Genomic DNA, 576,716 nt, shown 5'->3' on the forward strand with positions numbered 1-576,716 from the left:
ACTGACCATTCCAATCGTTTGACCATTCCATCTCCATCAGACCAAAGGTCTGGATCCTCTCGGCATCTGAAAGTATCCACTGCCCTGGTTCACAACCCCCTCCTGGGCCAAACCTCTTGACTCCTATTGTCCTGAACCCATTTAACCTCAATTTTCTTGGATACATGGCTTCTTGGCACCAGCTTTCCCCCCACCTGATGATGCAGAAGCCCTGACCTGGCCTATTTATGTGCTGTTTACCATTTTCCATTATGCATTCTACAAAAGCACATAACAAGGAGGAGGAGCAATCGGGATCATTAAATGAAAGAGGAAAGTATACAGACACTGTGATTGTAATAAATACACCAAAGTGCTGGAGTAATTGAGCAGGTCCAACAGCGTCCAGAGGAGGAAAAGATATATAACCAATGTTTTGGGTCTGAGCTCTTCATCACGGAATGAGCAAAAATCAGACAGGCAACTGAATAAAAAGATAAGGGGGGAAACAGGAAGGGGCAGGGGGAGGAGCACAGACCAACAGACAAGAGACCATAGATGGACATGGATGGGAGCGCAGGAGAGGAAAGCTGAGAATCGATCGGGGCTGGGAGGAAGGTCTGTGAATACAGAGCTGGAGGTGGCGGGGCATAACAGAAACCAGAAAAGTCGATATTAATGCCATCCGGTTGGAGGGTGCCCAGATAGAATATGAGGTGTTGTTCCTCCAGTTTGCAGGTGATCTCAGTTGGTCAGTGCATGAAACCAAGGACAGACATGTTGGCATGGAATGGGATGGGAAACTGAAGTGGATGGCGACAGGGAAGACCTCACTATTACATTGGGCAGAGCGAAGGAGCTCCCAGATCTCCCAGTCTGTGTCCAAGCATTCAAAGGGATCATTCAATAGTGCCTGATTCTTATACATCCCACATTACTGACTTTGCAATCATAAAATCCGCCAGATAACGTATAAATGCGTCCTTATAAGTTTTAATACCAGAGACGTATTAAAATATGTTAACACCCTTTCCAAATCTAAAAGCAGAGTAAAGAATATCAGACAAACTATGTTCATTACTAATAGTCCAATACATGCATCATATCATCTTCAACTTATCAATTTAGACAGTCTCTTCAAATTAAATTGGCATTCACCCATCCAATTCTAATTACAGTTTTATATAATATTCGGGAATAGTTTAAAATCTGATGCATTCTCTCTTCTCAAAATGTCAGAGTTACATTAGGGAAGGTTTGACTGCAGGGATTAAATTTGGAGATATTCTGCATCTGCTTTTAGTTGTAGCCGATTGGTATAATTGCAGGGTATTAAGAATGTTGAAACTGGCTCAAAAAGCTCAGGGGTCTCTTGTTCTTTTTTCAAGAGCAGTCTCAACTAAGGTTCCCATTGCACATGGAAAACATTCATTTCAGTAGAACAGTGATTTATAGCATGAGAGATCATTCCAAAATGAAATATGAATTGTAATTGGACTATTCACAGAGAGAATGCATAACCAAAATAATCAATGAAAGTGCACAACAGTGTTCTCTGAGTGCAATGCAGCTGAAGCATCTGTATGCCACCAGCAATGACGTAAATTGAAATATAAGTGAAATAACCCAAGCAAGGAGCAAAATAATATGACTGACCAATGGACATCATGCAACATTGCCCAATTTTCCTCTCTTTACCTGACTATTCTATTAGAATTATATGCAACAATCAGCTGTTGTTGAGCAGAAAACTGGTCTGATTGTTCTATGGTTCTATTGTTCTATGGTTGACTGGCAATGGCAGTGAACCAATCATGTTGCATGTGGGTCAAGGAAGGGCAGGAAGTTGGCACCTTTCAGCTTGTACTCTCTGTCAGCCCACTTCTTTCAAGTCCTGGCATTCCGAGAGGGGTGCCAATAATCAAAAGCCTAACGGTCGCAGCCGTGGAGTTATGCAGCACAGACAAACCCTTCAGCCCCATTGGATCAGCACCATTTACATAAAGCTAACTCTGATCCCATTCTATTTTAGTGCATTCTTATCCACTCCCCTCAAATTCGTTCACTCACCTGCGCAAAGGGGAATTTCCAAGGGGCAGTTTACTTGTTACCTTCAGGATGTGGGAGGAAACCTGTGCACCCAGGGGAAACCCACGTGGTCACAAACAGAATGTGCAAACTCCACTCAGGCAGTACCAGAAATCCTGAAGCAATTAGCAGGTCTAATAGCTGTGCCACTGTTTTAACTTATCGGTCTCTAAATGCTGCCCCGTTAATTCTGCCTCCTGCCTCCACAAACAATAGCTTCTCCATTACCATGGCAACCAACATACTTACATCCACAGATTTCAGCTTGAAAAAAAGCCCTAAAGGTACACTGTTACTTCAACATCATAATGCTCTGCTACCTGGAGAACGCATTCTTCATTACTACCTTATAAAACCTAAACCCTGATTAACAGGTAGGACAAGTACATTAGATGCACAGGAACTCTAACTCTTCTGAGTCACCCACCTTCCTGACATGGACATTTATTTCTGTTCTTTCATGATTTCTTGAAGCTTGATTTTTTTGGATAATCTCATCATTGGGTGCTTGATTTTTAATGCAAGATCCCATTGCATAATCTGCTACCCAATGGTCTAAATAGGGTAGGCCACACATGTCAAACTCTGGCCCGCGGATATAATTATATTTGGCCCGCAAGATCATTTCAAAAATGTATTAGAGGTGGCCCGCCCTGCAGTGAGAGCCGATGCTGTTTTTTGGTCCTGTCACCCCCACCATCCTCCCCCTTCATTGCACATCCTTCCCCATTGTAACACGAGAAATTGTAACACGAGAAGGCTGTCGCTGTCATCAGCCGGCAAGCCGGTTGGAAGGCTCCCCACACAACCAGTCACATCTCCCACCTGTCGAGCGGTGCGGCGGATGGGCGAGCGCCTGTGATTGCCTGTCGGCGCGACAGGCACGGCAGGCTGCGCACGGCTCCCGGGCAGCGCGAGCCCCGCGCGACTGGCACCGGACAGCCCTTCCACAGCGCGAGCGCACTTCTCCCGGTCGCCACGGCCTTCAGCGCTTGCACCCGCGCGGACCCCAGGGACGGCTGGTTTGGCCCTGCACGTGAAGAGAGAGATGGTGGCTGTCCGCAAAGGCTGATCGGCAGCGCGCTGGGCCTGAGTGGGTGGGTAAGCATGGGTGGGCAGAGGGTGTAAGTGAGGAGTGATGGGCAGGGGAAGTTATGGTGGTGTGAGGGGCAGTTAGATGGAGGGATGAGTAGAAGGAGAGGTGGATAGGGAAGAGGTAAAAGGGGAGGGGCAGGGCAAGTAGGGGAGGGGTGGTTAGAGGGTGAGAGACGGGAGAGGGAGGAACAGGTTGAGGGGAGAGGCAGTAGAGGGGCGTGTATAGGATGGGGTGGGTAGAGGCAGAGCGAGTGGAGTGATGGGTGAGTAGAGGTTGGGTAAAGGACTGGTCAGGTAGAGGGATGGTGGGTCGAGGGTGAATAGAGGCCTAGAGCCTGAGGAGTGAGCAGGAAATGCTGAGTCCTGATGCAGGCCAAAATGGACACAGCCTGTGAATGCTGACTACATCTCCACAGGACTAAATACGTTTCCCTCAGGTCAAGCAAAGGGTGAACTTGAGCTACCTACTCCTAACCTGTAACATTATCCTCCTAAAGTTAAACATTACATATATTGAAAGAAGAGAAAACATGCAGATGTTGTTGAAAATTTTCAATAAATATTTAGTTCGGCTCTTGACTTAGTCCAAGTTTTTAATTTTGGCCCTCCGTGAATTTGAGTTTGACACCCCTGGGGTAGGGTTTAGGACTAGAGCCAAGGAGATCTCTCTCTCTCTCTCTCTCTCTCTCTCTCACACGCACACATGCACACACACACACACACACACGCAAGCACCACCCCCACACCCACACACCACCCTGATAACTATCTGACGGGAGTTTAGGAAGAAGATTCACATTTATCTTTTACAGGAAAACTAGGAAGGAGAAATACATTCCAATCCTGCCAGTTACCATATTCTGTTTATGAGGCCTTTAAAAGTCATGATATTCCCTGGAGGTTCCCGAAATCTTGTTGCCCTCTCAGGAATCGGATAAAAAACATTGATACATTTGTTGACGTACTCTGTCCCAAGGTAATTGATTCAAGAGGGACCATTAACATTAATGAATGCTTAAATAAGATTGCTGGCTGGAAATGTAGCTATAAATAGCTCACAGGATTAAAGAATGGAACAAGTAGGGAATTCCTGAAGCTGGAGTCCAGGCAGCTGAAGACATCTCCAAGTGCTGGGGGCCAAGCACAGGAGGTCTGAAATCAGAGGTGATGGTGGAGAATTTCTTAAACTAAAGCAATGCTTTGAAGTTGGGCAAGCTACACATTTTGTGTCTCATCCTTCATTTGCATTTTACTGCACAAAATGTGCCAACTGGCATGAGAGATAACTGTGATGTCCATCAGATGTATCCCTTTTGGAATAGAATTAGAAGGATTTATAGCAATAAGCACTTCAACTATTAATCTTTGCCTTATTTGGATGAAGTTGTAGGAAAAAGTTATGTTTTACTTTGGGGCACGTTCTTCAAAGGAGAAAGTTTTTTTTTGTTAAGATGGTACAACATTCCCCTGATGTTATTCACTCAAAGGAAGTGATGTGACCCCCTCGCTTGACAGCTATCCTTAACCCTCTGTCCTCTCCTCCTATAACTTCTCAGCTTTTTTCTCTTCTACCCTTGACCTTTGTCCACCTCTTACCTGTTACCTGTTAGTCTGTGCTTCTCCCCCTTCCTCATTAAATGTATTGAAAACACAGGTAGATTTTTGAATAACTGAGGAATCACAGGGGCTGTGGGGAACAGGCGGGTAAGTGGAACAAAACTCACAGCCAGATTAGCCAAGATCTTATCTAATAGCAGAGCAGACTCAACCAGACACCTATTTACCTTTTTGATTTACTGATTGGTACATTATTTTGCTGAAAGCTTTTCCTATTTTATGATTAACAATCAATCTAACTAGTTTGAATCTCAAAATTACTCCCAAGAGTGTTTAGAGCTCATAGGAGCAGAAATCAGCTATTCAGCCCTTCAAGTTTGCCCCACCATTTAATCATGAGCTGATCCATTTTCATCCCCCCACTGACCGGCCTTCTCCCCATAACCTTTGATGCCCTGGCTAATCAAGGAGTTAGCAACCTCTGCCTTAAATATGACTCCACAACTGCCAGTGGTGACAAATTCCACAGATTTACAACCCTCTGGCTGAAGAAATTCCTCCGCATCTTTGTTATGAGTGGATGCCCTTCAATCCTGAAATTCTGCCCTCAAGTCTCCTGCCGTGGGAAACAACCTTTCTACATCTACTCTGTTCATTCCTTTCAAAATATGAAATGTTTCAATGAGATCCCCCCCTCATTCTCCTAAATTCCAACAAATATAGGTCAAAAGCTGTCAAATGCTCCTCATGTGATAACCCTTTCATTTCTGGAACCATCCTTGTGAACCTTCCTGAACCCTCTCCAACGTCGGCGTGTCCTCTCTTCAATGAGGAGCCCAAAACTGCTCCCAATATTCCAAGTGAGGTCTCACCTGTGCCCTTTATAGTATCAACATCACATCCCTGCTCTTACATTCAATTCCTCTTGAAATGATGCCAGCATTGCATGTATTTCTTGGAGTTTACAAGGATGAGGGGCTACTTTATTCAAACACATTAGAACCAAAGGAGTCTTGACATGATAGGTGTTGTGATGCTTCCTGCGATGGGAGAGCCTTGAACAAAGGGATGTAACTTCAAGGTAAGGGCTGGCCATTTAAAACTGTGGTACGTTGAAATGTTATCTTGCAGGTGATGATGAATCTCTGGAGTTCTCTGCTCTGGCATGTGGTGGAAGCTGAATCAAGAGAAGTATTTGAAGTGGAGGTGGATAAATGATCCACTTCCTATTTTCTTGTGCTCCTGTGGGAGGTACAAGCCGAGGCAGCAGTGTGTTTCTGAGGTGGTGGCCAGTTGCCATTATCATTCCTGATGTTGGTGTTCCAGCACAGATTGCCATCTTGCTGCTCTTGGGCATTCAAAATGAGAAGGGCTCAGGGGGAAGGCTGTGGAGCAGGGCAAGAGTGGCAGGAACTGGCACAAACAAAGAAATGGCGGGCTTACTCCATCTGAGCCGTTCATCTGCAGAGAGAGAGTCCTTTGAGAGAGGTTGGCTGTGAGAGGAAGATTAGATGTAAGAGTACCATCAATAGTTTCAGCTCTGTCGCGAGCTCAGCCATGAGTGTTGCCATCCAAGGCAATTACAAAGTGTAGAGTACAGCTGACTCCTCCTCCTCTATTTAATTCTTGCTGCACCTGTCTCTTGACTAACATCATGGATGAGAAATGCAATATGTTGCTGAGTACTGTGTGATGTTTTGGGGAGTGGGAGGTGGTGAGACTCTGATGGTTGAATAGCTGGTAGCATTCGCATGTCATGACATTTAAAGTTAAACAAGAAAATTTGAAGGCGCTGTGATTGTAGCTGGTGGAGAAACTCAGCAAGTCACACAGCATTTTTTATATAACAAAGATAAAGATACAAAACCACCAATTTAGGCCTGACCGCTTCATTGATTCCACCATCTTCCCCCCTCCTACCCTCTCCACCTTCCTCAGGCTCCCTCCGTGACTCCCTCGTACACTCATCCATTCCCACTAATTGCGGCCTTGGTACTGAACCCTGTGGCCATAGAAAGTGTTGCATTTGCACCCACACCTCTTTCCTCACCATCATTCAGGGGCCTAATCAGTTCTTGCAAGTAAAGCAACACTTCACTTGTGAATCATTTGTGGCGGCATGGTTAGCACAACACTATTAGAGTGCCAGCGACCCAGGCTTGAATCCGGAGCAGTCTGTAAGGAGTTTGTTCGTTCTTCCGGTGTCTGCAGTGGTTTCCTCTGGGTGCTTCATTTTCCTCCCACCTTTCAAATTGTACTGGGGTTGTAGGTTAATTGGGGTATTTGGGTGGCACAGGCTCATGGGTCTGAAGGGCCTGTTATCATACCGTATGTCTAAAAAAAAAGATCATCCACCACATCTGGGTCTCCCACTGCAGCCTCCTCTACATCAGTGAGACTGGATACAGCCTGGGAGATCACTTCGCTGAGCACTTTCGCCCTGTCCGCAACAATGGCTGTTATCTCCCAGAAACAAACCATTTCAATTTCATGCCCCACTCCCCTGCCGACATGTCTGTCCATGGCCTCATGCATTGCCATACCAAGGCCACCCATAAATTGAAGGAGCAACTCCAATAATCCATCTGGGCACTCTCCAGTCTCCTTCTTCCCCATCCCTCTGTCTCCTTTCCTCCAGCTCCCCATCCCCTTCCCTCTCCATTCAGAGATCTATACCCTCCCCCATCACTTCTCACCTTTATTCACGTGCCCTCCCACACATGTTCACCTCTGACCTCATGCTTCTAACCCTGAGCTTCACCCCTTGGTCTTTCCACCACCATTTTATTCAGGCGCCTGCCTGATTTTTGCTCATACCTTGATGAAGGTCTCAGGCCCTAAACATTGGTTATGTATCTTTATCTTTGCTACATAAAGAACGCTGCAAGACTTGCTGAGTTTCTCCAGCATTTTTGACGAAACCTATCGCATGTAAATGTGAGAGTGCTTTATGTGGTGTGAGTTCCGACTGACAGATTGTTGGTGAGCAAGTGATGGAAATTAGATGAGTTCAGAAGTGTCTAAGCCATGGGTGCACTTGTTCGGTAAAGACCTTTGACAGTATGTTTACTGACCCTCGTTGACCATTGAACTTCATGTATCCACGGTGTATCTCCTGCATTGTCCTTCAGAATGATCAGCTCCCACTGCCTCCTGATGGTGTTTGAGGGATGCCCAGCTTCCTGTGGTTATAACACATCTCTCCCTGCAGTCTTTACTATCTGCTCCATCAATGCCGACAGTGATTTATCCAAAGACTGGGAAGCATCATTCTCAGTTCTTGTGCAGACTCTCTGCTGCAGCCACAGTGAGCCTCTACCATCCTGCTTTAAGGCAGAAGAGTTAGCTTCAAGCAATGCAGGCTAGATTTACATTGTACTATTCACTCATGAAATTAGCTTCCTGCTGAGGTACTGAACCAAGAAATAACACAATTAATGCCCATGGGACACTCTAATCATTAAAATCTGTCAGCATCATGAAGTTGGCATATTGCCTAGTTTACACCAAATGTGTGTGGATTAATCATACATCACAATCCCCACTCCCAGTTCTGTGGGTTAGCAAATTAATCTCGGCAAATTATTCAACATAGGATGCTCTGAGCTGTATTAGATAGGAGTTACAAAAAGATTCAGGTTTAGGAAATGGCTCACTTTCCCAGCGTCCCATTTTTCTCGAGATATGAAGAGCAAAAAGATCCACAGAAGCCTTTGGAATAGCATTCTTCCCACTTCCTTTCTAGATTGTCTTGGCTCCGGTCAATTTTCAGCTACTGAAGAGACAAAATGATCAGCTGAAGTTTGGGCTGGGAGCAGATGGTCCTTCTTCAGCTGCACATTAAACAGTCAGTTAATTACTGCTTGCTGTAATTAAACTTTACACCAATTAGCTGTCAGCCACACTAAAGGGATTCATCTCTTCTCAGAACGCCACCTTGAATTGCTGAGTTGAGAAACTATATACGCAATATAATTGAAGACAGCCACAGGAAATGAGATAAAGTTGTTTGTTGGGCTGATTAAACTCCACAATGATTTTGTATGGGCAAATCCAGATTAAACTGTAAAACAGTAGACTCAGCAAATGGAAACCAGGAAATAATGACAAAATATTGTTGTTAAATTCAATGCTCTTTGCTTGGGGTAAGTTAGATTTGATTGTATATGATATCCCTGAGATATCCCTGTGTCCATTATGATATGTTTTCTCAAAGCTAACTATGGCCAGAAACTGCAATTTTTGGAGCAGCTCGTATGATGAGAATTGAGCCTCAATACCATGGTGGCAATCTGCTGGATTGAACTGGAAGATTCTCTGGCAAGATGAGTTAAAGATCAATTCATTGCAACCTAATCCTTCAGGTTAATGAAGATGTAGGCAAGCATGATAGGATTTGTGAGTGCAGGGTGAGTGAATGAATTGGCTAATGGGTCGAGGGGCATGGGAAGGTGGAATGGGTTTCACAAAATGCATGAGCAGATTAAGGGAGACGAAAGGGATAGGAGAATGGTCCAGACTAGTGGGAATGGATCTGGAAGAGTGGTTGGGTGCGGTGACTTCGGGAATGATGTTTGTACAGAATGAGTGAGAGGGAGAGATGGGGATGAATCGAGAGGATTGGAAATGGTGGGTGTATGGAGTAAGAAGGTGACATATGGTGGATGAGCAGAAAAAGTGAGAGGATTAAAAATTGAAGTCATTACTTCTGCCTTTCCCTAGTCCCTCATTATCAGTGGTTATTTTCTCCTTGGAGAATATTCACCAGAATATGATCACCGTGATAATTCCATCTCTTCATTTAAGGAAACAGAAGACTTACTGCCTTTTCATGGTAGTTAGGAATGATATTATGAGGTCCTTCGTTAATAGCATGTCAGGAAAAATCATCCCCGAGTATTTTGGAGGCCTCCCATCTATATGGTGGCCTGTACACACTGTGGCAGCTCCGTTCCAAACTTTAAGCATCGCACCTCAAAAGATGGCCATTAAACTCAGAGGAAGGTTCGATGACCTGCTCCCTGGCTGAAGTATTGAATCTTAGAGCATTATAACAGCATATTCTGCTGCGTCTGTGCTACACTTAGAGATCCCTTTTAGCAATAAAATCTCGAATTATCTGGCCACCGTCTCTACCTTTGTGGATGTTAGGTTTGGAATTCATTGGAATGATGTGAATAGTGCCCTCCAGGAGATTGAAAGAGATGAAAAGGTGGCCAGAGAGAAATTAATATCCCTGGCATTGCAAGTGAGGAGTATTAATATGTGTGAGACCTCTCAGAGATCTTTAAGAAACAATTGAGTAGAGAGGGCCTCATCTTTCAAAAGAATGTGAGGTGATCTTAAGGTAAGATTCCAGATTTGATTTCATATTTCAGATATATTGTCAGAAAATACATCCTGTGGGCGAGGCAGAATTGCCAATTATTGGAAGTGCAAAAATGCTGTTCACAACATATATATATAAACAAATAATAAGTCCCTGATTGAATTTGTTGTTGATGAGCCTGTTGGTACAGGGTTAGCTCACAGCTTTGGAATAATATATGAGCAGAGGATTGAGAGAAAGCAGGATAAATGGGTCATTTTCAGGACCGCAACTAGATATCTGAATGGACAATAAACCACAGAGCCTACCTCACTTTCTCTTATTTTTACGCTCTTATTTATTTTTAAATGTCATTTTATAGCAATATTTGCACTCTAACGCTGCTGCAAAATTATGAATTTTGTGACATGTTCATGACAATAAATTCTGACTGACCCTGTTCTATGTTCGATATTAATGGCTTATCTGTTGGAACTGACTGCTATGAAACCAAAGGCGATGATGATACGTGGGAGAGGAAGTACTGGAAAGATTTGAAGATATAGAGGTTAAAAAGGAAAAGACAGATGTTTGGCAGGTCAAGTTTATTGGTGGGAAAGGTTGTCCACTTTGGTCAGAAGAAAAGCAAAAGATGGTTAAAATGGAGAGAGACTTTATGTAGAAGGAACTGGGGGGATGGTTGTTATATGAAACAGATGACTAGCTTACAGTTATGGCAAGTAATTAGGAAACCAAATGTAATACAGTATTGAGCTTTATTGCAAAGGTCAATTGCAATGTTTTATTGCAATTGTATTCATTTCAAGAGGAATAGAAAAAAGAACAGGGATGTGATGTTGAGTCTTGAAGAGGCACTGGTGAGACCTCACTTTATTGTGAGCAGTTTTGGGTTCCAAAAGGATGTGCTGATGTTGGAGAGGTTTCAAAGGCGGTTCATTAGGATGACTCCAGGAATGATAGGGTTATTAACAAGGAGTGTTTGACTGCTCTTGCCCTGTATTTGTTGGAATTTAGGAGAATGACGGTGGGATCTCATTGAAGCATTTCAAATGTTGAAAGACATGGACAGAGTAGATGTAGGAAGTTTGTTTCCCATGGTGGGAGAGTCTACAACAAGAGGGTACAATGTCAGGATTAAAGGGCGTCTGCTTAGAACAGAGATGCGTAGTAATTTCTTCAGCGAGAGGATGGTAAATCTGTGGAATTTGTTGCCACAGGTAGTTGTGGATGTCAGGTTATTTGGTGCATTTAAGACAGAGATTGATAGGTTCTTGATTAGCCAGAACATCAAAAATTATGGGGAGAAGGGTGGGCAGTGTGGCTGAGTGGGAAATTGGATCACCTCTTTATTGAATGGTGGTGCAGTTGCGATAGGCTGAATGGCCTATTTCTGCTCCTATGTTTTATGGTCTTATGATCAGTGAAGGAGAACAGAAGGAAAGTATTACTGGGACCTTAAAGGGAGTACTGCACACAGTTTTGTTTCCTATTAAAGTAGGTTTATATTTACACTGAAGGTATTCACCATATGAAGTAGGAGCAGAATTGGGCCACTCAGTCCATTGAGTGTGCTCTGCCATACCAATCATGGCTGATGTATTTTTCTTCTCCCCAAATGCACAGAATGTTCACAAAATTGATTGCTGGACCAAAAGGATTGAGGAAAGATGTGTAGGTTAGTCCTGTATTTTTTATTTAGAAAAATGATAAATAATGTGATTGAAGCATCTATCATTTGGAATGTTTCACCTCATGAAGAAGTCTGGAACTGGGAGCAAGTTTTCAGAATAAGGGTTCACCAACCTAGGCAGACAAGGAATTCCTTCCCTCCAAAGAGAGTGAATCATTGGAATTTCTTATCCGGAAGTGGTGCGAAGTTTGCCTGTTTGTGCTTCTACCTGGTGAAGGGCCCAGGCCCAAAATATTGCTTACCCTTTACTTCCTATGGATGCTGCATGAGCTGTTGGGTTTCTCTAGCACACACATGTCAAACTCAGGCCCCCGGGCCAAATTTGGCCCGTGATATAATTATATTTGGCCCGCAAGATCATATCAAATATGTATTAGAGCTGGCCTGCTGGCCGCCGCGCCAGTATAGCGCATGCACGGCTAATACTACAAACCCCAGAATGCTTTGCAAATGCATTTGGCGCCGGCCCCTCAGCCCGCTAATCGCCCCCACCTCCTCTCTTTACTTTTATTAGCATCTGTGACCTGTCGCCTAACTCACGTGTAATAAACCCCTTTCGAAAAATGGCCAAACGAAAGACAGAAAACAGGACCTTTCAAGACAGGTGGGAGGCAGACTATATGTTCATCACTTTAAAAGACAAACCTGTTTGTCATTGAAGCAAGTTGTTATTTTTTTGACTTGTGGAAAAAAAAATACACTTAAAAGGAGCTTAAAGGCTATAGAGAAATATTATTTATTGAATATTTTATTTCTCATTTGTTAATGCTTCTTCTGGAAAGAGTTTAACCAAAACTATTATAAAACATTTATTTTAATAAGAAAAAGTTTAACATTACATATGTTGAAAGAAGAGAAAACATGCAGATGTTGTTGAAAATTTTCAATAAATATTTAGTTTGGCCCACGACTTAGTCCAAGTTTTTAATTTTGGCCCTCTGTAAATTTGAGTTTGACACCCCTGCTCTGGCACGTTAAGTGTATTGCGTTGACCCCAGCAGCTGCAGACTTTCTTGCTTAACTGGAGTCAATAATTTGGAATATTTCTGAATCAAAGGGGACAGAAAGGTTGTAGGAAAATGGAGTCAGATTAACCATCATTGGATTGAATTGCACAATAGATGAGGGGCTGTACTTTGTCTGCTTCTATTTCAAGTGTTATGGAATATAGAACATAGAACACTACAACACAGTACAGGCCCTTTGAGCCTCGATGTTGTACCAACCCACATATTTCTAAGAATAAGTACTAAACTTTTCCCCCATATCCCTTTACTTTTCTTCTATCCATGTCCCTAAATGATCCTAATGTTTCAGCCTCCACCATCATCCCTGGCACAGTAATCCAGCCCCTCACAACTCTCTGTGTGAAAAAACTCACCCCTGATGTTTCCCCAAAACTTTCCTCCCTTCACTTTATACAGATATCCTCTAGTGTTTGCTATCATCTTGTAGACCCCGGTTATGTGCTAACAACATCCTGATGGTGTTATGGACCCTAGAGAACAGGGTTATGTGCTAACAACATACTGATGGTGTTATGGACCCTAGAGGGACAGGGTTGAACCCACGGTGGGAGAGAGGGGATCGTGCAGTATTGTGAAACGCTGAAGTAACACTGGGAAATGACAGCTGTCAGAAGCATGAGAGCCACGCACTGGAAGCCAGTGGACTTGTGGAAACCTCTCTCCACCCATCAGGAGAGCTAAGGGCACATGCTGGCGCAGTTGAAGAGCCCAGCGTGCTGAGTATTGAACAGGTCAGTCGGTTGGTCGGTTAGTCAGAGGGCAGTCAGTCTGTGTGTGCATGTTCACCTGACAGCTTCGGCAAAAAAGAGGCCGAGTTGCTTCATTTACAGGTGTTAGCACTGCTGTCTGTAACTGTCTGTCAGTGGGCTCATCCAGTAGTTTCAGTTGGAGAAAAGGAGACTGAGCAACTTTGTCTGCGGGTGTCAGCACTGTTGTCCTGACAGCAGTGTGTGCCACTCTGATACCTTGTGTGTGTGTGTGTGACCTGAGCTTCTCCAGTCCCCTTCCAAGAGGAGGACTTTGTGTGACAGGAGTCACTTGATGACCCAAGAGGGAAGGCGTGTGAAAGGTTGTCAATTGTTAACCCTAATACGAGCTTCAGAGGCAAGAACCTCATGTAGTGACTAAGTGGTCACTGGGTGAAAATACCCATGTGAAGAAACCAAAGGTGGTTGTTGCCACATTCGAAACTCAGGAAAAGTCGAAAGTCTACAGTGACCATCTGTCACCGCGTCCACAAAAAATACCCGTGTGCGAGGTGTTCCTTTTTGACTGATGGATTTGACATGACTGACATGAAGTTTGGTTTTGGAGTTTTCTTTTGGGGCATTTTGAGCTTGGACTGTAATGGTCTGGGGTTTTTTCCACATACACTTTAAAAATATCTGTTGTTAATGTACAGTTGCTGTAAAGGCTTATGTTTGGGTGTTAAGTTTATTGAAGTTATTCTATTATTGTGAATTTGCTAATAAATTTTGTGTTAAACTTAATATAAAATATGTGGCAGATTAGGATACCCAGGGCCAGTGTAGATGGAGAGGACTGCCTGAGACATCCGAGACAAATTAATTAAAGACTGATTTTTAATCAGGGCAAACAAATTAGCAATTATAACCTGACGTGCTTAATGCAAAACACAGTTCAAGAGGACAGTGGCAACCCAATATAATTCTTTGTACTCTTTGCATTAGTCTGTGATGCCCACCTAGAGAATCCAGCCTCAGCCTTGTGTCCTCCCTCTGTCTATCCATTATATAACAGATTCACATGCCTATCTCAAAACTACTGTGATACATTTTGCATTTTTTAACACTGAGCTTTTATTTTTAGAAGTTTTGCTTGAAGCAAATTTAAATAAATTGCTAAAATGATCATATTCTTGTCAGTGTAAAATTACCATAACTGTAAATGCAAATGTGATTACATTTATAAGATATAATAAAATATTTAACAGCAACTCCTTTCTGTGAGATTTCTCAGTGGCAAGATCTGAGACATGGGACTGGAATGGCCACCAAGGGACCAGAGCTTAATAAAAGCATCAATTATTTTCAAGATGAAAGTACAATACTTACAAATGCCCCCGGTTGCTATTTACAGCAAATTCACAAAAAAAAACATGTCTACGTCCCTGAAGTGTTTACAATGCCACTAAACCAAGACTAGTAAGAATAGAAGACAATATTGCACAATCATGGTTGAGTAACATGCAGATTGAATCTGACCGCTTTTTGTAGCCTATCAGAGATCTGGATGCCAAAATGGTTTCAGGACTGTTGGTTTTACTCTCATTGTGAATAAGGGCAATGGCATCTGAGTGGCACACAATGGATTGGACATTGGCTATTTCAGTGAGTTGAATGCAAGATACTCAGAAAATGGAATTGTAGATACTGGACAGCTGACTAACATAGACTTTCCCATTGGACTCATATCTCTGAGTGGGTTACACATTGGATATCTCAACAACAGTGTTTGGACATTGGAATCCTAGTGAGTGTGTTGACCACACGGATCTCAGTGTATTGGACATTGGTATCTCAGTGAGTATATTGGACCCTGAAATCTCAGTGTGTATGTTGGACACAGCATTTTGCTCATATGTTGATGAAGGGCTGAAATGTTGGTTATGTATCTTTATCTTTGCTACATATCATTATCATTTTTGCTACGTGACTTGGTGAGTTTCTCCAACAACTACAATCACAACATCTGCAGACTTTCTTGTTTAAATCTCAGCCAGTGGGCTGGACGCTGGAATCTCAGTGAGCACGTTGGACACTTGATATCTCAGTGTCACGTTGGGTGAATGATACAGCTGGTTGAAATTTGGCAACCTGGGCTAGTTTTTGATCGCTATGGACCTCTGCACAAAATTGTGCCCGACCCAACACTAATTGATAATCTCATTCAGAGGCTTCACGATTCTGTGAAGCCTGATACAGTGTGGAAGGGGGTGGGCACTCTTTTCAGGCCAGGACCATGATTCATGCTTTAATCTGCTATCAGCTGTATGCCTGACCTGATTGCCCTAAAATGGATAAATTCCTTTCCCCAACGCTAATCGTCCTCACCCTGACAGGCACATAGAAAATCAATTCTAACCCAAGCAAGCAGTGGTAATAACTCACACACTCCCATTGTTTGAAACTCTTGAGCTAAGGAAAGCACAAGAATCCTCACTCAAGCAGAAAATATTTGCTAATGAGCCAATGTTTTAATATTTTGTATTCTAAATACACTGAACTCACATCAAACTGCATTAGGAAGTCAAAATGCTCAGAACCAAATGACTGCCATATATTTTTATTGTCTCATGTTCTCTTGAACAGCCGAGCCCGGCTTTGGTGCAATGATTTTCAAATTGATTACTTTTATCCATGCAAATCCCAGAGTTAAGTGTGACATTTCCAGTTACACATGCTTCTCATGACCTGATTGACACTGAGCACTCAATAAAGTTAATATATGGAAAGATTGGGCCAGTGTGTAATAAATAGTTAGTTTGGTATAAATAATTAATACTTGTTTACCAACGAAGAGAGATGAAAATGTTTTTGTTATAGTGGCTGCGCATGAGCTAGAACTTGAGCTTAAGGACAAACCGGTGAACAAGCAGGAGGTAAGAGTGCTGGGGAGAGGGGGGGGGATGGTACTCAGTGGTAGGTGGATCCCTTGCCTCTCATTCCTCCAGCCAAGCTGGTCGACACTAAAGCTTCAGGGCTCTATAGATCATTGACGTGCCTGCCTGGGTCTCCAAAAGAATTGGTGCTTGGAAGCCTGTAATGGGGGCATTGGATTATTTCTACACCGCCCCTGATAACTCTGCAACACAATGTTTGGATGGGAAGGGAAGTTCTGAGTCTATGAGCAATAAGTAGGGTTTTCATGTTTTATATCAGTGAGCTGGATGGCTTCACTTGGTTATAGACCAACAAAATACATGCTGTTTCCAAAATAATGCTTTGCTAATTTGCTCCCAAGGGTTAAATAAGCAGTGGAGAGGAGGAGGTGGAGGGGAGGAGGAGAGAACACATTTTCAAACTAGCTGAATCATAATCATACCCACTTCTACAGATTTTTCGGACAGCTTGTTCCAGATTTACAGACTACCCTCTGAGTGTAATGATCATCTCTCAGGTTCCTCTTAAATATCTTCCCTCTCACCTTAAATCTACACCCTCTCATTCCCTGGGGAAAAGATTGTGAGCATTCTCTATGACTCCTGATTTTCTATACCTTATCCTCATCCTCCTATGTTCCAGGGAATTAAGACCCAGCCTACGCAGTCTCTCCCTAACAGGACTTTCCATCCCATGCCGCCCAATTACACCCATGTATCTAATTAATTTACTAACACCATATATCTTTAGATTGATGACATTACTGTCAGAACAGTACATCATTCTCCAAGTGTGGTCTCCGCCTTATCAAGCTGTATCATGAGGTTCCAACATTTGGATTCTTCTCTCTTGAACAGGCTTTCTTCCTGAAAAAAAACACAGGGATTATGATAGACAACTTCAAGCTGAACACAAAGATAATTTCGGATTTGCTCTATCACATAGGAATTTGGAGAAACATTAAATTAACCTTTATTGAATTTAGCGTAATAGTTCTGAAACATTGCGTGAGTTCAACTGGCCTAAAAATGTTTTGCCGCTGATTTTCGTTTGTACTCAGTATCTAGTGTCCAATAATAGTTGGGTAGCAGTGATAGATTCCAATGATCCTGATACCGCTTTCCTATGGTCGCACTGTCCCGGCGAAATCTTTCACCGTATTCGTCACTGACTGCACCAAGATCGGCAGGGAAGAAGTCCAAGTGCGAATGCAGAATTAATTTTCCATGACACATTGTATTTCGTGGTTTTGTATGCTTGAAGAAGACTTAAAATATGATAGGAAATCACAAAAATTGGTTATATCTAAAAAAAGATATATGATAGGAAAATTTAAAGGTGATTTTTGTGATCAGCAGTCCAAAATCCATAAAATACTCCCAAAAGTGTTCAGGAAGTAAAATCTCCATTGTCCAGTGAGCTCTGGGGCACAGAATTCACAGATTCATCACCCTTTGGGCAAAGAGATTTCTCTTCTCCTCAGTCCTCAATGGCCAACCCTTCCTTCTGAGACAGTGGCCTCTGGATCCAGTCACTCCAGACAGGAAAAACATCGACTCTGTGCCCAAAGGGTGATACTTATTTTAATAAGTATTTTGATTAAGTAGACACCTTGAAAATAAAAACACACAACAGAAATGCTGGAGGAACTCAGCGGGTCTCACAGTGTCTGCAGGAGGTAAAGATATATTACTGACGTTTTGGGCCTGAACTCTTCTTCAAGGAATAAGCAAAGAATAGGAATGCTCAGAGTAAAGACAAGGTTGGCTGGGGGAAGAGTTCAGACCAATTAAAAGTGTTAACTGGATATGATAAGAGGAGAGAGGAGGATTGATTTTGGCTCTGTGAAAGGAAACAGAGGGGAAAAGGGAGAGAAACAGAGCTGGAGAAAGGCGACGGGGAAAAAAGGGGGTTTGTTAATGGAAGCTGGAGAAGGCAAATGTTAATGCCATCCAGCTGGAGGGTGTCCAGACGAAAATGAGGTTTTATTCCTCCAATCGTGAACCATACTGGTGCATTATTAATAAAAGGAGGGGGGTGCAATCTTCAGTTTGACCTCCCCAACTACTCCTGGCTTATCCTCATCACGATCCACTTACGGGGTCACCACTTGTAGATTCACTGCTTTATAACAGCTTAAAAACAAATAAACAATACACTCATTCACTTCTTCCAGAACACCATGAAATCAACTTTCTTTTATTCCATTGGATACAACAATGAATGCTTCAACTCTCCAAACCCAGCCACACTCATCTGACCTTCTCATTGAGTCACCTACTCCTGCAGCCTGTTGAGTTTCCCCAGCACTTTTGGGTTTGTCAAGAAAAAAAAAGAATATAACAACAGTTTGTGAACCTATGAATTTCAAATATTTGATGTTCCTTGCCTTATTTTCTCTTTCAAATGACCTCCCAAAAGCACACTCAATAATATTCAGAGACACAAGAGATGGAAGATTCTGGAACAGGTATCTAGATCTAAAACAAACTTCTGGTCGGGCAGCATCCATGGAAGGAAAAGGTCAAGAGTCCACTGGAGCAGATTGTCAACCTGAAACACCAATTGTCCATTTTTCTCCATGGATGCTGCCTGACTTGGTGTTCCTCCAGCAGTTTGTTTTTTTGCTCAATAATATTCAGAATTTACATATACTCAACCTTTATACATGCATGTTTATTGCTGATAGATTCTAAAATTTATACAAAAACATTAAACGTGTTTTCTGAATCATGGATAATAATGTTTTAGATGGAGTCTTTTCATGATTCTGTGAAGATGGCAAATATTTTAGGTCTAAATAACGTGAAACATCAGGGACTATTAAAAGAAATTCCAATTTAAAATGAGCTTTGTTCTCAGAACGAAGTGGCTCACAGGCAATTAAATACTTTCACATTCTGGTACATATTACATAAGAGTTTGCAACTAATATCTGCTGACTGTTACATGATAAACATACTAAAATCAGTGATATGAAATGGGCCAACACGAGATATTGGTTGGCATGGCGATTAGCACGATGCTGTTACAGCATCAGTGATCGGGACCAGGGTATGAATCCCACACTGTTTGTAAGGAGTTTTTATGTTCTCCCCGTGTCTGGATGGGGTTTCCCTGGAGGGTCCGGTTTCCTCCCACTGTTCGAAAGGTACCGGGGGTTGTAGGTTAATTGGAGGGCTCGTGGGCCAAAGTGGCCTGTCACTGTGCTGTATGTCTAAAAAAAAAGTTATTGCCACAAATTTTGTAAAAGGTCCAGACATATACAGTGAAGCGTGTTTATCTGGAATTCAAGCAACTGGCAGCCTCAATGACAAAAAAAATCGAGGAAAGTAAATAGGTAAAAATTATGGAAGTTTAAAATTGTCATGCCTCACCATCAGTTCACCAATCATGCAACATACAATCTCAAACAGCTGGAAAATTCACTTATCAGACATCCATAGGTGCCGGATAACAGAGGTTTTACTGTATAAAAATGATGCAAGCAAACATCTCCTCCATCGGATCCATCTCCACCTCCCACTGTCTTATTGAAGAACCCATCCCACCCTGGCTACCATCTCTTCTCAAACCTTTTGTTGGCAAGAAGATTCAGGAACGAGAAAACACAATCCTACACATTCAATGAATGCCTCTTTCCTACTGTTTCAGACTTCTACATGGACTTCATTGATACAAGGCGACGCTCTTTATCTGTTTTAATTGCACTTTTCTCTATGCCCTGCACTGTTTGATTTACTGCAACTCTACCCCAGGATTTTTTGTTTTATTATGGGACTACTTGCTGTACCTACTACTTGCCTGGATACCAGTCAAAACAAAGTTTTTCACTGCATCTATCTGCAAGTGATAATAAAGAATTTTTAAAAATGTTAGAAGTTAACTGCAATTCAGAGGAATAAATAGAAATCTGAGATTGAAGCCAGACTTGTAGAAATGTGTACACTCGCAAAGGGTGACATTAAAGAAATGAGGTGAATCTTTGCTACATTTGAAATGTTGGCAGGATTAGTGACAGACAAAGAACTATTGAAGTTATTTGAATTTTATGCAAAGTAAAGGCATCAAACCTCTATTGATTCATCTGTATCTGTCTTGCTTCCATGGTTCAACAGTCTGGTTACTAAAAGAATCCTTGAGACATTTTACAAGGTGTCTCTCATATTGCAATGAATCGAGGATTGATACATTTCTTTTTGAAATTGCATGCACCTCTACATCTTATCACGGTTTTACTCCAGGAGGGCTATGAGTGCACTTTTGTATTTGCATTTTATTGACATTTAAATGTCCCAACATACAGGGAGAACAGAGGGACAGCAACTGAAATTGAGCCTTTGACTTGAAATAAAGAAAAGCAATTGAGTCTGAGTAAGGCATTTGGAGTCATCGGACCAATGCTCAAACACGACTAAGTGATGGTACTCTAGTCTAGTGGAGCAGTCATATCTGTGGTCCAATTAACATACATAATTTTTGAGTTGGAATTACTGTCCGCTCTCTTTGGTATGTAAGCCAACAGGTTTGAAATTGAATGCATCACAATCCCATGTAGTTGCCCTCGCTTCCCTTATTGCTAGAAGAGCCATATTAATGAGATGGAAAGATGTTGTCCCTCTCACTCATACTCAATGGTTATTGGATATGATGGCATGTCCGACTTTGAAAAAAATTAGATGTTCAACTACTGAAATGAATCTTAATTTTTCTTTCTTTATGGGGTTCTTTTCTCAATTAAAGTACAATTATCTGAAATAGGATTTTCCAAAATCCTAATTTATCCAATTTTTTTTTTAATTCAGAAAAATGAGGATCTCTGAAACAAACCAGAAATTCTCATTTATCCAACATTTTTTCAGAGCCCAAATGACCTCACAGGTTGAAAAATAAAATTCATTTGATATGAAATTTGAATGACGATTGTCCTCAGTCCCCTATCCTCTCTCTTTCCATTTCTTCTTTACCTTGCCCTATTGACTTTTCTCTCCAACCCTCCCTCTCAAATTGTGCACCAATGTCTCCCAAACACAAGTGGTCAAAAGAACACCTTGACCCTGTCATCAAGGAGAGCAGCCTCCTGGGCAGGAACGGGACTTCGAGCTCAGTGGGGTTCCATCCCTTTCCCTCCCTCCTCGGCATACCAGATGCTGATGTCGACTTCAAACTCTCCCCTCGGCCTACGCACACCAGACTCACCGGTGTGCATGTGCAGTAGGCCTCGGGGAGGAGTCAGGAATCGGGACTCCGGCGTCAGGAGCTCTGATTACTGGGGAGACAGAAGCCCGCCAACTCACCAGTGAGTGCATGGGAAGCAGAGGCAGAGGTGAAAACGTGTCAGGGGGATCGGCGGTGGCGGTTGGGAGGACTCGGTGATCAGCGGCGGCTAGCATTTTTTGGTGAGAATTAAACATAATTTAATGATTAAAAAGCCTTACCTTGTTGCTTGTTGTTGTTTATACAAGTGATTTGTCGTTGCCACTGGGCTGTTTTTAAAAAATGACCAGTTCTCAAAAAAAAAACATTCATCCGACATATGCCCAATCCCAACCATTTTGGATAATTGGAGTTGTACTGTATTTTCAAAATTTGTAAGATTAACTATTTTCTGGTTTACGACCCCCTTGGTTACCTTATTTTTGTATTATTAACAGTAGTGGTCTCTCCATGTTAAGCCCATAGCCTCTGTAAGGTAGGGTTAGATAATAGTAGTTTAATTTTTTTCCGCTTATCTTTAATGTAACATAGGTGATAATATCATTTGCATTATTCTACAAGATTTGTTAATATTCTATTTTATTCTCATGTACCTATGAAATATTGATACAATGAAACTAACAAAAACATTGAAAGGGAAATACTGTCAGAAATGTAGATCGGATAATCACAGTAGGAGGTTTTTGTGAAGACGCTGACGTTACAAGTAAGGATAAATCTATTCCTGACTTCAGTCATTGGACAAGAATAATTGAAGAACAGTGAGCCACAAGGTTGAGCGTTTGTCAATACAAGGAATGTGTATGTTGTCAGAGACAAGTGATGATGGTTTAAGTGTTTATTGTTATTGACATAAATACAATGTGGAGATGCACCAAGATTCTTACTTGCTTCAGGCTCACGGCTACATATGGCACTCCAACTACAATACTATAAATAAAATTACCAGAATATGCCAAGGAAGAAAAAGGGGTCATAAATATCAAAGGATAGATAGATATTCACTGTTGCTGTCAGAGCAAGAAAAAAGTTAAGTTTTAATTTTGGTGGTCCTAGAGTTGTTTACAGTTAGGGCTGGATAATACAGGAAGGTCCAAGAGTTTGGCTTTTTAGTTCTGCCTGTATGATTGGTGTGAACTCTGAGAGGTAGTCAATGGTCCAGGTGATGGCATCTGCTGTTGGCGTAATGAGATGGCAGATGAATTAGTGCAGGTACAGCCCCTTCCTGAGGCAGGAGTTGACTTACACCTTTCAAAGCACCTCATCAATTGAAAATAATTAAGGTGGCCAATTACTAACAATTGTGTCTATTTGTGAGAAATATTTGTGGACTTTTACTTCAAGGCGAGAAAGCAGTGGTATAGATTGATCTATTGGTCCCATCGTCTCTTCCTCCAGTCCTTTGGAGTTAGCCTAGATCCATCTGGGTAGGATAAGATTCAAGACCGTCAACGCGCAGCACAAACTAAAACTTTTCCAAACGTTTATCAAGACAACAAATGCTACTGACAATATATGAAGGCAAACACTGTAAATAATTTGGCATGTTACCCACATACAACATTGTATGCCAATATGGATCTCTACACAATGCTTTTCTAATACACAAAAGTGCCGAAGAAACTCAGCAGGTCACACAACATTCATAGGAAGCAATGATATATAACCAGCGTTTTCTACATATACCTTCGGCTCAGTTATACAGTTAAACCTGCAGTAGCTGGCACCTACATGGTTTGATATATGCCAGATATGTAAATTTTCCAGTTGCTTGAGATACACTCTTACAATGCCTAACTAATGCACCAGCATTAAGAATAACACAGTTCAAATAACAAAAATACTAGGCTGCACTTACACTGAACAAACTTCACTTGCATGAATATATTAACCTTAAAGCATTTTGCTTTATTTTCAGCCACATTCTTTGAAAATGTTTAACCATTGCCTCATCTGCAGGTTCCTCCCCACATGGAGCAGCCAGAAAGACAAACAATAACATTATAGATAATTAACTCCCCCTCCTCTGAATTTACATATAAAGCCTTAACAATATACTATTAAAAACTCTTTCTAAGCAGTAAGCGAGACTCTTTCTCAGCAGGTGGCCAATGGCGAGCAGCATCAACCAGCTCTTCATCCTGGGCGACACCATTTTATTCAAACACAACTTTATTCAAACAGCTGCTTCGAGCAAAGCATGACCAAGGAACTCCACTGGATGAATATTTGCTCCCATCTTCAACAAATGTTAATGTGTTACTTCAGATAATATTTACTTTTACGATTTTTAATATTTATTTAGACTTTTTATTTATTTTTAAATTTATTTATTCCCTCAATTTTTTTTTGCCAGTTGCTTGAGGTTGCTGGTTGCTTGAGGTTGCTGGTTGCTTGAACCTCCAGATAACAGGGATTTTTCTACATATCTTTGCTTCCTATGAACCTGCTGAGTTTCTCCAGCACTTTTGTCCATTAAACTATAATCACAGTGTTTGCAGACTTTCTTGTTTATCCACACATCTTTAACCCCTGCAGTTGTAACGATACTATCCCCTGACACACTATCTCTGTCTCTGAGCCCAACTCACTTCAGCAGTTACCTGAAAGAGCCTGTTCCCAATTATATCCAATCAGTCCTGTCCACTCATAACATTCTTTAATACTTAGTGGTTCTCAACCTTTTTCTGTCGAAGGCCCTCCTGGCTTTCGGCCTAACATGCCATGGGTCTCCAGTTGCAATGACTGAGCGATATTTTCAAAAGCAGTTCTGTAGGGATACGCACCTTGATCTAATTTAAAACATTATATTTAACAGTTTAAAAGAACAAAAACTACTGAACAGAAAAATTCTCAATCAAAATCAAAGCTCAAGCCATTTTAATGATAACCCTGTTCCTGATGTTTCCTGATGCATCTTCACCAGTTTCCACATCCTTGGTTCTGTTGTAGTTATCTGCCTCCACTTCAGTGCAGAGTTGTGCCTTTGTATTCAAAAAGCCTGATTAACAAAGATAAATGGTTGTGAAGGGCAGAATCTTTGAAGACACTTCTTTGCCAAAACGCAGAGATAGATGAGGTCACAAACACATCTCTGCATCAGAATTATTTTGAAGGTCAATGAGTTCATCTTGCAGATCATCAGGGACTTTGTTGACTTCAACAAGAGAGGGGTTCCTCATCAGTGCCAGTCCTTCTCGGCTGATATTCTGGGAAGTAATGCAGGAATTCTTCTCAGAGGCAGCTGAGTTCCTTTGACATCATCCATTCCATTTAATATCTGCTGCTGAAAGAGATTCCAACACAGCAACGTTCCCTCTCTCAGCCTTGTGTTTCCAGTTTTCAAGCTTTGGTACAAATGGATTGAGAGCATCAGCAAACTGGATGAGAGTCATGCAACCTGAGATTCAAATTGTTCAAATGATCAAAAATATCTACAAGGTAGGCAAGGCAAAATACCTACAACGTTTCCACAAAGCAAGTTTCCAATTCGTACTTGTTTTGCATCTTCAAGAACATTATAGATAATTAACTCCCCCTCCTCTGAATTTACATATAAAGCCTTAATTCTCTTCTTCTTTGGCTTGGCTTCACGGACGAAGATTTATGGAGGGGGTAAATGTCCACGTCAGCTGCAGGCTCGTTTGTGGCTGACAAGTCCGATGCGGGACAGGCAGACACGGTTGCAGCGGTTGCAGGGGAAAATTGGTGGGTTGGGGTTGGGTGTTGGGTTTTTCCTCCTTTGCCTGTTGTCAGTGAGGTGGGCTCTGCGGTCTTCTTCAAAGGAGGTTGCTGCCCGCCGAACTGTGAGGCGCCAAGATGCACGGTTTGAGGCGAGATCAGCCCACTGGCGGTGGTCAATGTGGCAGGCACCAAGAGATTTCTTTAGGCAGTCCTTGTACCTTTTCTTTGGTGCACCTCTGTCACGGTGGCCAGTGGAGAGCTCGCCATATAACACGATCTTGGGAAGGCGATGGTCCTCCATTCTGGAGACGTGACCTACCCAGCGCAGCTGGATCTTCCGCTCCATCCTCAACATTCATTGGAGCGCTTTCATCCCTAACGTCGAAGTACTCGAGATGGCAAAGGTCAACAGCATCGAGTCCACACTGCTGAAAGCCTTAATAATATACTAATAAAAATTCTTTCTAAGCAGTAAGCGAGACTCTTTCTCAGACTCTTACTAAGCAGGTGGCCAATGGCGAGCAGCATCAACCAGCTCTTTATCCTGGGCGACACCATTTTATTCAAACACAACTTTATTCAAACAGCTGCTTCGAGCAAAGCATGACCAAGTAACTTTTATTATTAAAACAGATCTATTTCCAAAAGTCTAAAAAGGGTTATATCTAAAAAATGAGTAATTTCCAGAGGAAATGTATCCAAATTATAATACACACATCAAATAACATAAGAAAACAAAACTTTTATTGCAATTTACGAAGGGTTCGTCTTCCAAATAATTACCATACCTAAACATACAGTCTGTTCGTTTATGTTGAATTTATTTCTATAGTGTTGGGGTATTTCTTTGAATGTTAAAGGTTATTCATTTGCTCGTAATAGCCAAGTAAACTTGTAACATACCGTATGCAACAGTCATGCAATCTCATTCAGGGTAAATCGTCAAAGAACATTTTTGCAAAAATAATTTTATATCCATTGTAGAGGAGAAATGTATCATGTGTCTTACCTTATGAGCAGGTGAGTCTTGACTAAAGCAGTAAGAAGAGAGAAAGCACACACTTCTGAATCAGTCTGAATCTGCCTTGAGTAGAGGTGATGGTTGCTTCTTAGACAGGAGGCCCGTGTACCTCAGAGATCGGTGCTGGGGCCATTGTTGTTTGTCATTTCTATCAGTGATCTGGGTGAATTGGATCATTACTAAGCTTGGAGAGGTGTGGACAGTGAAGAAGGTTTTCAAAGCTTGCAGAGAGATCTGGACCAGAAGGAAAAGTGGGCTGGAAAATGGCAGATGAAATTTAATGAAAACAAGTGTGAGGTGTTGTACTTTGGAAGGAACAACCAAGAAAGGACGTACACAGTGAATGGTCGGGCACTGAGGAGTGCGGTAGAACAGGGGGACCTGAGAATATGGATACATAATTCCCTAAAAGTAGCATCACAAGTGGATAGAGTTGTAAAGATCCATTGGCATATTGGCCTTCATAAATCAATATATTGAGTACAGAAGTTGGGATGTTATGACAATATTGTACAAGACATTGGTGAGGCTAAATCTGGAGTACTGTGTGCAACTTTGGTCATCTCACTACAGGAAAGATATCAATAAGATAGAGAGAGTGCAGAGAAGATTTACTAGAATGTCGTCTGGATTTCAGGAACTAATTTACTGGGAAAGGTTAAACAGGTTAGGACTTTATTCCCTGGAGCATAGAAGAATGAGGGGAGATTTGATAGAGGTGTTTAAAATTTTGAGGGGGAGAGACAGAGTAAATGTAGATAGGCTTTTTCCACTGAGGATATGGGTTAAGAGTGAAAAGGGAAACATTTAGGGGAACTTGAGGGGGATCTTCACATGGAAAATGGTGGGAGTGTGGAACGATCTGCCAGCTGAGGTGGTGAATGCGGGCTCAATTCTAACATGAAAGAAGGATTTGGACAGGTACATGGATGGGAGAGGTATGGATTGGGTGTAGGCAAAACATATGGTTCACTGCAGACTAGAAGGGCCGAATGGCCTGTTTCTTTGCTGTAGTGTTCCATGGTTCTATGTATGACAGGGTCTTACACATAGGAATACATCAGAAAAATGTGTTCCCTTGTGTAGGACCCTGTCTGAAGGTATTCGCAAGTTGTCAAAGGTTTACCCTGATCTTGTATTAGAATGTAAAAATATCATCCGTGATTATTTGATTGATGTTACCTCCTCTTTGATTTTATGATCTTCATCTTGCCTCTCTGCTGCAGAACAGTGCACTGATACATTGGGAAGTATTCAGTAATGAACCTTTTGCACAACAAAAATGCTTTCATGGAGCGTTTCAGTATTTCTGAACAGTGGGTGAATGGTAACAATTCTGTTGTTTACCTCTTTCAAAGGTTGTTGGGGACAGAACCACCAACATCAGCATGTAATTACTGATAAATCTTTGTCAATAGCTGCACACAGAAACCTTGTATGTTCTGTACGCAGCATCAGTATTTCCTCTCTGCTTGCAACCTTTTGGAAAAATTCCCTACAAAGCTCCTTGGTTCTTTGTGCTTGGATTTTTTTTTGGATCTATTTATAGCCCAAGTTGAATTATCTGAGTTAAAAGCATATTTGCTGAAAGGTTTTGACCACAACACATTTTTCTGATGTATTCCCATGTGTAAGACCCTGTCATACATAGAACCATGGAACACGACAGCAAAGAAACAGGCCCTTCTAGTCTGCACTGAACCATATTTTTTTGCCTACACCCAGTCCATATCCCTCCATACCTCTCCTATCCATGTACCTGTCCAAATTCTTCTTTCATGTTAGAATTGAGCCCGCATTCACCACCTCAGCTGGCAGAAAATGTAATGATGTCATTATATATGCAGTCACCACATGTAGAGAGTACTTTGCTGTTAGAACAAATGGCCCTCAAGTCATTAGACCTTTTTGTGGTGCAACCCTGCATTAAAGCCGGTTCAATTAAAAAGAAAGGTGAATTGACCTTTTTTTTAAGGAGAAGGCCTATAAGGCTGATCCAGTGTTGCTTTTATACAGCAGCGTCAGGCGTCGTCTTCCAGAGCTGAGGAGGCAGTATCGCCGCCCATCACCATGGCATCATTCATACATGCACCAAGTGAAGAGTTAATATAGACACCCCAAAAAAAAATGAAAAAACCTTAGCCATCACTAATATGAACAGAGCAATAATGTGAGTTATAAAGTATCTGAACACACTGAGCGCTTTAAAATTTGAACTCCTCAGTCGCGGGCTGACGACATCCCCCTTTGCAGCCACCTACAGCAGCATTGTCTTTATGGAGGAGGTGGAGTGACTCTTTCCATCTCTGAGTGTACCCCCATAGACAGATGGGATTTCGCCTGCTCAACTCGCCCTCGGATCTCTCACGGAGGCAAGTGAAGCGATGTAAAGACAGAGAATATCCGCCTTTACATTCACTTTTTTTGCCACTGTAAAAGGGGGTATTGTGTCATTGAGCAAGTCAGCATAGAAACAAGTCCTTCAGACCACCTAATCTACTCTGTTCACTAACACAAACCAAACAGATATCCATTTTTCATCTCCCTGAATCTATAGAAAACAGGCCCTTTGGCCCTTCAAGTCTGTGCTAAACTAGTATTTGCCTAGTCCCTGCACCCAGTTCATGGAACTCTATACCCCACCCATCCACGCAACTGTCCAAATTTTTCTTTAATGTTAGAATTGAGCTCGCATTCACCACTTCAGCTGGCAGGTCATTCCATTCTCCACTCTCTGAGAATAAATTCCCCCTAAAGTTCTCCCCTTTCACCCTTAACATATGTATATCTCACCTAACCTCAGCAGAAAAAAAGCCTACTTGAATTTCCTTGATCTATATCCATCATAATTTTATATACCTCTATCAAATCTCCACTCATCCTTCTACACACCAGAAATAAAATCGTAACCTGTTTAACCTTTCCCGGTAACTCAATTCTTAATGACCTGGCAAACATCATAGTAAATCTTCTCTCTTTCAATTTTATTGTTGTCTTTCCTGTAGTTAGGTGCCCAAAACTGAATACAATTCAACAAATTTGACCTCACCAATGTCTTATACAACTTTACCGTAACATCCCAACTCCCATGTTTAAGACTTTAATTTTTGAAGGCTGCAGTAACAAAAGCTTCCTTTATAACTCTATCCATTTGCCGCACCTCTTTCAGGGAAATCTGTATCAGTATTCCCAGGTCCCTCTGTTCTACTGCACTCCTCAGTGTCCTATCATTTATTGTGTATGTCCTACCTTGGTTTACCTTTCCAAAATGTAACACTTTGCGCTTGTCTGCATTAAATTCCATCTGCCAATTTTGCAGCCCATTTTTTTTCAGCTGGTCCAGAACCCTATACAACCACAACATCCTCATCAAGTCACTGCCAGTTTAAGATTCTCATCTACACCCGAGGCAATTTTCAGTGGCCACATATTCCACATATCTTGGAAACTGGAGCACCTGGTACAAAATGCAAACTCCACACAGACAGTACCTGAGGTCAAGATTGAACTCAGGTCACTGGAGCTGTGAAGAAGCAGCTCGACACATTGTGCTGATGGGGTACCCTGCTCAGAAGCTTCTTTGCCCTGTGACCATCATTGTGAATAGACTGCATCATAAATCCAGCCAAGTTCCACTTCAGCATCAATACAGATATGGACCGTATAAAAAGAAAATTTGCAAAATACCAGTGAGGAGAATTCATCATAAATAGTGAGGAAGAATGTTTTTTAAGGTGCAACTGCATCATTTACATTTAACAGAAGCATATAGAATCAACAAAATCCACATAATTGCAGCCCTACTATTCCATTGCAAAGGGTGAAAAAGATCAAATGACTGAATATTGGAAAACAGCTTTGGCTGGCTCTGCCTTGAACGTTTGTTCTTACGCTCTGCAGTGTGATTTAGTGTTCAGTGTGGAAGGGGTGGGGAGGAAGGTATCTTGTTCTGCATTGTTCCCGTCGACTAGTGAAGAATAAACTCAAAGCGATCTGAATGACCTTTCACCCACCAACCTCCTCACTAATCATAGCAGCATATAATTCCCACGACGCACCACCAGTCTCCCACCTAACTCTGCACCCAATCTGCCACGCACAGCACTGTACAATGTATCCACTCGCCCTTTATAGTTTGATGTCACATCTGTTATGGCAGACCCTATTATGTAGGTATATGTGTACTTGTGATGGTGAACTGAAATTTCCCACAGCGATTTTGTTACTGTAGAAATTTCCCACTTTAATGACTTGGATTAAAATGTAGATGGGTGCATTGGTAAATTCGAAGCTGGCACAAAGATTGATGAAGTTGTGGACAGTGTAGAGGGTTATCAGAAGATACAGCAGGATTATTGATCAGTTACAGATATGAGCAGAAAAAAGTCAGATGGAGTTGAATTTGATCCAGTGTGAGATTGGAGGTCAAATGGAAGGCAGGTGATGGAAGGACTGTTAACAACATCGGTGTGCAGAGGTAGGTGGAGGTTCAAGTCCATAGTTCCTTGAAAGTGATCAAGTGAGTCGATAGGGTGGTAAAGATGGAACATGGCATGATTGCCATGTTGGTTGGTGCATTAAGTAAAAGAGTAAGGAAGTCATATTGTGAAGACATAAAACATTGGATAGTCCTCATTATGTGGAATTGTATTTCCCTCATTACAGAGAGAATGTGAAAGCTTTGGAAAAGTCACAATGAATGCTGAACAGTATGCTCCCTGGTTTAGAAGGTATGTGCTATGAAAAAAGGTTGGACAAACACTGGTTGTTTTCTCTGCAGCGTTGAAGGCTGTGGGATGACCAAATAGAAGTTTATAAAATTATGAGATGCAAGAACAGGGTCGACAATCAGAATCTTTTCAAAATTCAAGATTCCTTTGTTGTCATGTTATAGTAGAGAACATGTAATATTACATGAAAATGCCTTCTGGCTGCCAAAAGGCAGACAAAGAATCTCCATTAGTGTTGCCCAGCGCCCCCTACAGTATGAAAGAAAGAGAAACAGAAGAGAGTCCCTTCAGAGTCACTGAGCATCCGTGGATTCGCCTCCAGGGCTCCCACAGCCTCTGCAGCCACACTCCCATTCAATTTATTGGCTCCAGATCCAAACCTCGACATGATCAGGAAGCCTGCCACGTTCAAGGCCCTTTGGGAGCCCTTCTTGGCCTCAGCACCCTCTCAAATCCCGGCTCCGATACCTGGCTCCCATGAGCCGGTCTCCAGCACCAGCGGCCCATACATGTCCCCCAATCGCCCACAGCTTGTGTGGTTCCCTCAGCCACTGAGCCCCATAGTTACCGTCCTGTGGGATCATTTCTTCTGCTGCTCCTTCACAACGGAGGGGGGGGGGGAATCTTCTCTAAATTTCTGGTGCCCTTTTTCCCCCAAAATAAAATGTCAAATAGTACAAAACATGTACACGAGAGAGAAAATTTAAAGGAGATAAGCAAATTTTTTACACTGTGAGTAATGGGTGCCTGATGAAAATGCCAAGAGGCCTCTAGAGAGACACATAAAGATGAAGGGAATGGAGGGATATAGAACTTGTGCAGGCAGAAGTATAGTTTAATTTTGGAATTGTACTCAGCCTGGACATTGTGGGTGGATTCAGGCCTGTTTCTAATGCTGTATGATTTATGTTTTTTTAATGGAATGTATGTAATTAAATATTATTTCCCGATCCTGCACACTAACATCATTTTGGAATCATTAATAATTTGCTTTCTAAGAATTGTTCATTCAAATAAGTTCACTAACATGCATTGCCTGAACACATCTTAGCTAAGTATATTGCACAAGAGGGAACTGCATGTGATCATATGAAATAGTTTGGGCATATCCAGGATATGAGGAGATAATGTTGTCATCCAGAGTGAAAATAACAAAGGGAACATCAAGTATGTACTCTGAGAAAAGGGGTGTTTTGATAATGTCTCCAGTTATAAAGGGAGTTGGAGAACTGTTGACGAATGACTCCTGCCCTGGCTGTTTTTTTTCCAAATACAAAGTATCTAACTATTGTTCTTTGTCCCGGCTTATTCTGAAATGTTTAAAATTTATTTTTATTTATGTTCTTATGACATTATGGATCCAGCAACACTGGTAGTGAGAACCTTTAACCAACCGTTTTGTGTGTTCTGGGCTGAGATTATTGAATTCAGATCGCGGATTTCTAGATTTATAAAAACAGTACCATTTCTTTAATAAAGCAAAAAGAACATCTGTAAACTCCTGGCATGCCACACACAGGCCTGCTGTGGCTGCAATTCCTGGAATGAATTTTAACTCCAGCTGAGAAATCAATTGACTCCAGTAGGTCAACTGGAAAATTCTGCAGTTGGGATCAGATCAATAAAGTGGAACTTTAAGATCAAAACTCCTGTTTTCAATGTTTAGGAGCCTCGGTGTCCCTGGGAAGACCTGATTACTTACTTGCAAAGCCAAAGAACAGCAAGAGGCCTTCACTCTATGTATATCCATAAAAACCTGCAAATTGGCAAAACAAAAAATGTGAAATCAGCAGGGACTGAGGCTCCTATTGTTTTCTGTCCAATTCCAAATTATCTCGTTGCTGCCAAATATTGGCACAGTTTGAAGCCAAATTTACTCCATATTGAATCTCCAGATTAAACCAGACAGCTTAAGCAACTGAAATATTATGTGTAACAATTTCTGTGTCTTAAAATGTTCATTGAGCAGCTTCATATGGTGATCTGCCTGCTTCACCTTATTATAGCCGTGCTATTCGCATGCTTTAGACACATACCCATCAATAATATTTAGACTTTGTGAAACCATGCTGTATTGTAACAGAGGCAAATATATTAATAGGTGAAGTGAAAGAGATCCATCAGGTAATTAACAGTGTTCCTCTGGTCCAAGGTTCATTGCACAGGAGAGCCCGTTAACCGCCTGACTGGTCCGCAGTTGCTGACTTCATCCTTATATTTTCTCTGGGCGTCATAGTGAGGCAGCAGAGACATCACAGTTCCATAAGACCATCAGGACATAAGAGCAGAATTAGACCATTCAGCCCATCAAATCTGCACTGTCATTTAAATGCTGATGTATTTTTCCTGTCAATCCCATTCTCATTCTTATTTCCCACAACATTTGATGCCCTCTCTATCAAAGAGCCTATCAACTTTTGCTTTAAATCTACTCAATGGCCTCCACAGTCATCTGTGGCAATGAATTCCACAGATTCACCACTCTCTGGCTGAAGAAACCTCTCCTCATCTCTGTTCGAAAGGAATGTCCTTTTATTCTGAGGTTGTGCCCTCTAGCCATAGACTCCACCACAACTGGAATGGTCTCTACGTCCACTCTATTCAGCCATTTTAACATTCGGTATGTTTCGATGAGATCCCAACTCATCCCTCTAAACTCTAGTGAGCACAGAACCAGAGCCATCAAACACTCCTCATTCATTAATCCTCTTTCCCCAGGATTATTCCTGTAAACCTCCTCTGGACCTTCTCCAATGACAGCACATCCTTCCATAGATATCACATCTAGTCAAGTCGTTTATTGTTATCTAATTGCATAAGTATAACCCGAGGAAACAGTTTTCTCTAGTCCGCAGTGCAAAACGTAGACACACGCATATAGACAGACAATACAAATGCAGGACAAGTATTCATATATACAAATAAATAAATATTATTTTGTATGGTTAATGTGAGCAGTTCTTCTGGTCGTTAAGCATTTTCACTGCCTGCAGGAAGAAGCTGTTCCTCAGCCCGGTGGTGCTGGCTCTGATATTCTGTCACTCTTTCCTGATGGGAACAGCTAAAAGATGCTGTGTGTGAGGTGGAAGGGGTCCTCAATAATTTTGCACACCCTCTTCAGACAACAATCCCCATAGATCGCATCAATGGGGGGGGGGGGATAGCAGGGAAATAGTGATCCTCTCTGCTGCTGTTATGGCCCTGTAGATTGACCTCTAATCCATTTCTCTGCAGCAACTGTACCATACTGTGATGCAGCCAGCCAAGACCCTCTTGATAGAGCTCCTATGGAAGGTTGATATAATGGTGGCCGGTAGCCTTGTCTGCTTCAGTCTTCTCAGGTAGTGCAGTCGCTGTTGTGCCTTCCTGACAAGTGAGGAGATGTTGAGTGTCTACGATAGGTCACTAGTTGAGTGAACTCCAAGGAACTTGGTGCTCTCCACTCTCTCTACTACAAAGTTGTTGATGTGTATTTGAGGGTGGTCATTCCTGCCTCCTGATCCACGATCATCTCCTTCATCTTGCTCACAAGATATAGGGCCCAAAACTGCTCATAATATCCCCCAGTTAAACAGAAAAGTCTGCAATGCAGTGCAATGGAGAATCTCAGCAGGTCACACAGCATCCAATGTTGTGATCTGACCAATACTTTGTAAAGCCTCAGCATTGCATCTTTGCCTTTATATTTTAAATCTCTGAAAATGAATGCTGATATTGCATTTACCTTCCTTACTACCAACTCAACCTGCAAGTTAACCTTTAGGGAATCCTTCACTTTCTGAATTTTCTTACCATTTAGAAAATAGTCTACACCTTGATCCTTGTACAAAAGTTAATGAACTTGCATTTTTATAACACTGTTTTCTATCTGCCACTTCTTTTCCCATTCTCCCAATCCTGCTGCAGACAGCCTGCTTCCTCAACACTGATCATTGTGGAACATGACTATTCACTGGGACCCCACCAGAGACTGTGGAATGACTAGTCACAGGCACCCCAACAGAGACTGTGGAATGACTAGTCACAGGCACCCCAACAGAGACTGTGGAACACGACTAGTCACAGGCACCCCAACAGAGATTGTGGAACACAACTAGTTACTGGGACCCCACCAGAGACTGTGGAACACAACTAGTCACAGCCTCCCCAACAGAGACTGTGGAACACAACTAGTCACTGGCACTCCACCAGAGACTGTGGAACATGACTAGTCACTGAGACCCCCAAAAGAGAATGAGGAACACGACCAGTGACTACTGGTGTCACATTTGTGGCCCGAAATGTGAAGTTAATAAAACATTAAACACAAGTTTTATCAGGTAAACTTCTCCCAGTGGCTTTATTTTCCCGTTTCCTTTGTTCTCCTGCTTGTGTTCTTATCTCTCACTCATACCACGTGACTTCCGGTACATCCCATACATATTCATTATCATGACATCCCTCCTTTAATCAGAAATAAACTTTACCTTCACTTACCAATATCCCTCGGAAACTTACAAACATCGTAACTAATGGTAATACTATAACTCAACTACATAAAATTTACTTCCTACAGCACTCATACATGCACTTTATGATATAAGATTAAATACTGTCCCAAAGTTCTTATTAAAATTTTGGCACAAAGTCTTCGTATCGTTTGGGCACTTTCCGGTTTCGTTTCGGCCTGCCTGCGATATTGTCGTCACTTCTCGGTTGTTCACTTTCAGCGTCGGAAATACTGCTCGCCACGGCTTCGGGTGTTTCTGGCGCTCTAGTCACTTCTTCAGGAGTGCTGGTAACTGCCTCTAGAACATCATCAGGTCTCTCAGTTTCAGCATCTCGTACTGGCCTTTCAACCTCTTCGCTCGATGTATCTCTGGACTGGTACCTTTTTACACCTGATACATTTCTCTTATACAGGACTCCAGTCGGAGACTTGACTGTCACCATACTGCCACTTCTGGATACGACAGTATAGGGTTGACGGTAATAAGGTGTGTCTAGCTTACCACCAGTTTCATGCCTCACTAGAACATTATCTCCTGGCATGATGTCTGAGTACTTGGCTCCACGTTTCGAATCTGTGTACAGCTTTGCTGCACCTTTCTTTTCAGCATCGTGGTCCCTCATCTCTTGGTCGTCACGGATTTCCTTTATTTCTGGCATTTTGGTGCAGATTTTTCTCCAAAAAAAATGCTTCTGCATACTTTTTCCAGTGGTTGCATGAGGCGTTGCTCGATAGACAGCCACATAAGATAGCAATGCTTCTCGCCAATTTTGTCCTTCTGCGTGTGCAATCCTCAATCGTTTTTCAATGGACTGATTTTGTCTCTCTACTTCTCCATTGGCTTGCGGCCATTTCGGAGTTACTTTATGATGGTGGATACCTGTGGTCCTCATGTATTCCGCAAATGTCTCTGAAATGAATTGTGGACCATTGTCAGAGTATAATGTAACAGGTAATCCATATCTTGCGAATATCTCTGCTAACGCATGTACTGTTTTTTCAGTGGTTGTGGACTTCAACACCATGTACTCATAGTATCTGCTGTAGTAATCTATCACTACCATAATTGATTCACCCGTCGGTAAAGGTCCAAGAAAATCAACAGCTACGTCGATCCATGGTCCTGTCGGGAGTTGCGTATTCCGGATCGGTTCTGGCGGATTACTCCTACTTGTGATTTGACATCCATGACAAGTTTTAACAAATTTCTCGGCGTCTTTATCACAACTGGCCACCAAACCTTGGTCCTGAGGTTTTGCTTGGTACCAACAATACCTAGGTGTCCTTCATGCGCTAAGGATACGATCTTCGGTCTCAATCTTTGCGGAATCACCAGTCTGCAACCTCTTAATACACACTGTCCAATGCAACAAAGTTCGTCTCTAATGGGAATGTAAGCCTTGTGAGTACACTTGTCCCATTATCCACTCTGTATGCATTCTCTTATTTCCATGAGTTCTGGATCACGTTCGGATTCTCTCTCGACCTCCTTCGTAGTCACAGCTTTCGGTGTCGACTGAATAGCTATGAAGCGTACGAAGCTCTCTGTTTCAGTTCCCAATTCTGACTTGGATTGTGGACCACCAACCTTCACCAATCTGGACTGCGGATCTGCAATGTTTGCTTTCCCTGCAATGTGGATTACTTTATATTTGTAGGGTTGTAGACTGAGTACCCATCTCTCTATTCTGGCACATGGTTTGGATCTAGGTGCATAGATCACCTCTAATGGCTTATGATCTGTGATGAGTTCAAATTCAATGCCATATAAATATGCATGGAACCTCTCACAGGCCCATACAAGTCCGAGTGCTTCTTTCTCTGTCTGAGAGTATCTTCTTTCCACATCTGATAACGATCTGCTGGCATAGGCAATGATTCTTGGTCCTCCATCATGTATCTGGACCAACACGGCTCCTAAATCAACTGGGCTGGCATCCGCTATGACTTTGGTTGATGCCGCCGGATCGTAATATCCAAGAGTTTTTGCATCTGTCAGGCTTTGCTTCAGCGCTGTGAACGCTTTCTTCTGCTCAGATCCAAAATGAAATGGTACACCTTTCCTGGTTAGTTTCCTTAGTGGTTCTGCCACTGTAGCGAAATTAGGAATGAACTTTGCACAAAAATTGACCAATCCCAGGAAACTCCTCACCTCTGTTGCGTTCTGAGGTGCACGTGCCTCTTCAATAGCTTTCACCTTGGCCTCTGCAGGGTTTAGTCCTTCCCGTGTAAGTCTGTGTCCCATGAAGTCCATTTCTGACACACCGAACTGGCACTTGTTTCAATTCACGGTAAGGCCTGCCTCCTGTAGTCTAGATAGTACACGCCTCAACTGTTTGTCATGCTCTTCCTTCATTGGTGCATGGACTATGATGTCGTCAGAAATGTTCGCAACTCCAGGAATGCCTTGAATCTCTCGATGGATTTCATACTGGTAGATCTCCGAAGCTGAATTAATTCCAAATGATAGTCTCTTGTAACGATACAATCCACAGTGAGTCACAAATGTTGTTACATCTCGGGAACCTGGATCCAGCTCTAATTGATAATAGCCCCATTTCAGATCAATTTTTGAGAATATCTTACTGGTAGTTAGTTCTTGAAGTATTTCCTCCACTGTTGGTATAGGGTGTCGTTCTCTAATTATAGCTTCATCGGCCATTATCATGTCAACACCTAGTCTTATGTCACCCTTTGGTTTGGGCACAATCACTACGGGACTGACCCATTGTGTCGAATGTTCCACCGGTTCAATAATGTCTTGTTCGATCAAATCTTTAATTTTGGCTTCGACTTTCCCACGAAGTCCAAACGGAGTTCGGCGCATTGGTTGTGCCTTGGGTTTGACCGTTTCATCTACCGCTAGCTTCAATTGTCGACCTTTCAGCTTTCCTACTCCTTGGAAGACTGTGGTAAATTCTTGCTTCATATCCTCGTATGACTGAATTGAATTGACACAAGCTCCAATATGAAGTATTGCCAGGTCTTGCGCTGTGCTTCTACTCAGCAATGGTTCTCCCTCCTCTTCTATGACCATAAACTCTGCTTCGGTGTACTTATCTCCAGCTTCAATAGTTGCAGTAAAACATCCAATGGTCTGCAATGGCTTTGTTGCTGTGTATGGATACAGTTTCTTGGAACACTTCTTTGAGGTACAGATGATCTTTTTTCCTTTTCAACTTCTACCATAAATGTCGATCAATCACATTACTGTCACTGCCTGAGTCTACAATGACCTGCACTGTCACTCCACCAATGATCACTGGGACCTTCTCATGATGTCCTTCATTCAACGTAAATTGGTAACAACTCTGTTCTTCCTGGGTATCATCATTGTCACCGTCTATCTGGCGAATGGTATCTTTCTTTCCAGGATACTTTCCTTTCCCCCAGGCTTTGCCTTTGGAAGTTGTACTCTTCCTCTTCTGGTCTGCATTGGACTTGCTTTTGCACTTCTTTGCAAAATGGTCCTTACCTCCACACTTTCTGCAAACTTTGCCTTTGGTCGGGCAATATGGGTCTTTTCCAAAGTGACCTTGGTTTCCACATCGATAACACTCCATGTCCTGTGTCAGCGTATATCTTGGCTGATTATGGCGATGTGAGAGCCTCTTAATTTGCTGGCTTGAGTTGTCTTTCAGGGTCATGTCATGAAATTGCCCTTCAACAGCCTCTAATGCAGCAGCAATGGTTAAAGCATCGGTGAGTTCCAACTTACTCCCTCTTTCCAGTAGACGTCTTCTGAGTTTATCTGATCTACAGTGCTGTACGACTTGATCCAATAATTGGTTGTCCAAATCAGCTGGCATGTAATTGCATCCAACAGCTAGCTGGCGTAGTCTCGTCACGTACTGAGCAATTGTCTGGCCATCTTCTTGTCTTGTTCTCCGAAACAAATGGCGTTGAAATATAGCATTCGGTGTCACTACATAGTGTGCATTTAATGCATCTACCGCTTTCTGGTACTCATTCTTTCTTCCAGTATTCAAAAGTGTCTTAAATGTTTCCCGAACTGCAGGTCCAGCAGTGAAAAGAAGTAACGCCCTTCTCTGTGCTTTTTGTTCAACTGTACTGGTATCTAGAAATAGGCCACGACTGTCGGCGTAGGATTCAAATTCTTCCAGCCATGCTTTCCACTTCACACTTACAGTGCTTGCATCACCAGTCCGGTCAAAATGAGCAATTCCACTATGTGTTAGAAAGTCACCGTCTGCACCAGCCATGAGGAAATATTCCAGCCCCAAAAGTACTGAGTCACAGAGAAAATTCTTATCACCTTGAAGTTGTATGTAATCCTCTGTAATCTTGTTTAGTCTTTAATTTTCTTCAAGCTTTTTTCATCCTCGTCGCCAATGTCACATTTGTGGCCCGAAATGTGAAGTTAATAAAACATTAAACACAAGTTTTATCAGGTAAACTTCTCCCAGTGGCTTTATTTTCCCGTTTCCTTTGTTCTCCTGCTTGTGTTCTTATCTCTCTCTCATACCACGTGACTTCCGGTACATCTCATACATATTCATTATCATGACAACTGGGTCCCCAAAAGAGACTGAGGAACACGACTAGTCACTGGGACCCCCAACAGAGACTGTGGAACACGACTAGTCGCTGGCACCCCACCAGAGACTGTGGAACATGACTAATCACAGGCACCCCAACAGAGACTGTGGAACGTGACTAGTCACAGGCACCCCACCAGAGACTGTGGAACATGACTAGTCACAAGCACCCCAACGGAGACTGAGGAATACGACTAGTCACTGGGACCCCCAACAGAGACTGAGGAACACGACTAGTCACTGAGACCCCCAACGGAGACTGAGGAACACGACTAGTCACTCCACCAGAGAAGGCTCTCCTCATTTCCGCTCTTTGCCTACAGCCAGTCAGCCAATCTCTGATCCATGCTGGTACCTTTCCTGTCATACTATAGGCTCCTATCTTGTTTAGCAGCCTCATATATACAGTATCATCGCGTAAAGGCCATCTGAAAATCAAAATAAACAACAGTGATTGACTCTGCTTTGTCTGTCCAAAGAACTCTAATAGATTTATTGGGCAAGATCTCTCCTCATGGAAACCTTCAGCCTATTTTATCTTCTGCTTTCAATTCCCCTGAAACCTCATCCATGCTAATGGACTTGATGTGAATGAGGGGATAATAAAATGCAGGAATGATGTAACTGGGGTCTTCTAGCTGCTCCTGCTGGGGCAGAGATACAGGAGGATCAGAGCCAGCACCACCAGGCTGAGGAAAGGCTTCTTCCCACGGGCAGCGAGAATGCTAAACGACCAAAGGAGCGGCTTACACTGACCATCTGAGACTCTCATATGTACAAAACAATAATTATTTATTTATCTGTATAGATAAAACACTTGTCCTGCATATGTGTTGCTTGTCTGCATGTTTGTTGTCTGATTGTGTATCTGTGAGTTTTGCATCGAGGATCAGAGAACACTGTTTCATCAGGTTATACTTTTGCAATTAGATGATAATAAACTTAACTTGATGGAGAGTGGGCCAAAGCCCTGTTTTGGTACTGTATCTCTCCGTGACTGGTTGCATATGTCCATACTTTTGCCTCAATCTCTGCCACATATTAAAATGCAGGTGGAAGGTTATGACCAGTACGCCCACTGTTGAAGGAGGTCCAGAACAAATCAGTAGTCAGGCTCAGCAATAATAGGCCCCAGGTATAAATAAAAATGGAAAATCAAATAACTGAAGATTTTAAAAATTTGAATTAAAAACAGAAAACGCTTGAAACCTTCAGCCAATTAGGCAGCGTGTGCAGAAGGAGAATTGATCTGAAAAGTTAAAACAAAATTGTTTTATTGCAGTTTGTGTGTAAATAGGTTGCTAAAGATTGGCACAGACTTGATCAGTCTAAGAAGTATTTTGTGCTTGTATATAACCCACCTCACTGACAAAAGGCAAAGGAGGAAAAACCCAACACCCAACCCCAACCAACCAATTTTCCCCTGCAACCGCTGCAACCGTGTCTGCCTGTCCCGCATCGGACTTGTCAGCCACAAATGAGCCTGCAGCTGACGTGGACATTTACCCCCTCCATAAATCTTCGTCCGCGAAGCCAAGCCAAAGAAAAGAAGAAAGATCTAACCTGCTGAGAATTGGCAAAGTATTTTACCCCTGAAATATTACCCTGTTTCACTCTCCACAGGTCCAAAGCAGGGTAATGGTGGAGGCAATTTGATAAACTCAGTGGTTATCATAGCCGTGGTTCTGATCAAACCCTACTGGGAAGAGGAGACATACAGGAGACTGGAGATACCTGAATCTGAAGCGAAACACAATCCACTGGAGGAACTCGGCAGGTTGAGCAGTATCAGTGAGAGAACAAGTACGCTCGACATTTCAACCATTTACTGGGACTGATTGAGGGTTCTGCTCAAAACATCATGCGTTATTTTTCTCCCACTGATGCGTCTCTTCCAGCGAATATATATGTTGCAAGCAGAACATTTGTTGATGAATGGAAGAGATGCTCATTAACCACTCATTCACAGCTGGCACAGGGAGAATCTTACGTTAGAACAAATAATCATCACCTCTCTCCCATGCTCTGAAGAAGAAAAAGCATTCAAAATCTTGTTGAACCCTTTGCTTCAAGGGAACTGTAGAGCTCGTCGAAAGAATCAAAGACTTGTTGATCCAAACCAAGGCTTTTATTAGCAAAAGACAGGAGCTCTTCACAGGTGGCCATCCATTCCGGAATGATCCGACCTGGCTAGGGACACAACCCTTTAAGGCCCAGACAGTAGGCGTGGCTTAGCTCTCAGCCAATCGCTGTAAGCACAGTCCAGATACTGTAACTATATACACTATATACATTGGTGATAGATCTGTACTATCACAGAAACCACGGGAGAATCTTTGCTCTCCAATTGCAATATACAGGATTCTGAAACATGGGCATGATAATTTATGAGCCCAGACCTTTGAGTCCAGGCATCTGTGAAATTATTATCAGCCATGGAACATTTTGTCTTCACTTTACCAATGAGGCAAACCCATTCCAGTTATACAGTCTCCCTCAGTAGGTTCCCTGGCACAGTTCAATACTTCACCTTACAGCAAAGTAACTGCTCGGCAGATAGACCAAAGGAGATGGGATTTTCTCATTTGGAGAAAAAGAAAGTTTTGGAAAAGATTTGATTGAGAGGTGCTGAAAGTTAAGAGGACTTTTGGTGAAACAGGAGTGTCTGTAATTCAGAGACCTAAGGTCATAGTCCTTAAAGCAGCATGGAAAACTGAGGATAATTTTGAGGATTTAATCCAAATCAACAAACTAAAATAGATGTAGTATTGATTCAATTGTAATTAGCAGTGGAGACCTGGGTACAGTCATGACCTTGGATGCTCCACTGTGACCATGTGATTCTCCTCCAGGTGTTCTGGTTTCTTCCACCTTCCCAATGATGAGCTGTTAGTAGGTTAATTGTTTTCTGAAAATTGCCCAGAGTGGACAGGTGAATGGTAGAATCGATGAGAATGTGGGAAGTACAAATGCTGGGTTAGAATAGACCCTGAGGCCAAGGAGCCTGTAAGTGTGCTGTCCATCTCTAAGGCTCTTTTCAAAGCAAAATCTGAGAAATGTTGCAAACAAAATCCTGAAGGGATCTGCAAGAAGACAAGGGAACAATGCGAACAATCAAATAACCATTTTAAAGAGCCAACATAGACAACATAGGGCAAAACCCTTCCTTCTATGGCACAAGGTTTCATACCTAATCAACCTCAGCTGTGTAGCACCAAGAGTTTGGTGTCAAGAGTTTCTACTATTTCCAGCATTCACTTATTCGGAGAGGAGTTAGCAAGAATGAACTCCTTCATGGATGGTAGTATGTAGGTCATAATTCAAATCAGCATGTAGGGTTCATTTGATACTTGACAGAATGGAGCTCACCATGCAGTTAGGTGTCTGTTCAGAGCACATAGAGGTTGCAGTATTAAGTGGCTGAAGGGACAATCCATCCTGTACCATTTAGAGCAGTGGTTCTCAACATTATTCTTTCCACTCACAAACTACTTTAAGTGCTCTTGTGATCAGTAAGGTGGTATGTGGGTGGAAAGAAAAAGGTTGAAAACCATTGTTTTAATTATACCTAATTGACTCATTATGTGCATGGTTTCATAACTCCAAAGGAAATGGGCCAATGACAATTTTTCTCAAGCAAAATATTTCAATAACAATCAGGTCTAGAACAGTGATTCTCAACCTTCCCTTCCCACTCACATCCTACCTTAAGCAATCCCTTACTAATCACAGACCACCGATGGCATAGGGATTACTTGAAGTGGTCTATGAGTAGAAAGAAAAATGGTTGAGAACCATTGGTTTAAATGGACTGTTAAGCTTTTTCCCATTTGATTATGACTGGATGATAATGTTAACTGGAATATCTTACTGGTTAGTGCTTCTGCATCTCCTGTCAGTTGTGAAGTCTAAAGACGTGACAGAGGATTTTTTTTTTTAAGATTTAAATTTTATTGCGTTCTTTAAAAAAGTTTTCCAAACCCTTGAGTCAGTGTTAAAGTTATGTAAATCATGAGTTACAAAACAAACTTATCCATAAAATAGAAACGAACATGGCAGCAAAAACCATATGTGTCTATTTAGACCTCTAATAACAGAAAAAACTACCATCCATTAATATGCTTCACCACTATATCCACCACTATTCCCCGCCACCCCAGGAAACCTAGATATTTGCCCCATTTTTGTGTAGATATGTCCAATTTATTAAACTGTTTTTAAGATGTGCATTCAAACGCTGCCATAGGTAATTTCTGAAGCCCACTCTTGAAAGAGTGATCCCCAAATTCGACCAACCTCTAAATATGATTTGTCTTCATACCATTAAACTTGTCTGAATCCAATTTTGAGAGTATTTATCCCAAATATCCCAAGCGTGTCTCCCAAGACAAAGAGTCTGGGTCAAAAAGGAATTTTAATACCTGAACCTTCACTAATATACTTATGTATCATAATCCAAAATTTTTGAATTCGGGGTCAAGACCAAAGCGCATGTACTAAGTCCCCTTTATTCACCTCACAGTGCCAGCATTCAGGTGTATTTTTCAACCCTGATCTGGAGTCCAATAAAAACGGTGCAGAATCTAAAATTGAATTAGGCGCACTCTCAGGTCTCTTGACATCATTTTGATATTTTTACAAATTTTGTCCCATTCTCCGTCTCAAAAACCACTCTAAAGTCTATTTCCTATGCTCTTTTAAGGCCCACAGAAGTTTATCCCCTGAGATTTGTGTTAAGGCTGAATAATAAAATGAGGCTTCGTGACCTTTACCATATGCAGCTAGGAGAGTAGACAGTATTGCAGCAACGTGCGGGGGTTGCTGTGTAGAACAAAAGGTTGTGTGTAACACATGAGACAGTTGAAGATATCTCCAAAATTGTGACCTAGAGATATCATACTGTTGGATTAATTGATTAAAAGATTTTAAACTGTCACCATTACAAAGGTCTCCCAATTTAATGATACCTTTCCCTTGCCATTCCCTCCAGAAAAAAAGGGGACATATCAATACACAACTTTGGATTCACTCAAATATGAATTAAATTTAAATAATCTGGCTAATTTATTCCAGAACAAATGCATATACGATGTAATTGGGTGATATCTTGCCTCAGGGGGTAACTTGATGGACAAACATTGTTATGGAGCGATAGGAGGAAGTGCAGAACATTCAATATGATAGCAAGGAGGCGCTCTCTCTGGAGGGAGAGACCAATGTGCTAAGCGCTTAAGAGTAAAAGCATAATTTTTTTAAAACTTTATTTATTCGTTCAAAAAACAAATAATATATGACATATACAGCAATTAAACATGAATGAACTTTTTTTATATATAGAAAAAAAAGAAAAAAGAAAAGAAACTCCCCCCCCCTTCAGCCAACTCTCCTAAGGAGAGCCATAAAAAAAGAAAAAAGAAAGAATATTAAAAATAATAAATATACATATTAAAATCTAATCAATATAAATTGAAATGTAAATATTCCGAGTATAACAGCCACTTATTCATAAAAAATTATAATGATCATGTGAAACATATGTAATTTTTTTCCATTATTAAACAATATTTCATCTCATTATGCCATCTATTAATATCAATCATATTTGTATCTTTCCACGTACCAGCAATACATTTTTTCGCTAAGGATAAAGCTAAATGTACAAAAGCAAGCTGAAACTTATCTAATCCCAAGCCTTTCAGAGTTTGCAAACTACCCAATAAAAATACTGTTGGATCTAAAACTATTTTAATCTTATACAGATTGAATTTTCTTCCAAAATGATTGTATATGTATACATAACCAAACAGCATGAAAAAAAGTTCCAACCGTATCGCCACATCTAAAACACAAATCTGATTCATTAAAACCATATTTTTTTAATTTTTCAGTTGTCAAATATAATTGATGTAAAAAATTGTAATTAATCATTGCATAACGTGCATTTATCAATCGAGTTCCACTATCATAACAGATATCTAACCAATCCTCTTCAGAAAAAATAAAACCAATATCCGCTTCCCATTTAATTTTAGATTTATCCCGACCCTTTTTATCCATACCATCCTGTAATATTTGATACATAGATGAAATATAACCCTTCTCTGGTACCTTCATAAGAAAAGTCTCAAATTTAGTCATTTTAGGTGAAATCATATCTCTACCAAACATACATTTTACCAAAGATCGAATTTGATAATAAAGAAATAAAGAATTCTTATCAATACCAAAATCTTCCCTCATCTGATTAAAGGATAAAAACTTACCTTCTTTAAAACATTCTCCCAAATTTTTCACACCTTTAAATCTCCAATGCAATAAACTTTGATTATATATTGAAAAAGAAATGTTGATTATTATACAACGGAGTCTAAGCCAATAATTTACTCCTAGGACCTATCATTTTATTTTTCTTTATCCATAACTTCATTAAATGTTTTAGTATAGGCACATTATATTGTTGTGACAAATTCATATTCCACTGAAACAAAAATTGATGTATTTCAAATTCAGAAATACTTGCCATCTCAATTTTAGCCCAACTAGGAGGCCGTACCAAATCCATCAATTAACTAATAAATTTAAGTTGGGCTGCTTCATAATAATTTGAGTAAAGGCATAATAATAATACATTAACTTCGGCAAACCTAAGCACCCCCTTTTCAACTGGCAATTGTAATTTATCAAGTTTCAAGCGAGGGTGTTTCCCATTCCAAGTAAAAGCCTGAATTATTTAATCAAATTGCTTAAAATAGGTTAATGGGATTTGCACTGGTAACAATTGGAATAAGTGATTAACCTTCGGAATACTACACATCTTCAAGGCATTTACTTTTCCTGACATTGACAAGTACAATGATGACCATCTATCTGCATCGCCTGAAATTTTCTGCAATAATGGATCAAAATGTACCTTCACTAAATCCTCCAGTTGGGGGGGTAAATTAATACCTAAATATCGTATACTATGACAAAAGGATTTAAAATCGGCAGCTAAACTATGCCTGCTCCTGACAATATCGATTTGACGCTATTCCCTGAGGTGTGGAGGATGGTGGGAAGGATGAGGAGAAGAAACACAAAGCACAGCAAGTTTCTGGAAAGGAGACCACATCAAGGGAGGAAAGGGCCCTCTGCAGGAGATGCCATACAGCAATGGTCTCAGAGAAGCAATTATCCCACGGATAGCATTGTGTTTGCCTTCATTATCTTCCATATGCCTGGGTTGGAAGGTTTCACTTAAATTAGGAAGTCTGAAATGTTCCAGATACAATCAACTCTGCAGCTGTGAGTAAATGCTACACTTCTAGAGGTGTTCAAGCTGAAACGTCGAACATTTTGGCACCATTAGGGAGGAGAATAGAATTAATCTCCAACATGTTAGCGGAGCAAGAGGGAGAATATGCATGGGGATTTTGAGCATTAAATATTTCCCCATGGAGTAGAGTGGCTTGGGCTGAATTTCCATCATGCTGTGGTAAGACAATAATTGCATAGAGTTCTGTACCTTGAATGCATATTCCGTGTGTGCCCATTTTCTGTGCAGTTTGCGGATCATTGCCTGCTATTAAAGGAAACAGTCATTGTCCATTAATTCTACATGTCCACTATGTACTCATTAATGAGCTTACTGTACCAAAACAAAGGCTGGGTGCTGGACTGCAAAAGAAAAACTCTTACACATGGCTCTTGTGTCTGGAGAGAGTGTATGTATGGTAAAGATCATTTTCATTCTGGTGACTGAACAAACACATCAGACTGGATTTTCAACAAACATTTTCCTTTTTTCTCATGAGATGACACAGTTAGCAAAATGGTTATCACAACGCTATTACAGCTCCAGGGACACAGGTTCGAATCCTGCGCTGTCTGTAAGGCATTTGTACGTTCTCCCCGTGTGTGCGTGAGTTTCCTCCAGATGCTCTGGTATCCTCCCACCCTCCAAAATGTACAAGGATTGTAGGTTAATTGCTGAATGTGGAGGGCACAGCTCTTGGGCAAGAAGGGACTGTTACGGTGCTAATAGGTCTAAATTTAAATTAAAAAATACACATTTCCTATTTTTTGCCCTCCTTTGGCATACCTGAATAACATGAGCAAAGCCTGCACCAAATTAACATTAAAACCATGATACGTACACTTAAAACTTCAATTAATCCACCTTGTGATGTCCTGTTGTGTGCTACTTCCAGGTGCCTTAATGACTTCACCCAATGGCAGCTAATGAAGACGAATAACTTTCAGTAGTGGAGACCAAAAAATGGGCTCAGAGGCCATTTTGAAGCAGTTTTTAACCTAGAAACCCCAGCTTTGGGACTGCTCCTTAGGATATGGATAGCTGAGGTCTGGTTAATTGACAACAGAGGAAATAATTCTGAAGTGCAATGATAAATAGTCATGGAAATATACATAATGGAGTTGCCCTTCATCCCACAATGCAATGTGTGCACCAAGCTCCCATTTACGCTAATCCCATGCCAATGCACTTTATTCTTCCCACATTCCCATCACTTCCCACATCTCACATACACTCTGTGAGCAATTCACAGTGGCTAATTAATCTACAAACCTGCATGCCTTTGGGAAGGTTGAGCATCAGGAGCTCATTGAGAGAGCATGCAAATTCCACACAGAAAGCAATTGCAGCCGGGATTGAACCAAAGGACCTGGTGGCTAACCAACAGCCACTCTCATTGCCTGGCATCAGTATGAAGAGATAATAGCTTATTCCAGCTACCTGAGGCCACAGCCGCTCCCTCAGACTTGTATCTTGACAATCCAAGCAAGTTGTTACAGTGCCAGATTAACGTAGTAGCAAAAGTAGCGTGATACAGACCACGTATTTTCAAGGGCCCCATGCTAAATGCTTGCTCTATTATTGTAGTATTGCTCTATTACTATAACTACAGCTTTTTTATGTATTTCACAGTTGTTTTTAATACACCCCCAATCAAAAAACAGAAATAAACGTTTAAGAGAAAGGTGCGGATGCAAAAAAAAATCAGCAAGTCCATTCTAACGCTCCGAAAGTTTAACTTGAAACTATTATCAATAAAGACGCAACGAGTGAAATCTTGACTTGGATTATAATCAAATAGCTTTAAGTATTTAGTGAGAAAGAAAAAGAAGAATTGTCTAGTTTAATTGTTTGAAAGTAGGTTGTTTTGAATTTTAATTTTGCACACTGAATCATAAATCAGAGAGAAATCCAGTGGCAATCTCACCTCTGTTGATTTCCCCAACGGATCCCTGATCAAATACACTTGCATTTTTTTTTTACCTCCAAACCAATTGGAGATGGATCTCACTGCAGCTCAGTATTTGGAATCGAGGCGACCCATTTATATACTCTTCAATGGCATAACGTCTGCAATTCAAGTCCATTGATAAAGGTTTCTTTGTTAATATGGGTAAAAAAAATACAGCAGCTAATTTTAAGAACAGGTCGCGATATTTCGAACTAAAACATCAAGCTAAAGGTACTCCTTGCTGTTGATGCAACACTATGGCCGATATGTTCATTTACTGGAGGAATCCACACCAAAGCTGTCCTTGGGGTTCTTGATGCAATGTTCCAAGTAGATGCCACCTTTCAGGCAACTGTCTCCCTTTTTATTCAAACCTAACTTCTCGGTGGACTGGTCCCTGGAGCAAGAACAGGGGTCTGCATAATACCGCAGAGACGGGCACTGGTACTGATGGCCAGGCAGGTCTCCAGCCACTTGCAGAGCATCTGACAAGCCCCTTTGCTGGAGTTTCTATTGCCGACCACCAGATATTCGGCTGAAAACTTTTCATTCTTCACCATGTTGCTTCTCCCCTTTGCCCGGCCTCCAACACCCCTTAAAACGTGCTTCATCTGCATAACTTTGTATCCATCCACAAAATACACGAGGCTGCAATGATTTTGTGCAGACCAAAGAGCATCTTTCACCAAGTTGATGGTCTTCCAGCAGTTCTGGATATGACTCTGTGTCCGTCCCCGGGAACAGACCGTAGACCAGAGTCCCCTGTCACACTGCTGCTGGGGATGAACCGTGACAAGAACCCTTACATGCTTCTCCACACACAATCTGCATTGAGCAAAGAGGTGGGCTACTGTCCCCTCTCCCCCTCAGTCAGATTGAGGACAACATGTGTCGTGGGTGATGATCTGGTCATAGAGGAAGGGCCAGACTGGGAGGGTTCCTCTCACTGACAGCCAGGCCAGGACGTGGAGCTTGTTTATGAGCCCTGGGAACTCATTTACTTAAGAAAAATGGGTCTCTATATTTACACAAATAAAGTAGTTTAAACACCAAAGACATTTATATTGGCTAGATTCTGGCAGTTAGTGAAATGAGGTGTTAAACTAACCATTTTAGATGAACAAACAGCAGATTAGTGTTTGTAAGGATAAGAATGCAGACATTAATCTCATACTTAAATGTGCATTTTGTGAGTTGGCTCCAAAGCTACATATTAAAACGACTTCAGCTGCTATTAAACTAACAGAGACTTTGCTTAAATAAACAGGTAGATTTAGAGCACGTGCATTAGATAATGCCTTCACACCATGAATTGCAATTCTGCCTAAAAGCTAATGGATAGGAACATTTATTGTGCAGAGATAACTAAGGATGAGGAAATGGGCAAAACCAAGACCAGAATTTATTGTCATGAACAAGTCATGAAATTCGATGTTTTGCGGCAGCGTCAGAGAGCAAATATTCATATTATAACCATCTTACACATTACTATCAAAAAAATAATATTGCGTGAAAACTAAGGCAGGGTCTTTTATTCATTGATTATTCAGGAATCTGATGGCAGTGGGGAAGAAGCTGTCCTTGTGCTCATCTTTAGGCTCCTGTACCTTTTTCCTGATGGTAGCCAAGTGAAGAGGCATGGACTGAGAGGTGGGAGTCTTTGAGGATAGAGACTGCTTATTTAAGGCACACCTTATGTAGATAACCTGGGTTGATAATCTGTGAGGAGGAGACGTTGTTTCCAATTCATATTGTGGTCTTCCGATGAGAAAGTCAAGATTCTAGTTGCAGAGGGGAGTACTGAAGCCTAGAGTTTGTAGCTTCTTGCTCAGAACTGAGGGAATAATGGTAGTGAAGGTCGAGCTGTAGTCAAGGAAGAGCAGCCGTATGTATGAATTGCTGTTTTTGAGGTGATCCAGAGCTGAGTGGAGAACCAACAATATTGCATCTGCTCTCGAGCCATTGTGACAATAGGCGAATTGTAATGGGTCCAGATCTTTGCTTAGGTAAATGTTAAATCTGGCCATGACCAACCTCTTAAACCTCTTAACTTCACAGTAGAAGTTAGTGCTACTGGCCGATAGTCATTGAGGCAACTCCCACTACTCTTCTTAGGTACTGAAATGATTGATGCCCTTTGAAGCAGATAGGAAACTCTGACTACAGTAATGAGAGGTTGAAAATGTCCATGAACACTCTGGCTAATTGGTTGGTGCAGATTTTCAGTATCCTGCCAGGTACGCCATCAGGGTTAGACATCTTGCGAGGGTTCACCCTCTTCAATGATGTTCTGACATCGTCCTCTGAGACAGATATCACGGGGTTCTCAGTCTTTTCAGGGATTCTAGTAGGCACTGTTTCATTCTTCTTCTGAAAGCGGGCATAGATGGTGTTCAACTCATCGGGTAGTGAAGCATCACAGCCTCATCTATAGTGTTCACCCTTGCTTTGTAGGTTGTAATGGCCTGTACTCCCTTCCATAGCTGGAGTATATCTGTCTCTGTCTCTAGCTTCCACTTTGCTTCAGAGATGGCCTTCTGCAGGCCATACCTGGACTTCTTGTAAAGGTCCAGATCCCTGGCCTTAAACGCCCTTGTTCTCACCCTCAGTAGGTTGCAAATTCTCTGCGAGCTATTCTTGAAGGTGGAGCCACAGAGAATACAGATGCTTCAGGAGTCTTAAGCCAATGTCGTGACCCAAAACATCAACTCCCTCTCTTCCTCCACAGGAGCGCCCTGACTCCTAGGTTCCTCCAACAGTGATATAAATATAGATATTTGCAAAGTTTAGTTATAAAAGGAGGAATAAAGAATGCAAGAAAAAGTGAGGGCTGGAAATATTAATTTAATCAAATATAGATTTGGAGTTTGGATCTATAATTATAGATACCTGATTTAACAGCCTGTTACACTGGGGGGCAGCCCTTTGCTTTTAATTCAGGTGTCTCGCTGTTTTCCAGATTCCTGATAAAGGACATAGGCTGGAAATGTTGATGTATTTTACTTCCTCGGGAAGCCGCGTGACCTGCTGAACTCCTCCAGCACATTTGCATACTGCACTAGGACCCCAACATCCGCAGATTTTCTTGTTCAACTGCAAGAAGCGTGGCACAGTAAAAGTCTAAAAATCTGGATGTCAGAAATCCGGACTGTCCGAGAATCAAATTTAGCGGCTTCTGAGTGCGTGCGTGCATGCAGAAGCACCACAGATGCACAGCAGCAACACGGTAATCTTATCACAAAGAGATTAATTTTTCTATTGCATTTTTCTTTTCCAACACTGATTTTAAAGCATAATTTCAAGCATTACATTTTTTCGTGGGGAAAAAAAATTATGTTTACATTTGTCAAGTGATGACTTTATTTTTCTTTAAAACTGCTCATTTAGATAAAAGAAGCATGCTGTATTTTCCTGATGAATAAACTCTCAAAATTTACCTGTTCATCTCTCCTTATTTCTCCTTAAATTTGAATTTTAAAAGTACTGCCTGAGAATCTGTAAAATCCAAAAACCCAGACCGACCCAATTCCCGCATAGTCCAGATATTGGGACTTTTACTGTACAGTAAGGAGGTGGATGGAAATTGGAATAAGCATGGTTTATATCTGATCCAGGAATATTTGGAAGCTAATTCTGCTGCGATTTGACATTCTACGGAATTCCCAGTTGTTGTGAATTATTTTTGAATTTGTTTCACTTTTATTTCACGGTGAGTTGATTGTGTTTTTTTTTTAAACTTATGACAGTTTATTGTAAAGTGAAATTCTGTCTCAGGAGGTAAAGTTTAAATCCAAAGCCAAATCAGCAGATTTTAGATCTTGGCTGATGACTGGAACTGTTACTTGTGCAGATGAAGTTAAAATAAACAAATTCACTTGAGCCTAAAGGAGACATTTAGAGGTTAGTTGGTTGTGGAAAAGGTGAAGATAAGGAAGGTAGGAAACTCTATTCTGGAGGACAACAACCTGCAGAGCTTGCCTTTACAAAGTTCTTGGGAAACAGCTGGGGACAATTTTGTTGGATCATATTTTCAGCAAACCAAATGGGATTGAGATTAACATGCCCTAGTCTGTGTGGAAACATGATCTGGCAAAGAGGAAGCAACCATAAATGAAAACAGTTAGCATAATGGTTAATGCAATGCCGTTACAGCTCTAGCGACTTGGATTCGAATCTGCCGCTATCTGAAAGGAATTTGCTCGTTCTCCCCGTGACCATGTGGGTTTCCTCCGTGTGCTCTGATTTCATCCCACGTTCCAGGTTTGTAGGTTAATGCTATTTAGGTGGCATGGAAGGGCCAGCTACCATGCCATATCTCTAATTTAAAAATTCAATTGAATTAAAATGAAGCAATCTGGCTAAATTCTAATTTCAGTCCTGTCAGACATTCAAAGTATTAGCCTGCTAAACCTTGTCTAAACTAGATCCATTGCATTCACAATCTTTCTCGCAGATATGGTCTAATCAATACCCTATATAACTGAAGCATAACCCCCTATCTTTTGTATTCAGCTCCACAAGTAATAAAAAACGACTCTGTTACTTCTATCTTTCAAATGGTCAATGGTTTAAATCAGCCACCTCTGTCAACCCCAACATCATCTTGGCTCAGGTTTAAGAAGCTCCCTCTTCTGAGTAGCAATCCAACTCCAGCACATTGTTAGAGCAGTGGAAACATTTCACCAGTTGTGGTATAGTATTATGACTGTAAGGTTAATCATGGTACCCTGCCTACCATGAGTTGGTTAGAAATTAACGATCAATGGTACTGCTAGAAGGAACATAGGGAAATCTCCCAATGTTCTGGGAATTATGTATCACATATTAAGACCAAATCTCATTGTCATTTATTTCTGTAGGATCCTGCTGTGTGCAAAATGGATACCTACGTACAAATCTATGTAGTGAAGGAGATAACATACTGGTGTGGATAGAAGATTGGCTGCCAAACAGGAAATCGCCATTAGCATCAAAAATGTATTTTCTCTGGTTGACAAGGTGTAATGAATGGTGTGCTATGTAAGCATCTCAATGTTTGAGAGTTTGTGTAATGGACTTGGCAGGAGCTGCTGCAGGTACAGACATTTTTTTCATCAAAAAAGGTAGGTAGAAGAGTTAGTTTCGAAGAGGATACACAACGGATACAATTGGAAAAGGTCCTGTAAATGAAGTGCAATACAAGAAGTGACCTTCTCCAATTTAGCAGGGAAATTAAAAATGTAGCAGATTAACATATAATCTAAATGGAGAGAGGTTACTTGTGGAGCTGAATACAAAAGATAGGGGGTTATGCTTCAGTTATATAGGGTATTGATTAGACCATATCTGCGAGAAAGATTGTGAATGCAATGGATATAGTTTAGACAAGATTTAGCAGGCTAATACTTTAAATGGGTAAAGCCTACATCTGCTGAATCCCAGGTGAATGTGTGAGGACTTTAATGAAAGCATATGAGATCTTGAGTGGCTTTGTATTTCCTCTTAGATGAGAACCTAGAACTAGGGTTCACTGTTTAAACATAAGATGAAAATAAGGAGAAATCTTTTCTTTCAGTGGTCCTGCACATCTTTCAAACTCTCTTTCTCAATGGTTGGTGGAAGCAGGTCATTGAATATATTTGAGCAAAGGTAGATAGATCTTGAAAAACAAAGGGTTGAAATATTACAGCAGGTAGAGCGAGATCCAGAGTAAGAACTCGGCCATCACCGTAGTAAATGAAAGAACGGGTGGGATGAGCCCTGGTCTCTTCTTGCCCCTGATTTTTTTGGTCACTGGCACAATAATAATTTATTTGAGGTGTTCCATTAAGGTACAAGGAGATGCAATGAATCCCGTTTTTCCTTGTCTCCCTTCTCTCCAACAACTGATCAGAGAGAAGCCCAAAGAGTTCCCAGGGGTTGCGGAATTTGTGGAATTCATTGCCATGGATGAGTGGGTATATTAAAGAGAAGGGCAGAAATGTCCTTGTTTTGGAAGGGAATCAAATCGTTAAGTTTATTGTCCTCTGATTGTGAAAGTACAACCCAGTGCAACACCATTGTCCAGTCCTTGGTGCAAAACATGCAGACACATAACCAGACATAACACACATACAGACAAACAATACATATGCAGACAACACACAAACACACAAAGGGTTATGGGGAGAAAGCAGGCGAATGGGGTTAAAAAGAGTAAATCAGCCAGACTCAATGGGCTTAACGACCCAATTCCACCCCTGTGTATGGTCTTTGGTGTGAAACGTATATGATGTTCTTTCATTGCCTTGCTCTTGCTCACTAGTTGAGTTTTAGCTATTTTCTAAATCTCAGCACTATTCTTCAGAAATCCTGTCAAGCAGAGGTGAGGACCAGGAGAATCAGTTAATAAGGGATTTCAGCATTTTCTATTTATTTAAAAGAAGCTACAATAAAATGTATGTCATATCTTCCCTATTCAAAAGGACCTTTAGATTATGGAATCTTCTGAAAAGCAAAAAAATTAAAAGTAGATGAAATAAAAGTTAGAAATTTCATTCATCTTCATGAGTATCCAGAAGGTGTCATCCATCTCTCAAAGTGGGACACCACAGTGGAATTGTGCATGTCATTGAACATGTACTGTTAATGCTCTGTCTGAAAGGGAAATTATAAAGTGATCTGTAAAGGGGAGGTTCAAAGGACTCAATAAAAGATGAACACGGTGGAGGAATGCAACTGGTCAGGCTGTGACCGTGGAGAGAGGAACAGAATTAGAATAGGCGGTTAAAAGTAAAACAAGAAAATCTGTAGACGCTGTGATTGAAGTAAAAACACAATGCTGGAGAAACTCAGTAGGTCAATCAGTGTCTTTTATATAGCAAACGTAAAAGTACAATGTATCGGGCTTGAGTCCTTCAGCAAGATATGGAAAAATGTTGGCAGGCATGGGGGGTGAGGGGTGGTCGCAAAGGTGATAGGCGAAGAAGGGAGGGAGGGGACAGCAGCGATCAGGGGGAGGAGGGATGGCTAGGTGAAGGGAGGGAGAACTGAAAAGGGGAAGGGAAGGGGTGAGGGGGAAGAGGAGAGCAGGTTAACAGAATCCAGAAAAGTCAACGTTAATGCTGGAGAGTGAAAGCTGGTGAGTGCCTTCTCCACCTATTACCTCCTACCTTTGTGACAACCCCTCCCCCCCCAACTCTTTTGTTTGGATGCCAGCTGACATTTTTCTATTCCTCGATGAAGGGCTCAAGCCTTTGCTATATAAAGGACACTACTTGACCTGCTGAGTTTCTCCAGCTTTGTGTTTTTACTTAGAATAGGTGTATCACCTTGAAAAATTAACTCTTTTCTTCCCATTAAAAATGCAGATTTTCCTGACCAAAGAACTGGGGTTTTCTTGCTTCCTTTCCCTCTGCGTTCAATGTCATGACAGACATATTATTGAGGTGCCTAAAAGATGATGGACTGAGGTTTCCAGTTCAAGTTCAAGTTTACTGATCATCGATTCTACAAGTACAACCTGACAAAATAGCGTTCTCCGGTCCTCAGTACAACACAGCACAAACCCCCATACAGGCGTAACACACATACAGACAAATGACACATATGCACAGTATTTCTATGCAAATATTAAAATAAATTAATATTATTGTTAAATAAATAGATAAGTCATGGAGGGTTTAAATGAGCAGTTCATCATTCACCGATTGCTCTGAATTAGGGAAAGAGATCCTGTACCCGTTAATAGCATCCCAAATATTTATACATATTTATTTTGGTTATTTATGTACGTGATCGTCACATATTCTGTGATTTTGTGCATACACTGTGAAAGTACAGATTCTATCACCAATACACACATATGTAGTGTAGGATGACTGTGATTGGCTGAGAGTGTAGCCACACCTACTGGCAGGTCTTAAAGGATTGCTCCTAGCCAGACCAGGTCATTCTGGACTGGTCGACCTACTTGTGATATGCTTCAGTCTTTTAGTTAATAAAAGCCTTGGTTTGGATCAACAAGTCTGGTTCTTTCGACGCGCATTACATACACCATGCTCTAGAGAGATGGGGTTTTGATCATTTGGATAGGTGCAATCAGATGAAAGTAAACTTGAACAAGAGGAGAATAGATTAAGAGAAGAATTAGAATTCAAGAGTTGTTGACATTTGTTATCTTTGATGTCTGAAAGGAAGGAAGATATGTTTTCTGTTGATGTGACAAAGGATGAAATGGTGCTTTGGACTACTACAGACTTGACTTAGATTAAACAGAAACTATAACAGGGAATAGTTGTCCTGAAGCACAAACACCATGAACAGAGATTTGTGAAATGTCGATAACCTTGAACACATCAGTATTTGTGGTGAAATGGAAATGTTAAGGGTAGATTTTCAATTTAAATTAAACACTGATCCACCATCCAGTTGAAGCAGATATTCGCAAGTGCTTCTTCCAATATACTATACTGTATCTGGTCTCCTTGCAGAACACCTCCATTCAGAATGAAAAGGAGACCTTGAGCTTCCTCTCGTCTTTCACTTTCATTGTTCATTCCACCCCGACTTGAATTCTAATTCTTCTCTTAATCTATCTCCTTGCCCCTTACATTCGTCCAATGAAGTTAATGTTGTGAACCTCTGGAGTTCTTTGCCCCCACACCTCAACAGTCCCTCCCCCCTCCTCATCGAGGATGGTAGAGACCAGATTAAGATGAAAATGGATAGATGTTTGAAATAGTGAAGAATTAAGGGCAATGGGGAAGAGGGATAGAACAGGATAGCATGTCAGCCCTGATCGTGTTGAATGGTGGGGCAGACTGAATGTCCTACCCCTGCTCCTATTTTCTTCTGTTCTGGCATGCAAGACAAAGAAACAACACCTTAACCTGTGCGCACTGCAGACTTCTTTCAGATAACCAGCCTTTCCAGTTTGTGGCAGAACGGGTTGGCTGTGATTTAAGACCATTTACATGCTCTGTTACGTCAATGTTGCTATAAAATGAGCTCAGATTTTCTTATATTCCAGATTTCGAGCCTGGATGCATCTTTCAATTACAGCAATTATTTTTCTTCTTGCCCTCGGTCCTCATTCACCTCCCTTACGCACATTGCCTCAGACGGATCAGCTATGATTATCGTTTTCTAACCATACTTTCTGTGACAGCACTAATTATGGATTTCCATCTTATCACTGGCATTCGTTTTATTCTCCTTACCCTCACAACTCTGCATTGCAAAATACCCTTCCTCAGTTCTTGTGAAATATCATCTAGCTGAAATATTACGTCTCCACGGACTCTGACTGACTTGCTGAGTAATTCCAGCATTTCCTGTTTTTATTTTACATTTCCAAGGCAGGTGTTATTTTAATTCTTTTCATATTTACTATTCAGAGTTATCAAGTCTTGCACGTCCTGCTCGATATTAACATAACATAACATAACAATTACAGCACGGAAACAGGACATTAGGCCCTTCTAGTCCGCACCGAACCAAACACCCCTTTCTAGTCCCACCTCCCTGCACAATGCCCATAACCCTCCATCTTCTTCTCATCCATATACCTGTCCAACCTTTTCTTAAATAATACAATTGACTCCGCCGCCACTATTTCTCCCGGAAGATCATTCCACACGGCTACCACTCTCTGAGTAAAGAAGTTCCCCCTCATGTTACCTCTAAACCTCTGCCCCTTAATTCTTAACTCATGTCCTCTTGTTTTAATCTTTCATCCTCTTAACGGAAATAGTCTATCCACATCCACTCTGTCTATCCCTTTCATAATCTTAAATACTTCTATCAAATCCCCTCTCAACCTTCTACGCTCCAAAGAACAAAGACCCAATCTGTCCAATCTCTCCCTATACTCTAGATGCTTAAACCCAGGTAACATTCTGGTAAACCTTCTCTGCACTCTCTCCACTCTGTTTATATCCTTCCTATAATTAGGCGACCAGAACTGCACACAGAACTCCAAATTAGGCCGCACCAACGTCTTATACAATCTCAACATCACCTCCCAACTCCTATATTCCATGCAATGATTGATAAAGGCCAGCATACTAAAAGCCTTCTTCACCACCCTATTCACGTGAGTTTCTCCCTTCAGGGAACGATGTACCGTTACTCCTAAATCTTTCTGCTCTTCTGTATTCCTTAATGCTCTCCCATTTACCACGTATGTCCTATTCTGATTCTTCTTACCAAAATGAAGCACCTCACACTTATCAGCATTAAATTCCATCTGCCATTTTTCAGCCCACTTTTCTAAGCAGCCCAAATCCCTCTGCAATCCTTGAAAACCTTCTTCATTATCCACTATTCCACCTATCTTAGTATCGTCTGCATATTTACTAATCCAATTCACCACCCCATTATCTAGATCATTAATGTATATAACGAACAACAATGGGCCCAATACAGATCCTTGAGGCACACCACTGGTCACCGGCCTCCAACCTGACAGACAATTATCCACTACCACTCTCTGGCCTCTCCCTTTCAGCCAATGTTCACTCCATTTGACTATCTTAAAATTTATACCTAAAGACTTCACCTTCCTAACTAACCTTCCATGTGGTACCTTATCGAAGGCCTTACTGAAGTCCATATAGACAACATCCACTGTGCTACCCTCATCCACATTCCTAGGCACCTCTTCAAAAAATTCAATCAGATTGGTCAAACATGACCTTCCTCCCACAAATCCATGTTGAGTGCTCCTGATCAGACCCTGTCTATCCAGATGTTTATAAGTACTATCTCTAAGAATTTTCTCCATTAATTTACCTACCACAGACGTCAAACTTACAGGCCGATAGTTGCCAGGCTTCCTCCTTGAACCCTTTTTAAATAACGGAACCACATGCGCAATGCGCCAATCCTCCGGCACTATCCCCATATCTAATGACATTTGGAAAATTACCGCCAGAGCCTCTGCTATTTCCTCCTTCACTTCTCTCAATGTCCTGGGGAAGATTCCGTCTGGTCCCGGAGACTTATCCACCTTTATATTCTTCAAAAGCCTTAAAACTACACCTTTTGTAATCTCTATATTCCCCATATTTACCCAATTTGCTTTTTTTATCTCACATCTCCCAATATCCTTCTCCTTAGTGAATACCGAAGAAAAGAAACTGTTCAATATCTCCCCCATTTCTCTAGGCTCCACACACAGTTTTCCACTCTGATTTTCTAAGGGACCAATTTTGTCTCTAGCTTTCTTCTTACCATTAACATATTTGTAGAACTCTTTTGGATTAGTTTTCACCCTGCTTGCCATAGTTTTCTCGTACCTTCTTTTAGCTTTCCTAATTCCTCTCTTAAGATTCCTCTTACATTCAATGTATCTTTCAAACATCTTAACTCCATGCTTCTTATATCTAATGTACGCCTCCCTTTTTCTTCGAACCAAGTTTCCAATATTCCTTGAAAACCACGGCTCTCTCAAACCTTTTGCCCCTCCTTTTAACCTAACAGGAACATAAAGCTTTTGCACTCTCAAAATCTGATCTTTAAAAGACTTCCATCTCTCTACTACATCCTGCCCATAAAACAAATTGTCCCAATGCACACCCTGCAAGTCCTTTCGCATCTCCTCAAATCTAGCTTTTCCCCAATCAAAAACCTCAATCCTTGGCCCTGATTTCTCTCTTTCCATAATGACATTGAAGCTGATGGCATTATGATCACTGGACCCGAAGTGCTCGCCAACACTAACCTCCGTCACTTGACCCATCCCATTTGCCAACAGTAGATCTAACACTGCTCCTTCTCTGGTCGGCACCTCTACATATTGTTGTAAAAAACTATCTTGCACACATTTCACAAACTCTAACCCATCCAGTCCTTTCACAGAATGTGTTTCCCAATCTATATGTGGAAAATTAAAATCTCCCATAATTACAACCCTGTGCTTATCACAAATATCTACTATCTCCCTACAGATTTGCTCCTCTAAGTCTCGGTCCCCTCCGGGTGGTCCTACAAGTGTAACCTCTCCTTTCCTACTCCTCAGTTCCACCCAAATAGCCTCCGTGGATGTGCCCTCTAATCTATCCTTCCTAGGCACCGCTGTAATATTTTCCCTGACAAGCAATGCAACCCCACCTCCTCTTGCCCCTCCGACTCTATCACACCTAAAACAACGAAACCCAGGGATATTCAGTTGCCAATCACATCCCTCCTGCAACCATGTCTCACTAATCGCTACCACATCATACTTCCAAGTATCAATCCATACCTTCAGCTCATCCACCTTTTTTACAATACTCCTGGCATTAAAATATATGAATTTCAGAGATTTCCCAATTTTAATCCCTGTTTTCCCTCATCTTTAATAACAACATTATTTACTTTTCCTGCCAATTGCCCTTCATCTTCTTCCAGAGCATTTCCCTTCTCTATCACCTGCCCATCCATATTCAAATACTTACTACAAACTTTCTTTGTTTGCATTCTATCCTTCTCTTTACTGCTCTGTACTATTTTGTTCCCTCCCCCCAACCATTCTAGTTTAAAGGATCCTGAGTAGCCCTAGCAAATACCTCTGCCAGGATTCTGGTCCCCCTGGGATTTAAGTGTAACCCGTCCTTACTGTACAGGTCACATCTCCCCCAAAAAAGGTCCCAGTTATCCAGAAACTTAAAACCCTGCCCCTTACTCCACCCCTTCAGCCACGTGTTAATCCTCCACCTCATTCTATTTCTATTCACACTGTCACGTGGCACAGGGAGTAATCCAGAGATTACCCCCTTTGCGGTCCTTCTTTTTAACTCCCTACCTAACTGCCTGTACTCACTTTTTAGGACCTCTTCTCTAATTCTCCCTATGTCATTGGTACCTACATGTACCACGACCTCTGGCTCCTGTCCCTCCCACTTTAGGATATCTGGGACACGAGCAGCAACATCCCGGTCCCTGGCACCAGGGAGGCAAACCACCATCCGGTTCTCCTTGCTGCGTCCGCAGAATCCCCATCCGTCCTCTTAACTATGGAGTCTCCTACCACAATTGCCCTCTTCTTCCCTTCCCTCCCTTTCTGAGCTACAGGGGCTGACCTCGTGCCAGAGGCACAGCCACTGTCGCTCCCCCCAACCTTGATGTCCCCCTCAACAGTACTCAAAGAGGCGTACTTATTGCTGAGGGTTACATTCACAGGGCTCCTCTCTGGTACCTTACTGTTTTTTGTCCCTCTCCTGACAGTTACCCACCTTTCATCCTCCCGTGGCCCTGGCGTGACCACCTGGCTGTAACTCCTGTCTATGACTTCCTCTGTTTCCCTAACCAGCCTGAGGTCATCGAGCTGCAGCTCTAGTTCCCTAACACGGTCCCTGAGAATCTGCAGCTCGACACACCTAGTGCAGATATGGACATCCGGGACTCCAGGACCTCCCACATCCGGCACTCCCGACAACACACAGCCTTAACACTCATCCCTTACCCCAATGAAGTAGTAATAAAGACTATCTTAGCTTTTGGGGAAAAATTTGGGAAGCAATTGGAATTTATTATTATTGCAAGGGAATTTGACTTGGTGTATGGAAATAATTTTATCCAATGACATCTGGAATATTGTGTTCAGGTTTCTTCTCTGCACAGAATCAGCGAATACAGTGATGGTTCACCAGACTAAATCATGGAGTTATACAGCTCAGAAAAGGACCCTTTGGTCCATTAGTAGTAGCAGTAGTAGATTATTTATATAGCACATTTAACACAATGCACGTTGATCCAAAGAGCTGAACATACAATTAGGAATAAATGGTTACTATGTAAAGGATGACAGACAGCCAAAATACACCAGTGCAGCCATATTTTTACATAGACTTATTTCCCACTTAGAACACTAATTATTTAAACCCTAACCCCTTCCTCCCAATCACAGCAATGAACAACTTCCCAATTTCAAATGAACCACAGTGCTACAAACACCAAATTTCAAAGAACAAATGGAAACACAAATACGCCCAGTCACAATTCCATTTGGATGTTACAAAAAGTCCAACCACAGCCATCTTAGAGTTGGTTTACATGCGTCGTCAGGACTTGGAGCATAAAGTCTGCCAGCTTCAAAAGGGAAACTACAAACCAAGTCAGTTTTTCGAGGTGGCAAAGCAACGCTAGGATCGTGCTGACCTAAATGCCCATCTACCTCAGGAAATTAGGTTCATATCCTTTTATGCATTGTTTTAATGGTTCTTAATTGTATCTGATTCCACCCCTTCCTCTGACAGCACATTCCAGATATGAATGATTCCCTGCAAAAATAAACTTCCTCAAATCTCTTTGCAAACTTCTTCCTCTCACCTTAAACTTAGGCCCTCTTGTTTTAGATTCCCTTATCATGGGAAGAAACCTTTGGCTAACTATCAATAACTCTTACACTTCCACTAGGTTATCCCTCAGCCTTCTTCATTATATGAAAACAAATCTAACCTATTCAATGACTCTCCATAATCAAAGTATTTCAGTCCAGGCAACATCCTGATGTACCTGCACCCTTTAGCATAATCATATGCTTCCTATAGAGTGGCGACCAGAACTGTACTCAATACTCCAAGTGTGGCCTAATCAGAGTTTTGTAATGTAATGTCTCAACTCTGAAGAGATCATTAAAACAGCCAAGAGGATCCCTGGGGTCTCCCTTTCCTCTATAGACAGCATTTACCTGGGACTGCTGTCTAAATAGGGCTCAAGGTATTAGAGAAAACTCTTTCCATCTAACGCACAGTTTCTTCACCCCACTACCATCAAAAAGAAGGTACACGAGCATCAACAACAGGACTACCAGGTTGGGGAATAACTTCTCCCACAGGTGGTGAAATTGCTGAACAGTATCTTGTAACCTTAAAATTCATCCCAAATAATTATTTTTATTATTTAGGTGAACATTATGTACTGTGGACTTTGTGTTTCTGTGTCTGGCCCATGGTCTGGAGAGGTGTAGTTTCATCAGGTTGTATATGCAAAAGAATAATATAAACTCGAACTTGAGAGATGAAACCATCTGGATGCATAATCTGTTGAGTTTAGGAGCATGAGATGTGAGGAGTTAAACGTGAATTAAAAATGAATATATATCAATTGAAATTTGTTCAGATTGCTAGAAAATGTTTTGCTATAACTTGGAAGTCGGATAGTGACTTGGGAATGAAGAAGTAAGCAGAAGTTCGGAGTTATATACTTGAGAAAATTACTTATAATTTAAGAGATAAATATCATATTTTGGAAAATATAATAATTAAAAAGTGTTGGTATTAATATGTAAATGAATCTCAAACACTCCCCTTCTCTTATAGGTCTCCTTACATATATTAAAAGATCCAAAAAGTCAATTACTCCTGATGTGGTTCTCTTGTCCTGTTCTTTATCTCTTTCTTGTGCTTGTCTGGGGTTGGAAGGAGGAGGGTGGATATGTTGGGGGTGTAGTGGGAGGTTTCTTCTGTGGTTTTGTTCATATATGTATATAAATAAAGTATATTTTTTTAAAAAGATGCATGCGATGTGATCTTATTGAAAGTTCAACTTCCTTGAGGGAATTTCAGTTTCACCAGTTGAGTGAGTCTAGAACAAGATTAAAATATGAGACATTGACCGTTCAAGACAGGGATGTGTTATTGGGGGATAGGCAATGATGGTGGATGTGGAGACAATCACAAATATATTCAAGGCAAAATATTAAAGGTATACTTGAGATTTATTCCAGTAGCCAAACGTCAGCACTGACATGCTGAGCACTCGGGCACCTCAGGGCTGTGTGTGCAGCCCATTCCAGTTCATGTTACTGACCCACGTCTGCATCGTGGATGAAAGCTATAGCAAAAAAGATGCTATAGCTTTGTTAGAACCATAGAACATTACAGCATAGAAACAGGTCCCTTCGGCCCTTCTAGTCTGTGCCAAACCTTTTTTTCCTAGTCCCAGTCCCTGCACCCAGTTCATAGCCTTCCAATCCTCTCTCATTCATGTACCCATCCTAATTCCTTTTAAATGTTAAAATTGAGCCTGCATAGCCTCTGGTTTGTATCTCACCTACCATCAATGGAAAAAGCCTTTCAACATGTCTATCCCTTTCATCATTTTAAATACCTCTATCAAATCCGCCCTTAATTTTCTACGGTCAAGGGAATAAAGTCCTAACCTGTTTAACATTTCCCTGTAATTTATCTCCTGAAGTCTGGGCATCATCCTAGTAAATTTTCCCTGCACTTCTTCTAACTTATTGATATCTTTCCTGTAGTTAGATGACCAAAACTGCACCCAATATTCCAAATTTGGCCTCGCCAATGTCTTATACAACTTAAAATTAATATCCCAACTCCTGCACTCAATACTTTGATTTATGAAGGCAAATATGCCAAAAGCTTTCTTTACCACCCTATCCACCCGTGACACCACTTTCAGGGAATTAGGTATCTGTATTCCCAGAACCCTCTGTCCTAAGGCATGCTTCAGTGCCCTACCATTTACCATGTTTGTCATTTCTTGGCTTGTCCTTCTAAAGTGCAACACATCATATTTGTCTGCATTAAATTCCATTTGCCATTTTCAGCCCATTTTTCCAGCTTGTCCAGCTTTGAAAACCTTCCTCGCTGCCCACAAAATCTCCAATCTTAGTGTCAAATGCACACTTGCACATAATCAGCCAGATCATTGATATAGATGACAAACAACAATGGACCCAACACCATTCCCTGAGGCATGCCACTAGTCACAGGCCTCCAGTCTGAGAAGCAATCATTCATAGCTACTCTCTAGTTTTTCCCATTCAGCCATTGCTGCATCCAGTTCACTACTTCGCCACAAATACTGACTAACCTGCCATGCGGGACCTTGTCAAGGGCCTTACTAAATTCCATGTAGACCACATCCTCAGCTTTTCCTTCATCAACATTCCTGGTAATCTCCTCGAAAAACTCTACAATATTGGTTAAACACAACCTACCACGCACAAAGCCATGTTGACTATCCCTAATCACTCCCTGGCTATACAAACAATTGTATATCTGATCTCTTAGAACACTTTCCAATAAGTTACCTGCTACTGATGTCAGGCTCATCTGCATATGATTTCCAGGTTACTCTTGGAGCCTTTTTTAAACAACGGAACCATGTGAGCTACCCTCCAATCCTCTGGCATCACACTCGTGACTAAGGACATTTTAAATATTTCTGCCAGAGCCCCTGCAATTTCTACACTAGCCTCCCTCAAGGACTGAGGGAATATATTGTCAGGCCCTGGGGATTTAGCGATCCTAATTTGCTCTAAGACAGCAAGCACGTCCTCCTCTTCAATCTCTATAGGTTCCATTACTTTATTGCTTGTTTTCCTTTCTTCCTACAACTCTGTGCCCTTTTCCTGAGTAAATACTGATGAAAAAATAATAATTTAAGACCTCTCCCATCTCTTTTGGCTCAAACAAAGTTGACCACTCTGATCTTCAGTAAAGGATTTTATCCTTTACTATCCTTTTGCTCTTAATATACCAGTAGATACCCTTAAGATTTTCCTTCACATAGTCTGCCAAAGAAATCTCATGTCTTCTTGCTGCTTCACTTCGTCCTGACCCACCTGGAGGATGACACCTCATAGGTAGGCTCCTGATCATTGACTTCATTTCGATCATTCCTCAGAGACTGGTGGAGCAGCTGTCCTTGCTGGGACTCAAAGCCCCTCTCTTTAATGGAAAGACTTCGGTCTGTCTTGGTTGGTAGCAGAATGTTGAGCACCATCATGCCGAGCACTGGCGAAACCTCAGGGCTGTGTGGTCAGCCGGCTCCTGTTCACATTACTAACCGAGGACTGCATCGCCAGATTCAGTTCCAACAGTGTCATCAAATCTGCAGATGACACCACAGTAGTTGGCCGCATCAGCAACAACAATGAGTTGCACTACAGAGAAGAGGTGGAAATTCTCATGTGATAGTAACAAACTGAGTCTTAATGTGAACAAGATGAAGGAGACGATCGTGGAGTTCAGGAGGACCAGGAACACCCACCCTCTGCCCCACATCAACAACCCTGAAGTAGAGAGAGTAGAGAGCACCAAGTTCCTTGGAGTTCACTTAACTAGTGACCTATCGTAGACACTCAACATCTCCTCACTTGTCAGGAAGGCACAACAGCGTCTGCACTTCCTGAGAAGATTGAAGTGGACAAGGCTACCGGCCACCATTATGTCATCCTTCAACAAGAGCTCTATTGAGAGGGTCCTGGCCAGCTGTATCACAGTTTGGTACAGTTGCTGTATAGAAATGCATTGGAGCTCAATCCACAGGACAGTAAGAGTGGCAGAGAGGATCACTGGAGTCTCCCTCCAACACCACACCCACCCCCCACCCCCCCACCACATCAAGGTGATCTCCAGGGATCATTGTTTGAAGAGGACATGCAGAATCATTCAATACCTCTTCCACCCTGCACACAGCAGTTTTCAGCTACTCCCATTGGGGAAGAGATACAGGAGAATCAGAGCCAGTACCACCAGGATGACGAATAGCTTCTTCCCACGGCCAGTGAGATTGCTGAATGACCAAAGAAACTGCTCATACTGACCATCTGAAACTCTCATATTTATGAAACAATTTATTTATTTGTGTAGATGAAAGACTTATTCTGCATATGATTGTTTGACCGCATGTGTGTTATGTCTGATTGATAGACAACAGACTCGTCAAGGCAAATAGCACCTTTGGAAGACTACACAAAAGAATCTGGAAAAACAACCAACTGAAAAACCTCACAAAGATAGGCGTATACAGAGCCGTTGTCATACCCACACTCCTGTTCGGCTCCGAATCATGGGTCCTCTACCGGCACCACCTACGGCTCCTAGAACGCTTCCACCAGCGTTGTCTCCGCTCCATCCTCAACATCCATTGGAGCGCTTACATCCCTAACGTCGAAGTACTCGAGATGGCAGAGGTCGACAGCATCGAGCCCACGCTGCTGAAGATCCAGCTGCGCTGGATGGGTCACGTCTCCAGAATGGAGGACCATCGCCTTCCCAAGATCGTGTTATATGGCGAGCTCTCCACTGGCCACCGTGACAGAGGTGCACCAAAGAAAAGGTACAAGGACTGCCTAAAGAAATCTCTTGGTGCCTGCCACATTGACCACCGCCAGTGGGCTGATAACGCCTCAAACCGTGCATCTTGGCGCCTCACAGTTTGGCGGGCAGCAACCTCCTTTGAAGAAGACCGCAGAGCCCACCTCACTGACAAAAGGCAAAGGAGGAAAAACCCAACACCCAACCCCAACCAACCAATTTTCCCCTGCAACCGCTGCAATCGTGTCTGCCTGTCCCGCATCGGACTTGTCAGCCACAAACGAGCCTGCAGCTGACGAGGACTTTTTACCCCCTCCATAAATCTTCGTCCGCGAAGCCAAGCCAAAGAAAAAGAATGCGTGTTTTGTACCGAGGACTGGACCACACTGTTTTGTTGTGTTTTACTTGGACAATCAGATGACAATAAGCTTGACTTGAGTTTTATTGTCGAGACGATAGTTTTTAAACCAAAAGGTGCTTCATGAATTATAAAGAAAGTAGGTGAAGTATATTCTTATCAGAAATTTGAAGGCAACTGTCAACGTGTCTTGGGTGCAGGACTCCCTGGGGGTTGTTTGCCAGAGTAACTGGGTCACAGTGATCAAATTAAGGGCTCCGAATATCTTCAAGCCAAGGGTCAGAGTATCAGTTCATAGGAATCAAAGTAATCGAGAGCATAAGATTAAGAATATATCGGATCAGTGTATCATTACAGCCTGCCAAATTGAGAACCATACCTTCCCTGCACAAATTGCCAACCCAGTGACAGTGTCTAATGCCTAGCAATCTAAAATCTTTCGCGTGAGACACACTTTGTAAATGATAAAGCCAGGTGAATGATGACGGCCTCTGAGCTCAAGGGATAGTGGAACAGCATGTCAAGTTGTCATCAGAGCAAGCAGGGAAATTGAGGACATAGGCGAAGCGAGGCGAAGCTTTTTAAGTTTAATAGGTTGATTACCTTTGGAGGATGCACAGAGCTCCTTTGCAAAGTGGTTCAGGGAAAAATTAAATAGTTAACAGCAGAATGGTTGATAGGATAGTTTGTATGTGACCAGAAGAAACACATTAGATAAAGAATCTAAATGCTTTTCTTTTATTAAATATCTCCTTTGGGATTTCTAAATTTGCCTGTGGGCTTACAGCTCCCCAAGATAACTTTTTTTAAAAAAAAGATCATGTACCTTAGTTGAGGGAAACTATTTTGAAGTTTCTTGAGATATTTTTCAAGATTAAACTGTGATTTTATGTACTCATAAAGGTGCCAACAGTACATTAGCTGGCACTGCCAAAATATGTAAATGCTCAATTTAAACTTTTTTTTTTAAAAACTGGTTTGAATAGATTTAAGTTTTAAATTTTAAATTTTTATTCCGACACAGTCTTTCAAACCTGTGCCCCCGTTTCCACCATATACTTTTTTTTTGAAAGGTGGGAGGAAACCAGAGCACCCAGGAAAATACCAAAGCAGGTCACAGGAAGAACGTGAAACTCCTTACAGGCAGTGCCAGATTCGAACCCGCGTCTCTGGCACTGTAATAGCACCGCACTAACCACTAAGCTAACCAGGCCGATAAGCCGAGAGATAGTCTGTTAAGTAATTAGTCCGCAGCTTTGCTTTGTTATGGCCGGGGTTGTTCTCAGTCTCCAGCAGCTTTTTTTTTGCTGGGAGACAGCAGTTTCACAAGCTACAAAGGCAGCTCGGCATTCAGCTTCACATTGGTTTTTATTCTCCCTGGGATTCAGGCCTTCTACCAGTTTTCCTGCTGTCGTCTCTGGATGCTCCTCTGGGAATCTTTCGTAATTACCTTCCCTGCAGGGAATAATTTTCCTCTATCTCATTCCTTTCACTTTGTGCTATGTGAAAATCAGGCTGTTGGCTGCCCTTACAAGGACAGCGTTCAACTTCAAGGAAATGCAGAATGATCCCCCCCTCTCCTGGCTGACAATTTCCCATCAACATAAATATAGGGGGCCATCCAGTTGTCATTTCATTGCTCTTTATTGGATCGAGTTGATCCTGGTTTTGCCACTGCAGAAATTGAGACGGAATTGAACAAGAGAGTTCGCAGATGCTGGGCAAAGAGCATAGAGGGAGGTGGGAGGCCAGCAGAGGAGCAAGTGATGACTACAGCACACAAACATACTGGAGAAACTCAGGTCATCCAGCTTTCATATTAACTAGAATGCCCAATGTTTTGGGCCTATGCCTTTCATCAGATTGAAGCATAAACGGGCAGGCACCTGTGTAAAAAGGGAGAGGGAGGAGCGGGGGAGGAAAGCATTCTGGCTTGGTTGCATCACTGACCGGTACGGAGGTGCCAACTCTCAGGACAAGTTAAAAACTCCAGAAGGTTGTTCACTGGGCCTGTGACATCACAGGCACCAGCCTTCACTCCATCGAGGACATTGACAACAGGTGGTGTCTTAATAAAGCAGCCTCTATCCACCTCCCAGGCCATGCCCTCTTCATTCTGCTACTATTGGGAAAAAGGAACAGTAGCCTAAAGATGAGCACTCAACGGTACAAGGTCAGCTTCTTCCCTGCTGCCGTCAGATTCCAGAATACTCAATGAACCACTGACACTGCCTTACTTTCGTGCACTATTTTGTTTTTTTTAAATTTATTGCTGTAAAAGTGGTTTATATGAATGTTTGCTGCAAACCCCCGAATTTTGTGACTTGTTCGTGACAATAAATTCTATTTCTGCTTCTGGGAGGGTAGGGGCAGGGAAAGGAGCACCTGCTAACAGGGAAGAGGTCATAGGTGGATATACAGGTAGGTGGATGCATAGAAGAGAAAGAAAAGCTGAGAACACAGTGATTTCTTGAAATGGAGAGGGAAGGGAAAGAGGTGGGAAGCTGGATGAAAGGAGAGAGGTATGGGGAAGGAGAGAGACTCAGAGGATCAGTTTAATGGAAGTTGGAGGTTGATATTAATGCCATCCAGTTGGAGGTGTTGTTACTCCAATTTGTGGGTGGCTGTAGTTTGGCTGTGGATGAGGCCATGCACAGACATGTCCATGTGGGACTGAGGTGTGGAATTAAAATGGTCCTTGCTGCTTCAATAAATGGAGCAAATGTGCTCAAATGACATGCTCTCTGAGTCTAGTCTCTCTGATGTAGAGAAGGCCACAATTGGAGACCTGAACACAGGATTGACCCCTGTAAATTTACCATCTGAAGTGATGCTTCACTTAGAAGGATCGCCTGACTCCCTGAATGGTGGTGATGGAGGAGGTGGGGCGCAAGGGTGGCAGATGGAGGCGGTTACCGAGTGGTAACAGCTCACATCAAGTCTGAGGTCTGTGCCGAGAAGTAGCCAGGAGCCAGTTGGGACTATGGCTACCATCAGTTCAGTCAAGAGATGTGTTGGTAGAAATGGAGTCCACCAGAGGCTTCAGACGTCTACGATGAGTGATCCACAGCCACTGCTGAGCCGAAGGAAAGCTGTCGTCGGCAAGGCTCTCTTTAGATCCGCTAGGGTGGTGGGGTGCAGGCGGCTGGACAAGACCAGCTCCACCCGGGCTTGGCACCTGAAGATCATCGGTCAGGTCCTGGGCACTGAATGGGTATGAGGATCAGGGGCGAGATGGAGAGTAGGCACTGGGTGTAGGAAATCAGCTCTGCGCCAGAGTTGGCGCGGGGTGGGTAGGGGGGAGCAGCTACATTGGAGGAAGCAGCACGGACACATTAGCGTAGCATTAGCAGGACACTATTTCAACAGCAGTGGACTAGGGTTCGAATCCGGCGCTGTCTATAAGGAGTTTGTATGATCTCCCTGTGTCTGTGTGGGTTTTCCCCAGGGGCTCTAGTTTCCTCCCACCATTTAAAAACATATGGGGGCTGTAGGTTAATTGAGGTATATGGGGAGAATGGGCTCATGGGCCAGAAGTGCCTGCTACTGTGTCTAAATTAAAAATTAAAATTATATTGCCATCAAGAGATACAACACAGGCCTTTCAGCCAATGAGTCTTTGCTGTCCATCGGCACCATTTACAGTGATCCTATCTATCCCAACTTATTTATTTCTACCCACATTCCCATTAACTTAAAACACCCCCCCCCCCCCACACTTGACCCCTCCCTCATGCACTGGGCAAGTGATGTTGGCCAAATAACCTCCCGTTGCACACACATTTAGGGGGACATCATGTGGGAGAAAGCCAGAGCACCCAGGGGAATCTCATGGAAGTGCAAATGTCACAGAGACAATACTGCAGGACTGGAAACAAGCAGGGGCCTGGAGTTGTGAATAGTCTTTCACTAATGTGACCCTGGCCACCTGGCACTGTTCTGCTATTTCAAACCATTTCAAAAGATTTCATTTGTTATGAAACTCTTTAGAATGTCCAAGGTTATCACTGCAAATGCCAGATCATTCTGTCTTAACAGAATTTTTCTCTCCATCTTCTGAAAATGCAAACAATTCTCTGACATGCTAATTCTTTCCCAACAATAGAAGGTTCAATTCAATAGCTTCAATTCAAATCTTTTCCAACACGGGACTGCAAAGTTATACAAGTCCTGAAACCCAATGCCCCATCACAAAGTAGAAGTTGACAAGCATCTCTTGTTGATAAACAAATACATCTCCAGATGCCGGGGTCAAATGTGCTGCAGAAACTATTCCTGACAAAGGACTCAGGCTTGAAACATTGGTTGGCCTTTACTTCCAATGGACACTAAGTGATCTGCTGAGTTTCTCCAGCACATTTGAATGTTGTAGTCATCTCTTGCTTCTCTGCTGGCTACCTGCTTTTTTCTTCCGTGACTTCACTGCTGTTTTTCTTTCTCATTTGTCGATCCAATTCCACGTTCAACTTTTATTATTGAGTCTGCTTTTTGACCATCGTTTTTGGCATTGCATTTCAGAGCACAAGATTTCAGCATGTCTAAAATAATATCTCGCCCTTTTCCCTCTGCTTTTTATGATAACGACCTGAAATCAATGTCTTGCCATTACTCTCTCCTGGCAACAATGACTGAAAATAATATGAGCTCAGGGTTCATTCAATTAGGTTAAAGCAGCATCTATGGAGGGAAATGGACAGTTGATGCTTTGGTCAAGACCCTATTTCAGGCCTGAGAAAGGAGAGGGAAGGCTGGCAGTACTATCGGGGGAGTTTGACTGTCCTTCCTCCATAGATGCTGCCTGACCTGTTCATTTTCTCTAGCAGCTTGCTTTTTGCTCCAGATTCCAGCATCTCCAGATTCCAGTCTCTTGTGTCTCACTCAACTGGGGCAGTCGACACATTGTGTGAATCACTGATAAGGTTGATGTGATCCAGATAAACCAAGATTAGGATCGAATGACTCCCTGTACAGAGAGTAAACTGTTATGATAGGGTTTGGAGACCTGTTATAGAGAGATGGGGCCAGAAAGGTACAGTATGGAAGCATAGCCTTTATCCCAGCAAGTCCACACTGACCATCAAGTATCACATCGAGACAAGAAAAACTGCAGATTCTGTGATTGGAGAAACTCAGCAAGTCATGCTATGTTCTTTATGCAGAAAAGATAAAGATGTACAACCAACGTTTTGGACCTGAGCCCTTCATCAAGCAAAAAGCAGACATATGTAGCATGGACAAGTTGCATTTTTGCAATGCAGATTTCCCAGCGCAGTCCAGCACAGTGGAAGCCTCCACTAGTAGTGTGTGGCTATGTTTGATTCGCAGATTTCCTGCTGATTATTTTTAATGGACATGAAAGGACAAAGGATGATCTGAGACATGCTGGCCGCACTGACTACATTCTCAGAACTGTACCACAGGACCAAAACTACAAAATGTAATAATTCCACCAGTCATCTGCAGCCTTGAAACTGCTCGAAAGGATTTGGCGCCAGACAATTTAGAACTTTGGAGCTGAAATAGAAGAGGGAGAATTAATTTGTGGCATGAAGTGAAGCCGTAAATGTTTGGTTACAACAACTATCAGTGAGGATTGGTACGAACAACTCCTCCACAATCTCCATCAGTATCAGCGCACCACAGGGCTGCATCCTTAGCCCCCTGCTCTGCTTACTTAAAACCAACGACTGTGTAGCTTGGTACAACAATAACACCATCAACAAATTTGCTGTTGATATCACGGTAGTGGGTTGTATAACCATAAAGGTGATGAGTCAGTATACAGGTGGGAGATTGAAAACTAGGCTGAATGGTGCACCAATAACAGCCTTGCACTCAATGTCATCAAAGCCAAGCAGCTGATCATTGTCTTCTGGAAGGAAAACCAGAGGTATACAATCGACTGATCATTTGGGGGAATCAGAGGTGGAGAGAGTGAACAAATTTAAGTTCTTGGGAGTCAGTGTCTTGGAGGATCTTTCCTGGACCCAACACACTAATGGCATCGTGAAGGAAGCACATCAGTGCCTCTACTTCATCGTGAGTTTGTGGAGGTTGGGTATGACATCGGAAACCCTGGAAAATTTCAACAGATGTGTGGTGGGAAGTTGCATCAAGATCTGATGTGGGTACACCAATACCCTCGATTGTAAAGCCCTCAGTAAACACCACAGGCAAAACCCACCCCACATTCGAGGACATCAGAATGCTGCCATCGGAGAGCAGCAATCATCAAGGCTACACACCACCCAGTACACGCTCTGTTCTCGCTGCTACCATCAGGAAAGGGTACAAGTGCCACAAGACACACCACTGGGTTCAGGAACAGCTGCTCCCCCTCCACCATCAGACTCCTCAACAACAAACTCAATTAGGGACTTATCTAAGGACCCTACTCTTGCATTTTATTGATTGTTAAAATTTGTCTGTATGCACAGTTAGTTGTCTACATTTCTTTATCTGTTTTCATTTCTTTATTTGTTTACATTTGTGCATTTTGTACAGTTATTTTTTGCATTACCAATAAGTGGTAATTCTGCCTCACCCACAGGATAAAAGAATCTCAGGATTGTATGTAATGTCATGTATGTACTCTGACAAATAAATCTGAAATCCAAATCATTTGAGATACTGACTGAAGGGAAACTTCTTGCAGGTCGCTGTCCCTAACAAAGAAAATACTGTACACTGGGCTTAGTTGCTCAGAGGATAGTATTGCTTGAGAATGATGAGGTGAATGGGTGGGAAATGATTGAGTGAGATAGAGAATGTGGTGGTGGAAGGGTGAGTGTCCACAAAGGAATGATTGAATGAGTATGTGAGCAGAAGGGTGAGTGAGTGGGCAAGTTGATGAAGGGTTGGATGAGATAGAGAGGGGAAGAGAATTGACAAGTGAGAGGATGGAAGAGCAGATGTGAGTGGGCAATAAGAGTGTGGGTGAGTTTTTGATGACTTGTGGGTGGGCACGTGACTGACTAAGTGGAAGAAAGGATTGATAGGTGACACATGCATGAATACGGAAGTGAGTAGTAAATATGAATACCTCTTCAACTTGTTTAAAACTTTCTTTGACCATTTTTCAGAAGTGAAACTTTGTTAAAAGAATGATGCGTTCCATACACTTGAAAGGCCTTTTGTTCAGATCTTCTGGATTTATAATATAATTAGTCAATAAGCCCTAAGAGTGGGTAGAGCTTGCCAAAACACATAAACCATCTCTAAGATATGCCAAGTGGATGTGCCATTTGCGTAATGAATCAATGCTCAGTATTATTGTGAAAGTCTTTCTCAAGGTCTCTGTGGAGATCTAAGTAAGTCTATGCAATCTTCAAGAATGGTTTTCATTCAAACGGTAACAATGCAAGCAAAATGAACACCAAAGTCCCACAGTAATTGGCACCAAAGAATGTTTCTGTGAATCCATAGTCAATAGAAATGGAGAGATGGTTAGCATTTGTAACTTCTGCACCAAAATTATTCTGTGCCGCAAATGCAGAAAATGCGCAGTAATCCCAGCCCATCTGAAGATGGCTTTGGAAATTCTGTGGGCTCCTTTTCTTTTAAAGTTAATCCCTCCTTTGCCATCTGTGGTAAATTGTAAGAAGTCCATGGGGGTTACATATTGCTCAGACTGTAACAATCTTTCAGCATCCCCTCCAGGCTAAGCCATTCCTACAATGTTCATCTCCAACATTAAAACATAAAGACAAAGGAGCAGAATTGGGCCATTCAGCCCATTAAATCATGCCATTCAAATCATGGCTGTTATAATCTCCTCTCAATCCCATTCTCCTTCTTTCTCCCAGTAGCCTTTATCACCCTCAAGAACCTAATAACCTCTGCCTTAAATATGCCCAATAAAGTGGCTCCACAGTTGTCTGTGGCAATGAATTTCATAGATTAATCTTCTTCAGGCTGAAGAAGTTCCTCCTCGTCTTTAGTTTAGTGTTGTCTTTTTATTCTGAGGCTGTTCACTCTGGTCCCAGATTCTCCGGCGTTTGGAAACATCTTCTGTACTACCACTCTATCCATCTGGTCCACAAAATCCAACTCTAATTTATCAATAGATATATTCAAAAGAGAATTAGATGTGGTCCTATTTAGCTAAAAGGATCACAGAGGGAGGAGAGAAGGTAGGAATATGACACTAATAGGATCATATTGAATGCTAAAGCAGTTTGGAAGGGCTGAATGGCCTTTTCCCTGTTTTCCACTTGACAATAATTACACCTCTTGCCATCCAACTTCGCCCCATTTTTCGCACCAGTTGATCTTATACATGGCTTCGCCTTCCCTGCCACTTTCAAAACTAGCATCGCTACCCCCTTCAGGAGACTTCCCCCTTCTTAATGCTGTCCTTGCAAATGATAAATCTGCCAAACATTTCATTATCATCCACAATTATCTATCTGATCTTTCATACAGGAGAAAGAGCATCTCAAGGGATAAATTCAAGATTCTCAGAGGGACAGATCGATTAAATCTAAATAATATATTTGACAGAAGCATAACTGCTAAAATAAAGGCCTTGGGTTGAAGCCTGCATTTTGTTTCCATTTGCATACCTGCCACAGAGGCAGTAAATTAAGAAGTGATGGCAAAAGTTGGGAGAAAATATAATAATTAGCTCGTTGTTATTTGGTAGAGGAAAAACAAAATGCATAAGTATTTTTTAAATGCACTGAACAGTTTGATTGCAAAAGATATTATTTGTACATCATCCTATTTACAACAAAAATTAATTTTGGAGCCAACTTTTCAAAAGTAAGTAGATGTGGTGGCTGAGACATTGGTTCATTGGTTCACACTAGAGTTGTACAAAATGGCTAGGAAATATGGGAAGCACGCAACATGTGCTGATGCCAAAGGAAATATATGTGAAGGCTGTGTTGTAATTCGTGCCATAAGCTTGTGATCGTGGTCACACACATGTGGCAGGTTTATTCAATGGGGGTTTGGGGACTTTCAACATGTTCTGGCAAAACACTGCCCTTCAGCTGACTGAAATGGACTCTTTTCCTGCTTGTTGGACCTTATTGTTCTTTCATCAGCTACTGCAATTCCCTGCTGTTTAGAACCAGACATCTGGATGGCATAATGGTGGGAAAGGTGCCATATAATTTCCTTCCAAAAACCATTCTGTATTCAGATATGTGGGGATCCAGACAACTCACTACACCAAGTGAAACAAAAAAGTCAGCAGGCACTGTGATTGTAGTAAACACACAAAATTGCTGGAGAGACTCAACAGGCCCCACACGTACTCAGCAGGGGACTTTGACAAAGGGCTCACGTCCAAATGTTGGTTATAAATCTTTACCTACTATGGGCACAGGATGACCAGCTGAGTTTCTCCAGCAATTTTGTGCATTAACTCCCTACAGCAATATTTTTTGGCTAATGCTTGGTGTGTTTTTTTCCAAAATAATGTTCAACATAACCATCCATATATGACATCATTAGGTCAGTTTCATAGATAGTGCTCAAAGGGTCACAGAGTGGCACAGCCAGCAGATTCAATGCCAGATACTGGGTTCAATCCTGACCTTGGGTGCTCTGTGCATTAAGTTTGCATGTTCTTCCCTGTGACTGGATTTCATCTGGATGATCTCAAGTCCTCCCAGATCGTGAAGATGTGCAGTATAGGTTAATTGGACAATTTGAATTGTTTCTATTTTGTAGCTGAGTGGGAGAATTTGGGTAAAGTTAATGGGAAATATGGGGAGAATTAAAAAGAATGGGATTGTTGTGGGATGAGTATAAATGGGTGGACTAAGTGGGCTGAAGGGCCTGTTTCTGTGTTGGGTCTCTCAATGACTTTGCCATGAGTTGGGAATGGCATAAGCCTGGGCTTCCCACTCTCACAATCATACAGCAAAATTCCAAGACCAATTGACTACAATTAGCTCCATTGTGTTCGAAGATGATTTTATCTTCAAAAAGCAGGTTGGGAATTTAACGGGACATTGCAAATAATCCTTGCTGCTTGGTAGAATGAGAAAGTGGAAATAATGATGAAAAAAAACATGGTTTCATGTCGTGTTGCTCCAAATGGGTGGTTGATGGTCAGAGGTGGATTTGATGAACTGAAGGGTCTGCTTCCATACTCTATGACCCTGGAAATAATCCCTTTGGTCCACCATGCATCCATCCTCACAAATTCTACGCTAATCCCATTTTATGTTCCTCACATTTACTTCAACTCCCCTCACCCTTTGTTCCTGGCACTCAGCTGGACACTTGGGGTAATTTACTGTGGACAATTGACCCTCCAACCTGCATGTATGAGGGAGGAAGTCAGAGCACCCAAAGGAAATGTGTGTGGCCAAAGGAAGGACTGCAAGCACCACACAAGCAGCTCCAGATGTCTGGATCGAATCTAGCTTGTCAGAGATTTGACACAGCACTTCTTCCCGCTGCAGCACTGCACAGGCAGAGGAGGTACAGCTCATTTTGTTCTGTCCTGTCTATCATTTGTTAAGTGTGCATTTTACACTTACTGAGAAGAGTAGTTAAATGGAAAATAAAAACTGGAAATGCTGACATTATATAGAAGGATGATTAGTGGTGGCTAGAGCTAATAATTTAGTAATTATTTAATCTTTGCTGCATTGATGTTTGATTGATTGAGAAACCACAGGGCTGTGGTGAAGAATATAAGGAAAAAGCCAAGATGTATAAGCAGAAGTGATTAGGTAATGGGATACATTGATCTTCCAAGGTTCAATAGAAATTGTATTCTTTCTGTTTTTCTTTTGGTTTTACTTAAACATTTAAAAGAATTTTGGACAGGTACATGAACCTGAGGGGTTTGGAAGGCTACGGCCTGGGTACAGGCCAGTGAGACTAAACAGAATAATAATTCTGCACGGACTGGATGGGCCTGTCTCTGTGCTGTAGTCATGAATGAAAACTCCTTCACATCAGCATCAGGAACATACAAACTGCTTTTACCCTGACCTCAAATTCACTTGGCCCATCTCTGGCAACACTCTCCCCTTTCTTGATCTCTCTGTCTCCATCTTGTGAGACAAACTCTCCACAAATATTTTTTTACAAACCTACCAACTCCCACAGTTACCTTGACAAGGATACAACCTCGATGTCCCCTGTAAGGATTCCATTCTCTCAATTTCTCTGCTTCCATCACATCTTCTCCCAAGGTGACTTCCATTACAGAACTTCTGAGGTGTTCGATTTCTTCAAGAAATGTGGCTTCCCCTCTACTGCCATCAAATTGGCCCTTACCTGCATCTCCTCTGTTATCTACATCTAAAATAAAACATCATACCTAATGTGTAGCCTGCAGCGTAATATCCCGTTTGTAGGCTCCAGTCTCCTTTATCGTAGTACATTCACCTCATACGAGCTCAGTGTGGCTTCTTGTTAATAATCAATCTCAGTCCACATTTAAAACTCCAGCAATTTTCTGCAGCTAGCCACAAATAGTTTTATAATTCATTTCAAAAGATGAGTGAATCAGGAACCAAAATTTCAGGCAAAGGTCTTCTCCCTTTTCCATTGCTGCTTGCCTATTTCAGGAAGTTATTGAGTTTTGAGAAAATCCCTGGTCAAAGGTTGAGGAAATGAAAAATGTTTTTTCCTTCCCCAAGGAGATTGGGAGGAAGCAATCATGTATATCTTTACATCAGCTCCATGTTTCATTTGGATCAGGCTGATCTGTATCTTGACTCCATATTTCCTAATATTTCCTAATAATCCATTGATGCCCTCACCAGATATTGATCTCAGCTTCGAAAGCCCCAGTTGTCACAATGCCAAACTTTCTGGGTCAGGGTTAAGGATTGAGGGAGGAGAGATCCAAATTTCTGCTATTCTTTTGGGCGAGTGAGGTTTTTAAAGTTCATAGCCATAACCTTCGAAGGAGTGAGCCTCATTTAAAATAAACGCATGAGACTTGAACAAGAAAGTCTGCAGACGCTGGGGTTGAATGTAACATGCAAATGTGCTGGAGGAACTCAGCAGGTCACATAGCATCCCTATGGCTGTTCTACCCAATAACAAGTTTCACGATTTTGGACACTGTTGAAGGGGACAAACCACGGTGGTCAGGTATCTGGCATGGAGTCTGGCCCGATGGCTTAGAGAAGTAGTAAGCTGTAGTGAAAGGGGATTAAAATTTGGGGAGCAGATAAGAGGTTCTGTGGACAAGATCACGACTCCAAGATGATATGTTGCCTCCCAGGTACCTTGGGCCAGGATTCTCATGTCGAGTTCACAGCATTCTCAAGAGGGAGGGTTAGCAGCTGGATGTTGTGGTCCATGTAGGGAAAAATGACGTGGGTAGAAAAAGTGACGAGGTCCTGCAAAGCGAGTTCTGAGAGTTAGTTGCTAAAGTTAAAAGACCTTCAGGGTGCTGATCTCAGAATTGCTCCCTACACCGCATGCTGGTGAGGTTAGAAATAAGAGGATAATGTGGCTTAATACATGGTGAAAGAGATGGTGCAGGAGGAAGGGTTTCAGATTTCTGGATGATTGGGCTCTCTTTCAGGGAAGTCGGGACTGTATCAGTGGGATATTTTGCAACTGAACTGGAGGGGGATTAATATCCTTGCAGGAAGGTTTGCAAGTGCTGCTCCAGGGGGATTAAACTTGATTTTCAGAAGGATGGGTACCAGAATGCCAGAGCAGATGATGGAGTGGTTGTGAAAAAAGATACGATTAATGTACATTCAAATCAATCGATGGTTTGTGTGGTCTACATGGACTTTTGGCAAGGTCCCGCATGGAAAGTTGATCAAGAAGGTTCAGGATGGCATAGTAAATTGGATAAGTCATAGATTTTGCAGGAGAATCCAACATCCATGACTTTTCCTTCATCAACTTTCCAGGTAACCTCCTCAAAAACTCCATAAGATTGGTTAAGTACAACCTACCTCGCAACATATCCAAATATCTGATTTCTCAGAACTTATTCCAATAATTTACTTACTACTGAATCAGCCTCACTGGCCGATAAATTCCAGAATTTCTTTTGAAGCCTTTTTGAAACAATGAAGCAACATGCACGGCCCTCCAATCCTGCATCACTTCACCTGTGGACAAGAACATTTTAAATATTTCTGCCAGAGCCCCTGCAATTTCTACACTGGCCTTCCTAAAGGTCCGAAGGAATATCTTGTTAGGCCCTGGAGATTTATCCACCCTATTTGCTTTAAGACCAGCACCTCCTCTTTGATCTGCATTGGTTTCATGACCTCGCTGCTTGTTTGCTTCACTTTTAAAGATTCAGTGTCAGTCTCCTGAGTAAACACAGCTAAAAAATCTATCTATGATCTCCCCAATCTCTTCTGGCACCATTCTGATTTTCATGAATTTTGCCTCTTGCTATCCTCTTGCTCTGAATAAATATGTAGAAACCCCTGGAGATTTTCTTCAGCTGTCCACTAAACTAATCTCATGCCTTCTTTTAGCCTTAAGATTTCCTTAAGCTTTTTCTTACAATTTTTGTATTTTCAAGTAACTTATTTGCTCCTTGATGCCGGTACCTGCTAAACATCTTTCTTCTTCTTAATCAGATCCTCAAAATCCCTTGAAAAGCAAGGTTCCTTCTGCCTGTTAACTTTGCCTTTAATCCTGATATGAACATACAAACTATGTACTCTCAAAGTTTCACCTTTGATGGCCTCCCCCTTGCAGACTGGAGGCCCGTGACTAATGGTGCGCCTCAGGGATCGATTCTGGGTCCATGGTTGCTTGTCATCTATATCAACAATCTGAATGATAATGCGATCAATTGGATGTGTAAATTTGCAGATTGGAGGTGTAGTAACTCAGGAAAAAGATCTTGTTTTTACTACACTAATGGGCAGATGAGCAATTTTACTGAAATAGAAGGATGATTATTTTCACCCACACAGTGGTAACATGATATAATGTCTTCACCTCGAAGTTCTGTTTATGGGCCTGGATGGAGGTGAGGGGGTTGCAATGCTGTGGATGCATCTCATTCCCACAAACTCCATCACCCATCTTGTCCTAAGTTGGCCATCTTCTCACCAACCCCACTGATACTACCCAGATGTCTCACTCGCATCTCCTCTATGATAGAAAATAGAGTCATGAAAACTCTTGCTGAACTGCGGGAAGCCTCACCACCTCTTCAAGTTGGCAACACAATTTTTGAAGAATTAGTACTCCACTGAATAAACCTCACTATCCCTGTAAACCAGTATCTGTCCATAATACAAATATTTATCCACTCTTCCTTTTAATATGTTATCACATTTTTGGGTCTTGTTAAACCTGCCTTTAGAGTCCGTTACCAGGGAGATTAGAACAGCAAGCCTTGTATTAGGTCAAGCTTGGTTCAAGCCTTTACTTGTAGTTGGCGATTAAATTCTTCAAATGACATAATTCATTTTAAAGAGACAATCACAAAATCAAAGACTTCCTCTGATCACAAATACTATGGTTTGCCCCACAGCTGCCCCCAGGGAAGACAGTTATAAATAAATACTACTTAAACTGTCATTTTATCCTTAGTTTTAAAATGGTAACTCAGAGCTAACTCATAGAACAGCGATGCCTCTTTAAAGAAGGTGTGGATAAGAGGAATCACAGTATGCCTTGCTTTCAACACAACTGATGAAGCAAGAGGGAAGAATAATATATTGTGAAGACTGTTGAGGTTCTAAATTGGAGAAAGGTCAATTTTGTGGAAATGAGGAAAGATCTAGGAAGTGTGGATTGGAATAAGTTGTTCTCTGGCAAGGATGAGTCCAGTTAGTGGAAGGCCTTCAATTGCAAAATTTTGCGAGTGTCGAGTTTGCATGTTCCTATCAGGATTAAAGGCAAAGATCAAGGGATATTGGTGATCTGGTTAAGTAGGAGAGGTGTATAACAGGTAGAGGCAATAAGGATCAAATGAGATACTTGCAGAGTTTAGAAAATGTAAGAAAATACAAAAGAAGGAAATCAGGAAGGCAAAAAGGAGTTACTTTTGGCAGACAATATGAATGGTTTCTACAAGAGTATTAAGAGTAATAGGATAGTAAGGGACAAAATTGGTCCCCCAGAGGACCAGAGTGGTCAACTATGTGTGGAGCCTCACGTAATGGGGGAGATCTTAAACCGTTTTTTTCTTTGCATCAGTATTTACTCAGAAAACTGGCATAGTGAAAAAAGGAAGGAAAACCAATAGAAGTGTCACGGAACATAGGGAGATTAAGGAGGAGGAGATGCTTGCTGCCATACAGTGAATAAAGGTAGACAAATCTCCCAGGCCAGACATGATATTCCCTCTGACCTTGAGGGAGACTAGTGAAGAAATTGCAGGGTCCCTGGCAGAAATATTCAAAATGTCCTTAGACACGGGTGAGGTGCCGGAGGATTGGAGGGTAGGTCACGTTGTTCCGTTATTTGAAAAAGGCACCAAAAGTAAACCAGTTACACTTATAGGTCAGTGAGCCTGACACCAGTGGTGGGTAAATTATTGGAAGGAGTTCTGAGAGATAGGATATATATAGGTATCTGGACAGCCATAGGCTGATTAAGGACAGTCAGTATGGGTTTGTGCCTGGTAGGATGTGTTTAATGAATGTTATGAATTTTTTTGAAGAGGTTAACAAGTAGGTGAAGGAAAGGCTGTGGATGTTGTCTACATAGAATTTAGTAAGGCCTTTGACAAGGTTCCCCATGGGATGTTAGTTCAGAAGGTTAAGACACTAGGTATCCATGAAGAGATTGTAAACTGGATTTGAAATTGGCTGTGTAGGAGAAAACAGAGAGTAGTAGTGAATGGTTGCTTCTCAAACTGGAGGCCTGTGACTTGTGATGTGCCTCAGGGATCTGTGTTGGGACCATTGTTGTTTGCTGTCTGTATTAATTATCTGGATGACAATGTGCTAAATTAGATTAGCAAGTTTGCTGAAGACACAAAGATAGGAGGATTAGTGGACAGTGAGGAAGTTTTGCAGAAGGATCTGGAGCAACTGGGAGAATGGGCCAGTAAATGGCAGATGAGAGTTTAATGCAGACAAGTGTGAGGTGATGCATTTTTGAAGAGCAAACCAAGGTAGGACATGCATAGTAAATGGTAGGAGACTGAGGAGTGCAGGGGAGTAAAGAGATCTGGGAATACAGTTACATTGTTCCTTGAAGGTGGCGTCACAGGTGCACAGGGTTGTAAAGAAAGCTTTTGGCATCTTAGCTTTTATAAATCAAAGTAATGAGTATAGGATTTGGAATATTATGTTAAAGTTGTTTAACACATTGGTGAGGCCAAATTTGGAATACTGCGTGCAGTTCTGGTCACCTAACTACAGGAAGGATATCAGTAAGATTGTAAGAGTGCAGAGAACATTTACTAAGGTCTTCAAAAGTTGAGTTACATGGAAAGATTAAACAGGTTAGGACTTTATTCCTTGGAAGGAAGAAGAATGAGGGGAGATTTGAAAGAGGTTTACAAGATTATGAGAAGTATAGACAGAATGGATTAGGAGTAGGCTTTTTCCACTTAGATTGTGGGAGATAAGTATGAGAGGATGTCGCTTTAGGGAGAAGGGAAAAGGTTTGGAAGGAAAATGAGGGGGAACTTCTTCACTTAAGAGAGTGGTGGGAGTGTGGAATAAGCTGCCATCTGACGTGGCACCTCACCCGTGCCTAAGGACATTTTGAATATTTCTGCCAGGGACCTCAAGGTCCAAGGGAACATCATGTCTGGCCTGGGAGATTTGTCTACCTTTATTCACTGTAAGGCAGCAAGCATCTCCTTCTCCTTAAGTTTTAGGAATGAATTGGATAGATGCACAGATGGGAGAGGCCTGGAGGGTTATGGAATAGAGGCAGGTCATTGGGACTAGCGGAAGAATGGTTGGCACAGACTAGAAGGGCTGAAAGGCTTGTTTTTTCTGTGCTGTAGCAGTCTATAGTCCTATTTACTGGTGCCAAGAATCAGAATATGATACAGCATCAGCTTCTCTCAGAACTGCCAATGTTAAAATAGGTTCGTACTTATGATTCAGACAGATAGAAATTTAGACTGACTAAAATGATGTGAGCTCTGAAATGCAGGTGGCGAAAGGGCACTCATTTTGTTTCATAAATTATATAAATAAAGGCTGTGAATAAGGAAAGCAAATTAACAGCCTGCCTTTGCCGTGGTAGTACAAATGCAAAACAACTCTCGTCATACCAGAATATGCAAAGGCAGAAACCCGAAGGTTTATAACCAGCAGGGGTAGCCTGATTTTAAATTGCTGCCATATATCCTGCTTTTATAGTGCATCTGCTCAAATGGGAAGTGGTTTTATAATGAGAAATGGCTGCAGTCATTCACAATGCAGGCAGATTATAAGGTCAAAAGCAGAAATAGGCATGTACAAGATTTAGGACAACAGATGAGAAGCAGACCACTGAGTCCTTTAAGTCTGCTCCGTCATTTCACAAATAGAATCAGATATTCCCTTCAGCACCGATACCTGCCTTTGCCCTACGACTCTTGAGGAGTTTGCAGAGGCTTGGTATGACATCGGAAACGCTAGGAAATTTCCACAGATACGTGATGGAAATTGTGCTGACCGGCTTCATCGTAGTTTGGTATGGCAACATCAATTCCCCTGAGTGTAAAGCCCTGCAAAAGGTAGGGGACACAGCCCAGGACATCACAGGCAAAAACCTTCTCATTATCAAGAACATCTACAGGGAACGCTGCTGTCGGAGAGCAGCAGCAATCATCAAGGATCCACATCACCCAGCACATGCTCTGTTCTCGCTGCTACCATCAGTAAATAAGTGTAGGTGCAACAAGACTCACACCACCAGGCTCAGGAACAGTTGCTACCCCTCCACCATAGAGCTCTTATAGAAGGTTGACTGGTGGCCTTGCCCGCTTCAATCTTCTCAGGATGTGTTGTCACTATTGCACCTTCCTGACAAGTGAGGAGAAGTTGAGTGTCAACGATTGGTCACTGGCTAAGTAAACTCTGAGGAACTTGGAGCTCTCTACTCTCTCCACTTCAGGGTTGTCGATGTGTCGTGGAGGATGGTCCTTCCTGGTCCTCCTGAAGTTCGCAATCATCTCTTTCATCTTGTCCACGTGAGACTCAGGTTGTTATTCTTGCATCATTTCACAAGATTTTCCACCTCTTCTCTGTAGGGCGACTCATCATTGTTGCTGATGAGGCCAACTACTGTTGTGTCATCTTCAAACTTGATGATACTGTTGGATCTGGTGATGCATTCATGGGTCAGTAGCATGAAGAGGAGCGGGCTGAGAGCACAGCCCTGAGGTGTGCCAGTGCTCAGCTTGACTGTGCTCGATATTCTGCTATCAATCCGGACTGACTGTGGGCTTTCCATTAGGAAGTCCAGAATTCAGTTAAAGAGCGAGGTGTTGAGTCCCAGAGAGGACAGCTTCTTTAACAGCCTACAGGGAATGATCGTATAAAAGCCAAGCTGGTCAACGAACAGCAGCCTGGTGTATGAGGTATCATTCTTCAGGTGGGCCAGGGCGGAGTGAAGCGACAAGACTACAGCATCATCTGTGCAACAATTTCATCTATAGGTGAATTGAAATGGATCTAGCCTCTCTGTGAGGTGTTCTTTGATATGTTTCATAACCGGATGCTCAAAGCAAATTGTGAAGGTTAGTGCCACAGGGTAGTAGTCACTGAGGCTTGTTATTGTTGCCCTCGGGTACTGGGATGTTGGTGGCTGTCTTGAACCCTGCAGGAATGATGGGCTGCTGCAGTGAAGTTTGAAGATGGCCATGAAGACCTCCGTTAATTGGTCTGTGCAGTCCTTCAGTACCTGACCAGGTATGTTGTCTTGTTCCACCGCCTTGCATTGGGTTCTGCACCTTGGCTGTGGCTATGCGGGGAGGGGAGGGGTATTCATCAGGGATAAAACATGCTTTATTTGGCATCACCCTTTTCTTCTCATAAAAATATGCATAGAAGGTGTTCAGTCTATCTGGAAGAGAGCCGTCATTGTCCTTAATTTGCAAGGTTGACTTCTGATCCGTAATAGTCTTGATCCCTTGCCACATGCACCTCATGTTGCCGGTGTCGCACAGCTGTCGGTGGATCTTCTGTGCATCCCCACACTTTGCCTTCTGGCTTGCATGAGAGAGTTCAGTCCTCTTAGTGCCATCCTATCCCCTGTCTTGAAGGCAGCATCACAAGCTCTGAGAAGGGCCTGGACCTCTGCATCCAACCATGGTTTCTGGTTAGCCCTGGTTCTGAAACATTTGATCTGTGTGTCCTCAATGCACTTGCTGATGTAGACAGTCACTGAGCTCGTGCACTCCTTTATGTTTACATGTCCATCGTTGGTGGCCGCCTCCCTGAAACAGCTCCAGTCCATGGTCTCAAAGCAGTGTGGCAGTGCTGCTGTGCCCTCCCCCTCCCCCCACCCCCCCAAACTCTCAGTCACCTCTTGATCTCCCTGCAAACTAATCTAGTTTGCTTTGCCAGCCGGGATTAGCAGGGCAGATACAGTACTTGAGATGAGTAACTAAGATAGGGGTAGGGTTCAGCCTTGAATGCACCAGTGACATTGGTGTTCACCTGCTCCAGATTGTTCTCTCCCCTGGCAGCGAAGTTCACATGTTGTTGAAACAATAGTAAGACCGTTTTTAGGTTGGCGTGATGAAATTTGCCAGCAAAAATCATGGCACCATCAGGGGGAGGTTTCATAAGGAAAATGTAATATTTCAAAAGCACCCATATGTCGAGCGTGCACTCATTGGAGTTAAAAAGAACATGAGTTGATCATAATGAACAAATCTGAGGGCCAATACGACGAGAGGATGTTCTTTCTTGGAGGATAAAGAAATCAGGGGCTTGGTTACAGGATGAAGGGTTCCCCCATTCAGTCTGGAGATGAGGAAAATATTTCTGAGGTTGGGGAGCTTCAGGTATTGTGTATCCTAAAGAAATCTGGACAGACTGAGCTATTGAAAGCTGAAATAGATGGACTGAAGGGGAGCCAAGCATTCTGTGGAGTGCCTAGAAAGGGAAGCTGAGGTTTAACTTATTGAGATGTAAACTGCACGTAAGGTTCACATGACCTATTTTGGTTCACATTTCAAAGGTTCTTACATTTCTTAATCATACTCCAAATGTTATAATTCAGTTGTCTCACTTTATTGTAGATTTAAGTATTGTTACATTCAACAAACCTTTTTATAATCTAACATCATTGCAAATCAGGAATAGCTTGGTACCTGATATGGTAATCAAGATAATGTAGATGAGTTTAGTTTTAGTTAAAAAATTGAGATTGAAAGTAAACTAGTTGCTCCATTATCTTCCACAGCAAAGGTTAACCAGTAATTGTGGGAGTGCAAGTTATCCGCCATCAGATGGAACTTGGCACTCCCATCTGATCAGGAACATTTGATCAGGAATTGGCTCAGAGATCAATCTACTGCTATAGGCTGCTGGATGTAGGGAAGTTAGACAGGATGTGGTCTGTAGACTGGGTGTTGCATGCCACGACCATAGAACATGCTTCCCTGGCAATTCATCTCTAGACAGCCACTGACAGCCTCTAAAATTCAGTTCCATGAAGTCAATACCCAGTGAAAATGTTCTTAGGCAGCAGACATTGGATATTGCTTACAGCAGCCGTTAGAAGATAGTGTTCTTTCCTGCAGTGGGAAAGGTTGTGGAAAAGTCACCAATCATCTCCACCCTTATCAAAGAAAATGGCTTCTCAACCTCCAAAAACAGCATGAATTATCCAAGAACAAACCTCAGCTGCAGACTCCTCAATGGGCACCCAACGTAGAATGGGCTTTTCACGTGCTCCTCACAATGAAACCAGCTCTCATTGTCAAAACCTAGTACGCATTCTTAAGTTTATATACATGTTTAAATATTGTCCTGATAATGTAAGATGTGTTTTATACATGGATTGTCAACTCTGTGTTCGGCCACCTGGAAGCCCATATGCATAAAGGATGATGGTGACATAGGCCAGTATGTGACGTACCGTGTCGACATCGTCCTATTCACCAGCCCATTGCTGCAGACCTCCTGAAGTTCAGTTTAGACTGCTAGCAGTCCAGTTATGTCTGGGGGCTGCTGCAGGTAAAATTTCGGAATGGGAATGATGCACTCACTTCCCTTCCGAACTTGTAACACAACCTGCGTTGCGGGAATTCTGTGAAAATTTTCCATTACGCAGCAGCTGTGTAAAAACCATAAATGACACTGTTTTTTCGAGCAGACATTCTCAAATTTTTTTTCAGCTATCCCCCTCCCCAGGACTCTGCTCAAAGTTTATGGGCCCCCTTCCCTGTGAAGCAGTCAAGTTTTGGTTTCTTTTGTACTTCTCCATAAAAAAATATTTATGTTACGAGGTGAAAAGAAAGCAAGGCTTTTACTTAAATGCGCCATGGCACCTGGGTGGGGATGGGGGGGGGGGGGCATAGGACCCCTGTTGAGAACAGCTGGCCTACAGCATAGATGGAGAACAGTGGGGTAAAACTGACTAACTTCATACAGGGCTTCTATTTTTTTTTGGAGGGAAAGATTTTTTCCTTACTTTAATAAGTCAATCATCTTCATGGGTTCTACAAAAGCCAAAAGAGTTTTGAGATGTAAACTGATCAGAAGGAGGTTTCCACTTCACCGAGAAGTGAATGGTAAACGGATTCATGTGAACCTTTTCTAACTTAAGATGATGTCACCCCACTGACTGGCAATTGAAGTAGAATTCGGTGGCTATGAGAAGTTGCACTGCATGAACAGAAGAACTCACATTTTTATAATGCTTTTCACACCCTCAGGAGGTCTTAAAAGTGCTGAAAGAGTGAAAGAATTGTTGGCAAACAACAAGCACAGAGCTCAATGGAGCAATGTTTTTTTTTAAACCAGCATTCGTTTTTCAATTTCTAACCAGGAGAGAATTCACCATTTCTTTTTCTTTTTTTGATTCTTGCGCATCTGGTATCTTCCCATTGTCTTATCTGTGCTAGGTTTATACCTAACAACTTTGCATTGCGTTTTGAGATGATTGAGAGCATCATCAGAATCTGCTGGGGGTATACCTGTAGCTCATTGAACCGGCCTTCGACTGAACCATCTGCCCACTTCTTTCTTCCCCACTTTAGTTGCTTCATATAAATACTGGTGGAGCTTAAATAACATCAAGAAGTTAATGATGGCTAAAATACCGCCAACCATCTCCTTTTCCTTTGCAGATTTTGACATCTGAGACTGATGCTCTAATATCGATTAATATTTGGCTGGTTTGGGATTTCATGTTAACATGAATATTTGTGTGATGGAGGCACAGTGACACTGCTGGTAGACCCATAGTCTTACAGAACAAGAGACCCGGTTCAATCCTGGCTTCAGATATTTAATTTGTGTCTATGAGAATTCAAGTGGTAAGCAAAGGAATGGCTTCTTGTTCTAGCATTCATACAGCCTAATTTCGAGGCCATCCACACAAACACTTTGCAATTACTTCCATTAAGTTAGAAAGTGCTGTTATCTTTGAAGAGTAGATTGAGACTTCACTTTTGGGTACCTTAGAGGTACAAATCATCCCACTGCTTGCAGCTATAGATCTTTTCTGCAGCATAAAGTGCACTTATTTTCTCCTTCGTCCAGTTCTGATCAAAGGTTGCAAACCAGTGGTTTACAAACTTTGTCTTTCCACTCATTTGCCACTTTCAGTAATCCCTTACTAACCACACAGCATAGAATGGCATAGGGATTACTTAAGGTTATATGTGAGTGGAAAGAAAAAGGATGAGATCCACTGGTCTAAACATTAAACCAATCAGCCCATCCCAAATCTGATCTGCCATTCAGAACATGGCTGATGCACTTTTTCCTCCCCACCCCATGTTCCTACCTTCTTCCCATAACCTTTCCCATGATCAAGAGCCTATTAACCTGATTTAAATATACCCAATGACTTGGCCTTCATAGCTGGATGTGGCAGCATAATCCACAGATTCAAAACTCTCTGATTGAAGAACCTTCTCCTCATCTCTGTTCCAAAGGGGTGTCCTTTTATTCTCAGGCTGTTACAGTATACTGTTCATCAATCTCACAGTCTGCAGGAAGAAGCTATTTCTCAGCCTGCCAGTTCTGATTTTAATGCTCCTGTACCTCCTTCTTGATGGTAGAGAGTCAAACATATTGTGTGCTCGATGGAAAGGGTCCCCAATAATTCTTTGAGCACTATTTAAGCAATGCTCTCAGTTAATGTCATCAAGAGAAAAGGGAGACCCCAGGGATCTTGGCAGCTTTTCCAATAATCCTCAGAATTGCCTTCTGGTCCAGTGCTTTGCAGCTACCATACCACACAAATACCAGACAAGATACTCTCACTTGTGCTCCTGTATAAGCTTGTCAAGGTGGGGGTCAGTAGGCCTTGGCCTCCTCAATCTCCTTAGAAAGTATAGGTGTCGCTGAGGTGTTGTGGGTCTTGGATAGGCCGTCCTTTATATGCAAACCAAGGCACTTTGTGCTCTCCACTCTCTCTGCAATTGAACCATTAATGTGTAATGGAGAATGGTTGACCTTTGATCTCCTGAAGTCCACAATCATCTCGTTGTCATGCCAATGTTGAGACTCAGGTTGTTCTCACTCCATTTTACAAGCCACTCAATCTCCTTTCTGTAAGCCAGCTCATCAATGTTGCCAATGAAGCTAACCTCTGTTGCATCATCTGCAAACTTGATGACTCTGAATTGAATCTGACAGTGCAATTGTGAGTCGGCAGTATAAACAGTAATGGGCTGAAGTACACAGCTCTGAGATGCTCCAGAGCTCAGCAGCATGGGTCTTGAGGGTTTGCTATTAACCTGGACTAACTGTGGTCTTTTAGTCAATGTCCAGAATCCAGTTGCAGAAAAGGGTGTTGAGTCTCAGAGAGGACAGTTTATCCACCAGCCTCTGAGGTATGACTTCCTCTGGACTCTCCAATACCAGCACATCCTTCCTTCATCCTAAAATGCCCTTTATGTTCTAGTCCTTTCAAGATGGATTCTAATATGGAATTTGCTTTCCTTATTACTGGCTCAACCTACAAGTTAACCTTTAGGAAATCCTGCACTAGGACTCCTAATTCCTTTTTGACCTCTGCATTCTGAATTCTCTCTCCATTAAGAAAATTGTCTACTTCTATATTCCTTCTACCAAAGTGCATGGACATGCACTTCCCTACACTGTATCCGATTTACCACTCCTTTGCCCTGATTTCTTCTCCACAGACATCAGGTATTTTCAGCACATTGAGATGTAATTCCATGCAGGCAACCCTCTATCAACATTACCCTTCCTTTGGAATCAGACCTCTGTGAATTCAAGTCCTGCTCCAGAACTTGAACACAGAACCTATCCTGCAAGCATTAAAGTGTCTTCTCTCATAAATGAAGATAAATGTCTAGAAATTGCTTTTTTCAGTCCCATTTAATGGAAAATTGACTTGGAGCAAGAAATAATCTGCAGGACCAACTTTACAGCATCAGAGAAAAAAATGTCAATGTTTTGGGTTGGAATCTTCAACAAGTCTCAATGAAGCATTCTGGTAGAAAATGGTGGGTGTTATCACCCACCAACTCTCCCCAAGAGTTTAGTCTTCAATTAAATTTTATCTCCCCCAACCCCCACCATTGCTGCTTCTTGACCTGCTGAGTTCCTCCAGACTGGGATCCAAAATACAAAGATAAAGAGGATCTAGTCAGCTGATCCATAGAACTTAATCCAGTGAAATCGGAGATGATGCCATGCAGCAAATAATAATAATGTCAAATGCCATCCTCTACATGATTTTAAAACTTGCCAACATGAAGTGGTCGGTTAATTGGCTGCTATTAATGATCCATTGTATGTCGGTAAGAAATAGTATCGGGGGGAAATTGATGAGGCTTTGGAAAAAAATGAAATGTGCACTTAGTGTAAATGGCTGGTTGATGGTCAGAGTAGACTCAGTGAGCCAAAGGACCTGTTTAACTTTATCAGTTCATAATGATGATGAAAGGTTGGAGCTCCCCATTGGCTGGCCTCCATGCCCCATTGCAGCTCCTGCCCAGGAACTTTCCTCTGATACAAGCGTGCTCTCAGTCAGTATAAACAATCCCTTTGAGCTTTATTTAACAAGGGCATGTGCTGAATATTTGGCTTGATGACGCAGTTGGGGATAAATCAAAAAAATGACACCAAGAAATCTGTAGATCCTTGAAGCCTGAAATAGAGACAAAATGTTGGAAAGGTGCAGCCACATAAGCTCAAGACAGACAAGCACATCCAACAGATACCTCAGCAACAATGAGACTCTGCTCTGTGTTATCACCCACCAACTCTCCCCAAGAGTTTAGTCTTCAATTAAATTTTAGACATACGGCATGGTAACAGGCCATTTTGGCCCACAATCCCATGCCACACAATTACACTCAATTGACCTCCAACCCCCAATATGTTTTGAATGGTGGGAGGAAACCTGAACCAGAAGCAGAGGGAATTTGCAGACTCCTTACAGACTGTGCGGGATTCAAACCACAGACCTGATTGCTTGCGGTGTAAGAGCGTTGCGCTAACTGCTCTGCTATCCATGCTGTCCTAAATTGGAGGGCTGCCATCACAATCTTGGTCTCATCCTGTCACAGATATTCCCTTTGTCCTATTCATCCATCTTGCCTTCTTAAAGCTGCCATATATTCAGCTATTTTTCGCAGTTTTGATTAAAAAAAACAGTTGCAATCTTTCCAATGTTTCTGTTTTTATTTCAGATTTTGTGGCAGCAGGAATTTCAGTGAAGAAAGTGTTTGCCTTCATTAATTAGTACAGGAGCTGGAATGTCACATTACAACCATATTAGTCCTTGGACTCTACATCACCTTTGTTGACCTCACCAAAGCCTTCGACACCGTGAGCAGGAAAGGGCTTTGGCAAATACTAGAGCGCATCGGATGCCCCCCAAAGTTCCTCAACATGGTTATCCAACTGCACGAAAACCAACAAGGTCGGGTCAGATACAGCAATGAGCTCTACGAACCCTTCTCCATTAACAATGGCGTGAAGCAAGGCTGCGTTCTCGCACCAACCCTCTTTTCAATCTTCTTCAGCACGATGCTGAACCAAGCCATGAAAGACCTCAACAATGAAGACGCTGTTTACATCCGGTACCGCACGGATGGCAGTCTCTTCAATCTGAGGCACCTGCAAGCTCACACCAAGACAAAAGAGAAACTTGTCCGTGAACTACTCTTTGCAGACGATGCCGCTTTAGTTGCCCATTCAGAGCCAGCTCTTCAGCGCTTGACGTCCTGTTTTGCGGAAACTGCCAAAATGTTTGGCCTGGAAGTCAGCCTGAAGAAAACTGAGGTCCTCCATCAGCCAGCTCCCCACCAGGACTACCAGCCCCCCCACATCTCCATCGGGCACACAAAACTCAAAACGGTCAACCAGTTTACCTACCTCGGCTGCACCATTTCATCAGATGCAAGGATCGACAATGAGATAGACAACAGACTCGCCAAGGCAAATAGCGCCTTTGGAAGACTACACAAAAGAATCTGGAAAAACAACCAACTGAAAAACCTCACAAGGATAAGCGTATACATAGCCGTTGTCATACCCACACTCCTGTTCGGCTCCGAATCATGGGTCCTCTACCGGCATCACCTACGGCTCCTAGAACGCTTCCACCAGCATTTTCTCTGCTCCATCCTCAACATTCATTGGAGTGACTTCATCCCTAACATCAAAGTACTCGAAATGGCAGAGGCCGACAGCATCGAATCCACGCTGCTGAAGATCCAACTGCGCTGGGTAGGTCACGTCTCCAGAATGGAGGACCATCGCCTTCCCAAGATCGTGTTATATGCCGAGCTCTCCACTGGCCACCATGACAGAGGTGCACCAAAGAAGAGGTACAAGGACTGCCTAAAGAAATCTCTTGGTGCCTGCCACATTGACCAACGCCAGTGGGCTGATATCGCCTCAAACCGTGCATCTTGGCGCCTCACAGTTTGGCGGGCAGCAACCTCCTTTGAAGAAGACCGCAGAGCCCACCTCACTGACAAAAGACAAAGGAGGAAAAACCCAATACCCAATCCCAACCAACCAATTTTCCCCTGCAACCGCTGCAACCGTGTCTGCCTGTCCCGCATCGGACTTGTCAGCCACAAACGAGCCTGCAGCTGACGTGGACATTTTACCCCCTCCATAAATCTTTGTCCGCAAAGCCAAGCCAAAGAGACCTTGGTGAGACCACACTCAGACTAATATGCACTGTACTGGCCACCCAGCTACAGAAACAACGTCATTAACTTTGAAAGAGGCACAGAAAAGATTCATGGGATTATTACTGGGACAGGTGGGCTAGATCGGTTGTGGCTTGTCTTCCTGGAGCAAAGGAGGCTGAGGAGTTTAATAAAAATCATGAGGGACAAGGTAAGTTCAATCAGTCTTTTTACCAGATTAGGGAACTCTAAAACTACCAAGCGTAGATTTAACGTGAGAGGGGAAAGATTTTAAAGGGCCTTTTTCTTTCCACTCTTAGTGATTAGTAAAGGATTTTGCTTAAGGTGGTAGGTGAGTGGGAAGGGAAGGTTGAGAATCACTGCTCTAGACCCAACTGTTACTGAAATATTTTGCTTGAGAAAATTTGTCATTGGCCCATTTCCTTTGGAGTTCTGAATTCAATTAGGCACGATTAAAACAGCGGTTTTCTTTCCACCCACATACCACCTTAAGCAATCCCTTGCTAATCACAGAGGATCTATGGCTCAGCGAATACTTAAGATGGTATTTGAGTGGAAAGATAAAAGTTGAGAACCACTGACCAAGAGAGACCCATTTTTCACACAGGGTGTGAAACAAGCTGTCAGAAGAAATGGTGGAGGCCATTAAAAGTGAATTAAAAGTGTGTCACAAAGTGTTAAAAGAAGAAAATGAGGAAATGGTGTAGGGTCTGACCATCATTTCTGAATCACCCCTCCCCGCACCCCCCCCCCTCCCCAGGCTATGAGACTGGTGCCAAAGGACTGAAGGAAAATTAACATTTTATCATTGTTTAAAAAGGAAGAGATAGCCAAGTAATTAATAGGCCAGTTATTTTAATTTTGGTCCTTTGAATCCACTTTAAGGGTTCATATAAATCTTTGTTTAAACTATTAATCATTCAAGTACAGTCAGCATGGATTTATTTAGGGAAGTTTGCATCTGACTGGACTTTTTGAGACAAAAAATGGGGCATACATTTAATGTAATATACATGTATTTCAGCATGGCTTTTGTGAAGCCCCACATGACAGACTGGCATAAAGAGTAAATGGATCGAAAAAAGAGTGGCAAATTGGATCTAAAATTAACTCAGTGTAACTTAGTTTTGTGTCTAATAGACTGTTAGCAATGATGTACCACAGCGCCCAGTACTCACTTAAGGGACATGAAATGATGGGATGTGGAAGAAAAGAACAAACTGCTAGAGGGACCCAATGGGTCAATCTGCGTCAGTAGGACAAACAAAATGGTCAACATTTTGGTTTGGAAGGGTCATAATGGAGCTTCAAACTGAAATGTCGATTGTTCTTTTTTTCCCACTGCTGTTGCTCGGTTGGCTGAGTTCCCCCAACTGATTGAGGTTTTGTCCAGTGGTCACTTCCCTGCATTTGTCAGATACGTTAATGATTTGCACCAAATGTAGGCGACACAATGAAGAAGTTTTGCTTCATAAATTGGAGAGACAAGAAATATAAAGAAGCTCTGCTCAGCTGATCCATAGAATTGAATCCAACGAAACTTGAGACACTCATTTAGGAAGGTGCTACCAGGCAATGGGGAAGATGCAGGGCAGTGGAGATAAACCGAGGGACTTGGAGTGTTTACTCATAGATCCTTAAAGTATTAGGAAGCTGAGGAGGTAATTAATTTGTCTGTTTAAATGTACAAAGGCCTTATAAAGAGTAATAGGAAGATCCCACAGAAGTGAGGTCAAAGGTCAGGGGTCATAACTTTAAGGGCAGAGGGAAGATGAACAAATAATTTTTTTAACCTAAAGTGTGCTAGGTATAGGTGATTCAGTTTGAAAGGGTAACAGAGACTCTCATTATACTTGAAAGATACTTTGATGTGTATTTGAAGAGTTGTGACTTTGAGATCCGTGGGCCTTAAGCTAGAAGATGGGATAGGCTTGTCGCCCTTCTATTGACTGGGACATAAGTAATGGACTGTCCTTCTATGTCATAAATCTTTGGTCATTTTTTCCATTGCAATCTACTGCATATTTTAGGAGTGGAAACAATTTCTGTTATGAAAGAGTCCACAAATGGGAGAGCTTATGAGCATCTCCAAAGTTAAAGTCAATTATCTGACAAATTTGATAGAGGTTTACAAGATTGTGAGAGGTATTGACAGAGTGGATGTGAGTTGGTTTTTTTCCACAGAGAGGGGGAGATAAATATGAGGTCATAGCTTTAAGATGAAAAGGGAAAAGTTTCGGGGGAACATTAGGGGAAAGTTCTTCACTCAGGGAGTGGTGGGAGTGTGTAATGGGCTGCTTCTGATGTGGTGAGTGCAGGCTCGATCTTAAGATTGGATAGCTACGTGGATGGTAGCGGTCTAGAGGGTTATGGAGTGGGAGCAAGTCAGTGGGACTAGCAGAATAGTGGACAGCACAGACCAGAAGGGCCTGTTTACTGTGTTGTAGCTTCCTATCACACTGTTCTATGTATGAATTAGGTGACCACCCTGAGAGTATGGTGAGCAGAAAATTGGGAGGCACAGCATAGGTTAAAACCAGCCTTTGGAAAGGTCCTACAGAAAAGAAGTTGACTAGTAAGGTGGCCTTGACTTCCAGAGAGGGTGGTACAGGCCTGAGAATGCCGTTGAACTTTGGCTATCTCAATGATGACTGTGATGAAAAACCCAAGCCCGTGTTCATCAAAGGAGTCCATCTGATAATGGGTAAGGGTTCTTCACAGATGGCAGTATCATTGCTTTCTGCTCCAAGATGTCCGATCCACCCCACGTAACCAACCATTTCCATACAGACACATCAAGCTTAAGCTTATTGGTAATGGAGGAGAGGGAAGTTTGTGTTATCTTCTGAGATGTACCTCCTGCCTTCAGTTGCTGGTGCAACGATCGAGTCTATCAGCAGTCACGAGCTGGAGAAAGCAGTTCCTACTTTGGAAAGTGGTTGAGCAGTTGGCAGTCAATTCTGAATCTGCTCAGTCAGATCTCCCCTTTAAGTAACAGGATAAGCCACAGAGAGATACCTTGTACAGGCAGTTAAACTAATATTCATCCATGAAGGTCACTGGTTGGATCCGCAAGCTCCAATTTATTGGTCAAAGTGGCGCCAAGGGGCAGCGGGTGGTGGGCAATGCATGCTGGTAAAATGTGAGAAGTAGTAACGTGGATCATGCATGCAAATATCTTGTCCAATTTCCCAGTGATGCCACTTCATTTCACTAATCCATAGAGTGATGTGCCGGTGGCTTGAAGTGAAGGTTGAGCTTGCAGCGAACAAGCCTTTGGCAAATACTAGAGTGCCTTGGATGCCTCCCAAAGTTCCTCAACATGGTTATCCAACTGCAAGACAACCAACAAGGTCGTGTCAGATACAGCAATGAGCTCTCCGAACCCTTCTCCATTGACAACGGCGTGAAGCAAGGCTGCGTCCTCGCACCAACCCTCTTTACTATCTTCTTCAGCATGATGCTGAAACAAGCCATGAAAGACCTCAACAATGAAAACGCTGTTTACATCCGGTACCGCACGGATGGCAGTCTCTTCAATCTGAGGCGCCTGCAAGCTCACACCAAGATACAAGAGCAACTTGTCCGTGAACTACTCTTTGCAGACGATGCCGCTTTAGTTGCCCATTCAGAGCCAGCTCTCCAGCGCATGACGTCCTGTTGTGCAGAAACTGCCAAAATATTTGGCCTGGAAGTCAGCCTGAAGAAAACTGAGGTCCTCCATCAGCCCCCCCCCCCCAACATCTCTATCGGGCACACAGAACTCAAAACGGTCAACCAGTTTACCTACCGCAGCTGCACCATTTCATCTGATGCAAGGATCGACAAAGAGATAGACAACAGACTTGCCAAGGCAAATAGCGCCTTTGGAAGACTACACAAAAGAGTCTGGAAAAACAATCACCTGAAGAAACACACAAAGATCAGCGTGTTCAGAGCTGTTGTCATACCCACGCTCCTGTTCGGCTCCGAATCATGGGTCTTCTATCGGCATCACCTACAGCTCCTAGAACGCTTCCATCAGCGCTGTCTCCACTCCATCCTCAACATTCATTGGAATGACTTCATCACCAACATCGAAGTACTTGAGCTGGCAGAGACCGCAAGCATCGAATCCACGCTGCTGAAGACCCAACTGCGCTGGGTGGGTCACGTCTCCAGAATGGAGGACCATCACCTTCCCAAGATCGTGTTATATGGCGAGCTCTCCACTGGCCACCGAGACAGAGGTGCACCAAAGAAGAGGTACAAGGACTGCTTAAAGAAATCTCTTGGTGCCTGCCACATTGACCACCGCCAGTGGGCTGATATCACCTCTAACCGTGGTAGTGGATAATTGTCTGTCAGGTTGGAGGCCGGTGACCAGTGGTGTGCCTCAAGGATCTGTATTGGGCCCATTGTTGTTCGTTATATACATTAATGATCTAGATGATGTGGTGGTGAATTGGATTAGTAAATATGCAGACGATACTAAGATAGGTGGAATAGTGGATAATGAAGAAGGTTTTCAAGGATTGCAGAGGGATTTGGGCTGCTTAGAAAAGTGGGCTGAAAAATGGCAGATGGAATTTAATGCTGATAAGTGTGAGGTGCTTAATTTTGGTAAGAAGAATCAGAATAGGACATACGTGGTAAATGGGAGAGCATTGAGGAATACAGAAGAGCAGAAAGATTTAGGAGTAATGGTACATCGTTCCCTGAAGGTAGAAACTCACGTGAATAGGGTGGTGAAGAAGGCTTTTAGTATGCTGGCCTTTATCAATCATTGCATGGAATATAGGAGTTGGGAGGTGATGTTGAGATTGTATAAGACGTTGGTGCGGCCTAATTTGGAGTTCTGTGTGCAGTTCTGGTCGCCTAATTATAGGAAGGATATAAACAGAGTGGAGAGAGTGCAGAGAAGGTTTACCAGAATGTTACCTGGGTTTAAGCATCTAGAGTATAGGGAGAGATTGGACAGATTAGGTCTTTATTCTTTGGAGCGTAGAAGGTTGAGAGGGGATTTGATAGAAGTATTTAAGATTATGAAAGGGATAGACAGAGTGGATGTGGATAGACTATTTCCGTTAAGAGGAGGAAAGATTAAAACAAGAGGACATGAGTTAAGAATTAAGGGGCAGAGGTTTAGAGGTAACATGAGGGGGAACTTCTTTACTCAGAGAGTGGTAGCCGTGTGGAATGATCTTCCGGGAGAAATAGTGGCGGCGGAGTCAATAGTATTATTTAAGAAAAGGTTGGACAGGTATATGGATGAGAAGAAGATGGAGGGTTATGGGCATTGTGCAGGGAGGTGGGACTAGAAAGGGGTGTTTGGTTCGGTGCGGACTAGAAGGGCCTAATGGCCTGTTTCCGTGCTGTAATTGTTATGTTATGTTATGTTATGTTATGTTATCTTGGCGCTTCACAGTTCAGCGGGAAGCAGCCTCCTTTGAAGAAGACCACAGAGCCCACCTCACTGACAAAAGACAAAGGAGGAAAAACCCAACACCCAACCCCAACCAACCAATTTTACCTTGCAACAGCTGCATCTGTGCCTGCCTGTCCCGCATCAGACTTGTCAGTCACCAACGAGGCAGACGTGGACATACCCCTCCATAAATCTTCATCCACGAAGCCAAGCCAAAGAGAAGAAAGAAAACGAGAGTGATGTAACCTTGCTTTTGCACATAAATAGTGTGCCAACTCATCTCATCGCTAGACACCTCGTCTTCAGTTTTAGATTTCATGATCATCTCTGCAATTGTAATTCTAAGTTGTCAATCACAGTCAGAAATCACACTAATTTTCTTCAAACTTTCCTCTTTGTTTACAAGCAGAAACCCAGAGCTGAGAAGAATGGCAGGAAACCATCCCTTTAAAAACAAATGAAGAGTTGCCGGAGGAACCCAGCAGATTCAGGCAGCCTCCATGGGATGAAATGGTCAGTCAGCTGTCCAAGGGCAATATGATGTGTGTTTCTCAAGTTTACATTTCCACTTACTGACCAGGTCCATTCAAGATGCTGTCTGACCTTCTGAGTTCCCCCAGTAGTCTACATCTGTTCAAGCTTGAAGCATCAGTTGATTTTATGTTTCTCTGTTAAAGCAATATCTGGTTTCTTTTTCTGAGCCTATATTCTTTTTCTGAGCCTATATTCTTTTTCTGAGCCTATATTGGGTATGTTGAAATACTGGGTTCAAAGGGAAACCTGTTCAAACAAGAAAGTTTGTAGATGCTGCGATTGTAGCAAATACACAAAATTGCTGGAGAAACTCAGCAGGTCCCACAGCGTCCATAGGAGGAAAAGATATACAGTAAAACCTTCAGTATCCAGCACCCATGGGGATTGTGGATGCCGGATATGCAAATTTTCCGGTTGTCTGAGACACACTCTTACAATGTCTAATTAATACACCTGCATTAAAAATAAACAGTTTAAAAGACAAAAGAAAGCTCAAAAGGTAAAGTAATTTGAAAAAGAATCAGTATGGTAGTCCTTAATAATGTAAAGTTCACTTTAATCAGGTAATTCCCGCAACTTATAAATTTAAATTCGAAACCCAGTTGCTGGCGCTGTAATAGCATTGCGTTAACTGCTTCACAAACCGTGCCACTGTCAGAATTAACTCCCTTTATAATATTAAGTAAATAGTATTTACAAAATACTAATAAAGATAAAGATTCTTACCAGGCAGGGATAGGAAGACACTTTGGGAGAGTCGCCCCAGCGTCATTGGCTGAGCGCCACCGTTTTATTCAAACATAACTTGATTGAAACTTTATTCCAGCAGCTGCTGTGGGTGGTGCGGGCTATGTGTTGCTTCGGAGAAGATTCACTTTTACAATTTTAAACTTTTATTTAATGTTTTAATTTATTCTCTTCTTTTTTCCTAATTGCAGATCTATTTATTTATTTATTTATTTATGTTTGCCAGTTACTTGGGGTTGCTCATTGCTTGAATTCCAGATTTTCTGGTTGGCCCAAAATGTTGATTATATATCTTTGCCTCCAATGGACGCTGTGGAACCAACTGAGTTTCTGAGTTGTGTCTATTTAAATAGATAGAGAAGTGCTTATCCAAAATACAGAGGTTGTTGAGCAAGCAAATTGAAAGGTCTGGGTTTGTTTCCTGGTATTAGTCAGGATGCTTGAGGTGAAGGTAGATGGTGCAGCAGTTGGGGGAGAATATTTGGTATTTGTGCATGTGATTTACCATGCATGAGGTTCAAAATGATCCATGTTGGCAAGTGCCTGAGTGTATGTTCATTTATAGGAGTCACTGATGAAGAAACACAGCATTCCAAACTGGGGTTGTGGAATATTAGTCAAGCAAAAACATTGACACCAAACTGGGGGAGGATTGTTAGGGCAGATGACCCAAACTCTGGCACAATAGTCTAAAGTTTCAACTATAATACCGTAACTCTTACAATCCAATGCAATCCTTGGTACCACTGGCAAGATAGATATCCAAAAGACTCATCCCATCCAGACACATTTTCTTCCTTCTCCTCCCATTTCGTAAAAAAATTCATGAGCGTGAGATCATGAACAACTAGATTCAAGGACAGTAATCAGACTCCTGATTGAACCTCACCCCAGTTAAGTGTTGTTGCTTTGGCTCTGTACTGACTGATGATCCCTCTCTGCATCCTTGTACTGTATTTCATTTGCTGTACTATGCATGAGATGTTTAGCTGGACTGCTACCAAAATAAATTTTACCTTGAATCTTAGTACATGAAAGTGGATGGGGTTTGATGCATAACCATTCATTCAGAGGTAGGAGTGCAACCACTGAGCCATTGCTAATATGGGGGTCACAGACTCAACATGATAAACAACTTTGATATTTCACTATAATAAGGAGTAATTTATATACAAACAATATGTAAATAAGGACTATATATAAATGCTCACACTATTTTATTATACAATCCATCTCTTCTATCTACACTCCAGATCTATATCCTGCATGAAACACTTCCCTCTAAATTGTCACTTTTTAGTGAGTTCATCTTGTAAATGTTTAATTTTTAAAAAATAGTGTCCATGTTCAGAATTTCTCTTGTGGGAGTTCTCCAAATGCAAATTCTTTTAAGGCACACATGTCAAACTCAGGCCCGCGGGCCAAATTTCATATTTATATTTGGCCTGCAAGATCATATCAAATATGTATTAGAGCTGGCCCGCTGGCCGCCATGCCAGTATAGCGAATGCACAGCTAATACTACAAATCCCAGAATGCTTTGCAAATGCATTGGCGCCAGCCCGTCAGCCCGCTAATCGCCCCCACCTCCTCTCTTTACTTTCATTAGAATCTGCGACCTGTCGCCGAACTCACATGTAATAAACCCCTTTCGAAAAATGGCCAAACGAAAGACAGAAAACAGGACCTTTCAAGACAGGTGGGAGGGAGACTATATGTTCATCATTTTAAAAGACAAACCTGTTGTCATTGAAGCAAGTTGTTATTTTTTTGACTTGTTGGCTTGTGGAAAAAAAATACATTTAAAAGGAGCTTAAAGGCTATAGAGAAATTTTATTTATTGAATATTTTATTTCTCATTTGTTAATGCTTCTTCTGGAAAGAGTTTAACCAAAACTATTATTGAACATTTATTTTAATAAGAAAAAGTTTAACATTACATATGTTGAAAGAAGAGAAAACATGCAGATGTTGTTGAAAATTTTCAATAAATATTTAGTTTGGCCCACGACTTAGTCCAAGTTTTTAATTTTGGCCCTCTGTGAATTTGAGTTTGACACCTCTGTTTTAAGGCATCAAACCTGGGTCAAAACCTGGAGATATTTGGGGTGCAGTGCATGAAATATTGATGTGAGTTGGTCCCATGAATAAGACTGTGGACTTGTATGTGTGAAAGTAACAACTGATTTGCCTCCGTCACATGAATGGGACAGTTCTCAGCTTCTCTTGCTCAGGTCTTGCTTCTTCCCAAAACAAATAGTTACTTGCTTTTTTTGCAGAAAATAACACTGAAAGGAATGAGAACTGGGGAATGGGATTGAGTATTTGTTCTGAAAGATTGGAGATGATCGGAAATATTTGGGGGCATTTATTCTAACACAATGCCCCAGACCAATCATGTTGTAACCCTGTGTTATCATAGCTCCCAATGCCCTAGTCCCCTGTTCTGTGATCTGGTGATACCTTACTCATGTGGTACCCATGATGTGTTAATCCCTCTCATGCCCAAAGATGAACGATAAAGATGAATGACACGTGGTACTCAAATGCAAAAATGTATGAACCTGTAAATTTTTCAGATTTTTTGATTTTCATTTCTGATTTCCAGCATTTGTAGATTTTTAGTCCCAGAGCTCTTTATTCCCAAGTTCCCCTCGCCACGTGGTAGTCTCAACACAAGATGCATTTCACCATGATTGGATGGCATGGTTGGTGTGGCAGTTAGAGCCATGTCCTTGAAGCGCCAGCAATATAGGGTTGAATCCGGAGCTGTTTGCAAGGAGTTTGTACGTTCTCCCTGTAATTTGCATGAGTTTCCTCTGGGTGCTCCGGATTCTTCCTATCTTCCAAAAACTATGAGGTTGGTAAGTTAATTGGGTGGCACAAGTATCACGAGCTGCAAGGGCCTTCTACGATGTTATATAATTAATTTAAGAATAATATTGAAGTTGTATTGTGCCCTCATCCCAAGGTGGCCAGAAAATAACATGCTGCCTTGGACTATGCTTCATCATTAACTTGTGCACTACTTGAAACAGAATGTGAACATTTAACATCCCGATGCACAAAAATCCAACTGAGAAGAGAGCAGCACACCGGTCCAGTCAAACTGGCTACAAAGCTCTTACAAGGTGCAGGTTTCAAAAACAAGTTCTACTGCCAAGAAAAGCAGTCTTTCACCACTGTGTTTTCTTCAGAGATCCTTGGACAAAGATCAATTATTTCCAGAGTGAAGTGCAATTGCAGCTGTCACATTTGTGGCCTGAAATGTGAAGTTAATAAAACATCAAACACAAGTTTTATCAGGTAAACTTCTCCGAATCTTTATTTTCCAGTTTCCTTTGTTCTCCTGCTTGTGCTCTTATCTCTCTCTCATACCACGTGACTTCCGGTACATCTCATACATATTCATTATCATGACATCCCTCCATTAATCAGAAATAAATTTTACCTTCACTTACCAATATCCCTTGGAAACCTACAAACATCGTAACTAATGGTAATACTATAACTCAACTACATAAAGTTTACTTCCTACAGCACTCATACATGCAGTTTATGATATAAGATTAAAATACTGTCCCAAAGTTCTTATTAAAACTATGGCACAAAGTCTTCGTATCGTTTGGGCACTTTCTGGTTTCGTTTCGGCCTGCCTGCGATATTGTCGTCGCTTCTCGGTTGTTCACTCTCAGCGTCGGCAATACTGCTCGCCACGGCTTCGAGTGTTTCTGGCGCTCTAGTCACTTCATCAAGAGTGCTGGTAACTGCCTCTGGAACATCATCAGGTCTCTCAGTTTCAGCATCTCGTATTGGCCTTTCAACCTCTTTGCTCGATGTATCTCTGGACTGGTACCTTTTTACACCTGATACATTTCTCTTATACAGGACTCCAGTCGGAGACTTGACTGTCACCATACTGCCACTTCTGGATACGACAGTATAGGGTTGATGGTAATAAGGTGTGTCTAGCTTACCACCAGTTTCATGCCTCACTAGAACATTATCTCCTGGCATGATGTCTGAGTACTTGGCTCCACGTTTCGAATCTGTGTACAGCTTTGCTGCACCTTTCTTTTCAGCATCGTGGTCCCTCATCTCCTGGTCATCTCGGATTTCCTTTATTTCTGGCATTTTTGTGCGGATTTTTCTCCCAAAAAATGCTTCTGCAGGACTTTTTCCAGTGGTTGCATGAGGCGTTGCTCGATAGACAGCCACATAAGATAGCAATGCTTCTCGCCAATCTTGTCCTTCAGCGTGTGCAATCCTCAATCGTTTTTCAATGGACTGATTTTGTCTCTCTACTTCCCCGTTGGCTTGCGGCCATTTCAGAGTTACTTTATGATGGTGGATACCTGTGGTCCTCATGTATTCCGCAAATGTCTCTGAAATGAATTGTGGACCATTGTCAGAGTATAATGTAACAGGTAATCCATATCTTGCGAATATCTCTGCTAACGCTTGTATTGTTTTTTCAGTGGTTGTGGACTTCAACACCACGTACTCATAGTACCTGCTGTAGTAATCTATCACAACCATAAATGATTCACCCGTCGGTAAAGGTCCAAGAAAATCAACAGCTACGTCGATCCATGGTCCTGTCGGGAGTTGCGTACTCCGGATCGGTTCTGGCGGATTACTCCTACTTGTGATTTGACATCCGTGACAAGTTTTAACAAATTTCTCGGCGTCTTTATCACAACCTGGCCACCATACCTTGGTCCTAAGGTTTTGCTTGGTACCAACAATACCTAGGTGTCCTTCATGCGCTAAGGATACGATCTTCGGTCTCAATCTTTGCGGTATCACCAATCTGCAACCTCTCAATACACACTGTCCGATGCAACAAAGTTCGTCTCTAATGGGAATGTAAGCCTTGTGAGTACACTTGTCCCATTGTCCACTATGTATGCATTCTCTTACTTCCATGAGTTCTGGATCACGTTCGGATTCTCTCTCGACTTCCTTCGTAGTCACAGCTTTCGGTGTCGACTGAATAGCTACGAAGCGTACAAAGCTCTCTATTTCTGTTCCCAATTCTGACTTGGATTGTGGACCACCGTCCTTCACCAATCTGGACAGCGGATCAGCAATGTTTGTTTTCCCTGCAATGTGGATTATTTTATATTTGTAGGGTTGTAGTCTGAGTACCCATCTCTCTATTCTGGCACATGGTTTGGATCTAGGTGCATAGATCACCTCTAATGGCTTATGATCTGTAATGAGTTCAAATTCAATGCCGTATAAATATGCATGGAACCTCTCACAGGCCCATACAAGTCCGAGTGCTTCTTTCTCTGTCTGAGAGTATCTTCTTTCCACATCTGATAACGATCTGCTGGCATAGGCAATGATTCTTGGTCCTCCATCATGTATCTGGACCAACATGGCTCCTAAACCAACTGGGCTGGCATCCGCTATGACTTTGGTTGATGCCGCCGGATCGTAATATCCAAGCATTTTTGCATCTGTCAGGCTTTGCTTCAGCGCTGTGAACGCTTTCTTCTGCTCAGATCCAAAATGAAATGGTACACCTTTCCTGGTTAGTTTCCTTAGTGGTTCTGCCACTGTAGCAAAATTAGGAATGAACTTTGCACAAAAATTGACCAATCCCAGGAAACTCCTCACCTCTGTTGCGTTCTGAGGTGCACGTGCCTCTTCAATAGCTTTCACCTTGGCCTCTGCAGGGTTTAGTCCTTCCCGTGTAAGTCTGTGTCCCATGAAGTCCATTTCTGACACACCGAACTGGCACTTGTTTCCATTCACGGTAAGGCCTGCTTCCTGTAGTCTAGATAGTACACGCCTCAACCGTTTGTCATGGTCTTCCTTCGTTGGTGCATGGACTATGATGTCGTCAGAAATGTTGGCAACTCCAGGAATGCCTTGAATCACTCGATGGATTTCATACTGGTAGATCTCCGAAGCTGCATTAATTCCAAATGATAGTCTCTTGTAACGATACAATCCACAGTGAGTCACAAATGTTGTTACATCTCGGGAACCTGGATCCAGCTCTAATTGATGATAGCCCCATTTCAGATCAATTTTTGAGAATACCTTGCTGGTAGTTAGTTCTTGAAGTATTTCCTCCACTGTTGGTATAGGGTGTCGTTCTCTAATTATAGCTTCATTGGCCATTCTCATGTCAACACATAGTGTTATGTCACCCTTTGGTTTGGGCACAATCACTACGGGACTGACCCATTGTGTCGAATGTTCCACCGGTTCAAAAATGTCTTGTTCGATCAATTCTTTAATTTTGGCTTCGACTTTCCCACGAAGTCCAAATGGAGTTCGGCGCATTGGTTGTGCCTTGGGTTTGACCGTTTCGTCTACCGCTAGCTTCAATTGTCGACCTTTCAGCTTTCCTACGCCTTGGAAGACTGCGGGGAATTCTTGCTTCATATCCTCGTATGACTGAATTGAATTGACACAAGCTCCAATATAAAGTATTGCCAGGTCTTGCGCTGTGCTTCTACTCAGCAATGGTTCTCCCCTCTCTTCTATGACCATAAACTCTGCTTCGGTGTACTTATCTCCAGCTTCAACAGTTGCAGTAAAACATCCAATGATCTGCAATGGCTTGGTTGCTGTGTATGGATACAGTTTCTTGGAACACTTCTTTGAGGTACAGATGATCTTTTTCCTTTTCAACTTCTCCCATAAATGTCGATCAATCACATTACTGTCACTGCCTGAGTCTACAATGACCTGCACTGTCACTCCACCAATGATCACTGGGAACTTCTCATGACGTACATCATTCAACGTAAATTGGTAACAACTCTGTTCCTCCTGGGTATCATCATCGTCACCGTCTATCTGGCGAATGGTATCTTTCTTTCCAGGATACTTTCCTTTCCCCCAGGCTTTGCCTTTGGAAGTTGTACTCTTCCTCTTCTGGTCTGCATTGGACTTGCTTTTGCACTTCTTTACAAAGTGGTTCTTACCTCCACACTTTCTGCAAACTTTGCCTTTGGCCGGGCAATATGGGTCTTTTCCAAAGTGACCTCGGTTTCCACATCGATAACACTCCACGTCCTGTGTCGACGTATATCTTGGCTGGTTATGGCAATGTGAGAGCCTCTTAATTTGCTGGCTTGAGTTGTCTTTCAGGGTCATGGTATGAAATTGCCCTTCAACAGCCTCTAATGCAGCAGCAATGGTTAAAGCATCGGTGAGTTCCAACTCACTCCCTCTTTCCAGTAGACGTCTTCTGAGTTTATCTGATCTGCAGTGCTGTACGACTTAATCCAATAATTGGTTGTCCAAATCAGCTGGCATGTAATTGCATCCAACAGCTAGCTGGCGTAGTCTCGTCACGTACTGAGCAATTGTCTGGCCATCTTCTTGTCTCGTTCTCCGAAACAAATGGCGTTGAAATGTAGCATTCGGTGTCACTACATAGTGTGCATTTAATGCATCTACCGCTTTCCGGTACTCATCCTTTCTTCCAGTATTCAAAAGTGTCTTAAATGTTTCCCGAACTGCGGGTCCAGCAGTGAAAAGAAGTAACGCCCTCCTCTGCGCTTTTTGTTCAACCGTACCGGTATCTAGAAATAGGCCACGACTGTCGGCGTAGGATTCAAATTCTTCCAGCCATGCCTTCCACTTCACACTTACAGTGCTTGCATCACCCGTTGGGTCAAAATGAGCAATTCCATTATGTGTAAGAAAGTCACCATCTGCACCAGCCATGAGGAAATATTCCAGCCCCAAAAGTACTGAGACAAAGAGAAAATTCTTATCACCTTGAAGTTGTCTGTAATCCTCTGTAATCTTTTTTAGTCTTTAATTTTCTTCAAGCTTCTTTCTTCCTCGTTGCCAATGTCACATTTGTGGCCCGAAATGTGAAGTTAATAAAACATCAAACACAAGTTTTATCAGGTAAACTTCTCTGAGTCTTTATTTTCCAGTTTCCTTTGTTCTCCTGCTTGTGCTCTTATCTCTCTCTCATACCACGTGACTTCCGATACATCTCATACATATTCATTATCATGACAGCGGCCATTTCAGTTCTGTATCATAATCAGTTACTTATGTACTCTTAGTGGTATCAGGTAATTCACTTAGACCAGGAGGGCAGGGAAATGCCAGTTCATTGTGATTGTCAGATCTTAACTGAAGCTGCAAACACTGCATAATCAAGTTGTAATCATTAACTACATGACATAGTTCTAAGGTAAAAACACTCTTACAGTTCCTGTAACATTATGAGGATAGTTTCTCTGTTGATCTATTTTTTTTCTCTTTTTTTTAAAAAGAAGCAGTTCTGCACAATAGTGGAACTTACCTATGTATTTGTAATGAAAGTACAATACAAGGAAACAGGAGCAGAAGACCTGGCCCCTCAAACCTGTTTTGTCAGTCAATATCCCTGATTGCCTGAGACCTCCACTTCTCTTCTGTGTCAGATTATTATTGCCCTTAATTTCCCATTCTTTCAAAAATCTATCTACCTCCTCTTTAAATGATTCCATTATTTAGCCTCCACAACCATTCAGGTTAGACCATTCTTCAAAACATGGAACACCCAGCAGCGTTTTATCAATCACCCCCTAAAATATTTTATGGGAGATAAAATTTAATCAGGATAATTGTGAGGTGATGCACTTTGGGTGGACTAATAAGAATTGGGCACATACCATAAATGTTAGGACCTTAGAAAGTTTCAAGAGTAGGAAGACCTTGGTGGACAAGTCCAAGGAGCCTAGGGTTAGGTAGCAGGATAGGTTCTTGTGCTGTATTGTTCTAGGCCCTATGGTCTGAACTTTGCAATGACCTCAATGTGCATTTTGGGGGTTACATTCAGGACCTTAGCCCAGACTTTAAAGAAGAATTGAGGTTTAATTTAAATTATTCTTACCAAAAGATAAATAACTTGTTGCATGTCTGTCTCTTTTGTCAGCATTAAACGCCAATGCTGAGGAGTGTGTAATTCTTTTAAAACAAATGAATCAAACATAATAAGGAGAGAGTGTCACATGGAATTACAGTTGTCAGGAACCAGTGCTGTCGAAAAGCTTTTAGAAAGATTTTTGATTCGTGTGCAGATGCTTTATCTCTCTTCATGCAGGTGATGCCTGCATTTAACAGGTACTGTGTCACCTGGAGGGGATGGGCTGAAGTGTTCTCTTATTTTCTACACAATTCCAAGGTGCAGAAAGCAATATTTTTTTTGTATTTTATATCAAATACCTGAGTATTATTCACATAACAATCTGATTTGAAATGAGTCTGATTTAATGCCAACATGTGTTAACACAACAGCAATGACTTGTACCTTTCTGTTCTGTGGTGTGCTGTTTGAGGAAGCTCGTTTAACCAGGGCATTAGAACCTCTGTCTGTTCCTCTTCAAATAACATTAGGATATCTTCATTACATTGGCTTTTACTTTGCACCCTTGAATTCTTCTGGAGAATTCAATGAAGAGAGCAAATGGCAAGCGGGCCTTTATTGCAAGAGGGTCTGAATACACTGGACAATGAAGATTTTTCTTCCAAGAACTACAGAATAATTACAGTACAGAAACAGGCCACCTCGACCCTTCTCGTTCATGCCAAACCATCTCTTTTCCTAGTCACACTGACCTTCAACCAGCTCTTAGACCCCCATACCTCTCCCAACCATGTACCTGTCCAAAATCTTCTTAAATGTTAAAAGTGGGCCCACATTTACCACTTCAGCTGGAAGCTCATTCCACACTCCCACCACTCTCTGTGTAAAGAAGTTCCCCCTAATGTTCCCCTTAAACTTTTCCCCTTTCACCTTTAATCCCTGTCCTTTGGTTTCGACCTCACCTACCCTCAGTGGCAAAAATCTATCTACATTTACTCTATCTATCCCTCTCGTAATCTTAAATACCTCGATCAAGTCTCCCCTCATTTCTGAACCTTTTGGTGTATTTTATGGATTTTGGATTGCTGATCACAAAAATCACCTTCACATTTTCCTATCACATACTGTTTTTTTGGATATAACCTGTTTTTGTGATTACTTGTCATATTTTAAGTCGACTTCACACATACAAAACCACGAAGTGCAATATGTCATTGAAAATTCATTTTCTGCACTCGCACTTGGACTTCTTCCCTGCTGATCTTGGTACAGACAGTGACAAACATGGTGAAAGGATTCACCAGGACATTGTGACCATGGAAAAGTGGTATCGGGGAAACTAGAATCCATTAATGTTGGCTGACTATTGTTGGACACTGACATGAGAAGCATCAGATGCTGAGTACAAACGAAAATCAGTGGCAAAACATTTTTAGGTCAGTTGAACTAATTCAATGTGTCAGTACCATTATGCGATTAAACATGCTAAATTCAATAAAAGTTAATTTAATGTTTCTCCAACTTCCTACGTGATACAGCAAATCAAATTATCTTTGAGCTCATTTTGAAGTTATCTATCATAATCCTCAAATTTTTCTCAGGAAGCGAACCTTTTGAAAAAAAAATGACCAGTGATTTAGAATAGGTAGGTCTTATTGAAATTAAATAGGGCCTTGGTGAGCTTACACCTTGAGTTCTGTGCAGAGTTTTGAGGGAGGACATTCTTGCCATTGAGGGAGTGCAGCAAAGGTTCACCAGACTGATCCCTGGGATGGCAGGACTGGCATATAATGAAAGACTAGATAGACTAGGAATGTACTCATTGGAATTCAGAAGAGTTGAGAGTGGATCTCATTGACACATAATGTTTTGACAAAATGAGACAGTTAGCTGAAGGAAGAATGCCTGAAGTTTGGGGAAGTGTCGAACAAATGATCACTGTCTAAGGATAAGGAGGAAGCCGTTTAGGTCTGAAATGAGGATAAAAGTTTTCCCTCAGTCAGTTATGAAGCAGTGGAGCACCCTTCCACAGAAAGTGTTTGGAACCAGTTTTTGAGGCACAATCAAAAGGCAGTTGGATGTGGTCCCAATGGCTGATAGGATCAAGAGGAATGGAGAGAAAGCAGGTACTGAAGTTGCAATTTCAGCCATGATTGTACTGAATTGAAGTGCAGGCTTGAAGGGTTGATTAACCTCCTCCTGCACCTATTTTCTACAATTCTATGTAACTGCAATTTCATTGTTGGTCCAAAATAATATTTATTTAAACTAATCACACGATTGCAGGAAATCATGATCCATTTGCAAATCCAGCAATCTAAACTTATCCCTGCCTCAGTTGTTGCTTTACACTTAGAAACTCTAACAATCTAGTTCACTTACTTTGTTCACATGTCTGATTTTTCTCTCATATTTTCAGACCTTTTTATTTTATGATTAAATATAAAATGTTGTATGTTAACAAAATGCACGCTCTGCTTTTTCCTAAGAGACAAACTTTCCAGATCCATAACTTCCAAGAAGGATATGGACAGGGCACATTTGCATCAGCTGTTTCTTCAAGGTTCCAAGGTCTACATCCTGGAACTTCCCATCTCACAACTACGAGAGTGCCGTCAAAGCAAGAATTGCATTGCAATTCAGCCAGATTGGGATGGTCAATAAACTCTGGCCTTTTCAAACATTTTCTAAATGAATAAATATTTAATTTGAGAGCTAATCTTTCCTTCCAGGAATTCAGTTGTGATTCACAGGCTTAATTCAAAGACAGTCACTTTGGAGAAGGCTGCTTGTGGGAATGGAAGCCGGAGCAGAAGTCAGACCTTACAAAGCTCCAATCTTTGAACCCATTGAAGATTTTGGATGTGATGGTGTTCTGATATATGGGTCTTTGGTTGAACAGTAGCAAATAAGATTGGGCATCAGGAGGAAACATTCCCAAATCTCCTGACACACAGGCTACTGACGTAATCTAAACAATGTCTCCCTAAACCGCCTTTGCTTTTCCTCAGCAACTGTAATTTCAGGAGCTGGTGAAACCTAACAGGATAGATTTAAATCCAAAAGGGAATGGTTTTGAAGCAGGTTGAAGATTTTAGCTGTTGGTTTGAAAATAAATTTATTTCATCCAATCCCGTAATCACTGTTTTGGGAAGGATTAATATTCAATCTTCATACTAAAATCCCATATCATAATCTTTAAGAAAATATTCTACCCCACAACTGTTCACAATATCTGTAGAGCAACCGTCTTTCATTTCTAATTGGACCTTAATCTCTTATCATTTAGTCAATTTGAGAAAAAAAACTTTTGCTTTCCCTCTCGTGTTCTCCAATAGATATACCAAGCCTGAACTGTAAATTGCTTTCTGCAAGCATAATTTTTTTTAAAAATGAGTGCCATTTACACAAGTCATTTTGCTCATAAGATTCGTTTAGAATTTTGCATCACACAGATATTACGCTGTCATATTTCTATTAGCCATTATTCTTTCATTTTTCATGTGATAGAAGCCTTTTTGTCACACTTCCCATTATTCTCATCCGTTGTCAGCTGAAATGTCTTAAAGAGATGTTACAACTGTTTATACATCACTCTTGCAGATTTTCTGTGACAAGGTAGTCTGTCAGTGCTTTCTCACCTCTTTGCATCTCTTGAAACCTCACTTGAGTCTTCACAAAGCAGGTGACCCACATTGAATCCAAATCAAATTTGTTTACTTCAGCGGAGCTCATCTGTCAGATTCCCATTTAACTTCCATTTCTTTGCAGACAGTTGCTGATCACGAGTTATATTAGAAGGTGAAGCGGTTTGTTGTGTTGACTGGTGTCTATAATGGAAGTGGTACTTATTTTTAGACTCGAACGCTGCACTAATGTTGGCAGAGATAAATGGATATAGTTATGTTGGAATAGGTATTGGTATAGATGCATTCATCAGCCTCCGAACTGCCATCAAGTAGGAACTCAAATGCCAATAACCACTTTATATTCATGTCAATTATGGCAGGAGTGAGGAACAGTTATTCCTTCAACAACAACAATTCCCGGTTATAATACTTCTCACTGAGCATAATTTCTCATGCTTTACATCCACGTGACTTCATAAATTCAATCAAAAGCATTCAATGGCAAATTTGAAGACAATTTACTGCTGCAAAAGGAGTGACAAAATTTGTTTCATCTTTCAGTTATCAGAGATTTATATGTGGCTGGTTTCAACCATTTCATTCAGACATGATCAAACTGCATATTAACTTAAGGTCATGTTATTCAGCATACCATCAGGCAAACTAATTCATTATATCTTGTTCAATTAATGAGTATTTGTGCTTGGTGTTAGTGAACTGTATTTACAGAAGGACATTCAGCCTTTTAAGCTAGTTCTCACATTCCATTAAATCAAGATGATCAACTTCCTACTTTTCTTGCAATGTTTGTTATATTTATGTATGATGCTGTTCATATGGACAGGGTCGTTAAAGAGATGCATATGTTTTAGCCACTGGAATTCATTTCATCACAAGTTAGTGTGGTGCTATTACAGTGCCAGCACTCAGTAAGGAGTTTGGACATTCTCCCTATTCTCCCCAGGTATTCCAGTTTCCACCTACCCTCCGAAATGTATGAGATTGTAGGTTAATTGCGTGGCACAGGTTGAAATGGCTTCTACCATGCTTAAGATAAAATTTTAAAAAATATATTTCTGGACCTTTGGAATACATTCATTGCAGTCAGTTTTTCTACCATAAACTTGACCCATCCAAGCAGGTAAGGAAGATTAAAACTTAACTCCTAGCTTATCCTGATATCAGTCAAAGCAATATGACTCCGCTGTTGGCCTCAGGCATTCAACCTGGGCAAAGCAGAACACAAAATAGATTTCAGCAGGCTGTAATCTCCATCTTAATCTTCTCTTCCTTCTGGGAAGGAACTTTTACGTGAGCATTGTTGCATTCCCCTTCAATGCTAACATTATTTGCTCTTTTCTCCAAAAAAGAAATCAATTATTCGACTCTCTATCAATGCCGATTTCCCTCTTCAATTCCTCTGAAATGTGTTGGTTGCAAAATTTGCTATTTCATTCATTGAATCCCCTTAATTAGGTTTTTTTTTCATGTTACTGCATCCAAGTAGCTCTGTATCAATGTGAGAAACGACATTCCTTGCAACACAAAGACCATTTCTTTTCCTCAACCTATCTCCATGTCTTACCTACAGTTGACCAAATTCCTTTTTCTGGCTGTTTGCGGTTCTATTCTTGCCTGGTTTCATTCTTAACTATCTAGTCATAAATATGGCAATGCACAAAAGTGCTGGAGGGACTCAGAAGGTCACATCGGCTCCACTATTCAGAAACATATATCTTCTCCCTGGTCAATATTGTCAGCAATGAGACCTTGATGTTGCACTCAGCCACATTTTCCAACAACATTATCCAATCCAGCAAGGAAGGAGATGGGCAGAATAACGCTGGGATGTGTAAGTCCCTGATGCAGGGCTCGACCATCTCTACCATCACTTTTCCTCCATAGATTCTGCCCAACTCAACATGATCTTCACACAGATTATTTTTCACTCCAGAGTCTAGCATTTACATCCACTTGTATTTTCAAGGAATTCTAAGATTTGGTGGATTCTCACTGAGAGAAGAATAAAGAAATAAATCTTCAATTTTTCGGCTGCATGCCCCTTAAACATAATTCTAAATCCAGATTGTCAAATTAATATTTAAACATCTACCCTGGCCATCCATCGCAACTTGCTCAACTCAAGCAATCTCATAGAGACTTGCTAACACATGATTATTTCCGGTGTTTTACAAAGTGCTTCATGATACCAAGACAAATGAAACAATCAACTTGCAAACAACAAGATGGTACAAATCAAATCTGACATTTAATCTGGTGTGGTGGCCTCAATTGAAGGAGTAACATTTGGATTTAGGGCTTTAGGGATGCTGCTCTTCAACACCTCACTGCAGCAAGTCATCATTACCGCTAAGTTCAAGACAGCCACCTTCAAGCCGGTCAGTATCCAAGAGGGCGACAATAACAGGCCTCAATGACTACTGCTCTGTAGTGATGGAACGCATCAAAAGCATACCTCCCAGAGACACTGAAACCATTTCAATTCACCTACAGATAGAACCGTTCCACAGACGATGCTATAGCCTGTCATTCACACCTTCCTGGCCCACCTGGAGAACAATGGCTCATGTGTCAGGCTGCTCTTCATTGACTTCAACTTGGCGTTTAATCATTCCCCAGAGGCTGGTGAAGCAGCTGTCCTCAGTGGGACTCAACACCCCTCTTTGTAATTGGATCCTGGACTTCATAATGAAAAAACCACAGCCTGTCAAGGTCTGTAACAGAACAGCAAGCACCATTACCCCAAGCACCGGCACACCTCAGGGCTATGTGCTGTTCATGCTATTGACCCATGGCTGCTTTGCCAGGTCCAGCTCGAACAGTGTCACCAAGTTTGCAGATGACACAAATGTATTTAGCCTCATCAGCAACAACGATGAGTTGCACTATAGAGAAGAGGTCAAAAATCCGTAAAATGGTCTCAACATGATCAACTCAAGAGATGATCGTGGACTTCAAGAGGACCAGGAATGACCACCCTCCTCTACACATCAACAACTCTGTATTTGAGAGAGTGGAGAGCACCAGGTTCCTTGGAGTTTATTTAACTAGTGACCTATCTTGTAATTCAACGTCTCCTCACTTATCAGGAAGGTGTAACAGTGACCACACTTCCTGCAAAGACTTGAAGCAGGCAAGGCTACCGGCTATCATTATGACACCTTCTATAGGAGCTCTATTGAGAGCGTCCTGGCCGGCTGTATTATAGTGTGGTACAGAGAAATGGATTGGAGGTCAATCCATATGACCATAAGAGTGGCAGAGAGGATCACTGGAGTCTCCTTCTTCCCACCCCCACCCACCCCCCCCATCTACCAAGATCATTGTTTGAAGAGGGCATGCAAAATTAATGAAGACCCCTTCCACCCTGCACACAGCATCTTTCAGCTGCTCCAGACGAGGAAGAGATACAGGAGGATCAGAGCCAGCAGAATCAGGCTGAGGAACAGCTTCTTCCCACAGGCAGTGAGAATGGAACAACCACAGGAACTGCTTACATTAAACATCTGAGACTCTCATTTGTACAAAACAATACTCATTTATAGTGAAGAAATATTTGTCCTGCATAGGTATTATTTGTCTGTATGTGTGTGATGTCTGGTTGTGTATCTGCATGTTTACACCAAGGATTGGAGAAGGGGTTCGTTGGGTTGTACCTGTACAATCAGATGACAATAAATTTGATTTGACTTGACTTGACTCTTCTTTAAATGTGGTAATGGGTTTACCTGCAATGGCAGGCAGAATGCGGCTTTAGTTCCTCAATTTTTCCTAACTTCCCTGAACAGGGCAGCTCTCCCAATACAAAGTGTCAGCCCAGCGATTGCAGGTGTGGATGCTCTATATCGGACTCAGGACGTGGAGTGGTGCTGACTGAGCCAAGGTAATACTCCATTTCCCATGCACCATTTCTGTGATTGCTCTGCCCCAATCTTCCTGAATTCACAGTGTGCATCGATAGTGAAATCCATCTGTCAGTGTTTATTCCATCTTTATTATATTTTGAATTCTCCCCACTTGCTTGACCTTAGCTCTGTTCTCATTGCATATCATTGTTTCCACAGGCAACTCAGGACCTGTACCATCCACAAATTGCAGCTGCAAAGTACCAAGGTCCAAGGTCCCCTTGGAAGCACTAAAGCCGCACTCATTTGAAGTAACCCCACTATCCACCATTTGAAGTAACCCCATTGTCACATTTGAAGACTAGCAGATTTTCCAAAAGTCCAATTCCAAAATGTTGCACCATCAATGGAGGCCACCACAATAAAATATTTTGCAGATTTGATTTCTGCTGTTCTTTTGTTTGCAATGCTGGGGGTGGGGGGGGGGGGGGTTGTTACAGAGCAGGATAGGATTTGTGGCTTAGGGTTTACGTTGCACCTAGACACTAGTCTGATAATTGAGATCAACCATTCAGAACTTTTTTTTTTGGCTGCGTCCCACTCTAAGTTTATTGCCTTCCCCGTGAAGCAGTCAAATGTAGTCGGTTCCCTCCATACTTCTCTCCTACTGACTACATCAAAAATCAAACAGTGCTTTATGACATCAGTCCATGGCTCTCCTTAAATGTGTTGTGGCCCCTAGGTTGGGGGGGGGGGGGTTGTCATAAGGCCCCCAGTGAGAATGGCTGCTCTAGATAATGTGTTCGTCTTCAAGAGTTAAGACTGAAGCCACAGTTTGTGGAGAAAAAGCTACTATAGATCCAGGGTTTAATTCACAGAAAATGACTAACAGGGGGGGGGGGGTCAGTATCCCTGACCTTTCCATTCTTTAGAATTCACTGATCAATAGTTTCTACTTTCAAGGAAGAGGCCATCTCTAAAGGTTAGAAACAAGAAATCTGCAGATGCTGGGGTCAAGGGCAGTACACAAACATGCTGCAAAAGCTCAGCATGCCACACAGTATCCAGCGAAAGTTAAAAGCTGTCAACACTTTGGGCCAGAGCCATTCTTCAGCAGGCTGACTGCCTTTTACTTTCGACGAATGCTGAGTGACCTGCTGAGTTTCTGCAGTATTTTGTACACTCTCTTTAAAGGTTAATCTTTTTAGCTTGAAGCTTTTTGGATTTATGGTCTATTTTCAGAAATTTCTGGTTTTATTTCAAATTTGTAGCATATTGCAGGAGGCCCTTTTCCATGCTGATGGGATGTGACCATTCTGGTATTTATCCTTCTATTCAGTGGCATATTGAGGGAAAATAACACCTATGGCAAGGACTGAAATTGCATCCACCCCTCAACACTTCCCGCGACCTTTTGGTGGAAAGGTGATTCTCGGCGCCCAGCACCTGGAGGGACAGATGCAGGAAGATGCTGAAGTCCATGCTCAAATTCATCCTTCAGTGCACACCCTCCTCATTCCTAGTTCCAACAGGAGACAAGATAGAGTTCGGAATCAGGTGATGGGAGCTCTGGTGTAGGCCAAGGGGAGGGCTCGGAGTTGAGCATCAGGAGTTCCAGTCAACCGAGCTCCCTACGCCTGATTCTGAACCCTACCCTCGGCGGTTAGTAAAAGTACTAATGCCAATTATTCTCTCACTGGTCTGAAAAGTATTCTGTTCGAAATAAATCAGATAAGGTGGAGGGTGGGGCCGGGGACTGAATAATTTCCCAGCTCTGTCAGTGCGTACCACAAATTTCCAACTTTCAGCTGCTTGCTTGCCAAGCTCACTGTGCACACTGCATAGAACTTATTTTTTACATCATCGTTAAAGGAGGATTGGTGCTGGAGCCCTCACCACTGGGAGAATTCTCAGTGCTGGGTTTAATAGTATCCCACAGAAGAATGTGTGCTGGCTTTGGTGGGTGAGCAAGGACACGAGCAGCGAAGGGGAAGCTGAACTGGCGCCTCCAAGGCACAGTCGGGTCAAGGGAACTGACATTGACTGGCTCAACATGAACTGTTATTCCTAAACAGCACATTCGGGCTAGTTTCTTACGAGGATTAGTGAGGGAGTCAGTGTGGCGCCCCCATCCCCCCCCATGTGGTGCCCAGAGCAAGTGCCCTGGCTGCCATACCCTAGATATGCCTATCCATCTATTATATTTTTTTAAAAATACTGGAACCAATAGGGCAATTAAGTGAATAAGTGGGAATTAATTCAACAGATTGTAATGAGATAAAGGCACAAACCTTGGGGAGGAGGTTTTAATTATTTATAATGTTATTGTTTGTCTTTCGGGCGGTTCCGTGGAGAGGGAGGAACCTGTAGATGCAGCAATAGTTAAATGTTTTCAAAGAATGTGACTGAAAAGAAAGTAAAATGTTTTAAAATTTAAAAATTTATGCAAGTGAAGGTTGTTCAGCGTAAGTATAGTATTTTTGTCTTTTAAGCCGTTTATTCTTAATGCAGGTTTATTAGTTAGACCACATAACCATTTACGGAGCGGAAACAGGCCATGTTGGCCTTTCGCGTCTGCACCAGTTCACTGATTTTGTGCGCCCCTCTTCAGGCATTGGTCCCGGTAACATTGTCAGAATAAGTCTCAAGCAACCAGAAAATACACTTATCCTACATCTAACAATCCACATAGTGACGGACACCAGACTTCAAAGATTCTGAATTAGCTACATTTTTAAAGTTACGCAAAATTACTCCCTCTTACTAGATTTTTTTATATATCAAATTCCTCTGGGAATTTCACAGAACACTTTGCAAGCAATGAATTTGTGTGGTGATTGCTTCTAAGAAACCAATTGAAGCAGGTAATTTGTCCACAACAGTCTCTCAAAGAGAAAAATGAGATAAATCATTGATTAATCAATTTTCATATGATGTCTGTGCTGATGAGTTTCAAGAGAACCTCCTGATTTTCTTTTTACCAAATAGTGTCTAAGTATCTTTCATATCCCATGGAATCATTTCACCCAGTCTTCTTTTAAAAGCTGTCAAACAATGCAGAAGTTATTTAGGGTTGCAATGAACTTAAAGGATGATAATCTTCAATAAGTCACGCTATGTTGACAAGGGTAGGATTTGAACTTCTGCTAGTTGTACGAGAGTCTGATCAGGGATTTAACACAAATATCAGACTGGAATTTCTAATTCTGTGAGAGCTAACCTTGACTTGAGTTGAGAGATTGCAAAAATTTAACATTATGGCTCACACTTAAACCTGTGAAATTCTCTCTCTTTAAGTTATGGCCATCTCACTGGAGATCCACATCAGGTCATTGACCAGGTCACCCCTTCTTGACTGCAATGTTTCTGGTGTTGAAGAATTGTTTTGAGGGCAAACTCTGCTGGTTGTTGTCAGCTACCTCCATGGCTACTCTTTATTCTCTACTCTCGTTCACCTGACCTAGCAGCTACAGTTCTAGCTTCTCCCCATACAGGATGTAGATATTGCTTGTTAAGTCTCTAGGCTGCCTAACCTTCTGTAAGAAGAATTCACCTTGAGCTGCAGTTATTTTGTTTATCTTGAATCTTTCTTTGGTTTCAATGGATCACAAACTTACTGTTTAAATACATTCCTGGATGATTCCACATAAAAGAGAACATAGAACATTACAGCAGGAGTTGGTACCTTCTCCCTGTGTCTCCCACCATTCGAAATGTACTGGGTGTTTTCGGGCGGCACAGGCTCATGGACCAAAATGGTTTGTTACCATGTGGTATGTCTAAATTAAAATTAATAATTGCATTTCAAATTTAAACATTAAATTAAAAAAATATTAAAGTGTCTGGCAGCATCCATATGGTCTATGGATAATGTGAGACCTCCCGAGTTCCTCCAGTATTTCAGTGTTTTTAGGACTTACAAGAGTGAATGGGATGGCCCTGGAGAATGTTAGAGAATAAGAAGACATGGGGTTGAAAGTATGTAGCTCTATGAGAATGGTGATATAGGGAGACAGGCTGGTGAAGGTAGAACACTGAGCTCAGAAGCAAGGATGCCAAGTTACAATTGTACAAGTCATTTGTGAGTCCACATTTGGAGTATTGGGGTGCAGTTCGGGGTCACCCAGCCATAGGAAAAAGGCCATTCAGCTAGAAATAGCGCTGAAAAGATTCACAAGAAACAAGAAGCTTGAATTATAAGGAGAGGCTGGATAAGATGGGACTTTTATCCCCAGAGGTAGGAGGCATAGAGAGGTTCTTATAGTTTGTAAAATTGTGAGGGGCATCGAAAGGATCATCAAACCTTTTCCCATGGGTAAACAAAATGGTATAGATTTAAGGAAGTGGATTTCAAACTGCCCCCCTAAACTCACATTCCACCTTAAGCAATCTCTGTGCCATAAGTTTTATGGACTTTTTTTTTAATCTTACTGGTGTTTTAACTCCATTTTGGTCATGTGATCACATACATTTGCTGAGATTTCACAGTGTAAATTCTGTTATTTTCCATGCTTAGGAGCAAAGGGGGGGATAAAAGAAGAAAACCCAGAAGACAATGATGGTTGTATTAATTTGTCTTCTGAAGGTACAGAATTTCTATGGTAAATGTATGAATCTAGCAAATTAAATTTTCTATGCAGTTTTTAATTATCCCACCAGGTGCCACTGTTTTCACCTTGTAAATATAGTTCTTTTTAAATAGTTTGAAAATATTTTAAAATGCAAAATATTTTCCTGGGCTTGATTACATATTGAAATGTATATGTGTGTAATTGAGGAAAAGGATGGACACTGCTGTTACCTTGCTAAGGGAGCAAAGGTGGGGGGGAGGGAGGAGGAATAAAACCCAGAAGACAATGAAGGTTATTTTGTCTTCTAAAGGGGAGCGAATAAATGTTGGAAGAAAATTCCGTGAGTCTTCTCTTCTTCCACGGCCTAAGCGCGAACCCATTACATGTTTATCTTTTCCGCCTACGGACAGTACGGACCTGCCGAGTTTCACCAGCAATTTTGTGTATCTGCAGACTTTCCTGTTTCACTCTGAACATTTGATATCTCTGCAAATACCACTAATAGAACCCGAGGATTCAAGTTATCTGGTGCCGGGGATTTATTAGCAGTTTGTTCTTTTAATTACCTCAGTTCTTCTTCCCCTACTAATTTTAATGAGTCTAAATTGCTTATTATCATCATCCCTTTCGTTTGCTAATTGTTTCAGTACGTTTATTGTATCTTAAATTTAAAAAAAATTAGACCTACAGCACAGTTACAGGCCCATGAGCCTGTGTTGCACAATTACGCCCAATTGACCGACAATCCCAAATACATTTTGAACAGTGGGAGGAAACTGGAGCCCCAGGGGAAAGCTTACGCAGATATGGGGAGAATGTGAAAATTCCTTACAGCGCCTCATCATTTCCTTATTTAATATTTTTTGTTTCTACTTCTTGGGGATCCACAGATATATTTTTTATCACTTTCTTTATTGCATAGTGGTTAATACGCCTTCAGTATCATTTTTTTGTATTTCCTGCAGCTAAATAGATTTCACTGTGGGATTATATTGCAAAAGCAGAAGGGTGCAGAATAACATGGTGACGACAGAGCTCTGAAGGACGTGTCTGTCTTGCACGATCTTCACAGCTTGTGGTTCTGTTCACAACATGATCAATGATCAAACAAAACGAGTACAATGACATAAACAACATAGACAGTTTGCACGATTTATTGATGGGCTGCATTCCGTGCGGACCGGTATCAACGTCTCTTCCTCGATGACAATCAATGCAGGCTCTGCTCTCTCAACACTCATGACCAGGTGGCCAGGCACAATTCAAATACCTTTGTGGCGGGTGATTTTTGTGCTCGTACGCCATCATGTTGAAGGAGTTTGGAATAATGAGACCACATCTCAATTTGTCAGCCAGAGAAGAGTAGAAGCATTTATTGATGTGTTGTCAGGCTTAATATAGACAACATATGACCTGGTGCCATGACATCTGAAGTGCGAACGATCTATGACATAGCTACATTGAGTAGGCCAGGGCTTTTCAGTAGACCTTCGGGTTCTGCTGAAACACAATGCTTCGTGGCTGTACTGTCTAATTGCCAGTAGATAAGAGGCTGTTATGTCTAGCCGTCATAAGACGGGAGCTATTAGCGCTGGTTCTGCCCACTCTCTCCCAGCTTACCACTACACCATCTACAAATTTGCCAATGACACCATGGTCGTGGGCAGAATCACAGATGGAAGTGTAGAGAAGTGAGATAGATCAGCTAGTTGAGTGATGTCACAACTAGAACATTGCCCTCAATGTTCACAGAATGAAGGAATTGATTGTGAACTTGTGGAAGAGGAAACCAGGAGAAGATGAACCAGAACACATCAAGGGATCAGAGGTGGAAAGTGAAAGGAACTTCAAATTCCTTTGTCTCAACATCTCTGAAGACCTGTCCTGAGGCCATCATGTCAATGCAATCATGAAGAAGACATGCCAACATGTACATTTTGTTTGGTGTTTGAGGAGATTTGTTATGTCACCAAGGAATTGTAAATTTCCACAGGAGAGCATTCTGACAGGCTGCATCACTGTCAGGTATGGACATGCCAATGCACTGGACAGGAAAAGACCACAGAGGGTTGTAATAAAAACACAATGATGGAGAAACTCAGAACTCAGATGCTTACTGACATTTTTACATATTGAAGAAGAGCTCAAGCTTGAAATGTTGGTTATGTATCTTTAACTTTGTTGTATAAAGTGCACTGTTTGACTGCTGAGTTTCTCCACCATTGTGTTTTTATTTCAACCACGGTATCTGCAGACTTTCACGACAAACTCAGAGTTCAAACTCGATTAGCTCAATCATGGAGATTAGTCTTCAGTCATTAAGTACATTTTTAAGGCGTTGCCTGAAGAAATCAGCTTCTATTGTGATGTTTCCCCACCCACCCCAACCCTTTGAGAGAACAGATTTAACAACCTGCCTGTAGGATTTGAAGTGACTGTGAAAATAGCAGCAAGCTTTTACATTCCTAAATTGAAAAATTTGAAGAGAAGCAAGGCAGTGTCTCTAAAACCCAGGCGCAGAGACCATGTGACCCACAGATTAAAGCCCCTTTCACACTTGGAAGTGATCCCAGGAATCAAATCCCAATCGACCTTTATAGTGGAAAGTGCAAAAGCAAAATCAACTCAATACCAACGTCAGATGATGTCATCTGACCTCAACCTCTAGTACAATCCTCGACGTATGCAGACATTGGCTTGGCAATCAGGCTAGTGTGAAAGGGGTAATTGCATTGTGGGATTGAAATGACCCAAGTTTTTGTGTGAGTGCAGGAAGAGAAGATTAAAATGAAGGTATAAACTTTGCCATGGGAAAGTCACAGTCGGGGTGGGGGAAAGAGGGAGAGAGAGAGTGAGGGGAAATAAATAGCAATAAACAGCAATAGTAGACAATTTTTAATCAGTGTGGGAAAATTGGCGCTATAGTGCACAATTTATAAAGACTGTGGGAAAAAAATCAATGGCGGACCTGATAATACATTGTTCAGGATTTAGAACAGGTCCACCATCACTCGATGCGTCATGATGTCACTGGTAGAAGATAGAACAGCCTTAACCCCAGGGATGGCTCCTTGAAAGTGTGAAAGCGTTCCAGTTAGGAGTGGTCAAGTGTGAAAACCCAAACCCCCATTCCTATCCCAGGACACTGAACAGCCAATTTAGTGAGTTGCAAGTGTGAAAGGGGCTTAAGACTGAATACACAGTTTTGCTCGGGGGTCATTTTAAGGAAGCAGCACAAGAGTCAACAGCTCTTCAACATCCTTTTGGGAATGAGAAACCCACTCGGCCTCATTGTGTGGTTATAGACAGAATTGCCAGATTTCCTCCTTTCACTTACAAAGGAAAGAGAGACCACTTCTACTGACCCACAAAATGTGTTGCCCAAGAAATATTGTACTCTACTCAACTTACCCACGACAAGGGTTTTACTTGCAGATGAAGGCACTTGTCTAAAATGGATATTTCTCTGAAGCACCTCAGCCAGGGTGTCTTGAGTAATCAACATTCTGTCACCCTTGGTCTCTTTCATCCACTTCAGGAACTGCTAACTTCATCTCAAGCCTGCATGCCTCAACCATTTAACGCCTGCGAGCCTCGCCATTCATTTAAGGCAGTGGTTCTCAACCATTTTCTTTCCACTGACATACCACTTTAAGTACTCCATCGGTGCTATGAGATTAGTAAGGTATTGCTTAAGGTGTTATCTGAGTGCGAAGGGAAGGCTGAGATTCACTGCTCTAGACCCAATTGTTACTGAAATAGTTTGCTTGAGAAAAATTGTCATTGGCCCATTTCCTTCGGAGTTATGAAACCGTGCACATAACGAGTCGATTAAGTACAATTAAAACAGTGGTTTTCAAACATTTTCCTTCCACCCCATACCACCCTAAGCAATCCCTTACTAATCACTTTAAGTAATACTTAAAGTGGTATGTGAGTGGAAAGTTGAGAACCACTGATCTGAGGCCTGCATGCCTCAACCATTTAAATAAAGCCTGCGCATCTCACCATACGTCTATAGTGTGGAAACAGGCCCAACTTGCCCATGCCGACCAAAATGTACCACCCATTCTCGACCCACCTGCCTCCGTTGCCCATTCTAGTCATCATCCCCTCTGGTTTTCTACTTTTGTCTGGTTTTCCTCAGAAAACACGAAGAGGTCAAAAAGGTGTCCGAAACAAAACAGGATAAAATCAAGGAATGCTGGAAATATGCAGCAGTGCGGGCAGGTGTCATGGAGAGAATTGACGATCAAGATTTGTGTTTGACGGCCTGCTGTATTTTCCCAGGTTTTCAGTTTAACTCTAAGAGCTGTATTCTGCTTCCCCATACACTGTAGAAACAGCCGTTCAAATACACAATATCAAAAGCATCATGCAACACCCTCAAACATATTGTCATACACTTACTCATTTCCTTTCTTTGGCTGACCCTGAACTCTTCATCAATTTTTTGTTCATCTGTTGCTAATTCCAAATACTCTGCTAATTAAAAGGACTGCCATTCCACACGGCAACACAATCAATCTCATCTTTTACTTTCATTCTAACCTTGACCATTTTGTTTGCTTCGGCTTTTTTTGCAAAGTTGCTAATTTCACAAGCCTGCACCTTTTGAATTGAATCTCTTGAAATTACTTTGCACATCAATGGGCTAGGTGGATTCTGAGCTGGCATCGTGCAATGGGAAAAGGGGTCATTTATAACTTCGCAGTTGAGAACACATCAGAATTTTACATAAAAATTGAAAATGATTTAGTTGAATGCTAAATGAGGGTCTTAAACCTAAACAAAGCCAGCTACAAATGTATAAGGCAATGTGCTGACTGGACAATGACAGATTGTATTAAAGGATATTGAGCAATGGTTAAATTGAAAATAATTAATAGATGATTTACAATGAAATGCTTATTGCTTCAAGGCAATATAAGGCAGGAAGAGAATTGTTTCAACTGCGGGTAACAAGAGATATAAAGTAGCTTGGAAAAGTCTTCTAATGTTGCCCCAAAAAAAGGTAAATTGGCCCATGCCACTGAGACTAAAATGGATTTAGAATGGATTGGGAACCTTAAGATTCAAGAATCTTTCTATTGTCATGTAATAACACAAAAAATGTAATATACACAAAATTCAGTCTGCTGTGAGGCAAACAAAGATACACCATGAGCATCGCCCAGCGCCCCTAACTCTAAGAGCTGTATTCTGTTTCCCCATACACTGTAGAAACAGCCATTCAAATACACGATATCAAAAGCATCATGCAACACCCTCAAACATATTGTCATACACTTACTCATTTCCTTTCTTAACAGAAAGGAAAGCAAAAGAGAGTCCCTTCAGAGAGACACTGAGTGTCCATCAACTCACCTCCAGTGTTCCCGCAGCCTCTGGAGCCTCGCAAACACCTGTTCCAATGCACAAATGCTTGTTCAAATGCCTGGCAGCCCGAGCTCCAGATCCAAACCTCTGATCCAATCAGGAAGCCTTCACTGCCCGAGGTTGTTCGGCAGCCCTTCTTGCCCTCACAACCCTTCCGAATTCCAATTCCGATACCTGGTCCCCATGAGCCAGTATCCAGTAGCCCGCATGCACCAGGAGTACGCAGAACCCCGAGGTCAGTGGCAGAAGGAGTCCACTGCCTAAAGAGATCACCCATCTGGCTTTGTGAATCACATCGGAGCACACAAAATCAGAGTGGAAGCGAACCTTTCTCAATCCCACATGATTACCTCAAAAGAAGAAATTAGAAACCTTTCAGAAAAAGACACTGATAAAGGAAGGGGAAGCAGAATGTGAGTGTAGTCGAGTACAAATCAAGAGCTTTGATACCAAAGGGGAAACAATGAGCAAAAGTTAATGTGCACAGATGAAGGCAGGACAAATCATGTTTAGGAGACTGCAGAGAAATGAAACATATATTTGTTTCTGCCTTCACAAAAGAAAACATGGCAAATTTCCTGGATACATGCTGAAAACAGTTGAGGATCAACGAGGAGCAGAACCAGGTAAATTATAGCTAAAATGTGTTGTAAAATTAATGGAAGAAAGCCAATAAACTGCTAGAAACTGATTTCCTGATTGCAAGGGATTGGAAGAAATGCAATGGAAGTAGTGGGTCCACCAGTTGACATCTTCCAGAATTCTATTGATTTGTTAATGGTTCTTGTAATCCAGCTTGATGTGAAAGTTAAGAGAGAGAAAGGAGAAAACTGTAGACCAGAACCATTCCTCCTGCCTCACCAACATTCAGGGGTCCAAACGGACCTTCAAGTGAAGGTCTCCTTGGGGAGACTGGACGCAGACTGGGAGGCTGCTTCGATGAGCACCCTCGCTCTGTCTGCTGCAACATTCAGGGTCTCTCAGTAGCTAGCCACTTTGATTCCACTTCCCTATTCTTACAGCTCCCTGTGGCTGACTGCTTTGTCAGGTGGGAGCCACTCGCAAATTGAAGGAAGTCTCCAGCTAGATGGGATCATCAACTACTTCTTCAATTTCCGGTAATCTCCCCCCAGCATGTTCTCTAAAAACTCCACCCCCCTGCTTGAATTTCTTCATCTTTCTGGCCCCAATCCTCCTTCCCTCTCCCCTCTCCATCCTTTCTAATTGTTCATTACTCACACCTGACCCTTTAGCTTCCCACCCTCTTCCTTCCATCACTTCCTAGCTTCTTTCCCCCCCTCTATTCATCAATCGCTTGCCAGCCTGTTGTCTCCCCTCTTCCCCCAACCCTTTTATTCGGGCTTCTGCCCTCTTTCTCCCCAGTAGTGGTGAATGTTTCGGCCCACAATGTAGATTCTCTATTGCCTTCCATGGATGCTGCCTGACCCATTGCATTCCTCTAGCTACAGCAAGGACCACCCTATGGTCAGCACTTCAGTTCTTCACCTCATTGTCACATGGACAAGTCTTCCCATGCATATCTAGGGTATGGCAGCCAGGGGGGCACCACTGTCTTCACCTCACCCGACCAATATCAAACTCTTGAGCAGAGCCCAGTGCTGATCCTAGCTCCCCATTCCCTTTCCTTCTTTCTCCTATCAGAGAGCTATTCATCTTAGCTCTCTAACCTCTCAGCTTATTTTTCTTCTACCCTCCCACCTCTATCCAGAATCAGGAATTATTGTCACGAACAAGTCACAAAATTTGGTGATTTACAGCAGTATCATGGGAGAAACATTTAGTGACGATCTCTATCATAAAATAAAAAATAGCAGTCCACGAAAAGTAAGGTGGTCTTTGGTTCATTGATTATTCAGGAATCTGATCGCAGAGGGGAAGAAGCTGTCCTTGTCCCGTTGAGTGCTCGTCTTTAGGCTCCTGTACCTTTTCCCCAATGGTAGCAGAGTGAAGAGGGCATGGCCTGGGTGGTGGTGGGAGTCTTTGAGGATAGAGGGTGCTTTTTTAAGACATCCGCCTCATATAGATGTCCTCAATGGAGTGAAGTCTGGAGCCGATGATGTTGCAGGCTGAGTTAACAACCCTCTGGAGATTTCCCTTGTCCTGAGATTTGGCGCCTCCATACCAGGCAGAGATGTAACCAGCCAGAATGCTTTCCATGGTACACCTGTAGAAGGCTTGAGAGTCTTTGGTGACATACCGATTCTCCTTATGCACTTCACAAGGTATAGCCGCTGGCGGGCTTTCTTCGTGATTGCATCAACATGGAGGTTCTTACTCATTAGCCTGTGTTTCTCCTCCTTTCCCTTCCTCACACTTTTAATCAGGCGTCTGCCTGTTTTGGGGCACTCCTGATGAAGCCTCAGGTCTGAAATGTCGATGGCCTTTTACTTTCTCTGGAGGCTATGTGACCTGCTGAGTTTCTCCAGCACCTTTAAGTACTGCACCTCACGCCAGTATCTGCAGATGTTCTTGATTACCATTACTTTGCATGTTGCTCCAGTTTTTAAGCATGTAAAGTCTCTCTTGTTCAACTGCAAACCAGTTTATTGTTATTAGCTATAGGCAAAATGCTAGAATCTATTACTGTCAACGGAGCACTTCAAATAGATTGGGCAAAATCAACATGGATTTAAGAAAGAACAAATATTTCTTAAAGAGTTTGTGTAACTGGCAGAATTGATAAGGGGGTGAAGCGGTGAATGTGGTATATTTGGTTTACAATGTTGCCATAGGAGGGATGATGAAACAAAATTAGACTGTTCATGAATGGAATCAATTTTCTTGTATGAATGGAGGATTGGTTAATGGGCAGAAAACAGAGAGTGAGAACACAAATGTTATTTTCACACCAGTGTGGTGCTGTGCTGGGGCCCCAGCCTTTCACAATTTTCACCTATTGTGAATGAGGGGGCAGGTTCAACACATTCTTGTTTGTTGATAATCCAAAGCTGGGTGGCAGAGTGGGCTGTGAGCAGTCAGGATTTGGGGGCAGAAAGTGTGAGCATTATGGGTGACGGTATTGGCAAATGAAATATAACGTTGAAACATGAGGTCCTCCACTTTGGTGGAAAATGTACAAAACAAAGATATTTGTTAAATACTTTTACAGTTACAACTTCTGAAAAATATTTGGACAGTTTCATGGAGAGGAATGTTAAGAGGGATTTGGACCAAACACAGGCAAATGGGGCCAACTCATGCAGACAATATGGTTAACATGAATGAACTGGGCTGAAGGGACATTTTGACCCTTCTAGTCACATCTATAATCTTTCCCTCATTTTACTACCTTATCTCCACCATCACTCGCTCAAATTTCCAATGGCATATAATTCTGCGTACTCCACAAGAACTCGATTAACAACTTTCAGTGAGCATTGCACCAGTCATCTTAACCAACTTTAGTAACGATCTCTATCATAAAATGGTAAGATGTGTGCTCTAGAATTGAACTAAGATCCAGTGATCGTTAATGCCTGTTGAACCCTTATATGCAGCTCAGAAAGAAAGGATTTTTTCTTCATAATTCTGAGCACAATTCAGATGAAAACTGCAAAGCTAATGAGATCAAGTCCTATCCCTTTGTGTCATTCAATCTCTCTAAGTATTTACTCAGGAAAATAGACAAAAAATATTTTGAATTTATAAGGAGCCTTATTACATTAGAATCCCTAATTCAAGGGATTACTGTCTAAATCGGCTAATTGTGTCATGCAGCTAAATTGTGCACAGAACGGTCCCAAAAGATTATAATTGACATTAAATCTAATTTTGGTGGTGTGCTTTAAGGCTGTAAACTCAGCTGTGATATTAGGTGAACTTGCTGTGCATTTACGCAGAGCCACAGCATTCCACGTGTCCAATGGATTAAGATGACAGTCTTGTTTCAAAAGACAGCACCTTGAGCAATACAGTGATTATGGAGTACAGGAAGGAGTAAAACAGCAAGATTGTTTCCCTTCGGTCTGGTGCATAACACAGTCTATTTCTCCTCATGAAGGAGGTGGAGAGCTTTTTTTTATTTAACCTCAGCTACTCAATACAATTATTTTGGAAATTCCAGGAATTTCAGAATCAGAATTTATTGTCATGACCAAGCCACAAAATTCAGTGTTTTGTGGTAGCATTTTAGTACAAACATTCCATATAAACCACCTTACAGCAATAAATAAATTTGATCCAATGAAGATTATAGGTTTGGGATTTGGAATGGGGTGTGAACTGACAACCTTCAAACTCCGAAGCAATAAAACCCATGGAAACATTGATATGGAGAATAAAGCAAATGAGACAATTTGGCTTTGAGTGAATTTGTTTTTGTTCGCAAATCTACATTAGATTAACACTTAGAGAATGGATTGTCTCATTTAATTAACAGGCAGAAAATTGGCAATCAGTAATAATTAAAAGATAAAACCCCAGGCAGGTAACAATCCAAAAGATATTTATCAAGGTTTTGCAGACAGAGATTTTGCCAATACGAACAAATGCCATTCAAAAGTATTAACAATGAAACCTCCTCCCAAAAGATCTATTGTTTTCACCCTCTCTTTATACCGTTCTCTGTTGAATACAATTGACTATACAAGGAAATAATCTATTTGGAAATATTTGATAGGTTGTACCAAGGTTAGTGAACTAAATTCAAGTTAGCTCCATTGAAATCAGCACTTGATAATGTTATAGAATTCTGTATTGTGTATTGGCCTATGTTTTGTGTTGTTTTATGTTAAAATGTGACATTTTGCCTTTAAGAGCCAAGGTGAGGGTGGACTGCTGAGAGTGGGAGACGGACTGAGCATGTGCAGAAAATGGTCTAAAAATTTCTGGACTTGGACGATAAACCACCACTGGGTGGTGCTGTGGAGTGGAAGGAGGCCCAGAGCATGAGTCATGGTCGAGAGGAAAGTTTAGAATGTTGGGATTTCAAAAAGGATGAACATTCTGAAGGCATCCAGAAAGATCTGGACCAAGCCATTGATCCTCTCTCTGCAAGCAACACAAGAAGACAACTTCGAATTTTGTGCTCTCTCTCTCTCAAAGATATTTTGGCTTCAGTTTACCAAACAAACTGAATTTTGTTTATGGTCTTTGCTTCGATTGAGATTGAAGTTTTGTGAGTCTTGTGTGTTTTGCGTTTGTTTTGTGTCTAAGTTTTTCTGTGGGCTGGTTGGAAATATAACTTAAGCTTTAATTACATATGTTATATTTAGGCTGGGAAATTTATTAGTTTCACACTGTTATAGAAATTTACATAATAACCAGTGGGCATGGTTACAAAAGGGGGGCATTTTGAATTAAAGTTTGAAGGTGAATTTTTTGTTAATATAGTAATTTACCCCTGTGTGATATGCCTTCTTTGTGGTTGCTGGTTTGATCTTGTAACAATAACCTCAAATTTTCTTTTCAGACTCTATATGGGACTAATCATTAGTTATATTGGTTCATTTTATGCAATTACTAAGCAAATTGAAATCAAATTACATTCTGAAAGGTTTAAATTGTTCTATTAGTGTCCTTTCCCCCTAAAACAATCAGCAATGTTTGAAGAATATCCTTAAAGGACAAACAAGCACAATTAGTATAAGTAAAAACACAATACTGGAGAAACTCAGCAGGTCAAACAGTTTCCCTTATTTAGTGAAGGTAAAAATACATACGATGTTTCAGGCTTGAGCCCCACATCAAGGTATGGAAAAATGTGGACTGGGGGTTGAATGTCTTGATGAAGTGTTCAAGCCCGAAACGTCTTGTGTATTTTTACCTTTGGAACATAAAGGACACTGTTTGACCTGCTGAGTTTCTCTAGCATTGTGTTTTTACTTCAACCACATTGTCTGCAGCTTTTCATGTTTTACTTCATAATTATTGTAAACTTGCAATAATAGTTAATTTGAATGCACTGAACATTTGAAAGGCAGGGGAAACTTGAAGGTCTGTAAGGCTTGTTCTTCTTCGGCCTCTCAGATTTTTGTGCTTTTCTTGGTTATAGAGTCCTGGAGTCATACAGAACAGGTGGTTCAGTTCGACTCATCCACGCCAATCAAGGCAGCGTGCTGGGCTGGTCCATTTTGGCTGCATTGGGCCCATAAAACTCCAAAACTTTTCCCATGAATATATCACTGTCTTTTGAATGTTGAAATCGAGCCCACCTCTGTAGCTTCACCTGGCAGCTTGTTCCAGATACTGATTACAAACTGCGTGTGAAAAAAAATGTTGCCCCTGAGCTTCCACTTAAATTTATTCCCTCTCACCTTAAAGGTGTGCCCTCTAGTTGTGGCATCATTGTGAGGGAAATGAGCATTCACTTTATTCATGCCCATCATTATTTTCTGTCATGCTATAAGGTCACTTCTCAGTCTTCCATGCTCCAGGGAACAGAGAACCAGTTCACCATGCTTCTCCCCATAGTTCAAGCCCTCTATTCCAGCGTAATTATACTATTAATCTCTTCTCCATCCTTTCAACATAATAGTATGGTTGTTGAGAGAACTGAGCAAGTAAAAGTAAGCCCTGAAGAAAGTTCCACCCGTCTTCCTTGGGGGAAAGAACTCTGCCAACGTGGAAATAGAAAAGGTATTGCACATGATAAAATTAGATGAACAGAAGGTAGTTAAAAAGTTGGCAGGTCTCAAAGTTAAAAAAAAAGAGCTAATGGTCAGGAAGATAAATTCTGATGGAAACTGTGTTGGCTCCAGCAACAAGCTTCCATCCTCCTCGAATATGGGGTTGGTGCCAGAGGACTGGAGAAGCGCATATCCTAAGTTCATTCATCACCAATCTGTTGTTATTTGTGAGTCAAGGTACAATTTATGATGACACTGGGCTTCAGTGTTCAAGTATTGTTCTGAGCTCCAAGCTTTGCTTAACGAATGCCAGTCTGAAACCCAGTATTCACCTTATATCCTCTTCCATCTCCGCTGACCTCAGACTCTCAGCCCCAACCGACGCACCTGTCTCCCCCAGGCACGTTCTTGTGTCCTGACTCTGCTTTTCAATGCCATTTTACATCGTTTTCGAGGGATTCATTTCAAAAAAGGGAAATTACATCCATGTTGGCTTTAGTATTGGTTACAAAGGAGAGAAGTAAAAAATATGGAAAAGTTACTTGGAAAAAGTATGGATTTTTTAAAAATTACAGAGGGAACAAACAAGCTCCTCACAGACAGGTCTGGAGGCCAGGATTGAACCCACATTGAATAAGAATCAGAATCAAAATTTTTTGTCACAAACAAGTCATGAAGTTCATTGCTTACAAAAATAAATAAAAATAGTGCACGAAATGTCAAAGTAAAGCAGTGTCTATGGTTCATTGATCATTAAGAAATCTGATGTCGTAGGGGAAGCAGCTGTCCTGGTGCCGCTGACTGCTCGTCTTCAGGCTCCTGTGCCTCCTTCCCGATGGTAGCAGAGTGAAGAGGACATGGCCTGCGTGGTGGGGGTCCTTGAAGATAGAGCCTGCATTCTAAAGACACCGTCTCCTTTAGATGCCCTCGATGGAGCGAAGATGGGCGCCCGTGATGTTGCAGGACGAGTTAACAACCCTCTGGAATTTTTTTTCTTGTCCTGAGAGTTGGTCCCTCCTTATCAGGCAGTGGGGACTGTGGCTGTGAGGAAGCAATTTCACCAGCTGCCTCATTGTGCAGCCCAGGATGTGGCAGAAAATCATGGAGTGATATATTTAATTTGGAAGAATTCAAGTTGATTGTACAAGTATAACCAATGAAACAGCATTTTCTGGTCCTCAGAATAAAAAACATGCACCATCAGTCATAACTTACATGGACAAATAATACAAATGCAGTACATAATATAATTCAGTCGTTCAGCATTCTCACTGCCCGAGGGAAGAAGCTGTTCCTCAGCCTGGTGGTGCTGGCTCTGATATTCCTGTACCTCTTTCCCGACGGGAGCATCTGAAGGATGCTGTGAGCGGGGTGGAAACGGTCCTCTTGAGACAAGGATTCCGATTGGGGGGTGGGGGTGAGGGAGACTCCAGTGATCCTCTCTCCCACTCTTATGGTGCTGTGGATTGATTTCTGATCTATTTCACCTCAGCAACTGTACACTGTGATGCAGCCGGCCAGGACGCTCGCGATAGAGTTCCTATAGAAGGTTGACATAACGATGGCTGATTGCTTTGCCTGCTTCAGTCTTCTCAGGTAGTGCAGTCGCTGTTGTGCCTTCCTGACAAGTGAGAAGATGTTGTGTGTCCATAATTAGTCATTCTTAAGTGGACCCTGAGAAACTTGGCGCTCTCCACTTTCCCCAATAGTGAGTTATTAATGTGTAGTTAAAGAATGAAGAAATGCTAGGAACCCAAGGTGCAGAAATAAAGAAAGTGCGCATGTGATCCAATTTTGAAGGTAGTTAGACCACGATGCGAAAACAAAATGGGTTCCTGAGATTTATTCGTCCAGGATGTGACGCTGAACCTCTTTTCTTCCTGCTGCTCCCTTCAGACAAAGCAAACAGGAGTCTGAAGACTAGCACCTCCAGGTTAAAGACAGGTTTTTTCCAATAGTGATCAGGATCTTGAAGCTTCCTGTGTCACCTGATCCATAACACGACTGCATAGTTTTTATGGAATGAATAAGTTTCCAGTGGCAGAATATAAATAAGCTTCAACAGAGTGGAAAAATAATAGAGTGGAAAAATTTTTACACTGTGCTCTTTTGTTCTAGTTTGTTCCAAATGAAACAGCAGCACCTGAAAGAGAGTTGGACGTAGTTTAAAGGGAGCTGCAGTACAAATAAGGGGAAGGGAGATGGTGCAGACTCAGTGAGTCGCACTTCCCCTTTCTCTGCTGTGCCACTCCATGAACCAGAGGCATGATAACATTTGCAGGTGTCCGTGTCTGTCTCTGTAACTTTTGCGCATGAGGGGTCAATGATTGGGATTGTCTTCAACTGTCTAGAGCAACAAGCCAGAATCAATCTGTCAAAGTGGGGTCACCAATCAGGATCGATTAAGAAAGAGAGGCCGTCAGACCAACTGAAGACAATTTCTCAGAATAGCCACCACATGTTCACTATTAACAACCCTGTTGATTCTGTGGTGACAGTTTCAGGTGCAATCAAGAGACAAGACCCAGAAAACCTCAGCTGCTTCCTGTCTGCAGACAATATGACAAAGCCAGGTGTTCAGCCGTCGGCTTCTGCCTACACGTGTGCAGAGAGGCAGTAATCCAGCAATTATATATAATGAGCTTTCTTTAAGTGGTGCTAACTGGGAAATGGCCAAAAAAAAAGAGTTTCATGCTATGCAACACTAAAACCTCTGCGTTTAAATGATTTGCTTTGCACTGCATTGAATGGGAACCATTTCATTTGACCACTTGCAGAGATAAACATATTTGCTCTGAAGCATTGTGTTCTATCTGAAGCTCAAGTAAGTAGAAGCTTCTCTTCTCAGAATGCTGAAATTCCAGTGGGCTATCTATTGAAGGTCAGTGTTGGATTTGTAATGGTCTGTCTCCCTTGTTAGAATTGTTCTGGATTTCGCTTATTCATTTTCCAGAATGCGGGCATCATTTGCAAAGCCAACATTTATTGACCATTATAATTGCCCTTCAGAAGTTGATCGCTATATTCTTCAACCAGTATTGTCCTTCAGGTGAACACTGCTTGCAAAAATGTTGATTGAGGTGCAAAAATTGATCAGGATGCGTGTTTAGCCCACAGCTCTACTCACTATGCGCCCACGGCTGTGTGGCCAGGCACAATTTGCCGATTACACCACAGTTGTTGGCGGAATCACAAATGGCTATGAGGAAGTGTACAGGAAGGAGATAGATCAGCTCGTTGAGTGGCGTCATGCCCACAAACATGTGCTCAACGTTAGCAAAACCAAGGAGATGATTGTGGACTTCAGAAAGAAGTCAGGCGAACACAATCCAGTCCTCATCGAGGGATCAGTAGTCCAGAGGGTCAAGAACTTCAAATTCTTGTGTGTCTCCAAGGATCAGGGCTGGACCCTCCGTGTCAATGCAATCATGAAGGCTCGCCAGCAACAATACTTCATGATGTGTTTGAGGAGATTCGGTATGCCACCGAAGACTGTCTAAAACCTCTACAGGTGTACTGTGGAAAGCATTCTGGCTGATGGCATCACTGTATGATGTAGATTTACCAATGCTCCGGACATGAAAAATATCCAGAGGGTTGTTAACTTGGCCTGTCACATCACGGGCACCAGACCTCACCCCATCAAGGACATCCTCAAGAGGCAGTGTCTTAAGAAAGTGGCCTTTATCCTTAAGGAACCCCACCACAGAGGCATGCCCTCTTCACATTGGGGGAAAAAAGTACAGGAGCCTGAAGACAAGCACTCAATGGCACAAGGTCAGCTTCTTCCCCTCTGCCAGCAGACTACTGAATGATCAATGAACTGAAGACACTCCTTGCTTTGACTTTTCGTGAACTATTTTTATTTATTCTTGTAAGGGGTTTATATGAATGTTTGCACTGTGATTACTGCCACAAAACAATGAACTTCATGACTTGTTCAGAAACAGTGCGATGGGGATTCTTTATGCCCACCAGAGAGGGCTGATGGGGCCTTGGGTTAGAGAGCTACATCCTGAATCATTTGGCTTCTGCATTGCAAGGAAGAGTCAATCCTGATTATCCAACAGTGCAGTCCACTGACACCACCATGCAAGAGAACTAACAGAAGTTATCCAACAGTGCAACACACCACCAGTACCACACTGGAGAGCTAACAGAGATAATCCAGATCAGATTTATTGTCATGTAATAAAACAGAAATGTAACATCACAGGAAATTGCCTTTGGATTCCCTTAAAGCAGACAAAGATTCTCCATTAGCATTGCCCAGTCAGAGAAAGAGAAGCAAAAGTGAGTCCTGCCAGAGTCACCCAGTGTCTGTGGATTTGCCTACAGCACTCCTGCGGTCTCTGCAGCCACACAAGACTCTGGTTCAGTTCAAACCATCGGCAACCTGAGCCCAGATCCAACCTTCCAACATGCTGAGGAAGCCTTCAGAGCTCTGTGCCCTTCGGGAGCCTTCCTTGGCCTCAGCCCCCTCTTGAATCCCGGTTTCCATACCTAATTCACATGAGCCAGTCTCCAGCAGCCCACAGCCTGCTGTGAGTTGTTTGACCCCATGTCGCCAGCAGCCTGAAGCCTGTTTGGGTTCCTTACCTGCAAGTCACCAACAGCTCACTACCTGCATGTGTTGTTCAGCTGCAGAGCCCATCACTGGCCCGCCACCGTGGTCACCATCGTTAGGGTCATCTCATCTGCTTCTACTTCTCAACTGGGGGTGTTCTCCCATTACTGGTGCCCTGCAAGTTACAACAGTGCAATGCACTGTCAGTACCATGCAGGAGATTAGATTATCCAACAGTGCAATGTGCTGTCAATTCTGCACAGGATCATGAGGCTGAGGTTATACATTCATCTTGCTGAAATAAGAACCAAATAAACATGACTGGTAGCACAATGAATCACAAGGCCAAGTATACACTTGGTAAGTGCACAAAGAAAATTAAATCTTTCAGTATTTATCAAAAAAGTTAACAGTATTTTTCGTATACACAAAAGTGCTTTAAATATGGTAAAAGGTACCAAAACATTTCAATAAGTCATAATCAAAACTGCATTGCTGAGCTGCAGTTGCAGATGCTCAGATCAAAATGCATTTACTGGGAGATGGATTGGGCCCTGAGTGGAGGGCATGAAGGGAGAAATGGCATCATTCAATTCACTTCAACTCTATCCCACCTATGTGTCTCAATCTGCCAATCATCGTTTAGCCCTCCTCAATCCACCAATTGCCTACTGGTCCCAGTCTCACTCCTCCTCCTCTTTAGATTCAAGATTCAATTTATTATCACGTAATAAAAAGTGTCATATTACACAAAATCGCTTTAGTCTGCCGTAAGATTCGCCATAGGCAGGAATTGCCTGACGGGCCTATTATAGTTAGAGAAAGAGAAGCAAAAGAGAGACAACCTCCCCCCCCCCCCCCCACCCCGAGTCACCGAATGTCGGTGAATTCACCTCCAGCGCCTACGCAGCCACACATAGTCCAAACAATCGGAAATCTAAACTCCAGATCCGAACCTCCGACACGATCAGGAACCCTTGTACCCTCTTGCACCTTGGTTCCGAAACCTGGTACCCCTTCAGCCAGTTCTGAGCTGATGTCCATTATCCCCTGTATCTCCCCTCCTTCAAACCTGATGAAGGGTCTTGGTCCTCCATTTCCCCCACAGATGCTGCCTAATCCATTGAGATCCTCCAGCCATTTAGTTTTTGCTCTTTACTCCGCAGTCTCATGTCTCCATTCCACAAGGCTACTTTCTTATCTTTTCTCCCATAATACTTGATTCTCTTACCAATTGGAATGACTTCCAAACTTAAGTCGATTCACATTTCATCACCAATCAGCGGGCTCCCATCTGCATTGATCGAATCTCTAAACACATGGCTCACACCTCTACCTTATAACTCCTTGTGGCAATCACTTCTATAGAATCACAAACCTATGGGAGAAGAAATACTTCTGGAGCCAAAATGGGCACTTCTTTATTCTGAGAGCGTGGCTTCTGGTTGCATGCTCTCTCACAGCAGGAAACACCATTTACTCCATCAAGCCTCCGAAGAATCTTACAGGCTCCAAGAAAATCAGCTCTTATTCTTTGAAGTTCTAATGGATCCCAACCTGTTCAACTTTTCCTGGTAGGACAACCCCTCATTCCCAGGATCAACCAAGCCACCTCCAATGTGAAAAAAAATCTTTGTTTTCCTCACAGTGCTCTGGCTGTGGTCTCACTCGTGTTTTGTACAGTTGCAATAAAACTGTTAAATCGGACATTTTCTTGTTTGCAAACAAACATAAATGCAACTGCACAGTCTTTTTATCACTTTGCAAAACATGATAATTCCGTTGCAGCAAGAAGCACCGTCACAAGCAGCTAGTTTTACCCCAAGAAAGACTTCCCCTGACTTATTGTCAGAATACATACATGCATCACAACCAATCCTAAGATTCTTTTTCTTGTGGGTAAGGCAGAATTACCACTTATTGGTAGTACAAAAACCTGAACAAAATGTACACGTGTAAACAAATTTTAAAAATATAAACGAACTGTGCAATACGGAGAGTAAAAAAAGCAAGAAAGAGGAAAAACAAGAGTCCTTAAATGAGTCCCTGATTGAGTTTGTCATTGAGGAGTTTGATGGTGGAGGGGGAGCAGCTGTTCCTGAACCTGGTGGTGCGAGTCTTGTGGCACCTGTACCTCTTTCCTGACAGTAGCAACAAGACCAGAGCATGTGCTGGCTGGTGTGGATCCTTGATGAGTACTGCTGCTCTCCGACAGCAGTGTTGCCTGTAGATGTTCTCGATGGTAGGAAGGGTTTTGCCTGTGATGTCCTGGGCTGTGTCCACTATTTTTGCTGGGCTTTATGCTCAGGGGCATTGGTGTTCCCTTAGCAGACTGTGATGCAGCCAGTCAGCACATTTCCCACCACACATCTGTAGAAAATTTTGATGTCATTCCAAAATGTTATACTGAAGCCTAGGTCACAAGAACATTGGAACAGACTGCTCCATATGAGTACATATTTCTTAGAACTCTCTTGGGATTTGTTAATCAGAGTTATGTCCCTAATCCAATGGTTAACAGCCTTTTACAGTCTTAGACGAATATGAAGATGTTGTTGTTCTTCAACCTTGGTGAATTATCAAAACATACCATGGAATGTTCTCTGCGATTATATTTTGGTTACTATTTTAAAACTTGCTTTCACAAAACTTCCTCACATTTGTACACAAAAAACCTCGGAGTAATGACCAACATCAATCTTCCCCACTACCCACTGCACTTGTGTTTCTGTATTTCAGGCTATGGGAACCCTAACCCCAGATCCCTCTCTGCTGCAGCTTTCTCCGTTTTTTTCCCACTTGAATAAAATCCAACTCTTTGATCTTCTATCAAAATTAACAAGTTCATGTTTTCTCAGATCTGTTCCATTGGCCAACCTCTCACCCACTCAGTTAACCTATCTCTTATCTCTTTGTTCATGTCTACCTTACCTATCTTTAGATTGCCTGCATCTTTAGCGTTCACCTCCTTCACTGAGATCTCTAACATATATTGAACACAGTTATGGTACCAATGCTCATTTCTGTGGTAATGCTCTGGGTTGCCTCCCTGAAAAAGCACCCCCCCCACATTAATGTTCTCCTCTCCCTGCCTGTTAGATAGTTCTCTATCCAAACGAACATGTGACCTCCCCATGTCATTGGTTCTATCTTTTGCCCTGACCTTTTTTAGAGGCACTTTGTCCAAATACAATACATGCATTGGTTCCCATGGGTTGAGGCTTCATTGAAAGGCTCAATTGAATTTGTCAACCACAATTTCCTCTTCATGAAGCCATGCTGATTCTGTTTGACTAGATAATGATTTTCCAAATGCATTGTTTTTATTTCCTAAGCAACTGACATTAGGGTACTTCCTACAATAGATGTTACTCCACTCATTACTGCTTGACACTCTAATAAAGATTCATTTCTCCCTGGAGACTACAGATTTTGGAATCTGGAGCAAAAAAAAATCTGTTGGATGAATTCAGTGGATTAAGCAGGTGTCAGTGGGGAGTAAGGAATTGATGCAGATTTTTGACCTGAAAGGTCGACAATTCCTTTTTTTCATTCACAGATACTGTTTAACCCACTGAGCTCATCCAGCAGAGTGTTTTATGCCTAAATTCCTCATCTGTTCCCTGTCTGTCATAAGATTTTTCAGCCGAACCCAAAACCTTTCCCCTAATTTCACTGGCTTTAATTCTCCATCCCAACCTTTTATGTCGTTCTTTCTCAAACACTTTCCAAAAATCCAAATACACCTCATCCGACCTTCCTTTGTCTATTCTACCAGTATTATTCTCGCAAATTACCATTTGATTTGCAAACAATTTTCTTTCCAGAAATTCATGCTGAGTTTCTGTAATCCCACTGACATTTTCTAAGTATCATGTTGTCTCATCCTTGTTTACTCCTACTGAAGCTAAAAAAAAAGCAATCTGCTGGAGGGACTCAACAGGTCCATCAGCACCAGTGGGAGATAAAAATGGTTAACGTTTTTCCTTGTTTTAATGACTTTTGTCTAACTTCAACATTGTTAGCCAATTTGGTTTCAAGGGAAAGCTTACAAAAGATACCATTTATTCTTGAAAGGGAGAAAGCCAAGGAGTTTTAATAAGGCCTTTCAGAAGATAACAATTGTTCTTGTTGGTTGATCAATCAAATGAACCATGAACTTGGGGTTCTTCCTGACAGAATAGATTCCCTATCAGATAAAGTTCCATTCAGTCTACCTTCCATATTTCTCACAGTCACTTGAAACAATGAATTATTGCTGAGTAGTGACAGCACCCAGTTTCATCCATTAGTTTCTCATCTAAACAATGGAGAAAATCATCCCAGAAGTGAAGAGCATTCAGAATCGTGAGCCCCTTTTATACTGCAAAGCCTCAGTATTCCTGTAGATGTGACCCGTCTTAAGAAGTTGGCTTGTGAGTTCACACAGAACCGTAAAAAGCCAGCCCTGTGAGTCAAATATGGTCCACCGCTGAGACTACGTCCCTTGGAGGATCGGTCAGGTAAGTCTAGACGACCCAATCTACTTTAATTTTTTATTTTTACACAGAGCTCGAAAAGTGAATAAAACCTGGCCTTACAGCTCTGTGTAAAATGAGCTATTGGATCATCTGTTCTCCCCAAGCATTGCTACCTTCCTAAATGTCGAGCCTCATTCATATTTCATCTCCAAATATTGTACTCATATATTGTTTGCGACACCTATTGGCCAACTGTTCCTGTGGCTCCTCCCACAGGCTCCAGAATAAAGGTAACTGTTCCACAGCTCCCTTCCCAGTGAAGAACAGTTGAGCAGCATGATGTGCCTTTACTCTAAAGCTAATAAAAGCCTATCAGTTTGTTCAACATCAGTCTTTTGGAGTCATTGAGGGTACATCATGTATATGACAATAAACTCTTAGTCATTCATTCAGAAATGTTCTGGTTTGCGATGAAGGCAATGGCGAAAAGGGTTTTAATCAAATAAAGGATTATTAAGACACGCAATGTTTCACCAAATGTGTTTAATAAGGGAGGGACTCTCACAACAATTGGAAAATGGGTTGAATATTTATGTGGAAACACTGCCAGTATGCAAAGTATGAAGTGAAAAAATGAAGTATATCACTTTCTTCTGTGATCTAATTTTTATGATTGGGTGGAAATGCTGTAAGCCTCTAAATTATAGTCTACAATTCATCCTTTCCCGAAAGAGTGTATCAACCCGATGTGTAAATCCCCATCTAATTATAATGTTGGGTCACCTTGCAGAAGTGCTTTGAGCAAATTGTGCCACTCTTACCTTAGTCTGACAGCAAGAGTGATCCACAGACAGCCTGACAGGGCACATCCTCAAAGATGCTGCCTATCATTTCCAGAGACCTTTGCAGCCCCAATGTCAATCACTGGGGAGGTACTGCCTCTTCAAGATCCTGCAATGTAACCTCTCACCCTGAACAGACTGAGCGGTTGCGTACAGCTGTCACATCTTTGAAGTGTACAAGTTATTTCTCTGGGAAATCATCATGGCCACTCATCAGTGAAAGACTGCAGCATAATTTATCCACTGAGGTCAAGAGCACTCGGGCCTGTTTTAAATCATCCCACCACAGAAGTAATTAAATTATTTCCCAGTCTGTTCTCTGATATGATACTGCTTAACACTCGACAACCTCCGATCATTTGCGTCCACTTTTAACAACCCTGGTTTGCACACTTACCTCGTGAACAGATTTAACAAATTACCTTCCAACCACATAATTCCTACTTCAAGCACAAAAGGAATTTTGCATTGCACACTGCCTCTTGCTGAGAGTTCCTGGTCCAAGTTTGCATCATACCAAAAATATAACTCAATTGAATGCATCTCCATGAATAATCTAATTAAGTGCACTTAGTCTGATTTCTGCTCATTTTTTTTCATAGCTCATCTTAGTTTAGTTCCTTGATCCATCCAGGGCCAGCCAGCATGAGTCAGGCTTAGTCAGTGTCACATTGTGAAGTGTCGCACTCAAAATCAACTAAAACAATTTACAAGAAAGCATGATTTTGATATTTCATATATTACCAGGAAATTAATCATACTGATGTCCATGATAATTTATTTATGAATGTCAGAACACCTGCATTCCATTCAACCTGTTCCACAAATCAAATGAATCATCTCTGATCCGTTCCTAACTTCCATTTGTCATTTTTGTTCTTTCATTTGTTAATGGTAGTCTTGGAAGCTCCATTATTGCAGCATCAAAATGCATAAACCCAAGAGGTTTATGTTGTGCAATATATGATTCTTAGACTCTATCATGGCCTGTCTCGTTACTACCAACTGTAACATCCCAAGGGAAATTGCTCTTGCTGATGGATGCTGCAGGCGATGTCCAAGTTGTGGCTCCAGTCCAGAGAAACCTGTAGGAAATTAATGCAATTCATATGTGTGGTGGAAAGTGTGCTGACCGGCTGCATCACAGTCTGGTAGGGGAACACCAATATCCCCGAGTGTAATGCCCTCCAAAATGTAGTGGACCCAGCCCAGGACATCAAAGGCAAAACCCTACCCACTCATGAGTTCCTACAGGGAACGCTGCCGTCGGAGAGCAGCAGCTATCATCAAAGATCCACACCGCCCAGCACATGATCTATTCTCGCTGCGGCCTCCAGGAAAGAGATTCAGGGGCCACAAGACTCGCACCACCAGATTCAGGAACAGCTGCTTCCTTTCCACCATCAGACTCCTCAACAACAGACTCATTTAGGGACTCATTTAAGGCCTCTTACTTGTGCACTTTATTGATTTTCTTTGTTCTCTCTGTATTGCTTACATTCATTATCTGTTTACAGTTCTTTGTTATTTGTACATGTTATGTAGAGTTTTTTTTCTACACTACCAATAAGTGGAGATTCTGTCTGGCTCCCAGGATAAAGAATCTTAGGGTTGTTTGTGATGTCATGGATGTGCTCTGACAATAAATCTGAAATTATTTTTCCCAATTATGTTATACTGAAATACTCCGTCTGTGTAATTGCTTAGAACGCAGAACAGTACAACACATTATGGACTCTTCAGCCCACAATATTGTATTGACCTGTGTAAACCTGATCTGCACACCTAAACCCTGACCTCCACAATCGATAACCCTCTATTTTGCTTACATGTATCAGACTCCACCACCAACTCCAGCAATGCATTCAAGGTTCCTGCTATTGCCACACAATTAAACAAAAAATGTGATAAATGTGATATACTTCAACATTTGCCTGCTGTTAAGCCACCATGAGCATTGTCTGGCTCCCCTAACAACAAGAGAAAGAGAAGCAAAAGAGAGTCCCTTTAGAGACACTGAGTATCCATGGATTCAGTTCTAGAGTACCCTCTGGAGCTGTGCAGAGTCCAAACCATTGGCAACCTGAGCTCCAGATCCAAACCTCTGATACAATCGGCACCTAAGGCCCACATCTTTCCCTCAGCATTCTCTCGAATTGTGTTTCCGATACCATGAGTCAGCCTCCAGCAACACACAGCCTGCTGTGAGCCCTTCAACCGCAAATCACCCACCACTCTGCAAAAAACATCCTTCTAATGTCTCCCCTAAATTTTCCTCCATTCACCTTAAACAGATGTCCTCTGCTTTTTGGGAAAAAGGTGTTGGCTGCCCACCCTATCAATGCATCCCAAAGTTCTGTACACTGCAACTCAGTTGCCAATCTCTACTTATCGTCCATCACTCCAGACTTGGGGGATACTGTCCTAATGGAGCAGGAAGGCCATGAAGCCGAGATGTATTAGGGTTGGTGTGTTTTAGGGAAAAAAAAACAAGATTATGGTGGTTTGGATATTTCATGATGCCATTGGGTTTGGTATTCCAGATGCCTTTGGGAAGAGACACATCCACCTCCACCAGTGACCAGTCAAAGTGAAGGCATAGTCATCTCCTGTTGGGTGTTTCTGCATCCTATTGGGACTGAACACCTCACCTCTCAGCAACTTCAACCTGCTTCAAACTCTTTCATCATTTTTCCCCAGAAAATTGGAAAGTGATCACTGATGAATGAGGGCAAATAATAATAATGAATTCACTTCAATAATTACAGTAGAACATATGAGCTAAAGAATGTTTCAAACATGGTTTCTTCCTTGTAATTGATCATCATGGCCCTGAACAGAGGAACATGGGAAGTAGGAACAGGAGTAGGCCAAAAATGGCCCATCGAGCCTGCTCCGCCATTCAATACGATTATGGCTGATCTAATTTATGACCCAACTCCACCTACCTGCCTTCTCCCCATATCCCCTAATTTCTCTCTCATGTAAAAATTTATCTAACCGAATTTTAAATATGTTTAATGAAACAGCCTCAACCACTTCCCTGGATAGAGAATTCCAAACATTCACTACTCTCTGGGAAAAACTATTTTTCCTCATCTCTGTCCTAAATCTACTCCCCCGAATCTTGAGACTGTGTCCTCTCATTTTAGTTTCCCCGGCCAGCTCAAAAAACCTTCCTACATCTATCCTATCCATACCCTTCATAATCCTATATGTTTCTATAAGATCTCTTCTCATTCTTCTGAACTCAAGCGAATACAATCCTAGACGATTTAATCTGTCATCATAAGTTAACCCCTTCATCCCAGGGATCAACCTAGTAAACCTCCTCTGGACCGTCTCCAAAGCCAGTATATCCTTCCTCAAATATGGAGACCAGAACTGGACACAGTACTCCAGGTGCAGTCTCACCAGTACCTTATACAGTTGCAACATTACCTCCCTACTCCTGAATTCAATTCCTCTAGCGATGAAGGCCAACATTCCATTTTCCTTCTTAATAACCTGCTGCACCTGCAACCTAACTTTTTGCGATTCATGCACAAGCACTCCCAAGTCCCTCTGCACAACAGCATGCTGTAGTTTTTCACCCTCTCCTATCCACTCTGGACATCGATTTCAAATGGACGTATGTAATACTTGTCATTCCTGCATACTGCTTCAGTGGAAGAGGCATTTGAAGCAATTGCTTCACCAATCATCCACAAGATGTTGCAGAATACACAGCCAGCGCACCTCAGATTAAAAGGACTCTCAACCATGCACTCTCATCCGTGCACTGTGGTAACACTTGAAAACTCTATGGCAAATGTATGGAAGCTCCATACAGTTTATTCCTACCTATTGGAAATCAAAATGATTGTTCTTTGCTTCCTGGGAACCTCTCCTTTCCTTTCAATGTCTCCAAAATCCCGCTCCCATCCACATGTCATCTCCTTTCCTTGAATTTCAACTCTGTCTCCTTCTCTCCTGCCATTCACAACTCCTCTCTGTCCCTCACACCTCTTCTTGCATCCCTTTTACCAGTTTATTCCAAAGTCATTACCTCCTTTTCCACTGGCGTGTCCTGTGATAGGAAGCCCTTGGTGCCGTTTCCACTGGGCCACACTTAAGTGGGACACCAATTGCTTTTCTACTGAACACATTCATTCCCAGGGAGCAGAGTGTTCTACCTTCAACTGGAAACGGGTGACTTTCTGTTGTCCCTTTTCCACTGGCTTATCAGCACGCCGGCATCAGCAAACACTGGGGATATGAGTAGAGGCGGTTAATCCTCGGCATGAAATTACATCATTTGACGCTGGCATTCGGACAGTGTTCCTTTTCCACTGGCACTCTGTCCCAGTAAATTCCCAGTTAGTTCCTGGGACAGGGTGCCAGTGGAAAAGGGGCTTTTGACAACTCCCTTCACAGTTATCAACACCCCCCTCCACACACCCCCCCACACACTTTTGCTTTTTCTAACTATAATTCTCACTAAGATGGGTAATATTAACCTTTAGAAACAGTGTAAATGTTTTCATGGTTATGTATAATTATCAGACAGCTGACTTCATTTCTGAGGATCTCTGGAAATCCCATTTCGCTCCTATGTCTGAGCTAGCTGCCTGCCAGGGGCACAATTTTATCTCCGGTCAAATACTATTTCTCACTTCAACTACTTTTACTACTCTATAAAGCTCAGGGCTTTCTCCACCTCAAGTCCAGGACCTAGTATATCCAGTATACCCAGTACAGTTTGAACCACAACTTCATTCCCACTCTTGGACACGGCATAGCTGTCTCTAATATGTTCATCATCTCTTTATTTTAAGCTTTCAAATCCTCATGGGCAAACCTTTTGTTTTGTCAGCTGTTTAATTGAATACTGCTCTGAACTTTCTTCCTCTTTTTTATCTATGTTCCAAATGTATCCACCCATCCTTCCTTCTTTTTACAGTTAATTTCATTAAAAACAAAACTGATTGTGATAAGCAGTGGAATTTTAACTCCTATTTGTGGGTGGACATGGAATGAATATGAGGCAAAAAAAAGTTGTTTTGGAGCTTTGAATCTGGATCTCCAGTTGCCGATGGTTTGAACAGGAGTCTATGCATCTGCAGAGGCTGTGAGAGCATTGGAGGCAAATCCATGGATACTGTCTCTGAAGGGACTCTCTTTTGCTTGTCTTTCTTCTATCTGTTAGAGGCAGTGGGCAATACTCATGGTAACATTTTGATTGCCTTATGGCAGACAAAAGTTAATTGTTTGGGGGTGGGGGGGGGGGAAAGAATCTCACAGAGGAATATAAAATCACGCGGAGCATATATCAGGTAAATAATCACTGGCTTTTTTCCCCCCTAGAAAAGGGGAATCTAAAACTAGAGAGCATCAACTTAAAATATAATATTTGGTGGGGGGGGGGCGGTGAGATTTAAACTGGTGCTGAGTGGCACCTTCACACAGAGGATGGTGGGTATATGAAACAAACTGCTGGAGCAAGTGGTTGAAATGGGGACAATTGGAGCAGACAAAAATCATTTCAACAGGTACATGGCTAGGAAAGGTTTTAAAGAGGTATGGGCCGAATGCAGGCAAATGGGACAAGGTTGGTTGACATGGACAAGTTGGGCTGAAGGGCCTCAATTCGTTCTGCAGAACTCTGCAGTCTAATATGCACTCTTTCAGAAAGTGGGGAAAAAAAATCAAACTTCAAATGTTGGACAATGTTGGAAAAACTCTGTGGATCAGGCAGCACTGACAAAGTTAATGTTCCAGGCCCAAGTCTGTGTTTTATGCTGTTCAACCATGATGTTATATGGCTTGCCCTTGTAACTCCATAAAATGAAGACCATCTTTACAGGATCAATTCCTCAGCACTTGGCAAGTTCAAGTTTATTGTCGTCTGATTGCACAAGTACAACTCGGTCAAATTGTGTTCTTTGGTCCATGGTGCAAAGCATGCAGACACACAACCAGACGTATAACAAACCACAAACCATACATATGTAAGACAAGAAAAGTCAAAAATAAATAAATAAACATTGCTCAGTAAATATTAAGAGACTCGGCTGGTTAATGTGAGCAGATCCTTTGGTCACTCTGTATTTTCACTGCCTGTGGGAAGAAGCTTGGTGGTGCTGGCTCTGACATCCCCCCCCCCCCCCACCCCTATCTTTCCCAAAGGAAGCAGCAGAAAGATGCTGTGTGCAGGGTGGATCCTCATCGATTTTCCTTGCCCTCATGTCGATGGCGAGGGGGGGGGGGGGGTGGGTAGATCCCAGTGATCCTCTCTGCCACTCTTATGGTCCTGTGGATTGACCTCTGATCCATTCCTCTGAAGCAACCGGACCACACTGTGATGCAGCCAGCCAGGACGCTCTCGATAGGCCTGCTATAGAAGGTTGAAATGATAGTGGGCAGTAGCCTTTCCCTCTTCTGTCTTCTGAGGAAGTGCAGTCAGTGTTGTGCCTTCCTGACAAGTGAGGAGATATTATGTGTCCACAATAGGTCACTTATTAAGTGTACTCCAAGGAACTTGGTGTTCTCTATTCTCTCCACTGCAGAGCTATTGACGTGTAGTGGAGTATCCCCGCATTTATTTTACATTACTGTTTTTTTTTGTTTCTAAATCCATTACCACATATCTTCAGCACAAATTTCCATTTGACACTTCACTTATCTGACCCACCCCTTGCTGTCGACACTTCCTTCCTTCCTCGCTATCAACCACTCAGCTAACTTTCGTATCATCTACAAACATTTTAATGACCCAAAGATCTAAATTATTCGTATACAGCACACAAGGCAGGGTATAACACTGGAGCTCCAAAGAGCTCCATTACACGCAAGCTCCCTGTCACAGCCGAACATCAATCTTTTCTTCTGGGCGCAGAGCCAGTTTTGCATTCGACTTGCTAATTCTCTTGGAGTGTGATGAGCTTTTACTTTTCTGAACTCTGAAATGCAAGACCTTGATAAAAATACATGTAGATTAAATCAAACATTCCACCCGCACCATTACCCCCTCAAAACATTAAATCATCAGTCAGACACCATTTTCCCTCCACAAATCCTTCCTGAATGCCCTTGATTAACCATGCCTTTTTTAAATGTTGATTTATACTGTTCCTCAGAACCTTCTCCCATTTTAAACATCATTAGCCATCTTTCAATCTTCTAGCATCAAACCCGCAGCCAGAGAAGGTGGGAGAATAATAGTCAGAATCTTCAGTTTTCTCCCTTAAGTTTCTGAAACATGTTTTGTCTGTCCTTAAGTGGCTAAACCCTTTGATGTTTCCTCTCTTTCTAAATTTATCTCACTTGACTCTTCCTCCATAGCTACAATGCTCGGATTATCAATTGAAGTACCTCTGAAGTTATGTCACTCCAAATGCAGGCAATCAGACGTAGAGCTGCAAACTGAACACATACAACAGAAGTCTTTGGCTTAGCTTCGCGGACGAAGATTTATGGAGGGGTAAATGTACACGTCAGCTGCAGGCTCGTTTGTGGCTGACAAGTCCGATGCGGGACAGGCAGACACGGTTACAGCGGTTGCAGGGGAAAATTGGTGGGTTGGGGTTGGGTGTTGGGTTTTTCCTCCTTTGTCTTTTGTCAGTGAGGTGGGCTCTGCGGTCTTCTTCAAAGGAGGTTGCTGCCCGCCGAACTGTGAGGCGCCAAGGTTTGAGGCGATATCAGCCCACTGGCGGTGGTCAATGTGGCAGGCACCAAGAGATTTCTTTAGGCAGTCCTTGTACCTCTTCTTTGGTGCACCTCTGGCACGATGGCCAGTGGAGAGCTCGCTATATAACACGATCTTGGGAAGGCGATGGTCCTCCATTCTGCAGACGTGACCTACCCAGCGCAGTTGGATCTTCAACAGCGTGGATTCGATGCTGTTGGCCTCTGCCATCTCGAGTACTTCGAAGTTAGGGATGAAGTCGCTCCAATGAATGTTGAGGATGGAGCGGAGACAACGCTGGTGGAAGCGCTCTAGGAGCCGTAGGTGATGCCGGTAGAGGACCCATGATTCGGAGCCGAACAGGAGTGTGGGTATGACAATGGCTCTGTATACGCTTATCTTTGTGAGGTTTTTCAGTTGGTTGTTTTTCCAGACTCTTTTGTGTAGTCTTCCAAAGGCGCTATTTGCCTTGGCGAGTCTGTTGTCTATCTCGTTGTCGATCCTTGCATCCGATGAAATGGTGCAGCCGAGATAGGTAAACTGGTTGACCGTTTTGAGTTTTGTGTGCCCGATGGAGATGTGGGGGGGCTGGTAGTCCTGGTGGGGAGCTGGCTGATGGAGGATCTCAGATTTCTTCAGGCTGACTTCCAGGCCAAACATTTTGGCAGTTTCCGCAAAATAGTACGTCAGCACTTGTAACAGAAGTAGCTCTCAAATAAATACACATTGGTGTGCGGTACAATAAGTTAGCAAGAATTTGATAAGATCATAGACTCAGTTACGCTACCTCATGCACACAAATAATACTGTCTCCCTGCTTAATGGTGATAAACTACTCAAGAATCTTTCAGGCCTAGAAATTCAACAAACATTGAGTTAAAAATAGGCATAAACCAAAGAAGAGTAAAATTCTGGCTGTTTTGTTTTACTTCTTGGTTTGTGAATGACAAATTGAGAAGATAACTTAAATGTGGTGTTGTCTTCCAAGTAGGGGACGTGATGAGACCCAATGGCAGATCTCCATGGTTTATCTCCATTAGCGTTCAAGATAAAGAACTCTTCAGTCTGGAAGTTTTTACGCATTCTTTTTTCCCCAATGGGTTAGTGTGTGGGAACTTCTCATCCTACACCATTAGAGGAATAGAGGACCACTGAGATGTTGTCGTTTTCTGAAGCCACTCACTGTCGAGGACAGATGTTAAATTAGAGTTGGTCACTGTTCAAAATTAAGTGTTTTCAAATAACAGATAAACAGAAGATTTTCACATTGTATCAGAAGTATCATGTAAGACTAAGGCATGGAGGGAGGCCATTTGTCCCTTCATGTCCTTGCTGGCCAAAATGAACTCTTGATGAAGGGAATTGCGCAGCTCTTGGCTTTTATCTTCAAATACTGATCCAAGTCTTGTTTAAATTTTGCAAAGGTTTCTTCTTCCCACCACCATTCAGAGAGCGAGCTCTGAATTTACCTTCCAGACATTTCCTTTGGATGGGGAAATCCAAAAAAATTCACCTTAATCTAAACATTATTCCAGGGCAGTTAGCAGAGAGAGAGAAAAAAAAATCTTTGAGCAATATCGAAGACTTCAATTGCCTGCTCCTAATATGTATGTTTGAAGCACTCCTTTCATGTGAAGACAATCCACTCCTCAGGCAATTCGTGATTACAGGGACAATTCTACAAGACTGAGGTGAATTGATCAATCTGGATAAAGACACTGTGATTGATTACAAAGATGGGAAAATAGAGTTTCAGTATAAATCAGGGAATGATTTAAACAAACAGGCTTTGAGAGCTATTCTTCTCTTGTTCCCATGTGAAATAAATGGAAGTCTTTTATTTTACAGCCAGCTTGATGAAATAATCATTAGGATCCCCCTACTTTAAACTACAAAAAGAGACCTCCCACAACCTTTCCAGGATAAGAGAGCAACATTATTTTAATATGTTGGATGCTCATTAAATAAAAAGCCTCATTTGTATGTCTGTATGGCTACTCTTGTCAACATTTTAATGTATGGGTCAGAGTGGCTCAGGGTTTTATGGAGAGGCACTTGAAAGATCTAATTACATTGTGGCCCATTATGTAGCTTTTAAAAGCAATCACTTATTTTTAATGCGTGGTCATTCTTTGTTGCCATTCTCTATAAATGAGTAAGCGCCCATTGCAGGTGCCAGGGATGGAATCATCCTGCATCAGCACAGTTAAAGGACGATTGAAAGGGAAAGTGAAGAGATACACACTCCAGAAAAATTGGATACAAACCTTGCACTTTGAGGCCAGAAGGGTTGATCCGTCTACAGGGATTTCCCAAGAATTGGAATATCACACATCTATAATAGTTTTTGGAGAGCGTGAACTTCAGAGACACATGGACAGACAATACTGCAGAAATATCGTCATTTCAACTTCTCTTCAATGGCGTCATTCTTTGGGCTCAGATCTCCTTTAAGATACAGATTGCAGGAAACTTTCCTCATTATCAGAGGTGAATAAAACTAGAAAACATAGACTTGGGGTAAGAGATAAGAGGCAGTGTTTCAGGAAATGGGTAAGACGAGCTCTTGAATAGCCAAATCATTGGAGATAATATGCCAAGTGCTAGAAGATGATGGGATTATGATGGTCACTGTGGACCGAATGGGGTGAAAAGTCTGCTTCCATATTGTTGGACTCTATGACTACAATATGTCATAGATGGACAGGAGCAAGGGGACCATCAGAAGCGAAACCAAATGAGATGGAGAGGAAACCAGAGTTGGAGGTTGGTACAGAGGATGGGCAAGCAGAGCAGTTTACAGAAGAATCTATAAGCAGAGATTCATCTATTTGAATTTTCCCCATCAGTTGTGGAAAATTTTTGATTGGGAAATTAGTGGAGTCAATCCTCAGGGATATAATTTAAGTACATTTGGAAAAAAACAGGAGATGATGACAAATGATCAGCATGGGGGAAATCCTGTCTCACTAATTTATTGAATTTTTTTTAAGAGGTAATTAAGAAGATTGATGAAGCCATTGGTGGTAGCCATTGAAAGCATGGATTTTAGAAAGGCATTTGACGAGATCTCACATGGTAGACAGGTCTATAGTTTAAGACACAAGGCAGGGTGACTAATTAGATCCAGCCATGGTTTGGTGAGAAGAGGCAAAAGTGAAAGGATACTTTTCTGATTGGATGTCTGCGAACCGAGGTGCATTGTAGAGATTGGTGCTGGGATCCTTGTTGTTTGTGATATACCAGTATACTACTGACTTGAAAGAGAAGATAGGAGGTATGATTCATAAGATCTGAAAGTTAGTATAACTTTGGATCATGTAAGAGCTCCACAAATGGAACAGCAAGGTATAGATCTGATGGAAACTTGGTCTGAAGGTTGACAGGTGGAATTGAATCAAGATAAATGAGAGATGACACAACTTGGGAAGTAAAAAAAAAAGTGCATGTACATGAAATGGTAGGATGCTAAGGAATGGCATACTTATGTTAATAGTTAGGGCACAGAGTAGAAACATTATTAGAGGACTTTATTTAAAGGCAGAGATTGCTTTCCCTCATATGAAGGAGACAGAGAGATATAAAATTAGACAGGGCCTAGACAGGGGAAATAGAGTCTTTTTTTTTGTCATGGTCGGGGTGCCAAGAACAAGAGGGCTCTGGGAAGAAAATATTTTAAATGAGAATTGAGAGTTTATTTTTAATATAAACACAGAGGATGGCTGATAGCTGGAAATCACTGCCAGAGAAGGTCCAATCACTGAATTTAAGACACGTTTAGACTGGCTCTTAAATCAGCAAGGGGTAAAGGGATATGGACTTAATGCAAATAAATGTGATTAGTGCAGATGGTCAAAAGTTTCAGCATGCTCCTGATGGGTCCAAAGATCCATTCTGTGCTGAACTAGTCTGTATCACTAAATAATCCTGATGAAAAAAATCTTTGACCTGAGATTTTAACGCTTTCTCTTCCTATAGATATTGTCTGATCTCCTGGGTGTTCCCAGCTTTTTTTAAAAATTCTCAGATTTCCACCTTCATACACTAACCCTATGATTTTCCCCACATACCAATCAAGTGCTTCCTAGATTCTACCTATATAGGAGCACCGACAGACTTTAGCAGTCACTGCCATAGCCACCATCCTTTCTACATCTACTGTGTCTATACCTGATCATATTTTAATTAGATCCATTGTCAAATTAATCTCTTCTTCTCTCCTCATATGTCATAGAGTCAGTCAGCCTATCGAGCCCATGTCCATCATTGTGCCTATTTACTCTAATTTTACACTAATCCCATTCTGAAATGGTCAAGTAGAAAAACCCAACACCCAACCCCAACCCACCAATTTTCCCCTGCAACCGCTGCAACCGTGTCTGCCTGTCCCGCATCGGACTTGTCAGCCACAAACGAGCCTGCAGCTGACGTGGACATTTACCCCCTCCATAAATCTTCGTCCGCGAAGCCAAGCCAAAGAATGCTTGCTGCAATAATGCTGTCAATATTTGGCTGAATAAAGTTGGTGAAGAGACCCTGATTACATAAAGATTTCATAATCTCATTCCTGTCACCAAATGTGAATGGGCCACATTTTCTATGGAAAAAGTGGATAATGTTTAATTTTAAAAAAAAAACATGTTTCTTGGTTGAAATGTCTGGGATTAAATCCAATCCAAGAACACATTGGTGATCCACTGTGGCACTAAGGGACTGCTCCATTATTCCAGGCACCATATTTTTGACAGAAGTTAAAGTGTGCTCGGATTGGTATTAAAGACTACACAAATTCATAATAATTAAAGATGAGGAGGCTTATACTTTCCATCTATTGCATGCATCCAGGGCACTTTTGAAACAGTTGGTAATTTCCTGGGTTTTCTTCTACTATTGCATCTGAAAGTTCATTTCATACATAGAGGACTCTTTGGGTACAGACCCTATTGACAAACATTTGCTAGTTTGAGCCTCATTTCACTTTAGTTGCTTAATTTGAATGAACATTCTGCATTTATTTTTATTCCATGCTCAAAACAATCTTGTGTTGCTCTCACATTGGAAGGAATTCCCATCCTTCCTCAATATCCGTTCAAACAGATGTCTGTCTTCCTTGCTTTTCCCTCCACATTCTCCCAATAATTAAATTGAATTGAACTCCACATTGAACGTACTCCCTCACCAGAGTACCAGAAGCTGATTATTGACCCTGTTAATTAATTATGTACAGTTGCACATTACAGTGGTCAATGAATTATTTGAATTGCACAGAATCGGTCAGATATTAAGATCATCTACGATTTCTTAGATTTTTTTTTCAACACCCCTTTTGTTAATTTTATAATGTTCAAGAGCAACAATAGCAGGAACAGCAATGAGCCATGTAAATCCTTCAAACCTGCTCCACTGTTTCCTTCGATGATGCTGATTTGATCTTTGGCTCCAGCATAATATTTTAGCCCAATAATTTTACCCCTGTAATTCAAGTGTCCATTATTTCATCTTTAATGTGCATAATGACTTTGCATCCACAGCTTATTGGATGGAGATTTCAAAGGATGCTCGACACGAAAAGAAATTCCACCTCACTTCAGTATTCAGCTTGACCCTTTAAAGTGCTGGATTCCAACTCTTTAATGATGAGAAATCACCCTAGAGCACCCTTGCTGTCACACCTTTGCAGAATTTTAACTCTCATGTTCAGAGTTCATTCATTCTTTCTTCATAAGCCAAACCCATCTTTCCAGAAATCAATCAACCCACTGTACATCCCTCAGTAGCAGCAAATTCTTCCTTAAACAAGGAGACGAAAACTAAAAGCAATACTTCAGTGCGTTCTAGTCTACGACGTGTACTAGTTGTGGTATGACATCTTTACACTTGTATTTTATTCCCCCTTGAAATTCAGATCAATATTCCATTTGCCTACCTAATAACTCACTGTAACTGAATGTTAATTTTCCATGTTTCTGGCTTGAGGTCACCCAGGTCTCTGAATACCAATACTGAATTGTTTTCTAGTCCAGGGAACTGCAGTTCGCTAGGTTAGAGTGCGGGGAAGATTTCTGGGACTTCAGAAACTGAATTACTGGGAAAAGTTAAAGAGGTTAGGATTTTATTTCCTGGAGCTTTGAAGAATGAGGGGAGATTTGATTGTGTATAAAATGTATGAGGAGTACAGATAGAGTCCATCTTTGCTGCACCCTAATCTACTGACCTGCATGTTTTTTGGGGATGTGGGGGTAAATCAGAGCATGTTGTGGAAGTCAACGCAGTCGTAAGCAGAATGTGAAAACTCCACCCTCACATAGGTCAAGATTGAATCCAGGTCACTGGAAGCTCCACCAAATGTGCCACCATACCAGGCATTTTCAGTCTGTTAATTGTCCCCCTCCACACTAATATGTGGCCCTTAATTCTACGCCTTATCTTGTACATTGAACTTTTACATAGCTCCTGATTGAATGCATTCTGAAAATCTAAACACACCATATTGACTGACTGCTCCATTCTGCATTTGGCTTGCTCTATGCTCAGCTCTTATTAATTTCTTTCAAGTCAAGTTTATTGTCATCTGATTTCACAAGTACAACCTGATGAAACAGCGTTTTACAGTTCTCCGTGTAAAACATGCAGACATACAAGCAGACCTAATACAGACAAATAATATATGCAGGACAAGTACTTCATGAATATGAGAGTATCAGATGGTTAGTGTGAGCAGTTCCTTTGGTCTTCAGCACACTCACTGCTCTTGGGAAGAAACTGTTCCTCAGCCTCGTGGTGCTGGCTCTGATCCTCCTGTATCTCTTCCCCATTGTGAGCAACTGAATGATGCTATGTGGAGGGTGAAAAGGGTCATCAATGATTTTGTGCACCCTCTTCAGACAACGATCCCGGTAGATCACGTCAATGGGGGCAGGAAGACTCCAGTGATCCTCTCTGCCATTCTTATGATCCTGTGGATTGACCTCCGATCCATTTCTCTGTAGCAACCATACCACACTGTGATGCAGCCGGCTAGGACACTCTCAATAGAGCTCCTATAGAAAGCTGACATAATGGCAGCCGGTAGCCTTCCCCGCTTCAGTCTTCTCGGGAAGTGCAGTCGCTGTTGCACCTTCCTGACAAGCGAGGAGATGTTGCGTGTCTCTGATAGGACACTAGTTAAGTGAACGCCAAGGAACAGTGCTCCCTACTCTCTACTGCGGAGTTATTGATATGTAGTGGAGGGTGGTCGCCTCTGATCTTTCTGAAGTCCACAATCATCTCCTTCATCTTGTCCACATTGAGACTCAGGTTGTTACTCTTGCACCATTTCTACCTCTTCTCTGTAGCTCATCATATGTTGAATATCCTTTATCAATACTCGCTTTTCAAAATGCTCCAATATCATTTCTTTAATAAGACTGGACAATGAAGATTTTTCTTCCTGAACACTTTTGAGCGTATTTTATGGAATTTGGGCTACTGATCATGAAAATCACTTAAACATTTCCTATCACATGTCTTTTTTTTAAAGATATAACCTATTTTTGTGATTTTCTATTCAAGCATACAAAACCATGAAGTTCATTTTCTGCATTTGCCCTTGGACTTCCCTGATACAGTCAGTGACAAACATGGCGAAAGGTTTCACCAGGACATTGCAACCATGGAAAAGTGGTATCAGGGCAACTGGACTCCATCAATGTTGGCCAGCAATTGGGGGACAGGAGAGGCATCAGATGCTGAGTACAAACGAAAATCAGCCGCAAAAAATTTTTTAGGTCACCCTTGTCCAGACTGTATCACAGTCCAGGTTTAAATGTGAATCAAAGAGCAGTTTAATCCAATGTGTCAGCATTATTGTGCAATTATGCATGCTAAATTCAATAAAAGTTCATTTAATGTTTCTCCAACTTCCTATGTGATACAGCAAATTTGAAATTACCTTTGTGTTTAGCTTGAAGTTGTCTATCATAATGTCCAATTTTTTTTTTCATGAAGCAAACCTTTTGAAAATATTTGTTGTCTAGTGTGTTCCTGAGAACTCGTGTGAGGTTACCTGCTTCGCAGCTCACTTCTTCCTGAATTATCCATTTGCCCTTCCTGTGGTTGGTGTTTTACATAATATTCTTGGTGACTATTTCTCAGTGCCAATTGAAGAAAATGAAAATTAACAACCTCTGTGGAATCTTGGTGTTTGTAACATGGTTTCCATAATTGTCTGCACACTTTTCAGAACAATTCATGTTACATAAGGGATCTGGAAAATCCAATAAGTATTATTTTCTTTTCTCCCTGTATTATGAAAAAGTTAAAATCAGTAGTTTCAGCATCTTGATAATCTCAGAAACAAGATATTATAATCAAGTAAATATTGTTTATGGTCTATTCAATAAACAATACCCGATCTACCTAAACCTTTGCTGCTGTCAGAAGTAGATGAACACGCTCCAGAAGGACGCTTTAACAAGCTGTGAAATGTTCTATCTAATGAAATGCATGTCAAATTGTGCCATTAATTTTGCCACTTATTCATTCATTGAAATTGATCAATAGGAGACTGATATGTGGATCTTCCACTGAATAGCAGACTTCATGAGGAGAGAAAGGCTTTGTTTCATGCAACTAAAGCATTATCCATTTTAACCCTAATGCCGTCATTAGCATTGATTCCTGGAGATGGATCAATATGAGTCCTGTTCCTGAGGTCCAGAAACCTCTGCTTGATCACTTCTGCTTTTTCTAGCTTCTGCCAGCATTTATAAAGGAGAGCAGAACATGTTGGGAGTCGTGCCAAGGCTTCCCAAGTTTGAGGTGTCAATCTAGCAAGCTCAACACAGAGAAAAACAAAACCTGAAGATGCTTGAGCAAACAATGAGCTGCCAGAAAAACTCATCAGGTCAGGCAGCATCCCTGAGTAGAAATGGACCGTCAACATTTCAGGCCGGGTGTCTTTATCAATGGAGGGTCCCAACCTCAAAAGAGTGATTGACCATTTCTATCCAGGCTGGGAAATAGCTTCTTCCCGCAAGCTGTGAGATTGACGAACAGCATCCTGTAACCAAATAAATCATATATATTTATTTTAAAGTGAATGTTTGTGTGCATATGTTATTACTATATAGAGTGCACTGTGTGGGCTCCATGATCAGAGAAACACTGAATATATACAGTCAGATGATAATAAACAAACTTGAAGAAGGAACTGCATGTGTGCTCGACAGTTGACAAAGCAAATTGATTTCGTGCCATTAGATCAGATAAAAGCTCAGCAGTCTTGATATTCGTCAAAGATGGTGGATCATTAATTAAATAAGAAAATCCTCATCCAAAACCAAGTTTACTTTTTCACAATCATGTTCATCCAAAGTATCCCAGGGAGGATCCCAATTGATCTTGATCACTGACTTCATCCTAACTACTTCGATTCAGTGTCATGTGACATCAAGAAACATCTGAGGTCACCGCATTATGACAAAATCAATGGAGTAGATAACATCCCAGCTATACTGCTGAAGATGCCCTTCAAGACTAGCCATGGCTCGAAGTAAGCTCTTGCAGTATAGTCCTAATGTCAATATCTACCTGGCAACGTGAAAAGTTGCCCAGATATGTCCCGTGCTTAAAAACCAAGACAAATCCAATCTACTTAAATACCACTCAACTGGTCAACTCTGTTACCAACAGTGGACTTACTCTAAAAAATACCTGTCTCATTGCAATTTACATGGACCACTCTTGTCCAGACTGTATCACAGTCCAGGTTTAAATGTGAATCAAAGAGCTGAATTTTGATAGTTGGGGAGTGAGTGACTCCCCTTGATACTGAGACAGAAACTGTTATCTGATGGAGCTGAAGCTGAACACCACAGAGAGAAAATATACTTGAGTGACAGGAGCTGATGCATGAGGCTTTTGGAGGTCAATCAAAAAGGATTAAAACAAAGCTGCAAAAAAATCTTCGGAGAAATGGACTCATCCCAACGTATTCAGTCACCTCATCTATGGCCTTCCTTCCATCAGGAGGTGGGAAGGAGAGGGGTTTGCTCATGACTGAATATAACATTGAATTCTTTCACAACTCCTCAGGAAAAAAAGCAGCCCATGTCTGTAAGTCTGTACCAGGTCAAGAGTGTGTGATTGAATAATCTCCATATCTTGACAAGTGCAGCTTCACAGCGCTCAAGAAACTTGACACTGTCCAAGCCAAAACTACTGATCTCACCTCATTCACCACCTTATAATGATTGCAGGGTCCACCATCTTCAAAATATACTGCAGATCCTTGTTAAGACTCCTCTAAAAGGATCTTCCCATCCAGAAACTGCTATCTCCAAGGACAAGAGCTTCAATTGCACAGTAACACCACAAGCAGTAAGTTTCCTTCCATATCGTACACAAATAATATCATGCCTCCAACTAATCAGCTGACAAGAATATAACAGTGAATCAGTCTAAATACATTCCATTGCACCATGTGTCGTAATGGCACCAGTGGCCCAGTCATTTAAGAGTGCAGAGCTTGGTCTCACTGAAGATCAAATAGTGAATGAATCACAAAAAGCCTTAATTCATGTCTTTCTTTGATATCCTATACAAAGTATATGTAATAACATGGAAAAGGGCTGGAGAGACCCATTGAGGAGATCCTTTAATTTTCTTGCACTCGAATCTCCGTGAAGGTGTCCAGATGTAAAAATAAATAGAATTCCTCCATCATTTTTAAACCCACTTAATGATGTGTCCTATAGAATTTATCCATCTGAACAATTTCAAAGTATTGTCCCTTTCTCAACTCAACCCTGAATGACATTTGATAGACCAGAGAATGATGAAACAATTACCATTAATGGAGTTCGATGTTTAAAAAGGAATGCTTTGAGACATAATCCTCATTGAACTCTTCTGAGGAGTGAATACTAGTGATATCAATACCACCCTAATTATGCAACCTATTACTGGACCTGGAGACACAGTATCCAGTGATGAAGCAGTAATTTTTTAAAATTTTGTTATGCAGTTGAGCCAAGAAATATTTTTATACTCAAATCAAGATTTGGAATCCCACACTCCCAAGAAAAAGAAATGCCACTTAAGGTGTCAGATCACATTAAAACGTTCAATTAAAAATATTTTTTTAATTCTGGCAGAAATTCTCATGTGAAGATCACAAGATACAAGAGCAAAAGTAGGCCAATTGGCCCGTCGGGTCTGCTCTGCTATTTAATCATGAGCTGATCCTTATCATTCAGTCCCACTCCCTGGCCTTCTCCCTGTAACCTTTGATGCCCTGACTAATCAAATACCTGTCAATTTCTGTCTTAATTACACCCAACAATCTCGCTTCCACAGCCACCTGTGACAACAAATTCCACAGACTCAAGACCCTCTGGCTAAAGAAATTTCTCTGCATTTCTGTTTTAAATTGGTGTCCTTTTATCCTGACATTATAACCTCGTTCTTGACTCCACTTCGATGGGAAACAACTTCGTCACATCTACTCTATCCAAGCCTTTCAGCATTTGAAATGCCTCTAGGAGCACTTCTGTACTCCATAGAGTACGGTCCTTGGACAATCGTTTCTCATGTGCTAACCCTTTCATTCCTAGTGTCATTCTGATAAATCTTCTCTGAACCCTCTCCAATGCTAGAACATCCTTTCTCAAATAAGGCACCCAAAACTGTACACAGTACTCCAAGTGAGGTCCCAACCCAGTGTCCTATAGAGTCTCATCATTACATCCCTGCACTTGTACGCTATTCCTCTGGAAATGAATGCCAATATTGCATTCGCTTTTTTCACCACTGACTCAACCTGGAGGATAACCTTTCGCATGAGGACTCCTATCCCTTTGCACTTTTTAATTTTGAATTTTCTTCCCATCTAAATAATACTCGGCCCATCTCTCTCTTCTACCAAAGTGTATCACTTCCAAACATTGCATTTTATCTGTCATCCCTTTGCCCATTCTCCTCATCTATCCAAGTCTCTCTGCAGCCTTTCCATGTCCTCGCATCAGCAGCTCTCCCACCTATTTTGGTGTCATCTGCAAATGTAGCCACAAAGCTATCTAATCCATTTTTCAAATCATTTATATACAGCCCTAACACTGACCCCTGTGGAACACCTCTAGTAACAGGCAGCCAACATGAATTGGAACCCTTTATTTCCACTCTCGGTTTCCTGCCCATGAACCAATTGTCTACCCATACTTGTATCCTTCCTGCAATTCCATGAGCTCTCATCTTGTTAAGCAGAACTGAGTCAAAGGCCTTTTGAAAGTCCAAATACGCACCATCCACTGCTTCTCCCCTGTCTATGTTGTTTATCTCCTCAAAAAAATAGCAGTAGGTTTCCTTTAAGGAAACAATGCTGACTTGGGCCTATCTTATGAAGCTTCTCTAGGTACTTCATACCTCACCTTTGACAATTGATTCCAACATCTTCCCAACCAGCAACGTCAGGCTAATAGCTGCCTCCTTCCCTTGTTAAACAGTAGAGTGGAATTCACAATTCTCCATTCCACTGGAACAATGCCAGAATCCATTGATCCCTGGAAGATCATTACCAATACCTGCACAATCTCTGCAGCAACCTCCCTCAGAACTCAAGGCTGCATGTCGTCTGGTCCAGGAGATTTACCTACCCTGAGTCCATTTAGCTTTCCAAGTATCATCTCTTTCACGAACTTGGCAGCACTCACTTCACTTCCCAGAAACCTTTGGGAATCCGGTAAGCTACTAACCCAAGACTGATCCAAAGTATTAATTCAGTTCCTCTGCCATCTCTTTGTCTCCTGTTGGCAAAGGTTTCCAATTCAATTTTAGCAGAAGAATTTGGACAGGAACATGGATGGCAGAGGTATGGAGGGCAATGGACTGGGTGCAGGCAAAAAGAAAATGGTTCAGCACTGACTAGAAGGGCCGAAGGGGCCTGTTTCTGTGGTGTAGTGTTCCATGGTTCTATTAACTGATTTGCTTTTTCTATTTCTGATATGTTCTGTGTCTGTTTGCGAACTGGGTCTTGGTGTCAATTGAAACTGTACACTCATCAGTCATTGAGCCAATAAGTATTTTGTTTGAGAGTCCTCTGGCAGGAATAACAGTATTGAATCAACCTTGCAGAAAGCAAGACTTTTGCCTTATGGAGCATATAAAGAAAATCAGAGTAACTCGAGGACACAGAGAGAGGCCTTGGGGTAGTGGGGATGTGAGGGGGATGGGCTACTAGGGTTAGTAAGGAAGTAGGTTTGAGGATTTGCTGCTGGGATTCAAGATTCCTTTATTGTCGTGTCCTATATGTACAGGACATATAATATTACTTGAAATGCCTTGTGCCGTTGGTAAGACAGACAAAAAGTCACCATTTGTGTTGCCCAGCACTCTTTACAGAACGAGAGAAAGAGAAGTTAAAGAGAGTCCCTTCAGAGTCACTGCATGACCATGGATTTGTCTCCAGCGCTCCTGCACCCTCTGCAGCTGCAGAGACTCCTATTCAAGCTCCAGAACTAAATCTCCAACACAATCAAGAAGCCTTCAATGCCCATAGCCTTTCAGGAGCCCTTCTTGCCCTCAACATCCTCTTGAACCCCAGCTCCGATATCTGGTTCCCATGAGCCAGTCTCCAGCATCCTGTAGTCTGTGTGCATTCCGCAACCGCAAGTCGCCCGCAGTGTGGGTCCCTCAGCCGCTGAGCCTCTCGCTGGTTCGCTACCATGTAGAGTCATCTCTCTGCTTTTCCTTCCCAGCGGGGAGTGTTCTCCATGTTTCTGGTGCCCTCCACCCCCCCCCCCCCCCCGTCTGCTTCTTCCACAACCCCTCATGGTTGCGATCGAGCCAGTCACCAACATCTTGGACATAGACCCATGGTTGCAGGATTTTAGTTTAAGGATTATAGGCTCCCCTACAAGGCCATTTTATGCCAGTACGGAGCTGACAGTGCAGTTCAACCCTTCAGAGCAGCACTGTGTCTTCACTTTCCATGGACCACAGGCCGCCGCAGCAGCAGCTGTTTTACCGTGAGTTACAAGTCAAGAACTACAATCGTTACTTGAAAATGGGGTTACTTGTTGGTGGGAGTATAACCCATTGGTGATATACATCGAGGTGTGGTCTGATGATGAATCGTTGAGCTGAGTTGGATTAGTTGACGAGAAGTGGGACCAGATCAACGTAAAAAACTATGCATTGAACGTTGCCCACGTGCTGCCCAGACCTATGTACCTGTCATTCAACATAGCCATATCGAGACACAGAATTATATGGAGTAGAAAAGGTCCTTAGGCCCAACTAGCCCATTCTAATTAATATGGCATTCTGGTCTAATTCCATTTTTCTGCACTTCACCCATATCCATTTAAGATCCTATCAATGATTCTGTCTAAATATCTTGGGAATTTTATTAATTGTTCCTGTTTCTAGTGTTTCCTCCCATTCCAGATGTAGACCATCCTCTGACTGAATAAATGTTCGCTTAGATCCCTCTAAAATCATTCCCATCTCACTATAAACATATGCCCTCTGATTCTAAAATCTACAAATCTGAGGAAAAAAAGACTAAGAGCAGTCACTTTATCCTTGCCCCATATCCATGATTCTGTAAACCCCTCTGAGATCACCCCTCACCCTCCTTCACTCCAGAGAATAAAGACCCAGCCTATCCAACCTTTTCCTATAATTCAACCCCTCCAGTCCTTCCACATCCTGGTGAATCTCCTCTGCACCTCTTCCAATTTATTAATCTTCCTATAACTGGGTGACCAGACCTACACATAGAGTAATGTGTTGTCTCATCAACACCTTGTACAGCATGAGTTCACAACATTTGCACTCTTCCCCAGCACACATACAACATCGCATATGTCTGAGTTCTCCTCTCACTTGTACATCGGATCCCTGGAAGTGGAGACACAAGAATCTGCACATGCTGGAGTCTGGAGTAGTGACTTGGGTTACATCCATGTAGGGAAGTGGACAGTTGACATTTCTGGTCGAGGCCCTGCTTTAGGATTCAGAACAACAAGGTGAGTCTCAACGTGGAAAAGACAAAGGAGATGATTGTTGACTTTGGGTGGACGAAAATCAATCTCTCTCCACCGCACATCAATAGTTCTGTCATGGAGAGCACAAACTTTCTTGGTGTGCATATAAAGCACGACCTATCCTGGACCAATAACACCACCTCATGAGTCAGGAAGGCGCAGCAACGCCTACACTTCCTAAGGAGGTTGAGGAGGGCAGGGCCACCAGCCCCATTTTGACATTTTAAGCACAATTAAGAGCATCCTGTCAGGCTGCATCATTGTAGCTGCAAAGCATCGGACTGGAACTCAATTCAGAGGATCGTCAAAACGGCCAAGGAGATCAATGGGGGTCTCCCTTTCCTTTATTGATGTAATTTACCGAGAATGTTGCTTAAAAGGAACTGAAAGAATTATGGAGGGCCCTTTCTATTCAGCGCAAAGTATCTTTGACCCACAGCCATCAAGGAGGTGGTTCAGGAGCATCAAAATCAGGATTGCCAGGCTGGAAGATAACTTCTTCCTGCAGGCTGTGAGGATGATGATCAGATTCATATAACCAAATAAATCATCCCAAAATCTTTACACACCTATTTATAGATATCTCTAGATCTAGAGATAGAGATATCTATATAGATAGAGATAGAGATATCTATATAGATAGAGATAGAGATATCTATATAGATAGAGATTTTCTTTCTTTGGCTTGGCTTCGCGGACGAAGATTTATGGAGGGGGTAAAAAGTCCACGTCAGCTGCAGGCTCGTTTGTGGCTGACAAGTCCGATGCGGGACAGGCAGACACGATTGCAGCGGTTGCAGGGGAAAATTGGTTGGTTGGGGTTGGGTGTTGGGTTTTTCCTCCTTTGCCTTTTGTCAGTGAGGTGGGCTCTGCGGTCTTCTTCAAAGGAGGTTGCTGCCCGCCAAACTGTGAGGCGCCAAGATGCACGGTTTGAGGCGTTATCAGCCCACTGGCAGTGGTCAATGTGGCAGGCACCAAGAGATTTCTTTAGGCAGTCCTTGTACCTTTTCTTTGGTGCACCTCTGTCACGGTGGCCAGTGGAGAGCTCGCCATATAACACGATCTTGGGAAGGCGATGGTCCTCCATTCTGGAGACGTGACCCATCCAGCGCAGCTGGATCTTCAGCAGCGTGGACGTATAGATAGAGATAGAGATCTCTATATAGATAGAGATATCTATATAGATAGAGATATCTATATATTTATTGTCCATTTATTTATTTATTTTTTTAAAATGTTATCTTTATGCATATATATCTTTACAATGACCACATATTGTGGTGTATGTGTGTGCACCGTGATTAAGAGTAATGTGCTTTGTCGGGCTATAGTCAGATGATACTAAAGTTGAACTTGAACTAAAGAAAGGAGAAGGATGTATTAAAGAGAGGGGAGAGTCAGTAGATGATAGGCAGACCAAGAAAGGTGAAGGATGGTTGAGAGATGGATCCAGGATGGGGAGCAGGAGGGATGGAGGCAGAAGAATGATTGGTGAAAGGAGGTGAAGGGGGTAAAAACAAGGAGAAAGAAAGGACTGATGGAGCCAGGGGTGGGAGATGGGTGAGCGTGAGGTGAGTGGGTGCAGGTGGAGACAGCAGCTGAGGAAAGGGGAAGAACCATAAAGGGCCGGTGGGTGTGCTGATGGACATTGTGGGGAGGGGGGATGGTGAGTGGGGCATGTGGGTGGGGAAAGGAAATGAGTGGCAGGAGGCTGGGTGTCAGGGGTGGGAAAATGGAAGGGAGGGTGTGTCAGAGAACCTAGATATAAGAAAGGGTGGGGGAGGGGGGAAGAGAAAGGGACAGGGGCAGTGGATCACCTGAAGTAGAGAATGGAGATTGGCAGCACAGTTAGCGTAATGGTTAGTGCAGTGGTTTTCAAACTGCGGCCCTAAACTCACATTCCACCTTAAGCAATCCCTATGCTACAAGTGCTCTGTGGTTGGTGAGGGATTGCTTAAGGTGGTATATGAGTGGAAAGGGAAGGTTGAGAACCATTGCTCTTGACCCAAATATTTGTTGAAATATTTTGCTTGAGAAAAATTGTTATTGGCCCATTTCCTTTGGAGTTATGAAACCGTGCACATAACGAGTCAATTAGGTACAATTAATACAGTGGTTTTCAAATCTTTTTCTTTCCACACATACCACCTTAAGCAATCCTTTACTAATCACAGAGCACTTATGGCATAGGGATTGCTTAAGGTGAAATGTGAGTTTAGGGGGCAGTTTGAAAACCACTTCGTTAGCGCCAGCAACCAGGGTTCGAATCCTGCGCTGTCTTTAAGGAGTTTGTATGTCTGCATGGGTTTCCTCTGGGTTTTCCAGTTTTCTCCCACCATTCAAAATGTACTGGGGTTGTAGGTTAATTGGGTGTAATTGGACAGCACATGCTCGTGGACCGGAAGGGCACGTGACCATGCTGTATGTCTAAAAAGAAATTAATGTTCATGACGTGGCCAGGGGAAAATAGGAAATGCAGTTCTTTAAATTTGCTTTTGCCCTCACGCTAACAATTGAAGAGACCGAGGACAGACAGGTCTGTGTGGGTGCAGCAAGGGGCGTTCAAATGTCTGGCAGCAGGGGAGCTCTGGCAGGTATGTAAAGGCAGCAATTCAACTTTGAGTTCATTCACGTGGATAATCTTATGTCTGATGATACAGTGTCCTCGCACAGGCAGCAGGATGAGTGCATTGAATAGTTCTCCTCATCCATATGTTTAAAACTGGAAACTTATCAGTTCCACCAAATTAAAGCCATATTTGCTGAATGAACCTCAATAGGATAAAGATTGGCAAATTAAAAGCAGCTAAGCCTGCAGGCAGAAAAGGTACAATATAATTTTCTTCTTTACTTCAAGTAGGCAAGTAGCTTTTTAATCCTGAAACAATCAACATTGTTTATTCAACTTATTGGATCCCTTCATTTAATTAGAAGCTTCAGCCACAAATGATGGCTTTGCAAAAGCAGACCTGGAGATCTGGATTAATACTGTCAGTGAAAATGATAGTGTGTGTGAGAGTGTGAGTGTATATAAGGTGGGAAAGGTTACCCATTTATTTGAGATTTGTTTCAGAGGAATAAAACCTTCTCCAAAAGCATGTCCTCAGGGATAGCCCAAACTAATACTAGGCACAGCAAAGCAGAATGGCATGGATCTTTGTGCACCTACTTTGATTGGAATGATGCTACTCTGGTTGTTGTGTGCCAGCCATTTTAGGGCATCTATAGTTGCAATTCCTCATCGCTGACTGGCTGCTTGCAATACAGCTCAGCAATTGATTGGCACCGTCCTTGCCCATTATCTTTGATGTGATTCAGTTATGTGGGTTTCCATGGTGATCTGTGCTCCTTTTGTATCAGCACAAGACAGGATTCTGTAATTCCTACAGACATTTCTATTAACTGCAGTCAACCCAGAACTAATCCAATTTTCTCGTTTTATATGAAAGTTCCCTGATTTTATGATTTAAATATGTGTTTGATGTTATACATGACACAAATATGATGACTGCTACCAAAGAGGGCAATGCTTTTGGCTGAAAGTGATTCAAGGCGTAAGAACAATGATCATTTGCATCTAAGTAGAACCTTTAACAGAGAAAAAGAAACCCCAAAATGATGCACAGCATTCGAACTAAGTAGGGTTGACAGTACATTTGAACCTACCACGTAGGTCTGTTAAACTCCCTTCATTGAGACATTTGGTGAGCACGTAGACAGATGAACTGCAGTTTATTGATGCATCCACTCAAATGGCATAGAAAAGGGAGAAAAGGCAAGAGAAAGCTCGGTTCCTTCCAATCGTCCTAATTTAAGGAGCTTTGCAATATCTCAGCACCCTTTGGTTTCCCACCAAACTAACTTCTCAGAATGGAAATCTCCATGTAATTTTCTTTCCAGAATTCTGGCCTCAGCACCTTCACTCTCTCCATTCAGGAAGCTGTCAACTCGTTATTTAAATCATTGCATGAAGATCCTCCACACCTTCTGCCGTTCTATCTCAAAGTGAGAGCAGTGACATTGGAAGCTGAGAGACGGGGGCAACGTGGATGAACTTTTAACCATCAATGTAGAGCAGGAGGAAAGCTTCTTTAACCACCTAAAATGATTGGGCTTGGTTCGATAGAATGTTAAAAATCACAATCTTGAATTCCAGCTGCCTCAAATCCATCCTTAATGGGTGATCACAGAACATAGAAATGCATAGCACATTGCAGGCTCTTCAGCCCACACTGTTATGCTGATCTAATAACCTACTTTAACAACTGCCTAGAATTTCCCTGCCTCATAACCCTCTATATTTTCTCTCTCCTTGTCTCTAAAAAAAAACCCACAACAGTACCTGCCTCCACCACCATTGTTGGCAATGCATTCCACCTCCTACTACTCTCTGTGTGAAAAACCTACCTCTTACATCCCCCCCCCCCCCACCCACTCTGTACTAACTCCCAAGCATTCTAAAAGTACAGCCCCTCATGTTAGCCATTTCAGCCTTGGGTAAAATCCTCTGGCCATCCACACGATCAACACCTCTCATCATCTTATGCACCACTATCAAGTCACCCCTCCATCACTCCAAGGAGAAAACACCAAGTTCCCTCAGCCTCATCCAAAGGTGTGCTCTCCCATCCAGGCAACATCTTGTAAATCTCTTCTGCACCCTCTCTATAGTGTCTACATCTTCCCTGTAATGAGAAAGAAAAATCATTCTTCGGAGGCAATTTGATCCTTAAATACAAATAAAGACCCTCAAGAGTCATTTTAAATGTTAAATATTTTAAAGTTAATCTGAGAATATCCAGCCAATCAGACAGCATATGTAGAGAGGGAAATAGATTTAACCTTTCACGTTAATGGTCCTTCATCACAGGTCTAATGAGGGAGCTGTATTAATACAAGTAATCATGCATCCATATTAACCCTGCAAAGTTTAAAAAATTTTAAATTTAGACATACAGCACAGTAACAGGCCATTTCGGACCACGAGTCTATGCCGCCCAATTTACACCCAATTAACCTCCACTTCCCCGTACATTTCAAACGGTGGAAGGAAACCAGAGCCCCCGAGGAATACCCATGCAGACACGGGGAGAACATTCCTCACAGACAGCGTGGGATTCGAACCCTGGTCCCAATCGCTGGCTCTGTAAGAGTTTAACCGCTATCCAACCATGCCACCCTTGAATAAATAAAAAAGCAGGCCATTTCAATTAATAATGTCCAGTTAAATTATAATTTGCAAATTAATGTTATACTATTAAGACAACCAAAGCATGAAGAGATACTAATTATCTCTGTATGTTTTAAGTCATGTATGTATCTTGAACAGATTGATTGACAACCCATTTTGAAGTATTTCAAATCCTGTAAGGTATTGTCTGTATTGGAGAAAATAAATCAGGGCAGAGGCAGCATCTAAAAAGAGATATTAAATGAAGAACATTCAATGGTCATTGACCTGAAAAAAATAATACACATCTTTCCCAGAACCATTGGCTTGAAACAATTACTCTGGTTCTCTCTTCTGAGATACTGCCTGATCTAAGTGTTTCCAACATTTTCACAGTGTTTCCAGTATTTACCATCACTTGTTGAAATTTAAGATTACACTACTGCAGATTTTTTCTTTCTCATTTCATACTCTTCACTCCATTTGATCCCAGTTAATCCTCATTTTATCTGAGATAAACACAACCTCTTCACAGATAGAAACAGAAAAGGGTAGAAATAATCAGAAGGGTTAAGTTAGAGTCTGTGTCAAGAGAAAGAAATCAATGGCCTTTTATCAGAAGCAAGAAAACAGTCAGCCAGGATTTAAACAAGTAGAGAGGCAGTGAAAAGGGGGAGCAGAGGTGGAAACAGGAGAATGGTTCTGAAATAGGAAGGAAAATGGGAGAGGTGAAGTGACAAAAGGGGCGAAGGACAAAACCAGTGGCAATAAGACAATGAAAGAAGATATCAACAAAAGGTCAGTCCGGGAATGGTGTCAAGGTTGAATACCAAATCATTGTATGAAATGACTTGTGAAAATATTGTGAAGGAAGGACATTTGAAATAAACCTGTTGCAAATTCAAACTGTTGGTCACGTTGAGCTCAGAAAGCTCCGATGAGCTGATTCGGAACATTATCAGAGGATTAGCCATGGAGAGTGAGAAGCAAAATATCAGATGTTGAGAAACTGAAATGAAACCAGATCAGGCAGCATCCTTGACAAAAGGCCTGACATGTTTAAGTATAGGCCCTTCCAGTCCATAAGTCCACTCCGCCCAAATACACTCAAGTGACCAATTAACCTACTAACCCCGTACATCTTTGGAGTGTGGGAGGAAACTGGAGTGCCTGGCGATACGGGGAGAACGTACAAACTCCTTACAGACAGTGGCAAATTCAAAGCCTGCTTGCTGATGCTCTAATGGTGTTGTGCGAATCACTACTCTAGCCTCGTAACCCAGTTTCCCTTTGCTCCATACAAATGATATGCGACCTGTTGAATTTCTTCAGCACATTTGTGTATTGTACATAATCCATTTCCACTCTTGTTCTGTATCCCTGCAATTAACACATCCACCCTCTCCCTTCCTGTTATTTTTTTGTCCACTTACCTACATGAAGGGATCATTTAACCTTTTGGATGTGACAAAAAAAATGTCGCCCAAGGGAAACTCCACAAATAGCTAAGCGATAAACGGCTCGTTTCAACTGAGGAAATATGAGATTCAAGAACTTTATTTCCAAAGCATACCAAGATCTTATGCATCCTTTGACAGACATATGGAGAGGGACTGTTAGTTTGGTGACTTCTAGCAATCCTCTCCAGGACAGCACTGAAGCATCTTCCTTGGTCTGATCTCTACAACCTTCAGACAACAGTGTTGCCTATAAACTATTGGTCAAATAGCTTTTATTCAATGTGCGAGAATGTGGAAGACAGCAGAAAAAAGACTTTAAATTTGAAATGATCATGGACTTTTTTTTTAACCAGTGGGTGCTGACCTTCATCAAAGTTCGCTGATGTTAATTTTTGGATCTCTAGCTTCTGCAGTAGTTTGCTTTTGATTTGTACAAAGAAACCAGCTTGAGTTGTTACGAAGGAAGATTATGAAGCAATATTGATTTCCAGGACCTAATCAAGAACTAACAGTGGCTCAAGGCCAATACAGCTATCAGATGAATATATGTTTCGCAGTGTAATCTACAGTCTGTTACTATTTCAACTATAGCCAGGAACAATTTTAATTTGGTGGTTGGAACTCAGAAGCTTTGAAGAAAATGCTATTAATAGGGAGGTTAAAGACATCCCATTGAATAATTCACACTCTAGCAGGAAAAAAAAATCGACTTCCATATTAAAATAGCACATTTTGGAAGGTAGTGTTGTTTCTTTTCAAGTGTTACATTCTTCCACTATCATTTAGCCTCCCCTCAACTGAAACAGGATCAGTAATTTTTATATGAATGTTTTGTTTCTACTGAGCCAGACTCTTCTTTGACTCTTTCCAATTTGTAAGTGGATCTGAAACAGATGTAGTGGTTTGGGAACAATTACTTAATCTGCACCTGTTGACATTTCAATAAATGTCATCACTGATTCAATTTTATGAAAGGCTATCTGCTCTGCATAAGCCAGGTCTTTGGCTGGTGCCGGTTATTTGCAAGCAGGTCACGTTTGCTGGTTCTAGTTGATTAAGAATGATGGGTTAATACCATTTTATTGCACATCACATGACATGTTTGAGAAGACAGCAAAAATAAACCCACAACTCAACCAAGTATCTCTTGTCGTTTAACCTCAGCCTGACAATAAAAAATCTTTCAACTGGTAGTGAACTGATCCAAGTTTTCTGGTACTGAAAATATAAACAGGTAAGAGTATGATGTGAAATCCCTTTTAAGCTAAAATAGTTCATCAGATGAAGATGTATTTTAATAATCCATATTAGCTATCGTGTCTGCCTGTCCCGCATCGGACTTGTCAGCCACAAACGAGCCTGCAGCTGACGTGGACTTTTTACCCCCTCCATAAATCTTCGTCCACGAAGCCAAGCCAAAGAAGATTAGCTATTCCAGTTACCAAGACAATGGACAATAACAGCACTGGGGAAGATAAAGATATTTGTAAAGCCTCCAAACATATTTTTGAATTCATGCTTTCATGAAGGCCAAGGTTCATTTCTGACACCTTGAAATTATTCACATGACTGTTGCACTCAACTGCCTTTCTGCCATCAGTCAATTCTATCTGTTTAATTTTCTATTGTATATTTCAACATATAAGATGACCGGAGTTTAAGTCCATTTTCTTGGGCTGCCCGGGCCTCCCAGGACCAACCCAAAAAAATTTGTAAAGCACCCCAATCACAAGTAACAAAGCTATAAATTAAGTTAATTAAAAAAACACCCTCATCCCACCAGACAGCAACGGCAGCAGCCCACGGAGCTGGAGCGGCGACATTGTGCTCCCGGCAGGAGTAGGAACCTCGGCCTACCTGGCAGGAGCAGCAATGGCGAACTCAAGGTCCCAGGTAGGGGCAGTTATGGCGGCGCCCACCGGTGGAGAGTGTTTCCAGCATTGACTTATATGCCAAATTGACATCAATCTGTTTTTTTTCCCCCAGTGAATTTGGTCTATGGTATTTTGTGTTGCTTGAGGGCCAATGAAGAAAAATTTAAAAAATACCCCCATTATTCCCCAATAAAAACAACTGGCCAATTACATATCTTAAATAAGGATCTCAAAATCCAAGATTGTCCCTCCTCAGTAATGAAGCAAGGCATGTTGTAGGCTACAGAGAAGCAAGCAGTGTTAGGAAATGACATATACCTGAAGACTTGAATGATTTTCTTGGTTACAATTAGTATAACTAAGTCCCACAAAAACAAATAGCATACATACCAATAGAAGTACTCAAAGTATTTGCCAGCATTAGACGGCTGAAGTACAGCTAAGAATTTGCTTTAAGGAAAGAGACACAGATGTGAGGGGAAAATAACAGTTTTAGCAATTTTATTACATGGGATGACAACTTCAAGTGGTGCTCAATGGAAATTAACAATAATTTTGAAAGGTGTTCAAAAATAACAGGGAGGCATGAAATAGTCCCAAGATCATAAAAACTAATCATAAAAGATAATAGATCATTTTAAGTTTCTGAAATCTGGGTTCAAGGAAGTTTCTGTGCCAGCATCTGAGAGACAAGGGGGAATCATTCCCCACACACGCCAAATAAACCCAAATGAAGACCAATTAATTTTTTTCACTTTCAAATATTATTGAAATAGTCATTTTCTCTGCTGCAATTTTAATTTCAAGTTCCAAGTACAGGACTCATATTTGTATAACCACATGGGTAGAGTATGAAGCATTTTTATTTATTCATTTGCCACAGGTCTATATTTATTGCCCATTTCAAATTGCCCTTGAGCTGAATGGGCAAACCATTCTGGAGACCATTTAAGCTTTAATCACCCTGTTATGCATCAGGGGTCACAGATGGAATGGCAGATGAGCCAACCAGATGCATTTTTACAACAATCAAGTAGTTTCATGGACACCATTACTGATACTGGCTGTTTAATTACTTTAATTTAAATTCTCTAGCTAACACGGTGAGATTTGAACTCTTATCCTTAGATATTGATGCTATTCATTAGTCCGGTAACTTAACCATTGTGCTAAAGTACCCCTTTTATAACACAGGTTTACATATTAATTAACTGCAAAATGTTTAAAAACATGCAATTACACTATTTGAAGTGAAACAAAAGTGTTTCAATGATGCATAAAATTAATTGACAGTATTGTTCAAAATATAAATATAAATTTTATAAATTTAGACATACAGCGTGGTAACAGGCCCTTTCGGCCCAACGAGCCCATGCTGCCCAATTGTCCTACAACCCCGATATGTTTTGAAAGGTGGGAGGAAACTAGAGCTCCCGGGGAAACTTACAAACACCCAACAGACAGCGTAAGATTCAAACCAGAGTTCCAATCTCTGGTGCTGTAACAGTGTTGCGCTAAATCGCTACGCCAACTATACTTTGTGTGACTATTAATTTAAATTGCATGACTGATCAATATTAAATATTCAACACCATTTTGAAGAACTCAAGAGGATATAATTCTGCGAGTCTTTTGATTAATATTTCTCCTTTCACTATCACTATTGAAATTAGAGTAAAAAGTTGCATGGTCCCTTGCTGTTTTGGAATCTTTTTTTCTGCATGGAATTCTGTTGCATTTCAAAGGGATTAATTCCAGATGTGGAACTCTTGATGAAATTTTTATTGATTTTGTTAGCGCTAAATATAAGTATAGTAACATTCCTATTATCTAGAATTCATGCAACCAGCAGCCTCAAGCAACAGGCAAAATTTTTAAAAATTGCGGAACAGAAATAGGTACAAAATACAGAAGTTTAAAGTTGTTGTGCCTCGCCATTAGTTCTCCATTCACACAATGCACAGTCTCAGGTAACCGGGAAATTCACTTATCCGGCATCTATCAACCCTTGTGGGTGCCAGATATCAGGAATTTCACTGTACTTTGAACCTTTCTGCAAGTGAGTAATCTCTCAGACTTAAAAATAATGCAAAATTAACACACTAATTAAAAGCTTGTGATTCTGCCACAATGAGGAAAGGTACAGGAGGGAGATGGATCAGCTCTTTAACTGGTGTCACAACAACCACCTTGCACTCAATGTTAGAAAAACCAAGGAGGTGATTGTGTACCGGGAGAGAGTCAGGGCAACACAACCCAATCCTCATCAAGGCCTCAGTCATGGAGAGGATCAAGTAGTTAAAATTCCAGGGTGTCAACATCTCTTGAGCCCCCATGTTGATGCAATTACGAAGAAGTCTTTGTAGCAGCTAAACTTTGTGAGGTGTTTGGGGAGATTTGCTACGTCACCAAAGATTCTTGAAAACTTCTACAGGTGGACTGTAGAAGTTGCATTACTGTCTGGTAAGGATGTGTCAAATCTCAGGACATCAAAAACTCCAAAGGGTTGTTAACCTAGCCTGCAACATCACAGGCAGCAGACTCCACTCCATCAAGGACATCCACATGAGACGGTGTCTTAAAAAAGCAGCCTTTATCCTCAAAGACCCCGAGAACCCAGGCCATGCCCTCTTCACTCTGCTACCATCAAGAAAAAGGTACAGGAGCCTAAAGAGAAGGTCTCAGTGGCAACAAGGTCAGCTTCCTCCTCGCTGCCATCAGGTTCCTGAATAATTAATGAACCAAAGACCCTGCCTTATTTTTTGTGCACTATTATTTTTTTTATATTATTGTTGAAAATGGTTCATAATATGAATGTTTGCCCTATTCTTTTGCTTGGCTTCGCGGACGAAGAATTATGGAGGGGGTAAAAGTCCACGTCTGCTGCAGGCTCGTTTGTGGCTGACAAGTCCGATGCGGGACAGGCAGACACGGTTGCAGCGGCTGCAGGGGAAAATTGGTTGGTTGGGGTTGGGTGTTGGGTTTTTCCTCCTTTGCCTTTTGTCAGTGAGGTGGGCTCTGCGGTCTTCTTCAAAGGAGGTTGCTGCCCGCCAAACTGTGAGGCGCCAAGATGCACGGTTTGAGGCGATATCAGCTCACTGGCGGTGGTCAATGTGGCAGGCACCAAGAGATTTCTTTAGGCAGTCCTTGTACCTTTTCTTTGGTGCACCTCTGTCACGGTGACCAGTGGAGAGCTCGCCATATAACACGATCTTGGGAAGGCGATGGTCCTCCATTCTGGAGACGTGACCCACCCAGCGCAGCTGGATCTTCAGCAGCGTGGACTCGATGCTGTCGACCTCTGCCATCTCGAGTACTTCGACGTTAGGGATGAAAGCGCTCCAATGGATGTTGAGGATGGAGCGGAGACGACGCTGGTGGAAGCGTTCTAGGAGCCGTAGGTGATGCCGGTAGAGGACCCATGATTCGGAGCCGAACAGGAGTGTGGGTATGACAACGGCTCTGTATACGCTTATCTTTGTGAGGTTTTTCAGTTGGTTGTTTTTCCAGACTCTTTTGTGTAGTCTTCCAAAGGCGCTATTTGCCTTGGCGAGTCTGTTGTCTATCTCGTTGTCGATCCTTGCATCTGATGCTGCAGCAAAACACCGAATTACATGACTTGTTCATGAAAATGAATTCTGATTCAAGATTCAAGCTTTATATATGATCATATGGAACTTTAGCATGGACCAAGGACATTAATATTCTGAGAAAGAGATCATTTTCATCCAATGCAACAGGATTTGAATCTCCATTCTGAAAGTGAAAACTTAATGTTTAAATGCAGCACAAGTACTTTTATGTCCTACGTTCTCCATTCTTGGTGTTCAGTAGCAATAAATTCAGTTCTGATGAAATGCCATCAATCAGAAAAGTTGCTCCATTTTGCTCTCCATAGATGCTGCCTGACCTACTGAGTGTATTTACTTTTTAATTTCAGATTTCCTGCAACTTCATGATTTTGCTTATAGACTGATTTGTATTATCTGCTCATATTATTCTACTTGTGTAATATATTTTCTAGGGCTCTTAAGGTCTGCGAGCAGTGATGTGTTGGAGCTGACGGACTTTGCATTAACTCTCAGGTTGCATGCAGGGAGCAGCTGAGCTCAGACATGGGGACGGACACTGGTCGGTAGATTGACCAAGCGGCATGCTGAGCAGAGCAAGTTTCCTCAATCCAGACACAAGATGGAGTGCGTCAGGTTTCAGTGAGACCATCTTGATTGAAATCTGCCACTTGCTCCTCCCTCAAATGCAGATTTTGAGCAGACAATTGCTTCATTGCCAGTTGCTGTATAGAAGATCACAACCAATAACTTTGGTTCCTTCCTGAAAAATTGCATCACCTCATGGCTTCCCGTTCTCTATTGCCAGAGGAATTTATTGAGACTTTTTCTACAAGGATTGACTGCAATTCATTCTCATGTGCAGAATAAGCACAAGATTTGGTGGGGATTCTGGATGTTCACATACAACTCACTGCTATTAACTGTGCAGTGACCATCTTGTAGTGTGTCAGGTCAACTCCCGGAATTGGTGCAGCCAAACATGGTTACTCTCTCTCAGTATTCAAAGGTGTATAACCAAGGGCAACATATTGGTGGCCCACAGCCCAACAGTAGGAAAGATTCCTTTATTTTGCCACAGCCCATTACACCATCTCCTTCTGACTCTCTGCAGCAAAGCAAAAGAGGTGACAAATGGCTGTGGTGAAACACTGCACAAGATTAAATAGAGCAGGCTGTGACAAGCCAAGACAAGGCTTCTGCTTGCCTGGCCCACTCCCTCGTACTCATGAAAGCACAATTATTTCTATCAGATGCAACTCAAGCAGTGGCATTGATTATTAAACTGAGCCATGTATTAGTTAGCCTTTGCTGTCATCAGTGCAGCTCCTGAATTGGGGAGAAAGGCATGAGTCGAGGTGCACGATGACCATGAGGCACATCCTTCCACCAGCTGGAACCTTCAACCAGGAGAAAAGGCAAGAGATGTGGGTAGTTGGATGAAGGATTCCATCATTTTTAATGGTGTCTAGGGGAACGAGTAGTGAAGGCTATAACTGTAAAAGAAGGATGTGGATTGTGCTAATGTGGTGGCAGGGAACCAAAGACAGGGCCCAACAGTAGGGCCGTGGAATAATGCAGTGTCGGCATCCAAGTTTCAGGAACATCATTAATTACATATAGCGTGCACATTTGCTGTAATAGGAAATTGGATTTATTGTCAAATTGTAATCACAACATGCATCCATTGCTGTAACAGAAACAAACTCATTGTTCAAATGTAAGCATCCCATTCGGTAATAAAAACAGTAAAATCCAGTTAATCAAGTTTTTGTGCTCATGTCCATTGAGAGGAGGATAAAACCTGTACCCAAATCACGCTGAGGAGATCAGCTTTTACCACACTGCTGATGCAAATCGGTCTTTTTTTTTCACATACAGCATGGTAACAGGCCCTTTTGCCCATGAATCAAGCCACCCAACTTCCCTACACTCCCCAGAATGTTTGAATGGAGCCCCTAGAGGAAACCCATGCAGACACAAGGAGAACATGCAAAATCCTTACAGTCGCTGATGTTGTAAAAGCATTGCACTAACTGCTATGCTAACTCTGCTGTCTCTTTAGTTTTAATAAACTGCTCATTGTTCCGTTCACCAACTCGGCGTGGCATTTCTATGTGCTCTTACAAATGGTCCCAGCCCCACGAGGGATTGTGTTAAGGGCTTCTTTAATTACGGTCAATGCTCATTCCTCCAGCTAGTCTGGCCCATATGTGTCTCACATCTCCTTTCCTCAGACCCACAACTGCTGATACCTGAAGGACATTTTGCCTAGAAAGGGAGAGGGAAATATATCAAAGTGCTTGAATGACTTGCTTCCATGAAGCAATAGCTGGCAATGCATGCAGACTGTGAGTTCTGGTTGTCCTATGATTCTATAGGATGCATCAGGGTAAACTAAACCCAAAATTTTTAGCTCCAATAGTCAACTGCCAGGACAATGAGGTCCTTGCTGCACTGTATCCAAGTCCATCCAGTTTCTTAATGCTTGGCCACTGACATTAACCCTCATGGCTACCTATTCCCACTGTCTTCAGAATGGTTGTCGAGAGGACCTCCCAATCACTGTGAGCAGACCATATCCTTCATTCTCAAACTCAGTATCAAAACAAGCTCTTCTTACTTTCCAAGTCAGAATTTCTCCCACCTGCGGCACCCTTAAGTCACCTGCACTTATGAGAGACCAACTCCCTAAATGTTATTAACTAATTACAATATTAGCCCTCGCTGAGGAACCAATCACCAATGGTATTCGCTGAATGCCATAATATGAAATAGCAAGGAAACTAAAATTATAATATCCAACCTCATCTTTCCCATATTCCATTACCACTTTAGGGTAAAATATACAAATCCCGGAGTTAAATTGCTCTGCAGTTGTGTTCAAACCTTTTCACTGCATGAAATATTACAACTTCACTCAGATGGTAAATTTGTTTTTGAAAACTCAATTTCTCACATCATTTTGAATTATGCCAGGCTCCTGGACTTTTCTGCCTGATTTTCTGGTGTCAATTTCAATCAAGGAACGAGCCTTGGGATTGGAGGCAACATTTCTTCCATGGAACTGGAAGGTAAAGGACCTGAAATCTTAGCCAAAGGAGTGTTGCTGGAGGATTGAAGGGTAGCTCATGTTGTTCCGTTGTTTAAAAACGGCTCCAAAAGTAATCCTGGAAATTATAGACCAGTGAACCTGAACAAAGATGTTCTTAGAGATCAGATATACAATTATTTGAATAGCCAGAAATTGATTAGATTCCATCAGAAGAAAAGACATAACCAATGTTTCAAGCCTGAGCCCATCTTCAAGGTATGAGTATGTGGTTGCCCGCAATTGCGGAGATCGGGCCGGCACATCGCGCGACAGCAGACATGGAGAGATTGCTAAAATGACTCCCAGGATAACGAACCAGCAGGGGTAGAAGCTGGGGCCGATTCAGACCAACAGCCCTAAAATGGTGATGGTCAAGCTGCCCAGCTAACTCAGCAGAAACAGGCTGGGGAAGAAGGGCATTCATATGCATGGATGTTCCCACCCGCTATTGTTATTTATATGGATGATTCAGTCAATCAGCAAAAGCGGCAGGAACTTGAACAGCCCTAATAAAGTGCCACAATGTGCGTGTGTGTGCGTGTGCGTGTGCATGTGTGTGTGTGTGTGTGGGGGGGTGTGTGGGGGTGCATGTGTGTGTGTGTGGGGGTGCGTGTGTGTGTGTGTGTGTGTGTGGGGGTGCGTGTGTGTGTGTGTGTGTGGGGGTGCGTGTGTGTGTGTGTGTGTGGGGGTGTGCGTGTGCGTGTGGGGGGGGTGCGTGTGTGTGTGTGTGTGTGTGTGGGGGGGGTGTGTGTGTGGGGGGGTGCGTGTGTGTGTGGGGGTGCGCGTGTGTGTGTGTGGGGTGTGTGTGTGTGTGTGTGGGGGTGCGCGTGTGTGTGTGTGGGGTGTGTGTGTGTGGGGGGATGCGTGTGTGTGTGGGGGTGCGTGTGTGTGTGTGTGTCTGTGTCTGTGTGTGTGTGTGGGGATGCGTGTGTGTGGGGGTGCGTGTGTGTGTGTGTGGGGGGGGTTGTGTGTGTGCGTGTGTGTGTGTGGGGGTGCGTGTGTGTGTTTGTGTGGGGGTGCGTGTGTGTGTGGGGGGGTGTGTGTGTGTGTGTGTGTGTGCGCGTGTGTGTGGGGGTGCGTGCGTGTGTGTGCGTGTGTGTGTGTGGGGGTGAGTGTGTGTGTGCGTGTGCATGTGCGTGTGTGTGTTTCTTTGTAGCGGTTGGCTACAAGTAAAAATCAAGCAGGCACCTGAATTAAAAGGCTAGGGAGATGGAAAGAAAGAGCAGGGGGAGGAGTCAAGTCAAGTTTATTGTTATCTGATTGCACAAGTACAATCTGATGAAATGGTGTTCTATGGTCCTCAGTGCAAAACATTCAGGCAATCAACCAGAAATAACACACATACAGACAAACAATAAAAGTTTTGCAGAACACATATTCATATGTACAATAAATAAATACTGTTTTATGAATATGAGAGTCTCATGGTGAGCATGAGCTGTTCCTTTGATAGTTCAGCATTCTCACTCCCCAAGGGAAGACTCTGTTCCTCAGCCTGGTTGTGCTGGCTCTAATATTCCTGCATCTCTTTCTCTATGGGAGCAGCTGAAAGATGCTATGTGCAGAGTGGAAGGATGGGGATAGCAAGACTCCATTGATCCTCTATACCACTCATGGTCCTGTGGATTGAGTTCCAATGCATTTCTCTGTAGCAACCGTACCACATTGTGATGCAGTCAGCCTGGCTGCTCTCAATGGAGCTCCTATAGAAGGTTGACTTAATGGTGGATGGCAGCCATGCCCACTTCAGTCTTCTCAGGAAGTGAAGTTGCTTTTGCACCTTCCTGATAAATGAGCTGTTGTCTGTCCACGATAGGTCACTATTTAAGTGAACTCCAATGAACTTGGTGCTCTCCACCACAGAATTATTGATGTGTACTAGAGGGTAGTGGTTCCTAATCATCTCCTTTGTCTTGTCCGCATTGAGACTCAGATTGTAACTCTCACACCATTTCACAAGATTTTCTGCCTCTTCTTTGTAGGGCAACTCATCGTTGTTGCTGATGAGGCCAACGACTTTTGTGTCATCTGCAAACTTGATGACACTGTTGGGGGCTGGATTTGGTGATGCAGTCATGGGTCAATAGTGTGAACAGGGGCGGGCTGAGCACACAGCCCTGAGGCCCCCCAGTGGTCAGCATGACAGTGCTTGACGTTCTGCTACCAACCTTAACACACTGTTGTCTTTTTGTTATGAAGTCCAGAATCCAGTTACAGAGAGAAGTGTTGAGCCCAAGCGAGGACAGCTTCTGCATCATCCTATTAAACGCTGAGTACAGACCAACAGTAAGAAGGTGATAATTGGGCATGCATCGGACAGGAAAGAATAGGTGTGAGCTTATTGAGGGAGGAGGGGCTTTTCTCTGTGATCTGAGGAGAAGGAGACTGATGGAAAAGGGAAAGAGAGACAGAGCTACAGGAAAGGAGATAGGAGGAAAGATGGGGGTGGGGGCTGATGGAAACCGGAGAAGTCGATGTTAATGCTATCTGGTCGGAGTGTGACCAGATGGAATATGAGGTATTGCTCCTCTAATTTGCATGTGATTTCAGACTGGTAGTGCATGAGACCATGGACAGACAAGTCGGTATGTAAAAGGGGTGAGGCATTGAAATGGGTGACCACTGGGAGGGCCTGTGTCCAGTCTTCCTGATATCCAGTTTTTTCTCCCTTCGCACCCCTCTTGTCACCTCTCCTTTGACTGCAGGGAGTGCAACACACCACCTCCCTCGCCACCATTCGGGGCACCAAGCAATTCTTCCAAGTGAAGCACCGCTTCATTTGTGAATCTGCAGAGGGTCATCTACCCCATCTGGTGCTCCCGTGGTGTTCTCCTCTACATCAGAGAGACTAGACACAGACTGGGAGATTGCTTCAATGAGGACTTAGCTCTGTCTGTAGCAATAGAGGGGATCTCCCTCTGTCTCTCTTTCTCTCTCTCTCTCTTTCCTTTATCTCCTTTCCTCCAGATTTACATTCATAGAGCCACCCTTAACAATTCTCACCTGTCCTCTCCATCTCCAATTAACTGTCTGTACTCTGTGTGACCTGCTGAGTTTCTCCTGCATTTCTATGTTTTCACTTTACTCTTGGAGGACAGGAAGATGAGGGGGGTGATAGCATAGAGGTGTACAAAATCATGTGAGGAATAGAGTAGGTGAATGCAGGGAGTATTTTGCCCAGAGGAGGGGGAAATCGATAACCAGAGGACACGAATTAAAGGTGAAGGGGAAATTTAACAGGAATGTGAAGGGTGACATTTTTACTCTGAGGATGGTGGTTCAGGCAGGTACCCTGTAATGTTTGAGAAAAATTGGACAGATACATGGATAGGATGAGTTTAGAGTGATAATGGGCCAAACGCAAGCTAGTGCATCTAGTGTGGGAGGGAAAATTTGGTCTGTGTGGGCAAGTTGGGCTGAAGGGGCTGTTTCCACACTGTATGATTTAATGAATAAATAGAGGACTAATAACCCCATTGACCAAAAGGATAATTTTGTTTTTGGCCCAATTTGTGAAATCTCCACTAATTAACAATTTAATTCACAAGGGAAAAAACATAGCAAGTGTTGTATTTCAATAAATCTACAAACGGTAGACTAATTGGACAAGGGAGTTATGGTAGCCAATCCATAATGTGCCATCAAGAGTAATAAAAATATTGCGTTAAGTGATCAGCTTTTTAATAAAAAGTATTTTTTTTTATTATGTTCACTTGTTACCCCATCTTGACAACCTTCTACGGCGCACAATTGAGAGTGTCCTGTCTGGCTGTATCATCATGTGCTAAGCACCAGTCAATGCAGAGGATCATGAAAACAGCTGAGAGGATCACTGGGGTCTCCCTTCCCTCTGGGAAGGACTGTCCAAATAGGCTTCAAGGAATTATAGATGACCCTTCCTCTCAGTATCCACACAGTATCTTCAACCCACTACCATCAAGAAGGTGGTAAAGGAGCATCAAAATCTGGACCGCCAAGCTGGAAACTGCTTCTTCCTTCTATCTAATAAACATTATCCTCCAACCATGATTATCATCCCAAATATTGATTTTGATTATTTCTATGATTTTTATGTACTGTGTACAACAAGGTCAGTTTGGTCATACGTGTTGTATGTGAACAATCGGATGATAATAAACTTGAACTTGGTATTTAGTGACTTCTGTATGTGGTGTTGAGAAGACACTGTATAGAATGAGGATACAATGAAATACACGAGAGAAAGGGTTTTTAATTTTAAAATTAAATTTAGACATAAAACCCAGTAACAGGCCCTTTCAGCCCATGAGCCTGTGCTGCCCCAATTGATCCACAGCCATGCTACATTTTGAAAGTTGGAAGGAAACCGCAGCACCCGGACAAAACCCCCGCAGACACAGGGAGAACGTACAAACTCCTTACAGACCACGTGAGATTCAAACCCAGGGATGGTGGCACTTTAGTTGCATTGTGTTAACCGCTACACTAACTGAGCTGCCCTACAGGCCGTTTTCAAACACACAATTGTGAATTTTACAGAAGACCCAGACCAACGTGAAATACAGCAATGTAGCAGTGCCTCTGTAGCCTCTGTACTCTCGAGTCAGGAACATTAGACACTGTATCAATTGCTTTGCGGTAATGATTCAGATTTCTTGTCAGAGTACATACACAACATCACATGCAACCCTGAGATTCTTTTCCTGCAGGCCAGCCAAAATTTCTACTTCTTGGTAGTGCAAAAAAACTGTACACAATTTACACATGCAAACAAAGAAATGCAAAGAAACCCACAGTGCAACACAGAGATAGAAGAAAAAAAACCAATAATGTCCACAAGAAAGAGTCCTCAACAGAGTTTATTGTTGAGGGGTTTAATGGTGGAGGGGGGAGTAGCTGTTCCTTAACCTGGTGACACTTATACCTCTTCCTTGATGCAAGCAGTGAGAACAGAGCATGTGCTGGGTGGTGTGGATCACTGATGATTGCTACTGCTCTCCAACGGCAGCGTTCCCCATAGATGTGCTCGATGGTGGGGGCAATGAAGAAGTTATAATGAGTTGAGTACATCAAGCCCCATATGTAGAGTTTAAAATCAACAATACAGTGTTGTAAGGCAGTCACAATTCATGGAAATGGAATGGTTTCCAAACAGTATCTGTAATATGGGAATAATGTTGAATAAGTGAGTTTCAGAGCTTCAGCAAACAGCATGGCTATTGAATTAACAGTTCTGGAGGCAATTGAAAACAAGTGCAATGTGAAGAAGTCAGGGTGTCAACGTCGTTTCCATAAAACTTTCAGTGAAGATTCCTTCACTTATTGGCCTAATGGATTTGTTTTGTAGGGCCAATTCTATCTTCGAAGAAGACTAAACTTAAGAACATGTTGAAATATTGAAAAAAGGATTCATGAAAACTAGAAAGCAATTCTTTTAACTGAAATTGGACAAGTAGTATACATCAACTTGATTAATCCTTACTCCTTTTAAAAACAATGGAAATCTCTAGCAGATGCAATAAGAATTTCAAAAAGCTCTGATGGAAATATAGTAACTGAAACCAACATCTTTGGAACACAAAATCAAAAAATAAACTCATCAGTAACTTTTTCACAGAATTCAAGAGCTTGTCATTGCAGTCCAACTTTGGCGAGTTTCTTAACTAATCTTGAAGAGTTTGGCTGTTCAGTGGGTTGACTGATGAAAGGGTTCAATCATCCTCGTTCATTCTTTTCAAAAAGTTTGTCAAATTCAATGGAGAAGGCAGCAATGAATTCAAAAGACCTTTTCCAATGACCTAATGGCACATTTATATTCTAACTTATCTATGGGGGCTGAAGGGTGATATCTTGAGGTACTGAGTTAGAGTAAATAGATGTTTTCCCAAGGTGGAGAATATAAAAGATTTTGAGAATCTGAGGGGCTTGCTTCTTGCACAGGGATAGGGATGAACTTGGGTAGGCAACTTAGTCACATGGATAAATTGGGCTGCAAAACTTATATAAATCTACTTCTATATCTAACTCAGTCACAGTGCCTAAAGGACGACCGGTGCCAGGGAAAAGAGATGCCGAGAGGATCCACTCATAGGAGATGCACTGGCAGTATCTCAAAAATGCAATGCAAGATCAAGACTGCTCTCTGTTCTAAAGACAAATTGCAGTTCATAAGTGATTTTGAAAGCAAGGCAAAATGATCATGCGAAACTTCATGGCATGGCAGCTGAGGAGAATGATGGCGATGTAAAACTAGAAGATGCTGGAAATGTTCAGCAGGTCAGGAGGGATCGGCAGAGAGAGAACAAGAGCTATATTTCATCAGAACTAGGGAAGTTTGAGGAGAATGGTGGAAGTAGAGGAAGCTGTGATCGGTAGAGACCAGGAAAGACAAACACACAAGTGGTAGTTATATCAGCAGAACGCAGGCTGTGAAGGTTTCACTTGCATTTTCTGGTACCATTAAAATTTCCAGCATGTGTAGTATTTTGCATAATGCAAACGACGTTAATACTTTAGGTGTACAAAATAAAAAAAAGTTTCTCTGCATGGAAAAGCACAGTTCAACTGAAGGCAAAATTTGAAAAATCAAATAGGAGGACAAATAGAACCATTGGTGAGATATCATGAACAATGTTTAGAGCTGCCTATTTTAATTGCAAAATATTACAAGAGACAGTCAAGCAATTGAAATGGAACTGAGGATACTGAGATTGTAAAGTCCTGTCTGACCAATCTCTAGTGCTAAGTATGAAGACATGTTTAATGACACTGACAAAGGTTTGTCTCACATGAGTTAATCCAGGTGTGAACCCTCCTAATTGCATATCACAACCATGTCCATACACATTGAAAGTCCTAAATTGAAAAGGAATTCAATAAATTGCAAAAGCATGAAGTTTTGGTGAAGATGGATCACAGCCGTTTAAACAGATTGTGCAGCTTTCAAATGCAGATAAAACAGTTTGTCTTCAAGGTGACTACAAGGTCACACCTAATCAAGTGATGGATGGCAAAGAGTATTCTCTACCAGCCATCCATCCACACCTTATATACACTGTGCTTTAGTTGGAACACATGCATTTCCAAAATTAGGTTTGTCTCATGTGTATTTGCAATGAAATGTCAATCAACAGAGACAAAGAAAAAAAATAGCCATCGATGTGCATTAGGGATTTCATTCTTACACCAAGCTCCCACATGGTGTTAAATTGTCCTCTGAACTCTCTGAGCCATTTTCTTAAGGAATAAATCATTGCTTCTGTAATCAGGATGAAGGTACAATTTCTTTGTGCATTGAAGTGTGGGTTCAAATTCTAGCAGACATATTGCAGCCAAAGCACGGGTGGAAATTAACAGAGAACATTACAGCACGGTACAGGCCCTTTGGCCCATGATATACTTACCCAGAAAAACCTAAACCATCCCTACCTCATAGCCCTTTATTTTTATTTCATTCATGTCCCTGTCTCTTTCTTTCTTTGGCTTGGCTTCATGGACGAAGATTAATGGAGGGGTAATGTCCACGTCAGCTGCAGGCTCGTTTGTGGCTGACAAGTCCGATGCGGGACAGGCAGACACGGTTGCAGCGGTTGCAAGGGAAAATTGGTGGGTTGGGGTTGGGTTTTTCCTCCTTTGTCTTTTGTCAATCAGGTGGGCTCTGTGGTCTTCTTCAAAGGAGGTTGATGCCCGCCGAACTGTGAGGCGCCAAGATGCACAGTTTGAGGCGATATCAGACCACTGGCGGTGGTCAATGTGGCAGGCACCAAGAGATTTCTTTAGGCAGTCCTTGTACCTCTTCTTTCGTGCACCTCTGTCTTGGTGGCCAGTGGAGAGCTCGCCATATAACACGATCTTGGGAAGGCGATGGTCCTCCATTCTGGAGATGTGACCTACCCAGCGCAGTTTGATCTTCAGCAGCGTGGATTTTATGCTGTCGGCCTCTGCCATCTCGAGTACTTCGATGTTGGTGATGAAGTCGCTCCAATGAATGTTGAGGATGGAGCGGAAACAATGCTGGTGGAAGCGTTCTAGGAGCCGTAGGTGATGCCGGTAGAGGACCCATGATTCGGAGCCGAACAGGAGTGTGGGTATGACAACGGCTCTGTATATGCTAATCGTTGTGAGGTTTTTCAGTTGGTTGTTTTTCCAGACTCTTTTGTGTAGTCTTCCAAAGGCGGTATTTGCCTTGGCGAGTCTGTTGTCTATTTCGTTGTCGATCCTTGCATCTGATGAAATGGTGCAGCCGAGATAGGTAAACTGGTTGACCGTTTTGAATTTTGTGTGCCCGATGGAGATGTGGGGGGGCTGGTAGTCATGGTGGGGAGCTGGCTGATGGAGGACCTCAGTTTTCTTCAGGCTGACTTCCAGGCCAAACATTTTGGCAGTGTGATAGTATAGATCTATCACCAATGTATGTAGTGTATATAGTTACAGTATCTAGACTGTGCTTACAGCGATTGGCTGAGAGCTTAGCCACGCCTACTGTCTGGGCCTTAAAGGGTTGTGTCCTCTGGACTGGTCGGCCACCTGTGAAGAGCTCTTGTCTTTTGCTAATAAAAGCCTTGGTTTGGATCAACAAGTCTTTGATTCTTTCGACGAGCTCTACAATTTTATTAGCAAAAAGAAAAAAGAATTCTTTTGAAAGGGATGGAGCGTTTGACTCGGCCAGAAAAACTTGATATCGACCCACAGTCAGCTACAGCCTTCAAAGCCTTTAAGTTCTGGCTGCTGAACTTTGAAAACTTCCTGAGATTCATTCGGATGGAGGAAGATAACCAGCGTCTAACAGCATTGCTATCTATGGTGTCCTTGAGAGTCTACGAGAACATCCAGGATGAGACCACTTACACCGCAGCCATAAAGGTACTGAAAGAACTGTATGATCAACGGGTGAACAGAGTTCATGCCCGGCTCATGCTTGCGTCGAGGAAGCAATAGCCCGGCGAGTCCAGCAGGGCATATTTACAAGTATTAAAGGCGTTGGGAAAGGACTGTAACTGTGTTGACAAAACTGCTGCCGAGATCACTAGCGACCTCGTCCGGGATGCCTATGTGGCCAGGCTCTGATCGAATGAAGTGAGGCTGCGCTTGCTCGAGCAAGGGGTAGAAAAACTAGAGGACGTGGCCCGGATTGCGATCACAATGGAGGATGCAGCCTTAAAGTCCAATGAGTTCTCTAGGGACTGGGCCCCTCGTTCTGATGTGAGTAGAGTGCCCTTCTACCCTACCACCCCCCGAGATACTGACAGCCTATTGGCTGCTGCTACACTGCCCCCTGCGAACCCAAAATGTTATTTCTGCGTGAGGGACAAGCACAGCAAGTTCCAGTGCCCAGCAAGAAAAGCCAGGTGCCAGAAGTGCCTTAAAAAAGGCCACTTTACTGCAGTCTGTAGGTCTAAAATGGCCGCCGGCAGACACAGTGCCTCATGTGAAGCCCAACCGCCACTATCCCATTCAAACTCTTCTTCCCCAGACCTCTCGTCCAATGAGAGCGAGAGCTCCCCTGCACGGCAACACCTGACGTCACGGAGATGCCGAAACCGGAAAGGGCAGCCCACCCTCGCAACCAAGGTGTTGGCCCGCCTCTCGCCCCCGTGCGGAACACTCGACCCGGCCTCGATCCCGACTGTGGCAACCGCTGCTGCTGTCGCCACCACAGCCAACCCCGGGGCCGACGCTATTGCTGCTGCTGCCCGCTCCCCATCTGCCGCTGCCTACGCCGCCGCCGATGCGGCCACCACGACCAACTGGGGACCCGCCACGGCCAACGCTACAGCTGCTGCTGCCCGATACCCTGCTGCCGCCCGATACCCTGCTGCCGCCGTCTATGCCACCGCCGGTGCGGCCACCACGACCAAATGGGGACCCGCAGAGGCCAACCAGGTACTCACCCTAGCGTCCATCACTGACGACTGCCAGGTCCCGACCGCCGCAACCGACTACCTACCCACCGCCAACCCCGAGCAACTACAAACCCCACTACTTACCTTTCATCCCCCGACGCCACCACAACAGCACTTCCGGGAGGTCCTCCAACCTGCTCCTCCAGCGCTGACTACATCTATGACATCATCCCGTTGCGTGACATCATCACGCCGAACTCCCCTCTCAACTGGATCAGTGGCTGCTTCTATAACACTAAACCAGCAATGCTCTCATCCCCTCACTAAAGCAATGGAACTGATTAAAATGCATGGACACAACACCAATTGCTTATTTGACTCTGGGTCAACTGACGGTTTTATCTGGCCAGATCTGGCCCTCCGTTGGGGACTTGACATTATCCCCACTACCCAGAGGATCTCATTAGTGACGAGGTCGCTCTCAACCGGAATGAAGAGGTATTGCATCGCCACACTGGAAGTATAGGGCGTAACGGTCACCCACTTCAAATTATTCGTCCTTCCCCAATTGTGCGCCCCAGTGTTGCTGGGATTAGACTTTCAGTGTCAGTTCCAAACGGTGTCCCTACACTTTGGGGGACCCCAGGCCCCCCTCTCGGTCTGCCATCGCCCCACCCCCGAAGCACCCGAGCAACCCACCCCCGTGCTCCAGGGCCAATCCTGCGGCCTTTCCACACTCCGGATTGCCCCGCCAGCACTCTTCACAAACCTCACCCCTGGCTGGAAGCCTGTGGCCACCAAAAGTCGGCAATATAGTTACGAAAACAGGCAATTCATTAGGAGTGAGGTGCGTAGATTGCTGGATGAGGGCATCATCGATCCCAGTTGAAGTCCCTGGAGAGCCCATGTGGTGGTTGTCAAGAACGGGGAAAAGCTACGGACGGTGGTCAACTATAGCCAGACAATTAACCGCTTAACGCTCCTAGATGCGTACCCCCTGCCATGCATCACGGATGTGGTGAACCAGATCGCCCAATGCTGCATATTCTCCACCATTGACCTACGTTCGACCTACCACCAGCTCCCGATCCGCTGTGAGGACCGACCATTCACGGCCTGCGAAGCGAATGGGCGGCTGTATCAATTTCTCAGGGTACCATTCGGGGTCACAAATGGTGTCGCGGTCTTCCAGCGGGAAATGGACCGGATGGTGGACCAGAACGGGCTAATCGCTACCTTCCCGTATCTGGACAATATCACCATCTGTGGCCACGACACGCAGGACCACGATGCCAACATAGATAAATTTCAAACTGCCCGTTGGCTGAACCTGACTTACAATTTGGACAAGTGTGTCTTCCGGACCACACAACTTGCGTTTCTAGGTTGTGTGGTGGAGAATGGGATAGTCATGCCAGATCATGACCGCATGCGTCCCCTAATGGACTTATCCCCCCCTCCCCCATACCCAGAAAGCACTCAAACGCTGCCTGGGCCTTTTCTCATATTACGCCCAATGGATTCCACACTACGCCAACAAGGCTCGTCCTCTTATCAAGACCACCTCCTTTCCCCTCTCGACCGAAGCCACAGCGGCTTTCGATCGAATCAAATCCGGCATCGCTGCTGCGACGCTGCACGCGATTGATGACTCTGTCCCGTTTCAAGTCGAGAGCGATGCATCCGACTTCGCCCTGACAGCCACCTTGAACCAGGCCGGTCGGCCTGTAGCCTTCTTCTCCAGAAACCTCCAGGGTCCAGAGAGTAGACACTCCTCGATCGAGAAGGAGGCCCAGGCCATAGTTGAAGCGGTGCGTCGTTGGAGGCATTACCTCGCTGGGAGGCTCTTTACACTGTTGACTGATCAACGCGCGGTCTCCTTCATGTTCAGCAACACCCAGCGTGGTAAGATAAAAAACGACAAAATCGCCAGATGGAGAATCGAACTCTCCACCTTTAACTATGACATTCTGTACCGGCCTGGTAAGCTCAACGACCCGTCTGACGCGCTCTCCAGGGGGACGTGCGCCAGCATACAGATGGACAGACTACAGAAACTCCATGAGGCACTCTGTCATCCAGGGGTCACTAGGATTGCCCACTTTGTGAAGGCGTGCAACCTACCCTACACAGTCGAGGAGATCCGCTCCATGACCCGAGCCTGTTCGGTGTGCTCTGAATGCAAGCCCCACTTCTTCCGTCCTGATAACTCCCACGTTATCAAAGCCACCCGCCCCTTCGAGCGTCTTAGCGTAGACTTGAAGGGGCCCCTACCGTTGACCAACCGTAATAACTACATCTTTACGGCCATCGACGAGTACTCCCGCTTCCCGTTCGCTGTGCCCTGCCCAGACACCACTGCCACCTCAGTGATACAGGCCCTTCACAGTATTTTCGGGTACCCCAATTCCATCCGCAGTGATAGGCGGTCCTCATTCATGAGCGCAGAGCTGCAACAGTACCTTCTGGAGTATGGTATCGCTTTAAGCAGGACCACCAGCTATAACCCACGCGGTAACGGCCAGGTTTAGAGGGAGAATGCCACCATATCCGGTTTAAAGGTCTCCCCACCTCTCACTGGCAGGAGGTTCTCACTAGTGCCTTACACTCCCTTGGTCGACCGAGTGACTCTACTCCACGTGAACCTGCATTACGCCTACGTTGAGTTCCCGGACGGGCGGGAGGACACTGTTTTGGTGCGGGACCTAGCTCAGGATGCGGTAGACCCAGCAAACCCCCCAACCCAACCTTCCCCAACTCTTTATTCCCCAGGCCCCGTGCCACAACAGAAGGACCAACAGCACCCCAACAACCCGGGCCACCCTGCCGACAATACGACTGGGGAATTGAGCGAAGGAGCGGTCGCACCCGACAAGCCCGCTGGTGACACCACTCCAGTGACCCCAATCCCGGCACCACGGCGGTCACGCCGGATGGTCAGACCCCTTTTTTTGTTTTTTTTTTTCCAGGGTCAGTTCTCCAAGAAGGGGTGAATGTGATAGTACAGATCTATCACCAATGTATATAGTGTATATAGTTACAGTATCCAGACTGTGCTTACAGCGATTGGCTGAGAGCTTAGCCACGCCTATTGTCTGGGCCTTAAAGGGTTGTGTCCCTAGCCAGGTCAGATCATTCCGGACTGGTCGGCCACCAGTGAAGAGCTCCTGTCTTTTGCTAATAAAAGCCTTGGTTTGGATCTTTGATTCTTTCGATGAGCTCTACAGGCAGTTTCCGCAAAACAGGACGTCAAGCGCTGAAGAGCTGGCTCTGAATGGGCAACTAAAGCGGCATCGTCTGCAAAGAGTAGTTCACGGACAAGTTGCTCTTTTGTCTTGGTGTGAGCTTGCAGGCGCCTCAGATTGAAGAGACTGCCATCCGTGCGGTACCAGATGTAAACAGCGTCTTCATTGTTGAGGTCTTTCATGGCTTGTTTCAGCATCATGCTGAAGAAGATTGAAAAGAGGGTTGGTGCGAGAATGCAGCCTTGTTAATGGAGAAGGGTTCAGAGAGCTTGCTGTATCTGACCCGACCTTGTTGGTTTTCGTGCAGTTGGATAACCATGTTGAGGAACTTTGGGGGGCATCCGAGGCGCTCTAGTATTTGCCAAAGCCCTTTCCTACTCACGGTGTCGAAGGCTTTGGTGAGGTCAACAAAGGTGATGTAGAGTTCTTTGTTTTGTTCTCTGCACTTTTCTTGGAGCTGTCTGAGGGCAAAGACCCTGTCTAAGAGTCTCTTAAATACACGTGTTGTTCCAGCCTCCACCACCACCCTGGGCAATGCATTCCAGGCACCTACACATTTTTGTGTAAAAAAAATCATCCATATCAATGATCTGGATGATAATGTGGTAAATTGGATCAGCAAGTTTGCAGATAACACTAAGATTGGAGGTTGTTATGGACAGTGAAGAAGGTTTTCAAAGCTTGCACTGTGACCTGGAAAAGTGGGCTGCAAAATAGCAGATAGAATTTAATGCATAAAAGTGTGAGGTGTTACATTTTGGAAGGACAAACCAAGAAAGGACATACACGGTAAATGGTAGGGCATTGAAGAGTGCGGTAAAACAGAGGTATCTGGGAATACAGATACATGATTCCCTGATTCACAGATGGATAGTGTTGTAAAGAGAGGTTTTTTTTGACATATTGGCATTCATAAATCAAAGTATTGAGTACAGGAGTTGGGATATTATGTTAAAGTTGTTTAAGTCATTGGTGAGGCCAAATTTGGAGTATTGTGTACAGGTTTGGTCACCTAACAACAGGGAAGATATCAAATAAGATAGAAAGAGTGCAGAGAAGATTTACTATGATGTTGCTCAGACTTCAGGAACTGAGCTACAGGGAAAGGTTAAACAGGTTAGGACTTTATTCCTGGAGCATTGAAAAATGAGGGGAGATTTGAGAGAGGTATTTAAAATGAAGAGGGGAATAGACAGGGTAAATGTAGATAGGCTTTTTCCACTGAGGGTAATGAGATACAAATCAGAGGACATAGTTAAATGTGAAAGGGGAAAAGTTTAGGATGAATATGAAGGGTAACTTCTTCACACAGAGAGTGGTGGGGTTTGGAATGGTGAATATGGGCTCAATTTTAACATTTAAGAGGAATTTGGACGTACATGGATGGGAAGAGGAATTAAGGGCTATGGACTGGGTGCAGGTTGGTGGGACTAAGCAAAAAAAAAGTTCAACACAGACTCAAAGGACCAAAGAGGCCTGTTACTGTGCTGTCATGTTCTATGGTTCTATGACTCCCATAAAATTCCCTCCTTTCACTTTGTACAGAAGTCCTTTGGTGTTTGCTACTTCTGCCCTGTGGAAAAGGTACTGGCTGTCTACCTTATCTGTGCATCTCATAATCTTGTAGACCTCTATTCAGTCACCTCTCTACCTTCTAAGCTGTAAAGAAAAAAGGCCCAGCTCTGCTGACCTTGCCACACAAGACTTGTTTTCCAATCCAGGCAAAATCCTGATAAATCTCAGCTTCTACATCCTTCTTGTAATAACTGAACAAAATTTTCCAAGTTAACAGGCAACAGAAGTAGTATAGTGCAACATGATGTGGGTTCTGAGTTCACGCAGACTCGAGAAAAGATGTATGCCATCACGAAGTAGCTTAAACCTGAAAATTTGATTAACTAAAATCTTTACTGGGGTCTACTCAATGTTGTGCATAATTCTTACAGGATTCAGCAGCAGGATTGGGTGGCACGATCAGCACAGAGATAAGTGCAACACTGTTACAGCATCAGCGATCAGTCCTGGGTTCAAATCTTGGACGTTCTCCCCACATCTGCGTGGTTTCCAACCACCCTTCAAAACGTACCAGGGGTTGTAGGTCCATTGGGTATAATTTGGCAGCAGGGGTTCGTGTACCGAAAGGGCCTGTTACCATGCTGTATGTGTATGTAAAAACATGTAAAACTTAAAAATTTAGGACTCTTGCTCCTTCATCATTCATTGAAGAAGAATGTCCCATGAATCTTGGGCAAAGAGCAATAGTATGCTTATCATCCAGTTAGGGAGTTATGCAGTATTATCCCTCATAGATGTGCACTCTAAGAAGATGGATATTCCTGAGAATTTCTACCGTGGAATGTTACCTTGGATGAGTTCAGAACAATTTTCACTTGTCCTGGTTTTCTGGAGGAAGTAAATTCTGAGAACAGACCACAATTTGCTATTTAAGAGAAATAACAGCATCAAGCCAATTTTAGGATCCCCCATCATTCTCAAGATTGGTTGATCAATTAGTCAAAGTAATTAAAGATGCCTTAAAGGAGCAGGTACAACAATCTTTCAGCATGAAACATCCTGTTCAAGTCGTGACCTACTCCAATTATCACAGTGGGAGAAACATTCAGAAAGTGATTATTGACATCAATTGCTCCAAACAAATGTTACTCACTGAGTGGAGCAGATTGACAGAAATTGTGATGCAAGTACTTGTTCCAAGGAGAGAAGATTTCAGGTCAATGATCTGTCATTGATCCCTGATGAAGGGCTCAGGCCAAAAACATCGATGGCCTTTTGCTTCCGACGCATCCTGTGTGATCTGATGCGATTCTTCAGCGTTTGTGTACAGAAATGGACCCCAGCATCTACAGATTTTCTCGTTTAGGTCAATCTTGCCTGAGATTTGAATCCATCATACAATAGGATTATTTTTAGGGCATCACAGAGAGCAAAGCAGTTCACTCGATGCTATTGCAGCAACCAGCGTCCCAGGTTAGAATCCACTTCGGTCAGTAAAGCATTTGCCCGTTCTCCCCATGTCTGTGTCGGTTTTCCCCCTGGGGGCCTGGTTTCCTCTCACATTCCAAAAATGTAAGGGGTTGTGGTAGGTTAATTGCCACATGGATGTAATTATAAATTGCTGATAAAATCAAGTGTGTGCCCATGGACCAAATGGTTCCAGTGAGAGACACAATTAAGTCAACAAACAGCCTTGTATGGACAACGCCAAGTGGTTCCGTTCCTCTATTACCTGTATCACTATTATCAAGATCATCAGATAAACAACGTCAACAGGGACAACAGCAGAGCAAAGCCAACACCATTCAGAACCCATTCAAACTGTCGAAGATGATGAGCTACCAGAAGGGGAATTCTATGGACTTCAGATGCTCAGGCAAGTTCTGAAGGTGGAGTTGAAGAGCTGTGGGAAGGTTTGCTGATTATATAAACTTGTGGTGAGACTCAACCAATTTTGCTGTAATTTGTACTACAGCAAAATTGTTACTGCTGTTGAATGATCCAACTAGTTTACAGTAAGCAAAAGGCAGTATTGTTTTTTATTGGAAAGGGCAATAGTGGAGTATGTTTCAGATATGGTCACACTGTGCACTATTCTAACAAGAAGGTGTTTTATATACATGAACAGTAACTGGAACATATCAGATGAAGGATTTGCCATAAGACTATAAAATATAGGAGCAGACATAGGCTATTTGGCCCATAGAGTCTGCTCCACCATTCCAACATGAGCTGATCTATTCTCCCACTCAGTCCCACTCCCCATAACTGTTGATATTTAGACTGCCTAAAATACACCCAAAGACTTTGCCTCCACAGCTGCCCATGGTAGCAAATTCCACTCTCTGTCCAAGGAAATTCCACTGCATCTCTGTTTTAAATGGGTGCTCTTCCATCCTAAGCGTGTGTGTGTGTGTGAGAGAGAGAGAGAGAGAAAAGCAGTTGGAGTGAGATCTCTGGTGATTGAGCTCAGGGCTACTGTTGTCCTATTATAGACATCTGCAGTGAGATCAATCAATCTGGTGCCTCCCTATTTTGTGTCTCAATACTAAAGCCCCTTTCATACTTGCATCCCAGTAAATTAGCCATTCAATGTCCCAAGATAGGAATGGAGGTTTGATCTTTCACGCTAGACCACTCCTAACTGGGATATTGAATGCTTTCAGACTTGCAAGGATTTATCCCTGGCATTTGGTCTGTTCTACCTTGAATAGGAAGTGCCTATTCAATTACCCATTTCACACTTGCTTGATCTCAATGCTGGTGTCTGCAGACGCCAGGGATTGTACTATGGGTCAAGGCCAGCAATCCCCGGCGTGAGATAATGTCATCTGATGCCAGCGTTGAGCAGATTTTGCTTTCACACTTGCCACTTTAAAGGCCGATTGGCATTCGATCCTGGGATCACTGGCAAGTGTGAAAGGGACTCAAGTATAAACCTGATAGGAGAACCATAGTAATCTTTTTTTTGTACCTTTCACATACTCAGAGCCTGATAATGGACATTAGAATCATGAAAACACAAGAGACTGCAGATTTTTAAATATGGAGCAAAAACAAACTTGCCAGAGGAACTCTGGGTCCAGCAGCATGTGTGGAGGTGAAGGAACTGTTAACGTTCTGCATCAGGACTCGGCTGTCAGCCAATAAAGTTATATTTTTGAATTGTGGAAAATGTAGTTCTGGCCATTGTACTGTGATAATGATGTCAGTTAAAGTACAGACATTGGCCAATGGAGACTCCCTCTTCATCGTTGATTGTTGTGGAATCATTTAGATTTAGTCGAGAGACAAATCTCAGTTTAAAGGGTCATGCAGAAAAGTATCTGCTTAATTCTCCTTTGCTGTTCTGGCCTCAGCCTTAAGAAGCAAATGTTAGACATATTTTTTATTCAAAAATATGCTGCTCAGCTTCCAATGTTGTCCACTGGAGTGGTATTTTAAACCCAACAGCACCACAGACAACAGGAGAGATGAAAAAGCTCTCCTGGAAAGGTCCAAAACAATTTTCCCAATTGCCTGTTCCAAATAGGGTGACATATCCCAAAAATAGTAGAAAGTGTTGATGCGCGATCAATTACGCAAACACTGAAATTACTGGAACTGAAGGCTTTTTATTAGCAAGAGATGGACAGCGTCCCTTATGTTGCTTGTTCACACTGACTGGGCTTCAATGCGGGGGATGAGGGGGGTCAGGGTTGTGGCATGACAGGCTTTATTGGATATAAAGGGGAGGAGTCATGAGCCAGCCAGTGAGAGCAAGGTTAAACATAAAAGGTCACATTATTTGCATACACAATAGCAGTTTCACCACAAGGGTAGCCTACACAAGGTTTCACTGTATCAGATGTGATACTGATGTGTGGAGAATAATTAAGTAATCCTTAAAAGGTGACAACATTAAATCTGAGGTGCAAAAGGGAAGTTTTCCAACAGTGATGGGAACATAAAATTTGGGGGTAGCCAGTGGAAAGAAAATTGCCGCCAAGATGTTTGCTGGCTTTGGAAAATGTTCGCGTATGCTGTTATGCTGTAGCAGGGTCAATTTGAATTATGTACTAATATAGCTGGGGTGCAAATTCAACTCACAACCTCCTGCCTCACAGCAAGTTGATGCTCTTTTTAATGATGATTTGTGGAAGATCCTCAGCAGCTGCTGGACTGAGAGGCGCATGCCATATGTTATATTTTTGCACACATTTAATTTAATTTAGAGATACAGCACGGTACCAGGCTCTTCCCACCCAAATATACCAATTAACCTACAATCTCCATTCATTTTGAAGGATGGGAGAAAACCAGAGCAGCCGGCAGAAACCCATGCATAAATGGAAAGAACGTACAAACTCCTTACAGGTACAGAATCAAATCAGAGTCGCTGGCGCTGTAATAGCCCTGCGCTAACCACGACTCTAACCCCCCCCCCATCTAGCTTTACTTACTGACTTCACTAACTAAAGATCAGGGTGAGTTGAAGAGGGAATGAGTTATGGCTCCCAGAGCTAAAATCAACACATGAAACCTTTCCCTGTTAGCTCAGGTACAAGCCAGAAAAATTGACCCAGAGTGCAATCGTGAGATCCGATAATTTTATCTGCCTTGCAGAATTAACATCTTTCTATTGGGTTAATTTGAAATGTAAAACCCGTATTCCTAAAACAAAAGAATGCATTTTTCTTCCATGGCTTAAGGCTCAAAATGCAAGAAATATGTCTCTGCTCTTATTAATGCAATAACAGTCAGAAAGGATTAACTGTACAAGCCAATAAATATTAAGTGCTATGGAAATATTTCCCCATCAACAACTCAATTATTGCAAACTACACATCCAGTGGCTGGTTATTCCAAGCCTAAGGGAAGTAAAGCAGGACCAGAATTCTTCCTTCCAACATCATTGTAGCTGCATTCTGCTTTTAGACCACTCCACACCCAGGCCATGCCCTCTTCACACTGCTACTATCGGGGGATGGGGGGGTGGTGGGGGAGGTACAGCAGCCTGAAGACCAGCACTCAGCAGCACAAAGGCAGCTTTTCCCCCTCTGCTATCAGATTCCTGAATAATCAAGGAACCACTGACACAACCTCACTTTGACTTCTTGCACAATTTTTAAAAATTTATTTTGTAAGGTGGTTTATATAAATGTTTGCACTGGTGATGCTTTTGCAAAACACATAACATGTTCATGACAATAAATTCAGATTCTGAAATTCTAGATGTGATATTCACTCTCTTTGGATACAATGTATACCTAAATTCAACCTCAGTGATTTGTCAGTTTAAAATGAAATGATGAGGAAATTATCTTCTTAAAAAAAAGTTTAATCCCATCTTATTTCCTCTGACATTGCTCACAGTTAGCCTGAGGTCTGGACTACTTTCAACCCATTTATCCATTGAAGCACATTGGTGATACGTGGATTGGTCTACATAAATCTATCCTGAGCAAAGATGGCTTGTCTCTGGGATGGCACCTAATGCAAATTGTCAGTCCTTTCCTGTGTCTTGTTCAATGGAGGCCATCAGGGAAAATGTCAACTTTTCAGACTTCAGTTGTTCTTTTGATTTTGAGGCTGTTCTTTTAGGCTTTCATCCAGTAATTTACTGAAAGGCAAACATTTTGGTCTTTTCTCTTATTCTATGAAGGATTTTGGTTGAGGAAATGTAATGGCTCGGTACGACAATAACCCCATTTACAAATTCGCTGATGATCCCTTGGTGGCGGGTTGTATAAAAAGGGGTGAGTCAGTATACAGGAGGAAGATTGGAAACTTGGCTGAATGGCGCGCCAACAATAACCTTGCACTCAATGTCACCAAAACCAAGGAGCTGATTGTGGGCTTCAGGAAGGGAAAGCCAGAGGTGTATGATCCAGTGATCTTTGGGGGATCAGAGGTGGAGAAGGGAGCAAATTTAAGATCTTGGGTGTCACTATCTCAGAGGATATTTTCTGGGTCCAACACGCAAATGGCATCAGGAAGAAAGCACTTCAGCGCCTCTACTTCCTCAGGAGTTTTCGGAGGGTTGGAATGACATCAGAAAGCCTGGCAAATTTCTAAAGATATACCCGGTATGTGGTGGAAAGAATGCTGACCAGCTGCATCGTGGTCTGGAATGGGGACCATTCCAATACCCCTGAGTGGAAAGCCCTGCAAAAGGTAGCAGAGACAACCCAGATCATCACGTAAAACACTCTTCACTGTAGACAGTTGCTCCAATTGGCCGTCTGCACCTGCTGCAGCCACCGTACTCGCTACGATGCTATTGCGCCTGCACAAGTCCCTGCGAAGCGCACTAGTTGAAAAAGGAGTCGGAGCTTGGATGGTGGCAGATGCCATTTCCAGGGGCTCCTGTTATACATTGTATTTGTGGAATTTAACAGTAGAGGTTGCCGTTTTGCGGTCTCTGCTTATTCGATGCGTCAACAAATACGGTGTCAGAGTCTAAACCTGAAGCTTTCAAGTGTAAAGTGAGTAACTAAAGCCCACATTTGCGACACATTTGTGACTGCGCCATAATAGCAGACGGATTCAGAAGGCCTAACCTGCTCGTGTTTGAAGGCAATGTGGCCAAGAATTGGCCCGCATTTGAACAATAATACAACATTTTCATTGCGATAGCACATAATGATAAGACTGCCTGAGTCAAAGCGTATATTTTACTAAATTTAGTGGGCTCTGAGGCCATCGAAAGGGAAAGGTGTTTCGTATATGCAAACGAGGTGTATTGTTATCAGCCCTGCTGAGTCAAGAGAGGACCCTGAGTGTTTAAAAAGAAAAATTTGAGTAATTTAATACCAGATTTAATACCAGAAACCAAAGGCCTGGCCTGTCAATTCAATCATATGTCAGGGCAAGGACGAGAGACTTCAGAGTGCTCCATGATGAACTGATTAAAGACAGGATGGCCTGTGGCATTTGTGATGAAGGCATGAGAAAGGCACTGCTGCGTGATAAAGAACTAACGTTCGCAAAGGCCATCTCCACGTGTCTGCCTTACGAAACCATGGAAGAGAACAGCAGAAAGCTAGCCCCTCTGCAGCAGCAAGGCACAAGCACAGATGCCGTCCAAGCGGGACCTGCAAACAGGCAGTGGCCGGATGCCAGAAGAAGACTGAGCCAACCAAGCCCTGCTACGCTCTCATCCACGATGGAGTGTGGCAACTGCGCCGGCGATTATGGGACAAAATGAGAGATGTGCCCGGCATTCGACCAGCAGTGCAGAGCCTGTCAGAAATGGAACGATTTTAGCAGATGCTGTAGAGCACACATGTCAAACTCTGGCCCGCGGGCCAAATTTGGCCGGCGATATAATTATATTTGTCCCGCAAGATCATTTCAAAAATGTATTTAGAGGTGGCCCGCTGGCCGCCGTGCCAGTATAGCGCATGCACAGTAATACAACAAATCCCAGAATGCATTGGCGTCAGCCCGCTAATCGCCCCCACCTCCTCTGTTTACGTTGCAGGGTCTCACCGTAGACTCTGGTTTTGGGGCCTGGCCAGTGTCAGGGGAAGCCAAGGCCGCTTCCCAGCGCCCGGAACCGGAGGCCTCGGGCTTGACCTCGCCAGGACCGTTGCCCACTCCCCCTCCCTGCCGCAGGCCGACCCGCGACTCACGGTGACGGGGCCGCTGATCCGCCGAGATGCCGCCCTGCAGCGAGAGCCGATGCCCCCGCACTGTCATGTCCCCCCGCCCGCCCCCCCACCTCAGCACGGCCTGGCTGGTGTCAGGGGAAGCCAAGGCCGCTTCCCAGCGCCCGGAACCGGAGGACTCGGGCCTGACCTCGCCAGGACCGTTGCCCACTCCCCCTCCCTGCCGCAGGCTGACCCGCCACTCACGGTGACGGGGCCGCTGATCCGCCGAGATGCCGCTCTGCAGCGAGAGCTGATGCCCCCGCACTGTCGTTGTCCAACCCGATCGCCCGCAAACCCCGCCCTCCCGCACACAGGCCTGAGTAAGGATTATGAACTTTAATCTCAGGATAAAACAATCTTCCAATAGTTTCATGTCACAGTGATAAATATATTCCTGGTTAAAAATGGTCCTGCACCTGGATACAAGCTCATTAGGCATAAAACTTGAAAAATGTGTAAATCAAAGGATATCTGTACCAATGGAAAAAGGGCATGGCAAATAACCCTGCTAGAGTTCATGCCCACAATCAGTCACCCATTTGATTGTTTCAGGAATCATGTTATTCTCCCACATTCTCAATAGCCCTCAGATTTTACTATTCGACAGCACACTAGCAACATTTGACAAATCCTCTATAGAGAAATATTATTTATTGAATATTTTATTTCTCATTTGTTAATGCTTCTGGAAAGAGTTTATCCAAAACTATTATTAAACATTTATTTTAGTAAGAAAAAGTTTAACATTACATATGTTGAAAGAAGAGAAAACATGCAGATGTTGTTGAAAATCTTCAATAAATATTTAATTCGGCCCTCGACTTAGTCCAAGTTTTTAATTTTGGCCCTCCGTGAATTTGAGTTCGACACCCCTGCTGTAGAGCCAGGCAGCAATTCACTCTGAGACCCAAATACAGAAGGGAACCCGAGCAAGGACATACTAACTTGGATGACGACTATTATGTTAATGGATGAACTCTGCAGATGGCAGGAGGAGACCCAACTAGAATCAGAAGGAATAATTGAAGATCAGTGGTAAAGCAACAGATACGAAAGTTGACACTGGAGCCAAGTGCAACATCATGTCACGAAGAATGTTCAGCCTACTGAGGAAGTCAGAATAGCTCATACCGTGGTCCAAGTCCACAGGTCTAGTGGCATATGGGGGCAGCAAAATTAGAACCAACGGCACAGTGCAACTGTGAAGCTACATTCAAAGACAGCTGCACATACTAACTTTTTTCATAGTTCAAGAAAAAGTCTTGCCTCTGCTGGGCCTGAGTGTAAGCACGGACATGGGTCTTGTTTCGTTCAGCAGAGAGGTACACCAGATAAGTCCGACCGAAGATGATCTGACGCAAAGAATAGTTTCTAAGTACGGTGACTTTTTAAAAAATAAATGGAAGAACTGGGAAACACCTGCCAGTGACTTCCTCCATGCAGCTTGAGCCAGAAGTGAGGCCTGTGGTTCATTCAATATGCCGTATATCAATGGTAATGAAGGACAGGGTTAAGACTGAGCTGGGCACGATGCAGGACTTGGGTGTGATTACTCCAGTCTTCGAGCCCACCGAGTGGGTGTCCTCCATGGTGGCTGCTTAAAAAAAAGACGGACAGGAGATCTGGATCTGCATTGACCCGAGAGACCTCAACACAGCTTTAAAGTGTCCACACCATCCAATGTGTACCGTGGAGGAAGTTGCCACGCAGATGGCCAATGCAACCGCTTTTTCAGTTTTGAATGCAAAGAATTCCTTCTGGCAAATCAAACTTGATTACAAGCCATCACTTTTGACCACATTCAGCATGAGTTTTGGCCGATACAGATCCCTGCGAATGCCATTTGGAATAAATTCAGCCAGTGAAGTATTTCAAAGATCAAAAGAGCAAATCTTTGCAGGATCTTTGCATCATTGTTGACGACATACTTGTAGGTTGAAAAAACTTCAAAGAACATGACACAAGTTTTAAAAAGGTACTTGACAAAACCCGGAAGGTTAATCTTAAGCTCAACCCCCGTAAGTACAGGTTTTGGCTAAACCAGGTCAGTTAAGTAGGCCATGCTTTCACAGGAGAAGGCCTGAAGGCAGACCCTTCAAAGACTAGAGTAATCAATGAAATGTCAGAACCGACAGATGTAACAGCACTCAATGTTTCCTGGGCATGGTCAACTACCTGAGCAAATTCATTTTGAACACGAGTGACCTTATCACCCCGTTAAGGCAGTGGTTTGGCCCTGGCGGGAGCAACAACAAAACACATTCATGCATTAAAAAGCCATATGACATGCCCACTTGTTCTTTTCTATTACAATGTGCAGATCAGTCAAGCTCACCTATGACACACGGGTCCCAGAAAATGCACGATCCAGCAAGCTGAAGAAGAGGACAGTAATGCACATCTCCTCCTCCTGGTTGGATGAACTGAGATAGCACATGGCTGAAGATACAACTTTGAGGACCCCAAGCATTTTCATCGAGGGCAGCTGGCCTGACAAGCAGTGCAGCCTACCACCTGAAATACAACCCTACTTCCCATTCCGAGACAAATTACTCATTGATGATGGAATCATAATGAAAGGCCTGAGAGCAGTAGTTCTGAGTTCACTGGAAAACATCTATGTCAACATCCTGCACAGAGGGGCACCCAGGGGCAGAAGCAACCAAATGCAAGGCTCGAGACATAGTTTTTTTGGCCAGGGATGATCGAGGACATAGACCAGGATGTACAAGGTTGCTCGGTGTGCCACAACACCAGACCTCACCAACAGAAAGAGCTTCTGCAGCTTCACGTGGTGCTGGACCTCTCCTGGTCAACCGTGGCAACAGAAATCTTCAAATGGCACATTCAGCAGTATTTGTTTCTTGTTGATTCATACTCTGGATGGTTTGAGATAGACATTTTACCCAACTTCACCTCTTCAGCAGTCATTATAAAGTTAAAAGGACACTTTTCAGTGCATGGGGCTCCCCACACTCTGCTGTCAGACAATGGCACCCAGTTCACCAGTGAGAAATTCAGACGCTTTGCAACAACGTGGGATTTCAGCCACGTCACTAGCAGCTTGGAATACCCACAGTCAAACGGGTTGGCTGAAAGAGCCGTGAGGAGCACAAAGCAGCTCATGGAGAAGTCCCACAGGGAAAATACGGATGTGTTCCTAAAACTGCTGAACTGAAGGAACATCCCCGGCGACGCCATATTGGATTCCTTGGCACAACGACTTATGTCCAGGCAGATACGGACAACTCTGTCTGTGGCATGGAGACTCTTGGAGTCGAAGCTAAAGAGCCTGCAAGAAATTAAATCCCAACTACTGAATAGGAGGCTAATACAGAAAAGGTGCTATGACAGGAACAGCCGCCCTTTAGTGCCATTAGCAGAAGGGAAAGTCATAAGGATACAGAGGCCACAGGGCTACGACTGACTGTATGGGCATAGTCGAAAGGAGCTGCCAGGAGCCCAGGTCATACCTGGTAAAATCAGAAGAGTGTATCGGAGAAACTGTCGACACATCCTACCCGTAAGGGAGCCACCCCCATCCCAAACCATTCCTGATGAGACTATAAACCATATTCTGGAAAATGAACCCAGGGTAGGTGATGCTCCCTCAGTAATAACCCATGAATCAAATGGTCACAACCCCAAGACCACAGATGGCACATCCTTTCAAGCTGAAGCACCCCAAGCGGCATCCCGAGCATCCATTTCCACCAATGGCTACTACATAATACACTTCAAGCACACTTGTAAGCCCAACCTAAAATATCGGGATTAAATTGGGCTAATTGTTCACCGCTGAACTATGATTATTGTAATGTACGACACCTATGTGGATTGTGGTATGTGAAAGGATTGCTCAAGAAAGGGGATGTAGACAGCTGTTTTTATTGGCTGTCTGCACCTGCTGGCCACCGTACTTGCTACAATGCTATTGCTCACACACGAGTCCCCGTGAAGCACGCCAGTTGAAAAAGGAAACGGAGCTTGGTTAGTGGCGGACACCATTTCCAGGGGCTCCTGTTATACATTATATTTGTGGAATTTAACAGTAAAGGATTCATCAGAGGTTGCTGTTTTGTGTTGTCTGGTTATTCATCAACAAATATCCACCATCAAGAACATCTATAGGGAGAGCAGCAGTAATCATCAAGGATCCACACCACCTAGCACATGTTCTGTTCTCACTGCTGTCATCAGGAAAGAGGTATATGTGCTAAAAGACTGCACCACCAGGTGCATCAGAATCCTCAACAGCAAACTCAATCAGGGGCTCATTCAAGGACCCTTACTTTTGCACTTTATTGATTTTTTTTCTCTCTGTATTGCATGGTCAGTTTATTTACTTTTCTTTATTTGTTTACATGTGTACATATCTTTTAGAGTACAGGTTTTTGCACTGCTAATGTGTTAATTCCAGGGAAAAGAATCTCAGGGTTGTATGTGATGCCATGTTTGCACAATAAATCTGAACTGTGAACTTTGACTTTACTTTCTTGCATTTTCCAAGATTAATTCACTGGAGGAAGAGTGCATTGCAACATCATGGGGTTGCAAGGAGATGCGGTATTAACACAGTGTTAATCCCAAAGTAGCATGGACAATATGAAGAACCTTTACTGCGTTTGGCAAAATCTCTGACCTTTCTAACATTTAGAAAGCCATAAGGCAGTGATGTCATTATGGCTTTTGGAAATGAAAATGCGTTAGACAAATTTGTTAGACTTCTTTGAGTGGATTAAGAAGAACTAGTCGATGTAGGGTATTTAGACTTTGTCCAAAGTGTCACTTGAACAAAACTACACTGGCTCAAAGGAAAAATGAAAGTTCAAGTATTTATATTGATTTTATATTTGAGATCAGTTATTAGGAGTGTCACAGGGATCAATTCTCGGGCCTCAACTATTTACAATCTATGTCGATAACACACAATGCACTGGAGGCAAAGCTACTGCTAATACAAAGGTAGGTAGGTTAGCAAGTTGTGAGGGAGACAAGGAAACAAGCAAAGCCAAAGCCAAAGTTAATGGACGCTTAAGAATACAATGCACAAAAATGAGAAGTTATCCAATTTGGAATGAAGAATGTTAAAAGATTTAAAACAAACATGATCATTAAGCTGCAAGAAAAGGAAAATGATGAAATAAGCTATAAACCCAAACAAAAGTGGGAAAAAGATTTAAACATAAAGATAAAAAAATGAAACATGGAAAAAGTTATGTTCTGGAACTATGAAGAATATAATAAACACAAGGTTACACATGATACAGTATAATTGGTTACACAGGTTATATATCATGCCCCAAAAGCTAAATAAATGGGATCCAACATTATCAGTAGATGTTTTTGCTGTATGAAGGAAACAGGAACAACAGTACATGTAATTTGGGCATGTGAGAAAGTAGAAAAGTTTTGGGAAGATCTAAATCAGGTATTAAATAAAATTACAAAAAGCAACATACCAAAAAATCCAGAGATCTTTCTTCTAAGTAATATAAGAAGTAAAGTATTAGGCCTCAAACTGGATGAAGCACAAAAAAGATTTATTATGATAGCCTTAGCTGCAGCAAAAAAATGTATAATGTCAACTTGGAAATCAGAAGAGAGCCTGAGAGTACAGCAATGGTACATGGAAATGAATAAATGTATTCCATTGGAAAAAATAACATACAGTTTAAAAAGTAAAGTCACATTATTTGAAGAAATTTGGGAACCGTACATGGAACACAACATTGGACCTCCACCCCCTAAAATGATAAGAAGACAAAACGACTTGATCCAGTGTGTAAAAGTAGATGACACAATTTTCTTGTTTATTTTCATTGTGTGATGACATTGTTTAATGGTTTTATTGTATTGTATATGTTTATCGGTTTTGGAGGGGGAAGGGAAGGTAGTGGGGGAGACAGGGGAGAAAATGCCACTGTGTATATTTAAGAGGAAAATGTTTGTATGCATTTTGGTTGATATGGTTCACAGTATGAAAAATTAAAAAAAATATTTAAAAAAAGAATGTAAAGGCAAACTATTATTTCAATGGAATATTCCTCCAGCAGATTGTGCTTTGCTTAAGTGTAGGTGGGTACTTGATTGTTAGCATGGAAGCAATAGGTCGAAGGGCCTGTGATTGTGTTTCATTACTCTATCTAAACAACTTCTGGGAATAATTGAAGTTAATTCAACCCAAAATAATCGAAGCAAAAATAATTTATCATCCCTTTGCCTGAGTGCATAGGCCCAGAATCTCCATGAAAACTATGAGGGTATGCAACTGGTGCAGGACATGAGAGGCCAAGCTTCAGGCCAGCGTTGATCTAGGCAACGTCAATGGATTCTGTGGGAGCCCCAGTGGTAGAGCTGAGGGTCAGATTCATGTCCCACAAATCCAACAAGAATTGGATGGATACAGTTCTGTCTGCACCTCAAGTCATCACCTTTATTTATCGATCATGCCATGCTCACACAATAAAGATGATAATGTTTCTCCAGGACCACAGAGCATATTTACATAAATACAAGTTAGAGTAGAAGTTAAACACAAAAATATTAAGACGCATGCAGTAAAGGTCCACGGTCCACTATCCACATATGTTCTAGGAATTCAGCAGCCTGATGACTTGGGGGGAAAAAAAATATTGCCCAATCTGGATGCAAGGGTCCGAGTGCTACGGTACCTCCTACCAGATGGCAGAAGGGAGAGCAGTTTATGGGAGAGGTGTGTGGAGTCCTTCACAATGTTTATTGCCTTCCGCCAGCATCGAGTTTTGTAGTGCTGCAGATGACTGGCAAGAATTGGCCCATTACATCTAGGGCAGCATAATCGGAGGCAGTTTACAGAGGTGGGAATAAAATACAGTTTATTTCAGACAATTTAATTTCTCATTCTGTGACTGAGTGAAAATTAAACCAGTTTTAATATGCAAACTGTGATCTTTTCCAAGGGCTATTACTGTGCTCAGACTGAGGGAAGGACCTTACTTTCAATATTCAGTATGTTGAGAAATGGAAGCTTGGGTAATTAGGGAATGTTTTATGCCTGATAAGATTAAGCAATAAAGTGTTGTGCCTTGATCAGAAAATCTGCACATTGTGTCAAAATAACAAGTAATTTTAATATGCTACCAGCAGCTAAAGGAATGTATTTTAAGTGGGCTACTGCAGCCTGAATGAGGTAATAAAATGGTAACTCGTGTGGCTATGTATGTAGAGGGAGGGAGTACAGGGAAGTGGTGACAAGAAGGTGGATGGGGAAAGAGTGGGATGGGAAGTACATTAAATGTGCTGAATGTGACAGGGCCTCGGGATGTTGGTTTGAACCAGATGACGGCAGTTAATCCAAAAAGGTTAGTCTGCTCGCAGAAACCCTCCTCAGAGATACATGTAGCTACTTTAGACTAATTATCGATTCCAAGCAATATTATCTCTTTGGCTTGGCTTCGCGGACGAAGATTTATGGAGGGGTAAAGTCCACGTCAGCTGCAGGCTCGTTTGTGGCTGACAAGTCCGATGCGGGACAGGCAGACACGGTTGCAATATTAACAGGGCTATGAAACACAAGCATCAGAACTAGCTGCAGCCCACAATTCTTTGGGCAGATCTTCTATCTCTCTGTTACACTACCCACAAATTTCTTAGTCTCCATTATCGAACGGTTTCTGGATTTTAATCTCCATTTTGAATGCAATTAATGACTCATTCAGGATGATGACTGGAATCATCAACTTGCAATGCTAATTCTGTTTCTCTCTGCACAGTTGCTGCCCGACGTGCTGAGTATTGCCAACATTTTCTGACTTGTGCATCATTGCATGCTTTGGTATACATTTATATTAGCATTTTAGGGTGTCATGTAACAGCAGAGTGATGCTATTAACCACATTAAAGCTGAATTTGATAACTGTTTAATATTAGTGAAATCATTTGAAATTAAACCACAAAACAGATGGAATTGTCTTTGGTCTGTCTGTACACATGTGACTGGTCCTAGTCAGTGCTTTTGTTTATAAGCAGTGGTTTTAAACATTCCTGGTTCTTATATATGCATCTATTCTTGTTTCATCAACCACCCAATTGACCCATCTCACATTTGTGATTTCCACCATCGACTCCAGCAGACTTTTTCATATCTTTTGTGTCCGTACGGTTAGTGTAGTGGTTAGCGCAGTACTTGAACTACTCTTTGCAGATGATGCCGCTTTAGTTGCCCATTCAGAGCCAGCTCTTCAGCGCTTGACGTCCTGCTTTGCGGAAACTGCCAAAATGTTTGGCCTGGAAGTCAGCCTGAAGAAAACTGAGGTCCTCCATCAGCCAGCTCCCCACCATGTCTACCAGCCCCCCCACATCTCCATCGGGCACACAAAACTCAAAACGGTCAACCAGTTTACCTATCTCGGCTGCACCATTTCATCAGATGCAAGGATCGACAATGAGATAGACAACAGACTCGCCAAGGCAAATAGCGCCTTTGGAAGACTACACAAAAGAGTCTGGAAAAACAACCAACTGAAAAACCTCACAAAGATAAGCGTATACAGAGCCGTTGTCATACCCACACTCCTGTTCGGCTCCGAATCATGGGTCCTCTACCGGCACCACCTACGGCTCCTAGAACGCTTCCACCAGCGTTGTCTCCGCTCCATCCTCAATATCCATTGGAGCGCTTACACCCCTAACGTCGAAGTACTCGAGATGGCAGAGGTTGACAGCATCGAGTCCACGCTGCTGAAGATCCAGCTGCGCTGGATGGGTCACGTCTCCAGAATGGAGGACCATCGCCTTCCCAAGATCGTGTTATATGGCGAGCTCTCCACTGGCCACCGTGACAGAGGTGCACCAAAGAAAAGGTACAAGGACTGCCTAAAGAAATCTCTTGGTGCCTGCCACATTGACCACCGCCAGTGGGCTGATAACGCCTCAAACCGTGCATCTTGGAGCCTCACAGTTTGGCGAGCAGCAACCTCCTTTGAAGAAGACCGCAGAGCCCACCTCACTGACGAAAGGCAAAGGAGGAAAAACCCAACACCCAACCCCAACCAACCAATTTTCCCTTGCAACCGCTGCAATCGTGTCTGCCTGTCCCGCATCGGACTTGTCAGCCACAAACGAGCCTGCAGCTGACGTGGACTTTTTACCCCCTCCATAAATCTTCGTCCGCGAAGCCAAGCCAAAGAAAAATTACAGCGCCAGTGACCCAGATTCGAGGCGCAGATGTCATGTCCTCGTGGGTTTTCTCTGGGTTCGCCGGTTTCCTCCCGTATTCTAAAAATGTACGGGATTTGTAGGCTCATTGGTCACGGGTGCATATGGGCGGCCTGGGCTCATGCGCTAGAAGAATCTGTTACTGTGCTGCATCTCCAAATTTTAAAGAATTCAAAATCATCTTACAATTAGTCATAAATCTTAGATTCAAATCTTGCAAGAACTGGAAAGACTGGTTCTCTCCCTTCTGATCCATTCCTGCATATATTGATCACATTATCCCAATCTCTTCGGAACATAGAACATTGCAGCACTGTACAGGCCTTTCAGCCCACAATATTGTCCCAACCTGTGGAAACGTACTCCACAGAAAGCTAATCCTTCCATGCCACACCCCTATAACCAGCTATTGACTATCTAAGAAACCTACCTCCAATACCTCCCTTAAACTTTCTTCCACTCTTCTGTTCTTTTAATCTGCACTCCCTTACACCAGGAATTTCCCAGTCAGCTTGTTCTGTGCAGTACCTTTGTACCTTTTCTACAAAGTGTTGATTAGAAAGATTCCCCATTTGTGATCTATTTCAAATTATACGGACATTCCTCTTCACATCTTGAGTTTTACTTTTAACTGTTGTTGATGACATTTAATAGTGGATTTTCCTATAGCTTTTACTACTGGAAGTATTCACATTTAATACTTTATTAATCTTTTTTGCAATGTTATCCCTGCTTGTTTCAGTGCTTTGGAAGGACCAAGCTGTAACTCATCCCTGGGTATCCATTATTATCTATGCTAATCATAGAGTGCAGAGAGGGTTTACCAGAATGTTGCCTGGGTTTAAGCATCTAGAGTATAGGGAGAGATTGGACAGATTAGGTCTTTATTCTTTTGAGCGTAGAAGGTTGAGAGGGGATTTGATAGAAGTATTTAAGATTATGAAAGGGATAGACAGAGTGAATGTGGATAGACTATTTCCGTTAAGAGGAGGAAAGATTAAAACAAGAGGACATGAGTTAAGAATTAAGGGGCAGAGGTTTAGAGGTAACATGAGGGGGAACTTCTTTACTCAGAGAGTGGTAGCCGTGTGGAATGATCTTCCGGGAGAAATAGTGGCGGCGGAGTCAATTGTATTATTTAAGAAAAGGTTGGACAGGTATATGGATGAGAAGAAGATGGAGGGTTATGGGCATTGTGCAGGGAGGCGGGACTAGAAAGGGGTGTTTGGTTCGGTGCGGACTAGAAGGGCCTAATGGCCTGTTTCCGTGCTGTAATTGTTATGTTAGGTTATGTTTGCAAAATAGTTTCTCACTCATTCAAGGTATTGCTTTTGCGACATGTATTTAGGAAATTTTGAACAATATGAGAGGTTTACATTTTAGTAATTATTTCCTATATGGCTTCCTAATAATATAAATTATGCAGATGAGAACTGGTTATCATGAAAGTCATGTAATTAGGTAATAGAATTTCAGTCAGTATACATGGTGTTAAACTTGTCAGTGATTGCCTTGTTACTGGAGCAATGTTGTATGCTGATATTTATAAGCTAAATCTCGGCATAAATTGTCTGAAGCTGTGTTTATTGATCCTTATCCTACTAAATGAAAATGTGTAGACATTCCAAGTGTTATATATAGTTAGGACAAGAATAAAAACTAAGGTCTCAAGGCAATCAAGGCTGTTTTCACAGTGTTTCCAACAGACATCATTTGTTTTGTGATTTATTGTTGCTGTAAAGTGTTCAATTTATGGAGAAGTGTTGGGGGGGAGGGGGGAATAGTAGATGCATCTGGCTTCCACCTGATACGCTCAAGTCTCATACCCATCTCTTTTTTGACTTTCTTGCTTTCTTTTCCCTCTGTATCCCAGTCTCACATGAATTGAGAACATTTGTAAATTTCAACCTATTTAAAAAGCAGTGAAGTGTAAATAAATGATTGCTTAAATGATGAGCTCTGTCATTGGTTTAATCATTCATCCTTTTTCTCAAATCCATTAAAGGACCAGTAAATTAGTTTGTGCTGTTATAGATTATAACATTGAAATTATAGATCTGAAACAGCTGTTGAAAGAGTCCAAAGTAACAAATCTACATCCATACACTCATTCCAAGAAATTCCTGTTCAATAGGCATCCAGGATACACACCTCAACTTGATAATAGAACCATTAGATTTCCAGCCTTTGGGCTGCTTTGCCAAATTAGTTTGTGTGACTTGAACTGAGAGCCATAAAGCCAGTCAAAAGACAGATTCTGGAGGAACTCAGCTGGTCTCGCAGCATCCATAGGAAGTAGATACATCACCAACGTTTTGGACCTGAACCCTTCCTCAATGTACGAGGTAAAAAAGACAAGCGTCTGTGTTAAAGGCTGGGGAAAGAAAGGGGGCAGAATGGGAAGGGGGAGGACTCCAGGCCAACAGACCAAAGGTGTGTAATTAGAAAGGTGAGTAATTAGAAAGGTGAGATTTGATTTTGGCTCTGTGAAAGGAGACAGAGGAGAATGAAAAGAGAGCTAGAGGAAAGGAGACAGAGAAAAAGTGGGTGGGGGTCTTAACAAAACCCAGAGAAGTTGATGTTAATGACAACCAGTTGGAGGGTGCCCAGACAGAAGAGGAGGTGTTGTTCAACATTTGCGGGTGGGTCTCAGGCTGGCAGTGCACGAGACCATAGACAGATATGTCAGGAAGTGAATGGGGCAGAATATCGAAATAGGTGGACACTAGGAGATCCACACTATTCAGGTGGACATAACTGAGGTTCGTTCTCTCTCTCTCTCTCTCTCTCTCTCTCTCTTCCTTTTGTCCCTCTGTATCATTTCACAGAGCCAAAATCAATTCTCACCTTTTCTCTTATATCCAATTTACATCTTTTGTCTGTTGATCTGTACTCCTCCCACTCTCTTTCTTCCCCCCTTTCTTCCCCAGCCTGTCTTTTTTTAAAACTCAATCCTTGAGGAAGGGCTCAGGCCCAAAACATCTGTTATATCTTTACCTCCTATGGATGTTGCAAAATCAGCTGAGCTCCTCCAGTATCTCGGTGTTGACTACAGTCACATCTGCAGACTTTTGTGTTTCACCCCCCTCATAAAACTAGTAGCCAACTCGATAGTATTGATTTGGCAATACCATCCTAGACACACGTCTCCTCCTGGGTTGCTAAAGTCCAATAATATTAAAGCACAGTTTTCTTTGACACATAGCCATTCTGTGTTGATCTGAACATCTCCAATTGCCACTATACATTATACTATAAACCCTCAAACTTCACAGCTACCTTCATTACACTTCCTCACGCCCTGTCCCTTTCGCTCAATTTCTCCATCTCCGCCGCATCTGTTCCCAAGTTAAGGTCTTCCAGTCCAGATCTTCTAACATATCTGCCTTCTTCCACAAATGTGGCTTCACCTCCACCACCATCAACACAGCCCTCCCCTATATCTCCTCCATTTCCTACTCATCTGCACTGGCCCCCTCTGCCCCAGACTCAAAAACATAGAATCCCCCTCATCCTCACCTACCACTCTCCACATCCAACATATTATCCACCGGATTGCCAGTACTTCCTACAGGATCCCACCACCAGACACAATTTTCCTTCTCCTCTGCTCTCAGCCTTTCATAGATACCATTCGTTCCATGATTCCCTCATGCATTCATCCCTCACCACATACCACCCCAACCCCACCTTCCCCGTGACTGCAAGAGGTACAACACGCGCCCACACCTCCTCCCTCACCAGGATCCAGGGCCCCAAACAGGCCTTTCAAGTAAAGCAACACTTTACCTGTACATCCACAGGACTTAATTAGGACTACAAAGGTGCTCCTTTTGTAGCCTTCTCTACTTCGAAAAAACCGATCACAGACTGGAAGATAGCTTGGCTCAGCACCTCCTCTCCGACACAACAACAGCAACCTCCTAGTAGCCAACCATTTCAATTCTGAGTCACACTCCCAAGCTCATATGTCTGTCCATGGTCTTGTGTACTATCCTACCCTGACCATCCGCGTATTAGAGGAACACCACCTTGTTTTCCGACTGGACACCCTCGAAGCCAGATGGCATTAATGTTGATTTTTCTGCTAAACTTGCTCACCTTTTCTTTCCCCTCCCCCTTTCCTGTCTTTCCAGTTCTCACCTCCCTTCCCCTCCCTTCCCCACCCAGCCATCCCTCCTCACCCTTATTTCTGCTGTCCCCTCTCTCTCTACCTACCATCTCCTGTCTTTGCCAACCCCCCCCCCCCCACCCCACAACTTTTAGTTTGGGTGCCTGCCAGCATTTTCTCATACTACGATGAGGGGGCTCAAGCCCAAATAATCGGTCCTGTATCTTTCCCTTTGCTACATAAAGGACACAGTTTGACCCGCATTTTGTTTTTACTCCAATTGCCACTTGCTAGTCAGTAACCATAGTTGTTCAAGAAAAAGAAAGCGAGTTCCATGAACCTGCTGTTATTTAGTCCAAGTTGGTTGTAATGCACAATCTCAAATACAGGCCCAAAACTATAATTATGAATGGATGATCTTGAAATTAAAGTAATTATAGTCAGAGTGTCGTTGTGATCTTGTTGTCCAACACGACTCTTGGATTTGCAGCCTACAATAGAACCACCTACACAAACCATTAATACCTGTCCTTTTCTGGCTTATTGTTCAGGTGAGAGATAAGGACAGAATTCTGCTGGTTAACAGTAATCATCCTGGTGACATTTACAATGCAGTCTATTGCTTTCCCATTATTTCTCTCTGTCCTACACTGGTAAGCATACTAATTAAAAGAGTTCACATTCATTGTGTGACCATTAAAGCAATAATATTCTAAGTTAATAATTGAATTTATATCTGTAAGTCCAACAATATTTTAGGCACGTTATTCATTTTACAAACAGAATCCAATTGAGTTCATACATAAAGCTGGAAAGTGTCCAATAATATTTTCTTATCTGCTTTTAGTGAATTACCAAATTCTTAATTGAATGAGATCCAAAATGGGTTCTGCTTCCAGGCTCAGCACCACTGAAGTTCACGTGTTATTTCAAGGGCATAACTAAGAATGAAAAGAACCATTTTGTGTCTGGGTCCAAGGGCACACCCTCACAGAACTGCCCATTCAGTCAGCGTGAATACCAACTCCAACTGAGGGGTAATCTTGAAGAATACTAGAGTGGAATTGTTGGTGTCAGGAAATCTCTGTAAGATCAGATTTGATGCTACATTGAGAAATCTTCTGGGCCATTGAGTTCCAGACTGATCTAATGCCACAACCACCATTAGGAGTAAAACCGATGAACGGATCAGAATGTTTGTGGAGAGGTGCGAGCATATGTGGGGTGATAATGTGGGTGTGTATAATACATATGTTAGGAGATGTATGCATGAAAGTTTATGCAGATATGTGTCGATAGGTATGTATGAATAAAGATAGGCAAGTGAGGTTAAGAATCTGTGTGTAAATAAATGTTTGCCTACAGGGAGGTATACTGTATGCGTATAGGTAAGAGCACGTGTGAATAGCAGTGGATGTGCGAGATTGTCCAACAATACCCTTCCATCCCATGAAATCAGTGTTGCCCTGTACATTTTTTTTTGGAGGGTGGGAGAAATCGGAGCAACCAGAGAAAATCCTCACAGGCCAAGGGGAGAATGTACAAACTGACGTCCTGGGATGGGAGCAGATGTGGCAGAAACAGAGGAATTGACTAAAACAGACAGAATCCTTACAGGACAGGCCCTGCGAAGAGGTGCAGCCGAAGTAACAGGATTTGTTGAGACATTCAGCTATTTAAGATAAGGCCCCTCAAGTAAAATCAGCATCATCCATCGGTGTTAAAGGTACTGGCCGCAGACTTCGTTTAATCTAAAAGGTATCGAAAGGGGCTATTTCTTTAGGGCTTCATCTTAAACTTTGAATCATACAGAAAGTGAAGAGTCAGGGCAGTCGGAGAAATGTGGCTGGAGCACCAAGGGTTCCTATAACATTGAACTTTCCTCTATAGTTTGTTAAAGCATTTGCTGGGTAGTCATATATAATCTTTGTGGAATCACAATAAAATAGTTTTTTTGACCCTTTAACACATGAATACCTGGATTAGAAAAGAAGAAGGAACATACTATTCCACAGATGCATGTGTTCCAACTTTAATAGAACATTTTCCTGGAGTTAAGGCGAGCTTTGGAGGATGGAGTCTTCAGTTCTAAAGGCAGAATGCCGTATGTTTGCAAAACCCTCACTATTCGGAGTTGATATCACAGGCTGTGAACAGAATTGTCTGAAGGCTGATTTTTGGGATCTGAGGAAGCTGAGACCAGTGAATGACTAGAACTGCTAAACAATTCTCTGAGACTCTTCTATTTATTAATAATATTTAATGTAATATATGCATATATGTACTGCATATACTGTATGTGTGTCTTGTGTAGGTATGTGTTTGCATTGATTTGCGCCATGGACTGGAGAATGCTGTTTCATTGGGTTGTACTGTTACAATTGGATGATAAATAGATGAAGTTGGAAATTGGCTTGGCACTTCAGACAGCAATGGGGGCAAATGCTTCCTTCTCGTTGTTAATGCTCATGTGCAGGCCTAACTACTGTTGGAGCCCTCCTCCTCCCAATGGCTATTTAATTGCTCACAACCTCTGGTGACTGGACATGGCCAATCTGCAGAGTTTGGATCTGATCTAATAGGCTGTGAGATTGTTTGTCTATGTTGTTGCAGCTTCACTGGCACCTCATTTTTCTTTGACCTTGAACGTGCCTGCTTCTGTATGCTCAGTGACAGGCTAATTCTCGGATTTGGCAGTCATGGTAGAACAAGGTATCTGCCGGGCAATAAACTAACAGACTGCAGAAGTCTCCATTTCTGCTGCTGTGGAAGCTCCAGAGCACCTCATGAATGTCCAGTTTTAAGCTGCTTTCTCTCTCCCATTAGGTGTGATCATCATGTCACACAACATCAAGGTGAAGTTGAGACTTGATCTCCACAGTTGCTTTGCAACGATCACTTCTCTGTGTGCTCTCTAGTAATGATGAGATCTACTTGGCTTGGCCCATGTGTTGGCTCACTCGTTATGTGTTGCAAACCCAATCTGGCAGAAACTTCAAGTTTCCGTTAGCTCGATTTGTGGTACTACCGAGCTACTCCAGGTGATGGACCTTGAGGTTCTCCCAGTGTGCGCCTTGCTACCCTCAGTGCTTCAAAGTTGCTCACCATTGAAAAGTGGGTGAGAGAGAACAAGTTTTAGGGCTGCAAGAAAATAAGGAAAGGACCGATATGTTCACAATTCTTGCTTGAGATAAGAGGGGTAATTAAATAATCTTGTGCCTGGAGAAAAATAATTATTGTAATCAGAGGATCGAGATCACTATCACAGTAAAATATTATTCCACAACTACCCGAAGAACTCAACGAATTCACATTATAGCCATTCCACTCAAGCAATATGCTCCCGGAGAAGGTTTTGTTATGTGAAATTATACAACTTAGAAAGGTTGGATAGAATGTATTGTGGCAATCTGATATAGTACATAGCTACGTGTGTAGAACCACATGCCTTTTATAGTAGAAAAGTTACTTATGGTAAAGTAACCATACAATATAGTCTTAACTGTGTGGTTGTAGTCTTGTGGGCTCAAAAATACGCAAGTTGACAGAAGTACTTGGTGGTGTAAAAATATTCAACCCAAACTAAAAGTTCCAGCTGCCAGCAATCAAAACGTTAATATCCTGCATTTGCCTCAGATGTAGGAATGCAGACCTCACTCAATGAAAGATGAAGCAAACGACACATTTGCTTAATTCCATTAGCAAGGCAAACAAAATAAATGCATTGATAAAAGAGTAAAGCGAATCATTTTGGATAATGCAACCTGGTGTCATACTTGGGCTAGCGCAGTCACTTTGCTTGCACGGGCTAATTTCTTTGGACAAGAAGCTGATGAGCTTTCAAAATGTTGCTGATATGATTCCAACATGATCGGAAAATGCTCCACGAATGATAAACAATGAGAAGTGATCTGCTTAATGTGTTGATCCATCAGAATAGTCATTTCAACATCATTCAGGCAAACAAGAAAACTACAGGAAAGTCTAATGCAGTACACAAAACAGTTAGGGGCTTTCTGTTTTGTCGTGGAAATGTGATTTTTAACAAATGGGTCACTTTGTGATTCATTCACATGATTTGTTCATTGCTATTTCTAATGTTTAAACATTCTTCTGCAATACTCAATTCCAATAATATAAATGTCCTGCCTCAAAATGATAAAGTCATTTTAAAAAATAGAGAAAGCCTTCGCTTTGTTTTGAGATGATCTGACCTGCAGTGGACAGTGGAAAATATCTATTCCTCCGCAAATGCTCTTAATTGAGTGGAATTAAAAAGTCTATATTCGCTTTAGCAGCAGAACCTTTTGTGATAAAGAATCCAAGTGTAAAACAACCTATCAATGAAATTAACTTCAGAAAAGGCTCCAAGAATTCAAAGCATTCTGAATACATATTGTGAATTTTTATTATAAAATACTAGTTGCAACGCCCCACTCACCTACAGCCCAGGTTCATTCTGTTGCCACTACGAGTTAATCCATCTGCTTCAGTCTTAATCTACGTGACCAGCAACGTTCGAGTTACACTTCGCTATAGCTATTTCCTTAGCTACAGAATGTATCAGCATTTTCATTCCAGTGCCAATGTAATTCCACGCTATCCCACACCATTTGGCTGGTAAGGAACTATATTCCCAATACTCAGCTGATCAGGCTGAATATCTGGGAAAAGAAACAGAGTAAATCTTTCAGGTCATGTTCCTTGACAAAGTTACCTTTGTTTCTCTTCCCACAGATACTGCCCGACTTGCTGAGTATTTCTGGCATTTTCTATTTCTGATTTAGAGTTCCAGTAACAGCAGTTTTTTGTTTTAGCTTTCACTTAACTTTTATCAATAGTATGTGAAAAGAAGGTATTATGAATACCACGTTGTAGAGATGTGACAGCCAATAGAAAACAACAATCTCCCACAAATACCAATTAAATAATAGCCAACAAATCAATTTCAGTGGCATTGGTTGAGAACTTCAATGTTTTTCTTCAGAAGGTGTCAAAAATCTTGAGCAGCCAACTGAGCCTCGTCCTCGAGATTTGGCTCAGTATTGGGTGGCCTGGTTAACGTAGCAGTTAGCTCAATGCTATTGCAGCACCAATGACCTTGGTTCAATGACGACGCTGCATGCAAAGAGTTTGTGCATTTTCCCCAGGGAACTGCGTAGGTTTTCCCCAAGTCCTCCAATTTCTTCCCACCCTCCAAAACATACCGAGTTGTCGGTTAATTGGGTGTAATTGGCTAGCATGGGCCCAATGGCCAAAACCATGTAGTAAATAAAATATTTTAAGGAATTAAAAATCTCCTCTGAAAGTTAAGACCACGGCAATCCAATGATTTGCCTAATATGCGGTTCTGGATTATGTGACCAGTTACATGGAGTAGAGCAAGAGTTCACTGTCTTCTGTATCGGAGGGAGTTCCTTTGCTAATCTAAGGCAGGCAAGGTGAAACTAACAAGGTTTTATTAACTATAAACTGGAACAGCCATCAACCTCATTGACTGATCAAGGCAGAATGGAATGGGGAGCACACAAAGGGCTATGGGTAGGATTGGTCTCGGGAGGAGGGTCCAGCCAGCAGCAGCCTGACAGTGGTTTACCACACAAGGCCTTATTCTCACAGCAGTTGAATCATTCTGCTCAATGCACAATTGTATTGTGTCCCAGGAGTGCAATGATTGGGAACTCTTGTGACTGAACCATATATTTGTGCCTGTCACGTGTATTTCTTCACCCTCCCTGAGCATAGCAAGGTTTGGTATGATTCATGAACTTGCTTTACTTTGAAGCAAGTGAATTTACAGACCAAATTATTATCAAATTCAATTAACTGAATCAGTGCAGTTTATCTTCATGTAATAATTTGACTTGCGGAGTCGGTCTACTTCTGCAGCTCTCTGTTGAAAACCTCAGTGTTCTCTCTGCCTACCTCGCAACACTGCCTTTTATCTCCCTCTTCCAGACAGGCAGGACTTTCCAGCACAGTGGATTTATTGATTATCCAGACAAGTGAACAAATTGCTTCTTGTTCAGCCTCTGAGGGAAACAGTTTCCATTTTGGACCTGAGCTACCCTACACATAGGTGCCTTCATATTAAATTTCGTGCATACATCCTTCTTAAAAAATTCCGGAGAAGTTTTCAAATCACATCTGGAGCCTTTAGAGAAATCACCAGGCATTCTGCAAGGAAATTGCTGACAGTCCACGGAAGCTTTTTTACTTGCTGCTAAATTTTTATAGTTTTACAACTCACATGGATTGGATTTTCTTTTTCTTCATAATACCTTCTTTTCACATACGTTCATTATGAATGCTCATGGAAGATGGCCCTTACTGTGATGGAATATATTGAAGAGCAGAGAAAAGGCATCAAAGAATATAACAATACTGGAAAAGAGATTAAAAATTCTCTTGCTCTAGTCTCAAGAATTTTGAAGGGTTATGGTCTACTATGAATCTCATGATACCAAAATTATGCAAGTTAGATTTCACCAATGTCACAGAGTTCACACTGGCATTCTTATGTTGCCTTCCATGGCTGACTTGCAGTCTTGCTCTTCATTTATTAACCATTCCATTCTCTCATGTGTTTATCTTTTCCCCTTTAATCCAACACCCACTCCACATGTGTGAGTAAATCTAGACTGACACTTCAGAACCATCCTGGAGAATTGCTAAACATTCCTCTCCTTTCACCGAGAGATTAGATATGAAACTTCCCATGACACTATTTCAAAAATTATCTCCAGTATCCCAGCAAATATTTATCCCAGAAATAAGCATTTCTAAAGAAGTAACAATGTTTCTGGTCATTATTATGAGAAAACTTCCTACCACTAATTGCTGCTGTGTGATTTCCATTCCATTGGGACAACTTAAAGGAAGCAATGTTATTTACAACCAAAGCCTTTCCTTTTCTGTAAAAGTGAGAGGGAGAATTTGTCTATGCTCAGAGTTGGTGCAAAACAGACTCCCTAGAGTTTCAAGCTCAGAGAAACATTCAACGCACCAACCTCATTTCCACCAATCAACTCCATCTATGCTTCCTGCTGTCTCAGAAAAGCAGCTAACATATTAAAATCACCCCATCCTGGTCACACTCTCCACTCCCTCCTCCCACCTGCTAGAACATTCATGAATGTGAAACCATGCACTACCAGATTCTAGGACAGCTTCTCTGCTGTTATTATCAGGCTCTTGAACAAGCTGCACACTAACACAAAAATTTTGCCTTTGCTTCATTCTAGTTGATCTCTCTTTCTCCCCCTCTCTCTCTCTCTCTCTCTCCCTCTCTCTCTCTCCCCCTCTCTCTCTCTCCCCCTCTCTCTCTCTCTCCCCCTCTCTCTCTCTCTCCCCCTCTCTCTCTCTCTGCAGCCCAACTCTCTGGACTGTGTTTTTAATCACTGTACTATGTGTGAGTTGACTAAATAGATTGCTCACAAAACAAACTGTCACTGTAGCTCAGTACACGTGACAATAAACTTGAACTCTCAAACTCTCTAATATTTTACTGCATCATTATCCTTGGGCTAAGAGTTAGAAGATAGAACAGTATCAGATACGAACAGATCCTTCTCCACATAATGGCTCTGATGTCCATGATAAATTAATTATCCCATCTACCTACACATGGTCTCCATCTATGACCTGGAGATTACAGATGTTTAAGGCAACATTTCAGAATTTTTCTATCTTTTGTTTTTGCTATAACAAATGGAGTGTTATAAGTTGATCATCAAAAGATAATTTAACAAATGTTTCATTAAAAAAAAATTTAGACGTATAGCACTGTAACAAGTCCGTGCTGCCCAATTCACACCCCATTAACTTACACCCCAGCACTTTTTTTTATTTGAAGGGTGGGAGGAAACTGGAGCCCCTGGAGAAAGATGACATAGACACAGTATGAACGTACAAACTCCTTACAGACAGCGCAGGAATCAAGCGTAGGTCTGGTCCCAATTGCTGGCACTGCAAAGGCATTGCGCTAACCATTGTACTAACCATGCCACTCATCATGGATTGTACCCAGGGTTTCAACTACAAAATTTTGCTTAATGCAATGTTTTCCAGGAGTACATCATTGTTGCAAAAGTAGGAACGATTGGATTCCATTAAGAACAAGATTCCACAAACTAAATGAACTGTCCATGACTAATGCAGAAAGTTAGAGATGCCAAAAGTATAGAGTTTTACAAAGATTGGTGGTATACCAGAAGATTGGAAAATGTTCAAAAACCAGAATAAAAGGGCTGATGAAAAAGGGAAGAAATCCCTCAGGCTAATTTGGAAAAAGTTTAGCGACAATTCTGCAAATATATGGAAAGAGAGAGGGTAGCTAAGGTAAATGTTATTTACTTAGAGATGTTACCAGGAAATTAATCATGGAAAATAGGAAATGGTAGGGAATTTCAACAAATGTATTTGTCTTCACAATAAAAGACACCAAATACATCCAAATACTAGTGCAAAATCTGGAGTAGGAAGAGGAGGAGAAATTTAGGACAATTGCTAACCTGCTTTTGCAACCCATGTGCCTTTCTTAATGGCATGTCTGAAAAAGAAAATTCAAAAGGTTGTATAGGGATCATGGAGGAACCCGTGGTCTCTCTGGAACATTCTGGATTGCTGAGGGTCACATGGCCTTCCTATCTGAAACTTGTTCAGAAGTCACATCAAGGTTGGACTTCAGCTACCCATTAGAGCACACCTTACCGTTGGCTCAGTCAAGTGACTCAGCATCATCACTGGCCAAATGCCCAGCTTGGAACAGTACAAAACATTGATGCACACATTTCCTCTCACTGCCTCTTGGTCCAAGTCCCTGGCATCACTCCACACCAGGACACTACTGCGGACATCGGAGGATTCGAGGGTAAGGTGTGCACTACACAGAGTTGAGCAACAGTACAGCAATAGATGAGTTTTCACAGAGAGCGGTACCCCTTGTTGGTCCAGGGAATCAGGAGTGTGTTTGAAAGTCCATGTTTGAAGTGTGTACACATGAGGGAGAGTGTGGTAGGATAAGCAGCCACTGGTATCAGAGTCCCTTGTGCCCGATGTGCCTGCTTGTACTGTTATAGTTTTTGTTTCCTACCATATAGATGATAGGCAGCCTCTGGAGTCGGAGTCCAACCAAGGTCCGAAGTGAATGTCTAAATAGTTTTTCAGTAATTTAGAATCATTTGACGTCTTCCCCTGCTTGTCTCCCATGTGTTCAATAAATTTACCTTTGACTGTAACACTGTGTCCAGACTCATCTCTCTGTGAACCCCGAACCTGATATTTTCCAAACATAACAGGGCCCTAAGATTTTGCATGTGGCATATAAGAGTTTAATAAATTATTTTGAAGTCGTTTGGGAGATGAAAAATTCAACGCACATGTTACAAATTGGATGTGTCTATCAGAGATAGCCTCTTGATGTCAACAGTCACGCCTCTATGTGAACCTTGCACTCCTCTGAACAGGCGAACATTGTTACTGTTCAACAACTATACAATTGTCAGATCCAGGAGTTGTAGCACAAAGCTCTTGTTATATCTACTTGATTATAATCTTTATCGCCAACTCATCTGAAAGGCTATAACAAACCATTCGAGAAAATTGGCTTTTGTTGAAAGCTAATAGTCTCTGAGTCAATGGAATCAGAATTTTCAGAGATAGGTCTCTACTTTCTCCCGTCCCACATTTGGGAGAAACAGCAATGATGCAGGAACAGGTACAGGTAATTCTCCTTCAATTCGGCTTCATATTCAATGAGACCATGGCTGGTTGGTACCTGCTACCCAATAAGAAGATTGAAAACAGGGCCAGACGAAGCCAATTTAACTTTCAAGATTGCTCCTCTATTATTAAGACGATGGCTGATCTACCATTCACCAGCATTATCCCCATGTCTCTTTGAATCCCTTACCCTAGACATACCCTTGTCAGGAAGGCACGACAGCGACTGCACTTCCAGAAAAGACTGAGGAGGGCAAAGTTACCAGCCACCATTATGTCAATCTTCTATTGGAGCTCTATTGAGAGTGTCCTGGCTGGTTGTATCGCAGTGTGGTACGGTTGCTGAAGAGCATCATATCAGAAGATCAATCCACAGGACAGTTAAGAGTGGCAGAGAAGATAACTGATATCTCCCTCCCCCATCAATGGGATTTACCAGGATCTTTGTTTCAAGGCGGGTTGCAAAATAGGTGAGGAACCCTACCACCCCTCACAGAGCATCTTCCCACGGGCATTGGGACTGCTGAACTGCTCATACAAACCCTTCATGACTCAACTATTTAACAATAATATTTATTTTAAAATTTGTATCTATGTACTGTGGATATGTATCATTTGTCTGTATGTGTGTTATGCCCACGTGTGCTTGCAATGTGTGGCACTGAGAACTGGAGAAAGCAGTTTCGTCAGATAGTACTTGTACAATCTGATGATCAATAAACTTGAACTTGATCTTGAGTACTTCATTTCCTTCTCACATCCCAAAGACATGCGGGGGCAGAAGGTTAATTGGGTGCTGTAAATTATTCAAGATATAAGCTTGGTGACAGATTCTGGGGAGAGTTCATGGGAACGTGGACAATATAACTCGTTTAACAGAGGATGAGAGTAAATGAATACTGATTCAATAAATTGAAGGAAGTTTGCTTGCTGTGTTAATCTTTGACTTTAGGCTCCATCTCAAACAATATTCCACCTTCTTGCAGTTAATATTTGCACGATTGGGTGGCACGATTGTGGTAGTGGTTTACGCAACACCTTTATAGCGCCAGCGGTTGGAACCGGGTTTGGCCCGATTGTGGTAGTGGTTTACGCAACACCTTTATAGCGCCAGCGATCGGAACCGGGTTTTGAAATCTTGCACTGTCTGGAAGGAGTTTGTACATTCTCCTCTCCCCGTGTCTGAGTGGGTTTTTCCTGGGGGCTCCGGTGACAAAACGCACTGGGGGGGTGTAGGTTAATTGGGTGTAAATTAGGCAGCATGGACTCGTGGGCTTAAATTGCCTGTATTAATTAAAATTTAAATTTAGACACTCCAGGACAAAGAAGTAAAAGCCCCAAAATACTGCACCATTACTAGTCAGTTGCTTAATAATTCTCAGCTTGATTCACAAACAACTTCAAAGCTTCTCCTGCTCTAGTCTATTATGCCTTCTGGATGATAAGTACAAACATTTATTACTCATTCCAGAAATAAGCTCTTTTTATTAGTTTTTAAATTGATTTTTGCTGATTTAATTTTATTCTAACAGCTAAACTAGTACGAAGAAACTCTGAGTTTATATATCCATAGCATTTTATGGTTGCAAAACCTCAACATGAGTTATCCACAATTATCCTTGCTTCAATATGCAGAGATTGCCTTTTCCTAATCTTTACGAGAATCAACCTCACATTAACTAAACCCCTGAATATTCCTCAGACATAATCTGATTGCAAGCTCTATGGAGCAAACGAATCTCAAGGAGATTGGCAATGGGCTGGAGATTTTTAAAGAGTTGGTGAAAGGGTAAAGTTTGGGAGAAGGGGAAAGAGATTAAAACACAGGGAGGTTTAGGCCGAAAATTGCCAGGCCCAGTCTGTAGAATGACGCAAAAGAACAAAGAGGGAGAGAAAAACTACAATGCCAACACCTAACAATAGTGGAGAAAAATGTTGCCAGAATGGAATGCTGAGGAAATTTGGCGAAGGAAGCAAAATATAGTATTAAATTATCCACAGCGTGTGTCAGCACCCTGAGCACCACATTTTAATACTTCTTCAAATATTTAGATCAAAATGTTGCTGACAAGGCTGGTCTCCTTTGCCCATCCCTAATTAGCTGAGAGAAGATTATTGTTTTGGTCTGCTCCATTCTTTTGATGAAGGCACAGAGCAGATGGGGAGGGAGTTCCAGGATTTAGATGCAGCAATGGTGCCTTTGCAAGGTGGGAAGGTGTGACCTGAAGGGGAACTTGCAGAGGTTAGTGTAATAATGTGCCTTAAGCTTTTGTCTATCTTAGTAATAGAGATCACTGGCTTTGTTGGCAAATTCAACAGATTTAGTGCCTACATCAATGTTGGGTAGTCCTTCCAGCCTTATTCTTCCTCTGTTGTAACTTGGTTGGTTAGTCCATTTTAAAGAACATTATCGGGTCTGGAATTACATGCAGCCCAGCTGGGTGAGGTTGGCTGACTCGTCTCCAGAAGGGCATCAATGAATTAGGTGGTTTGGTTATCGTCATTATCAATGACCCTGAGTGGAAAGTGCTGCCAAAGGCAGTGGACGCACCCCAGGACATCACTGGCAAAACCCTCCCCACCATTAAGAATAGTTACAGGGAACACTGCATTTGGAGCGCAACAGTAATCATCAAGGATCCACACAAACCAACACATGCTCTGTTCTCATCAGGAAAGAGGTACAGGTGCCACAAGACTCGCACCACCAAATTCAGGAACAGGTACTCCCCCTCCATCATCAGACTCCTCAACAACAAACTCAATCAGAGACCCATTTAAGGACTTTTACCTGTGCACGTTATTTATTTTTGAATATTTATTTTCTGTATTCCACAGTCAATTAGTTTACATTTCTCTTTGTATATATATTTTTTTATTGAATACTGTTTTTTGTACTCCCGGCATGTAGAAATTCTGCCTGGCCCACAGGAAAAAGAATCTCAGGGTTGTATGTGATGTATGTACTCTGACAATAAATCTGAACTTTGATTTACATTCTGCATTATTAACAAAATAGGAATTCCACAGTTGCCATGGTGGGTTTGAACTCAAATCTCCTCATAATTAGTCCAGTCATTCAACCATTGTTTTGAAGCCTCTGTTCAACTTCAGTGACAGATGCTACTCCCAACCACGAATTAATTTCAATGGTCTCCAGTTTCAAAAGAGTTTCTTGAAAGAATTCCTATTTCAAAGTACGACTGATCACATGATGCTGCTTACCGTTTAATAATTGGACTCAGCAGGAAGGGTTACATTTAGAGACTCAACTCATACGGCAGTGAATCCTTCAACCTCAGGGATTCTCTGGAGGGAGGTGCAAATTCACAGTGGTACTTTCTTAACTGCATTTAGAACGCAGTGATAAATAATGGATGACAATGAAATTGTTTTAAGAAGAAACAAGCGCAAAACCAAGTAATTTTTTTAACTTTACATTATAAGGTAAAAAAGTGGTTTGCACCAAGATTTACTCCCAGTACAGTCATTTTTAAACCTTCAGACTATTGACAATATGTCGCACACAATATCAAGATGCATGAACAGTTGGTGCAGTAGAAACAGGACAGTGGAAAAGGAGAGGTTCACTATTCCTTTGAAGATCACATTATTGTATCTTTGCATTAAAAGCAAACAGCCTCCGAGAGGAAGGCATTTGAGGGACAGCAAACATAGACAGTTCATAGTGCCGTGCAGCACAGGAACAGGCCCTTCGGCCCATAAAATCCACACTGACTATCAAGCTCCGATTTACATTAATTCCACACCATCTCCATTTCACTACATTCCATAGAATATAGAACATTACGGCACAGTACAGGCACTTCAGATCACGATGTTGTGCCGACCTGTACAAACCTACTAAACCTTCCCTAACTTGTACTTATAACCCGGTATTTTGTTTGCATCCATGTGCCTATCCAAGAGTCTTTTAAATGTCCCTGTTGTACCAGCCTCCACCACCACATTCCAAGCACTCACAATTCTGTGTAACAAAAAAAATCACTCACCCCTGATGTCTCCCTTATACTTTTCTCCCCTCATCTTAGACAGATGTCCTCAGGTGAAACATAAAAGGATGCAGACACTGCCATTGTAGGAAAAAAAAACGAAATGCTGGAGGAACTCAGCCGGTCTTTTCAGCATCCATAGGAGACAAGGATATCTTGCCGACATTGTGGGCCTGAGCCCTTCTTCAAGGAAGAAGCAGAATGAGACATACGCAGGAAATCTCAAAGTCACAGAATTTAGACAATGCCAGCTGGGAGAGGAATCCAGACCAACAAAAGGTGTAAAAGGGATGAGGTAAGAATTTATCAGGTTTGTGTGAAAGAAATTGAGAATGGAGGGACAGAGATGGGGGAAGGCAATGGGAGAAAGAAGTGAGGGGGGGGTTAAACAAAAGCCAGAGAAGTCACTATTAATGCCATCCAGTTGGAGTGTGGCCAGTCGGAAGATACGGTGTTGTTCCTCCAATTTGCAGGTAGTCCCAGTTCAGCAGTGCATTAGAATGTGGACAGACAAGTCAGCAAGGTAATGGGCTGGGGAATCAAAATAGGTGGCCACAGATGCCATTGATGTGGACAAAGCAGAGATGTTCAACATAGTGATCTCCCAGTCTGCGTCCAGACACTCCAATATAGAGGAGACCTCAACAAGAGCACTAGATGCAGAAGATAACCCCTGCAGATTCACAAGTGAAATGTTGCTTCACTTGGAAAGACTGTTTTGGAGCCTGAATGGTGGTGATTGGGAGGTGTGGGTGCAAGTGGAGCATCTCCTGCAGTCACAGGGGTATGTCTCAAAGGGGTGATTGGTGGGAAGGGATGAGTGGACAAAGGTGTCACAGAGCAAGTGGTGCCTGCAGAAAGCAATGTGCCTAGTGGTGGGATCACAAAGTAGATGGCAGAAATGATGGAGGAGGATGTATTGGATGTGGAGGCTGGTGGGGTGGTAGGTGAGGACAAGAAGAATCCTGTCCTTGTTGCACATGAGGGCGGAGGGGGCAAGGATATGCAGGTGAGAGCAGAGGTAATGATGGTAGAGGAAAAGCCATATTGTTTGAAGAAGGAGGAAATCTCTGATGATCTGGTATGGAAGTTCTCATCCTGGGTGCAGATGCAATAGATAGAGGAATTGAGAGATGGAATGGAATCCTTGCAGGGAACAGAGTGGGAAGAGGTGTAGTCAAGCTGTGCGAGTTCATGGGTTTATAGAAGATGTCAGTTGAGAATTTGTCTCCCAAGATGGAAACAGAGAAATTGAGGGAAGGGAGAATGTTGCTAGAGATGGACCAAATGAATACAAGATCAGGGTGGAAGATGGCAGCAAAGTCAATGAAGTCAACGAGCTCCTCATGGGTACATGAGGCAGTACCAAAGTAGTGGAGGAAGTATTTGCTACTGCTGCCTTGGGAAATTGGTGCTGGCTGTCCATCCTGTCTATGCCTCTCTTACATCCTGTCTTACAGACCTCTCTGCCAGCATATTGGTCCCATTCCTGTTCAGCTGTAACCTTTCCTTTTTGTACAGATCATACCTTCCCTACAAGCGATCCCAATGATCCAAGAAATCTGAACCCCTGTTGCCTGCACCAAATCTTCAGCCACGCATTCATTTGCCATATCATTATATTCTTGGTGTTGATGATACCACCTTCCCTTTTCAGGGTGCCATCGACCCTGACCCTGGCACCTGGGAGACACAAAGCCTCTAGTGCCTCTTTCATGACAATAGAATCTCTTGTCTGCCCCTCTAACTATTGAATCACCATCACTCTCCTCTTCTTCCTCTTTCCCTTCTGAGTTACAGGGCCAGGTTCAGTGCCAGGGGCACTGGAGCTTTGCCCTGGTATGTCATCCCCCACTACAGCATCCAAAGCAGTACACATTATTGAGGGGAACACCCTGCACTATTTCATATTACTTGTCAATAATGAAACCTTTTTTTTTTAAACCTTAACCTTTACTACCTGCTTGCTTGCCTCATGATTAGTCACCCCAGCTTCCTTCAGGTTTGGTGTGACTACCTCCCTGTGGCTCCTGTCTATAAACTCTTCATTCTCCTATAATAGCTGAAGGTCATCAAGCTGCAGCTCCAGTTCCTTAACACGGTCTGAAAGGAGCATCTTGTGCTGTCAGGGAGATGGTACGTTTCCCAGAATTCCCACACCTCACACAACAAGCACTCCACTAACCCCAATGCTACGCTAACTACTCTACCTTGGCCCTAATCCAGGGTCAAAGAAAAATTAATAACAAGCTCTCACCAGAGCCTTACCTTCGTCTCCACTTCTTCTTGTCAAAGCCTTTAGAGTCAGAGCCTCCATGCCCCACTCCAACTCTGGCCTACTCACACAATGCTGCTTCACTTATACCATTCACCTGCAGAAAGCAGCTCCCTCTCACACTCTCTCATTCCAAATCCCATTCCCTTCAACTCCTCCCAGATTCATCCTGCAGCTGCATTCTAGGAACAATTTATAGTGACCTATTAACCAAACAATCACAAGGAGAATCATTATCATACTCATAAGTACAATGTGCATGCACTGAAATGTTACTTACTGCAACTTGAGGCATAAGATACATCAACTTCAATAGTGTAAATTTTAAATTTAGAAGTACAGCATGGTAACGGGCCCTTGCAGTCCATGAGCCTGTGCTTCCCAATTACACCCGATGAACCTACAACCCCCATGGAACGTTTTTTTTTTAAGCCCCCAAAGGAAACCCATGCAGACACAAGAACATACAAACAGCACAGAATTTGAACCTTGGTCCCAATCCCTGGTGGTGTAACAATGCCGCCCTTAAATCAAATTATTCCGAAATGCCATGAGACAAGAACAAAGGTAATAAATATAACAGGATTGATAAATAAATATTCACAGTTGCAGTTAATGTTAATAAATGTGATATTTCAACAGGGGAAGCAGATATTTTTGGTCCCACTGTAGTTTAAGGTTAGGGTAGTGGGTTGAGGTTCATGATCTTGATAGCTATTGTGAAAAAAAGCTATTACGAAAAGAAAATGTTCTTGAACCTGGAGTGGACTTCAGGCCTTAAGAGCTTTGATATGGAAAATATGAGTGGAGTCATTCAACATGGCAATCTCAGGCAGGTGATAGAGTCCACAGGTGGAGGAGAACAAATTCGGATGATTCCTTCTTCCCACTTGTGTTGGTGCTACCCAGTGCAGTTGTCAGGTTGTAATGTTAACTCAGTTTTCCTCTCTCGACAGGTATCCCGAATCAGGTAATAAGATGGTGCAGAAGGTACAGGGAAAGCTGGCCTTCATTAGCCAGAGTATAGAGTATAAAGGCAGTGAGGTCGAGGTATAATTTTATGGAACTTTGATGAGGGCACGACAATAGTATCGTGGTTGGAGACGATCCAGAGGAGATCTTCTAGGATGTTGCTTGAAGTATTCCAGTCGTGAAGAGATTGGATTGCCTATGTATGCTATGCTTAACGTAAATGGGGCTGAAGGAGGACCTGATAGAAGTAAACACAATTCTGAGTGGCCAGGGTGAGAAATTTCTCCCCACAACAGAAACAAGAAGGGGTCTGAGGAAAGAATATTTTAGACCCAGAACGAGGTTGAAATATATTGCCAGTGGGTGGTGGAGGCAGATCTTCTCAAACTGTATCTTGACCAGCATTAATTGTCAAGGGATAGAAAGCTATGGACCAAATGCTGGCAAATGGGACGACTTTCGGGAGCCATTTGTTGTTCGACATAGACTTCTTGAGCTAACAGGCCATCTCTGGGGTCTGTGGCTACTACTCTGTGACCCTCTCCCTGAGGAATTCTCTGAGTTGTATTCTAGAGAATATCCTCAGACAGCAGGTATCTAAGCCTTTGATATCAAGGTCAAAATGCACTGTGTTGCATCATTTGTCCAAAAACAGCGTTTTTTTTTTAAATTTCATGCTTTGATCAGCCAGTTTCGCATGAGATGCCAACAACATAGTGATTTTAAAATGCTAAGCAATGAAGTGAAATGAGATATCCATCTTATTGTTTAACTCTGGCATTAGCATCAGTTACAGTATTCTAAATATCACCATGACTTATTGTACTTCTTTGAATTAAAGATCAGAGATAACAGTACAAAGGTTTCCTTTGAAATTTCTCTTGTATATGATAGCATGATGATTAAGTTGGCTGGAGTCCTTGTTTGGTATTATTCACCTGGAACAAATAGATCCTCTGACATTGCCATGATATTTCCCTTATATTCTCCAGGCTGCTCCATGAGGCAAGGGAGGAGATTGTTGAGCATATGGCTAGGATCATTGTGCCTTCGTTATCCATGAGAAAGGTACTGGAGAGTTGGAGGGTGGCAAATGTTGTCCCCTAGTTCAAAAAAGGTAGTAGGGAAAGTCCAGGTAATTAGAGACCAGTGAGTTTTACATTTGTGGTGGGCAAACTGTTGGAAAGGATTCTTAGAGATGGGATCTATGGGCATTTCGAGAATCATGGTCTGATCAGGGACAGTCACCATGGCTTTCCGAAGGACAGGTCACGTTTCACAAGGCTGCTAAGAGATCTTTGAGGAGGTGACCAGACAGGTTGACTAGGGTAGTGTGGTGGGTGTGGTCTACATGGATTTTAAGAAGGCATTTGACAAGGTTCCACTTTGTAGACTTATTCAGAAAGTCAGAAGCCATGTGATCCAGGGAAACTTGGCCATGTGCATTCAAAATTGGTTTGCCTGTAGAAAGAAGGGGGTTGTGGTGGAGGGAGTGCATTCAGATTGGAGGGTTAGGTCTAGTGGAGTCCCACATGGATCGATTCTGGGACCTCTGCTTTTTGTGATTTTTATTAATGACCTGGCTGAGGGGGTAGAAAGGTGGGTTGGCAAATTTGCAGCTGACACAAAGATTGGTGATGTTCTAGATAGTGTAGAGGATTGTGGAAGATTGCAGAGGGGCATTGATAGTGTGCAGATCTGGGATGAGAAATGGCAGATGGAGTTCAATCAGAGAAGTGTGAGGTAGTATACTTTGGAAGGACAAACTTCAAGGCAGAAAACAAAGTTAATGGCAGGGTTCTTGGAAGTGTGGAAGAGCAGAGGGATCTGAGGGACTATGTCCACACATCCTTAAAAGTTGCCTCTCAGGCAGACAGGGTAGTTAAGAAAGCTTCTGGGGTGTTAGCTTTCAAGGGATTGAGTTTAAGAATTTTAGCAGCTCTACTAAACTCTGGTTAGACCACACTTGGGAGTATTGTGTCCAGTTCTAGTCGCCTCATTATAGGAAAGACTTGGAAGATTGGGAAAGGGTGCAGAGGAGATTTACCAGTTGCTACCTGGTTTAGAGTGTACGCATTATAAGCAGAGATTAAAGGAGCTCGGGCTTTACTCTTTGGAGAGAAGGAGGATGAGTGGAGACATGATAGAGGTATACAAGATATTAAGAGGAATAGACTTCCTTCCCTGGGCACCACTGCTCAATAAAAGAGGGCATATCTTTAAGGTAATGGGCAGAAAGTTCAAGGGAGATAGAGGAAATTTTTTACCCAGAGAGTGGTTGGTGTGTGGAATACACATCCTGGGTCAGTGGTGGAGGCAGGTACATTGGTGAAACTCAAGAGACTTCTAGATGGGCAAATGGAGGAATTTAAAGTGGAGGGTTATGTGGGAGGTAGAGTCTAACTGTCAGCAAAACATTAGGGGCTGAAGGGCATGTCCTGTGCTGCCTTATATGCTCCTTGTGGATGGAAAGAGATAGATTTAATGAATCCATTCACCCTTACTTTCAGCTGGATCACATGTGAACTCCCCAACAATGAGGCTCATTCCCTCTCACAAGATACCAATGGTGGTTTGAAGGGTGGGCTTAGAATTCCCACTGTAGAATCTGCTAATAGAATTACAATGAATGTACGAATCTACAACAAAATGTTGAATGGACTTGGACTTAGCATTCAAATGTAACATAAGGGTGCAGCTTTGCTGAATCACACTGATGGTTGGCTGGTCATCTTGTAACAAATGGCAGGTTGGCTCCAGTGAATGGCAACATGTTCCTTACTTTCATGTCTGGCCCATCAGATGTCTTGCTCTGGTCCTAGTCTCAGGAGTGGTTCAGTAAGGTAAAGGCAGCTAGATGTCCTTTCTATCCACCCCTCCTCTTCAGACCAGCCATAGTGGACCCATTTGAATAGGATCCCTGACCTGCAATGGAAATGCGGGCTGTAAGGAGAGATATAGACCAGGGAGAAGCCAAGTGGATGGGCAATAACATGGCATATGGAATATAATGTTGAAAATGTCAGGTCACCATGTAGGTAGTATTTTCTTGTTCTTTTACTATTTCTTCCTCTTCCTCCGGAGATTAAGAATAAACTGCTTCCACTTCAATTCGCGAGAGTGGAAGATACTTCTGTGCAAGTTCTTTGAACAATGGGAGCCCATCACACATCAGCTATCAAATGGTTTAACTAGAGTGAAGATTTTGTCCAATTGCAAGGGAATGTAATCTACCTGGTGACTGGGAGCTGTTAGAGGTCGCAAAATACTCACATAAACAACACAGAGACTACCACATATGACCTTGCTCATACCCTCTTTATGATTTTTGAATGTCTTAAAGATCATTTTATTATATTAAATACACCTTTAAATGTCCTTCATCATTAGAGAGGTTCAAATTGCATAAGGTGTCGGATTATTTTTCCTCCTACTAATGCTGCTGGACCTACTGAGTTCCTCCAGCAGGTTGTGCTTAACTTTTCTTCTCAGTTGCAGTTAACCATCCTCTTCAGAGGATGGCTTCCGATGTTCCCTCTCAATGGCCAGTCTTTGAGAGTGTTTATTCAGCTTGTTTTCTGGGCTCAGTAACCAGAGTAACAGTTTGACACTTACATTTCAGGGAGAGCGGAGCAGAAGAAGGAAATTCAGTAATTGTACAGAAGCATTCTTTGTGATCTCCACCAGAATCCAATTAGAATATAAGTTCTGACTCAGGAAAGAACGATCAATACAAACTTAGATGAAATATCAGCAAATGATTGTTTCTGTTGAGGCAGAGCATCCACTGAAAGAAGCAGTTCATTGATAATGATTTTGAATAACTCTCTCTGTGGCAAACACCAAAGACATCAAGGGTGAACAAAGGATGCAAAGTGACAACCAACTAACAAAAAGCTCAGAAAGTCAATCATTTCACTGAGGAGTGAGCCCAGTCAGGAACAAGGCAAGTACTGATCTTTTCCTGTTATTCTCAAATTATCTTTCCTGTCTTGAAGAACAATAAATGTAAAAGGGACATTAATTTACTCAGCATTGGTACCAGCATGCATTGCGATGGCAAAGGGAGGAATTTCCCATGAGAGTTGCTAAGCGTTTCATCTGGGAAATGACGATGCAGTAGTCCAGTGGTGGATGTTTAGAAACATTAATGAGATCTAAACTTAGAATTATTTTCACAGAAGCACAAACCACCCAAATAATTACTTCATTGTGGCCTTTTCTGTCGCACAACTGTAGAACATCTTTCTTGAAAGATTCCAGAGCAAAGCATTCCTTTGCCCTTGATAGCTATTGGCTTAGAAGTATTTAATATTTCAATATCAGCTCATGAAAATGTGTAGCCAAGAGAGTAAATAAAAAGGAAGCAAAAGATGTAATCTATCTGGACTTCAACAATGTAATCAAAAGATTATTGGAAAAGAGTAGAACACACAGGGATAAGGGGTATTATGTTAGGGGTAGGGAATTGGCTAACAACAGAAAAGAGAGCAGGTATAAATGACTCATTTTTGGACTGGTAATCAATAACTAGGGGGTGTTCAGTGCTATGGACTTAGTTTTAAATAGCATACCCAGCAACTGGGTGTAATGTAATCAGATTTGTGATGGAATAACAAATTATGAGGACAAAAAAAAATGTACATAAATAGGTTATTTGAGTAAGAAATTGATAGGCGGAATTTAATGTGGAACAATGTGAGATTATCTAGTTTGGAAGGAAGAATAAAAAACATTTAAATAGAGTGAAACTACAACATGTGGCAGGAGAAAGAAGCTGAGAACAGTCCATTGAAAGTACAGAGAGATACTGGACAAATTAATGGAGGAATTTTTCAAATGATTGGAATACTGCATATAGTTGTGACCTCCATACCAAATAAAGATGTTATGCATTGGAGTCAATACAAATAAAGTTGGTTCCAAGGATGAAGGTGTTGGTATGTAATGAACATTTGAATAGGTTGGTCTAAAACCAAATTGAATATACATGAGATGTTATTGAAGCATTTAAGATTTTGAAGGGATTTGACATCATGGATCTGAGAGGATATTTCCCCTACTAAGGTGTAGTTACAAAATAAAGATAGACAAGGTGGATTTTTTTCCCTCCTAAAGTGTGATTTTCTGGAATCCTCTCCCCAATAGAACAATTCAGCCAGAGTCACAGAATATATTTGAGGTGGAGTTTGACAAATATTTCAACCACAGGGCCGTGGAGGGCTCTTGGGAGAGAGTGAGAAAGTTGCACTGAGACTGAATCTTGGTATAGTCACTCCTTTTTCATTTTCTCCAGAGCAGAGTGGCCTATCTATGCTGAACTTTCTAATGTTCTTGCATACAGAGCATCGACCAATTAACCGTCAAACTCCATACGTCTTTGAAACGTGGGAGGAAACCCACCTGGTTACAGGAAGAACATACAAACTACTTAGACACCACTGGATTAGAATGGCACTGTAATAGCATTGCTGAAACTGCTACATGTTCATGTCCAGTTTCTTCGGAAATCTGTCCTCCACAACCTCCAGCCATACAGATACCATTCATCCTAAAGTCCACAAGCACAGCACTCCTGGTTGAATAATTAATCATTTTAGATCAGCAGCCTTCCTGAATCTGTGATAACCGGCTGGTACGATTATGAACTCAGCCATCTGTACATTGACTTAGTTTTCTCTCTCTACAGATTCTACTTAACTTGCTGTGTACTTCCTGCCATCCCTTTTACTATGGATTTTTAAGTCTTCCCAAGTTCTCTGATTCGCATAGTTCCAGCACTGTTTTGTTTCATATTCACTCTCTTTCTTTGTCTGTTTACATCTCCTCCAAATGGACAAACTGATTAACATAAAGATAAAGCTCTTCTCTTTGGAGCAAAGACTGGGGAAGTGATTTAATAGGTCTGTCTATAAGATTCTGAAGCTTCTTTCCCATTTGCATCCCAGTAAATCAGCCATTCAATGTCCCGGGATAGAAATGGGGGGTTTGGCCTTTCACACCAGACCACTCCTAACCAGGACACTGAATGCTTTCACACTTGCAATGTTGTTGCCCATTTCACACTTGCCTGATCTCAACGCTGGCATCTACAGGGGTTGAGACCGGCAATTCCTGCCGTGAGATGATATCGTTGAATGCTGGCGTTGAGCAGATTTTGCTTTCACACTTGCCACTTTAAAGTCCGATTTGCATTTGATTCCTGGGATCGCTGGGAAGTCTGAAAGGGGCTTGAGAGGCAACAGATAGGGTGGACAGCCAGCACCTTTTTCCAAGGGTGGGAATAGCAAACACCAGAGGACATTTGTGCAAAGTGAAGGGAGGGAAGTTTAGGGAGACATCAGGGGTAAGTGTTTTTACACAGAGAGTTGTAGGTGCCTGGAATGCAATGTCAGAAGTGGTGGCAGAGGCTGATACAATCGGGGCATTTAATAGACTCTTAAACGGGCACATGGATGAATGAATGGATGTACTAAGCCTTCATGATTGGAACCTTTTTTCTACAAGGAGACATTGGACAAAGTTGGATAGCTTTCTCTGTAGCATCAGAGGCCGAGGGTTAAATGGATAGAAGTTATGAGAGGCAGAGATAAGGTAGATAGTCAAGCTCTTTTTCTGTGGGTGGAAATGTCAAATGCTAGAGGTTTAAAATGAAAATGGGGAAACTTTGAAGGAGATTTAATACCTTTTATTTTAAAAAAAACAGGTTCCTGAAACAGGCTACCAGGGTAGTTGAGGAATCAACACAATCACAAAGCCTAAGAGGCATTTAGACAGCCACATGAACGGGCAAGGAATAGAGGAACATTGGCAGAGGTAATGTGCAGTTAAATTGGCATTTTTGACAGGTCAGACATGATGGGCCACAGACCCTGTTCCTGCGCTATACTCTTTTTGTTCTCTGTTCCTACCACAAGTTGCAGTGAGCTGATAAACTTTGGGTTAGGGTCCTGCCCTGCATGTTCCATCTCCCCATAGAGCCATGGGTAATTATTAGTCAGCCAACATTTTAAGACTTCTAATTGTATCCAAGTCAATTTGTTCATCCAAATTTAAATTTAACTCAACTCTAATAATCAAGTAATCTTCAAAGATAAAGACTGGTGGGAAGTATTCATTTAATATTCCTGCTGTACTAAGGGAATCCTTACAACCCATCTATGAATACCTTTCAGTGGCCTGATGCCAACATTGATAGTTCTTTGACTTCACACCACTGAAAGAGCATTTCACATTCCTTCTACAATTGCCCCTTTCCATTACCCTTGATCAAAAAGCAATTTCCTTCAGTTTTTTTTCCTGTTTAGATATTTATAAAAATTATTTGTCCACTTTTTTTTCCTTCCAGCTAACAGTGAATCTGAAGGATTTGCTATCCACGCAAACTGTGGAAGATTGATGAAGGTTGGATTCAATATTGCTGTTTGTGAAATAAATTAAGAAAATTAATGGATATGGTGATAGAGTAAAATATCAGCCATGATCCTGTTAACTCCAAACAAAGTGTTAAGACGCAAATAATCTACTCACTCACTTTTTTTTTTAAAACCGTCTCTGCATACAAGTTATCTTTCTTTCTACACTCCTTTCTTTTGGAATTGGGTGCACTTTCCCTCCTATATTTTTTAATTCTTCTTAAATACCTTTCTTTTTATCTTGTATCGTCTTAACAGCATGAACTAAAGATAGCCCATTAGCCAATGCATCTACTTCGCCGACTAAATCTGATGCAAATTGGAGATTGCACATTAACTTTAATTCTAACAGGGAATGCTTGGCATGTTATTAATCACTGTTGCCCAGATGCTCCCCAATGTTGAAGCCATATACAAGTTTGGACTCACTCATAATGAACTAAAAACATACAACTACATCTAATTAGTTCATTGGATATTGAGTCAGGAAAACACCTTATATATTTTCAAAAATTTTTATTCTGAGTTAGACACATGATAGTTCACTAATAAGATGCATTGTTGGAGATCCTCAAATACTGTCTGACTTCTTAAACATACTTTAAAATATTTATAGCAGCAGCTTAAAGAGCAGGGGTGGTTGTGTGCCAAAATAATTTTTGAATTTGCATCAATAATTATCTGCTTACCAAAAATGCAGATACAGGAAATCAGAAATAAAACAGGGTACAGACTAAATCTTAACATTGGCATTTTTCAGTATTTCCTGCTTTCATTACAGGCTATTTGGTCCTTGTCATAAAAATCCAGAGAGAGAGAAAGAAAAATAACCAGAAGTTGCCCTCAACTCCTCCCAGCGGCAACACAGATAAAATTTCTCATGACTTTTCACTCCACCAGCAGATCCTCCATAATTCCCATCATCTCCCACAGATTTACACTAATCATATATTTCCCTCCACTAATCTTTCTGCATTCTTAAGATTCTATTCCCTGTGACTCCCTGATCCACTCTTCCATCTCCACCCATCACTCATCTTCTTGCAGTACTTGCCCAGGTTTTTGTTCCCTCCATTTTTCCTTGCAATGCTGTTGAATGATCACATACTACAGGCAAAACAGTGGTTGCTAGCAAGCTTGAGATGGGAGGGAATGTGCTCCACTTACTTTACATGTTCTGACCTGGAGATCCTTGCAAATGATAGAAGGAATGAAAAGCAGGAGGAAGGTGCAGTGTTATAGAGGGATCTGAGGGGTGGCTGAGCACTTCACAAAGTGTGACACTCTGGCAAATAATGACTCTACACACACCCTCCCCGGAGAGATGCACTTCTTCACTGGAGCTGATTACTCTCTACTGACTGGTCTATTTTCTTTCTCACAGCAACATCCCATTTTTGGATTGCAGTGGACAGGGCTCTAGTGTTATTTTCAAGTGAAGACTTAGAATATCATGCCTTAAATCATTCTTTCCACAGACACCCAGATGAAGACTATTCTAACTCTTCGCTTGTCAATAATACTAGAGCTCTGTCCATTGTAATCCAAAAGCAGGGTGTTGCTGTGAGACAGCAAATAGACCAGTCAGGAATAGGAAGATCCCACGGGTCCGTTACAGTTTTATCATCAACTTTGGGATGTATTCAAGGCAGTGATAATAGTTACTTTATCTGGGTCACCCCTATATCATCCTTCTTCCTCAATCCATTGACAGTGAGGACCATCCATCGGGATGACGGCATTTCTTCTGCTGCTGTCACCACCTCCGCAGTTGGCCATCAGCCACACATGATGGAAGACAGCAGTCATTAGCCAAGCCCTCCGGGACACGAGTTCATTGTGGGAGTCCACCACGCTGAATATGTACTATTCTTCCAAAGTATGCAGTGTGAGGTTGCCAGAAAACCCAAGTCCTTCCAAATTGAGCTGGTTTTTCATCAAGGGAGAACAAAAAATGGTAAATTAAACAACAAAAGAGTAAGAACAGGAGTATTAGGATCAGGCAATATAGAAACAACTGTCTTTGGGATAGATCTTTGCTTATGGAAGTATGTATTTTACTTGCTAGGCAGAGGAAGCTGTGTGCACTTTCACTAAAGGGACATATAATGGGGAACATTGGTCCAAAATGTGGTGATGTCATCAAGGAGCTGGAAACATGATGAGCGACCGATGCATGCAGAAGAGGGAGCAGAACTGGTAGCCGATTAGAAGTGGCAGAGGCCGCTTGAATTCCCCTGAGAAGCATGGTGGCACAAGAAGTGACAATAACATCCTTAGTGGGTCGAGGGATGCATTTAAAATTCATTCTCCTTTCTCAGTGCTGAAGCACATTATTGGAATCAAATTCTGCCTGACCTACTGAGTTCCTCCTGCAGTTGGTTCTTTTGTTTCAAATTCATTGATATGGTCTGTGAAGAGAAGTTGGATGATAGCAGATGACAATCAATAATGCACTATTAAATACTAACTTTCTTGCTTGTGTTCCAATGTTGATGTGTGTGTATACATGCAACTAGCATTATCCCAAGTTCCACAGCAAGATATACAATGTTGGGCATCGTTAGTGTGGTTGGCACATAAAGGGAAAAAAAAATAAAAATTGGGATAAACTTGCCTTCACCTTTTGCAGTAAATATGAGAACATCTGTCAGTGCAGAAAACTCAGCAGCAAGTGGCAAGTGTTTAGATGATCCTCCAGTAGTGGGTGGATATGCAACTGTGTGGGTGACTTCTTGTCATTCACAGAGACTGCTGGAGTACAGAGGCATTAACATCGACTTCTCCAGTTCTCATTAAAACACCCTGCCTCCTTTCCTCTAGTTCTCTCCCTCTTCCTCCTTTCCCTCGGTCTCCTTTCACAGTGCCTTCCATCTTATCACATCCAATTCACACCTTTTGTTGTTAAAGCACAAAGCTGGAGAAACTCAGCAGGTCAAATAGCAAAGAAAAAGATACATAACTGGCGTGTTGGGCTTGAGCCCTTCATCAAGGTATGTAAAAATGTCGGCAGGCATCAGAATAAAAGGGTAAGGGGGAGGCATGGTCGCAAAGGCAGGCGGTGGAGAAGGGATGGAGGGGGGCAGAGCGGCTGTGGACGCCAGGAGACCAGCTAAGCTAGCATTTCCTCGTGTTTTTACTACAATCACAGCATCTGCAAACTTCCGTGTTTGGCTCAAGGGTGTCAATGAAGAAATTTTTATTGTTCCTGATACCACGTGGGACAAAAGTAAACCCAGAAAAAGTTTTAGTTAGGACTCAAAATAACTTCTGAGGCTTACGTTGAGACTAGGAGTGAGAGGTATTGATTGAGGCCAAAAGGAATGGAGTACAAGGGTCACTAAATACATTAGGTTTTGTTAGGAATTAGGATGTTTTGTCATGTGCCTTTGAAGGATTATAGCTGGACGCGTGCTTGAGTTGACATGAAAGTCAGCCAAATGGGGAGTGGAAAAATGAATGTGAGAAAGCTTTTCGTATGCTCAGGGGATTTATTACGAACACCAGCTTTCGGAACAACAGTCTGTACACAGAATTTCTGGTGAGTGTATGCAGCCATGGAATCTGGTTTAAGCACTTTGCAGGTCCACAGGGAGATTAAACTGACAGTGAATGCCTCATGAGCACGATCATCAGTTAGCAGCCTACTGGGTGGGTAAGCACTTTTGTGGCAACATTGTGGTAACTTTGAAAACAATGAGGTCATTATTTTTAAAAAAAAGGAACCGTCACCAGCTCCACCAGCTAGTGGGCTGCGTAACGTACGAATTCAAGGTGTAATCAACCATTGGTTCCAACATTCAGTGATTGTGGAGATGGGACATCAATCTATGGGAAACAGAATATGGAATATGAAAAGAATTCAACTGCAGGAAGTCATTGTCAATGGATTCATCCACCCAGAAAGGTGCAGGAGGTGAATGGGAGATGAATTTAAGTGTTGAAATAGATAAAGTCACATGGCAAGATGGAGGCGCTGCTGTGGACCCGTGGAGAATGGGGAGTGAAGGCACAACGCTGCCCTGCAGGATTTAACTGCCCTGTCCAACTACTGTCAGGTCCACACGGGCTTTAAGCAGCCTGCTAATGGAGACTGTGGTGGTTTTATTTTAAAAATACTGCAACCACGAGGGGACACCAGAAAATGGCGAGATCTTCTCCTGTTTGAGAAGGAGAAGCAGAGGAGATGACCCACGGGATGGTAACTACAGTGGTGGACCAGTGAGGGGTGAGGGGGTTCTACAGTTGAAAAAAAAACACACAGGCCGTTGATGACTTGAGGCAAGGAGCCCACGCAGGCTGTGGACTACTGCAGTCTAGGGGTTCACACCAGGCTGCGGACCGCTGGAGACTGGCTGAAGGGGTACCAGGTGTGGGAACCGGGATGCGAGAGGGTGCTAAAGGATTCATGATCGTGTCACGGAGCACGATTCATGATCGTGCTAAAGGATTCATGATCCTGGAGCTCGGGATGCAAATTGTTTGGACTGGACTCTGTGTAGCTGTGGGGACTGTAGAAGCACTGCAAGCGAATCCAGTCACTCGGTGACTCTGAGGGGAAATCTCTTTTGCTTCTCTTGCGCTTCAGGCAATTTCTGCTGATAGCAAATTGTCTGCCTTATGGCGGACTAAAGCCAATTTTCTGTAATATTGGACTGTTTTTATTACATGACAATATATTGAATCGAAATAATATCCAAGTGTTCAGCGAAGACAGAGTGAGCTGCTGTTACAGATGTGGTAATGGTCACAGCTGAGTTCCCACCACCACACGCTCACTTCCAATTCTTACTCAGTTTCTGGCGAGTTAGGAAGAAGGATTTAATTCAGCAGATGGGAAACAACTCTTCAGTGAGTCTATACTGATGATGAAGTAAAACACAGAAGTCTTCAGACACAGTGATTGAAGTAAAAACACAATGCTGGATTACCATAACCCGGCAGGTTAAAACAGTGCACTTTTTTGTTGCAAAGATAAAGATACATAACCAATGTTTCGGGTTTAAGCCCTTCGTCAAGGTTTACTGATGACAACTTCACTGACAGAGACACAATCAGGGTTACAAGTGTATAAAGTTGTTTGGCAAAGAGGACTTCATGAGAGTGAGGAGTCACATGTATTTTATGGGATCTTGACATTGTCTGTGAGAAAATTCTCATCGTTAAACATAAGGCAGCTGGAGAAGCTGAAGCATTTGCAATTAATGAATAGTTCTAGGCTGTATGAGCCCACCTGTCTACTGAGTATCACTGGGAGAGTTTGCTATGCAAGCCCGTGTGCCCACTGAACCTGATGCACTCTGTCGAAAGCAAAGTAAATGAAGCTACTTCTTGACATCAGAAAACTACCGAATACGATTTGTGAGATATACCGCATGGTAGCACAGCACGTGCAGATCAGTCTCAGCCCCATGCATCTGGTTCCAGCCCAGCCTCAGGTGTGGGCTGGGTGGAGTTTGTACATTCTCCCTGTGACCAGGCAGATTTCCCGTGGGTAATCCCATATTCATCCAATTGTGCCAACCACAGAGAGAGACACACACAGAGACTAGTTGAATTGTGCCACTACAACAATCTTGGACTCCACTTTAGCAAAATCAAGGCAGTGATCGTGGACCAGGATAGGGAAAATCAGGAGAACACAAACCAGTCCGAATCAAAGGGTCAGAAGTGGAAAGGGTTAAGAGCTTCAAGTTTCTGGGTGTCAAGATCTCTGAGGGTCTGTCCTGGGGTCTCCATGTCAATACAATTACGAAGGCGGCTCGCTAGCAGTTATACTTCGTGAGGAGTTTGAGGTGATTCAGTAAGTCACCGAAGACTAGCAAATTTCTACAACTGTACCACGGAGGGCATCACTGTCTGGAATGGAGGTGCCAAAGTACAGGACAAGAAAAAAAAAGTTGTGAACCTGGCCACCGTCATCACGGACACCAATCTTCACTCCACAGAGGACATCTACAAAAGGTGGTTTCTTAAGAAAGCAGCTCTATCCCCAAGGACCCTCTCCTCTCAGGCCATGCCCTCTTCCCTCTGCTACCATCAGGAAGGAGGTACGGGAGCCTGAAGAGGAGCACGCAGCAGCACAAGAACAGCTTCTTCACCTGTGCCATCAGATTCCTGAATGGACAATGGACCTCACTTTCTCTTACTTTTGCACAAATTATTTTTGAAATATTTGCTCCGTGACGCTGCTGCAAAACAACAAATTTCATGACATGTTCATGACAATCAATTCTGATTTGGATTTGGAGAATGAACTAGCAGATCTCAGCAGTTCAAGCAACATCTGAGGAGGCTAAGGGAAGGTCAACATTCAAGGTCAAGACTCTGCATCAAGGTCTCTCAGATGGAAACATTGAACAACCCCCTTTGCCTCTTCAGATGTTGCCTGACCCGTTGTGTTCTTCCAGCAGTTTATTTTTTGCTTCAGATAAGAGTTAGCGCAATGCATTTGGCAGCACCAGCAACTGGAACTGGATTTGGGTTCGAATCCCGTGATGTCTGTAAGGAGTTTGTGCGTTCTCCCAGTGTCGGTGCGGGTTTTCTCTGGGGGCTCTGGTTTCCTGCCACCATTCAAAGCATGGAGGTTAATGGGGTGTAAGTTGGGGTGCATGGGCCAAAATAGCCTGTTACTGTGTTCCATGTTGAACATTCACCAAAAATCCAATGTCTGGAGGCTCTTTCGTTTGTATGATTTCACACGTTGGAGTTTAAGGTCTCATCAGCTACCTTTTTGTCGAAAGAAGTCTGTATCCCTTTGGCATGTATTTGCACTTTCCTCACATTTTATGTTCTCCCTGAGCTTTGTGACAGTACCAGACAAGGGTGCATTAATAACTCATGAATAGCTGAGATCACACAATAATTATTGTGGCATTCTTAACTACACACAGGCATTTTGTAAATAAATCCATCCTCAAGTCAAATAATATCACAAGTCTTGAGCCCTAACCTAGTATCTGTGTAGTACCATAGTAAATACTTTCTAAAGAGCCATGCATGCTCTACCCCAAAGTTCCTACCAGGTACATTGATTTGATTTTCTTTTAATCCTGTATCAAGTATAATTTCCCCTCTATGAAACTGTTTTGAGTCAGCCTAATCATATTATGATATTCCAAGTACTCTGTTATCATGTCCTTATCAATAGATTCTGGGATTTTCCCCATGATCAAAAGCATTGCATTCATTATCTCTGCAGCCATCTGTTTAAGGGACCATTGTATCTTTATTACATAAAGTACAGTTGCTTTTAGTCCCATTAATATTTTCACTATTTTTTTTCCCTTCCTAATTTTAATTATTGTTATTGGACTCCCAGTCTCCCACCTATTGCAACATGATCGCTCTTCTTTAATGAACAAAGACACGGAATAATTTGTTTAACACTTCAACCATTTTCCTTTTCCCCTTTGTAATTACCATGCTCTCTGCCTCGAAGGTACCCATATTTCCTTTGGCTAATTTTTTCCTTTTTACATTTTTATAAAAACTCTTAATCCATTTTATATTCCATGCATATTTACTGTCATATATTTTTCTGCAGCTTTCAATTTATTGGTCATTTTTTGTGCATATGAAGACTTGTTCAGTCTTTACTCAGTTTGGCAATATTGCAAGTCTTTTCTAATAATTATATCTTTGACTTCCTTGTTAACTATTGCGACATCACTCTCAATGGAATTTTTAGTTTTATTCTATTTATGGGATGTAGCTAGCAAACTCTATTTAATTCCTCGAGAGGATGATGGTGATCACTAGGACAAACAGTTGAAGGGATTCAGATAGGTCAACATCAATGGAGAAATGGTCAACCTGTCAAGTGACTCAGGAGGATATAAAAAGGTGACCGTGTTGCAGTGCACTGGTTGCCATTGCCCCGTGAGGTAGTTGACATCAGGATTTTGGGAGATCCTGTCAGCCTTGTCTTAAGTAATTGCAGCAAATTTTTTATTTGAGACACAAAGTGCAACAAATAGAAGCCAAGGTGATGGATGGGGTGTCAAATCAAGTGGACTGCTTTTGTCTAAAATGATGGCATGCAGAATCAGTGTTGCTCTTACCCGGGCAACGTGAGAGTATTCCATCACAACACTGATGTATCATGTGGCTGATGGAAGGACTGGAGACACAGGAGGTGAACCATTTGCCACAAAGTTCTCAGCAATGAACTATCCTTGTAGCCATAATATATTTTTTGTAGTTGCAGTTCTGCTTAATGACGATTTTCGTCCACATCCTCACTCCCAAAGTGCAGAGAGGGAGGACTCAGCAATAGTAATCACCAATGAGATGAAAATTGTTTGAAGTAGGCTCTTCTTGAAAGAAATATAGTTAATGAGAGCGATGAAATATTTCTTCAATAGATTGTCTTTCTTCCATCTTCCAGTGTCAAACAGCAAACTCATACTCCTTTCAAACTACGATCTTAAAGTATATCTGTCATATTATACCTGTTAGAGTGACAAAGGTTCATCCAAAAGCAGACGAACCCCACTCACTGCACTAGGAAGAGTTACAATGAAAAAAAATAAATTATGAGAAAGCATGTGACAGGGTTTATTCACCACGAGGCTTGTTGCAGGGAAGAAACTGTCTTTAAACCTGTTACAGCTCTATTTCATCCTCTTGAATGTTCTCCCTACTCAGACAAGGGAGATATTTCAAGAAAGTTGATGTGTTGGTGTGTTTTCTTAACCATTGTATCAATTAGAAAGATTTACCACTAACATGGATAGGAAGGGTAAATTGCACTAAAATGAATGTCTTCCCAAGGATACAATACTTATTTCAATCATTACCAATTCCCTTAACAGAGAAATTCTTTAATGAACTAAAGAGAATAATAAGGAAATTTTCATGGAAAGGGGGGAAACTGAGGACAGTGTTAGATAAATTAACAGAGAGGTACAACCAAAGTGGTTTGCAGTTACTAAATTTTAAAAATTATTATAGAGCAGCACAATTAAGCTATTTATCAGATTTTTTATCAGTCCAATCTGGTTTTTCCCTTGTCTAAGCTTGAGCTAGACAAAATAGAGAAGGTACCGGAACATATACTTTATAAGTGGGATGAAAAGCTGGTACAATATAAAAGCTCACCAGTATTGCATGATACAGTATAATTGGTTACACAGGTTATATATCACGCCCCAAAAGTTAAATAAATGGGATCCAACATTATCAGATAGATGTTTTTGCTGTAAGAAAGAAATGGGAACAACAGTACATGCAATTTGGGCATGTGAGAAAGTGAAAAAGTTTTGTGAAGATCTAAATCAGGTATTAAATAAAATATAAAAAACAACATACCAAAAAATCCAGATATCTTTCTTCTAAGTAAGATAAGTAAGGAATTAGACCTCAAACTGGATGAAGCGCAAAAAAGATTTATTATGATGGTCTTAGCGGTAGCAAAAAAAATGTATAATGTCAACTTTGAAATCAGAAGAGAGCCTGAGAGTACAGCAAAGGTACATGGAAATGAATAAATGTATTCCATTGGAAAAAATAACATAATTTTTTTTAAAAGTCACAGTATTTGAACAAATTTAGGAACCGTACATAGAACATAACAGAGAGGACTTGCCTCGGACCTCCACCTCCTCAAATGATAAGAAGACAAAACGACTTGATCCAGTGTGTAAAAGTAGATGACACATTTTTCTTGTTTATTTTCATTGTGTGATGACATTATTTAATGGTTTTATTGTATTGTATATGTTGAATGTTTATTGGGTATGGAGGGGCGTGGGGAGGGAAATGTTTGTATGTATTTTGGTTGATATGGTTCACAGTGTGAAAAATAAAAATTATTTAAAAATTAGTTAAGTCCTCTCCTGATCTCCATGATCAACTTAATCTTACTGACATTAAGAGGTTGCAATCTTTGCACCATGTGACTAGACTTTTATTCTAGCATCTGTATTCCATCTCCTCATTACTTGATACCTGGCCCACGACTGTGGCGTCATCAGTGAAAAATGGACCAGGAATGGTACTTGGTTGTACAGCTATGGATTTAGAGGGAAAGTAGACAGTTGCGATTGAAATAAAAACCACAAAATTCTGGAGAAGCTCAGCAGGTCAATAGTGTACTACTTGGTCCATCAGACCCAGAGTGAGTGATAGATGCAAACCGAAGTGGAGTTAGAGTAAATGCTCCACAATGTATTGGGGCTTGATTGCATTGTCATCAAACTGATTCGCACCCGGTGTGGCAAATCCTACAGATGACAGACCAAACACACGACCCCATGACATATTATCCAAAACGGTTATGATTTTTGGTAAACAGTTAATGGCTATTTATTAGCAGAATTTCTTAAGAGGTCATGGTTAGCATTGTAATAAGGTAGTGTCTTAAAAAATCAGCCTCCATCTTCAAAGATTCCCCCCCCCCCAGCACCCTTTCACTCTGGTACCATCTGGAGAAAGGTACAGGAGCCTAAAGATGAGCACTCAACGGCACAAGGACAGCTTCTTCCTCGCTGATTAATGAACCAAAGACTCCGCCTTAGTTTTTGTGCGCTACTATTTTTAATTTTCTTGTTGTAAGATGGTTCATAATATGAAATGATTGCACTACGACGCTGCTGCAACCCACTGGACTTTGAGACTTCTTCACGACCATAAATTCTGATTCTGAGCACAAGGTTCTACTCTGGTGCTGTCTGTAAGGAGTTTGTTCGTTCTACCTGTGTCTGAGTAGATTTTCTTCAGGTGCTCTGGTTTCCTCCCATATTCCAAAGACTGTAAATCCCAGAAGGTGCCACGGTAGCTGGATGAGCATCTAAAGGTCACCTGCCTTTTTCAACAATGACATTGACAACAACACGAGGAGGGTCACATTAGGATGTGCATAAGGATGGAGCACTGTGTACAGTTTTGGCTACCAGCGTGGAACTGGGGCGTGCAGAGGAGCTATACAATGTTGATGTCAACAAGGTGGGAGCACTGCCTTTCAATGGGATCAGGAAGGAATGGACCTTCAGCACATTTAAAAGCATGCTGATGAACACATGAAGAGTGGAAACTTGCAGGGCAACAAGCCACGAGCTGGGAGGTGGTATTAACCATAAATCCATTATGGGCCAATATGGATGCAGTGGATGGATCTGAATCATAACATTTCTGCAAGTCCAAAGCTATATGAGAGAAAGGAATAGAAAGTTAAAATTTATAGATTATTTAGGTTTCAAATGTTCCTCTTCCCACCTTATCTTATCTAAACCTGCAAATTAGTAACTATCAGATGTGTTGTATCACTGAGATGTATTGGAAGAAGCATTTAAATTCTGAAAGTTAATTAATTCTCTTGGGGAGACAATGCAGAGCTAATAAATTGTTCAGTCCAGTCAGCGTAATGCAGGAAGAAATGAAATACAGGAACAAACAGGAACGTGATAAAATTTTGCAGTTTGTTAGCCTGCTAATTATTAAATTTCAGCTGTGAAAAAAAAATCTCCTCTCCAAGTAAAATGGCTGTGACCGGAGCCTTAATCTGCTTTGTCAGATGTGCTGTTGGTCAGATGAGACCAACCCAAGACCATCTGAGCTGGTGGAGTATGGAACATATTCCTACAGTCCTGCCCAATGTATTCTTCAAAGCATCAACAGATAGCTTGCTCATTGATACATTATTATTTGTAAGACACACAAATTATTGCAGATGCTGGAAATCTGATATGAAACAATTGTAGTTTTAAAAACTTCCATCAGAACTCAGATGCTTTCATCTCGTACAAAGCAGATACTGCTTTTGCTTCTTCATTTAAACAGACAGTCCACTTCCAAAGTACTTCATAGTACAAGCAAGTCCCTGGGTAACAAACAGCCGATTTATGGACAACTTCAACTTATGAACAAATTGCGCTCCCAATTTCCCCAGATGCATTATGTTACCTCATGAATGCCCCTTCTGGTATGCAAGTCATCAATAGAAAGAGAGTAAGTATTAACTTTAATCATGATTTTTTTTTTCTCTATCTAAACTGTTTTAAGAATGATTTTTTTTTAAACAGTACTAAGACAAATAATTGACTAACTGATGCTAAGAACCATATGTATCTGCTCTGACATCTACAAATTCAACTTAAGGCAGGTGTAGGAATGGATCTCATTGGTAACCCGGGGACTCCCTGTATTAAAGAGGCTTACAATGTGTTGAAAACTATAATGCAAATGCTTCTTTTCAAGGCATACAAAGATCTTGTTTCATTTGGCAATGGATACATCTTTGATCTTTTTTGTTTTTTTTCACTTGGGCTTGCTCAGGCTACGGTCCATTTTTCTGGAAGGTCTAAACTAATGACTAATTTCCAGTGTGAGCCATAATAGCAGCTCCCAATGCATGTGTGGACTATGTCCACAAAGCTTTTTTTTAAATGTGTTCCTAAAAATGTGTTCCTTTCAGAGTTGCTTTCTTGGATGTCAAAAGGGCAGAAACAACTGCTGTTTGAACAGCATGCCATCAATCAATTGAATACCACTGATCTATCCACAACCAATGAATTGAAACCAGCAATGGAAAATAAGAAATCTGCATACATTGGGTGCTAGTGCAGTACACAAAAGTGCTGGGGATGCACGCAGCATCCAAAGAAAGCGAAAGACAATTGACATTTTTGATGGGGAAAGAGGGCAAAGATAGCTCTCCGATAGGATAAGGAAGGGATAGGGATGAGGATTTGGAGGAAGGCAAGACAGAAGGTTGAGAGAGACCAGGGAGGAGAATAACAGAAATCAGAGAAGTCAATATTGATGCCATCTGCTTGGAGTCTGCAGAGATGGAATACAAGGTGTTGCTCCTCCAATGTACAAGTGGCAGTACATGAAGACATGGACAGACATATCAGCGTGGTATTGGAGTGAGGAATTGAAGTGGTTCTTGCTTGTTGCAGCAGACAGCACAAGTTGAGCTCCTTCGGTCTGTTCACTGCCACAGCAAGGACCTCCCAGTGGCCACCCAGAGTTTCTCCAGCACTTTAATGTTCCGAAGCCAGTCCTTGATGTGTTATCTTGAGATGGTGCAGAAGTATCCTCCACTGTCCTGCACTTAGGTTCAGACACTGGAAAGACTTAAAAAATGAGTGCATGACTCTTTTCTACCACAGTGATGCTCTGCTTTACATATTCATCCTCATTATACAAGTGTTCAATGTTTTGAAGATGCTAATATGTTCAGAAGAAACTTAGATTAGGAGTGAACATTACCGAGCAGATTAAAATGCCCTTGACCACGGAATAAATGGATATATAACAGGTTGCTTAACAAGCCATCCTTCAAGAAGCAAAGACCACAACTTGCCTTTCTCCCTCTGTCATTTTCAAGTTTGCTTCCAGCATGATTGACTGGTTGAATAAATTCAAAACTTGAACAATTACAATATAAAAACATCTCCATGCCTCAGCAGCTGATTGTGAAAGGAAATAAAAATTGCCATTTTTCTCTCAGAACATTTAAACAACTCCGCATCCCCAAATTCTCACACCACTGCTAGATCTCCATTCCAAGTTGCTACGTAACATTCCAAAAGCATATTTTGATATTCAAAATAAAAATCTTGCTTATCTTTAAAAATTCTTATGTTCACAGCAAACATCAATATTTTGATGTTCATATTGTAAATATCAAACAATGTGATATTGAGCAGATTTACATTTGCAAAAGCTAGAAATAATACAGTACTAGAGGCATTTTTTTTAACCTTTCATTCAGAAAAGAAAATCTAGTCAAAATTCAAGGAAGTAACTCATTAAAAAGTATCTACAATTGCAAAAAATACAAATAACAAGAAATTGAAGGAAAATAACAAGTAATTTTACCTCCTAATGCATTACGTTACATCCCTCTAAAATCAGGTTTTGTAATGTGTTAAAGAAGATAGGCCAGGGTAAATCCACATCACGGGGCTCTGACCCTTAACTCTGTAGATACTCTGGCCCCTAAACTGACAGATTTAGAATGCTGGGTTTGTCAGATGTCTATGACTTCTGCATTTAACAATCCTGGCATCAGAACCACTGGCATAAATCAACAAAACCCAGCTGACCTGCTCACTAGTTCTGAACTGTTCCCTCCAAGCCTGCTGTCTGTCTTAGAAGAGATTGTTATACAAAATTAAACCTTAAACAGCTTTCTATTTGCAGTCAAACAAGCAGCCTTATCCAGAATTAAAAACTCTCCCTCCTTCTAAACACCTTGGAAGAAATTTACACCTCAAAGCCATAAGCTGTTCATCTGAGGCAAATAAATGTAGGCACAAAAGACATATCAACAAACAGTCAGTGCTCTGAGAATGCTTTTAATTACCTCAGTAGGATTAAATTCAGGGAACTCTGTAATGAGTTGTCAGCACACATCTTCTCAATCCACCAATTAAATCCACATCATTCAAATCCAGAAGTGTTGAAAGACTGTAATATTTGAAATGCATATGTCAATGTGTTTGAACATAAGTCAGCCTCTATTTTAACAAGGAAATACAATGCATTAAAAATAAGTGATCTTACATCTCCATTTGAACAGTACAGAGGGGGATCTTACTTGAGAATGGTAATCTCATTGACATCGTAAAACATAATTCTGGTCAATAAAACATGATAATTGGCAAACATCAAACTGATGCGAGTATTGCTACTTAAAGCAAAGTGGTTATGTTTTAATCACCCAATCGTCTCTGCACTGAGTTCAACATGGCCTGCGTTTGCTTTAATCAACCAACACAGCTGAAACAGACTGAACGTCAATTTTGTTTTTCCACATTGCTGCTTGTTACAAGTTGCCATGATGAACTTGCAATAATAGTTTTGCACAATTCGGACATACAGTTTACATCAATTCTTCTGACAATAGAAGCTACTTGACCAATAAGATGGAAGGGATAAAAAAATTGCACTCTTAAGAATTAGATGTCTATCCTCAAAGTGACGAGAGCCAAGGTCAGATACATTCTTCTCAGTAAATTGTACTGCCTTGCTCACGAGAGCTGTTAAAGTATAAATATAAAAGTGCATACCCAGCACTACAAATAAATAACCCAAAGTAACTCAACTGGCACTTTGTATGTACACATGTACTTTGTAAGACTGCCAAGAAAAAGACATATTGAAAATAATTTAACTCACCAAACCATCATCTGAGAGGGGCAGGTGCCAAGATTTGCTATTTGTAGTGTCTCCAGCTTTTGAGTGAATGAAGCTGCCACTGGGGTGAATTCTGACCAAGTCTTGGAGATGACAATTGAGAGAACATTCAGGCATTACTCACTTAAGATGACGTTGACTCCAGATGGAAATGCAGATGGAGCAAATGACAAAAGACTCAGAAATAATCGATAACGAGCAGCCTGATTTGAGTCAGGATAACCTAGTAGTTCACGTTTCCTACATCTTCAAAACAATAAGCTGTTCTTGTCATTGCTGATGTGAGCATAGAAATACTGAGAGAAGATATAGTTCTAAGGCTTTGATTCAGATTTTAACCTAATCCAACCAGCAGGTGAGTTAAAATCATAAAATATAACTTCCTGGCTGTTTCCCATTGGAAACTCGGCTGCCAGTTGGAGGACGGAGTGGGAGAAACATAAAGGAAAGGGACAGGTGCTTCATGAATAAATTCAAATTAGGATATTATCTGATGTGAGTTGTGAGCTAAACCTCATCACAAAGTCTATGAGCAAAAGATGATGAGCATGGTGACACAAAGTGACTGGCACATCATGGAATTCTAAAACCCAAAGCTTTATTTTGATGCTTACCTCTTTATAAAAGGATTGCCATTATAAGCAGAGATTTCCCAAGGCAGCACTAACTTTTCTTCCTTTTTTGTCTCTCATTCCTTATCACAAGAGAACTTAAGGAATAGAAGTCCATTCGGACCCTTACATCTTCTTCCCCATTATGGCTTTTTGTCGCTCACTAAATGTCCTCTGAATTAGTCCTGAGCCGGTCACCAATGGGTTAAAAGTAGTCAAGACTCTCAGAGCAGCACAACATAGGAACATAGGAAGTAGGAACAGGAATAGGCCAAAAATGGCCCATCGAGCCTGCTCCGCCATTCATTTCGATCATGGCTGATCTAATTTATCACCCAACTCCACCTACCTGCCTTCTCCCCATATACCCTATCATGTAAAAATTTATTTAACCGAATTTTAAATATGTTTAATGAGGCAGCCTCAACCACTTCCCTGCTTAGAGAATTCCAAACATTCACTACTCTCTGGGAAAAACTATTTTTCCTCATCTCTGTCCTAAATCTACTCCCCCGAATCTTGAGACTGTGTCCTCTCATTTTAGTTTCCCCGGCCAGCTCAAAACACCTTCCTACATCTATCCTATCCATACCCTTCATAATCCTATATGTTTCTATAAGATCTCCTCTCATTCTTCTGAACTCGAGCGAATACAATCCTAGACGATTTAATCTTTCATCATAAGTCAACCCTTTCATCCCAGGGATCAATCTAGTAAACCTCCTCTGGACCGTCTCCAAAGCCAGTATATCCTTCCTCAAATATGGAGACCAGAACTGGACACAGTACTCCAGGTGCGGTCATAGAAACATAGAAACATAGAAGATAGGAGCAGGAGTAGGTCATTCGACCCTTCGAGCCTGCTCCGTCATTCAACGAGATCATGGCTGATCTTAAAGTTCAATACCCATCCCCACCTTCTCTCTGTAACCTTTAATACCCTTATACTGAAGAAATAGATCTAATTCCCTCTTAAATATATTTAATGAACCTGCCTCTACTGCCCTCTGTGGCAATGAATTCCACAGATTCACCACCCTCTGGGTAAAGAAATTCCTCCTCATCTCAGTCCTAAATGGTTTGCCTTTTATCCTCAAACCATGGCCCCGGGTTCTGGATTTTCCCATCCTTGGAAACATCCCATCTGCATCCATTCTGTCCAGTCCTGCCAGAATTTTATACATCTCTATGAGATCCCCTCTCAATCTTCTAAACTCCAGCGAGTACAATCCCAATTTGCGCAATCTTTCCTCATAAGACATTCCTGCCATTCCAGGGATCAGCCTGGTGAATCGCCTCTGCACTCCCTCCATTGCAAGAACATCCTTCCTTAGATAAGGTGACCAAAACTGCACACAATACTCCAGGTGGGGTCTCACCAAGGCCCTGTACAGCTGCAGTAAGGTATCCTTGTTCCTATACTCAAACCCTCTTGATATGAAGGCCAACATACCATCAGAGACTGATGTACAAGTACCCCTAGGTCTCTCTGCACTTCCCCATCTCTTAATCTATTGCCATTCAAATAGTAATCTGCCCTCCGGTTTGTATTACCAAAGTGGATAACCTCACATTTATCCACATTGTAGTGCATTTTCCATGTATCTGCCCAGTCCCTCAATTTATCCAAATCACACTGGAGCTTCCTGACCCCCTCTTCCGTGCACACAACCCCTCCTAGCTTAGTGTCATCTGCAAATTTGGAGATATTACATCCAATCCCCTCATCCAGATCATTAATGTAAATTGTGAACAGCTGGGGTCCCAGTACAGATCCCTGTGGTACCCCACTGGTCACCGCCTGCCACTCAGAAAACGAGCCATTTATCCCAACTCTCTGTCTTCTACCTGCCAGCCAGTTCTCAATCCACATCAATACTTTGCCCCTAATCCCATGAGCCTTGATTTTGGAAGCCAGTTGTTTATGTGGGACCTTATCGAAGGCCTTTTGGAATTCCAGGTAAACCACATCCACTGCCTCTCCCCCATCTATTTTACCTGTCACCATCTCAAAGAATTCCAATAGATTTGTCAAGCACGATTTACCTTTTGTAAATCCATGTTGACTCTGTCCGATCCCTTCTCTGCTAGTCATATGCTCTGCTATTACATCCTTAATAATGGATTCCATCATTTTGCCCACTACTGATGTAAGACTCACAGGCCGATAATTCCCCGCTTTTTCTCTACCCCCCTTTTTAAATAGTGGGGTAACATTAGCTACCCTCCAATCCATGGGTACTGATCCTGAGTCTATCGAGTTCTGGAAAATAATTCTTAAAGCATCTGCTAAATGAATGGCAACTTCCTTGAGTACCCTAGGATGTAGATTATCAGGCCCTTGGGATTTATCTGCCTTCAATCCCATCAATTTCCCCAAGATCATGTCCTTAGAGATACTGATTTCTTTCAGTTCCTCCCTTGCATTAGTCTCTATGTTTCCCAGCATCCTTGGGAGGTTATTTGTATCCTCTCTTGTAAAAACAGAACTAAAGTAAGAATTTAGCCTCGCACAAGATTGCTGATTAGCCCCTTATCATTGCATAATACCCAATCTAAAATGGCCTGCTCCTGAGTTGGTTCGACATATTGGTCTAGATAACAGTCCCGTAAACATTCAAAGAATTCCTCCTCCTCTGTATTTTTACCAATTTGGCTAAATTCTCACCAGTACCTTATACAGTTGAAACTTTACCTCCCTATTCCTGAATTCAATTCCTCCAGCGATGAAGGCCAACATTCCATTTGCCTTCTTCATAAACCTGCTGCACCTGCAACCTAACTTTTTGCGATTCATGCACAAGCACTCCCAAGTCCCTCTGCACAACAGCATGCTGTAGTTTTTCACCCTTTAAATAATATTCAGCTCTTTTATTTTTCTTGCTAAAGTGGATAACCTCACACTTACTAACATTGTACTCCATCTGCCAGACCTTTGCCCACTCATCCAGCTTAACTATATCCCTCTGCAGACTCTCCACATCCTCATTACAATTTGCTCTTCCACTCAATTTGGTGTCATCCGCAAACTTGGCTACACCACATTTTGTCCCCTTCTCCAAGTCATCAATTGACCCCTGCGGCACCCCACTTACCACTCTCTGCCAACCTGAAAAACTCCCATTTATCCTGACTCTCTGCCTCCTGTCAGACAACCAATTTTCAATCCAGGCCAATATACTTCCCCGGACTCCACTTTCCTGTAACTTACTGATAAGTCTCTTGTGCGGCACCTTATCAAACGCTTTCTGGAAATCCAAATATACCACATCAACCTGTTCTCCTCTATCCACCGCACCCATTATATCCTCAAAGAATCCTAACAAGTTTGTCAAACAAGATCTTCCCTTTCTAAAACCATGCTGCATCTGCCTGATTGAACCCTTACATTCCAAAAGTTTCACTATTTCATCTTTAATGACGGCTTCAAGCATTTTTCCAACTACAGACGTCAAGCTAATTGGCCGATAATTTCAAGTCTTCTGCCTACATTCCTTCTTAAAAAGTGGCGTGACATTTGCTGTCTTCCAGTCTGCCGGGACCTGCCCAGAATCCAAGGAATTTAGGTATATGACCACCAATGCATCAACTACAACTTCTGCTATTTCCTTCAGAACCCTTGGATGCACATCATCCGGACCAGGTGATTTGTCTGGCTTTAGTCCCATTAGTTTCTCCATCACTACTTCCTTTGTAACAACTATTTTATTAAGGCCCTCCTCAACATTCGCATCCTTAACTCCGCACTTGGGCATGCTGGACATGTCTTCCACCGTGAAGACTGACACAAAATATTTGTTTAATGCCTCGGCCATTTCCTCATTTTTTGCTACCAGTTTTCCTTTCTCATCCTCCAAGGGTGCGATGTTAACTCTGGCCACCCTCTTCCGTTTTATATATTTATAAAATTTTTTGCTTTCTGTTTTCATATTTTGTGCCAATTTACTTTCATAATCCTTTTTCCCATTTCTTGTTACCTGCTTTGTAACCCCTTGTTGTCTCTTAAAGATATCCCAATCTTCCAGTTTCCCACTGCTCTTTGCAGCTTTGTACGCCTGCGCTTTCAATTTTATACTCTCCTTCATTTCCTTTGTTAACCATGGTTGATTTTTCCCTCCCTTGCTGCCTTTTTTCCTGACCCGAATATATTTTTGTTGAGCATTACAAAATATTTCTTTGAAAATCTTCCACTGTTCCTCAACTGTTTCATCAATTAGCCTGTCCTCCCAGTCCACTCTGCCCAATTCCTCCTCATCCTATGGTAGTCACCCCTGTCTAAGCATAATATATTAGTTTTAGATCTAACTATTTCCCCTTCCATCTGAATGAGAAATTCAATCATACTATGATCGCTATTTCCCAGATGGTCATCATTTACTCTACCTACCTCATTGCACAACACTAGATCCAGGAGAGCATTTTCTCTTGTGGGTTCCTTAACATGCTGCTCAAGAAAGCTATCGTGGATGCATTCTATGAAGTCCTCTTCTAGACTCCCACGACCAACTTGATTTTCCCAATCTATGTGGAAGTTAAAGTCCCCCATGACTACTGCCGTATCATTATTACATGCCTCACTTATCTCTATTTATTTCATGTGCCACTAAACTATTGTTATTTGGTGGGCGATAGATAACACCCACCAATATTTTTTTCCCTTTGGTATTCTTTATCTCTACCCAAATGGACTCAACATTATGCTCTTTAGATCTTATATCATCCCTCACTACTGCCTGGAGCTCATCTTTGATGAAGAGTACAACTCCACCTCCCTTACCATCCTGTCTATCTCTTTGCACTACCTGATACCCTTGAAAGTTTAATTCCCATTTCAGGTCACCTTGTAGCCATGTTTCCGTGATGGCTACCAAATCATAGGCATGGGTACCGATTTGTGCCTCAAGTTCACTAACATTTCTAATACTGCGGGCATTCAGATAAAGTGCCCTTATGCTCTTTGTCCTTTTAATATCTAGTGACTTCTGTAACCTTTTCTTTTGATTTTTCTCCCCACTATTTTTCTTTGTAATTTTCTTAACACTATCATTGACCTGAAAACTCACTGCACCATCTGATTTTTTACTTTCTCCTCCCAACATTATTTTTCCTATTTTGCTTTTCCTGGCCATTACTTTATCTGTACCCTTTTCCCTATCACTCTGGTTCCCAAACCCCTGCCAAATTAGTTTAAACCTTGCCCCACTGCTGTACCAAACATACTTGCCAAAATGTTGACACCATTTGGATTTAGGTGCAACCCGTCCCTCTTGTAAAGATCATGCCTTCCCCAAAAGAGATCCCAAAGATCCAAGAAGCCAAATCCTTGCCTTATACACCAGCACCTCAGCCACACGTTCATTTTCCTTATCCTTACATTCTTTTCATCACTTGCATTTGGAACAGGTAGTAATCCCGAGATCACCACCCTAGCGTTCCTGTCTTTCAGCTTTCGTCCCAGCTCACTGTAATCCCTTTTCATTACCTCCTCCCTTTTCTTGTCAATGTCGTTTGTACCCACATGTACCAAGACATCAGGCTGCTCTCCCTCTCCTCTCAGAATATTTTGGACCCTATTTGTGATATCTCGTACCCTTGCACCAGGGAGGCAGCACATCATGCGGGTATACTTATCTGGCTCACAGAACCTCCTGGAGTCCCCAATAACTACTGCATTTCTCCTTTTCCTTTTCTTTTCCACCACTCTGCCAGGCTCATTGCCATTGACCTGGTGTCCGTGGTCATCTTCTGTCCGGTCATCTCCCTCAACAGAATCCAACACAACATAACTGTTGCTGAGTGGGATAGTCACTGGTGTGCTCTCCGTTTTTCTTGCTTTTTTCTTTCCCCCCCTGATGGTTTCCCACTGACCTGACACGGGTTCTGGAGTATTTATCGGCCTGAAAGTTGAGTCAATTAACTCCTCACTCTCCCTTACAAGCCGCAGGTCATCAATCTGCAACTCCATATCCCTAATTCGCTCCCTTAGTAACTGCATCTCGGTACACCTGGTGCAGATGTGGCCATTTGGGAGGGTGGAGGTCACCCATTGTTCCCACATCTGACACCCAGTACAGAGCCCTAACCCTATTGGCACGACTCTGAATACGAAGGCAAATAACTCAGCTTACCTTTTCTCCTTGCCTGCTTTCGCCAAAGCCTGATAAGCCAAAGCCAGGAAGTCTCACTCCTTCAATGCTCCACTCACTCAGTGAGCCACTCCTCTCTGGCTGCTCCCTCCCCCTTTCACTCCTTTTATTGGCCCCTTGACCAATTAACCCTGTCACTTTCAGCAAGCTTCTCTTCCTCTGACTCACAGCCCAACTTTCTCCAAGCTCCTCCTCCGACTCACAGCCAAACCAAGTAGGCCCAAGCCCCGGTAAGCCCCCGACTTTAATAGCTTACCTTCTCCTCACTTTCAGCAAGCTCCTCCTCCTCTGACTCACAGCCCGACTCTCTCCAAGCACCTCCTCTGACTCCCAGCCGAACCAAGTAGGCGCAAGCCCCAGTAAGCCCCCAACTTTAATAACACCTTCTCCTCACTTTCAGCAAGCTCCTCCTCCTCCTGACTCACTTTCAGTAAGCTCCTCCTCCTCTGACTCACTTTCAGCAAGCTCCTCCTTCTCTGACTCACAGCCCGACTGTCTCCAAGCTCCTCCTCCGACTCCCAGCCGAACCAAGTAGGTCTTCACAACATTGAAGACGTTCAAATAGTTGATTAAAAGGGGACCAAGGGCAAGAAATGAACTAATAGAAATACAGACACAACAAGAATGTGATGTAAGATGCTACATGCAATTACCTAAGGTATGATGCTAAATATTGCAAGCTGTCATCGTCTAATTAATGTAAGTCTCTTGATTTATTGATTTATGAGATACAGTGAAAAGCTTTCTTCTACATGCCATTCAAAACATTTGCAAAGAATCACCACACTCTGGCTTCAGCTTGCAACAAGAGGAAAGGAGATATAAAGGGAAGAAAAAGAAATCTCTTCAAAGAGAGTAAGTGATCAATGTAAGTGTAAATGGTCTCCTCTACTTCAGAGAGACTGGACACAGACTGGGAGATCGCTTTATTAAGCACCTCGGTTTTGTCCACCTGTAGAGCTCTTCGAAAGAACCAAAGACTTGGTGATCCAAACCAAGGCTTTTATTAGCAAAAGACAGGTGGCCGACCAGTCCGGAATGATCCGACCTGGCTAGGGACACAACCCAGACAGTAGGCGTGGCTTAGCTCTCAGCCAATCGCTGTAAGCACAGTCTAGATACTATATACACTATATACATTGGTGATAGATCTGTACTATCACACCACCGCAATAGCTCGGATCTCCCAAGGGCCACCCGTTTCAATTCTCCATCCCATTCCCTTGCCGACATGTCTGTCCATGGTCTCGTACTGCCAGACTGAGACCATCCATAAATCCATCCACCTCATCTTTTGACTGGACATCCTCCAACTGAATGGCATTAATATTGACTTCTCTGGCTTTCCTTTAAACCCCCCCTTCTTCCCCTGTAGTCACTCCATTCACTGTCTTCATTTGCACAAACATGATCAATTCTGCCTGGTCACCTTATCACATCCAATTAACACCTTTTGTTGGTCTGGATTCCTCCCCCATTGTTTGAATTCTGACACTTTCTGATCTTTCCTGCTTCTGGCTTTTCTGATTTTCCCTTGAAGAAGGCCTCAGGCCCCAAAATGTCGGCAACATATCTTTCCTGAAAAGACCGGCTGAGTTCCCCAGTGTTTTTACTACAATCACAGCATCTGCAGCCTATCATGTTTGTCTAAGTGACCGATGATCTTGCTTCATTTAGTCTCTCTTACAGTCCAAATTACCCTCTATTCTTTTCATCCAGTATGTAGTTTGCGAACTATTGACCTCCCCTGCCCGTTTTATAGCGTTTATTTCCCCGGTCCAGATGATGGGTTTCATCCTGAAGCATCGACTGTCCATTTCTTTCCACCAATGCTGCCTGACCTGCTGAGATCCTCCAGTGGTTATTTTTTTCTCCAGGTTCTAGATTCTGTCGCCTCTCCAAATTCTCTTGATTCCAGTTATAATCCCTTGCTGTGATAGAACATAGAACAGTACAACACAGTACGGACCTTCAACCCGTGACGTTGTAAACATACTCCACATCAATTTAACCTTTCCCTCCCTCACAGCCCATAAGCCCCCATTGGTATGCTCGCAAATCCCTTGCTCTCTTCACAGATGGTCAATTGTGCCTTTATTTTTTTCCTTGCAACCTGTTCTTTAATTGTACTAATGCTTGAACTCCAGGTGAATTTAGACAGATCATGCTGGTGCCTTCTTAGAATGTGGAACAGCTGCAGGCTATTGGACTTCCTCAGAAATATTCTTCCTTTATAATTTTTGAAAGCCACTCCCACAAGTATTCATTCGACTTTTTCTTGCCTTGTCTTCAGCCCATTTACCCACCACAAGACCATGAATTGCTTAATGTAAGAATGTTTGATGTGCAGCTCGAAGCAAAACAAAGATGTTTCGCAGGAGGGATATTTAGTGTTTTTTCCAGTATTCTTTGCCAGTGTAATGAGTTCCCCTCCTTCCCCTGATGTTTACACTTTCAACTCACCCAGACATCCCGGAGGCATCTTGCAATCACCACCCGTGACTTGTTACTGTTGGTGACATCGCTACACAGCAGGGTGTTCAGAACTGAAGCTGTTTGTGTATAACTAAATTCTCTGGGATTTCTGTTCGGCTCAAGGCTTGTTTGAAACATTCAACTCTGTACTGCACCCTCTGATAAGAAATTTAGTAATGTTTTGGTCAATTTTGATTCAACACAAGTTATGTATGTCTGGCTGAAGATATCCTAATACAGTACAATAGAATCCCCATTATCCAGAAATCAATCAAATGGAAACTCAAACAACCGGTAAAAATAGAATCAAGAAAATAAATAAGACTGGACAGATGGACCCCATGGGTGAATGCTGAGACACGTGCCGATTTGCCCCATTGAACTAGCAATGCCCCTCAATGAGAACACATTCTTTTTGCTGTCACCACCTGTGTGGAGGTAAGTCAGGCTGTCAGCTCAGGGAAGGGCACCAAGGGCCTGACTGGGACACTTGGTGTGGAAGTGAGTCAGGTTGTTAGCACGAGGAAGGTGTATCAAGTGCCTGACCGGGACACTGGCGTGGATGTGAGTCAGATTGTGCCATGGGCCTGACTAGAACACTGGTGTGGCACTGAGTGGGTTGTCAGCGTGAGGAAGATGCTCATGCAAAAGTAAATGTTCTCCAAAGCAACGCACAACCCCTTGGTGAAAATGGGAGCAAATGTTCAGCCAAAGGAGTGCCCAGTCATGCTCCCTTCCCCAACCCCACCACAGCAGATGTTTAAATAAAGTTGTGTTTGAATAAAATGGCAGTGCCCATGAAGAGCCAGCCAATGCCACTTGCTCCCTGCCTAGTAAGTGCCTTAATCTTTGTTAGTATGAGGTAATGCTTTTTCTGTGAACCTAGGGGAGGGGGGATTAATTATGATGGTGGCGTGGTTAGTGCAGCACTGTTGCAGCGCCAGCAACCTGGGTACGAATTTAAATTTTGCATGTTATGGGAATTAGCTGATTAAAATGGATTTTTTTCATAATTAAAGACTGTAATACTGATTTTTTTTTTCAAATTACTTTACATTTTGCACCATCCTTTATCTTTTAAGCTGTTTATTCTTAATGCAGGGGTATGAGTTAGGCATTGGAAGAGTGTCTTAGTCAACCGGAAAATTCTCGTATCCGGCCTCAGCAATCCCCATGGGGGCCAGATAATGGGGATTCCACTGTTTACATTGCAGTAAGATCATGGCCAATCTTTCACCTGCAACAGAATTTATTGCACGGTCTCCATACCTCCTGATTCCTTTCACGCATCACTGTCTTGAAGTGAATTGTGGATTATCATGTGTACTGAGATACAGACCCAACTATGTTGAATGCAGTCGAGGCAAGTCAACCTCTACATGATATAGCAGGCAGTGCAGGATTCAAAATAGAGCGTAACAATAAAGCAAAAATGAAAGGCCAAGAGTTCAAGAGAAAATTTCAGTTAAACAGTGACCCCTTATTTTGATTCTTGTTTCCAGCCGAGGGGAAATACGATCCCTTCACACACACACACACACACACACACACACACACACACACACACACACACACACACACACACACACACACACACACACACACACACACACACACACACACACACACTGTGGCTGCTAAGAATTACATTAGGTTGCAAAGAAATCACTTCCCATTCTTTTAAATTCAAGAAAGTTTAGCTCAGTCTGTGTAAAATTGTTTCTTTGACAATTAATTGTAGGAGTTAAGCTGGCCAACTTTCATTCTGACACTAGGTCCTTCCTTAGTTGGGCAACCAGTACTGAGCACAACATTTCATAGCCATTGAATCAGAGTTTTATTGAAGTAGGACATCTCAGATGGTCTGAAATGGAAGACCTCATCTTGGGAGCAGATGCGACAAAGACGGAGGGATTGAGGGAAAAGAATAGAATTTTTACAGGGGACTGGGTGTGAAGTGTAGTCAAGGTAATTTTCAGAGTTGGAGGTGTATAGAAAATGCATGTAGAAAGTTTGTCTTCTGAGAAGGAGACAGAGAGATCAAGAAAGGGGAGAGTGTCGCAGGATAGGGACCAAATGAATTTCAGGTCAGGGTGAGAGTTATCAGCAAAGTGAATAAGGTTGACAAGCTCACCGAGGCTGCACGAGGCAGCGCCGATGTAGTCATCAATTTAGCAGAGGAAGAGTTGAGGAGCCTTGCCTGTGTAGGCTTGCAGCGTGGATTGCTTCACAACAGTAAGATTACTCTTTTTCCCAAGGTAATAATATCATGCAGTAATAATATTGTCCTGGATCTTTCTTAGACTATTAATACCACCGCTATAGCCAAGAAGGCATATCAATGTCTCCATTTCCTGAGAAAAAAAAAACAATCTACAGAAGTTACTGGTATCCTTCTATCACTGTTCTATTGAAAGCATGATGGCTTTCTGCATTCCTGTGTGGTTTGCAAGCTTTACAGCAGCAGATAAGAGGGATCTTCAGAGGGCTATCAATATTTCCCACAAGATCATGGGGTGCTCCTTGATGTTTATGAAGGATATATTTCGATTGTGCCCACGTCTGTCTGTGGCCTTGTGTACTATCCCACACAGACCACCCACAGATTGGAGGAACAACACCTTATTTTCCATCTGAGCATTCTCCAACCACATGGCATGAACATTGAACTTACTGCTTTCCACTAAACCTGCTTGCCTTTTCTTTCCACTCCCCCTTTCCTGTCCTTCCACCCATCTAGCCATCCCTCCTCCCCCTCATTGCTGCTGTCCCCACCCTCCTTTCTCCACCTATCATCTCCTGCCTTTGCCAATTACCCCCACCACTCTTTTGTTCAGATGCTTGCCAGTGTTTTCTCATACTTTGATGAAAGGCTCAAGCCCGAAACATCATTCTGTATCCTTCCCTTTGCTGCATAAGGGACACTGTTTGACCTGCTGAGCTTCCCCAGCATTTTGTGGTTTTTTTCCTTCAACCACAGCATGTACAGAATTTTGTGACTTCCTTTACTGTTCCCCTGAAGCTGTAATAAGTTAACAGTTTCTTACTTGCAATGCACTGATCACAAAGCATCCCCTTGGAAACAGAAGTCAATGTAAAGAGGAAAAAGCAGACAGGAATGCTCCCTCATGTAAGAGAAGATGGTGGTGGTTGTTAGAGGTCAAGTATCTTGGTCCCAGGAGTTCCTTGGGGCAGTCTTTGGCCCAGATACCATCACAAATGGATCTTTCCTAGGGAAGTATTGAACTGAGGGTTACCTGGAGATTTGTCAACTCAATGCTAATGTTTTTCCCTTTCCTTGTGTGTGTCTCTACATTTCAAAAGATAATGTGCTTCTCGCTTCCTATGAGTTGGGTCTTTGGTTCCTGACAGCATGTCTCAAGATCATGGATGTACATTGTAGGCCGCCAATTGTCTTGTTTGCAAGTTTGGAGTTAAAACTAAGACCACTGTACCAGCCCAGGAGTACAAATCTGCTATGGAATCTGATAGAACCGTATTGAAACTGCAATAACTGAAGTGACGAATGACAAACCCAGGAACGATCAAAGCAAAAAATGCTCAGCTGTTTGCTGAATAACATCCAAGTAATCATCTGACTAAATAAAACTTGGCTTGGCCACCATAGGGGGAATAGAAGTATTGATTGCTCTACTGCATGTGTCCTGGAGGCAATGATTCATGCATGAACCAAGATGAAAAGTGTTTCAAGGTGTGTATCACAAGGGGAATTTCAGCTGATCCCAATTATATCTATGCCCAATGTTTATGCATGCCTTTCAGCCGCTGGCTACCGTGCTGGAATGCAAATGCCATCTGATTCTGCACAATTCAACATTGCAGTGGAATGATCTAACCCGTCACAAACCTAAGAGGAGCGGGGTAAAACTGGTCACATTCTTATTCTGTGTGACTCAGAATTTCCTAATTGAACCATTGGGGGTCATATTAAGTTCCAGCTGCATGCGCACCTCCATGAACTCCCATCGATGTCTTCCTTGCCCTTGGTATCTGTTTGTAAACTGACTACATTATTCAATCATTTAATTTTCATTGTTGTTCCTCGATGAAAGATTGAAGCCAACAAGTTGCTTAACCCATGAGGACATCATATTCATTGAACTGCCATTAATATATTCAATGAAAATGTATTTAAATTATTTATTTCACTTAGTAATGAATTTTAACACAGGAAGGAGGTTGTGGAAGCTGAGCAGTGAATGTGAGTGTTACGGTACAGACAAATCCCAGATACACTAATTGTATTTGCTCACATACTGACCACCCTTCCATGTCCTGGCATTTTGCTTAGATTTTCCAGAATGATTAAGTGAAAACAGCTCTCCTCAATAAATCCATTGAAACCTGCAGACATGTGCACTGTTGAGACTAATATGGGCAACAATAATTGATGACGTTCTCCATGCAAGGAACCGTTGTGAAGTTTTTGGGTGGAACTGGACAAATTAGATGCTGTTCAAGCAATCCCCGGGGTTAGCAAAGGCAAGGAAGAAACATCAGATGGGACTCCTGGGGTGTTCTTTCTTCAGCACTGAGGAGCATGAGGGCAGACAACCAGACAGAGCTGAAAGCCATCTCACTCAATAATGTAGTTCAGGAGGAGATGCTGTTAACAAGCTCATCTCCAGCGGTGACGTTCACAGGATAAGGATGCCAAGTAAAAGAAAGAGCCCAATACCTTACAGGCGGTCAGTGCCAGTGGATGCACTATCATTTCTAATTTCCCCAATTATTTTATCACTGTCCTTGTAATCAGCTTCATGTTCAGGCTCACTGTCACATAAGTCTTCCCAGCCAACGAACCACAGCAAGCACATTGCACAGATGTACTGCAACATACATCCACTCTCTTGCACACACCCCCACCACCTGCAGAAGCCCGATGAAGAGCAAAAGCACTCTGCAGCCTTGAGGAAAGTCTGCTCTTCTCTGTTGGAACCCAATAATGATCCACTGCCCAACCATCTCAGTCAATCATTCCTCATAGCTAGAAATCATGCTTGCCACCGGACCCTCTCTCACTTAGACATACATACATAATACATACAGACAGCACAGTATCAGACCCTTTCAACCCATGGCATCCAATTACATTCAATTGGCCCACACCCCCAGTGCATTTTTTTTTGAATGGTGGGAGGAAACTGGAGCCCAAGCAGACACAGCGAGAATGTCCAAACTCCTGACAGACAGCGTGGGATTCAAAACCTTGTGCTGATCGCTGGCGCTGCAACAGCATTGCGCTAACTGGCCTGCATTAAGGCTCACTATCACATCAGTCTTCCCAACTAATGAACCACAGCAAGCACACCGCACAGATGTACTGCAACATACACCCACTCTCTTGCACACTCCCCCACCACCTGCAGAAGCCCAATGAAGACCAAAAACACTCTGCAGCCACGAGGAAAGACTGCTCGACTCAGTTGGAACCCCATAAATGCTGGTGGTGGTCAGTGATCATTGAAAATGAAAGTGTTTTTCTTTATCTCATCTCTCTTAACCCTCTTCTGAATTACAAGCTGACGTTGGTATAAGAATCCATCTTCAACTTGCTCAGCTCCCAGTGTTGTGACCCTATTCTTCTGCTTCCTCCAGGCTGCCAGCACTTCCCACTTCGAACACCAAGGAGAAATAAGCCCCTCCCTCAAACAACATAATAGTGATTACCAGCAGGAGCTCCATGTGTTTCAGAAGATCATTTTAATTAAGAATTTCTATAGAATTAGGAATAAGGAGCAGTCGTATGAAATTTTATTTTTGCTGATGAAGGGTTTTGACCTGTAATATTGATTATCTGTAGGTTTCCATGATTGCTGCCTGCCCCACTGAGTTCTTCCAGCATTTTGTGTGTTGATCCAACACCACTCACTGAAAGGATTTTCCTCTCTTTTTTCTCCTTGTTTTTTTTTCAAAATGTCACTAGAGCTCAGTGACTCTTGGTCAGCCTTCGAATAACACAAGAAAGAAAACTTTCACTGTATCTTACTACGAATACAATAGGAAGTAAATCTAAACCTTTTTTTTTAAGAAATGCCATATTTTATAGAAACCAATCACATTTTTCTGATGTAAACTCAACATAATATAATTTATGAGGCTCTATTTTTCAGGAAAGTCTTTGTTAAGTAATACTTTTGCTTTGATATTAAATGATATTCTTTCAGTTTAAGCATTTTCAATAACAACTTATTTTAATTACAAGGGGCTGCCGGTTGTGCCTTTGTTATTACAGAGAACTTCACTGTAATTCTGGTTAATTGCAATTATCCAACCGTAATTACACTGTTAGCCACAAAAAAAACGGCCTAAACATGATCAGATAGTTAACGTATGAGTCTGGATTAATAAGAGTAATTACAAAGTTATTACAATGCTAATCACAGATCCAAATAGGTTGCCTTTAAGAATTCTTTCTTCTTTGGCTTGGCTTTGCGGACGAAGATTTATGGAGGGGTATGTCCACGTCTGCTGCAGGCTCGTTGGTGACTGACAAGTCCGATGCGGGACAGGCAGGCACGGTTGCAGCGGTTGCAAGGGAAAATTGGTTGGGTGTTGGGTTTTCCTCCTTTGTCTTTTGTCAGTGAGGTGGGCTCTGTGGTCTTCTTCAAAGGAGTTGCTGCCCGCCGAACTGTGAGGCGCCAAGATGCATGGATGGAGCCTTTAAGAATAGTTATTTGTTAATGACTGATGCATTCCTGATGGTGAACAATAAAATCTGCAGATTCTGCAGTCTGATGCAGTCCACAAAAGCGCTGGAGAAACTCAGCAGATCATGCAGTATCCATAGGAAGCAAAAGGCAGTCAGGAGTTCCTGAAGAAGGGCTCAGACCTAAAATGCCTCCAGTTATTTCTCCAGCACTTTTGTGCAAATGCATTTTTGGTGGTGTTGCGGCATTTTGTTATGATCTTAATTCATATAGACAGTCACGCGTCGCTTAATGGCCACGATTCGTGCTGTGAAATACGATGTTATGCGATGTGGACATTGTGCAAACACATTATACACTTGGAAAAGCTATAAAGGATACTGTAGTGACCTGTAGTACTTTTGAAAGAAAATTAAATAGAAGCCACTGCAACATTCAAGAGGTGTGAGATACATGAGCTTGGATGCTGCTGCCGATGTGTCAAAGCATACACTGTTATACGGTAAACATTATATTTGTAAGTAGGGAAAGTTCACATTAAAAATAATGATAGAAAGTACAATACATACATAAGCCTGTAACATAGGTGTTTATTATGACTACCGAGACATCTATATTACAGGTTTTATATGTACAGTACCATTATCAATTGCACACAAGAGACATTAGATACACAATTTTTGTGTCGGAAGCTATTATGTTCATTACATCTGGTTCCACCCACTATGTCCCGTTCTCCGATCAGGACTTCTGAACTCTATTATAACCTTATGGGATCACGGATGTATATCTGGTCGTGCATTGCCCGAGTTGCATGAGTGTACCACTGCTCTTTTACCTCAAATGTACATGAGATTTGGAAAAACAACCAACTGAAAAACCTCACAAAGATAAGCGTATACAGAGCCGTTGTCATACCCACACTCCTGTTCGGCTCCGAATCATGGGTCCTCTACCGGCACCACCTACGGCTCCTAGAACGCTTCCACCAGCGTTGTCTCCGCTCCATCCTCAACATCCATTGGAGTGCTTTCATCCCTAACGTCGAAGTACTCGAGATGGCAGAGGTCGACAGCATCGAGTCCACGCTGCTGAAGATCCAGCTGCGCTGGATGGGTCACGTCTCCAGAATGGAGGACCATCGCCTTCCCAAGATCGTGTTATATGGCGAGCTCTCCACTGGCCACCGTGACAGAGGTGCACCAAAGAAAAGGTACAAGGACTGCCTAAAGAAATCTCTTGGTGGAGGAGTCACGTGATGGAGTAGTGGCTGGACGGTGAACTCCAGCCCTCTCCAGAAAAGTCGGGAAAAACAAGAGAAAATACAAAGGCACAGAAATAAAAGTTAATGAAAAGTGAGTATAAAGGTGGAAAGAAGATGGCGACAAAAAAAAAATCAAAATCAACGGTAAGAAGAGAGGAAAAGAAGACAATGGAGGAAGAAAGAGAAGGCCTTACCTGTCCGAAGAGGCCCGCTGTGGAGAGAGAAGCCCGCTTCCTCAGGTCGGTAGAAAAAGAACTACAACAATGGCTCGCAGAGCCGAGTAAAAGTGCGCAACCGCGCATGCGCGAGGAGTCGCGCATGCGCGATGCGCATGAAAAAAAACACACTGACGGGAGGGGGGACCAGCTGGGGAGTCGATCTCCACAGCCGGCAACGACAGCTGCAGAACACCTGCAGCAAGAAGAGACCACAGAAAACATGGAAACAAGAAAGAAGGAAAGGGCAACAAAGAAACAACAGATGGCCAACCCAGAGGAAAAAGAAGAGGAAGAATACAGTGAAATAGATGAAGGGAAAGGCAAGGTAAAGGATATACTTTCTCTTGTTAGAGGATACATGGAGTCATTTAAAGAATGGCAAACACAGGAATTCAATGATTTAAGAAGAAGAATAAACAACACAGAAGAGAAAGTGAATAAAATAGATATGACCTTAACAGAAATGGGGAAAAAAATGGACAAGATGGAAGAACGGGCAGTAGCAGCAGAAATGGAGGTAGAAGACTTAAAAAAGAAATTGGAGGAATCTAATAAAAAAACTAAAGAGACACAAGAACTACTAGCTCAAAAAAGAGATATAATGGAAAATTATAACAGAAGAAATAACATAAAGATAGTGGGCCTTAAGGAAGATGAAGAAGGCAAGAATATGAGGGAGTTTATAAAAGAGTGGATCCCTAAGACCCTAGGATGTCCAGAACTACAGCAAGAAATGGAAATAGAAAGGGCACATAGAGCATTGGCCTCTAAACCACAACCACAACAAAAACCAAGATCTATTGTAGTAAAATTCCTAAGATATACTACAAGAGAAAAGGTACTGGAGAAGACAATGGAAAAAGTAAGAGAGGGCAACAAACCACTGGAGTATAAAGGGCAAAAAATCTTCATTTATCCAGATATAAGTTTTGAACTCCTAAAGAAGAGAAAAGAGTTCAATACAGCAAAGGCGATTTTATGGAAGAAAGGGTATAAATTTATACTGAAGCATCCTGCGGTATTGAAAATATTTATTCCAGGACAACAAAACAGACTATTCTCGGATCCAGAAGAAGCACGAAAATTTGCAGAACAATTACAAAAATAGACTGAGGGATGAAGACGGGTAATGAGAGTAAAAATGATCACGATTGATATGTATGTGGGTAAAGACAAAAATAGACTGAGGGATGAAGACGGGTAATGAGAGTAAAAATGACCACGATTGATATGTATGCAGGTAAAGAGGTATAAGAGCGAATAGAGACAATGTGCATACGTGAATGTATCTGTAATTAGAGGAAAATATAGATAGTATAGACAAGAATTAATAAGGGAAGGTAATGGAATAGAGAGAATAAGGAGGGAATTAAAAGAGTGACCTTTGTGACATATGAAAAGTGAAATCTTTTCTGGGGGGGCTGGGTGGGGGAAAATAGCGGTCACTGCAAAATCAGTTGACGCTTGCGAGTGGATTCGCAAATCCAAATGGAGAGGGGAGATGTGGTTGTCCGACAAGGGATAAAGGACAACTCAGGAGGGGAAGGGGAGATTGGGGATAAAGAAGATAGAAATAGGAGAATAAGTAAAATGTTGGATGTTGTAGGAATGTTGTCTTGTAAAGAGTTGAAAATAAGAAAACAGAAATGGAAAAGGAGGAAAGGTAATGATGGAAAAACGGAAAGAGAAGATAAACAAAATATAAAATGGCTACGCTGAACTATATGACTTTAAATATTAATGGAATACATAACCAAATTAAAAGGAAGAAACTACTAAATTTACTGAAAAAGGAAAAAATAGATATAGCATTTGTCCAAGAAACACACTTAACTGAATTGGAGCACAAGAAATTAAAGAGAGATTGGGTAGGACATGTAACAGTAGCATCGTATAATTCAAAAGCAAGAGGAGTGGCTATATTAATTAGCAAAAATGTGCCATTTAAAATAGAAGAGGAAATAATAGATCCAGCAGGGAGATATGTTATGATAAAATGTCAGATATATTCGGAGCTTTGGAATCTACTTAATATATATTCACCTAACAAAGAAGACCAAAAGTTTATGCAAGATATCTTTTTGAAGGTAGCTAATACGCAAGGGAACATACTAATAGGAGGGGATTTCAATCTGAATTTGGATCCAAATATGGATAAAACGGGGAAAAAAATTAACAGGAAGAACAAAGTAACCAAATTTATAATTAAATCAATGCAAGAAATGAAACTTGTGGATATATGGAGGAAACAAAACCCAAAAGAAAAGGAATACTCATACTACTCGACTAGACATAAAACATACTCAAGAATAGACCTATTTTTGTTATCAGCTAGTATGCAGGATAGAGTAAGAAAAACAGAATATAAAGCGAGAATGCTATCGGACCATTCACCCTTAATACTGACAGTAAAGCTAGAGGACATCCCTCCAAGAATGTATAGATGGAGATTAAACCCCATGCTACTTAAAAGACAGGATTTTAGAGAATTTATTGAAAAACAATTAAAAATGTATTTTGAAGTAAATACGGAATCAGTGAAAGATAAGTTTATACTATGGGACGCAATGAAAGCATTCATTAGAGGGCAAATAATAAGTTATGTAACCAAGATGAAGAAGGACTATAATCAGGAAACAGAGCAGTTGGAAAGGGAAATAGCAAACATAGAAAAAAAATTAGCAATGAAGGAAGATACAACTAAAAGAAGAGAATTGGCGGATAAAAAAATAAAATATGAAACATTACAAACATATAAGGTAGAGAAGAATATAATGAAGACAAAACAGAAATATTATGAACTAGGTGAAAAAACACACAAAATCTTAGCATGGCAGCTTAAGACAGAGCAAACTAAGAAAATGGTATTGGCAACAAGGAAAAAAGACAAACAAATTACATATAATCCAAAAGAAATTAAGGAAAACTTCAGAGAATTCTATGAACAATTATACTGAACTGAAAACGAAGGGAAAGAAGGGAAAATAGATGAATTTTTGACTAAAATTGAACTACCAAAACTACAAATAGAGGAACAAAATAAATTAACAGAACCATTTGGAACAGTAGAAATACAAGAGATAATAAAAAAATTACCAAATAATAAGACACCAGGAGAGGATGGACTCCCAATAGAATTCTACAAAACATTTAAAGACTTATTAATACCGCCCCTCCTGGATGTAATCAACCAGATAGATGAGACACAAAACTTATCAGATTCATGTAAAACAGCAATAATTACAGTGATACTAAAACAAGGGAAAGATCCACTTTCACCAGCGTCATATAGACCAATATCTTTACTTAACACAGATTATAAGATAATAGCTAAACTATTAGCGAACAGATTAGCAGAACAGGTACCGAAAATGGTAAACTTAGACCAAACTGGATTTATCAAAAAAAGACGCACAACAGACAATATTTGTAAATTTATTAACTTAATTCATGCAGTAGAAGGAAATAAAGCACCTGCAGTAGCAGTTGCTTTAGACGCAGAGAAGGCCTTCGACAAAGTAGAATGGAATTATTTGTTCAAAGTATTGCAAAAATTCAGTTTACCGGAGAAGTATATTAATTGGATTAAAGCATTATATAAGGGACCGTTAGCGAAAGTGACAGTAAATGGACATGTATCAAAGCAATTTAACTTAAGCAGGTCAACGCGGCAGGGATGCCCACTATCACCGTTATTGTTTGCGCTAGCTATAGAACCACTAGCAGAATTGATAAGAATAGATAATAATATAAAAGGAATAAAAATAAAAGACAGGGAATATAAAATCAGTCTATTTGCAGATGATGTGATAGTGTACTTAACAGAACCAGAACTATCAATAAAAGAATTATATAAGAAATTGAAGGAATATGGAGAAGTGTCGGGATACAAGATAAACGTAAATAAAAGTGAAGCAATGCCTATGAATAACGCGGATTTCTCAAAATTTAAGAAGGAATCCCCATTCAGATGGCAAATGCAGGCAATAAGATACCTAGGTGTACAAATAAACAAAAATCTAGGCCAATTATATAAACTCAATTACAATCCACTAATGAAAAAATTACAGGACGATTTAGAGCATTGGAAAGAGCTACCACTAACACTGATAGGAAGGATAAACTGTATTAAAATGAACATTTTTCCAAGGATACTATACTTATTTCATGCATTGCCAATACAACTGACAGAAAAATTCTTCAAAGTGTTAAAGAAAATAATAAGGAAATTTTTATGGAGAGGGGGGAAACCGAGGATAGCACTAGATAAATTAACAGAATGGTATAAACAAGGAGGCTTACAATTGCCAAACTTCAAAAATTATTATAGAGCCGCACAATTAAGATACCTAGCAGATTTTTATCAAACAAGGGAAAAACCAGACTGGACGAGATTAGAATTAGATAAAATAGGGGAAAAGATACCTGAACACATATTATATAAATGGGACGAAAAATTGGTACAACATAGAACTTCTCCAGTATTACATCATCTCCTCAATATTTGGAAGAAGATTCATGTAGAAAGAAATAAAACAAATTATCAATTACCAAAACTAATATTGACACAAAATAAGCTACTCCCTTTTACAATAGACAACCTTTCCTTTAGAAAATGGGAAAAAAAAGGGATTAAAAGAATAGAAAATTGTTTTTCAGGAAGTAGATTCTTATCCTTTGAACAAATGAGAGATAAGTACAATATAACTGGAGATACAGCGCTGGCATATTACCAACTGAGATCCTACTTGAAAGAAAAATTAGGAAGCAATTTGAGTTTACCAGAGGGAAGTAACCTTGAATATGTGATTACAGATACAATATTAATCAAAAGATTTATAACAAATATGTATATTAAACTGCAAGAAAAGGAGAATGAGGAAACAGATGGTAAAACTAAACAAAAATGGGAACAAGATTTAAATATAAAGATAAAAAAGGAAACATGGGAGAAATTATGTTCTGGAACGATGAGAAATACAATAAATACGAGGCTGCGTATGATACAATATAATTGGTTACACAGACTATACATTACACCGCAAAAGTTAAATAAATGGGACCCAACAGTATCTGATAGATGTTTTCAATGTAAAATGAAAGGGGAACAACAATTCATGCAATCTGGACATGTGAGAGAGTAGAAAAATTTTGGGATGATCTCAATCAGATATTAAATAAAATAACAGAAAACAATATACCAAAGAATCCAGAGATCTTTCTCCTAAGTAACATAAAAAATAAAGAATTTGGAATTGACTTGGAGGATGCACAAAAAAGATTTGTTAAGATAGCCCTAGCAGTAGCAAAAAAATGTATTATGTCAACCTGGAAATTGGAAGATAATTTGAAAATACAACAATGGTATATAGAAATGAATAAATGTATTCCATTAGAAAAAATAACATATAGTTTAAGAAATAATATTGAAATATTCGAACAAGTATGGAAGCCTTACATTAAATACAATAGCGAAAACCTACCGGGAACAAACATTACCTAAGTTGATGGAAGGAGAAGAAAAGAAAAGAATGGACTCAGTAGAATTTCTGGTGTATTTTTGTTGAATGACAACATTGTCTGACTGGCTTAATGCAACCTAGATTGTATACCTAAAATGGATGAGAGGGGGGGTGGGGGGGTGGCTTGGGAGGAGGGAGGGGGGGGGGGAGAAAAAGACACTGTATATGTGTGAAAAAGAAAAAGTGTATATCATGGCTAACGTGATTTATGGTGTGAAAAATAAAAAATTTAAAAAAAAAGAAATCTCTTGGTGCCTGCCACATTGACCACCGCCAGTGGGCTGATAACGCCTCAAACCGTGCATCTTGGCGCCTCACAGTTCGGCGGGCAGCAACCTCCTTTGAAGAAGACCGCAGAGCCCACCTCACTGACAAAAGGCAAAGGAGGAAAAACCCAACACCCAACCCCAACCCACCAATTTTCCCCTGCAACCGCTGCAACCGTGTCTGCCTGTCCCGCATCGGACTTGTCAGCTACAAACGAGCCTGCAGCTGTCGTGGACTTTTTACCCCCTCCATAAATCTTCGTCCGCGAAGCCAAGCCAAAGAAGAACATGAGATTGGTAAACCAGTTACTTAGATCCCTACATGTAGAAATACATAAGATACAGTATGTAAAAAAAACCATGTTACGGCACTGTAGTTCAGGGTTTAAACAAAATCAAATACACAGTGAAATCAAATTAAGAAAATCAAGAGATAGATTTAAAATAAAAGACTGGAGAGGCTGCAAATAGGAAATGAAAAGAGCAAATGCAGGAGAAACAGAAAGTGAGTCATAGATCTTTCATCGAGTGGGGTTTTATTCATCTGAAGGGGAGAGAGAGACTGTGGGAAGAATGATTTGGAGTTAGTGAAAGGTGGAATGGATTTGTTTTGGTTATCAGTGGCATGAGAGTTCAGGAATGGGGTCACATTCACTGAATTACAAGGGAGCCCAATCCACATGACCAAGGACGCCTCAGGTCATTCACATTGACTCCAGGTTTGATCTGTTACATCTAAGGAGATGGTGTCACACACCCTGGCAAGTGTCACACATTCCGCAAAGTGCTACCCCTCCCAGAGGGCAGGGAAGTACTGGAGCACCACAGGGTTGTGTTCTTGGCCTCCTGCTTTACTCACTTTATACCAATGACTAAGTGGTTTGGTACGACAACAACACCATCTACATGCTCGCTGATGATACCACGGTAGTGGGTTGTCTAAAAAGGGGAGATGAGTCAGTATAGAGGAGGGAGACTGAAAGCTTAGCTGAATGGTGCACCAACAACAAATTTGCACTCACTGTCACCACAACTAAGGAGCTAATTGTTGACGTCAGGAAGGGAAAAACAGAGGTGTACAATCCAGTGACTATTAGGGAGGTGGAGAGGGTGAGCAATTTAAGTTCATGATAATTACTATCTCGGAGAATCTTTCCTGGACCCAACACACTAATGGCATCATGAAGAAAGCAAGTCAGCACCTTTACTTAATCAGGATTTTGAAGAGGTTTGGTAATGATGCCAGAAACCCTGACAAATTTCATTAGGTGTGTGGTGGAAAGTGTACTGATCAGCTGCATCACGGTCTGGTATGGGGACACCATTACCCCTGAGCGCTAAAGCCCTCCAAAAGGTAGTGGACACAACCCAGACAAAACCCTCCCCATTATTTTTTTTTTACAATATTTTATTTATAATTTTCCAAACTTGGAATCAAAGAACTTTTAACAATATAAAGTCAGGGAATACAATCAACACTGATTACAACTTATTCAAATCCATACTATACCGAGTCCTCTGTTGAGACCAAATTTATCCTCTTCCCTATTCTCCCCACCCCCCCACTCCCATGCACATGACATTTAATGTTTAACTAGTCAAAAAAAACTCACACAATAAAAACATTCACAACAAAGGAATGCATCATACATCATGCAGCCTGGGTCCAGGCCGATTTCTTTTCCTGACTTTACTCAGCTGGGATGAGACAGGTCCCCCATCCCCCCACAACCCCCACCCCCATAACTGAGGAGGAAAACAGGGAAGCAGAGCAGTGAGGCTCAGCAGACCTCTTTACAAATGTGCTCCTATAAAGTTTAAATAAGGTGGCCAAATCTTTCAGAAAGTGCCATACCTCCCCCTTAAGTTATGAGTGATTTTCTCCAGGGGAACACAGCCTTGAATCTCCTTATTCCACCATGCAATGCTCAAACAAGAGTCGGACTTCCAGGTAACCGCTGTGCTCATCCTGGCCACTGCCAATACGATCATTACAAATTGAATTTGGAATTTGGACAGCTTCATCTTGACTTATGTCCATTATATTACCCAACAGGAACAACTCTGGGTCCTGTGGAATTCCTTACCGATAATTTTCCCTAGGACTTCACCTAGTTCCGCCCAAAAGAGCCTCATCTTGGTACACGTCCAGGTCACGTGCACAAAGGTCCGGGTCTCAATGCCGCATCTAAAACATTGGTCTGATAATTCTGGCTTAGATCTATTGATCTTTTGCAGCTTAAGTTATAGCTGGTGCAAAAAATTGTATCACATCAGCCTATACCGTGCAGTGATAATTGCAGTTATGCTGGTCCGACACAAGTCAGACCAGTATCACTCATCAATCGTTATTCCTAGGTCCGACTCCCATTTCTGCCTTGATTTATGAAGGCTTTGTTTAGGTCCTTCTGCTTGGAGAAGGAAATACATTTACCATGTGCTCCCCGTTTTACAGAACCTGCTTTCACAGTTAAGAACATTTTCATGGCACAGGAAAGCAGCTAGGGTCTCTATGGAGAAATTGAACTGGGATTACAATCTGGGTAGTTTACGGATGCCGGACTTCAAAAAGTATTATTGGGCAGTCCAGTCAAGGTACATCTCTTCACTCTTTGAGGGAGGGAGGTGCCATTCTGGGTATAAATTGGTCTGTACTTGGTGGGTGGGAAGGTGGTAGAGGATTTCATTTACAAATAGGATGCTAGATTACTATCTGGGAAAACTGACAGCTCCATATTGAAATAAATTATTTGTATTTGGAATAACATTAACCAATATTTAGGAATAAAAATGGGGCTGCCCCCAAAATCACCCCTGACTCCAAATCGATTAATACCTTTGATGGTAGGTAATGTTACAAGCCAAAACCTAGCAGCAACAGATATTCACCAAGACAAATGGTTACTTAAACAAAAGTTCCTTTTAATTATCTTTAAACATGAAAATAGAATCAAACTTTAACTTATCTCTATTGACTTACTTAACCTAACTTAACCCCCTTCTAATTCTTAATTCTAAGCGCACGTGTATGTAATGTGTGTGTTTAAGTTCAGAAAAGTTCATTGGTTCACAGTCCAATCTCACTTCTCATTCCTTTAAGTTCACTGGTTGCAGGCAATTCTTATACTGTGCACAGAATTTAACATTTATAAAGTTCACCAGACTTTGGTGCTTGATAGGTAAATGGTTACCATTCAGGAAGGTTCTTGTCAGTTTTCAGAGAGAGATTTGTTGTTCAAGGACATCCACAACTGATGTATTTCCATCAGCCACTCCAGTGTCTTGCTGAAGAAATGTGCCCCTTCAGGGTTCTCCAGATGATAACCTCTTTCTTTCAGAGTTCCTTTATATTTCCCTTATTCCAAGTGAAAAATTAGACAGCTAGTCCTCTCCTCGTGCATGAACCCCAAGGGCTTTGACCAGGCCATCTTCCAAAATGAGGAATTCTACAAGCTTGCGAGCTTGTCCTCTTCCAGTATCAGCTGCTGGCTGTAACACTGTAGAACTGATCTCTGTGTGTGTCTCACTCTTCTCTCTGAGAGAAAGCCTGCTTGACTCTCTCTGTTTCCAAAACCACATGACCATCTTACAACAGCAAGCTCTCCTTCAGACTATATGCACCTCCAACAAGCTCTTTCATCTGTTGCCATTTGTAACAACAATCCATTAGTGAAGTCTCTTGAAGACTTTTCAAAGCTCTTGCAAAAGCTCTGAGGCCCCAATATGTCTAGCATTGGGCAGAGCTCCAGTATTTCAAATAAGATTTGTTTTAAAGTGTTTGTATGTGACCTACTCTAACAAACCTTTCCCATTTTATCTCCCAAAAACATATCTAGATACTCTATATACTCTGTCACAGTAACAAGATCCTGGACATCTGGCGCTGGAACAGCATCAGGTGTATAGAGGACTGTTACGAGCAGAGGCAGCTAATATCATTTGAACAAATTAGACAGAAATATGATTTATCAAATAGGACATTCCACTGCTACATTCAGATAAGATCTTTTTCACTTTGGCTCTACCAAAGTGCATTGACATAGAACTTATTGGGAACATCTACAGGAAACGCTGTCATTGGAGAGCAGCAGCGATCATCAATGATCCACATCACCCAGCACATGCTCTGCTCTCGCTGTTGTCATCAGGAAAGAGGTATAGGTGCCACAAAACTCATACCACCAGGTTCAGGGACAGCTTCTACCCCTCCCCCATCAGACTCCTCAGAAACAAACTCAATCAGGGACTCATTTAAGGACACTTACTTATGCACTTTATAGATTTTTCTCTCTCTCTCTGTATTGCACAGCTTGTTTACATTTCTTTATTTGTTTACATGTGTACATTGAATACAGTTTTTTTTGCACTACCAATTGTAATGGAGGATTAAAACCATGTACCCAGATGCTTTTTGCTTATGTGGAACTGACGACACTGGGTCCACACGCAGGTCACCTTACTTTCAGAACTAGCAGATGTAATTAAACTCAGCCATGGGGACTTATCTGAAGATACACTTTGAAATGGAATTCCACTGTGAGGCCCAGGGAAAGCAGTTGTCAAATGCAACACTCTGAAATTGACGAATTGGTCACAACCTGTCTTGCTCGAGAAGTTTTAATAAGTCTTTGTATCTACGAGATAAACCAGGAAGTTATAACATCCTGGTTCCATAATAATTAATCTTCTAAATTGTAGAATGTAATGTTCAGTTTTGATTTTGACTGACAAATATTAGAAGGAGTAGGCACATGATTAATTGTTTTTGGGGTATATAAGCCTGTGGTCCTGCTGCTGAAGTTTAGACTCTCCGAGGGGTGGGAACACCCCTTGTCAAGAAGGAAGAACAGCCAGAGTCTGAGCAACGTCCCGGTCGGGGGAGGTGGAGAAGCTGCTACCAGCGCCCTGACAACCTACTACAAGTGTGCAGTCGTTGCCTCGCTTCGGCAGTTGGGACCAGTCCAAGCGTTGATAAGTATAGTTGGGAAGGGCTTGCATATTGTAGTGTGAAATCAGCTTTTGAATTAGTAATAAACATTTGTATAAACTGAACTGCTCTCGGTGTGTGTGTCTATTTTCTTTCGGTAGCTCAAACACTGTGACCAATCTAAATGAACAAAATGAGAGGTATAAGTTTACCCAAGACAATTGGCGCTGCGAGCAGGATTGGTCTCAAGATGTTTCGCCGAAAGAAACAGGTGAGCCCTGAGCAGTTCTTGATTCCTGGATGGACTTCCAAAGACGATGGGTTTGGCATGTTGGCCAATACCCTGTCTTTGTTGGGACCACCCATTAGTTGGGATGAGAAGTTAGACTCATCAAGTGCACCTCTGGGAGAGCGGGTTGCCACTCTCCTTCGACAAAGTAAATTTCCTGATAAAAAGGGAACGCTGACGAATGGTTTTTGGTTGCTGGCCACAGCATTACGCCACTCCGTTCAGCGTGAAGCAGAATTAATTCAAAGAGAAGTAGAATCTCAGTGCAAAAGAAAGCAATTAGAGGAGGAGCTACAAGTCCTGCGACAATGCTGTTCCATGATGAGCGAGATTGTTCGCACCAGTCAGGACAGAGCCAAAGAATGGGAAGATAAGCATGTCCAAATGATTTGCCGTAATATTAAACTCCAGCAGCAGCTCTGTGCAGATAAGGAAAGGCATGGAGTAGAACCCGATCCATATCGTATTCATGCCATGATAAGGAATGGTGACGATCCTGATGTAATTGAGGATTGGGATGGGAATATCTGGAATGACAATGGTAATAATGCAGATACTCCTCAGCATGTGTCTAACATACTACCCTCTCCATCTGCTGTTCACGCCCGCCCTATAAGGCAGCAGATTTCCCAAACAGACAGAAGGGGGGATGATGTAAGGGTAGAGATGGAAGGGATAGATACCCCGGTTTCCCATGTGGACCCAGGGGAAAATACCCAAACCCCTGCTTATGCTCTATGGCCTACTCCCTCTGTTGGATGGCCTCCACCTCCTCCCCTAGACTGGGTGGAGGACCCTGTGAGCCAAAGTGGGAACAGGGGTCAGAAGGAGTCAATGATCCGTGATTTCTCTGTAAAAGAGCTGGCTGCCATTGGAGATCGATTTAGGCAAAAAGCAGGGGAACATCATCCCCAGCTGCTGAGTCCTCCTGGCCCAGCTGTGCTTTCTGCTCCCACTGCTGCTTCTATCGAGCTGGCTTCTCCTGCTCCAGTTACTCATGATGAGGTAAAACAATGGGTTAAACAGGCTCTTAAAGATAACAATAGCATGTGGTCCTGGAAGCCCCCGAACCCTTCTGAAGCCTGAAGGTGTGGGCAGGATTCCCGTGTCTACTCCATCGAGACACGGCGCACACACGGGGATCCGCGGCCCTACATACCGTTAACAATCCACTGGGGTGGGGGTAATGATCGCCAATACTTGGCTTTGGTCGACACCGGTGCAGAGCACTCGGTGATTCCTGGTAATCCCGACCTCTGGACTGGACCGGCCTTTCGAATAGAGGGGTTGGGAGGAGCGGTCACCCTGGCAAAGGAAATAAAAGTCTGTGCCATGGTGGGTGATAGCCCTTCCCCTGTCTGGTTACATGCCCTGGTGGCTGCTACTGACGAGTGTATCCTGGGTATTAATATGTTGGCCGGTATGGCCCTTAATACTAGCCAAGGGGGATTTGAATTTGGAATTCGAACTATTACAAAAAAACTAGTAGTGGGTCAGGCTAAGTGGGATCCTGTGATGGTGCCAGCCCCCATGAAACCAGTGTGCATTCCACAATATCGTCTCCCTGGGGGGCAGGAAGAGATTACTGCCACCATCGATGCTCTGCAAGAAGAAGGGGTAGTGAGGCCCGTAACATCGCCCTTTAATAGCCACGTTTGGCCGGTCCAGAAGCCGGACGGCTCCTGGAGAATGACAGTTGATTATCGTTTTTTGAACAAACATGCCCCACCACTTGCTTCAGCAGTTCCGGACATTGTCACCCTTATTGAAAACATTGCTACTGGGAACTCAGGAACATGGTATGCTGTCATTGATCTCGCTAACGCCTTCTTCAGTATTCTTATAGCTGAGGACTCACAGGATCAGTTCGCCTTTACCTGGAAGGGGCGCCAGTATACCTTCACCCACCTTCCAGTATCGCCTTCCCTCTCAGTTCACCATTATATTGATGATGTGGCCTCCTGGAGCCTCTGGCAGAAACAAGAGGGTCGCCTAGTCCCACTGGGATTCTGGTCACATACCATGCCCGAGGCTGCCGCTCGTTATTCTGCTTTTGAACAACAGTTACTAGCCTGTTACTGGGCCCTGCTAGAGACTGAAAGAATGACAGGTGATGCAGATGTTCAATTGCGACCTGCACTTCCTATAATGAATTGGGTCCTGGCTAATGATGCTAATCTAAAGATCGGGCGGGCTCAGCAGTCTTCTATTGTTAAATGGAAGTGGTATATTCAGAGTCATGCGACCAGAGGGCCTGAAGGGGTGGGCCGCGTACACGAACAGGTGGCTTACCATCCCAGGTCAGGAACTCACTTATCGGAGGAGGGGGATGGTGCTCCAGTCAGTATGATGAGTTGAAGGCAGTCACTTTACCACTAGATCCCCATGATCACCCTCTTCGCCTGTTTACTGATTCCTGGGCTTTGGCTAATGGACTTGTGGTATGGATGCCTGATTTGCAAAAGAACAACTGGATGATACATGACCGCCCAGTATGGGGCAAAGAGTTGTGGCAGCTGTTGTGGGATGCTTCCCACCATCGTGAGATAACCGTTTATCACGTTGATGCCCATACCAATATGGCGACTAACATGGCTCAACATAATGCAGTAGCAGATCGGCTTGCCACTATCAGCTGTGCTGATTCCGTCCCCCTGGCTCGATGGGCACATGAACAGAGTGGTCATTTGGGGGAGAAGGGATCAGCTATGTGGTCCCGTACACATGCTTTATCCGTCCATCAGGATGATGTCCGCATGGTCGTACGTACATGCCCAGAATGTCAGCTTGTGAAGTTCCATACCGTTCCACCTGGTCCGCATGGCCAAATAAAATGGGGTGCTCACTCAGCTGCGGTCTGGCAAATTGATTACATAGGCCCCATGCTAGACTGTATGGGTAAATATTACGTCCTAGTAATGGTTGACACCTTTTCGGGCCTGGTTTTTACTTTTCCCACCAAGACAGCTGACCAAGCTAGCACTATCCAAGGACTAAACCATTTGATTTATCGTTATGATGTTCCAGAGGAGATTCACTCTGATAATGGCTCGCACTTCTCCGGGAAAGCAATCTGTGATTGGGCAAATGACAACGGTATTTTATGGGTCCACCATATTCCTTATTACCCGCAGGCTGCCGGGTTAGTTGAACAAATGAACGGCTTACTGAAGGAACAAATTTGTTTGTTAACATCACTGGGGACCCAGAAGGGATGGTGCCATGTGCTGCAGCAGGCAGTCGACAATTTGAATCATCGCCCTTTAAAAGGAGGTACACCTTTCCACCGACTTCTTCACGCTCCTGAATTACAGCCTATTCCAGAGGAATAACAGTCATTGCCCCCCCATCCCCGAACTAGAGAATGTTGGACAAAAGGTATGGGTGGCACCACCAGGTAGTGGCCCTCCTGTAAAAGGGGAAATAGTGACACCTGCCCAGGGTAACACTCGGTGGGTAGCTATTGAGGGACAGGATGATTTAGTCTGTTTAAACACTGAACGCTTATGGTATCGTGAGTGACATGTGTCAGGCTTCTTTGTTCCAGGTTCTCCATTTTACACTCCTGGTGATCTGGCTTAACAGCTGCTTTGATGCCAGCAATTGGATTTGTAATGTCGAGGACGTTCCAAGGGAGTTCCCCATGGGAAACACGGTCCGATGCATTACACCAAGGAAGTCCTCAGTCACCAGCCTCAAGTGCAGCTTATATAAATATGTTATTGTTCAGCATGTTTCAAAATCTGTTCGTGAGCTCCAGTATCTGGGTATTGTGGCCAACAAGGATAATTTGAGCCTTGGTTGGAATCCTTTCTCATGGCTAACTGCTACATTTGGGGGAGTGGGCCACACTATCCTCCGTTGGTTGCTCGCGTCATTGCTTATCTTTGTAATTGTTGTTTTGATTTCTCTTTTTTCGCTCCCTCTGTACTCAAATACTGGTTAGGCCTCGCAAATGACAGATTGTGACCAAGGGGTGGAATGTAATGGAGGATTAAAACCATGTACCCAGATGCTTTTTGCTTATGTGGAACTGACGACACTGGGTCCACACGCAGGTCACCTTACTTTCAGAACTAGCAGATGTAATTAAACTCAGCCATGGGGACTTATCTGAAGATACACTTTGAAATGGAATTCCACTGTGAGGCCCAGGGAAAGCAGTTGTCAAATGCAACACTCTGAAATTGACGAATTGGTCACAACCTGTCTTGCTCGAGAAGTTTTAATAAGTCTTTGTATCTACGAGATAAACCAGGAAGTTATAACATCCTGGTTCCATAATAATTAATCTTCTAAATTGTAGAATGTAATGTTCAGTTTTGATTTTGACTGACAAATATTAGAAGGAGTAGGCACATGATTAATTGTTTTTGGGGTATATAAGCCTGTGGTCCTGCTGCTGAAGTTTAGACTCTCCGAGGGGTGGGAACACCCCTTGTCAAGAAGGAAGAACAGCCAGAGTCTGAGCAACGTCCCGGTCGGGGGAGGTGGAGAAGCTGCTACCAGCGCCCTGACAACCTACTACAAGTGTGCAGTCGTTGCCTCGCTTCGGCAGTTGGGACCAGTCCAAGCGTTGATAAGTATAGTTGGGAAGGGCTTGCATATTGTAGTGTGAAATCAGCTTTTGAATTAGTAATAAACATTTGTATAAACTGAACTGCTCTCGGTGTGTGTGTCTATTTTCTTTCGGTAGCTCAAACACTGTGACCAATCTAAATGAACAAAATGAGAGGTATAAGTTTACCCAAGACACCAATAAATGGTGATTCTGCAGAAAAAAAAATCTCAGGTTTATATGCGATACCATGTATATACTCTGACAATAAATCTGTAATCAAAATCAATCATCAATCAAGTGTATGGTCATGAACTTTGCAGAAAAAATAAACAGGCAGACTATTTTTTAAATGGGGAGAAAATTGATAATTACCCAGATGCAAAGGGACCTGGGAGTCCTCATGCAGGAGAGCCTGAAGTTAAACTTGCATGAAAAGACGATGGTGAAGAAGCCAAATGCAACCCTGCCATTCATTTCAAGGGTAAAAGAATTTAAGAGCAGGGATGAGATGCCGAGACTTTATTAAGCACTACTGAGGCCTCATGCAATAGTGTGAGCAGTTTTGGGCTCCTCATTTAAGAAGAGATGTGCTGAAGTTGGAGATGGTTCAAAGGAAGTTTACTAGGTTGATTCTGGGAATGAAAGGGTTATCATATGAGGAGTTTCTGACAGTTCTTGGCCTATACTTGGTGGAATTCGGGAGAACTGGGAGGTATGGACTTGTGGGCCAAAATGGCCTGTTACCGTGCTGTATGTCTAAATGAGGGGGGATCTCATTGAAACATTATGAATGTTGAAAGGGTCCTTCCCATGGTGGGAGAGTTCAGCACAAGAGGGTGCCTGCTTAGAACAGATATGCATAGGAATTTCTTAACGAGAATGTGGTAAATTTATGGAATTTGTTGCCACAGGCGGTTGTGGAGGCCAGGTCAATGGGTGTATTTAAGGTAGACATTAATAGGTATTTGATTAGCCAGGGTATCAAAGGTTATTGGGAGAAGGCTAGACAGTGAGGCTGCAGTAAAATGGATCAGCTCATGACGAGCAAGTTCAATGGGATGAATAGCCTATTTCTGCTCATATGCCTTGTGGTTTTATAGGTCTCACGCATCCCTATAGGTGCCACACCTCTTCTCAAAGACTTCAACGGATATGCAGTATTCAGAGCAACTGAATACTGAATAGATTGGTCCCCTTGAATATCAGAATGATTATCTATGCATGGAGTCAAAGTCTCCTCCTCACTGATTATCAACAGGCACACCCAAGGATGCGTGCTTAGCCCACTGCTCTACTCATTATTCAACCATGATTCTGTGGCCAGGCAAATTCCAGTACTATCTACATTTTCCAATGACACCACAGTTGTTGGAAGAACCACAAACAGCAATGAAGAAGCGTACAGGAGGGAGATAAATCAGCTCGTTGAATGGTGAAACAACAACAACCTTGTACTCAACATCAGCAAAACCAAAGAAATGATTGCGGACTTCAGGAAGAAGTCAGGGGAACACAACCCAGTCCTCATCAAGGGCTCAGTAGTGGAGAGGGTCAAGAATTTCAAATTCCTGGGTGTCAACATCTCTGAGGATCTGTCCTGGAGCCTCCATGTTGCTTCAATCACAAAGAAGGCCCACCTGCAGCTATACTTTGTGAGGTGTCTGAGGAGATTTTCTATGTCACTGAAGACTCACATCTACATGTGTACGTGGAGATCATTCTGGTTGGTTGCATCACTGCTTGGTATAGAGGCGGCAACTTTCAGGACAGGAATAAACTCCAGAGGGTTGTTAACTCAGCCTGTGATATCACAGGCACCAGATCTACTCCATCGAGGACATCTACATGAGGTGGTGTCTTAAAAAAGCAGCCTCTATCCTCAAAGACCCCCACCACCCAGGCCATGCCTTCTTCACTCTGCTACCATTGGGAAAAAGGTACAGGAGCCTAAACACGAGCACTCAATGGCACAAGGTCAGCTTCTTCCCCACTGCCATCGGATTCCTGAATAATCAATGAACCAAAGACACTGCCTTATTTTTCCTGCACAATTATTTTTATTTTTTTATCGTAATGTGGTAAGATGGTTAAGGTATAAATGTTTGCACTTTGACGCTGTCGCAAAACACCAAATTTTATGATTTGTTCATGACGTTAAATTCTGATTCTGAAGACTGTTGGCTTTCATTTGAAGGTCAACCAATCTGTTTCTATGCTACAAGGATTAAATAAACATTCTGCATAAAGTCCTAGCCGAGCATAGATGGGAAAAAAGCTCCATGGTTGGCATCACTCCTTCTCTTCCTCCACACTACTTTGTTAATCTCCTTATAGCCTCCCAAGACAGAATTGGAATGCCGAGCATCAGATCAGACACATTCCCGAGCAGTGAAGAACACTATTGCCCGAATTTAATGCAGATATTTAGCTGCTACAAAAGTATTCGCATTAGAAATGTGCTATTAATTCTGTTGAAGATGAGTCAGTCCTTTGACTACATCTTACATAATATTTAATGTGACTTAAGTTTATGCTGAAATCCATGATTTTTTTTCATAAAACATAACCCATCAGAATAAAAATAAATTGAAATGTTGGACTCTGGCCACATCTCGCAGATCCAAATTGTTCATCCTTTTTCCCCATTTGTGTTTAAAAAGAATTCCATACGTCTGAAGCAATAGCAGCAAAATGCTGGTGCATCTTTGGGGGAAGAGGGGTAGTAGTGAGGTCCTGTCAGTGGCAGGAAAGCAAACAGACGAGTTAAGATTATTCTATTGGATCTTGATGAGGGATTCTGACCCACACTTTTGACGTGTTTTTCTCCCCACAGAACCACAAAGAATGGAGCTGCTGGAACATTGAGCAAACAAGGGCAGCACGGTTAGTGCAATGTTATTACAGCGCTAGCGACCAGAGTTCAAATCCGGCGCTGTCTGTAAGGAGTTTGTACGTTCTCCCCATGTCTACATGGGTTTCCTCCGGACACTCTGTTTCCTCCCACCCTTCAAAAAGGCACGGAGGTTGTAGGTCAATCGGGTTTCATTGGGCAGCATGGGCTCATGGGCCGAAACGGCCTGTTACTGTGCCCTATTTCTCAACTCAAAACTAAACAATCACTGGAGGAGCTCAGCAGGTCAGACAGCATCCGTGGGGAGAAATGGTCAGCCAATGTTTCAGGTGTGAACCCTTTAACACAACTAAAAGGTCCTGACCTGATACATTGACTGACCATTTCTACCCATGGATGACGTCTGATTGCTTGTTCAATCCTTTTCTCCCCCAGCGACGTTGCTCGACCCACTAAGTTCCTAAAGAGGATGTTTTTCACTCCACATTCCAGCAGTGTGTTGTGTCTCAAGTTGACATTATCATCAGTGAAGGTCTTCATCAAATCTCATCAGCTTCAACATCCTCCATTTTCCTTTTTCCCTCCACCATTAATCTTCCTTTTGTAAATGTCCACTGTTTCTTCTTTTCTCCAGCCTTGCATAGAATGTTTGCAGGCTATTAAAGCTCAATTAATTGTTCTCCCTAATGGAATATAGCCTGACAATGCTTGGACCTGTAAATCAGATACATGAAGCTAAATGAGAAATATGTGATGGGCCAATGCTAGCGATTCTAAAATCAAATCAGCATAAGGCTCAGGCACTTCAAGTATCGGTGACCCCATAAAGTCATTCACCAATATCTTGGGAGTGATGTCAAAATTGGGAGAGCAGCCTTTCATAATCACAATCATGGGGTAATAATTTTCGATCACTATATCTTTACTTCTTGCTTATTGTGCAGGATTTTTCATTGAGTCATCGGATCACACAGCGTGGAAAAAGGCCTTTTAGCCCAACTTGCCCATGCTGACCAAAATGCCTGCTTTTGGTCTGTATCCATCTAAACTATTCCCATCCATGGATCTATTCAATTTGTTTTTAAAGCACCTGCTTAACTACCTCCTCTGGCAGCCCATTCCATACACCCACCATCTTCTGTGTAAAAAAAGCTACCCTCCAGGTTCCTGTAAAATCTCTCTTCCCCCTACCCAACCCCACCCCCGCCTCCACAATCTTAAACCTGTGTCCTTTGGCGACCAATTTCCACTATTGTGGGCAAAAGACTCTCTGTGCCTTTTAGTATTGGCAGAGTGATCAAGAATCCTATAAAATCTGACTTCCCGGCTCCCACACAGTAGATATAATTAAAGGTTCACGCTTCTCCATTTTAATCTCATCATCAAACCTCTCCTGAATAAAAGCATCCTTGCAAACTTTCACCTCATTTCCAATTTCCATTCCCACTCTAAATTCCAAGAGGTTATGGAGAGAAGGCGGGGACGGGGTACTGAACTTTAAGATCAGCCATGATCTCGTTGAATGGCGGAGCAGGCTCGAAGGGTCGAATGACCTACTCCTGCTCCTATCTTCTATGTTTAACTCTTAACTTAAATCCTACCAGTCCAGAGTCCACCCCATTTAGAGTACTGAAACACTTCTCACCAAATATCCACGGAAAGAAAACTGGAGTTAATATTTCAGGTAGAAAACCTTTCATATTCCAGATCTCTCCGGATTCTTGAGGACCTTTGCTGATGTTAAACGTCCTGATGCTGACGTTTAATCTAAAATGTTAACTCAGCTTCTGCTTCCACAACTGTAAACAGAACCCAATGAAACTGAATCTGTCCAACATCCAATTGATAAAGCAAACTTACTGGCCCCACCTTCTCAGTCACAATAAATCACCAGTAACAATAAATAGATTCACTGCCACGCAGAGTAGCCCAGTAATTTTGATACTGACCAAATTAAACAGAGTCCTGCATTAATAAACCATTGACATGAATTCAAGTACTTTCAAGCCAGCTGAGAACTGAGAAATGTTAATTTATTTAAATAAACTTTGAGTAAAATTCAACAATGATTGCCTTGATGAAGCAAACAGATTGTTATAAATCCCTTCTGGTCCACAAAATCATCTTGGAAGCAAATCGGCCATAATTATTCAGGGCTATAACTGATTCCAAAACCACAGCAATGTGTTTAAATCTTCTTGGCTTCTGGAATACCTGTGTGGCCACTTCAATGCATCAAAACCACAATGAATTAACAGATATTGCATTGATGCAGAGCCTTTCACAGCTGTGGCTCATCTCAATTCACAGTCCATGAACTATTTTTGAACTGTAATGTGACAGCCAAATTATGTAAGGCAAACACCAGAATAAAAGCAATGGAAGTTCTGTTTGGGACACTGAGGATAACTTCCCTTCTTGTTTTTGAAGTCAGGCCTGGGATCTTACACCTTCCTGAAAGCGTACGTCAGACCTATTTTGGCACCTTACCTGAAAGATAGCATCACAAGTAACACAGTATGATTTTTTATGCTCAAATTTCTGGAGGAGGGTTCAATTTATAACCTGTTGGTTTTGTAACTGTTTAGGGCAGCATTGAATCATAGAGTTTTACAACATGGAAACAGGTGCTTCAGCCCAACTTGTCCATGCTAACAGAATATTATTTAGACATGGTCATTTCGGCCCACGAGTCTGTGCCGCCCAATTTACACCCCATTAACTTACACCTCCAGTACGTTTTTTGAACGGTAGGAGGAAACTGAACCCCCCCCCCCCCCACCCGGAGAAAACCCAAGCAGACACGGGGAGAACCTACAAACTCCTTGCAGTCAGTGTGGGACTCAAACCCTGGTCCAGTCGCAAATACTGGCGCTGTAAGGACGTTGTGCTAACCGCTCTGCCAACCATAAGTTGTTAAACCAAGTGGGTCCTATTTGCCAGTGTTTGACCATATCCCTCTAAACCTTTTCTATTCATGTTTTTATTTAAATGTCTTTTACCATTGTATCCACTTCTACCACTTCCTCTGGAAATTCATTCCATACCCCCACTGCCCTGAGTGGAAAAGATGCCTATCAAGTACCTTTCAATTTTTCCCTTTCTCACTGTAAATCTATGCCCTCTAGTTTTAGATTTCTCCACCCAGCTCCTCATAATTTTATGAAAATCAACTTTGGCCTCAACTCCAGGAAGAAACGTCCCAGCCATTCCCGCCTCTCCTTATATTTCAAATCTTCCAATCCTGGTGAAACTTTCCTGAACCTTTTCCAACGTAATGATTGTTGTGGTGAAGGTCCACACATGCGTGTGAATAAAGAGGCAATTCCAGAAAAAAATTCTCAAAATTCACCTTCTGCAAGTTGGAACCAATGCGGAAAATGTGGAAAGCGGAGTAGGATAAAATGGTTGGGGGAGAAAGATGCTTGTACCCAGATATGGAGGAAGTCATGGACACAGTGTAGAAAAGAAAATTGGACTCTGTAGTCTCTGCTTTAAGATATTATTAGCATCAATTTGATTGGAATTTCATGTAATCTACATGCAGCAGACTTTTTGTTGAGCTCAGACAGTCCACCATATTGTCAGGCCTCATTTAATTATGATTGACACTAATTCTGCCAACATTAATTTTAGCAGTCCAGTTTAAATCTTGTATTCAGCTTGCATGTGATTTAGCAACAAGGAGGCAATATGGTAACTCCCTTTGTTGGCTGATCCCTGATGTCATGGTGCATCCTGCAGACAGCAGGAGGTTTAAGTCATGTGAGACACCTTGCCACGTAGAATATGCCATTGAGTCGTGAAGTCGCACACCACAGAAGCAGGCCCATTGGCCGAACTCGTTTGCTGTGGATTGCTTGGAAAACACCTTGGTAAACCAGAGCAGATCATTGCATTTTTCCACCCACTTGGTACCACTGGGAAGGGGAGGAAGGAGGGCAGGAGGGGGAGGAAAAGGAAAGGTGGAATGGAAAAGGTGGAGGAGGAAAGTAAGAGGAGGCAATGTTTCTCTGTGTGTTCTGGTGCTCATGGGCTGTGCTCCACCGGTGACAACGGCAGGATAGACTTGCATTGGAGAAAAAAATGCAAATAGCAATGAAGGACAAATTCAAAATGCTCTTCACTTAAATGCTCAATATTAGATAGAACCAAATTGGCAGAAAGAGCATCAAGTGCTTTAGCTGAGTGATGGATAATGAAAGGTGTATGAGAGCCTGTCTTGCTATCTTTTTGGATAACGTGCTTGCCTTGATCGAACAGCTGGCAACATGTGTAAGTTATGTGATGCAAGCAGTGAAAAAAAATGAGGGTTTGGCAGACATTTGAGTCTTAGATCCCAGCCCTAATTAACAAGGAATCATAGTTGGTAATAAGTGGTACCTGGAGCTATGTGTGGGATCATAAATTCATAGTCGTGGGAGCAGTCCTTCAGCCCAGCATCCTTGCTTTCCAGGCAGTCTATCTAAACTAGCCCTATTTGCTTACAATTGGGGCCAAATCCCTCCAAACCTTCACATCCAAGTACCCATCCAGATGTCGTTCAAACAACACAATTTTAGCCTCTTGTACATCCTCCTCTGGCAGCTTATTCATACACCCTCCACCCTCTGTGTGAAAATGTTCCTCCTTAGGCCCTTTTAAATCTTTTCTCTCTTACTATTGATCTTTCCCTGCTAGCTGTGGACTTTGTCATGCTTGGAAAAAGATGGCAGCCTTCGATTTATCTATGTCCTTTATACCTCTTAAGCTTCAGGGAAAAAATGTCCTGCAGCCCTCCAGTCCTGGTGACACTACACCCATTCCAGCGTAATGGCATCTTTCTTACAGCTAGGCAACCAGAACAGATAATAATACTCTTCTCCAAATGTGGCCTTACCAATGCCTTGTTCAGCCTCAAGTTCAAGCTCAAGTTGACAGTCACTTCCACCAATTTTGTTTTTGCAAGTAGTCCTATCTAGTTTACCCATACATCACACAGCAAGTAAAACCCAGTGCAGAACTGTGGAGTTACAGAGTGAGATCTGTTAGTACAGAGTGAAGACAACATTAATTAACGAGTGTGACATTTTTCAGGGGTCTGATAGAGGCAGGAAAGAAACAGTTGAATCTGGTGGTGGTTACTCTCACACTTGTGAATCTTCTTCCTGGAGGAGTGGGGAGGGGGGTGTAGGTTGGTGAAGAGATCACACTGGGTGTGATGAGACTCTTAATATTTTAGCAGCTTTCCCAAGGAGGCGGCGTATTGAGAAAGGTTATGCTGTCACGTCACCTGGCCAGAAGACACACCACCTGCCAATCAAGGTTTGGCCCCACCCCCACCCATTAGTGCACACCTTGCCACTGACCAATTTAAATTCCTTTGTACTTGGCCTTGGGCCATTGAACCTTGTAATCGGTTTAACCTTGCTGGCACTGAGCCATTGGCCTCCTGTATATTACCTGGGCTGGACTCTCCAGCCCACCTGTACTTGGCATGGCCATTGGCCTTTGTAATTGGATTAGCCTTGTTGGCACCGAGCAATTGTGACCCTGTAAATGACCTGGGCTGGACCTTCCAGCTCTATAAAAGGCACTATGTATGCTCAGTTCTTTCTCTTTGCCATCTTGGGATCACCCTACTTTACTTCAGGCCTAGAACCATGGAAGGGTGCTGGAGAAATGGTTGATAAGATGTGCACTGTTAAAGGGTTGTGAGTTTTTAATTAGTGTCCCTAGTACCATAGAGCCGTGTATTTTGTATCACTATGTATATATGTTGTTTGTGTGTAGGGTGTAATGTGTTTCTGTGTGTACCTGTGTCTGTGTGTGTGTGCCCAATGGTCCAGAAATGCACTGTTTCATTGGGTTATATATGTATATGTGCAATCAGATGACAATAAACTTGAACTTGATTGCGGCCTACAGGACAGGAAGTCTTGCATGAATCCAATTTCAGAGAGGGGTGCTGAGGCCAAAGTCTCAGAGTTTGGGGATATTGTTTTGGCACTATTCTGTTGAAGGTGGTGATGAGGTTAATGAACAACAGTCTGCCATTGATGTTTTTATTGTCTAGTTTCAACACAGTCCTGGGTCCTTGACACCAAGTCTTCATCAATGAAGGAAAGTCTCAGAACTGCTTTCTTCACCAACTTGTCTACCTGTGCCATCATGTTCAGGAAACTACTTAGTGAGCCGTGAGTACATGCCAGAGGAAAATATATTCACTGACCTGACCACCTGTGTGAGGTCATTAAATGCCTTGCTGCACTGATTCAATGTCCTTGAAACTTGACATTTCATGGTCACTTTCACTGGTGCCACCTCCTTCTTGATTTTCAGTGATTAAGAATTCTCCTCCTCTCCTCCTTGTTAGTCCAGGCCTTCAAAGTCATATTGAAAAACTGATGTTCTTCCTCCAATTTACATTCTGCTATCTCTTCCAACAAGCTGCCGGAACCCAGAGATGATTTCTACTACAACTGTTACAGCCACACAGGTGGCAGGTTTGTTTGCCATTCGAGGACATTGGACCCCTTGGTGTGTGCCATTAGTGAGGATCAGGGACTGTAGATGATGAGAATCTAAAATAAAAACAAAAAAGTAACAGTGGAAACAGCCAGTGGGTCTGACAACCTCTGTGGAAGGAGAAACTGAGTTAATATTTCATCTCAAGCATCCTTTATCAAAACTGATGAAGAGTTGTCACCTGGTGTCACTGATGAAAGGTTTTGACTGAAATGTTAGTTTTCTCTTTCCACAGATGCTGCCTGACCTGCTGTTTGTTTCCAGCACTTTTTTTATTTATATTTTAAATTTTATGATTAAATCGCAGAAATCCCATTAATGCAAAACTAACACAAATTTTGTGTGCATCTGTACTGCATCAAGTGGACAAGAGATCATTTCACCTCAAAGATACAGCACTTGTTCACAATGCTATGTTTTCTGTTCACCTTGAGGTAACTGGGCTGTGACAGTCAATGTAATGTGGTAGAGGTACAACATTAATCATGAAAAGATCCAACAATAGGCCTTTTTATAGTGAAATAAAGCAAATGTGAAGGTGGATATTCTCCATCTATACATCGCTTCACTTACATTCATAAAAGCTCCAAGCAGGCGAACTTCGATCCATTTAGAGGGTACACTCGGAGGTGGAGAGAGGTCGCTCCACCTCCTCCATAAAGGCAATGTTGCTGAAAGGGGCAGGCTGATTATGTTGCGATGACTTCGTCAGCCGAGACCCAGGAGCACAATATTTTTAATCCCGTATGCACACTCAGCAGTGAACGTTGCATCCGCCTTAGTCCTAAGACTCCTTTGACAGATCTCCAGCAGCACTCTTACCTGCTCTTCGGTTGCCATTTCAGGTATAGGCCGCTTTCCCTTCTCGGTGTGTATGTTCGATGTCATGGCGATGGGTGATGCTAATGCACCACTCGCCCCTACCTCCCTCAGCTCTGGAAGACAGCTCCCGACGCTGCTCAGTATGAAGGCAACTCTGGATCAGCCTTATTTCTCTATAAAAAGGTAAATTCACCTTTATTTTTCTTTAATTGAGCTGGCTTTTAATACACAGTTGCACCATAAATAGGGTTTATGAAGGCAAACTTCAGTGACCTGCTAATTCTCCAATGCACATCATTCTGAGCGAGGAGTGAGGATTTATCACTTGCCTCCCACCAGCTTTGACTTAAATAAGGTTTTTGTTCCCCTGACTGACCCATCTTCCCTCTTTCTTGCACTTCCCGTTTACAGCCCTGATCATTTTACTACTAGTTTATGAGTTCTGCGTCACTGCTTTAACGCATGCAATCCAAAAGGAGGTATGAGAAAGGCAGAGGGCTCCTCATTCTTCCAACTGGACTGCTGCTGTGGAAATGGCAAGTAACCTTCTGTTGATCCCTATCAGAGCTACATTTTACATTAGAGTTAAATCTTTGGAAATGTAATCAAGTGAGGATGGTGAATAGTTTCATTCTGATTATGATTAGACTCCCCTCCCCCAAGAAATGATATAAACCATTCCGACTGGTGGTCCTACATTATTGCTAAAGTAAGGATTGAGTATAGTTTTAATAGAAATTTCCCCACATCAGATAAAATAATTTTATTATTTTTAAAAATCTGAAAGCCTTCCAGATTATGGTGCACTGTTAGCCAGAATCAGACACACACAAAGATAAAGACTGTACAACAGGCTTTAATCCACAAAGACTTCCACAGAGCCAGGCTGGCTGTGGCGGCAGCAACTCTGACTGAGGCCTCGGGTGGCCGGTGGCGCAGGCTTATATCCCAGAGGATGATGGACACCCGACCGGGTGGGGCTTGATCCCTTCAGGCCGACTGATAGACAGCCGGCCAGGTGTTGTCCTGTCCCCTTACACTCCTGCAGGTAAAGAGGTTGACCCCTGCAGCAGGCCAGTGGTGTACCACCACATTCACCCCCTTCTTTAAAATTGTCCCGGGGGGGAGTGGGGCAGTAACAAGGAATCGCACCCACTATGTACATAAAATATTTACAAGTTGAGACGATCCAGTGGCTGCCGGGGTCTCTGTGACCGTTGTAGGACTGGCTCCTGGTCACTGGTCAGAGGGGAAGTGTGGGGGGGAGCTGACGGCAGGGGTGTGTGTGGCTGGTGTGGTGCCGCGCAGAGGGGTGGCTGGGGGCGCTGGGATCGACGTATGTGGGTCATATTGGATGGGTGAGGGGGCGGGTTCGTCTCCTAAGGCTGAAGCACTCTGGTGGTCAAGGAGGCCTTGCGTACCCCATAGCTGCCTGGGGACGGGGATGTATGCCCGGTCAGCGTCGACCTGGTTTGGAGGGTGGCGTGGTGTGGTGGGTGCTCCTGTTGGTGCCAGGTCCCTGGTTGAGATGGTGTCCTCCCTGTCACTGCCGAACCTAACATAAGCATAGTTATGGTTTGCATGAAGGAGGAAAACCTGGTCTACCAGGGCTTTGGCCTTGTGCGTCTGTACTTGCTTGCGCAGAAGCACCAGTCCCAGGGACGTGAACCATGCTGGAAGTGACATTCCAGTCGCCGACCTCCTGGGAAATGAGAACAGATGTTTGTGAGGGGTTTCGTTGGTAGCCATGCACAGCAGTGACCGAATGGCATGGAGCGCCTTGGGCAGGGCGTTCTGCCAGTACTCAACGGCCCACCCTTTTGACCTGAGAGCCAGGAGGACTGCCTTCCAGACCATCCCATTCTCGCGTTCCACTTGCCCGTTGCCTTTCGGGTTATAGCTTGTCGTGCAACTGGTTGCGATGCCCCTCGCCGTCAGGTACTGGCACAGCTCGTCGCTCATGAAACTAGACCCCCGGTCACTGTGGATGAAGGCTAGGTAGCCAAACATGGTGAAAATCTGCCCCAAGGCCCTGATGACCGTGGAGGTCTGGACAAAGGATGGCGAAAGGGAAGTTTGAGTACTTGTCCACTACCATGAGGAAGTAGACGTTTCGGTTTGTGGAAGGCAGGGGCCCTTTGAAGTCCATGCCAAGATGCTAGAAAGGCCAAGTGGCCTTTACAACGTGGGCTGGGGGGGGGGGGTGAGGGGGGGCAGAAGAAGCAGGATTTACACTCCGCACAGACCCGACAGGCCTCGGTCACATCCCTGACGTCCCTGATGGTGTACGGCAGATTTCGGGACTTAACGAAATGGTACAAACAGGTGACGCCCAGATTGCAGAGGGACTCATACAATGCCTGCAACCTGTCGACATGCATAGACGCGCAGGAGCGCGAGAGGGCATCGGGGGAGTCGTTAAACTTCTTGGGGCGGTACTGGATGTCGCAGCTGTAGGTTGCCAGCTCGACTCTCCAGCATAGGATCTTGTTGTTCTTGATCTTGCTCTTGTGGGTAGTGTTAAACATGAACGCCATGGCCTGCTGGTCTGTGAGGAGCGTGAATCTCCTACCGGCCAGGTCGTGGCACCAATGGCGGTCCACTTTCACAATCACCTGGGCCTCCTTTTCAATGGTGGAGTGCCCTAGCTTGGAGTCATGGAGGGTCCTGGAGAAGAAGGCGACAGGGTGCCCCCTCATTGGTTGAGGGTAGCAGTGAGGGCCACCTCGGAGGCATCGCTCTCCACCTGGAAGGGGGGAGTCCTCATCCACAGCTTGCATCATGGCATCCACGATGTCTTGTCTGATGCAGGTGAAGGCTACCTGCGCCTCAGGTGGGAGGGAAAAATGTTGTGGCTTGGGCCAGTGGGCAGACCTTGTCCGAGAAGAGAGGGACCCACTGCGAGTAATAAGAGAACGGGCCCAGGCACCTGCGGAGGGCCTTTAGCGTGGGGGGGAGGGGTAACGCCATTAATGGGCGCATCCTTTCCGGATCTGGGCCGACAACTCCATGGGCCACAATGTACCTCAGGATGGCGAGGCAGGTGGTGCTGAACACACACTTCTCCTTGTTGTAAGTGAGGTTCAGCTCCACGGCCTTCTGGAGGAATTTTTCCAGTTTACCATCGTGGTCCTGCTGGTCACGGCTACAGATAATGACATTATCCAGATATGCGAATATCGCCTTCAGCTTGTGCCGGTCTACCATGCGATCCATCTCCCTCTGGAAGATGGAGACCCCGTTCGTGACCCTATAAGGAACCCAACGGAACTGTTACAGGTGCCCATCCGCCTCATAGGCAGTGTAGGGCTTGTCATTCAGGTGGATAGGGATTTGGTGATACGCCGACTTCAGGTCAATTGTGGAGAAAACCTGTCAGCGATCCTCGGCAGGGAGTAGGCATCCAGCTGGGTGTACCGATTAATGGACTGGGTGTTATCCACAACCATCCTCGGCTTACTTCCCCCTTTCACCACCAGGACTTGGGCTCTCCAAGGGCAGTTACTGGGCTCTATAACGCCTTCCGCCAGGCGTCGCTGCTCCTGGGCCTTGATGAAGTCCCTTTCTGCAGCGCAATAGCGCCTTCTTCTGGCAGCGATCGTTTTGCAGCCTAGCACAAGATGTGGAAGAGCGCTGTTGTGATGCGTAGTGTGGAGAGGCCGCAGGTTGGCTGGGGCTGGTAGGTTGGTAGGCTGTGCAATGTGAGTGGAGATTGGGGCCCCCCGAAGGCAAGGGTGACACTCTGCAGGTGGCACTGGAAATCCAAGTCCAGGAGGAGTGGTGTGCAGAGTTTTGGCATGACCAGGAGCCTGAATCCTGTGTAAGTCTCCCCTCCCACTGTTATATCGACTGAGCAGCGCCCAAGGGTACCAACAGTCTTATCCTTGGTGATCGAGCAGGTGGTGGGGTGAACCTTTAACTTTTGGGAGTGGGCCACGCTCGGGTGAATGAAGCACTTGGTGCTGCCACTGTCGAACAGGCACTTTGTTTCTTGCCCGTTGACTCACTCGTCCATCATCGAGCGCCCGAGGTTGTGGGGATGTCCCTGGTCAGCGGGGTGGCAGCCAGGACTGTCTCAGAGTCGGTGTCGTCGCTATCTTGAGGGATGGGGAGTGTCGAAAGGGCGGTCTGGTCATCACCCGTGATGACCACGTCAACATCGGTCGTGAGGTGCAGCATGCAGTAGCCGATGGCCTCCGGAGGCGTGGGGAGCGTCGGTAGGGCAGCCTGTTCTTTGCCCGTGTTGATCACGTTGCTGTCGGTCGCTGAATGCGGCGTGCAGCAGCTGATGGCACCCGGAGGCATGAGGAGCGTCAGTAGGGTGGCCTGGTCATCGCCTGTGTTGACCACGTCATTCTCATCGGGGGCCCTCCATGTCAGGTGCTGCCTGGCCCAAGAGGGCGGCAGCACGTGGGGACCGCTGCATGGCTGGCCTTCTTCCCCAGCTGTGTCCACTGCGCCAGGGGAAGTGACATCATCATGGCCGGCAGCGCAGGCTTATATCCCGGAAGGTGATTGACACCTGACCGGGTGGGGCTTGATCCCTTCAGGCTGACTGATCAACAGCTGGCCAGGTGTTGTCCTGTCCCCTTACACTCCTGCAGGTACAGAAGTTGCCGGTGGTATACCCCCACACAGGTCTATAAACCCAGACCGTCCAAAAACACCCAATTAACCTACCAACCTCGTAGGTTTTTGGAGGGTTGGACGAAACCGGAGCACCGAGAAAACCCTCACGGGTCATGAAGAGAATGTGCAAACTCCTTACAGACAGCACCAGATTCGAACCTGTTTCGCTGGCAGTGTTACCATATCGTGTTAATAACTAAATTAAGCATGCCGTCCTGAAGGACATAAATAAGGTTAGTGGCATGGTATCTTCTTTTTCTCTTCCAGGATAGGGGAGTCTAAAACAAGGGAGCACAGACTTAAAGTGAAAAATTTAGAATGGATATATGGAAGGAGATTATAGAAGTGGGTACAGATACAACATTTAAAAGTACACAGAGAGGAACGGTTCAGAGGAACAAGGGCAAAATGCTACCAAGTCCGTTGGATAACTTGGGACAGCATGGATGAGTTGAGTGGCAGACATGTATTTGTGATGTATCATTCTATGGCTCTATCAGCTTAACTGCTGGCTGGAGTCACACTAAATGATGTGATAAAAGATCACCTTAAACATGGCGCGCCCAATATGCTCCAATCAGCAAGAGAAACACTTCTAAACACATACCACTCAACAAGTTCACAGTGATATATCATTCAAGAATAGCACAACAGACAAAATCGTAATCAACGCCTAAGGCCACAAATGGTGTCAACCTGCATTCCTTTGTTCTTCACAAACTTCAACGCATTTGAAGAGTGAGCAGATATAGGAAGCTTCAAAAGCACCACATTAACAGAGTGCCATTGTCTGAAATTAAATACACAGTTACTGACAGAACTGCCATGACGGAATATGTTGTTTTTGTGGGCAGAAGAAGGATAGCATAGTTAGTATAATGCTAATACGGGGCCAGCATCCCAGGTTCGAATCCGGCGCTGTCTGTGAGGAGTTTGTATGTTCTCCCTATGCTTGTGTGGGTTTCCTCCAGATGTTCCGGTCTCCTCCCACACTTTAGAACGTAGCGGGGTTATAAGAGGTTATAGGTTAATTGATGTATTTTGAGGGTAGGGGCTCATGGGCTGGAAGGGTCTGCTACCATGCTGGATACTTAATTTAATTTAAAGAGGGATGACACTGGTGCCAGATACACCCACAGATTCAAAGTTCTTTCCAAATGGGTACATAACATTTATAAGCAGTTCATTAATGTTAATGCATTTCCCATCTCTCATGTAGACAACATGTTTATCTTTTGTGGGGTTGCATGTCCTTAATGTGCCCATTGCCTGGGTCCTGATGCATGTAACTGTCCTGTAATAAGGAAACTATAAATGGGTGTAATCATCTGTAAAGCTTCTTACTGCTGATCTTTGGTGAAGGGAAGGTCAATAATGCAGCTACTGAAGAGATTGTGGGGAATGGGGGGGGGGGGGTTCGGGTTGGACCCTGACCTTGGTGTCCTTGTTCTGAGATCATTATCTTTTGACAACCACCACTCCCTTTCTCGGTGCCCAACCCTCCTCCAGCCAGTGGAGCATTTTCCCTTGATTCCCATAAGTTTAATTTTAGCCAGGTTAATTGACGCCGATCAAACACATCAGAATTTTCTCTAACCAGGTTTATACCAAAGCTTCATGAAGTTTTGGGCCAAATGATACTGATGAAACCCAAATTAATTATCTAAGTTGAGTTTCCCCTTCTTTGTGCTCAAAGGTAAATCAACTGAATAAAGTATTGCTGATGTCGACATTTCCACTCAAGCAAAAAAATCTAATGGGCCAAATATTAATGCACACTAAGTCTCAAAATGTAAGATTGTAATGGTCGTCATAACATTCCAGAACAAGTTTCTGATCCAGCTATAACATTTCCTAGTTTGTATTTTCAGCCCATTGAATATGATCGATATCAGTCCCATAGAAGCTCAGTAACTACTCTCAGGAATCAAACCCTTCAAACTGCCAGTTCATTTTCATGCATATTTTATGAGGGTATGGCGGCTCAGCACTAGGCAGGTGAACCGGCCCCGCTTGTAAGCCACGCAGCGGGGCAGCCAGCCGAAATGGCGCCGTCGGAGGTGTTCCCTTCCTCCCAGCACAGGGCTCAGAAGCCCATGCTGTAGGACCACGAGACACCCGGGTGACGTCAGCGCCCTCCAGCGTGGTTCTCAGCCAGGTCCAGGCTGGAAGTACAGCCCAGCAGCCTGCAATAAACTAGTCTGCTCACTGAGCTCAACCTGTCTGGTTGTGTGTGTTCTTTCAGGAGTAGAGTAGCTGCTGCTACAATTGGTGACCCCGGCTGGTTCAAACATCTTTGAACCCATCATGAGCGAGGCTAGGATCAGCGCTATAGCCGTGAAACTGCCTGAATTCTGGGTTCAGGAGCTAGAGACCTGGTTCGGCCACGCGGAGGCTCAGTTTCGCCTCTGCCAGATTTCGTCTGACACGACCAGATTCTACCGTGTGTTCGCTGCCCTGGACCAGGCCATTGCCAGACGCGTGCTGCACCTTGTTCAGTGCCCACCTGCTGAAGACAAATATGAGACCATCAAGCGAGTGCTTACCGGATCCCTCGGACTATCCAGACACCAGCGTGCCACTCGGATGCTGCACCTCAACGCCCTGGGAACAGGTCCCATTGGAGCTGATGGACAAGATGCTCGAGTTCATGGGTGAGCATACCAACTGCCCACTCTTCGAGCTCATTTTCCTTGACCATATGCCTGGGGACATCCGGCCACTGCTGGTCCAGGAAAGCTTCACCGACCCGAGGAAGGTCGTTCAGAAGGCCCAAGAGCTATGGCTAGCACGATTTCCAGAGGGCTCATGATCCAGCAGATCATGAGGCATGGGCACGACCACGCCAAGCCCACTCCTAGTGCTGTGGTAGAGCATCCAACCCCTGCAGGGGCCCCCTAGAGCATAACCAAAGCCACAGCATCTGCTCCAGACCTTTGCTTCTACCACCAGCGCTGGGAAGCCAAGGCTCGGAAGTGTCGTCAGCCCTGCTCATTCCAGGGAAATGACCAGGCCAGCCGCTGTTAATAGCTGTGGTGGCTGGCCAAGGACACAGCCTCCTCTACCTGCCCAGGACCTGCCAGTTCACGCCAAGGCACACCAGCTCCCGTCTGACAAGCTCCAGGTGGCGAAGGAGGAGTTTTCACACCTATTGGAACTGGGGATCATTCGGCGGTCCAACTGCCCGTGGGCCTCACCGGTCCACCTGGTCCTGAAAGCCTCTGGTGGCTGGCGTCCCTGCAGAGACTATTGATGGCTCAACGAGGCAACAGTTCCTGACCGTTACCCCATCCCTCACATCCAAGACTTTACAGCCAACCTGCACGGTGCGAGGGTTTTCTCCAAGGTAGACATGGTGCGCGGATATCACCAGATCCCGGTGCACCCTAAGGACATACCCAAGACGGCCATCATCACCCCCTTTGGCTTGTTCGAATTCCTGCGTATGCCATTCGGGTTCAAGAACGCCACTCAGACCTTCCAGCGCCTCATGGACTCTGTGGGCAGGGACTTGGATTTCGTCTTTATTTATTTGGATGACATCCTCATCGCCAGCAAGGACCAGGCACAACACAAAGCCCACCTACACACCCTTTTCTCCCAGCTGGCCAATTTCGGCCTTACCATCAACTCGGCCAAGTGCCAGTTCGGGAAAGTCCTTGCAGTTCCTGGGCCATACCATCACGCCTGAAGGAGCCACACCCGCTGCTGTGAAGGTCGCCGCTATCAGGGAGTTCCCACGCCCGGACAGCCTCAAGGGGCTGCAGGAGTTTGCGGGCATGGTCAACTTTTACAACTGCTTCATCCCAGGAGCTGCGCGCATCATGCAGCCGCTATTCGCCCTCATTGCAGCCAAGCACAAAACGCTCGCTTGGAACCCAGAAGCCTAAACCGCATTCGAGGCCACCAAGGACGCCCTCGTGAAGGCCGCCATGCTCGCCCACCCACACACCGACCTGCATATGGCACTCTCTGTTGATGCCTCTGCCACAGCTGTCAGTGCCGTCCTGGAGCAGCAGGTGAATGGACATTGGAAGCCGCTGGCATTCTTCAGCCTCCTGCTCTGCCTGCCGGAATGCAGGAATAGTGCCTTAGACCGTGAGTTACTGGGCATGTACCTGGTGGTGCGGAATTTCCGCTTTTTTTTGGAGGGGAAGACTTTTACCATCTTCACCGACTCCCGACTCCCAACTCCGAGCGGCGAGGTACCATCCTGTGCGATATCTCCATGGGCACTTCACAACCAGTAGATCCCCAACAGTGGTGCAGGCAGGTCTTCTGTCACATCCACGACCTTTCACATCCGTCCATCAGCTCCACGATCCGGATGGTGGCAGAACAGTTCATATGGCATGGGCTGCGGAAGCAGATCACGGACTGGGCCAGAACATGCACCATTGCCAGACGTCCAAGGTGCACAGGCATACCAGGGCGCCCATACAGTAGTTCGAGCACGTCCGGGAACAGTTCAGCCACATTCACGTGGACATCGTTGGGCCCTTACCCATTTCCCAGGGCAACTGTTACCTGTTTATGATGGTGGACTGCACCACTTGCTGGCCTGAGGCGATCCCGATGCCAGACGCCTCCACCGACTCCTGCTCCAGAGCACTGCTGCATGGTTTGATCGCCCGGATCGGCGTCCTGGGTTAACTCACCAGCGATCGGGGTGCCCAGTTCACATCTGTGCTCTGGGCACAGCTCGCCAACAGGTTGGGGATCCAACTACACTGCACCACGCCCTTCCACCCGCATTGGCGGCAGGCTGGAGCTGTTTACCGTGGACAGGCTGAAGCCAGCGCATCTCGATCCCACTGAGCCCGTGTTCATAACCCAGCCCAAGAAGCGAGGCCACCCAGTGAAAAAGGGCTCTGGCGCCGGTTTGGGGGGCGGCTGTGTGGCAGCTCACCACTAGGCAGGCGAACCGGCCCCACTTGTAAGCCACGCGGTGGGGCAGCCAGCCAAAATGGCGCCGTCAGGGGTGTTCCCTTCCTCCCAGCAAGGGGGTCAGAAGCCCGCACTGGGGGACCACGTGACACCCGGGTGACATCAGCCCCCTCCAGCGCAGTTCTCAGCCAGGTCCAGGCTGGGAGTATAAGTACATCCCAGCAGCCTGCAATAAACTAGTCTGCTGGCTGAACCCGTCTGGTTGTGTTTGTTCTTTCAAGAGCAGTGTAGCTGCCGCTACAAGGGGAACTTTTTGCCATTATTATAGAATTTAGTTGTGGAACAAAGGACTCAATCTTGTGCACATTGCCAAGCTGACACAGTTTGATGTGGATAGAGTGACAACGACCAGTTGAAGAGTCCTAAAAGAAGTAACCTGGACATTATGCAATACACAAACATGCTGGAGAAACTCAGCAGGTCATGCAGCATCCATAGGAGCTAAAAGATAACCAGTGTTTTGGGACTGGGCAGTTCATCAAGCTATATTTTGACAGAAGTCCCAGGCCTGAAATGTTGGTCAGCCTTTACTTCCTATGGAGTTTCTCCAGTACCTTTGCATATTGCACCTGACCTCAGCATCTGCAGAATTTCTTGTTTAACTCTGGACATTGTAAAGCTCAGGAACAGGACTCAGAACCATCAAGCAGCTTAGAAACATTTTTTTTTGCAATTTTCTCTTCAAGGGTGTGCACTTCTCAACATAGGAATTCACCAGTACTGCACCATCTGCTCAACATTTGGAAGAAGATTCACGTAGAAAGGAAAAAAAGAAATGATCAACTATCAAAATTAATATTGACACAAATCAACTAATCCCTTTCACAATAGATAACCTTTCCTTTAGAGAATGGGAGAGAAAAGGGATCAAAAGAATTGTTTTTCAGGAAATAAATTATTATCTTTTGAACAAATGAAGTACAAATATCGTATAACTCACAGTACAATGTTTGCAAACCAACTGAAAACCTACTTGAAGGACAAATTAGAAAGCAGGCTGAGGATACCAGAAGGAAGCAGTTTTGAATCTGTGATTACAGACACAATGATAATTAAAAGATTGATAACAAACATGTACATCAAACTGCAAGAGATAGAGAACGAGGAAATAAGCTGTAAACCCAAACAAAAGTGGGAACAAGATCTAAACATAAAGATAAAGAATGAAACATAGGAAAAGCTATGCTCCGGAACTATGAGAAATACTATAAACACAAGGTTATGCATGATACAATATAATTGGTTACACAGGCTATACACCACACCCCAAAAGTTAAATAAATGGGACCCAACAGTATCAGATAGATGTTTTCGCTGTAAGAAGGAAACGGGAACAACAGTACATGAAATTTGGGCATTTGAGAAAGTGGAAAAGTTTTGGGAAGATCTAAATCAGATATTAAATAAAATCAGAAAAAGCAACATACCAAAAAATCCAGAGATCTTTCTTTAAGTAATATAAGAAGTAAAGAACTTGGCCTCGATTTGGATGGAGCACAAAAAAGATTTATTATGATAGCCCTAGCTGTAGCAAAAAAATGTATTATGTCAACCTGGAAATCAGAAGATAGCCTGAGAATACAGCAATGGTACATAGAAATGAATAAATGTATTCCATTGGAAAAAAATAACATATAATTTAAGAAATAACATCAAAGTATTCGAACAAATTTGGAAACCGTACATCAGGGGTGTCAAACTCAAACTCACGGAGGGCCAAAATTAAAAACTTGGACTAAGTCGAGGGCCGAACTAAATATTTATTGAAAATTTTCAACAACATCTGCATGTTTTCTCTTCTTTCAACATATGTAATGTTAAACTTTTTCTTATTAAAATAAATGTTTAATAATAGTTTTGGATAAACTCTTTCATTGTCATTGGCCCATTTCCTTTGGAGTTCTGAAACCGTGCACATGACGAGTCAATGAGGGATGATTAAAGCAGTTGTCTTCAAACTTTTTCTTTCCACCCACAGACCACCTTAAGCAATCCCTTACTAATCACAGAGCACCAATGGCACAGGGACGCGAGTGGTAAGAAAAAGGTTGAGTACTGTTGTTTTGTGGTAACTCCACATCTGATTAGGTTAATGGTTAGGCAAGTGGTCAGAGAAGGATCCCCCCCCCCCCACCCCAAGAAAGGCTTAAATCACAGGAACAAAATAAGCTTCCGTCTCACTGCTCCCAATCTTACACACAGTCCTGATGTGGAATGTGGGGTCGCAGCTCCACGTTCACCCGAGTTCAGGTGCTGTCTGTGTGGAGTTTGTACACTCTCCCCTTGTCTTGGACCAACAGGTCAGTCGCCTGACGAAGGCACCCGAACCCCCCGTTGAAACACCGGCGTCCGGAGCGGTGGAGGAATTGGCTGAGAAGAGCGCGTTGCTCCCACCCCCCCTCCCATGGTTGGAGAGGGATAAAACTGCGATCTCACGGTGCCAGGCTCGTCTCCAACAAAAGGAGCGGGAGGCAGGGTCTGCCGCGCAAGGAGCGAGGGGGAAGGCATCGCCAACGAGACGTTCGGTCCGGCGTCGCCGCTGAAGCGCAGACCCAGCGAGGATGGTCCCCAACTCCAGCCGCGTCTGTGTGTCCGGGAGCCGGGCGGGCTGAGTGCGGCGCTCCGATCCCCGGGATTCAGGACTCTGAGATCCCTCCACACCTCCGGCGTCTTCATTTTCACCTTCAGTGTGCATGCGCTATACTGGCGCGGCGGCCAGCGGGCCAACTCTAATATATATTTAATATGATCTTGCGGGCCAAATATAATTATATCGTGGGCCAAATTTGGCCCGCGGGCCAGAGTTTGACATGTGTGCCGTACATGGAAAACAACAGAGAAGTCCTACCGCGGACCTCCACCACCTAAAATGACAGAATGAGAAGAAGATGAAATGAACTGACCCAGTGTGTAAAAGTAGATGACACAATTTTCTTGTTTATTTTTATTGTGTGATGACATTGTTTAATGGGTTTAATGTATCGTATATGTTGAACGTTTAGTGGGTGGGGAGGGGGTAGGAAGGAGGGAGGAAACGGGGGGAAGGGGAGAAAATGACACTGTGTATATTCAAGAGGGAAATATTTATGTGTATTTTGGTCAATGTGGTTCATAGGGTGAAAAATTAAAAAAAATTAAAAAAAGGGTGTGCACTTCTGTCTGACTACCTACCAATCTCTAATCGCTGGAAGATTCTGAAGTTGCTACACCACATCCTTCTTGCCCCTCCCCACCCCCCATATCGACATGATATACTAGGATCATTGTCTGAAGAGGGAGTGCAAAATCATTGGGGAACCCTACCACCCTACACGCAGCATCTTTCAGCTACTCTCGTCGGGGAAGAGAGCCAGCACCACAAGACTGAGGAACAGCTTCTTCCCACGAGCAGTGGGAATGTTGAACGACCAAAGGAACTGCTCACATTAACTATCCCAGACTCTCATAATTACAACACTATATTTATCTGTATACCTGAATACATATCCTGCATGTGTATAATTTGTCTGTACATGTGTTATGTCTGGTTGTGTGTCTACTTGTTTTGCACCAAGGACTGGAGAATGCTGTTTCGTCAGGTTGTAATTGTACAAACAAATAACAATAGACGACTTGATGAAGTAAGAATCGTCAGGTGATGAACTCTAGGGCAGCTCAGTAGTCCAGTGCAGTGCAGTCCATGTGGAGTTTGCACATTTCTCCCAGTGCCTCAGTTTATTTCTGCACCACAAAGGCATGCTGGCAGGTTAATTAGCCACAAACGTTTATCCGTAGTGACAGAGGAGCAGTGGGAGAATCAAGTGTAGTTGATGGCACACAAGGGAGACTGAGTTACAGAGAAATAAATAGGGATAGATGGGAACATTCTAAGAGCTGGCACAGACTTGAAGAGCCAATTGGCCTTCTACATTATTAAAGCCCTAGCTTTTGAAATAAATGTCAATGTGTGGTGACCTTTTCACGACTGATTACATCATTGTACATTGTGTGCAATATTGGACTTACCTCCTGCGGTGAGGAGCAAACATTTGGTAAGATTGCTCTCATCCAAAAGGTACTATCAACGAAAAGAGCGTCACACTTAGATGTATCGGCCAACTGACTTCAACTCCTCTTGAAAGCTATACAGGTAGAATTTTGCAATCTTGTCCTGGAAGTCTTGATGACTTTTGGTTTATAGAGAGTTATTGCTCAGTAAGGAATCAGAATTTATTGTCATGAACAAGTCATAAAATTTGGTGTTTTGTGGCATCGTCACAGTGTAAACATTCATATTATAACCATCTTACACATTACTATAAAAAATAAAAATAACAGTGCAGGAAAAGTAAGACAGTGTCTTTGGTTCATTGATTATTCAGGAATCTGATGACAGTGGGAAAGAAGCTGCCCTTTTGCCATTGAGTGCTCATCTTTAGGCTCCTATACTTTTTCCCCCGATGGTAGCAAAATGAAGAAGTCATGGGCTAGGCATTGGGGGTCTTTGAGGATAGAGGCTGCTTCTTTAAGACATCGCCTCATGTAGATGTCCTCGATGGAATGAAGTCTGATGCCTGTGATGTCGCAGGCCATGTTAACAACCCTCTGGAGTTTATTCTTGTCCTGAGAGTTGGCGGCTCCACAACAGGCAGTGATGCAGCCAGACAGAATGCTCTCCATGGTACACCTGTTTATGAGAGTATAGCTGCCGGCGAGATATACAAAGATGGTAAATTTAAACCCAGAGAGTGATGAATTTATGGAATTTACTTCCCAATGAAGCAGTGGAGGCGACCTCAGTAAATATATTTAAGCAAGGTTGGATAGATTTTTACATAATAGGGGAATTAAGGGACATGGATATAAAGCATGTAGGTGGATTTGAGCCTATCATCAGATTAGCCATGATCTTAGTGAATGGAGGAGCAGGCTCAATGGGCCGGATGGCCGACTCCTGCTCCTATTTGTGTTCTTATGCTCAATCCTTCATGTTAAAGTCAATCCCTGCTTTCAATTTTTGTGTCAACAAGTTAACACCCATCTAGGAACAGGCAGCCCACTTGATTGACATCCCATCTGCCTCCTTAAACATCCATTCCCTCCATCATTTGGAGCTTTTTTTTAAAAATTTTTTTATTTTTCACACCATAAATCACGTTAGCCATGATATACACTTTTTCTTTTTCACACATATACAGTGACTTTTTCTCCCCCCCCCTCCCTCCTCCCAAGCCACCCCCACCCCCCTCTCATCCATTTAAGGTATACAATCTAGGTTGCATTAAGCCAGTCAGACAATATTGTCATTCAACAAAAATACACCAGAAATTCTACTGAGTCCATTCTTTTCTTTTCTTCTCCTTCCATCAACTTAGGTAATGTTTGTTCCCGGTAGGTTTTCGCTATTGTATTTAATGTAAGGCTCCCATACTTGTTCGAATATTTCAATATTATTTCTTAAACTATATGTTATTTTTTCTAATGGAATACATTTATTCATTTCTATATACCATTGTTGTATTTTCAAATTATCTTCCAATTTCCAGGTTGACATAATACATTTTTTTGCTACGGCTAGGGCTATCTTAACAAATCTTTTTTGTGCATCTTCCAAGTCAATTCCAAATTCTTTATTTTTTATGTTACTTAGGAGAAAGATCTCTGGATTCTTTGGTATATTGTTTTCTGTTATTTTATTTAATATCTGATTGACATTTGGAGCTTTGATGTGTACCAAACTACACTGCATTTACCCAGACTCCTCTGACAGCACATCCCAAAAGTACGACCTCTAGAGCCAAGGTCAAGAGCAGCAGGTCCTCATGAACATCACCACTTGCAGCTTCCCCAGCAAGTCACACATCCTCCTGCCTTGGAAATGTATTGCCCTCCCTTCATTGTCACTGCATCTAAATCCTGGAATTCCCTCCCCGAAGCACCATGCGAGTACATTCACCAGGACTGCAGAGGTTTAATGAGCTCACCACCCGTTTCTCAAGGGCAGTTCGGGATGGGAGATAATTTATGTTTCAGAAGTCAGACGACTACCTCAGTAACATTTTTGTCACTGTTGGCTGATATAAATTGTAGAATTCTTTATATGTTATATATGGGATTGAGCTGTGTGTTTTTGCATCACTCTGGTCGATTAAGTTTGAACTCAGTTAAGAAGAATGATATCAGAGCTCTAAATGAAAGTATTTCTCACTACTTCTGATCTAATGCCAGCAAAGAGTTCTTCAAGGTCAACTATAATTCATCTGACATAGAAATATTAGCTAAGGAATACTTCATTATTGATTAGAATCAAAGTGAAAATGTGGAGCTCATTTTCCTTTCAGTGGAGGAAGACTGCTGGGGATTTATAAATGCATCGTATTGTAAGGAATTACGCAAGTAATTTTTTTCCTGAATTAATACAGATTATAAGTGTCCCTTTTAATTATGAAGCACCAATTTCTGTTTGCGAGAAAGGAAAACAAAAATATTTAAATATTTAAAACTATGTCTTACCCAAATGGAATCTGCTGACATTTCTGAGATATCCTCTTAGCATAACCAGTGAACACTACACTATGCCCAGTGTCAGCGACCCTGGTTTGAATCCAGTGTTGTCTGTCAGGAGTTTGTAGATTTTCCCCTTATCTGTGTGGGTTTCCTCCAGGTGCTCTGGTTTCTCTCACCATTCCAAAACATACGGGGTTTGGAGGTTAATTGGTGTACTTGGGCAGCACAGACACGTGGGCCAGAAGAGTCTGTTACCATGCTGTTAGTCTAAATTTAAACTTAAAATCAATTTTGATTAACGTTTGCTCCTCCTTCTACATTAAGAATTAAAGTCATTACCTTCAACTTAGTTTGCAAATCTACTTTTGACATCTGTCATATCGACTTCATTCTAAGTGATTATGATCCCTGATTAGACTTTTCTCTGTCTCCACCAGCACTTCTTTAACAGGATTGATAAGTTTCTTCACAAAAGAAGTCAGCTGGTTCAATATCTGTCAATCATCAGCCAGTCGACCCTTCAGCTGCCTTCAACATTTTTGTTCATGCCTTGATCACTCATGCTTCAGAATCAGGTTTATTGTCATGAACGTGTCACAGATTTGTTGCTTTGCAGGCAGTATTATTCTGCAAAAATTGCTATAAAGTACATTTCCATAAATGCACTATTTAAAAATAAATAAATAAATTAGTGCAGAAAAGAGTAAAAAGTGAGGTAGTGTCTATGGTTCATTGAAAGCTGATGGGGGAGGGAAGATGCTGTTTTTTGTGCATCTTCAGGCTCCTCCTGTACCTCTCCTTTTTTTTTATTTTTCACACTGTGAACCACATCAACCAAAATACATACAAACCTTCCTGATGGAAGCAGTGAGAGGAGGGCATGGCCTGGGTGGTGAAGGTCCATGATGATGGATGCTGCTTTCTTGAGACACCACCTCCATTATCTATCCTTAATAGAGTGAAGGCTAATGCCCATGATGGGGCTGGCTGTGTTCACAACCCTCTGTAGCCTTTTCCTGACCTGTGCATTGGCACCTTCATACAGTGATGCAACCAGTCAGTACACTGCACAAATTTGCAAGAGTCTTTGGTGACATACCAAATCTCCTCAAGATCCTAACGAAATATAGCCGCTGGTGAGCCTTCGTAATTGCAATGTCATGAAGGCCCCAGGATAGATCTTCAGAGATGTTGACATCCAGGAATTTGACAAATTTTGGCCTCTCCACTGCTGCCCCCTCAATGGGGATGGGTTGAAATCCAGAAGCAGCTGTACACTTCCTCATTGCCACGCACTTGCCAGGTCCGATACAGCAGCTGAGGGTTAGATCTGAATGACTAACTCGTCGGTCCTTCCTTCCAGGAAGTGAACCTCCATCACTGCAATAAATGATTGAAAGGTTCTGCATCATCTTGTCTCAATTGTTTTCCCAATTGACCTTCGGCCACAACATTGACATTCAAGCCCCATTTCAAGAAGTGCATACAAATATGAAGATAAATTTACTTTACAATTCCTCTTTTCAGCATCAACTGCTTTCTATCACCCCTGAGATGCTGTTTTGTCATAGATGTCATCGTATAGATACTAAAAAATCCTACAATTTTCAAAAAATGTCAAAGGTTTCAAAAGAATATTTGCATAGGAAATGCCTCCACCTAAAGTATATTTTCAAATAATTAATATAACATTTTCAAAAGATATTTGGAGGAGAGGCGGGGTTTGATTTGTAGCATTTTACCTGATGGGTGAGAGCCTTTTCCTCCCCAGCAACAGATTAGATTTGATCCATCAACCAGTTCCACTGACCATAAAAAAGATGCTTGCACAGAGCAGGCAGGATCCTCATTAAGCCATGATGTAATCAGGATCAAACTGCAATTTCTACCTGAGCAAGAATCGGGAAATGAATTTTCAACCAGGTGAAGCCAATTCAGGGTTGGTTTGGGTTGGTCTGAATTTGAGTCGCCAAGCCCCATACCAAAATCTTTTGTCTTCCTTCGAAAGATCACACCCACCTCTGCGTGATGACAATTCCATCCAAAAAACTGTTTGGTGAACGTGTTTTAGGCTTTGGAGGTATAAATGAAATCGAGGCAATAAAACTTGCAAAGTTGGGAGCAAATAGTAGAGCTTACAACCAAATGACAAAGTGTGGCCTACCTCAAATAGGACAGAAATTCATTCCACGAAAAGAAAATTGATACAAAATTCTCGACCAATTGTTAGGTATTAAAACACATGTAATATTACACGAAATTGACTTTAGTCTGCCGCAAGGCAAAGATTCACCATCAGCAGAAATTTCCTGGCATCCCTTCCAGTCAGAGAAAGAGAAGTAAAATAGAGTTCCCCCAGAGTCACTGAGTGTCCATGGATTTACCCCCAACACTCCCACAGCCTCTGCAGCCACACAACCTTCAGTCTAAACCATAAGCAGCCCGAACTCCAGATCCAAAGCTCTGACACAATCAGGAAGTCTTCAGCACCCTCGGCACCCTGTCACATCCTAATTCTGATACCTGGTTCTCCTTCAGCCAGCTCGAGCCAGTCTCCAGCACTCTGCAGCCTGGTGTGAGTCCTTTGACTGAAGTCCAATTGGACTGTACAGTCCAATTAAAGCCTGTACAGAGATGTCAGTAGTCAGACTGGGTGGTAGGCCCCTGCAGAGGAGCGCTGTGTCTCTTTTCCCCTCTCTTTGTGGATCTGCACCAACAGCACCCCAGCCAATTTTGCAGACAAAAGATGGTATCTGGTGGAGCAAACGGCTGGAGGAACTTGGTGAGTTGAGCAACATCTTTTGGGGAGAAGAAATATCTGATCTAAAGCAGCAACAGTTTCTTTCCCTCCCCACCCCCATAGATGCTGCTCAACTTGCTGAGTTTCTCCAGTAGTTTGCTTAGAACCATAGATCATTACAGTACAGAAACAGGCCCTTCACCCTTCTTGTCTGTGCCATACCATTTTTTTGCCATGTCCCACTGACCTGCACCCAGTCCATACCTCTCCCATCTATGCACCTGTCCAAATTTTTCTTAAATATGAAATTGAGCTTGCATTCACCACTTCAGCTGGCAGTTCATTCCACACTCCCTGTATGAAGATGTTTCCCCCTCATGTTCAACCTAAACATTTCCCCTTTCATCTTTAACCCTGAACTCTAGTTGGTACCTCAACTAACCCAAATGGATAAAGCCTACTTGCATTTACTCTGTCTATACCCCTCATCATTTTGTATACCTTTACAAAATCCCCTCATTCAGGGAATAACATCCTAACCTGTTTAACCTTTCCCTGTAATTCAGTTCCTTAAGTTCAATTGATTGTCCAGTTCACTGACCAGAGCCCATCCAAATTGCCGAATGCCTAAATTCTCTGGGTTGAATATATCAGAGAGAAAAGAATGGATCCAAGTCCATGGACCATGGGCAGCAGGGATAGCATAGTGGTTACCCAGTGCTCTTACAGCTCCAGCGAATGGTACTGGGGTTCGAATCCCACGCTATCTGCAAGGGTTTTCCATGGGTGTTCTGGTTTCCTCCCACCCTTACCGGGGGTTGTAGGTCAATCAGGTGTAATTGGGTGGTACAGGCTCATGGGCCAAAAGGGCCTGCTACTGTGCTGTACATCTAAAGTAAATTGTTTAATTAAATTAGAGTCTCTCAGCCTGAATTCACTTTTTCCTCCCATCCAATGAAAGTAAGGCCCTGTGGATGCAGGATTATCCCAGATCCCTTTGGACTATTTTACATCAGCATGGGGCAGTCTGCTATGCCCCCTACTTTTTAGTACATGATGAATTTCTCAGTGTCTGCTCTCAACTTGAGAGATATGGGCCAAACACAGGCAGTTAGAACCATCTCAGGGAGGCAACTGGCTCAAGCTGGTCCTGTTAAAACAACATCTGCAAAAATTATATTGTTGATCGCAGAAGTCGATTTTGCAACACAGGTGAGCACAGTGAATGGATTAATTGGTAATCATTCCATGAGGAGTCAGAGAGGTAAGAACCCATGTTTCTTCATTTTCAATGGTTCAGCTGAATAACTTTTGGTCAAAACTGCAAAAGTGAGAAAACAAGGATTTTAAATAGAAAGGGGAGGAGTGAACGTCTGTTCTAGATTCAGGATCAGCTTCTTGAAGCTGGGTCGGAGGTTCGGATCTGGAGCTCAGGTTGCCAATGGTTTGGACTGGGCTCTGTGTGGCTGTGGTGGCTGCGGAAGCACTGGAGGCAAATCTGTGGACACTTGGTGACTCCAGAGAGACTCTCTTTTGCTTCTCTCGGACTGTAAGTCTGACTGTAAGAGGTGCTGAGGCAATTCCTGCCGGTGGCAAATCTGTCTGCCTTGCAGCAGGCAGAAAGAAATTTCATGACACTGTTTTATTACTCTAATAAATTGAATCTTAAATCTGAATTCGTTATTAAGAATAGATCTGTAGACAGCTAAAAGAAAATAATTTCAGAATGATGTTGAAGAATAGAAGGCACTGACTCAATCTATGCAAAGACACACGAGACTTGCAGTGCCCTTCAGGGCTTAGAAGGTGCAAAGAGATAGATAAGCTGAAGAAGGCACCATGGAATCAATCATCGCCACACAGCAAGGAGTTCCCTTTGAACAATGTCTTGTGTTGAGAAATTCTATTAACTGGCTCATAGGCTACATGTTTTATACACGGAAATTTGAAGGATTCTGTACTGTGACCAAGGTACACTCTCACCTTTAACGACATATTTGGCACATAGTGAATTGAGAAAAGATTTCCTATCCCCTGTAGGATGCAATCTTGGAAGGAATAAGCACTGTTTGGGCAGAAGTCATGCAGGAGGAGAAGAGATTTTCACTTAACAAAGACAGACCACTAACAAATGGAACAAGTAGTCAAAACCAGGTTGCCTTCAAATTGCTTGTTTGTTTATTCACATGTGTTCTATTTTCCAAACATTAATTTGAAAGGAACCGATGTGGCACTGGATAGCAATCTAGTAAACTTTGGAATGTGTGCGCCTGATTGAAAGTAGAGGAAATTAGTTCAGGCATGTGACCGCTTTTCAACTAACCATGTTTGACATGCATTGAAACCTAGATATTATTATCGACATCAATGGTCTGACAATAAAAGCATGATCTAATGTTATATGTGTAATCTCTGTTCATCATTCTGCATTCTCACTGCTATTGTGTTTCATATGCATATATCAATTACTTTAGAACCACCACGAGAGCTAGAAAATCTTATTGTGACACAATTTCAAACAGCTTCTTTCAGCTATTTCTGCACAATTTAACCCAGTATATATTGGTCTCTCATGTGCATTAATAACTACTGTGCACACATGGTGAAGTAGAGTCAATCCACAGAACAGCCCTTGACTTTAACTGAGACCTGACTGAAAGCAGCTTATACCCCATTTATGAATGATAAAAATAAAACACCCAGAGCCCTACTCAGGCATTGGTCAAGTATTTATGTCAATCTCCTTCTCCATTCCAAGGAAGGATCACTGATTGGATTCTCTTTCTACAAATGCTGTCTGATTGGCTGGGTTCTTTTTGTTTGTGTGGTCCTTCTCCGGTTTATTTGCTTTAAATTTAGATATACTGCATATTAACAGGCCTTTCTGGCACATAAGCCTGTGTCACCCAAATTAATCTACAATGCCCTACAACCCCAACATGTTTTGAACAAAGGGAGGAAACCGGAGCACCTGGAGGAAACCCACACAGGCACAGGGAGAACATACCAGCTCCATACAGACAGTGTGGAATTCGAACTCTATCTGTAACAGTGTTGTGCCAACCGCAAAGGTAGCTCTCTATCTACCAATTAGCAATGGTCTTCTTTCTCTTGCTGTCCATTCAGACCTATCCTTGGTCCTGGATTTATCTGATTGGAGGGATGATAAGGAGAGTAGAGAGAATGGGGTGAAGCATGCTAAGGGGCAATCTATGGAGGCTTGTTAAAAATCTGGCACATGATGCTGCTGCACGGCTCCAGGGACAATGTTCATGGCTCACTGTGTGTAGAGTCGGCATGCCATCCATGAAGCTTTCTGTCTGATCTAACTGAGAGACCAAATAGTATGTTAGCCCCCTGTCATATGAGGATTTGAATAATGGAGTGGTTAACGCAAAACCTTTACAGCACCAGCAATTGTGACCTGCATTTGAAACCTGCACTGTCTGTAAGGTTTGTACATTCTCCCCGTATCTGTGTAGGTGAGAAAGATGTTGTAAAAATATGATTGATGGTGGGAAACTGGTAATGGAAGTGAGGTTGACAGAGAATGGTAGAAGCTCGATCAATGGCAGAAAGAATGGGAGGCAGGATGATGTGGTTAAAGAAAGTGAGAAACAATACTGGATGTTTCTCATTCATGTTCAGTAATCCAGCCAGTGATGTTGGCCCATCGCTATTATAGCACCACCAACCGGGTTTGTACATTCTCCCCACGTCTGCGTGGGTTTCCTCCGGGTGCTCCAGTTTCCTCCCACCATCCAAAACGTACGTACTGGGTTGGGGGAGGGGGTGAAGGAGGCAGTACGGGCTCGTGGGCCTGTTACGTTGAGAACTGGTATCAGGTTTGGTGGGTTCACAGAGAGATAACTATGGACACAAGGGTTTGCAATTTCATGTAGCTTTTATTAACACACAACAATCTATAGAAGAGCATAGCAAAATCGTTTTGGGAATAAAGCACATGTGCACAATTTATAGCGAGCATAGGAAAATCATGAAACAGTACACAATTACTAATTCACGCAGGTGATGCAGAGATTGACACACTATAAGGAGGAGCTCTACACACCCTCCCCGACCTGATCATTGAGAGGTGGCTATGCAGGGGTATACACACGGTCCTGGACCCATGATCCTTGGGGGATGCAGCTCTACTGCAAGCATCGATCTATAGCAACACTATACCCACTTTCAAATGCCACAATACCCGACTGTAAAGCCGCACATTATACTCCTGTGTGGCAGTTGGGTGGCCATCTGAAACCGGAAAAGCCGGCTAGGAGGTCTACTTACTTAACCCTCCTCCAGGGGGTATAATATCCTGCTTCGAGTCTTGCTCGGTGGCAGCTGAAAGTGGCCCGGGCTGCCAGGGGGTAGGCTGATGACGACACGGTGTCATCGTCAGCCATCGACTCCTGAGATCGGCAGCGGGAGTTAAAGCCGCTAAAGTTATGTTCATCGCCTAAATGTATTTAAAATATCATTGCCATTCAGTAGCAGAGACACTCTCTTGTCAGTAGGTCTATAGGTTGCAGGCAATTTCTGTGCTCGGCTGTCTTGGGCTGCTGGCAGCCTGGCCGCATGCTGCCTTGCATTCTCTCCCATATAGTCGCTCGCACTGAGCTGGGGGAGTGCGAGCCGGCTGCGGGAGTCGGCGACTCACAGCTGCAGGATGCGCTGATGAACCAGCTCTCAGCTGCCCGATGTAGGCACTCTGCTTTCTGCTCCTTCCCCATTGTGAAGAGGAACATAATAAACATTTGAGCCAACAAAAAAAAATCTTTAATTGGATTGGGAATGGAAAATTGAAGGGAGGGATGAGTGAAAGTCCCCTATTGCCGCAGAGCTTTGACTATTTGATAAACGTATTTTCTCGCGAGTTTAACCCATGAGGCTGACTGTCCATTTTTATACAATTGTAGAATAACAGGACTAAAGCACAATTTTTTTTCTCTCTCTGTTAGAACCAAGCATTCTGCTGTTTTGTGGCAGCACAATCCCTGGGTTGGTTTTGCAGTCGATCCAGGGATTCTCTCCAGCCTGTTGCGGTACAGATTTTAATCAAATGCGGTGAATGATGTAATGCTAGTGGCAAATGCGCCGAGGCCAACTCTGTATGTACACAGCACTACACAAGGAAGCCAGAGCAGCGGGAATCGGGCGGGCAAGGGAGGGGGGGGGGAGACCGGCAGCAGGAGTCGGGCGGATGAGGGGGGAGAGACCGGGAGCGCGAGTCAAGTAATGCCTGAGTTGTTTGTCAGGCATGCCTTGACGTGCTGCTATGACTCAAGGTCAGCGTGGGTGGGACTTGCCACTGTCCCGAGTAGCCAGTTTCGACTGCTAGATGGCTAGCAGTCAGCTGGCACGTTTAGGTGCCAGAAAGCCATCTATTCCGTGGCCACCTAAACGTGACAGCTGAACTCCTCTAGCCGCGCCTGCAAGCAGGTAATCTTCATCGGAACATCTGAAAGCGGCTTATGGCTCAGCTTCAGTGCAGTACATGCCTTACCCCTGACACTTCCAAGCAATATCCATAGCAGCGACCTGGTATGGAGTAGTGTCCAGGGTCATCACCATGAGGGAGAGAGCAGAATTTGCTCTGTGCTGGTGCTAAATACAATGCTAGCCAATAGTGATGCTAAGTGATTTGAATTAGTCACTGGCGAGGTGTGCACTAATTAATGGCTGGAGCCCAACAGGTGATATGACTTCTGAATAAGTTTCAGATAAGGAGGTCACATGACCACCCACAATACACACATTCCAGACAGGGGGGGGGGGGGCACATTTCCTCCACACACAGCAAGGCTGAAAGGGATTGTTTACTGTGCTGTACATCTAAATTTAAATGTAAGTAACTCTCAGCAGACAACCATTGAAAATGAGAAGCCCAAAATCAAAATACTGCAGGTGATGGAAATCTGAATTAAAACAGAAAACGCTGCAACCTCTCACCAGCTCAGATTGTACCTGCACAAAGAGAAGTTAATGATTGTCCTTTCATCAGAAGGGACAATAGCTCTATTTCTCAGTCCACGGATGTGCCCTGACATAGAGGATATTTTCTATTTTTATTTCCAAGAGCACCCAATTCATATCCTTAGAACTATTTGGCCCTTCTACTATGTGCTGACCATTCTTTCGTTAGTCTTGTTAGAAATTACTGTACCTTTAAAGAAATTGCTCGAGACAAAAATTGAGAACAAAGAACATTTATTACAACAACAATGCAAAGTTGGGTGCTTCCCCTTACCCTGGGAATACACACATATAATGGGGCTCACCCAACTTTTATACAGTCAATTTCAGTATCAGAGTGCCCTCCCCCTTACATTCTTCTGCCCCCTGGATGGGTTTGGCATAGGTAACCCTTCCTGCCTACGTGCAGTTTCAGTATACTTGGAGGACCAGGGGGTATCCTGTGGGTGTCCCATCATGTCATTGTCCTTATTCACACCTTCCTGATTCTCGGGGCTACAATCTCTTGGTATGCAGAGTTGACTCATTCTATCTAGGGTTGGCTAATTTCATATGTATAAATCTGTGTATGGTTAGCTAATTAGATATGTAGGACTTGGTACTTCTGTCCAGGGCTAGGAGACCTTTATCTGATCCAGACTACCTCAACTTCCTACATTCTATTGTACCTTACCATTCCTTTTCTTAGTCTTATGGTGGCTCTTGTCACACAGAAGATTCTTATGTTAATCGTGCTGACTCTGCTTTCCTGCATCCTAACCCCCAAGCTTATCCTGTTTGTACTGGTTACAGCCATTAACTGATGAATTTTAGTTTCTTCCATGTTCATAATTTTAGATCAATTTTCCCATCTCTCACAGTCTCATTGACTTGCTTCCTTCCATAACCCTCCAGACTTCTCCCATCCATGTATCTATCCTATTTATTCTTAAAACTCAAGATCGAGCCTGCATTCACCACTGCAGATGGCAGCTCATTCCACACTCCCACTACTCTCTGAGTGAGGATCTTCCCTCTAATGTTCCCTTAAACCTTTCCCCCCCTTCAGCTTAAAACTAGGACCTCTCATATATCTTTACAAATCTGTGGAAAAAGCCTACTCGCATCTACTCTGTCTATACTTCTCACAATCTTGAAATCATCCCTCATTCTTCTTCACTCCAAGGAATAAAGTCCTAACCTGTTTAATCTTTCCCTATAACTCAACTCCTAAAGACTCAGAATCATCCTAGTAAATTTTCTCTCGGCATGCTTTCAATCTTATTGATATCATTCCTGTAGTTAAGCATCCAAAACTGCACAAAATACTCCAAATTTGGCCTCATCAATGTCTTAAACAACTCCAACATAACATCCCAACTCCTAGACTCAATATTTTGATTTATAAATGCTAAGATGCCAAAAGCTTTATTTACAACCCTGTCTACCTGCAACAGTACCATCAGGGTACAATGTGTCTGGACACCCAGATCTCTCTGCTCCTCCACACACCTCAGTGCCCGCCCCCCCCATTCACTGTGTACGTCCTACCTTGGATTTCCCTTCCATATACATCACCTCACACTTGTCTGCATTAAATTCCATATAACATATAACCATATAACCATTACAGAGTGGAAACAGGCCATCTCGACCCTTCTAGTCCACAGCAAACCAAGTACTCTCCTCTAGTCCCACCTACCTGCACCCTGCCCATATTCTCCATTCCCCACCCATCCATATACCTATCCAAATTTTCCGCAAATGACAAAATGGACCATCTGCCATTTTTTTGCCGATTGTCCCATTTGGTTCGGATCCCTCTGCAATTCCAGAGATAAATAGCAGTTGGCTTAATGCCTTTATAGCCATTCATGTAGGTTAATGGGGTGTAAATTGGACTTGTGGGCTGTATGTCTAAATTTCAAATTTAAAATATTTAAAATAAAACATGAGACAGTTTCCAACTGAGACAACATCAAACTTCAACTTCTTTGTGGCATGGGTTTCTTGATGTTTGTAACCTCTCGCCCCATTAAAAGCCTCTAGAATCTCTCTGCTCTGATGTTCTGCCCTCTTTAACATTAAGCAGGCAAATTACAGTTTTGCCTTTTATTTTTATAATTCTTGAATGAGCAGTCACCCTAATTCTGGAACATTGAGCCTGTTTTTATCTCCTTAGCTGTTACCTGATCTACTGGTCATTTCCAGCATTCTGTCTTATTCTTGACTTCCTGTGATTTCTGTGTTCTATTTCTTAAAGTCCAGTGCTAACTTTTTCCACTCTGCTCTTCATCCTTTCTGCTTCCACCTTCCCTAGACGGATTAGTTGTGATCACCATTGTCTCTCTGCCAGCACCATCTCCTTTCTGTGTCATTAAGTCTCTCCAGGTCTTCATCCTGTCAGACACAGCCTTTGTTCTTTCTATTCCAAACCCCTCAAAAACTAGTTATCATTTTTTCTATTTACGATGAAAGGTCATCAACATGAAACGTTAATTCTCTTTCACTCTCCAAAGATGCTGTCTGAGTTGCAGAGTAACCTAGCATTTTCTGTTCTAATTTCAGATTTTCAACATTTAACTTGTTTAATTTCAGTCAATCCATCCATATAGTTCAATGGTTATCACACAATACAGGTACTCCTCAACTTACAACCGTAATTGGGACCAAATCTCGAAATGGACGCAAGTCGGAATTTTGCCCACGCACGTGGAGTACCAAAGTCTTAAAGCAAACTTTTTTAATCAAATATTGTATTTGACAAACTGTAACAGGGATACAGGGCATGTAAGAGCCAAAATGTGCGTACTTACCTCGTTAGTCATCGTCCTGGGGTCAATAGACTGGGCACGGCCATCTTGATACCTTTACACATACATGAGGCTTCAGTTCGCACATGTGCAGTGGGTTCATGTATTGGAGTTCAGTTGGTGAAAGTTAAGCATCCTAACGATATTGAATTTATGCCTTTAACTCTCGTGCATGCACCAACTGAACTCCAATGCGCGAACCCACTGCGCCAACCAACCGAAGCCTCATGCATGCGCACAAGAATCAAGATGGCTGTGCCCAGCTTATGGACCGAGGGACGCCAACTAATAAAGTAAGTACACACTTTTTGGCTCTTACATGCCCTGTATCCCTGTTACAGTTGGTCCAAATACAACATAATCTAGGTAAATTTTATATATTTTCTTTTTAAAATTCAGTCGTATGTGCGGATGGACGTAAGTCACACAGGTTGCAAGTCGGACGTATCTGTATGTATTTTCTTTTGGTCTGGAGTAAAACCCAAATTTAAAAAAAAATTGGACATACAATACGGTAGAAGGCCATTCTAGTAGCAAGCATTTGCCACCCAAATACACCAATTACCTACTCCCTCCGTGACTCCCTTGTCCATTCCTCCCTCCCTGCTAATCATCCCCTTGGCACCTACCCCTGTGACTACAGGAGATGCTCCACTTGCACCTACACGTCCTTCCCCACACAGTGCTTCCAAGTGAAGAAACATTTTACTCATGGATCTGCAGAGGTCATCTACGGCATCCAGTGCTCCCATTGTGGTCTCTTCTACATCAGAGAGACTGGGTGCAGACTGAGAGGTCATTTCGTTGAGCACCTCGGCTCTGTCCACCGCAATAGGGTGAATTGCCCAATCTCCATCCATTTCAATTACCCATCCCATTCCCTTGCTGACATGTCTGTCCATGGTCTCATGGCCTGCCAGACTGAGACCACCAGCAAAGTGGAGGAACCACACCTCATCTTCCGACTGGGTTCAGGCCCGAAACGTCAGTAAACATATCTTTACCTCCTATGGACACTGCAAGAGTGGCTGAGTTTTTACTACAATCCCAGCATCAGCAGACTTTCATGTCTCAATCAATTAACCTATAGACCCTGAGCATTTTTGCTGGGTAGGTGGAAACCGGAGCTCCTGGAGGAAACTCAGGCAGACACAGGGAGAACGTACAAACTCCTTACAGACAGTGTCAGATTCAAACCTGGGTCATTGCCACTGTAACTGTATTGCTCTTACCACTAAGCTAACCATGTTGTTCCCCCCCCCCCACCCCATTATCTTTGTCCTGAAGGTCATTTAAATGTAGACCGTGTTATATAAAAAACTGCAAAGATCAACAAAATATTATTCTCTGCATAATCTAATCATCTATCTTATCCTTCATGCTTGATTAACTTAAAGTTTGAAAGGCACTTCTTTGTGTTTTCCTTTTGCCATTTTCTACAAGAGTACACAATCTGTCAGAGGCAGGCGAATTGTTCCACATGACTTAAGAATACATTCTCTTCAAATACCGTCACTGAATTTACAGTTTCAATATAATGTTTCTGTCAAGAGTTGGTGGACTGAGGGCCATATCGTAACCAAGTTAGTACATGGTTTGCAGATTTGTCACCAGATGATGAACTACCTTGACTTTTTATGAAATAAAATGGAGTGACTAAGTCTCCCTCAGTTGGCTATATTCTTTCTTGAAAGCTCTGTTCAGCTCGCTTCACCCATTTCTTCATCTGAGGATCCCTCTACATTAATCTGCACCACGCACCCTTTACCCGAAGCCTTCCGTGAGCTCCCTCTCTACCAGAGGGAAATCTCCAGTTTTATCCCTTTCTCATCCATCCCATTCCTGACCCCACCACTTCAGCTTCCTCATGACTGCCTGCCCAGCTACCCCCATTGCCCTCCTGGGTAATACACTCTCTAAACGTCCACCGTTCCAATCTAATTCCAAGGAGTCACTGATTACTTTCAAGCTTACTGTTCCCTCAGTTTTGATCTTGTTCTATAGTTTTGAAATGAGTGGAATAAATTTTGATAAACCTTTCTTAATTTGAAATTATTGCCTGCATTATATTGGGTCAAATTATGTTGTGAACGATCTAATTCAAGATCGATTCCATTTTGACACTGTTGATAGTCCATTACAATATGGTTCTCTTCCAATAAAAACAGTTGAGAAGATGGTTTTATGAAGCAATTAGTGGAAAAGGGAAACAGTTTGGCCTATTAGAGTAAACACAGCTCTACATCCCCTGGTGGCAGCAAATGCAAGGGTCTCCAATTGCTCTTGACACTATTCAATCAAAGTTCAAAAGGGAAGTTCATTTAATTAATCCAAAGACCAAACAGTTCTCAAGTACAATAATGTTCTCACATTCCTTCTGCTGATAAAGGACTCCTTTAAGAGAATCTTCTTGGTTTATGGCCCTTAGAATCACACCGAAATGCCATTCAGAGGAAAAGTCTTCTTTAATGACTGAAAAATCTCCTTTTATGCACATAATTGAGCAGCTTTCAGTCACATGACAAATCTCTCCTGTCACATGACATATATAGCAAGCAATTGTAATTAAATTGTTTGACACATTCCTGACACATTAACAAGCATCATGTAAGTGATTTATTTTTAACAATATTAATTGCACATTTCAAAGATTTAATAAACTAAATATCACATGAAGTTCTTGCTGTCTTTCACATGACACTAGAAACACCTATCACCAATGCATATTTCACTGGTGGATAAACAAATGAACCACCAGCTTAGTGGATATTATGAGCATATATTTGATGATTCTGTGCAAGAGCACGGTGCTTAACTGATTAAACTAGACATCAGAATTCTACAGCTTTGATCCAGAGACCCGTTTACATCCTGCTGCAGCAGCTGGGAATTTAAATTCAAGTAATTAAATAAATCTGAATTTGACTCAAAATGCTGCAATAACCGTAACCACCAGGACTGTTATACAACTCATTTGGTTCACTAATGATCTTCAGTGGAAAAAATCTCCCCTCTTTGCCTTGTGTAGGTGAGCATTTTGGGTCCAGTGACCATAATATCAAGATTCAAGTTAATTATGGAGAAGCCTGGGTCTGGTCCTCGAGTTGAGGTTCTGAATTGGAGAATGGCCAATTTTGAGGAACTGAGGAAGGATGTCAGAAGAGTCAATTGCAATAAGTTATTTTCTGGCAAGGGTGCATCCAGCAGGTGGAAGGCCTTCAAGGATGAAATTTTGAGATTGCATGTTCCTACCAGGAATAAGGGCAAAGTTAACAGACATGGGAAACCTTGGTTTTCAAGGGATATTGGAGAGCTGGTTAAGAAAAGGAGGGGCTATATATGTAGTATAGACAACAGGAGGAAATGAGCCACTTGCAAAGTAGAAAATCTAAGAGAATGCTTAAGAAGGAAATTCTTTGGCTTGGCTTCGCGGACGAAGATTTATGGAGGGGGTAAAAAGTCCACGTCAGCTGCAGGCTCGTTTGTGGCTCACAAGTCCGATGCGGGACAGGCAGACACGATTGCAGCGGTTGCAAGGGAAAATTGGTTGGTTGGGGTTGGGTGTTGGGTTTTTCCTCCTTTGCCTTTTGTCAGTGAGGTGGGCTCTGCGGTCTTCTTCAAAGGAGGTTGCTGCCCGCCAAACTGTGAGGCGCCAAGATGCACGGTTTGAGGCGTTATCAGCCCACTGGCAGTGGTCAATGTGGCAGGCACCAAGAGATTTCTTTAGGCAGTCCTTGTACCTTTTCTTTGGTGCACCTCTGTCACGGTAGCCAGTGGAGAGCTCGCCATATAACACGATCTTGGGAAGGCGATGGTCCTCCATTCTGGAGACGTGACCCATCCAGCGCAGCTGGATCTTCAGCAGCGTGGACTCGATGCTGTCGACCTCTGCCATCTCGAGTACTTCGACGTTAGGGGTGTAAGCGCTCCAATGGATGTTGAGGATGGAGCGGAGACAACGCTGGTGGAAGCGTTCTTGGAGCCGTAGGTGGTGCCGGTAGAGGACCCATGATTCGGAGCCGAACAGGAGTGTGGGTATGACAACAGCTCTGTATACGCTTATCTTTGTGAGGTTTTTCAGTTGGTTGTTTTTCCAGACTCTTTTGTGTAGTCTTCCAAAGGCGCTATTTGCCTTGGCGAGTCTGTTGTCTATCTCATTGTCGATCCTTGCATCTGATGAAATGGTGCAGCCGAGATAGGTAAACTGGTTGACCGTTTTGAGTTTTGTGTGCCCGATGGAGATGTGGGGGGGCTGGTAGTCATGGTGGGGAGCTGGCTGATGGAGGACCTCAGTTTTCTTCAGGAAATTAGAAAGGCAAAAAAAGGCATGAATGTGCTTTGGCAGATAATATGAAGGAAAATCCAAAGGATATCTACATATATTAAAAATAAAAGCATAGTAAGGGACAAAATTGGACCCCTAGAAAATCAGAGTGGCAAACTATGTGTGAAGCCTCGCAAAAATGGGGGAGATCTTGAACAATTTTTTTTGTGTCGGTATTTACACAGGAAACTGGCATACTGAATAAGGATGGAACGGAAACAAGTAGAAGTGTCATGGAACATATGGAGTTTAAGGAGAAGGAGGCGCTTGCTGCCTTGAAACAAATAAAGTAAACAAATCCGCTGGACTGGATACGATATTCCCCTCCACCTTGAGGGAAACAAATGCTTAAATTGCAAGGCCTCTGGAAGATATATTCAAAATATCCTTAGTCACTGAGGAGATGCCGGAGGATTGAGGGTGGCTCAAGTTGTCCCACTGTTTAAGAGGGGCTCCAAGAGTAAGCCAAGCCATTATAGGCCAGTGAGCCTGATTTCAGTAGTATGTAAATTTTTGAAGATTGTATATATAGATATTTGGACCATCATCAGTTAATTAAGAACAGATGTGGTAGGTCGCATTTAACAATCTTGTAGAGTTTTTTGAGGAAGTTACCAGGAAGGTTGATGAGGAAAAGGCTGTGGATGTTGACCATACAGACTTTAGTAAGGCCTTTGACAAGGTTGCACATGATAGATTGGTTCAGAAGGTTCGGATACTAGGTATACATAGAGAGGTTGCAAACTGGATTCGAAATTGGCTTGGTGGAAGAAAACAGAGTGGTGGTGGATGGTTGCTTCTTAGACTGGAGGTCTGTGTTGAGTGGTGTTCCTCAGGGATCTGTGTTGGGACCATTATTGTTTGTTATCTATATAAATGAGCTAGATCAGGGGTGTCAAACTCAAATTCACGGAGGGCCAAAATTAAAAACTTGGACTAAGTCGAGGGCCGAACTAAATATTTATTGAAAATTTTCAACAACATCTGCATGTTTTCTCTTCTTTCAACATATGTAATGTTAAACTTTAGGATATAACTTTAGGAGGATAATGTTACAGGTCAGGAGTAGGTAGCTCAAGTTCACCCTTTGCTTGACCTGAGGGAAACATATTTGGTCCCTGTGGAGATGTAGTCAGCATTCACAGGCTGTGTCCATTTTGGCCTGCATCAGGACTCAGCATTTCCTGCTCACTCCTCAGGCTCTAGGCCTCTATTCACCCTCGACCCACCATCCCTCCTTCTACTCATCCCTCCTTCTACTCATCCCTCCCTCTAACTGCCCCCCGCACCACCATAACTTCCCCTGCCCATTACTCCTCACCTACACCCTCTGCCCACCCCTGCTTACCCACCCACTCAGGCCCAGCGCGCTGCCGATCAGCCTTTGCGGACAGCCACCATCTCTCTCTTCACGTGCAGGGACGAACCAGCCATCCCTGGGGTCCGCGCGGGTGCAAGCGCTGAAGGCCGTGGCGACCGGGAGAAGTGCGCTCGTGCTGTGGAAGGGCCGTCCGGTGCCAGTCACGCGGGGCTCGCGCTGCCCGGGGGCCGTGCGCAGCCTGACTTGCCCGTCGCGCCGACAGGAAATCACAGACGCTCGCCCATCCGCCGCACCGCTCGACAGGTGGGAGAAGTGACTGGTTGTGCGGGGAGCCTTCCAACCGGCTGATGACATCGACAGACTTCTCGTGTTACAATTTCTCGTGTTACAATGGGGAAGGATGTGCAATGAAGGGGGAGGATGGTGGGGGTGACATGACCAAAAAACAGCATCGGCTCTCGCTGCAGGGCGGGCCACCTCTAATAAATTTTTGAAATGATCTTGCGGGCCAAATATAATTATATCGCGGGCCAAATTTGGCCCGCGGGCCAGAGTTTGACATGTGTGGCCTAGATGATAACGTGGTGAATTGGATCAGCAAGTTTGCTGATGACACAAAATGGGAGGCGTCGTGGACTGAGGAAGATTTTCAAAGCTTGCAGAGGGATCTGGACCACCTGGGAAATTGGGCCTGTAAATGGCTGATGGAATTTAATGCAGATAAATGTGAGGTGTTGCACTTTGGAAGAGAGAATTAAGGTAAAACGTACACAGTAAATGGTCGACCATTGAGGAGTGCAGAGGAGCAAAGAGATCTGAGAATACATATACATTGTTCCCTGAAGGTGGTGATACATGTGGACAGGGTGGAAAGAAAGCTTTTGGCATCTTAGCCTTTATAAATCAAAGTATTGAGTATAGAAGTTGGGACCATACTTAGAATATTGTGTGCAGTTCTGGTCACCCAGTAGCAGGAAAGCTATCAATAAGATTGAAAGAGTGCAGAGAAGATTTACAAAGATGTTGCCAGGTCTTCAGGAGTTGAGTTACCGGGAAAGGTTAAACAGGTTAGGACTATACTTCTTGGAATGAAGAAGAATGAGGGGAGACTTTAGAGTGGTGTATAAGATTATGAAGGGTATAAACAGAGAGGTAGATGTGAGTAGGATGTTTCCACTTAGATTGGGGGAGATAAATGTGAGAGTTCATAGGTTTAGGCTGAAAGGGGAGAGGTATAAGGGGAACATTAGGGGAAAGTTTTTTCACTCAGAGAGTGGTAGGTGTGTGGAATGAGCTGCCATCGGATGTAGTGAATGCAGATTCAACCTTGAGTGTTAAAAATAAATTGGATAAATACATAGATAGGAGAGGCCTGGAGGGTTATGGAATGAGAGCAGGTCAGTGGGACTAGCTAATTTTTTTGGTTGGCACAGAAGGGTTGAATGGCCTGGTTTTCTGCACTGTAACGTCCTACGGTTCGTATTTGACTCCATTTGCTTCAATGGAGGTTGATTCATCACTGCTCCTTCAGATGAGAAATAACTATCTTTGGACAACAAACGCTAGCATTAGTAGTGACACCCACATCCTCTGAACAAAAAAGTTTTAAGAAATTTCATGAAAGACTGCATAGATCAGTGGTTTTCAAACTGCCCCCTTAAACTCGCATTCCACCTTAAGCAATCCCTATGCCATAAGTGCTCTGTGATTAGAAAACGGGGAGAACAACCCCCATTTGAGAATAAGCAGAGGAGACGATCCAAGGGACAGTGACCGCAGCAAAGGGCTCTGTGGTTAAAGAAACACGAAGCCTGTTGAAGACTCGAATTGAGGAACTCACACAGGCTCGGGCTGCTGGTCACTGTGACTAAGGGATTCACACCAGGTGGCGAACTGCTGGAGTCTGGCTCAAGTCTGGCTGAAAGGGTACCAAGTATCAGAAATGGGATACGAGAGGGTGCCGAGGGTGCTGAAGGTTTCCTGACAGTGTCAGAGGTTCAGATCTGGAGCTGATGGTTTGGACTGGACTCTGTGTGGCTGAGGAGGCTGCGGTAGCGCTGGAGGTGAATCCACCAACACTCCATGACTCTGGCGGGAACTCTCTTTTGCTTCTCTTTCTCTAATAGGTGCTTAAGGCAATTTCTGCCGATGGTGAATCTGTCTGCCTTACGGCAGACTAAAACAGATCTTGTGTAATATTGCACTGTCTTTATTACATGACAATAAATTGAATCTTGAATTTGGATAAAGAAGTGTCTCCTGAATTCCATTTGGATTCATTTGTGACTGCTTATGCCATCTGAGAATTCAAAGAGCGAATACAGTTTTCAGGGATGCAGAGAGCAGATAGGAAAACATGAGGCATCTTGGAAGAGGCGTGGGCATGCAATTTTTTTTAATCAGATGGTTGAACGTGGACCAAATTACTTTGTCATCTACATTTATCATCCAATGATCAGTTAATGCATAATTGATGTTGCTAGGAGAATTAAACTATCTTGTATCTTGCTGAAAGCATATCCTTTGTGCTTGTAGGTGACACCTGATTAAAGCTGATAAGCAAAGCTGATTATTTCAGGTAAAAAAAAATGAAAGAGTGGGCCTCTTTATGGGAGAAAAAAGGCAAATGTAAAGACAGAGATTCTCCATCTTTGCATCGCTGAACTTACCTCCATAAAAGGTCCGAAGGGAGATGGACTGCTGGAATACGCTCTAGCTTCCATCTGCCTGGGGGGTGTTGGGGGGGGGGTACACTTAAAGGTGGAGCATAGTGCTCCAGCTCCTCCATAAAATGAATATTGCTAAAAGCACCTGCAAAGGTATGGAGGGGGGGGGGGGGGGGGGGGGGGAAGGGGCTGATAACATCACGATGACATCATCAGCCCACGACCCAACTGTGAATTTTACAGGGCAACAGCGATTTGTCTTTAAATGATCATTATACATGTGAGTGAAGGCTAAAGTTTTATTATTCTTTTGGGGGGGAGAGAATGGCCATATTAATTTTTCACTTCTTGGTGCATATGTTTGACATCATGGTGGCGGGCAGCGCTACTGCACCACTCACCCGCCTTCCTCAGCTCTGGAAGACGGATCACGACTCTGCTCTCCATAAAGGCAAGGCTGCACCCGCATTATAGGCCATCACCATAAAAGGTAAATTCCCCTTTATTTCCCACTTGGAAATAGGCTGAACCATATAAAGGCCTAGTAACAAACGTCAGCTCACAATAAACAGGATCTCAGGCTCCTTCACTCTCACCTCGATGGCCTAAACATTCCCCAAAAGGAGTCCGATATTGAGGCCTGCAGACAGTGTAGCCAATCTGAGCACATATTCATCTCCATTACTGAATTTAGCTCCAAAACTGAACAATCAACATATACCACTTAGATGGCATTGCCTTAAAAGAACAAAATACATGAGTAACCTCTCCTCACTATGTGTTAATTATCTACCAGCACATAAACATATTTCCTATTTTATTAGAATGGATTGTACTTTTAAACTGTTGCTAGAGAACTTTGCATTAACCATATTATTCTGGCAGTGGATAATATGACAGAAGTCTCATCTGGAAAGTATTTCAGTGGAAAAGAAATTGGCAAGATTTGGCTGGGATCAGCTTCAGATGAGACACCCGGGAGGTGGAGACAAATGGAAGATCGCTGGAAGATGGATAGCATTGCCACGATAAGAGGAGGCAGGATGAACTGATAATGCCTGGAAATTCATGGCCGATGTTGACAGATATCTGTTGATGTTGCAGAGAAAACATATTAATTTCTGCTTGCAACACATATCTTATCAACCAGGTAAAATGTACTGAAATTTCAATTCAGCGAGAAATGCACTCTGGATTCTGCTGAGCAACAAAGATAGCACAAGAGTTGAAATTTCTATCCCCAGTGTTATGACCAGATCCCTGACATGACCGCGACTAAATGCTATTCTGCTATTTTTAAGTTATTTTTTTATATCACAGCCTAGCTGGCAGAGGTGATTTGTCATTGTCTCACATTTCAGAAAGTGATCGCACAGGTCTGAGAGCATTAGGGTCACTTTGTCTATCCTGGTCTTTCGATTAAAAAAAATCATGCCTGTCCTATACCCAGTGTTTTCCATCAGTTCTTCACCAACAAGCAGCTGTCCATCACTCCTTCAAAAATTATTGAAGGAATATTTTCTTTTTGCAAGTCTAACTACCTTGTGCCTGTTCCAGTGGTTCTGCACATTTGTGTTGGACAGAAGATAAATAAAGGAAGAATGTGTCCTCCATTCCATGGGCTTTCTCTAACAATACAATTCTGAGATCTCTACCCCAGTTTGGGCTTCCCTGTTTTCCTTCACTCCACCTATAGCAGCTATTTCTGCAGCTCCCTGGACCTTATTCTCATGGGGTCATGTACTCCATGAACCCAAATGACCCTATACTCATGGGGTTATGTACTCCATGAACCCGAATGACCTTATACTCATGGGGTCATGTATTCCATGGACAATCCCTCTCATGCCCTCTGAGAAGGAGCTGCAAATTTTAAGTACTCATCTCAATAACATCCAGAAGCCCATCCCAGCAAGTACTACCTGCCATATCAGGTGGCAATGGGTTTCAAAGTGGCCTCGACAGCCAGCTCAGAACCCCAGAAATGACATAAAAGCAAGTCGTCCTCCAAGGGACTAATGCAAAAGAAAAAAAATTACACGAGGACAAAGTCCATTTGGTTACTAAAGTAAATGTAGAATAGGGCTCACAAACCGATCACAAGTGTCAGGGAAAAGAGAGAAAAGGAACTTAAAACACAAACAACAAGATCATGACCTGATCATCCAGCTCAAGAGATCTTTCTGACAGATCAGTGTAAGGGTCTCTTTTTCTTGTCAGAGTTTATATCTTGTTTCTGGGAGACACAACTCCAGGTCTCATGCTCCACAACCTGGTTCCATCTGTCTGCCACCTTTCACCCCTCCTTGGTTTTCCTACTGATCCCATCCTTCTTTTTAAAATTACCTGTATTCGTTTCTCAGTCCTGAAGTGGGCTTTTGACCCAAAATATCCCTCCGTGGATGTTGGCTGATCCTCTGACCTCCAGTACTTTGGGTTTGTTTTGACCTTATATCAGTGTAGGGTAATTCCAGATATTTCTCACACCACTTGGTCCATTGAACTCTCTCGTTCCCCGAAGATGGACATCTGTAGGGACACAGCAAAAGAAGCTGTAATGGAGAGGTGTGAAAATAGGGAAAACAAGAGCAAATGGAACACAAAAACACATTGCTTTTTACATGATCTTGAGGAACGTAAGTGGTATGTTTACTTTAGCAGCAACCAATATTGTACTTTAAGGTTCTTAGTTTCTGATGAATACTTTGAGACAATTCTGTGCAATGTCATGACATGTAAATCTCCTTTCTTTTTTCCAAGTGATATGTAATGCAAATCCCTCGTTAGAGATTTTAGCACAAGCCCCAGTCATAATTGTTAAATTGTTGCTCACTGATCCATTTTCTATGATGTTGCTCACAGTCAATTAAAGGATTTGTTACTTTCCACAGCATGAAGTATTAATGCCGTATAGGAGGCAACATTAAGACTATTTATAAAATTGTATTTGTCGATTGTTTTTGATCCATGAGTAATTTATTTACATTTACAGACCCTTCAAGCTCCATAGCTTCAGGACTTTGTATTTAAGTCACAGCAAAATTATAAATATTCATATATGTTTTAGACACACAGCATGGTAACAGGCCCTTTTGGCCCATAAGCTCATACCATCCAATTAACCTATTAACCCCGTACGTTTTGAATGGTGGGATGAAACCGGAGTCTCCAGGGAAAATCCACACAGACACAAAGGAGAACGTACAAATTCCTTACAGACAGCATCAGATGAGAACCCCGGACCTGGTGCTGTAATCTTTGGCTTGGCATCGCGGGCGAAGATTTATGGAGGGGTAATGTCCACGTCAGCTGCAGGCTCGTTTGTGGCTGACAAGTCCGATGCGGGACAGGCAGACACGGTTGCAGCGGTTGCAAGGGAAAATTGGTTGGTTGGGGTTGGGTGTTGGGTTTTTCCTCCTTTGTCTTTTGATAGTGAGGTGGGCTCTGCGGTCTTCTTCAAAGGAGGTCGCTGCCCGCTGAACTGTGAGGCGCCAAGATGCACGGTTTGAGGCGATATCAGCCCACTGGCAGTGGTCAATGTGGCAGGCACCAAGATCTTTCTTTAGGCAGTCCTTGTACCTCTTCTTTGGTGCACCTCTGTCTCGGTGGCCAGTGGAGAGCTCGCCATATAACACGATCTTGGGAAGGCGATGGTCCTCTATTCTGGAGACGTGACCTACCCAACGCAGTTTGATCTTCAGCAGCGTGGATTCAATGATGTGGGCCTCTGCCATCTCGAGTACTTCGATGTTGGAGATAAAGTCGCTCCAATGAATGTTGAGGATGGAGCGGAGACAACGCTAGTGGAAGCGTTCTAGGAGCCGTAGGTGATGCCGGTAAAGGACCCATGATTCGGAGCCGAACAGGAGTGTGGGTATGACAACAGCTCTGTATACGCTAATCTTTGTGAGGTTTTTCAGTTGGTTGTTTTTCCAGACTCTTTTGTGTAGTCTTCCAAAGGCGCTATTTGCCTTGGTGAGTCTGTTGTCTCTCTCGTTGTCGATCCTTGCATCCGATGAAATGGTGCAGCCGAGATAGGTAAACTGGTTGACCGTTTTGAGTTTTGTGTGCCCGATAGAGATGTGGGGGGTCTGGTAGTCATGGTGGGGAGCTGGCTGATGGAGGACCTCAGTTTTCTTCAGGCTGACTTCCAGGCCAAACATTTTGGCAGTTTCCGCAAAACAGGACGTCAAGCGCTGAAGAGCTGGCTCTGAATGGGCAACTAAAGCGGCATCATCTGCAAAGAGTAGTTCACGGACAAGTTGCTCTTTTGTCTTGGTGTGAGCTTGCAGGCGCCTCAGATTGAAGAGACTGCCATCCGTGCGGTACCGGATGTAAATAGCATCTTCATTGTTGAGGTCTTTCATGGCTTGGTTCAGCATCATGCTGAAGAAGATTGAAAAGAGGGTTGGTGCGAGAACGCAGCCTTGATTCACGCCATTGTTAATGGAGAAGGATTCAGAGAGCTCATTGCTGTATCTGACCCGACCTTGTTGGTTTTCGTGCAGTTGGATAACCATGTTGAGGAACTTTGGGGGGCATCCGAGGCGCTCTAGTATTTGCCAAAGCCCTTTCCTACTCACGGTGTCGAAGGTTTTGGTGAGGTCAACAAAGGTGATGTAGAGTCCTTTGTTTTGTTCTCTGCACTTTTCTTGGAGCTGTCTGAGGGCAAAGACCATGTCAGTAGTTCCTCTGTTTGCGCGAAAGCCGCACTGTGATTCTGGGAGAACATTTTCGGCGACACTAGGTATTATTCTATTTAGGAGAATCCTAGCGAAGATTTTGCTTGCAATGGAGAGCAGCGTGATTCCCCTGTAGTTTGAGCAGTCTGATTTCTCGCCTTTGTTTTTGTACAGGGCGATGATGATAGAATCACAAATATCCTGAGGCAGCTTTCCTTGGTCCCAGCAGAGCTTGAAAAACTCATGCAGTTTGGCATGCAGAGTTTTGCCGCCAGCCTTCCAGACCTCTGGGGGGGATTCCATCCATACCTGCTGCTTTGCCACTTTTCAGTTGTTCAATTGTCTTATATGTCTCTTTCCGGGTGAGGACCTCATCCAGCTCTAGCCTTAAGGGCTGTTGAGGGAGCTAGATTCTTGGACTGAGCGGTTGGCATTGAAAAGAGATTGGAAGTGTTCTGACCATCGGTTGAGGATGAGATCTTGTCGCTGAGGAGGACTTTGCCGTCTGAGCTGCGCAGCGGGCTTTGGACTTGGGGTGAGGGGCCGTACACAGCCTTTGCAGCCTCGTAAAAACCCCTGAAGTCGCCAATGTCCGCGCTGATCTGGGTTCGTTTGGCGAGGCTAGTCAACCACTCATTTTGGATCTCCCGGAGTTTGCGCTGAAGATGGCTGCATGCGCGACGGAAGGCTCGTTTCTTCTCTGGCCAGGACGGCTTTGCAAGGTGAGCCTGGTGGGCAGCTCGCTTCTTTGCCAGCAGCTCCTGGATTTCCTGGTTGTTTTCGTCGAACCAGTCCTTGTTTTTCCTGGAGGAGAAGCCCAGTATTTCTTCAGTGGATTGCAGTCTGGTAGTCTTCAGCTGATCCCAGAGGGTTTCAGGGGACGAGTCCGTGAGGTGGATTGCATTGTCGAGCTTTGCTTTGAGGTTTGCCTGGAAGTTTCCTCTCACTTCGTCTGACTGCAAGTTTCCAACATTGAACCTCTTTCTGGGGGCTTTACTGATCCTGGACTTTGGCTTGAAGTGAAGGTTGAGCTTGCAGTGAACCAGCCGGTGGTCAGTGTGGCATTCCGCACTGGGCATGACCCTGGTGTGGAGCACATCTCGTTTGTCTCTTTCTCGCACCAGGACGTAGTCCAGGAGGTGCCAGTGTTTGGATCGGGGATGCATCCAGGTAGTCTTCAGGCTGTCCCTCTGCTGAAAAAGGGTGTTTGTAATGACAAGCCACTGTTCTGCGCAGAGCTCCAACAGGAGGCCCCCGTTGTCATTGCACTTGCCGACACCATGCTTGCCCAGGATTCCTGGCCAGGTTTCTGAGTCTTTGCCGACACGAGCGTTGAAGTCACCAAGGATGACAACCTTGTCAGCTGTAGGGGTGCGTTGAATGAGGTTGCGCAGATCAGTGTAGAACTTGTTCTTTTCTGCTGGTTCCGCCTGGAGGGTTGGAGCATAGACACTGATGAGGGTGATGCGACGCTTGTTTTGAAGGGGGAGACGCATGGACATGATCCGGTCTGAGTGGCCTGTCGGGAAGTTTTTGAGTTTGGAGGCAATGGAGTTCTTGACCATGAAGCCTACACCAGATAGTCGTCATTCATCCATAGGCTTGCCAGACCAGTAGAGTGTGTATCCCACGTCGCGTTCTTGGAGGCCTACATCTGCAAGGCGGACTTCACTGAGATCGGCTATGTCGATGTCAAGTCTGAGGAGTTCATGCGCGATGAGGGCAGACCAACGTTCAGGTCGGTGGCTGTTAGCCTTGTCTAGCATGGTTCTGATGTTCCAGCATGCTAGCTTGAGTTTGTGAGCATCTTTTGAGGGGGAGGATGTGGATGGGGAGGATGTGGACATGTCCTCGGGCCTGCGCGAAGGAGCTTTTAGGTGGAGTGCAGTGAGCGCAGTACTGGCCCCACCCTTTACACCCATGGTTCGTGTGCCGTGGCCAAGCAAGCTGGGACGTGGCAGCGAGGTCCTTGGGTCATAGGTTTTATATCGGAGTGGCCTTATCCTATGCAGGTTTCTTATCCGGACTGGAGAGGCCTGCCTCCCCTCCTAGGTCGGACCATACCTGGTCGCAAATCACCTGTGGACATGGCCTAGGTAAGTTTAATTGGGTTCTCTAACTACCTCTGAGGTAGGTCAGGGACCCGGTTGGATTCTGACGGGGTTGACCGAGTCACACCCTTTCTTCCTGCTGTGTAACTGGGGTGTAAAATGTAAAAAGTGAGGGGGAGGCGGCGGCCCCGGCCTCGGTCGAGTGAGGCAGGTGGAGGCCCCGCTCCGGGAAGAAAGAAGGAGGTGGCGGCCCCGGTCCGGGCAGAGTGAAGCAGGCGGTGGCCCCGGTCCGGGCACAGGGAAGGCTGCGGCGGCCCCGGCCCCAGTCCGAGCAGAAGGTAGGCGGCGGCGGCTCCGATCCGGGCAAAAGCAAAGGTGGTGCTGTAATAATGATGCGCTAACCACTACACTAACCGTGCCACCCTTTTATTTATGTTTAATGCCTTTTTTGAACACTTTTGTAGTGAAGATTACTCCAAGGATGTAAGGTAAAATGACTGCAAGTGGGTATCTTGTCTGAACTGGGCAGGACTGTGAAATGGATGCTGGGATTGCATTGTGTGCTAAGGTCACACTTACTTTACCCTTTGATAGGAGACAAACTAGATTCATCCCGAGGCCTCATAACCCTGATCTTCATGATGAGTAACGGCACTGTTTATTGTGTAACTATAAGTGCCACCAATCTTAGGAGAGCCCAGTATTCCATCTAGGAAGCATGCTAGTAAAACTTGGCGGGAAGGAGAAAGGGTGAGAAATTGATTAAGAACCATCATGGTTTACAAGAATTGCTTTTATATTATCGCCATCCCATTGACAACCTCCCATATTTTGCCTTCCAGTATTTCCACTGACAGTGGGCCTTTGATTCTAGAATCCAAAAACTTGGCATCACATTAATTAATGCATAAATATATATCAACTAATTACTTTTTCATCTCTTTATTGAAACATAACGCTACTGCTTGAACATTATGTTTCCTAGCCTAGGAAGAAAAGCAGCAGAAAACCTAGTAAAAATATTTCTGGAAGTTGAAACTTAACAACTGCCCTTGCCAAACAAAATTTAAACTCTTCCTGGCCTAGGGAGCTATTTTGATCACATAAAATGAGGTCAGCCTTAACAAGACAGTTAAATATCAAAATTTACTTGAGTAGTTTTGGGTAACACTACAGCAGCTCTATTGGTGCAATGAGAAAAAAAAAGTACATCTCCATACGCATCCAGTCAGCATGGCTACATCCTGTTGTAAATGTGTCGCTACTTCTTCTGAATGCATATTCCAATGTCCAAATTTGTAATGAGTTAACAATTACTCGTCTCTGGCAATTCAATCTAGCTTTGCACATATTGCTTAATCCATTCCCTGAAAACTTTTTTTCAATTCTTATTTTAAAATTGAAATTTCTAATGACCAAAATAAACACTTTTAAACAATTACTCACTTCATAGTAGAAGTGCTAAATTGTCCCAAATGAGTTTATCATGTGTCGATTTCAAAGGCTTAATTACAAGTTGAGCTCAGAGACCCCTTCTTTCCCCGAAACCTGTGCACAGATATGGATTATTAACTAGACTGTGGTAATGCAAACAAATTTGGATTATGCCATCTCAGCTTGAGTGATGAATCTAATTTCCCTGGATGGATCCATAGGTGCACTGGTGGAATAATTTTGCTTCATCTCACGCATTTCCAGCTCGTTCATTTTTTTTCCCCTCAATGAAGTTAAAAACTTAAGAGATTAATTTGAAAAGCTTTATCAAGGTTAAAGTTGAACAAAGTGAAAAACAAGATCAACAGTGGTTAATTTGTGTTCTTGGAGGAGTTGAACATTATGCTGAAGGGAGAGAGAGGACAGGGGTCAAACAATATACCCTTGTCTAGTTCCAATCAGCCAATAAGGGAGGGGAATAATGAATGACAGAAGACAGGATCAGAGAGTAGAATATTTCTTTACTATAGTGTTACTCGGATTCCAAATGAAACAATTAAATTTTGGAGCTAATTGAGTTTTATGAGAAATTGGAAAAGAATATTACTGATACAACTGGGAAACAAAGCCTTTTACGTCTGGTATCAATGAAATAGGAGGAGATAAAGGCTAAGGTGAGATATAAAAATATAAAGTGCTTAATATCTTCATGTTATGTCTTAAACTGTAACTGAATCTGTTTTTAGACATACAGCACAGTAACAGCATCGAGTCCACGCTGCTGAAGATCCAGCTGCGCTGGGTGGGTCACGTCTCCAGAATGGAGGACCATCGCCTTCCCAAGATCGTGTTATATGGCGAGCTCTCCACTGGCCACCGTGACAGAGGTGCACCAAAGAAAAGGTACAAGGACTGCCTAAAGAAATCTCTTGGTGCCTGCCACATTGACCACCGCCAGTGGGCTGATATCGCCTCAAACCGTGCATCTTGGCGCCTCACAGTTTGGTGGGCAGCAACCTCCTTTGAAGAAGACCGCAGAGCCCACCTCACTGACAAAAGGCAAAGGAGGAAAAACCCAACACCCAACCCCAACCAACCAATTTTCCCCTGCAACCGCTGCAACCGTGTCTGCCTGTCCTGCATCGGACTTGTCAGCCACAAACGAGCCTGCAGCTGACGTGGACATTTACCCCCTCCATAAATCTTCGCCCGCGAAGCCAAGCCAAAGACAGTAACAGGTCCTTTCGGCCCACGAGCCCATGCTGCCCCAATTGACCTACTCCCTGCGACATTTAGAAGGGTGGAAGGAAACTGGAGCACCCAGAATAACCCCATACAGACACAGGGAAAATGAACAAATTCCTTACAGACAGCTCGGGATTTGAACCCAAGTCCCAGTCGCTGGCGCTGTAATAGCATTGTGCTAAACATGTCACCTATTTACAAATTTTGCAAATGATGAAAGGTTTTAAGGAAAGGAACAGACACAGAATGGAATAGAGGGAGTATAAAAGAGAGATTGGCCAAGGATGCTGATGTTCATTTGTCTGATTCGACTATCTGAGGAGTGGTGAATGAGCAAGGAGCACAAATGGCAGAGAGGGGGTGGTAGGTTCAAAAAAAGGGGAGAAATGTGGGATTTTATTGGATCAGGGAGAAGGGAAATGCACCTTTGGGAGGTGAAGAGAGGGTCTTAATAATAATCGGGAAGCCTGAGTGAGAGATGGAGTTGCATACGATGGAAACTAAGGATTAGATATGCACCTTCTCCTGGTAACAACATGGGTTTTTTCAGGTTCTCCTAAAGACATAGAGGATGGTTGGTTCATTGGCCATTGTAAAATTCCTATTGTGTGTATGTGAGTGGTAGTATCTGAGGGGTGAGGGGGGGGGGGTGTGGAAGAGAATGTAGGGAGAACAAAAATGGGATTATCATAGGATTATATAAAATGGCTGGTTAATGTTCAGTATACCATGGCTGATAGGCTGAATGTTCTGCTCCACAGTCTCATGCCACAGAAGCTAAGAGACTTTGGGGCTTATTCACTCATTATTTGGATGATCTGTAGATAGAATGTGCAGAAGATTAAGTTGGGAAGTGCAGAAGAGGATATCACAAGATGTAACAAGGGACACAGACATGGAGAGTAGCTAGCTCTATGAACCTGGTCATATTTTAATCTAATTTGCAGGGAATTGGCAGAGTTTTATAAACCAACCATTTTAAGATAGTTTAACATTTCCTTCAAAGGCACAGCATGCTTCATTCACTAATATACTGGCTGCAATACCACAGGACAGTGAATCATATCAGGAATAAGCAATGAGCCATCTCCAGAAATAGATGTAAATAAACATGATACAGTTTAAATAGTATGTTAAAGAACTAGAACAAAATAAATTGCTCATTTCTTAGCGGTTTTTGAGAAATCTCCCAATATATGGACAAAGTACCCATACTTGACCTGGGAAATGCTCTTTGCACCAATTGAATCTAAATTGAAAATCTAACCACAAGATGAGGCACAATTCCCTCTGATCTCAAAATAATGTAGCTTGCATTACATGATCTCGTATTTTTCGTTTTACAAAATAAGACATCAGTCAATCTATTCTGAATAACAATACAGGAGAGCTACTCGACATGGAAATACCACAGGAAATGTTTGGAAACACCCAGCAGTTGTTGTCAGAGAAGGTCATTAATATTTCAGGTCAAAGACCCTTTGCAACTCTAACCCTAAAAAATTGTAGGGGATTTTGACTTGAAATTTTAACTCTGCTTCTCTTTCCACAGATGCTGACTGACTGTTCAACATTTTCCGTGAATACTTCAGATTTCCAGGAACTGAAGTTTTTTGTTCATTTACTATGTTTATAATCCACGATGGAAAATGTCTTAGTGGTTAGTGGTCGATTAAAGGTGAGACCAATGTCATTCAGAGAAAGCAAGGATATAGAAGGAACAACATCTCTTATTCGGTATATTCTAATTATTCAAAATCCTTCATTGTAACCTGTTTTTCTGTCATTGATTCATACGAGAAAAAAAAAATTCAGAAGGGCACTGAGAGAACCATGCAGCAACCTTTGTGAATTATTGCAAGCTATTTTACTATTTCGGAAAATCCTAATCGAAGCACCAATATGAAATGTGAAAAGAGCAGCAGCGTCCACAAAATAGGCACCACTCATGGGAATGAGAAGAGACAGCTTCCATCAGGATAGCTAATCTGCAATCCGTGTCACATGATTCCCCAAATATGCGCAAGCAGATACTTGACATTTAGGTTCCTGGAATGAAAATACAAGTGGACACAGAGTAATAGCACCAAGAAATGATTACAATGAAGACAGTCTTGGATCTCAGGCCTAAATTTAACTGTAAAATCCAATTGTGTGGGAATTTGTTTCATGAATGTCACCATCACTCCAGGAGTCCTTGTGATTGCTTTTATATTGTTGTTGTAATGGGTTATAAAAAGAAAAGAAGGTGCATTTAACGGTGTCCTCAGGAGATTTCAGTAAACTTCTCAGCATACCAGTTGTGAGAGTCATTAAGTAGTTACGAAATGAATTCGTGGACAGTGTATTTTCTTAGTGATGGTGCTTGAGGAATGAGTGATCGGTTGCATGTTTTTCTTTAAATAGGGCAGGCATTAGTGATATTTTAATGTAAGTTTTTCATAATTTATCTAGAACTAAAATGAATGACTATATGAAAATAAATGTATATCTATAGAAAACGACATCTGTAGCTTCATCAACATGAAATTGAGATAACATTAGCTCTTGGATCAAATTAGCAAAAATAGTAAATTCTGGAAATACTCAACATGTCAGATAGCAACTACAGAGGGGTTCATCAGCACAAGTCACCGAATGTTGTCCGTTGAAGTTGTGGAATGACAAATTTGACCCCACTACAAATCACAAGGGATCTTAATGTTGTTCCACAATAGCTAATCTTCCTTCTTCTGTAGTTGTGAAAGGGATTTATCCCACTGAAATGGGAAAGTCTCTATTCGCTCACTTCAAGTTCTGCCTGAATTGCTGAGTATCCAGTGGCTAGGGTTGGTGTCACCTGGTGACATGGTGTCACCCTTCTCCCATAGACCGAGCATAGAGGAAACAGGTGTGTGTTCCTTGTATGTCTGGGGTGGCTGTGGCGGCGTCAGTGCTGAGTAAGGGGGTGGGGGTGGCGGTGGTACTGAGAAGTTGGGGGTGGGGTGGCGGCAGCAGCAGTGCTGAGCTGAGCTGGGAGGGAGGCAGTGCAAAACTAGGGGGGTGGGAATGGTGGCAAAGCTGAACCGGGAGAGGGGCTCTGACTGGCTTCAAAAAGTAAGTAACATAGAGTTTTAGCCTTGTAGATATATTGATCCATGAAAGCAGGGCTTACAAAAATGTTTTTGTTGTTGTAACTAACTACAGGGATATTTATATATATATTTAATTTCTGCTGAAACACTGAACAAAAATTTTATAGACAGTCATTATGGTGGTGTCAATCTGACAGTATCACCTGGTGTGGTCCACACCCCCGCACCCGCTTAGTGATACCAGAGCGAGTATCCCCAGTATTTCCTGCTTACATTTCAGAAGTCCAACATCTTCACTTTTTTGCTTTCCAGAAGATTTTAAACACCTATTTCAAAAAGTGACCCTTCTTCACAAAATGGCACGCCTTGATGAGGTTTATGAAAGAACAGTATATGCATTTATTTCACAAACTGCTGGTTAGTGTCCTAATTGGCTATGGTAAATTACACAAAAGTTCTGTAAAAACTCAACAGGTCATGCAGCATCATTGGAAGATATCTTGTTTGTTTAGATATACAGCACTTTACAGGCCCTTTTGGCCCACGAGCTCATGCTGCCCAATTACACCTACAACCTCCAAACACGTTTTCAGGGCTGGAAGGAAACCAGAGCTCCCAGGGAAAGCCCACTTAGACACAGGGAGAATGTGCAATAATAAATTACTCCTGTACTAGATGGATAGTAGGAGAGGCAGGGTGGAGTTGATGGGCATGTGAGAGAGAATAAGTTACAAGGTTATAAGTTGGCGTATGGATTGATGGGAGAGCTGGCATAAATTCAATTGGCCAAATCACCTCCTCTTGACCACCTCACAGCCACCAAACCGAGACCATATATGGCTCTCAGCTTCTGAAGCCTCACTTGGATCTTCTCTGGCCCGGGAAGACTTAATCCCATGACTGAAACGGGATGATTCCCATTATCTACACTAAAATCAAAGAAATGCTTACATACTGTATATATTGCTTTTGCATTTTTAAAATTACCTTCAGTCATATTCCCATTCTCAAACAGAGTGAGTTCAGACTAAAAATCTCAAATCTATCTGGATGTGATTTGCTGAGGCTTGATCACCAAATTTCTGAAGAACCATTTGTCCAGACCTTAAACAAAATATTTACCCCCTCCATAAATCTTCGTCCGCGAAGCTAAGCCAAAGAAGAAGAAACAAATTATATACACCTAGTTATATCTCTGGCTGCCTTGCATTCTGATCATTTATTTTCAAATGTAGTCAAAGGTACATTGTCACTTCAGAAATATTAAACTCTCATAATTGAAAATGATTGTCCAGGCTGTTGCTTCCATCAGTCGGACTGACGCAGCCCAGTGACCCAGATCTTGGACGTGATAGGAAAGCCTAGGCTTTGTATTTTTTGAAAGCTGTTGCCTTACAGACATAATTTCTTCCAATTGCCTGAAAAATATTACATTCATGAGGAAACAGCATCTGTTTTATTGTAAGCACTTTTTTTATTTTTTAATGAAGCCTAAAGGGAATTAGTAATAAGCTCCCAGATCCATCTTTGTGCTTCACTATTTCTGTAATGTTTTGAAGTAACTTGTACATTCGGAAAATGTAATTGGCAGAGCAACGTTCCGTGGAGAATGTTATGAGTTAGTAAATTTTAAATTCATTTATAGAGCATGTCTATTCCCAATAAGGCTAGCGTTTTTTTACTCATCCTTAATTGCCCTTTGGAAGGTGATGATGAGCTGGCTTCTTGAATTGGTGCAGCCCTCCAGGTGAAGTAGCTATTGGAGAGTGAGTTCCTGGATGAAGACCAGCAATCATGAAGAATCAGTAACGAATTAGGATGGTGTGCACCGTTTTCCAAGTTGCCTGGGCAAGCAACTGCATTACATTTTGGAGACGCAAGTATACATCCTGATTTTTTTTTTCAAAACTTGATGTTGAGCCAATAAAAGGGCTGTTTTCTCCTGAATGTAATTAGTTTTCTTATAAGAACTGCAAACGCTGGAATCTGGAACAAGAGCGAGAAGTTGGAAGGACTCCACGGATCAGGTGGCATCCATGGAGAGAGGACTGTCCATTCTTCCACAGTCCTGACCTGAAATATTGCACATCAACGTATCTCAATGGATGCTGCCTGACCTGTTCAGTTCTCATTGTTTGCTTAATTTTCTGGAGAGTTGTTTGAGCTTCTCTTATGTGACCTTCTTTAAATGTTGTACCATGCTCCTGATATGAGCTTTGTGGATGACATTGAAGTGTCAGGGAGTGAGCCATTTGCCACAGGGTACCTAAACTGTGATGTGCTCTCATATTGCTTTATATATGTAACTGATCAAGTCGAGTTTCTGGTTGTTGACCCCAAGGATGTTGATAGTGTGGGAATCGGCAATGGTAATGCCATTGAATGTCAAGCATAGCACATTCTATTAATTGGATTTAGCACCTGATGTATCAGAAATTTACACTTAATCAGCAGAGAATGATCCAGGACTGCAATGGAATTGGTTTAGAATTAGACAATCCCATTCTGACAGATGAAAGCATGAACCATGCAGGGTGAGGGAAGAAGATGGCAGCTTGACAGAGTTAGAGAATTTATTTATTTTTATTTAGACATACAGCTCGCTAACAGGCCCTTCCAGTCCGAGTCCATGCTGCCCAAATTACACCCAATTGTCATACAACCCTCAGAATGTTTTGAACGGTGGGAGGAAACTGGAAAACCCAGAGGAAACTCACACAGACACTTGGAGAACGTACAAACTCCGTATAGACAGCATGGAATTCAAACCTCGGTCCTGTTCACTGGCGCAGTAACAGCATTGCACCAACCATTACGCTGTGAGAGGGGACAGGAAGGGACGGTCTGGGCAGAGGAAATTGACAGATGAGGTGTGAGCCAACAGTGAGAGAACTGGTCAATAACGAGGTTAAAAGGCACATGGAATGTTTACATTTATTCACTGAGAAGTAGTTACAAGAGCACAAAGATTCTGCTGAATCAAGCTTGAATACAGTCAACAATTTTGGTTGTTACATTCTTGGAGGCAGTGCAGAGGATATTTTTGATATTGCCAGGATTGAAATACTATGGGTTTGAAGAAAGGCTGAGTAATTATAGTGCTTCATTTGCAATTGTGATAGCTAAGAGAGATTTAGTTGAGGTGCATAAAGTTATGAGGGGTTTTAAGAGTAAATAACTTCCCTCCTTTAAAAGAGGGGACAAAAACAAAGGGTTATGAAACTAAATTATAAAGTGGAAGATTTAGAAGGGATGCAGGGAAAAAAATTTTAACCCAAGGATATATTAGAGGTCAGGAAATCTCTGTTAGAATAGAAGTTAAAGCAGAAACATACATCACATTTCTACAATAATTACGTAGAACTATACTTGAAAGGCTGTGACCTGCAGAGTTACTGACTTAGTGCTGGAAGGTGGGCTAAACGTGGCATGGACATGATGGGATGAGTAGCCTCTTTCTGTGTAATTGGTCTTCTGATATTCTGAGATAAATCAAGGGGCTGAGGCAAAGAAAAGCAAATAGAAGATACCAAGGAGATGTACCGTGGAGCTTGGAGCATGCAGAAGCAGAGGAGAAGGAAAAGGAAGTGCAAGTCAGAGAACAAATACACAAGATCAGGGAAAAGATATTAAAGATTATTGATAAACAGATCAGAGAGATTGGGAAGAAAAGGCAGAAAAAAAATGAAGGATTAGGCCATATCATTTCTCACCATAGAAAGCACTCAGAACCACCTACCTGCTTGTCCCATTAATGCTTAAATCCCCTACAATTCAAAGAACTCAAAGGGCTGTAGAAGAAAAAGTAGCCACATCCATCATAGGCTCTAACCTCCCCCAACCCCCCCCCCCCACCACCCCACAATCCCCCTGATGACAGCGTAACTGCAACATTCAATCAGAAGATACAGAAGCTTGAAGACCAGCACCTCTAGGTTCAAAAACATTTTATTTCCAACAGCTGTCAGACTCCTGAACCTCTCATTACACCAATCACAGACTGCTCAGATGCCATAAAAGTTCTGTCTACACTCAGTAGTTCTCAACCTTTTTCTTTCCACTCACATCCCACTTTAAGTATTCCCTATGCCATCGGTGATCTGTGATTAGTAAAGGATTGCTTAAGGTGGTATCTGAGTGAGCAGGGAAGGTTGAGAATCACTGCTCTAGACCCAATTGATACTGAAATATTTTGCTTGAGAAAAATTCTCATTGGCCCGTTTCCTTTAGAGTTATGAGACCTTGCACATAATGAGTCAATTAAGTACGATTAAAAGAGTGGCTTTCAACCTTTTTCTTTCCACTCACATCCCACTTTAAGTATTCCCTATGCCATCGGTGATCTGTGATTAGTAAAGGATTGCTTAAGGTGGTATCTGAGTGAGCAGGGAAGGTTGAGAATCACTGCTCTAGACCCAATTGATACTGAAATATTTTGCTTGAGAAAAATTCTCATTGGCCCGTTTCCTTTAGAGTTATGAGACCGTGCACATAATGAGTCAATTAAGTACGATTAAAAGAGTGGCTTTCAACCTTTTTCTTTCCACTCACATCCCACTTTAAGTATTCCCTATGCCATCGGTGATCTGTGATTAGTAAAGGATTGCTTAAGGTGGTATCTGAGTGAGCAGGGAAGGTTGAGAATCACTGCTCTAGACCCAATTGATACTGAAATATTTTGCTTGAGAAAAATTCTCATTGGCCCGTTTCCTTTAGAGTTATGAGACCGTGCACATAATGAGTCAATTAAGTACGATTAAAAGAGTGGCTTTCAACCTTTTTCTTTCCACTCACATCCCACTTTAAGTATTCCCTATGCCATCGGTGATCTGTGATTAGTAAAGGATTGCTTAAGGTGGTATCTGAGTGAGCAGGGAAGGTTGAGAATCACTGCTCTAGACCCAATTGATACTGAAATATTTTGCTTGAGAAAAATTCTCACTGGCCCATTTCCTTTAGAGTTATGAGACCGTGCACATAATGAATCAATAAAGTACGATTAAAAGAGTGGCTTTCAACCTTTTTCTTTCCACTCACATCCCACTTTAAGTATTCCCTATGCCATCGGTGATCTGTGATTAGTAAAGGATTGCTTAAGGTGGTATCTGAGTGAGCAGGGAAAGTTGAGAATCACTGCTCTAGACCCAATTGATACTGAAATATTTTGCTTGAGAAAAATTCTCATTGGCCCGTTTCCTTTAGAGTTATGAGACCGTGCACATAATGAGTCAATTAAGTACGATTAAAAGAGTGGCTTTCAACCTTTTTCTTTCCACTCACATCCCACTTTAAGTATTCCCTATGCCATCGGTGATCTGTGATTAGTAAAGGATTGCTTAAGGTGGTATCTGAGTGAGCAGGGAAAGTTGAGAATCACTGCTCTAGACCCAATTGATACTGAAATATTTTGCTTGAGAAAAATTCTCATTGGCCCGTTTCCTTTAGAGTTATGAGACCGTGCACATAATGAGTCAATTAAGTACGATTAAAAGAGTGGCTTTCAACCTTTTTCTTTCCACTCACATACCACCGTAAGCAAAATCTTACTAATCACAGAGCACCTATAGCAATAGGGAATACTTAAAATGATATGTGACTGGTCTACACTATTGTAATACTGCATTTTTTTTTGCATTATGATAACAAATATTTATTATCTATCTTTTGTATTTACAGTGGTATCTCTTTTAAATTAATTTAATATTCATTGATCTAGTTGCTCTTTTAACAAGGTACCCATTGAGCTACCGCAAGTAGGTCCTTGGGTGTCGATGTACATTACAATTCAATGTATTTGACAAAAAACTCATTATCATTAAAAATCTCAGACATGCTATTTTGACAAAATAGAAAGATAACACCCCACCTACACATGCACAGTAGCTAAACGATATGATGTCTTGCTTAAATTCAGAAAAAATAGGCATGCCATCAAGGATTCAAATATTAAATTCCAAAAGACGTGCGGCTCATTTATGGACTACCATCAGGACCTTAAGATTTAATGTTGTTCTGGATTTTCAATGCTGTGTTGTCTCTCTCCAAGAAGGTGTTACTGATTCATACATGTCAACTTTCAACCTTGCTTAGAGGAAGGTGTGTTGACATTTTTAAACATTTTTTTCCTTTTTTTTTGCTGTTGTTAGACTTTATTTTGTTTATCGCTCTGGATTCCTCAATTATGATCATATTTGTATTTTTTTCCTAATTTTGTGGCACATTGTAGAATTGTACTGTTCAATTGTTTATACTTTAAATATTAATAAATATATTTTAAAAAGGAAAACTCTCTCTATGCCTTAAATGCATTCAATACATTGGGCCTATTTAAACTTAAGCCAGTTGCAGGAACAGTCTTTTTTTAAATAAATATTTTATTTATGATTTTACAAACTTAAACTCAGTTATCAACATTATTAGTGCCAGTGTTAACAGTATCAGCAAATGACTACAATTTACAATTATCCATTTTATACAATTTTCTTCAGAGTTCAAGCTCTTTTCATCCCCCCTCCCTTCCCACCCCACATACTTAACAGTTAACTAACGACAGTTACACACAACATTCAGGACACGACAAAGGTATATAATGATTTTATGGGTTTGCCAGCATCCCCAGCATCCCGCGCCGGCCGCCCCAGCGCTGATAGCCCGCGCTAGGGGGACAGGGGCTGCGGGGAGGCGGGCAGTCAGGGGCTCGCCAGCTGATCGTCATCCCCTTAGCTGCAACTTTTAAGCGGTTGCATTCAGATGCCTAGGGGGACCTCAGTGCTCCGATGATTATCCCTCCCGGAGGAGGGTTACAAAGTGTGCCTCGCAGGCGCCTCCTGCGCTTTCAGATGCCCTCCTGACAGCCGCATAGGGGTGTAATATGCAGCTTTACATCGGGGTAGTTTGACCACCTGAAAGTGCCTACTGCAGCCAGAGCTCAAGCTGTTTTCTTCTCAGTTGCAGGAACAGTCTTCATTGTGAACCAAAAAGAAGAAAGAATGACTCAGCCCTTTGGAGATAGCATCTGTTTACCTGGTTTTGAACCAGTATACTATCCCTGCACAGTGAACAAAAGATGTAGATCAGGCTGCTGCACTGTAGAATAATGTTAAAAATCTATATTTTCATGTTTGAAGCCTTTATTTCTGGATCAGATATCAATGAACATAGAAACAAGTTTGTTGTGTTATTCTTGTCACAGGAGAAAACAATCTGATAAATCAAAACATCAAATTAAATGTATTATGTCTTCTTTCTTTGGCTTGGCTTCGCGGACGAAGATTAATGGAGGGGTAATGTCCACGTCAGCTGCAGGCTCGTTTGTGGCTGACAAGTCCGATGCGGGACAGGCAGACACGGTTGCAGCGGTTGCAAGGGAAAATAGGATAGAAAGAGGGTAGAGAAGGTTTACCAGGATGTTGGCAGGATTTGAGGAACAGGAAAAGACTAAAAAGGTGAAGACTTTATTCCTTTGATCAACAGAGAATGAGGGGCGATTTGATAGAGGTATTCAACATTATGAGAGGTATAGATAAGAGTAAATGCAGGTAGGCTTTTTCCCACTGAGTTTAGGTGAGTCAAATACAATCAAGGGTGAAAGGTGAGATGTTTAAAGGGAAAATCAGGGGGAGTTTCTTCACACAGAGAGTGGTAAAAGTGTGGAATGAGTTGTCAGCTGAAGTGGTGAATACCACCTCGATGTTGATATTTAAGAAAAAAAATTGGATGTGGACGGGAGGGGCGTGGAGGGCTATGGTCCAGGTGGAGGTCAATGGGTCTTCAGCTGCCAGCTGATATGGTGGATGCCAGCTGAATTTTTACATTTAAGATAAATTTGAACAGGTAATGGATAGGAGGAATATGGGCTATGGTCTGGCTTTAGGCCAATGAGACTAGGCAGAATGATGGTTCAGCATGGACTGGGTGGGCCGAAGGGTCTGTAGTGTTCTATGCTGTTAAGTATGAAGATACAAGATTGATACCAGTAGTGCCCATTTTTGAGAACTCCCAGACTAGTCTCCATTGCCTCCTCACACAACTGCCCGAGAGCAGGTCACCTGTCATGTTAAATGGCCATAGGGGATGTGAAGATAATGCTGATTATGACATCAATTCACATAAGACAGAATCTGCAGCCAATAGAGTCCAGAGGTTGTCTTCACCAGAAAGCGAGCCTCATCTGTGGTTTTAAAGTCCAATTTAAAAATGCTGTTTATTATTCAGGTACAAGTATTTGGTGATGTTTGCTTTACATTACGGTTGTCTAAAAAGGCAGGAGAGAAGAATTGGCTAGATCCTCTGGACAAATCAGCCTGCAGGACAACTCAAGTTTGCACAAATACAACCCAACGAAACTGCGTTTTCTGGTCCCCAGTGCAAAACACACAGATGCACAACCAGACAATACACATATACAGACAAATAATACATATGCAGGACAAGTATTCATAATTACAAATAAATAAATAGTGTCTAAATTTGAGAGTCTCAGAGTGTCAATGTCAGATGGACCTTTGGTCATTCAGCATTCTTACTGCCTGTGGGAAGAAGCTGTTCCTCAGCCCGGTGGTGCTGGCACTGATACTCCTGGATCTCCTTCCCCATGAGTGCAGCTGAAAGCTGCTGTGCACAGAGTAAGAGTCCGCAATGATTTTGTGTGCCCTCTTCAGACAATGATCCCGGTAGATCATGTCAATTGTGGGGGGCGGGGGAGTGGAGGGAAACTCCAGTGATCCTCTCTGCCACTCTTATGGTCCTGTGGATTGGTCTCCAATCCATTTCACTGCACCAACCATACCACAATGTGATGCAGCTGGCCAGGACGCTCTCCAGAGAGCTCCTGTAAAAGGTTGACATAATGGCAGTCAGTAGTCTTGTCTGCTTCAGTGTTCTCAGGAACTGTAGTCGCTGTTCCACCTTCCTGACAAGTGAGGAGATGTTGAATCTCCACGATAGGTCACGAGTTACGTGAACTCCAAGGAACATGGTGCTCTCCACTTGATCCACTACAGAATTGTTGATGCGTAATGGAGGATGGTCGTTCATGGACCTCCTGAAGTCCACAATCATCTCCTTTGTCTTGTCCACGTTGAGATTCAGGTTGTTGCTCTCGCATCATATCACAATATTTTCCACTTCTTCTTTGTAAAGTGGCAATTCTTTGTCTTCTTTACAGTAGAGAAAGTTAAAAAATTTAGTTTGTTATATTCAAAATGTAGAATTATGTGACAATAATGGAACCTTTACCTTTAGTGAAAATCGTCACTGTTGTTGATGAGGCCCAACTATTATTGTGTCATCTGAAAAGTTGATGACACTGTTGGAGCTGGATCTGATGATGAAGACATAGATTAGTAATGTGAACTGGAGCAAGCCAAACACACAGCCCTGAAGTGCGTTGGTACTCAGCGTGATGGTGCTTGATATTCTGTTTCCGACCCAGACAGACTGTGATTTTTCCATGAGGAAGTCCAGAATCCAGTTACAGAGAGGGGTGTTGAGTCCCAGCGAGGATATCTCCACCAGCCTCTGGGGAATGATTGTATTCAGCTCAGCATTTAATACAATCAATAGTAGCCTGGCATATTAGGCGTCATTCTCCAGATGGTCAGGACAGAGTGAAGCGACAAGGTTATAGCATCATCTATGGTATCAGGGTTGTGTGAATGGACAAGAAAGTGGAGCTGAAGCTGAGGTTCCGATTTCATTGTGGTGCAATATGTTCTGTGCATGAGGATATAGTTGGCAGGACAGCGAAGGAGCAAGAGTACAAAGAGGAAGCAGAGAAAGGAAGAGACAATCGAGCCAATGTCTTCGTGCCAGTCTTGTCCCACTATAACATTTTCAACTGTGATGACAATTCCAGTTCTATTCTAGCAGAATTTCTGAACAATTAGGTGCTGAATTTTGGGTATGACGATTAGCTCAGCAGTTAGCACAACACTGTTGAGCATCAGTGACCCGTGTTCAAATCTGGTGCTGCCTGTGACTGTGTGAGTTTTCTCCTGGTCCTCTTGCTTCCTCCCACCCTCCAAAACATATGGAGGTTCAAGGTTTAAGGTTCCTTTTCTTGTCACATAATAATATATAAAAATGGAATATACAGAACATGATATATTTCAAATTTTGCCTGCCCTAATGCAAACAAAGAGTCACCAAGAGCTTTGCCTGGTTCCCCTAACGATAAGAGAAAGAAACAAAAGAGAGTCCCTTCAGAGACACTGAGTGTCCATGGATTCGTCTCCAGCACTCCTGCACCCTGTAGATCTGCACAGACTCCTGTTCAAACCATCAGCAGCCTGAGCTCTATGTCCAAACCGAAGGCCCTTCAGGAGCCCTTCTCGCCCTCAGTAACCTCTCAAATCATTGTTCCGATACCCGACTCCCATTAGTCAGTCACCAGCAGCCCACAGCCCAAGTGGAACCTTCAACCACTGAGCATCTCGCTGCTTTGATGCCGTGATTACCTTCCCTGTATGATTATCTCCCAGGCTTCTCCTTCTCAATGGGGGTGGGGGGAGGGGTTCCCCCATTTCTGGTACCTTGCACCGGTCCCCCACAGTCTGCAACCCCTTTGTGGTATGCTGTTCAGACCCATGGTTCATCTTGGGCACAGACCTCCAAGGTTGCCAGATTTAAAAACATTGTCAGCACCTTTAATAGGCTGTTTCAAGCCTATGCAGTCAGTCAGTATCAGAATCAGGATTTATTGTCATGAACAAATCATGAAATGTGGTGTTTTGCGCCACATATATATTGTAATCATCTTACATTACTATAAAAAATAAAATAGTAATAACAATATTAGAGCATGAAAAGTAAGGTTCATTGATTATTCAGGAATCTGATGGCAGTGGAGAAGAAGCTGTCCTTGTGCCGCTGAGTGCTCGTCTTTAGGCTCCTGTACCTCCCCCCCCACCCCGATGGTAGCAGAGTGAAGAGGGCATGGCCTGGGGGTTTTTGAGGATAGAGGCTATTTTTTTAAGGCACCACCTCATGTAGATGTCCTCGATGGAGTGAAGTCTGGTGCCTAAGCTGAGTTAACCCTCTGGAGTTTATTCCTGTCCTGAGAGTTGGCACCTCCATACCAGGCAGTGATGTAACCAGCCAGAATGCTCTCCATGGTACACCTGTAGAAACTTATGAGAGTCTTCAGAGACATACCAAACCTCCTCAGACATCTCACAAGGTATAGATGCTGGCGAGCTTTCTTTGTGACTGAATCAACATGGAAGACCCACGAAATATCCTCAGAGACGTTGACACCCAGGAATTTGAAATTCATGACTCTCCACTACTGAGCCCTCGATGAGGAATGTGTTGTATTCCCCCGACTTCCTCCTGAAGTCTACAATCATCTCCTTGGTTTTGCTGACAGTGAGGCAAGGTTGTTGTCATTACACCATTCAACAAGTTGATCTATCTCCCTCCTAGTCGCTTCCTCATTGCCGTTTGTAATTCTGCCAACAACTGTGATGTCATCAGCAAACTTGTCAATGGCTTTGGAATTGTGCCTGGCCACACAGTCATGGGTGTATAATGAGTAGAGCAGCGGGCTAAGCACGCATCCTTGGAGTGCGCCTGTGTTGATATCAGTGAGAAGGAGACGTGGTCTCCAATTTGTTCTGACTGTGGTCTTCCAATGAGAAAGTCAAGGAGCCAGTTGCAGAGTGGGATACAGAGGCCTAGAGTTTGTAGCTTCTTGAAGATATCACAACTGGGCAGTAGGTCCCTGAATAGTAGCTCCCTGCTCTCCTAGGGCTGCACTAGTGGCAGCACTGCCATTTTTTGCATGGATGGTATGGGACAGGTTCCATGGGCTGGAAGGGCCTTTTATTGTGCAGTATTGTTAAAAACAAAGTGAAAAATGTTTAAATTAACAAAGTTATACAGTGTTTTATTTTTATTTTTCATACCAATGCTCCAGATAGCTTGGTCCTTCACCACTAATATGCTTTCTTAGTTTTCAGATCTCAATGTCCACTATCAAAACACAGCATTATTGGAAGAACAAATTCTTGGAGGTAAGTACATCAACTTCCTTTAAGAAACACTTGAATAACAATTTTTTTTAGATTTAAATTTTTCTGAAACTTAGACATACAGCACAGTAACAGGCCCTTTTGGCCCACAAGCCAGTGCCGCCCAATTTCACCCAAATGATCTACAACCCCCAGTACGTTTTGAAAGGTGAGAGGAAGCCGGAGTGCCCAGAGGAAGCCCATGCAGACTTGGGGAGAATGTACAAACTCCTTACCGACAGCGCGGGATTCAATCAATATGTCCTGATCACTGGCACTCATAGTTTTGCGCTAACTGCGAGACTAATTATGCTGCCCAATGGTTGGCTGAGCATGGAGAGGGTCAATGTCGGCGTCAAGTGGGGGCATTGCCCCCTAAATGCTAAATGCAGTGTCCTGGGGTCCATAGACTGTGTAGGCCATGTTCCTTCTTGGAGGGATGGGAAGTGGCCCCAGTACTCCAATCCATTGCACATGCACCAGCCAGTACTAGTGCATGCGCGCAAGAAGAAACATGGCCGCACATGGCCAACGGACCCAGGACACTGCATTTAACATCCACCCCCTCTTCTGAGAGAGTTTTTGAGTGTTATATTGTGTCCCCCACAGTTAACCTAATGCCCCCTCTAAGATTTCTTCTGTCGCCAATCCTGGAGAGGGTTGTGCCTAACGCGTACAATTGAAACTAAAGCAGAGAGACCCATGGTTTAGCACAACAAGCTGAGTCTGTGGGCTGTAATACTCTGACTACAACAACCAAGCTTTTAAACAATCTGAGGTGAGCAGCAAGATTGGCAAAAGCCTTTTATGAAGTCGAAAGCCAACAGTAAGAGTACTTGAACTCAGTACGATTTTCCAGTGTGACTTTGCGTTTATTCTCAATTCCTCCCTCCATCTCACATTTTCTGAACCATCCACTTTTTGAAATAATTCTCTGTTCACACCAATTTGACAATGTCACCAAATAATTATCAGTTCCTGTCTGCTGCCATTCACTTAAGTATACATTTACTTTTCAGACCAGTTAGAGAAAGGTGTTAGCAACATCCTCTGAATTGAAAACCTGCTCAATATCTCTATCCAGAATGAGGCCTAATTTCAATGTAAATTTGATACAGAGTTGACTACCATGAATACTATTTTTAGGAAAGTCAGGTCATATTGAAACGTCTAAAAATTCCTTTTATTTCTCATCAAAGATCCAAGCTCTGATTCATCAATAATCCTATCCCACACCTTTCATCTCTGTTCCTTGGCTCGGACCAGTTTTCAAAATTAAAAGTCCGGATAAGTATGAGGTGATGCATTTTGGAAGGACAAACCAGAAGGCTGAGTACAGGATTAATGGTTGGTTACTTAAGAGTGTGGATGAACAGAGAGTCCTTGGGGGGAAATCCATGCATTTTTCAAGGTTCCTGCACAGGTTGATAGGAATAGTTAAGAAGGCCTATGAGATGCTGGGATTCATTAATGGGGGATTGAATTCAGGAGTAGAGAGATCATGTTACAACTCGACAAATCTCTGGGAAGACCACACTAAGAGCATTGTGTTCAGTTCTGGTCACCTCATTGTGGAAGCTATGGAGAGGGTGCAGAGAAGATTTACCAGGATGTTGCCTGGATTGGGAAACAAGTCTTATGAGGCTGGGTTAGCAGAACTGGGACTTTTCACTTTGGAGCATAGAAAGATGAAAGGAAACTTAATAGAGGTCTACAAAGATTGTGGGAGGCATAGATAGAGTGGACAGCCAGCACCTGTTTCCCAGGGTAGGATCAGGAAGCACCAGAGGACGTACGTACAAAGTGGAGGGAGGGAATTTTAGGAGAGAGATCAAGGGTGAGTTGTTTTTTTTTATATACACAGAGTTGTGGGTGCATGGAATGCCTTGCCAGAGGGTGGTGGAGGCTGAAATATTAGGGGCATTTCAGAGATTCCTAGACACATGGATGAAAGAAAAATAGAGGATTGTGGGATAAGGAAGGTTTAGTACTTTTTCTTTTAGGTAGGAATATATGGGTCGGCACAACAGAGGTCTGAAGGGCCGGTACTGTGCTGTATTGTTCTATGTCCTCAGCTGACTTGTCAGCTCTAGTTCCCTAGCTCACACCCACCACCACTCCAGCTCTGATATGCTGTGTATGCCATCTTCATCACCTGCAACCCCACCCCCAACCAGGCTAGATGCTTCTTGCAACATGGTAGAAGTTAATGCCAGCCTATAAAACTCTTGCTGCCTAATTGTACCAATCCCATATGTTTTTGGAGGGTAGGAGAAAACACATGCAGATCACAGGGAGAACATAACAACTCCTTACGGGCAACATTGGTTTCAAACCTGGGTTGCTGCCATTGTAATAGCTGCTACATTAACCATGCCCTGTATCTCTTCTCACCTGCAAGATCTGTGACAAAGAGTTGGAGGCCATAAAAAATTGCAAATAAAGGGCTTTGGAAATGGAGCTGAGTATTTCCACTCCTTAACATCCTGAATTGATTCCACAGTATGTAGTCAGTAGCGGAGAGGGTCAAGAACTTCAAATTCCTGGGTGTCAACATTTCAGAGGATCTTCGGAATATAATTTTTTTAGAATTATGGGATTTATATTTACTAGTCCTATTCTACTCAGTCATTTCATCCAACCTGCCATTTTAGTTACAAACTATGAAAAATGGAATCATCTAAGAATTAAAACTTTTAATCTTGTTATCTAACAGAATTTTGCATCTTAACAATTGACAATGAAATTTAATCTGCCAGACACTTTTTTTAAAAGATATTATCAAATTAACTTTTTTTTTGTTCTAAACTTACAAGTATTTCCATATCAGTATTTCATAGATGAACTTATTGAATTACAATTTGTAAATATCTGCCTTATATTATAACATTTTGAATTTAAAAACAGTCTCTTTAATTAGGATCAAAACTGAATGGGAGAATGATCTTGATATGTCTATTTCAGAAGAAGATTGGATTTTAAATTTAGCTCTTATCCATGACTCATCTCTATATGCTCAGCACAGTTTAATTCAATTTAAAGTGGTGCATTGAGTACATTTTTCTCAAGTTAAGCTCGCTCATAACTACCCAGATATCAACTCATTGTGTGACAAATGTAAAATATTTGCACCCTCTTTGATACATATATTTTGGCTTTGTCCTAATTTAGCAAAATATTGGACAGCTATTTTCAGAACGATCTAGAATAATGTCTGTTGAATGCAATGTTTGGCTTCTCTAGTGATGTAAATGTATATTTCACATCTAACAAAAAACAGGTCTTAGCATTTTCTACATTACTGGCTAGAAGAGGAATATTGCTTAAATGGAAAGAAGACTTTCCACCCACCCATAGACAATGGTTACTGGATATTATGTCAGTAAATGGTCACGTTTCGTCAGATCTCTGGAGGCCGTTGCTCGATTTCAAGTCTCCTTGAATACCAATTTCTTTACAATCAACCTTTTTTTTCTATTCACTACATGTTTAGACTGGAATACGAGTCCATGTATTATTATCTCTACATGATATGATACCAATCTAAAAGTATATTATATTTAATTTATATAAATTTATAATGTATGGTTGTATGAAAAAACTCAATAAAAATAATTTTAAAAGAAAAGAACATCTCTGAGGATCTGTCCTGGGGCCTCCATGTTGATGCAATCAACAAGAAGTCTCTGCAGTGGCTATACTTCATGAGGAATTTGAGGAGATTTGGTACGTCTTGCAAATTTCTACAGGTGGACCGCGGAGAAAATACTAAAGAGAGTTGTGAACCAGGCCAGCACCATCATGGGCATCAGTCTCTGTTCCATCGAAGACATCTGCAAGAGGCGGTCCTCAGGCCATGCCCTCTTCACACTGCTACCATCAGGAAGGAGGTACAGGAGTCTGAAGACAAGCACCCAGAGGCAAAAGGACAGTTTCTTCGCCTTTGCCATCAGATTTCTGAATGGACCATACACATTACCTCATTTCTTTTTATTTTGCACTAAAATATTTATTTTTTAAATGTAATTTTATACCAATATTTGCAATATAATGCTGCCACAAAACAATGAATTTCATGACATGTTCATGACAACAAGTTAAGATTCCAATTCTGATTCTGAAGAACATTTTTGACAAATTGCAAGCAGTTGAGGGTAGAATCAGAATTTGTTGTCATGAGCATGCCAAGAAATGCTAAAGTAGTAAGTTAAATGTTTTGCCTTCTACTTTCCAGGATTTAACAGTGACATGTGCATAATTAGCCATTTACTGGTAATGAATTTCTAATGACTAATTTGATTAGTTGTTGCATTCTCTGATGCACACTTTTGACTCTAGGCTGAAAATGGTTGATTATACCTTTTTTATCCCACCCCTGTCACACTCTCTTCTCCCCCATTTGGTCCATTTTCTGGAGAAAAGTCGACCTTCCAGATCCAAGGACAGATTTGATCCTATTGTTAATCAGACTTTTGAGTTTTGACGTTTGGCACCTTGCTCTGTCTTTTATAACTATACTACTTCTTGCACTAGTTTTTTGTACTTTCTCCATACCCTGCGTCATTTGATTATTGCTATACCACTCTCTGCACAGTTATCTTATTTATTTGATTTTTTAGTTTCTTTGTCATTATTTCAGTACTTGCTGGATCAGTTGGATTGCCTGGATAGCACAGAAAATGGAGATTCTTACTGCACGTTGAACAAAAAGAAAATTTGGTCATTCATTTTCATAATGCATCACTGAGAATATTGGTATTAATTAGTCTCAGAAGGTGTTGGTGTGCCCTAGTACAATCCTATAGACTTGTAGGGTTGTCAACAGTCTCACATTGCATGGGACCATCCTTAAATGAATGGAAGGATTTCCCCACTTCATGTCACTTTTCCCCTTAACATCAACAGAGGGCATGAGAGGTGGGCAAGAGATCCAGAGCAAAGCCAGAGGGATAATCACCCAGTTAACCTTGATGATAGAGCAGCAGTTTAGATGTTTTAGTCAAAGATTCCGGCTAATGATAACATGCCACTGCCTGTTTGGAGACCAAGCCACCCCTGGATCTTTGAGTATCACCCAATACCAGTCCCATCTGTAGTTCAACCTAATACCATGTCTGGCCTGGGATATAGGAGGCACCTTGGGCCTGGGCATCAGGGACCAACTAGCTTGGGCATATTTGAAGACCATGGTGGTCTATAAGATGCTTTGAGTTACTCACCTGTCCCACCCTCCCTCTCAGTTTTTAGTCTTAGTGGAAAAAGTATACACATACAAACTTGAGGGATTCCCAGATAAATCTGATGCTGCCAGGAACAATGATATTTGAGGATGGATGGGGAGGAATCATATTCATTTCTCACTGAGGTCACATGGAAGGTGTCTGCCTCTGAGATCAAAGTGTGAACAATCAACTTCTTAAAAAGAGGAATCCAGGATTAATGTGCTTTCTGTCAGAGTTAAATGGTCCTGTTCCAGGAATGGGTAACTGAAGCCCCTTTCACACTTGCAAGTGGTCTTAATGGCCAATTGGCCTAAAAAGAGTCTAGTGTGAAAGCAAAGTCTTCTCACCGTTGGTGTGAGATAACGACATCTCACACCGAGGATAGACAGCCTCGACTCCTAGTATAATCCCCGGTGTCTGCAGACACCGGCGTTGCAATCAGGCAAGTGTAGAATGGGCAATTACATTCTGTGATAGAAGGGACCCAAGTTTTTCCATGAGTGCAGGAACATGAAGGAAGAAAAGATTAACCATATATAACCATATAACCACTTACAGCACAGAACAGGCCAGTTCGGCCCTACTAGTCCATGCCGTAGCAAATCCCCACCCTCCTAGTCCCACTGACCAGCACCCGGTCCACACCCCTCTAGTCCCCTCCTATCCATGTAACGATCCAGTCTTTCCTTAAATGTAACCAATGATCCCGCCTCGACCACGTCTGTCGGAAGCTCATTCCACATCCCCACCACCCTCTGCATGAAGAAATTTCCCCTCATGTTCCCCTTATAATTTTCCCCCTTCAATCTTAAAGCATGTCCTCTAGTTTGAATCTCCCCCTTTCTTAATTGAAAAAGCCTATCCACATTTACTCTGTCTGTCCCTTTCAAAATCTTAAACACCTCTATCAAGTCCCCTCTCAATCTTCTACGCTCCAGAGAAAAAAGCCCCAGTCTGCACAACCTTTCCCTGTAACTCAGACCCTGAAATCCTGTCAACATTCTCGTGAACCTTCTCTGCACTCTCTCTATTTTGTTTATATATTTCCTACAATTTGGTGACCAAAACTGTACACAGTACTCCAAATTTGGCCTCACCAATGCCTTGAACAATTTCATCATAACCTCCCTACTCTTGAATTCAATACTCCGATTTATGAAGGCCAACATTCCAAATGCCTTCTTCACCACACCATCTACCTGAGTATCAGCCTTGAGGGTACTATTTACCATAACTCCTAAATCCCTTTGTTGCTCTGCACTCCTCAATTGTCTACCATTCAATGTATATGACCTATTTAAATTTGCCTTTCCAAAATGTAGCACCTCACATTTATCTGTATTAAATTCCATCAGCCATTTCTCAGCCCAAAGTATAAACTTTGCCAAGGAAAGTCACAGCGAGGGAGAGAGATGAAATAAATAGCAATACCAGACAATTTTTAAACAGCGTAGGAAAACTGATAGCGCTATAGTACACAATTTATAAAGGCCATGGGGAAAAAAAAAATGATTGTGGACTTGACTTCCCAGAATGTCATGCTGCAGAGAAACCCTTCCATGAGTGCTCCATGCATGTAGGCATCTATACAACCCTTTCCCCGCTGAAGGAATTCTGGGAGGACGGGACTGCCATCACTTCCCCCCCCCCCCCACCCCAAGGTATTTCTATATTGTGCATGATAGCGCTAGCGACCTCCCACACTGTTTAAAAATTGTCCGCTATTGCTATTTATTGCTAGGACTTTCCCATGGTCCCTTATAAAGGTTTATATAGGATGGCAAAACAACAATAGTGGCTGAAGGCCTCATACTGTGCTGTACATAAAGCTTAATTATAATTAGGCATGATTAATTGTATTTAAATATAAGATCATAATACATTGATCAGGATTTCAAGCAGGTCCACCGTCACTTAATGCGTCATGATGTCAGTGGTAGAAGGTCTTAACCCCAGGGACGGCTCCTTGCAAGTGTGAACATGTTCAGTGTCTCAGTGGTCAAGTGTGAACAGCAAAAACATCATTCCTATCCTGGATGCTGAATGGCCAATTTAGTGGGATGCAAGTGTAAAAGAGGCTTGAGCGATCCCACATCATACTTTCTTTCTCACCTTTCACTTATTTACAATCTTTTCGTATAGCTTAGGCCATAGTGCTGGTTGGCAGGGAGATCATTTTTGATTGTAAAGTTAAAGATTTTACACAAAAATGTCCACAGCCAATGGACACGGTAGATAGAGTCTTTTTTTCCCCCAGGGTAAAAACCTCAAACACTAGCCTTTAAGGGGGGAGGGGAAACCTTTAAAGGAGATATACAGATTAAGTTGTTTTTACACAGAGTGTTGGGTGACTGGAACAGGATGCCAGGAGTAGTGGTAGAAGCAGGTACAATAGTAGCATTTAAGAGGCTTCTAGATAGACACGTGAAGGGAATGGAGAGAATGGATCACGTGCAGGCAGGAGATTTCATGTTCAGCACAGACATTGTGGGCTGAAGGGCTGGCTTGCTTCTCTATTCTACTGTTCTATGGTTCACTGCTAAGCTAATCAAGTGGGACCAAGGCCTGACCCCTGGCTACACTAAAGGTCTAATGTGCCAGTTGCATTTGAATAACCCCAGTCACCAGAATAGTAACCTAAGAGGTGTCATTAGATAAACAAGGAAGACTGCAAACGCTGGGGTTGGGGGCAAAATACAAATGTGCTGGAGAAACTCAGCAGGTCATGCAGCATTAATGGTGTGTTACCTGCTGAGATTTTCCAGCACGTTTGTACGTTGTCCAAGTGTTATAGTTATTCATTAATGACATTAATGGTTGATGATTGGTGCACCATTCTGTAGATGACAAGACATGTGACCTCATACGACCTGGGAGAATGGATATTCAGTGTGCTGGAAATTTTATCTACTGTTTGCATCACCTCTGAGAAACCCTGAAATCCTTTACCAGTGATGAACACGAAAGTTGCTGGTGACCATCACCTCCTCCCTTACTGGTCAAGCTGGAGAAGGATAGGCAAGGAGTCAATAAAACCCAGCCCTGGGGGTTGAATGGAAGCTTGCTTTCCAAACCCAGCCATGTCTCGCCATGTCTGTATCATTCTTGAGTCCTGAGGACAGCATGTCAGCCGATGAGTGATAGTCACACCCCACCGTGGCACGTCAATGAACTATAGTCTGGGTGGATGCAGAGGTTGCGGGAACGCTGGAGGGAAATCCACAGACTGTCTCTGAAGGGACTCTCTTTTATTTCTCTTACTTGTTAGGGGTGCTGGGCAATGCAGATGGTGATTCTCGGACTTATAGGAGCTAAAATTTGAAGTATATCATGTAAATTACATTTTTATATTATTACATGAGAATAAACGGAATTTTATATCTCTGTTAGTAGCAGTCATTAGCCCTCTTCCCATTTGCATCCCAGTTAATTGGCCACGTAATGTCCCAGTAAAGGAAACCGTTTGTGCTGTTTCCACTGGACCACCTTTAACCGAGACACTAACAGCTTTTCCACTGAACACAACTCATTCCCAGGGATCAGAGAGTCTACCTTTTTCCACTGGTTTAATTAGCACCCCAGAGTCAGCCGATGCCTGGGATATGGAGGCCATCAATCCCTGGTGTGATTTGATATCATTTGACGCCAGCATGCTGATTGTTTTCCTTTTCCACTGGACCCTTAACCGGTTAATTCCCCGTAATTGCTGGGACAAGGTGCTGGTGGAAAAGCAGCTATTCTCTGCTAGAAGGCATATTATTAGAGAGTGGCTGACAATGGTGATCAGCAAGAAACAGATCAAATATTTTGATCAAACTAAAATAGAAACACTTCAAACATCATTTCACAGAAGGCCACTGCAACTCGAACTCTCTACCTGAGAAGATTCTGAGACCTGATCAATGAAGAGATTAAAAGGGGAGATGGATGAAATTTTTAATGACTGCGAGGTTGAGGGCTGTGCAGAACTGACGTGGAAGAGGAATTGAAACCTGGGATAGATCAGGCGTGATGAAGTTGACAGACCGTCATTTGGGCTTCAGAACAACCATGAGACTCTGGCTGATAACACAATAATACAACTGACAAGAAACCTTTTAAGGCACAGAGTGCTCCTTCATCACTGGATTACCCCAACCTATTGAGTCATCATTAACAGGGACCACGTCCAAGCTTAGTGCTTTCCTTAGGTTAGAAACTGCAGATCAAGCACAAACAATTAAGATGAGAATCACATCTGAAATAGTTACAAGAGAAAGGATTATTTGTCAACCTCTGGGTGAAATCTCTCAGAAATGGGATTGCTGACTGCAACAGTTGTGCTTCCATTTTCCTAATCTGATACAAACTTTGGCCTGCTAATCAGTTGGGAATTCAATGTGAAAATACCTTCCTATTTCTGCTGGTGTGCGATATAGTAATTGGCATGACCTACTTACCTCTACTCAACATTTGAGCTTTCCAATCCATTCCCCTGCTTCCTGAAGGTAAGCAAATATGCCAGAAATATTTTGTGATCTGTCCCTCATGCACCAGATATTCGAACACAAGTAAGTCAAAAAAATTTTTTAAAGCCTCATTTTGAAATTTCATTCAACTGTTGGAAAAATCCTATCTGAAATTTACCTTATTCCACAAGTAATAAAACACAGCCACCTCTTAGCTGCGGACAAGTCATTAAATCAGAAGGGTGGAAGTTGGAAGATATCAAGTTCAAATTATTTCTGAAGACTGAATCCAAAATGTTGTGTGCAGTTTTGTGGAGATAGTGGGTCCTTCATCACAGGAAGGGGGAATCTTGGAACATTCTCTCAAATGGTACGAGAAAGTAAACATCCTCAAATTAAACCATGAACATTTGCCAAGCGGCGGAGACCTGATGGGAAACTATTGTGGGCAAAATGATTCGAATCCAGCTCCAGATGCTCTCTAGTTATTTAGTGAACCTTTAAAGAGTCAAAGCTATATTTTTGAAATCAATCACCTTCATTTGACTAGCTTCAAGCAATAATATTCCAATCTGCTCTGGTCACATGATTTAGAGTCATAGAGGGAGACAGCGTGGAAACAGTCCCTTCAGCCCGGCAGGTCTGTACTGACCAGCAACCAACAAGACTCATCCTACAAGAAACTGATTTTTTAAAAATTCTCCTTATATTTGATTGAAGTCTACAGATTCCACATTTTCTTCAGCGGCTGATTAACCTACCAACCCACACTCTGTGGAGCTGTAGGAGAAAACATAAGCACTCGGGGGCAATCTAGACGGTCACAGAAAGAACATGTAAACCACAAAGAGGAGATTGAACTCCAAGCCGTGCCAGAGTGTTGCCCTTTTTTGATACATTATATTACACTCAAAAAAACCTTCAGCAGATGCATCGTCAACTCAGGGTAAATCAACCAACTCTAAAAATTGCTTATATTGTAATATCTATCTCAGCATGTCATAAAGAACCAAGGATCTAATAATGAAATTTTCAGAGTTTGAGCTCAGAGGAAATACTGAGATTGTTTACATAAACAGGCTTTTTTCGAACCCCTGCAGTGTGCTTATTCACAAAGATATATCAGTAATGATGTAAGTGAAGAGATTTTAAAAAAGTGAGAAGGAAGGCAAATATTTAAAGTACATCATAGCACACAAGTATCGATTCTATTGTGAAATAAATTTCCATGGGAAATGTGATTCATCTGTGGCTAACTAATGAGGTTGAAGAATGATGTCAATTAAAAAAAAACAATAGCTAAAAGAGAAGTGGAAAGTTGGCAAAAGAGCCCCAAAAATAATGTTTTTGTGTTTTTAAACCATAATCACAACATCTGCAGACTTTCGTGTTTCACCCCATTCGGTTGTTCCACTGTGAAATCTCTTCAATGGATGCCGACCCTGAAGAGGTTCTCCTCCTCTCTTTGCAGGGAGTTTTGTGAGAGTGTCTCTCGCAGCTGCCCCTCTCCCCCCAACCCCCGTACCTGCTGCTCTCAAGTTCTACGTTGGACTGCGCTCCTTCCCTGCCTCTTCTTCCCTCCATCCCTCGCCATTTTATTCAGGTGCCTGCCTGCTTTTTGCTCACACCTTGATGAAGGGCTGAGGCCCGAAACATTGGTTCTATAGCTTTACCTCCTATGGATGCTGCGAGACCTGCTGAGGTCTCCAGCTTGTTTTGTTTTTACAAATCATAGCATCTGCAAACGTTTACGTTTCCCTTCAGAAGGGACAAAGAAGGGAACAAATAAGATTTCAAGAACTTTTATGATGAAAAGTAAGGAAAATAAGCTCGAGAATGGTGAAAATTAAGAAAATGTCCAAATTATTAAACAAATTGTTGGCATGGGCCTTTGTTATAATATATACAGTATGCATATTAGGAAATCAAATGTCAAATAAGTGAAAAAAAGAATTGGAGAAATATTGAACAAAAAGTAGTTGTATCTTTTGGATCGATTGATAAATATCTTAGAGTATTAAAAGAGAGGTCAGCAATGCGAAATGACTTAATGGCAAAGATCTTTCCGTTTGTAAGGTAGTAAATGTAACCCTGCTGAGAGGGAGACATAAAAACGTAAGAAAGTAGGAACTGGCTTGAAGCCTGCCTCAGTATCATCGTGGTTGATTTGCCCCATGTCTCATCTCCTCCTCTGTGCTACTTTTCCTTAAATCGGTGAGATTTCATAAAATAATTAATCTCTTTAAATACCCATGATATGTGTGTGTGTGTGTGTGTGTGTGTGTGTGTGTGTTCATGCAGGTATGCAATTGTATGAGTCTATGTATGATTTCTATTCTTTAAGTTATTTCCTTTAATGTCATTTCCTTTAATCTTATTTTAATTTATTGCCAAGGAAGGGTAATTTTGATTCATCATGAATTTCAAAGACAAGGAACTTGGTGGTCAAGCTGAGGCCACTACCAACATGTTCTTCAGGACAACCTTATACACAGCCAATGTAGAGAACATCCAAAGATGACGGAGAGGCATAGACAAAATTCTTTGTTTAATTATTCATTTTTCAGAATCTGGGAATTGCTATTAAGGCAATTCTCATTCTTAACTGCCCTTGAATTGCTAGAACATATTAGTTGACCACATTAAGTCACATAGAGGGATGATATTCATTTGTACAATTCTATATTTTTTTTAAAAAGTAGTCCGAAAAAATGTTCTTCAAGCAGGGAATGGTGGAGGACAAGAACTCTTCTCCTCAAAAAGCAATTGATGGCAAGTCAATGTATCATCTAAAGCCTGAGACTGTGTATATTTAAGTTAATCAAATATAATGTGCTGAAGCTCATTTGATTGCCTTCCCCCTAATTAAAAAGTCCTGCAAGGTGCTGATAGCTTATAAAGAAGATGAGAGCTTGAAAGGAGAAAACAACCCTGATTGCTTCACAAAGCACGATGCAAGTGTTTGGTGATTGATTGTGCTGCACAGTAAATGTTTCATGGCATGCTTGAGCACCCTGCTTTCTACAAGTTGCAAAACTGTGCAGATGTTGGTCTTGGAAATGAGCAAGGCACATGGATTGGGATAGATTGTGGGGTGGGGGGGGTGGTGGAAGTGGACTTCCAAATTCAATTACTCTTCTTCTTTGGCTTGGCTTCACGGACGAAGATTTATGGAGGGGTATGTCCACGTCTGCTGCAGGCTCGTTGGTGACTGACAAGTCCGATGTGGGACAGGCAGGCACGGTTGCAGCGGTTGCAAGGGAAAAATGGTTGGTTGGGTTTGGATGTTGGGTTTTTCCTCCTTTGCCTTTTGTCAGTGAGGTGGGCTCTGCGGTCTTCTTCAAAGGAGGTTGCTGCCCGCCGAACTGTGAGGTGCCAAGATGCACGGTTGGAGACGAGATCAGCCCACTGGCGCTGGTCAATGTGGCAGGCACCAAGAGATTTCTTTAAGCAGTCCTTGTACCTCTTCTTTGGTGCACCTCTGTCACGGTGGCCAGTGGCGAGCTCGCCATACAACACGATCTTGGGAAGGCGATGGTCCTCCATTCTGGAGACGTGATCCACCCAGCGCATTTGGGTCTTCAGCAGCGTGAATTCGATGCTTGCGGACTCTGACTCTACTTCGATGTTGGTGATGAAGTCACTGCAATGAATGTTGAGAATGGAGCGGAGACAGCGCTGATGGAAGCGTTCTAGGAGCCGTAGGTGATGTCGGTAGAAGACCCATGATTCGGAGCCGAACAGGAGCGTGGGTATGACAATGGCTCTGTACACGCTGATCTTTGTGTGTTTCTTCAGGTGGTTGTTTTTCCAGACTCTTTTGTGTAGTCTTCCAAAGGCGCTATTTGCCTTGGCGAGTCTGTTGTCTATCTCGTTGTCGATCCTTGCATCAGATGAAATGGTGCAGCTGAGGTAGGTAAACTGGTTGACCGTTTTGAGTTCTGTGTGCCTTTCTACAGTGAAAAATAATCACAATGTTTTTTTGTCTTTCTTGTCTGGAGGGTCCGTGTGGTGTTACAGAAAGAACTCAAATCAGATCAAACCATTTTTAATTCTGGTGTGACCCTTCCCCCCTAATCCCATTGATATCTGAAGAAAACTCAAACAATGAGAGATGCAAGAGACTGCAGATGTTGGAATCAAGAGCAAAAACAATTAGTTGCTGGAAGACTCAGTGGATGTACTGAGAAATGGAGAGTGAACATTTCAGGTTGAGACCCTGCATCAATAACGGTCAAGGTTCAATTTAATGTCATGTAATAAAGACAGTGCAATGTTACGCAGAATTTGTTTTCTTCTGCCTTAAGGCAGACAGATTTACCATCGCAGAAATTGCCTGAAGCACCTCTTGCAATTAGAGAAAGAGAAGCAAAACTTACTCCCCTCAAAGTCCATGGGTTCGACTCCAGTGCTTCCGCAGTCCCCACAGCCACACAGAGTCCAACCCAAACCACAGCAGCCTGAACTCCAAATCCAAACCTCTGACACGATCAGGATCCTTTCAGTGCCGTCAGCACCCTCTCTCATCCCAGTTCCGAGACCTGGTACCCCTTCAGCTAGTCTTGAGCCAGTTTCCAACTGTCCAAAGCTCGATTGCAGTCGCCTGCATGGGTTCCACATCTCTAATCGCCAACAGTCCACCGCCAGTGTGCTTCTTCAACCACAGAACCCGTCACTAATCTGCCACTGTGGCCCTGTCCCATGGGTCTTCTCTGCTTCTCATCCTCAGACGGGGGTTGGGGGTGGTGGTGGTGCACATTGTTCTTCCTATTTTCTGGTGCCTTGCGCCAGTCCTCTGCTTTCCTGGAGTCTCCCACCCCTTATGGCTACTGCTGATCACAGGCACTGCCATCTTGTGCACAGTTTCCACCTCCCATCAACTCAATTTTTATTCCAAACTCAAGCAATAACCAATTGCAATGCATTCTTATAGATGTTTGAATGTGAATCCTTTGAAGAGAATTTTCAACATGTTTCCTCCTTCTTTTGGTTTAAATTCTTCATCCTTCAGTACTATGCTATCACCTGACTAGCAGAGATGAGCTGTTGAGTGATACTACTCCCTTTCTCCCTTTCAAGAGGCCTGTTCCTTTGTCATACAATCAAAGGCAACAAAAAGACTGAACAAAATGAGCAAAGAAACACATGACAAAGCTAACGGTTGAGATTTTAACCAATAAATAGAGGTAAAACTCAAGTGGCATTGTAGTGAGAAATGTGGAAATTAAGATTTTGATGTGGTTAAAACACAGTGACGAAAGAGAAGCCAAGGAAAAGTCAAAGAGGAAGAAGATTGGGTCGAATGCAAGTGTACATAAAATAAACGGAGAAACTGATTGACTGTCAGTCAGATCTCCAATGTTGATGATTTCTTGTCGAGGCTCTAAAAAAAAATGACATGGCTGTAATTTCCCCTGAGTTCCCAAGATTTTGAAATTGGAAAATTGCAAATATCAGAATTTAAGATTAAATACTAGGAATATTTCCTTCTACTAATCATCGTAGTTCTGTCCTCTATCCATCACTTTTTAAATCTGCTGAACATGAAGGGGAATATTTGAAATCTTGGTGTCGTGTTTGACCCACAGGAGGGGCTTCAGATCATGCAAGAGTCATCACTGAGGCCAGTAAATTCCACTGCTATACGATTATCCAATTTCAACATTGCCTCAGCTGCTCTCTTCTTGGTACTCTAAACTTGGCTATTATAACACACCTGGCTAGTTTCTCCCATCCTACTCTCTGGACACTTGGCTACATCTAAACTTTGCTGCTGTGTGTGAATGGCCATAAGAACGTGATTAATTAAACTCAGTTTAGCAAGAAACTTTGCAGTGGCTATGACTGTAATTCAATACACAATACTGCTGGAGAAATTCAACAGGTTACACCGTGTTTTTTTTTAATGTGGCAAAGATACATAACCAATGTTTCAGCCCTGAGCCTCAAACCCTTGACAAAGGACTTAGGTGCAAAGCATTGGTTATGAATCTTTGCCACTGTAAGGTAAAACATCATGAGATGGGAATGTGTAGGGAGTTACCCTGTACAGGGCAGTAACAAGAAGGGGAGGTGTCCTTGTACTCCTGTTAGGTAAAACATCATGAGATGGGACCGGAGAAGGAGTCACCCAGTACTAAGGAGTAACAGAATGCATCCTTGTACTTACAAGATAAGAGAGACATTGATGGATTGAGAGGCAGGAAGCTAGCAGGGAAAGGATAGCAACAGTTTTAGTCATTGGACAAGTAATGATATGATGATGTTCTAAGAAGTATCCAAGGGTATAAAAAATCACCATTTTGCTGATAACGGCAGAATGCATTCTCCGACTAACTTGGTTGGTCGCAAGTGTTACAATCCGGTAATAAAGAACAAAGAACCCTGATTTCGACTCAGCCTGGTGTTTGTCTCACTCATTCATGAACAAAGCAGACCTAACACCACATAAAGAATGCAGCATGACTTGCTGAATTTCTCCAGCACTTTTGTGTACTGAATTAATAAAACTCGTACTTGTTTTTTTTGAAATGTATTAATTCACATGGCATGGAAGTTGTTGCCAACACCAGTAATTATGATCCATCCCTAATTGGTGCTGAATCATGAATAGATCAGACCTGCTCAGGAAGATGAATCAACTTTTCAGGACATTAGTGAACCAGATGGGTATTTTGATAATGGCATGGCAAGTTCTTTGGAAATTTTTTAAAAGTTTTTATTCTCGTTTTTACACCCTTCCCTGTAATCCTACCCAGGTCCCTTGTTCAATCCTGATTTCACTTCTTTTTTCCCCCAAAACAAATTGTATTCAGAATAAGACTATGTTCAAAGGAAAACCCTGCCATATTCCTTTATGCATTCCACTACAGTACATTGTAAGGTTAATAGTCTAATTTGCTACGTAGCACCACTGCCACTAATGTGGCCCCTTGTAGTTACTTTCCCCCTTCCACTGTTTGAGGGGCTTCCTAACCTGCCAGTAGCAGAAAGACCCTAGACCAGGGGTGGCCAACCTGTTCATTTATAATTTAGACATACAGCACGGTGACAGGCTATTTTGGCCTGCGAGTATGTACCAGGGATGAAGGTTAATTGGGCAGCACGAACGTGGGCCAAAATGGCCTGTTACCGTGCTCTATGTCTAAATTAAAAAGTAAAAGGTTGGCCACCCCTGCTCTAGACTCGTTCTTTCACCTTGACTATTTTGCCTTCAGATGCCTCTACCTTAAGCTAAGAATTTTCCTCCCTAAATCTCTCTGCTTCCTTCCTCCTTTGTCATTCCTTAAAATGTGGCTCTTTGGTTATCCTAGAACATAAAACGTTAAGCGGAGTCGTCGTCCTCCAGACCGACTCCATCATTCCATATGTTCATGCCTGTTCTGCTCAGGCCTTATCTCCTATATTATCTCATGAGCCTCAGTGTCAGGCTTTCGGGAAGTGCCTGTGAAATTCTTCGAGATGTTTTGCTGCATTAAAGTAGATGTTTGCTGTGAATGGTGGCAGTTACTTAAGAAAGAAACTTGGAACCTGAAAAAAAACATTAACCTGCTAGCTTAACATGAGTAATGGAGAAGTTATTGTAATCTCATTGCGGACAGAATGGTTGGATGATGATCTGATCAAAATAAGACGCCATGGATTTAAGAAGGGCAGATTAATCCAGTTAAATGTTTTGAGGTCAGCAGCAAGATGGATTGGGGAAAATCAATGAATGCAATTTCTATGGCAATTAGTTGGAAGGTAAGACATTGGTTTAGATAAGAATACATTTTACAGCCTGATTATTGCGAGAGACATTTTCTATGGATTGGTACCAGGGCTTCCAAATAAGATGTTAAAAATAAAGGGAAACTATTGGCTAGATACAGTGAAATGGTGGAGAGCATTTGGAACAAAAGGGCACAACATTAAAATATGTGCCAGCCAATTTATGACTGTAATCATCACTGTTCTTATCTGCACCAAGGTTAATGGATGGACTTTGGCTACTGAGCTAATTGAAATTCTCAAGACCGAGTCCTAGAGGCTTTTGCTGAGCCAGGAATATCAAGAGATATGAATCAATGACAGATAAATGGAGCTGAAGTACAGATCAGTCCTGATCTAATGGATTGTCTGAAAGGGATCAAGAGGTTGAGTGCTTCACTCCTGTTCACGTGCTGCATTGGTCCTGATTGTTTCCCAGTCTAATGGTGCTTCCTGAGTTTTTAAGATAAGCTATGCAGAGGGATCACTCATTTGGAAGGACAGAAGTAAGAATAAAAGGTATAATGTTCACTTTATGTTCTGAACCCAACCGCATTACAAAGGCCAAGCATGGCCTGTGTGAACACATACTGCTTCCACTTCCCATCCCTCCTTCTCTGCTAATAAACTATCATCCTCCATCCATTCCCATGATGGCCTTCTGAGCTAAGCAATCAAAGAGAACCTGACAGCTTCCATAACATTTCTAACATCAACCTCCTTCAATTCTCCACCCCTCATCTCAGTCAAAATCTTTTGTGGTCATATTTAAAAAATGTTCAGAGCAAAGAAAACATCCAACCTCATGGGATTCTTATTCTTCTTCTTTGGCTTGGCTTCGCGGACGAAGATTTATGGAGGGGGTAAAAAGTCCACGTCAGCTGCAGGCTCGTTTGTGGCTGACAAGTCCGATGCGGGACAGGCAGACACGATTGCAGCGGTTGCAAGGGAAAATTGGTTGGTTGGGGTTGGGTGTTGGGTTTTTCCTCCTTTGCCTTTTGTCAGTGAGGTGGGATTCTTATACTTTTGAAGGAAACCACAAACCAGAGTGGATGGGAAACAGGTAGTCGAAAATATTCCGATAGTTGACTTAGACTTACTTTAAATGAAAATTGCTGGTGAACAAAGTGAGCATTGCCAATTTAAGATTGTACTTCTGGATGTGACAGTGAAATATGTTTGTTGCTTCATTCTCCTTGACAGCAGAAGGGAAAAGCAAGCTGTGCGGTGCACAGGGAAAGCCAGCTTGTGGCCAAGGGCTTCCTGAGGTTTCAGCTGAGAGTGGAAGTACATTAAGAGTGCTTAGCATTCAGCAGTGATTCATACGTCTGGGTCCTCAGTCCTCATTCATAGTGTCCTGTGCATCAACATAAAGAAAAGAAATGTAATAAACACTCACATGCGAGCTGCAATTCCATTCTGTGGTGTTCTGCTTTTTGACATGTTCATCATTGTTCAATCTGAAATATCCTGCAGTCTCGTGCCAAGCGTGCATTAAATAATGTTAATGTGAAGTGGCATCTGAGGGGAATGCTTCTAAAAGAATCAATTTGCTGCTGTTCTTTGTAACAAGCAGGAAAATGGCTGGGTATGTGAACGGGTGAGTGTGGGTCTCAGCAGAAGGGCCTGCAGCAATAATAGAGTGAAAGAGATCAGCCTTTTTAAACAAACATGACTTTAGATGATCTCAATAAAATGTATTTTTAAGTTGTCTCAGTCCTTTGCGAGTAAACGCCCTCCATGATATGTTACTGTCACTGTGCAATCCCCAATTAAGATCTCTGAGCAGACAGAAGATACACATTAAATAAGCTGGAGGCTTGTTGGGGCCATTGACCTTTTGAGTTACGGGGGGCGGGGGGTGGGGGGACTGAAGCAGAGAAAAATGCATGAAGTTTGATGGAGCAGAAGGAATGCCCATCAGTTCTTCAACTTTTTCTGTTGCCTCCCAATGAAATGTACCATCCCTGCAACCCCAGACGAAATAGCCTGTTAACATTGTCAGTGTGGGTGGACAGATTAAAAATGTCGACCTGCCCAACACAGCAGAGAGCTGACACCATGGAAACCAGTGATGGCAGTTAAATCTCATCGATCGACTACACCACAGTGGGATGGTGCAGATGCGTGGTTGAACTATTGCGGAGAAATTCTAGGCTCTAGAGTGGGTACTCACACAAATGAAATGGTGGAGAATATAACAATACAGAAGGAGGTGAAGACAGGGTCAGTTTAGGGGCCAGACTAGCCCATCTTCCTGTGCTTGAACATTATTTTTCTTAATACACTAACATGCTTAAAATTTTATTATTGAAAAAGATTCCAGGGAATCAGGTAACAGGAGTACAGCAATGGTGTTCCCAATTTGTGGAAAACAAAATTACCTGGTAGGCCAAATGCCAAACCTTTGGAATTTCCAAATTGCCAAATGATGGATCATTGTTATGTGTTTACTTTTTTATTACATGGCAAATAAAGAAGTTCTTTCACTGTGCTGTGGGAAAGGTGTTGTCAGGCGACAGAGATTTATTAGGATGTTGCTGGGACTCAGGGGCCTGAGCTACAGGGAGAGGTTGAGCAGACTGGGGCTTTGTGCAGGAAGACGAGGGATGATCCCATAGAAGTGTACACAATATCATAAGAGGGATTGGGTGAATGCAGAGTCTTTCGCCCAGAGTGAGGGAATCAGTAACCATAGTTTTATGTGGGGGAGTTTTTTTTGGGGGGGGGGGGGCGAGTGTGGGTGACATGTACAGTTGCAATGTTTAAGTCAAAAATTGGACAGATACATGGATAGGATTGATTTGGAATGATATTGGCTAAATACAGGTAGGTTTGTCTAGTGTGGGCGAGATATTTTGGAATGAAGAGCCTGTCTCTCTCAATGAATCTAAATGGTCTTCTCCACTGTGAGCGGCTGTTTATTTTGGAAGAGTATCAAGCGATTGATTTAATAATTCAACATTATTATCTTTATCTGATACTTAGCAACAATATTGTATTTTCTGCCCTATTCAGAAGCAAGAAAGAAAGAACATATTGTGTTTCTTTGTTGACCTTGATGGGCTTAACACAGTTAAGTAGTTTGAGCCAATAAAATATTTTAAAAGTGCACCCCCTGTTGCAATATAGAAATTCAGGAACTAATTTGCACATTGCATGTTCCCCTTCTTTTTAAGGGGTTGGTTGAAGGATAACTATTGATACAGAATGTGCAGGATAATTGACAGAAAGCAATAAAGATGGTGGATTATCGGGGCCAGTTAATATTTGCAAGCATGTAACAAAAAACAAATAGTTGGACAATTGATTTGAAGATTTCTGTTTTAGGAATACAAACTGCAAAGCAGAGAAACTTCATGTATCAGGTAGACCGGGACAATTACCAGACTGAAAGCCTTGCCATCTGCATTCCTGCTGCTTCCTGCCACACTTAAAACATAATAGTGGAGGAAAAGCCAAGTTGGTTTATCTTGCAGCCACTCCATTCCTGAGTTCCAAGTTTTTGTGGGTCTGCAATTACACTTGTATTTCAGTAAAAAGCTTAGTTGCAGCGAAGGCCAGCTGCTGTCTCTCTTTGTTCCTTTTTTTGACCGAGACGCCAAGCTTAGGTGAGCAGTAAAGCTTCCATGACTTTGTACAAAGCAGGCCCATACATAGCGCTTGCTGATAGCCCTGGCTTACACAGCAAGAAACACAAGAAGCATCTGCTTACTTGTCCCGTTGCTGTTTGCTGCAGGCCAATGTGTATATATTTTTGAACAGGACAACAGTAATCTGACACCGATGGTAGTTCGTGGTCTCAGTGACTCCGAGGACATGAAGCAGCACAAGATTACTAGAATCTGAAATACATCCCCAAATGGAAAGAGAATCAACAGTAAGTTTCAAAAAGAATTGAATAAATTACTTGAAGGATGAAAAATGCAGTCAGGAAGGAATGGGGTTTTTTTCCCAAAAGGTATTACTGGAACATTGTTGCACATAACACTCACTTGCGGTACAATATTCCATTTATTTTCATCGTTATTAGGTGCCTTAGTAACATTTGTGGTAATTGGATATCTTGTATAACTTTTAATTTAGAGTTAAAGCATGGTAACAGGCCCTTGCCACTCAAATAAACAAATGAACCTATAAGCCCTACACATTTTGGAAAGAGTCAAAACCAGAGCATCCAGAGGAAACACATGCGGCGGAGAACGTACAAACTCCTTAAAGGCAGTGCGGGATTCAAACACTGATCGCTCTCACTGAATTAGCGTTACACTCTTCTTTCTTCTTTGGCTTGGCTTCGCGGACGAAGATTTATGGAGGGGGTAAATGTCCACGTCAGCTGCAGGCTCGTTTGTGGCTGACAAGTCCGATGCGGGACAGGCAGACACGGTTGCAGCGGTTGCAGGGGAAAATTGGTTGGTTGGGGTTGGGTGTTGGGTTTTTCCTCCTTTGCCTTTTGTCAGTGAGGTGGGCTCTGCGGTCTTCTTCAAAGGAGGTTGCTGCCCGCCAAACTGTGAGGCGCCAAGATGCACGGTTTGAGGCGATATCAGCCCACTGGCAGTGGTCAATGTGGCAGGCACCAAGAGATTTCTTTAGGCAGTCCTTGTACCTTTTCTTTGGTGCACCTCTGTCACGGTGGCCAGTGGAGAGCTCGCCATATAACACGATCTTGGGAAGGCGATGGTCCTCCATTCTAGAGACGTGACCCACCCAGCGCAGCTGGATCTTCAGCAGCGTGGACTCGATGCTGTCGACCTCTGCCATCTCGAGTACTTCGACGTTAGGGATGAAAGCGTTACACTAACCACTATGCAAACCGTGCTGTTAACCGTATCTGGTTCAGATCTGTAAAAGTTGGGTGTTGAGGTGCTACTGACAAATGCTCCCTCTGCATCTAATCCATACAGCAGATTAACATAGAAATGTCCAGGTTGATAGAGAAATTATACATCTTCAACCTACAAAATGTACTGCAATTTCTTGTCCAAGGCTGCTCCAACTACTCCACCCACCCCTTTCCCCAAACCCATGACCTCAGCCTGACGAGGGCAGCAGGGACATGGCAACACTACTACCTGCAGGTTCATCTTCAAATCGTACACCATCCTGACATGGAAATGTGTCGCCCATTCATCATCATTATCCAAATCCTGGACAGCCCTTCACAGGAAGGACCAGAATGATTCAAGAGGGAGGGAGGAAATGCTGAATCTGTGCCTAGGTATTGGTGACAGGTGGTCACATCCTGGATTTTAGCTCAGTTAAAATCGGGTAGCCAACACACTTTGATTTAAACCATCTGTCAAAGTCAAATTCTTCTCCAACCACCCTCGCCCAACCTCCTCCTTGGTTCCCCAGCATCTCTTGAATCTGCATCCAAAACACTGGGTATTTTGAGATCTGAATGAACCTTGTCAACCTTGTCAAAACATCTGACATTACTTTGCAACACTGCCTTATTTCTTATACATGGTTGAACAAAAGACATGACCATTTACCCTTGCTGAAAGCACAGTTTCTCAGCCATGGAAACTCAACCCCTTCGCTCTTGCCTTAGCTGCACACTGACTGTTGTTCATGGTTGCTTTCCTATCAGGAAAGAGGTAAAACAAAAAAAGTAAATTTTCATGCTCTTCACTCTGGCATACTTTCTCCACAACCTCAAAGACACTCCAAACCTAACCCTCTCTCTCTTTGACATTCAAGTCCATTTTCAAATTACAGTTTAATGGAGATTTAGAGCTCTTCACAAATACTGTTCTGCTTTGAAGACAGCAAAGCATTCTGACCACTGAATATTCCTCTCAGAGCTGAGTTGTGCCATTGAATTGATGTCATGCTAATATTAAAGGCAGAGGTTCCATTATTGTCACATAATACTACATTTAAAATGTAACATACATGAAATTCTTTCACTTTTGTCTACCATAAGGCAGACAGAGAGTTGCCACTTTATCCAACACCCCTCACAGAAACCTAGAGCTCTTGGTGTTTCTAGGCAAATACTGACCAGCCCAGAGCCTGCTTTGCTTTCGAGATCACAAAACCTCACGCATATTCAGGCCATTCGGCTATTGACATCTCTCTTCAACTCTACATGTCTATTTTTCCCTGGGTATCAATTTGGTCCCCATACAAATTCATATATTTATTTACAATTACAGAAGCAGCTTGTTCAGCACTTCTAGTCAATGTTAGTTCTCAGTGTGAATGGCTTAAAATATACAATAGTTTTGTAGTGGAGAATCTTTCCAAAAAAAAACATGCTGAAAGCACTCAGCAGAACAGGCAGTATTGGTGGAAAGAAAAAAACCAAAGATAATATTTCAGGTTGGTCAGCCTTCGACAGTTCTGCTTATTTGGGAGGTTTCTTAGCACCTTCATTTCATTTACCATCAAATTTTTCCATTTTGAGGAGGTGTTGCACGGTGCTCCAAAGCAAACAGCGGCACCTTATCCAGACTAACCCAATGTCGTCTGGATCTAAAACACTTGCACCTTATCGTCATGAATGCAGTGTTTAGGATCCACAGCATCTGGCACATGGTCTGTTCGCGCTCCCACCATCAGGTAAGAGGTATAGGTGCTACTAGACTCACACCGCTGGGTTCAGGAACTGCTGCTACATCTCTAGCATCAGACGCCTCAACAACAGACTCAATCAGAGACTCATTTAAAGAGTCTTACTTGTGCACTTTATTGATTTGTTTACATTTGTTATCGATTTACAGTTCTTTATACGCCGTGTAGTTTTTTTTTTTGCACGGTTGTAATTCCGATTGGTCCGCAGAGAAAAGAATCTCAGGATGGTGTAAAATATTATGTATGCTCTCTGACAATAAATCTGAAATGTGAAATCTGAGATACTGCCAAGTGAGCTGATAGTTCATGATGTGACTGTTGGGGTTCTGTGAACTTGTTGGAACCAATACGCACAGATTAAAGGCATAAATGGACTGCATGGAAACCAAACAATGGTTGCAAAGATCAGCAAGGGGGGGATTTGTGTCAGTAGAGTCCTTTGTTGTAGCTTCCATGAGAGGTACAGTGCCTTTCATAGTGTTTGGGACAAAGACACTTCCCTTTATTTGCCCCTGTGCTCTACAGTTTTAAATTTGTAAACAAATAATTCAAATGATATTAAAATGCACATTCCAGATTTTATTCAAGGTTATTTCTATACATTTTGGTTTGACCATCTAGAAATTATAGCACCTTTTTTACCTAGTTCCCCTGTTTAGTACTTTGCTGCATTTCCCTTGCATGCAATGACTGCTTGAAGTTTGATATTCAGAGACATCACCAGGTGCTGAGTATCTTCTCTAGTGATGCCCAGCCAGGCCTCTACTGCAGCCATCTTCAGCTCCTGCTTGTTTCAGGGGCTTGTCCCCTTAAGTTTTCTCTTCAGTACATGGAAGGCATGCTCAATTGGATTTAGAACAGGTGACTGATTTGGCCATTCAAGAATTTTCCTGTTTTTAGCTTTGAAAATCTCCTTTGTTGTTTTGGCAGTATGTTTGTGATCATTGCCTTGCTGTAGGATGAAGCACCAACCAATGAGTTTGTGACTAATACGCACAGATTAAAGGCATAAATGGACTGCATGGAAACCAAACAATGGTTGCAAAGATCAGCAAGGGGGGGATTTGTGTCAGTAGGGTCCTTTGTTGTAGCTTCCATGAGAGGTACAGTGCCTTTCGTAGTGTTTGGGACAAAGACACTTCCCTTTATTTGCCCCTGTGCTCTACAGTTTTAAATTTGTAAACAAATAATTCAAATGATATTAAAATGCACATTCCAGATTTTATTCAAGGTTATTTCTATTCATTTTGGTTTTACCATCTAGAAATTATAGCACCTTTTTTACCTAGTTCCCCTGTTTAGTACTTTGCTGCATTTCCCTTGCATGCAATGACTGCTTGAAGTTTGATATTCAGAGACATCACCAGGTGCTGAGTATCTTCTCTAGTGATGCCCAGCCAGGCCTCTACTGCAGCCATCTTCAGCTCCTGCTTGTTTCAGGGGCTTGTCCCCTTAAGTTTTCTCTTCAGTACATGGAAGGCATGCTCAATTGGATTTAGAACAGGTGACTGATTTGGCCATTCAAGAATTTTCCTGTTTTTAGCTTTGAAAATCTCCTTTGTTGTTTTGGCAGTATGTTTGTGATCATTGCCTTGCTGTAGGATGAAGCACCAACCAATGAGTTTGTGACTAATACGCACAGATTAAAGGCATAAATGGACTGCATGGAAACCAAACAATGGTTGCAAAGATCAGCAAGGGGGGGATTTGTGTCAGTAGGGTCCTTTGTTGTAGCTTCCATGAGAGGTACAGTGCCTTTCGTAGTGTTTGGGACAAAGACACTTCCCTTTATTTGCCCCTGTGCTCTACAGTTTTAAATTTGTAAACAAATAATTCAAATGATATTAAAATGCACATTCCAGATTTTATTCAAGGTTATTTCTATTCATTTTGGTTTTACCATCTAGAAATTATAGCACCTTTTTTACCTAGTTCCCCTGTTTAGTACTTTGCTGCATTTCCCTTGCATGCAATGACTGCTTGAAGTTTGATATTCAGAGACATCACCAGGTGCTGAGTATCTTCTCTAGTGATGCCCAGCCAGGCCTCTACTGCAGCCATCTTCAGCTCCTGCTTGTTTCAGGGGCTTGTCCCCTTAAGTTTTCTCTTCAGTACATGGAAGGCATGCTCAATTGGATTTAGAACAGGTGACTGATTTGGCCATTCAAGAATTTTCCTGTTTTTAGCTTTGAAAATCTCCTTTGTTGTTTTGGCAGCATGTTTGTGATCGTTGCCTTGCTGTAGGATGAAGCACCAACCAATGAGTTTGTGACTAATACACACAGATTAAAGGCATAAATGGACTGCACGGAAGTCATTTGCTTGAACTTGAGCAGATAAGATATTTCTATGCTCCTCAGAATTCATTTTGCTACTGCCATCAGCAGTAATATCATCAATGAAGATAAGTGTGCCATGCCTGTGACAGCCATACATGCCCAGGCCATTACACCACCACAATCATGTTTCACAGATGAGGTGGGCTTTGGATCTTGGGTAATTCCTTTACGCATCCACACTTTGCTCTTGCCATCACTCTGATACAGGTTAATCTTGGACTTATCTGTCCACAAGACCTTTTCCAGAATTCTGCAGACTCTTAAATACTTCTTGGCAAACTGTAATCTGGCCATCCTGTATCTGTGGCTAACTCATGGTTGGCATCTTGCAGTGTAGCCTCTGTATTTTTGTTCCTTCTGCAGACAGTAGTCATTGATATATCCATACTTGCCTTCTGAAGAGTGTTTCTGATCTGTTGGACATGCATTTGGGGGATTTTTCTTCATTATGATGAGAATTCTTCGGTCATCAGCAGTGGAGATCTTCCTTGGACCACCAGGCCCTTTCCGATTACTGAGCTCACTCATACGCTCTTTCTTTTTAATGATGTTACAAACTTGTTGATTTTGGTAATCCTAAGGCTTGGTCGATGTCTCTTCATGATTTATTCTTGTTTTTCAGCCTCATAAGAGCTTCTTTGACTTTCATTTGCACAACTCTGGTCCTCATGTTGAAAAATGGCAACTACAGACTCCAAAGATGATCAAAAGCTTAGAAGCAAGACTGGCTCTCTTATACTTGCACCACAAAGCAATGAAACATACCTGAGTACTCTCAAATACCTGTGAAACCAAATGTCCCAAACATTATGGTTCTCTGAAATGAGGGGACTATGTATAAAAAATGCTGTAATTTCTTCATGGTCAAACCAAATTGTATACAAATAACCTTGAATAAAACCTGGAATGAGCATTTTAATTACATGTGAATTGGTTAATGACAAATTTAAAACCATGGAGCATAGGGTTTGTGACAGAGTATATATATATGTTTCTGGGAGATAAATTGGAAAAGGATTGTTAGAGTAGGTCACATGCCAACAATTACTTGAAATTCTGGAGCTATGCTAGACATAGTAGCTTCTCACACCTTTATGCAAGAGCTTTGAAGAGTGCTCAAGAGATGTCACTAATGGATTATTGTTTACCAAGGCAACAGCTGAAAGAGCAGGCTGGAGCCGCTGCTGTCTGAAAGGAGAATTTGCTGTTGTAAGAGGGTCATGTGGTTTTGTACGCAGAGAGAGTCAAACGGGCTTTATCTCAGTCTCAGAGAGAGAGAGAAGAGAGAGAGAAGCAGAGATCACTTGACAGTGTCAGCCAGCAGAAATTGTTGGGACTGGAACAGGACAAGCTGGCAATCTTTTGGAAGAGAGCCTGATCAAAGCCCTTGTGGTTCATGCAAGAGGAAAGGACTGGCTGTCTAATGTTTCACTTGGAATAAGGGAGACAAAAGGATATCTGTGGTGACCTGAAAGAAAGAGGTCATCATCTGGAGAACCCTAATGGGGAAAATTTCATCAGCAGGACATTGAGGTGACTAATGGTGGTCACTCAGTTGTGGAAATCCTGAAACCACAACTCTCTCTGCAAACCTACTAAGAATCTTCCTAAGCAGTAAACATTTACCATTCAAGTATCAAAGCCTGATGAACTTTATACATGTTAAATTCTGTGCACAGTATAAGAATTACCTGCAACCAGTGAACTTGGAGGTATGAGAAGTGAGATTGAACTGTGAACCAAAGAACTTTACTTCCATTTAAACACACATTACATACACGTGTGCTTAGAATTAGAAGGGGGTTAAGTTGGGTAGTTAAATTAACAGTGATAAGTTAAAGTTTGATTCTGTTTTCATGTTTAAAGATAATTAAAAGCAACTTTTGTTTAAGTAACCATTTGTCTTGGTGAATATCTATTGCTGCTGGGTTATAACAGGGCTTATAACAGGTCAAATAAAGGAAAAAGGTGTCTTTGTCCCAAACATTATAGAGGAGACTGTAAAATTGACATTTCACATCTAAGTCCTTCATCAAGATTCAAGCAAAAATTAGGCAGGCACCTGAATATTTTTTAAAAAGTAAGGTAGGAGGGAAGAAGGGGTGGGGGAGGAGCACAAGTCGACTACCAAGAGGACATGATTGGGAGGTCAGGAGAAAAAAGCTGAGAATTGATTGGGGGAAGTCTGTGAAATCCAAGCTAGAAGGAGATGGAGGATTGGAAAAGAGAGAGAGAGACAGACAGACAAGGGCAGGTGATATGAAGCAAAGAAGACATGGGAATAAGGATTGAGAGACATGGGGGGTGGGGGTGGGCTTACAGAAGCAGATGACATTGATGTTAATGTCACCTGGTTGGAGGATGCCCAGACAGAATATGAGGCTGTTCCTCCAATTTGTGGGTGGCTTTGGTTAGGCAGTACATGGGAACATGAGCAGACGTGTCAGCTGGGGAACTGAAATGGTTACCACCAATTGAGATCCACACAATAATAGAGGACAGAGCGAAGGTGCTCAGTGAAGAGATCTCCCAGAGAGCAGCTTCTGTTGCTCTATATACCTGTGCAATTATCTGAGCCCAAAGTATTCACAACCATCGCAGAATCAATCTGTCAACAGTCCAACTAGGCGTGGCCCTCTGCCTCTAACCAGCTCATCCCTTCCTTTGTCAGTGGTGCACCATCTGCTGTCTACCAGAAATGATCAGGTTACCTTTCCTTGGCTGCCCCTGTGCCTAAAGATCTTAAGTTCAGGGTAAACCCTGTTCAACGTTAAGATATACATACAGATGCTCTCTGCCTTTCCTGATTTTTCCTTGAAGAGCTCAGGCCCAAAACGTTAGCAATATATCTTTGTCCCCTATAGATGCTTCAGCATTTCTGTGTGTTTACTAGTTTCCCCTACAACCTAAGACTAATGCTTGCACATCCTCATTCCCCCACCCCACCTCCTTATCCTTTCTGGCGACAAAGCAGCTCTCTCCACATCTCCTCTGTGGTAATTGTGCCAACTTTTTGATACAATTCTAATATCTTACAAAGTCAAACTTTTTATTCTATACCAGGAGGTCAAATTAAAAATGCGATATTTATCAAAGAGTTACATTTGAATGAGATTTTCAATCGTCGGGCAACTTTAACAGAATTACACTTTTACAAGGTTACATTTTTCGGTAGGAATATACAAACCAAAGCTTTCCTTGAAACAAGTTAACTTTATATTGACAAGGAATGCCAAATAGAAACAAATTGAAGATTTTTGTTTGCTTATGTAGAACAAGTATTCTTTTTAATTGCTTCCAACTCAATTGGTTCTGACAATTAGCATATGTTGAGCCTGTTTACAGATGTATAGACTCCATATACTTCTCCATATGCTGGAATTGTGAAATGAAAACAATGACTGAAATCACTCTGCCTCAGCACTAACTGACCATTGCTATGTGTGTATGCTGCCTGAGACTCTTGAGTTCCACTTGCATTGTTTCCTCAGGAGTTCTACATATATGGCTTGGCCTATTCTGCAATGCAATCAGCCACTTAAGTTTGAAAATATTGCACTACAAATTCTTAGCTCCACCTTCTCAGTGTGATGGGTCCACATAAATATTAACGCCCTGTCACATCATTCCTGTCTATAACCAGCATTCATTCTGTTAGATGCATTAGTTGATTACATGAACTCATTTGCAAGGAAGTCCATGTTATTTGCTCATCGTTTTTCACCATGACTCCCACTTTGACGTACTGCAACATCCAACCTTTACTCTCTCCTGTTGTCACCTGTGAAGTTACAAGTTCACCTCCTCCGACTCTACTTCTCTGAATCATATCCAAAGCTTTTAAATCTGACGTAACTGTGCTCAGTCTGTTATATCCACTCTGTCTCTATTGTATTGAGGCAAATATAGATAAATCCAACAGCATTCTTTAGAGAATCTTTAGTCTTAAAACAGTCTTCCCAATGCGATGAAATCCTTTCTCAAAGCTTCAAACTCTGTTTGTATTTCACTCAAGTCATTCAGCAAGTCTATAAATGGTAGGGGCCTTGTCGGCAGTGAGCGCTTCCCCACAACCTGTGCAGAGACATCCCCCCCCCCCCCTTCCTGAATCAAACCCAAATGACTCAACCCTGATCACATCATCTTGAGCTGAACCTATTGTCCCCCAGCTTGTTTGTGGACACTTGTAGTTACACCAATGCTGATGTAGAAACTCACATGAAGCAGTTTTCTTGCACGTCATTCAAAAAAAAAAGACTGTGTTTCTATAAACTGCCTCCCTTTGAGGCTTGTGTAGCTGGTTTAATTCTCTGGCCAGCATTAATTTCTACAGGTCTCAACCGTCTGTGTTTCTATGATTTCTACCCTCTGCCATCTTAGTATTAAACCTGCCTCTCTTGTTGATCACTGGCTGTGTGACCTGCTGAGTTTCTCCAGCACATTCGTGTACAGCCTCTACAGATTTTCTTGTTAAACTCTCAACTGTACTTCTGTCCAGATTTCACTGTTTGGTAATTGACCAGCAAAGCCAATGCTGGAGGAAAAGTGTTCTTTGTGCCTCCAGGCACTAAGTTGTAATTGCCCATTTTCAAGAGTTGCAGTTGTTGGAATCTTGGAGGAGACAAAACATCATCTATGGGTGGAAATAGGTCTTGATCAATGGTTCAGTCCAAAACTGCGGACTGACCATTTCTATTCATGGATGCTGTCCGTCTTTCTGAATTCGTCCAGTAGTTTTTTCTTGTCGACTTAAGCCTTTTCTCCAAATCTCTGAACTTGCCTCACATTCACCGCTGCCGAATCACAGCCTTACCTTTGATCAAGAAGAGTTCACCTTCCTGTGTGCTTATTCTCAGCTGAGCTTCACAAAGTGCAAGCATGAATTGCCACAAGGTTTCACAGTTCTTGCAGCATCAGGATGGAACTACTGTATGAATGAAGTGAGACCCAAAAAGGTGTAGGTGGTGGGTGACATCTGCCCCAACATGGTCACTAGTGCTGAGTACCACAACCGGCCCATTCCCATTGAAATGCATAGCATCTTCAGTCTGCACACAGCAGCTCATTGCATGCCATTCCAGCCCTTCTGAGAGATATTAATCTAGTGCACATCCTTTGAGTTGCTCCTCTGCGTGTCTAACTCCACACTGCAAACATTTCCTTTCCTTGTTTCCTTCTATTTTACTTTAGGCATCTTTTTAAATCACACCCGGTCTTTTTCTCTCACCGTATGCCAGTCCTTTTATTCGTGTTTACTGAACCAGAAGAAGTGCTAGGAATAAATGCTCTCTTCTTGCAAAGTAATGGGGTAATAAACACAGAGGTTTCGGCTCTGGGAGGATCTGAAGTCAGGATATCTTTCATATACTGGCGAGACTGATAATACCCAGACAGTGAAACAAAATTCTGTCCATCGAATGTCACACCCAAGCATTGTTGCTTCATTGAGTGCTGCAAGCTTCCTTGAGGAACTGTTCCCGTTTACCAGCTCAGTGTTTATTTCATCAAAGAGAGAAGCTTCAGCCAATCACGGCTGTCCATTCTGAGGCAGTGCCATCAATTGGGACCTTGACTTCCCAGAGGTGTTGGGAGTGTGGAGGGGAGTAGGCAACGTTAGACATGCAAGCAGTATTTTGAACTCCAATGAAGCAAGGACGGAGTTCACCGACCAGTCTCATTGGCGAGACATTTAGATCTTATACATACTTGACATTTCCTTTCTTTGTACCTCATCCTGGTTTAGTGACTGTCTCCTTGATGGCGACATACCTTGCCCAACACACTAGTTCTGACACTCGCTTGTCTGATGTCCCAGTTAGAGGCTTGTTAAACTGTTAACCATTTTTTACATTCCCCCTCGGCTGGGCAATGAGCAGTGGCATTTGAGACACCCAGTCTCAGCAAATGAAACATGTGTCCACTTGTCAATCCGCAGATATTAACCTTGCTTAAAATGTAATTAAAGCACATCAACATAAGGGTTTACCTAATCACAGTATGTAAAGAGGCGGGACTGCATCGACGTTGACTGTGACATTGCATTCATTAGCAGAGTTGGCCCTGGAACGCCTGCGGTGCAGTTTACACTGCAGGTGTTCTGGGAAAATTACAAGGGCTTCAGGTGAAAAAAAAAGGAACTGGAATGGCACCCTCATTCTGGATCTGTGCTTTTTATACCACACACATTCTGGGAAAAAAAGGAATAATTTCCTGGAACAGAATGGTTAAGTAAAAAGCATAATTGTTTCACACTTATGCCTTGTGTATCCTCCAGTGCTCTTTAACAAGGGGCCCTGCCAAGTGTGACCTGGTGCCTGGGAACTGCCCCAGGGAACTTCCAAGACTCAGGAAGAAGCTGCTCCTCACATTGCCTTGCAGTCCATGGGTGTTGAGAGAGTACAAAATCCCCTCTGTTTGATCCACCTCATCTCACTCTGTCAATTTTTCATCAGCTAACATATTTAGTGAAGTTTCCCATGGAAGGAAATAATGACCAGCTACTTTTATAAAGTTACATCACATTGTTAAAGACCTGATTGTGTCCACAATGTCCCAGAGCTAGAGGCTCCCAAAGCAATGACTCCCACTCTTAAAATCAAACCATTAACCAGCTGGTTTTAAATACATTCCTTGTCATAACCAAATCACTTTCCCACTGTCAACACATGATGAATTATGCTTCCTACACACCTACCAAGGGAATCCTCAATACCAGGGGCAAGTGTGAGGTGCCAAGGAGGTGAATCAAGGAGACAGCCTTTACAACAGATGGATTTTGTCACCTATTTCATTACAAAAAATAATAATGATTTTACTTTAATTTCATGTAGACTACAAATCTGATTAATAACAGAATAAAGCTTTGAATAGTTAGCAAGTTGACTAGTATCTGCAATATCAGAAATAGTGTGAACTGATAACTTTTCATTTTAAATAACCATTACCCCCATCTGATTTCACTGTTTCCATCCCTTCTATACTTACTCGTGTTCTCAGTTGTTTTCTCTAACTTTCCTTCCCCTCTCTTCCAATAATTTCTCGCTCTCCCAATCTATTCACCTTCTATTCATTCACCTCTGGTCCCCTCCTCAGCTTTTTCCCCCTTTTATGTGTGTAATTTCTCAATTTTTTTGAATATTTTATTAAAAAATTGCTTCTCGAACTTTATTAGCTGGATAATCTCTTCACATATAGTTTTGAGCAAGTACGATGGGTGACCAGAGCCTTTTCTTCAGTTTTTTTTTGGCAGAAGGCCCAGCCCTCTCCCCCCCCCACCCCCCCACCCCCCCAGATTATGAGGCCCTGGGCCACAGCCCGCTTAGCCCATATGTAAATCTGGCTCTGCATATCTGCATGGGTTTCCTCACACGTGCTCCAATTTCCTCTCACCATTCTACAACATAATGGGGGTGTAGGTCAATTGGGTGCATTTCAGCTGAAGGGGTCTGTTACCATGCAGTATGCCCAAATTTAAAATTTAAGTATATATATTATTAATTTCATAGCACAGACAGACCAGAAAGGCAAGTGTGGTCCCATTACAACCAGCAAGTAATGTCAGTGAGACAGCTCTGTGGCGATGGGCTTCAGCCTCCAGGCCACTTCCCACTCCTCTGACACATTGTGATAGGAGGTCCCCAAGTGGGGGCCTTCAGGGAGGGGTGACAAACTGGGCTGGTACCCATACCAACAGGAATGGTAAGTGCCTAAAAAGAGGGGAGGGGATGTTGATAGTTGTCACAAAAATTCAAGCTCAAAGGTCTAAATAACACAAGTTCTGCCAGTGGGCACAGCTGGGCCCAAATACAATGCAAGCACATCCTCCATCTGAAGCCACAATAAATTACTCAGAGACAGTTTTAAAATGGCTCAGAAAACCTGCGGTTCATTGTTGTGTATACTTGTCAAGACTATTCCCACAGCAGTTATGGAATTTAATGGTGGTGTCTCAAAGTATGACAGAACTTCTTGGGATAAATTGTCTACACCGAATAGCCATTAAGGCCTGGTTGTGGTGTTTACAAAAGTGCAGAAGCCAGAGAAAACGTTCCATCCACTTGTCTTTAGCTGCCCACTTTCCCCTTTATAACGACTTTGCCAAGAGCCCTGAAGTAGTTTGAATTACATCCCATCCTGTTGCAGTATAGTTGTCTCACACATGCACAAAAAAGTTTCTCCACAGAAAAACATACACACACACACAGAAATATACAGATACACAGAAACACACACAGACTGACACACATACAAAATATTCACATCCTGACATGCGCGCACACAGACACAAACGCACAGACACACACAATTGCACAGGGCATCTGAAACACTTTCAAATCATCACTGAGTATTTCTGTTTCCTGACAAGCAAAATTCTTTCTTTCTCAAAAACCCCTTTTCTTGACATCAGAATATGGACATTGCTAACCAGACTAATATTTATTACCCATTCCTATTAGCCCTGGGAAGGTTGTGCTGATCAATAACAGTAACCCAGTGACTTGCAGCACTGTGACTGTGTCCTTGCAGCCACTTAATACAGTGGCAGCAAGTCACTGGGTTACTGTTATTGATCAGCACAACCTTCCCAGGGCTGGAGAGTCATACAACATGGACTGAACTGAGTAAGGATGACAGATGCTGAAGAGGATTAGTGAACAGAGTGGGAGTGTGACAGAAATTCAGTACTTCTACGGTCACCACCAACTACGCAGCACATTTTTATTCTGATTACCGGTTGGTTTAATTAGGAATTAATTCTACAGCTGCCACAAAGGAATTTGAACTCGCGTCTCCAGATTGCTGGCACGTACTGGGCCAACTTGGGCAATGAGCATTCTGGCCGCTGCCAATCCTTTGTGTTGAGAAATGTTCCTCACTTGATCTTGAGTGGCCTGGCGCTGGATTTAACATTCCCTTGTTCCAGACCTCTGCCCAAAAAACAGAATATCACCCGCTTCTCCATCCTATCTATTCCTTCCAAGATTCAAAACCCTCACTCAGATCATTCCTTAGACCTTTGATTCCAGGCTCTGGAAATCTGATAGATTTAATTGGTCCTTATATACACTCGGAGTCAGAGGTGAATTCTACCATCTACCTAACTTCCAAGTTCAATGTAGCCGCACTGAGGTGTGGTGTCCAGAATTGGACACTGTTCTCCAGGATATAAATTAAGGCAGTTACAACATTTTATTTTTTTTAAATAATGGCATTCAACACAAACCAGTATTCCAGAATTGTCACTGTGGGTGGGAATCACTCATGACCGACCCCACACAACAACTGTGACAGCATGATTAGCGCAGCTAATGCTATTACAGCACCAGCAGACTGGGTTCGAATCAGACACTGTCCGTAAGGAGTTTGAATGCTCTCCCCATGTCTGTGTAGGTTTTCCCCAGGAGCTCCGATTTCCTCCCACCCTTCAAAAATATACGGGGGTTGTAGGAAGTAATTAGAGGCCTGGGCTCTTGGGCCAAAAGGGCCGGTTTCCGTGCTGTAGGTATAAATTAAAAATCAAATGAAAGTTAAATTCAACTAACCTGGATTGCCATCTGTTGTAGGATAATACCACTCTTTGTCTCCACCACAAGCTATATTTAAAAGGTGCCATATTAGCACATCAATTATTTTGTACTGAAAAATAATTGTAAACTTTTCAGAAATTTATTCCGTTAATGGTTATATCCAAGGGATTTTTCGCTTTGCATCCTAAAAAGGATCACTGAGACAGAAGCAGGAGCAATACATTGTAACAAATATTGAGTTGGTCTCATGTTAAACACAAATGCCCAAAGTTTCCATCATTTCCCAGTCACAATCAGAACGAAGAGCTGGTAGAAAATTCGGACAGATTTAATTATCTGCTAACCTCTGTTGCAATTCTTGGCTGATTCATAGATGTACTGGCCATCTTTTATAATTGGAAAATCATATTAACACAGTTCTATTAATATCATAGAGCCATACTGCAGTGACCCATCAAATCCATGGCACCCCTATTTTATTCCCTCACATCCCAAGATCAACCACTCACTGATAGACTAGGGGAAATTTAGAGTGGCCAATTAACCTTCCAACCTGCATGTTTTTGGGAGGAGGGAAGAAACCAAAGCACCTTTGTGAACCCCAAATCAACACAGGCAGGATATGCAAACTCCATACAGACTATTCCAGAGTTTGGGATTGAACACAGGTCCCTGGAGCTGTGAAGTAGCATCTCTATTAGCTGCACCCTCGTTCTCGTCCAACTTCTCTCCCCTATTCCTTCCAACTTCACTTCAAATATTGCGCAAAAGATTTCCTACTCTGTTGTCTCTCTGACTCTATGGAACTCCTTCAGTTACAGGGAGATCACCAGGATTTCATCAAATGGTCAAGTGGGGCCAAAGGTGTGGACTTCCCCTTCTCCTCACTACCTCACACCAGATCCAGGTTTTGACCCGCAGGATAGTAAATTCAAAGCCATTGATAGAAAACTCATTTTCACAGCCAGTTTAAGGAGATCCAGTCAAGAGAATGAAATAAGAAATTCTGCAGATTCTGCGATTGCAGTAAATACACAGAAGAGCTGGAGAAACTCGGCAGGTTATGGAGTGCTCAGAGGAGGCACAGATATATCACCATTGTTTGCTCTTGACTAGTTGATTTTGATTTTCTGTAAAAGCAACAACCTCTGTGTCATGAGTGTATGGACATACACATACTGTGAGTGCTGAAGCATGGCTATTTCAACTTGTCTGCCAGCATCGTCAGCCACTTCTAACATACACTGCAAACACAGCCAGTGAAGAGAGCTCAAATTAAAACTGCACTCTTGCCCCAATATGTTCTCACCAGTGCACGACCTTTCAACTATCTCAGTATTACCAGAGCATTTGAAATATTTTGAACATTCTACTTCAAAAGGTTAAAAGGATAATAAATGGGAAGACATTTGATGGCGTTTCTTATTGTGGACCAGAAATGGATAAGCAACCACCTTATGCAAGTCATTCCACGGTAATGCATCAGGTAATATATGAAACGCACATTTGGTGCAATGGTCCATGTGAGCCCACTTCCAACTTCTTTCACCTCATCTATTCACCTGTTCTTCCCCTTTTCTCTCATCTAATTTTTAAATTTTTAATTCAGAGATACAGCATGTTAACAGGCTCTCCAGGCCCACGAGCCTCCACCCATGTGCCAATTAACCTACTAATCCCGTATGTCTTTTATATGTGGGAGGAAACTGGAGCACCCGGAGGAAACCCAAGCAAACACAGAAAGAATATACAACCTCCTTACAGACAGCGCCAGGTCGCTGGCCCTGTAATACCATCATGCCTAAATATCCTCTTAATGGATCCACTCACCTCGTGCATTTCGCATTCTTGTCATGGAGTTTCTCCTGAATTTCCTACTGTACTAAGTAAAGATTCTTGGATGTTTATGTTTTCCACTTTGGATGACATTACTGAAGAGGAATCCACTGAAGGATTCCAGTTCAAGAGGGTGTGTGATTTCCAGTGGTGAATATCAACCGCACCGCTTTGCAGCTTTTATCAAGAGCTACTGCATATATGGGGTACGATGGTCCTCCCCCTGTAGAGAGGGGAGATCTGGCTGTGGGAGAGGCATGTCCCCATCCTGATGTAGTGAGTATTGGGGTAGGGGAGGGGTGCGGTTTGGGAGCACGGACTGGTCGCAACACAGCCAAAATTACTCATTAGAACCAGGATTCAAAATCTTTCTCAGGAGCTGGTCCCAGACAACTGAGCCACCTTGCTGAGATGCTCATTGTGCCATTTTATGATGCACCGAGGTATATATTGTAGAAACTGCTCATGTATAATGTTCATTTTCTTGCCCTCATCTTCCACTTGGACATGACTGCCAATCCAATTCTGGAGATAAGGGAGGTCCCCAGTGGAGGTCTCTTTACCAGGGAGTTCTCCTCTTTGATATTGGAGATCTTTGGTGGAAAGTGTTGAAAAAGTTGTAATGAGTAACAGATTTTTAAGTCCGTTTACAGATTCCCCAACTGCCTGTCATTTCTGCAGCTGGGAGAAGAGAGTGCACCAGAGTGCGAGAGGTTGCAGCTTCTATTTGAATATCTGAAAGTGAGGGGGTGGGATGGGTGGGTCGTTCAGAGGATCTCCTGATCGGTTTGCTCCTGGGCCTGGCCAAGTTGGCCACTCGTGGATCTAAGCAGCAGGCAGTCGAAGATTCTGCCTGAACTGACTGCCTGCTCATCTTCCTGGGTTACATCTGTGCCCATCTATCTCTAGATCAGGAGCATATGGTGCCTACGGGTGCCATGGAGGACTTCCAGGACCAGTGGGAACCACCAGCTCATGAGTGTGTTCTGGATGGTGATGACAGTGTTATAAATGGTGTTCAAATGAAGTATTAATATTCTTCTCATGTGATTTCTTGTCTCTCTCTTTGGCTTGGCTTCGCGGACGAAGATTTATGGAGGGGGTAAAAGTCCACGTCAGCTGCAGGCTCGTTTGTGGCTGACAAGTCCGATGTGGGACAGGCAGACACGGTTGCAGCGGTTGCAGGGGAAAATTGGTGGGTTGGGGTTGGGTGTTGGGTTTTTCCTCCTTTGCCTTTTGTCAGTGAGGTGGGCTCTGCGGTCTTCTTCAAAGGAGGTTGCTGCCAGCCAAACTGTGAGGCGGCAAGATGCACGGTTTGAGGCGATATCAGCCCACTGGCGGTGGTCAATGTGGCAGGCACCAAGATATTTCTTTAGGCAGTCCTTGTACCTTTTCTTTGGTGCACCTCTGTCACGGTGGCCAGTGGAGAGCTTGCCATATAACACGATCTTGGGATTCTTCTCATGTGATTTCTTGTAATCACTGAATAAACCAACTTTGCGAAAGGAAGAAAAGGATTCCAGTGTAATCTATGCGATGGTATGTCCCAGCTGAACAGTAGACAAGCTTGGACTGATATGAAAACATCGTCCTTGTAGATAGAGCTCGTCGAAAGAGCCAAAGACTTGTTGATCCAAACCAAGGCTTTCATTAGCAAAAGACAGGAGTTCTTCACAGGTGGCCGACCAGTCCGGAATGATCCGACCTGGCTAGGGACACAACCCTTTAAGGCCCAGACAGTAGGTGTGGCTAAGCTCTCGGCCAATCGCTGTAAGCACAGTCATTACATACTCTAGATACTGTAACTATATACATTGGTGATAGGTCTGTACTATCACAGGCCTGTAATGGCTTAGTATGCTCTTCATCTCAACCAGAGGACTGGATCTCAAAAATAGATTGGCTATAGTTGACAATTGAACAAACTCAAGTGTCATTCAAGGTTGGGTGAGTTCAAATGGTGAGAAAACCTCCAAAATGAACAGCAGATTATTACAAAATGTTATTTAATCTTTATAAACACTGACTGATAAATCTTCTGACTCAGTCTCAAAAGATAAATATGGCAGTAGCTTCACATTGAGACAATTAAGTGGGAAGTCCAGAACTTGCAGTCAGTGCAATCCTCTTCCTTGACAGGATACAATGAGGTTGGGTCACTTATCCTTATGGATTAAATGAATTTTATGAGACTATCAGTATTATCATTCCAATATCTAAAGGTCCCTGTTGGAGCCAGTCCAAGTGTCACAGGTATACAGAAGGGTAAAGATTATTGCTGCCAATGTCAGCAATGGGTTTTTTGCTGGGTTTTCATCTCCAAATACCCTTTTCCTCAGTTTATCAAGGGTTTATTGGCATGTTAAAGGCAACTGTGAATTTCACCATCACTGACAAATACAGGAAACGGACTTGACATGAACTGTGAGTTTATAGGGAAGGTTTGAATAGGTTAGGATTTTATTCCCTGGAGCATCAGAGAGTGAAGGAAGATTTCATAAAAGTTTTCAAAGTTAGAAAGGGTATAGACAGGGGAAAATACAAACAGACTTTTCCACTGAAATTGGGTTGGACAAGAACCAGAGGTTAAGGGTGAAAGGTGAAATGTTTAAGGAGAACATTAGGAGAAACTTCTTCACTCAGAGGATGGTGAGAGCATGGAACGAGCTGCCAGCGAAGGTGGTAGATGCAGGTTTGATTTCGACATTTAAGAGAAGATTGATAGTTACATGGATGGGAGGGGTGTGGATGGCTATGGTCCAGGCAGGACGATGTGCGGAAGGGCCTGTTTCTGCGCTTTAAATTTTACATTTTTGAATTTAGATATACAGCATGATAACAGGCCCTTCTAGTCCACGAGCCTAAGCAGCTTCCCATGTCATTGGATTGGCTGAGATAAGATCGCTCTCTCGCCCCATCAAATGTTCTGTAAACAAAATATTGTTTTCCCTTCCCACTGAGTAATCCCTAGTCATAGCACATTGGGTACTAAAAATCCACACTTTCCCATCCTTACCTGTCCAACAAAAGCAGGGAGTATTCGAGGGCTGCAAAGTGTGACACAATCTTGAGATATGACTGATTAAATCGCAACAAGTATACTTCACGATGGAGTAGACATTTAAAAGCTCTATAAACGACTATGGGTACAAGTTGCCTGAAGGAAATGGTCCTTCAAATATACATGGAGCAGACATGAGAGAAACAAAGTAAAGCAAGTCAGTATCCAGTGATACTGTGGTGTGGCACAGGGATGTGGCGTTCAAAATAATGAGGGGTGTGGATCATGGAAATGATGAAGAATCCTGCTCCCATTGGCAAGTGGGATTGTAATTACCATTTGGAAATGACTGACAAAAGAACAATTGCGAAAATGAGCAGTTTATTTTTCATAGAGGGATTGTCATCATCTTAAAAATGTACCCCGAAGGTTTAATGGAGTCAAATAAAATAGGAATCCACAATTTGCAGGTTTATGGGGACGAAGCCAAGGCAATGGACGACATTGGAGAGATGGTTAAAGAGCCTACATAAGCATTTGGAGCAAACATTCCTTTTGCATGGTGGAAGATTCTTCAATTTAGAGCCAATAATTGCGTACTTTCCAATTACAAGTCTTGTTTCAGTGTAGCGAACAGAAACTAACCATTTTTTTTCTCAGCAGTAAACGGATCAATCCATAATGTGCAAGAAAGACCATACTTAATCAACACCTCCCAAATTTCTTAATTAAAAGTGGCCTTCTATGTAAACACTTCCAATATTCTCTGCACTTTAGCCTGAAGCAGAATGGGGACTATTTGTGGGCTGATTAACCTGATATCAGCAATTATAAAAATAATTCAGAAAAGCAGCAAGGAAATAGTTCTGCACATCTGGTTCAAAATTTACCAGACCGTAGAAGATATGAAAAAGGAAGTAGATAGAAGGGGAGGAGGTTTGGTGGGAAGGCATGGGGGTCAGGAAAGATTGTGTACATTGTTCAATAAAATCCACTATTTATTCCAATGAAGCCTAAAAATACTCCAAAAGAACACCAAAAGCTGGATGTTGCATGGAAGGCAATTCAAAATTCACTTTGTCAGTCAGCCTTGATGTCCACACAGATGTTATAGGCACCAATGGTCAAGCTATTTATTTTAATAAGGTTTGACAAGGAATATCTCATGTTCCTTGGGCCCATATCTTTGATCTTGAGATTATTCCCTCAGCACAGGACATCAGTATAAGCAATTATTGGTAACCGGTGGCAACCACCACCCCACAACTAGCCCTGGGTCAACCCTCCAGAATATTTTCAACCATTACATCAGTTAATCTTCCCACTTCCACTCATTAGCTGTCACTTGTAATTGCAAAGGATACTCTTCAGTTAGACACATTGCAAACGCAGAATATCATAAAGGACCCCCATCACCCTGGTCACAACCTCTTCTCAGTACTACGTTTGGGCAGAAGGTACAGAAGCCTTAACACCTCTAAGTTCAAGAACAGTTTCTTTCAACAGCTCAAAACACAACTCACATCTTGAGGAAGAACTCAGGCCCAAAAAGTCAGTAATATAACAGACTTCAGATTTATTGTGAGAGTATATACATGACATCACATTCAACCCTAAGATTCTTTTACCTGCGGGCAAGGCAGAATTACCACATTCAGTAGTTTTTTTTTGCACTGCCCATGTAAAAAAAAACCAAATGTAAACAGCTGACTACAACAGAGAGGAAAAAAAAACCAATAACGTGCAAAAGCAAGAGTCCTTAAATAAGTCCCTGATTGAGTTTGTTGTTGAGGAGTCTGATGGAGGAGGAGGAGCTGCTGTTCCTGAACCTGGTGGTGCGAGTCTTGTGACATCTAGGCCTCTTAATCTATGGACGCCGCCGGAGACTAGCTGAGCTCCTCCAGCATTTCTGTGCTTTCACTACAATCACGGCATCTCCTGTGTTTCACTCTCCCCTTTCCAACAGCGATCAGATTCTTGACCCTCCCCTTCTTATTTGAATCAGGAACTGCTCTGACACCAAGACTGTCGGCACTATGGCTGTCTCTGTTTTTAGCACTAGGATAACTGTGAATATTTATTATGATATTTTTTTAATTTATAGTCTCTTTTATTCAGACAAACTATTATAGTTGTTTTGTTCACAAAGTACCTGTTCAGCTGCAGCCAGTAAGAATTTCAACACACATGTACATTGTAAAAAATATAGGCAATAAATTCATTGTCTTAGCATAACAGGAACAAGCCCTTCATTCAAAGTCCCTGTGCCAAGCATGATGCCAAATCAAACTAAAGCTTTGCTGTTTGCACATGATCAATCTCCCTCCATTCCCTTCACATTCAGGTGTCTGTCTGGAAGCCCCTATTGTACCTTCACTCAACACTACTCCTGGCTGCCCATTCCAAACACCTAGCACTCCTCAATAACACATTTTCCCCGTGCATCTCCTTTAAACACTACCCACTTCCCCACCTGGAACACGTCCTCTAGCACATGACGTTCTTATCCTGATTGTCTACCCTACCAATGCCACACACGGTTTTACGAACTTCTAGCACAGGGGTGTCAAACTCAAATTCACGGAGGGCCAAAATTAAAAACTTGGACTAAGTTGAGGGCCGAACTAAATATTTATTGAAATTTTTCAACAACATCTGCATGTTTTCTCTTCTTTCAACATATGTAATGTTAAACTTTAGGATATAACTTTAGGAGGATAATGTTGCAGGTCAGGAGTAGGGAGCTCAAGTTCACCCTTTGCTTGACCTGAGGGAAACCTATTTGGTCCCTGTGGAGATGTAGTCAGCATTCACAGGCTGTGTCCATTTTGGCCTGCATCAGGACTCAGCATTTCCTGCTCACTCCTCAGGCTCTAGGCCTCTATTCACCCTCGACCCACCATCCCTCTACCTAACCAGTCCTTTACCCAACCTCTACTCACCCCTCACTCCACTCGCTCTGCCTCTACCCACCCCATCCTATACACGCCCCTCTACTGCCTCTCCCCTCAACCTGTTCCTCCCTCTACCCGTCTCTCACCCTCTAATCACCCCTCCCCTACTCACCCTGCCCCTCCCATTTTATCTCTTCCCTATCCACCCCTCCTTCTACTCATCCCTCTCTCTAACTGCCCCTCGCACCACCATAACTTCCCCTGCCCATTACTCCTCACCTACACCCTCTGCCCACCCCTGCTTACCTACCCACTCAGGCCCAGAGCGCTGCCGATCAGCCTTTGCGGACAGCCACCATCTCTCTCTTCACGTGCAGGGCCGAACCAGCCGTCCCTGGGGTCCGTGCGGGTGCAAGCGCTGAAGGCCATGGCAACCAGGAGAAGTGCGCTCGCGCTGTGGAAGGGCCGTCCGGTGCCAGTCACGCGGGGCTCGCGCTGCCCGGGGGCCGTGTGCAGCCTGCCATGCCCGTCGCGCCGACAGGAAATCCGCCGCACCGCTCGACAGGTGGGAGAAGCGACTGGTTGTGTGGGGAGCCTTCCAACCGGCTTGCCGGCTGATGACATCGACAGACTTCTCGTGTTACAATTTCTCGTTTTACAATGGGCAAGGATGTGCAATGAAGGGGGAGGATGGTGGAGGTGACATTACCAAAAAACAGCATCGGCTCTCGCTGCAGGGTGGGCCACCTCTAATACATTTTTGAAATGATCTTGCGGGCCAAATATAATTATATCGCGGGCCAGAGTTTGACATGTGTGTTCTAACAGGTTATCCCTCAGCCTCATTCGTCTCAAAGAAAACAATCCATATTGGTCCAGTTCTGCCATCTATCCTTCTCTACCAAAGAATAGCCTTGCTTCACATGATCACGGCAGCCTCCTTCAATCTCCATTTGACTTTTTCCACTCCTCTGATATTCTTTGGAAGTTAATGCTCACCCTTATTTGAGACTCTTCACTCCCTTAAGAAGAACCCTGCTCTCCAGCATTTCTTCCAAAGTCCTACCACCTCACTTCCAACTCATCAATTTAAAACACTTTCTCAAAATCTTCTTTTTTCTTCCCTGGTACTTCAAACCATTCTTTATACAAAGCAACACGGAGGTGAAAAACATCCCTTAAACTTATTAATTGGTGAGACACAGCAGCCCGCACCCTATTTCCATTTCTTCAAGTGCTGATTGGAGTAAGTGAGGTCAGGTGAACGGAGGAGCAGCAGTTAGAATTTAAAATGGAGTGAGGCAGCAGCTAGAAGCTGTTTGGAGGAAAGATATTATTATAAAAGTGAGTGGCTGTGTAGTGTTCATTAAGGGAGTGGATTAGGCAAGAATTAGAAGTAAGAGCGGGCTACCCTTTTTAAGGAGTTTAAAGGATTCGTTTGATGTGGGTGAGGGCATGTTTTATGCATTATATATTTTGTTCCTCGAGTCAGGGGCAGCATGGTTGGTGTAGCAATTAGTGCCATATCTTTACTGTGTCAGTGATTGGGACTGGACCTGGGTTCAAATCCTGCACTGTCCTTAAAACGTTTATATGGTCTCCCCATATCTGGGTGCTCAGGTTTCCTCCCACCCTTTAAAAATGTACTGGAGTGTAGTTTAAAGGGGTGTAAAATGGGTGGCATAGACTTGTAGCCCTAATTGGTCTGATATACTGCTGTATATTTGATCCAATAAACAGTATGAATGGCAGCCAAGGTGGGAAATGCTCCTCTTGTGAGCAGTATCTCTGATGACTTCATCTGCAAGAAGTGTATCCAGTTAAGGATTTGGAGCTGGATCATTTAAGAGGCAGAGAGGGCAAAAGACAGGAGTTACAGGGACACGATCCCACCTAGGAGGGTAGATGGGTGATGATCAGGAGCGGGAAGAGGCAGGCAGTGCAAGTCACCCCTGTGGATGTTCACCTCCATGACCAGTTTACCATTCTGGATATTGTTGGGAGGGAGCTACCAGGGCTGTGTGGCTAAAGACATGGTGAAGGAGGGAGAGTTCTAAGTTTCTGGATTCATTGACCTCCCTTCCAGGGAAGGTGGGACCTGTTCTGATGGGATGGTTTGCAGAATGATGCTAAGATTGGAGGTGTTGTGGATAGTGAAGAAGGTTGTCAAAGTTTGCAGACCAGATGGGGAAAAATTGGCTTTAAAAAAAAGCACCGATGGAATTTAATGCAGGTGAGTGAGGTGTTGCATCTTGAAAGGGTAGAACAGAAGGATCTGGGAGTACAGCTACATAATTCCCTGAAAGTTATATCACAGGTTGGTAAGGTTGTAAAGAGAGCTTTTGGCATATTGGCTTTCATAAATAAAAGTACTGAGTACAGGAGTTGGGATGTTAAAATTGTAGAAGACATTGGTGAGGCCAAATTTGGAGTATTTTGTGCAGTTTTGGTCCCATAACTACAGGATAGGAAGATTTATTAGGATGTTGCCTGGACTTCGGGAACTGAGTTACAGAGAGAAGTTAAACTAGTTAGGACATGGGTTAAGAGTGAAACGGGAAAAGTTTAGGGTGGGACAGGAGGGGGAGCTTCACAATGGTGGGAGTGTGGCCAGTTGAGAATGCGAGCTCAATTTTAATATTCAAGAAGAATTTGGATAGGTACGTGGAAGGGAGAGGTATGGAGGGCTATGAACTGGGTGCAGATCAGTGGAACTAGGCCAAAAAAAGGGTTTAGAAGGACTGAAGGGGCCTGTTTCTGGGCTGTAGTGTTCTATGATTCTAATATTGTCTTCTGATCATTTTCATGGGTAATCTATGAGCTGTTCGAAAGTAAGTTTCTTCCAGGATCCTCACATTAGTTGTTGATATTGGGGTAATCCTGTTCCATATTCCACGAACACTGCTCCTTTGTCTCCACAGATGCTCCCTGTCCCATTGAATTCCTCCAGCAGTTTTTTTAATGAACTATGTTGATGCAATTTAAATTCTGGTTTGGCTCATTTGTAGCTGGTCATATTACCCCAAAATTCAAAATCACCTGGGATGATTATAAGGCTAGTTTGTATGGAAGAAAGGTGGAATGTTGGGATTTGGAATGAAGTGCTGTTAGTGAAGCTGAAATAGTCATTTTCAGTGGATTGATGAGTGCAGGGGGCCAAAATCGACTACAGCTTAGATTTTTTTTCACGGTTGGTTTTCTCCTAGTTTTATTTTTCTGAGTTGAGTTTTCGTCAGCTTTTGATGAATGAAATGCAGTGCAGTTGCCTGAAGCCAATTGCCTTGTGTGCCTCGCTCTATCACTATGTAACAGTCTCGCTCTGTAGATGTTATTCCTCTGAATTGATTAAAGATATGACATGTTATTTCAAAGTCCAGCCAGATGGAAGCAGTGGCCAAGGAAGTGTTCCATGCCTCGACTTTGTCAGAGGGCTGTTTTTCCTTGGGTAGGGAAACTGCTCTGCCCAAGATCACAAGAGATTGCAGAGAGTTGCAAATGCTGCTCATACCCCAATTCAAACCTCTCTCTCCCTTCTATTGACCCCATCCACACTTTCTGCTGCCTTGGAGAAGCAGGCAACCTACTGAAGGACTCTTCCCACTTGGCCACATTCCCTTCTACCACCTCCTGATGGGAAGAACATTCATGTGTGAAATAACGCATCACCAGGTTCAAGGATGATTTATTTTTGTTGCTATTAAATACCTGAATGATCCTCACACTTGTAATATGTTATTACCCTTATTCTATTATGACTTGTCTTCTCTGTAATCCTGTAATGTGCTTTATTTGCTGTACTCCTGCATGGCACTCAAATCAACCCCTTTCATAGTACCTTGGTACCCATGACAAAAAATTAACATAAACTTAACCTGTCTTAGATTGGGGCAGTGTGTATGGAATCCAATTTTATTAATGACATAAAGCAAGATCAGTGAAGATTATACAAATGTCTGCAAAGGGAGATGGGCAGGTAGTGTTAGTGGGCAAAAAGTTGTTGGATGAAATTTGATGTAGCAAAGTGAGGTTACCCTACATTGGTAGAAAAAGAAAAAAAATACTTTGGCTGTTCTCTCACAGTCAACACTGAAAGGTTCAATGGAAAAACCCAAGTAATTTAAGGTTGCCTAGTATTGCAGAGCACTAGACCATAAACATCCATTTCATATGGGCTTTATGTCACCAATTTCTTGCTCTTCCCTGAAACCCACAAGCAGGTTAAATCTGCTGGTGACCAGTTCTTCTTGCCTTTGTCCACCGCACTGCTTCTCATCTAAAGCATTTCCTCTTGTGCTGTCTCAACACTGCTGCAACTTTTCCAATTCTCTATAATTTCTAAAGTTTCCAGTCTATTGGCAGTAATCACCTACCTGGCAGCATAAACATTTAACCCCTTGACATTCTAAACCCAAGCAAGGAGAGTTGAAAAATGCTCGATTTTTTTCTTGAGATCAAATCTAGCTTTATCTTCCTTGAGGAAGGGCTCACGCCCAAAAAGTCAGGAATATATTTTTATTTCCTAAGGATGCTGTGAGACTGGTTAAGTTCCTTCAGCATTTCTGAGTGCTTTTTCCTACATTTGTGTTTCACTCTTTATCTTCCTCAACCTGGCTGAGCTTGATTCCACTCCCTTTCTCCAAATAAATGCCATTATTATGGGACCTTTGAGTACTAGCTTTGTTGTCTTTTGATTGGATGAACTTGTTTCTGTCCCATGCTAGCCCCCTTGCCCTCATCTTTTCTGACCATTGATAGAATTGGCATTCTAAATATCATCAGCTCTGCATTCAATGCCTGCTGTTATCCCACACCTCCCCGCCCAACTGCTCGGCGCTCCCTCCCCCACCATAACCACCACTCGGTCTATCTCTCTTCACTTTCCAACCTTTATCTCCATTTCACTCGTAGTTCGCAGGGTCGGCATCAAGAGGGGACAATTGCTTGCTGTGCCCACCAAACTATCCAGGCCATCCCTTGCTATCAGACCCACCCCACTCCCTCTTATGTCAGTGTTTAGTGACACCTGACACAATAAAAAGTGTCCTCATGCCTCAAGTTGGAGGGGGGGGGAGAATAGTGTTAACAACAGGTAGGTCCTTGCCAGCAACCACACTACTCCTCCCCTCCCACCTCTGAGATCAACAGGCCCCTGCCAGCACTCCCTAGCCAGCCTAACAAGCCCCCCTCAAAATTGCTAATGCCCCCCTTAACATGCATTCTGGTGTAGTTTATATTCGCCATAAGCCTACTGGTTCCCACAACCAACTTTAACATTTCGACCTGAAATGTGGATGATATCTTTCCCTTTACAGATGCCACCCTAGTTCCTCCAGTATTTGTATTTTGCCTCCGATTCTAGCACTTTGAGCCTCTAGGCTAAAGCAATAGGTCAACCTTTATCAAAGTTAGTTAACACAAAAACAATGACGTATAAAAGTGTCAAGAGAAAAGCCATATGTTGCACTTGTTTCTTAAGTGTATATGCATGCTCAGTCTATATTACAAGGCATTCTCTTTTAAAATTTATCATGCCATCAAAAACCATGTAAGCATATTAAATTATTCTATCAATTAACTATTAACAAATGTGCAAGTATGCATTTAACCAGTTCTTTGCAGACTCAAGTAATTTACTTTTTATTTAACTAAATAAAATGTTCTCAGATTCGTATTCACCCTTCATTGAAAGTGATTCAGCAAATTCAATGTGTCCTCCTCTATGTCAGTGGGACCAAACGCAGATTGAGCGACTTGAGTTCTGTCCATGGGTCTAAGTCGGAACTCCTTGTTGCCAGCCATTTTGATTCACCTGACCATTCCTCCACATACATGTCTGTCTTCCACCTACCTATTGCCCAGGTGAGGCCAAACGTAAACTTGAGGAACAGCATGGTATATTCAGCCAGTGTAACCTAAAACCTGGTATTTCTAATTTCAGCAAACTGTTTCCATCTGCCCTTTACCCACTGTCATTCTCTCAAACCTTCCCTCTCCGTCTTTCATTCAGCCACTATCCTATGGCCTTTTCACCTCTCCCCAGCACTCCATACTACTTCTCATGCATACCATCTCCTTTTCCCACTTCAGTCTTGAGATGTGGTCAATGGGTTGGGACCCCCATCTCTCCACAGCCCACTCAGTCCTTCCAGCTTCTCTCTGTTTCCTCAAGATTCCAGTATCTGCAACTCTTGTGCATCTCTATCACCCTCCGATTCTAGTCCTCTCAGTAATAAACTATAACTATAAAATGAAACTAAACTAAAGCTAGCGTTCCACAGGACTGATTAACTCTGCAGATTACTCTGGCTGCATTTGCAACCACCAGGGTAATTGCATATCCAGTGCTACAATTACTATTTGGCTACACATAATCAGAATACATTGTGTTCTGCAAAACTTCATAATGAATTGTTACACACAAACTAACAGAATAATTCACCCATTGTCATGAATCAAGGTTCCATTTATTGTCAGGTGCACAAAACACACAAATATTTTCCTTTGTTTACCCTCTAATGGCACAGAATCCTGGATGATTGCAGTACAATAAGAGGCCATTTGGCCTTTTGTGTCTGTGCCCTTTCTCTGCAGGCCTGCAAGCTTTTTTATTTCTTCAACATACAGTAAAGGTCCTAAGATCCAGATTTCTCTAGGATTGCGTCAGTCGAATTTTCCAGATTCATGGGCAGTACTTTCAAAATTCAAATTTAAGGAGAATAAAGAAGAGATGGACAGGTAAATTTTGAAAGTTTATTAATGAAACATTATTTCATATAAAATAGAAAACAAAATCCCAAATAAATATGAATATTTACACATGCACACAAAAGCCCGCTAAATTTAAAAAGCTTGAGAGTTTGAGAAGTCCATATTCTTGGGTGGTCCAAATTTCTGGCATCTGGACTTTGGACTTTTACTGTATATTTATCCAGTTCCTGTTAAAGCCACAATGGAATTTGTCTTCACCACATCTTCAAACAGGTATTATTTCCAATCTTTGTTACACAAAATAAGTCAATACCAAAATTCCTAAACTCTTGCCTTAGTGCTTTCCACATATCCATCTCACAGCATGCCTTTCCTATTCTCTGCATTGAATTTCGATGCACATTGACCTCTTCTCCATCGATTGTTTCCACTCATCGAGTGTTAACTGCATGGTTTGCATGACTTTCCTCCAGTGTTCCAAAGCCATGCAGTTTGGAAGGTTAATTGGCCACTGAAAATTGTCCCTCATGTAGATGAAGTGGGGAGGAGTGGATATCAATGTGGCACAAATTGATTACAGTGAAAATTAGGGAGGAGAGGAATGGGACTGTTTGATTCAGAATAGATTCAAAGGGCTGAATCATCTTTTATTTTAAAGAAATATGGAAAAGTATTTCTTTAACCAAGGAGTAATGGGAACCCCCTTTACATAATCTCAGACACGTGCACATTTGCAATGTGGAGACATAAATTGCTCAGATCGCTTCTATTTCTCCAACTATATTCACCACATCCTTTTACTTACTACTTCCTCAAGCCGAACATCCCAAGCTCATAACCAGTGTAATATCCTTGGGATTTTTTGTATTGTTGCATAGTAAGGCAAGCACAGAGATGAAATGGCTAAACAAATGTCCTTTACTAAAATTAATCATCGCTGAATTAACAGCACTAACTATCACATCAACATAGGAAGGTTGTACTATGAGTTGCATTTAGTTCTACTTACATATCCCCTATGTGGCACACATCAGAAGGAATGAATCAGAGTGGTTCAGGCAGAGAAATGGCTCATTCTGGAGTACAAATCTTCAGCGCCACAGCATCAAGACATCTCATTCTTATAGTGCATTCAGTTGGTTCTTGATATCAAGGAGGCCTCTCAGGGGAGGTCTTCAGAAACAACCTGAGTTGATTGCAACTGGCTGTGTTCTACAGTAAGTTTGGCATTCCGGCTCCTCATCTGAAATGAAGACAGGCAGGAACTAATCCCAAAATACATTTGCCAATCAAGTTCAATTGAATGTTACAGAGAAAGATTATTCAAATCCTCCTTTGAATTGTGAAGTTTTGGTAGCACTAAATCTATTTGCTGGAATCCCTGTTTCCTTATCTATATCTTGCCCCTCCTTTTATAATGCATGTCAAAGTCTTCCCCTTCCACTATGATTTTAACTAGCTGCCTAGATTCTCTTTGGGGGGGGGGGTGGGGGGGAGAAATCGATATCAGATTCTGTGATTAAACTCCCAGGAAGGGGTTGTGGGAAATCTTGCCACATAGTTGTGGTCAAACAAAATGTTTTGCCAATTTGCGGGATTACATTATGAAAAGTAGGTGAACTTATTTTCAGCAATTAAGTTTAGAAGCATCTCTTCAAACAAGTGTAATACATTTTAGACTCTATTCCTCAAAAGCTGTTGAAGTAATGAAAGTAGTTAAAAACTATGGAGAAGGGGAGGGTGTTTAAAATGTCAAAATTAAGCTTGCTGATATTGATAAAGATAAATTGAAACAGAATACCTGTCATCTATAAAATACTGTATATGTTGGTGTATAAGACAATATTTGAACCATCAAAATGTCACCCAAAAACCAGGGTCAGCTTATATGCCAAGTATAAAATCTGAACCTTTATCATAAATTAACAGCAGAGCAAAGGAAGCTAACTGCATGCACCAGTCGCCATTTGTAACAGCTGACGAGCAGCGAAGTCTCAGTGTTTCCTGGCAGGGTCCATCCGCCCAGTCCAACTGCCGTCAAGTTTTAAATGGCCTGTTACAGGAGCCAACAGTGGTTAATTTTAAAATGTAAAACTTTGGAGGGTAATCTGTTTTTAAAATATTTGGCAGTATCACTTCACTGGGAAGTGGGATGGTTGGGAAAGGACCATCAGGCCAGAAAGCTCTCGGCGGTATGTGCCAGACTTGAGGTAGTCTGTTTCAGCCAGCTCTGATACCTCACAACTTCCCCTCGCACATTTTCTTCCAATTGTCAGTGCTATCTCAGTCTGTGTGCTGTTACCAGTAACAGGAAGCCTCATTACAGGCAGAAGCCCACCCAGAAAGTTGTGAAAGGGAACAGTATTAATGGCATACAGTTATTTGGCTCAGCTGTTTGCTGAGTGTAGCCTGCAATATTTGTTGATGTGCATTATTGCATCTGAAGACCTCTCATTGCTTTTAATTTCATTCATCCCTGTTCAGCATCCTGCCTGACCTTGAGAACAAAAATGAAGGGTAGTGATACTGGATCCTGACAGAGAGAGACAAATAGGAGAACTGCAAGACCCTCGTGACAGTTGCAGACACACTTGTGACATTCTACTGCACCCTAAGGTACTAGAATAATGCCCATTTATTCTTAAGGTGACCATAACAATAGCCAATTATATGTCCTCTTTGTGTTCCTCACGGTCCATGACAGAGTGTTCAATGGACACTCACAGCTCAAGAAATATTGTGCCAATGTTGCATTTTTCTTATTAACAATTAACTCATTTCTTTAACTGCTTCAGAGTTGAGGAAAGAGATACAAGAGTATCGGAGCCAGCAGCTTCTTCCCACAGCAGTGAAAATGCTGAACGATATTCTTGTATATACAAAACAATATTTATCTATTAATTTATGAAATACTGGTCCTGCATATGGTATTGTTTGTGTGTCTGCGTGTTTTGCACCGAGGACTGCAGAGCACTGTTTCATCGAGTTGTACTTGTGGAATCAGATGACAATAAACTTAACTTGGACATTTCTACCTCACTTTTATCAACTACATGGTAACTGAAACCAAAATGGTGCTTTATTCCATTCCCATTTGTTACTATTCTAGAATGGGATAGTTATGTTTGAATAGCTCTGTTGATCATGGTCCCAGGAGGTCCTCTCTTCCTGAGCTTGTGAGGTCCGTCATCAATCCAGATAGAATGTGCTTCAGCTGAAAGTTAGTGTTACTTATGCTCATCCTGTAAGTGGTGAGGGGTATTAGTGGACTATGTATAAGTGTATAATACCCACTATAAGGGGTATTAGTTCTATGAGAAGGCCATAGTATTATTTCCATAGGAGTTCAGTTGTGGAGTGATGGGAGGGAGACGTTCATTGGGGAGAGGGACAGGAGATCATCATGACCTCCAGAAGTAGTTTCACTATGGATGGGGCTGGAGGTTGCAAAAATGTATTTTACTTGCAAGGCAAACATCCCAGTGCTGGGAAAGTAAGAACATAAGAAATAGGAGCAGAAGTCGGCCATCTGGCCTATCAAGTCTGTTTCGCCATTCAATTAGATCATGACTGATCTGATGATAGGCTCATCTCCATCTACCTGCCTTTTCCCTATATCCCTTTATTCCCCTACTATATAAAAATCCATCCAAGCTTATCTTAAATGTAATTATTGAGATCGCCTCCACTGCTTCAATGGGCACCGAATTCCACAGATGGACAGTTCTGCTTTTCCCAGAGGGTTGTCAAAGGCAGGAGACCAACAGGATTGAACTGGTCAAAAAGAAACATTGCACGGGAAATTAAATCATTCTGTGCATTCTCCTTGTGGAAATTATGTTAGGTTCATTGACTCAATTGAGTTTTTCAAGCAATGTAAAATGATTCAACAACAGTTGCTATCGTGCTTCATTCTGGAACGTCAATTTTTAATTGCAGATCACTCCAAAGTTATGCAATTCAACTTCCAGCAAATGTGTTTCTCCAAGGAGGTTCAACAGGATATTTATTTTCATCTTATGGCAATGGACAGCTGTAAATTACATGGACTCGCTGGGTTCTGAATCTCTAACAAGTCCCATGCAGAGTTTGTAAACATGTATGAAACAAAATGAGTTCAAATGATGTGTGTGTAGTTTATTTAGGAGCTCTTTGAAGACTGCCTCTGGAACATTATAAATAATGCTGCAGCCCATAGAACTGTTAGTCATGCCACAATCTTAAAAGGAATGCCAACCTTAAAGTTCTATTGATAGATTACAGTCAGTAAAACATTCTCTCGGATTTCTACAGGTTTGCTGATGGTTGCATCACTGTCTGTTTTAGAGGCTTGGATTTCCAGGAACGCAGAAGACTTGCTGGAATTTAGAAACCTATCAAATACTGAAAGACCTGGATAGTGTAAACATAGAGATGATGTCTTCAGCACAGGGGAGAGAGGAGCGAGGAGTCATTGAGAATCAGAGAGCTCAGAATAATACTATGAACCCTGCAGGTTCACAAGTGTTGCTTCACTTGGAAAGGCTGTTTAGGCCCTCAAATAGTGGCAAGGGAGCACTTCCTATGGAGGGAAGGGAGGAGTGGATCTGGGTGTTGCAGAGGAAATGGTCCCTGTGGAAGGCGGAGGGAGCAGGAGAAGGGTAGATGTGTCTGGTGGCAGAAATAGCGGAGGAGGATGATATGTTGGATGAGTAGACTGAGGGGAGTTAGGTGAGGACAAGAGTAATCCTGTCCTTGTTGAGTGTAGGAACAGAGTGGGCCAGGTAATGGAGGATATGTAGTAGTTGGCAAAGTAGATGATGGTAGAGGGTAACCCACATTGTTTGAGTTATTGTTTGGGACCCCAAAAGGTGCTAACAAGTGAAGCAACTCTTCACTTGTCAATCTGCAGGTGTCATCTACTGTATCCAGTGCTCCCGTTGTGGTCTTCTGTTCATCAGAAAGACTAGACACTGAAGGTTGAGCACCTTGGCTCTGTCTACCACAATAGCAGGATCTCCCAGTAGCTGCCCATTTCAATTCCCCGCCCCATTCCCTTGCCAAGATATGGTGTCATCCACTGTCAGACTGAGACCACTTGCAAATTGGAGGAACACCTCGTATTCTATCTTGGCACCCTCCAACTGGATGCCATTTACATTGACTTCTCTTGTTTCTGTTAGCTCCCCCCCCCCCAATATTCTCTTCTCTTATGTCTCCTTTCCTTTAGCTGTGTTTCTCTCTCTCTGCCATAATTACGCCCTTCCCCCTATCAATTCTCATCGTTTCTCTCTCCTGTCTTATCATATTAACAACTTTTGCCTGTTCCCTCCCATTCTTCCCTTTTCGTCATCTTTTTAATATAGGTTTCTTGCCTGCTTTTTAATTCCACCTTGAGGAAAAGCTCAGACCCAAAACCTCAGTAATATATCTTTACCTCCTATAGATGCTACGAGACCTGCCAAGTTCCTTCAGCATTCTGTGCTTTTACTACAATCACAGCATCTGCAGACTTGCATGTTTTACTCAAGAGCAATTTGTTTCCAAAAAATATCAGACTTGTGAATCTCTCAGCTTTTTTTATGGTGCAACTGTGTATTAAAGCTGGCTCAACGGGGAAAAAAAGGCAAATTTACCTTTTATGCAGAGGATGGAAAAGGCAGAGTACACAGTCCATTTATGTAGCTCAAAACAGTGTGCCAGCTTCTCAGGGCAAAATGGACTGGATTTGTAGCATACCAGCGGCCGCCCTGCGACAGCTTTGCTGCCTGACAGCCCTGTTAGAAGTGGGCGGCGTGAGATAGTGCGGTGGGGGAAGCAGCTGGAGTGAGCAAGCACAAACTGACCACTCCACCGGCCACTCTGTATAGCACAGCAGAGCAATGGGGCAGACAGCGTTACGTCGACCATCTTACCTTCCTGTTCGTAGCTGCTTTCAACAGCAATCCTTTTATGAAGGAGGTGGAGCGACTTCACTCTACCTCTGTGTACCCTCTAGATCAGGGGTGTCAAACTCAAATTCACGGAGGGCCAAAATTAAAAACTTGGACTAAGTCGAGGGCTGAACTAAATATTTATTGAAAATTTTCAACAACATCTGCATGTTTTCTCTTCTTTCAACATATGTAATGTTAAACTTTAAGATATAACTTTAGGAGGATAATGTTACAGTCAAGAGTAGGTAGCTCAAGTTCACCCTTTGCTTGACCTGAGGGAAACGTATTTGGTCCTGTGGAGATGTAGTCAGCATTCACAAGCTGTGTCCATTTTGGCCTGCATCAGGACTCAGCATTTCCTGCTCACTCCTCAGGCACTAGGCCTCTATTCACCCTCAATCCACCATCCCTCTACCTGACCAGTCCTTTACCCAACCTCTACTCACCCCTCACTCCACTCGCTCTGCCTCTACCCACCCCATCCTATACACGCCCCTCTACTGCCTCTCCCCTCAACCTGTTCCTCCCTCTACTCGTCTCTCACCCTCTAATCACCCCTCCCCTACTCGCCCTGCCCCTCCCCTTTTACCTCTTCCCTATCCACCCCTCCTTCTACTCATCCCTCCCTCTAACTGCCCCTCGCACCACCATAACTTCCCCTGCCCATTACTCCTCACCTACACCCTTTGCCCACCCCTGCTTACCCACCCACTCAGGCCCAGCGCGCTGCCGATCAGCCTTTGCGGAACAGCGGGGGCCGTGCGCAGCCTGCCATGTCCGTCGCGCCGACAGGAAATCACAGGCGCTCGCCAATCCGCCGCACCGCTCAACAGGTGGGAGAAGTGACTGGTTGTGCGGGGAGCCTTCCAACTGGCTTGCCGGCTGATGACATCGACAGACTTCTCATGTTACAATTTTGTTTTCCCCGTTCTCAAAGTTTGCACGATCAACCTGCAACACTCTTGCTCCCTCCGCGCCCCGTGGATCTGATGTCCGGGTGTTGTTAGGATTCCCAGCAGAAGGTTTGTGGAACTTTAGCATTCTGGATTCCTTTTTGAGAATATTCTGGCCATCTTTTAAGGGGGGTGGTTTTAGGGGGGAGGGGATAGTTAGGGGGTGGGGAAGGATGTGCAATGAAGGGGGAGGATGGTGGGGGTGACATTACCAAAAAACAGCATCGGCTCTCGCTGCAGGGCGGGCCACGTCTAATACATTTTTGAAATGATCTTGCGGGCCGAATATAATTTTATCCGTGGGCCAGAGTTTGACATGTGTGCTCTAGATAGATCGGAGTTTACCTGCTGACGATAAGTGAAACAATGTAAAGACAGAGAATATCTGCCATTACATTTGCTTTTTTTCCACTATATAAAGGCCTACTCTTGCCATCTCAATACTTCCTGACCACCAAAGATCTGGCTGTGCTATTGACTCAGCTCAATTTTTACACTAAAACCAACTGTGGATATTTATTTTTATCATCTTATTACAGGTATTATAATTTTTGTGTTTTGAGTAGCTGTGAAGGAGCAGCAAGTAATACTTTCCTTGGATCTGCACTTTACATTTTTTATATGACAATAAACTTCATTTATTCATTAGCAAATTAGATGCTACACTGCTTCCTATTTTCTACAGCGTAGATTCACAAGGTTAGTTCCCAGGATGGCGGGATTGACATATGCCACAAGGCTGGATAAACTGGGGTTATATATGTGGAATTTAGAAGGATGAGGGGAGTTATGATTGACTTATATAAGATTATTAAGGGATTGCACATGACTACCAGCCCCCCCACATCTCCATCGGGCACACAAAACTCAAAATGGTCAACCAGTTTACCTATCTCGGCTGCACCATTTCATCGGATGCAAGGATCGACAACGAGATAGACAACAGACTCGCCAAGGCAAATAGCGCCTTTGGAAGACTACACAAAAGAGTCTGGAAAAACAACCAACTGAAAAACCTCACAAAGATTAGCGTATACAGAGCTGTCGTCATACCCACACTCCTGTTCGGCTCCAAATCATGGGTCCTTTACCGACATCACCTACGGCTCCTAGAACGTTTCCACCAGCGTTGTCTCTGCTCCATCCTCAACATTCATTGGAGTGACTTCATCTCCAACATCGAAGTGGAGCCTCGAGATGGCAGAGGCCGACAGCATCAAATCCACGCTGCTGAAGATCCAACTGCGCTGGGTGGGTCACGTCTCCAGAATGGAGGACCATCGCCTTCCCAAGATCGTGTTATATGGCAAGCTCTCCACTGGCCACCGAGACAGAGGTGCACCAAAGAAGAGGTACAAGGACTGCCTAAAGAAAGCTCTTGGTGCCTGCCGCATTGACCACCTTTGCTGTAGAGGTGGGATATCTGGATAAGTTCAAGAGGGAGCGAGATAAGGTTCTTGTGGACAGGGTAATTAAGGGTTATGGGGAGAAGGCAGGGACAGGGTACTGATAGAGGAAGATCAGCTATGATCTAAATGAACGGCGGTGCTGGTTCGATGGGCCGAATGACCTACTCCAGCACGTATTGTCTAATACAAAATGAACTAATACATTTGTAAATATAATAGTGTAACTTGTTTTTGGATTCTGACCATAATGAATTGAGTGTTACTTTTTTAAATTAGGTGATTTTTAACAAATCATCCATGTTGGGATTCTGTTTGGATTTCTGAGACATAAAGCTGGTTCTGATGCCTCCGTCAAGTGGAGTACAGACTTCAGTCCTGCCAAGCCAGTAAAGACTAAGGGGTCAGTAAACAGCATGAATGGTCTTCATACTAAGAGTTGGTGAAATCTTTCTTCTCTATATATAATTTTTTGGCAATATGCTCAGTAGATATGATGCTCACTGCCTTCTTATAATAGCAGTTGAGGAGAGGGCTGGTCACTGACCAGTATCATAGTTAGAACCACAGATAATTTTCAGCATATGTTTGCATTGCAAAACTCCCAACATTTCCTTATTTCTGAGGCTTTTCTGTTTTCAGACTGAAATGCTTTCTGCTGATTGAACTTTGCCCCTACTATGTGGTTCTGTCTTTCTTCAATAGTTGAAGTGAACTCCTGTGCGGGCATACCTTCAGGTAGTTCCTGCATCAGTATGTCCTGCACATCCGTAAAATGACCAAAAAGTTAATATCCCAGCAAACCAAAATATTCCATGGCCTTTCTGTAATGTTCAAAATGTGAGAGGAGGGAGTCACAGGAGGCAGGTGTGTTTTTGCCAAAGTTCATATTTTTTTACTGAATTCTCATGGCTTTGTCCCTAAGATCCACAAGACAGTAAAATTTCATATCCAAAGTATAGAAAGAGGCACACATTAGTGCCAACAAATGAGATTTGAATCTCCCACTGTCCGTAAGGAGTTTGTAGGTTCTCTGGGCACTCTGGTTTCCTCCCACCCTTCAAAATGTACTGGGGGTTGCTGGATAATTTAGTGTAATTGGGTGACGCGGGCTCATGGGCTGAACGGGCTTGTCACCAGGCTTTGGAAATGTCAATGTTTAGTTGGTTGATGGAATCCAAGGCTGAGTCAGGGCATTGAGTACAACAAGATGGCAAGTTATAATCTATGTGCATAAACTTTGGTTAGGTAACAGACTACTTTGTGCTGTTGCTCACTGCATTACAGGAAGGATGTGGAGGCTTTGGAGAGTGCGCAGAAGAGGTTCACCTTGGTTCAAGTTTCCTGGATTAGAGAGTAGTAGCATAAACTTGGATTGTTTCTACTGGACTGTTGGTAGCTGAGGTAGAGGTATATTTAAAATAAAATGTGATAGGTAGATTGAGTACATGGTCAGTCTTTTTCTTCAAAAGTAAATCTCAAATACTCAAGAGAAAAGCTTTTAGGGGAGAGTGTGTGATGGCCTGAGCTGTGCTCACAACTCTCTACAGTTTGTTGCAGCCTTAGGTAGGGCAGTTCTTCTACCATGCTGTATATCTTCTATGTCCTTGTCCCTCCACACCTGTGCCCTTTAATCCTGCACCCACCAAACAATCAAAAATTCTGTTCTTCTGATTGGAACAATTGAGGGTACTACCCCCAACACACCAGAGATGGTGCTCTTATTCTTTGTCACACCTCCAAACATTTCTGGCTCTTTTTTTTCCATCATGGTCATACCAAAATCTTCTCTTTTACCCAAGCTTTGAGCCAGCCCTCCTAAACTCTGGTTTCCTTCATTTTCCACCATATTCTGTTTCTCTTTTCAAGTTTATTGGCACATGTACAAATTTGTTTGGCAATCAGTCCAACTGGACCAGTCATACATAGTACAACAAGTAAGACACAGTATGGAAGGGCAGCGTTACAGAAAGAGATCTGTTAGTAAAAAGAAATTGCTCTTAAATCTGGAGGTGCATGATCTCACATTTGTCATGTGTGTACATACACTTGTATGTGGGACTGTGCTCTTCCCCCCTGCCCATTTCCCCCCCACCTCAACATTTTGTTTGGGTGCCTGCTGTCACATTTGTGGCCCGAAATGTGAAATTAATAACACCATCACCACATGCTTTACCAGTTGAACATCTCAGGGTCTTTATTTTCCTGCTTCCCTTATTTTATCATCCTGCACCTTCCACCTCCAGTGCATACCATCTGACTTCCGGTCAGGTTAATACATCTCATGCATATTCATTATCATGACATCCCTCCTTTCACCAGAAATAAACTTTATATCTTTATGTTTAAATGTAAATACTTTAACACTATCAATAGCATTTTTCTGCCTTCTGAAGCAACAAAACAACTTCAAATTCAAAACAAAAACAACTTCAAATTTCCTCTTCACAAAATGTAACATAAACATGTTATAACCCAATGTAATGTAATAGCTCAACTGTTCTTCTGTAATTATACTAATACAATGCTCACCTCATATGCAAAATGTAAACATTTAAATTTATACACCTCCCATGTTTAAATTCCAATACTTTTGTTTTTTTCATTTAATACCAAATAGTCGACTGAACAAAAATGCAATTCATACAGCACTCATACATGTACTTTATGATGTATTGATCAAATCACTGTCCAAATGTTCCCATTATCATTTCTCTTCCTTGGTGAGAAACATTACTGCGCTTCATTGAAACTCATTCCAACTATCACAAACTTGCACTTTCGTGATAATGCGGGGACAATTATAAATATCGCACAAAATCTTCATATCGCTTAGGTGGTTTCTCAGCCTTCCTGCAATGCTATTGTCGCAACTTGGTTGTTCACCCTCAGCACCTGAAACACTGCTCGCTGCGGCCTCTGGTGTTTCTGGTACTCTGGCCACTTCATCAGGAATGCTGGTAACTACCTCTGAAACATCATCTGGTCCCTCAGGTTGAGCATCTCGTATTGGACTTCCAACCACTTCACTCGGTGTCGCTCTGGATTGGTACTTTTTGACGCCAGACACGTTTCTTTTGTACAGGACTCCAGCTGGAGAATTGACTGTCAACATACTGCCGCTTCTCGATACAACAGTGTAGGGTTGATGATAATAAAATGTGTCTAGCTTACCACCACTCTCTTGCCTCACCAGAACATTATCTCCAGGCATGATGTCTGAGTATCTGGCCCCACGCCTGGAGTCTGCATACAGCTTTGCTGCTCCCTTCTTTTCAGCATCGTGGTCCCTCATCTCCTGGTCGTCCCTGATTTCCTTTATTTCAGGCATTTTTGTGTGGATTTTCCTCCCAAAAAGTACTTCTGCTGGACTTTTTCCTGTGGTTGCATGAGGCGTTGCCCGATAGACAGGTACATAGGATAGCAATGCTTCTCTCCAGTTCTGTCCTTCTGCTTGAGCAATCTGTAATCATTTTTCGATGGACTGATTTTGTCTCTCAACTTCCCCATTGGCTTGCGGCCATTTAGGAGTTACTTTATGATGGTGGATACCTGTGGTCCTCATGTATTCAGCAAATTATCATCTCTGAAATGAACTGTGGACCATTGTCAGAGTATAGCGTAACAGGCAATCCATATCTCGCAAAGATCTCTGCCAATGCTTGTATTGTTTTTTCAGTGGTCGTGGACCTCATCACAGCGTACTCATAGTATCTGCTGTAGTAATCTACCACTACCATGATTGACTCACCAGTTGGTAAAGGTCCGAGAAAATCAACAGCTACATCGATCCACAGCCCTGTCGGGAGTTGCGTACTCCGGATCGGCTCTGGAGTATTACTCCTACTTGTGAGTTGACACCAATGGCAGGTTTTGACGAATTTCTCTGCGTCTTTATCACAACCTGGCCAGCATACTTTACTCCTGAGGTTTTGCTTGGTACCAACAATACCTAGGTGTCCTTTATGAGCTAATGATACGATCTTCGGTCTCAACCTCTGTGATATCACCAATCTACACCCCCTCAATACACACTGCCCAATGCAACAAAGTTCATCTCTAATGGGAATATATGCCTTGTGAATGCACTTGTTCCATTGTCCACTTTGGATACATTCTCTAACTTCCATGAGTTCTGGGTCATGTCCAGACTCTCTCTCGACTTCCCTCGTTGTCACAGCTTCCGGAGTCGACTTTGTACAAAGCGTACAAAGCTCTCTGCTTCTGTCCCCAATTCTGACTTGGATTGTGGGCATCCATCTTTCAACAATATGGTCAGCAATGTTTGCTTTCCCAGCAATGTGAACTACTCTGTACTTGTATGGTTGGAGTCTGAGTACCCATCATTCTATCCTGGCACACGGTTTGGACCTGGCGGCATTGATCACCTCCAATGATTTATGGTCCGTGATGAGTTCAAATTCAATGCCATACAAATATGCATGGAATCTCTCGCAAGCCCATACAAGTCCGAGTGCTTCTTTCTCTGTCTGAGAATATCTCCTTTCCACATCTGTCAAAGATCTGATGGCATAGGCAATGATTCTTGGTCCCACATCACGCATCTGGACTAACACGGCTCCTAAACCAACAGGACTAGCATCCACTATGACTTTGGTTGGTGCAGCCGAATCATAATACCCAAGAGTATCGGCATTCGTCAGACTTTGTTTCAGAGCTGTGAATGCTTCCTTCTGCTCAGAGCCAAAATGGAATGGTACACCTTTCCTGGTTAGTTTCCTCAGTGGTTCCACCAGTGTAGCAAAGTTAGGGATGAACTTTGCGCAATAATTAACCAATCCCAAGAAGCTCCTCATCTCCGTTGCATTCTGGGGTTCACGTGCATCTGCAACAGCTTTCACCTTGGCATCAGCTGGGTTCAGTCCATCCCGTGTAAGCCTGTGTCGCATGAAGTCCATCTCTGAGACACCAAACTGGCACTTGTCTCCATTCACGGTAAGACCTGCCCCCTGTAGGCTGGATAGCACACGCCTCAACCGTCTGTCATGCTCTTCCTTTGTAGCCGCATGGACTATGATGTCATCAAATATGTTGGCAACTCCAGGAATGCCTTGAATCACTCGATGGATTTTGTACTGGTAGATCTCAGGAGCTGCATTGATGCCAAACGATAGTCTCTTGTACCGGTACAATCCACAGTGAGTCACAAATGTTGTCACATTCCTGGATTCTGGGTCCAGCTCTAATTGATGATAGCCCCATTTTAAATCAATTTTTGAGAACACCTGACTGGTAGTTAACTCCTGAAGTACTTCCTCCACTGTTGGTATGGGGTATCGTTCTCGAATTATAACTTCATTGGCCATCCTCATATCAACACACAGTCTTATGTCACCATTTGGTTTGGGCACGATCACTACTGGGCTGACCCATTGTGTTGAATGTTCTACAGGTTCAATAATGTCTTGCTCGATCAACTCTTTGATTTTGACCTCGACTTTCCCATGAAGTCCAAATGGAGTTCTGCGCACTGGTTGCGCCTTGGATTTGACCGTTTTGTCCACTGCTAGCTTTAGTTGTCGACCTTTCAGCTTTACTACTCCCTGGAAAACTGCGGGGAATTCTTGCTTCATATCCTCGTATGACTGAACTGAATTGACACGAGCTCCAATATGAAATATTGCCAGGTCTTGCGCCGTGCGTCTACTCAGCAATGGTTCTCCCCTCTCGTCTATGACAACAAACTCTGCTTCGGTGTACTTGTCACCAGCTTCAACAGTCGCAGTGAAACATCCAATGGTCTGCAATGGCTTGGTTGCTGTGTATGGATACAGTTTCTTTGAACACTTCTTTGATGTACAAACGATCTTTTTTCTTTTCAATTTCTCTCATAAGTGTCGGTCAATTACATTACTGTCACTGCCTGAGTCTACAATGACCGGAACTGTCACACCACCAATTATCACAGGGACCTTCTCATGATGTACATCATTCAATGTAAACTGATAGTATTTCTGCCCATCCTGGTTGTCATCATCATTGTCACTTTCTGGGTCACCTTCTCTATGGCGAATAGTGCCTTTCTTTCCAGGATACTTTCCTTTCCCCCAAGCTTTGCCCTTAGAAGCTGTACTCTTCCCATTCTGGTTTGCATTTGACTTGTTTTTGCACTTCTTTGCAAAGTGGTCCTTACCTCCACACTTTCTACAAACTTTGCCTTTTGCTGGGCAGCATGGGTCTTTTCCAAAATGACCTCTGTTTCCACATCTGTAACACTCCAAGTCATGTGTCAGCATATTTCTTGGCTGGCTATGGCTATGCGAGAGCCTATTTACTTGTTGACCAACTTTGTCTTTACTGGGCTGGCTTGAGTTGTCTTTCAGTTTCATGGTATGAAATTGCCCCTCAACAGCCTCTAATGCAGCAGCCATTGTTAAAGCATTGGTAAGTTTCAACTCACCTCCTTTTTCCAGCAGTCGCCTTCTGAGTTTGTCTGATCTGCAGTGCTGCACGACTTGATCCAATAAGTGGTTGTCCAAATCAGCTACCATGTAATTGCATCCCACAGCCAGTTGTCGCAATCTCATCACGTACTGGGCAACCGTTTCTCCATCTTCTTGTTTTGTTTTGCGAAACAAATGGCGTTGAAATGTAGCATTCGGTGTCACCACATAGTGTGTATTCAATGCATCTACGGCTTTCTGGTATTCCTCCTTCCTTCCAGTATTCGAAAGTGTCTTAAAAGTTTCACAAACTGCGGGTCCTGCAGTGAAGAGAAGTAACGCCCTCCGCTGCGCTTTCTGTTCCCCCGTACTGCTATCGAGAAATAGGCCACAACTGTCGGCGTAGGTTTCAAATTCTTCCAGCCATGCCTTCCACTTCACACTCACAGTGCTTGCATCACCCGTCGGGTCAAAATGAGGAACACCTCGAAGTGCTAGAAATTCAGCTCCTGTGACTGCCATGAAGAAAACCTTCCAGCTCAAGCCACCGATTCGAAATCCAAAATGTTTATCACATTTAAAATCCAAAATGTTTATCCTCGTCGCCAATGTCACATTTGTGGCCCGAAATGTGAAATTAATAACACCATCACCACATGCTTTACCAGTTGAACATCTCAGTGTCTTTATTTTCCTGCTTCCCTTATTTTATCATCCTGCACCTTCCACCTCCATCTGACTTCCGGTCAGGTTAATACATATCATGCATATTCATTATCATGACACCTGCCTACATTTTGCTCAAACCTTGAAGGGCTCAAGCCCGAAACGTTGGTTATGCATCTTTATCTTTGCAACATAAAGTGCACTGCTTAACCTGTTGAGTTTCTCCAGCTTTGTGTTTTTACTTTAATCACGGCATATGAAGACTTCTGGGTTTTACCTCTCTCCTCACTTATCAATCTTACTCCCAACACGTGAAGATAATGTGGCTAGGCTACAGTGTATGTCTTTATTTCTATTTACACAAGTTCATAGACAGGAAAAGTTTAGATCGATATGGCCAAATACAGGTAAATGTCAAAAGTTCCTGTTGCCATGTTGTAATACTTGGGAGTTGAAATATCATTATGTTTTTATGGATGTTGTGATAAGCTTTTGTGCCTTTGAAATCAAGCTTGGGTGGTTTTGTAGAATCACATCCAATGGTGCTTGCAAGATTCCCGTATAACCTCTCCTATGCCGTTCTACAACTAACCGACCTCAAAGTGGGAGCTGGTCCTCTGACCAGTTGTAGCCTTATATGATCCACATATCACAACGTTGCTCATATCAAACCCCACGAGCCTCCTTATCCTGCCAGTCAGGTGTACTGACATTAAAAAAACCCCCACAAAAATAGGCATAACTCTGCAAGCTGTGTCAGTCTTCGAGCTTTATAATTAGAACTTCCAGCCAAGATGCTCGATTCATACGTCGGCTGAATGCACCGATAATTACTGCATCTGGGGACCATGCTCCAAGCTGTGGTTTGCTTTAATTGATGCCACAGATCACCCATTAGCACAGGACCTTAGTAAGGATAAACCGAGCACTAGGTAACTGAGTCAGGAAGTTGCATTGCTTCCTCATTGCTAATGAAGCACCTGACATGTTGAATAACACACAGGCCCAAATCGGTCTGGACATAAGACACAGTGCGTTACCACTGAGCAATACAATACCTTCGGCGTATCTGACAGGGCATATTTTTCTTGAATTGTATTATTATGTAAAGGACAAACAATGGTGAACTTCTGGACACGTATCTCAATTGTGGCTCCAGTATTTGAACCTATGGAAAGCGCTGAGGTGGACTTGTTCACAGGAGACCCAACTATGCACCAGACGTGGCATTCAGGGTTTCTTGAATGAGTGAGGATGGAGACCGAGGGAAGGAAGACTCAGAAAGTGCAAAGACTTCACCAGCTGCAAGAGTCTTAAGGAAGCGGCCTCTATCCTCAAGGACCCCACCACCACCCAGGCCAGGCCTTCGTCACTTCAAGCTGAATACCAAGATTTGCTGTGTCATGTAGGAAGCTGGAGAAATATTAAATTAACTTTCAATGAATTTAGCATATTAAATCACATAATGATGCTGACACATTGCATTAGTTCAACTGACTTCAAAATGTTTTTCCCGTAGTTGCACGAGGCACACAGTGAGTGAAAGAACCATGCAAAGTTGAACCAACCGACTCTCGCATGTGCTAAAATCCCTCGGAACCCAATGTCTCCCAGAACCTTTATGACATCAGCCACTAGACTGTGGGCTTGCCTTGCACCCGGAGCTCTCACAGTCTGATCTGCCGCAGACTTGCCCACGTCTCTGTGAGCTAATTTTTCTGTTGTGGGGGCGAGCTGTCACATGAACTCCACCCCTCCCCCTCCCCTCCACCCCCCCACTACCACAGCCAATGTTAGAAGGTGTGGAGTCCATGGCCAACACCTCTTAGTCCATTTGGTGGCTGACCTCGTCGGTGTGGGGGTGGCACAGTCACAGGGTGTTCCAAGTCTAGGTGCACCGACTTAAGGCAGTCAACGTTGAGTCCAAATGCTGTTTGGACAGTTGAGTTCGCCAACACAGCGAGCGAAAGAACCACAGAGTCAAAATTCAATTGAACCAACTGATGTGCTTGAATCCATCGGAACCCATAACGGTTGAAACTCCTGGGACCTTTATGACCTGCCAGTCTGTCGGCTTGCCCTGCACCCAGAACTCTCACAGGCAGATCTGCCGCGATCTTGCCCGCGATTCCGTGAGCCACCACCTGACACTGATTATCGTTTGTACATGCCTCTAATGCCTCATGTCAGTATCACAATAGCTGGCCTGCATTGATGGATTCCAGCTGCCCTGATACTGCTTTCTCATGGTCACAATGTCCTGGTGAACCTTTCGCTGTGTTTGCCACTGACTGCACCAAAATCAGCAGGGAAAAAGTCCAAGTGCAAATGCGGAAAATGAATTTTCAATGACATGTTGTACTTCTGGCTTCGTCTGCTTAAAGCATGTTGTCAATCAGCTGGATGTAGTTTGTGCTCTGTCCTTGCCAAGAAAATTCTCAACAATATCTTTAAATGCCTTCCATTATGCCCAAGACAGATAATATCTGCATAACACCTGGCCTGAGTGCATGCCCAGGCATGCTTGGACTGATTAAAAGAGCTTGTTTTGTGGGCAATATACTAGTAGACTTAAAACATGACACACAATCACAAAAATGGGTTATATCTAAAAAATAGTACGCGATGAGAACATTTTTAGACTATTTTTGTGATCAGCAGGCCGAGATCCACAAAATACACTTAAAAGTATTCATAAAGCAAAATCTTTGTAATTCAGCGTATCCTGTGCCTCCTTCCCAGGGCACCGCTGCTCAATACAAGAAGGCGTGGCTTTTAAGGAAATGGATGGGAAGTTCGTCGAATACTCTACCTGGGTCAGTGATAGAGCCAAGTACATTGGTGAATTTCAAGCAACTGCTGGAGAACAGACGATTATGTGGGAGGCGGGGTCTAAAGGTTGGCACAACAATGTGGAATGAAGTGCCTGTACTGTGCTATACTGTTCTATATTATATCCTGGACAGGGGTATTGATGGAGAATTTGATAGAATGTAATAGTCCTGATCTTCCTGCTCCAGTAGGTTCCCTTTTGCTGTGTGCAGGGTCATATAGTCTGTGAGATGAGGGAGCTGGTTTCCCCTCCCACAACCATCGGAGTTACTGTTACTTCCCAAGATCACCACACAGCTGACCCAGCATAGTCACAATCTGGATAAAGGCCTTCTCTCTCTGTGACTACACTCCAAAGGCTCCCTCTCCTGGTGCAGCAATGGATGACCTCAGTAAAACCCCTGGGAATTCAAGTCTTTCACTTGGCAAAGTCCCTCAGGAATTTCACACAATGATTCCTCAACTGAGAGAGCTGGTCTGAAGTGTGGATGGAGCTGGGGCAAGTGGAAATGCTGCCGTTCAGCCCACTAAGAGGGGATTTGTGTCCAAAATCTCCCAAAGTGTTTTGAGAAGCAGAGCAGGTTGTGAAGGCCATTTATCAGTTTGGGGATCTTTCTGAGTGTAAATTGTTGATTCACTGCCATGATTCTATCTACTTGTTAGCTCAAGTTCAAGTTTATTATCACGTGTACTGAAGTTCAGTGGGAATGTTTGTTTTGTGAGCAATCCATCCAGTTAACCCACATGGTACAGAAATAAAAACGCAGTGCTGAGAACAGAGTTTGAATGGACCAAAGGCAACATTATTTTTCTAGCATGAGGGTTTACAATGGCACAAACATAAGGATAAAGCATTCAGGGATGTCCGAAGAAATCAATTAACATAGCAGTTAACGCAACACTGTTACAGCACCAGTGTTTGGAACCGGGGTTCAAATCTGGCGTTGTCTGTAAGGAGTTTGTACGTTCTCCCTGTGTCTTTGTGGGCTTTCCCTGGGGGGCTCTAGTTTCCTCCCACCATTTAAAATGCGGGGTGTAGGTTAATTGGCTCATGGGCCAAAAGGGCCTGTTTCTATGCTGTATGTCTAAATTTTTAAAATTTTTAAATTTAAGGTTTAAATTTGAAATTTTAAATAAGTGAAAATTCTTTCTTTATTATACTGGAATGGGATAGCAGAATATAAAGGAGACAGCCGATTTAAAAATAAGTACAAAGTGGAAAAAGTTCAGAGCAGCTGAGAAGGCAAACATGAGTGAATATCTCCCTGATGGCTCCATGGATGAACCCAAGTGGATGTGTTATAGTGAAGAGCTATCTGTTGTCTATCCATGCTGACCTTGCTGGCTAGAGTGATAGTCCGGAATGCTACACTTTGGTAACATTTTCTTTTGTTCTTGCTGAAGTAATCTATTCCTTGTCACTGAGCAATGGTTTTCCCAGCTGGAAATGACATGCAAACACAAACTGAACTCTTTAACAAATACTTGAAATTAAAAGGCACCTTTAAACCTGAAACAGGGATTTTCAAAGAAGGGGCCACAGCAGCAAGTAAAAATTTTGGTGTATTTGTACAGTGTACAATATGTACAACAATAAACCCATGATCATTATCATCTTTGGATACACACTTCCCAACAAGAGCTAATATTCCATGTAGGTGCATTGAAACTGTTAAAGAAATAAAGAGATTTAGTAATGGATTTTTATACTTTGGGATTTCCAATGAAGAACAAATTGAATGTCAAGATATGTAAAAGTCTGGAGATATGGCAACAATCAAGTAGAATTGTAGTCTGGAATAGTTTTGCAGTAGTTTTCAAACTGCCCCCCCCCCCCCCAACTCACATTCCACCTTAAGCAATCCCTATGCCATAAGTCCTCTGTGATTGGAAAGGCACTGCTTAAAATGGGATGTGAGTGGGAAGACAGATTAAGAACCACTGCTCTCAACCCAATTGTTACTGAAACATTGTGCTTGAGAAAAATTGTCATTGGCCCATTTCCTTTGGAGTTCTGAAACCGTGCACATAACAATTAATCGAGTTTGATTAAAACAGTGGTTTTCGAACCTTTTTTCTTTCCACTCACCACATTTAGCAATTAGTAATCACAGAGCACATAGGGCATAGAGATTGCTTAAGGTAGATTGTGAGTTTAGGGGGGCAGTTTGAAAACCACTGAATTACAGACTAAAGATAGTATGAAACCACGTGGGATGTAATAATGAGGACACACATTTTGTTTGTAAAGCATTACTGGAGGACTTCAAAATTATTCAGTTTGGTATGGCATGTTTGCGTCAAAACTGGGTGACCCTCATTTCTGAAACTCACATACGAAGTTTGGCTACTTGACCAAGTCCATGTAAAGCAATAAGATCAGAAGAGACAATGCCTTCAGAAAAAAAAGATATTGCTGCGGAAAAAAGAAATGATTGTAACTGATAGGCATGGCTGATATGTTTACAAAATTAATCACGGCAGGAAAAAACTAACAAACACTGGTGTGACCCTTCCCTTCAGCATAGGCTCAACGCTGATATGTGCTTGTCGTTTCAATAAAAGCAGCTAGCAATTCTGCATAGGTATTTATGGAAATGCTGAGGAGAGCTGGAGCCATTATAAACTAATGACGTTGAAAGATAACCAAGCAGGCACAGGGTTGTGTGTGAATAAAGCAGGTAGCATACATTCAGTTAATGCTGACCAGTACGTGACCATACAGGTTTCACTTGTGCATTCCCTTCATAATTCATAGGTAAATGCAGCAGGTGAACACAGAGTGCTCTTGTATCTGGTGCTTTGTAAGTCCAGAGCATTTGCGCTGTAAACTTGTTTGTTTGATGAGCACCACAGAGGAGCTGATATTGAAGAGGAGAAGCAAGCTGTGACCGTGATGGGAAAAGCCCAGGAACCATTTATCTGGCTCCTCAGGAGCTGAATATAAGAAATAAAGCTGCAGGGCCTGTTTGAGCAATGTGGAACTCCTACAAAATCACGTGAAGGCAGGAGCTGCATGAAGCCAGCATACTGTCAACATGATAGAGGAAAGGATTGCAGTTAATAGCAATGGATGGAATGTTTCAGACCTATTTATTTACCTCCACCAAGCAAGGAAGTTTTGTTTGGATGGAATAATATTGTTCGAGGAGTGTTGGCCACTGGATATCTCATTTAACAATATTCTTCTCCTCAAATGAACTTGCTTACTCCTGTGACAAAAACAATGCTTTCTTAAACCAGAAGAACACAGAGACATTTTGATTATACCTCTGTGAGATGAGCCTTTGTAAAATTTTATTGCAGGCTGTTTTAAAAGGTACTGTGTGGCAGGAGAAAGGTCAGCTCAAAGGCATTGTTCATATACAAATACAATTTGATTGCAAAACAAGCAGAAGTCACTTAACATTACCACAACTGGCCTTTCATTGCCTTTAAGGTACCAACACGCGGAGGTGCAAAGATAAACAGATGTGGAGCATAAACTGATATTAGTCAGGATAACCAGAGGATAAAAGAAGGTTCTGAAAGGAGGAGATGAAGTGGAGAGGTGGAAAGATCTGGGACAGAATAACCCAAAGAAGGAATTAATAACAAAAAACACCAGTTATGGAGTGAGTGGAGATCAGAATCAGAATTTATTGTAATGAACATGTCATGAAATTTGTTGTTTTTTCAGCGTCACAGTGCAAGTGTTGCTATAAATTGTATTTCAAAATATTGCTAAAAATAGGAGAAAGTGAAGTAGAGTCTGTGGTTCAATGTCCATCCAGGAATCTGATGGCAGCGGGGAAGAAGCTGTCCCTGTGCTGCTGAGTGCTCGTCTTCAGGCTGCTACATCTCCTTCCTAATGTTAGCAGAGTGAAGAGGGCCTGAGTGGTGGGGGTCCTTGAGGATAGAGGCTGTTTCTGAAGACACCGCCTCTTACGGATGTCCTCGATGGAGTGGAGACTGATGCTCGTGATGGCTCTGGCCAATTTCATAGTTTTTTTTCTTGTCCTGAGCATTGGCACCTCTGTACCAGACAGTGACGTAACCAGTCAGAATGCTCTCCACAGTACACCTGTAGAAATTTTGAAAGGTCTTTGGTGACATACCAAATCTTCTCAAACTCCTCATGAAGTATAGCCGCTGGTGAGCCTTCTTTGTGATTGCATTGACATGGAGATCCCAGGACAGAGCCTTGGAGATATTGACACCAAGGAATTTGAAGTTCTTTACCCTCCACTGCTGACCCCTTGATGAGGACTGGTTTGTATTTTCCTAATTTCCTCCTGGGTTCCACAAACAGCTCCTTGGGTTTGCTAACATTGAGTGCAAGGTTGTTGGTTTGACACCACTCATCTAGCTCCCTCCTGTCTGCTTCCTCATTGCCATCTGTGATTCTACCAATGACCATGGTGTTATGGGCAAAGTAGTAGACGTCATTTAACTTGTGCCTAGCCGCACAGTCATGGTTGTGGAATGAGTAGAGCAGTGGGCTAAGCACACATCCTTGAGGTGCGTCTGTGTTGATTATTTGTGAGGAGGAGACATTGTTTCCAATTCATACTGACTGTGGACTTCCAATGAGGAAGTCAAGGATCCAGTTGTAGTTTGGGGGTAAGGACAGCCAGAATTTGGAGCTTTTTGACCAGCAGTGACGTAATGATGGTGTTGATATGATACAGAATAACTCAGCATATGCTCTCAGGACGAGGACTGCCATGCCAGATCTTTAGAGATGTCCACCTTCTTCAAACAACATGGCTTTCGTCTACTACTATCAACTCAGCCCTCAAAGTTAAGATTTATTGTCAGAATTCACCCATAACATCAGATGCAACCCTAAGATTCTCCTTCCTGTGAGCGAAGCAGAATTTCCACTTACTGGTAATGTAAAAACTGCACTCAGAACATGCAAACAAATAAAGAAACACAAGCAAGAGTCCTTCAAGGAGTCTCTGAGTTTGTTGTCGAGAAACCTGATGGTGGAGGGGTAGCTCCTGTTCTTGAATCTGGTGGTGCAGGTCTTGTGGTGCCTGTACCTCTTTCCTGATGCCAGCAGCAAGAGCAGAGCATGCACTGGGTGGTGTGAATACTTGATAATTGCTGTTGCTCTCCACCGGCAGCGTCCCCTGGAGATGTTCCCGATGGTGGAGTTGGTTTTGCCTGCGATATCCTGGGCTGTCTTTTGCAGGGATTTACACTCGGGGTATTGGTATCCCCATACCAGACTGTTATGCACCTGGTCAGCACACTTTCCACTACACCGCTGTAGAAATTTGCTAGGGTTTACGATGTCGTGCCAAACCTCCGTAAATTCCTGATGAAGTAGAGGTGCTGACCTGCTTTCTTCTTGATGCCATTAGGGGGTTCGGCCCAGGAAAGATATTCCGGGGTAGTGGCTCCCAAGAACTTAAATTTGCTCACCCTCTTCGTCGCTGATCCCCCAACAGTCTCTCTCTTTCTCTACATCCTCTAACTCCCAGCTTTCTCCCCTTTCTCTTTCTTCTCAGAGAGCTCCTCTTCTTAGGACTCTGCCCTCTTTCCCCCATCACTTCCCAGCTTCTTTCTCTTCTGAACTTATCTGCTGGTGTCTGCCTGATTTTCCCGAGGAAGGGCTCAAGACTAAAATGTCGACTGTCTTTTATTTTCTACGGAGGCTTCGATTTTGCTGAGTTTTCCAGCACATTTCTGCACTGCCGATTGTCTTCTTAACCTCTAATATATCATTCATTTCTGGCAAATGGGCTTTGATAACTAGCTAGGAATGGCTGCACTTTATCCTGATCACCCAGCCCCTATGAAATATGTCACGAAGAAGTCCAAGGTGAAGAAAAGATCCCCAAGGATGTTACGAAAACTGGAACACAAGTTAAAATGAGAGGCTGGATAGGTTGGGGCTTTTCCTCCAGGTGCCTAGGATCCTTGGGGTGACATTTTAGAGGTAGATAATATCATAGATAAGATTTTATTCCAACATAAAACTGGAGGACGCAGGTTTAAGGTGATTGACGAAAGATTTAAAAGTGATCGGAGGGGAATATTCTTCACAGGGAGGAGGAAAGTACGTGAAAGGATCTTCCAAAGTTCAGATTTATTGCTAGAGGAAGTACCATTGTACCATTCAAAAGACATTTGGACAGGTACCTATCTAGAGATTTCGAGGGATATGAGGCAAATGCAGGAGCAAACAATTTAGTTCAGTGGTTTTCAAACTTTTTCTTTCCATCCACATACCACCTTAAGTAATCCCTATGCCATAGGTGCTCTGTGATTAGTAAGGGATTGTTTAGAGTGGTATGTGAGTGGGGAAAAAAGGTTGAGAACCACTGCTCTAGATCCAATTGTTACTGAAATATTTTGCTTGAGAAAAATTGTCATTGGTCCATTTCCTTTAAAGTTATGAAACCATGCATATAACGAGTCATTTAGGTACGATTAAAACAGTGGTTTTCAAACTTTTTCTTCCCACTCACATACCACCTTAAGTAATCCCTTACATATCACAGAGCACCAATGACATAGGGATTACTTAAAGTGGTATGTGAGTGGAAAGAAAAAGTTTGAAAACCACTGATTTAGTTGGTCTGAGGGACCTGTTTCTGTGTTGTAAAGCTCTATACTGATGAGAATGTCCACTGAGCAAATGGGGTGCATCAGAACATAATGTTGTGTTTGCAAGGAGAACATTGGTGAAGATCCTAAGATCCTGCTCTTTATGTCTATGTTGCTCAAAAGTATACGTGGCCAGAAAAAGTGTACAGCCCAGCTGTAACGTTCAATTTTTAAATTAGATTTTAACAAAGGACTGTCAACCTGAAATGTTAACCATCCCTCTCTCCACAGACATTAACCGGCCTGCTGAGCTTTCCCAGCAGTTCTTTGTTGTTATTTCAGATTTCCAATATCCAGTGTTTTGATTTGCTTTTTCAGCGGAATGACCTGACAGTCGTAATCATGGGATCCACTTTAACGTGAATGAGGTGCAAGAGGATAGAATGCATACGCTTCCAATACAGACAAAGCACTGCAAGCATGGAGGACAAAATCCAATGAGAAAGGGAAAGGTGATTGAAAGCCAAAATAAATGTTATGGCAATCTGTTCAAGAGGAATAATGAACAGTCATTCAAACTCAGAAGTACACATGGGACAGATCCAATTAACATTTAGAACTAAAGGATTTTCAATCTTTCTGGAACTCTTCCTACTCTATTGTAGTGTTTACACATCCTTATCCAAATCAAACCAGTCAAATGTTGAAATCCAATTTTAAAATTTTCCCTAATTTAGCACTAAATGGACAATCTCTATCACTGAACACAGGAAATTGGAAAAATGCGATGTTAGATTGAATTTAGGATTGATGGGATTGGTGTATGCATGTTTGCTCTCCATTTCAACTAAGTTGCAACTGAGGTGAGCGTGGTCGATCTGATGGAGGAGGAGAATCTCAAACTAGTATCTAATCCATTCTGGAACATCCCCAAGAAAATTTCATGGGGCTCAAATACAGTTGATTTGTCAAGGACCAGTTAGACTCTGTGGGTGAGAGTTGAGATGGACTGGAGGAAGAAGTGGAATTCATATCGAATCGATATGCCAGTTTAAAACTTGGTTAGCCCAGACCAGGCTCACTCTGACAACTGGCTACATCTCTAATCACAGCCGTGAGAGTCTGCCAATTTCGTTGGCTTAGGTGGTTTCATCAAGCCTGACTCCATTTCATGGCTCCTGCATGGCCACTATAATCAAAAATAACTAATGACTGGAGTGCTTACATGCGAATAATAATTGGGGCAGTTTTTTTTGTGATTTTCTTCAATGTTGCATCAGATCTCTGGCAGGCAGAGGTCTGTATTTTAATACTGAAGATTATTATTTGTTGCAAAACCTATTTTCAGCTCTTTTAATAAAAGTTGGCAAGTTTTCCACTCTGACCTACCTACCTTAATGAAGAGAAGATTAATGATCATCTATGGTCCATTACACTGCAAAATTTCTCATGCTCAAGAAAGATTTTATATTTGAGAAAATGTTAATTAATTTTATGAGGCATTTGACCTGTCACCTAAGCAAAACGCATCTTGGACACAAGCCTAACAGTATCCAAAGGGGAAACCCTCAACCTGATCCTTTAGATCTGCAGGAACTGAAGGTTAACCTTCACCTTTGCAGACGATGCCGCTTTAGTTGCCCATTCAGAGCCAGCTCTTCAGCGCTTGACGTCCTGTTTTGCGGAAACTGCCAAAATGTTTGGCCTGGAAGTCAGCCTGAAGAAAACTGAGGTCCTCCATCAGCCAGCTCCCCACCATGACTACCAGCCCCCCCACATCTCCATCGGGCACACTGAACTCAAAACGGTCAACCAGTTTACCTATCTCGGCTGCACCATTTCATCGGATGCAAGGATCGACAACGAGATAGACAACAGACTCGCCAAGGCAAATAGCGCCTTTGGAAGACTACACAAAAGAGTCTGGAAAAACAACCAACTGAAAAACCTCACAAAGATTAGCGTATACAGAGCCGTTGTCATACCCACACTCCTGTTCGGCTCCGAATCATGGGTCCTTTACCGGCATCACCTACGGCTCCTAGAACGCTTCCACCAGCGTTGTCTCCACTCCATCCTCAACATTCATTGGAGCGACTTCATCTCCAACATCGAAGTACTCAAGATGGCAGAGGCCGACAGCATCGAATCCACACTGCTGAAGATCCAACTGCGCTGGGTAGGTCACGTCTCCAGAATGGAAGACCATCGCCTTCCCAAGCTCGTTATATGGCGAGCTCTCCACTGGCTACCGAGACAGAGCTGCACCAAAGAAGAAGTACAAGGACTGCCTAAAGAAAGCTCTTGGTGCCTGCCGCATTGACCACCGCCAGTGGGCTGATATCGCCTCAAACCGTGCATCTTGGCGCCTCACAGTTTGGCGGGCAGCAACCTCCTTTGAAGAAGACCGCGGAGCCCACCTCACTGACAAAAGGCAAAGGAGGAAAAACCCAACACCCAACCCCAACCAACCATTTTTCCCCTGCAGCCGCTGCAACCGTGTTTGCCTGTCCCGCATCGGACTTGTCAGCCACAAACGAGCCTGCAGCTGACGTGGACATTACCCCTCCATAAATCTTCGTCCGCGAAGCCAAGCCAAAGATACAAAGAATGGTATCTTCAACAGAGTCATAGAGACATTCAGCACTGTCAACCTACCAACTTCAGGTTTCCAAATTTACACGAATTCTTCATTTGACTGACAATTTCTATCCACTGAACGACAAACTCAATCAGGGCCTAATTTATTCTGCACATTATTCATCATCTAAAATAGAATGCACTGTATTTCCCATAACTGTATTCACAACCCTTAACATGATAAAGCAAAATAAAGACCATCACAAACAACTCGAGCCCTGAAATTCAATCTTATATCACAGCTTTTCTTTGCCATTTTATGATGGAGAATTGAATTAACCTGGAGTAATCAGGTTTGCAGCTGGAAACTTAAGTGAACATATAAACATGTGAGCAAAACACAAAAGTCTGCAGACATCGCTATTGAAGTAAAAACACAATGCTGGAAAAATCTAGCAGTTCAAACAGTGCACTTTATATAGCAAAGATAAAGATACATAACCAACATTTCAGGCTTGAGCCCTATGTGAGTAAGCTATTTGCTACTTGAAATCTACTTTGTCATTTAATGATAATTGTTAACATCAGAACCCTAATTCCATGTCCCTGTCTACCCCAGTTAACTTTTCACTCTTCTGCTAATCAAGAATCAATCCACCTTTACTTTAAAATACTTCAATTTTTCACTTTCCCACTTTATAATTTTTCAACATAATTTGACTGTCTGACCTATAGCTTTTCTTTAATTCCTTTTTTTTCTACTTTTGCTTTATTTCAATGCTAAGTATATATAATATCATACAACGATTGTAAGGGAAAGGGTTGAGATTCTTCTTATTTTTCTCTTTCCCCTTTTTTTTCTTTTGTTTGAATATAATACCCGGACTATGATTTATGGATGTGATTTTCAATTTATACACTTGTCTTGATGTACTGATTGTTTAATAGTCATGTGTAGCACTTCATAATGGATTATCATTGTATTTTTAAATTTGTATTGTTTAAAAAGAGTAAAAATTAAATTAAAAAGAAAAAAAAACTTCAATATTTTAAATCATACTTAAGTACTGGTTGACTTGCCTGGATACTACACAAAACAATGGTTTTCACTGTATCTCAGTATCTATCTCTGAATTGACAATAAACAATTCGATTCAAAACATTCAGACGATATTTGCACTGCTATCCGAGAAAGAGGGAGCTGCAAAGATCTGCATGGGACGTTCACGGAGACCTGATAGAGGTATACAAAATCACGAGAGGGTGGACAGTCGGAGCCTTTTCCCCAGGGTAAAGACAATGCACCCTAGAGGACGCGTGTTTAAAGTGAGGGGATAGAAGTACAAGGGAGATGAACAGGGGAAATATTTTATACAGTGAGTGGCGGGTGCCAGGGATGGGCTGCCAGGGATAATGGTGGAAGCAGATACAATAGTAGCACTTAATAGGCTTCTAAACAGAGGCATGGATATGAAGGGATCGATAGAGATCTATCATGTGCAAGCAGCAGAGGTTCAGATTAATTTGGACATCATGTACAGTGCAGACACAAGACTGAAGGGCCTGTTCCTGTCTTGTACTGTTTGTTGTTTTCTAAGTTCTAACTAAAATGTTGAGTGAAACACAAAAGTCTGCAGGTGCTGTGATTGTAGTAAAAACACAACAAAATGCTGGAGGAACTCAGCCGGTCTCTTCAGCATTCATAGGAGTCAAGGATATATCTTTGTCTCCTATAGATGCTGAAAAGACCAGCTGAGCTCCTCCAGCATTTCAGTATGTTTTAACTAAAATGTTACCTCATCTCTGTCTTAAATGGGTGACATTTTATTTGTAAACAGTGACCCTAATTTTGCATTTTCCCATAAGAGTAACATCCTCTTCGCATCCACCTTCTCAAAACCCATCAGGATCTCATAAGTCCTTGTTCATTTTTTAAGAGACTTTGTCCTCTTGCAAGATGCAACATTAGTTTGGTATCAGGGACTCAGTTCATATCCATTACTCAGATTAAACCTTGCAAGTGAACCTAGACTACATTTATTTCAACAAGAAAATCTACAGATGCTGGGGTCAAGTGCAATGCACAAATAGGCTGGAGAAACTCACCAAGTCACGCAGCATCCATAGAAGTAAAAGGCAAGTGACATTTCAGGCCTGAGCCCTTCACCAGGAATCTGGTAAAATCAGGTAGATGCCTGAATAAAAAGGGAAGGGGATGGGGTTTGGGGGGGAGAGAAGAAAGGAGGTAGGAAAGGGAAGCAACACAGGCTAACAGGTAAGAAGTCGATGCAGGTGGGAAGATAGAAAAGAAATAAGCTGGGATGTGATAGAGGGAGAGGGCTGATGGATAGCTCTCTGACAGGAGTAGGAAAGGAAGAGGATGGGGAGCTGTAGGAAAGGAGACAGAGGGGTAGGGAAAAAGAGAGACTGAGAGTGGGTTAACCCAAAATGGAGGTTAATATTGATGGCATCTCGATGATGGAATATAAGGTATTGCCCCTCCAGATGTGGGTGACCTCGATTTAGCAATACAAGGCAATGGACAGATATTTCAGTCTTCCTTTCACCTTCGTCTCTCCTCTCTTCTCCTCCTGCCCCTTTCCCCACATTTTTATTCCAGCATCTACCTGTTTTACCAGATTCCTGACAAAAGGCTCAAGCCCAAAAATGTTGATTGCCGTTTACTTCCTATGGATGCTGCGTGACCTGGTGAGCTTCTCCTGCACTTTTGTGCCTTGCACTGGACCCCAGCATCAGCAGATTTTTCTTGTTTAACTTGATTTCCTTCCACCTGTTGCCTTTCCACCTTCTCCCTGGGTGTTATCCATTGCTCAGGATGTAGCTTGGGTCAAAGCAGTTCAGAGAGTGGAGAAGATTGAAAGGTGACCCGATTTAAATGCACAAAATTATTGAGGGCAGATTAGGACAGGTGTGAGAAACATTTCCCCTCAGCATAGGAAGCTGTAACCTGGTGGCTTGAAGGAGAATTTTGTTGGAGCTATGGACATGCGGCTTGAGGGGGTGGTAAGGCAGGATCTCTCACGCACTTAGGATTTAGATAAACATTTGAAATGCCCATGGATGGCCAGAGGTTGAGGGCTGGAAAATCACACCATACCTGCCATGGACATTGTAGGCCAGAGAATTTGCATTTGTGCTGCATATCTCTGTGACCCTTTTACTCTGGGACCTCACTCCTCTCAAAAGCCATTTGACTTGAGTACAATTAAAATCCAACTGGAGAAACATCCTCTTCAGAAGCCTCTTCCTCTGAGGCCTTAGTGCTGAATGGTGCCCACTCTTCACTGAAATACACTCTCTTCCAGCCACGAACATGCCTGCCTTGGTATGGAATCTAAGTGAAATCAGCCTTGGTTAGAATGGGGGGAAAACAATCATCCAGCCATCATTCACTACTGAGAATCTCAGATGAGTCATGACTATCTGAATAAGACAACAGAGGCAACTGGTGTGCAAGGAATTGCCATTACATCAGAAAGTAATCCATCTTTAAGGAGTGCCTTAGGACAGGCACAACTGGAAAAATTAGATACTCCTGTGGGAAAGTTTTGTTGAGTTGGCCCTAACTTTTTTGGATATATTAACTAGGAGCTAACAACTGCACTTGAAGATCTTCTTTAAACCTCCTCCACAGCCTCCACAACCAAAAATAACATTCCTTTTTTATATCTCTTCAATTTACATTTAAAAGTGCCACTCAGGAAACCAGTGTAACCACATTATAGTTTTCAAGTGAATTATTCAAAATCTTTACTTCCACTGAACACTCTGTTCCACGCTGTCTCCTGTGCATTCGTGGCATGTAAATAATATCTGGTGCCTGGCCAGTTCAGCTGATTAGCAGAACACTAAAGACTCCAGTAATAGCCACTTCCATTAAATTACTTTAGAATCAAGCTAATTTAAGTTAATTGAAAAGAAAACCAGGTTGGAATGAAACAGTTTTGTCATTGTTACATTATGAATATCATCCACAGACTCCTCTCACTTTGGTTTCTCTATTGAACAACCATAGTGGAAGGAGTAGGTGGCCAGGCATCAGATATTATTTACGTGCCACGAATGCCCTGGAGACAGTGTGGAACATCCATCCCTTATTTAGTTCCACTCTTCACCCTCTTTTCTTATCAGGCTCCATAACCGGCAGCCTTGTTGCCCCTATTTACTGCCTCACCCTTCCCTCTCCCACCTGCCAATCCACCCCTCTTCACTTTGCTCCACCTATCACTTGCCAGCGCTTGCCCCAGCCCTCCCCTCACTTCCTTATACTTATATGAAGGGTTTCATCTGAAATGTCGACTGTCCATCCTCCCACAGGTACTACATAACTCACTGATTTCCTCCAGCAACTTGATTTTTCACTCCACATTTTCTCCCTTTGTTTCATTATTTATTTTGTTATCTTCAAAGATTAATCTCACTCCAGTGCATCTGAATCATTAAAGTGCCACAGATGCCTTGGACAGGAATGAAAAGAAAAAATGTTGGGAAATGGCAGCATCTGTGGAGAAAGAAATAGAATTAATGTTTTGAGTGGAAGACTCTTCAGCAAAACAGCAAGTGTGTTTTTTAAAATTTAAATTTAGGCATACAACACAATTACAAGGCCCTCCTAGCCCATGAGTCCATGCATCCAATTAACTTACAATTCCCATTCATTTTGAAGGGTGGGAGGAAACCGGAGCACCCGGAGGAAACGCACGCAGACACAGGGAGAACGTACAAACTCCTTACAGACAGTGCTGGATTCAAACACAACTGCTACGCTAACCACGCTGCCCTGTATGTTAACCGTGCCACCTTAGTAAACCACTCTGATGAGCTTTTGAAGACAGGATTTTTGAGTGTTTCCTTCATTGTTTTTATTTCAGACTTGCATTTTTTTTGGTTTACACCTCAGACAGGATTCTGTTAATACAATTTATAAGTGACCACGAATTCTTGATCTTTGACCTTGGAGAGCATTCAGTGAGTTCAAACATGATAGAGGACTAGGTTTAAGGTGAGAGTAGATGGATTTAATAGGAATCTGAGGGGTAACTTTATTACATAAAGGGTGGTGAGTTTATGGAATAGGCTGCTGGAGGAGGTGGTTGAGGCAAGCACTATTTCATTTGGATGGATACGCAGAGAGGATGAGTTAGGGGTGTGGGCCAAACACAGGCAGGTGGGAGAAGTGCAGCTGGGATTTTTGGTCGGCGAGGGCGAGTTGAGCCAAAGGGCCTGTTTCCGTAGTGTGATTCTAGGACATGAAGAGTTTCAAGACAGGCACATGAATGTACAAGGAATAGAAGGATGTGCATCATGTGCAAGCAGCAGAATTTTTCAGAGACAAGTGGGCTGAAGGGCCTGTTCCTGTTCTGTACCCACAAGATCACAAGATATGGGAGCAGAAGTGGGCTCATTGGCCTATCGACTCAGCTCAACCATTCTAATGGATGAGCTGATCCATCCTCCCAATCAGCCCCACTCCCCAGCTTTCTCTCCTTGGCTATTCACATCCCTGTCAATCTCTCCCTTAAATACACCCAATGATCTCACTTCCACAGCCGCCTGTGGCAACAAGTTCCACAGTCTCACGATCTCCTAGCTAAAGAAATTTTTTCCACATCTCTGTTTTAAATTGATGCCCTTTTATCCTAGAGTTGTCCTAGAAGCCTCTACCATGGGAAACATCCTTGCCACATCTACTCTGTCCAGGCCTTTTAGCATTTGAAATACCTCTATGAGATCCCCTCTCATCCTGCTGTACTCCAACGAGTACAGCCCTAGAGCCGGCAATCATTCCTCATATGCTAACCCTTTCATTCTAATATCTTGCCAGTAAATCCTCTCTGAACCCTCTCCAACGCTAGCACACCTTTTCTCAAATAAGGCACCCAAAACTGTACACAGTACTCCAAATGAGATCTCACCAGTGCCCAACATTACATCCCTGCTCTTATATGCTATTCTTCTAGAAATGAATGCCAGCATTACATTCGCCTTCTTTACCACTGACTCAACCTGGAGGTCAACCCTTCAGGTATCCTGCATGAAGACGCTCAAGTCTTTTCTTCCCATCTGAATAATAGTCTATCTATCTCTTTCTTTTACCAAGGTGTATGACTGTACACTTTCCAGCATCCACCATGTTCCATGCTTTGTGTTCTATACATTATCAAAGTGGAGGAAAAGAAGCTCTAGTAATGACTGGGTTTCTATGAATGACATCAAGAAAAGGTTGAATCTACCTGGACAGCCGCATGAAATTGAGGAAATTATACAATTGCACAAATTTTGGCTCGGCATTTGAATCAACATTTACTCCAACAGATATTGGACATCAACATAGTCACTTCATACCTGCAAGTTTAACACAGCAGGTGACCTATTTCTAGATTCTAGGCCAACCATTATGTGATCACTCTAAAATGGTGATGACATTTTGCGACTTGTCTGTGTGGTGCGTGAAAGAAAGCTTTTCACCATATCTTGGTGGAGAGGCAATACCAATTCAATTAGAATCAGTATTTACATGGTGTTGTGCTTGGGAAGTATCTGGTTTGGTGGGTTCACAGAGAGATGAGTCTGGACACAATATTACAATCAAAGGTGACTTTATTGAACGCATGGGAGACAAACAGGGGAAGATGTCAAATGATTCTTAATTACTCCTGCTAAATAACGATTTAAACATTTACGTCGGACCCAGGTTGGACTCTGATACCAGTGGCTGCCTATCTTCTACATGGTACGAGACAAAAACTAACAGTCCTGGCAGGACTCAACATTTTCCTCTGGATCTCATCCAATGTATCATGCATTCTCATCTATGAGCGATTATCCAATATCCCTTGATGCCCTGGCTCCATTCTGTACAAGCAGGCACATCAGGCCCAAGGGACTCTGATACCGATGGCTGCTTAGCCTACCACACTCTCCCACACATGTACACATTTCACAGACGGCGACTTTCAAATACATTCCCAATCCCCTGTACCAATGAGGGTACGGCTCTCTGCAAGCACTGAACTATCACAGTACTACGCCTCAATTCAGTGTAGTGCACACCTAACCTGTGTCACTCCAGTAATGTCCACAGTAGCGACCTGGCATGGAGTGATATCCAGGTCTTGGACCAAGGGGCAAAGAGAAAGAAATGCGGCATGCTGTTCTGAGTTGGGCATCTGGTCAACGATGACAATGAATCATTTAAATGACTATGAATTGTTCATTTAATATCTGAGATTGATGGGACTACATTAGCCAGTGACATGGGGCAAAGGAGGCGGGGGGGTGGGAGGGGAGCATGGTTAAATCACCTCACCTGTGATCTCACCCAGTGATAGGACAGGGTCAAGGCCTCCCCCTGACCCACTTTCCCATGCCATTTTTGGGCATCAGTGACTGCTAACTTCCTATTGCATGTTGTTCATTTCCCTAACCCAAGGATGATACTTTGGCCAATAAAGTCCATGTCTGATCACGGAGCAATCCCAATGCCTAGAGGCAATTTTCAGCAACTTTTAACTTGTATGCCTTTGTGATGCGGGAGAAAACTACAGCACCCAGAGGAAACCCACATGATCACAGGGAGGATATCTGAACACCACAGCGGAGGTCAGGATTGAACCTAGAACACTAGACGTGGAGGGCTGCCCAATTTCAAACTGCGCTTCAGTTTTGGCTAGTGACCCTGTACAAACTAAATCATGATCTCATCCAATGTATCATGCATTCTCATCTATGAGCGATTATCCAATATCCCTTGATGCCCTGGCTCTATTCCGTCTATCTACTCGGCTGCCTGCAAATGTGTACATTGCACAATATGCATGACAATAAACTCAATTATCTCCAGAAATGTTGAGGAAAATGTTGAGTCCTGCCAGGACTGTTAGGCTTGATAGGGTGGACAGACTGGGACTATTCTCTGGAGAGTAAAGGAGTTAAGGAGTTAATTGGGTAGAGGAATCTAAAACTAGAGGGTGCAGAATTAAGGTGAGAGGAGAAAGAATTAGAGAAGACCTGAGGGCTGCCCTCTTCAGACAGAGGGTGGTGGGAATGTGGAACAAGCTACCAGAGAAAGCAATAGAAGTGAGAACAATTCTAATGTCTGAATATGGACTGAATGTAGGGAAATAGGTTCACCTTGGTCAGCATGGACAAGTTGGGCAAAAGGGTCTCTTTCCTTGCTGTAGAACCCCATGACTATAAAATTACTGAACACTGATAAACATCCTGACAGAGGTCAACTAAGTCTGGGGAATATATCACACGTGTCTGGTAGGGAAAGTTGAGGTGCTCCATGGTTAAGTACATCAAGCTAAGCTGAAGAAGAAGAGGAGAACACAGAACACAGAATTTTTTTTTCTAATTACAGTGACTTAATTGCAAAACTTTCAATTAAATAAATAAGCATATTTTGTCTCACACTTTGGAAACATTCTTGTTTTTCACAGAGAAAACTTTCACCTCCATAAGGTTTATCTGCATCTAATACATGACCTTGGTCATGCATGGGTTCCATTTCAGTGAAGCACCAACGTGAAAGAGCAGATGTATTGTGTCAGCTGACCTCTGTTTTAAAGGTTTGAACATCTTCAGAAGAAATTACACCTCATAGAAATCCCAAAGCCCTGGGTTACACAAAATTGTGGATGAGGGTCACCTGAAGGTATTAGTTCAAAATTTATATCAAAATGGAATCATGCATCAATGACTCTTCATCGGAGACTGGTGGAGGAATTGACAGAACATGTGGCAATACTGGAAAGGGAGACATCCTTTTCACTGAGACACAAGAGCTCTTAGGGATGCTAGCAAAGCTACAAAGTCCATTAAGTGCAAACTAGTGTGGAAAAGGGTGACGTAAGAGTATGTTGTGATGTGATGAATAATATGTGTCAAATGGTGTAAATAGAATCTAAATACATTTAATTATCAAAGATTGTGGGGCAATTACATGGGAGCAGTTGTTAGTGAATGGTGACTGATGGAGCTGAGAACAGTGAACAATGAAGGTTGAGTGGGAGCAGTGGTTGGGAGGGTTAACAAGTAGAACAGGGACATCCCTCTGGTTAAATATTGACAGTTTCCATTCAAGGATGAAGTGCCAATCATCTGCCTCCACCTTTCTATATATCCATTATCCTTTGCTCCCTGGTTCACCAATCTCTTACTCTAACCCTAACCCTGTCCAATGCCTCCCATTCTAATGAGGGGAAGGAAGCTTAAGGGAGATGTGCAGGGCATTTCTTTTACATAAGTAGTGGTCAGGGTGACTGGAACAGGTTGTCCATAATAATAGTAGAAGCAGATATTTTAGTAACATTTAAGAGGCTTTTAAACAGAGACATAAATAGATAAAGAATAGAGGAACGTGCATCAGGTGCAAGGAGATGTGTTTTGCTTTAATATGGCTATCATGTTCAGCGCAACACTTGGGCTGAAGAGGCTATTCCTCTTCTGTACTGTTATATGTTCCATGACTCCTTCGTCTACTCTTCCCTTGCCACCAATCACCCCCTTTGGCACCTACTCCTGTGACCACAGGAAGTGTCCACACCTCCTCCCTCACCACCATTTGGGGTCCCAAACAGTCCTTCTAAGTGAAGCAACATTTCACTTATGAATCTGCGGGGGTCATCTACTGCATCCGGTGTTCCCATTGTGGTCTCCTCTACATCAGAGAGATTGAGTGTATACTGGGAGATCGCTTCATTTAGCCCCTTACCTCTGTCCGCTGCAATAGCAGAGATCTTCCAGTGGCCACCCATTTCAATTTCCCGCCCCATTCCCATGTCAACAAGTCTGTCCAAGGACTTATGCACTGCAAGACTGAGACCACCTGCAAATTGGAGGAACAACACTTCATTTTCTGTCAGCACCCTCTAACCAGATGGCACTAATGTCAACTTTGGTTTCTGTAACCACACTCACACCTATCTCTATTTCCTCTTTCCTCTAGTTCTCTTTCTCTCTTTCCCTTTCCCTCTCCCTCCTTTCCTCCAGCTCTTCATTCAAAGAGCCATCTCCTCTCCAATCAATTTTCACCTTTCTTCTCCTCTCCTTCTCTCCATGTCCAATGATCACCTTTTGTCTGTTGGCCTGTGCTCCTCTCCCTGCCACTTTTTCCCTTCTCCCACAGCCTTTCTATTCAGGCAGCTGCCTGCCTTTTGCTCGTACCCTGAAGGAGGGATCAGGCCTGAAATGTTGGCTAAATATCTTCTCCTCCTGCGGACACTGCCACAACTCCAGTCTTTTTGTGTTTTTACTATAATCACAGTGTCTGCAGACTTTCATGTTTCAAGATGTTCTATATTCATTGTTAAGGTATGTGGGCTTGCTGAGCACTTACAAAGTCCATTGCATAGTGTGGCTGTTGGGTTGCCTCGTTGACTATTGTGAGAAAGTGAACAAACGCACCAAGACTTTGGAACCTCCACACGCGATTGTGATAAAAGCTCCTGTGAGCTAACCCTGGATCTTTTATAAACATTGCAGCAAACTCAGAGAGTATTGAGGCTACTTACTGAGGTAACAGTCTTAAAGCATCAATTTTCCATTTACAATCAATGAAACACAGAATATGCAGTCCAATTCTGATGAAACAGTGGGACAAAGTATGCCTAGTTCATTCAAAGCTATTCTCTGACTGTGGAACGTTCTGTACATGTAATTGAAACCCAGAGACTGTCCTTAAAGGGATTACATAGAAACATAGAAGATAGGAGCAGGAGTAGGTCATTCGACCCTTCGAGCCTGCTCCGCCATTCAACGAGATCATGGCTGATCTTAAAGTTCAGTACCCCGTCCCCGCCTTCTCTCCGTAACCTTTAATACCCTTATACTGAAGAAATATATCTAATTCCCTCTTAAATAGATTTAATGAACCTGCCTCCACTGCCCTCTGTGGCAATGAATTCCACAGATTCACCACCCTCTAGGTAAAGAAATTCCTCCTCACCTCGGTCCTAAATGGTTTGCCTATTATCCTCAAACCTTGGCCCCGGGTTCTGGATTTTCCCATCATTGGAAACATCCCATCTGCATCCACTCTGTCCAGACTGAATGCTACTTTATAGACTGAATGCTACTTTTTGAAAACAATGTAGTCATACATCATGGTAACAGGTCCTTCCGAGTTTGTGCCGCCCAATTACACCCAATTGACCTACAACCCCCGGTATGTTTTGAGCAGCGGGAGAAAACCGGAGCCCTTGGAGAAAATCCATGTAGACATGGGGAGAACGTACAAACTCTTTACAGAGAGCGCGGGATTCAAATCCCAGTCCTGATCGCTGGCGCTGTAACAGCGTTGCGCTAACCGCTCGCTAACCGTGCCATCCTCACTCCTATTATTGTTCAGGACCAATACTGCTGTAAAACTTTGAGTGCCTGATTTAGACACACAGAGGAGATTCCTATTTGACTTACTCGGAAGCCTGAAAAGTGAGAGATGTTAAATCATGATGTGTTAGGCAGGTGGGTGCACCCACTCCATTTTAACTTCCTTGGGCTGGTTCTGGTTTTGAGCAAGCAGGAAAGAAACATTCCCACAGTGGTTAACCTTGATTACCTACTTAAGATGAAGTGTGAAATTTGAACTCACAGTCTCCAGACTTTGTGGTGAGAGTGCAGTTGATTTGTTCAAATACTGAGATATTCTGGCAGTACATGTGTATAACACAGCTGGTAGAACCAAAAGCCGATAAAATATGGGGTGAAACAAGCAAGACTGCAGATGAAATATAGCAGATAAAATATCATTCCAGCTGTTTTTCCATCAACTAAAATGAAGTGTTAATACAAGATCAACTCCTTTACTGTTTGAATTCAGAACTGACAAGGCAGCATGGTTAGCATAACGCTGTTGTAGCACCAGCAATTGGGACCGGGATTCGAATCCCACTCTGTCTGCAAGGAGTTTGTACAACCCTTGTCTGCATGGGTTTCCTCCCACCATTATATCCATGGGGTTGTAGGTCAATTGTTTATAAGTGGGCGACACGGGCTCATAAAGTGAAAGAATCTGTTACTGTGCTGTATATCAAAATTTAAAAGTTAAAAGAAATGAAATCATTTATCACAGAGGGGTAGAGAACTAATTAAAAAAGAAGTACATCGAGGCATCTAAGCGCTTTGTTCTTTGTCATGTATTTATTTCCAAAATATTCTTCTTTGGGTGGTGTATCCTTTCGCATCAGTTCCTTCAGAGTTACCGTTAACAATTCTAAGAACTTCATTGTCAGGGATAAGGTGGATGGGAGAATGATTTTCCCCTTTTCCATAGGCATTCGAGAACTGTCTGGCATTACTTGACAGACATCGTTTGTTGGCTAGAAACCTTTGTCTGGGAATTTCAGCTGGATTTTAAATTAGCTGTAGCTTCATTTTGCTGCTTTATTAAAGTAATGAGATCAAGACTCCCTTGATAATGCAGAATAACCTCTCAAAGGTGTTAATGAAACTCAGTTGAACAGTTCAAATAACCATTGTGCTCTTTGGGACTTTAGAAAGATGCACTGATTGAAAAAGTGGATGAAGGAAATTAACTTAGTCAATCAACAAATGCGATGTAGAAGAAAATAACTACCTTCTAAAATGGATTTATATCAGGCAGGGAGGAATCCTGGACAGAATTTTCCTATTTGTATTTACAAAGCCAATTGCATGTCTTTGCGCTTGTTAAGGGGGTGAAAGAACTGTACAATCAATCCAGACCTCATTATTTCTCTAGTGAAAAGACGGGAGTGATCTTGCCTTCTTCAGATGTTTGTTGTGAACACATCTCATGTTAAAGACTGTGTCAATTAATAATCCCTCTCCAGGGCAATCAAAACAAGAAACATAAATGTCACGTAAAGTAAATTTTAGAGTACACAATGTTGGATAATAACTAATTTAAAGATAGTAAGCTTTAATGTTCATGGACTAAATCACCCAATAAAGGGGAGAAAAATTCTTAGCCAACTTAAAAATCTTGGGTGCGAAGTGGCAATAATACAGTTAACTCAATTGGTAGACATTGAGCATAAAAAGCTCTGGAGAGAGTGGGTGGGCCTATTTAGTGCCTCCTATGGGAAAAGGAGAAGAGTGGCCATCTTACTCAATAGGAATGTAGTCTTCTCTTCAGAAAAAAATATTCAAAACACATTGGGGAGATACAATAAGTTGGAAATATATATATATATATATATATATAGAGAGAGAGAGAGAGAGAGAGAGAGAGAGAGAGAGAGAGAGAGAGAGAGAGACTGAATATTTATGGTCCAACAGAAGATGATCCTCTTTCTTTGGAGACATTGCGGATATAATTGGAAATAACGCTAAAGGTATCATAATTGTTGATGGAGACTTTAATGCTGTTCTGGATGGGAGGTTGGATAGATTAGCGATAGTACACAAGCAATCAAAAAAATCTAAAACACTGAATAACAAAGAAGGCTCACCTGCAGCTATACTTCATGAGGAGTCTGAGAAGATTTGGTAGATCACCGTTAACTCTCGAAAGTTCTACAGGTGTACCATGGAGAGCATCACTGCCTGGTATGGAGGTACCAATTCTCATGAAAAAAATAAACTCTAGAGGGTTGTTAACTCGGCCTGCTGACATCAGACTTCACTCTACCGAGGACACCTACATGAGGCAGTGTCTTATAAAAGCAGCCTCTATCCTCAAAGCCCCCCATCACCTAGGCCATACCCTCTTCACTCTGCTACCATCAGGAAAAAGGTACAGCAGCTTAAAAAAGAGCATCAATGGAACAACGACAGCTTCTTCACTACTGCCAGCAGATTCCTGAATGATCAATGAACCGAAGACACTGCCTTACTTTTCATGCACTATTATTTTAATTTTTTTAAATTTATAGTGCAGGTACACAATCCTTTATCCGGTACTTTGGGGGACAGTGTGTTCCGAATTTTGGATTTTTCCAGATTTCAGAAAGCCAGATTTAAAAGCCCACCCGAATTGTGCTGCTGTATCCACCCCCATGCCCTTCCAATCGCACTGCCATCTCCCCCCCTCTTCACCTGTCCGACTCGCTCTGCCGGTCTCCCCCCACCTCGCCCACCCAACTCGCACTGCCCGTCTCTCACCCGCCCAACTCGCTCTGCTGGTCTCTCTACACCCCACCCCCCCTCACCCGCCAGACTTGTGCTGCCATCTCTCTCCCCACTTTGGAGCTTTCTGGATTTGAGATGTCCAGATAAAGGATTGTGTACCTGTGATGTTGTAAGATGGTTATAATATGTATGTTTACATTATGACGCTGCCGCAAAACACTGAATCTCATGACTTGTTCATGACAATAAATTCTGTTTCTGAAATGGCATGCACCCAAAATACTGGAGGAATTCACTGGGTCAGACAGCAACCAGGCTTTTGATTATCTTTTTCTTTTCTATGGAAGCTTGCTGACTGACTAGTTTCCTCCAGCATTTGTGTGTTGCTTCTAACTTTGAGGCACTCCATTTGGATCTATTCACGTAGAACTTAAATAAAGTATTGGTAACAATAAAACAATAGGAACAAATGAAGGGGAGTGGTGGGAGTTGATGGAAACATGGAAAAGATGGGCTTCAGGAGAAATTATTGGGGAATGGGACTGCTCTGAGGGCCAGCATCAATCTGATGGGGTGAAATAGCTTCATTCTACATCAGAAGGGGGATTTGAAATAGAAGAAAATCAGATCTTCAGTGAAATGTAATTTTTTTTTTCTTATTCTCACCAGTTTGGATTTTATGTTCCCAGAGCCGGTGGACACCCATTTTCAGTCCATCACTCAGTCAATTTGTCATTTATAAAACTGTAAAACGATCATAAAAACGAGATTGCATTTCTCCAGGACAAGATGTTGCTTAATAACATAATGCTATACATAAGACCAAACATAGGAGTGAGCAAAATGGCACTGCAGCAAGGGGTCGCTGCAAGCAACTGCAGCGCAGCCATTACAAACCACAGCCGCCATCTTGTCCCAGCCTCCCAATTATAATTTTAATTCTTATAAATTAACAGCATAACATTATATTAGACTTTAAAACAAACTACCTCACCAGAATGTACAAAAGTAACAGTGAATTGAACATGTTTATAGACCAAGGCCAATCCGTGGGCTCAGTAAGACAGGATAGCAATGTCCATATCAACATAAACTGACTCCTGGCTCAGCAGTTGCCATTTCCCCATCCAGAGCCATCTTCAGCCTCCCGCCGTGCTGCCGTCTGAGGTTTCTACTGGGCCGTAGATGATATCTAGAGTCCTCCAGCCTATTTTTCAGAGAAATTCCCTGTCTACAGTTCCTCCTTGGCCCTAGCACCGACCTCTGCTATGCCCCGCACTCCTGGCTGACATGCTCGCCATGGATGCCCCAAGCCAGCCCAAGTCCCACTGCTCCAGACCCTCGCCATTCTTCTAGCCTGACATGGCAATGCTGCCAGCGACGCAGATGGCTCCCGGAGCCACATCCCACCTTGAGGCTGCTGGCTGCTGTCCTGCTGGTTCCAGCCTCGAGATACTGTCAACTCCAGCCTCCACCACTGACTCTGCTCACCACACCCCCAACCCCACTATGAAGAGTTTCATCTATGACCACCAAGCCACAATGAGATCTCCGCCGCCAGCACCAGCTGTTCGAGTTGGACTTCGGCGACTTTATGATGTCTCCAGCAATGCCTTTACTGTTCCCCACCATTCCAGAATCTATTTTTGATCCATTTCCAATGTTCCTCATGGCACCTACTAAGTTAAATGTAACACCCACGTCCAGAGTGGCCACTGTGAGCTACGGTCACACCACCATCTTATTTTAAGCACAGGCTTGACTTAGAGTAAATCATTAATTTCCCAGCGTAACATTGAAGCTGCAGAATGCTAGCTGAATCCGTCCATGATGGAGCGGACATGATATACGACAGGATTTTCAAATGAAAATGGGCAGAATTAAGAATCATTCTCTAAATGGTTTGCTTCCACATTTATGACCTGCTCACCGTACCTAACCTGAAGATCACTTTTTTTCTGAAATCTACTACTGCAGATGTTTGAAATCTTAAATGAAAACAGAACATGCAGGAAATACACAACATCTGTGGAATGAGAACAAAAATTAACATTTTAAGTCTGAAAACTTTTGTCAGAACTGGGAAAGAGAAAATATAAGTCAATTTTCAGCTGCAGAGAAGGAGAAATTTAGAGAGGGTAAAGAAAATATCACTGATAGGGTGATACCAAATAGGTTAATATGGCTGTTGGAGGGATGCTATGTTGCTTTGTCTATGTCATCTTTTGCTATTAGCTTGGTCTAGTAAGTCTGGCTATACTAATAGAGAGAGGGAAAATAGATCCAAGATCGCAAATGGATGCCCAGCAGAAATGAGTACTTGGATATAGACCGAAACCAAAGCTGAAGAGTTTGATATTGAGTCTGGAAGGCTGCAATGTACACTGACAGAAGCTGAAGTGTTGCTGAAGCTTGCATTGGACCTTGCTGTAACTGTGCAGGAGTTCAACAGACATCAACGTCATCGTTGGAGTAGGTGTTTTTTTTTTGTCATTATCTTTTAATCCATTTCCAGTAGGTTAGAACTTTTCACTAAACAGTGCTAAAAGTCCTTTCTCTCTACAATTATAATGTGCCAACTCTTGACTTTATTTTCCACAACATTTTATTGTTCAAGTCTTAACTGCTCAAGTATTATTGTTTGACAAAAATCCAGCAGAACCCTGCTTTCCCACTTTACTGCTGAGCAGAAAGGGCTGTAAAGTTTTCTCACAGACTGCCTTTTAGCAAAACAAAGTTATTGAAATACCTGTATTTGACACAAGCCCCCTTTCAATTGGCACATTGTCCCAGGAACTAACGTGAATTAACTGAGACAGGGACAGTCAGCACTCCGGTGTCAAAGGATGCCATTTCATGCCAGGGATTGATGGCCTCTATCCCTTCTCATATCCCCAGCGTCAGCTGACGCCAGTGTGCCCAGTGGAAAAAGGACAGCAGAACGTCGCCCATTTCCAGCTGAAGGTAGAATACTGATCCCACTGATGGGTGTGTTCAGTGGAAAAGCAGTCACTGTCGCAGTTAAAGATGGCCCAGTGGAAACAGCATGAACGGCTTCTTATCCCGGGACACTACACAGCCAATGAACTGGGATGCCAATGGAAAAGGATTATAGCTTCACCAGGGTAACCTTCCAACTTTCAAAGCCACAGGACAGATGTCTTATCCTAGTGACACAGATTTAACTTTTGTTAAAAGTATGAGATGCATGCACAACCACTTGAAGAGAAATTTCTTCAGTATTCTTATTCTTTGGCTCCAATCGATAAAGACTAATTATATATGCTGGCTCAAATCTGACAATGACTTTGTACACCATATTATAGTTGACCACAGACAGAATGGATACAATCATATCTACAAATGCAGGGGTATAAGCAAATAAATTCTGAGGTCTTCTTGTCAACAATCCAGTTTTACCAGTTTTCAACAATTAATATGCAAATTATCCAGTTGACATTGTACAAGGGTGGTCATGACATTGATGTACAGGTCCACTAGCATTGCAACTGTGGAATCTCCATACACTCTTGTCTACTGAGTGCCAAACATGCTGCTCTCTCCTGAGTTTCCTGCATTCATTTTTTTCTGTTCGTGTACTTACCCAAATCCATTTTGAGTGTTAAATTTTCAACCAGGACATTTATACTCGGTGACTTCCAGCTCACATGAAAGAACTCTTCACCTCTCCTGCCACCCACAACCACTATCTAATCCCCAACTAAACCTGTTAGCAATGATATCACAACAAATGAGTTCTTGCCCAAAACAGAAAAATAAAATTTACAGACGCTGGAAGTCAGACACAAAACCAAAATATTTTGGAAGCACTCCGTTGGTCAGACAGAGAACACGCTGTGGTGCGCTGTTAGACAGAATCAGACACACACAAGGTAAAGACTGTACAACAGGCTTTAATCCACAAAGACTTCCACAGAGCCGGGCTGGCTGTGGCTGCAGTAACTCAGTGTGAGGCCTTGGGAGGCCAGCACAGGCTTATATCCCGGAGGGTGATTGACACCCAACCGGGTGGGGCTTGATCCATTGACGCCGACTGATTGGCAGCCGGCCAGGTGTTGTCCTGTCCCCTTACACTCCTGCAGGTACAGAGGTTGCCCCCTGCAGTAGGCCGGTGGTGTATCACCACACATGCTTACGCTTCTGACCTGATGTTAACTCCATTTCTTTCCACAGACTTGCTGGTGTTTCCAGCATTTTATCATCTCCTTTAAACTCCACTGTATTGCTCAGGTGTCTCTATCCCAAATGCTGGGTGTTCTCTAATGTTAGAAGAGTGGATCTAGCATGTAAAAATACGTGATTAGCCTCATCAAAGATACAGCATCAAGCCTGCATCATTTTCATAAGAAGCTACAGATGTGTGATATTCCAACACATTAGGGTAATAATTATTATGCCCTCATTTATTTGGAGTGCATAATCCAGAGCTGGGGTGAAATTAAGAGATGAACAGACTCTGAAGTACCATCTCCTGAAAAGGATGGTGATCTGAAACCAAACAGAGCAGTTACTTCAGTCTGTAGCCTGCTCTCAGATGCATTGCTCAGGTCACAATGGGGTAATGGAATGTGTGTTCCCTGAATCCAGTGATGAGCATGTGGATGGGGATTTGCATTGTCAGTGCTCCCTGCTAAGAAAGAGGAAGAACTTACCAGCTTCACTGCCAGGGTCCCTAAGAATGCATTGTCCAAGACAAGAGAATGCAGGATTACAAATATATTAGTGCATGCTTCAGTGAGGATCTGATCTTCGAGTCCCAAACCACATGTAAAATGTATAAGCACACCTCCTCCCCCTGGAAAATCTTCATATTGATGACAAACTTCATCGTTTCTCATCAGTGCACAGATTCACATGGAGTCATGCAAAATCTTCAAAGCATATTGTACTCAATGATTTATGTCTAAAAGGTCAAACAGTTATCACCCAGAGTTTAGAAATAATGCTTAATGTAATAAAAAATTAGCCCACCATGTTTTAAGCTGGATGATTCTTTTGTTCAGGAGGAAATAAAAGCATCTGTGCCAGTGTTTTAAGAAAGGCCTAGATCAGTCAGTGTCACAGCCAAATCTCATCTCTCACCCCTTACCTCTCCAAAATACAGATGAGTTATTCTGCTTTTCCTACCTTCTCTTTAGAGTTACTTGCATTACGATTGAACTGATTTTAAAGGTAATTAATATATGTGGTGCGCTGAAGTAGCAGTAAGCAAACACAAAACTCAAAAGACTGTACAACAGGCTTGATTCCAGTAGAAGTCTGAACGCCAATTCAAGCCTTGGTGGCTCCCCGTGTGACTGGCCCAGGAGGGGCCAGCTCAGGTTTATATTCAGGTCATCTGATTGCAGCCGGTCAGGTGGAGTCAGCCCCTTAGGTGGTCTATTCGGGTCAGCTGACTGACAGCCAGCCAGGTGGGGTCAGACCCTTAAGTGGTCTTCCTGCAGGTACAGAGATCGCTCCCTGCAGTAGACTGGTGGTCGTATCACCACAATATATTAGATAAGTGACAGAATCTTCCAATCAAAGCTAAGATTAAACAAGCATTTCATATTCCTTTTGAGCTGTGGCTTAAAAGGACAATGTTGGTTAGGATGTAAGGAAAACTTCCTGATTTTGGGATCTAACCAATCACCTGCAGTTAGATTTAAAGGTAACATCAGAGATACTGCACCACTTCATCAGACTGGCACTGGAATGGGATCATCCTTCCATGTCTCTCAATATAAAAAGACGAGGGAAAGCCAAGTTCAAGTACACACGCAGCCATGTTAATACAGAATGACCTGAGTCACCAGTGGACAAAATTTATGCGGGGGATAGATAGATAAGGAAGATAGAAAGAACCATTTTCCATTGCTGGAGATGTCCAAGACAAGAGAATGCAGGATTACAAAAGAAATTTAGCAGGAATTTGATGGGGCCATTTTTCCACACATAGGTGGTGGACTCATGAGGGTACATGGGGCTAGTATAGACAGTCAGTAACAGCACAAAGGACTGAATGACCCATTTATATGCTCTATGAATGGCTCTATAACTTCATGATACCTTGAGTATGCATAAATAAAATTAAGAATCAGCTTTGAACCCAGTTATTATGCTTTTGGAGAAAATCAGATCCTGGGATATAGAATGCTGGAAGAAACTTGTCAGTTTTAATAATTTTGAGATTAACCTCTTGGGTCCAATTATTCATCTCAATCTCAGACCAATTACTGGTTAATTGCCAATGGAAAGTTAGTCTATTTTAGTTTCTCTTTGAGAATGACCCTACATTTTCTCAGCAGCAACTTCAAATTGTATCTTAAATAGTTCATAGATCTTTGCCTTCAGTGCTCTTATCTGGAAGTCTATTCCATACTTCCATTTAGTTTCATTTAGATGAACTTGACTCTGCCCTCACAAATTATAGTTTAAAGTAGTTTTCCAAATGTATCCTTTCTATACCTTTATATTTCCATCAGATCACTCCTCGAGCACCTCCATGCCAAACTATGTAGCCTAATTTTCACTAGCCCTTTATTATGTTGGGCTTTTGTACAGACACTATTAGCTTTTATCTCTCCCTTATTCTGCTGCCTCTGCTAATGGGCAGATAAATGGCAAATGAAATTTAATGAAGACAAATGCTTCAGATAGGAAATAAAATTATGTTAATTGACTATGGATGAAATTGGAAGAGACCAAGTGACCTTTAAACAATTAAAAACTGGATGCAGTGAGGTCTAAAGTCGAAGTAGCACAGGTTTTTATAAGAAAATAAGAACTAGGAGCAGGAATCGGCCATCTGGCCCATCGAGCCTGCTCCGCCATTCAATAAGATCATGGCTGATCTGATCATTGACTCAACTCCACCGACCTGCCTTTTCCCCATATCCCTTAATTCATTTTTTATGTAAAAATATATCTAACTGAACATTAAATATGTTTAATGAAGTAGCCTCAACCACTTCCCTGGGAAGAGAATTCCACAGATTCGCTACTCTCTAGGAAATAAAAAGTCCTTATCTCCATCTTAAATCTACTCCCCTGAATCTTCTGGCTGTGTCCCCTAGATCTGATCAGTTTCAGTGAGGGCCACTAAATCATATGCCTGGATATTGATTTGCACCTCAAGTTCACTAACCTTGTTCTAATCCTACAGGCACTCAGATAAAGTGCCCTTATGCTCATTGACCTTTTAGAATCTAGTGACCTCTGCATCATTTGCTTTTGACTTTTCTGCCCTCTATTTTTCTTTATCTCTTTCCTAACTCTTATCTTTGGTCTCCGTACCACCTTTCTCATTCTTTCTTTGTATGTCTCCATCCCCCTTCCCTATTAGTTTAAACCCCCAACAGCACTAGGAAACAATATCCCTAGGACCTTGATTCTGGGCCTGTCCAGATGTAGACCATCCAGTTTGTATTGGTCCCATCTGCCCCAGAACCGGTTCCAAGACACTGAAGCCCTCCCTCCTGAGGTTTTTTCAAACCACATTTTCAGTCTAACTATCCGGCTATTTCTACTCTAGCTAGCTTGTGCAAACAGAGGAACTACTGACATGGTCTTTGCCCTCAGACAGCTCCAAGAAAAGTGCAGAGAACAAAACAAAGGACTCTACATCACCTTTGTTGACCTCACCAAAGCCTTCGACACCGTGAGCAGGAAAGGGCTTTGGCAAATACTAGAGCGCATCGGATGTCCCCCAAAGTTCCTCAACATGGTTATTCAACTGCACGAAAACCAACAAGGTCAGGTCAGATACAGCAATGAGCTCTCTGAACCCTTCTCCATTAACAATGGCGTGAAGCAAGGCTGTGTTCTCGCACCAACCCTCTTTTCAATCTTCTTCAGCATGATGCTGAACCAAGCCATGAAAGACCCCAACAATGAAGACGCTGTTTACATCCGGTACCGCACGGATGGCAGTCTCTTCAATCTGAGGCGCCTACAAGCTCACACCAAGACACAAGAGAAACTTGTCCGTGAACTACTCTTTGCAGACGATGCCGCTTTAGTTGCCCATTCAGAGCCAGCTCTTCAGCGCTTGACGTCCTGCTTTGCAGAAACTGCCAAAATGTTTGGCCTGGAAGTCAGCCTGAAGAAAACTGAGGTCCTCCATCAGCCAGCTCCCCACCATGACTACCAGCCCCCCCACATCTCCATCGGGCACACAAAACTCAAAACGGTCAACCAGTTTACCTATCTCGGCTGCACCATTTCATCAGATGCAAGGATCGACAATGAGATAGACAACAGACTCGCCAAGGCAAATAGCGCCTTTGGAAGACTACACAAAAGAGTCTGGAAAAACAACCAACTGAAAAACCTCACAAAGATAAGCGTATACAGAGCCGTTGTCATACCCACACTCCTGTTCGGCTCCGAATCATGGGTCCTCTACTGGCACCACCTACGGCTCCTAGAACGCTTCCACCAGCGTTGTCTCCGCTCCATCCTCAACATCCATTGGAGCGCTATCATCCCTAACGTGGAAGTACTCGAGATGGCAGAGGTCAACAGCATCGAGTCCACGCTGCTGAAGATCCAGCTGCGCTGGATGGGTCACGTCTCCAGAATGGAGGACCATCGCTTTCCCAAGATCGTGTTATATGGCGAGCTCCCCACTGGCCACCGTGACGGAGGTGCACCAAAGAAAAGGTACAAGGACTGCCTAAAGAAATCTCTTGGTGCCTGCCACATTGACCACCCCCAGTGGGCTGATAACGCCTCAAACCGTGCATCTTGGCGCCTCACAGTTTGGTGGGCAGCAACCTCCTTTGAAGAAGACCGCAGAGCCCACCTCACTGACAAAAGGCAAAGGAGGAAAAACCCAACACCCAACCCCAACCAACCAATTTTCCCCTGCAGCCGCTGCAACCGTGTCTGCCTGTCCCGCATCGGACTTGTCAGCCACAAACGAGCCTGCAGCTGACGTGGACTTTTACCCCCTCCATAAATCTTCGTCCGCGAAGCCAAGCCAAAGAAGAAAGCTTGTGGCACCGGTAATAATCCAGAGATTATTACTTTTGAGGTCCTACTCCTTAATTTTGTCCTTTCTCCTAAATTCAGGTTGTAGGACCTCATCCCCCTTTCTTCCTATATCGTTGCTACCATTATGGAGCACGACAGCTGGCTATTCACCCTCCCCTTTCAGAATGCCCTGCAGCTGCTCTGAGATATTCCTGATCCGTGCACCTGGGAGGGAACACACCATCCAGGAGTCCCTTTTGAGGCCATAGAAGCTCATGTCTGTTCCCCTTATTATAGAATCCCCTATAACTATTGCTCTACCACTTGCCTAGCAGAGGCACTCATGGTGCCATGATCCTGGCTACAGCTGCCTTCCCCTTATGTGCCATCTCCTTTGCATTAGATGTGACTAATATCAGGTCTGTGGAACATTCCCAGCAAATAAAGCTGCAGTGATTACAAGAGAAGAACAGAACCAAAATCATACATATATGGCAGGCAGAAATGGTATCGATGCAGACAGAATTTACTGACCGATTCTGAAATCAGTCATGTCAAATGCACCATTCACTCAACCTCATTTGGTCTTAGTCTATCATAGATATTCCTATCATTCACAGGGGTTGCCAACCTTTTAATTTAGACATTTTTCTTTGGCTTGGCTTCGCGGATGAAGATTTAGGAGGGGTATGTCCATGTCTGCTGCAGGCTCGTTGGTGACTGACAAGTCCGATGCGGGACAGGCAGGCATGGTTGCAACGGTTGCAAGGGAAAATTGGTTGGTTAGGGTTGGGTGTTGGGTTTTTCCTCCTTTGTCTTTTGTCAGTGAGGTGGGCTCTGCGGTCTTCTTCAAAGGAGGTTGCTGCCCGCCGAACTGTGAGTCACCAAGATGCATGGTTGGAGGCGATATCAGCCCACTGGCGGTGCTCAATGTGGCAAGCACCAAGAGATTTCTTTAAGCAGTCCTTGTACCTCTTCTTTGGTGCACCTCTGTCTCGGTGGCCAGTGGAGAGCTCGCCATATAACACGATCTTGGGAAGGCGATGGTCCTCCATTCTGGAGACATGACCCACCCAGCGCAGTTGGGTTTTCAGCAGCATGGATTCGATGCTTGCGGACTCTGCCAGCTCGAGTACTTCGATGTTGGTGATGAAGTCATTCCAATGAATGTTGAGGATGGAGCGGAGATAACACTGATGGAAGCGTTCTAGGAGCCGTAGGTGATGCCGGTAGAGGACCCATGATTCGGAGCCGAACAGGAGCGTGGGTATGACAACGGCTCTGTACACGCTGATCTTTGTGTGTTTCTTCAGGTGGTTGTTTTTCCAGACTCTTTTGTGTAGTCTTCCAAAGGCGAGTCTGTTGTTTATCTCTTTGTTGATCCTTGCATCTGATGAAATGGTGCAGCCGAGGTAGGTAAACTGGTTGACCGTTTTGAGTTTTGTGTGCCCGATGGAGATGTGGGGGGGCTGGTAGTCATGGTGGGGAGCTGGCTGATGGAGGACCTCAGTTTTCTTCAGGCTGACTTCCAGGCCAAACATTTTGGCAGTTTCCGCAAAACAGGACGTCATGCGCTGGAGAGCTGGCTCTGAATGGGCAACTAAAGCGGCATCGTCTGCAAAGAGTAGTTCACGGACAAGTTGCTCTTGTGTCTTGGTGTGAGCTTGCAGGCGCCTCAGATTGAAGAGACTGCCATCCGTGCGGTACCGGATGTAAACACCGTCTTCATTGTTGAGGTCTTTATTGGCTTGTTTCAGCATCATGCTGAAGAAGATAGTAAAGAGGGTTGGTGCGAGGACGCAACCTTGCTTCACACCATTGTTAATGGAGACATACAGCGCAGTAAAAGGCCACTTCGGCCCACGACTACAAACCTGGGCAGCAGGGACTCGTGGACTGTTAGTGTGCTGTATGTCTAAATTAAAAATTGGCCACCCCTGGTTTCCCATTTTCTCTGCCACTTAAAACAAACATTTTCCTTCTTCTCCACTTATGAAAAGGTTAGCCCTATTGCTCTTTCCATGGATGCTGTTGAGTCTTTCCAACATTTTCTGTTTTTATTTCAGTTTCCAGCAAGTGCAGTTTTTATTTTAATTTTCAAATGAGTTTAGTTTCTGTATGTATTTCAACTGAGATAAACATTGCAAATAAATAGCTTTATAATGAAGAGCTTCGTACCGTGGATAAGGAATCATCATTTCATGTGGTTGAGGAGTCAGACAAGGGGTCATCAATTTAAAATTGCCACTAAGAGCAAAGAGAGAGATTGGAAGGAATCTTTCAAATGCATGAATGGCTGCAGCACCAAACACTCTGTAAAGTAAGGCATTCGAATTTTATCCTAGATTATCTGCTCAGGTCCTGAATTGGTGCTTCTACTAACTGTGCATAACCATCTGTAAAACTATGTCTGCTTATTTTTAAAAAAAGCTGTGTGGTCCAATATATGCCACTGCTAATAGACATTTAAAATCTGTGAAAATAGAAGGAGCAATTGACTTCGTTGGCTGTTTAGGTTGTGCAAAGTGCATCAGTGGGTGGTGGCAAGTTCATCAATACGTCCCAAAATAATGGCAGATTCTGCAATCTTATCAGTGACACTGAGCTCAGTCCCCTTTTTAATGTGGTTGGAGTGGAAAAAGTTGAGAACAATGAATCTACAGATTTAATGGATGTGTATTGATTTATTGCCAACATCAACCAAGACAAAACAGCATAAATCAGTTGGATGAGGTAATATTCATTGCGCAGAACTTGGATAGGAGTACATGGAGTTCTGGCTACATAGATGCAGTAGGGCACTTGTTATGACACTCAGTGTGGATAATGATCCAGAATTGGGAATTCAAATCCCTCCACGGCAGCTGGGGAATTTAAATTCAGTTATTTAAATAAATCTTGCATTAAATAATTAGCGTCAGCAATGGTGCCCAAATTACTGGATTGTCATAACGACCCATCTGCTCACTTATTAGGTGATTCCATTTGGTTCACTGATGCCCTGAAGGGAAGGAACTGTTGTTCGATATGTGACTCAAGGACTGAATGTTGCTGACCCATTTTCTTATCTCTGAAATGGTCCAGCAACATTCAGTCATGGCAAACTTCCTCAAGGGCCAGCAGTGAGTAAAACAAATGCAATCTCTCAACAGGCATCAGATTCTACACATTTGAAGCTGTTTGCTCTTCTCTAACATCTTGGAATAAATGTGATAGTACAGACCTATCACAGTATCTAGAGTGTAATGACTGTGCTTACAGCGATTGGCTGAGAGCTTAGCCACGCCTACTGTCTGGGCCTTAAAGGGTTGTGTCCCTAGCCAGGTCGGATCATTCCGGACTGGTCGGCCACCTGTGAAGAGCTCCTGTTTTCTGCTAATAAAAGCCTTGGTTTGGATCAACAAGTCTTTGGTTCTTTCGACAAGCTCTACAATAAAGAAATTCCCCCCCTGTAGTTTGAGAAACATCTGCAGTTTTATTGAAGCAGTAGCAACACAGTCATGGTCACAAAATGATAGTGTTCAGCTGAAATTCTCCCACCCATTCCCTAGAGAGTACTGATACACTTAGCAGGGGTGATGGTACAATGGCATTTGGGAGGCAGGAGATTGCAGGACACAGGAACAAGTTGGTTGGAGAGAGAGTTGGACTCAGTGAGGAGTACAACCTCTTCACACTGGTCAAGATTTCTTCACACTGGTCACAATTTCTTCACACCAGTCACAACCTCGTCGCACTGGTCACAACCTCTCCACATTGGCCATGACCTCTCCACACTGGTCATGACCTCTTTACAGTGGTGACAATTTCTCCACACTGGTCATGATCTCTCCATACTGATCACAACCTCTCCATACTGGTCACAATTTCTCCACACTGGTCATGATCTCTCCACACTGATCACAACCTCTCCACACTGGTCACAATTTCTCCACACTGGTCACAATCTCTCCACACTGGTCACAATCTCTCCACACTGATCACAACCTCTCCACGCTGGCCACAATTTCTCCTCACTGATCACAACCTCTCCACACTGGTCACAATTTCTCCACACTGGTCACAATCTCTCCACACTGATCACAACCTCTCCACGCTGGTCACAATTTCTCCACACTGGTCACAATCTCTCCACACTGGTCACAACCTCTCCACACTGGTCACAATTTCTCCACACTGGTCACAATTTCTCCACACTGGTCACAAACTCTCCACACTGGTCACAATCTCTCCACACTGGTCACAATTTCTCCACACTGGTCACAACCTCTCCTCACTGGTCACAATTTCTCCACACAGGTCACAATCTCTCCACACTGATCACAACCTCTCCACGCTGGTCACAATCTCTCCACACGGATCACAACCTCTCCACGCTGGTCACAATTTCTCCACACTGATCACAACCTCTCCACACTAGTCACAATTTCTCCACACTGGTCATGATCTCTTCACACTTATCACAACCTCTGCACAATGCTACCTTTGCTCAGGAGGTACCGAAGGCTGATGTACAGCACCTCAAGGTTCAACAACACTTTCTTTCCAATAGCTATTAGGATGTACCTTGCCTTATTGCACCAATGATAGACTGCTCCAATGCCACAAGAGAATTGTCTGCACTATTGTAACTACTGTGATACTGGGTTTTTTTTTTCCACTGAGGCAAGTGTGAATATTTATTTCCTGGCATTCTTTTCTACATATCTCTGTTTTTAATTTAGTTTATTATAGTTGGGGTTTTTTCTCTTCATAAAGTACCCATTTGGCTGCAGCAAGTAAGAATTTTGATATATGTGTACATTGTACAATATGAATGACCACAATCTCATTATGATTACAGAGGGCAGAGAGGTCATAGAAAATGGTTTCAAGAAGGTGGTTACCCTGTAGGTTCAGCCCTGTAGATGGGTGACTTTCAGGAGAAGGCTATCACCCTTTAAACAACAGATACCCTAATGGAGACTGTAGGGGGAGATCAGCTTCTCAGTCTAGCATCAGCAGCTAGGCCAGTGGTACCATGAATGGTTCTGTTTTGAAGCAGGGTGGAACAAAGTCTAGGGTGGCAACAGTGATAGGTGACTATTGAGAAACACAAACGTTTTGGATGCTGGAATCTTGAGTCAATGAAGAACTCCTGGAGAAAGTTGTGGAGTCTGGTCACCTTGCATTATTAAATTGGAAGGAGTGAAACAAAATTCACAAGGACATGAAGGAGAGGATGGATAGGCTGGGACATGTTCCCCTGAAGAGGCAGAGGGGTGATATACGGAGGTGTACAAAATCATGAGGGGAGTAGATAAGGTGAGTAGACACCTTATCTATTATTTCCCTAGAGCAGGAGAGTCTAAAGCAAGAGAGCACATGTTTAAGCTGAAGCAGGAAACATTTAAAAGGAACCTGAGGGGCAACATTTTCACCCAGATGTTGGTGGGTGTATGGAACAAGCTGTCGGAGGAACGGCTAGAGGCAGATATTATTGTGACATTTAAAGGACACTTGAACAGAGATAAGAAATACAGGGTTAGGGAACAAGCACAGACACCTTGGTTGGCATGGACGAGTTGAACCAAAGGGCTTGTTTCCATGAGGAACAGCTCTGTGACTCTAACATTGGCTCCAGGTAAAATGTAGACAAGAACATAGGTCTCGATTCCAATCCTTCAAATAAATATTTTTCCTTTGTTAAGTATAAAATACTTAAATATCCATCACCAAGGCATCCAAAGGACTTACTTGTGCATGGTTACAAGCCAAATAAAAAACTGGGATTGATGGCACAGGGGGTGTGTTTCTGTGCTGTATCTCTATGGCATTACTCTAAGCCTCCACAATTCTCTGATGTGAACAGAAACCATCCCATGTGCTCTTCAAAGAGGAATAGGAGAAGTCCATTTGACTTCCCAAACCAATATCCATCCCTCAATCAACTTCTTGGCCGTCTGAGTCAACGACACATTGACATCTGTGGGAACTTCTTCCTCACAAAGTAGCTGCCACCTTTCAACATTACAAAGGGACAAATTTCAAAAAAGACTTCATTAGCTGTAAAATATTTTGGAGCATCTCACAGTCAGGAAACATGTCAAAGCAACGCCTGCCTTATTGCTGAGGTCATCCCATAGGATCTCCTCTGCAACTCCCCCTTCAGGTGCTGGATAACTCATTCCCTTACTGGACAACACATTCTGAAGGACTTTTGTGGCGATGTGGACAACAGGAGCAGGTCTAGTCTGTGGCTCCTTAGATCATTGGAAATGACGCCTCTGTAAAATTGCATTTATTTACATTACTTTACATTAATTTACCTGCTTCAGAAAACCATGCATTCGTGACTTGCTTAATACATATGTTCACAGCTGACTGGGGAATGGGAAAAATATCCTTAGTCATTGGCTCCAATGATCTGCAGCATAAAAGTTCTGGTTTGGATGTGTCCTTTGCACCTAATAGTAACATGGTGAAATAAAATAGAACAACTAAATGCGCTGAAAATCTGGAGCCCAGGGACAAAAGTCTAGGCAGATACAGCAAGCTGATTGACACATCTCAGGATAACAGCCAGATGATATACTCATCAGTGGTCTCAGTCATGGCTCAGGTCTTGGCCTTCCCACCTCTGAGCCATTCTAGAAACCAAAACATAAGATAACATCCTGTGTACTGTAAGCAGTGGTCACTTCTCCCAGGGTGAATGGAAGAGGTTCTGAAACTCTGATTCGAAAAGGAGCAAGGATGTTTTCCTTAAGAACACAAAAGCTGGAATCTTGAGAAAACAAAGGGAAGCTGTAGGAAGGAGAATCTCCGTTGCAATTAAAAAACAATTGCTGTCTCCGTTGCATTTGAGAACATAATTCCTCCATCTCTGTCGCAATTAAAAACACAATTCTTGTCTCCGTCGTAATTAAACATTTTCTACATACCCCACCAACTCCCACAGTTACCTCAACAACACCTTTTCACACCCTGTCCACTGAAAGAATTCTATTCCTTTCTTGCAATTCTTCCATCTCCATCTCAATAAAAATTTCATTCAGCTGCCGACCTCAGCAGGTCAGGCAGCATCCACGCAGTGAAACGGGCACAGCGAGACCCTTTTTTCAAGACAAGGGGAGATGCCAATCATATTTACCTGTTTTCTGGTTAACATAGTACTTTTGTTTATCGGATTTTGCTGTGCACAATTAATTTTTTTTAATTATTAATATTTCAACATACAGCACAGTAACAAGCCATTTTGGCCCATGAGTCAGTGCGGCCCAATTTACACCTACGCCTACACCCCCAGTACGTCTTTGAATGGTTAGAGGAAACCAGATTCCCCCAGGGAGACCCACACAGATGTACAAACTCCTTACAGACAGCACGGGATTCGAACCCCAGTCCCAATCGCTGACGTTGTAAAGGCGTTGCGGTAACCACTATGCCAACCAGGCTACCCTGGTGAAATCCAGGTGAAATCCTGGGATCAGGGCAAAGGGCTTCAGAACTGAAGAATCAGATGTAGTCACTGGTGGTGGTGCAGTTCAATAATAGCTTGTTTCACAAAGCAAACAGCTGCAAAACCACTCCTGGGCCAGTGGTTGAAGCATTTGGAAGAGAATATTTTTTTAATTTTTAGACTGACAGGTCGGTAACAGACCATTCCTGCCCACAAGCTCGTGCCGCCAAATTACACACAATTGACCTATAACCCCTGGTACATTTCGAAGGAAGGAAGGAAACCAGAGCTCCCAGGGAAAACCCACGCAGACATGGGGAGAATATGCAAACTCCTCACAGACAGCATGGGATTCAAACCATGGTCCCGATCACAGGCACTGTAACAGTGTTACGCTAACTGCTACATTAATTGTGCCGCCTAGTGGGTGAGCACATTGGTATAGGACCAGCTTTAAATCCCTTGAGTAAATAATAATATAGAAGAAATGTTTGATTGAGGACTATTGTAGAATGTCTGTGAGTCAGGATGTAAATGCATGAAGACAAAGAAAAATGGAAAAACACTTAAGAATGATTGAAAATAATCAGTAAATCATGACTGGAAAAAAACTTTTGAAAAAAAGCATTAATATAGCTCGCAAACATGTCATTTAGATACATATTTCCTTTCTCTTTGAGCGTCTCTCAGATTAATTTGAATTTTTTACACCATGTCTCGGAATGCTGTACAGATGTTATATAAACTGTTACGTTATTTAGAATAGGACTGCTACATCAGAGGGAAAATGAATTGGAGCATAACTTAAAGAAGGCTCAGGAAAATGTCCTAAAGATGTCCTCGGAGCATATCTTGCAGCATTGCTAGCACATGTTGTGAGACATGACCTGGAACAATAATTAAAATGTATCCCAGAGGCAGGTACTAATGCATTTGGATGGATACATGGACAGGATATGTTTGAAGGGATATGGACCTAATGCTGGCAGGTGGGACTAGTGTGGGTGGGGAAATTTAAGACCTTAAGACCATGAGAGATAGGACCAGAATTAGTCTGCTCCACCATTCGAATCATTGTTGATATATTCCTCCTTTCAAATCTATTTTCCTGCATTCTCCCCATAACCTTTAACACCCTTACGAATCACGAACCTTTCAGACTCTGCTTTACATCTTGGCTTCCACAGACGTCTGTGGCAACAAATTCCACAGTTTCACTGACCTCTGGCTGAAGACATTTCTCCTCATCTCTGTTCGAAAGGGACACTTTTATTCTGAGGATGTGCTCTCTGGTCCTAGGCTCTCCCACGACTGAACACATCTTCTCCATGTCCACTCTATCCAGTTCTTTCCATATTTGGCATGTTTCAATATGATTTTTCCCCCCCCCCACCCCAATAAACTCCAGTGATTAAAGGCCCAGAGCCATCAAACACTCCTCATATGTTAACCCTCTCATCCCCGGGATCATTCACATAAACTTCCTCTGAATCCTATCCAATGCCAACACATTCTTCCTTCGATATGGGCCCCAAAACTGTTCAGAATACTCCAAAAGTGATTTGGCCAGCATTTTATAAAGCCTCACATCACATCTTTGCTCACATTTGCCTTCTTTACTACCAATTCAACCTGCAAATTAAATTTTAGGGAACCTGCACTGGGATTCCTAACTCATTTTTGACCTCTTCTTTCTGAGTTTTCTTATAAAACAGTCTATGCCTTTATTCCTTTTACCAAAGTGTATGAGCAGACATTTCCCTCTGCTGTATTCCACCTGCCACTCCTTTGCTTATTCTACCAAAGTCCTAGTTCTTCTAAAGACCCCCTGCTTCCTCAACACTATCTGTCTCTCCTATGTTTGAGTCATCTGCAAACTTGACACAAAGCCATCGATTCCATCATCAAAATCATTTACACACAGCGTGAAAAGAAGTGGATCTAATACCGATCCTGACAGAATGCCACAAGTTATTAACCCAATTCACACAGGCACTTTAATCTATCAGTTAAAGTGCCAGTGTGAATGCTCGCGAACCGGCATGCAGGCGTCAGATCGCCCCTGGGATGATCCTCTAGAGAGGGTGCGTCATCGTCGATTCATTTTGAATCAGTGTACCGGTTAGCTCAGTGTGAAAGGGACAGGCGGTACTTAAGACATAACCAGTGAAGGATAGGTGCCACTCTACTCTGAGATGGCCAGTGGTGAGTGTGAAAGGACACAGAAAACTGGTTCACATTGGTCCAGTGTGATGGCAAAAATGCCATTTGAACCGGTTTGTTGAACCACCAATTTACCAGTTAGCCAATGTGAAAAGGGCTTCTGAGAGCCAGAAAAGGCCCCCTTTTGCCAGTCAGCCAATATTCTATCCATGTGAATACCTTTCTCATACTATCAAGGGTTCCTATCTTGTTTAGCAGCCTCATGTGCGACACCTTGTCAAAGGCCTTCTGAAAATCCAAATAAACAACATCCATTGACTCCCATTTCTCTGTCCTATATGTTACTTCTTCAAAGAACTCCAACAGATTTGTCAAGCAGGACCTCTCTTGAAGGAAACCATGGTGATTTCAGCCTATTTTATCTTGTGCTTACAAGTACCCCAAAAACTCATCCTTAACAATCTTTTCTTTGGCTTGGCTTCGCGGACGAAGATTTATGGAGGGGGTAAAAAGTCCACGTCAGCTGCAGGCTCGTTTGTGGCTGACAAGTCCGATGCGGGACAGGCAGACACGATTGCAGCGGTTGCAGGGGAAAATTGGTTGGTTGGGGTTGGGTGTTGGGTTTTTCCTCCTTTGCCTTTTGTCAGTGAGGTGGGCTCTGCGGTCTTCTTCAAAGGAGGTTGCTGCCCGCCAAACTGTGAGGCGCCAAGATGCACGGTTTGAGGCGTTATCAGCCCACTGGCGGTGGTCAATGTGGCAGGCACCAAGAGATTTCTTTAGGCAGTCCTTGTACCTTTTCTTTGGTGCACCTCTGTCACGGTGGCCAGTGGAGAGCTCGCCATATAACACGATCTTGGGAAGGCGATGGTCCTCCATTCTGGAGACGTGACCCATCCAGCACAGCTGGATCTTCAGCAGCGTGGACTCGATGCTGTCGACCTCTGCCATCTCGAGTACTTCGACGTTAGGGATGTAAGCGCTCCAATGGATGTTGAGGATGGAGCGGAGACAACGCTGGTGGAAGCGTTCTAGGAGCCGTAGGTGGTGCCCAACAATGAAGACGCTGTTTACATCCGGTACCGCACGGATGGCAGTCTCTTCAATCTGAGGCGCCTGCAAGCTCACACCAAGACACAAGAGAAACTTGTCCGTGAACTACTCTTTGCAGACGATGCCGCTTTAGTTGCCCATTCAGAGCCAGCTCTTCAGCGCTTGACGTCCTGCTTTGCGGAAACTGCCAAAATGTTTGGCCTGGAAGTCAGCCTGAAGAAAACTGAGGTCCTCCATCAGCCAGCTCCCCACCATGATTACCAGCCCCCCCACATCTCCATCGGGCACACAAAACTCAAAATGGTCAACCAGTTTACCTATCTCGGCTGCACCATTTCATCAGATGCAAGGATCGACAATGAGATAGACAACAGACTCGCCAAGGCAAATAGCGCCTTTGGAAGACTACACAAAAGAGTCTGGAAAAACAACCATCCTTAACAATAGACTCCAGAATATTGCATACTACTGAAGTCAGGGTAACTGACCTATAATTTCCTGTCTTTTTCATCCCTCCCTCCTTAAAGACATTTGCAGTTTTTCAGTCCTATGCAACCATTCCTGTATCCATTGACTCTTAAAAGAATCACTACTAATGTGTTCACAGTCTCTTCAGTGACTTTGTTCAGAAACCTGGATTGTGGTCCATCTGGTCGAGGTGACATTCAATTTCATCCTCTGAAGTTTTTCACTCACTTCTGTTCCCTGTCCCTCTCAAATTTCTAGCACGTTGCTGGTGTTTTCTACAGTGAAAACTGGCCCAAAGTTCAGTTCACCCTTGATCCCCATTACCACTTTATCAGCGGCATTTTCTAGCTGTCCACTTTGGTCAGCATAGGCGAGTAAGACAGAAGGTCTTGCTTCCACAGTGAATAGCTGCATGGTTTTGGATCCACATGACCTGGAAGAAGGATCATGGCCTGACCATGACCCCCGTATGTAACCCTGGAATGTGACACAGGAACAGGAGTTGAAACATGACTTGAAACTTGAAATAGAACATAGCCTCGAAAGGTGATGAGCGAGGAGCAGCGAAAACATGACCTCCTAAATTATCCATTAACCGAACCTTGGCCTGGAAATATATCCAGGGACATAATACAGAACATGAGGTGCAATGTAATTTTGGATCGTGATCAGAAAATAAGACCCAGCTCATGAACTATAAGCATCATTCATGAATGTTACTATAAACTAGGTGCACAACTTAGAAACAAACTGTAAGAACTCAGACTGAAAACATGGCTAACATTGATTAGAACTTTAACATTGCATTATGACTAAGAACAAGCCCCAGCGTGGTTTTATGGGTAAGATGTGACTTTGCCATGGAAGATTCACCAGATTAGTTCCTGGAATGGGGCTTATCCTTCAGGAAAGATTAAACAGACTGGTCATACAGATCTTAGAAGAATGAGTAGTTTCATGACTTAGGAACATCACATAAGGACATGAGCTGGAATATGACCTGGAAAATGTTACATGGAAACATGGAATCATTGCACTACATGATCCAGTAATCATTGGGGGATTAGAGATGGAGAAGGTGAGTAAATTTAAGTTCTTTGGAGTTACTATCTTGGAGGATCTTTGTTGGACCTAACACTCTAATGGCATCATGAAGAAAGTAAGTCAGAGCCTCTACTTGCTCAGGAGTTTGCAGAGGTGGCAAATTACTACAGATGTGTGGTGGAAAGTGTGCTGACCAGCTGCATCATGGTCTCTTATGGGGACACCAAATCCCTGAGCAGAAAGCCCTGCAAAAGGTAATGGGCACCACCCATGGTATCACAGGCAAAACCTTCACCGCTACAGAGAACACTACATATGCTCTGCTCTTGCTGCTATCATCAGGAAAGACGTATAGATGCCTCACACCACCAGGTTCAGGAACAGCTGCAACCCCGCCAACATCAAACTCAACAACAACATAACTCAGGGACTCATTTAAGGACTCTTAGATTTGTACTTTATTGATTTTTTTCTCTCTCTTAGTCAGTTTTTTTACATTTCTTTACATATTTATCTATCTTCTCGAGTACAGTTTTTTGCACTACCAATAAGTGGTAATTCTGCCTCGCCCGCAGGAAAAAGAATCTCAGCGTTGTATCTGATGTCATGTATGCACTCTGACAATAAATCGGAACCACTGATAAACTGAGTCTATGGTTATCATCAACCCATCCACATACACTGGTCTCATTCTTTTATTCTCCCCACATTTGCTCAACATCTCCAGCTTCTGCCATTTACCTACACACTAGGGGCAATTTATATTGGCAAATTAACCTGCCAATCTGCACGTCTTTGAGATACAGACGAAACAGGAGGAAACTCACGCAGTACTTGAGGTCAGGATTGAACCCCGGGTCAAGGGAGATTTAAGGCACCGGCTCTACTACCTGTGTCCCTGACCCATCGTAAATATTTTTTTAAATTTCAATAAACAGCAGGGCAACAGGCCTTTCCAGCCCACAAGCTGCGCCGCCCAAATACACCCATTTGACTAATTAACCTTCGAGTCTGGGAGAAAACCGGAGGTCCCAGAGGAAACACACGAAGGTCATGGGGAGATCGTACAAAGCTCCTTATGGACAGTGGCAGATTCGACGCTGGGTCACTGGCACTGTAAAGGCATTGTGCTAACTAACTAACAAATATTGCCTAAAGAATGTCCAAGGAACATTCACTTTGTACATTACACAGGAGCATAAACAAAACATGGCCTGGGAATGCAGCCTCAGAAAATAAATATGGTCTGGAACACACATGAAGAACAAGACCTGGGACCTGTCATTTACATGTAAACCATGATGGTAATTTACACCAGATGATTCCTCTTTGAGAGGTATCACGGATGAGATCGATCTGATTTTGACTGCATATACCCCAACGGCCATTGCTGGTTAATCATCAGGAAGGGAAGGCCTGGCTTGAGTCTCTTCCCTTGATCTGTATCCACAAATGCCATTGATAACATTCCATTCTGCCATGCCTCACTCCTGATCTCCCTGTGCATAAAATTAAATTGCATTGAGTTGATTTGCTTCTTGTCAGTTCTTGAGACAGAGCAACATTTTACGTGCTCTATATATATATACATATATATAAATCCACCTATCCTCAGCAGGTTGTGCAAAATAAAACAAAAGAGCAGAGTATATGGTTGCAGAGAAAAAGTTCAATTAAAAACAAGAAGGACAGCATCAGTTCACTAATGAGAGGTCCATTCAATAGTGTGGTATCAGTAGGGAAGCAATGGTCCTTCAATCTGATGGTGCATGTTTTCAAATTCATGCATCTTCTGCCCATTAGGAGGGGGAAGACGAGAGGGTATTTAATAGTTTACATTCAATAAGTAAGTGCGTGATTGGAAAACCATTTTCCTGAGAAACTAAATGCAAAGGCATACATGAGACAGTGGGAAGATTTGGTCTCCTGAAGATTTGGCGGGAAGATGAGGTCTCCTGAATTGCAGTTATGTCATATACATGTTGAATAAAGTTTGTTGATGCAGTTTCTGGTTATTAAAGGAAAGCCACTTGAATTACATATTTGAACTAAATTAAACATTAAAACACCAAAATAAAAGAGAGAGAAAGGGAGAGGGAGAGGGGGGAAGAGAGAGAGAGAGAGAGAGAGAGAGAGAGAGAGAGATAAAGAGAGAGGGAGAGGGAAATAGGGGGGAGACAGAGAGAGGAGAGAGAGAGTATGTTCACATTATATAATCACAGAGAAATGGGGAATAGAGAGTTAATGCTGTTAGTTTAACAGATAGGTAATAATATTTCCACTCAAACAGATGAGATAATATTGCTCGGAGGATGAGAGCTAAAATTGAGCAAATGAATCACGATTAACAACAGGAAACAGTCCTCTTGACTTTCTCTGTCACGCAGCCAAAGAAGGAAGTAGAAGCATCAATGGTAACACCTAGCAACTCAAAGCTCTGCTGAAGGGAAAGTGAGATACATTGGCTAACCAGGACCATTGGAAGGAAAAGCAGTTGCTCCAAGATGTGTTCATGCAAAATCCCCACTGATTAACTACTGATCTATGTTTTCCATCATTAGAATGGAGTTAGAGCTAAAGATCCATACCAAGGCAGCTGTACCAGATATTCCTTTTACAGCAATTCCAGGAATTTAAAGTTAAGAAAATATATCCAGACTGCCATAGAAATATGGGATTCACAATAGGGTATTAATTGCAACCTACTCTACCCTTCTAGACATTCATAAAAGATTTCAAGGCACGATATGAAAGGGTAGCAGTCCTCCAGAGTTCTTTCTTTGGCTTGGCTTCGCGGACGAAGATTTATGGAGGGGGTAAAAGTCCACGTCAGCTGCAGGCTCGTTTGTGGCTGACAAGTCCGATGCGGGACAGGCAGACACGGTTGCAGCGGCTGCAGGGGAAAATTGGTTGGTTGGGGTTGGGTGTTGGGTTTTTCCTCCTTTGCCTTTTGTCAGTGAGGTGGGCTCTGCGGTCTTCTTCAAAGGAGGTTGCTGCCCGCCAAACTGTGAGGCGCCAAGATGCACGGTTTGAAGCGATATCAGCCCACTGGCGGTGGTCAATGTGGCAGGCACCAAGAAATTTCTTTAGGCAGTCCTTGTACCTTTTCTTTGGTGCACCTCTGTCACGGTGGCCAGTGGAGAGCTCGCCATATAACACGATCTTGGGAAGGCGATGGTCCTCCATTCTGGAGACGTGACCCACCCAGCGCAGCTAGATCTTCAGCAGCGTGGACTCGATGCTGTCGGCCTCTGCCATCTCGAGTACTTCGACGTTAGGGATGAAAGCCACAAGTTAATGACCAATAATTACCTTTGATTAATTGCCTGGTCATTATCTTATTAGCTTATATGTGGGATCAGGCTGTGTTTAAATTGAGTAGGTAGTGCATTATAACGAAGGCTGTGTCTCAGTTGATATTCATATGTAAATTTGAAGTTGGAATTGGAATATTTAGCTGTACATTTGTGGGAGACAGAGATTTGCCACTTTGTCAAACGTCCTTCACAGAAACCTACAGCACCTAGTGTTCCTAGGTCATCTCTCCTCCAAGTACTGACCTGTCCTGTGCCTGCTTAGCGTCCGAAAGCAGACAATGCCAGGCATATTCAAGCTATTGGGTGCTGTAGTGAATGCAGCTCTGAATGTAAACTTACTTCCCCTCCATGGACTCCTGTTACATCTTCTACAGCTTAGGAAAGGCAGGCAACATATTGAAAGACACCTGGCACTCCAAACACATTCTTTTCTCCTTCTTCCCATTGGGTGAAGCTTAAAGCTATGAATCAGAATCAGGATTTACTGTCATGAACAAGTCTTGAAATTCGGTGTTTTGCGGCATCTTAGTGCAAACATTCATATTATAACCATCTTACAACATTACTATAAAAAATAGTGCACAAAAAGTAAAACAGTGTCTTTGGTTCATTGATATATTGTCTTCTCCTTCCTCCCTTTGGAGAGAAAGCTTAAGACTATGAAAGCATGTTCTACCTAAAAGACTGAAAACCATCTTCTTCTCTGAAGTCATCAGGCTCTCATTTGCCTCTTTTATTTTTTTTTTCATTCAAGAGATCAAATTTAGGATTGCATAAGTGGCATTTGTATTTTACCCATAGAGTCACAGCATGGAAACAGGCCCTTCTGCCCATCTAGTGGGTGGCATGGCTAGCACAGAGATTAGAACAGCAACCTGGGTTAAGTGCCGATGTTATCTGTAAGGAGTTTGTATGTTCACCTCGTGACCCCGTGGGTTTTCTCCATGTGCTCCAGTTCCTCCCACCATCCTACCTGGGCCCCCAGATCTTCCTTTTCATTGTAATTCAATACCCTGTAATTGTGCTCTATGCTAGACATAATCTACTGATCTGTTCATTTGTGAAAAACAAACAAACTTTATTTTTAAAACTTTTTAAAGAAAGTTTAGGGAAGATAGCAGAGGTAGCTTTTTTGGACTGCGTGGTTGAAGTTACAATAATGTTTGAGGACTGTGGAGTGCTGTTAAACAGAATCAGACACACACAAGGTCAAGACTGAACACCGTCTTATTACAGGGCCAGCAACCTGGGTTAAGTGCCGATGTTATGGGTAAGGAGTTTGTATGTTCGCCCCTTGACCCTGTGGGTTTTCTCCGTGTGCTCTGGTTCCTCCCATCATCCAAAAATATACAGGGTTGATAGGTTAATTGGATGCAATTTGGCAGAACAGATTTAATTGGCCATAAGGGTATTGTAACATTAAAATTAAAATTAAAGCCCATTCTGACCATCAAAAACCCATTTACACTAATCCCACATCTAAATAGAAATTCTAACAGGGCGTCCATGGATAACCTCCACCTCTTCTGATACCTCCGCCTCCTGCACTCCCGTAACCGCACAGCCTCCTGCCCAGTCCAGTGGTGAACCCAAACTCCAGTTGCCTGAGTCTTCCTCTTGGGCCTCATTTGGGATGTATGAAGGGATGATGGTAATCATTACATTTTATTCCTCTCGGGTGAGAGCTTGATGATCCGGAGCAATGAATCACGACTTGAACTACTTGTTGAATCGCCGAAACACTGTGGAACTGCAGCCATAAAATCATGCAGTAACTAAGCAAACCTCTCTCACCAAATAGAAAGCATCAACAAAGCTTTATTGGGGAGATGCCATCATTAAACACATAGTTTTCAGATAAGGGAAACCTGAGAGATGAGCTGTGATGAGATGCTGAGTTGAGGCAATGTGTTTAAAATTCTGAATGACTTAATAGTGTGGACAATGTTTCAACTTGAAAAGGATTCCAAAAGTACACATTGTGTAGCCAAATTATGATTCAAATGAAGAACTGATAAACCCTGGAACACATTGCCATGTAAACAACAGCATAAATGTATTCAGGGGAAGTTGACGGGGAGAAAGGAAGAAAATTATGTATCAAAGTATAGTAGATGATGGAAATCTGAAGTAAAAACAGAAAAAGTCAAGAAATACTCAACAGGTCAGGTAGCATTTGTGGAGAGAAAAGAGTTGATCATTCAGGTTGAGGATTAAATGACAAATTTCATTTAATTATGCAATGCAGACAACAGGCTTTTTATTCCGCAATGATTACCAAGCACTAATCATTCCGTGGTCCCATTTTATTCCCCTCCCATCAACTCCCTCGTGATTCTCCTGCCACCCACCTACACTGTGATCCGTTAACCTAAAAACGCAGTCAGTCTTTGGGATCTGGAAAGAAGTTGGAACACCTGGAAAAAAGAGATGTGGCCATAGGGAGGACACAGGGCAGCAAGCTGCTGCTAGGGCTGTGGGCTTGAACTGAACTAGAGTGCGAGGCGGCAGCTCAATTCACTCTGTGCCCTGAATGCCGAAACACTACCTGAAATTACCAAAGGGGAATATTGTGAAAGATGAAATCAGAAGTAAATCGGCTGTAAATTGGGATGATCTAGATCGCTGTTGAGCCTGGAAGACTGTGATGCCACTAGTCAGAAATGGGCTACAGCACCTTGAGATCACATGGAGGTTCACTCCAATGATCATGGAGGATCATCAAAGTCAAGGAGATAAGATGGAGAGTTGGATGGAGAATTATAGACTGGTCAAAGACCAGTATTTGATCTTCCCATCAGAACAAGGACCATAGAGTGAGTAGTGAATTAGTCATGGAATCATACAATGCAGAAACAGATTCAATTTGTCCATGCTGGTTTGTACGAGGCCAATACCTTTTCAGTCCCCCTCACATGCATTAAGATAAATTCAAAGAAGTACAAATCAGTGCTTCACCTGGAAATAGTTTTGGGTGGTGAGAAAGTGGTGGGTTAAAGTGCAGGCAATCCATCTCCTGTGGTGATGTAGGCTAATGCTGTAGAAAGGTGAGTGGACCTGGAAAATTTGAAAGAGAAGGTTTCAAAAAACACCTTCGAGCCGGAACGAAAAACAAACTGCTGGTGGAACTCAGAAAGTCAGATGGCATCAAGGGATGGAAATAGAGAGTTGATGTGTCAGGTCAAGACCGTGGGTCAGGACTGAGGGTTTGAGGGAAGACAGCCAGAGTAAAGAAGGGTAAGACAGAGATGGGTGGGTGATAGATGGAACCAGACAAGGTGGAGCATGATGGTTAGTCAGTGGGACCTCAAATACAGAGTCAAGTGGGGGAGGAGGTGGAAACTGAAATGGGAAGATCTAGCCAGGATAGGGCTTGAGAAACATGGATAAAAGTAACAGTATGGGAATGGTGCATGAATTACAATAGTTGGCCACTGTTATTGCAGTGGAAAGAGTGAAGGTGCTCAATGAAACTAAAATAATTGCAATAACAAGGACCTCCTGTCTATCCACAGTCTTATGTATGGCCAAACCAAGGCTATCCACAAATTAGAGGAACACCTAATATTCCATCTGAGCATGCTCCAACCAAATGAGCCTCCTACTTATGACCTTTTACCTGTTAGCCTGTGCACCCTCCTTCCCCCCACCCCCCATGCCCCTTCCTCCCTTCTCTCGTCTCTCTCCCTCCCCCCAATCTTTTAATTCAGGCGCCTGCCTGCCTTTTGCTCATTCCTTGAAGAAGGACAGGCCCCAAATATTATTACCTTTTACTTCCTATCGATGCTGCGTGACCTGCTGAGTTTCTCCAGCACTTTTGTGTATTGCACTACAAGCCCACCATTTGCAGATCTTCCTATTTCTCATCATATTGGCTCCGATTTTCTTGATCTGAACCTCTAGGTGTTTCATAGCAACACACAACACAGTCAAAGGAGAGTAATCCAATTCTAACTCATTTGGCTTTACCCAGTCTCTTTGTTGCACCCGTCCCTCCCTTATCACCTTGGCTATGAAAACTAACTTGTTTTTCTCTCCTTCCCAGTCTTGAAAGGTTAATATTTCTCTCTTCACGGATGCTGCCTGGCACGTTGTGTGTTTCTAACCTATCATGCTTTAATTTACGTTCTCCAGCATTTACATTTATTCAATTTGTATCTAATGATAAAGCATATTTTTTTGAATCAAATAGGATGGGAAGAGTTTCATGCAGAGCTTAAGTGCAATTTCTGTTCATTTATTTATTTACAACGTATGACGTTCCTGCACAATGAGGTTTGACAAAATTAGAGAAGCTTCCCTCTGGATAAATCGTTCAACCTTCCCCATCTCTCCCACAATAAAGTTAGCGATATGGCACAGATCAATATAACTTCCACCAGCACTCGGAAATATTTGGTGTATTTCAAAGTTCAAATTTATTGTCAGAGGACACTCATGATGTCACATGTGATTCTTCTTCCTTCGGCCAGGCAGAATTTCTACTTATCTGTAGTGCAAAGTGTTGGGGGTGTGTGTGTGTGTTTGGGTTTTATATACATACACACACAAATAAACTTGAACCGATTTTATCTCAGAATCAGAATCAGGTTTGTTGTCATGAACATCTCACAAAAAAAAAGGTCACGTCCATAGGTTCTGCCACCTCACGTTATCGTACTCATACAATGGGTGAAGGCTCTGGCCCAACATGCACATTCATAAATTACTCCTGTTGAAATTCCAAATCGCTATGCCAATATCCCCCGTGTGTTTCACCCACAAGAGAACGTAACCAGCAAGAATCTGCTGCATAAAATAGGATTCGCTTTGTTTACTCTTTAGAACTATGTGCTTTGGCAAACAGCCTCATCAAAATCTCTCAGTTCAATCAGAGACAAACTTTTTATAGGTTCATGCTGAAAAATACACTTCCCACAAATGGTGTGAAAATTGGCAGTTACCATGGAAATGGTGCTGGCTATTGCTAGTAATTATTTATATGCACTTGACAAAAAAGTACAGATTCCATTTTAATTATAGCTGAGCAAATTGCAGCACAGGATACACATTTATTGGGACAAGTCATTATAAATATGTGCTCCTTTATAAAATATGTCCAGCTCCTGTCAGGAACTATACTGATCATTCCTACTAGATACGTATAATCATAAATTTAGATGTCAACCAATATCCATTTAATTGCAATGTACCAACCTAGTCCAAATTAAACTTGCTTTATATGTCGCAGATGTCATGGTTGTCCTATCAGTGCAAGTAAGAATAAAAATAAGATCAAAATAAACTGGAGGTCACCACAGAAACAAACTACACCTGCTGAAGACAAGTGTGCCATTGCACCAGTTTTACCCCAAGCTCATCCCTGTTCTGAAATAGATCATTCAATGCAAATCCATATTAACTTGTCCATTCCACAGATTCTGATCATACATTTGGCTTGAGATCTGCTTCCCCTTCTCTCCCTGGCTGATTTGAACTTCCAGTTGTCTCAGATCTTTACTTACTGTGGCTTGAATTCATTGGGTGGAAGATAACGATGTTTCTTTCCTTTTCTTTGCTCTCTAATAAGAAGAATGGAATTGGAATGAAGTCCATGACAGTTGCCAAGACCCACAAAAAAGGACATTAACTCACAGCAAATCAAAAAGGGATAAAGGTTGAACAGAACTTCTACCCAGTTTTGCCATAAGGAAATATGTAAGGATATTTTATGGAGATGAAAGCCAAAAGATGCTTTGGTGAACCCCTGCATTGAGGTTATGAATTAAGATTTTAAAATCAATATAGCAGGAGAAGGTGCAGAGAAGATTTATCAGGATGTTGCCTGGATTGGAAAATCCTTATGAGGCAAGGTTAGCAGGGGTATGACTTTTCTCTTTGGAGTGAAAAGGATGAAAGGTGACTTAATAGAGGTCTACGAGAATCTCAGGGCATAGATAAGGTAGACAGGCAGTGCCTATGTGGCAGGCTGCGCCAAAGGAAAACACAAGTATAATGCTGTTTGAGAGAGAGAGAGAGAGAGAGAGAGAGAGAGAGAGAGAGAGAGAGAGAGAGAGAGAGAGAGAGAGAGAGGCTAGGTTAGATGCCGTGTCTCTTGGCCACCTGTTGGCCAAGTGATGTACCGCAGCATATCATCACTACCTATTTCTTAGGACAGGAGTTGCAAACACCATAGGACATCTGTAAAAAGTGAAGGGAAGAAAGTTTAGAGGAGACATCAGCGATAAGTTTTTAACACAGAGTTGTGGGTGCCTGGAAGGCTTTGGTGGGGGTGATGGTGGAAGAGACTGAAACATTAGGGGTACTTAATAAACTCTTAGACAGGCACATAGATGGAAGTAGAGGGTTACAAGGTTGGAAGGGGTTTTTTTTTGGTAGGAATATATAGGTTGGCACAGCATTGAGGACAAATAAGATGTTTATGGACTTCAGGAGGATGAAGGCTGACCACTCTCCATTACACATCTATGGTTCCATCATGGAGAGAGTAGAGAACACAAAGTTCTTTGGTGTTCAAATGGTGTGAGAGTAACAACTGAGTCTCAAATGAGGACAAGATGAAAGAGATTATCATGGATTTCAGAAGGATGAGGAATGAATACCTTCCACTACAAATCTACAACTCTACACTCTTAGTAGAGTGGAGAGCACCAAATTCCTTGGAGTTCACTTAATTGGTGACCTATCATGAACACTCAACATCACCTCACTTGTTAGGAAGGCGCAGCAGGGAATGTACTTCCTGAGAAGACTGAAGCAGGCAAGGCTATTGGCCACCATTATGTCAACCTTGATAGGAGCTCTATCAAAAGCGTCCTAGCTGGCTCCATCACAGTGTGGTATGGTTACTGCAGAGAAATGGATCAGAGGTTAAACCACAGGACCATAAGAGTGGCAGAGAGGATCACTGGAGTCATTCCCCCACCCCCCACATTGACGTGATCTTCTGAGATCATTGTCTGAAGAGGGTGAGCAAAATCATAGAGGACCCCTTCCACCCTGCACACAGCATCTTTCAGCTGCTCCCGTCAGGGAAGAGATACAGGAACATCAGAACCAGCACCTCCAGGCTGAGGAACAGCTTCTTCCCATGGGTAGTGAGAATGTTGCATGACCAAAGGGACTGCTCACACTAACCATCTGAGACTCTCATTTGTAAAAAATAAAATTTATTTATTTGTATAGATAAAATACTTTTGTACGGTTTGTCTGTATTTGTGTTACATCTGATTGTGTGCCTGCATGCTTTTTTCATTGAGGACCAGAGAACACCGCTTCATTGGGTTGTATTTGTACAATCAAAAGACTATAAACTTGACTTGATATAAAGGATGGCCTATCCTGGACCCATAAACCTCCTCATTAATCAGGAAGGTCCAGCAGCGTCTACACTTCCTAAGGAAGTAAGGAGGGCAAGGCTACCAGGCCCCATCCTGAAAATTCACTACAGGTGCACAACTGAGAGAGTGGCTGCATATGGTAGCTGTAAAGCATTGGACTGGGTCAATGCAGAGGATCATCAAAATAGCTGAGAACAACAGATTGAGATTACCAGAAGGAAGCAGCTTTGAATATGTGATTACAGACACAATGATAATTAAAAGACATAACGAACATGTACATCAAGCTGCAAGAGAAGGAAAATGATGAAATAAGCTATAAACCCAAACAAAAGTGGGAAAAACATTTAAATATAAAGATAAAAAATGAAACATGCAAAAAGTTATGCTCTGGAACTATGAAGAATATAATAAACTCAAGGTTACATATGATACAGTATAATTGGTTACACAGGTTATATATCACGCTCCAAAAGGTAAATAAATGGGATCCAACATTATCAGATAAATGTTTTCGCTGTAAGAAGGAAATGGGAACAACAGTACATGCAATTTGGGCATGTGAGAAAGTGAAAAAGTTTTGGGAAGATCTAAATTAGGTATTAAATAAAATCACAAAAAGCAACAGACCAAAAAATCCAGAGATCTTTCTTCTAAGTAATATAAAAAGTAAAGAATTCGGCCTCAAACTGGATGAAGCGCAAGAAAGATTTATTATGATAGCCTTAGCTGTAGCAAAAAAATGTATAATGTCAACTTGGAAATCAGAAGAGAGTCTGAGAGTACAGCAATGGTACATGGAAATGAATAAATGTATTCCATTGGAAAAAATAACATATAATTTAAAAACTAAAGCCACATTATTTGAACAAATTTGGGAACTGTACATGGAACATAAAGGAGAAGGCCTACCCCCAAAATGATAAGAAGACAAAATTACTTGATCCAGTGTGTGAAAGTAGATGACACATTTTTCTTGTTTATTTTCATTGTGTGATGACATTGTTTAATGGGTTTATTGTATATCTTGAACGTTTAATGGATTTGGAGGGGGGTGGGAAGGGGGGAGGGAAGGTAGAGGGAAAAAAGGGGAGAAAACGCCACTGTGTATATTTAAGAGGGAAATGTTTGTAGGTATTTTGATTGATATGGTTCACAGTGTGAAAAAAATAATAAAATAAAATAAAATAAAAAATAGCTGAGAACATCACTGGGGTCTCCCTTTCCTCTATTGATGATATTTACTAGGAGCACTGCTTAAATAGGGCTCAAAGAATTACTGAGGACCCTTTCCATTCAACACAAGTATCTTTGATCCACATTATGAAGGAGATACAGAAGCATTAAATGCCAGGCTGGGAAATAACTTCTTCTTGCAGACTGTGAGACTGATGAACAGTGTACTATAACCAAGTAAATCCTTCCAAAATATTTATATAATATATATTTATATATATTTTCTTTAAATTATACTTTATGCATATATTGATTATTTTGTGTTGTGTATTGAGTGTGCATCTGTGTTTCAGAGAAACCTTTTACCTTTTTCATCTTGTTGTAATGTGCAGTCAGATGATCGTAACCTTGAACTTGAAGTCCACTCTTTACCATCAACTACCTATTAACACCCAATCTTACATTAATCATTTTTCATTTTCTCCATTTACTTATTAAGTCTCCCTGATTCTATCACTCAATAACACACATTCTGGGCAATTTACAGTGGCCAATTAACCTGCCAACCTGCATCTGTTTGGGATATGGGATAAAACAAAAGTGCCCGGAGAAGGTCCGCAAAGTTACAGAGACAATCCACAAAGACAGCTCCTGAAGACAGGATTGAACCCTTTTCCCCCTTGTTCTGAGGCAGCATCCTTACTAAGTGTAAGGTAAAAACATCATGAGATGGGACCGGAGAAGGAGTCACCCAGTACTAAGGAGTAACAGAATGCAGATGTGACCTTGTTCACTCAAGATAAGCTTGGCACTAACAAGAATGATGTGCAGCAGACTAACAGAGAAGGATAGCAACAGTTTATTCATTGGACAATGTCATGGTATGATAATTTACTAAGTACGTATCCTGAGGTATAAAAAAAACACCACTTGCTGATAACGGCAGAATGCGCCTTCTCCAACTAACACTGTTAGTTGCAAGTGTTACAATCCAGTAATAAAGAACAAAGAACCTTGATTTCGATTCAGTCTGGTGTTTGACTCACTCATTCATGAACAAAGCAGACCTAACATAAGCCATGCCACTATACCACCCAATGGTCTTGAAGCTGCAGTCAGAGAGAAGATGGCACGGTCTAGGGTGAAGTTCCATCAATCTAACTGTACATTATAAATAATGACTGTTCAAGGCAAACTGAAGCAAATTGTAAGGTTGGCAAGGGCACTGTACTCTGAAATTAATATTCAGAGTTAAAGGCAGTCTTCAAAGAAATAGTGGAGAGCGACACCCCTCCCCCTTAAAAGGTGGGATCCTTCACTTGTGTGCTGAGGGTCAAAGTCAGAGTCAGAGAGAAGTACAGTGAAACCCATAGTATCCGGAATTCAAGCAACTGGCAGCCTCAAGCAATCAGCAAAAAATTGGAGGAAAATAAATACAAACAAAAATAATAGAAAAAAATATGTTTATAATTGTAAAAATAAACATTCTCTGAAGTGACACATAAACCTTTGGTGAAGATGGGAGCAAATATTCAGCCAGCGGAGGGCCTTGGTCGTGCTTTGCTCGTAGCAACTGTTTGAATAAAGTTGTGTGAAACACCAATGGTATCACCCAGGATGAAGAGTTGATCGATGCCACTCACTGTTGGGGTGACTCTCCTAAAGGGTCTCCTTTTACCTGCTTGGTAAGAGTCGCCCCATTCAGAGGCTTGATCTGTAAACTTGGCAGAGGGGGTGTTAATAATCTATAATGTTATTGTTCGTCTTTCAGGTGGCTCCGTGGAGAGGGAGGAGCTTGCAGATGCAGCGATGGTTAAAATTTTTCAAAGAATGTGACTGAAAATAAAGTAAAATGCCTTAAAGTTTATATATTCATGCAAGCGAACTTTGTTCAGTGTAAACAGTACAGTTGTCTTTTAAACTGTTTATTCTTAATGCAGGTGTATTAGTTAGACATTGTAAGAATGTCTTAAGTAAACTGGAAAATACATTTATCCAGCATCTACCAATCCCTATAGTTACCAGATACCAAGAGTTTTACTGTACATGGTCGGGAAAGTTAGTTACACTTGCAGGTTAAAGCTATTCAGGTTCGGATGACAGAGGCAATAGTATTGCAGATTTTTTTTTTCTAGCTTTTGACGTCATCTATCAGTGCAACAGGTTCCAGCCACACTCAGAGGACAGTAATTTGAAAAGTTCTTCCCACATGGCAACATTAGCACTCTCTGTTGAACATAGCATGCGGAAAATACAAGCAGTCAGTATTTGGTCCTTCAAGTAAAAACACAATGCTGAGGAAACTCAGTAGGGCAAACAGCATATTTTATGTATCAAAAGCCCCTTTTCCACAAGCCTCTGGTTAATTGCCTGTGCAGTGTCCCGGGTAAGAAGCCCTTTGTGCTGTTTCCACTGGGCCACCCTTAACTGGGACACAACTCATCCCTGGGGATCGGAGTGTTCTACTTTCAACGGGAAATAGGAGACTTTCTCCTGTCCCTTTTCCATTGGTTTTATCAGCACACTGGCATCAGCTGATGCTATGGATATCAGTAGGGGCCAAGGTGGTTAATCCCCGGTGTGAAATGATGTCATTTGATTCCAGCATGCTGACAGTTTTCTTTTCCACTGGTCCCTGTCCCAGTTAATTCCTGGGTCAAGGTGCCAGTGGAAAAGGGGCTAAAGTTAACCAATGTTTCAGTCCTTCAAGCCTGCTCTACCCTTCAATAAAATCTCTATATTAATGACACACTCCTGCTTTCTCCCACCCCCCCACACCCCCCACCACTCCCGATGCCTTTTGTCCATCTATCTCCTTCTTACATGCATTCAGGAAGTAGATAAACCGTACTTAACAAATGGGTTGCTCTTCAGTGCTTTAGTTCTCCTCCAGCAGTGGTGTATCCAGCAGGGGATTTGGAACACCACATTGCAGTATTATTGAGATGTTCCCAATAATATAGATACACATCTTTTCCCTCAGTGGGGCAGCATGGAAACGCTCCTCCTTGAGGAAGATCTTGTGTGGTATTGTGGTCGTCAGTGCAGTGGATGTGGTCAAGGGTCAGTGGGCTTGATCACCATTGCAACTCAGGTTAGGGCATGCTTTGCCATGAAAATGGCTCTCATAGCTTGTTCACAGCTTTGTCCAAAGGAAGCCAGCAGTTAAACGCTATAATATCAACATGCAGGGCAGTTACATGGCACAACTAGGACTTGATAAAGGGCAATAAGCAAAAGACGCCTTCCTGTGTTTATCTTATTCCTTGAAAAAGGGCTCAGGATGGAAACATTGGTGATATATCTTTACCTTCTATGGACACTGCAAGACTGGCTGAGTTCCTCCAACATTTCTGTGTGTTTTACTACAATCACAGCGTCTGGAGACTTTCATGTTTCACTTTGACTGTGATATTTGCCGTAAGTGTTACATAGCTGCATGTCTTTGCGGGTTGAAGTATAGATCTATAGAGCTGTGATCGGGGTCTCTGGATAACCCTGAATGATTTGTCATTTCTATTGCTCAACTAATGGGTACTGACATTTATCTGAACAGGACTAAACCTGGTTTAGGCCAGTCGTCAACTGAGGGATAAAACCTGAATATCTCAGCAAATGCCTGGTGATACACTGTACTACCAGCAGAACTTCAATGTGAATTTATCTGTCAACATTAATCCTTACTTTCCATGCACTACTATTTATTATTTTTATATATATTATTGTTGTAAAATGGTTCATAATATGGATGTTTGCACTGTAACGCTGCCGCAAAACACCAAATTTCATGACTTATTCATGACGATAAATTCCCATTCTGATCTGACATGAAAATGAGAATTGTTTTGGAATTCCTTGCATGACTCCTATTAGACCAGTTGTGGCACACAGCAGCCCAGCTCAACACAGGAGCAGTCAAGACGAAGACATGTGATGGATTTTATTGTTGTAGTTATTTTCCTGAGACCTCGAAGCACAAGACACCACCAGTGTTGCCTGTCAGGACTAGGTTTATAGGCAATAGCTCTGCTGAGCTTTAAAAAAACAAGTCGGGACTTGTAACAAAAATGTGCTCCGTGAATCCAGAGCACTAAAGTACTAGGAGGAAGACATTGGTTTTAATCTCAAGTACCTTCTGGGAAGGAATTTGTCTCCAGTTTGTTCTGCAGGTCTCGATATCTATGGTTAATTCACTCTGACCAATTGCTTACTGTGGATCTATAACTGTTGTCCATGCACATTATCCAAACCCTTACTCCTATGATGTCAGTTCAACAAGTCTTGCTTGTTCCATATAACCATATAACCACTTACAGCACAGAACAGGCCAGTTCGGCCCTACTAGTCCATGCCGTAACAAATCCCCACCCTCCTAGTCCCACTGACTAGCACCCGGTCCATACCCCTCCAGTCCTCTCCTATCCATGTAACTCTCCAGTCTTTCCTTAAATGTAACTAATGATCCCGCCTCGACCACATCTGTCAGAAGCTCATTCCACATCCCCACCACCCTTTGCGTAAAGAAATTTCCCCTCATGTTCCCCTTATAATTTTCCCCCTTCAATCTTAAACCATGCCCTCTAGTTTGAATCTCCCCCACTCTTAATTGAAAAAGCCTATCCACGTTTACTCTCTGTCCCTTTTAAAATCTTAAACACCTCTATCAAGTCCCCTCTCAATCTTCTACGCTCCAAAGAAAAAAGCCCCAATCTGCACAACCTTTCCCTATAACTCAAACCTTGAAATCCTGTCAACATTCTCGTGAACCTTCTCTGCACTCTCTCTATTTTGTTTATATCTTTCCTATAATTTGGTGACCAAAACTGTACACAGTACTCCAAATTTGGCCTCACCAATGCCTTGTACAATTTCATCATAACCTCCCTACTCTTGAATTCAATACTCCGATTTATGAAGGCCAACATTCCAAATGCCTTCTTCACCACACCATCTACCTGAGTATCAGCTTTGAGGGTACTATTTACCACAACTCCTAAATCCCTTTGTTGCTCTGCACATCTCAATAGCCTACCATTTAATGCATATGACCTATTTAGATTTGCCTTTCCAAAATGTAACACCTCACACTTATCTTTATTAAATTCCATCAGCCATTTCTCAGCCCACACCTCCAGCCTTCCTAAATCACCTTTTAATCTTCGGTAATCTTCCTCACTGTCCCCAACACCACCAATCTTTGTATCATCCGCAAACTTGCTTATCCAATTCTCCACCCCTACTTCCAAATCGTTAATACATATAACAAACAATAGTGGACCCAGGACCGATCCCTGAGGAACTCCACTAGTCACCGGCCTCCAATTGGACAAACAATTTTCTACCACTACTCTCTGACACCTCCCATCCAACCATTGCTGAATCCATTTCCTCCTCATTTATATCTAATGCCTCCACCTTTTTTTCCTAACCTCCTGTGGGGAACTTTGTCAAAAGCTTTACTAAAGTCTAAATAGAGAACATCCACAGCTTTCCCTTCATCAACCTTTTTTGTAACCCCCTCGAAAAACTCAATCACGTTTGTCAAGCATGATCTACCCCTGACAAAACCATGCTGATTACTCCCTATCAATCCCTGTACCTCCAAATATTTGTAAATACCATCCCTCAGAACACTTTCCATCAACTTACCCACCACAGACATCAGACTTACGGGCCTATAATTCCCAGGTTTACATTTGGACCCTTTCTTAAACAGCGGAACGACATACGCCACCCTCCAATCCTTTGGCACTACCCCCGTGACCAGTGACATCCTAAATATCACTGTTAATGGCCCCACCATCTGTCCACAAGCCTCCCTGAGTGTCCTTGGGAATATTGTGTCCGGTCCCGGAGATTTATCCACCTTTATCTTTTTCAACACAGCCATCACTACCTCCTCGGTTATCCTTACATGCTTCATTACCTCCACACTATTTTTCTTTACTTCAACTGGTTCAATATTTTTTTTTCCCTAGTGAATACCGAGGCAAAGAAATCATTCAAAATTTCCCCCATTTCCTCTGACTTCTCACTCAGCCTACCCTCCCTATCTACAAGGGGTCCAATTTTATACCTCACTAATCTTTTACTTTTAATGTACTTATAGAAACGCTTTGGATTTATTTTTACTCTGTCTGCCAAAGCCTCTTCGTGCCTATTTGTGTCTTTTCTAATTTCTTTCTTAAGATTCCTTCTACACTCCTCCTTCAAATTGTCAGCTCCCTGTTCTTTATACCTCTTGTACACCTCCCTTTTTCTCCTAACCAAATTTCCAATATTCCTCGAAAACCAAGCCTCCCTATGACTTCCAGCCTTTCCTTTGATCCTCACTGGGACATAACTACTCTGTACCCTCAAAATTTCTTTTTTGAATATCCTCCATTTTTCATTTACACCCTCACCTGAAAATATCCTGTCCCACTCAATACTCCCAAATCCCTTCTTATTCCTTTGAAATTTGCTCTTCTCCAATCCAGAACCTCAACTTTAGGCCCTTCTTTGCTCTTCCCTAAAACTACCTTAAAACTAACAGAATTATGATCACTAGACCCAATTGGATCTCCAACATTAATGTCTGATACCTGACCTAGCTCATTTCCTAATAGGAGATCCAGTATTACACTGTCCCGAGTCGGTTCTTCTACTAATTGATTCAGAAAACAATCTTGAACACATTTAACGAACTCTAGCCCATCCAGCCCTCTCACTGTATGGGTATTCCAATCAATGCGAGGGAAGTTAAAATCTCTCATGATCACTACCTTATGATTCTCACACATATACGTTATCTCTCTACACATTTGTTCCTCTAGTTTTCTTGACCCATTTGGTGGTCTGTAAAACACCCCTATTAGCACCCTCATGCCTCCTTCACCCCTCAATTCCACCCAAACAGCCTCACTGGACAATCCCTCCAGACCATCTTGCCACCTCACGACAGTAATGTCTTCCTTAACAAGCAGAGCAACTCCTCCCCCTTTTTTACCCCCTGATCTATCACATCTAAAACAAATGATTCCTGGAACGTTAAGTTGCAAGTCCTGCCCCTCTTGTAGCCAGGTCTCACTAATTGCCACAATATCGTGACTCCAAGTATCTATCCATGCTCTAAGCTCATCTACCTTGTTCACTATGCTTCTTGCATTAATATATATGCATTTCAGAGAATGACCCTCACATACGTTCTCTTTTCTACCTTCTACCCTAATCTCCATCCTACCTTTGTTATCATTTTTATTTTTATCTAGGTGGCCATGCTCCCTTGACACTGCTCTCACACTCTGTTCTCCACCCCCCTGCCAAACTAGTTTAAACCTTCCCCCACAGCTCTAGCAAATCTGCTTGCCAGCACATTGGTCCCCCTCCAGTTCAAGTGGAGTCCGTCCCTTTTGTACAGGTCCAACCTTCCCCAGAAGAGATCCCAATGATCCAGAAATCTTATCCCTTTCCCCCTGCACCATCTCTTTAGCCACGCATTCATCCTCCACATCCTCCTATTTCTACCCTCACTAGCGCGTGGCACCGGCAGCAATCCAGAGATTACTACCTTGGAGGTCCTGTTTTGTAACTTCCTACCTAATTCCACATAATCCTGTTTCAGGACTTCTAACTAAGTCATTGGTCCCCACATGGACCACGACTTCTGGCTGTTCTCCTTCCCCTTGCAGAATGCTATGAACTCGATCAGAGATATCCCTGACCCTGGCACCAGACCAACCTGGATCCCCAATCTCGTCCCACAAACCTTCTATCTGTCCCTCTGACTAATGAGTCCCCAACTACAAGTATCCTGTTCTTATCCCTCCTTCCCTTCTGGACCTCAGGGGCAGCCCCTGTGCCAGAGATCTGACCTCCACGACTCGTTCCCGTTAGGCTGATCCCCCCCCAGCAGTATCCAATGCCGAATACATGTTGCTGAGCGGCACTTCCACAGGGACTCTCTCTCCTTTCCTCATAGTCACCCAATTTCCTGACTCCTACCTTCTAGGGGTGACTGTCTCCCTGTAACTCCTCTCTATCACTGCCTCTGCTTCTCTTATGATCCTCAGTTCATCTAACTGCAGCTCAAGCTCCCTAACGCGGTCACTCATTATATGCAATTGGATGCACCTTTTGCAGGTGTAGTCATCAGAAACAGCTGTGGTGTCTCTGATTTCCCACATCCCACAATTGGAGCATTTAACTACCCCAACTGACTACATTTCCTCCTTTCTTAATATAAATACCCTTCCCACACAAGTAGCTCCTTCTCGCCGAAGTCCCTCGAGCCAAAGTCCTAAGACCCCACTCCTTCACTGGGCCACTCACTCACTGCGCCGCTCCTCGCTGGCCGCTCCCTCCCTTTCTACTCCTTTGATTAGCCCTTACCAATGAACCCCAATTAACTCTTGGCTCCTCCTCCTCTCACCCAACACCAGGCACTGACTCACTGTCTCCTCCGACCCCGAGTCTGACCTTTCTGAGCCCAAGCCCCGGTAAGTCCAGCTATTTATTCCACTCACCCTCTGATGCTGTCTCTTGGCTCCTCCTCCTCTCACCCGACACCAGGCACTGACTCACTGTCTCCTCCGACTCCGAGTCTGACCTTTCAGACATTTTAGTTGTTAGCCCCTTTTCCACTGGCAACCCAGCTAATTGGCTGTGCAGTGTTCCAGGATAGGAAGCCCTTTGTGCCGTTTCCACTGGGCCACCCTTAACTGGGCCACAACTCATCCCCGGGGATCGGAGTGTTCTGCCTTCGACTGGAAACGGGTGACTTTCTGCTGTCCGTTTTCCACTGGTTTTATCACCAAGCTAGTGTCAGCAAATGGTGGGGATACGAGTAGAGGTAGAAGCGGGTAATCCCTGACAGTGTTCCTTTTCCACTGGATCCTGTCCCAGTAAATTGCCAGTTAATTCCTGGGATGAGTGCCAGTGGAAAAGGGGCTATTGTGTGGTTGTGTTTCAGTATGTCCCACTGCAAATAAACAATTTGCAACATTGTTCATTTCAATGGACTTGCCTGTTCTGTTGTACTTCTCAAGAAACTTCAGTGTTTCCAATGGTGATCTTCGGATGAAATCAATCCATTAGTGACATTACTATCGAAATAAGGACAAATATTTTGTAAATACTTTTGCAGATTAAAAGGACATAATTAATCTATAAACTCCAGCAGATGTATCTTCTTCATGGATGAGTTGACTAATACAAATGGCTGTTGTTGATAAGCCCATGACAACTACAAGATATCTTTAAAACAAACAATGCTGGAAATGCTCAGCAAATGTAAAGAGAAAACTTGGGGGTATAGGTTTGTGGTAAGAAGTTTTAGGTAGCATCTGAGGAAAAGATTTTTCACCTTGAGAATGTCTGAAATCTGGAATGCACTGACTTGGGTGGGAAGTTGGGAAGAGGTGACAGAGACTCTCAGAGCATTCAGAAGTAATGAGTGAACCACTTGGATCATTGGATCATCAAGGGACTGACGGCTATGGACCAAGTGCTGGCAAATAACATTAGAATAAATGGTTATCATGGACATGATGGGCTGAAAGGCCTACTTCTGAGTTGAATGAATCAATAATGAGAGACAGAGTTAACGCTTCACAATGAAGATCCTTCATCAGAACTGGTAAATGGAGCAAACAAGTTAGTTTAATGCGACAGAAAGGGTGAATTCAACCAAATTGAAATTATCAATGATAATATAAGCCTATCTGACTATGTATTTACATTTTATTGCTTACATATTCTTCCTGACTTGCAACCTGTGTGACTTACATCCATCCACACATATAACTGAATTTTTTAAAATTATATATTAAAAATATAAAATTTACACGGATTATGTTGTATTTGTCAAACTGTAACAGGGATACAGGGCATGTAAGAGCTAAAATGTGCCTACTCACTTTGTTAGTCAGCTTCCTGGGGTCCATAGGCTGGGTGTGGCCATCTTGATTCCTGAGCTCATGCGCGAGCCTTCGGTTGGCACATGCGGGGTAAATTCACATATTGGAGTTCAGAAGGTGCATCCACGAGAGCGAATTCAATACTGACAGGGCACTTAACTCTAGCACTTGCACCAACTGAACTCCAATACGTGAACATACCCCGCATGTGCCAACCGAAGGCTCAGGAATCAAGATGGCCACACCTAACCCTAACCCAGCCTATGGACCCCAGGATGTCGACTAACAAAGACAGTACGCACATTTTGGCTCTTACATACCCTGTATCCCTGTTATAGTTTGTCAAATACAACATTTGATTAAAAGGTTTGCTTTAAGATTTCAGTACTCGTGAGATTAAAATTCCGAAGATAATCTGAAAATACAACAATGGTATATAGAAATGAATAAATGTATTCCATTAGAAAAAATTATATATAGTTTAAGAAATAATACTGAAATATTCGAACAAATATGGGAGCCTTACATTAAATACAATAGCGAAAACCTACCGGGGACAATCATTACCTAAGTTGATAGAAGGAGAAGGAAAGAAAAGAATGGACTCAATAGAATTTCTGGTGTATTTTTGTTGAATGACAACATTATCTGTCTGGTTTAATGTAATCTAGATTGTATACCTAAAATGGATGGGCGGGGGGGGGGGGTGGGGGGGTGGCTTGGAAGGAGGGAGGGGGGGGAGAAAAAGTCACTGTATATGTGTGAAAAAGAAAGAGTGTGTAACATGGCTAATGTGATTTATGGTGTGAAAAATAAAAAATTTAAAAAAAAAAGATTAAAATTCCGACGCGTCCATTTCGAGATACAACTGATCCTTCGGCCCTAGTTATGGTCGTAAGTAGGGGAGTACCTGCATTTACTTTTATGGCTTTTTATTGCATGATTTTAATTCTCACCACGAGGAGGAAAATTGGCACTAGGGAAACAATTGTGCTTTGTATTTCATTTATTTTCAGCCAGGATGAATAAAATGTTGTTAACTTGCGATTACAACCTCACAATGTACAAAGCTTACTTTGTTTTTATTTATATCCGCTCTTTCCCTTTGAGTACAATAACTCATAGAGTGATGGTATTTACATAGCCAAGTGTCCTCAAGCTCCTTGCCGAAGGTGTGTTCTATCACAAAGTTTGTCAAAATAAAAGAGAGACACATTTCCAAGCACTTGTAATTTTTTTTTTTGCAAACAACTCAAATTATTTCTCCTGAGTGAATGATGATCTGCTGAGACTTGGACAAATATGACACCCATTTTGCAAGTCACATCTGACAAAAGATCTGAAAGAATGTCTGGTGAATCTAGAACCTCAGCACAAAGTTCTTCCAGCCAACACCTATGACCACAAGGCCATCTGATGACTGCGGTGGAGAGGAGACAGTCGTCCACCTATTGGCTGATGCAGATTTGCAATGAGTGCGCGGAGAAGGATGCAAGGGACCTTGTCACGGTTCAACCCCAGCAGCAGCGTGACAAACAGCTCCGATTTACGGGCTGTTCCTTGGTGCACACACACACGCAGGCAGACAGCCAGAACTAGTGGAAGACCATCAACTTGGTGAAAGATGCACTTTGGACTGCCCGAAATCTGTTGGTCTTTCAGCGCACGGAGATGTCAGTCTGGGAAGGCTGCCCACTGGCACATTCCAGCCTGCTGGAGTACATGCTAAGGGATGTACTGAGGCTTGGTGCAGCCAATGCAAGGGAGCTGTGGGAAAGAACACAGTCTGGAGCCTTCCCATTACTGGGCACTGAAGAGCTGACAAGGAGGGGAAGTCCTTCAAACAGCAAAGGGTGGGGGGGGGAAGCGACAAGGTGCCACAGGGGTGGTAATGGTGTAAACAGAATTAAATGTAGCAATATAGAATGATGGAAATGAATGGGTACGAAACTAAAGGCGGGAAGAGTCTTTGAACGGTTTTCCTTTTGTAAATAATTTATTGTGAATAAAGTTTATCTTTGAAAAAAACATGTTCCCTCAGTGTTGAGGGAGAATCCTCCAGTATTCATAAATTGCAGGTGGGTCTGCACAATGCCTAACTCACACCAGGAGACACTTAGCCTGTGCTCACTGCAGGCACTGACTTCCAATTCCACAGAGGTTTCACTTTAACATCGGAGTGAAATACGAAAGTCTGCAGATGCTACGTTTGTAGGAAAAACACACAAAACTGCTGGAGGAACTCAGCTGCCGGAAGGTATCAGAATAAAGAATGAGGTCAATGGCCTCTCTTGTTCTGGTTTAACCATCACCACCCCGCCTCCCTCCCTTCTTCCCCCTGTGGCATTTCCCCCAGCTCTGTTTCTCTGCCTCACTCTCTTCCCTTTTCCCTCCATTTCCTTTCAGAGAGCCAAAATCAATTCTCATCTTCCTCTTATCATATCGAGTTAAAATCTTTTGTTGGTCTGGGCTCCTCCCTTACCCACAGTCTTTATTCTGACGCTTACCTGTTCTCTGCTTATACCTTGAAGAAGCTTTCAGGTGCAAAATGTCGGTAATATTGTATATCGCTGCCTCTTATGAACGCTGGGAGACAGGCTGAGTTCCTTCAACGTTTCTCTATGTTTTAACTTTATGTGGTTTTCATGCCATTGGAATTAGTTGGTTGATTTGTGAGTGGTTCTTGGAGTGCAACATCAAGTACACGTTAAACAAGTACAACCACAGGTGTCTTCACTCTGTGGATCAACAGAACCAAGGTCATCATCCTTGACCACGTGGGATAGCTACAATGATGTCTTCATGTTAGCATCATCAAGCTCATGTTCAAATCTCTATAAGCAATCTCATGAATCTATTCCACTGCTACAACCCTTCAAGAATGCTTCTCTGGTTCTGACCTCATTTTATTCATTCTAGGGATGTAGGCATTGCAGGTGGATCGAGTATTTGAATTTTCTTCCCTATTTGCCTTTGAGAATGTGGCGATAAGCTGCCTTATCTTTTTATATTTAATTTAGAAATACAGCAGTAACAGGCCCTTCCTGCCCACGAGCCCATATCACTCAAGTATACCAATTAACCTGCAAATTCTGTTTATTTTTTGTAGGGTAGGAAGAAACCAGAACCCCCCCCCCCCCCGAGCAAAACCCACACATACACGGTGAGCACGTATAAACTCCTCCACAGACAGTGCCAGATTTAAACCCCAGGTCATTGATGCTATAATAGTGTTAACTGCTTCGCTAACCGTGCATTCTTGAATCTTTGCAGTTCTTTATGGCCGGATTAGAGAAGGAGTTCAAGGATTTTGACCCAGTGATGGCGAAGGATGCTGATATATTTCCAGGACAGGTTGGTGTATGGTTTGGAGAGCTACTGCTGGGTGATCATGTTCCAAAGCTTTTGATGGCTTTGCCTTTCTAACTGGTAGAGGTGGTGGGTTTGGAAGGTGCTACCGAAAGAGTTGTCGCATTGCATCTATAGATGATACAAACTGATGTTGCTGTGTGCGGTGCTGAAGTAAGTAAATGTTTGTAGAGCTACTATTTGTTGTATGGTGCTGTGTCTCTTGTGTTGAAGCCAAACCCACGCAAGCAAGCAGAGAGCATTCCATCAAACTCCTGAATCCAGCCTTGGAGATAGATGTTGGATGGTCTTTGGAGAATTAGGAGGTGAGTTATTCGCTGTAGGATTCCTAGCCTCCAACTTGCTCTGATAACCATACTGCGTATAAAGCTACTTCAGTTCAGTCTCTGTTCAATGGTAATCCCCAAGAATATCGATAGTGGGACATTTATTGATGGTAATGTCTTCAACATTCAATGAACTCTTCCACCATCAGACTCCTCAAAGACAAACTCAATCAGGGACTTATTTAAGGACACTTACTTGTGCACTTTATTGATTTCTCTCTCTCTCTGTATTGCACTGTCAGTTTGTTTACATTTCTTTATTGTTGACATGCGTACGTTGAGTCAGGTCTTTTTTTTGCCACAGGATAAAAGAATCTCAGAGTTAAAAAAAATCTGAAATCTGAATCTGAATGACAGGGGTGATAGCTGGATTTTCTCGTTCGATATTGTTATTGCCTAGCACCTGAGTGATGTAAATGTTCTGTGCCACCTGTCATTTCAGGCCTGAATATTGTTCAGACTCGGCAGCATGTTGAAGTGGACTTCATCAGGAGTGAAGTGTGCTGAACATTGTGTAATCATCAGTGAGCATCTCTACTGCTCACCTCACGACTGAAGGAAGATTTTGGATGAAGCAAATGAAGATAGACACTAGGTTGCGACTCTGGAACTCCTGCGGAGACGTCTGTGCTGGGGATGATCGACCTTCAGCCAACACATCCACCTTCCTTGAAGCTGAAAATGATTCCAGCCAGCTGAAGGGTTTCTTGCTGATTCCCAATATACCAAGGGCTCCTGGATGTCTTACTCCATCAGATGCTGCCTTGATCTCCAGAATTCAGCTCTTTTATCCATGTTTTGACCAAGGATGCAATGAGGTCAGGACCTAAACAAAGTTGGCAGCACCTTAAGTGTGTTTCTGAGAGCAGGCTGTTGCCAAACGTGTCTCAGTTGGTTACTCCACACTTATCCCTTCTGTTGCTGTGCTAATCATCAAGAGTAGACTGATGGGGTGAGAAATGGCCCTGTTGTATTTGTCCTCCTTTTGGCTAATGAACACACCAGGGCAATTTTCCACATTATTTGGTAGATGCCAATGTTGTAGCTGTTCTGAAACAGCTGGGCCAAGGGTGCGGCAAGTTCTGAAGCACAATTCTCCAGCACTATTGCCAGAATGTCATCAGGACTCATGGCCTTGGCAGTACCAAAGCTTTAGCCATTTTTTTATACTGTGTGCCCTGAATCGAATTGACTGAAGGCTGGTTCTCACTGTGCTGGTGACCACTGGTGGAGAGAGATGCGCCACTCGACACTTCTGGCTGAAGATCTTTACAAATCCTTCAGCATTCTTTGCACTGATGTGCTGTGTACCCACATTGTTGGGAATGGGGATATTTGTGGGACATGCTCCCCTAGACAGTTTCTTAATGGTCCCCCACCATTTACAACAAGAGGTAGCAGGGCAGCAGAGCTGAGGTCTGATCCATTGGTTATGGTTGTGATTAGCTCAGCTCTGCTTTTTGCTTGCAATTTGTGTTGTTTACATACAGTAGCCATTGTCTTGTAGCTTCCACCAGAGCTATGCCTGGAGCAGATCCTGCCATGTCCTGCTGCACACTCTTCATTGAACCAGAGTTGATCCCACAGTCTGATGGTGATAGAAGCCAGGCCATGAGGTTGTAGTTTGTGGTTGAATACCATTCTGTTCATGCTGGTCGACTGCAGCAACTTATGGATAGCCACTCCTGAGCTGTTAGGTCTGTTCACATAAGCCATCCTATTTAGCACAGTGGTGGTGTCACACATACGAAGACAGGAGTTCATTTCCACAAGAATTGCGTGGTGGTTACTCCCATTGATACTGTAATGGACTAATGGATCTGCGACCAGTGGATTGGTGAGGATAAAATCAAGTTAGGTCTAGGGTTGGGGTTAGGGTTAGATCTCCCTCTTGTTGGTTCCCTCACCATGTTCCACAGGTGCAGTTTTTGTGCACCCCAAATTTTCTTTGCCCTTCTTTTGCCATCCATGCTTCTCATTGACTGGGGCCAAAGTTCTGGAATTCCTCCTCTAGAAGATTCTGACTCAATGTATCTCACTCCCTCTCTCTTCACCTGTGAAAGGCTTCATTAACCGAATTTGCTCACCTATCCTAATTAACGTGATTCGATGCAAGGCTGCATTTGGTGATGCTCTTGTAAAGAAATTTGGTCTGTTTTACAGTGTTAAATCTTTGTTTTTGAAGGATTGCAGGGAGAGAAAAAGTTAATTCCCTCAGCTGCAGAGTTTAGATCCATTCCAACACGTGGAAAGGTTCTATATTCAGTAGACTGGCAGGCAGTCTACTCCCTCAGTCTTTCTCCACAATGTTGACTGTGATAAAAGAACATATCCTGGAGTGTGGTTTGAAGTTAAAATATACCACAGAGCAATCCCCACAGAGAAAATGTCAGTGAACACTGACAGGCCATTTACCACGGTCAGCACCCAAATTTTGTCAAATCCTTTCCTCAGTCAACACCCACACACATGCATTATTTCAACAGTTATCAACGGGCAGTGGTAATTCAGCCTCACCTCACCTTCACCCTTGCCTACAGCAGAAACCAGTCATCTCGATGAACAGTGCAGAAACACAAGAACTCCAGATGCTGGTGTCCAGCAGCAAACCAAGAAGGTCAAGTTTATTGTCATCTCATCGCACAAGGTCAACACAACAAAGCAGCATTTTCTGGTCCTTGCTGCAAAAATGCAGACACACATACAAACAGTACATATGCAGGGCGAGTACTCATATATATAATATATATATATATATATATATATATATATAAATATATATTAAAAAAAAAACAAATATATATGTGCAAATAAATATTGTTTTTGTATAAATGAGTCTTGGATGGTCAGTGTGAGCCATTCCTTTGGTCGTTCAGCATTCTCACATGGGAAGAACCTGTTCCTCAGCCTGGTGGTGCTGGCTTTGATACTCCTGTATCTCTTCCCTGACAAGAACAGCTGAAAGATGCTGTGTGCAGGGTGGAAGGGGTCCTCAACGATTTGCTCACCCTCTTCATACAACAATCCCGAAAGATCATTTCGATGCAGGAACTTCTCTGCCACATGGTCCTGTGAATTAACATCCAACTATTTCTCTTTAGCAACCATACCACACTGTGCAGCAGCTGGTCAGAACACTCTCGTTAGAGCTCCTATAGTGGGTTGATGTGACGGTGGCCGGTGGCCTTGCCCACTTCAGTCTTCTCAGGAAGTGCAATCGCTGTTGTGCCTTCCTGACAAGTGAGGAGTCATGCGTGTCCACAAAAGGGAGAAGACTTAGCAGGTCAGGCAACATCCAAGGAGGGAAATGGGCAGTCAATATTTAGGGCTGGAATCTCAAAAAAGATCTCAACACAAAGCTTTGGCATTTCTTTCCATGAATGTTGTCTGGCTTGCTGAGTCCCTGCAGCTCTTTTAATATTTAATATATTAAACTGTGGAATTTATATTAATGCTCTCAATCTTCTTTATCTAAATTCTATATTGAAGTGGCAGCCTCATTCCTGGAGCATTGTTTGCCTTCCTTATAATCCTCTGTTCTAGTGTACACAGAAAGATAGGTTAACAGTGCTGCAGTCCGGGACCAGATGTAGTGTTGGGCACAGGCCAGGAGAGATTTCTTCTTTCGGAGAACTTCTACTATTACTTACTTGGGACCACATGATGCTGGCAATGAATACGAAATTTAGCAACTATATTATTGACCGTGACAGGCATTACAAGAGCACAAAGTTTCGGAGGAACAAAATAAACAACGAAAATGCACATATTTATTTCAGTATTGCCCAGCGTGTGTTTCTCTTGTGAATTGCAGTACATAAATATTTCTGACCAACACAGATAGCATACTCTGATCATGTAAGGTAAGAATCTATTGTTATGGTTAGCATTTCAAACTATGCAATGCAAGCACATTTCCCTTTGACTTGAAAGGATAATATTCTGATCTAGTCCGTGTATCTGATGTGCATACAACCACTTCCACACAGTGCTTCTTCTCTAACCAAGGCTAACTGACTCTGTGCAAACTGTATTTCAGAACATTAATTATTTGCTTTTCCATTTTTTGTCGTGACTTGCTGGTATTTTATTACTGTAGTGAGATCTCAATTTCAGGAATCCTATGTTCCTGTAAAAACACTGCAATGAAATAGAGTGACTCAACTTGCCAATTCTCATTTTGTGGGGGATTATGGTTCAAAGGTTCTTCTTGAATCCTCAGGACATGAGCTGCTCAGGATCTGGTTGGAATTTTGGGTCCAGAGTGGTTATAGCCTGAATAAAGAGGTGAGAAAGAGGGTGTTGGATGATAGATGGAGTTAGTGAAGTGGGGATGATGGGCAGATGGAGCCAGGTGAAGGACTGGGGAGGGATAGGGTTGGAAGAAAGCAGCTGGTCGGTCATAGATAATGAGAGAACTAAATGGGGCAGAAGGGGGCAGATGCAGGCAGGGGAGAGTAGGGGTAAAGACGGAGACTGGAAGGAGATAAGAGGAGATACCAGCTGCTGGAGTCGGATAAGGAAGAAAGGTGATGAATGTGGCTGGATCAGGAAGGAGTGATGGGCAGATGGAATTAGAGGAAGGAGATGGCAAACTTAAGGGAGGGGAATAGGACTGGGTAATGAAAGGGATGTTGAGAGAACATGTCAAATAGGAGAGAGGAAGGAACCTGGAAGGCACATGTTACCTGAAAGTGGAAAATTTAATGTTCACTTCATTGCCCTGCTGGCTACCCAGGCAGAATATGAGGTGCTGTTCTTTTAGCTTTATGTGGCCTCACCCTGCCACCTTCCTTATACTGGATGTCATCGTCTGTCTCCATTTTTCACCTTCAAGCCTTTGCCTTTACCTCCTCCCACCCCTTTCTCCACGTCTCTATCTGCCTGACCTGCTTCGTTCCTCCACCACTTTGTTATGGACTGCGCCTGCAGATTCTTCCATCTCCTTGGGCCCAATGTAATGCTCCAGTCTTGTCACCGCTCAATAATTAAACCACTATGCATTAATTTTTCTTTGTGCATAATTGAACATAGCCAACCAATTCCATGCACATTGATTGCGTGAATTTTTTTGATTCAAAATGAAAGAAAGGGTTTCCCATTCCACCTTCCAAATGCTTTGTGAGTCAGCTCACTAACTACTTCCAATCTGTAGCCAAGTTTCTGTAACAGGGAGCAGCACATTTGATTATTTTGTTTGAAACGTGTTCCCATTCAGTCTTCACATTTGTTTTTTTTTTGTTGAGATTGAATTGCTGAATCAATGATTAAATGGGCTGCACTCTAGGATTTGCCAACTGGCCACTTCCATCTGCAGTTTATAGATATACTGATCCAAGCATAATATTTATTGGCAAACAGTATGCTTATCCAGATTTAGCAGGGCCTGTTGCAGCTATTGTGTTAACTCAGACTCACTGAGATTTCACTCAGCTCCTTTCAAATGAAAATTCGATAAAGCCTATTATAATATTAAGCCTACCGCAACAGAGCATCTAAAATTATTTTCTGTCTGTTCATATTCTATGCTATCCTGTTAAGGAAACATTTGCTGCAGGTATTGACTGAAAACAAAATATATGAATAGCTTCATCCTGGAATGCACCATTCACATTTACTTTATGATATTTCATGTGTCAGGCATCAAAAAGCTTTCTTCAGCGTGTCAATTTTTTTTAAAAAAGTGTAATATTCATGCTGATTTATTCCAACTGCAGACAGAAAATTCAGAAGTACTTGCCATTCTGCAAGCTTCCTTTAACTAATTAACCTCAGTCTAATTTTGTACTCTCCTACTTACAGCTTTAAGCTTTGGCTTAATGAGTGGGTGACCTATCCCAGACTCCTCCTGAAATCCTACTGCCACACAAGACAGTTTTCAGCTAATTTAATTATCTTCATGTGATATCAGGAAATAGCTGAAGCCCCATCACATACTGAGAGCCATCCTCCAGAACTCAGTAGACCTTGAGCTATTGTGTAAGCACAGTACTTATGACAGTTCCACAAAAAGAAATGGAGTACCTGAGATGACCAGGCCGAGTTAACAACCTTCTGAAGGTTTCTCTTGACCTGAGTATTGGCCACTCCATACCTGACAGTGATGCAACCAACCAGAATGCTCTCCACGGTACACCTGTAGAAGCTACATACCGAATCTTCTCAAACACCACACAAAGTAGTGCCACTGGTGAGCCTTTTTCGTGATTGCATCGACTTGGAGGCTCAAAGACAGATCCTCAGAGATGTTCAAGTTCTTGACCCTCTCCACTGCTGAGCTCTTGATGAGGACTGATTTGTGTTTTCCTGACTTCCTCCTGAAGTCCACAATCATCTCTTGCTAAAGCTGAGTACAAGGTTTGGTGTAACAACACTCAATGAGCTTATCTTCATGTACACTTCCTCATTGCCCTTCGTAATTCTACCGACAATCCCTGGTGTCTTCGGCAAATTTGCAGATAGCATTGGAATTGTGACAGTCATGGGTGTATAGTGAGTAGAGCAGTGGGCTAAGCACACGTCCTTGAAGTGCACCTGTGTTGATAGTCAGTGAGGAAGAAATGTTGTTTCCAATTCATACTAACTGTGGTCTTCCAATGAGGAAGTCAAGGATCCAGTTGCAGAAGTGTTTATATGGAGGGAAAATAATCCATTTGCCTCAAGCTATGCCCAGGCAGTGAAGTCCTAAAATTGATCTCAAATTTATTGTCGGAGTACATACATGACATCACATACAACCCTGAGATTCTTTTTCCTGCGAGCAAGGCAGAATTACCACTTATTGGTAGTGAAAAAAAGAAATGTAAACAAATTGACTGTATAATACAGAGAGAAAAACAATCAATGAAATGCAAAAGTAACAGTCCTTAAATGAGTCTCTGATTGAGTTTGTTGTTTTACGAGTCTGATGGTGGAGGGGGAGCAGCTGTTCCTGAACCTGATGGTGTGAGTCTTATGGCACCTCTACCTCTTTCCTGATGGCAGCAGCGAGAACAGTGCGTGTGCTGGGTGATGTGGATCCTTGATGATTGCTGCAGCTCTCTGATGGCAGTGTTCCCTGTAGAAAGGATTCTAATAAGACGTATCAAGGCAGAGAAAGGATATATCTTTACTTTTTCTCTACAAAATTAGTTTAAACAAAGTCCAGATTGTAATTTTCAAGTCACGCCTCTGAGCAAACATGGTTAAAGTATATATCAAGATACAAATCAGCAAACACTGAGCACTTTTAAAACATGCAGATTTTCAAACTGTCTGGCTGTCCTGGAAATTAATTGCTGACCCCGAGTCTCTTTACTGGGACAAGCAGATTCATAAATTGTTTACTGATACCATCTGAGAGATAGACAGATTTATGTGAAGAAATATGCAAGTGCCTATTTTCTTGTGCAGTATTTTATCAGCGTTGTTAGTGTCATGGTTGCTAAAGCACCTGCAACAAGGATCTTGTCAATTATCTGCGTTCAAATATGTTGCAACTGTATAGGCCATGTGGCTCAATAAACATAATTTCTCTTCTCTGGGCATTGATTGGACAGTACAGGAATCGATATTCATAGAAGATTTGAACAGTATAGCACAGGAACAGGTCCATTGGCCATGTGTCTGTGCTTATCAAAATGCCCAAATCAAGATAAAGAAATACTGGTTGGACTTGATAGGTATCCCTCCATTGTCTTCATGTGTGTCCATCCAAAAGCCTCTTAAATGCTACAATTGTATCTGCATCCACCACTTCGTCCTGCCAACCTGTTCCAAGCACACACCATTCGCGGCATAACTAAAAAAAATGATTATCAGTAATTAACTTGGTGAGTTTAATGGGAGTGCGAAACCTCAGGTCTGGTTGCAAACCTACCCACACTCCTGACTCTCGGTCTCCCTTCCCCAACATCCATCCCACAGTCCAGAACTTGACTCTGGCCAAACACCCAATAGGAACTCTGGACACCATCTCTGATTCCAGACTAAAGAGTGAGAAGATACAGGATCATGAGGTTTTCGGAACAATCAGATTATTGGAGATGTACTTGACTCACATTTCAGATTCATTGTCAGAATACATACAAGACATCACATAAATCCTGAGATTCCTTTTTCCTGCGGGCGTGGCAGAATTACCACTAATCAGTGGTGCAAGAAATAAACTGTACACAGCGTGAACATGTAAACAATCAAAAGAACTGTAAACAGATAACAAATGTAAGCAATCTGACTGTGCAATACGAGGAGAGCAAAGAAGATCAGTGAAGTGCACAAGTACGAGTCCTTAAATGAGTCCCTGATTGAGTTTTTGGTTGGGGAGTCTGATGGCAGAGGGGTAGCAGTGTTGTTTATCCTGCACCAAATCTTACCTGCCCATCAGCGAAACCTACTGATCTCTCTGAGCTAAAAGCATTGGAGTTTAAATTCCTCATTGTCATCTTTAATGTTCTTCTATGGCTTCACCACATTAGTCTGTAGTCCTTTGGCTCTGGATTAAACCATGCCTCAATCAGTCCAACGTTGCTTGGTTTATCAAATTATGTAACAAGACACGTGGAACCTGCTTCTGCATATCCAAGGTTAGCTCTGCTCCACAAATAAAAATTTGTTATAAAAATAAAAGTTTGTTGGTCTGGTACTGGCAAACCAGGGGCTCTGTTTGCATTGCACAGCCCACACAATTCAAAGTAAATTGCTTTGAGAAATTAAGACCTTGCATGAATATTAATTATGAGACATTAATGCCCCACTGTGAGAAGTTTACATGGATCCTGTATCCTGCTGCTGTCAAATGATAGATTATTCTATTCCAGGGAAATGGTTGAATATAAATTTCCCTTATTTCACTGCCGTTAATAAGAGCAGAATTTTTTTTTTATCTCCAACCACACAAGTAAATCTGAGGTTCTTCCCATTGATCTTGCTGACCCTTTTGAATTATGCATTGCAGCAGCCCTTCTTTGACCCTGGTTTTAGTGAGGCAAGGGCTGCAATGCCAAAGAAATTTATTTTGTTGGAAGGATCTTCCAAACAATATATTTTCCTCAAACCAAAAGTGTGGCCCGTTACCCTTTTATCAATAGTGCACTGCAAATCATGGAAGATTTTCATAGCCTCTGTCAGTCCTTCATCAGTTGCCTTTCTCTCTGCTCTGTGTTGTCACATCCTTTTCCAAGGCTGATCTGCTTTGACTGCCTTTCATGCCTCTCTTATGTAGCTCTGCCTTTATGAGTTGGCATGTTGTAAAGCTGCAAGCCATTGTTTTTCTTTCGTGATTTATTCATCTTTCTACACTGCTGAACTGACAGAGAATAGACCTTGCAGTCAGAAGCCTCAGCGGATCCAGAAAATAGGCTCTTTGGATTCCAATTGAGACCAACAAGCTGGGACAGATGTTACAAGGACAGAACCTGTCATAAAATTCCATTTTATTAGTGGGATACAAAGTACAAAACAAAAGAATATCCTTTAAGACGCCATTCTTGAAGGCCAGTGGTTATCAACCTAATTCTTTCCACTCACATACCACTTTAAGTAATCGCTATGCCATCGATGCTCTGTGATTAGTGAGAGATTGCTTAAGGTGGTATGTGAGTGGAAAGATAAAGGTTAAGAACCACTATTGCAGGCTATTGTGTTGAAGGCAATATGGTGCTTTGTACACCATTGTTCATGCACCAATGTTTGTGTTCAATTTCACAATTCACAGTCAGTTGCAAAGTGAAGGCTTGTAAGCTTCTCACCCATTCATTGTAAATAGAATTGAATGAGACTGAAAATTATCTGACATTGAGATGATTAAAAGCCAGAGATACAGTTATTATCCTGTAAACTATTTTGTTAGCTTACCCTCATCACCCCGACACAGGCAGCATTAGACTTCCTTTTCTCTCTTTGTCTTTGCCCGTTTTACATCTGTGCCTGCTTTCATCTTATTTCGCTTTGCTTCTGTATCTACTTCAGATCCAGGGGACAACAATTTTTTTTTCCAAAAGGTTGGCTTTCTGAAAGAAATTTGGGGATTATAATAGACAACCTCAAGCTGAACACAAAGATAATTTCACATTTGCTGCATCACATAGGAAGTTGGTGAAACATTAAATTTAATTTTGTTGAATTTAACATTAAACATATACTCGCCACAAATGTAACAGAAAGTATCAAAGTTGTGGCGACATTGACAAGACATTTCTGAATCTTCCTGAAGACAAACGCTATTGTTAAGTACACTCACCATGCTATTACCTGAAGAACATGTGCATCAACATGCATTCAATCTATATCAATGTAATGCACAGCATTTGTATAAGTGAGCTGCTTTTATAGCCTGTCTGCTTCTATCCTGACTAAGCACGCCCAGGCCTAAGAGATTTGCATAGCACCAGCTCTGACTGCAAGCCCAGGCATGCTTGGACTGACCAAAACAAATTGCTTTGTGAGAATATAATAGCTGACTTAAAATATGGCAGGAAATCACAAGATAGGTTATATCCAAAAAATGATATGAGAGGGAAACATTAAGGTGATTTTCATGATCAGCAGCCCAAAGACCATAAAATACACCCAAAAGTGTTCAGGAAGCAAAATCTTTGTTGTCCAGTGTCCCAAGAACCCTGACCACAACATAGCCTTCACTTGGCAACAAAAACAGAGCAAAATATCCATGAGGCTTCAGCAACAAAGTAGCATGTGATACCACTCTGCATGAAATGCACACAAGTTGATTGCAATGTGTAAGCATTTCTAAATTGGAATCTATGTGACAAGTCTGAGAGAGCAGCTGAAGTGTGCAACTTGTACAACATAACATCTTAAGTGAATTGCTTTTCTTTTTTCACAATGTGTGTCTTGGACACTACCCAAACCAATAGTTTCATACAAGGTTGTTTCCTAACGTCAGTTGATTACATTTTGCCAAGACAGAATCCATTACAAGAGAAGAAAATTTCTATCAGGAGAAATTGAAAAGGCTGAAACTCTCTTCACTAGAAAAGACAAATCAACCTATTAGAAGTCTTTAAAGTTATGAGGGTTTTGATAGATTGGATGCAGAGAACCTGAGGAAAATAAACTGTCACTAATAAATCTGTAAAGGGATTCAGGAAAAGCCGTGTTACTTAAAATGATGCAAATGGAGAACCATGTTCAAGTGAATAACAACTGATTTTAGCAAAAACAAATCAAGTACAGAAGGGGAAGAGGCAGGAATAAAATTTATTGTCATCAACGGAAGTACAGTAAAAGCCCTGTTATCCAGAATTCAAGCAACTAGCAACCTCAAACAACAAGCAAAAAAAATTCAGAAAATAAATAGGTTAAAAAATATCAAAGTTTAAAATTGGCACTCATTGCCGTTAGTTCACCAGTCATGCAACACACAATCTCAAGCAACTGGAAAATTCACTTATCTGGCATCTACCAACCCTCATAGGGGCCGGATACCAGGAGTTTTACTGTATAACGTACACACACCATGAAATTCTTACTTCCTGCAGCTTCCCGGGAACATAAAATATACAACACATAAGAAGAGAAAAGAGCAAGAAATATAAAAGGACAAGAGGAAAAAAAATCAATATTCATCACAGTTCTATGGTGCTAAATATGTGCTGAGTTAGTCTTTGGTGGTCTTGGGCAGAGTTGGGCAGGGAGGTATCAGTCGACCTTGAAGTGCCCGACTCGCAAGCATCTGAAGACTTTGTCTGAATGGGAAAGCTGTCTCACAATATGGTAAAGCACCAGTCAAACAGACTTGTACCTCTCTGCCAACATCCTGGTCCCTTCCATGACCATCTCCAAACATCACCAGCATCAGACGCAGCAGACTTGGTTATAGGGTGGAAGGGCTCTGTGAGTTTCTCATCAATTATTTCATTAAGCATCATGACATCAGATCAAATACTTGCAAGAAAGAATCTTCTAGATTATCACCTATGGTTCCGCCACAGCTGATTAATCAATCCTTCTCCAATAGAAGTGCCATGAATAACAAGGACACAAAATCCCCTCTGGCTGGAGGACTAATGTCCATCACCAAGAGTGGCTTGGTGACACTACCAATTGGCAAAGGTCTTCACAAACATCTTCAATACCTCACTGCAGCAGTCCATCATTCCTGTTGGGTTCAAGACAACTACCATCATCCTGGTACCCAAGAGGGTGGCAATAAGAGGCCTCAATAACTTTCACTCTGTGACCATTATGAAATGTTTTCAATGTCTGGAGATGGAATGCATCAAAACACAACTCCTAGAGATGTTGGACTCACTTAGAGAAGATACTATTCCACAGGCTTGTTTCTTCACTCTGTCCTGATCCACCTGGGGAACAATGTCTCATACACCAGGCTATTGTTCATTGACCACAGTCTGTCCAGGTCAGTAGCAGAATGTCGAGCACCATCATGCCGAGCACTGGTGCACCTTAGGGCTGTGAGCTCAGCCCACTCCAGTTCACGACTGATCACCAGATCCAGCTCCAACAGTGTCATCAAGTTTGCAAATGACACAACAGTAGTTGGCCTCGTCATCAACAACGATGCGTCGCACTATAGAGAAGAGGCAGAAAATCTCGTGATATGGTGCGAGAGTCTCCATGTGGACCAGATGAAGGAGACGATCGTGGACTTCAGGAGAACCAGGAATGACCACCCTCTATTCACATCAATAACTCAGAAATGGAGAGAAGTTCCTTGGTGTTCACTTAACTAGTGACCTATCATGGACACATATTATTTCCTCACTTTTCAGAAAGGCACACCAGTGACTGCACTTCCTGCGAAGACTGAAGCGGGCAAGGCTACCGGACACCATTGTGTCTACCTTCTATAGGAGCTCTGTCGAGAGCATCCTGACCAGCTGCATCACAGTGTGGTACAGTTGTTACAGCGAGATGGATTGGAGGTCCATCCGCAGGACCATAAGAGTGGCAGAGAGGATCACTGGAGTATCCCTGCCCCCACTGAAGTGATCTATCAAGATCTTTGTCTGAAGAGGTCATGCAAAATCATTGACCCCTTCCATCCCGCACTCAGCATCTTTCAACTGCTGTCATCAGGGAAGAGATACAGGAGGATCAGGCCCATCTAGACTGAGGAACAGCTTCTTCCCACAGGCAGTGAGAATGCTGAACGACCAAAGGAACTGGTCACACCAACCATCTGAGACTCTCATATTTATGAAACAATATTTATTTATTCGTATATATGAATACAGGTCCTGCATATGTATTGTTTGTCTTTATGTGTGTTATATCTGCATGTTTTGCACTGAGGACCGGAGAACACGGTTTCGTCAGGTTGTACTTGTGCAATCAGATGACAATAAACTTGACTAACATTTCCTGGTCAAACCACATCGCTGCAGATCTTTGACTAGGCACATGGAACTACAGTTCATGCTTGCAAGTTTCATTGGTGAGTTAAACCAAGTTGTCAATTAAAGAAGGATGGTCTTTAATCCTTCAGCTCCCATTCCTCCCAGCTCCAGTTATATGTTTGTGCACATCTTCATCCTCCATAAGGTTTAGGCCACTGATCTGATTTTCAAAACCCAGTGCCCTGCCTACACCAATTCCATGCCCAGATCGTCCAACACCACACCCCCAATGACCATGTCTTCCATTCACCCGGCCTCTAAGCTGCACCCAAGACCACTTTCCCACCCTCATCAGCCCACCAACTGCACCTCACTCCGCCACCTTCCCCAGACCACCCTCTTTGGTTACACTTTTTCCACATGCAATGAAGCCCAATGAATTTGGGTCTCAGCTACTACTGAAATTTACAAGAAAGGTACGTTGGAATTTCACAGATATAAATACCTGACAGACCAATTGGGATTCTCTGGATTCTTTTCTGAATTTGCAATCCACTTAACAAGAGAGATCTTCTTGCTCCACTTTCTTTATCAGTTAAGCCAGTCCAAGGGAAAACCATCTTCACCTGCTTTCTCGATGACATCTTTCATTGAGAGTCAGTAATGTCCAATGATAATTGTGCTCAATTGCATTTGTAACTCCTCAGCAAATGAAAAGCCCCATTCCTGCCTACACCCAAGACTATGGCATCATCTAAACGGGAGCCTGAGATGGCAATAGAAACATGGCAATAACCATCTCCAACAAAAGTGAGTCTAACCATGTACAGTGTGCACTGTCCTCAAATCAGACTCCAGTATCATAACCTGATCGCTCCAAGAGCACCTCCTACCAGTGGCAGGTGCATGGCAACCACACACCATGCAGGCTCCCCTCCATGTAAACACAATCATCACTTACAAATATACAACAGGTCCTTTACTGTTGCTGAATGTAAGTTCAGGACCTCCTTCCTTTACAGCACTCGGGGAGTTCTTTCACTAGGACAGCAGTGCTCCAGGAAAGAGCTTGCAATCACCTTCTCAAAGAGCAAGCAATAAATATTGACCCTACCAGTGACACCCAGATCCCAAAAATGAAGAAAAAAAATCCTCAACATTTGAAGCTTAAGATCCTACTGCATCAATGCTGGCTCTTTCAACGATCTATCTGCCCAGAAATCACCCCCAACTGATGCTTCATGCCCTTCACTAAAATAGTCAACCAGCTTCCTTTTGAAAGAGGCACTTCAGCCATGTGTTCTGGCAGAGAAACCCAAGCATTCCCCAGTCATGTGTGAAAATAACCTTACAATTATTCCCATTTTCTCCAGCTCATCCACTTGTTCAGATAATTTTTGTATGTTGATACCCTATCAATTGACTTTTGGGCAGCTCCGAATTTGCATTTCCTCCATTGTCCGGCCTCTCAGTTCCCTTAACTACAAATGATTAATCTTCCATTCTCAGCCTCTCACACACTTCTTCGCACCACATTTTCCCCTTTGGGTGGGGTGTTTGGACACCCTTTGTTCAACTGCAGATCTGCAGACCCTACCCAAACAACCACCCGTCATCTCAACCATAAACTTTTTTTCTTTTCTCTGTACTGTGGCCAAAACAAAGCCTGATAAGAATGCACATTGAACCATTATCAATGCCTAACAGTGAAAGGATCAACATAGCCAAACCCAGACAAACAAAAAAGTCGGAGGCTGATGAAATCAAGAGAAACCGGAATTAATAAAACAAATTCACTTCAAAGTCTAAATATATTTTGGCTTTCTCACTGTAAATATCCTCCCTCTGGTCAGGTTGCCAACTTGTCAGGTAACTGAGGAGAACAAACTCAAGACTGATTTTCTGGCGCTTGCATGTATTCATGCGCTGTTTTGTTAGCGTGATTTGATTGTTTGAACGTCCTCAGCAGTGCCACACTTAATCCTGTCTCATTTTGAATAAACAGAAAAATAACGAGAGAATGACGCAGAGGCTATCTAATCAACCTTGGCAAAATGACAATCTCTGCATTTATTAAATAGATAATCAGGTACATACTGTTCCATATTGTAAAATGAGTGATAGCAAATTGGCAGTGTGCTTTACTTCTCTCTCAGTTTTATTTTCTGAGGTAGTCAATACTGTTCATTCCCAAAATTCATATTACCCAAACACCAAGCATAATAATGACTTTTACAAATTAAATGTGATTGTGACTAACCTCTTATATTGCACCTTTCCAAAATTGTTGTAAATCATTTTCTTTTATCCTCTGACTTCATTATCAGTAGATTCCAAAAAGATATTAAGGCCGTTAAATAAATGCGCAAAGCTCTGTCGTATTAATTTCCGTAGAGAGAAATGCGAAGCCATCTACCTTGGAACCAAGCAGGACAGATAAGAGCAATTTGTAAATGGTGAAAAGCTCTGAACAATGGAAATGCCAGGTACTTGGCGATCTACCCACGCAGGTGGGGACAGAAAATCAACCATATTGCTAATGGATTAATGGGGGGGGGGAGGGTGAGTGGGCTAGACGTACAGAGGCTTGGGTCAACCATTCTCGGACTGATTTGACCAGATCTTGAGAAGGCTTAATTGCAAAGAGGTGGCAGTTTTCCTGCAGCTGGTGTAACAGCAGCAATGCCTCTGATCGATCCAGCGGAGCGGAAACACAGTGTTCCTTTGTGGAGTCCTACTGCCCGGCCATTATGCCAATGGCATCATGCAGGTTTAGACATCAATGGAAGGGACTAGCAGTGTTTTTTTTAAACATCAGTGAAACCGTGAAATACTGTGCCCAAGATGAACAGCCTAGACCAGGGGTGTCAAACTCAAATTCACGGAGGGCCAAAATTAAAAACTTGGACTCAGTCGAGGGCCGAACTAAATATTTATTGAAATTTTTCAACAACATCTGCATGTTTTCTCTTCTTTCAACATATGTAATGTTAAACTTTAGGATATAACTTTAGGAGGATAATGTTACAGGTCAGGAGTAGGTAGCTCAAGTTCACCCTTTGCTTGACCTGAGGGAAACATATTTGGTCCCTGTGGAGATGTAGTCAGCATTCACAGGCTGTGTCCATTTTGGCCTGCATCAGGACTCAGCATTTCCTGCTCACTCCTCAGGCTCTAGGCCTCTATTCACCCTCGACCCACCATCCCTCTACCTGACCAGATCTTTACCCAACCTCTACTCACCCCTCACTCCACTCGCTCTGCCTCTACCCACCCCATCCTATCACGCCCCTCTACTGCCTCTCCCCTCAACCTGTTCCACCCTCTACTCGTCTCTCACCCTCTAATCATCCCTCCCCTACTTGCCCTGCCCCTCCCCTTTTACCTCTTCCCTATCCACCCCTCCTTCTACTCATCCCTCCCTCTTACTGCCCCTCGCACCACCATAACTTCCCCTGCCCATTACTCCTCACCTACACCCTCTGCCCACCCCTGCTTACCCACCCACTCAGGCCCAGCGAGCTGCCGATCAGCCTTTGCGGACATCCACCATCTCTCTCTTCACTTGCAGGGCCGAACCAGCCGTCCCTGGGGTCCGCGCGGGTGCAAGCACTGAAGACCGTGGTGACCGGGAGAAGTGCGCTTGCGCTGAAGGGCCGTCCGGTGCCAGTCGCGCGGGGCTCGCACTGCCCGGGGGCCGTGCGCAGCCTGCCATGCCCGTCGCGCCGACAGGAAATCACAGGCGCTCGCCAATCCGCTGCACCGCTCGACAGGTAGGAGAAGTGACTGGTTGTGCGGGGAGCCTTCCAACTGGCTTGCCGGCTGATGACATCGACAGACTTCTCGTGTTACAATTTCTCGTGTTACAATGCACATCCTTGTGCAATGAAGGGGGAGGATGGTGGGGGTGATATTACCAAAAACCAGCATCGACTCTCGCTGCAGGGCGGGCCACCTCTAATACATTTTTGAAATGATCTTGCGGGCAAAATATAATTATATCGCGGGCCAAATTTGGCCCGCGGGCCAGAGTTTGACATGTGTGGCCTAGACCATGGGGGCGTTTATTGCCTTTCCAGCAAACATTGATAAAATTTGTGTGTTTACGCTCATGAAAATAAAGGAAGTTGATTATAAACTTGGAAGGAGTACAACAGAATTACCAGAATATAGGCATTAAAATGGTGCCAATTGAGGTCCCTGCCATTTTTCCAAACCCTTATACAAGAGTTTGTGTCCTGGGAGGGCACCTATTGCCATCTTTACTCATAGAAGCCATGAATAATTTCAGAAGCCTTGTGACCCACTTGAAGCTAATTTGTACTAATCAAAGAGAGACTCAGACCTGTCAGGAGCAAGGTACAAAAGGCAGTAGAAGTGCTGAACTTTGTTCCACTAGACTACATCACAACTTCATTTTTTATTAACCAAAAGCATCAATGTGTATGGAGGAAAAGCACGTACATGAGTTTAGATCAGAGGTTAACCGTGATCTGATCCAACATGAAAAGGATCGAGGAGATAAATTACCTACACCACTGCAGTCTCTATGGTTTTATTATTACACAAAATGAAGTGATATAAGATCCAATCTTCTCCATCCACATTCCTAGTGGGAATCCTTATGTGCTGGAACTATGCTCTGGGAAATCAGGTTACAGTACCATTGAAAGATATGCCCGATGTACGATATCCAACAAACAAATTATTAAAATCAAGAGCCTGTATTTCCAATGAAAAGGAATCAGGGTAGAGGCTCAGACACCATGAATAGAGAAGGGAAAGATTTAGTTCTGCATCAAGCTTTGTTATGATGGGCTTAAAAGGTGCAATGAGACCAAAATGTTCTCACAAAGCCTGATCTCTCTCTTTCATATACACACACACACACACACACACACACACACACACTTACTTAATATGTCAGACCTCTTTCTGTACTGTTAGACTAACTTTTGAGGCTGCATTGTTTAAATCTGCCAATTAAAATTGCTCAGAGCATTTGGAGAGTACTTTTAGCACTCTTTATCCATTGCTATTGTTCTTTCTCCAGCTATCTAGATTTTCAACAACCTTTGGGCAATTGCTAGGCATGATCCTTTCTGTAATATGAAGATGGCAAAGAACCTGCTTCCAATGGCCAGAGTGTTATTCTAAAACACTGGATGGAGCTGCTACCTCACAGCTCCAGCAACCCGGGTTCAATCCTGAACTCCAGAGCAATCTGTGTGGAGTTTCTCACTGTAATTGCAGGTTGCAAGCGCTGTTTAAAGATCAGATTTATTGTCAGAGCATATGCATGACATCACATACAATACAACCCTGAGATTCTTTTCCCTATGAGCGAGGCACAATTACCACTTTTGGTAGTGTAAAAACTATACTCAAGAAGATACGTATACAGTACATGTAAACAAGTAAAGAAATGTGAAATAGAGAAAAAATACCAACATTAACAGCAAAAGTAAGAGTCCTTAAATAAGTCTCTGGTTGAGTTTGTTGTTGAGGTGTCTGATGGTGGAGGGGTAGCAGCTATTCTTGAACCTGGTGGTGTGAGTCTTATGGCACCTATACCTCTTTACTGAAGATAGCAGCGAGAACAGAGCGTGTGCTGGGTGATGTGGATCCTTGACGATTACTGCTGCTTTCCCTGTAGATGTTCTCAATAGTAGGGAAGGTTTTGCCTGTGAATGTCCTGGGCTGAGTCCACTACCTTTTGCAGGGCCTTTCACTCAGGAATATTGGTGTCCCCATACCAGACAGTAATGCTTTACTTTCCACCACATCTGTAGAATTTGTCAGGGTTTCCAATGTCATACCACACCTCCACAAGCTCCTGAGGACGTAGAGGCGCTGACGTCCTTTCTTCGTGATGCCCTTATAGTGACTCCCATTAACTTAAATTCTTGAAATGCTCAATGCTGTAACAGTGGTGCCCACTGTAAGGTAAAACATCATGAGATGGGAATGTGTAGGGAGTTACCCTGTACAGGGCAGTAACAAGAAGGGGAGGTGTCCTTGTACTCCTGTTAGGTAAAACATCATGAGATGGGACCGGAGAAGGAGTCACCCAGTACTAAGGAGTAACAGAATGCATCCTTGTACTTACAAGATAAGAGAGACATTGATGGATTGAGAGGCAGGAAGCTAGCAGGGAAAGGATAGCAACAGTTTTAGTCATTGGACAAGTAATGATATGATGATGTTCTAAGCATGTATCCAAGGGTATAAAAAATCACCATTTTGCTGATAACGGCAGAATGCATTCTCCGACTAACCTGGTTGGTCGCAAGTGTTACAATCTGGTAATAGAGAACAAAGAACCCTGATTTCGACTCAGCCTGGTGTTTGTCTCACTCATTCATGAACAAAGCAGACCTAACACCACGCAGATGCAAGGAGAAAATATGAAGTTCACACTGACAATTTTGGAAGTTAAGATTGAACTTAGGTTGCTGGTGCTATACAACGGCAGCTCTATTAGCTGCATTATTATGCTTCCAATTCAAAAGAAGGTAATGAAAATGATGCAAAATAAGGACAGGGTTTAGAGAGTTTCAGTGACATTGGTATTCTGTGATGAAAGATTGAATTCTGTGCATAGATCACAATTTTAAAAGTAAAATGCAAATTCTCAATAGCGCCTTTTGTTTATTTGCTTTTTGTTTGATTTAGGCTTTCATTATCAACAATCATTGGTGAATAAGAGTGAGGTAATGAAGGGTGACTCTCCCTCCCCATTCACGGCAGGATCAAACAGTTTCGACAAATTAGAAAATCACAAGGAAAAAACTGTGCAAAGATAAACCTGAGGGATGCTGTAAATAACATCACACACAATGACATTACAATCATTTGTTCTCAGGATGTGCTTTCGTGATTTGCCATGATATCCCTCTTGGTGTCTTTGATCTCAAGTCAAGTTTATTATCACCTGACTGTAAAAGTACGAGCCAACAAATCAGCGTTCTCCAATCCTCAGTGCAAAAACATGCGGACATAACACCAGACATTACGCATATACAGACAAATAATACATATGCGAGTATTAAATATCTATAAAAATAAATAAACAAATATTGTTTTGTACAAATAAGTTTTGCAGGGTTAGTGTGAGCAATTCCTTTGGTCATTCAGCAGACTCATTGCCCGTGGGAAGAAGCTGTTCCTGGTGGTGCTGGCTCTGATCCTCCTGTATCTCTTCCTCGACAGGGGCAGCTGAAAGGTGCTGTGTGCAGGGTGGAAGGAGTTCTCAATGATTCTGCGTGCCTTCTTTAGACAACGATCCTGGTAGATCATGCCAATGGGGGAAGGGAGACTCCAGTGATTCTCTCTCATGGTCCAGTAGATTGATTTCCCATCCATTTCTCTGCAGCCACCATCAAAATGACCCTCCAAGGTCTTATTTGGACATCTCAGAAAATGACAGAGAGGTTACAATGCAAAATGACCCTCCAAGGTCTTATTTGGACATCTCAGAAAATGACAGAGTGGTTACGATGCAGATAGAAGTCATTTGCCCCGTCGAGTTTGGGGCAAATGCACGCACAAGGAATTCAGTTCATCTTCTTACGTACAAATTTCCAGCAACCAATTAGTTGAGCCTTGTGTCAAGATCAAGGCTGTGATTCTGAGGCCACCATTCATAACTTTCTTCTCAAGCTATTCAAATTGAGGATTCTGTTCAAACTGCCCTGATGTTGCTGTATTGAGATAAAAGACCAAATTGGCCTTTCATTACTTTAAGTGGTGATTCACCATCGTGTCAAAGGGAAGCCATTTCACCTTCTCATAAATCCACACTGAATTCGATTTTATATTGCGCAACACAGAGCAAAGGCATGGGGACTGAGTGTAACCTAATTTATTCCATATTAGATTGTACAGCTATGATGCATGGATATAATATCACATCTTTTATAAAACAATGTGCATTGGTAATGAATGAATATAATGTTTTCATACCACGTTATACAATGAGATGTGGATGCAATCCTGCTGGGTCAATCATTCTTGTTTAGAGTTGTTTCAGGATTCTTTGTAATCCCATGTTGCTGAAAAAGAAAAGTATTAATAACATTTCAGGAGCATCATGAAACAAAAGCAAAAAATGTCAGATAAATTCAACAGATCATACAGTCTCTGAGAAGACAGAAACAGAGATAAAATTCCATGTCAATTAAGTTTTGTTCGGACTGAGGACTTTCATCCGAACCTTTCATCTTACTCTCATAACAAGTACTGAGTCTCCGATGGTACGTGACCTGCTGAATATTTTCAGTATTCTTTCAGTTGACCTCAGACTTCCAGCACCTGCAGCGCTTTGCTTTCTCGGAGTTGGTTTGCTTATTTCATCAAAGAAAGTCCTCCGTGAAACACAACGCATTCTTCAATGCAAAGGTGTAAAGATGTACCGTAACGGCACAGTTGGTGTAGCAGTTAGCTGCACCAGCAATCGAGGCCGGGGGGTTAAAATCCTGTGCTGTCTGTAAGGCGTTTGTACGTCCTCCCGTGTTCTGCATGGGTTTTCCCCGAGTGGGTGGGGGGGCCTCTAGTTTTCTGCCACTGCTCAAAACATACCAGGGATTGTAGGTTAATTTGGTGGCATGGACTCATGGGCCAAAATGGCCTGTTATTGTGCTGTACATTTAATTTTTCAAACAATTTATAATAAATTTAAATATTGCCTCTTATGGATGCTGCGAGACTGGCTAGATTCCTCCAGCATTTCTGCATTTTGATCAATGTTGGGCTCAACTCCCTTTTTTGTGACTCTTCCCTATTGCACTCAATTCCTTAATGTTTAAAATATTTATCAAACTCCGCCTTAAATATATTTAATGATCTAGCCTCCACCCACCCTCAATTCCCGCCTACCTCAACCAACACCACACCCAACAGACTGAAAGTCTTCTCCTCAAAGCCAATCCCCTCTCCATTGCCAACTACCTATCCTCTCACTTATGCTTTTCTACTCAAAGTGAGCAGGGAGGTGAAACTATAGTAATTTACTCCTTGGGATTTGAACAGTCTCAGGCATTGCCACTGCAGGGTATGCATAAAACATGGCTTGTTCCATTGTGGGTGGTCAGTCTGTCCAGCCTTTCCCACTATGGGACAATTTTGAGCTCACAGAATTTATTCAACTTTCTTCAGAATGTCTTCAATTGCCTTGTAATCTATGCTTGTAATAACTGTTTGCTAATTTGTACATTGGAAGGTTAGGCAAAAATAAAATGAGATGAACGACCAGTTAATTTGTTTTTCATGGTGTTGGAGAGGATAGAAACATTGCCCAATGCACTTAAGGAGCTCATATATTCCTCTCTGAATAATGTCAGAAAGTTTATTATTAGAAAACTCCCACACAAGCAAGCAGCTAAGGAAAATGTTTGTAACTTGTGCATTCAAATTATACAAAAATTACACTGCAAGTTGTATCTAGAGAGTGTAAGGTTGCCAAAACAGTAGCTTTGTTAATGAAGGGAGAGAATTACTGTGTAATCCTCAGCCTGCTACTTCAATATCCCTGGTGGGGAATGTCCAAAAATTTATAATTTATGATCAAATGGAGAGAATTTATAGAAGTATTGGCTGATCGGGAGCAGCCAGCAAAAATTTCTTTCAAGTAAACCATCTTTGAAGGTGAAAACTTTTGAAAGTGTGACAGATTGTGGGCAGAGAATGCCGTCAACACAGACGGCAATCTTCTGAAGTACGTTACACATGAAACCTTTCGCAGAATCTCTGGCAAATATCGCAGGAGTGATTGGAAATGTAGCTGATGAACAAAAATCAAAGATGTAAAATCTGTTCTGCGTGAACAATCTGAACCATTTTGGAGAGCCCTGTTCTAATGCACCCCCCATGTGTGCTCGAGTGACAAAACCCGGATTTCCAAAATATGATTGCACTAAAGCATTAGTAGCAAAGTCCATCCAAGGAATATGAATGCTTCTGTCAACACTCTGCCCAGGCAGCAGCTTTGGATAGGTCAGTTTCAAAGATATCCACCCACCAGAAATTAATTAAAAACTCAACGTGTAGTGGAAAGCCCATGGAATCATCTGTTGGGATCTTTAGTCATGGCTGCTCAAGATTATCCAATACTTCTGTAAATTCTCTCCATTTGATCTTTAACATAGATCCTGCAATCAAATGTGGGTTAGGGTATGGGGTGAGTTGTAGAACTTTTTATATACATAAAAAATATCATGTATGTATTTTGTCTTTCTAAGTTGTATCCATTATTGTATGTTTAACCGTGATTTAATGAATAAAATTTTCAAAAAAAATGTCCACACAATTCCTGCAGTGTGGATTCTCTTTCTATTTTCCTAACAGTCATATGCACAGAGCCATCTTTTGATGCCTTGGAATAGATAAATATGCTCAGGGACCAGTTCTTACAAGTGCAGCCTGAAATCATTGTGCAACTCAATAGGATTCAAACCCTATGGGATGAGTTTGGAGGTGTGCTATATTCATCTCCAAAGATCATCCTCTAGTAATGTACAATAAAATCTCTGTTAACCAGAATTCAAGCAACAGGCAACCTCAAGCAACCGGCAACTCATAATTTTGCCTTTTTTTGAACAATTATCAGCCAATTTTAATTTTTCTAACAGACATTTTTTAGATATTTACAAGTTAGACATTTTGTTTAGTCCAAGCTTTCTGATTTTCCTTGATGTACTTTTTAGCATGGATTTTTTCATGATGGACTAATATCATACATTTTTAATGATTTATTGGATTTAAGATTAGTCTCTATGGCTGGGATTAAGAATGATTGGGAATGAAATTTGAACATAACATTTCAGATGAAGATTGGTACCCTACTCTCAGCTTGATTAATGATTCTTCATTTTGTGCAAGGCATTGCTTATTACAATTTACATACAACACATGTCCAAACTTAAGTGATCTCATTATTATGCAAATATTGATCCACTATGTGAGAAGTGTAAAATTTTTGAAACTTTACTGATCCATATTTTTTGGGAGTGCCCAAATTTAGAGAGATTTTTGAAAGACCGTTTCTAAACTTTATCAACGATTTCTAAGATTAATATAGAGCCTTGTCTGTTAATTGCTTTGTTTGGCTTTTTACGCGAGCCAGATATATTCTGTGTGCATTTCAGGAGAAAGTTTTAGCCTTTACTACGTTGACAGCCAGACAAGCAATGTTATTGAAATGGAAAGATGACTTCACCTCCCCATACACAGTGGTTACATGAAATTGTCCTATTTAAGCTCGGAGAAAAGTAGATACAACATTAAAGATAGAAAGTTTCAATTTATAAAGTTGTGGGGCCCATTCATAGAATAAGATCAGGATTTTGAATGTTCCAGAAATTCTTTGTCTGATGTCTGGAGGTCGCCATCAGATTCACAATTTCCCCTTTTTTTTTAACAAGGTAACCTTGATTAGAGGAAGGGGGTAGATTAGATTTAGTTTTGTTAGTGTTTTTTTTTTGGTTTTTTTCTTTTCATAAATTTTTAATTGGCTTAACTTGGCAAATATGGATCTAACATGGTTATCATAGATTAAATTCAATTACTTGTTTCTTATGTGAATCAATGTAGTTCCATCAATTTTTAATTTTTTTTGTACTTGTATGTATTATGAAATGACTTGTTATGTGTTTTCCTTAAAATTTTATATGCAAGTTTATAAATTTGACTCAAAAAAATTAAAAATCATGGAAAATAAATTAATAATATTTAAGATAAATAAGAATAAATAAACATTTAAATTAAAATTTTAAATTGTAAAAGTAAATGTTCTCTGAAGTAACAAATAAACCTTTGGTGAAGATGAGAGCAAGTATTCAGCCAGCGGATGTGCCTTGGTCGTGCTTTGCTCATAGCAGCTGTTTCAATAAAGTTGTGTTTGAATAAAATGGCATCGTCAAATATGAAGAGCTGGTTGATACCAGGTAGCAGTTGGCTACCTGCTTAGTAAGGGTCTTAGTAAGAGTCTCGCTCCCTGCTTAGAAAGAGTCTTTGTCTTTTTTAGTATATTAGTAATACCTGTAAACTTGGGTGGGTGATTACCTATAATGTTATTGTGCGTCTTTCAGGTGGCTCCATGGAGTTGCAGTATCAAACAATGTGACTGAAAATAAAGTAAAATTCTGTAAGGTTTATAGGTTCATGCAATTGAAGTTTGTTCAGAATAAGTATAATATGCTATTATTTTTTTTTGTCTTTTAAATTGTTTATTCTTAATGCAGGAGTATTAGTTAGGCTTTGTAAGAGTGAGTCTTAATCAGTTGGAAAATTCACATATCCAGCATCTCCCAATCCCCTTAAGTGCCGATGACTGGGGTTTTACTGTATATAGCCTATGAAGCTGTTCTCCATTTGAGCAGGAGTTCTGGTGAATTTGCAGGAGTTGTGGAATGGTGGTTTAACATGTCATTTCTCTGTTATTTTCCAATGCCACTTCAGCTGTTTTCAGTAAAAGGTTGAGTTTACAAGCAGCAAGTTTGAACAAGACATATAAGCTTCAACAAGAAGGAACTCAGCCTCCACAAGATACAACATATTGGCCATGAGGGAAATTGTTCCTGAAGTGAGGTAGGACTGAAGATAAATTCTTCTTTTGCCAAAAAAAAGGAGAAAGAAAATGAAAGCCTGCCAACTGTCTGCTGTAACAAAAATAACAAGGGAAGAAGCCACAGGAGACTCAATTGCAGAATTTAACTCTCAAACTCAGAAGTGAAGGAATATTCTGAGATGCTGTCGCATTTCTTTGCTGCAAATGACATTGGTGACATGCTGATTACAAGAGCCTCAAAAGACAACCACCTGCAGTGTCAGAAGGAACTACTGAGGAAACTATTAAAAATAGGCCTGTGTTTAAAGCAAAGTGTGAGGTGATGCATTTTGGAAGGGCAAACCAAGGTAGGAAATACCCAGTAAATGACAGGGCATTGAGAAGTGTGGCAGAGCAGAGTTTCTGGGAGTACAAATACATAATTCCCTGAAGGTTGTGTTGCAGGTGGACAGGGTGGTAAAGAAAGCCTTTATAAATCAAGGTATTGAGTTTAGGAGTTGGTATGTTATGTTGACATTGTTTCAGACATTGGTGAGGCCAAATTCAGATTAATATATGCAGCTCTAGGCACATAACTACAGGAAGGATATTAATAAGATTGAAAGAGTGCAGAGAAAATTTACTAGGATGTTGCCTGGTCTTCAGGAGTTGAGCTACAGGGAAAGATTAAACAGGTTAAGACTTTATTCCTTGGAGCGAAGAATAATAAGGAGAGATTTGATAGAGGTTTACAAGATTATGAGAGGTATAGGCAGATGTGAATGTGAATAGGCATTTCCACTTAGATTGGGGGAGATAAATGCATCCTAGTTTGAAACTGTAGGGGGAAAGGTTTAAGGGGAACATTAGGGGGAAGTTTTTCACAGAGAGTGGTGGGAGTGTAGAATGTCAGCTCAAGAATAAATTGGATAAGTACATGGATAGGAGAGGCCTAGAGGGTTATGGAATGGGAGCAGGTCAGTGGGACTAGGGAGATGATGGTCAGCACAGATTAGAGAGGTTGAATGGCCTGTTTTCTGTGCTGTGTCATTCTATGGTTCTAAGCACACTTGAAGTTCAGTACCAAGAACACTGTGCGAATGCTGCAAAACTTCACCCAGTTCAAGAGAAGATAAAAGCCGTTCATAGTCCTGCTCCAAGTAATGTAACTGAGCCGGAAAAAGATCTCAGAATTGTATATGATATCATGTATGTTTTCTCACAATAAATTTGAACTTGAAATAATTAGAACAAGTTTTTTTGTTAAATCTACAACTGCTCTTGGCTTCAATTGTTGCATCAGTTTGCGTGTTCCATGGCATTGCTACAGTCTATGACTGTTCAACATTTAGGAAGTTCATCTTACCTTGTGACACCCATCAGCAAATGATATTACAATGTGGCAAAGTGTGGATAATGGATCAACTGGCTACTTTACAATGCAGATCAGACAATGGTCAGCAAAAGAACCCATAGTGTTTCAGGTTGAGATCCAACACTCTTTCAGAACGAAATAGACTTTTGTTACATAATGTTAAATTAGCTGCGATGGAGCTAATTTCTGCGATGGAGCTAATTTCTGCATATTTTATATCATATATGTTGTGATTGTGCGTGAGCAGACTATCAGAATCTCTATCATATATAGTTGATAGTTGGTGTCTCCAAATAAGCATGGGTCATGATGCTCTTGGGGGCTTCTCTTGAGTCACTATTGATGGTTGGCAAACACCATTTCACTTGATCGCTGGAGGACTGTTTATGGACATGCACACTCAGAAAGTTTGAAGAAAATATATAAAATTCCTGATGGTCAAAACAGCCTCCGCCTTTCATCCTGTGTGTATGCAAATATTCTGGTCTTCTCAAGGATAATTAGGGATGGGCAATAAATGCAGGCCCATGGCCACATTCCATCCAATGAATCAAAGAAAACAAGCTTCCGTAGCAGGATATTTAGAAAAATAAACAAAAACTTTGCTACAAAGTGAGATTTTAAGGTTCAAAGATTTCTGGAAGGAATGCCACCTGTAGAAATGGTTGCCAATAATTGAAAGAATAAATTCAAACGAGGCCAGATTTAGTGGAGAACATTAGGAGAAGTTATGGATATAGATATAAGGAAGATGATAATGGAGAGATGAAAATATAGATATTGATGTGTTGCTTATTCAGAAGCCAATGTGAAGGAATAAACAAGGAAGATTGATCCTTGAAACAGATCCTTGAGGTAGTTAGGTGATGCCATGAGCAAGGAAATATATGTCCTCGCTGTTATATAGACTTGGTATGAAGCTCATCTTGGATTGATTCTATCACAATGGTTGCCAATCATCCAGTTTAATTTTAGGTACTTGCCATGGGTAGGAACTCTAATAATAGAGTTAATGATGTGGTCAAAAGGTGATGGTTTCAGTCTTCTCAATATTTATACAATAAACTTTTTGCTTATTTAGGTCTGTAATTTGAAAAGGTAATCTCATAGTTTAGTCTCAAAGATTAAAAAAATAGAAAATGCTGGATACAGAGTAGCATCCTTGGAGAGAGGAACAGTTCAGGAATCAGAATGGGGACCTTTATGCTTTTATTTCAGATTTCCAATATCCCACAGGGTTTTTTTTTAATTTCCTCGTCTCAAGACAATTAGCCGCAGGCAATAAAGATGAAAAGATAGCACTAAGGTGATGGTAAGGCTGTTTAACAACAGACTTCTCACTACTACTGACCCACTTCCAGTAACTACTGGAATATATTCGTTAATATCGACACCATTTTATTTCAAGCATAAGGAAGGAGAGGCAAATGGACCATGCACCTGTCTGCATTGATAGGATGGAGTATTCAAAAGTGTCAAGGAGCACAAGCAGCTTATTCAATGACCAACAGACACATTTGTATTTTCATGAATTGCCAGCAATGTTCCAACTGAAGACTTTAATTCTTTATATGTGCAAGGAGCCTCAACTACCTTCAGGAAGAAGATATAGAAATCTGAAGTTAACCACATCGAGGTTCAAGAATATTCTTTCTCCAATGGACAAAATCAGTGAACCGTTGTGGACTCGAAAGGTCAACATGGCCTGTTTCCGCTCCGTAAATGGTTATATGGTTATATGGTTATATGGATCCTTGCCCTGGCCGGCCGGCCACCCGCTTGCCGGAGCTCCCGACGCCCTGGCCACCCGAGCACTAAAGCTCCCAACGCGGATCCTTGCCCCGGCCTGCCGCCTGCCCGCTTGCTGGAGCTCCCGACGCCCGGCCACCTGAGCATTGGAGCTCCAACGCGGATCCTTGCCCCGGCCGCCCACCTGTGCTCTCAAATGTCTCGATCACAGACTTACCTCCCTGTCCCGGCCATCTGAGCTCCCGACGCCTTGAATGACACAGGTACTTTGGAGGTCAAATGTTTGACCCTTATAAAAGTTAACCCCACCCCCCTTATTGCCCCAAAAAGTGGTTCAAAGAATTCGGTAATTACACGAGTATATACAGTATGTCCCACTTTTAACAGGTACCTCCCGCTGCCTTAGGAAGTTGCCCAATTATTAATAACAACTATTACACCCCAATCACACTTTCTACACCTCCATCAGGAAAAAAAGTACATGAGCTTGAAAATACAAACCTCCAGATTCAAGGACAGATTTTTTTTAACAGCTGTATCATCAGCTGAATGACTCTCCCATTAGTAAAAGATTATTCCCTGCACTGTTTTAACTGTACTTTTCTCTATACCCTGCACTGAGTAACACTGCATTCTTGAATTACTAAGTCCTTATTATAGCACTACATGCTGCACTTAGATATGGTTGACTTGCCTGGCTAGCATGCAAAACAAAGCTTTTCACTGTTCAATAGAAGTTCTGAAATCCAGATGCTAGAAATCCGCCTGAGAATCTGGACTTTTCGAAAACTCTCTAACTTTTTTAATTTAGCGGGCTTTTGTGTACATGAGTAAACACCACAGATGCCCAGCGGCAACAAGTGACCATGCTTAATACAAGTAATCTTATCACAAAGAAACTCATTTGTACATTGCATTCTCTTTTAAAATGTTCATTTCAAACATAATTTCAATTATTATACGCTCTTGTGGTGAAAAAATATGTTGACAATTTTTTTGTCGTGTTGACTTTCTTTTTCTTTAAAACTGCTTATTTTGCTAAATGAAGCATGCTGTATTTGCTGATGAATAAACGATCAAAATGTTCCTCTTCATCTCTTCTTCATTTGAATTTTGAAAGTACTGCCTGAGAATCCGGAAAATCCAGACCGGCCCATTCCCCGAGCAGTCCAGATTTTAGGACTTCTATTGTAGACATGTCACTTTAACACCCTGGATCTTGAAGCTATGTCCCCTAGGTCTAGTCTCCCCCACCAACGGGCACAACTTATCTACGTCTATCTTATCTATGCCTTTCCTAATTTTGTACTTCTCTCTCATTCCCCTGAATCAGAGAAGGCAGTGGAGGCGGCTTCATCCTGGTCAGTGCCCATCTCTCAACCATCAAATGACTCAGTGTGGATTGCAGAGTCATGTGGCCTCTCCATCTGGAATATAGTCAGGAGTCGCATCACCTGCCAATCAGGTAGGACTCTGCCCACCTATTAGTACATATCTGACTATTGGCCCCTTTAATCACCTAGTGATTACCTCAGCCAGACTCTCCAGCTTACTGCACTTTAAAATCCCACCTCATGCAGCAGCTGATCCTCTTTGCTTCCTTGTCCTGACTATGAACCAGGAGTCATTGGTAAAAGTGTGCACAACGCTGACAGTGGGACCTTAGTTTTGTCGAAATACTTAGCATTGAGCTTTACCCCATTGGAACAGGGAACCGGATGTGCGTGTTGAAGTCTCTGAATATAAGAGTATGCTAGTTATTGAATATTACTGCATGGATGAGAGAGAGAGAGAGACTAAGCAGCTGCTTGTGAGATCACTGTGTCTGGTGTTACATCTTACATTGTTTAAAGTTCTGAGTGTTGTTTTGTATCTTCCCCATTACTATGTCCCCATGTGTGCATTAAAGATCATCCTTTGTTTGTTTAGCTTGTGTCTGGACTTGTTTCTCTGTGAACCCACCAAACCTGATTTGATCACACTTAACACACACCATTACTTGTGGGAACACAATGTGCATGTATTGATTAGCCCATTATTTAAGGTGACTACATTGAAAACTATATTTGACGTGAAGAATTTCAGAATGGTCCTGACATTATTAAAATGTTTCTTTGACTCCTTCTGTGCACTTCCATCCCACAGTTTGCAGCTGCCTTCCAGGTTACTTCATCCCATTGATGTACTCAACATGTACTCAAGAGACCTTCCTTTCTTTCCTTGACAGCTTCTGCATTGTCTGCCTTCCTGATATTAAGAGCCTCAAGATATCTTCTTGAAAGCAAAAAGCTGTGCAGAAACACATGCTGTTATTGCTGGTATCACCAGGATGTTTATAAGTCAGCTTCAATCACTTCAAAGCTCAGTAAAATAGGTCAAGGTATGTCTAGTTGCTACACATTAAACATTACAGTGAGAAATTGATCAATTAAAGTCATTGAGCAGATGCAACAAACTAGACACTAGTCCAAATTTGAGTTCCAGTTAAATAATTAGTTAAGTGTGTTGATATAATTTTTTTTATTGGACTAATAGACACTGTTATAGAGGTTGGCTCTGTGGAGACAATTAAGTTGATGGAGACAAGGATGTCTGAACATTAGATGCTTGCATGTTGCTAACAAGCCAACAAAGATTGGAGGAAGGAGCCATGTTGTCTGTCAGATCCTAAAAAGAGATTCTGAGTGAGGCAAGGGTGATCCCAAATTGCTAAACAATAAAGATAATAATCAATATAGCTTCAGGAAAATTACTAAATTGAAATTGGATAAATCCCCATGGAAAAAAAAACTGCAGATGAGGAAAAAATGGGAGGGCCAAAGGGCACATGACTGCAGGCATCACAGTGAAACAACAGTTTGTGCTGTTGTCCCACAACTCCAGCAAGGTAGGTTCGATCCTGACCTCAGGTACAGCTGATGAAGAGTTTGCATAGTCTCACTGTGAATGTCTGGGCTTCCCCCCGGGCGCACTAGTTTCCTCCCACCCTTCCAAAGATGTGTGGGTGGACAGGTGAGGTGGCTGCTGTAAATGGCTCAAAGCATAGGTGGGGAGTGGGAGAATTAGAGAGAAGTTGTTGGACATGTGAGGGAGAATAAATGAGTGAATGGCCTTTAAATTTAATTTTTAAATTTAGACACAGTAACAGGCCCTTTTGGCACAAAATCCCATGCTGCCCAATTACACCCAATTAACCTATAACCCCCGCATGTTTTGAATGGTGTGAGAAAACCAAAGCACCCAAATGAAACCCACATGCACACACACAGGGAGAACATACAAACTCCTAGACAACACAGGATTCAAACACATCCCGATCGATATGACAGGAATACGCTAACCGCCATGCTAAACATGCCACTTGATGGGTGTAACCTGAGATATGGTGTAGACTCGATGGACCCAATAAACCTCCCGTGTTCTGAGAAAATCTGACCAGTCTTCTTCTGGGCTGTATATTTTCCATACTTCCTGGAGTACTCTACAATTCCAGGAAAGTGACTGGGCTGGTCCATTGGGCATCACATGGGCAGTTGGAACCATGCCGGCCAAAATCAACACTCTCCAGACCCACTCCTTGCTGCCAGGCATTGTCTTCATGTGTCAAAGTACAACCTAAAGCCCTGCTCCCACCCACCAGCCCTCAATGTGAGGTGTGAAAGATAGAACAGCCTGATCTCACATTGGCACCACCACAGTCCCTCCTAGCCCCATCCCATTCTCAGTTAAATGCAGTAGAAATGACATCACTGCATAACATTTTTATTCATGTGCAAATTGCTGAGAGTGGGTGCATGGTCTGAAAAGAAGTAGAACAAAGCAGACTCAGGTTTTACTTCTCTGTACTTCCCGCATGTTATTACTCTCAAGACTGGAAACACAAGCAGTGAAGACAGAAGAGAAAGGAATTGAAGATGTCCAGAGCAAACAAGTCATTGAATGATTGAAGGGGATATGCACTTGTGGTTGAATGGGAGTCTGACAATTCAAAATTCAGGCTTCCATTATTGTCATTTACGTAAATACAAAAATGTATCAACTTTGTTGGCCGAACTTATCTTTCTCTTATTGGTCAGTATCCCAACCAATCAGAAAAAGAGAAGTAAAAGAGAGACCCTTCGGAGACACCAAGTGTCCGGCAGCCCCTGCAGCCACACAGTTTCCTGTCCATTTAAGTGGACAATCGGGAAGCCCTTCTCATCATCGACATCCACATGAATCTTAATTTTGATATCTGGCTCCCTCGAGCCAGATTCTAGCAGCTTGCAGCCTGGTGTGATTCCTTTAGCCGCCAAGCCTTGGTGATCTCCTTGGCTTCTCCTCCTCAGTGAGACAGCAGAGATGTTCTCCTGCCGTGGTGTCCCGCGCTGCTCTCCTGCTCTCCCAGAGGCAACAGCCCTCGTGGTCTGCTACCATCTTGAGCACGAGCTTCTGCTGTTTCGCTGATGTTAATTAAAAACACCGCCAGCCCCTCTGCAGGCCATTTAAACCTGTGTGGCTACAATTCACCACTGGTCATGGTGACTTCAACAGGCAGACCAGTTTAAACATGAACACAAGTAAAAATAAAGTGTGGTGGCCACTGATTATCAAGTTAAACCTTGCACCTGTTAAATATGAGAACAGGATCAGGAGACCGCCTGGCTCACAAACCTCTGAGGATGATGGTGATGAGTTTATCATCATGTCTAATCAACATATGCACCCAAATACTTACTCGATGAAGCCAAACAGAGCAAACAATATTGCTGAAATCGTGGGACAGTATAAAAATGTAATTGCTGGTTTACAGTAGTGTATGAAAGCAATCTTACAAACAAAGGTATGCTTGGATTCCAGCCCACACACTTTATTTGGCACAGCCAGTTGGACCACCATTTTTTGTGGAGCTTCAGTCGATCTCGCAAGATTTAGAGAGTCAAAGGGCATTTGATGAAGTCTTGGAGATATTGCAGAATCACTTTAATCCAGCTCCTTCTGAGGGAGTGGATATTACCAATTCTGGTGATAGTGTGATGTTAAAGGTTTGTCTCAGCAGCAGAAGGTTGACGCCTGCCTGAATTGATTACCATGGGACGATTTGAGTGCAGATTCACAGGCAGGCAATTCCAATATAAGTTATTAAATATACAAAGTATACAAGTGTGCACAGGAAATTACCACCTCAGTGGAGATATCTGGTGCTTAAGTCAGTTTATATGCTATATCTGAACAAATAGCAATAGCAAAGATGGAGCTGTGATATTAAAGCCACATTCACATATGTACATTTAGCTCAAATGTGCTGAACCAGAAATGAAAAAAAGTGGAAACAACGTTTTGGAGGTCATGCAGAAGCCAGCTTAGATCAGTGTAAGATGTGAACTACAAAGAGAAAGTTCCAAAGCCCAGGATGGACAGCTGAGTGACTTCAGCCAAAGACATTCTCCCTGTAAGGGAAACACGGAGAACGTAAAGCCACAATGGATAGATGTGTATAATATTGAACCTGTTGGGCCATGTGGAGAACAGTGTTTCACCAGTTCATTTGCAACAGGCCAGCAATAATGGAAAATATACCAAGGAGAAAACCAACATGAACATTAGCACACCTGTTGAGTGTTGACTGTGTGCAGAGATGGGAAATTCAATTAGCAGGTTGATGTGAGCAAAAAACCACTGAGTTTTGTTCAGAAACTAAAACTTGATGTCAATCGTAACCTGTTGCTTCACAGAGTGAAGCCACAATCACAATGAGAGATTACACAGAAAGGCCAACTCAATTAAAAGATTGGCCCACAAAAGAAAAGCTGGATTGGAAGGATTAATTTAGTGTAAGCACTTTGCAAGTTTGCCTAGATGAGAGCTTCCAGAACAACTGTTCTTGAACTGTGAGGTGTTACATCGCAGAGAAAAGAGGGAAGAAAATATTAAAGAAGAAAAACTCAAGCCCTTTATCTAACCACATTGCCAGATGCTATATATTAGCATCTGGCATTAAAAGGTTGAGAGGGGATTTGATAGAAGTATTTAAGATTATGAAAGGGATAGACAGAATGGATATGGATAGACTATTTCCGTTAAGAGGAGGAAAGATTAAAACAAGAGGACATGAGTTAAGAATTAAGGGGCAGAGGTTTAGAGGTAACATGAGGGGGAACTTCTTTACTCAGAGAGTGGTAGCCGTGTGGAATGATCTTCCGGGAGAAATAGTGGCGGCGGAGTCAATTGTATTATTTAAGAAAAGGTTGGACAGGTATATGGATGAGAAGAAGATGGAGGGTTATGGGCATTGTGCAGGGAGGTGGGACTAGAAAGGGGTGTTTGGTTCGGTGCGGACTAGAAGGGCCTAATGGCCTGCTTCCGTGCTGTAATTGTTATGTTATGTTAAAGAAAGACAAGGTTAAAAAAAAATATAAAGAATGTGGAAAAGATACGCCAGTCAATTTAATTATATTGGAGTAAAATTATAGTGAGTCATAAGTGACCCCCATAACCTCTGGAATCTTATATCTGAATTATTAATTGAATAATTATTTTTTTTCTATATTCAAACAGGACATAATGTCACTCAACTACTGATCATGAGTAGACGGGGCAGCATCCTTCCATTTAAGTAAAATCGCATGCCTTACCAAAACAGGCAAAAAAATGGTGCGACTCTGAACCAGAGATAAAGAAGAATCATTCCCTTCCCATTGTGCCGAAGAGGGGCCACCAAAGGATTAGGTGTTAAATCAATATTGAAAATTAGGAGTTTTTATAAATTCACTATTATTGAGACTTCCTCAGCACCTTGTAATAGGGATGATTTATCATTTTAAACTGAATTTAAAAAGCTGATATCTGGTAAACATGATTAAAATCTAGGGATAACTCCCCAGATAAGATTAAAAAATTATGGGAGCAAGATTTTAAGCTCTCATTCTCAGATACAACATGGGATTCTATCTTAAAATTGGTAAATTTCTCTTCTTTATGTGCCCATCATTCGCTTCAATTGGCTAAATTTTATCTGAATATTTCTTCGAAATGTGATTGATGTAAGACTGAAGAGGGTACTTTATTACATATGTTTTGGTCTTGTTCCTTTCTTTCCAAATTTTGGGAAAATATCTTTCATACCTTATATTTAGTTCTTAATGCAAATCTTATACCTTATCCTTTAATTGCTCTTTTTGGATCAACTAAGGTAATTGATTTGGAATGAGCTTCTGGTGGTATGAAATATTTGGATAGGTATATGGATGTAAAAGGAATGGAGGATTATGGACAGAATGCAGGTCAGTGGAACTAGGAGAGTACAAGTGTTTCGGCACAGACAAGAAGGGGTGTGTTGGCTTGCTTCCATGCTGTAATTGTTATATGGTTATTAACAGGATATTCCTCCTCAATTTATCGTTGCCCACCTGTGCACACCCATTTGTATTAATCCCATTTCCCAACACTAAATGCAAAATTCAATTATTTCCAACTGTTAAAACACTGAATGAAACTGAAGTGTCAAACAGTTGATCATGTTTTAAGACGACCATGCTAATGAAGCAATTGAAACATTAAAAGGCACTTTTAATCATGCTGGACCACAAGGCACCAGGACTGAGTGACCTAAGGAAACTATGTCCAGCATAAGATGGTGTTGAGATTTTTATTTGAATCCTCACAGAGAAAATAGTCTTGAGCAATAGGTAAATATTTTCAAAGATTCATGTACTGGCATGAAGGAACACAATCCAATTTGCACATTAAGCAAACAGAAATCTAGTTTACTGCAGGTTCTAACTCGTTGCATACCCACACAAGGCTCAAGTAAATCAAGAGCTGAACAGACAAACAGAGAGCCTTGGTCAAAACATCATAGAGTTATTCCGTCAGTTATAGTAAGGGAGTCATACTGTGTCAAATCAGGCCAGCCTTTCAGCACAACTTGTCCAAACCAATCAAAATATGCCACCAACACTATCCCACCTGCATGCTTTTGGCCCATATCCCTCGAAACCCATCCTATCCATATTTCTGTCCATTATTTTCTTATACATTGCAATAGTACCTAACTCAATCACCTCCTCTGGCAGCCCATTCCATACACCCACCACCACCTGTGTAAAAAAGTTCCCACTCAGGTTTCCATTAAATCTCCTTCCCCCTTCTCCCAACCGCACCCCCCCCCCCACCCCCGGTCCCCACCTTAACCTTATGTCCTCTGGTTACTGATTCCCCTTGTCTAGAAACAAGACTCTCTGCACTCACCCAATCTATTCCTCTCATGATTATGTACATCTCTATAGGATCACACCTCATCCTCCTACACGCCAAAGAATAAAGCACCAGCCTACTCAACCTCTCTGTATAGCTTTGGCCCCCGAGTCCTGGCAGCATATCTGTAAATTTTGTCTGCGCCCTCTCCAGCTTGACATCTTTCTTGTAGCACGGTGACTAAAACGGAATATAATATTCCAAATCAAGCCTCAGGAACATCTTACACAACTGCAACCATTGTAGGGGTTGATGGATGTCCATATTTCAGGATCTATGCACTGAACTAACAGGGGCCATGATCATTATAAAGCTGGACATATACTAAACAGGAATGTGATTAAACATGGACAAAGAAAGTCAACAACCAGAAATAGCTTTGTACAAATGCTAAGGAACCTTATGGTGTGACTTCAACCAAAATATTTCAAGCAGCCATGGATGAGTTGTTAAATAGAATCTGACATTGCCAGAGGAACCAAGATAATACTTTGACTGCAATTGAAACAGAGGAGGGAAATCTCTGAATACATGAATCAAGCTGAAAGAAGTTTTGTAGGCATTTGTAAACGCCAGAAGAATACATGCACCTTGTGCAGAAAGATGTAATTTATTTGGGTCTGAGAGGTGATGCTATAGCTTTATCCCTTCTCTCTGTCCTGGCCCATCTGGAGATTGACACCTCACACGCCAGGCTGCTGTTCATTCTTCTACTTGGCGTTTAATGCAATCATCCCCCAGAGGTTGGTGGGGAAGCTGTCCTCACAGTCTATCAGGCTCATCAGTACTGTCACGTTGAGCACTAGCACATCTCATGGCTGTGTGCTCAGCCCGCCTCTGTTCACACCACTGACCCAGAACTGCACCACCAGATCCAGCTCACACAGTGTCATCAAGTTTGCAGATGACACAACAGTAGTTGGCCTCATCAACCACAATGGTGAGATGCACTACAGAGAAGAGGTGGAAAATCTTGTGAAATAGTGCGAGAGCAACACCTGAGTCTCAATGTGGACAAGATGAAGGAGATGATCGTGGACTTCAGGAGGACCAGGAACGACCACCCTCCACTGCACATCAACAATTCTGTAGTGGAGAGAGTGGAGAGCATCAAGATCCTTGGAATTCACTTAATTAGTGACCTATTGTGAACACTCAACATCTCCTCACTTGTCAAGAAGGCACAACAGTGAGTGCGGGCAATGCTACTAGCCACCATTATGTCAACCTTCTACAGGAGCCCTATTGAGAGCGTCCTGGTCGGCTGCATTACAGTGTGGTACAGTTGCTGCAGAGAAATGGATTAGAGGACAATCCACAGGACCATAATAGGATAATAATAGGGGTCTCCCTCTCCCCATCAGTGTGATCTCCCAGGATTACTGTCTGAAGAGGGCATATAAAATCATTGAGGACTCCTTCCACCCTGCACACAGCATTTTTCAGCTGCTCCCATTAGGAAAGAAATACAGGAATATCGGAGCCACCACCACCAGGCTGAGAAATAGTTTCTACCATTGGCAGTGAGAGTGCTGAATGACTAAAAGAACTGCTCACACTAACTATCCGAGACTCTTATATCCATGGGCAATATATATTTATTTATTTATCTATATGAATAATAGACCAGCATATGTATTGCTTGTCTGTATGTGTGTTATGTCTGGTTGCATGTCTGCATGTTTTGCACCGAGGACCGGAGAGTGTAGTTTTGTCGGATTGTACTTGTGCAATTGGATGACAATAAACTTGACTTGACCAAAATTCCTTTCCCCCACTTTCTCAGCTTCCTAAAACTAGCTTGCTGTATTTTCTCTCATTCCCAGCTCTTATTTTCTCTATTTCCCAGTTCTACAGTCTGTCTGCCCTGCTAAGTGTTTCCAAAGTTTTTTGATATTATTTGAGAATATAACCAAACTTTAAACTGTCCCAGACATGGTCTAATATTCTGCCAGATTTCCGGAAGTCCTTACATGGTACTGTCCCCACTGCTGGGTGCTGAAGAACTCATGACAGTGTGGAAAGGAACCACAGACAGATAAACAACCTCGACAACAGAGGTTTAATTAGTGGGTCCCTTGTGAGACCAGAGTCTTCACTGCCCTCTGTATTTACAATGGGATGGTAATATGACACTGCAGACATCCTGACTGGGAATTTTCGGTGAATAAGATTATACCAGCATTCCTTTTTCTGTTGTTAAGTGCATTTATTTGAGGTTGAGAATATAATTGCTGACACAAAATCCCACCTTCTGTTTTCTATCTAGACCCTTCCTTGCCACAAACTAAACCATGCATTATACTCATAACCCTTCTGACAGTGAGGCAACAATCCCAGGAGAGGTGACTTCCTAAACTAGTAAAAATACACCGAAATGCTGGAGGAACTCATGTCTTTTCAGTCTATAATAAGCCAAAATATATTTCTCTACAGTCTCAGAGAGACTGAGTGCAGCCTGGGAGATTGCCCAGTGGTCACCCATTTCAATTCCCCTTCCCATTTCCTTGCACTGCTAGACTGAGACAACCTGCAAATTAGAGGAACAAAACCTCATCTTGTGACTGGGTAACCTCCAACTGGATGGCATTAATATCAACTTCTTTGGTTTTCGTTAAAACCCCCCTCCTCACTTCTTCTCCTATTGCCTTCCCCCAGCTCTGTCTCTCCATTCTATCACCTTTTCCACAAACCTGATAAATTCTTACCTGCCCCTTATCATATCCGATTAACATCTTTTGTTGGTCTGGATTCCTCACCCAGCCGGCATTGTCAGAATTCTGTGACTTTCTGAGATTTCCTGCTTCTGGCTCATCCTGCTTATTTCTTGAAGAAGAGCTCGGGCCCGAAACATCAGCAATAAACCTTTGTCTCCTATGGATGCTGAAAAGACCGGCTGAGTTCCTCCAGATACTTGTAAAAAGAAAACTGTAATACAGGTACACAATCCTTTATCCGGATATTTAAAATCCGGAAAGCTCCAAACTCTGGCAAGTAGGGAGAGAGACAGCAGCGTGAGTTGGGCGGGCGAGCGAGGGAGACCGACAGCGCAAGTTGGGCGGGCAAGGGGGGGTGAAGAGACGGTAGCACAATTCGGGTGGGCTTAAATCTGGCTTTCTGAAATTCTGAAAAATCCAAAATTCAGAACACACTGTGCCCCAAGGGTTGCGGATAAAGGATTGTGTACCTGTAGTAAACATTGAAAGAAAAAAGACAGTAAACTCATAAGATAGATAGATCATAAATATTCACAGTGCAAAAAAAAGTGACTTGCAATAGTGCAGACAATCCTTCAGTCATGTTGGAGCACCCCATGGTGAATGTAACAAGGGGAGGTTCAAGACTCCAATGGCTGTTGAAAATAAACTGTTCTTGAACCTTAAGGTGCTGATTCTCAGGCTTTGGTACCTTCTGCCCAAAGGTAGAAGTGAGAAGAGATTTATCTATCTTATCTATGCCCCACCTAATCTCCTAGACTTCTCTCAGGTTCCCATTCAGCCTGCAGCATAAACAAGCCCAGCCGATCCAATAACTAGAGTACTCAAATGAAAGCAACATCCTGGTGAATCTCCTCTGCACTCTCTTCTGCACAGTCAAATCCTTCCTATCATGTGGTGACTAGAACTCCACATAACACTCCAAGTGTGGTTTAACCAATGTTTTATGAAGCTGTATTCCATGTCCTTACCTATGAAGGCAAACAGATTATATGCTTTCTTATCCATCAGTAGAACTTACTGAGAATTACGGATTTGGGTCTCTCATTCACTTCTATTTATTGTCTATATCCTACTTCCAAAATGCATCACCTCGCACATGTCAAGATAAAATTTCACCTGCCAATGGTCTGCACAACTTTCACAACAAAAATTTTTCACAAAGAAACTTCTAAATTTCACAGAAGCTTCTTTCTATTGTTGTCAAGGCAGACCCAAATCTGTAATTCTCAGAAAGTTCTACAGATGGAAAGGGTGCTATATTGGAGCTTTACAAAACACTGGTTAAACCACCCTTGGAGTTGGTGCACTGCACGACAGCTGTTCTAGAAGAACAGTGGTCTTACATAAATGACTTGGCATCCAAGTGTCCCAGGGCCGAGTAGAGAGCTGGGTAGATTTATTTTTAATGTAGACATACAGCCCAGTCACAGCCCATTTCAGCCCATGAGTCCATGCCGCTCAATTTACACCCAATTAACGTACAGCCTCAGTAAGTTTTGAATGGTGGGAGGAAACTGGAACTCCCAGGGAAAACCTATGTGGACATGGGGAGAATGTACAAACTCCTTACAGTGCGCGGGATTCGGACCCCAGACCCGATCATTTGCGCTGTAAAGGCGTTGTGCTAACCACTACGCCAACCGTGCCATCCCTATCCTCAATCTGTTTGGTCACTGGACAAATTGTAGGTCAGGTTTACTCCTGTTCCAGTAAAAAAGCAGTTCATTAAACTCCAGCAGCAGCTTTAGTACATCTCAAGTGGCCCAAACTGCTCTGTCAACTTATCTGGCAATTCACTATTCAATGTTAAGGAAACCAACTTGCAATTAAAAACAGAAAATACTGCAAATAAAATCACCTCAGAAAGCATCTGTGCAGCGAGAAACAAAAATAGTGTCTCGGTCAATGGCCTTTCACAGAAAGGCTTCCGAGCTGAATCATTAATTCTATCTCTTTTCCCAAAGATGCTGCTTGACACAGAGTTTTCAGGTTTTGTTTTGGTCTTAATTCCAGTATCCACAGTATATACACAAAAGTGCTGGAGAAACTCAGCAGATCACACAGCGTTCTTTATGGAAAAGATGCATAACCAAAATTTCAGCCCTGAGATTCCTTCATCAAGGTATTCATATTGCTTCTGTAAGCTGACCTGAAACTTGACAGGGGCTGGGTTTGTGAAAAGATTATGTGCATAGCATGAGGTGGCATGGTTAGGGTAGTGGTTAGCCGCTGTTACAGCACCAGTGATCGGAACTGGGGTTTGAATCCCATGGTGTCTGTAAGGAGTTTGTATGCCCTCCCCGTGTCTGTGTGGGTTTTCCCCTGGGGCTCCAGTTTCCTCCCACTGTTCAAAAAAAGAACTGGTGTTGTAGGTTATTTGGGTGTAAATGGGTGCCATGGGCTCGTGGGCTGAGAGGCCCTGTTACCACGCTATATGTCTAAATTAAACTAAAAATGAAATATCAAGAAAATTGAAAGAGCTGGACTTCAAAACTCGTAACGATGATGCCATTTCTAAATGGTCAGACAGTTAGGGCAAGCGCTGTGACACAGAAGATGCCTCGCAGTTTCGAATCTGACTTTTAGCAATGATGATGTGCTCTTTCCACATTCTCCCTGCGTCTGTATATGGGTTTCCCTCCCAAATGCTCTGGTTTCCTCTCATATCAAAAAGCTACGTGGTAGGTAGATTAATTGGCCATTGAAGACGCTGTTTACATCCGGTACCGTACGGATGGCAGTCTCTTCAATCTGAGGCGCCTGCAAGCTCACACCAAGACACAAGAGAAACTTGTCCGTGAACTACTCTTTGCAGACGATGCCGCTTTAGTTGCCCATTCACAGCCAGCACTTCAGCGCTTGACATCCTGTTTTGCGGAAACTGCCAAAATGTTTGGCCTGGAAGTCAGCCTGAAGAAAACGGAGGTCCTCCATCAGCCAGCTCCCCACCATGACTACCAGCCCCCCCAAACTCAAAACGGTCAACCAGTTTACCTATCTTGGCTGCACCATTTCATCAGATGCAAGGATCGACAACGAGATAGACAACAGACTCGCCAAGGCAAATAGCGCCTTTGGAAGACTACACAAAAGAGTCTGGGAAAACAACCAACTGAAAAACCTCACAAAGATAAGCGTATACAGAGCCGTTGTCATATCCACACTCCTGTTCGGCTCCAAATCATGGGTCCTCTACCGGCATCACCTACGGCTCCTAGAACGCTTCCACCAGCGTTGTCTCCGCTCCATCCTCAACATTCATTGGAGCGCCTTCATCCCTAACATCGAAGTACTCGAGATGGCAGAGGCCGACAGCATCGAGTCCACGCTGCTGAAGATCCAGCTGCGCTGGGTGGGTCACGTCTCCAGAATGAAGGACCATTGCCTTCCCAAGATCGTGTTATATGGTGAGCTCTCCACTGGCCACCGTGACAGAGGTGCACCAAAGAAGAGGTACAAGGACTGCCTAAAGAAATCTCTTGGTGCCTGCCACATTGACCACTGCCAGTGGGCTGATATTGCCTCAAACCGTGCATCTTGGCACCTCACAGTTCGGCGGGCAGAAACCTCCTTTGAAGAAGACTGCAGAGCCCACCTCACTGACAAAAGGCAAAGGAGGAAAAACCCAACACCCAACCCCAACCAACCAACTTTCCCTCGAACCGTTGCAACCGTGTCTGCCTGTCCCGCATCGGACTTGTCAGCCACAATCAAGCCTGGAGCTGACGTGGACATTTACCCCCTCCATAAATCTTCGTCTGCGAAGCCAAGCCAAAGAGTCATTTCCACAGGCGTGTGTGATTGGTAGAAATGTGGGGAGAAAGAAATGTGATCAGTGCAGGAACATTGTAAATGGGTGATGGTGGTCAGCAAGGACTCAATGGGTGGAAAGGCCTATTTTCAAGTTGCATAACTTTTATGTCTCTGTGATAGAAAGAAAAAAAAAGAGTGTTTGTGGTGATGGAGGTTGACGTGTAAATTATCATTTGTTTTAGAACATTCCCGCATATTCATCTTCACTGATTTTATTGGAAAAACTGAAATATAATGTTCTCTGTTTCAGAAAATATATCCTGCTTACATGCAACTTATATGGGTTCTACCCTGAGAAATATTTTTAAAAAGTTTTCATTGTGAATGGTAAAGTTTCACAAGAATTGGAAAATACTTATATTTCTTTTTTCTCCATTTAAAACTGCAATAATATGGAAAATACTTAAATGAAAGGATGTTAATCTTACTTCAATAAAAAGAGAAGGAGATTGAATAAACAAGTGGGTAAATTTAAATTAGAACGGAGACAGAGGGAAAACTGGAGGAAGTTTTTTAAATGGAAATAAATAACTCCAACCAAATTGGTAAATTTTCAAAGAAGCATAATTTTGTACTAAAGTGAATATTTTAAAATCCAAGTTGAGAGAAGTAGGATCAAAACCTCATCTCTTATTGAGTCTCCAGGGCTTGTAAGCGATTTAAAAATGATTTCAAGCAAATTATGCTCTCGAATGCATAAAAGCACCAATCATAGTTCACTTCATCTTAAATAAGAAACCATTATTGGCTTGTGCTTGGTAGCAACTAAACAAAAGCTGGGATGCTAATAACTTCAGAGTTTGTGTCTTCACGTACCTGACTAAAAATATCACTGTCTAGTCTTGCATTGTTAAAATAAGTTTCGTGTGGGTGTCCTGCAGATGTGCTTTGCATTGTCATCAAACCTTCCCTCCAAAACTGTTGTGCACCTCTTCACCTCAAAGTTGGGCAGAGTACCAAGACGCATATAGGTATATTGCAGCAATGACCAATGTGATACAGACTTCCCTGGAAGTTATAAATATAGAGCAGCATGGTTAGCGCTGCAGTTGGCGCAACACTGTTGCAGCACCACTAACCTGGGTTCGGATCCCACACTGACTGTAAGGAGTTTGCACGTTTTCCCCGTGTCTGCATGGGTTTCCTCCGGGTGCTCCGGTTTACTCCCACCTTCCAAAAACATATGGGGCTTGTTGGTGAATTGGGTGGCATGGGCGTATGGGCCAGAAGTGCCTGTTACTGAGCTGTATGTCTAAATTTAAATCCCAGTGAACGCTAAGGATCTCCAATGGGACAGTTCTCTCGCTCAAATCAGATAATTCAGCATTCAGACACAGAAATTTGTTAGGAAATGGACAGATGGGCCGAGAGAGCCCATTGAATTGAGTGAGCTCTCACCTTCTGTCCAACTCACCCGGATAGCTGAGAGACCTTTTGTTTTCAGAGATTCCACAGCCCGAGGCAATATCTGTTTAGTCTTCAGGTTGCAGGAAAACTCAAACCTGTGCTGAAATGATATCCAAATTAAGGGTCTCTAAAAATGCCAGCACACCGTCACAACTGTTAAACGAATGTCTTTTGTCACCAAGTACATTAGGAATCAAATTTGGAACTTTTGTTTCAATAACGACCCTGATTTCTATTTTTTTTTAAACATACAACCAGTATGTTTTGAAGGGTGGTAAGAAACAGGAGCACCTAGAGGAAACCCACACAAACTCCTTACACGTGGCACCAGATTTGAAGCCGGGTCACTGACGCTGTAACAGCAGTGCGCTAACCGCCATGGTAACCAGCCATCCTCTTTTTGTAATATTTGTTATTAGTCAACCTCAAAATTTTATCACATCTTTAATTATCAAATCTGGGTTAGGAGTGTGCATTCTGGGTTAGGAGTGTGCAAATCTGGGTTAGGAGTGTGCATTCTGGGTTAGGAGTGTGCTTTCTGGGTTAGGAGTGTGCAAACCTGGGTTAGGAGTGTGCATTCTGGGTTAAGAGTGTGCATTCTGGGTTAGGAGTGCGCATTCTGGGTTAGGAGTATGCAAACCTGGGTCAGGAGTGTGCATTCTGGGTTAGGAGTGTGCATTCTGGGTTAGGAGTGTGCATTCTGTGTTAGGAGTGCGCATTCTGGGTTAGGAGTGTGCATTCTGGGTTAGGAGTGTGCAAACCTGGGTTAGGAGTGTGCAAATCTGGGTTAGGAGTGTGCATTCTGGGTTAGGAGTGTGCATTCTGGGTTAGGAGTGTGCATTCTGGGTTAGGAGTGTGCATTCTGGGTTAGGAGTGCGCATTCTGGGTTAGGAGTGTGCATTCTGGGTTAGGCGTGTGCATTCTGGGTTAGGAGTGTGCAAATCTGGGTTAGGAGTGTGCATTCTGGGTTAGGAGTGTGCATTCTGGGTTAGGAGTGTGCATTCTGGGTTAGGAGTGTGCAAGTCTGGGTTAGGAGTGTGCATTCTGGGTTAGGTGTGCATTCTGGGTTAGGAGTGTGCATTCTAGGTTAGGAGTGTGCAAATCTGGGTTAGAAGTGTGCATTCTGGGTTAGGAGTGTGCATTCTGGGTTAGGAGTGTGCATTCTGGGTTAGGAGTGTGCATTCTGGGTTAGGAGTGCGCATTCTGGGTTAGGAGTGTGCATTCTGGGTTAGGAGTGTGCATTCTGGGTTAGGAGTGTGCAAATCTGGGTTAGGAGTGTGCTTTCTGGGTTAGGAGTGTGCTTTCTGGGTTAGGAGTGTGCAAACCTGGGTTAGGGGTGTGCATTCTGGGTTAGGAGTGTGCATTCTGGGTTAGGAGTGCGCATTCTGGGTTAGGAGTGTGCAAACCTGGGTTAGGAGTGTGCATTCTGGGTTAGGAGTGTGCTTTCTGGGTTAGGAGTGTGCAAACCTGGGTTAGGAGTGTGCATTCTGGGTTAGGAGTGTGCATTCTGGGTTAGGAGTGCGCATTCTGGGTTAGGAGTATGCAAACCTGGGTCAGGAGTGTGCATTCTGGGTTAGGAGTGTGCATTCTGGGTTAGGAGTGTGCATTCTGTGTTAGGAGTGCGCATTCTGGGTTAGGAGTGTGCATTCTGGGTTAGGAGTGTGCAAACCTGGGTTAGGAGTGTGCAAATCTGGGTTAGGAGTGTGCATTCTGGGTTAGGAGTGTGCATTCTGGGTTAGGAGTGTGCATTCTGGGTTAGGAGTGTGCATTCTGGGTTAGGAGTGCGCATTCTGGGTTAGGAGTGTGCATTCTGGGTTAGGCGTGTGCATTCTGGGTTAGGAGTGTGCAAATCTGGGTTAGGAGTGTGCATTCTGGGTTAGGAGTGTGCATTCTGGGTTAGGAGTGTGCATTCTGGGTTAGGAGTGTGCAAGTCTGGGTTAGGAGTGTGCATTCTGGGTTAGGTGTGCATTCTGGGTTAGGAGTGTGCATTCTAGGTTAGGAGTGTGCAAACCTGGGTTAGAAGTGTGCATTCTGGGTTAGGAGTGTGCATTCTGGGTTAGGAGTGTGCATTCTGGGTTAGGAGTGTGCATTCTGGGTTAGGAGTGCGCATTCTGGGTTAGGAGTGCGCATTCTGGGTTAGGAGTGTGCATTCTGGGTTAGGAGTGTGCATTCTGGGTTAGGAGTGTGCAAATCTGGGTTAGGAGTGTGCTTTCTGGGTTAGGAGTGTGCAAACCTGGGTTAGGGGTGTGCATTCTGGGTTAGGAGTGTGCATTCTGGGTTAGGAGTGCACATTCTGGGTTAGGAGTGTGCAAACCTGGGTTAGGAGTGTGCATTCTGGGTTAGGAGTGTGCATTCTGGGTTAGGAGTGTGCATTCTGGGTTAGGAGTGTGCATTCTGGGTTAGGAGTGCGCATTCTGGGTTAGGAGTGTGCAAACCTGGGTTAGGAGTGTGCATTCTGGGTTAGGAGTGTGCATTCTGGGTTAGGAGTGTGCATTCTGGGTTAGGAGTGTGCAAATCTGGGTTAGGAGTGTGCATTCTGGGTTAGGAGTGTGCATTCTGGGTTAGGAGTGTGCAAATCTGGGTAGGAGTGTGCATTCTGGGTTAGGAGTGTGCAAATCTGGGTTAGGAGTGTGCATTCTGGGTTAGGAGTGTGCATTCTGGGTTAGGAGTGTGCAAATCTGGGTTAGGAGTGTGCATTCTGGGTTAGGAGTGTGCATGCTGGGTTAGGAGTGTCCATTCTGGGTTAGGAGTGTGCATTCTGGGTTAGGAGTGTGCATTCTGGGTTAGGAGTGTGCATTCTGGGTTAGGAGTGTCCATTCTGGGTTAGGAGTGTGCAAATCTGGGTAGGAGTGTGCATTCTGGGTTAGGAGTGCGCATTCTGGGTTAGGAGTGTGCAAACCTGGGTTAGGAGTGTGCAAATCTGGGTAGGAGTGTGCATTCTGGGTTAGGAGTGTGCAAACCTGGGTTAGGAGTGTGCATTCTGGGTTAGGAGTGTGCATTCTGGGTTAGGAGTGTGCAAATCTGGGTTAGGAGTGTGCATTCTGGGTTAGGAGTGTCCATTCTGGGTTAGGAGTGTGCATTCTGGGTTAGGAGTGTCCATTCTGGGTTAGGAGTGTCCATTCTGGGTTAGGAGTGTGCATTCTGGGTTAGGAGTCTGACCCTTCAATCTATGCAACCACATTTAATTGATGATCGTGGTAATGAGGATGAGTTTATTGTTATACACGTGGTACAATGTACATATGCACTGAAATTCTAACTTGCTGCAGCTGAGCTGGTACTTTGTAAAACAAAACTAAAAAAAACAATAGTGTTCTTAATTGAATTAAAAAGAAATAACTCCAAAAAACAGTTAGTTATCTTAGTGCAAAAATTGACGTAGTGATGGTGCAGACAATCCTTCTGTAATATTGCAGCAGTCCCTAATTAGTCCAACAAGGAGAGGTTCAAGACCTGGTAACCATGGGAAAGAAACTGTTCTTGAACTGAGGAGGAACTCATCTTCAGGCTTCTGTATCTTCTGCCCAAAGGCCGCAATGGTAAGAGATGTGACCAGGGTGATGGAGTTACATTGGCCGGCCTTCTTGAGACAGCACCTCATACAGATGTCTTCAGTGGATGGGAGGTGGAGCCTGTGAAGGACGTGACAAATGTTTGTAACTTTCCGGATCCTTCTGCATTCCTGAGCAGTTGAATTGTGGAAATGAACAAATTAACAAACAAAGGTTCTGTCCCTTCTTTTTTTTGAGTTACTCGACCCCAGGAAGGACAACAGGAAGCACAGTGGTGCAGCAGTTAGTCCTGCTATCTCACAATTCCAGAGATGGGTTCAATTCTGACATCCACTGTTGACTCAGTGGAGTTTGCTTGTTCTTCTGTGGGTTTTCCAGGGTGCTTCAGCTTCTTCCCACATCCCAAAGATGTGCAAGTTGGTCATTTAATAGACCACTGTAAGTTTCCTCAAGGTGGCAGAATACAATTGTGGATATATTGAACAGAGATGTAAGAAAGAATATGATCAATGCAAATGGTTTTCGATGTGCTTGGCCAAAGGGTTGGATTCCATGATCAGTTGGTATTACTAGATTCACTGCACCAGATTCAAGAAAGATAGATGAAAGCACCTTGGGCGAGAGGAAGCGATGCTTTCTATTGTCAGTTTAGAGCTGCACATCAAGAGATGAACTGTTTCCTAACTGGATGAGTTTACTCTTTCCAAAAAATAATTTTGTTAAGAGGGCCTTCCATCTAGCACCCACCCACCTGGAAAAAAGGACTCATATGTTCTAATGCTATTTATTGTCTTCATTTTAACATTCATACTTCAGTACCTGATAAGGAAGATGAACCTGCTGGGCCTAAGCACCTCCCTCTGCAACTGAACTCTTGACTTCCTGTCAGGGAGACTTCAAGCAGCCCGGATCCATAACAGCACTTCCAAGACTGTCACACTGAGCACGGGGGCCCTCCAGAGCTGAGCGCTGAGTCCACTGCTGTTCACCCTGCTGACCCACAACTGTGCAGCTAAACACAGCTTGAACCACATCATCAAGTTTGCCAATAACATGACCGTAGTGGGCCTTAGTAGTAAGAATGAGGAATTATCATTCAGAAATGAGGTACAGTTGCTAATGGACTGGTACAGAGCCAACAACCTGTATCTGAATGTTATTAAAACAAAGGAGATACTTGTCGACTTCAGAAGAGCCCGGGGTGGGCGGGGAAACCACATTCCACTGACCAATGATGTCTCGACTTTGGGATGCACTTGTCAGAGAATCTCACTGTAGAGCGCATCGAAAGAACCAAAGACTTGTTGATCCAAACTAAGGCTTTTATTAACTAAAAGACTGGAGCATATCACATATAGGTCAACCAGTCCAGAATGACCTGGTCTGGCTAGGAGCAATCCTTTAAGACCTGCCAGTAGGTGTGGCTACACTCTCAGCCAATCACAGTCATCCTACACTACCATCTTTACATATACACCTTGGTGATAGAATCTGTACTATCACACTCACCTGATCCCTTAACACCAGCTCCATAGCCAAGAAAGCCCAGCAGCGACTCTACTTCCTGCGAAGGCTGAGGCAAGTTCATCTCCCACCCTCCATCCTCACTACATTCAATAGAGGATGTATCGAGAGCATCCTGTGCAACTGCATCACCGCCTGGTTTGGAAGCTGTACCACCTTGGACCACAAGACCCTGCAGAGGAGAGTGAAGTTAGTGTTTAGACCCAGCAGGCTCTACTTCTTATCAGGTACTGTTGAATGCCAAAATGAAGTTAAAAACAGCATTTGAACATCGTGGGTGAGGGTTAGATGGAGGGCAAAAGTGATGGCATCTTCTGTAGAGTGATTGGGTCTGTATGCAAACTGCAGGGGATTTGGTGATGGGGGCAGCAGCAGCTTGATGTGCCCCATGATGACCCTCTCTAAGCACTTCATGACGAAGGACGTCACTGTGACAGGCGATAGTCATTGAGGCAGGGCACAGACAACTTCTTCGACACAGAATGGTGGTGGCTTTGAATCACATTCATTTGATACAATTTCCCAAGCAATGCCATGCTGACTACCTCAAATCGGCCCTTGTTTTTCCTGTCTGCATCCTTAAAACCTGCTGGCTTTTGCAGACATTTTTAACCTCTCACTGCTACCTGTTTCAAGAGGACAAACCTCATCAAGAAGTGCAGGGTGACCCACCTTAATTATTATCAGCCAGTGGCACCATGATAAAAAGCTTGGACAGGATGGTAATAGAGTAAGCAACTCTTGCCTCAGGAAGGAACGGTACTCACATGAATATGCTCACTGTCATAACAGGTCAACAAATGTCACCATCTCTCTGGCCCTCCACTCTGCAGACCATAAGAACACCTGCGTCAGGCTGTTGTTTATTTATTACAGCTGGGTGTATAACACCATCATACCAGCAATAAAGTAATAATGAAACTCAGAGATCTGCTCCTCCTTTAGCGACTGCATCCTCGATTTCCACATGGGCAGAGCCCATTCTGTGTGCATCAGCAAGAACACCTCCTCCTCACTGGTTATCAACACAGGGGCTCCTCAAGGCTGCCTGTTTAGTATCCTGCTCTGTTCCCTTTATCCCCACGATTGCGTAGCCAAGTTTGGCTCCAGAGGAATTTGAAAATGTGCTGATAGCACCACCTCTATTTACCGAATTGTGGATAAATCTGAGGCAGAATACAGGATGGAGATTGACAATCTGATTGCGTGGCACCAGAATAACAACCTTGCCCTCAAAATCAGGAAGGCCAAGGAGCTGACTGTGGGCCAGGAAAGGGAGTTTGAGCGACTTGTCCTCACTGGTGGGTCAGCAGTGGAGAGTGTTTTCCTGCTTTATTCACCAAGAGGAGATCAAGCGTTACCCACGTCTGATTCCCTGCCTCTGATTCCCCGTCTCTGATTCCCCATATCTGTGGTAGAAGGTGCTTTAAACCACATCACTCCACAATTTATATACTTCTCATTAAGATTTCACACTCCTGGAAGAAAAATAGTCACTGTATTAAGCTTAATGTTTCCAGAGGAAAGATTAGAGAAGGTGGGATTGTTCAATTTATTGGGAAGAAGCTTGGGAGAAAACCGTATAGAGGAATTCGATTCTCAAGCCGTTTTGAAGGAGTAGTAAGGGAGGAATATTTTCTTGGCCTCGAGTGTGATCATCAAAGATATAGATTTAAAATAATTGGTAAAATATCAGAGGGGACTTAAGAAATGTTTTCAATGCTGAGGCTTATTAGGATGTAAAATGTATTTCCTGGCAGAAAAGCAGAATAAGAGTTTTGAACAAGTATTGGATTTGAAAAGGACTGAATTTTAGAATTAGGAGAAGATTGGGATGTTAGACTGAATAAAGCACAGAGCTTGCTGAGGCATGAAGGGCCAAACCATTTCCTCTGATCCTATAGATTTGTAGAGGGACTCAGGTTTATTGGAAAAGTTCCATTCAATGGGTTTGATTGGGAATGAAGCAAAGCATATCACGAATTTCACTGAGACATGGAAGCACAATAGTGGCACCTGTATCCTAGAAGAGAGACAAGAAGATTGATCCACTATTCCTACTTCTGACTCCTGCCACGTGTGGACGGATCAATATCCAGTTGTCAGTCCATGCACTTCTGAATTCAATGTTCTCAGTTGCATTGGAGAAGTAACTGCTGCCTATAAGACTAAGCCTCCACTTAAACTAATATCTCATGAGCAGAAATTGGAAAATAGGATGACCACATAATAAAGAACAGACCAAAACAAAGTAACCCCTCAACTGTTACACTTAAACACCTGTACTATATATTTCATCAATGATAAAACTCATCTGGCATCCGATGAAAGTGCCAAAGCATTTTACCCAAGCACCGCTTGGGGAAGTGAGCTATTCCAGGACATCTTTACACAGTGCAGTTTTTAAGAGAATAACTTTCAAGAGAAAGCGCGTTTCTCTTTTACAGAGGATAATGGACCAATGAAGATTATTCAATTTTCCAATCTGTCCCTGACAATTGTGAAACCTCAATTAAAAACAGAAAATGCTAGAAACACTAAAGAGATTGGGTAGCATCTGTGGAAAGAGCGTCAGTTACTGTTGCAGATCTGAGACCTTTCGTTAGAGCAGGGGAAGAGAGAAGGTGGGAGAGGAATTTCTCTCATTGGATGATTCTGTAATGTAAGTGGTTTGAATCCGAATATGCTTCACTTTACATTTAATATGTTGTTGTTAAACCTGTGGGACATTTCAGTGCCCAGCAAATCAGTCATATCGTTTAACAGAATGGAAATAGGCCTTTCGGCACAACTTGTCCCCACTAACTAAATTGTTTATCCAAGCTAGTCACATATGCCTGCGTACCAAACATTTCCTTCATGTACCTATCTAAATGACTTTTAAATGTTAGAGTAGCCACTTAATCTGGTTGCTCATTGACCAAACTCTGTGTGAAAAAGGTGCCACTTGAGACACTTTTCCCTCTCATTAAAAAAAAAACCCTCTGCATCCTCATTTTAGATTCACCGGCCCTAAGGGAAAAGAAATGCTATGAATATACTGACTGTACCAAAAACTGAGTCAAAATTATGACAGACAGAAATGCCCAATTCCAGTGCAAACAGAAGGAGTGATTAGCTAACAATGAAGAATTCGATACTGATTCTCCGGTGCATGCAGACAGAGGTAGCTCTATGCACCGATGAGGTGTTGCTTCCTATAGTAAACTGGTGTACGCTTATTTATCTGGCTCCGCTCCACTATGTGACTGTCCCTGTTGCTCCTCCCTCTTGACCCTGTATAAAGGTTCCACAAACTGATTACCTGACTGGTGTCCTTGTTTTCCAATCTGGAGGAGACCATCCTTATCTACACTCTCCACCTGCTGAGAGTTAAAGATCCACAGTAATCTGGGGGATTAAAGGCCTGAGAAAACTCCAAACCACATTGGGGATCAAAGATAATTCCAGTGATTGCTCTGGGTTCTTTTGATCCATTATGTAAAAGTCTGCAGGGATGGAGGAGGGAATGAGATTAATTGGGTAGCTCCATCCAAGAGCTATCACAGATATCATAGACTGAATGGCCTCCATCTCTGTTGTAAGGATGTGTGTTAGAAAATTCTTTTCACATTCCCTTCAGCGAGCAACTTTAGTCAATCCATGTTTTGGTGCAAATCATGAGCTAGCATAATGCAGTGAACTGGTGATGTGTTATATTGATGACTGGCTCCACCTCCCCCACCCCCCATCTACCCATATATAATCCTGGTTTCCCGCCTAAACCCTGACCCCTTCTGACGACCACTGCAAGACCCTACTCTCAGTTATAAGCTAATAAAAGCATATGTTCTCCTTCCAGTCATGAGAGCTTTTATTCACGCTACACGTACATTACGTGCAAAACCACCGGAGCCCATAAGACAAAAGTTAGTGGAATTCATAAAATACATCCTGCCACACTATTTTTAAATCAGTTGCTTCAATGAAAAGGGACAAGATTCATCAAATTCAATCACCAAGTTCAATCAATTCATACTTTAAAATCTGAAGTACAAACTACTAAGGAATATTGACGTTCAAACCTCCAAGAGTGAAATCTCATATGACTCCTCATTTTAACCATCCAATCACCACAACTTCCACAATAAAATCAAGTGTGTTTAAAAGTTGCAGACATGACCCCAACCCAATGCACACACAGAGTCATTGTCATTTCCATGCTGACGCCTTCAGGGGCCAGTGAGTGTACTAACGGGAGGTGAGAAGATGAGCAAAGCTCACGGAGATCCTGCCCAGGTTTGCCCATGCTATGGGGATGGATGTCACAACATCCAGGAATACTGCTCTCCGCATTATTGGTCTTTCTATTGACGCATTCACAATCCACGCCTCGTGGACCAGGATGGATAAATTTTTCTCCCCCAAGTCCCCCAAATAGTCTTCCAGCCTCCCCCATCTCCAACCTCCAATCTCTAAACTTCCTGTCCCCCAACCCTCCTCACAGTCACTAGATATCTCGGGGAAGCATTGGTCTTAAATTCAAACTCAAGAAGAAATACTATGAACAGAATCGGTTCTGTTACCTTGGAAACTATACTGAGGCCGTGAGTCAGTCGGTTGAAAGATATATTTAACAAATTAGTATAATTGGAGAATGAAGTCCATTTGGGATCATAGAATTACAAAGATATTTTGTTATCAGCATAACACCATAAATTTTTGTCTTCAAATGACTAATGGTACAGAATATTGTTGAATCATTTAATGCTCCCATGAATGTACCAGTGTCTGCAAAAGAACACAAAATTAAAAGTAATTTGCTCATAATCTTATGAGTTATATCACTACAGATGAATCATTTGGAAGCACTTAGAAGACTATGATAAACTACATCATTGGGTCAGGTTTTGTGGACAGCAGTAATTGAACAACATTAACCATTTATTGCATTTGCATGTAGGAATTTTATGAAGTTTTATATTGAAACATTCTTTTCAAAGAATTTGAGTCTGGAGTCTATATTTGAATAAAACAAAATAAGATCAGGATTAGACAGAGTGAATGTGGTTTGGTTGCATCACGGTGTAGTATGGGGGCACCAATACCCCTGCACTGCAAAAGATAGTGGACACAACCCAGGACATCACTGGCAAAACCCTCCCCACCATCATGAACATCTACCGGGAACAGTGCCGTCAGAGAGCAGCAGCAATCATCAAGGATCCACACCACCCAGCACACACTCTGTTCTCGCTGCTGCCATCAGGAAAGAGGTACAGGTGCCACAAGACTTGCACCACCAGGCCCAGGAACAGCTGCTCCCCCTCCACCATCAAATTCCCCAAGAACAAACTCAATCAGATACTCTTTATTGTGCACGCTCTTGACTTTTTTCTTTCTGCATTGCACAATCAGTTTGTTTGTATTTCTTTGTTTCTTTATGTACATATCTTCTTGAGTACAGTTTTTTTGCACTACCAAGAAGTAGAAATTCTGAATTGCCTGCAGGAAAAGAATCTCAGGGTTGTATGTGATGTTGTGTATGTACTCTGATAATAAATTTGATCTTTGAACTTTGGATGTATGAAAGGATAGTCACATTCGACAAATCTGTTTGGAGTTTTTAAGGTTAGATCCTGCACAATAGATGGTTGATGTATTTAGATTTTCACCAGAATATTATCACACACAATTAGAGTGCTTAATATTAGGATTAATATACTGACATAGATTGAGGAGTGGTTGAAAAGGCAGGCATCAGAGAGTGTTAATGAATGGGTTGCAGTCAGGCTGGGAAGCTGTGACCAGTCAGGAGCCATGGGGTTGGTGCTGCATCTCCAGCTGTTCAAAATAAGTAAGACCCCTATTGTCTGGAATTCGAGCAACCGGCAAAATATCAGGGAAAATAAATAGGTAAAAAATACAGAAGATCGCCATTCGTTCACCAATCATGCACGATGCAATCTCAAGCAACCAGAAAATATACCTATCCGGCATCTAACAATCCCTGTAGGTGCCGGATACCAGGGTTTTACTATATATATTAATGATTCATATTAGAAGATCAAGTGTAGCATAACAATGTAACCAAATGAGGTGGGATGTAAACTGCACGTGGAGAGGCTTCCGAAGGGATAAAGATGGGTGAAATAAATGAGCTAGAACACGGCAGATAGAAAATAACAAGTATAAATGCGATACCTTCCACCTTGGCAGTAAAAATAGAAATGTAGAATTTTCTTTCAAGAATATGAAAAATTGAAAGGTGATTGAAGGTATTGTATATTAATCACCAAAATTTAAAAGCCTAGTACATCAAATTATAAGGGCATCAAGTAGTATGTTCTCCTTTATTGCAAAAGGATTTGGGAACCAAATCAAAGGTATCCTACTATCATTATATAGGGCCTCGGTGAAACAGCATCTAGAATACAGTAAAACCCCTGTTATCTGGAATTTAAGCAATCGACAGCCACAAGCAACTGGCACAAAAAAAAATCACAGAAAATATAACATGTAAAAAACACAGAAATTTAAAATTGGCGTGCCTTACCATTAGTTTGCCAATCACACAGCACGCAACCTCAAGCATCTGTAAAATTCACTTATCTGGCATCTACCAATCTCCCAGGTGTCGGATACTAGGGTTTTACTGTATTTTTAACGTGTCTAATAACCCTGCATAAGGAAAGATCATCTTACATTAAGAAATCAAGAAATGAGTGAAGGTTCTCCAGAATGAAAGAACTCTCTAGAGTTCAAGTGAGAAAGTCTGCTTTACAAGCAGTCCAGCAAGACATCCTTACATGGTACAGCAAGTAAAATACAGAAGAGAAGAGCAAAGTTATAGGGAGGTATCAGTTAGTACAGAGCAAAGGCAATATAATTTTACTGGGGTGAGGTGCCTTCAGGAGTCTGATAATGATAGGAAAGAAATGATCCTAGACACAAGTGGACACTTCCCCTTGAGAGCAGGGGAGGTTGAAACAAGAGGACACATTGAGGGTAAAGGGTCAAAATTTTAGGGGAAACATTAGAGGATCCTTCTTCACTCAGAGAGTGTTAGCTGAATGGAATAATCTTCCAGAGGAAATAGTTGAGGCAAAATCAATTCTTTCATTTAAGAGGAGGCTGGATATATACATGGATAGGAGGGGGTTGGAGGGTTATGGGCAGAGAATAGGCAGGGGAGTCTCGAGGAGTTGTTTGAGTGAACCGACGTGGACTTGAAGGGCCGAGATGGCCTGTTTCCATGCCGTAAACTGTTATATGATTACCTGGTTATAATCTGGTGGGGCATGATCTCACACGTGTGAATCTTCTTTCCAATGGGATGAAGGTGAAGAGAATATGGCCAAGGTGAGAATAGCGGAACAGGCTCCACAGACTGGGTGGCTTACTCCTATCTTTTATTGTGTTCTTAATATGTTGGCAGCGGGAAGTATAGATAGGAGCTAGGGAAGGGAGGGAGGTTTGTGAGATGGTCCGAACTGCATCTACAACTCTGCAGTTTCTTGCGGACTTGGGAAGACCAGTTCCTATAACACCCAGAGATGCACCCTGACAGGATGCCTTCAATGGTGCATCTATGTACAATGTTGAGAAATGCAGGTGACATGCCAAATTTCCTCAGGCTTCTGAGAAAATAGAATTTAGAAAATTAAGAGATAATCTTAATGAAACATAAAAAATTCTGACAGAGCTTGACAGATTAGAGCTAATGTTTCTCCTAGCTGAGATCTCCAGAACTGGAGTTTCAAAATAAGAAATCAGCCATTCATCACTAAGATAAGTTCTTCATCAGTGAACTTTTAAGAGTCTCTTTCTATGCCATCCATGAACGATCACTCAGTGTGTCTCTTCAAGACAAAAATCCATCAATTTTTGTTTGTTTATTGGTTATTGTCATGCATACCAAGAGACAGCAAAAAACTTTGTTTTGCCTGCTATTCAAGGCAATTTAACATATACTTAAGCACGGTAGATAGTGTGAAAAAACAAATGTGCAGTATCTAACATCATAGAGAAAAGTACAGTGAAATAACAATGCAAGGGGCATGATGAGGTAGTGTTTCCTGAGATCAATCATGAGGGGAATCGAGGGGTAAGGGGTTTGTGAAGGGAAGAATCACTGAAGTAGAAAATCAACCATGTTCTGATTGGTGGAATAGCTGTGAGGGGCTGAATAGCCTGTTCCCACTTCTATTTCTTGTGTATGTGCAGGGCATATCACTGCTTCACCTCAGCCACTCAGATAGAAGAACTGATGATTATTAGTCCCAAATATGTCAGATATAACCTTGAATAACTATAAAATTGGACATGTAAGAAGCAAAGACAGTAGAATCAACAGAAAGAAATGCAAATAGTTTGTTTCAACTTTTTTTTAATTTCTTTTGGCATGCCAGCAATTACTGAAGCAAACAAACTACAGGCAAAGTAAGCAAAATTCATTAAGGTCCCAACTTTACACTCTTCTGCCTTCTTCGCTTGTGCTCTGAATGACTCCAGTCGGGTCAGGATGCAGATCATTCTCAGGTTGTAAATGATTCTGGGAAGGTGGAATTTCAAGGAAAAAGATCTGAAGGAGCCAAAACACGAATTGAAAGCAGGAAGACTGAAACTAACTGATTATCATTAAAAAAAATAATATATTTATTGTTGCATACATCGTACAATGTACATGTGCACCAAGATTCGTAGTTGCTGCAGTCGAACAGCTACTTTGCAAAAACAACTACAAAGTATACATTAAATTAAATTAAGAGTTAATAAATACATGAGGTAGATAAGAAATATTCAGTTATAATAGTGCAAGGAAAAAGTGGAGTTGCAGTAGTGGAGATAGTCCTTCTTGTGGAGTAATTTATGATTAGTGTGGTCCAACAGCATGGTGGCCAATAGAAACAAATTGTTCAAGCTTTGTAATGTCTTCCTGAAGGTAGGGAGCTTGTGACCAGGGTGATGGGGTCCTTTATTATAGTAAAAACACAATGCTGGAGAAACTCGGCAACCAAACAGTGTACTTTATATAGCAAAGATAAAGATACGTAACCAACGTTTTTGGCTTGATGCCTTCATCAAAGTATGAGTAAAATGTGGCCAGGTGCCTGAACAAAATGGTGGGGGAAAGGGGCAGAGGAAGGTGCCCAGTCCCAAAGGCAGGTAAATAAGGGAGGGAGGGCTCACTAGTAAATGGAATGGGGTCGGCTTTGTGAATTGAGAGGGAAGAGGATTAAGAACTGGGGAAAAGAGGGAGAATGGGGAGTGGTCTAACAGAAGATATTGATGGTAATGCCATCCAGCTAGAGAGTTCTCAAACAGAATATTAGGTATTGCTCCTCCAATTTATGGGTGGACTTGGTTTGGCAGTGCATTGTCACTTTATGATGTTGGCGGTCTCAAAATAATCTTTAAAATATTTGCTTGAAGTTGACTGCAAGACCACCTCATCCTAAGGCTCATGTCTGTGATGTTCTCAGCATCCTGAATGATCCAGCTGCCGCTCCTAGGATGATTGTCACGGTTACCCAGCCTGTCAGTCCTGATTTTGATGTTCTTGATGGTGGTGGGTTGAAGGTACTATGCACTGGATGGAAGTGGTCTTCTATAATTCCTTGAGCCCTATTTAGACAGCGCTCCCAGTAAATATATATAGAGGAAAAGGAGACTCCAGTGATCCTCTCGGCTGTTTTCATGATCCTCTGTATATTCATCCAGAGGCCATTCCTACACCAGTCACTCAAAGAACTTCATGGTCTTAGATGTCTGTGTCACTGGGCAAAAGTCATTTAATCCAGTTTCTGTCCTTTCTTGGGCACTGGGTGGCTGCCTTGAATCCAGCTGGGCTGCATAGATCTTCAGCATTCAATCAGGTATGTTACCTGGGCTTGCGCCTTTGTGTGGGTTTATCCTGGATAGGATCTTCCTCGCCTCAGCCACAGATTATGCAGTTCTTTAGCAGGAGAAGAGCCTTTCTTTGATGTCACTTTGTTTGACTCAACAAACCCTGTGTAGAAGGTATTCAATCTGTCAAGAAGGAAGCAATCAAGTGCAAGCTCAGATGATACATTTTCTGGCACCAACAGCCTTTGAGCAACTAGGTCAGTTACTGGGAGGTCATTCTGCCCTGTGTTCATACCTCTGTGATAACATCTCATCAAGAGGCCTTGTAAATGAAGCTGTGGTAAGACTGCAATGTGGACAGAATCCTCTTCAAAGACCATGGCAATCTTCCCATTAATTCATTGTTTCAATATTCATAAATTATTAATAAATATGTGTTCCATAATGATTTTTCCAGGGGACATAATGTAAGAGGAAAGCTTCAAGCCAGAGCTGTGGAATTATTCATTAGTAATTTAGTTTTGAGCAAACAGCAGCATTGAAACAGATGAATTCTCTCCCACACAGTAACTTGTGCAATGGGACATCCTGGTGACCTTTACATTCAGATAAATCAGTAGGGTCTAGCATCACTGTCAAAGCTGTGTTAAAAAAAAATCCCCACAGTCTCATTTTAATCACTAAACTGAGCCTTAGCAATTAAGCAAATGTGAAATTCCAGTGTGATTATATCTAAAAATTGGAAACTAGGTAAGTGAAACAGCATGTGTGACTGTCACTGCTATTGGGAAATCTTCCTCAGGGTGATTCTAATAATTGTGAATGGCATGAGTTCTCCCACACGATCACAACATGAACACAGAGAGAATGGACATTGTTGAGTACCTTCACTCTCTTCACTGCAACAGCAAGGATCTCCCAGGGGGCCAACCACTTCAATTCCACACCTCATTGCCACACTGACATGTACTGCCATGTTGAGGCCACTTGCAAATTGGAGGAACGCCATCTTATATTTCATTTTGCCAATCTCCCACCAGACAATATCCACACCGACTTCACCAATTTTCGCTAACCCCTTCCTTAGTCTCTCTCTTTCCCTCTGTCTACATTCTCCATCTCCCCAACCCATCCCTTCCTTCTGAGAGCCCTCAGCCTTCTTCTCCATCATTTCTCAGCTTCTTTCTCTTCTACCCTTGCACCTGTATCTACTTCTTACATGTTAACCTGTGCACCTCCCCCTTCCCCCCCACCCACCCCACCCCACCTTATTACTCCTGAAGAAAGGCTCAGGTCCAAAATGTCAACTGCCTTTTCCTTCCTCTCAATGCTGAGTTTCTAAAGCACTTTTGTGTATGGCACCAGACACCAGCATCGGCAGGTTTTTTTGTTTACTCACAGAGAGAACAAAATACTTCTTGGAACCCAAGATTTCTCAGAGAAACTGTTTCATGATCAGTTTCCCTTGTGTTACAGAGTTCTGTGTTGTGTATTGGCCTATGGGTTGTGTGGTTTTATGTTAAAAAGTGACAGTTTGCCTTTAATAGCCAAGGTGAAGGTGGACTGCTGAGAGAGTGGGAGATGGTCTGAGCAGGTGCAGAAAATGATCTAAAAAGTTCTGGACTTGGAAGACAAACCACCACTGGGTGGTGCTGTGGAGTGGAAGAAGGCCCAGAGCATGAGTCATTGTTTGGAAGACAGTTGAGAATGTTGGGCATTTTAAAAGGCATGAACATTCCAAAGGCAGCCAGAAGGATCTGGACCAAGCCATTGTTCCTCTCTCTGCAAGCAACACAAGAAGACAACTTCCAATTTTGTGCTCTCTCTCTCTCTCTCTCTCTCTCTCTCTCTCTCTATCTATCTCTCTCTCTCTCTCTCTCTCTCTCAAAGATCTTTTGGCTTCAGTTTACCAAACAAACTGAATTTTGTTTATGATCTTTGCTTCGTTTGAGATTGAAGTTTTGTGAGACTTGTGTGTTTTGTGTTTGTTTTTGTGTCTAAATTTTTCTGTGGGCTGGTTGGAAATATAACTTAGGCTTTAATTACGTATGTTATATTTAGGCTGGGAAATTTATAGTTTTACACTGTTATAGAAATTTGCATAGTAACCAGTGGGCATGGTTACAAAAGGGGGGATTTTTAATTAAAGTTTGAAGGTGATTTTTTTTGTTGATAAAGTAATTGTTCATCTTTACCCCTGTGAGATATGCCTTCTTTGTGGTTGCTAGTTTGATCTTGGAACACATGTGACAACTGCCATCATGATTCATGCCACACTAGGATCATTGCCAGAATTCCCACTGAGAAGGATGAGAGCTGGACCCAATAAAAGTCTTTCTTAAACTACAAATCATTTGAAAGTGTGAACAGAGGTGATTATTTCCACCTGAAGTGAGACCAGACTAAGGGGCTATATGATCAATGGGATACTACCACTTGGATAACAAAATTGCAAACATGTTGAATTTTTGAGAGGAACCTCGTGGATGTAGTTAAGAGAAAGCTATGTTGAGAAAGGGTGGACAAAAGGAAGGGTATGTGAACTTCGTGATTTAAAGTAAGATGGGTGGAGAATTGTACACAGCAGAAAGACTAGTTCAGATCAGAGACAAATGGTTTATTTCTAATGTAACTCCAGGGTGAGGAATTTTAACTCAAATGACAGTAAAATAACTCAATTATTGAGTCCACAACACAAACACCTGGTGTTATCTATCCCCTTGGATTGTTCACTTTTGTTTGCATATTTGCAGAGGTTTCATTCCAGGACATAGGAACATAAGAAATACAAGGTCAAGATCATGCATGCAAAATTTGTTTTCTTTTGTTTGCCCTGGAGAGGCTCACAAAGAAATCTCACCTGTCCAGCACCCTATCAAGATGAGAAAGAGTAGCAAAAGAGAGTCCCTTCAGAGACATCGAGTGTCCATGGATCAAACCACCTTCTCCAATACCTTCAATCCCTGCCATTCCATAACCACCATCGGCACATGGGTTCCCATACTCCTGCTCGAGGTATCCAAACCACTTTCCACGGCCCTAGTTCTAAACATTTCAATTAGAAACTGACAGTGATCCGAAGCCCAGCAGGACCACTACTCGCCATCAGCACCTCCCGATCCTGACACCTGGCTCCCAGAAGCTGATCACCAGCAACCTGTAGCCTGGTGTGAGACCCTCAGTGTCAAGCTCTCTGCTGATCCATTCCTGTGTTATCCTTCCATATAACCATATAACCATATAACCACTTACAGCACAGAACAGGCCAGTTCGGCCCTACTAGTCCATGCCGTAACAAATCCCCACCCTCCTAGTCCCACTGACCAGCACCTGGTCCATACCCCTCCAGTCTTCTCCTATCCATGTAACTATCTAGTCTTTCCTTAAATGTAACCAATGATCCCGCCTCGACCACATCTGTCAGAAGCTCATTTCACATCCCCACCACCTTTTGCGTAAAGAAATTTCCCCTCATGTTCCCCTTATAATTTTCCCCCTTCAATCTTAAACCATGCCATCTAGTTTGAGTCTCCCCCACACTTAATTGAAAAAGCCTATCCACGTTTACTCTGTCTGTCCCTTTTAAAATCTTAAACATCTCTATCAAGTCCCCTCTCAATCTTCTACGCTCCAGAGAAAAAAGCCCCAGTCTGCACAACCTTTCCCTGTAACTCAAACCTTGAAATCCTGTCAACATTCTCGTGAACCTTCTCTGCACTCTCTCTATTTCGTTTATATCTTTCCTATAATTTGGTGACCAAAACTGTACACAGTACTCCAAATTTGGCCTCACCAATGCCTTGTACAATTTCATCATAACCCCCCTACTCTTGAATTCAATACTCCGATTTATGAAGGCCAACATTCCAAATGCCTTCTTCACCACACCATCTACCTGAGTATTAGCCTTGAGGGTACTATTTACCATCACTCCTCAATCCCTTTGTTGCTCTGCACATCTCAATAGCCTACCATTTAATGCATATGACCTATTTAGATTTGCCTTTCCAAAATGTAACACCTCACACTTATCTTTATTAAATTCCATCAGCCATTTCTCAGCCCACACCTCCAGCCTTCCTAAATCACCTTTTAATCTACGGTAATCTTCCTCACTGTCCACAACACCACCAATCTTTGTATCATCCGCAAACTTGCTTATCCAATTCTCCACCCCTACTTCCAGATCATTAATATATATAACAAACAATAGTGGACCCAGGACCGATCTCTGAGGAGTTTCACTAGTCACTGACCTCCAATTGGACAAACAATTTTCTACCATTACTCTCTGACACCTCCCATCCAACCATTGCTGAATCCAAATGGCCTACTCCAGCTCCTATTGTCTATTGTCTATTAAGAGAGTTAGATAAGACTTTTGTGGGTAACGGAGTTAAGGGTTATGGGGATAAGGCTGGAAAGGGGTACTGATGGTAATGATCAGCCATGATCTAAAATGGTGGTGCTGGCCCAATGGGCCAAATGGCCTACTCCAGCTCCTATTGTCTATTTCACTACCTCCTCATTTATACCTAATGCCTCCACCTTTTTTCCTAACTTCCATGTAGGGTCCTCTCCCTGGTTCCTCTTTTTGGTTAGAGATTTGGAATAGAAGGACATTTGGCTCCTTGTTACCTCTCCTCCACTCAATCAGATCATGGCTGATATTTTTACCTTAGCCATACTTCCCTGTACTAACTACAAACTCCTTGATGCCTTTAAGATGTTAGACCTATCACGCTCTATCTTGAATAAACAGTTACAGTCTCTTGGGTGATGAATTTCTCCTCAGCCTAGTCTTGAATGATTGTTCCTAATTTTAAGATTGTGACCCCGAATTCTTGATACCCTAGATGGGGAAAAACATCAACCCTGCACTTTGTATCAGCTCTTTTATTTCTCAAGCCAATCCAGGCACCTCCTGCTTCATCAGTCTCCAGACAATATTTTATAAATCAAACTTTGAACCACAATTGCATTCCCTGTATTGCAAAATATACTCCCTTAGGTAGGGAGACCAGATCTGTACACAGTATTCAAATTTCAGATTTATTGACAGAATTCATACTTGACATTACATGCAACCCTGAGATTCTTTTTTCCTGCAGGCGAGGCAGAATTATCACTTATTGCTCATGCAAAAAAAACAGTACACAATAGACACATGTAAACAAATAAAGAAATGTAAACAAATTGACTGTGCAATACAGAGAGGAAAAAAACAATAATGTGAAAAAATAAGACTCCTTAAATGAGTCCCTGATTGAGGTTGTTGTTGAGGAGTCTGATGGTGGAGGGGGAGCAGCTGTTCCTGAACCTGATGGTGCGAGTCTTGTGGCACCTATACCTCTTTCCTAATGGTAGGAGTGAGAGCAGGGTGTGTGCAGGGTAGTGTGGATCCTTGATGATTCCTGCTGCTCTCCAACAGCAGCATTACCCATAGATGTTCTCGATAGTGGGGAAGGTTTTGCTTGTGATGTCCTGGACTGTGTCCACCACCTTCTGCAGGGCTTTATGCTTGGGGGTATTGATGTTTCCATACCAGACCATGATGCAGACAATCAGCACCCTTCCCACCACACATATGTAGAAGTTTGCCAGTGTTTCTGATGTCATACAAAACTTCCACAAACTGCTAAGGAAGTAAAGGTATTGACATGTGTTGGGTCAAGGAATGATCCTCCAAGATAGAGACTCCAAAGAATTTAAATTTGCTCACCCTCTCCACCTCTAATTCCCCACTGGTTTTCCCTTCCTGAAGTCAATAATCAGCTTCTTGGTTTTGATGTCATTGAGTGTAACGTTATTGTTGGTGCACTATTTGGCCAAGTTTTCAATATCCCTCCTGCTGACCCATTATCCCTTCTTATATAATCCATACCATGGCATCATCAGCGAATTTGTAGATGGTGCTGTCGTCTTATTGAGCAACACAGTTATCTGTGATCCAATTGCACAGTGAGGTGTTAACTCCCAGGTCTTGGAGTGTGCTCATCAGTTTTGAGGGATTGATGGTGTTAAATGCCGAACTGCTATCCAGGTGTTCTACAGCTCTGTGTAGAGCAAGTGAGATGGCCATAGACCTGTTACTGTGATAGGTGAACTGTAATGGATCCACGTCACTGCTCAGACAGGAGCTGATGTGCTTCAACACCAGCGTTTCAAAACTCTTTATCACTCTTGATGTAAATGCTACTGGTCGATAGTTGTTAAGGCAAGTTACTACACTCTTCTTGGTATAATTGACGTCTACTTGAAACAGGAGGATACCATGCCCTGCTGGAGTGAGATATTGAAGATATCTGTGGTTAGCACAGATCTTTAATACTCAGCCAGCTCCTCCATCGGGGCTGGATGTTTTCCTCAGATTCACTCTCCTGAAGGCAGCATGCAGACAGGATGGGATCATCAGGAGATGTATGGGTGCAGAGGGGTGGTTCCAGGGATTTGTGGTGCTCTTTGGCACAGAGGCTGGCCCCTCGGCTCAGAAGGGAAGGGGGGAGAAAAGGTAAGCAATTGTGATTGGGAACTCATTGGTTAGACATGGAAGGAGATCAAGGCTCCCAGATGGTATATTGCCTCCCAGATTCCAGGGGCGGGGATGCCTCTGATCATATTCACAGCATTCTAGAGGGGGAGGATGAGCAGCCAGATGGTCCACATGAGGACCAATGACATAAGAGTAGGGATGAGGCCCTGAAGAGGGAATATAGGAAGTTAGGCAAGGTTAAAAAGCAGGACTTCAAGGGTAGTAATCCCACGTGCCAGAGAGGGTAGGAAGAGGAAGTTGTGGTGTGAAGGGGGCAGGGGGTTCAGATTTGTGGATTATTGGGATCTCTTCTGGGGAAGGTCTGACCTGTACAAAAAGGACGGGCTGCATCAAAACTGGAAAGGGACCAATATCCTGGCAGCCAGGATTGCTAAAGCTGTTGGGGAAGGTTTAAACTACTTTGGCAGGGGGTCAAAATCAGAATGTGTGTGCAGAAAATAGGGCAAAAGGTCGAAAGCATGATGCTGTATGTTCTGTTTACTAGTTTATGAGAGGCATCATCTAATCAGACCCATGACCTACAACCCCCGGGTATGTTTTGAAGGGTGGAAGGAAGCTAGAGCACCTGGGAAAAACCCACACGGACATGGGGATGATGCACAAACTCCTTACAGACAGTGAGGGATTTGAACCCCGGTCCCAATCGCTAGCGCTGTAACAGCGTTGCGCTAACCACCACATAAATTTTGCAGCCCCCAGTTAAATTAATATTCACAGTTGCAGATAGTGCAAGAAAAATAAAGTGATGGTTCAATAGCGCAGAAAGATCACTTGGTTGTATCCCTGAAACTAAAATGGACATATTGAGCCCAAAGGCTGTAAACGAGGCAACAGATGGAGGAAAACTGGATCAACGCACTCTGCATCTTCAACAGCCCTCTGCCTCCCCCTCCTAATACCTCTTGGGTTCTTACTAATTTTTTTCCTATTTCTTCCTCCTCCCACCCATATTCATATATCATCTGTTAGCCTGTGCTCCTCCCCTTACCCCTCCCCTCCACTCCTACTTTTTTATTTAGACATGTGCTCCTTTTTCACTATTTCTGATTAAGGGATTCGGCCCGAAACATTGACCATCTGCTGCCTTCCATGGATGCTACCTGACTTGTCGACTTCCACCAGCATTTTGTGCATTGAGCCAAATGGCTTTCTTCCCTGTGATTCTTTGTCAATAATCATAGAGCCAAAGTGATTTAAAAAAAGGGTACAAATAGGCCGAGAAAATAGGTACTAGAATTTAATGAGGTTTTGTCCTCAGTTGAAAAAAGTGAGGTGGTGAATTCTCCAGTAATTCCTTTCTTCCTGAGTGGCTTGTGTATATGTAATTACAGATAATCGTGGTTATCAGTGCAGAAGCATAATTATTGCTGACAATGTTATCACCATATACTTATCCCTTTGAGATCCAATAAATCCCTTGAACTTTAGCATCTCCTGGGACTAATATTTCCTTTATTGTAATAAAGAAACTTGGGTTCTTTTAAAACAATTATAATCTATTAGCTTTAGAACTCTTGTAGAGGCATCCAATTTGAATCTATTCCTAGCTGCAACAACTCATCTCTGACTCCCTCTAGTGGTCAGGATTACCATTAACACTCTATCATTACATTCCTCTTCCGTAAGATGTTTAATCTAACAACATGACACTCTAATTCAGTATTCATTTCAATTTAAAGTTCAACACAAACGTAAACCAAACTTTTTGAGTGTGCAGTTCTTTTTCTTTTAGAGATTCAGTCTGGCAGGTGCTTTGATAACGTGTGTGGATCTACTTAACACTGGTGCTTGTGTTGGCTCTGCTGGTCCACTACTGTCTAGCACTGGTGGTGTTTCCTCTGTTGCTGTGCAGGCTGGATCCTCTGCAGTTATCTGTTCCTGTAATGTCTTGTGTTTTCAGCAGACTCTTTCGACTCCTCCTCAATATTTGACCATCCTCTCTTCTGACAGTGTAGGATCTTGGATTTACTTCCTCCCCAATAGTAGCCTTTTTGTCCCAGTTGTGTGAATCTTTGAGTCTCACTATGTCATGTTGTGCCAGTGGCCCTAAGCTTTTTGCTGACTTGTCATAGTTTGCTTTTTTGTCTCCATTACAGATGCTTTTGTTTCCTTTTGACCTCTTCTATATCTCTGTTCTTGTTTGGCTCTGCAGAGTTGGGAAGTGGTGTGCGTAGTCTATGTCCCATCAGAAGCTCAGTGGGTGACATGCCCTGTTCAAGTGGCGAAGCTCTGTCACTCAATAGAGCAGGATATGGATCTGAGTCACTGTCTAGTGCTTTCTTGAGCAACTGTTTAACGATGTGAACTCCTTTCTCTGCTTTACCATTTGACTCTGGATGCAGAGGACTTGAAGTCACATGTTGAAAATCATACTCTTCTGTAAAATTCTGGAATTTTATATAACTGTACCTTGGACCATTGTCACTGTAGACAATTTGAGGAATTCAATGTCTTGCAAATATCAATTTCATATATTTGATCACACAGCTGCAGACATGTTAGAAAGCAACACAATCTCTGGATAGTTCGATAATAAGACAATAACCAGCAGGTAATTCTTTCCATCAATGTGAAACAGATCAGTCCCAACTTTCTACCAAAGTTCTGCTGGTATGTCAGTTATTATCATGGGTTCCTAAGCCTGCTTTGCGTGATGTTTCAAATGGGTCACACAGCTTGAAAACATCCTGTCAATGTCAATGTTTATCCCAGGCCAATAAACAGCAGTTCTGGCCGTCCTCTTGCATTTTTCCATTCCAAGGTGCCCCTCGTGCACCCTTTTCAGCATCTCTTGTTGCAGTAATTGAGGAATGACAATTCTGCTCTGAGTAGAAACCCACTGAAAACACTCAGCTCAGCTCTGATGTTGTAGTATGGCTGACATTCACCTCTAGGCCATCCTTCATTCAGATTGTTGATGACAATCTGTAGAACTGTGTCCTTTTCTGTTTCAGCTGCGATCTGTTTGGATTTTATGTTAGATATGGGAAGAGTTTCAGTGACCAGGTGCACATGGAGATTCACATCTGTCTCCGTGGAATTCTTATTGTTTGCTTCACTCTGCATCGTTACACTGGATAATGCTTCATCTAACACAATAGGTTTCTCTGGTGTGACACCCTTTTGACTAGGTTTAAGTTTTCACATGCTTTGTCACCAAGCAGTGATTCATGTTCATCTGGGACAACTGTGAACTTGAAGTGGTGCTCTTTATCTTTAACTTTCGCCTTGAGATTTCATGTACCTTTCATGTCAATGCTCTGTCCATTGTAGGCTTCGAGCTATACAGGATTTGCATGGATATATGGCTTTATCTTCATTGCCCTGGTATCACGCTCACAGATCAAATTAACCTTTGCCCCGTGTCAAGCTTGAAAGGAATATTTGTTCCATTTGTATGCAATGACAGTCTACTTACCCTGCTCGACTGTTCACACAGTGTCTGTTGGTTTATAGCCTTTCTGCACTACCATGCCAACAAAGAGTGCATCACTGAGAATAGTTTCTTCTATAGTGTGTACAGTGTGCACTCTTCCACTTCTGTTTTGTTTCCCTTTGGGAAAACATTGCTTTGCTTAATGATTCTGCCCTTTGCACATTACAAAATTTTCCATAGACAGGGCATTGTTTTGGTGCATGTTGAGTGTCTCTTCACCTTTTTGTTGTTTCTTGTATCTCGACTTTTGTTTATGTGTGTGTCCAGACACTGTGGCTACGTCTATGCCTTCATTTTCATTGGCTTTTGAACTATCACCGAAATTTTCACGTGCTGCAGAGCTATTTTACTGGAGTGGCATATCTTCACAGCTTCAGCTAAGGTAAGCTCCGTCTCTCACAGCAACCTCTCTCTCACTTTCTTATCAATAATCCTGAACACAATTTGATCATGGATCATTGAATCTTGCAATGATCAGAAATTGGATGTGCTTGCTTTTAATTTCAAGTCCGTTAAAAAAGTATCAAAGCTCTCTCCCTGCAGGTGCATGCGCGAGTGAAACATATACCTCTTGAATGTTTCATTTTTCTTTGGTGAACAGGGTTCATCAAGCATCTCGATAACCTGTTGAACTTGCCCTGGTCAGCTGCCTTGGCAAAAACAAATGTATTGAAAACCTCTGTGCTTGAGATCCCACCACGGTAAGTAGGAGTGTAATCTTCCGTGCATCAGGTTTGCTATTGAGTCCAATGGTTGCAGGTTCAGCATAAATCATTGCTGGAACAACCTCCACTCATCCCCAACATTTCCAGTCCAATTTACAGCCTCGGGAGTCTTTACACTCTCCATATTTTCTACTTCTGGAACTGATTTTCACTCTGCATTTCCTGCATTCCTGATATGCACACTTCTGGGACTATGTGATGTTTCTTTTATTATAATAAATAAATTTGGGTCCTTTTATAACAACTAGAATTTATTATCATTAGAACTCACGGCCTCATTTTGAATCTACTCCTAGCTGCAACAACTCATTTCCAACACCCTCTAATGGTCAGGATTATCACTAGCACTCTATCATTGCACTTGAAGAGCCTATGCATTTATAAGAATAATCAATCTTCACTGTTTGCAGAAGTAGAGAAAGGCGGGAATACAACAAACAGAAATGTTCAAATTGCATCCTGTTTTATTCTTGACTTTTAACCCCAATATAATGAAGTGAATTATTCTTCCAAGGCTAAACTAGATGAGAGTTTTGGGAGGTTTATCCTAACACATCAATGTTCACAATTTGCATTGGACACACTTGGCTTAAATGGGCATTTAAATGGCTGAGATCTCCCTATGATGTAAGGTCTAAGGCAAAACAGGCACTAATGGTCCATGAATAATTGGTTGACTCAGCACATAATCTGTGAAATAACTTCTGGGAGGAGGGTAGACAGAGTTAGAAATGTGAGATGACTTTGAACAGTAGTAGATGCAATGATCTCATTACACTAGCAGCTTAGCATTCTACATGAACCTTTCACTGTCCTGCAAGAAAAGGATTAAAACCCTACAGCAAGCAATAATTATCCCTGTTCCAAAGTAAACAGCTCCAGTCTCATCAATATTTCCTTCTCAATTAGAACTCTGATCCATTCCTGCTGACAACTTAGTAAATGTTCTTTGTTCCCTCTCACACGTAATTTTGTCTTCCTGTCTTGTGAAGGTAAGAATTGTAGGCATTATGATTTAACTGGGGTTTTTTTGCATATTTCTAATATAATTTCCTTGTCTCCAGTGCAGTTGTCAGGCCTGCACATCATTTTCAACCAATAGGAATCCAATTTATTTTGGCACGAAGCTGGCCATATTTTAAAGATATTCCATGTGTGTAATATTAAGAACCATGGATCGTTGGATTAAAAAATAAACTAGGAGACAGGATAATTCATCTGAAGAAAGTATTGAGGTGACATCATTTTTTTCCATGAAGATTCTTCGATTATGCCTACATCAGAAAAATCAAGTGTAATAAAGAAACAAAGGTATGATGAAAATTATTTGTTGCTTGTATTCACCTCAGCCGGGAACAGAGGCATCAGATGCATAAAAAATATGCTTTATTTGATAAAATTCTGTCTAACTGGAAACAAATGATTTCAATGTGGGGAATGGTAAGTTTATTTACTTTCTGTGTCTTTTAAACTGTAATTTACATTTGGGGTTCTGTGGTCCCCAAAAGGGTTCCGTGAAATTTTGGGAAGCCCTGCTTTAGATATTCAGTCCAAGGTTTCTTTAGAGACCATTCACCATCTATTCCATGCTGGGTCTTCAACAATCTTTTCGTTGCTTTACTCTTTCCTCATTGTCCTGCAAGTTATTCTCTCTTGTGCTTCTTAAATTTCCTTTAGAAAGCTCTAATTAATTTTTCTTCTGTGATTCCTTATGGCAGCAATTCCATTGGTTAAAAAGACTTTTTTTACATCTGCCTTGTTTCTAAGATTTAAATCTGAGACGTTGGTCTTACGACTAATGAGATCAGTTATCTTCTATTAACCTTGCATAAACCAGTCATGAAGTTGGACGTCATTGTCAAATCTTACTTCTCAATGTTAATATTTTCACCAGTCAAGAGTTTTTTGCCAAATACAGAAGTACAATGTACATATGTGCCAAAATTCTTACTCGCTGAAGACCTACAGGCACACCAACAACAAAAGTATAAATTAAATTACCACAATATGCCAACACAGAAGGGACAATAAATATAAAAATATAGATAGATAAATATTCACAGTTGCTGTTCATGCAAAGGGGGGGGGGGGGGGGGAAAGTGATGTTTCAATAGGTACAGACAGATCTGCTGGTAGTCCCAGAGAAATTCATAGTTTATAGTTAAGGTTAAAGTACTATAGGGAGATAGAAGAGCTTGATGGATAAAAACTTCTCTTGAACCCAGAGGTGCTCGACTTCAGTCTTCTGTAGCTTCTATCTGAAGGTGCCTGTGCCCTGAAAGAGTGTGGTAATCTGCTTAAATGACTACCGACCAATGGCACCCACATCCACTGTGATAAAATATTTTGAGAACCTGGTGTTGAAGCACATCAGCTCCTCTCTGAGTGGCAATATGAGTGCATTCCAGTTCCCCTACAGTAGCAACAGGTCTGTGGCAGATGGCATCTCACTGGCTCTACACAAAGGCCCTGGAACACCTGGACAGCAAAAACGCATATATCAGGATGCTCCTTATCAACTACAGTTCGGCATTCAACACCATAATCCTCTCATATATGATCAGCAAACTCCAAGACCTCGGCCTCAAAACCCTACTGTATAACTGGATCATGGATTTCCTCACCTCCAGGCCATACTCAGAGAGGATATATATGAACATCTCCACCACAATCTCCACCGAAGGGCTGCATTCTTTGCCCCCTGCTCTACTCACCTATAACTGTGTGGCTTGGTACAACAATAATACCACATACAAATTTGCTGACGATACCATAGTATATAGTGATATAAAAGGGGGTGATGGTTCTGTATGCAGGTGGGAGACTGAAAGTGTTACTTTAATATTTTATTTTAATTTTTCCAAGACTTATATAGAATATTATTACATATATCATATAAGTAGAATTTTAAAATTACAGTCTTATATGATTGCCCAAATCTCACCCCTCACCACTGCTAAAATTAAAAAAAAACAATTGTCCAAAAAAAAAGGGTGTTTGAGCATGCCTTCATTAATAAGTCTATATCTGGTTCTTTAGGAATTCAATGCTATGAAACTAACTATATCATTTAAAACTTTTTGGGGAAATTAATTATATCCTTAAGCCAGTATGATTCAAATAAGGTTGCCATATTTTAACAAACACGTCATATTTCTTTCTAGATTGTTATCTTTTCCGGGGGGGGGGGCACAACTTTGCATTTCCATATTCCAGCAAGGCAAGTAACAAGTAAGGTGAGTCAGACTTCCATGCAGCCATTAGTGCAATCTTCACAATCTGTATTGGATATCCTGAGTTTTGTGCCAATAACCACAAGATTGCTCAATAAATACAGTTCTGGTTCCAAAGGAAAGTCCACTTCTATAATTTTTATCAACATTTCTGCCAAGTCATACCAAAAGGATTTTACTTTCGCACATAGCCAGGTTGAATGTATATATGTAACAACCTCTATACACCTAAAACATGAGTCCGGAATTTCAGATTTTAAACCGTGTAATTTTTGCACTCTGAGGTATAATTGGTGCATAAAGTTGTATTGCACCAATCTATATCTGACATTAATAAATATTTTCAAATTTTCAGAGCATAATTTTAACCAATATTACTTTTGAATCCTTTCACCCCAAGTCCGGCTCCCACCTTTCCCTCCATTTTTGCAAGTCCAGTTTGGGGCTATTGCTCTGCAATTGGAAATACATCTCTTAGATATAAATTTATTTATGATCCTCTTTCGAAGAAGATCCTCCAGGTCACTATGCATTGGCAGGGTCATGGCTGGTCCCAAACTATCTCTTAAAAAAAAATCTTAATTGAAGATAGCAGAAGAAAGCTCTAGTTGACAAATATTTTTAGCTGTTCAAATGTCATAAATTATCATTGTTCATAACAAATCACGATATATTTGATCCCTTTGCGGAGCCAAGTGTCCAGGATTTTATTTCCTAATATCATTGGTTAACTCATGTTGATACAAGGGTGTTTTTGAAGATAACCCCACCTTTAGACCTATACATTTATTAATTTGTTGCCATATTCAAATTATGTATTTTAGAATAGGATTATCTGTCTTTCCAGACAATAATTTAATATTCCATTTGTAAATGAAATTTTCTGCTATCTTCTCACCTGCCACGTGTAGACCAATTTTAGCCCAATCAGGAATAACCCCTCCCTCAAACAAAAGAGGATGTAACTTTCTATTGGGCAACCAAATAATATTTTTAAAAAATAGGTTCATCGTAGTCCACCCAATGAATAATCTCAAGTAAGTTTTCCATGGAGGCTCTTGGCATCTTAGTATTCCATATAAATTATCTAACATGCTTGTTAAGTGCTTCTAAAAAAAAACTCGCTGCTTCTAAAAAAAAACTCGCTGGTCTCAGAATGGGCAAGGATTGAAAGAAATATCTTAATGCAACTGATCCTGCCCCATCAAAGCAATGGGTGGACTCCTCTATTTACATAAATCCTTTCCAAGCAAGGGGAGGTCATTCAATTTATATCAATTCTGCAGGGTATTGTCTACCCTTATCCCTAAATATTTAATACCCCCTTGTGGCCAATCAAATTTACTTCCCTATCTATAATCTCCTTTTGTTAGAGGTATAATTTGGCTTTTATAAAAATTTATTTTATACCGAGAAATCTTACCATAATCTTCTAAGATATCTTGCAATTTAGGAGATTGAAAACTTGGCTGGATGGTGTACTAACAATAACCTCACACTCAATGTCACCAAAACCAAGGAGCTGGTTGTGGAATTCAAGAGATGTACGAACCAATGGTCATTGGGGGATCAGAATGGAAAGGATGTGCAAATATAAATTCCCAGAAGTACTATCTCAGAGAACCTTCCTGGACCCCCACACACAAATGTCATCATGAAGAAAGCTCATCAATGCCTCTACTTCCTCAGGAGTTTGCGGAGGTTTGGTCTGGCATTGAAAACATGGCAAACTTCTATAGTTGTGTGGTGGAAAGAGCTCTGACCGCTGAATCTCGGTCTGGTATGGGGACACCAATACTCCTGAGCTTAAAGTCCTGCAAAAGGAAGTTGGCACAACCCAGAACATCACAGATAAACCTTTCCCACCATCGGGAACACCTACAGCGAACACTGCCGTCGGAAAGCAGCAGCAATCATCAAGGATCCACAGCACATGCTCTGTTCTTGCTGCTAACATCAGGAAAGAGGTATAGTATTGTCACATTTGTGGCCCGAAATGTGAAGTTAATAGAACATCAAACACAAGTTTTATCAGGTAAACTTCTCAGTGTCTTTATTTTCCGGTTTCCTTTGTTCTCCTGCTTGTGCTCTTATCTCTCTCTCATACCACGTGACTTCCGGTACATCTCATACATATTCATTATCATGACATCCCTCCTTTAATCAGAAATAAACTTTACCTTCACTTACCAATATCCCTCAGAAACATACAAACATCGTAACTAATGGTAATACTATAACTCAACTACATAAAATTTACTTCCTACAGCACTCATACATGCACTTTATGATATAAGATTAAATACTGTCCCAAAGTTCTTATTAAAACTATGGCACAAAGTCTTCGTATCGTTTGGGCACTTTCCGGTTTCGTTTCGGCCTGCCTGCGATATTGTCGTCGCTTCTCGGTTGTTCACTCTCAGCGTCGGAAATACTGCTCGCCACGGCTTCGGGTGTTTCTGGCGCTCTAGTCACTTCATCAGGAGTGCTGGTAACTGCCTCTGGAACATCATCAGGTCTCTCAGTTTCAGCATCTCGTATTGGCCTTTCAACCTCTTCGCTCGAAGTATATCTGGACTGGTACCTTTTTACACCTGATACATTTCTCTTATACAGGACTCCAGTCGGAGACTTGACTGTCACCATACTGCCACTTCTGGATACGACAGTATAGGGTTGATGGTAATAAGGTGTGTTTAGCTTACCACCAGTTTCATGCCTCACTAGAACATTATCTCCTGGCATGATGTCT

At 42.6% G+C, this 576,716-nt stretch overlaps 2 long non-coding RNA genes across 2 annotated transcripts; one reads left to right on the forward strand and one right to left on the reverse strand.

The window, feature by feature from the left end:
* Window positions 1-12,595: 12,595 nt before the first annotated feature.
* Window positions 12,596-413,309, reverse strand: LOC138759019 (uncharacterized). The gene is made up of 4 exons (XR_011354590.1): window positions 413,081-413,309; window positions 339,618-339,800; window positions 257,422-257,525; window positions 12,596-17,255 (listed from the first exon to the last, which is right to left on the reverse strand). It is a non-coding gene; the product is annotated as an uncharacterized lncRNA (long non-coding RNA).
* LOC138759018 (uncharacterized) lies at window positions 359,073-375,704 on the forward strand. Its single transcript, XR_011354589.1, has 3 exons — window positions 359,073-359,140; window positions 361,711-361,771; window positions 375,440-375,704. It is a non-coding gene; the product is annotated as an uncharacterized lncRNA (long non-coding RNA).
* Window positions 413,310-576,716: the final 163,407 nt, after the last annotated feature.

Source organism: Narcine bancroftii, chromosome 3, assembly GCF_036971445.1.
Source record: "Narcine bancroftii isolate sNarBan1 chromosome 3, sNarBan1.hap1, whole genome shotgun sequence".
Lineage (NCBI taxonomy): Eukaryota > Metazoa > Chordata > Chondrichthyes > Torpediniformes > Narcinidae > Narcine > Narcine bancroftii.